The sequence below is a fragment of the Cygnus olor genome, chromosome 3, assembly GCF_009769625.2.
Source record: "Cygnus olor isolate bCygOlo1 chromosome 3, bCygOlo1.pri.v2, whole genome shotgun sequence".
Classification (NCBI taxonomy): Eukaryota; Metazoa; Chordata; class Aves; order Anseriformes; family Anatidae; genus Cygnus; species Cygnus olor.
This window is the reverse complement of record NC_049171.1, coordinates 26,424,582-26,890,911: the sequence shown is the minus strand read 5'-3', so window position 1 is coordinate 26,890,911 and position 466,330 is coordinate 26,424,582. Positions and strand designations below refer to the sequence as shown.

General features: G+C 39.9%; 6 protein-coding genes and 1 long non-coding RNA gene across 24 annotated transcripts; 3 read left to right on the top strand and 4 right to left on the bottom strand.

The window, feature by feature from the left end:
- Positions 1-7,510: 7,510 nt before the first annotated feature.
- On the bottom strand, positions 7,511-22,253 carry LOC121068750. The gene is made up of 7 exons (XR_005819072.1): positions 21,305-22,253; positions 19,628-19,732; positions 18,625-18,712; positions 17,742-17,787; positions 13,096-13,188; positions 12,478-12,501; positions 7,511-7,741 (listed from the first exon to the last, which is right to left on the bottom strand). It is a non-coding gene; the product is annotated as an uncharacterized LOC121068750 (long non-coding RNA).
- Positions 22,254-22,464: 211 nt separating this feature from the next.
- RAB23 (RAB23, member RAS oncogene family) lies at positions 22,465-38,879 on the top strand. Of its 5 annotated transcripts, XM_040554253.1 has the most exons (8): positions 22,484-22,613; positions 23,574-23,649; positions 23,743-23,939; positions 24,753-24,838; positions 30,305-30,461; positions 31,942-32,024; positions 33,346-33,438; positions 34,314-38,879. In XM_040554253.1, the coding sequence occupies exons 3-8, from the start codon at positions 23,785-23,787 to the stop codon at positions 34,451-34,453; spliced, it is 714 nt and encodes a 237-aa protein (XP_040410187.1). In that variant the 5' UTR covers positions 22,484-22,613; positions 23,574-23,649; positions 23,743-23,784; the 3' UTR covers positions 34,454-38,879. The 5 variants fall into 5 exon arrangements, with proteins under 5 accessions (XP_040410188.1, XP_040410189.1, XP_040410185.1 ...); XM_040554254.1 differs by lacking the exon at positions 23,574-23,649 and having other exon boundaries at positions 22,465-22,613; XM_040554255.1 differs by lacking the exon at positions 23,574-23,649 and having other exon boundaries at positions 22,472-22,617.
- A 2,451-nt stretch (positions 38,880-41,330) lies between these two features.
- On the bottom strand, positions 41,331-48,421 carry BAG2 (BAG cochaperone 2). Its single transcript, XM_040554256.1, has 3 exons — positions 48,154-48,421; positions 42,928-43,037; positions 41,331-42,090 (listed from the first exon to the last, which is right to left on the bottom strand). Exons 1-3 carry the CDS (start codon positions 48,318-48,320, stop codon positions 41,690-41,692), a joined length of 678 nt encoding a protein of 225 aa, XP_040410190.1. The 5' UTR covers positions 48,321-48,421; the 3' UTR covers positions 41,331-41,689.
- Positions 48,422-54,842: 6,421 nt separating this feature from the next.
- ZNF451 (zinc finger protein 451) lies at positions 54,843-95,063 on the bottom strand. 5 transcript variants are annotated; one of them, XM_040554248.1, is made up of 16 exons: positions 94,150-94,313; positions 93,823-93,906; positions 88,119-88,202; positions 87,112-87,237; positions 82,460-82,571; positions 81,562-81,712; positions 79,264-79,390; positions 77,729-77,882; positions 75,604-75,751; positions 73,379-75,030; positions 72,127-72,261; positions 68,345-68,475; positions 67,056-67,242; positions 58,329-58,397; positions 56,625-56,674; positions 54,843-55,989 (listed from the first exon to the last, which is right to left on the bottom strand). In XM_040554248.1, exons 1-15 carry the CDS (start codon positions 94,282-94,284, stop codon positions 56,658-56,660), a joined length of 3,312 nt encoding a protein of 1,103 aa, XP_040410182.1. In that variant the 5' UTR covers positions 94,285-94,313; the 3' UTR covers positions 54,843-55,989; positions 56,625-56,657. The 5 variants fall into 5 exon arrangements, with proteins under 5 accessions (XP_040410182.1, XP_040410180.1, XP_040410183.1 ...); XM_040554246.1 differs by lacking the exons at positions 56,625-56,674; positions 94,150-94,313 and adding an exon at positions 94,716-95,063; XM_040554249.1 differs by lacking the exons at positions 56,625-56,674; positions 94,150-94,313 and adding an exon at positions 94,324-94,439.
- Positions 95,064-97,478: 2,415 nt separating this feature from the next.
- Positions 97,479-123,071, bottom strand: BEND6 (BEN domain containing 6). 10 transcript variants are annotated; one of them, XM_040552651.1, is made up of 12 exons: positions 120,947-121,134; positions 118,804-118,976; positions 118,486-118,677; positions 116,498-116,651; positions 108,410-108,638; positions 108,169-108,314; positions 107,581-107,679; positions 107,069-107,246; positions 105,527-105,744; positions 104,097-104,289; positions 102,151-102,289; positions 97,479-99,440 (listed from the first exon to the last, which is right to left on the bottom strand). In XM_040552651.1, the coding sequence occupies exons 5-12, from the start codon at positions 108,603-108,605 to the stop codon at positions 99,173-99,175; spliced, it is 1,437 nt and encodes a 478-aa protein (XP_040408585.1). In that variant the 5' UTR covers positions 108,606-108,638; positions 116,498-116,651; positions 118,486-118,677; positions 118,804-118,976; positions 120,947-121,134; the 3' UTR covers positions 97,479-99,172. The 10 variants fall into 10 exon arrangements, with proteins under 10 accessions (XP_040408585.1, XP_040408581.1, XP_040408583.1 ...); XM_040552647.1 differs by lacking the exon at positions 116,498-116,651; XM_040552649.1 differs by lacking the exon at positions 118,486-118,677.
- On the top strand, positions 121,218-422,555 carry LOC121067794 (dystonin-like). Its single transcript, XM_040552644.1, is given in 106 exon segments — positions 121,218-121,637; positions 121,889-121,923; positions 136,763-136,951; positions 153,912-154,119; positions 215,251-215,312; positions 235,072-235,161; positions 235,689-235,787; positions 238,000-238,077; positions 240,790-240,882; positions 258,764-258,930; positions 275,216-275,328; positions 275,460-275,566; positions 275,954-276,073; positions 276,649-276,718; positions 276,721-276,743; positions 276,827-276,893; positions 276,896-276,953; positions 279,641-279,734; positions 280,079-280,233; positions 281,094-281,556; positions 281,645-281,773; positions 281,979-282,056; positions 282,173-282,334; positions 282,438-282,542; positions 284,300-284,395; positions 285,705-285,830; positions 286,264-286,416; positions 286,669-286,823; positions 287,051-287,177; positions 288,312-288,495; positions 289,485-289,642; positions 289,732-289,910; positions 290,166-290,304; positions 291,066-291,259; positions 293,531-293,693; positions 294,356-294,439; positions 294,530-294,637; positions 294,874-294,972; positions 306,134-306,268; positions 308,795-308,883; positions 309,895-310,030; positions 311,158-316,491; positions 316,699-316,845; positions 317,012-317,227; positions 317,404-317,550; positions 318,621-318,854; positions 320,683-320,835; positions 321,265-321,498; positions 321,761-322,042; positions 323,859-324,404; positions 325,880-326,056; positions 328,739-328,862; positions 330,755-330,963; positions 331,224-331,541; positions 331,714-331,880; positions 332,594-332,750; positions 333,765-333,891; positions 336,292-336,354; positions 337,232-337,467; positions 339,202-339,331; positions 340,913-341,112; positions 342,600-343,095; positions 344,090-345,564; positions 354,808-354,969; positions 356,087-356,257; positions 357,543-357,709; positions 359,665-359,824; positions 360,075-360,401; positions 360,576-360,660; positions 361,765-362,006; positions 363,002-363,208; positions 366,839-366,958; positions 367,130-367,237; positions 368,970-369,188; positions 372,201-372,404; positions 375,309-375,540; positions 375,886-376,112; positions 376,816-376,938; positions 377,577-377,678; positions 379,640-379,741; positions 380,658-380,831; positions 381,638-381,793; positions 384,175-384,372; positions 384,869-384,997; positions 388,151-388,321; positions 389,689-389,844; positions 390,068-390,274; positions 391,938-392,057; positions 396,432-396,601; positions 397,152-397,311; positions 398,778-398,972; positions 400,158-400,286; positions 403,778-403,921; positions 404,764-404,952; positions 405,713-405,842; positions 406,651-406,814; positions 407,118-407,280; positions 408,642-408,796; positions 408,970-409,044; positions 409,901-409,918; positions 412,963-413,080; positions 415,482-415,550; positions 416,311-416,510; positions 416,960-417,070; positions 419,793-419,916; positions 421,305-422,555. Coding segments are annotated over 106 exon segments (23,292 nt in total). The 5' UTR covers positions 121,218-121,456; the 3' UTR covers positions 421,571-422,555.
- On the top strand, positions 302,267-306,030 carry LOC121067795 (plectin-like). Its single transcript, XM_040552645.1, has one exon. The coding sequence runs from the start codon at positions 302,822-302,824 to the stop codon at positions 304,709-304,711; it is 1,890 nt and encodes a 629-aa protein (XP_040408579.1). The 5' UTR covers positions 302,267-302,821; the 3' UTR covers positions 304,712-306,030.
- Positions 422,556-466,330: the final 43,775 nt, after the last annotated feature.

The following is a 466,330-nucleotide window of genomic DNA, read 5'->3' as shown; positions in this document are numbered from 1 at the left end:
CTGCATTTCTTATACTCTTTTGAGATTAACCCATTTCGTACCCACACAGCGGTAAAGAATAGCATCCTTTCTTATCAAGTGATCTGTGGGTAACTGAAAATCTTCATTAACCCCCAAAATATTGCTACGCAAAATAAAATTAAACCACATAAAACCTAGTCAAATCTACGTATCTAGGATTTTTATCTATTTTTGAACCACATAAAGAATTAATTATCAGATTCAGAGTAATGCAAAGAAGGTTTAAAATATTTTTTATAAGGAGTATCTCTTATTGTCAGAAAATTTAACAATATGATTCTGTCTGCATTAAAGGAAACCCACCACAGCATAAAGATTTTCTTCAGCCTTTTCAGCGTTTATTTAGGGATACTGAATAATACAGACTTGGCCAGGCAGATTTCCCATGTTTAGCCTATGACTTGATGATGAAAAAATGTCCTATTCAGTACTGACACACACAGAGATTTCAAATACCCAGCCGTTGTGTAAAACAGTCTGTAAGATTCCAACCTAAAAGTAATTGGCAGCTGTGTTAGGGTTACCCAGAGCACTTCCACTGTTACAAGTGGAAACCCAAAAAACAAGTGCTCAGGAGTATCCAGTGTGCCCAATCTAGCCACTAAACCTGCACCTATCTTTTAAGCTCTTCTTTCAAAAGGAATAGTTTCCTATGGGATTATTGGAAAGAGGTAGGTATCATCCTGCTGGCCTCCAAAAGGACATCCAGTCTGTGTAAATTTAGGTGCCTGCGTAGCTGAGTTATTTTCCATTTGTTTACCTCAAGATTGTTTGTTTTTCTGTTTTGTTTTGTTTTCAAATGCAGATGGTGCACGGAAGTGAAAACTTAAACATTTTTGCAAGTTAGGGGAAAAGAGTGTCCCTTGTATGTAATACCAGGTCCTGTTCCCTGTTATGAATTAACACCAACATAAGGAGTTAGAGGTAAATCCCACATTCCTTATGCAAGCAAAACTCCAAATTAATTGGAAGCTGCTTAAGTAAGACCTACAAAATCAAGACTATTAACATACTAGCTAATTCTTTAGCCGCCTTCCTACTGGAAACTAAATACTTGGATTACTTTGTCTTATTCCTTAGTATTTTGTCTTTCTATTACTTTCATTTTGTTATAGCATCGCCTTTGGCTGAGGGTAGAAGCAGAAACTGTGTTAAAGAGGCCACACTAACAAGTTTATTAAAAAGCAACAGCGAAAAGTTCAAATAAAGACCCCTCTTCCCATTAAGTCTTCTCTAAAACTGCATTGGTTTCACTGGAAGCAAAATATAGCCTCAGAACTTAAGCCTCAAAGCCCATCCTCCAGCACTGTTGACATCAGTTCCTAGTGTAGCTCTCCTTAAAATTCAGCCTTGCTGATAAAGCTGTTGATTTAGTTTCAGACTGCAGAACTAGAATAACTATTGCCACCAGCATCTTGGTAATCTTTCTTCAGACCACCTACATGAATATGTAGAGATCTTATACACCCATTATTGTTTGGAAAACTACGTGGTACTTCTGCAGAAAAAATAATAATAATAAGCAGCTTTTAAATAACCAGTAAAATTGCCTGCAATATAGACATATGGAGTAGAAGAGATTACTACATTTTCACTTGGAAGTAAGAAACCAAGTATATTAGTTACATAATTGACTACACAGAACTTTCACAACAACAAAGTTATTAGACTAGGTTGCAGACCTAACATTTTTATAACAAATCCAGTAACACCATAGTGAATCTAAATGGATCCACTTGGTATACCTTACTCTTATATTTTAGGTGGTATTAATGCATTCACCAAAAAAAAAATAGAACACAGTGTCCCAAATACTTTCAAAAGTAAATGTGTTCTTTTTATATATATTTATTATACTTATTTCTTATGAGCCCGCTGCTTACACGGATATCTGAATGGTATCACGTGCTTTGGTGCATGTAGTTTTGCCTTTTCAATGAAATAAATGTATACTGTTAAACATGGGCACAAATAATGGCAGATATTTAATTACATATTGAGTGTTGAGTACCTGTGCAGGTATTGAGCACCTTACCAATTTATGATGAATGCGATGATCTCCATGATAACCTGACACTCCATGCCAGTGTTCTTCCAAGGTCTTCTAGTCCAAACTTAGGCAAAAGTAGACTTTGAAAGCAGCACAAAGCAAAGCTCCAGCAGGCAGGTACGATGGTTGTAATGACAGTCATCATGGGTAAAATCACTGCTAGTATTTCTCTTTGCTCTTTGTCCTTGCCGTTTGTTCTCTGGCAGCCTGAATACTCTTGTTTCCTTCCTCTCTCAACTGCATAGCACAGGGTGCACACACTGCAGCCTTCACCTTGCAAGGAAAGCTACCAAGCAACAGGCATCTATAGGCAGATTCTAGAGGACAGGGAAATAAAACAAAATTAGCATAGTTTAACTGCAGAAAATTGGTCAGTTGCACAGCAAAAATACTGAATTTTCCATTTCAGAGAGCGAGCCAAGTCCTATTTTAGAATAACAGAAAAATCCCATGTGTTACAGCTGTCGCAGCCTACAATCACCTACCATTTCAAAGATCTTTTTCAACAATCCTAAAGAGTGGAAGTCTCAAAGCAACAGAGGACTTTTTTTCTACAAATTCCACAGCTGAGGGGTCACATCATACAAAGAACTCTCAAAGTGGATTAGTTTGTGTGCCTAGTTTGAAGCGCTTATTATATTCCAACAGATTTATTTGATATTTTATTAATTTTTTAAAAAAAATCTGTCTTTTCCCTGTTCCCTGTGCAAGGTCTCTATTTGAATGCAAAGTCTTTCTCTTACTCTTGAGGACAAACAAACTTCTATGCCCAAAGGATCACTTAAATTCCAAGTTTAAGGTTGATATTTCTGTTCCTCAGGAATAAAGCATCTTTCTAAAAAGGTAGAGGAAGATAGGGGTTTGGGGAGGCTGTTTTCCATACATTCCTTCATGCACAAAATTTCTTTGCCTTCATGTATTTTAAATATATATATTTTTTTAAATAAATAGAAATACTTTTTTAAAAATAAAACAATAGCATGTAGCAACAAAGCTACAACTTCACATACAGTTCTCCCTCTGGTAAGAGTAGGAGAGAAAGAACCAAGCACGTGGAACAAATTCATAATATTGGATGAATCACTCGAAGTTGTTTACACATTAGAGAAGTGAGGCTAGTACAAGAAACTACATAGAACAAAACTATATAGAGTGGCAGTGATAGTAGAACAAAGTAAATACACCAGAAGAGTAATAAATGAAAAAATACATTTGTTGTTGATTAAAACGTCTAGTTGGTTGATGTGATTAGAAAGACAATGGAAAAAATCAAGCAATTTTAAATGTGCTTTTCCGTGACAGTAAATCATGCTTAGGGTTTAAAATTTCACAGTATCATCACTCAAGGACCTCTTGCAGAGAGGTGAACAGAGTATTTTCTGCAAGAAAATGCAGTTTCATGGTAGTGGCAGAGCCTCCAGCAGCCCTTTGGTGGCAAGTAGCGAGCAGGCAGCACCTCCGTGGTACGCCTGCTCATCCAGCTCGACTGAACTCACTCCCTAGCAGGAGGGAGCAGGTGATGCTCTCAGGGAACAGAGCCAAGAGCATGAATTTATTTACACGTCTGGGAACTTCTCATTTCTGCTTTGTATGTCTACAACAGCCTGCAAATTGCACACGGGGAGCTGAGAAAGCAGAAGCTGTAGCAGAGCAGTACACAGCAGGTAGTCTGAAAAAGGGAGGGACAGCCCCAGCAGTCCTCAGAAATACGCTGCGTAGGCTGCCATCCCCACCTCCTCAATCTCCTCGTCTGCCTTCCCCGTTCACCTACGACATTTCTAGTCCACTTGGACAGTTTCTGGGTCCAAGGAACCACTTACTGATGCTCATTTTCCCTTTCCCACTACTATATCCTCCCCCTGTTCTGTCTCCTCCATAGGCATTCATTGTGTTACCACCTGCAGAGATTCCCCAGCTCCAGATATGTGGGCATCCCTTGTAGGTAGCAGTAATTCAATCATAAGAGTAAGAGCAGTAACCTGGGGCCACAGACTGCTAATGTCCTGCTAATGCCGCCATAGCTCACTTCTTCCCCTCTCTTGTATCCTACACAGCCAGCCCCAGTACTTTCCACACTACTTTTCACCCATGTCATATTTACTGACCTGCTTATTCTGCATCTCTGACATTTTAGATGATTACAAATACATCTGTTCCTACAGATTATTGGCTTCAGAGGGAAAAGACTTGCCCTTTCATTTACCCTTAATGAAATTTACCCTTAAAACCCTTAATTTACCCTTACCATGACTTCCCATTTCATTTACCCTTCTTCAAAGTGTTTTCCTTCTGTGATTTTTATTGAGCATTTTCCTCCTGGTCAGGTAGAAAAATACCTGCTTTCAGTTATAAGGTTTCTGTCACCCACAATAAGCTAAAGTCAGACTCATTCACTTTTTTTTTTTAAGGTTGCTATGACAGACTCCTCAAAGTTCAAGTGTAATAGCCTGAATATACATGAGTTTTCGTTAGCAGCCAAAGCAAATGTCAGAAACTCATTCCGTAAGACATTTTTGAACTTCAAAAAAGACTGAAAAACTGCCTGGCAGAGATTCTGCAAAACCAACCAAATTTTAATATCAATTTGGTTTTGCTGTTAGGACTCTACTAGCCATTTTGCAACCACATTTACTTCAGGATCTTATCTTTCCCATGCTGCATAGGACTAACAAGTCAGTTGGCTAGAATATCTGGATACCTGTATGAAAACTCCTCAGCAAATGAGATAGCTCTGGAAATTCAACAGCGCAATTTCTGTACTGCTTTTATGACTGGAAATCATTTTTCATCAGTGGCAATTTGCTATTTTTAATTGTGGTCTACCGATAATGGGTTGACTGTAAGAAGCTTGCTGCTAGCCTACAAAATAGACTGGTCCCACAATTACAAAAAATAAAATATGCTCTACGATATACTTTTTTCGCATTGTTTTTCTTTTATTTTACCAGGTTTTAGAGCCAAAAGGAAACTGATTTAAACTGCCTGCATAAGAGAGGCCACAGAATTTCATCCACTGTATGGATGAAACTAAGCTAAAGTTGGGATAAGATATCTGTTTTAGAAAAAAGTTGATCTTACGATGTTTCAGTTAAACTCAAATTCAAGTTTTCTGGAGTAAACTGGAAGTAAAAGGGAGATCTGGTTGTGCTAAAACTTAGTAAAGCCCACACACCGTGGCCACAAGAACATGGAACATATTACCTACCTGAAATTTGCAGCAAGACTTTGCAAACAGTCCTTCAGGTCAATGTTTATTTATTTACATATTACAGTGAAACTGGGGCTGGCAAAGACCACTGTTTACTCTGTTAGATTTACCACACAGCAAAATTTAGTCCTTTTCCCTTATAGTTTGGGTGTAACAACTTACAAAGTCCAATTTTGTTGTCTTTTTGCTAAGAGTATCTTAGCTAAATGCAACAGAAATACAAAAGAGTTGCAGAGAATGGCCTGCTAAAGAAAGTTGCAGAATATTTCACTGTGGTCTGTACAAAGAAGTTCTAAAATTGTCTGTATGCTTTCCACTTGTTTTTGTTGGTTTTCTTTTTCTTTTATTAGTGCTAGTTAGTTCCAAGTTTCTTGCCTTGTTTTCCTCTTTACGGGTGTGGACATATATTTAGTTTTTATGTCTACATTGACATGACCTCAGCCTGACAGTACGTTATGGGAAGCTGGAAGATTTATTGGCAGAAGAGAGCCTGCTGGAAAAAAAAAAGCTGGGTAGTGGTAATTGGAGAATGAGTCAGTGTCTGGAGTCCAGCTGTGCTTGCTGCACAAGCCTGACTGGAGCTGTTACTCAGATCTGTTCAACTATCTGAAACTGGCTTTTTAAAAAAAGGATAGGCTTTATGTATGCTGGCTACATTTTTGGCTAAGAACACTGGTACAAAGGCAGCAAATTGTCTTTCTTCCTTCTCACTGTTATTAATATTGCAGTGGATTGCAGGAGCCATGCTCTCGGAGAAGGAATTCATTCCACACACCAGCACATCTGAAGGATGCTATGGCATCAACATCTTAAAATGCAGCAATGGTAGTTGGATATGTAATAAGTTCTGTGACTAATAGTATAGAAACACCTACATCCTGACCCTGGGAGGGAAAGTAGTGTTACTTCTTACCGCGCTCGTTTACAGTGGTAGGAGCTTAAGAAGCACAGCATCAGTTCCCAGTTGGCATTATTTTAACTAGCAGGTTGAATTATGAGGCTTGCTGCATCGGCATGCCAACAACTGAAGTTCTAACCTTTGAACAACACAGTATGTTAAGGAAAGAAATCATTTAAATGTCTTTAGAGAATGTTGTCAAATTGAATATTGAATTTGAACCAAATTTTATAAAACTAAGTTCTTACAAATCTTTTAATCTCTTTCACCATACAGATAGAAACAGTTGCTTCTAAAGGAAACATTTCTCACAGATCACAGCAAGAACCTTAGAGTGATACAGTGGATATATCGTACCTGATTTTATCGTCAAGACTGAAAGAAAAAAAATATTAATTGTGAATCATTTACATCTTTCCATTTCTTTTTGTTTTAATAATCCGTGAAAGTTTTAAAAACATGGTTAAGGATCCTTCCCTTCCCTTCCCTTCCCTTCCCTTCCCTTCCCTTCCCTTCCCTTCCCTTCCCTTCCCTTCCCTTCCCTTCCCTTCCCTTCCCTTCCCTTCCCTTCCCTTCCCTTCCCTTCCCTTCCCTTCCCTTCCCTTCCCTTCCCTTCCCTTCCCTTCCCTTCCCTTCCCTTCCCTTCCCTTCCCTTCCCTTCCTTCTCCTTAAAGCATCTAGGACCTGGAGTAATTCCTGAGCTCTGTATGGCATTAGAAATAAATCACTTAGTCTATGATAAGAAGGACGCACAACTTGGCTTCATATGGGTCGTTGTCTTTTTTGTCCCCAGTGTGCCTACAACCCTCTGCCCAGGGCTCCATTTCACACACAATAACCTCACGCTTTCCCCATTCTTTTTTCCCAGGTCTTTCTTTTCTTCCTTCCAGAAAAAAGTAGTACATGTGCTGAGCATTGCCTGAAGGCTGATCAACTGTGCAGTGGTGATCAAATGTGACAGAGCTTTCTGCTGTCTCGCCCCTGGTGAGATCATTAGCTAAGTGTTCTTAATGATCTAAGTGTTATTATCTAAGTGTTATTATCTAATTATCTAACTGTTCTTAATATCTAATCATTATCTTTCTTCTACTGTCTTCTACTGTCTTTCTTCTACTGAGTTGCCAATTTTCAGACAACATGTTGAATGTTGCCGCCTTTGAGAAGTTTACCCATCTATATTATTTGGTTTAATTTGGCCAGTGGTTTCCAAAGTTACTGGGGAAAAGACATTGGGACAGAGAAGGGCTAAGTAGTTTAAAGATGCATAGATACCAAACCAACATAGCCACAAAAGTGATGGAAAAAAGAGATCGTCAGTTCACATCCACAAAAATCCAGAATCGAGAGTCTTTACCATCCAGAGCCCTTAAGCACAGTAAAGAATTAATAAGAGCAGCACAGTGCAACTCTCATGAGAGTCCCTTTATAAATTTCAAGGGGATCAGGCTAGACTTACAGGGCAGTTCTCAGTTAACAGAAGATCATCAGGTGATCGCTCTCATGCAGGGTGGCCCTGAGCAGTCTTCTCGTGGGCATAATTTCTGCATCACCGTAATTACTTCACCTTGAAGGTGGCATTAGCTTTAGTTACCACAAATTCACACATAAAGGGAAACACTTAGTGATTGAACTCTTTTTCTGAGTGACAAATACATGTCCTCTTGACATGTCTTTCAAAAAAAAAAGTTTGAGCTACATGATGACTTAGGAGAAAAATCATTTACGTCTACTTTTCAAATGCGAGAGACAAGCTTTAAAGGGAAAGTCAACATAAGAAATGGGAAAGATAACAATTAACTCCTACCAATGTCAAGGTGACTAATAACCTAGGCAAAGAGGCTTGGTACTTAAGGACATCTAAAGCTTTCAAAGCAGAAAATCTAAATCTAAAGCAAGAGGGCCACTGTGCACTAGCCCTGTAAGAGGGACACTGGATTAAAGTGACAATATCCTTTCATAGCAACCATCACCAAGGACATCGGTTATAAAAAACGTGATGTGAAAATGTGAACAGACAGATACACTGCTAAAAATGAAGCAGAACTGGCTTGTTTTCCATCTGTAACGTTGACAAATGAAATGTTGAACTATTTGTTGAAAAAGATCAGTAATAACTGATGTCTCATTTCCAGTCACTTTCTGCAACTCTCAGGAATATTCTACACCAAACTTATCATGCTATATGCTAGCACTAATGCTTTGCCTGATGAATTATCAGTAAGCAAAGGCAATCAACTGATTTTTCTTTCTACTCACTAACATTGGGACAATATGGAACATAGTATGTTTTGCATGCGTACATAATACATCCATAGAAAATGCAGGAGCTGCAAATACAGGAGCAGCCCAAGCATCTACTTACAACAGCGTTTCTGACGGTGATCAGTACCAGATGCTGCAGAGGAAATTTCCACAGAATCCACAAGGTAAGCAGCCATGGACAACCTGACCTATAACAACAGTTTCTTCCTAACTTTGCCGTTTAGCAGGCATACGCCCTGAAAGATGGCATCTCACAGCCTTTCCAAATTCACTCTGCCCTATCACCTTAATAACATGCATTCTGTTTAGCGAACCCCCTCTTTTTCTTTCTGTAGCCCTTCTGCAAGCTTCCCCCACTAGCAGGGTTTTAGTATTCTGTGTGCCAAGGGGTCAGGGGCCAGCTCAGACACCAAATAACAACCTTTGCTCAGACTGCTGAAAAACAGCTGTGAGTCTGTACAGAGGCAAGAAGAATAAAAATTCCAGGCAGAGCTAGAACTGTTGAGACAGGACCGTAAGTAGCTCAAGAGCAAAAACACCGGCATGGAAACCTGTAAAATCCTTAGTTAATAAAAAAGAAGGAGGCTCATCAGCCCAGTCAGAAATTACAGGATCAAGTGACCAGTTGTGAGTGTTGGTGGGCTGGTGGCAGGCTGGTGGCAGCCTGCCCTTCCCCTCGTGACCGATGCCTGGCTGGGGAGCAAAGACACTCAGTGCCGTATCTGGAGCAGTGAGTTTATTAATCCTTAACCAAAGAGGCCATTAAATACAAGCTATTTTTTGTGTGAGTCAATAGGCACTTGCTTGTTGTGCATATCCTGCTTGTAGAATATCATCAGGCATGGCTACCTATGCCCCACCCCCCCCAAAACAAAACAAAACAAAACAAAATCAAATTAAGGACCTTAAGAATTGAAGAATTGATGTGCACTTATTCCTGAAATCTACTGGACTCTTAATAATTCTTCGAACAATCCAATCCGTGGATTACGTGTTGCATAAAACATTGGACGTTGTATAAATTGAGACTGACTGCACATTTCTGAGTCTGTGCTGCAGATTCCACATTGAAGCAAATCTTTTTCAACATGTTGTTTTTATATTATTATTTTTCAACCTCTGCAAAATCAGCCAATTCCTACCACCAGATGTACTCATACTGCAGTGATTCAACCCTTGGCACTTTTAGCAGACTCACCACAGGTCATTAGCTGCACCATGTATGTGCAGTTTATTGAGTAGATAGCCCATAACTTTGTCTAGGTTGTTTTTACAAGCATTTTTGTTCAGTTATACTGGACAAAGCAGTCAGATGGATAATATTTCATGAGATCATATTTTGCAGTAATAAAAATGAAGATTTCTGAAACATAATACTGTTGTTAACTACTTTCACTCACCTAATTTAGCTATCTAAAGGTTGTGTCTAATTTAAGCTATTTGACTTGTCTGCCTCGGTGGTTACTGCAGAGAGATAGAGATCTCAGAGACCAAAAGATCTCCAATGTATTTTTCGTACTTATATTATCACGAGATGAATCACATAGTATTTTAGAGATGTAGGACTCAAGCTTAATATTTCTACTCAAAACCAAATAAAAAGAACACGTGTTTGTCTTTTGCAGTGTTATGATTAAAATTGGATGAAGTTTCACTGAATTTGGTGAATGTGTCTTTTGTGTGACTGCTCAGCTCAACATAGTTCAGTCTCTTTTCTGGAGGTGGACAGGGAGCTGAATTTCAGTCGGCAACATCACCAAAAACCCAGAGCACAAGTCCACAGGTGAGGGCGGTCAAATGCTGAACTTTACGGGGAAGGAGATATCACTGGGAGATGATCATATGTATCATCATATCTAAACATTTAAGGTGTCTATGTACAGAGAAGTCACATACCATGAAGACAACGAAAGTCAAGCCAAAAAAAGGAAAAAGGATGAGACCTGAGAGTTCTCAGGATGGGTGCTGGGACTTCAAGAAAACAAGCTGTTTCATGTTGGCTTATTCTGACTGTCTTTAAAATGGGATGTGGTCTTTGTAAATTTTCAGGATTTATCTTAACTGCCCCATCAGTTCCTCTCTGAACTAAAGAATTTGCAAGACAACTTGCATAAAATAATACTTTTTTTTTTTTTTTGACCAGAAGACTGGTCAGGAGAGGGTTGTCTTGGGGAATGATTTTATTAAGATATAAAGAAAGTTGGTGAAAAAATGTGAAGGGCATCCTTTATCTCTTCCTTATTTATCCAGACTAAATAAATGCATCACTTAGCCATAAATCACAACAAAATATAACACATGTCCTTACAGGGAGCTGTTATTGTTTTCTTCTAGTCCCACAGCACCCTCTATTAGCTCTTAATTTTCCATTCTCCCATTTCCTTTAAACATGCACGTTCCCTGCTCCCTTTCTTTAACAAAGTGAGCATAACTGAAAAACTCCTTCAGCCCTTCCGGATGCTCCAGCACAACTTTGCTAGCTCTGCTTTGTCTCCTTTTCACAACCAATTACAGTGAAACCACAGAAGAGAAGCTGTTCTCCTTTTGCCACCCTTTTTTCTAAATCTTCCGTTAGCAGATGCTGCCAAGGCCAGAAAACTCCTTTGCAGATCCTCTGTCCCCTACATGGGAAGCAGTCAAGTCAATCAGCTGCAAAGAAACCAGACTGCTTTTTGTGCACGTCTTCCATTTCACGCAATCCCCTCAAGGAATGGAGGTTTTGTAGTAACACTCAAGGGGATTTGCTCCAGCCTCTCACATAGGAAGCCCAAAATCACTTCCACAGACATACGATACCCGTATTTGTGCCTCCTTTATTTACTGTGTGTAATGAATGCTTTCAGCTCCCAAATTTCTGGCTTGTGGCATTGGTGGAGCTTCCTGAACAGATTCCTTTAGCCATCTTTTAGCCCTGCTGCAATTCAGCACTAATGAAGGCTGTGCCCAGTACCAGTCCTTTCTGATGTGTAGTACTCAGTGTCGTCAAAACTTCTTTTACACACATATCTGTGCTATCAGTTTTTTCACATATGAACACCATTACTCAAATTCAAAGTGAAAATAACAGATGGAATGGAAAAAAAAAAAGTTAAAAATCAAAATCTTGACAGATTGATATATGATCGCAGTGTTTGAAGTGATCCAAGACTTCTAATATCTAAAGAAAAAGGGAAAGGACCAGTCCACAAAGCAAGGATGTCCATATAAATGACAGTATTAAATATTTTAAAGGCAAGATCACACAGTGTGGCTGGCTGGATCAGACTTTTATCTCCACACAGAAGGAAGAACAAGATAATCATGATAAGCAATACATATGACTTCCCTCTATTCACTTTCCCATTTGAAAACTGGCCATATGAGTGCTTACTCTTTGCATAAGGCAGATCAGATTATCTCAACTCAGAAATTCCAGTGATTTAACATCAAATGAGAACCATTACAAGCCATTTTAAGGAATGAACCATTTCAATAAATTGTTATTGCATCAAACTGGTAGTTTATAATGCTCTTTGCTACTTTCCAGCTCTTAATACTTTTCAGCAATTTATAAGTTTTTCATAATATACTTCCTGCATCATAAGTAATCAAAACCAGTTTAAGAATAACTTAATCAAATTGGTAAGTTTGTCTAAATTGGGATTTGATTGCCAGGAGCAAGAGTCAATGTAAAATATATATATATATATTATTATTATTATTAACATTCCATATTTTCCTTCTGTCTTGTGACACTGAAAACAAACTTTCCCAGTTGACTTGAACCTTTCCATCCAAATTAAGCTTACTGACACTATCTTCCTAATCCTACTTCTTGCAGAATAACACCTTCATTTTAATCTATCATATAAAAGCAACTTATTGATTTATTTCTTTACAGACATGCCACAACCTACCCTAACTTCTTTAAACTATTTCTAGTGTACTGTTACTGAGTGTGTTTAGCGGGTAGTGTCCAAGTGATGAGCAAAAATACAGCCCCATTGTGGCTGGCACTCTGCAAACACAAGAAAGCTACCAAGGAAGTTTGATGTTTACCTGAAGTTGTCAAATATCAGTAACCTAGGAATGAAAACAAGCAGCGCAAAATTAGTGTGATTGCAGGGTAAAATAACAAAGTCCTAAGTCTAAAGTAGCCAGCAAAAATAATCTTTTCAGTATTCTGCACCTGAAATTCCAGTATTATCAATCCTCTTTATGCCACAGCCTCTCCCCACAGAACACGGAGGTGCAGTATTTCCTTTATTCTCTTTTTAAAAGACTTACTATTGCCATTGGCTGTAAAAGCCAGACAGATAAAATGCTTCGTCATACCTCCCTTAATTAAACTAGTGAGAACATTGAATAGGGCCATTTTTTCATTTTCTGCTGCCACTCTACCATAAAAATGCACTCCCTACTCTCCCAGTCACCTTTTAAAAAATCATATAATGAGATATATTGGGCTCTTTATCATTGCCATTTGGCTAGTACATTCTGCTTTTATTCTTCTTTCAGGGGGGCAGAGATATTCAGTATAACATTGTTAGGGTTGTCTATTTAAGTCTTTTCCTCAAGAACATTTTACTGATTTTTAAAAAGATTTTGTTTAAGGAGTTTAATATATCTTTCCTTTTATTACTGAAATGTACTGCAGCAAATTTATAAAAGACAAACCTGTAAGTAAATTAGTTGTCCCAACTGTTCAGTCTAGCCAAACCCATACTGGCACTTACTGAGCTTCATCAGCCTTTCGAGGGGGAGGGCAGCCTAAAAACAACCCAGTAATAAAAACAAAACTTCAGTACACTCCAGGAGCATCTGGGTGTGGAATAGAGAAGGAAAAAAATACAAAACCCTTATTTTATCGCTGGACCCACATGGGACAGACACCTCATGTAATGGATGCCATGTCAGAAGGAAGGTGGTTAGTATAGTGCTGAGGCCTCAAAAATACAACTGGGGCTGCAAGAACAGGTTCTTGCAATTTTCTAAGAATTTATTTTTCAAGGTGAATTTCTCAGTAGTGCACAATATGATCTGGGTGCTCTGTTCCTGTGCTCATATGAAAAGTTAAGTGCAATGTGTCCCCAAGATAAGAAGTGCAACGTAGTGCTAAGAGGTATGTTTGGAATTTGGATCTGGTGGTACCCTAGCATACAAAACCTCACACTTCCAAGACAAAGAAATCTCATCTATAGACTAACAAAGGTTAGTCTAATAAGACCTGGGTCTGTTCAGCCTTGAGAAGAGAAGACTGAGAGGGGATCTTATTAATGTTTACAAATACCTGGAGTGTGGGAGACAGAGGGATTTGGCCAACCTCTTTTCAGTGGTTTGTGGGGACAGGACAAGTGGCAATGGCCACAAGATGGAGCACACGAAGTTCCGCACCAGCATGCGAAACAACTTCTTCACGGTGAGGGTGACAGAGCACTGGAACAGGCTGCCCAGGGAGGTTGTGGAGTCTCCTTCTCTGGAGATATTCAAGGCCCGTCTGGACGCCTACCTGGGCAGCCTGCTCCGGGGAACCTGCTTTGGCAGGGGGGTTGGACCCGATGATCTCTTGAGGTCCCTTCCAACCCCTACAGTTCTGTGATTCTGTAAAAAAACAAAAAAAAAAAACAAAAAAAAAAACGTAGTTATGCCTGGCTAAATACAATATTTTTCTAACCCAACTGGTATCAGAGGAGGGATAGTTTTATCAGCCGGAATTATTTTGACATGTAGCCAGTGGTGGATTTTCACACATTAGTTCCTTACAGCTCCCACTGAGGGTATGGTCTATTAATTTAGCAGAAGTTCAGAGGCTCATTGTGTCTCTAGGAAGTTAAGCGTGAGCAGTATTCATTTCCACAAAGCCAGCTGCAAAGAAAGTCAATCCCTTTGTTGACAGGTGCCACAGACACCCTACTCCTGTAAGACAAGCCGCAGCACTGTACCAGGTTACCGCATCTCTCAGTAAAAAGCCAGGCAGTAATATTCTTCCATTTTCAGTGACATTTTAGTTGACATAAATTTTATCAATGTATATTTTGCATTGAAATGTAAGTTATAAAACCGACTCCCACAAGCATTGGGTGAAAATACTTGCGAGTTTTCCTGAAATTTGTAGTAAACTGGCAATGCGCATGAACATCTGAAATGAACACCGAGGTAAGACCTTTCACCCAGTCTTAGCTGTAACCAGCCACACCGTATAAATAATCAATGCATGAATGTGGAAGAGAACACAGGAGAAGTCAGTCCTCAATCTGATGCTCAGGAGTGACTTACAGTGTCATGGGTTTCAGGCTGTTTTTTCCTCCACTGTGATTTATTGCACAGATATTTCCAAAAGCACTAAAATCTGCTTACAGACCACGAACTTTCTTCATCATTCTACTTTATGAATTACTGTGATTATTTTCCTGAAACCAGACAGATAGATTTACCACAAAACTGACTTCATTGTCTGCCTAATCTTACATACGAAATGGTTGAGAGTTAGACAGAAAGTAACCCTCCCAGGTCAGGATTTACAGCAACTACTACAGTGAGATGACCGACCCAGGTAATAACAGACGTCCAAGAAGTGTGCCTAAACATTTTCTCCTCTGTGGGCCTACTTTGGTGGTTTCAGACACCTAAACTAATTGCCATTTCAAAGTGTCTTCTTTTATTCGGGCTTCAAAAAAACAGCTTTCTTTGGAAGATGGTCTTCCACATAAAGGTCTAATTTTTGAGCACTCGTCCAGGCCCTGGGAATCCCTGGGCCATATTGCAACTGCACCTAAATCTCATAACTACATCCGCATGAGTTCTTAATATCCCCTTTTGAATATCCACGACCAAGAATGGGCTGGGAAAGGAGCAGACAAAAAAGCCTGCGTCCAAGGTCAGCGAAACAAGAACAGTATGCACCATTTGCCCTAGGAGTCATCATTTGGTGAGCTTCCAACCTCACAAAAAGCATGAGGCAGCATTTTGGCAGTTCTTTACACTTCCTCGCCTGGTGCTAAGTGTTATAATTTGGAAAACTGAAATCTAGTTCACATTCCTCTTCTGCTTGATTGAACTCAAATCTTTTATGCCTACAGCATGCCCCTCCAGCACGCATCATTAAGTTACTTGGTCAGAGAGGGAAGGTTTTGACCAAATGACATTTTTTTCTCAGTTAATGCATTCCCACACAAATTATTCATTTATGAAAATTCATTTTTGATGAAACACATACACCAACTTTAACATGCATAAATTTCCCTCCAAACTCAACATGTTGTGTAATCACAAAGGTTGCCCAGGAACAGTCAGTTCCACCTAAACACAAAAAATCCTAGGAAATCTACAGTTACTTGATGGCAAATGTACAAGAAAAAAAAAATGTTACGTAAAGGGCACAAAAGAGAGGTCAGCTGGGATCCAGGATGTAGTAATCAACTTTTTCACCAAGTAAAATATTTGTTGCTCTTTTCAGCAGTTATTTGAAACAAGTCTATAGCATTTTAAGGTTTCAGATACAGTATGTTGAAAACAATTGAAATAACTATGTAGGCATAGAAAGAATCGTAACTACTCTCAAGACTGTACATTTATATTTCATGCCATTTCTATTATAATATATTTGAACATAATTTTGTTTTAATATCTCACTCCTGCCCAGAGAATAGGCAAATCTTAGTCATTCTTGGTTAAAACACTAAATAAAATCTCAGAAAACAAGTTGTTATGCTATGTTATTTTTATAGTACAATGAATGACTTTAAACATTTTTGTATTTTTTTCAGATCTTATAATCTGCAGTTCTAGTCCCAAACAATTTAGTTTAATAAAAATACATATATATAAAAATCCTAAGCTTGGAGCACATGGGCAATAATTCTGATGAAATTAACATTTGCATTTTTCAGACATACTTTCTAATAAAATTGTAATATTATTCTAGAAACAAGGTTTAGATTAATATGGAATTTTCTATTTAATTTGAAATGCTGTCATCACTGGCCTTTACTTCATTTGAACTTAATGAGGTATTCACAACAAATTTCGGTAGAGATGAGAAAAAAAGATTCACCTGATAGGCAATGTCTCAAGAAATGTGTAGAAATAAAGAGGTTCAAAGGACCTACTAAGATATCACTTGATCTATTCATGTATTTTCTTCTAAGATGTCATTGATGAAAAACATATCTGTTGCTGGTAAACAAAAATTGTTTGGTTGCGTGAGTCTGAAAAAAAAATCTGACTTTTTTTTTTGCATGGATTCACAGAAAATACAAGGACTACATTTTGCTGTGATTCCATTAGTAGTTACTGCAGTAGTGGATAGATCTGGTCTGCAGCAGAATCACAAACTCACAGGATGGTTTGGGTTGCAAGGGACCTTTAAAGATCATCTAGTTCAATGCCTCTGCCATGGGCAAGGACATATTTTACTAGATTTGGTTGCTCAAAGCACCGTTCAACCTGATATTAAAATACTTCCAATGATGGAGCATCTACAGCTTCTCCAGGCAACCCGTTCCAGTTTCCTGCCACCAGATAAAAAAAAAAGGTCTTTATCTCCAATCTAAATCTACCCTCCTTCAGTTCAAAGCCCTAACCCCCTGTCCTGTGACTACAGGCTCTGCCAAAAAGTATTTCTCCATCTTTCTTCTGAGCCCCCTTGAGGTATTGAAAAGATGCAAGGAGGTCTCAAGTAAAAACACTTGGCACTCCTTTGTATGTACACTTAATCGAATACAAGGTTTCATTTCATTTGCAGCAGACATATTCAGTTTAGGCCTGTAAGTATGAATTAAAATAAAATTATATAAATTTCATATCAAGTTGGCCTATAATCCTTGCACCGGTTTTCCCAGAAATTCTGCCTGAGAGTTTTCTGAGTGCTCTAATGTACCCATTTCACTCTGTAGAGTGTCCTTTTTAGCATCTTCATTTTTATTTAACACTCTCCTTTGTGTTTATGAAAAGAAAAGGGCTCTAAGTGGAGTTCAGTATTTTTAAACATATTTTTTAAATTTTTGTAAATATACATACAAAAGTATCTAAAAAACAATCTAAACTCAGTCCTGAAAGACTTCAGCAAACAACTTCCTGGAGTTCCCATTACCAAAACCATTACACAACTGCAATTTCTTTGGCTTAGCCATGGGAAAAAGTAAATCCTCGTTTCTGTAAGATTGTAAATAGAGTATTTTTGTCTCTGCCAGAAGTGTCCTATTGGAAAACATTCCCATCTATAAAACTGGATGATAGGACACCTTTATCTCAAAACATTATAAAGTTTAATTCACAACTACAGATGGAATACCTGATTAGATACCAGCCGCCCACAAACCTACCCGTAGCTGGTCACAGCATCAGGAGTATCTCACAGGTCTCCTTTAACTGTAAATATTTAAAGGGTAACACATTAATAATTTTTACTACCATTTTGTTCTGCTAAAAGAACTGTACATCTATACAACTAAATAAAGCTAATAATATAAAATACCTTCAGCTCTGCACTAATCTCAAAAAATATATATCCATAATCTCATAGTTACAGGGTTCAGCAGTCACTCTGCCATAGAACTTGAGTACAAAACAGATGGCATTTCACAGTAGAAACAAGATCAGATATCATGTTGCCAAATTTGTAACATATGGTAAATATATACACTCTTCCTGACTGTGGTAGATCATAGCAACTTTTTCCCCAAATACTTGGTTGTTTTGGATAGCAGTAGTGAAATATTTCACAGGTTTATTCAGATGGTGATTATCTGCATGTTGATTTCAAAAAAGTTTGCATACATACGACTCATAGACAAAGCTGAATTTTTCTGCTTGTGCTAATGTGACAACTGTGAATTACTCCAGTCCTTGAAAATTTTCTCATGTAATAAAACTCTGGCAACCAGGCAAGAGCATTACAAGCCTAGCTACAGGGATCTGCATGTGTAATTATTTTTTTCTAACCTTCTCCATGCAAGTTTCAAATGCTATTGCACTGGTAAGTACATCTTCCTGACTGCCAAGATCAGGCCATAAAAGAGAGAAAAGGTCACACAAGCCATTTCTCAAATCCAGGATTTCTTATGGAGCCTTCAGGGACTCAAAGGAGAATTCAGAAAAAAAAATTGGAAGAAACTAAATGTTGACGAATGACAAAGTTTCTACGAAGAAAAGCATCCTACCACCTCCGTAAAACCCTTAATTACCTGTGAGAACTGCCTCACCTACCCGTAAGTTGCTACGTTCCGGTGACTGCAGCCCTTGAATGGTGTTGGTCTGTCGCTAGGAAGGTCTCACACTTCACAGGAACATTTTCCTATAAATTCAGGAGGATTAAAATACGGCACTACAGAAAGTCTGAATAACACAAGTGAACTCACAAATGACAGTGACTAACAAGAAAAAATCTTTACAGCTTAGGACTCTGGGTAGGTTTCTCTTAATTAACTGTACTTATTTTCATAACAAGCTCTCAGGACTAGAGCAATGGAAGTGTCTGCTTTCCCCGGACCTTCTTAGCCCTCTGACTTTATCCTGTTGAATAGCAAGCTAATTTCCCCACAGAAATGATTGCTGCCAATATTTCAAATGACTTCTATTAGACATTTCACAGAGTTAAAAGACTAGTTAATTGGATTTTAATTTCCCAGGATCATTATCACCTTCCTCTCATTTTTGTTCTACTTGCTTAATTCTCCCCAGAAATGCTGTCAAAATGTTTCTTCACAAAATACACAAAAGCTAAAACATGCATTTTCACAAGATATTTCAGTCAACCTTTGCATACGTGCTGTAAGGTACCTATATTGTCTATGTATGGATGTATACAGACAGCAGTTTTCCAGGTTACTTGGAACCCAGCTCCACTGATTTCCAGGCCAGCTGTGAGTCTTCGGTATATCTCAGCAGTAAATACAAATCAGAAGGATGTTTAGTTCGTTTTTTTATTCCCATACGATTTCTACCTCTAGTGCTCCTCCTTTTGCCACCTGGACATTGACATTTTCAGTTGGAGATCCGTCATTTATGAAAGATTGATAGCAGTATTCAGAACCTGCTTTTCCACGGGAATATGGTTAATGCCATAACAAATACTTAATTTCAAGCTCTTTATTGCTAATTCTGACTCAGCCTCTTCCTCCTTTGCTACCTATGCCTTCATATCTCTGTTGTTTGTCAACTGTTTAGTAAACATTTTCCATGCTACTGGGAAATATTTTCAAATTATTACCCTATTAAGGAATGTCTTAATTTCCTTCTTGTTTAGTGGCAAATCCTTCTTCCTCAGACAGCCATTACATTTCATTCCCTGAATACGTACTTACTGGAACAAGAGCTGAAAAGAGAAGCAAGTCCATTAGCGCAAACTGCTAATAGTGATCTATCAGAAACTCTGGATATACACAGCTTTAAACACTTCCAGCATTTTCTTCAGGCAAATTAACTTCCAGATGAAGTAAGCTAGAGAAAATATTCAAACTACACGACTGTTCAATGCAAATAACTGAATTAACTAACATTTAGTGTTTCAATCCTGATGTTGTCCCCATTTATTTCTTTTTCTCTTCTTCACATACAGCACACAGATCAAGCATTTTTATTTTTATCAGGCTTTGATGTTAACAGAAATTAGAAATAGACATAGAAAATAGAAATAGACAATGTATTTATAAATTTTGCCTTCTCATCATATGACACGCTGCCTGCAGCCGGTAATTCAGCTGCACATCTGAATGTACTGCCTTCAGCAACTTGTTTTATTTAACCTATTTACAGCCCAGTAACTAAGCATAGAAACGATTGCCTTTAGCATGAAAAATGTTTTCAGCACTGTGGACACCTCAACACTCATTAACTTCCACCCATATATCATGTTTGGTTTTGATGGGCATATTTAATATTTACATAACAATGCATTAATACCTGCAGTTTTTAAAAAAGGATGTTTAGAATTACAAAAAATGCCATAAAAAATGATGAAACACATCTAAATTGATCTGATCTTGTTGATTAGTGGAAATATACTCATCACATTAACAAAAATATAATGCTTACAGTACAGCTTGCGTTACATTTTCACAGAAAACAAGTTATATCAAGTTGCTGTCTGTTGTTTTTTCAGGATTGCATTAGCTGGAATGCATACATTCTGTTGGAAAAACAGCACACAACAGATACATTGAACTGGCTCACTAAGAGATTTCAAAACATAGTTGTAATGACAGAGATATCAGCAACTAAAGACTCTAATGGGACTCCCAAGGATTCTTAGTGAAAGATTATTTAACATTTTTATTGAGAATCCAGGCAGTGATAGTCATGTAAACCTTGCTATTAACAAACAGATGACTTTATTAAAGGATGGCATTATTTTTCTGTTATAGATTGATCTGATGTGCCTTGCAAACAAAATAATTTCACTGTAGCTAAGTACAACATAATACATCTGGAAAAAATGTTTATGGGTTATATGCTCATGTAAAAACTGCCTTGGAAAGCAGTAATCACAGGAGGACATGGAGAAAACTGTCTGAATAGGTGACCTTGGTGAAATGGTATGGCAACATGACCTTTCGGAGGTCTGTAAAGGGGAATACAAGGTAGAAGGTAGGAAGCTGTCTTAACCTAATGTGGCATAGCTGTGTACCACATATTACTTTAGTATTAGGCATGCAACAGATTTCTCTAAGAGTTAACGGGAGGGTTCTCTGATTCAAGGCCTTTTGGCACACAAAAGCTCTGGCATCAGACAAGACTCTGAGACTAGCAGCCTGGACCTGCATGAACAAAACAAAAGCATAAATTTCACAAAAAAATACAAGGCATACAACTTAGCTGTTCTGAAGTGCAGCTGCAAAATGTGCTAACCCAAAAGGTATGTACTCAAGCATACGCAACATCAACTCACTCTAGAACGAAGATGTAGCCTCGGGAAGGGATAAAGAGACCTCAGTTGTGCAAGGAACTTTTAAACTGGTAATACCTGAGTGTTATTTGGAAATACTTGAAAACTGGAGGTGCTGACTGGGCATTGAGAGCGGCCTCTACAGTCAACACGATGGGCTTTGCAGTACAAAGAAAAAGGATTTTAGGTCAGGGAACATCAGTAGTCTAGCTGAAAAAATTGAACATTTTCAGATCTTAAGACTATCAGGTAAATAATTCTGCTAAAGCATATTGTATTTATTTATATAATGTTTTGAAAACAAGAATTCAACATACAGTCAGTTACAAAATGAGTTTATCTTATGCTTAGTAGCATGTTTCCCCACTATATTTCCAACTAAGCTCAATTCATGTCTGAATTACAGGCACTAGGCTTGGTGAATATACCAAATATTAAAGAAACGGCCACTACCAAAATATAAACAAGGTGTTAGGCAGAAATTCTTCACTCAGAGGGCAGTGAGGCACTGGCACGGGTTGCCCAGAGAAGCTGTGGATGCCCCATCCCTGGAGGTGTTCAAGGCCAGGCTGGATGGGGCTTTGAGCAACCTGGTCTGGTGGGAGGTGTCCCTGCCCATGGCAACGAGGTGGAATTAGGTGGTCTTTAAGGTCCCCTCCACCCCAAGCCATTCCCCAGTCCCTAGGTCTCACACATTTGGCCAAAATTCTGGGTGATACCCAGCGCACCACTCACAGGAGCACCAGCTGCTTCCCATGAGGACTACCCAAAACTGTGATAGCCTGAGGGAGGCCGATGATGTCCAAGGACATCTTGTGCACAGAGGCGAAGCAGAGAGGGGACGGAAACTGGGGAGCTTCGCGGGTCCCCCTCAGCCTTCTCCTCAGGGCCCCCCTGGCTCCCCACCCTGCCGGTCGCACCACAGCCTCGGCGGCGGGCGGCCAGCGGGGCCGTGCCCCGACCCCAAACCCAAGCGAGGGGGCTGCAGCCCCGACCCCAAAGCCGGGCGAAGGACCTCCTGCCCCGACCCCACACCCCAGCGAAGGGTCTCCAGCCCCTGCCGGGCGCCGGGAGAGCTGAGGCGGCGGCAGCAGCGGGCGGGCACCTCCCTGAGCGGCCCCCGCGGCCCTGACGGCGTTTCCGGGCGGGGGAGCGGGGATGTGCGTCCGGGTTGGGCCGGCCCCAACGAGCGGCTTCCTCCCTCCTTCCATCCTTCCCTCCCTACTCCATCCCTCCTTCCTTCCCTCCCTCCCTCGCCGTCTCTGAGGCGGAGCCGCCGCCGTGCCCTCCGAGGGAGCGCCGCCCGCGGGGGGTCGGTGAGAGGGGAGCGGGAGCCGGGGGCGACCCGAGGCGGGAGGCGGCGGGGAAGAAGGGACCCGGGGGGGGCAGCGGTGATAAGGGGCCGGGGGGCGGCCGGGAGAGGCTCCCCCGCCCCCCTCGTCCCTCCTCGGCGGGGCCCCGAGCCCTGCCCGCCAGCCCCGGGGCTGTCTCCGCGCCCCGAGGCGGCGACGCCGTGAGGCGAGCTCCTGGCGGGCAGCCCCGCGGGGCCGGGCGCCGAGCAGCCCGGAAAGCCTGAGGGAAAAACCTGCGGCTGACAGTGGGTTGCGGGTGGTTTTGGTTTTTTTCCACCCCGGATTTTTGGGGTAAAAGCCTCGCCTGGGTACGGCCGCAGGGAGAGCAGGGCAGCTGCTGCCCCTGCCGAGCCCTGGCAGGCACCGCTCACGCACCTCGCTCCTGGGGTGCAGGCTTTCCTAGCTTAACTTGCTCATTAAACATTTATAAGGAAGCTATCTAACGGTTTAAACGTTAAAAATAACGTTTTAAGACAGTTGGGTTATCCAGTTTCTTAATTTTTTAAAAAAGACTCTTGAAAAATGCAACATCTCCTGAATTACCCAGTGATACTTAATACCTTTCATGTTCTGATTCACGTGCCAAAACCCAAATTAGTCATAATAGTGCACAAACTTATTTGATGATGATTCTTTGTCCACTTCTTCAGACAAATTTAGACATTCTCAAGAAGTGGAGCAAGGGATATGGTCACTGGGTTAGGCAGCATCACTGCTGCTGTGAGGTGACGGCACCTGCGGCAGGTATGGGAGGAGGGGCTGAAGTGAACCTTGTGTGCCTCAGACCCATGGTACGCGTTGGACTGGTCACTTGGGCATTTTGGACATCAAAGGTAGAGCATCAGGCATACAACTGACATACCATACGTTCATACAGTGAAAGGACAATGTTATGAACAGTTTTGTTCGTGTCCAATTAGTAAGTGGCAAATTGAAGTGCTGACTGATGAAATAACTTGCCCGAGGTCACCTAAGCAGTGTGTGGAAGAGCTGGAAATAAGTCTTTGTGAATCCTAACGTGAAATCGTCTTTCTTCTTGCTTTCTGTTCACAGTGTTTTTATGAACATAGCTATTTACTTTATTTACAGAATTGGTCGTGAATAAGCTAGAGAGTCACCTGAGCTGCAGAGATGCTGGAAGAAGATATGGAGGTGGCCATCAAGGTGGTAGTAGTAGGAAATGGAGCTGTTGGGAAGTCCAGTATGATTCAGCGATATTGCAAGGGGATTTTTACAAAAGACTACAAGAAAACTATTGGTGTAGATTTCCTGGAAAGACAAATCCAGTATGTATTAAACAGATGTCGTGCTATCCATTTTTACCTTTCCTTCTGTTTCTTTGTTCTGTCGAAATCTAAAGATATGCAAAGACTTGAAACACAAGGCTTGCAGTCTCTGAATCTAAGTAAAGGGAGCTGTTTTCTCTTTTGCACTGAGAGCTAAAATTATATCACTCTAATTTCTAATCAAGATTTAGAATTATAAATCAAAAGCAAAATAAAAGTTGGAACCTCTGACATTCTGAGTTTTCTTAACAAGTTTCCTATGTATTCTACCATCTGCTGATATTCTTTGTGATTTCTTGTTTAAAGTAAAAGTGCTTGTGATTAAACAATTGCACAAGTTTAGGAGCTAATATAGATTAAATAACTGGGAAAAATAGTTAAATACACTATAGACTTAGTCTTTATGTAATATAAGCAGGTAATACCCAATAATGTTTGATAAAATGGAAAATACGATGGTAATAATAAAGAAAAATCTATACATTCTGTAAGCTGATTAAAAAGACGAAAAGACCATTGTTCAGCCACCTAAGTTTTGTTTTGATTTCTCGTTATTTCTCTTCATGGAGAGAAATATAGAGGGAGAAGAGGAAAGGAAAAGGAAAATAAAATACAGGTTGTCAAGAAGGAGCACTAATGTAATTGAGGCTCTATTGCCGTAGTATGGTACGGGGGTGAACCATTATCAATACTAAGTTCCATTATATTTACATCAAGTTAAATTTGAATTGAATTACTCTTATATTGTAGAGATGGAAATGTTTCTATGTTGGTTGTTCTGTATTAATCGCAGAACGGTGTCGTTTATTTCAGAGTTAATGATGAAGACGTCAGGCTAATGTTATGGGACACTGCAGGTCAAGAAGAATTTGATGCCATAACTAAGGCCTACTACAGAGGTGAAAATACCATGTTTATTATTTGGTGGTTGGGTGGTTTTGGTCTGCACATCTTTAAGATATTTTTCTATCTCTCGATTAAGAATTTTAATTATTTCATGTGTGCGCAAAGCATGTATAGCTTGTTTTTTTCAGTTCTTGAATGTTTTCCCCTTCATGTAAGATCCTTGTCTTAATTAAGTGCCACTTTATGCATTATGCTCAGTAGCACCCTTTGAAAAAACAGAACATAAGGCAAGTATCTGCACAGAAACTCTTATGGAGCTGTTCAAACAGTCTAACTCAAAATCAAACTTAATTTGTTTTATATGTCAGTAATGTATTTATAATCCAATATACACTGTTAATATATTTTAAGGCAGTTCTGAAGTTTCAGGTGGGAACTCTGATCATGATACTGCATAACAACTGCCAATAATAGAAATAAGGAAAAGGTCTGGGAAAACTAGAATCAGAGTTCAGAAATTTGTTTCTTCATTTTGATTTGTATTTGCTAGCTTTTCTGTAGTTGTGTTTTCCCCCTAAAAGTATTGCCTTAATTCTGTAAGAAGTGCCTTTGTAAATGTTCCAAAACCTGTCTGAGGCACTTACAAGTTAATCCAAGGGAGAAAAAATCCACCAGTTATCCTGGAAAGATAGTTTATTAAGCACAGTAATTCTCATGCTGGTACTGACTGCTTTGAACACGTTAACATAATAGAGTAATAAGGAAAGTGTATTTACTTCATAGAATAGAAACTATATTATTCAGCCATGTAAAGGCAGCCTATCTATTTAGCCAGTTACAAATTGCATGCTTTCTTTGCATATAATTTAACAGTGGTTGTGAATATTTCCCCTCCTTTTTTTTTTTTAACAAGAGATACAAATGACTTAAGAAATTATGTCATTCACTTCTTGTCAAAATTACCTGATGGCTGGGAAAAATATATTGCTATGATGTAAAATCTTAGAAATATTATCTCATTACTAAGTTATGCCTTGACGTTTCAGGGTGTTTCAGTTCTCTGAGCTTTTTACATTTCATGATCGTTCTGATAACTAGTATTTTTTTAGTAATATTTCTGGTTGTCCCTTGTAATTGATGGTTGCCATTTCTTTGGCAAAAGATACTTCTTTTCCTATTTCTTTTTACCCTCATGTGGAAATAGATCATTCTGTTATTTTACAGCTAACAAGTCGAGCACATGAATTTTAGAAGGTAGCTCTTTATTATCTCTGAGCTCTTTTACTCTTCCTGCCCTTAGTTCTCTTGTGTGCCTTGCAGTCCCTAGGTGTTTCAAGCCAAAGCCTTTTTCTCCTCATTACTGGGACTGTTATGCCAAAGCACAGAGCATCCAGAACTTTGCAGTACACTTACTGTCCTCGCTTACCATCAAACCTGGTGGTTTAAAAAATAATCAGCACGAGAATCTTGGTGTCTTGCTCATGGCTCATGCCCCGCGTAGCACAGTTAGAGCTCTGCCCTCAGGATCTTTATACTGAAGGGGTTGCCGTGGAGCAGAACGGCAGCATCCTGTGGATGCCCAGTGTGGACAACGTGATCGTTCTCCTAACAGCACGAGCTGTTAGACACAGTGACTGTTCTGCACTAGACTTCGAAGGATGAGGGAGATTTTAGGAGGCTGGAATGCAATTTTGGTTTAGCATCAGGTCTGCAAGCACATTTATATAGAGCAAAAGGTCAAGGTTACTTTATAAATGCAAGGATTTCAATGAGAATTATTGCTGATAAGGGAAAGATGCCTCCAAGGGAGGGGCTGTTTCTTCCAGTCCTGCACCTCCCGCAGATCACTGTCACGCTGACCACTGTCATTACACCAGGGATTGCGTGCTGTCCTGGAACACTGCGTTGTCAGTTCTTCAGGGATCAGTTGCTCATCCGTGATGGCACAATGAATGCTTCAGAGTCTGTTTCTGAGCCTTTGTCCGGGGACCAAATTCATTCAGCCTTTCAGAGAAACAAAATTGGAGCTGTCAGTGGACTTGTCATGTATTTTTCTCTGCACAGGTGAATATGTGCAGCCAGGGTAGCTGCGTTCCCATCATCATACAACACGATGAGTCAAACTGTCCAGCAGCCTAAATTCAAATAATTGAAGGAAGCTTTATATGTATTGGTTTCTTTTTTTATATCGTATCATGCATCTCCTTTTCTATCCTGTAAGTCATGCATTCTCTACGCAGGTAGGTACTTCATTTGTAAGCTAAGCAAATACACGAGTGGCTGTCATTAGCAGCCCCACACCTTCTGTTCACGTTACAGCTCTTGCAACGCAGTGTTTGATCACTTCTTAGTGCTTGCATCTCCCTCCAAACACTACCACTGTTGTCTTGAGTTAGTTTTTTGAAGGAAAAGACACCTCCTGCTCATTAGTCTGTTGTTCAGTCGCTGATGCATCAAATTACCGGGCTCCTCATTTTGTAGCCCAGTAGCTAGATGTCCTGTTTGTCAAGTTAGAAATGTACTCAAGGTAGCAAGGATCCACGGCAGGTAGACCATCAACATTAACAAGAACTTCTGGATGATGATATCATTGACCTCAGATTTTGATCTCAGTTTAAGGTTGAACAGGCCACCGTCAATTTTGTAGTGAACGTGGTTTTGTCATAGCCTGAAAAAGCTGAGGGCAAGAACAGAAGAATGAATAGGTGTGAGGTATAAAGCCCTGTGAGAGTCGACCCGTGGCAAGGAATTTCTTTACTTGATTTCTATTATACAGGCATTTTGTCCTTATGAAAGGAGAAAATACAGTTACCCAGCCTCTGAGGATGGGACAGCTTGCTGAGGGTCTTTGAGACCTACTCAGCTGACAAGCTCATGCTCTGCTTGAATCAACTAGAGATGCCAGCACTACTGTTAATTTTTTTCTGAATTAATCTAGGTGTGGATATCAATTCAGTGATTCTGTAGTCAGTCGGGACAGTATAGGGATTATCAAAGCAGTAATCACACCCAAAAAAATCCAGTATCCTTTTCCTTAATACCTTAGAGTCGCTTTGCAAAACATCTTACAAAAGAAATCTCATTTCAAACATTCACAGAGAGCCTGTTGGCTTTAGTTGTTGTGTTCCTGTCTGGTGTTGCCCTGTGCCTTTGCTGCTGGTGCCTGTTGTACACAATCAGTTGTGTGACAGAGGTAGTGCAGGACTCCATCAGGATTGGGTGAGTGAGGTACTGATGTTACTGACTCTCTTAAATACTGTCATTCACTACAGAGAGGTGTTTATGTGCCTAAATCCTGGGTTTTGTCTTTTTTTTGGGGGGGAACTCCTCCAGGGATATTATGGTTTCTTAAACTTGTCTATACTATCAGTAAAAATATCGAGTATTTAGCAGTATTCTTAGAAGATGAAAATAATCTGCCTTGTAAGATACCTGTCCGGCAGCATCTTTTAGCGCACTCTGATGCCACGTTAACTTTTGCACTGTAATGAAGCATCCTTTCAGAAAGATTGTATTTGATGTTTTGAATCGAGCTTGAGAAGAATACTCCTTTTGTGTTCTCTGGTATTTCTTACAAGCCAGTGATCAAAACCTTCAGCAGAAGCTTGGAAGTACACAGTCACATAAGTGTGTATAATTTGTCATTGTTGATAGACATAGTTGATGACGAAAGACGCTTCCATTTACTGTTGTTTGTTTTAATAACTTCCTGGTAGGAACCTTCAAATACCAGAATCTGGAAGGCCCTCAAAAATATCTCACTTTGATTAGAGACTGTTATATAATTCCTTTAAAAGCAGTATTGCCAAGCTGACCATTGTTTTTACTGTCCCTGTCCACCATGTTACGGAAGTATTGCATCTAAATTGAATAAATAAACCTGCTGTTGTAAGCCACCCTCTTTTGACTTGCTAACATGCTAGAACTTTTCCCTCTATGCTTACTGTTGCCAACTTATCTCTGTTTTAGCATTCAGAAGGAATGGGTGGAAAGAGAGATGAAGTGAAAGTTCCTTAGAGTGGAAATTTCGCAATGGATTCCTTAGTCTTAAAACCAAGCGAGATGATGTTTGCAGATGGTGAGAGCCTTGTACACATTCCCACTCCAGCAGATCAAAGAACTTAAGAGAGGCTTTATTAGGCTAGATGGCAAGATGATGGGTTAAATTCAGCATTGACAGATGCAAGGTAACCTGCCTTGGAAAGAATAATTTATACATACCTCATAGGATGTTAAGTACATCAGGTTAGAACATGATGTGGACATAACAAACAGAATTTTAGAACACAAGATAGGGAGGATTATGAAAGGCTACATTGCTACTACTTTATTGGTAGAGCTTAATTTCTGAGGGCAGTTCTTATTACTCTGTATAAAACCATATCAGAGGAGTCTTAAACGCAGGTGAAAGAATGCTTAAAGAGCGTAGGAAAACTTTGGTAGACTGAACTTGGCTTTGAAAAGATAAATAAAAGGAAATTTAATAAAAGTACTTGAAGGTTTTGTGTCAGAGAAGTATAAGGGCAAACAATACAGGAACGAGGGATACTTGATGAAACTCATGGATAAAAGAAAAATCACACTGATGAAATATTTTTTTTCATGCTACATGTAAGTAGATTGGGATGTGTGCCACAAGATACCGCTAGACTCTCCAAAACATTAGCTATCTAATCCTTTTACAAGCAGGCAAAATCCTACTATTAAATAACGAATATATTTAAGGCATATAAGTAACAGCATTTCTTCATGTGTTTATGTGCAAAGACAAGTAGGTTTTGGAGGATAACAAAGGGCTACTGGACAGTCAAAAGACTACTCACTAATATTTTAACTATTGAAGTACTTTTTGAATCCATGGGTTTTCACTAATGATTATGGGTTTACTGTTACTTGCTAAGGCTGTTATAAAGCCATGACAAAAATATTACAAAACATTTTCCGTGTGTGTGTGGATATCAAAGTGCTGAGACCAAATGAGCATGAAATTTCTCTAAAGAGCTACTAAACAATTTACTTAAAATTTTTAGAAAAAGTTGTGGTTATTTCTCTGCTTTTCAAAATCCCAATTACTGCACTTTAAAGAATAATGTGAATTATGTCTTACAGATACTGAATCATGAAAAACAGTTGCCTTTTGGCTTCCAGTTAAGCTGTCTGAAAAGCAGTGCGCAATAAGCAAACTTCACTTTCCCTTTTTCCAGTCTTTTCCACGGCCCTTCCTATTCCTTCCTTTGCTAATGTACACCTTGCTGGAGATGATTTGAAAAGTACCAGACTCAGCCATCAGGAAGAATTGGTATAATGGTTGAAATAATACGCCAATCTGTTCCTTTTCATTTGGGGAATTTTCTAACATTCGTTTGTCACAAGCTGGTGGTAAAAGTGTGCTTTTATGGAAGAAACCAGGAAAAACCCCTCACGCTTGAAATATATTCAATATTATTGTTTTTTATTATTATTATATTGGTTTGTTGGTTGATTTGTATGCATTTGTAATTGGTTTTTTGTATATTTAGGAGCCCAGGCTTGTGTTCTTGTGTTTTCTACAACTGACAGAGAGTCCTTCAAAGCAATCCCTACCTGGAAGGAAAAAGTGGTGACTGAAGTTGGAGACATTCCCACAGTTCTGGTGCAGAATAAGATTGATCTTCTTGATGACTCTTGTATAAAGAAGTAAGAGTTTTATCTTAACGTTTCCGAAGAACAATTAATGTCCCCTTTATACACTTGCTAAAAAAAAAAAAAAAAAAAAAAGGCAAACAAACAAAAATGGGAGGTTTTGGTGAAGAATTCTGATATCTAGGTTATCAAACTTAGGCTCTGCATCAAAACATGCCCTAGAAGCACAGGATTCTGGCATTACTGCAGGAGTGTAGCTGCTTGGGCAGATGTGTTTGCCAGGCTAAAAACTCTGTTAGCTTCATGCCTTCTTCTGAAGTATCAGCCTAAAAAATGGAGGAATAGCATCAAGAGTTTGGTTCTGCCATGATATTTATTTTTTAATCAGAGATTGTAAAACTGTAAATTTGCCCTCCTGATACAAATTTACAGTTACTGTTAAACTGCTGGGCATTGCCCAGTTTAGTTACCAAAGGCTTGCTAGAGTGGCTAGGACATAGTAAACAGGTTGTTTGAAAAAGTATCTTCATATTCTTTGCTTCCCTTTTCTTCAGTTTGTTTTTATTGCTCATTTTTATCAAAACATTGTAACTATAGAAACCTGTATCTGCACATTGCTGATCCTTCTTTATTATATTTTACTTCATAGATTTTACTGTCAGTTTATTCTGCCTTTGTGTATATGCCTGTTTTCATTCCTGCTATAAAATCAGTTTAACAAATGTTAACTCCTGTTTACCGCAGTGCGGAAAGTGATGCATGATTAGTTTGATCATTCTCCACTACTTTATTTCTACCACCTTCCTGGGAGATTGGAGTTTTTGTCTTTTTGTTGTTTCCTACACTGGCTTTCTTTGTTCTGTGTTTGCTCTCATTGATGGCATAAATCAGCTTGTATTCCCTCTGCCAAGAATACTGAGTATTCTTCAAAGGAAAAGCAAAATTGCATTTGAACTCCCCCTTTATTTATGGCATGTCACTTAGGTTTGTTCTCTGAATACTCCATCTGCCGCAATAATTTCATCTTTCTAATGACATGATTTCTCTTGGTGAAATTCTCATGTTTTCTCAGCTTCTCCTTAACATTTAGCACAAATTCTCTTTCACCAAAAAGAAAATAATTCTTGAACTCATCTGATTGCATCATCTACTGCTTTATTAACATAGAGTTAAGAAATACGTTTTTTGATTGTTTTGACTTTACAGTGGTAACTGTTCTGATTCTGAAGCTCCATTAATTACAACCTCTTTCCTTTTGGTTTCACTGACACCTGTCGTAGAAACCTTGGGAAATTTTAGTTAATGAAGTCAATAAATATTGAAAAGCAATTTTTTTTGTTCATAAAGAAACTGCATGTGAAATACTTTTGTTGCCATAGTAGAGATACTGTAAAGAAATGAACGATCTCGTGGTTTCTGACTGTCTGCCCGCCTTGCTATGTTTAACTTACCGCAAAGCGTTTTGTCTGTAAGAATTCATAAATGCTGACAAATTATAGAAATTAGTGTTTAAAAGTCTTTTTCTACTGTGCAGTGAAGAGGCAGAAGCACTGGCAAAAAAGCTAAAACTACGGTTCTACCGAGCATCGGTGAAGGAAGACCTAAACGTAAGTGAAGGTATGAGATACAACACAGTAGGTGTCCGTCCTGCCCTCTGCTGTATATCATATACATACCATGGCTGTGTATCATATATACATACCATGGCTATATATCGTGTGTATATACCATGGCTGTATATCATATGTATATACCATTGCTTTTGCATTCTCTTGGCAAGCCTTCTTATATTTCTTAGCAGCACGCTTTAAACATAGCTATTATTGCCTGGTATCAGCGTGCTATGCCTGTTTTTTATTTGTGTACATCTTTCCTTTCTTTCCCACAAATGGTGTGTAGCTTCAGGATTTAGAAGTGCCAGCATTTTGGGGGCTTCTTCGTCCTATTGACTGTCAGTAAGCACTGGGCTTTTAAAGTGTAGATGTAGAAGTTCAATTATTACAATATAGAAATTGTTGAAGAGTTTAATTCACAATTGTTAATAGTTAAGAAATAATTGGTATAAATTATTTCGTAGTTTAGTTAAATAAAGTACATTTAACAATTACATCTGTTGCAGCCTTTTGTCTGCTGGTGATACCTTAGTAGTTCCCAAGTTCACCTTTAATGCATATATTTGATATGAATATCATTATACAATTCAGGCACTGTCTTTTCAGGGCTAAGTTTGAATAAACATGAATTATAGTCTCTGCTAACTTTCGTTTGTTTAATCAGGCAAACTTAAAAGTAAATTAATTGCTTCTCCTCCATTAGCAACTTCCCAAACTTTCACCTTGGAACATAAAATTTGTACCATAAAAACTGTAAAAATTTTCTGTATCATCTTTAAATGAGTTATTAATTGCAAATGAAAATTTGCCTATAGTTGTAGGGTTTTCAGTGTCTTAGATAGACGTTTTATACCTTTATACAAATGAGGGTGGCATTAGTTAATTAGAAAAGTGTTCTTTCCAAGTTATATTAATAGCCTTGATTTATATGACTGTTATTATTCTAAAACTTCTTGCAAAAAAAATAATATAGTTATAATAATTCCTACATAACTTTACAAATTTCAGGTTGCATGAATTGGAACATTTGGCAATATTTATATGCCAGCTTTCTTACAGGAGTATTGAGATGTTTTTGTATGCCATGCAAGACCAAGACCGTAGTACTGCAGCCTGTAAGATCTGGTTGGCACGGGACTAATTTGGATTCTGGTCAGGTACACAGCCAGGCCTGCCAAGGGAGAATCACTTGCTAGACTGTGTTAAACCTATCATGTCAAATGTGCTTTTGTCACCAACCAAAACTGGATATGAAGGTTTTATTATTGATCTGAATATTATCTTTAAGCATACCCTGATGTGCCTTTTCTCTTTTAACATTCCAGTTTTCAAGTATTTGGCTGATAAATACCTTCAAAGGCTCAAGCAACAAACAGCTGAAGAACCAGAGCTAGTACATACAAGCAGTAACAAGATTGGTATGTATGCTGTAATAAACAATAATAATAATAAAAACAGAAGAGAGTATCTTGTGCCATCAAAGCTTCTGGTCCCATCTGTTGCCTTACGGAGTTAATAGCTGGTGAACGGGGTGTAATTTTTACCTTGCTATGGTAGGATGTTGTGTCCTTTCCTTCTGTAAAATAACTTGGTGACTATCTAAAGTTACAAGATTGTCAAATTGATGTACTGAAGTTTCTGGCTAATGTTTGCCGAGTGCCCTTTTATTAAATTCTTTAAAACATTGTGTAAGGGCTTGAGAAGGGATGCTTGGTGGTGGTTTTAATGTAATTAGTATTAGCGTTACTCATCGTAGTGCAGATGTACAAGAGACTCACTGTGAAAGAATCTGGCACGCAATAAAGTCTTTGTAAACTTTGCCTTTTGTGAGGGAACACTGAACTTTTGGAGCCCTTCTTTAAAGCAATCCTGAGTCTGTTTTTTTAATTTTCCTTAAAGCACTTGGGTTGTGTTCACTCTTCTTCCATACTTTTCTCTCTGTAGAGTTTCTAACTTCAAAATTTTCGTGTTTTTCTTTTACTGCATTACTCAACAAACCATAATTTTGTTACTGTGCAATTAGTAGCGTACACATACTCGGAGGAGTGAATCTACTACCCTTCAATTACATAGCTGTTGTATACTGGCTTTAAATACTGCCTGCCTAGTAATTCCAGCTGGCTCTGCATCAAATTTAGCTGCAATATTGTCCCCAAAGTAGATAAAAGGTGTTGTTGTTGTTGTTGTTTTTTTCCAGTACTGTGAGTTAGTAACTGTTGCATCTTAAGTGTTAATGTATTATACTGCAGGCAGTGAAGAAATATAAATATTTTCTTGTCTTTAAATTCTGTAGGTGTTTTTAACACAGCTGCTGGAAGTCACCCCAACCAAAATTCTAGCACTCTCAACGGGGGAGATGTCATCAACCTTAAACCAAATAAACAGAGGACCAAGAAGAGCAGAAGCCTTTTCAGCAACTGCAGCATACCTTAGACCACTTCTGGAGGAAAAAAGAGTAACAGTGAATTGGATGAAGTTGCGCAGTTGAATACAGAATAAAAAGCCAGCTTTAGAGGTATTTTACCAGTGCTTTAGCGAATCTTGTGCCTATGGGATCCTTGATAGATGATGGGTTTGTCTAAAATTGCTGATGCAGTGGGTTTTGGTATGTAGGGTGAGACACCTGGTGGCAAAACACAGAACCATGTCTGTCCCTGTGCACTCTTTTAAAAAAAAATAAGCATCTTTTTGAATGAATTATTTACAGAGCTCTGAACTAGGTTTTGCTGAATTGTGAAGTACATTTAATGTAGGGATAATACTTACAAGTATAGGTACAGACCATAACCTTATGGCCCAAGGTACAGTAGCAACCTCGCAACTCAATTTCAAAGGAAATGTTAGACTTGATTAGCCAGGACACTAAGAAATTAAATGAAGAGCAGAATGAAGATGTGACGTTTTATGCCTGACTGTACTAACATGGATTCTGGCAGTTCTGTCGGTGCAATATACTTGTGTTCTATATATGGTTGTTACGGTATATATGTAAACATTTGGTATGAATATTTAGGCTAAATTCCAGTGTATACATTACTTGGAGATCAGCTAATGATTATAAAATAGCATCTTCAGAAAAGGTTTTCCTTTAAAAACGTTAACATTTCTGATGAGGCTTTGCCAGCTGCTGCTGTTTATGTTTAACTTGCTATACTTGGGCCTAAAAGCTTAGATTTAAAAATGGATGGTGCCAAAAACGTTCCTCTTTTACCTAATGCTGTGCTACAGATGTTTTTGTAAGTTTGTTTTTCCTCAGTCTTAACAGGTCGAACAAGTAAGTCTTTAACACTAATAGATATCCAGATGGAACACATAACGTAATCATATTCCTGTCCAAGTTTGATTGCTGTGTCCTGTGTTATCTATGAAAAAGGAACTTGCAAAATGGCGTCACAAAATATTTATCTTCTTTGGAGAAATTTTTCGTAGGTACTATAAACTAGGTTATGGAGGATCCAAAAACCACAGCTAATAACTGAATTACATTAATGAGGCATTCCTTAATGTTGTCACCGACTCAAAATTAGCTGACAGTTACCGAAAATCTAATTCTGCAAGATCAGAGACATGGCAAAAAAAATCAAGTACATAAATAATTTTACAGAACTGATTTAAACATTTAGGAGCCCAAATCTAAATTAAAGGTATTTGGGTTTGGGCTCCTAAATCACTAAGGTGCTTTTAAAACTGCTAAGCAAGATATCTAATTTACCAAAAATAAACACTTTTTAATCCTCTTCAAGAGCATGCATGCCTTTTAAAAATATCCATTTTGTTTACATGTTTTTGTATGGTATGATATAATTTTAACTTTCTAGGATTTCTACAACAAACCTGCCAGTGACAAATGCAAAATATGCTGCTTGAAGAAAATGTAGAATTTTAATAGTTTTTTAAACAGTGTATGAGAGTGAAAGCGACTCGCCTGATCCTGTATATTTTTGGAGGAAGGACTTTTCACTGTGTGAATTCCTATAGGAAGCCTGACTTATTTTGTTTCTAAGTCAATGAGTATGGAAACTGAAATGTCCTCTTGTCCCGCTGTCTGCAGGGAGAGAAGTGGGTGGCAAGTTATGCACAAGCAGTGTAGATCTCTGAACTCTGCGTTTGATGTTTACTGTGTTAGACTTTCTACTGAGTACCGTTGTTTCTTTGACAAGCTGGCACAGCATCGCCTGGTGGTGGCAAGAAGCCGCTCGGGCCCCTTTGCTGTTGCAGCAAAACTGTGTCCTTCGCTGTCATGTTTCCTGTATTCTCTCTTGGATAGATGCCTTTATTTTTTAACAAGTGCATTTAATCACGTATGTATGTATGTATGTATAAACAGAGTCGAGTCCCACCTGTCTTAACGATTTAAGAAGTAAGGTACTTAGGATTTGGTAACAGAGACCTATGATTGTACGCAATGGGGCCATCTTACAGCGTCAGGATGTAGGATAGAGGGTACGCGTGAAGAATTTCGACAACTGTTTTTAACATGGAAACTTTTACATTTCATTGTCTGTCTGCCAGTTTAACATTTTTTTATTATTTTTTCTTGAAAAAGCCCGCAAAGTGTCTGAAACATCCTTCTTGCCTTGTTCAACTTTGTACAGAGTACTGAAAAATCTTTCTGATGTGTAACGACCATTTGTACTGTTACGTATTTTACAGCAGACATTGTGTTATTACAGAAGCCATTTGCGTTTGAGGTCTTGTCACTATAAACCACTATGTTAAGGACTGAAAACTCAATAGAAATTTTCATAGGTGGAGACTTGACAGACCTGCTAAATTTAGGATACATTGAAATGTCGTATGTATGTGCTTTAATCTAGGAACATATATTTGCAGGACCAGGCAACAGCGAGTTTTAATTTAATTCCCATCTTAAATCTAAAGTGGCTCTTTCTTTGTTGTGACTTTGCAGTGCTTAATCTCCAGTACGACCAAGATGGAGACTGTCCAAATTAGCATTTTTCTGGGGAGCACTCTGCATGTGCTCTGCTTGAAAATGTAAACTAAAATCAGGGGGATAAAAATTACAGATGTGAACCAGACGAGTTGCATACTGCAGGAATCCTTAGGTATTCATATCACTGCTCTGCAGGAGTAACTCCTGACTTTTGGATGAAGAGAGGTGCCTGCACTTCCAGCGCTCACATTGTCCTTTCTATTTTTTTACTATTATAAACATCGCCCCCATTCTTCACTCCATGTTCTCACTAAAATACCACATTGCAGTCACCCTTCTCGTGCTCCTGCTGACTGCGTGGTGGCAGAGGGTGCAGTTCTGCACCTACCGCAGTTTCCTTCCGTGAGACTGAGCGAGCTGCGCTCCTCTGACATCTGCTGTCTCTTGAGTAGCTCATTGGATACACGATTTAAATTTTGCCAGAATTCTTTGCTTTCAGCTGATAAAGCTGATAAAGTTAGTAGAAAACTTCAGTAACTTAATGCCTTAGTGAAGTAAGCATTCACTCAAGAGTACAGCTCTCAAGCATCTGTTGCTCCCGTGTCGTATCCATTCAGTGAATGGGTGTTCTCCCAGCACGTGGGGCATCGTTTGGTGCGGAGCAGTAGTGCTAGGGATGTATTTCCAACTGGAAATAACAGACCTCAAGGTTGTAAGACTGGTCACGCTAAGATTTTTGTGCTTGTGTCTGTGGTTAATTAAAAAAAAAACAGGGCATTCCACGTAAGACGTTTTTGGAGCTTTCTTATTTTCAGTGTTTCTTAAGGCAACGCTTACCTTTTTTGGTCAAAATGCACGAATTACCATACTGTCAGTCTCATTTCCTGATTAATTTTTTTATACTTCAGTAAAAATTGTCTTTTTTTTCATTGTTGGGCTATAACACATCTGATGTAGTTTTTCTTTGCATCACTTCTGTAGCTGTACGTTGTACTGGAGGGAATTGAGTAGCTCGACATGCACTGCTTTGAGGTTATGCCTGGGTATACACGCACATACCTGGTGAACGTGCACTTTGATGCTGTTAATTCATTAGTCAAGTGTATAGCTACCAGTTAACAGACTAATGCAATTAATTATTTGCACTGCTGGACCCTCTTGGGAGAACTCAGTCACACACCAAACTGACAAACATGCTTTGGATTCCAGCGGCGGTACCTAAGCCGCTCCTGTTTTTCTAAATCTAATCATAAACCTCTGGCTAAAGTTGTAGTTCCTGAGCACGAGGTGTCCATCAAACAGAGCAACCACGGCCCAAGAGGCTTGATTTCATCAAAACCACCGCACTGTACTTCTGTAGAAAGTAACAGTTGTGCAAATCTTTCTTTTTTCATGCTCAAGTGGCATTTAACAGAAGAAAATACTTTTCACTTAAATATGGCATCCTAAAAGGTAATCAAAGTCATAAAAGAAAAAAATGCAGGAATTATTAAATTTAAGATGGAAGGTGCTATGGTAAACTAAGAGAAACTTTGAAGCAGTTCCATGTCAAAGAGGGGTTCTGGACGAGTCACCTCAAAGCCAGGTGAGTCCTAGTGCTGCACGAGCCTCATCCTCAGGTTTGCAGCCGAAGGGGAATGCTGATAACTAACTCGTGGAGCGAGTGTTCTTGTTTCCTCTTCCTGACGCAGATGTGGTTCAGCAGAACCAACTAAAGTTGCTCAAAAAAATAAAAATAGGACCAGGAGAAAAACCGTTGTCATTGCAAAGCTAAAGATGTGTTGTTACTAAGAAGTGACTTACTCTTATTGGCAAGTTCCCGTGACTCTAAATGGTTAAAATATTATATATATACACATAACTGTTTTTATCACCTTCATGAACTCAAGTAAATGTATTATATTTTTAGAAAAAGTCAATATAACTTACAGTAAATCCTCAAGTGGACAAATAAACGTTTAAAAATGAATGTTGTGTGTATGGTGTTCCTGTAAAATTCCTACAAGTTAGTTCTGCTGGTCTCTCGTCAGTGACATTAGTTATATCATGCGACTTAAGCGCGTTTCTTTGATTACTGTTTGGTCTGATTGCAGGTCACTATTTTTGTGGTTATATTAAATTGTCACCATATTAAATAGCAAGAAATTGCTGTAACCCTGTAGCTGTGCGACCTGACTCCGCCCAGGAGCGTGTGCGTGCCAGACTCCAGTTCGTGTGCTGCTAACGGTGGGATTTGAGGCAGCGCCCGCTGAGGTACCCTCCACGGAGTAAGTGTGGGCATCCCAATCCAACTAACACATTTTTCTGAGCTCTTGCCTCTCAGTTTCTTCACTGCAGAGAAAATACGGATTCTGTTCTGCTCCTTGTGGTCATTTAATCAAAAATAATCACAATTAATGTGGCTCATATGGTGACAGGGCTTAAATCAACAGCCCATGCATGGGCCTGATGCATTTTCTGAAAAGAAACAGGCAACCAGTCTGCTGATTTCTCTTTTATTTTTCTAATTTTTTCTTTAAACTAAAATAGAACTCATGGCATCTGGGTCTTCCTCTTACCCAGGTGTCTCAGGAATCTGGAAAGTAATGCACTGCTTCTTCCTCTTCCATGCAATTTAGCACACAGACAAACAATTTGCTTCCTTAACACCCAAATAGGAATTAATTAGCGATGTTTTAGGGAAGCGAGAACTTGAAATGTGAGAAAACTCACATTTTTATGGTCAGAATTTTTAGGTCAGGTAAGTGGTTACCTGCAGCTCAGTGTCTTGTCCCAGCTGCCTTATGCCCGCAGAACCGTGTCTGCTGTGTTCCGATATTTTTATTTTTATTTTTATTTTTTTTACAACAGACAGCGCTTGGAAGTCTTTCACTTTTTTTATAACCTGTTCTTGATTTGATCATCTGTGGGATGCCAACTATGGTTAGCTATTTTAAGTTATTTTAACGGTGGGGTTTTAAAGAGTCAGTATGAAACTGCAGCAAAATGCTCCGTAGTCTAGTAGTCTCTTTTTTTTTTTCCTGTGTCTTAGTTGTATGTATGGAAGAAACTATCAATGTTTTTAAAACTAGATTGTTTTGATCTAGGGGATCCTTAATGGATGCAGCATGTCTTCTCACCCAGCACTGAAGACGGTAACAATGGACGCATTGCAGCCCTCCTGTGGGTCAGATGATGCAGGCTTTAGGGAAGTGGCAAACAAATAATTTTAAAAATTAACCAGTAACAGGCCAATATGAGCCTACACTAATACCTCATCTGTTGATCTGCAGATCGTGATGGCTTACTTCACTCTGTCCTTGAGAGCAAAATCACAGTTGTACTAGTGAGTGCTATAAAAATACTTCCAGCTCTTGATACAGTGAAGAGGATTACAGAAACAGGAAAAGAAGAAAAAAAAAATCCCTCCTGGCCTAACCTTGTAATGGACTCTAAAAAAAAATAATTGAAGAACTATTTTAAGCATCGAAACTCTATTTTCAACTCAACTATTCCAGTGTGGTTTCTGAGAGCCTTACATATACATTATTATTAAGGGCTTTAATGCTGTTAACGTGTCAACAGCTTTACTTCTCTTGGTAAAGTTTGCAAGCATCGAAACCAAAAGTAATTTCTGAAATACGATTATAAAATTAATTACTTTCAGGGAATAGTTACAGTCCAAGCCGAAAGCGTGGTTGTTTTGGAAGCACCCACCTGGAGGAGCACCATTTCTGCAGATGAGCTGCAGGAACACCGCCCGTGTAGCAGCAGAAGCTCCACACACCAAGGGAGCTGCACTTGTGGGCACAGCTCTGGCCCTCGGCATCCTCCCGGAGGCCGTGTCTCCGAGCAGCAGCCCAGAAGCCCGGGGTCAGGGGCAAGCAGCAGAGCCCCCGCATTCCCCAAGGGAACGGTGCCCCTTGGTGAAATAGTGGGAGAGCAGGAGGCAAAAACAAACATAGAAACAACACCATTTCCTCAAGGAGTAAGCTATGTTAAACGTTACATCTTCCTGCACATAACAACATCTGCCAGCTGAGAAATGAAACGCTTGGCTCTGTTGATCCACAGACGATGATGAGCAGTAGCTGATAAAATACAGATTCCCCTTCTATTAGCTTTAAAACAAAGCCACGAACTACCACAAATCGTGGGAGGCAGGACGGTTCGCTAGGCAGGCGCGGAGTGGCACAGCGCCAGAGCTGGAGCCTAGTCCTAGTCCCGTCTGTAACCCCCAGATAGGTTTGTTGCTCTGAACTTCCTCAGGGTAAGGAGCAGGACAACTGGTAAGGAGCAGGACATTGCACTGCCTATGAAAATACAATATACAGTTTATTCATTTTTTTGGTTTATTGCCATAATTTGTCTTTTTTCCCCCAAAGTCCATTTCACACGCTATGTATACAGCAGAGAAAAGCTGAAATCTCAGTATATGACAAAACAAATTTAGTTTTTTTTTTTTTTTTTAAAAAAGAGGAGAATGAAGGAAAGGCGAGACTTTGATGGTTTCTGACAGTTCAGCAGAAGCACGTTACAATTTGCAACAGAGCAACGTCAACTCTACAGAAGAAATCCTGACAGCGTTCTTTATTGCCGAACTAAAATGCCAAATACCATACTAAAATACCAAAACCCATTAAATGCCTGCACCTCACAACCAAGGATACGTCGGTGCGCGTGCGCGGCGTCTATATGCGCGTGTACTCGTAAACAGGAATCGGTCTCAGCTTCCATGGGCTTTTCGCGGGGACTCCGCCACGCTGTGGTTTGCCAGAAGCGGCCCCGAGGACAGCTTAATCCTGTTTGTTGTTGCACGACTGCCGAATGGACGACTTCTGGTGCTCCAACAACGTGATGGACTTCTCAGAATTCTCCAGGTTTCGGAGCAGAGTCTCTAGCCTTCGCTTGATTTTCTTCTGATCCTCGATCGCACACCCAATCACAACGGACTGAAATTTCTGATCGATGGGTCCTGCCGGCACGTCAGACGTGCACGCGCCGTAAAGCGACATTAGTCGGATTTTGGCGTCTTCCAAATCATCCAGAAGTTTATTGACAATTTCGTCGATCATCTTGGTGGCGTGCAGCAGGGATTCTTGCTGCTGCGCGTTCCGGATGGTTTCCACAGACACCTCCACAGTGAGGGTTCGGCCCATCAGGCGATTGGCGGTCAAATTCAGTTCTTCTCTCTCACCTCAAGTGGAAAAAAAGAAAGCGGTCTGCATTACAGGCTGGTACTTCCCAGGGCAAATTACATCGAGACAATCAAACTACTACAATTTTGCAACAAAAAAAGTGTTTGTTTTAATAACAAGTGACAATCTGTGAGATTACCAGGAGCCAGAGGTTAGATTCTGTGAAGTAAATAGGATTTAGGCAGATAAATTAAAAAAAAAACCAATGTCTTACGATTTGCAGTGAGGCAGTAAGCTTCACTAGAAATGTAAGCAATCCTTTTGCACTGCTGCTAGAATGCTTGCTCTGTCACACTGAAGTAAGCATGTGATACCATCAGGAAACATTATCCAGTAACAAACCAGGGAAATTAAGGACCTAAGCCACGAGAGATTTACACGGCACCCTGAAAGGCCACAAAGAGGAAACTGGTTCCTGACTACGAGGTGCAATTAGGGGTTAGTAAAAAAATGGATTTCTATTTTGTGATTTTTTTTTTCCTCCTGAAATACAGATTACAACAACCTATTTTACATGTAAGCCCTTGCAGAACCAATAAACTTCCAATTTAAGGCACCGAATATAAAAGATATAGAGTTAGGGACTACATTTAAAGCCGTCTATCACACACCCATGACAAATACCTCAATCATCAGGTTCTTGGAGGCCACACAAACCTTGTCACACTCATGCCTGTCCAGCAATCAAAGCCATGAAAACGCTGTGATTCAGAAGGGCCCCCCAGGTACGGGCAGGCCCCTCAGGAACCTCAGCTGGTGCCGGTGCCACGGCACTGAAGGCACGGGCTATTTCCACCTGGGGTCAGTCCGGAGAGGATGGCAAAGCAGCTGCTCACCTTCGCTGATGTGCCTCATGTCCTGGCTGTTCTGTATGTTGTGGATCATTTCCAGCAGGGTTTCCTTCTCTTGTTCCATAGCAGACGCCGCGTCACGGAAAGCCTCTACCCTGAACGTGGTTAAAGCAAATAAAATCTTAGGTGAACATGTATTTTATTATTCAAAGTCCTTTTTAAAAACAAAATATAAAAAACAAACACAAAAATAACAAAACCAACCTTCAGTTCAAGAAGTACAGTCTGACTTCACGACCTTCTCCCATATCTTTGGTTTTCAAGACACAATATAATTTAAAAAAAATGAAGCAAGCAAAAAATAAAACTAAAAAGAAAGCACCACACTAATTTGCTCCGACTTAAATCTTTTATTTTCCTGACAGCGCGGCTCTGTCCCCCTCCACGGTGAGCCTGGACGTGCAGAGCCTTGGGGATCGCTGCCACCCGCCTGCAAAGCGCCAAGAGCTATGGGACTTGTGACCCAGCGACCCCTTTGTATGGCGAGGAGAATGGGAGAGACCGAAAGGCTGCCACGTCTTGTTAACTTTATAAGGCTTTCCCTGCTCAGCGGCACGCCTTTTTTGTTAAGGGAACACGCGGGACCGCCTGCCCGCGCAGCCACTGGGGTTTTCTTTCCATGAAGTGATGCAGCGAACTGGCAGGAGGAGGCTCGGTGATTCACACGGGATGAAGCTCTCGGCTGATCAGCTCCTATTTCTGGGCTGGCAGGAAAGCACCACCATGGCTGTCCCTCCCGAAATCGGGCTCCTTCCTCAGCCCAAGTCCAAGCCAAATCCTCTTCGGTTCCTCCCTCCCGCGTGCTTTCACAGAGCCACCGCACCAACCAAAGCTTCTGGTTCATCCTAATGCTTGGGAACACAACGGAGCACCGGCGCGCGGCGACTCGCTCCTCCCAGCCCCACACTTCCCGGGCACCATGGGACGGTGACGGCCCACCCACGGCCACCAGCAGATCCATTGGGATCAGGATGGAGCCAGCGTCACCTCCTCAAAGACGGGCTGGCAGCAGGGAACACCAGTGGCCAGAAGAGAGGGCAAAGGCAGGCAGAAGTGATAACACGGATGCAAGGAGTCGCACGTCACAGGCCCCACGTTCGTGGCTCTGTTTTACCAAACACTTGCTCTGCTTCGCTCAGTGAAAGCACGCGCTCCGGGCCTCTCCTTTAATGTTAACTCTACGGAGGAGTGGGAAAAGTTAATGCGAAGCGAGTCCTTGCCAAGAAGAAATACTTGTAATTATTATTTTGGACGGCTTAGTAAGAGCAATGAGGCAGGTGGAGTCACCCCGCGCCTCAGACGTCTGCACTTTATAATTTAAGGAGCCTAGCGATATTTTCATAAAGGCCTTGCCGTGCCCTTAAAAATACCACTGTATTTTCACAACTTGGAAAATCCATTTCGGTCCCCAGAAAGCGTAAAATTTGAAAGTGCAGAATTTCAATTTTAACAGAGTTTTTACATCAGCTCAGGTATGTCACTGCCCTGACTAGAAAACTAAAGGTCTGCCTTCGGGGAACGGATCGAGCCGTGATTTCCACAGGCTTTAATGGGTCCTATAAAGAATGTGAAAAGCTGCGCAGTCAAATATACTATGGAAAAAAAACCCACAGCAGTTCGAGCTTTGATTGACATTACTTTATAAAGTTCATACAAGCAAATCTTGAGAACTGCTTTATTTGCAACAATTACTTCTTGGGAATTATTTTAACCACTTTAACTGCAGTACAGAGTGCCCCTGGGATTTTTATTATTATTTTTTTTTTCTGGTGCATTTGCTTCCATAAACAATGGCCGAAATGAATGCTTACCCTGGCAAGGGATGCACCAGCTCCTGCCAGAGGAAATGGACAGGAAAGCAGCTCCTCACACTCCCCCAGTCCTACATTATCCCTTCCAAACATGTCCAGTTTGGCCAGTTGTTAGCAGCGTGCCAGGCTAAAAAAAAAAAAAAAACTTAAAAAATAAACTCAACTTTGGCAGACCCCTGGAGGGCAAGATGGAGGCACCGGGTGGCAGCACGGCACACCCTGGCGCGTGGGTTTTCTGGCTAAGAGGAGGATTTTGGTTCCCACAGCAGCTAATAGGGGCCTCACCCTCAAGGCCCTGTGCGACTTGGATCCTCGCTCGGTTTCCAGCACTACTGCTGATGGAATTACCATCCAGCGTTACCGCAGGGGCGTCAAAACCTGTGAAAATTCATTCAGAAGCTGGGAGGGATGACTTCTTGAGCGCAGCAGCGTCCCAGTGCTGTGGTCTGACGGAAGATGGAGGGAAACGGGCTGAGAAAGGCAAGACTGGAGGAATTGAGCAGCTGTAGCTACTGGGGACCTTGGTCTTGGGCAGGGCAGGATGGTTTCAGATACCTGTGCTCTAGGACAAAAGAGAAAACCAAAGCCTAGGCAGTCAGGAAGACAGTGCTACGCACAGAGAGGATGCTGGGCAGGCTTGAATCAAGGTAAGATTTTGAATTCCTAGTGCTAGTTATCTCAACGATCAGTTTCCTTTTTTTAAAAAAAAAAGGAAAACCCCACCATACGTCAATATAACCTAAACTGGCAACGTATAACCTTTAGCCACTCTGAATGGAGACCAGAAAAGGTCACGAGAAGGTATCAAGTTGAGGGATCGCCGCTCGCTCCAGCTCCCGCGCCACATCCGAGAAAGACCCCGGCGCAGGCAGCCTTCCTCCCCTTACGCACTGCAAGACCATCAGGTCCACGCCATCTTTTTCCCACCAGAGGGAAACACCCAGTCGCGTTTTCACTTGGAGCGCATTTCTTGCTTTGAACATCAACTCAGTATTCCATCGATCGCCTAAGACTGAAAAAAAAAAAAAAACCCACTCCGTACTTCTGATTTGCCTTGGTCTGCGAGCAATTAGACGTGCAGGGCCTTTTTTCCCTACATACCATTTACATGAGGAGAGCATTCCCCTGAGGAACAGGTGGACCAGCCTGTGCTTTTGTTTCCAGGCAAGAAATCCGATACCCGCTTTCTTGAGACAGCTGCAATAACGCGGCGTGGTAAGCTACGGGCTTACTTAAATAGCTTATTAAGGCTGGTGTGCTGGAGGTGAAGGTAAATTTTCAAGGGAAATGAGAAACGGCTAAAGATGGTGCAGCTTTTTTTTTCCCCCGAAACAGAGCTAAACACATTGTGCTAAGACAAAGCAGGATTTTTCACCCTGCCATCCTCAGCTGCTTGAACTGAGCTGTCCCGTAAACACGGGAACGAATGAGGGGGAAAAGGGTTGTCCTGATGGGGAACAGAAGGGGAAAAATAAAATTAAGAATGGGATAAAAGGAAAAGAAAAGCAGGAGTCTGCGTTTCTACCTTATGTGTCACGATACCTAGAACTCCATGTTCATAACACAGCCACCGGGGCACGGTGACTCATGAACAGAAACTCTGGTCCCGCTTCCAACTGCTGCTGAGATTTCCTGGCAATGCAGGGCAAATACGGGCAGTGGGGGCACCAGAAAAGTCCGAGCCTTCACAAACTACAGACCGGCCCCGCTGCTGGGCTCCTGCTGCCCGGCAGCCCCAGAGCTTCACCCAGCAGCACCTCTCCTGCTCCTGCTCCCACCGCTGGGAAGCCCGTCCCTGTGGTGGAGAAACCTGCCTGGGGATTAAGAACAAAACTGTGAAACTGCGCTTCTGCCCCAGAGCAAAAGAAGCACGCACTGATCTACAGAGAAGGGGTGTTCGAGGGGCTGCAGTCCCACTCCAGCCGTGGTTTCTGGCTTTCATGGTGGGAGGGAGGGGAGGAAAGGGAAGGCTCCTCAAAGCAGAGCGCTTCCCAAAGGGGAGAGGGCTGCCGAGGGGTTCAGCCGACCTCAAGAAACTCGATGGCTGAGTCTTTTTAATTAAAGCCCTCGATGATCCTGTAGTACGCTTTGAAAAAAAAATATCACTTATTGTATTTACAAGTCACATCTCAAGGGATTATAGCCAAACTAAACCAGCTGGAGAAGGAAGAAGCATGGAAGCTCTTCCTCCTAGCATCCAAATTAGCTTTCAGATTAGGCATCTAGATTAGATACACGCAGAAAGAAATAAAACCTGAGTGACTTTAATCAAAGCGGCTTGACTCTTTCTTGCCATCATTCCGCGTTTAGAAATACGCCTGTTTGAAAGACCCACAGCAAACTGGAAAGTTGAATTTCGGGCTTAATTTCTGGTTAACCCATCCGTCTGCTTTGTTTCAGAGCTGCTCGGCAAATTTAAAACACGTTTTTGCATAGTCTACTGCTTATTTGGTTCAGCGTTTTGTAATCATACATTCACGCACCAGGTCTGGATGCGAGCAGCGAGGCTTGTTTGCAGACAGTCACTTTGTTTAGGCAAATTCGGAGAAGTCTGTGAAGGACTTCAAGGAGATTTAATCAAGCTAAGCGAAAGGGTAATAGACTACTACATGGAGTCCGCTCTTGAATAATGCAAAGTGATGCAGGCAGAAAGGGGAAAACACAGCTCCTAGATCTCCCAGAGCTCCTTTAATTATAGGAAAGGCCTAGAAACGTCCTGGGTGGCTCTGTGAAAGCCACTGATCAATATGCAGCTGTAATGAAGAAAGGGTGTGTTGAAACAGCAACGCCACGAGGTGAATCAGGGGTGCACCCACATTACCGAGGCAGCAATCCACCTCAAAAGGGACACGGTGTAATTAGGGAGAGCTGGGAGGACGAGGAAGATGATTAAAGGCACAGAATCATCTCTCACGCGGCCAAACTAGGGATGGGGAAAGAAAAATAAAATGAAATGGGTCGCTTGGAGAACGTCCTGCAAGAAGAGGAGACGAGGCACGGTGCAGTGATGAAATGCGGCCCCTATTTGTCCGCATTGAGGAAATCGTAACTAAAAACCATAGGAAAAACCATAACTAAGCCGCAGAGGGCAGCGCTGTCAGCATCGTAGCCCACATTTCTCGGTTTCTGAGGTGGGAGCCCTCACAGTGCTCCTCACACCTGCGTCCACGGCTGGAGCTGGGCAGGTCTGTGAGGCTGGTCACCTCACCCCCGGCACCCAGCGCCACCCCAAAGCGCCTGGGCACCGTCAGGTCCCTCTCCTGACCCTTCCTGACTGGAAAAACCCCATCCAGGCGGCGGGGCTTTCCCTGAAAAAAGCCCGTTTTTAGGCGGGCGCGCCCCCCAGCCTCCCCGCCGCGCCGCTCCCCTCAGCTCCCCGCCATGTCCCCCCTCGGCACACCTGAGCTCCAGCTGGTCCAGGTTCTCCAGCAGGCGGCTGGAGCGGTCCGCCATGGAGGTGGAGCGGTAGAAGCGGCCCCGGAGCTGCCCTGCCGACTGCTGCTGCTGCTGCTGTTGCTGCTGCTGCTGCCCCTCGCTCGCCTTGGCGCTGATCTTGGCCTGGGCCATGGCAGTCGCCGGCGGCGAGCGGGCGGCGGCTCCCTCCCCGCGTCCCGCAGGCGGCGGCGGCAGCCGACTGCCAGCGCCCCGCTCATGGCCAAAGATGGAGCCCGCCCGCCGCCTGCCCCCGCGGCCACCCCGCCTCCTCCGCGCCCCGCCTCACGGAGCGGGGCCGCCGGGGGGGTTCGGGGCGCTGGGCGGCCGCTCGAGCCACGCCGAGGTGGGCTTGTCCCGTACTGGGAGCCCAAAGGGTGGCCCCGGGGCGGCCGGCAGCCCCGCGCCGCCATGGCGGTGCCTCAGGGACAGCCCCTCAGGCACAGCCCCTCCCGGGCGCGGGGCGGCCCTGTTAACCGCCTGTGTCCAAGCTAATAACCCCCCAAATAGAAGGCTTAATGGAGAGAAAAGTGTTTAAACACAGAATCATACGGTATCCCCAGTTGGAAGGGACCCACAAGGATCATCAAGTCCAGCTTCTGGCTCCTCACAGGACCACCCAAAAAATCAGACCATGTGTCTGAGAGCATTGTCCAAATGCTTCTTGAGCTCCAGCAGGCTCAGTGCTGTGCCCACTGCCCTGGGGAGCCTGTCCCAGTGCCCAACCACCCTCTGGGTGCAGAACCTTTCCCTAACACCCAGCCTGACCCTCCCCTGTCCCAGCTCCATGCCATTCCCTCAGGTCCTGTCGCTGTCCCCAGAGAGCAGAGCTCAGCGCCTGCCCCTCCGTTCCCCTCGTGAGGAAAAGATGCTTACTCTGTACTGCTGAGTGAACAAAAGGCTGGTCAAGCAATTTGCTACAACTTATGAGTCTTGGTGGCATCTATGACTGCCTAATGCCATCCATCAATTAAACGATAGATGGAGTGGGGATGGGTGATCTCCGAAGATGAAAGCTTTTTGCACTTCTGCCACACCTATGGTACCAAAAGCAGATGTTAAACCAGGGGAACACGCTAGCAGGCCAGCCTGTGCTAGTTAAAATGCCTCAAGGGTCAGAAGCAAGGGGAACCACAGCTGGCAGCGCTGTGTTCAGAGCCCTCCTTTCACTTTCCTGCCCGGGCCAGTAGTGCCCATCCCATGGGGGCCCATCGGGCTGAGGCAGCGGCTCCTGCAGAAACCTGCGTCGCTTCCAGCAACTCAAGTTGTACTTGGGCTTTACTTGCCATTTCTGTGACTGTTTGAAAAGGAATTTGCTTATCCCTAATTCCAGGTTTGGGCAAATACTGCATGGCTCCAGCAGACCGATTTCTGGCACCCAGTTGAGAGGGATTTTGTTGCATGGGATATTGTTTTGTACGCTTCCCCGGCCATGATTCAAAATAGCTGTTTTCTCAGGCTCGTCCATTCAGAATGATATCATGTCCCAAGCCCTCTTGTTAAATTAATTGCCTGAGTTTCCTTTGTTTTACGTAGATGGATAAGTAAGGCTCATTGCCTGTGAGCTCATGGAAATAACTTCATTTGAACAACTGTTCCATCCATCTCGCTACAGTCTTTGTAGAAGGTGATTAAATACCACTTCCCACCCCAAACATATACAAACAGAAAGCCTTTGTAGTCATGGCACACTCTGTAACCATTTTTTCCTAGGATCCTGCCATTGTTTCCATGCCAATTTATTACATATCAGTCAGGTTGTGTTTAAAAAGCAGAAATCAAATAGCTAGTAGCTGAATTATAATGGACTTTCTTTTTCCTTGCATAGGGGTTTAAGACTATGCAGGTATGGAACAGTTGTTAGTCGTGTACAAAAGAAACCTATATGACTTTATCCTCTGATGGCAAAATGTTCTTCTACCCTAGAAGTGAGAGTAACACAACCAGTGGAACCAAAATGCATGTTAAAAGCAAAACTGGTCTTTTGGACTGACTGCATCATTACCATCTGGGCAGCCTAGAGTGTTTTCCCATTTAGAAACCTGGAAGGACCATGGAAATTTCTCTTCCTGCTCTCTAGAGGGATAGATGGCCCCTTTTCGCCTCAGGTGCTCTATTTCTTCGTGAGATCAGCCCAGAAGGCCAGCTGCATCATGGGCTGCATCAAATGAAGCATGGCCAGCAGGTTGAGGGAGGTGATTGTCCCCCTCTGCTCTGCCCTTGTGAGGCCCCACCTGCAGTACTGTGTCCAGGTCTGGGGCCAAGCACAAGAAGGATGTGGGGCTGTTAGAACAGGTCCAGAGGAGGGCCACAAAGACAATCAGAGGGCTGGAGCACCTCTCCTGTGAAGAAAGGCTGAGAGATGGCTGGGGCTGTTCAGCCTGGAGAAGAGAAGGCTCCAGGGAGACCTCATCGCAGCTTTTCAGTACTTAAATGGGACTTAAAAAAAGATAGAGAGCAAATTTTTACTCAGGCAGACAGTGATAAGATAAGGGTGAATGGTTTTAAACTAAAAGAGAGGAGATTTAGATTAGGTGTCAGGAGGAAATTCTTCACTCAGAGGGTGGTGAGGCACTGGCACAGGTTGCCCACAGAAGCTGTGGAAGCTTCTGTGGAAGCTTCTGAGAAGTTCTGTGGAAGCTTCTGTGGAAGCTTGTGAGAAGCTGCCCCATCCCTGGAAGTGTGAAAGGCCAGGTCGGATGGGGCCCTGGGCAACCTGGTCTGGTGGGAGGTGTCCCTGCCCATGGCAGGGGGGTTGGAACTGGGTGATCTTTAAGGTCCCTTCCAACCCAAGCCATTCTATGCTTCTATGAAATATGTAAAGGGAATGTTGTCACCACTTTTCCAAAATAATAGGTGGCTGGGCTGAAGAGGTAGGGGCCAGTCTCTAGAGGAAGGGAAGTGGCTCACGGCTGAACTGGGACAAGAAGTCAGGGCACAAGGAAGGAAGCAATTAGGTCCCTCAGGGCCACAGACAATGGGATGAGGAAGGTTCCTCATGTCTGAAACAAAGCACAGATTTCACACTCCTTACGGCCTGTGGTGAAGAAAGGTGATGGCTGGGTCAAGACTGCTGCCATGCAGTCCTCTCACTGTCCCTCTCTCCTTATCTCATCCACAGCTATGTTTGTGTGACTGGACCACACGGCTCTATTCAGGCCGCAGGCACCGGGGAGAAGCCTGTAAGAAGGTGCATATCTGAATGTGAAGTAGCCAGCCATCTTTTGTGTAAACTACAGCATCATAAAAAATGCATGCCACTTGCAAACCAGAGCAACGTGCAGAGGATTCTCATTCACGCGCGCAAGATCTGTTCAGGCAGCAGAAAGCAGCTTTCCCAGGACTCAGGCACCTGACGTATCTATAGAAGTTCAGAGCCAGAGAGATGATCCACCCCAAAAGCAGCACAAAGTGTCCCATTCCAACATTGCCTTATTCCAAACCCTGATATATACCTTGTCACATACCCTAACGCTTACCTATGAGCTGTCATGGAAGAGGATCAAAGAGCAAGTCCACACCCATGGAAATGCCATGCCAGATTCTTCTCCTCCCTTCTCCTACAGGCCCTTCATCCGAAGAAGCTTCTTTATCCGCAGATGTAATGGAAACACACTGCTTCCCATATGTTCCATAAGGCTTCGGCCAGCCAACCAAAGGCAGCGTTGAGCACAGTAACAGCAGCAGCAAAGATAGGCCAACTTTTAGGGTTTTTTAGGGTATGTTTTCAATCAAAATACATGCTGGCTATTACAGGAGGCTGGCCCCTCACTTAGCACCGGCTGAACCTGTGCTACCGTGTCTACTGCTATTGTTGCCGATGCTAATTAAAGCTAGCCCCATGTTTGCCTACACACGTCGCAGTCATTTCACTGTGTAGGCAAGCCCTGAGGTCCCAAGGCTGTCAGAAGTCTGAGCGAGGTCCTCTATCTGAGGATTGATCTCCAAGCTGGTATGACCATTTCAGGGCATGCAGCACTTCATTCTCATGGAGAGGAACAATACTTAGCAAAATGCTTAGCAAATGAGCCAGCAAATTCTGCACAGCCACAGACACTACGAAAGTTTTCAATGGAGCTCTGAGCAAAAAACAAACTGAAGGACTCCCAGAAAACAGGATTCTGCAGTCAGCGAAAATAAACCACCACAGATTTACAAAGGGAATTTAATATCTAAATTTCCATGCATGCATAGCTTTGCCATCTGAGTGCACACTTGGTGTATACTCACTGCTTACCATAAATTTCCTGGCTTGTTTACACCCACTTTTGTAACGACTTGGACCACATCATTTGACCCAGGACATTGCAACTGAACTCTAACCTTTTGACTTAAAATTCCTAGAGGAAATTTGAAGAAGTTTAGAAGTGTCAAAGAAACATGCATCTGCAGACTTTATTAAGGCTACTTAGCTGGAAAGAATTGTCAGAATGTATCTTGCTGTTATTGTCAACCATTTCTTCTAAATTAATTTTGAAGCAGTTCATCATCCGTCCTCTTCACCTCCTCCCAGTTTACAGCAGTCACTGTAAACATGGCTTGGACAGCATAAGCGGGTAGAGCACTTTCCTTTTAAGAAAGAGGACGGCGTAACTTCATACCTCTGTGAACTTCACCTTATTTGGTAAGGATTCTGTAAAGGTTTGAAATCCATGACTGCTACAGGAACAGCAGTGGTCATGCCTGCACATCTCGAAGAGCTAAGAAAATCAAGCCATCACCCAAATCCATGCCCCTGCTATCTATACGAAGCAAGAAGTTTATAGTAAGCTAATCTCATTCCTTCTTATTCTTGTTTTTGTTATTGAACTCTACAGAAGCAACCAGGCAGGCACGAAGTTCAAAGCTACAGTGTCTTTCATAACAGTTGCATCAACTTATCTGGTATCTCATCTTGTCTCTGAACATGACCAAAACAGAAGGTATCTTTGATCTGAAAGAATATGGCAAACAAAGCACCAAAGACTCAAAAACCTTGTGCTAATCTTGACTTGCCACAATGTAAGTTTTGTTAAACTTGGGCATGCACCATATTGAAACTAAGAGCATTAAAATAAACTGCTGGTGGAAAGCCGGGTAGAGATAAGACTTTTTCCTCATTATAGATAAATGCAAGAAAGCACCATTTGGTTAGTTTATAGTAACAAAGGGTGAACTCAAAGATCACCACAGAAGCAAGCTACCTTTAAAACAGACAGGACAAACGACTTCTGGGGCAAAGGGATGCTCGGCAAACTTCTTTTAGCAGGTGAGTTGTGCTTGTAAATGCAGACAGATCTCAGAATATCCAGGGCAAACCTCAAAGATTTCAGCCAGTTAAACAAGATTCTCCAGCCAGAAACATTAGATTCTGAAACAAGGCCGTTCACAAGACATCTTTTTCAGCTGAAGAACAAAGTGCAGTACCATGAGAAGCTGGTGAGTAACAAGTCACTTGTCTGTACACGCAGAGTTTTAAGAATCCACATTTTCTCTGCTCTTCTAGAAACAAAGGGATTAGAGGCCTGTGTCAGCAGAAAACTTCATGAAGAAAAATTTCAGAGAGTGTAAGAACATCAAAGAGACTAAAAAAAAAAAAAGGACAAATTTCAAGACATTGGTAATTCTGTAGAGCACTTTTACTGCAAGAATACAGAGACTAGAACTCTAGCTGGTTTTATAACAGCCACAGATGTAGCAGTTGGGATTTGCTACTTATTTTGGTAAGCAGATGAGGAGGCCAACACAACATGCCTAGCTTTAATACCTAGAGCTCCAAGGACAGAGAATCTATGTGCACACATGGCTTTTTCTTTTTTTAATGCATATGATTAAGTCAAGGCCTATCAGGTACAATCAACCTTAAATTTTATGGCAGAATAAAATATTATGAGGAATAAAGTTTATGTTCAAAACCGAATGTAGTAGACTCAGGAGAAGACTGTCCACCAAGGTTTGAAACATTTGTTGAGTAAGCAAAGAACTTTCTTAAGCTGAAGCATCTCCTTCTGTGAAAAGAATTTGCAACTTTACTGCCTGTGCAGAAAAAAAACCAAACTTCCACAAACCTCTAATTTGGGCTAAGAAGATTTCAAGGATGAAAGTTTTCTGCCTCATTCCACCTTGTATTAGAAGAACTTTGCGTGAAAAATTCAGAAATCGATTTAGGTTGAGTCATTAGCTAAAGGCAACTCAAAGTCTTCTAGAATAGTGCTTCCTCAGCAGCAGTATGGTACTACACCCCCAAATTTGAACAGGAGTGCTAGTAACCCAACATTTATAGTAGAAAAGCAAGCAGCAGACAGTGGAAAAACTTCACAAGGTTCTGTTCAATCTGTAGCACTTTGGCATCAGAGCCAATGAACTGGAAGCATTCAAACAATTTTCTGGGGTTTGAATGGTTTCTTCAAGTTGGATGATTGCTAACAAGTTCTGAGATAAAATTAATGAATCTGGTGAGTTATTTGCCTGAGAGACAGCAAGCAGCAGAAATAAAACAGCATCAGTTTCCAACTTTTCTAACCATGATGGCACACAGCTGTAGTTAGTTTGACTCTTTGGAGCTGGCAGCGAGTAAAATCCAGCTTTCCCCTTTTTTCACTCTCCAAAAATAAGTATTCTTTTGCATAGTAAGTATTTAGATTTATAGCAGTTGCAAGCAAACTCACAAGCTAATGATTAAAAAAAAGCTGGCATTTTATTACATCAAGGTTTCTTACTGATTGACAACAATCATTCATTGGAGTAGAATAAGCTCATAAAGCTGGACAGCTTGCATAGATATTTTTAAAGAAGGAAATGAGAAAGGTGGCACAGACAGCTTAATTTTAGACATGGAAAGAATTATTCACCTAAAAATAAGCACAGTACAAAAATAATGAACACAATTACTTTATCCAAGGCCACACCTCTTCATGAACAGAAAGGAGCAAAGACAACCAGTGTATAGGATTGATTCGTCTTAAATTCTTTCACATCTATTTCAAACAGGAACTGGAAATTTTATTCAGCTTCTGTCCACTTAGATCTGTTCCTTCCTTAAACCAGGGAGAGGTATCAAACCTGTCAAACTTTAAGCCATCAAATCCAGTACTCTACCATGCTATCATTGAAAACTACACACATTTATAAAAATAAAGTTAACAGAGACTAACTGTACAGTCCGTGGTCCTGATTTTGCCATTTACAGCAAACAGTCCATAGACAAAATTGTGATCAGGCAAGACTGTCCACAGACAAGAGTCAGACCATATGTTCAGTTCTTAAGTTGGGGACTAAGCTTCTCTTTATAACAAGATCAGCTAGGCAAGTCAGTCTGAGATAATTGGAGTTTACTACTTGTATCTGTTGCAAAGACCACATGGAAAAGTAAATGAAGACGATGACATTTTGTGACAGAAGAATTAAATACCAGAACCCATTAATAATTAAAAAACAAACAAAACAAAAACAAAACTCATAGTAAGACCAGCCTACTAATTAGGCAACAACTTATACAGCTAGACTGGTGAGACTTAGTCATCACCCACCAGAAACAGAAAATGAAAAGACTTTAAAATTTATTCTTATCATACACAATATATTGCAGCAGATATCCATAAACTCCAGCTGTTCATCAGCACGACAGAGAACGTAAGATTATAAATCTAACAATTCAAGATACAGACATGTTTTTGAAGCAGTATTTCTAAACCTCTGTAAATAGATGAACAAGCTTCCATTTTTGTGAGCAGCTTTGATGACACGGTGTTAGTGTATGGAAGTATCTTCATTTACATCTCCTCAAGGCTTCTCTTGATAGCTTCTTCTAATTCTGCATCTTCCTCTGTATGAATACAAAAAAAATTATAATCTCAAACTACGGTTGATAACTAGTCATAGACACAATTGCATTATTATTACCACATAAAGCAACAAATTACTTCTGTGGGCAATGCCAGTAGACTGAAAATAAGTTACAAAACCAAAAAGAAAGTTATTTCCCTTCTTACATCTTACGCCACCTTTTAAACACTCCAAAACAGAAACAACCTCTACAACCCTTCACTGTGTTAACTAGGGGCAGCCTGGTGATTCGTGTAAGATTGTAATGCAACTGCATATTTATTAGTCAAACGAATAACCACGATTAGCACCCATATCTATGCGTCAAGAAAAATAAGTAAAACTTTAATACAAAAAGACAGACACACAAAACAAGCAGTGTTTTCACTCCAGTTCCTTGTCAATAGATATTCCTGTACCTAAATTGTGACTTGGCACCACTGTTGTCACTCCCACTGGGAAGACATGAAGCATAAAGTCATGATAAAGTCATATTAACCGTAAGAGCAGCCCACTTCAGGGCTGTAATATTTTTGATGGTGGGAGCAAGGCTGCACCATGCTCATCTGATTTGTTAACGACGTCTCTTAAACACCCCCCGTAATTCTCAGAACAGCAGCTCTGCTTCGGCCTTACCTTTAGGTTGTCTTAGGCACTAATTGTTTGGGGTTAGTGAATTAAACATCCTGAAGATAAACAAGGTCAGTATTAATACTATTGGCGTAGTTAGAAAAATTATAAAAGCCTTCAGGTGCACTATAATTCCTAAGCAGTTCATCTTCTGCTTTAGGAGGACAGGAGCACAGTCTACAACAAAAGCTGACTGGTTTAGGTCTACTCTTATGACAAAGGAAAGTGAATAGCTACGTACACGCACACATTAACATAACAGATTTTGAAACTTTGATTACTGTTGGGCTATTGCTGTATTTGAAGTTTACATCTGAGATTTCTGCATGGCCTAGCTTTGTAAAGAAATGACACCAATGAATGTTCTCTCGTGTCTGCTAAGCCATTTGCATTCAGCTGGACTTTCTTGCAATGGCCAATACTAATGACAAAGAGGTAAGTTAGTTTCTGAAAGGAAAACATTACATGGTCACAGAAACAAAGATGGATTTTTGAAGCTAAAACAAAGCAGAAAGGCACATTTATTGACAACTGCTTGCATTAATGTAAGTTGTCAGTAAACCACTAAGTCTGCGTAGCTACCAAGAATAAGCTCCAAACCATGACTCTGCTGCTCATGGCACACAGCTTCCCAAAGTGATGCCTGGATTGGCTTGTATTCCCTGGAGCTGCTGAAGCAACCTTTTCCGCCTCCAACATTTGCTTTTGTTTTGTCCTCTTTCAGCAGTTGCTGGTGCTTTTTCATTTTTATCCATTTCTGGAGTTGATTTTGCCTCCTCATTCCCTCTTACCCCCTTCGAGGGCTATTGTTAGCCACACACACAGCTAGCTCGAGGCAGCTGAAGCCAGGCTGCTTCATAAGGCTGGTTCTGATGCCTCAGTAGAGAAGACACCTGGACCCAGGACATCTTGCACGCATCAAATGCCACCGCTATCATTAATGGCAACATCCAGTGCTTAGCAGCACCTGAGCATGGCAAACTTTCAGGACTGTAGACAAATGTATTTTTAATAGCTATTTAGCAAGAGTTGTTAAATTTATCACTGAATACATTCTGGGAAGATCGTTACCTTAGTTTTATCACTGCATTTGTACAAAGTATTTATTAATATTTTTGTTCTTTTTAGAAGTGGGAAGGGGAAGAGTCAAGTCTTTAAACAGAACATTATTTCAAATGCATTGCAGTCTGTCCCTAAAATTAAGTAACTACATTGTACGAACGTCACCCCTAAGCACAGCAGCAAAAGGTTGAAAACAATTTCAAATAAGGTAAGATATGATGCGAGCAGATAGTTGTACTGCTGATTCAAACTTGTGCATAAATCTACAGCTCACTTTTAGGAGACAAGAGGGCTTGGTTGAGATATAATACCTAATTCTGAATCATTTATTCAGAAGTTCAACTATTTATTCAGTAGTTCTACTCGCAGTCAGAGTCATATTAAACTGGTATGAAGTGAGCTCAGTCACATCTTAAATAGCACAATGCCCAGTGGTGCACCAATAAAAATAGATTTCAAGTCTGCTGGCATACTTTTCAGCCTAGGACGTTCTTTTTTCTTTTTAACTCACAATATTCTCGACTACTCATTATTCCCCAGAATATTTTATTCTTAAGATGTCACTTGCCAGAAAAATGATTTTGAGTTTCTGTATCTTCTGTAACTAACAGCAATCCTGAAAATAGAGAAGTAAAAATTAAAACAGACCTTCCTGTTTCTTTTTTTCTTCTAAGCTCCTTTTCACTGTCAGTTCCATATCTTCATCCTCTTCACTATCTGAAAAATAATTGCATAGATTAAACGTAAATTACACATTGCTTCTAAGAAATAAGTCAGTCACCTCTTACACTTATCTTACTATAATAACATTGTAGGTTGGATTTTAAGAATTACACGTGATCTTAGCTATGTTTTCTTGCCTAAATACTCCATCTGAGCAACAGACTGCTACAGCTAAACTCAGCAGTGCAATGCGTCAATTGAACAATACAATTCAGCAGATGTTGTTCAAATCTCACAGAAACCAGCAGAAATGCTTAGTTTGATCTGTTAATTTGTCATAGCCAAGCCCAGCCAAAATCCTACCACCACTTCCTTTCTAAGTAATGCTCTTCACAAGGCTGGTTTCCAGCTCCAGAATGACGGCTGTATTTTGAAATGTCTAGTAGGGGTTGGTGTACCTAAACTTTTTTTCCCCCCACTTGTTTTAAATGGAGACTCAGAAAATTACAGGTTAAAACCCAAAGAAGTCGATTAGTCACATCACGTATTCGCTCTCCCGCTAGAGGCTGGTGCTGTTTTGGGAGATGGTCTCTGTAATGAGGTTGTATAATATTCACAGTGAACTAGGTCTCCTACGGTCACAGCAACAGAAGCACTTCCCTTTAAAACCAGTTCACTTACTAGTACATAAATGAAATTCTGGTTATGTTTAGAGGCAAGGAAGATTCTGATATGGACATCTAAATTACTAACTGTGTGACTTTAGGCATTTTAAATGATTTAAGTATTTGAAGTGACAAATACACATTGTAAGATTTGTCCTCAAGCCTCTGACACACACACCTTGTTTGAATAGCAGCATTACTGACCCTCCTGACTCCAGGAATACAAACACCAACAGCTGGTATCAAGTAGAACTCAGGAGCCCACAAAGATGCCAGAGACTTCTGAATACGTACTAAAGTTAGAAAGGTCTTTCTCCAGCCGCTTAGCTGATTGCCTGTGCATCCTTTTTGGAGCTGCCTACTATCTCTGGGTAGAAGATACACCGCCCTGTATATCACCATCCAAAGCAAACAAAATATAAGAAACAAAAACCCAGACAAACCCCAAACAAATGTCATTTAAATCACTTATGACAGAAAAAGTGCAAAGAAAAGGCTTTGCACAAGTGGCCTCCCCCTTGTCAATGACCATTTTAATCTTCCAGCCTGGAAGATGTATCTGACTGCTCTAAAGTGTTGTACCTGTTAGAGATGTAACAGCTGAAGCAATCACTCCCTAACTCATTTCTTGGCATAAGTACAATGGAAGAATTGAGATCTCGAGACCAGTAAGTAGCAAGGCAAAGTACAAGAGATTCTCTGGTTTGCTGCCATTTCAAATAAAAGTGCATCGAGAGCTCTTTCCTGGAGGTGTTTTTTTTTCCAGGCAACTTGACAGAAGATGTTGGCAAATGGGAAAGGCAAAATTCTTCAGATTGCAACCTGCATAGACAGCTAAACAGCACAGGACAGGAGCAGTCAGAAGTTCAGCAGCTTCTTTCAGATATTAGCTAAAAAGTCAGCTTTCCTGGAACTGGTTGTACAATCAGTCAGTATTTACCACACAAAGAACCACGATGGCAACCCACTTGTATGATGTGCACAGCACTTTTCTGCTTACTCCTGGCTTCTCTGGCCCAGGCAATTGGCTTGCCTGAGATTCAGTTTTTCAGAATACAGATCCTTAGCTAAAGTGGATTTTACTGTCAACTAGGATAGTTATGAATATTTGAAAAGAATCTGTAGATGAGTTACTATTTTAGTTCATTAAGAAAATTAAGGATTCATCTTACGTATTAATTCAGGCCTCATCTTACCAAAATGTTTTACCAGTCACACCACTTTAATTACCCCACTGTAATAACATGGGATACACGTCCATATTGGAACAGAGGTATGTGCAAACTGGCATGCAAAACATTTAAATGTTTTAAAAACAAGTTGCCTGTCTCATGATTTATCATGCTACTTATATGCAATAGCAGAACACTGCTCAATAGTTACAGCACAGAGAGCAGGTTTGCCTGAAGCACAGTTGAAGAAACACCATTCCACTACCTACACCTGTAAGCAAGCCTGTTTTATTAGGGCATATAGTTTGCAAGCCTCTGGAAATGAAAGCACAGTTCATACACAGTAAGTAGTAGGTATCCAGTTGTGTCCTACAGACTGGGCATTCCACATATTGTATCTCAATTAATATAATACACTGATACCAAGTCAGCAATGGCTAAGATAAATTGAGCCAGAAGAGCTCAGAGAAACTATGAAACTTGAAAACAATTAGTACAGATCATATTCTGCCTAGTTAGAGAGGAAAACCTCACCTCAGAGTCAAATGTCGTTCCAAAGCACGAGAAGTCTCACAAGCTACACTCTGCCTCCACTGATCTCAAGTTTGGTCATTATTTGCAAGACTTCTCCCCCCTCTACCTAACTATATTAATGCATGTTCAACTTCCCACACGGGCAGTTGCTGGATTCTTGTAAATCTTTGAGTTGGTAAAAGCTAACCTATTAAGAAGCCACGAAATCTAATCTAGAATTTTTTTTTTACTTTTTTTTTTTTGGGCAAAGGCTTGTCAGTATCTCAAACTGAACTGACTTTCCCCATGCAAAACCAAAAGCATGATAACACTTGTCCACAATACTGCCCTCTGCCCCTAAACCTACACAAAGCAAAGATTAAAGGTGTCACGTTGAGTATCTGGTGAGGCAGGCACAAAAGGAGTAAAGTTTCTGGATCAGAAAATTGTAAGATATTCTGATACGGCTCTGTGGGAATCAGGAATAAGACTAACAATCAGAATAAAGACTGTCTGTAGGCAAAAATCTTAATATAAATGTTTCAACAAATAAAGGGGTGAGGAGCAGGAACTCAGCTTGCCTTACGGGCCAGGCAGCAATAATTAAGCATGGAAGTCATCACTTGTCAGCCAAGGAGAAGGAAGGGCCAATGGATTGAACAGATGCGCTTTTAAGTCAGAAGAGACCAGGCTGACTTCCCACGCTGAACAGGCCATTGTGCTTGACCTAACGTTGCTTGTGGTGTGCCTGTATCCTGTGGCTGAACTCCGCTTTGAAGATCTTGGATTCTAGTTAACGTGCCCCACACCAGTATCACAGAACTACAAAATGGCTGAGGTTGGGAGAGACCTCTGGAGGTCATCTCGTCCACCCCCCTGCTCAAGCAGGGTCACCTAGAGCCACAGCTGCCCAGGCCCAGGTCCAGATGGCTCTGGAGTATCTCCAGATATTGTACTGGGGAGCCCAGAACTGGATGGGTGTAGCCTCACCAGTGCTGAGTAAAGAGGATGGATCTCCTCCCTCAGCCTGCTGGCACAGTCTTCAGTCCACAGGTCGCAGCCCAGGAGACTGGTGGCCTGCTTTGCTTCAGGAGGACATTGCTGGCTCACGGTCAATCGGTTGTCCACGAGGACCTCTAGGTCCTCTTCTGGAAAGCTGCTTTCCAGCTGGTTGACCCTCAGCTTTTACTGGTGCCTGGGGTCGCTCCTCCCCAGGTGCAGGACTTCGCACTTCTTGGCTGAATTTCACGAAGTTCCTGTCAGCCCATTTCTCCAGCCTGCCCAGGAGGTGGATGTTCCTCTGGATGGCAGCATGACCCTCTGGTGTAACAGCCACTCCTCCCAGGTTTGTGGTATCAGCACACACTGCCTCCTCATCACAGCCATTAATGAAGATGTTAAACAGCATTGGGCCCAGCACTGACCCACGGGGTACACCCATAGTTACTGGCCTTCACGCCACCGATCACCTGGGTTTGGCCACTCAGACGGTTTTTAATCCAGCCCGCGGTCCACTCATCCAGCCCACACTTCCTCAGCCTGTACTTACTTCATCAGCATATACTTTTGGTGCTGCTGGCATCTTCTGAAGATGTAGGGTAAATGAAAACACATGACTTGGAGAAATCAGGCATGTCCTGTTTTTTCTTGTTAAAAACGCTTAGCACACTCTGTAGCTCCCAGCTCCTCTGGGGTCACAGAGAAGCAGCAATTGCCCTATTTCTCAGCCAGAGCATCTTAAGATATAGCCTCTTCTCTAGTACATTTTGTTAGATAAACAACAGCTAAGAAACTCTGTTTGTACCTATTCTCTCAAAGAAATCCTGCTGCTCTCTGTTGTCCTCACATATTGCCAAGTTCCTGCTGGAAGGAATAAAACAGGAATGCAAATTCTGTATGAGAACAGAGCTCGGTGATTAGGAAGGTTAACCCTAGAGACGGGAATAAATGCAGTAACTTTCCTTGAGAGACATCGTACAGCAATATTTCCCCAGTCTCAGAAACCTGCTCTGGAAACTGTTAAGCTTGCACAGAATGCAAGCGCCACCCACTGTCCTGACATCCAAGTGTCGGATGGAATTTGGATTAGTGACCCACACATCTATAATTAAATAATTAAATATTTATATTTAAATAATAATTAAATCCCCTCTTCTACCTGACGCTATTCTTCTTCTGCAACCTCCCCAGTTACTACTATCACCTTAATAGCTCCCATCAGGTGCCTGGCTGCTCAGTCACACTGAAGACTTGATGATTGCCCTCTCTTGGCCTTAGTCCCTCTCTCCCTTGCCTTGTCATAAAACTTGTTAACGCACCTCTGGACTGCTTCACACGTTGAGCAGTCTTGCACCCTACCTTCGCTTCCCTCTCCTATGACACTCTTAGTCTCAGTGACTCCCAGGATCATCTGCCTCTTTACCATCCCAATGCACAGTCACAGAACTATCACACTTACTCTCTCTCCAGCCACTTTCCCTTCTTACAGTTGACGTCTGAAGTTTTAGTGCTACATTCCCTTGAGGGTACTATTGAAATCACCTCCTTCAGGATCCTAATGACTACTTAGCCAAAAACCTAAGATCAGCACCCCATCCTTATCAATCCTCTTCACTGCGTGTGATCATGCTGCCTTTAAAATACTGTTCCTTGGCTTCCACAATCCCTTCCCTGATTCCTTCTTCACTAAGTCCCTGGAGGTTCTTCCCCATACACTCCTCCACAGTACTTACTGCTCTGCTGTCTATTTCTTCATTAGGCAATATCATCTGTAAATGCACATGCAGCTACTCCCTGTCGAGGTTTCACAAATACAGAAGACCATCTCTTCCTCCATGCAAACCAAAGCCTCATTCTATACTATCTCTCCCTGCAGATGTTCCCTCATCTGTGCATTCAAGTGTAGCATGAACACAAATAAAGCTCTTAATCCCCGACTCTGCTCCAACTGCATTTTTTTGGAAACTGGATAACATGGATAATACCATGAATTTCACTCAGACTTTCATTTAACCTTCATCTTAGATATCTCTCTAAAAAAATTCAAAAAAAATCACAACCAGGTTAAATTAAACCTTGAAGATTTTTTTTTTTTTGGCATGATCTGGGTGGTGAGGTCTTCCCAGTTCATCCACTTGGCTAGAATTTTTGTTAAGGCTCATTATCTGAGGTCTTAATATACCTAAGGGCTTTCTGCCTAGGGCATACATACATATATTCAAATGCACACACAGATGTCACCGACATACCAAAGCCAATAACTTCCTGTTGTAGCTAAACACAAGGCTACAACTCAAGGCTGACTTTCTTCTTACTCCCTCCTGCAGCTGACTGTGGCCATTGTAAGAGCTGTGTACATAAAGGAACAAATGCTTCCCGTAGTTCATTCGTGGTGCAGCCGGTGTGCATCACACTGCAGACGGTTATGCCCTTCATGTTCAACCTCTTTGGACGTGAGGGGCTGGAGGCTGTGACCTGTCTTCAGTTGCTTGCAGTCTGACACTTGTGTTAGCTGAAAGTTCAGAAAAAGCATCGTGCATCATTGTGCCATTGATTTTGACAGTCTCATGAGGCAGCCTGGCTCTTTAAAGAAAGGAGAAGAAAGTCTCCTTTTGGTCGTCTTCTTATCAAAAAACTCTTTTACTTGAGAGCTAAGTCAATTAAGGATCTCATTACAACATGAGTTTCTGAGAAATACAGTTAAGCTAAAGCCCTCATTTTATACAAGAATCACTTTTGTCAACTGAGAAGTGGTGGCATTCATACTGATGTCAGCATGCCCTCAATATTGTCCAGTGTTCATTAGAAGTGTAATTTGTAGCAGTGCTGGCATTCTGAGATATCAGGTGTCGAGATACAGACAAGAGATTGTGCTGTTTTTCTGCACGCGACAAACCCTTCTTTGTAAAGGAAAAATTCGTTTTACCCTTCTCAAACCACTCTATCAACATGCATGAATCTTCCATCATGTGTTGTGCCTTCAGCATGAAATTAAAACTCTTGTATTTATGAACTCAGGCTTAAAAGCAGCAGAAGAAATAAGAATAAACGTCTTGCCTACTCTTTTCATACCTCAGAGGAAATTCATGGTCTCCTAATGTAACATATAGTTGATAGCCTGCTCCAATATATGCAGTAACTTCTTTTCCCCCTTTTTTTTTTAAATACGTATAGTACAATTGCCACAGCAGTTCTGCTGAAATGGTAAAACAGTTCACAAGATGCAACAGTCAGAGATTGCCACCACGTGCTCACAAGCTAATGATAGCTTTGTGAGGATGATTCAGAGACACTGCTTCAGAGACACTGCTTCTTCGTTTTGAAGCTCATTCAGTCCCAAAAACTGTCTTTTATTTTTCAACACAACTTTTTTTGTTGTTGTTTTTCACCTATTTTTCCCTCTAGAATACTGCCCCCAGGTTTGAGACTGTTGGAAGTCACGAAAATCTCATTTCTATTTCCTTATATTCAACTGTGTTTCTGTAACAGGACAGGTTTTACCAGCCTACAATACATAGCACAACTTTCCACCTCAGCCCTCCTGATACTGGCCTTCCTATAGTAAGATTTGTGAATGCTTGCTGATGCTGCTGACCAGTGAAGCACGTATTCTGAGATGGCTACGTCTTTTTTAAAAGACCTTGATAGACCTTTGGCAGTGACATCAACCCACTACCCAGAGAACATAGTCCTGTCATCAAAACCGAGCTTTCAAGATGATTCTGTTCATTATGAGTTTGCCTGAGAACAGGACACAAGCATGATTCCAGCAACTTCCTGCTTAAAACATATATATACACACATATTTTTGGTAATGACCACATGCATAACTTCAGTGGGATGCACAATGACCAAACAGCCAGCAAATTAAGGTTTCGGTTAGCTCAAACTCATCATTCTTAGCCGGAATACCCAGGTGAATGAAGCTATACCAGCAAAACCACCCAAAAGGGAGCTAGAATACCCTTATGGAGCAACACAGTCATTCCCCTCTTCTCACCATCTGGTACTGGTAAGTCTCACAAAAAGCTACACGTGAAACGAAGTCTCTACATATAAATCAGCTTAAATTGAATGCTTGGAAGCTACAGTTCTCTTCCAATATTTCCTTCTCTGAAATGAAAGCAAAACCACCTTCCCAATTAATATATGCAGTTACAGCTATAATTACATCAGAACAGCTCTATCAAACTAGGGGTTTCAGTATGCTCTAAAAGAAAACGTTAATAGTGGGAACGTAATGACACAATGTGTAGCTTTATGGATAACTGAGAAGAAAAGTCATCTTCCTCCTTAAGCAAAGGGGACTATGCTAGCAAAAATCACGGTTCTCTAGCCAGCTGCAAGAAGAAATTTTATTGGTGTGGCTACTTCTGGATGGAAATGACATCTCCAAATCTAGTCCAGCATGGCCAGAAAAATCTATAAGCACCTCTTCTGTGTCAGAAACACACAAATCAATTCCAGCTGACCACAGATCCAACCATTTCATTATCCCATCTATTTTTCCCTACTTTAATTGATCAGTGCCAATTTACTATTCAGTGCTAGCACACTACTTCGATCTTCCTGATAGTACAGGAGAAACATAGGATAGTTCTCCTATACCTGCATACTAGTAGGGTATTTTTCTCAAAATAGTTTAGGGCTACTTCAGAAACAACTTTGTAACATCCACTCAACTTACACGCCCAAAAGCCACAACAAAACAACTGGAAATGCATTGTCTTCTATGAAAACTTTACCTCAAGTTGTTTTAAAATACTGAGAAGTATTTAAAATCATCTCAGCTCCAATATCCTTTGCATGAAAATGAGACTGCTCAAACCTCTGATTATTCTATATAAAAAAGTGTGATCATTTCAGCATGCCATTAACTAGAGGATGGCATTAAAAGTTTCATTGACATTTTTCCTCCTAACAGAGGTGTGAGTCATGTGTCAGTAAAGACAAATATCAAGTGACTGGAAGCAGCCAGGACAACTGGAGCTGAAATAGACAGAGATATTTTGGGAAATAACAACGAATTTAGCAGGGTCACATCTGTTTCAGACCCAGCACAAATCAGACAAAGCAGACTGGAACACAAGTCAATAAATATGCATGCTAGAGTGCTCTGTTTGTCGCATGCTGTAACATAAAACATAGGACAGATTTGTTAGGTAGAACAAAAACATGCAGTTAAGCCTGGTTTCAAAACTTGTCCCAAGCAAACTGATCTTCTGAGCCATATTTCATCGAAATGCAAGTACACTACAAGAAGCACCAAGTACCAACTTGTTTTATCAGCAAAAGTGGTCAGTTCTTTTATTGACAAGACTACTAGTCTACTGGAAAGATTGCGCTTAATGTTGACTTTCTACCTTTTGTGGTATCTGAAATGCTGTTTAGCAAGGCACACATCATGTCTCCTTCAATGTGGTGGGGATTTAGGATGCGAGCTGACCGCTGAGTCATCTTAAACTGAGTTTCCAGTTCCAGGAAGCTTTTGTCTCCGGAAAGTATAGTGAAAGGAATTTGCTTGGGCAGGTGCTCATCCAGACGACCAGCCTGCATGGAAACAAAGGACAGGTGTTGAACTGAGATCGTAGTTTTACCTTGTGGAGTTTGGCTAGCTTTCTGTAAGGCAGCTCTTCATAGGAAAGCCTTCTACAGCAGCTTACCTCCACTTTTATCATCAGATGCAAAAGGTGTTATTTTGACACTGCATTTATTCTATAAATATGGTAATAGATATAGGGAACGGCTACCAGAACAGCACAGATACAGTATGGAAGAATTCTTAAAAACCAGCATTTCAGAACCATCTCCACTACAAACAAGCTGTATGTGCAGAGCATTTTAAGAACCATTAAAAAAAAAAAAAAGTAAGGCAACATATAAACGCTGTTGCAAAACACATTTATAAAACTTACAATTACAACCTCAGGTAGGTTTTATCTAACTGATAAAACACTGTATTAATAAGATGAGTCCCCAAAAGACCCCAGATTCCTGTCCTTCTCCTGCACTTCTCCCAGCCCAAAGCCCTAGGTCTACTCAACACGGTACTGAACATGGGCACTGCTCTTTGTCAGCTCAGCAGGGTCTCTGAAACTGACACCCATCCAACTCCATCTTATAGTTGGCTCCAGATTTGGGCCACTTGAAGGGAGAGGCAAAAGTTACACTTCATTCTGAAGCAGAAACTCTAAGAACTCTTTAAAAAAAGTCTTCATTCCCTAACCAGCCTCCCATCCCTTCACAACAGACTGATATCCTACATGGGATAAAATTTTCATTCCAAAAGAAAGATGAAAAAGAAGCAAAGCATAGGGCAAAGTGATAATGATACCTAAATGTACTATATTTACCAAGTTATGCTGTATGATCTTCATGCAATCCACAATTCAATTCACACAGAAAAAAAGTAAATGTATAATATTCAGGTTTATCCAAACGTGTAGGGGGAGTGCTTCAAAAATCACTTCTCAACAGGCTGTCTCTACCCAATTCAATGACAGGTTTTATTGTTTTTTTTAGTGGACACACAAGTTGTGTGAAGAGAATCTAAGAATCTCACATGCAATTAGTACTTAACACCAATGTCAGACATCACCTGGCCACCCTTCTCTAGGTGCAGAAACAACAAAGACATTGTGCACTAACTTACATGAACACAGAGAGCAAAGTCTGCTGCCTCTCTTCTGGTACCGCAACGTGGATGAAGGAAGAAGCATCCAATCCTCTTAAGATAATTATAAATTCTGCACTGCACTGGAGGTTTCCAGTTGCTGTGTCCTCCTAAGCAGTCAAAGAAAAGAAATGCATAGCACTGTCACCATGAATTAAGAATGAAAGGCAAAAGTAAAGGTACGACTGGCTTTAAAGACAAAATTTATTTTGACCAATGTAAAAGCTAAAAAAAATAAAAATAATAATACATTACTCTAAAACCCCCATAGCCCTTGTTTGTGGGTTAGAAAACAAAAAAAATGGAAAGGAGCTAGCCTGATCCTGCACAAAGCCTCTCATTCTATTTTGTATGCATTTTTCTATTAATTCTGAAAAAAATTATTTTCCAGAAATCACATGTGTTTGGATATAGTAACATATCTTTTCCAGCTTTATACACAGTTAGTGGCCAATCTACAGAAACAGAGGTGCTCTGGGAAAGCAGTACAATAACAGAAATGCTTTTCTTAGGGAACCCTACACTAATGCAGTGCCAGAGATTGTTTCCAGCAGAATCTGTAGTTTCCTGACACAAACCTGGATGCAGTCAAGGATAAGTAAAATGAGGCTACATTTAAAAACAAAAACAAAACAACAACAAAAAAACCACCAGCACACAACATGCAGGGATTTTCTCAACAATGGTAACCTAAAACATGTAGTTACTAGCTGGGAACACAGCTGGATAACAGGGAAGAGCTGAGCAAATGGCTTGCTACAGATAAAAAGAAAGGCTGAAACAGGTTGCAAGGGAAAGGAAAGGAGTAGCAACTGTCTCAAGAAAAAAAGGGAAAACCAGAGGAGGTTGCAGTTACTATGACAACATAAAACGAAAAACAAATGGAAGGACAATGTGAAGGGAGTGAATAAGAATTTCACGACATTCCCACTTGCTAAGAAATAATGGGTCTGCAACAGGGAGGAGAAAAAACGCTGCTTGATCTGCCGGGTGATATAATGGTTGGGCATAAGAAAGGATTTTGACTGGAAAGTGAAACCAGTCGTTGATTGCACTTCATATGAGGACCTGTGAAACTAAGACTCGCGTGAACTGGCCATGAAGGACTGTGCATCCTCCCTGAATCTGACAAAGAAGTAGAAGCAGTCTTCAGCAGATTCCTCCTGGTTTTGTTTTCTTTTCACCCTAATGGCTATAAAAGACTACCAAAAATGATCAGAAAACTCAAGGATATAGTAACAAACTATACAGAAAAGATCTAGAGGTACCTGTCCATGAGCAAAATGATCTTTGAGTTGTTCTCATCTGCTGTGACAGCCTTGGCCACTGCCATTTGGAGAAGACTTGTAATCATCAACCCTGCTTTTTGGTAACATAAATGTACAACATGAAGTTTTGACGTAACAGCTGGCAGAGCTGTATTTACTCTAGTGGAGCTAGACTACAGAACAGGTAAAGGAAAACTGAAAATCTGAAAACAGAAACAATATAGAACCTGAGCAACACAATGGAGGAACATCAAAGAAAAGCTAGGGCTGTATTGACAACAGGAATAGTAGACATAATGCAATACGTATCACTAAAAAATAGTCAGAGATGCTGTTTGGAAGTGCAAAAAAAAAACAAGAGACAGGCATGTTGCTATTTTTAAAAGGCTAAACAAACACAAGAATAGCATGCACTATGTAACTCTGTAAACCACTTCTATGAGAGCATCTACAACATCTCCACGTGTTATTGATGTCTCCCACATCTCCTAGAGCCTTACTGTTCCCAGGCTCTGTAACAATCCTTCTGACACTGAGAAACTGTTAAAATGTTCTCTGATACAGATTTGGCCCATTTTAATGACCACTAACTCTTCAGCAAGGTTTTTCAGTTCAAATCCTCCAGTATCCATTCCCACCAGGCAGCCTGGATGCAGCAACCCCATTTGGAAAACAAGAAATTTAGCGCACTGGCACGGACTGTTCAGGGCCAGCAGGCCTGAGGATTCAAAGCATCCCTGGGCACGTTGTCTTAACTTGCTTACCCTACCAACAGAGGTTCCTAACAGATTAGTAGCACTAAGACTGTACTATGGATTATTTCTCAGGTCAGAGAAGAAACGTTTCTGACAAGAATACAGTTCAGACAGGCTCAATCAATCCTTTCCTTACTGAATCGAACCAGGGCATTTAACCTTGGAAAGAGGTAACAGCACAGAAGACCTTGCCATAAGATACAAGCTTGGGTCAATCAATGACAAACCAGTTTAAGCAGAGTAGCAAGCAAAGTATGACTGAAAGCAAAGGTCAGAATTCAAGTGGGTAAAATTTCACTTAACTGTGAAAAAATATTTACTAAGGAATTCTTTATAAAACCCAGACAGAGTAACCCTGATTTTGGATGTGAGCCAGGCCGGACGTTTCTTCAAGTCAGATTCCTAACAATTTCTTATTTTAATCTGTAGAAAAATAAAATGTTGTTCCAAGGCCAAGCCTATTGAATAACTAGAAATCAACAAACAACCTTCACAACTGCATCAAGGACCTGCCACCCCCATTCACAGCAGCCTTAGAAATCAAGGGGTGCGGAAGTAAAGGGAAATTTGACCAGAAGTCAATGAGGGCAAAGCCTTACAACAGAGAGGAGTTGGACTCAATGATCCTTATGGGTCTCTTCCAACTCGGAATGTTCTATGATTCTATGGTAATGAGAAGAAAAATAGGTTGTTCAGCCATATAGAAAAGAGACTATAAACGGAAAAACAATGCAGCGGCAAGGCAGTGAGAATGAAACAGAAACCAAGGATAATTTGGCATAATCTAAAACCCCCAAAAGTCGATATTTTCTGTGGTCCTGTGGTGTATGCACACACATGCAAGAAGACTTTTGCTGTACACAGAGACCTGTTACCGCACAGGGAGACCAAGGGCTAAATAATGACAAGAGAGAGAATGACAGAGAAGCAATGGCTGAGCAGAACACAAAAGTGAGGAGCATAACCTGCTTGGATCACGAAGACCAGAGGTTTCCTCCCCAGAATTCCTAAGCTACAAAACATTAGACCACAGGTCCAGGAGCACTGTTGACTGTTTGAAGAACTCATGCTAACAGACATACCTGCTGCAAGGGAAACAATTGAAGGCAGATACAAAGAAAATCAGTAGAAAAGCCACAAGCTGGACAAGAAAGTATTGAGTTAATGGGATGCTATTGGTAGGCTTCCCAAGAAGTTTTCTTACGAACCCTTAACAATGTGAGTTCTGCCCATCACCTGGTACCACTGCTAATGTCTTCCAGATGTGAGACACCTAGTGATGTGCAGGATGACCAGGAACCTCCCCAAGAGGTAAGCCAGAGAACAAAATTCGAGTATAAGCATGTAAAATCATTTCTTCTGGAACTAAAACCGAAAAACATTACGACAAGGACTTGGCAGCCAGAAACTAGCTAGAAAGAAAATAATCTGTGAGTATTATGGATGTCCTGATAACTACGAAAAACTAGTATGATACTGCCTAAGCAGCTTGAGCAGGGAAGCTAAAAAGACTCCTAAACCATTTAGTGACTCTGTCTACAGGACAGTCTACAAGGAACAGTAGGAGCAGCAGACCTGAAGACTGAGTTAGAAAAGCTCAAGGACATTTCTACTCATGGTGCCTGTGATATTGTGACTTGAGACCCTAGTGGCTGCTTGTTCTCTCAAAGAATTGCTGCTTGAGTACTTGTGTGGACTCATCAATCTTCTCTTCCTGTTTCCCTCGACCACTTCTTACCTTGAAAGCCCCAGATAAATGTCCCTTGGTTCAGGTTAGCTGGCAGCTGTGTGAATAAGCTTCCCCAGTTGTCCAGATCCACCAACACAATGTGAGTCATGGTACTCAGGTAGTCAAGATCAGGAAGTTCACTGTCTTCAAGGGGATAAAAAGAAGGCATTTTAAGTTCACCTGACTTTCTGGTCAACCAACATACATCAACTCAGACACGCTTTTAAAATTCAAGTATTAAAGAATTCCATAAACTGACAGTAACAAAACATGATGCTATCTGGGGGCTGCGTTGTTTCAGCAGTGTTTTTACATCAACTAAAGTAGCATTTAGTAATGCAAAAATTAGATTAAAGACAGCAGAATCTAGCAGTATGACGGTGAAGAGCTGGACAGATGTGGTAGGCACAGAGCCATTGTCATTCACTGCGACACTGATGCTTTTAACAGCACATTCAACTATACACCCCCCTACTACGGGGAGTCTGTGACATTTAATTACATGCATAAAAGCACATAAAATGTTTAGAAACATACTTTTTGCTGTATATCTAACAGTAATGTCAACCTTTAAATCAAAAAATGACATCATGAGTAATTAAAAAATACTTCCAAGAACTCATAAGACACACCTTTGGCATTCTTTACGTCATTCTTAGAAGTAACAAGAATTAAAAAAAACACAATCGGATTTTTTAGGCAAAGCCAACCCAACACATATTGAGAACAGAAATTCTCAGCCACAGTTTTTTTGGCAAGTTAAGCACAATTGAGAAGCTGGTGTTATAATAGAACTGCCCACACAGAAAGCACTATCAGCCTCACAAATATGCATACATACAAAGGAGGAAAAGTTTCCTTTGAGTGTCTGTGTATATTTCCAGTCCATTTTGCATTTCTAGGCATTTGATCTCCACCTGGAGTCATTAATTGTCCTCCTCCTTTAATCACCAGATTAGGCTCCCAAGCAATTTGAAAAATTAAACGAGAGCGCCTTTGGACTGAAACATTTGTCTGCCTTTTTGTTTTTCAAGACTTCATGCATGAGGTATATGTCAATAAAATGTAGAGTTCAAGTTCTGGCAACTTAAATCTCAAGAATTCAATGTGCAACTTTGAGAAATAACAAACTAAATTCTGAACTGATTTATAGACTGGATATAGGCAAATGATATGTTACATACTTATATTGACATTCAAACAGAGTGTGTTAAAGATAGCAATATTCTTCTGATGTAAAAACCTCTCGATTTCTACATACCTTCACCAGGCTCTTCACAGTGTGCAGAGTTTTCTTTTTTTTCTTTCTTTACATGGAATGGTCCCTGCAGCGGAGGAGACTGTGGTTTTTCCTGAGTCTTGGATGGATATGCATGCAATTTTGCTTCGTGAGGCTTTTTGTCCACGCAAGCCCCACTTGCTGTGAACTTGAATACTGTATTTTCCAATTCCGGTGTTAGACCTGATATATCAGGTTTCTGCAAGAAGCAGTGTTTCATGTGATAGTGTTGATGTGCACTCTGAAGATCATCAAAGTTTTTGTTGCACGCAGCACATCTAACAACATACATCTCTTGCTTACTTTTCACTGACGTGTGGCAGTTGAGATGACTGTTCAGATCGGCAACGTTCTGTGCAGTTTTGGAACAGAAGCAACAGCGAAACCATAAGTTTCCTTTTTGCAGCATGGCTTTCTGACAATTCACATAGTCGTTCCTCCTGTTTATTTTGGAGATGTAACTGGTCCGGCAGCCACAGGTTAAACGGTCTCCTTTTTCTACTGGGAGGAAGTCGTCATCTTCTTTTATTGATATTTCCGTCTGTTCAGGCACAAACGCATAGTCCATGCTATGAAGCTCTTTATAATGGATTAGAAATTCTTCCTCTTTGTCAAAGAAGAGATTACCACAAAGGCCACAGAAAAATTTAATTTGTATTTCTTCCTTATGATGCTCTTGGAAGTGTCGCTGCAGCGTTCCTACTTTCCGAAAGTGGCTTTTGCATAACCCACAGCAATACCTGTGAAACGCGTGGCTTTCTAGGGACATGCAATGCTGTCTAACGCTGTCTTCAGATTCAAACATCTCCTCGCAAATGCGGCATTGCCATTTTCCCAGAATAGGACTTTTTTCAGGGGAGAGCTCCATAGGGCTAGGTGTGCGGTCTTTCCTTTCACCCGTGTAAATGCATGCGGTGTCAGAAACTGATGGCATAGGTTCATCTGCTAGAGCTTCTTGCTCGTAATAGTAACTATGTCCACCATGACATTCAGTCACATGCCTCATAATATCCTTTTCTTTGAGGAGATCTACAGAGCATGCTCTGCACCAGAAAAGAAAGTTAGTCAAGTGTGCTCCCCCATGGAATCGGCTCATATGCAGGTGGATAATGCTTGAATTTTCAGCAAGCTTTCCACACACGGCACACTTGTAACAGATTCTATTTGCTGACAAAATGTGATTTTCTACTGCCTCTTCCGTAAAAAACTTTTGAAGGCATTCACAAAACCAGGCTTTTACCTTGCTAGCATTACCTTGACTTTGGTTTCCTACGTGATCTTCGTTCTTATCTTGTAGTTCACTCTTCCGTTTCGAAGGAGAACCACTTTCATTGGTTGATTCATTCGATGTCAAATGTCTCTTGAGCAATGTTCTTGATCGATCCATGGTATGGCTCAAATGAGATGAGTCTTTATTTTTTTCATTGACGTGACAGAACATCAAGATGGACTCTTCCATTGTAGTATGAACTTTAACATTATGCTGAGTGCTCTGCTTATGCTGGGCGATCTGCTTCTCATCAGCAAGCAGCTTATCACAGCTCTCACAGTGACCTTTTGTCTTAAATACCTCTGCAATCTGGGAGATGCTCTTCTTGGACAGTGTCACGGGGCCAGAATTACGACAACGTGTTCTAGAATGGATTAAAAAAGCACAATTAAGGCATTGTATCACAGCCTGAAACTTTTTTTTTTTTTAAGCCTTCAGATGTACTTTGAAATTTTTCCTAGTAGCTAAGCAATTAGTGCGTTGAAGTAGTGTCCTCTGTCTACTTCAACTGACTTACTAGTTTGTCAACAGGACTATGCAATGCTTAGCTAGCTTCTGCACCTTAAACAGAATTAGATGTTAATTTCTAACACTAGCACTTATGTTTTTGAGAAAGTACATTTTAGAAAGCAAATGTTGCCAACTTAGAAACAGTGGAACTGAGACCAATAAAGTTCTGTTGTTCTCTGTTACAAGAAGAATATAAACAAAAAGGATAGGATCAGCATTCTGCAGTGGATTGCATAGAGTAAGGGGGGGTAAAAGACATGGAAATTATTTTTTGGGATAGTTTACCCATTAAGTCAACATTCAGATGGTCCTAGATGCCGTGAAATCGACTAGCACCAGTACAAGATACATCTGTGTAGGTTATACAAGCACACCAGTTATCAGCACATGGATATTCGCATTACAAAGACAGCCGCCCCTCACACACCTGAAGTGAGCTGTTAATTCCATATGTGAGCGTAGTATCTGGGAGCAGGATATACACTTCACTTGGAAGGGGACCTCTTTGCAGAGAGATATCAGCAGTTTCTTTGCATATGACGGGAAAGGTAGAGGAAGGCCATCCTTCGTTTCTTCTGTAACGCAGAATGGCAGAAAATGCAACCATACATTAAGGAGTTCTTTCATAATATTTAAGCCTTCTGACAAGGTTTCTACAGTTGTGTTCGTTTGTCACAGGGTTCAGAAATTGAGTTACCATGCGTCAGCTGATCCCCAGTATTTGTGCAATAAAAGTTTTAAAAGTTAAAACTGCATTAATATGTTAAACTTCTGTAACAATCTCATATCTGCATCTTTAGCATCTTGTTTTTTTCATATTCAGTGACTGACTGTTTCCCTTTTTGTCCTTCTACAAGTTCAGGTCAGCTATCTCTCCCAGGAAGGTTCTTACTGACTTGCTTCACCTTAATCTATCACCACCTGTCTGCTCTTACTACATACGCTTTTACTTAAAGCCACGGTGCGTTTAAAAAAGAAAAAAAATAATGCAACTCATTAACAAGTTTGATCATCTCTCTCTTTCCCATTCTTACTGTTACTTTTCCTTGTATTCTTAGAATTTTTTGCTGTTCTGAGCATGATCCATGGATAACTCCAGGTACTAGCCGAATACAAAAAATATTGTCGAAAAGAGAATGGTAAATGGCTTACGAACTGCACAGTGCTGTCAATGTTCTGGATCTTAGGAGGCAAACTCTAGTTTAATTTTCTGCTTAGTAAGATGTAATGAACAGTAGAAAGTAATTTGAGTTTGGGCCTTTCAACTAAACAGATCTCACAGACCATGTTGACAATAATAATCAAAGACCTACCAATGCAAAGGAAAAAAAAAGGAGCATTTTTGTTCTGAGCTAAGTGCTATCCATCTCTCTATTCTGTGCTATTAATCTTTCCAAAGCAACAGGTTACCAATAAATTTTATTTTAAACCTACAACATGGTTTTCAACACAAGTCAGCACGTTCATGATTAATAACTTATTTGAGAATACAAGTACGTTAGATTTACAAAATGCAAGAGAACTCCGAAGAGTGCAGCTGACAGACACTTCCATGCAGATGGAAGAACCGATGCAGCCTGCAGGAAGATTCCTTCAAAGCCTCTCTTTACTGTGTAAATCCTGCAGCCACACTGGGGGAGGCCACAAAGGGTAGATATGTTTACAAGGATGAGAAATTGTATTGGTCATTTTGACCATGTAGACTTACCGTGAAAGCTACACTATCTAAAACAGGGCAGCTTCTTGAATAAGAAGTCAACTCCATCTGTGTGTCATCTACCTCAGCCACTTACCTAATGTTAGAGTAAATGCTTTAATGCCTATTGCATATGTCAAAGCTGAGAAGTCAGTACAGATCTGATGGCTGGTAACCCCGTCTCACAGGTCACCGACCCTGTTCCCAAGAGCATGATTATTCAGACATCTGTGGAATCTAAAAAGCATGGCCCAGGATGTTACCAGCTCACAACATAACCAGTAGCTTAGCCTTCAGTAGCAACACTGCCAGTGCAAGGCACCAGCCCCGCTGCACTGTTCCAGCTAAGGTGATGAAATCTGCAGTTATATGGAGAAGGAACTTTCAGAGTTTGTTTTTTTTTTCCCTCATCGGGTGTGCCAAGGACACAGACAAGAAAAAATAATCTCCAGCAGATTTCAGACAGCACAGTAGGGGGCAGGAACATCACAGCCTGACTGGACTGAAAAAGACATGTATGTGTTTTGGTCCAGGTTTCTATCAATACATTAAATGTAAACCTGTTTAAGACAGTGTCAATTTAATACAGGGTCACTGGAGGATTAGAAGCTTGTATGACAGGACTGAGGAATCACTTCTACAGAAATAATGTAAACTTCAAAGTGTCTTCTCTTACAGAACTTGTAACACCTTACAGAATATGTAACGCCTTAAAAGAAAAATAAGAATTAATTAAAAACAAACTTAAAAGCCTTAGATTTTTCTGCTGTGTAAAAAGCTTAAATCATTTCACATTGTAAGGAGAAATTATCACAAGGAATGAAAATCACACAAAGTACACTTAGTAGCAACGTACCGAGCAATTTATAAACCTGGAGGAAGTGCTTCTTTCCTGACATATGCTGCAAGCATTCGTCTCTTTTGGTGAAGAGGAAGAAACATTGTGGGCACGCAAAACACTGAATATGCTGTGGAGGGAGATCTTTTTTATGTCCATCATTTTCATTTAGCTGGAAAATAAAATCATCCGATGAGGAAAAACACTGAGCCAACAAAGCAGCTCCATTTCTCCTCATGTCCCCTCATTCCCCCCCTGCCCCGCCTCCCCACTCTGCCCAGCAATATTTTTATTTTTAGGTTTTCAGATGCCACGTGTATGTACAGCCTATGTGCCTCAGCTTGTGAGACACAAGGGAATGGCCAAACTGCCATTGTAGTAAACTCATCCTTACTGCACTGGCAACTTTTCCATTCCCTTCTTGCACCACTGGTAGCAACTCCCTTCCATCAATTCTTAACAAGTCCTTTATCTGGCTCTCACAAAAAAGCTCCTGACCAACCTGTGACTCTTAAAATCAACTCTTTCCACACTCTTTGCCTTCTACACAACTTCAAATCTCTGCTTTCAGGGCAAAGGTCCTTTAATTCTGCTTATGATATTTTTGCTTACTCTTTTCTTCTGTCTCCCCAAAGAATCTGCATGACATGTTTATGCTTTCTTCCAAAACTTTGTTTAGAAAGTGATAACTCACTTTTCTATCTCCCCTTCCTTTCACACCAAAATAATCCTATCCTTACACCTGCTGCAAGAGTCACTTCCTTTCACCAAACTTGTCTCTAACTCCTGCTAATGTTCCTGGACATAACCATATTTGTTATTAAAGCATCTTTGAAGATGCTATCTGGTATCCAATTCAACACCAGATTGCTTAAATAAAACCAGGCACCCTGAAGGTAACAGCTGAGCATCTGTCACTGAACTGAAGGGAAAGTCAGAGGACATCAGAAAAGAAAGAAGGGAAAAGAAAGGAGACAAGGAACAACAACATAAAAAGCAAGTACTATTAGCTCATATTCGAATCAAAACTCAAATGCTAGATTATCCTGTTCTCTTCCATAAGTTAACTACTAAGTAATGGTAAACACATTTATCAATGGAGAGACTAAAGACAGGGAAGAAACCATTGCACCTGAGTCACTCACGTTTCTTTTCTCCTGTTGCCTTTATTTCTGAGCTCTTCTCTGCTGCTTCTCTCTACCTCCCCTTACTTCACCCTAACCTCGTGCCTTCACCTTTTGTAGTTTTGGAGACACCAAAAACGGGAATACCTTTTGACAGCACCAATAAGGACAAAAGGTTCAAGACAGATCTACAGTCCTCTTGGAAGTACACCACAGAGTACATCGTAATGGTCAGATTTAATGGCAGTGCTGTCAGGATACACCACGTGTTTGAAACACAGCAGAATAACAAAAACTATTTGGAAGACTAAATCAATGGAGGTGGGGTGGAAGAGGGTTTAAAGGACAAAAAAACCAATGCATAATTATGTATCTTGATAACCCTCTATTATGTTCAGTCAGGTGAGTTACTTATCCTTATGATCTTGCCTTAGATAACAGATGATCAGTGTACTGCTGTAAGGTTGAAAATCTTTTGCAGCATATCACACAGGCAACAGCATTATTTGGGGGTCCATGCAATGTGACTGTTGGGTCACAAGGAGAGTGATCAAACCTAGAGAGGAAGAAATAATTAACAAACTAGGCCCCTCTCAAGAGCAAAAAATTTTTTTAATAGGAAAATTTAGGTCTTTTGAAGCTACTGGACAACAACCTATCAAATCAACCTAATCTGCAAAATTCCTCACCTGTCATTAGCTGTATCAGCTGAAGTATCCCATGCAGAGCCAGTTCTCTCTGCAGCTTACCAGTTATAATGATCTATTGGTAGAGGAATTATACTGTTTTTGAGAGTGAGAGAACTAATCAAATCTACATTTCCTAAAGACTCTTTTTTAACCTCCCTGTATTGTTTTTGTCTGGGATAGAGTTAATTTTCCATACAATAACTTGCATGGTGCCGTGTTTTGGACCCATGACCAAAACAGTGGTGATAACACACTGATGTTTTAGCTGTTGCAGAGCAGTGCTCACACAGAGCCAAGGACTTTTCAGCTCCTGGTGCTGCCCTGCCAGCGAGGAGGCTGGGGGTACACCAGGAACTGGGAGGGGACACAGCCAGGACAGCTGGCCCAGGCTGGCCAGAGGGATGTCCCACACCATGTGCTGTCATGCTCAGCAGTAACAGCTGGGGGAAAGAAGGAATAAGGCGGGGGGAAACTCAGAGTTATGGTATTCGTGTTCCTAAGTAACCATTATGTGTGATGGCGCCCTGCTCTCCTGGAAAGGCTGACCATCTGCCTGCTGATGGGAAGTAGTGAATGAATTCCTTGTTTTGCCTTGTGTGTGGGTACAGCTTTTTCTTTACCTACTAAGCTGCCTTTATCTGCATCTATGAGGTCTCTTTTACCTTTCCGATTTTCTTCCCCTTCCCAGTGTAGGGAGGAGGGTAAGCAAGTGGCTGTGTGGTGCTTAGCTGCCTGCTGGGGTTAACCCACAACACTCCCCCTTAGTTTTTCCCCTTACCAGCTTCCCCATGACACTACCATTAGCTGAAACACAGTATATGCTGGAATCGACCAGAAATATAGCGAGTGGTGACTAGCAACAATCAGCTACGAACAGACATCTATAGCTACTCTTTGCTTATCTTTATTTTCATTAAGAGCATCTTTTTTATCCTACCATCAACTTTGTTACAACCTGCACTTCGGCCACACCAACCCCATGCAGCGCTACAGGCTTGGGGCAGAGTGGCAGGAAAGCTGTGCAGAGGAAAAGGATCTGGGGGTGCTCATTGATGCTTGCCTGAACATGAGCTGGCAGTGTGCCCAGGTGGCCAAGAAGGACAACAGCATCCTGGCTTGTATCAGAAATTGTGTAGCCAGCAGGACCAGGGAGGTGATCATCCCCCTGTACTCTGCTCTGGTGAGGCTGCACCTTGAGTACTGTGTTCAGCTTTGGGCCCCTCACTACAAGAAGGACATCGAGGTGCTCGAGCGTGTCCAGGGAAGGGCTACAAAGCTGGTAAGGGGTCTGGACCATAGGTCTTATGAGGAGCAGCTGAGGGAACTGGGGTTGTTTAGTCTGGAGAAGAGTAGGCTCAGGGGAGACCTTATTGCTCTCTGCAACTACCTGAAAGGAAGGTGTGGGGAGCTGGGGGTCGGCCTCTTCTCACAGATAACCGGTGACAGGACTAGAGGGAATGGCCTCAAGTTGCGCCACTGGTGGTTCAGGTTGGAAATGAGGAGACATTTCTTTTCAGAAAGAGCAGTCAGGCATTGGAACAGGTTGCCCAGGGAGGTGGTGGAGTCACCGTCCCTGGGGGTGTTTGAGGAAAGGTTGGACGTGGTGCTGAGGGACATGGTTTAGTGGGTGATACTGGTAGGGGGATGGTTGGACCAGATGATCTTGGAGGTCCTTTTCAACCTTAATGATTCTACAGTTCTAACTTGCATGTTTTTAACGTGTTAACCTTTTGCTCTTTTTCAAGTTTGGATGAAGAAGTAATATAACTAGAGCACAGAAATGTTGTTTCTCAGAAAACCAGATATTAAAAATGCTTAGCAAGCGGAAGAAATAAATTTTGAATGAAAAACAAAACAAAAACAACTACAAAAGAACAACCAACTAGGAAGTTTATCACAACATCTGTATAAAATCTACAACACATTAACCTACCCTCCAAATGAGTTTTTGTCACTATAGGCAGTTTAAAGTAGATTTGATGTATATGTCATAAGTTTGAACATAGTTTCACCACTACTTCTTGCATTATGCCCTTACCTTTTCAGATGACCTAGGAGAAGATGCCCATTATCAAAATTTCTGTTGCAATGCATCACAGGACAAGAAATGGGACTGCTGTTGACTTGTGTCTGACCTCCTCTCTGATAAGCACCCTTTCTTCCACTGTTAACGGTGCCTGGTTTGAGACCTGTGTTAGAAAACAAAACACTTAACCACAATCTCAACTATAGAGGCTTTTTTTTAAAAAAAGAAAAGGAACACAAAAAAACACAAAAACAACATAACCAAAACCACAAAACCTAAAGCATTTAGAAATCAGGTTACATCAATTCTTGAAGCATGCTAGCAATCCTACTACAAAAAGTCTCCCGTTTCAGTTGAAAAATCTGTCTCTTCAATCCCCTGTTAGATTACTTCTCTAACACTTCGACATACTTCCTCCAGGTCTTGCAGGAAATATTTTAAAATTGAAATCTAAAAAAAAATTTTAAACTGAAGTTATACTTACTTATGTAGGCATACTTTCCTGAGCAACCGTTCAATAAATGTTTTCCTTCCAACAACTTCGTGGTAAAAGTTGTTAGCGCTGCCTTAATGGCTTTTATACTTATATTTATTTTTCTAAGCAATAAAACATTAGAAGAATAGTTTTTGTGGAAACTATTACGAAGTTCAGATTCTAAGATCTGGTTATGCGTAAGAGGTGCCTGCAAGCTCACTGTCAGTATTGCTTAATGCAATTATCAGATTTCTATTCTGCAATGCAGCACTTAGAAATAATCACTACTAAGTGAATAAGCAGTGACTTAGAAAACGTATCACCAAAACCTAGTTTCAAGGTACCCGAATAAATGCTGATTACTCCTATTATGTATTCACTATTAATCTTTGGTACCTTATCAAGTATTTGAAGTCCCATGATTCCTATTCTTACCTGGCATTTTTAACCACTGGTCCACGCATAGTCTTGCGGCTTCTGTGTCACTGTGTTCCCGAATAAATTCTAGTTCCTGCAACCCGTGAGCATACTGGGAATCAACTTTCTCCTGAAGGTGAAAATATGTAAGGCAAGGTAGTAAATATTTAATTTTGAATTAAAATATATATATGTATATCAAGTTAGACTTTAAAAACTTACATGTGGCTCTCTACATTTCAAAAAAAAAAAATAAAGAAAAAACTTAGAATGATTTGACTGATTTCTATATAACACAAAGGTGGAATATAACAGCAATAAAATAACACAAGAAGAGTGTTAATTTTTGTGCCCCAAATAAAGGCTACAGCTCTTGCAATATGCTTGCTGAAAATAACTAAGTGAAAAAGTTTAAATATTGATCTTTTCCCTGTTCATTATCAGTATTAATTCTGACAATACAGAAAAGAAAATCTCCACTAATATCACAATCAATTAAAACGTATTCCTGTACTGAGTATCTTCCAAGAAATACAGCTAATAAAACTTGACCAGACTGGCCAAATTGGAATTTAAAGAAATAGTTTTCTTTTCACATAAATTCAAGAATAATAACAAGAGCAGCTCATGTTTTCATATGGCCCACAGGAATACCACATTCTACCTAAGAAAAATCAACTAATAGTTGCTTTTATTTAGCAACTATTCACAAAATATAATTCCTTTGTAGGAGAAAAAAGTCAATTAACTTACTTCTCCCACACTTACTTAAGTTTGTGAAGTATATCCATAACCAAGAATATTGTACAAACAAATAATAGAATGAAAAATAAATAAGAAAAAGCTTTTCCTAGCACCCTTGATGACATAAGACTTTATGTATTTGCTTGAAAAAAGGAAACTGCGCTGAAAACCACAAACAGAAAGGTTTCTCAAGTTCTATGAGTTACTAAAACTTCTTTAGTTTCTTAGATGGGTTAAAGCTAACTATGACAGCTTATTATCCTAAGGTAATTCCAGATACCGAACAAAATATGCCAGCCTGACTCAGCTACATCCCATTTTACCCACTGGTCTTGTTTCTACAGAGGCATGTGTGTGTTTTCCAGATACCAGTTATCTGATGGCATACCATTATAGGACCATCAGGCTATGGTACGGTACAGAGCCATGATCCATGTGCAGCACCAACACAGTTTAGCCCAGCCAGTGTTTTCCTTGCTCCCTGTCACTCATGCTACACATATACACACACTGAGATTCTGTAATGTCTTGACTCTGCACTCCTTATGCTTCTTATTCTCTCTGTCAAATATCACATGTCAAAGAGTCAAAAAGAGTGGAAAATCACAGAATCACAGAATCGTCTAGGTTGGAAGAGACCTCCAAGATCACCCAGTCCAACCTCTGACCTAACGCTAACAAGACCTCCACTAAACCGTATCACTAAGGACTACATCTAAACGTCTCTTAAAGACCTCCAGGGATGGCGACTCAACCACTTCCCTGGGCAGCCCGTTCCAATGCCTAACAACCCTTTCAGTAAAGAAGTTCTTCCTAATATCCAACCTAAACCTCCCCTGGCGCAACTTTAGCCCATTCCCCCTCGTCCTGTCACCAGGCACGTGGCAGAACAGACCAACCCCTACCTCGCTACAGCGTGAGGTTGGCAGGAAATGGCAGGAAAAAATGTGTCCCACTTGAAAAAATACTTACTGCTATAGCAAAAACACAGTATGCTATCTGTTAGTGGCCAGGGCTGTTAAGCTACAGTCCAACCACTGCCTTAACAATCACAGAATTATAGGGCTTATTACACTGCTGTTCCTGAGAAGACATCAGAAAGAACACCTGAAAGTACACAACAGCAACATTTGTAAACATCTCAAATTTCAAGCACTGCACTTACAAATATTTGGGTGTTGCACAGGCTTGTACTGCCAGCAGCCTCCTGTATCTGAGGTGAAAACTTACGGTGCATTTGCAAATGACAGCTAATACTTCCAGTGTTCAGCCTGGCTTGCAGGCTGCAGCATATTAAGTCCTTTCCCATAGCTATGTGCACATCACATTATTCATCCTCTGCTCTAGTTATCTCCTGGCTGGTACCATACCGGATTAACAGCAAATCATCGGACTGAGGAGAGCACTTTCTGCTTTTTGGGCAATTTGTATCAGTACATCATCTTCCAGAATTTGATTACTAGTAATGGTAACCAAATAGTGATCACTTTTTCCTTTGCAAAGATGGTGTTTATATCTCAAATTCTAACCTTCACACCTTCTTCAACATCAGTATAAATGAAGACAATGTTACCTCATGGTACAGCAATTGACTGAAAAATCTACTTCTTATGTTACACAGAGACTAAGAGACACATTTCAAAATGTAGGAAAAGAGGGCTTTACGTGCTGAAAAAAAATAAGTTGCCTCTGCCATACGCCCACAACACGAACACATCAACTTTTGTATTCTAAGGGCTTTACTTGCTGGCTCCAGGTAAGGCGCTGAACACCTGGCTGCTCTGGAAGTTAAAGGAGATCGGGGGAAATTCTTGGAGAGAATGTGGTCATTCAGGAAAGGAGAGATGGATGAAAATGTTGTTTGGAGGGCACGAGGATGAGGAGTAGTCCACCCAGTACTCCTCAACAGATGTTATTGTGAAGGACCACTTTCCCAATAAATCACAAAAAGTATAGATTTTTAAAGACAAGAATTAAATGCCACAGGTAATGAAGAGGGTGTTACGTGCAATCTTTCACTCTGAAAAACAAGAGATAAACCCTACTACCTTTTAGCAAGCAAGAGCACAACTTCCTTTTCTCCTCACCGATTTTAGGCAACAGCCACATGACAGAGTAGACAGTCCTGTTTCCTCACATATATTTTAAGAGCAGGCCTCCTCTGATGTGACACCAGTTTTGATTCTTTTTTCAAGAAGAAACAATGTTTGTGCCAAATATTACAAGACATGACAGTTTCTTTACAAAGAGCCATCTTATATTTGAAAAAATTAGAGGGATGCAGCCTGAGCAGTCTCATACAAAAGCATCTCAAGGCAATGACTACGTTTCTCCACTTAACAGCGTGCTGCCTTTTCGTCTTGTTCATTTGCACAAGTTGGCTGCTCACAACTCCCCAAGTTCTGCTACCCTTCAGCTCTTTCAAAAAGGCACGGCATGGCACAAAGACAAGGATTTGCAGATCACGTAAGATTTTTCTATCATCACTTCCAATCCCAGATCGCAAGAATTCTTCGAAATGACAGTAAAGATCCCCCAAGCATATCATAAGAAACTCTGAAAATATCCAATGCTCTGCAGCACCTTCAAATATTTACTGTTTAGGTATCTCCTACGCAGAAAGAATGCTTCGAAGTAGTGTCAGCTTAATTCTGTCAGTATATACTCACTCTAGCAGTACATTTTCTCAAGTTACTTAGTAAAGCCAGGACCCATCGCAAACCTCTCCTAGACCAGACAGAACGTTTTAAAATAACAGTTTGGAATAATTTATCTTACACTGGAAAATCTACCCTAATGATTAAAATTCTTGTTCAACACAATCAGCATCTCTCCCTATTCAATGACCACGGTGTGCAAGGTGAGTTCAGCTATGTTCCTGGTCAGACCAAGAATAAATTTTGCACACCCAGCACATCCCTCAAAAATGGTTTTTCAATCTCTTCAGCAACTACACCCCTCTAGCAATTGATTATCAGTGTTAAGGTCAACTTCTCTTACTACTAACTCCAGTCAAATTCACTTTCACAAAAACAAATATATAAATCTCTGTTAGTCAATTTAAAAAGCCATTACAGATATTACATTAATAGCTTGAACAAACTACATTGCTTTACAACATACCATTAGCACCTAATGCACGTGTTCCTCTCAAAGCAAAATTATTCTTCATCTTTAGAAAAACTGCTAGCTTGCTTTGAGGTTCTTAGGAAGAGTTCTAGAGCAAACAAAACCCAAAGCAAACAAGAACCAAAAAAAATGTATGTGCAAGGTGGCTAAAGGCAACCTACCTCAAGAGATAGCTTTTGTTATTTCTGGTTTGGACTGTGGTTTTTCTGTGGTAAGCACAGAATACCTCTCTTACAGACAGAATCAAAGTTACCAAGACTGGGATGGAAACCTTTTCACAGAAAATGTTCTAGTATATGTAGGGAAGAACCTACTCCATGGCTCCAGGAACCCAAATGGACTCCCTTCTTTCCCCTGCAGCATGCAGGTATTTGCACAGTGATCAAATCAAATGATCAAATTTAGTCATTTGATCAGTGATCAAATACCATATCAGCTGTGAGCATGAAAAGGACGCCTTATCTCCCACAAACCACACACTCGTGTATCTGTGAGGGCCATACAGTTCGCTCTTTGAAGAAGACAGATACGTGGTTATACACACAATCCCCCTCATCTCCTAAAGCTAGATAACTTTAGCTCCACAGTTAAACCTGGCTCACAAGCTCGCAAAGAGGTAATTCCCATTACAGTGCAGCCTGACACAGCATTAAATGAATGCCAGGCTGGGACTGCAACAGCGTTTCCCATTTTGTAGTATATTTCATGACTAATAAAAAGCAATTTACTTAGTAATGAAAACACAGTTGTGACTACTGTACTATGCACTTCTACTGAAACAACAACACATCCAATACCTTAAAGGCTTTGTTTTTCTCTTCCTTTTGCTGTTTCTCTACTTCAACGTGGCGTGCCAGACGATCCAGTGTTGATGCAACTCTTTCTTTCTGATAGTCAATGTGATCTTTACGCCTAGCATTTCTCTACAATTAAAAAGTTAAAACTTTTATTTGGTAATTATTATGTAATAATAGTAATTATTATGTTAGTAACAGATCTTAATACAGTAAAAGGCAATGTCCAAGCAATCAGGACATAATTCAGTACAGACAGTTTGATCTTAAGTTCCACAATCATCACAAGGGAGTGAGCCAGTGCACGTACAGAAGATCTGCCTTTCCTTATGACCCAGGTTTATTGCACACATCCTCTACTGCAACACCGGTTATCAGAAGTCAAGAGGCGGCCACTGCTGACAAAAACAACAGCAGTAGCTCGCTCTCAGTCACTGTCCCTCTCGAAGGTCCCACAGAGTGGACACAAGAAACTTGGGGGATACATGAATTGACTTGACCAGCTTGCTTCTGACTCAAATCCAAACATTCTTTACAAAGAATGAAGATGAGTTAGGACCAGGCTGACAACAGAGTAAGATCCTACAGCCTAACCACTCCTCTTAAAAAGTCTTTGTAGAAGGAAAAGGTCTCAGAGCAGGCAGATACATTCGCAGGCTCCAGACTGCAAACTGACTTCTGAAGTCACTTTTAAAGTGACATTTTCCTTCCCTTTTCTTCACTATGCTTGTCAAAAACACTGAAAGACAAATAAAGGCTCTAAATTCATTACAAGAAGGCAGAAAATGTCTCTGGAAAAAATGAAGTGTTAGCATACTTCTCCTAATTATTCAACATTAGGTAAAAAAAACAGAAGACTTAAATAGTAGCTCATTCATTAATTACTTGTTAAATTACCTCTAACAAGTTTTTCATGAAGAGTAGATGATGGGAAAAATACAAGAGACTAATTTTTTAAATTATTTTTTCTTTTAACTGAGAAGTCCCAAGATATGTTACAACATACTCACATGATCGTAAGAACTGCTGTTAGGTTCTTCATCTTCACTACTGACCAGATCAATGCATTCAAGTACAGGTCTTAAGGGTCCTTCCTGAAAAAGTGTTAAAAACACACACACAAAAGCATTAAATTGTTTTCCTTGAAGGTAAAATATTGCTCGCATTACAGAACATTGGTAGCACCAAGAATATTTTAAGGGGAATTTCACCAAGGTTCCAAGAGAGTATATTAACAAAATTCCTGAAGGACAACTTAACAGACTTGTGCACAAAATTGGTAAAACACGCACATATATGCAATATTCACAAATACTTCAAGTATCAACTTAACATATAAACATCAACTACCAAAAATAAAATGAACAATCTTGGCCTGCTTAATAGCCTTATACTCTTCACCTCCTCAATCAACTTAAAATCTACATTTCTGGTTGGAAATGCTCAACTTGTGCTGTTACTTCAATGGTACTAGGGTATCAGTCTATCACCAAGAAAGGAATAGTTTTAGATTTTACTAAACACAACTAAATGGTGGTAGTTTTTTCACAGAATCACTTTTGTTTTTTTTTTTTTTTTTTTTTTTGGTTTGTTTATAAGAAGACACAAATTAAATTAAATTCTGACTCCAAAGGAAATTAAACTCCTAAGGAACTTCAGATATTATGAAAGTGAGAAATAGTTTCATACACATTTATATCCTGAAGTCTACTACTTTCTAAGGATGTTGTCCTTGAATGTTTCCTGATATAAGCATCTTGAGAAACTTCACACTGATTGTCTGTGACCTCAATGACCTGCTGGTCTAGATATTATCAATACCTGATGATTTACAGGCCCTCAAATCCCTCCATGTTTACATTCTGTCTGGTGCTACTGGGTAGATAACAGAACATCGTCACAAACATGAAAAAGCAAACAAAAAAGAAATCATACTTTTATGCTTTAACTAATGAGATTCTAATAAGCAATCAGGTCCTGTATTTTTGGAGAAGACACACAATACAACGTCTCGAGCTCCCTGCACATCCACTGTGATGAGTCTTTCAATTATAAAGGCAAAAAGAAGCACTACGTCCACAGTCTGATGTCACACACACAAAACCAAACAAACCAACAGCAACAAACAAGGTATCATGCTACAACATCATCACATCTCAACTAGCTAATCAGTACAATGGATCTGCAATAGGAAAAGTAAGCCTACATACACCAAACAGAAATATGCCTAGCTACTCTAACTCACACCCTAGTCACTGCCTAGGTACATACACATCTTCCCTGGTATTTACATTGGCCTCATTTTTATGACAATTATGCACAGAAGAGAGGCAAAGTTAACTAAAAATCTCCACACGCTGTAAAAAGCTTCCCATCCAAATTTATTACACCCTAATCCCAATCCTGCTAGATTCTGAAAGCTATTATCTAACCTCAAAGACAATAAACAAAATTAAAGATAGTTTAAGCTTTTGTTTTTTTTCTTTTAAATCTGTACATGCAATTCCATCTATGCCATGTGACAGAGGTTTTGACTAAGCTGTAGTATTACCTATTTGTCTGTCAATGCTGCTGCAGATGCCACACAACTGTTAATAACTCCAGAGATATTCCTTATTGTTAAAAGCTAAACTTTCCAGGCAGAAGAAGGAATTCAAGACAGTCAACAATTTAGCGATTTCTTGAAGAGACGCAGTACCATACCCACTACCTCTGTCAGATATTTGGCAGTGTCCTGAACGTCTTAAAAATCAACCAAGTAGGGCAGGCTACGCAGATTTACTGCCTCATGAGAAGTAGCAGAGAAAACTGCAGAAGCATGCAGTTCCCTCCACTGTGTTTACTGCATCTCATTCTTTCCATTCTTCCACCTTTCAAGGCCGTAAAGCTGCTGAGCTGGGCAGGCACAAACAGCCCTCACTGTCTCTCACTGGGAAGGAACAGGGATGAGACCTTGGACAAAGGACAAAATTTATATGAATTCAGCTGCAGGACTCACATTACCCCTAAAGAGTGCTTAAATTCTAACAATTAAATAAGGAGAATATGATTTTCTAAACTAAATCTGAAAAATCCACAATGGATTATTTTTTGTAAAAAATGACAGCCTCTATAAATCTGTAAGAAATTAAATCCTCAGAAGAAATAACAGGTGCTAGCATGTTACAGTTCAAAGATGCAATCAGACCATCTGACCGTCTCATCAGTTCAGCAGGGTGTTTTGAAATGTTCAAGTCTGATTCTGACAGCTGTGGCTTCCTCAAATGCAAAGATTTTCCTTATTTCTCTTTATTTGATTCCCTTGGTTCAGCTCAGCAACCAACTACTCAAAAGTTAGGAAACTGTCAACTGAAAGGCAGAATAACAACCTGCTTTCAAGCCTAACAATCAGAATAGTAAATTCAATTAATTACCAGTAGTATTTCACTTTTTTAGTGTTGTTTGCATGAACAAAACATTATTTTTCCTTCTGCATTTTGTACCTTTTACTAAACAATTTTTATGTATTTGTTAGTTTGCATTCCAACTTGAATACAAATGTGATACGACTTTTTTTTTTAAATACTTCTCAAAGATACACATCCTTATTTCCTCCCCCTCCACTTTTTTTGTGGAAAAGGGAAAAATAAGAAAAAAAAAGGAAAAAAAAAATCTATCTGCCTGTATACACTCTTGAATAATAATGCAAATCTCAAATGTAGCACTTAGGCTAGTTTGTGTTGCATTCACCTAAAGGTTAAGCCACCAACTAGGATAAAAAACAAATACCGAAAAGAACTACCGTCCTGGGTCAGATCAACAACTCAACTGGACTAAAACAGATACCTTGAGAAAGTGTGAAAATCAGGGAAATCGGGGAAATTCTGTCCTGAGCACATCTACCTGGCTGCTGCTGAGGTTGACATATGAGAACCCTTGACTGAAAGCTGTCATCAAACGTCAGAGCCTGGGTTAGATCCATCCTCTCTCACAGAAGTGACTCCAACACTTCTCCGAGAGCGCCAGTGGCTGCAGCCCAGGTTCATCCCTACAGCCTTGCTCCTCTCCACCAAGAGGATGCTGACACCACAACGGAAAGTGAAGGTCAAAGCCTCTTAATTCAGTGGCCCTGGACTGAAATCGTACTCGTGGAGGGAGATTGACTCTAGGACGACTCCTTCCTTAAATGTTCACAGAGGCCTTCTGAGAATTTCATGCACGCAATAGCTTCACATGGACTTTTTCCTTTTATTATCCTGCTTGGAGAGGCGGTGCCAGGTGCAACATGGCCTATTTACAGGGACAGAGCAGGCACCACCAGTAAACATGCCCAATTAATACTCCAGGAGTATTAATTATGGAGGGAGAGGTCTGAACAGCAGGAATTTAGCTTTTGCTCTGTTGGCTCACCTCAGCAGCTATCTAGTCCCATATTTAACATTATCATTATGAAAATTACTTCCTTTTTTTTCCCCAACTCGTTAACCTAAATAGTAGCACAGTGCAAAGACAGCACCAACCCTGAGGACTCCATCACTGCAAGAGATTTATGGGCTCCTTAAAACCTCTGTAGGGATTCAAAGAATTCCAATTGTTTTTGATGTATCAGTTTTTCTAGTATTGCTGGTTCCTCGCAGTTCCTGCTCACTTCCCTCGGTATGTTTCATGTCATGCATTCCCAACCCTTTCGCTCCATAGGACACTCTTCTGCATCTGTACCACTTGAATTATGACTAATAATGACTTTGAATTAAGTTCAAACAGTAACTGGAAATATGTAGGTCGCCCCCAAGTGTTTTAGACAAGATAGTTTTATGCAGTTATACCACACCCCTTCTCTAGATCTCCACAAAAAAAAAACATTGTATTAGTTTTCCTAAATCACAGAATCAGACAGGTTGAGGTTGGCAGGGACCTGTGGAGGTCATCTGGTCCAACCCCCTGCTCAAGCAGGGCCACCCAGAGCAGGCTGCCCAGGACCATGTCCAGGCAGCTTCCTATAGGTTTATGGAATGAAAATAAATAAATGAAATATACCACACGTACACAAAAACACAACTTTCAAGAAAAAGGAAGAAAAAGAGAGACCAGGTGACCTACAACTACTTGTTTTCAACTGGAATATGAACATGCTGAGATATTCAGTGGGCTTCTCCAACCCAATTTATGCAGTACCACTTGGTGCACTGTCTCCTTGAGACATGCAGTACTTAAAAGATCAGGTAGCATTCATACACAATGTTTACGAAGCCCCTACACATCTAACCATACACATTATTATATGGAAACACTGATCTAAAAGCTAGGCAAATAAATTAGAAATCCTTCTGAAAGGTGCACGTTTACTACAGGGACGTGTGGTAGTGACCTGAGAAGAGGGAGCACAGCTGACGTGAGGATGCAGCCAGTGTCAGACACCCTTCCCCTTGTATTCATCACTGACCACAGCAACCTCCTCACCCCAGGACACCAACCCTGCACAAACAAGCCTAAGCAGTCCTCCTCCCATACAGGCCAGACTGTCTCAAATCAGTCATCACTGGACCACAAAGCGTCTGTGCTTTGCACGTGCAAAAACAAGAAAAAAAAGGTAGCAGAACCACTGTTTTTATAGGTTTCTTTTCTTTCAGTTGGTGTTCTCGGTTCTACACCAGCCCTTCAATCATTACACGCCAAAAGCTATATTAACTTCCTCATTCTTTGCCCAGCATTTTAAGAAAGTGAAGCTTATACAACCATGCTACACATGAACGCTTGCCTGTTTATTTAAAGAACTACGAACTCATTAGTCAATTCTGGTAAAATTCAACTAAAAGATCAAGAAGTCTCAGAGATGATCAAGTACTTACAGGTTTAGCAAAAATATGTATATGCCCCTTATACCTCAGCACCTAAATACCTGTGCAGAAAGGTGTACACTGAATTTAGACTCATCAAACATCATGAAAAACAGGAAGAAATCTACTGCCAGTTACTTTTTAGCATTAAAAATAAGACAAATCCATAGGAAGCCACCCATTTTCAGTCCTAGCATCAATTAACAGCTTCTTTCTTATTTGTGTGACTTCTGCTTTAGGAGAAATCATCTTTCTGTTCTTGCACATGCGCCTGCCATCCAGCGCCATTTGACTGATGATGGATTGAGGCTAGAGCACTGGCAGCATGAAAAACATCCTGTTTTTCTTGGGTATTTAACAGATATAAGTATCTTAAAGTTACTTGCACATAAGCCACATGTCAGGTGCTGTACTGTAGCTATGACACACTGCTTCACAATTTGAGAAGGCTGCCTAAGGCCTTCCAGTTTTAGACAGCGTATAATGGTTTTGACGATGTTCTGCAGAGCGAGCAGTGCTTTACTTCATTACCTTCAATGAGGCTACTCATTAAGCAAAATGCCATGCAACTGACAACGAATGACCTTGTCGTGTACCTCCCCGACCACTTCGCATCCCCCACTCACCTGCTGGGATGCTCGGCTCTAGGTTCTCTCTGTAGGACCAACTGGCATCACCTACCGCCCTCCCAATGAACGTCCCTTTAAGATAAGCTTGTTATCTGTTTAAGACAAACTTGTTATCTTAAAGCTAACAGCTTCCAGATGAAGCAATTTTTGATGATCGTGGTTACGTTTGAAAGGCACACGTTAGTTTTCTGACCCAACACAGAACCCAAACCCCCCTGTTTCACTGCGAGCACGCTGAGAACCCGTTTCCAGGCTCGGGATCTACTTACTCCAACAAACTCAATCTCATCCTCGCTTTCGGAAACCGACGACTTACTCTCGGAAACGGTGGCAGAGTCGTAAGACTCCATTACCTAGGGAGAAACAAACCCAAAACACGCTTCATCATCCACGCTTGCGGCGCTTTCAGTTTTATCGGGAATTCACCTTTCCAGCCCCCCCATTCCCAAACCGCGGCCTAACCCAGGCAGCGCCCCAGTGTCAGCCTCCCCCGGGGGCACAGCACCCCTGCGGGCTCGGCATCACCCCGAGGGGCTCGGCATGGCCCCGGGGGCCGCCCCGAGGGGCCGCCCGGCCCCGCTGCCCCCCACACCCACCCTCAGGCCGCTGCCCGCCGCAGCGCCGCTTCCTCTTCCCCCGGGGGCGGCGGGGAAGGGGGAGAGGCGGAGCGGCAGCGCGGCTTGCCGGGACTTGTAGTCGCCGCCCGCCTTCGCCCCGCTCCCCTTCTCCATCCCCTCCCTGCTGGCCGTGCACGAAGCCGGGGGACCCACGCGGTGGTGCCGGAGCCGGGGCCGGGACCAGGGCCGGGGCCGGCCATGGCGGCGGGCGGCGGCCAGGGCGCGGAGGCGGGAGCAGCAGCAGCAGCAGGAGGCCGCGGGGCCGGGCGGTGGCGCCGCGCTCAGGCGGTGGGGCTGGGCTGGGCTCCGCGCTGCCTCCCGTGCCCTGCTCGCCCCCGGGGGCGCCGTTGGCCCGGCACTGGTAGCCGGGCGGGGAACGTTGTTACCGCCCTGCTTGAAAGAGGCTTCGGTTCTGAGGGAGGGGTGGGGGGCAAAACGTGTGACCCCTCCCGGGGGCTCCCTCCTCAAGCCCCCTTCCTTCCCTGCCCCGCTTGCTCCATGCCTCAGTCAGGTGGTGGCAGGGGGTTGGAGCTGTGTGCGGTAACCTGCAGGCCTCGTCTCTGGTGGCTTCTTGTAGGGCTGGCATGCTTGGGGCACGGCCCTTGCTCTCTGCTCTCCTGGTGCTGCTTGTCCAAAGAGCATCTGTGGTGAAAGCTCATGCACCAGGCTATTTAGAGCATGTGGGAAGACTTAAAAGGAGCATTAATCTGGGGATCTGCGACCACCTTTCCATTAAAATTTGAGTTTCCTGGCTGGGGAATGCACTGCAGCAACCAGGCTCTGTGGTGGGGCAGGGTGGGCGGAGATCATCTGTGGTGGGCTCTGCTGCTAAAAAATGCTCAGAGGGAAAATAAATGGTCTCGTGAACGTTAATGAATGAAATGTTAACGTGTTGGACACCTGTAACTTTAAATGATGAGATCCTGAAATAAAATGACACAGCTAAGGTAAATCCTTGTTGTGTTTTTCTTTTTTTCAACCTGTTTTCTTGCTGTTTATATGCTACTTCTCTCCTCCCTTCATCCCACAGTTACTTTGAGCCACCCCAAGTACGTATGAATTGCCTTTGCTCAATGCATTAATATGGGGTAAATAGGAACGTGTAATGACACATCTGAGTTGTGTGTCTACATGAAAGACCTAAATGCACACAAAGCACGTCACTATTCCTTCTTACTAAATTCTGTATACCCAAGAAAGAACTGAGGATAGCATGTAAAGTTTTGAGGATAGTACGTTAAGTTCTGATGATCTGGAAGCTTTGTGAAAGAAATAACACATCACAGGGTACTTAATGTCAGCATTAATTTAGTGCACTTACTTTTCTTGTACACAAGTTACTATACTGTTAGTTTTAAGCCTCATTTCATGTGTGAATGAAAACACAACTGTGTGGTAGACATACTGAGATGCTGAATGGCAAAAAAAAAACAAAAAAACGGCTGAAATATTTTTGTACAGATTTTCTGGGTTTGATGTTGTGTGAACTCAGAATTAGCCCCTTCTCTGAGATGCAATCCTTGTTTCTTTTTTATCGTTTGACTACTAATTAAAATATACTAGGTAACAAATTTGTACAACTTAATCACTATTGAGGTGTATAAACAAAACTAAACTACTACTGCTTAGAAAATTCAAGTCCTTGTCGATGCCTAAAATTTCGTATTTTGCATTTGTAACTTATAAGTGCTGATAGAACGTTGATAGCAGCCATTCTGTTTGTAGCTTGTATTTGCACTTAATTACTTTTTATTCTTGAGGATAAACAATCTGGTGTGCAATAGTAATGGGTTAATAGAACAAGGTGGCACTACTTTTTGAAACTGCTCCTCTATGAAAATGACATTAATTTGAATATGAAATTTTCAGCAGTAACTCAAGTAAACGAAGCGTGTTTGCTATTGCAGTGACCCCTCCAAACATCCTCCAGCTATGCAAACAATTAAGGAAAAAAAAAAAAAATAGCAAGAGAATTGATACATGTAATCATGTCAGCATTGACAGTATGCTAATGAAACTCTGAATTCCAAAATAACAGTATTTTAGGTAATGTCTGGGAAAGCACAGGCTTCTTAGGTTGTTGGGCAAGTTTTGGACAGCTCTTATACAGATTTTTTTTTCATGCAGAAGAGAAAAAATGCAGCCCGCTGGACTTGGCTGGTGGACCAACTGCAATGTAGATTCACTGTCTCGTTTTGTGATTTTTTTTTTTTTTTTTTTTGCCAAAGGTAGCAGCAGACAAACCTAGGAGAGCAGGGGGTAATCACGGTCTGCTGATGAGTTAAAAGTCTCCAAGTCCAAACCTCCAAGCCATGTCTGGGGACTACATAGGATTTGGAAGCTGTTTCTGAGAAGATCTTCTCACATAGACTCAGTAACACTGTCATCCAACTCCGCATACTCATTATATGCCTTTAAAACAATTATTTTCTTTTATAGAATTTAAAAAGATCCTTGCTTCTTAAAGTGAAACATTGCCTTTTTTAACCATTGATTTCCTTCTTGTATTACCATTGCATGCTACCACCTACTCTTGACCTAGAAAATGTGGATGTCTTTTTTTTGACTCTCATCTACATACTATAAGTGAACTTGACATGCATGAAAAATACACTGAAAACACTACTTATTCAATAGTGTATTTTTTCACAAAGTTTATCTCATTCTTCATATATCTTAATATCTTCCCTCCTTAGACAGCAGGTGTTTTTAATGAGCAGTTCATAACAATATCCAAATTCTTTGCTGTTGTAATCTTCAAATTCAATCTAAAATGCAGCAATAAAAGCAAATTGTTCAAATGATTGGCTTTAGTATTGCTTTGTTTTCAGTACTGAATCTCCCGTAGTCTCTATACGCTGTGCAGTTACATTGCTATTACGCTTTTCTGCACTAGCTGTCAGCCTTCTCTGATGCAGATGCATCCTCTATCACACATATCAGAAAAATTTTACACTGTGACACATCACCAATTTTGATTTTACTGCAAAATTTGGGAGATGCATTAGACCGTTCTGCTCTCTCTCCCATTCTCTTACTTCTGTAGTTTCTAATCTGTAATTATTAGGTGTTCAATTTTGTCTTCTCCAAGTTTGTCTGCATCATTTTGGAAGAACATTCATACTTCCTTTTCAGTCACACTGCACTAGCTATAGCATTTCTGTTACCCATGTACTTGTAAAAAGGTATTTATCTTGTTGTGTGTGGTGGGACATCAGTCACATACTTTGAAGGAGAGATAGGAACCGACTCTTAGCAGCTTGCTCCCTCTTTACCCTTTGGTTAAAAACAAAACAAACTAAGAGATAGTAATATTTCATTTTATTTGATAGAAAGTTGCTTCAAAAATATGATTAACTATATACATCCTTATATGCTGTACATACAGGTACATATACAAAATATACATAATAGCAAACACCCTCCTGTTACATTTTATGGATGATAGTTAATAACGTGAGATAGAACTTACATCATATTGTCATACCTGCTTTCATCTTAATCCTATCTACAATGAACTGATGGACATGAGAGATGAAAAAGGCTAGCAGATCTCTTCAGTCATACCCCATCCCATCCAGAAGTCTTCTCTACAGTGCATTTGATTAGTGCATTATTCTAATAAAGGTAGTTCGCAGCACTTCCCTTCAGAAGTATTCAGCTGCAAAACTTGTCTTCAGATTTTTTTTTACTGGCATTTACCCTATTTCTAATTCTAGAAATCCTCCTCAAATCAAGTTGTTTTTTTTTTTCCCCTCCATCTTGATTCATTAGTTGCTTGTTTGCCAAGTACGAAATAGATTTAACTGTTAGTACTCTCTGTTCTGGGAGAAATATCCCCAAGCGTGAAAGCTATAATCCGAGTGTTCTCTCCTTCCCATGCTAACAGGACACTGTAAAACTGGAATCAGTCAACAAGGAGGAAAAAAGTACCACTCCTCCTCCACAGGCAATTACAGGGTGCATGACTTCCAGTTGTGCCCCTGGAACAAGTGGTGTCAGAGAGCTCAAGAGAAATTGCCCAGCTGCTGGGGGATTTCTGGTACCAACCCCACGAGGAATGCTCTGCCCATCCACCCACTGTCTAACCAAACCGCAGCATACCAAAATCTAAGCAGAGGGAGCAGGAGCTGGCACCTCTGTCCCTTACTAGTTGCTTCCAAGAGATAATCCTCCATCCCTTGACTGGAGGGATCTGTCACCCTTAACCTCAGGACCTGATGTTCAGGGAAGAGAGCGACAGCTGCCAAACCAGAGTAGCAGCAAAAGGTCTGGGAGAGAAGCCATGGCCTCCACAGGCTATCCTGGAGGACTCTTCCCTGAGCTAAGAAGGAACGTGCCTTTTTTCATTGTCTTTCCACCTTCTGGAGGTTAAAAAGGAGCTGCTTCTTTCTTGCAGACATCTTGGGAGGCGCAGTTTCACTGCCCTGAAAACATTTTCTTCTTTTTAAGTTAACAGCATCCTTAAATACCTATTGTACTACTACTTCTCTGTTCACGTGGCCCTGTGTTTTCCAACCCTGTGCTGGTCGTAGTTTTCATTCACTAGGTTTTTTTTTCTGCTGTTTTTATATCTCTGTAGCTCTTTTGTATTAGTATGCAATAGCTTTCTCTAACGGGTAAAGCAGTTTGCCATCAGCTGTCAAGGTGAAAGCAAGGGAATTAAGGTTCCTCTTATAAATTCTTTTGGTGTTACTTTAAATAATATAGTGTTTTTCTAACTAAGGGGAACTCTTCTTGTATTCTTTGGATCAAGTTTATATTTTCTGAAATACAGTATAACATGCATATATTTAGTAATATCTTAAAGACAAAGATATTAATATGCCTTCATTTTTTTCTATGCTGTGGGATTTTCACTCATTTGAGAAAAAGGTTCCCAGGCTTCTATTCTTCTTGCAGTACCTCTGTTCACTGTTGCTAGGCCCCATAAATATTATTTCATTTTAATTTTGTACTACTCCTTCGTCTCCATCGAAGAACTGGTACGAAGCACATCCTGTTACTCCTTATCTGAATTCCTGAGGTCCTGTCTGCAACCCTGGTTGGCAGAGGGCGCTGGTGAGCTGCTGGAGAGATGAGACTCCACCTTAGAAGAAGTGGATTTGGAACACTCCTGCTGACCTTGTGTGCTGGGAGGTGGTGGAGTCAGACGGCTGTGGCTTTGCTGAATTTGTGCAGTAGCAGCTGGTGAATCATCATCCTGCTGGTCTTGGGTGCGGGGTGTAACAGCTGAAGGGATGATGCCCTGAGGAGCAGCTGTTGAACCACTGTTGAGACAGTTTACAACTAAGCTTGCGATGTTAACATTGAACGTGCAATGACTACTGACTGTTCTTAGTTTCTGAGCAGCAGAGTATAAACTCTGCTTAGTTAGTTAACCAGTTAGCTTCATTTACACATTCCCTTTTTCCTTGTTTCACCTCAGCCTAATGAATCTGAAACGATGATTTGTCTGTCTCGGATTTTAATCCTAATTCCTTCTCTCGAATCATACCTGTGTTCCGGGGAAAGGTAGAAGAGGTGAAGCCACAACAGAGATCGTAACTGCAGCATCACCAGGTTTCGATAGTTTATAATCGATTTGTTATTAACTTAAAGTTAAAAAAGTTTGTTAAATTAAAAAAGTTGTTACTAAGGTCCTGCACAACAGGATTTTTTTTCTTGAGGTGAACCAAAGGTGGAACTGTGACATTGTGAAGCACTTTTAAATTTTCCTAATTTTCTTGCAGAGGAAACCTGTGTCATCTGAGTTAAAGGAAACGCCACCATTACCTTGGGGATGATTACTTACAGTGTTTAAATGCTTTTACAGTGAGGAAATTCTGAACACGTATGAAACTAATCTATTATAAATGCATTCTAATAAAAGTCCATTCAAGAGAGACTGTGCAAACAATATTCACATCGGTTTCAGTGGATGTTGGGCTGAATTTTACATAAGCACGTATCAATGACAGACAAAGACATTTCTATTTTAAGATACTACGTTTAAGCTGAAAGGTCTTCAGGCAGTATGGAACAGCAACCCAGAACTGTATTTGTGCTAGCTCAAGATCCTCCTGCCACGACTACAGAAATACTGTGCCTGTGCAGCATGAGACTCAGGAATTAGCAAAAGTCATGGATTCATCTGATGAGGAGAAAGATCATATATATAATATATTTAACATTCAATATTATCAGAGAAGACCAAGGCTGTCTTTCTATGCTGTTATTTTTACCACCCGTGTCAAGGACAGGGAAAAGTACTACAGTGAATCAATGCACACTGTATGTTACAAATGCAGAGGGCCTTTGTTTTGTAAGGTCTAGAAGAAAAACATTAACACACTAAACTTATTCTAGCCAGGCTGGTGCATTTGTTTATTGTTTCCAGATAAGAAAACCTGTGTGTGTAGATTCTTCCTATAGATACGATCCGAGTATTTCTCAAGTAGTAATTCATAGACCATAGCAGTAATTCCAAAAACAAAGACCATAGTAGTAATTCAAGTCCATGGAGTACTTCCAGGTGGCTTAGAGAGGAATTCTAATAGTGAAGCACTGCTACTTATCAAACGATGGTGTTTGTAACTGTCAAATATCTTGTGTTTTGTTATGCAGTGTATTACAGTACAGTATATATTTGAAACACGTTATAACTAAACTAGGAAGAAGTAATATATTACTTTGGCATGGAAAGTCTAAGAAAGAACAAATCTGTTCTCCCTGATGTCTCACTGATTTTCTTCTCTTTTTCTGTTCTTCCCAGCATTCCCAGAAGAACTCTCTACACTCTGTTGTATATATACACACTATACATACACATACACACACGGAATTATATATACACAATATAACATATACAGGATATTCTTCTCTGTAGAGGCTTAAGATGTGCACCATCATATTTCAGTATGAAGTTTTTAAACTAGTGAATATATGCTTAAGGGGCTGGAGCATCTCTAGTACAAGGAGAGACTGAGAAACCTGGGATTGCTCAGCCTAGATGGACAGGATCACCCTGAGCTCTCTCTGTATCTGATGGGAGGGTGTAAAGAAGATGGAGCCTCTTCTCAGTGGTGCCCAGTGACAGAACAAGAGGCAACAGGCACAAACTGAATCAGAGGAGGTTCTGTCTGAACAGTTTTTCACTGTGAGGGGTGACTGAGCACTGGCAGAGGTTGCCCAGAGTGGTGGTGGAGCATCCATCCTTGGGTATATATTCAAAGCCCAACTGCAGACAGCTCCTAACAACCTGTCCTAGGCAACCCTGCATTGAGGAGCAGCGGTTTGACTGAAAAAATCTCCAGAGGTCCCTTCGAACTCCAATTATTGTATGTATGTTTCAAATACATGGAAACAGTATTATGGCTAATAGCCGACCTCCCTGACAGTAAGGATAAATTGAGCAGTTTTAGACTAGTCTTGTTTGCAAGGTGAAGCATGCCCATAACAAGAGAGACGTTATTTAATAATTCCTTACCCCAATAATTTAGACTCTTCTGTTGGTAAAAGAATGCTAATCTAGCTCTCCTATAGTAGTTTTATCAGTACGAAGTAAAGAGGTATGACTTTCTTTATCTTTACTTGTGGGTTAATTGAGGCACAACAGCTGACAAGAAAATGGAATTGCCTGATCTCTGGAGAGACTACAGAAAATAGTAAAAAAAGTAGATAATGTCAAATCTGAAACGGACATACTGATCATAGTAAACCCACACATTTACTTCTGTCTTCTCTTCCCGTAACTTACTAGCCCTGTGCTTCTTTGCACAGAATGAACAACTTTTTTTTGTGCTGTAATGCCAAGCTGCACTGCTTCTTTATCACGTACTCTTTGTACAAGGCTATGAAAATACTTACTTATTTGGCAATGCACACGTGAACATGCATCTTCATAATTTTAAGAATGCTTTCAGTTTTTGTTATTACCAGGTAGCATATAGAATTCCACATTGCAGGCTACAACTTTTGTATATATATTTTAAGACTTACCAAAAGCCATGCTTCTGAAAAGCACCTGAGTTAAGATCTTTGCCTAAAATTGGCTTCTTGGTGCAATTGTTCAGTTTCTGTCCCATCATTCGCCTAATTAAAGCATCATCTGTGTTTGGAAACAACTGTTTTGTGATGCCTGCAAAACAAAGAGATGACATATATGAGGCCTCCACATCAGGGAGACCACAGAGGCATGATCTAAAATGCACTCATCGCATCTTTGAAATTTCCAGCTACTTCTGCTTCAGCTCATTACTTTTCTGTCTTTACTCACTACTTCATTAATTTTGTCAGCCCTTGCTTTTTTCTCTGCCTTCTGTATGTTATGCCTGTTCTTGGCATACTCAAAGAGAACTCCAGGAGAGATTCCTGCAGTAAGTGTGTTTATCTTCTCCGTTGTTCTGTTTTTGATCAGAGAAACCTGTTCATATCCATGTGAGTTCTCATGCTTCTGAATCTTACAGGCTTTGTTCATTAATTTTGCATTTGCAGATAACGTCTCCTTCCCCTAAAATTTCCCTTCTGTTTTTCCTCTAGCTGCATGGTTAAATTTTTTGAATGCAATGTTAACAGGATTTAACATCAGGAATGAAATTTCTGCTCTCCTCCATTACCCTCGCTTCCCTTGATTTTTTTTCCTTTCATTTAGTTTTGAAGTTTTACAGTTTCCATCTTCTTTAACTAATCTCATCAGCTAAGTCTTTTTCTACAGTCCTAGAATTCCCAGACATTCCTTGTTTTTCTTCTTCTCCCCTATAATGTTGACACTTCCCTGTTTGAATTCAGGAGGGTTCTCATTAGGGGAATTTGTTAGGGGAACCTAACAAATTTCTTTGACTTCTCTATTAAGCTCCCCTTTTTCACTGAACTCTCTTGCAGCATGCTGTATTCAATGGTCTGACTATATTCCCTGTTTCTCTCCTCAGTTTTGCTTAGACCCTTCCCCAGAATCCACCTTTAGAAAAGTCACTAGTAGATCTTCTCATCCCAATAAATCTTTTTCATTTTTCTCATACTACGTTCTGAAATTGTCTCATCTTAACTCCTCAATATTTTCACCATCTTACACACTCTTTCTTTTTTTTATTTTGCCTTTGGGACTTTTTCTCTGGGTAGGTTCTTAAGAAAAAGAGGTTTACACAACTGTAACATCAATACCCTATTGATAACTTGATATTGATAACCCTACTGATAGCTGGTTAACTTCAACAAAACTAGATGAAGGTTCATGAACTAAATCCAAGTTGGGAAGGAAACAGAGAACTGGGGTAGTCCAAGGGAATTACCATGGGGGAGAGATTCTGGTACAGGAGTTTGAGCTATGTTGTTAAGGTATTAAGCTACGGGTGCGAATCCAATAAAAGTCAGGCTTCGTGTGTTCACAAACCAGTTTTCTTTAAAGCTGCTACTTACATTTGAGACGATTCTTTCCTATTCACCAAACATCTTCTGCCTTAAACCTCAGCATAAAACAAATTTTGTTTGCTTCTTTCATCACTGTTCCTGTCTCCTATACTTAGTGTCTCATTTTGCCCCAAGCACTATTTAAAATGTCAAAATTTATAACGTTCGATAACTTCAGAATATAGCAAACATTATTTTAAATTTGATCCAAGTGTGTCCTCTCTGCCTTCCCTCCTTATGTTATCACCATGCTCCACGTTTGATCACTGCAGATTAGCTCTTCAAAATCTAAAAAGTTATATTACTGTTCCTGAATGGTCACTTAAAACACAAAACTCACACAACAAAAATACTAAAACTTAGTATTTCACTGTCAGGATTTGTAACCGATGGGTTAAAAAACAAACATGGAGACGAAGAAGAAAATATAAAACAGAACACAACCTGAGTAGACCAGCTGTTAAGTATTAGTGCCCCTCCCTCAGAGAAAGCCCTCTGTCAAATCAGTGCCATATTGAGTAATGTTAATAAGTTATCACCTATGATTTCCTGAACTTCATTCTGATTCATAGCTGGTTTCGCTGCTTTATCCTTTGAAGAGGAGGATTTTGCACCTGTCAGGCTGTGCGTAGCCATGTACTCATGTGTGTAAAGTGCTTGCATCAAGTCATTTATAAACTTTTGAGGTTTGCTCTTGTTACAAAGTGCAATCTGCCACTTTTCGATCTTGAACTGGAAAACAAAATTGGTCATAGACATAACTTTTGCAGTTCACTAGAAATATTATATAGTATTATCTCTGAAATATTTTTAAAGTGTATTTTCTTTCTTTCACCACAATTTCAGAAGCAATCCCTGCAGCTGTGCACTTGAGATCAATTTTTAAACTTGCATACCATTCATTGTTTGGAACTGTACACACATATTGATTTTTTTTTTTTTCAGAAGGCAGCGTGAAGCAGGCTAAGGACCCCTATTCACACTAGCAAACACTTCACCAAGCAGTCCTTATTACTCACTAGTAGAGACAGGCCATTTTCAGACATACCTAACTCCTGCTTGCACTCCACGCAGGCTGGATGTGGTCCAGTTCTGTCCTGGAATTTGTATAGCCTCAGGAGCACGGCAATATGCCTAAACTAATATTTCTGCCTCTGAGCAGACATGCCCTAAGAACCGTGACATCTGGTCCTAGGCTTTGAGAGTGATTTTTGCACACCACAGTTCTACATCCAAAGTATTTGAACTCTTCTAATGTGCAATTTTGAGTCACCCCTATCAAGGTAACGCTTGGTTGCTTAGAAAGACTGGTCTTTATATTTCTTTGGTTAGGTCAGATTTTGTGTATTGCAATATCTAGTCAAAGCACCATACCTTGATAATTCTTAATAGAATACTCTGGTTTTCTGAGACCCCAATAACTATTCTTTTGATTGGGTCTTTATATTTTTCCTGTACAGCCTCTGGCCTCAGATTTCTCAGTTATGCTCTGTTATAATTATGGAGAACAAGGGAACATCTTCATTCAGAAACTATGTATATATGTATTTCTGCTTAACTGCTGGCCAGCTTCAGGAACAAGAACAGAAACATACGATTCTCCATTTGCTTATTAACAGTTTAAACAGATTGCTAGCATTTTTCTTAGATTACCTCTGAAACACTACTGTTCCCTTTTGGAATCCAAAACATTAGTCTGGAAGTTACCCCAGGATCTCAGTATTTAACTCATGAATCCACATATGTGCAAAGCCACTGAAATCAGTTTGAGAGTGTACCAGCATGCTGAATTAAGCCTAATGTTTCTCTTGGAAAGAGCCTTCTGTACAAAAGGAACTCATTAGTTATGTCACCACCTGGATCATGATAAAATGACTGTTACTGATGCTTATTTTTGTTATACTGTAACAGTAAAGTTTGTACTATATTGAGACTTATTTTTTACGCCTGAAATTATTTTTTAACTGACCTGTTTTTCAGTCTGTTGTTCCTCATCTTCTCCATTCAAAGTTATTGGTGAGCTGGAGTTACTATGCATAGCTGCATATGTATCTGCTAGAGAGCTGTTAGACGCTTTCCAAACAGCATGTGAATGAAGACTAGATGTAGATGTTGTCACTCCCCCTTTGAGCAGTGCTTCAGCCATTCCTACCAGTTCCTCAAAATGGGTGACTGCCTGTGGCAACACTGAAATCAAATGGAAAGTGATGGGTAAAATAGTAATTAAAGCTTTCAGCCCCCACCCATGAATATCTGGCCTCTGCTTTTGGAATATGATTGACCTGTTCTCTGCGAGGCTGAGAGGAATCATTAGTTTATTTCCATCAGGGCACTAAGCTTGATATTTTTTTTTCCCTTTTTGTTTACAATCTCTACAAGTCTGTAAAGCTACTGAATATAGGCTACAAAACGTTATACCTAATATTTGCTTGCTTGTTTCAAAGGAGTCGTGTAGACATTTTTCCCTCTTTTATTCTATAGAAAATAGATTTTAAATAGCCCTTTCTCTGAACAATATTTATTTTTAAATAGAAACTTTTATTTAGTTAATTAAGAAGAATCAATTCAGCAAAGCAAAAAGGATGCAAGGGATAAAGAATCAGCAAGATACAGAATCACTGTAATTATTATTAAAAATTATTTTAAGATTGTAAAAGACTAACATAACTGTTTAAGATGCAAAGGAAATGGTATAAATATGTAAGGAAAGTTGTCACATGTTGATAAAATACTTAATATTCAAAAAAGTGGAGAAGAATGATTCAAGTCAAGGTGAATAACATGCAACAGAGTCAGGTGGGCAATGAAACTGATAAGCACTTAGAAAATTGTATGACAAATAAAAAAAGAAGAGAGATATTAGGCAGTCTAAGGATGCTATAATTCAGTGACACGGGAAGCAGAAAGCCCGCTTTAAACTTTATTCACCCACTAACGGTTTGAAACTTCAGAGTCTGTCTTTGCTGTCCTAGAGTAAGGGACAGGAACAAGTAATAGGTGCTTCAGATATGATCACCAAGTGATTACGGGTTCATGTATAAAAAGACAAAATGGCTCAACTCTGGGAGTTAGGACACAATTTTTTGTACCTAGAATGAACTCAGAGGAATTACCAATGTAATTTGAAATGATATCATTCCAGAATAAAGAAAATCTCAGGAGACCAATAAAAATTCCTTAATAAATGATAGTTGGAGTGGTCAGTGGAGTATTTGAGCTTAGATGATGGCTATACATGGCACACAGAAAGGTCCTCTTGGCAACAACTGACAGGAGTTACATTTTTCCATTTCTAACTCTATAATTGCATGGCCTCCACACAGGGCAGTTTTTTCTAAGTGCTGCTGGAATTGAATGTTGTTATGTATCAAAGACTGTGGTGATAATGGTAGGCCTTGATCATGTCAGGAGCTTGAGCATCCATAATTCCCACCCAAATAGCCTCCTATAAATCAAGCTTTTCATGACCTTCAGGCTTTCCTCTTCATCAAAAAATTTCCCCTGACTTTACCTTGAAGCATTACCAGGGACTGCCTTAGGCGGCAGTTTTCTCTCATGGTGTCTGTCAGCTTCCTCTTGAGACTTTTTATTTTGGCACACAGTTCTACCTTGGATAGTTGAAATAAAGGCTCTTCATCATCACTGCTACTTTCACTGTACAGAAAGTTGCTTCCTGAATATGGTTCTCTCTGAAAGAAACAGAACGTGCTATCTACAGCAACAACAACAAAAATAAAGCATTAAACCTACCATTAAAATATCTACCTAAAACAGAATATTCCATTTGTACTCAGAATGTATAAACAGACTTGGTGCATTGTAATCATAACTGTTACTGAACATAAATATTACCATTCCTATTAAAATTCAAAATGAAATGTCAAAGCAATACATAACTGTTATGTACTTCTATGTTCTCTATTCACCAATTTTCTAACATGGTTTTAGAACCATTAACTTTACTAAAACATTTCCGTTTACTTTTGCTTAATAGATTAAAACTGCTGAAGATGAGATGTTTACCTGTTTGTTAATTAAAGATGTTTCAAGTTGACTGAGGATGTTGGCAGGGGCAGATGCCTGAAATGATTTCTTTCTTTTCATATGCTTCATCATCTTCTCCTGTAAACAAGAGTGTAATAAATAGCATCTTTGCATTTGTATGGAGACTTTCATTGTAGTATCTCAAGGCATACTATAAACTTCTATTCACTCTGCATGTAACATTGACAGTATTTACGGAAAAATAAATCCCAACAAAAAGTTAATAATATGTGCTTTCTTTTCCCATATTTTGTCACTGTAGATCTCAGGACAATGCAAAACCTGGTCCCTACTTTTCTTACGCAGTGGTCAGACATCCATCCCCTGGGAGAAAATGCAGCACCCAGAGACTTGAATAAAACTTTTCTTGTTGAACAGCAAAAAAGAAAATCTATTGGCCTGATTAATCTGACAGGTTATCATGCTGAGGTATCACATGAAGACTACCTTTATTCCTACCATTACTATTGGCATTTAGTGCATTATACTATGAAGAATCAATATTTACAGTCTATTTCATTACATGACGAGCATACCAATTTCAGGCACACAAAGGCAGAAACGCACCTGTTCTTTATCCAGGTCACTATCTTCACTTTCTGAGAATATCATTTCTATTCTCTTCCTCTTGCCTTTTCCAACGACTTGTATTTTTGTAATTTCATCTGCTTGTAATATCTTTTGCATCATTTCCACCAACTCTTGGGGGTCATCTGAAGCAAAGTTAAAAAAAGGCCAAAGCACAGAAAATAATGTAGCAATACTTTACAACTAGATTAAAATCTCCTATCACTCAAATAGCACTTACCACTCATGTACACAACTTTTACTAGGTGCTTTTCTGTCTTTCTTTCTCCCACAGGCCAGTTTACTAGCACGTGCTCATTTCGTTTCAGAAGTCTTTCCAGTTCACTGTCATCACTGGGAAGATCCTGAATCCACGAAGTCTCTCCAATTTGGAGCGAGTTGTCATTTACAAAATCAAACAGTGTGAATTTTTTCATTGTTAAATGGTTTTCTTGTCACACAGACACAACCTGCAGGACATCATAGGAAAAACAGCTGTTACTGTGTCATCCCACAGGAATGTTAGAAGAATACTTTAAAAAGCCTCCCCAAACCCACTTATTCCTGGATTTTGATACTTATCTTGTATGAAAATATCTTGGATAAGGAAGTGAAAGCTAGCCAAGCGGCATGTTTTATCTTCCCTGAAAGATGGGAGATGGTCTGCTCAATACATTAACATAAGTAAAATAATTATCTCCCAAAAAACGCAGAGAAAACATCTTTTACTCACGGAACAATTATTTCCATAATACTACCATGTCTAATCTATCTCCTGCCCATGATCTCTATTACCACATTTGCCCCCACAAGTTTTCAGAGCCAGTGAACCCTTAGCCTCAGACTAAAAGATACAGGTATGATAAAAACTTCACCCAGAATGAGGGAAAGCACTCACTCTATGTGCTATTAAAAGAGATGCGTGACTTCCAGGACTGTATTAATCATCCTGCGGGCACTGAGATCTACAACTGCGGCCCCATAAAAAACAGCCCAGAACAACCCAGGACAACTGACTGGATGAGGGATGACACATTCTGGCAGTGGAAAACTTGATGTACAGAAGAAATGACAGGCTGAGGACTGGAAGTGAGCTGGGCTGCTTCATGAAGAGTAACAGCAACAAAGAAAACCCAGACCCAAATACACAGATAAAGCCTTTGCTTATGTGAAACGATATTGTAAAGCAGCAAAGGACCACTTTAAGACTTTTTAAAGCAATGAAATTGTACACAGGGAGAAGGAAACAAGTAATACTGTATGTTTTATTTTTCTAATTAAGCTGATATGCTTTACACGGAAGTGTGAAACGTAATATACGTTATTAAACTCTACTGAACATGTAATCAGTTCATATAAGTGCTTCCATTATACTCGGAGAAGATATTTGCTACTTGAAAATTCTTAAAATGGATAAAACCAATAAATAGAAAAACGGATTTTGTCAAGCCTTGGCCTTCTTTCCAACAAACATATGATTTGGCCTGTCAGTTCATAGGGGTGAATTAATTTTATAGAGCATCAAACTCATGAATTCCCAGATGTGACAGTGGGATTTGTGATTTACTTGGCCTCAATCAGTCGGAAGCAAATCTAGTGCCTCATGCAGAGGCTGTCAAAAAGGTAACTCGGAGCTAGGAGAGGAGAATTACATGGGGCTGTTATGTCAAAGTGAGAAAATCTGGCTGCAGTGCTGAAGGAAGCAATGTCAATTCATCTGTAGAAGCCCAGCTTACCACTATTCACCATGTCTGTGCTAAGCCTCCAAAAAGCTGGCTTTTCACAGAGGTGAACTTGTTAATTTGCACAAGACAACTGTGCTCTTGTCAGCATGTTTACTGATACAATGAGGTAAGCAGCATAAGAAATCGCCACTAAAAAAGAGAATATTAAATCTTGCTTTTCTGCAGAATGTGTTGAGTACGATTGTGGTAGGATTGTTAAGTACTGAACTGCTAAAAAAGGAGACTGTTTGCAGGAATTCACATTAATTTTCTTTAAAGAAAAAATCCATCCCATGTAAATACTGGAGGGGAGACAGCCTGAATATCTATGCTTAGCATGAATCACTGGAGGCCTAATTCTGCCACTTATCCATGCTGGGTGGATCCTCGCCCCACAAAAAGGAATCATTCAAATGAATAAATGCACAGACGCAGCAGGAGCCAAAGGAAGAGAAGTTCCAGCACTGACTTCAATAGGTAAGATCCAAAACAAAATGGCATGTTTGTTCAAACAACAATATTCCGGATTTAAAACAACCCATATATGCAATCACATTGAACATCGGTATTTTTCCTTCTTTCTCAAACTGCTTATCCAGCATGAAGATGTTGACTTCTAGAATCACAGGGCAGACTCAGCTGATAGACTTTTACCCCTGATCAACCCAGCACAACAATCCCCATTACCCAGCTCTTCAATTTTCAAATGAAACACTTTGAGCTTTCCTGTTTGGCCCTTGACAGTCCTGAGCTACTTCACTGCTCTCCTAGAAGCCCACATAATACTAACAGAGTTGTAACAAAGTTCGTGCTGCCAATGTGCTAAGATTAACAGCTGATGTTAATCTGCTAACCTGTATTTTTTAACGTTTCCCTGTTGTCCTTCAACAGGCTGTGTCTGTATGGTGTCCCTCATTTTGTACTCAGCCCAATACTCTCTGTTGTTTGTGGTCTGTGTATGTGCTGGTTACCAAGTCAGTCAGATAAGCACCAAACACACAAGTGATTCAGAGCATGGAAGACCAGTGATGATTCCCCAAAGCCCTGGAGCTATTCACACACACACTGACTACTGAGCACGTTGGTAGGAAGTCTAACAGTTTTCAGGAGGTATTGGACTTATGTATGTTATACAGCTTAGGGTCAATGGATATGTCCACTTCCGGATGTTCAGAGCCCACAACAGCAGCATGGGGTGGCTGGTAGACACCGTGAGGCACGTGGCCAGTAAAATCCCTGTCAGTCTTTACACCAGACAACCTATCCAAGGTGGGGGAAAAGAAAGAGGTATGCATGGCCCTCAAGCATCTGGATCCATGAAAAGAGCTCCAGGGCATGATGGCAAGACAAACAGGAAGAGCTGACAAATCCAGCCCACTAGTCAAAGCTAGGGAGAAGTTTTACCATGGTCATTGCAGGACTCAGAGCTCAGCGGTTTGTCTACATGATCTATAAAGCTCTTCTGAGCTGTCAAGATTCTTGCCTGTGGTGGGAGGGTGTACTAGTAAACAGCTAAACTGATTTCACTAGAAGTCTTAACAGCTGCCAAGTTAAAATATAAGCTACATACGATGCTGAGAGAAATTAGGAATGGATTTCACAGAGTCATGGGAAGAGGGATGGGACTGATCCATCCCTGTAGCTCCTGAAAGGAGTCAGAAAACTTCCCAGCACCTTTATGAGGCTTCTGCTCAGACCTGTTGTTCTTGCTGCATTTGGAGAGGCTACAGTAGGAGAGCAGATGTGGGGAGCAACAGGCTGGCCAGGCCTTCTCTCCTCTGCTGCGGCCCTGCTGGGCATCAGCTCAACTGCTTACCCGACACATAAAATAACAAAGCTACTATATTGCCAAATAGAAGGAGCAGAGAACAATAGTTGGTTGTTAGTATTTTTCTGTGATGAAGCCATGGCTTCAGCTGCCTCAATATACATTGATCAAACTATGTCTACTCCCAGAATTTATTGTGACAACTCATGGGCCCTAGAGATAATATCTAACCGTCTGCTGGCATCATCTCCAGCCTGTGATTAAAGGGAATGGAAAGGTAGAACAAATGTCTCTAATGAAGGAAAGGAACAGTAAAATACATCACTTACTGGAGAAGTCCGGCAGTGTTTTCTCACCCTGTCCTCTCACTGGAGTCAATGTGAACCTTCCCTGGGTAAGGACTGCTGCAGATGCCTCCCTCTAAAACACGTTCTTTGCCAAAACAGACCAAAAGCAATATACACTGTATCGTCACGGAAAAAAAATCAAAAAAAATCTGTGGAGTGGGATTAATCTTACTGAACTTTTACTACCTTGAAAATGAGAGGTTGTCTAGCCATGCTTGGCTCTCTTCTGTCACTGCAGAAAGAGAGGTGATTCATCTCGCCCTAAGACACATCTCAGAGAGCAGATGACTTACTGTCTGTGGGAGCCCATTCCTCTCCGCTGACCATTCAGTGACCATGCTATGTCTCCTTACAGAAGCTGGTTGGGTCCAACCCCTCCTATATTAGCTTTTTCTACTTTTGAAGCTGCAGGATAGATTGTGGTAGAACTCCTGATATATGGAGCTACAAGGATGAAGAATGAAGTCTGCTGAAGTGTATCTGGTTCTCTCTTAAATCCTTCTTACACAGTTCTACAAGTCATCGAGTAAGATTTCTGACACTGAGCGCTTTGTTCAGCGGTTTAATTGGAAGATACATAATCGTTCACAGACAATTGTTCACCCAGCGCACTGCGCTGCTAACCACAGAGATAGAATTACATGACCTTTGAAAGCCACTTATGTTTAAGTTGCCTAATTCTGCTGTATTCTCCAGTTGAAAACGCCAGCTACTTATCTGAGAAGTACTGAAATACCAACTTCTGATTTATCACTGTTCTAAGACGTAAATCTGACTTCACTTTTTCTAAAACCAAGTAATTTGTAGAAGGAAAAAAGGAAAAGGAAGAAGCCATTTAATTTTAGAGCTCTGCAGATGAAACATTAATTGGACTTAATTTTTACAAACATGTTAATATCTCACATTCGGCACAGATGCTACAAATTTGCACACAGGATATTATTGCTAAGCAACCCAAAAAGCCAGAACAACAACAAAAATACCCACAAGAGTCATTTAAAGACATATCTCACCCTTTGACTGACATAGTCTGTTCCATTCAGTTTGAGAGTTGGCAGATGGCATGCTGAGATCATTATTTCTCTTTCCTTTCAGTAAATGCAGTGTAAAGTATTACAAATTTACACCATGAGATTGTAGGCCTACTCAATGGCTCTGATTCTGCTGTGGCTTAAAATAAAAGCTTTGCCACTAATTTTAGCAAAACAAGGAACTGTACCACAACTGTGCAAACACGGTTCCATAATAAAGTTCTGACATTTTATATTGTCTACCCTCTAAGTTCACCCTTTAACAGTCCCAGTTTTTCTTAGGGAATAAGAAAAAAAGAACAGCACAACTCTTTACTGGACTAGAAAATCATCCATCATGCAAAATTATTTATTTTACTTCAGCATGATTAGTAGCAGTATTAAATTTGGTTTGAGTTACTTTGATTACTGCATTTCATGCTGAACTTGCTAGGACATTAAACACAATGCTGGTGCAAAACTCTTGGGTTACACTAACGTGTCAGAATTCCTGGTTCTCCGTTACAAATTTATGGTGGAAAATATTACCTTATTTAAATACGTTATATGCCCTTTTGGAGGTTCTGGTCTTATTCCCCTGAAACCAATGCAAGATTTCAGTGGAATCAGACAGCGTCAGAAAAATGCAGAAGTGTTTTTATTGCTCAAAATATTTCAGCTGTGGTATCTTGGTCATTTCAGGGGAAAGTATGACTTAAAAGCACAAATACAGAGTACAGATCATAGAATCATCAGAATCATAGAACATCCCGAGTTGGAAGGGACCCATAAGGATCATCGAGTCCAACTCCTGGTACCACACAGGTCTACCTTTCTTGTCATCAATACTACTCTGTTCCAAATTGAGCTAGAAATCTTGGGGAGCATCTATAGGAACACTGCCGTAGCTTTCAAGTTTGTAAGTGCACGGAAATGACCCCACTTGTCTTCCACTAACAGGAAGGATAAAACTACATGATTCTTAGTACTAACAGCTCACTTCCTGCCTATAGATCATTACCCTTGTAAAACAAGCCAAGGAATAACCTCAGATACTTTTCTAAGAAGTGATGGTATTCATAGTTCAGCAACATCTTCTGGCCTTATTTACATAGCTTGTCTAATTGACTTCAAAGCCGCATCAGCACTTGCAATCCACACGGTTACATGCAGAATTTGGCCCATATCTTGTCCCAGATGCTAAAATCCACGGGTTTGGCCCACAGAATTCATGAAGCAATTATTATTTTTCACACTAGTGTCCTTCATGCTGTGAGCTTTAGCAACCTAGAAGTTCTATAAAATAATATCAACGCCCAAATATGCCAAAGATCTTCACAGGACTGTGGCTTAAATTACAAGTTTGTAGAAATTCATTGGAAATGCTCTAATTTCCACATCAAATCATGTACTTTTGTTGTGTAATACTGAGTGACAGTAAAGGAAGAATAATAAATTCAGTGAACAGATATATTTAATATCTCTAGGAATACCTAACTTTAGTTCTAACTAATAATTTCCTCAGCTAACACTGAAACATGGTGTTGATTTTATTAAATTTCAAGATAGCAACCTGAGATCATTACTGGGCTTTTAGGACAGGATTCAGTTGCTGACGTGTGCAGTTATGGGTGCACTGGGTATCTAAGTTTTCATTGTAATCTGTGGATATTTAGGGATCAATTTGGCTGCCTAAACATAGGTGTCTAGTGCCAGTGTCATGTGCTGTTCTGCTTGGCCTTCAGCAGCTACTCCAGCTGTGCAAATCTCCCATAGGTCTCTCATCACAACTGCCATCCCTTTGTAGATGCCTCAGCGCAGAGCACCTCCATCAGTCAGAAGAGTCAAGACCCTAGCGAATACAATCAAAGCCATATGGACGGCAATTCAGCTCATTTCAGATGCTCTAAGGCCCAAGTCAGTTGCCTAAAAATAAATGTATGGTGCTAAGGGATCACAAATTGTTATGCCTGTCCTCTGAATGCCCCTTCTTATCGGCACATTCCTCACATAGGGCCAGGACCCTGTTCCAGGCTCATGAGGATGGTTACTAACTCCAGGTATCTCAAATGGCATTAAATGTAAAAATTTAGGGAAAAGAATTATGCTCTGCGATTCACTGACTGAGCCAAGTTTAAACAGGAGCTCAGATACCTCACACGCCTGTAACTGCTTCTTGAACTGAATCTCCCCATCCGTGAAAGATCCACATAAAGACAGCAAGATGCCAAATAAGATGCAGGAAGTTGCCTTAATTCTCCATCATGGATTAGTATCTTTTATTAGACAGCTGACAGATGGAAAACTAATACCCACTTTCACTTGCTTGTTCACAAACACCACGCGCAACAAAATGTACTCATATACAGACCAACCAAAAATAGTCTATTTATTGAACTGGAGGAGATACCTAAGCTACTGGAATTTGAATAGTCGCGTGAAAGCTCTCTCCATGCAAGTTAATATATCCAAACTCTTAGATGTAGTAATTAGTCTGGGAGGAGAAACAAATCAGCACGGATCTATAGAGTTCAACAGCTGGCCTTTCTCGTTGTGATTTGGCTTGGGTAATTCAACACAATGCATCTTAACAGCTCCCAAATGATGAAGGTTAAAGAGGAGCAATGCATTTACTTATTTTGTCTAAATACATTTACAGGAAGCCGATGTCATCAGGGGAAGTCTGACCACATGCAGATCTGTGCTGAGGTGCAAAAATTGTGCACTTGCTCCATGTAACAACCAAGCAGGCAAATACTATTTTCTTAATGTATTCTTAAGAGATGTGTAAAAGGCTGAAAAAAATATCAGAAGTACTTTTCATATGCAACTAATGCAGTTTCAAATTGGATTTGTTCAAAGAAACCCACTGGTAATCCAGTGTGAGAGTTTGTAAGAGGAGGCATCTCACTTTTTTGGTGGCATAAGCTATCTTGTATCTTTTGATAAACCGTGCTGCCCCAAAGCATTACTATCAATGGCATTCTCCCTTCAACTATAAGGGCACAGAAGTGAAAAAACATCTAGAAATTCCAAGCCTGATCTTGGGTCAGTATTTAATAATCCAGTGGCATCTTAACTCTCTCTACTCATACATCTTTATTGGCTGTCATAGGCGATTGATGATAGATTAGAAGTCATGCCTGATAATACTCAAAATACTTGCTGTTTTACTCCAAAGCTCTTACTCACTCCCTCTGGTTTTGCTACGTACTGGTAGGAGGGAATGAACTTGATAATCTCCTGTTAAAAAAATAAATCCTTATTGCTATTAAAGGTCATGAGCTAGAACAAGAGACATATATGTTGTCCTCTTACTCCAGGGAATATTGCTGCAACCAAGATTAGTTCTGAATGCACTTAGGAGAATTTATGGGGAGGTATTTTCCCTGCGAGGATAAAAACCTCAGACCTTCTTACAACTATTTTTTCCCCTCCTGTAAAATTAAACGTCATTTTGGCATTCCCAGTTCAACCTACCTTTAGAAATTAAGGCAACAGCTGAAAGACCAATACTGTATATTGGTCTGAAGAAATCCTTAAGCAACTTCCAATTATATACATAATACTAATGAAGTGCAATTCCCTCTGGGATGCAAGGCCATATTCAGATTGACAACTGCTACATTAGACACTGCCAAAAATGAACAGAGAACAAATTTTAACCAAGGACAAAGGGGCAAACCACTGCTGTAATAAAAAAAAAGAAAAGCCATAGGAGCTTTAGCAGTATATTTCCATCTAGGCTCAAGATCAGCTTGTCTGTCTGCAAAGTCAATTTATGCCCAGAGAATTCCTGCCAGCATTTTTCCAGCAATGCTCTATGCTGTGAGTTCACAACTGCATGGCTCCTACACCACGTGATTTACATTCAGTCCAATAAACAGAGGGAATCAAAATATTGTGTGAGCTAATGAACCTACAAAAGAAGAACAATTATCTCAGCATATATAAAGGAGAAAGGTATTTGGTTTTCCATCGTCACCTGAAACACCTAAAACTGCAAAATTTCCAGTCATGTCTGGGGTCTAATCTGCAGCACTTGAATCAAACAGCTTGGTCTTGTGTGGACCATATAACCTTTGCAGTTTAGTTTCTCTTTTCAAAGGATTTGAAGCAATAATACGTATTTACCTAGCTTTCGAGGATATTGCAAGAATTAACTGATGTGCCATCCAAATATATGAAGCACTGCATGGAGCAAACAATTTAACCTGTTTGGCAGAACAAATATTTGCAATACCCTTGATGACCTTAGAACATATCATTTCATGTAACAGATTTTTGAAACCTGATGCTTAAATCAAGCTAGAGATTGTTGATGAAGAATGTATTTTATAAAATTTAATCACCCACCAGAAACTCCCACAGCATATTCTCAAACATCATACTAAAACTGACAGACAGCACACTAAGGACAGTATGTGACCCGAGAACTACAATACTGAGAGGAAATGTCAATTACGTCTTTCAATTAAGTCGCTAACACCCAGACACTACAGTACTTTCTTTATTTACTTCGGTTGCTTCTAGGTTCCTGCTTGATTAGGAAAAAAACTAAATATTTTGTTAAGAAGTATTACATGATTACAGAATCCTTCTAACCAGTTAAGTAGTCATTTAAGCAGAATATTTTACTTAATTATAATTAAGTAGTAGAAACACAGTCTTTAAAGCACATCTACATACCGGTGAAAGGAAACGACCTTACTCTTTCACTTACTTACTCAGCTAAAATTTTTACTTTTTTGCTACTCTTCCAAAATCGTATCTTGTATAAACTCCTATTCTTAGGTCCATACCACCAGATCTAACATGCGACTTTCCTTTGGCTCACTGACATAGGGAGTCTTGTAATTGTAAAATGAGGTCCACACAGCCTGAACCTGCAGGAGCAGAGAGGTGCCTTCTCAGAGTTGTTGAGTGCCCTTGAACTCCACAGCTCACATTGCAGGAGGTCAGATCTTTGTTGATGTGGGTTCTCCATTCAAAATGCTCTGACATTTTCTTTTTCATTTTTTTTTCCTCCTTTCAGCCTAACCCATTGTACTCAGCTATGATTTTTAGTTTCTTTCTAAGAGCTGCTGAACCTCATGTAAATTATTGAGGAATATGTACTAGTCCATAGATTGCATTGCAATTCTGCATACTGGGCAGGGGTGAGAGAAGAAAATATCCCTGCCTTCAGCCTTAGCAAGACTGCTAAGTCAGAAGAGGCTATCATGAGTGAGAGAATATTTTAGGTCAACACTGACTTGTTTTCCTGCAGGAAGGCTGCTGTTGCTGCATCACATTCCCTGTTCAACTTTTCCATTATACTGGAGAACTTTGATGTACAGGTTGTTGCTCCCCTGCTTTACACAACTTTGTAAAATAAGGTAAGAAGCTGCACTGAGGAGCAACTGCAACCTGAGGAACATCCTCCTGTACTGCCCTGTCCCCTTTCACTGCAAATGTTTGTGGGTCACCTCTTTGTGGAGCCTCTGCTGCCCAAGCATGTATCGCTGCTTCCTCCCTCAGTGCTGCTCATATGAAAGGTTTCTTCCAAGCTGCCTGCTGCAAACTGCAGCTGTGCTCGTGACTTTGTGGCTGCTCAGCTGCTCCTTGAGCCCTATCAAAACAGGCGTCCACAGGATGCTACCTCCCATCTTCTCACATCTCTGCAAAAGATTTCAGGGTCAAAGTTTGTAAGACCCCTTCAGACTCTCAACAACTCAGATCTCTTTTCTGACCTGCCTTTCCTCACCACATATTCTTGACACAGATAGTCTTAAATATTTGGTTACCTTCTTTCACTTCCTCTTCTCCGAAATAGCTTCCTATTCACCTCCGGGATTCTCCTTCTGAGGTCAAATCTCAGCTGAGAGCTGATGGCTTTCTATTCACCTTTTCTCTTCATTCCTTTTCTCTTCTCTGTTTCTCATTCTTAAGATTTATAAAAAGTTCCCTGAAAAACATTCTATAAAGAAGCTTATATTAAAAAACACACCGTACATATAAAACTTACTGTAATTTCTCTTTATTACTATTTGGAATAAGCTAGCTGCATACTGTTTGCTTATTTTTAACATGAAATCACTTAATCTACTTAAACTGTATTCACCATTGAAGTAACATTTTAACCACACTGCCCATACCCACAGCATTTATAAAAAAAAAGAGTAGCAATGAGCATAAAGAAAAGCATAGCAGCAGTTTCATTTGCATGAGACTGTTGACTCAGAAGCCTAGAGCAGTGGCTCTCTGAAAAAATCACGTCAGCATTTCTTGTACTAAACTGTATTCTCTTCAGAATCTGAAAAAAATTAAGCTGTTGTCAAGTAATTTATCATAGCCTTTTGGCAAAATTTTATCCTCCGGACACCAGTGCGCCTTAAGTCTCAGAAAGGAAAAGCTGTAAACCTTAAACAAGCAGGGTGACTAATTAGAGATCTGTCATTAGTCTAAACGTTGTTCTTGGATAACTGCATAGAAAACGTGAATTCTGCAGAAAATTCCCCGAGTTCTCTGCAGTTTACTATGCAGCCAGTTCTATGCTATGTTTCCTGGAATACCCCCTTACGAAATAATATAATTCGGTGCAGAGCGAAAGGTGCTGAAAAGTTTCTTGTCCCTGCAATAGACTGCAGTGAAACACTGCAGCAAGGCTCCGTGTTGCTGGGAAGATCACTCTGATTCACTTCATGTTACAGCGAGGTGACACGAAGCGGTTTAATAATCTCCAGGTAATCTGCATTAAAACCATTTTACTGCAGTGTACTGCGGTATTAGGAGATTTCAGTATCGCATCACATGACAAAACACAACCTCACAGCATTTGTCAGCTCCTGGGTAGTGAAGGAAAGCTTTAAATCAAAAGCTGCCATATAGCAACTTCCCATGCTACCAAGTCAGATGACAGACTGTTTCGTCTCAATATGTCGATGTATGCTATAAAATGGGACAAGATTCCTGGAATAAAACATTGCAGACCTAAAAACAAGGCTGTTTTGTTTCTTTCTTAAAGTAGCCACCAGAGCTGGTATCAAGGGAATCTGCCCCCCAAAAAGTCTTTCGTGACATTAAGGGTAAACGAGTCAGTGATATTCCTTCAGCGATAAGTGAAATTTAGCAATACACAGATCATTCATTTCCCATTCTTATTTAAGCTACCACAGATGCGCACCCCTCTCTCCCTGTCCTTCCTGCTTGCGTATTTTGCAATTTAAATTCTGATATATGCTTCCATACATGTTTTATGGATGTCCTATAAAGCAGAAACATCCCAATGTTATCCCATATGCTTCCATGTATGTTTTACAGCCATCCTATAAAGCAAAAACATCCCAATGTTATCCCAATGTTTACACAGAGATTTTTATTATTTCTGTCGAGCTTCAGATCCGTTCCTCCCGTGCTCCCATCCAAGAGGCACGAAAGGTGCATGGATTTTGCCACAAATCAATCCTAACTTTTTATTATTATTATTATTATTATTTGCACCGTCGTAGTGCGGAACATTCCCCGGAAATGCTTTCAGCGTGTAAAAATTTTATTTTTTTTCATTTTTTTTTCAGGGAGCAGCGCGACGGCGGGGACCCCGTCTTCCTCCGAAAGCCGGCGGGGGCAAGGGGGGACGACTCGGGGGGTCCCCCCGGGGAAGAAGGAGGGTTAGGGGGACACCGAGGGGCCTGCTGCCGAAACCCCAGCCCCAAGCAGAGGGATATCCAGAGACCCCAGCGCCTCACCGGGGGGCACCTCGCAGCCAGCCCGCGGGGAAACCCGGCACAGAGAGCCCTCAGCACGCCATCACCTGTTCGTGGCGGCTCCTTCCCCTCACGGAGGAGGGCCGGGGGCTCCCCTCTCCCCACCGAGGGCCGGGCTGAAGCCGGGGCGAAGCCGAGGTGAAACCAAGCCGGTGTGAAGCCGCCCCCCCACCACCCCCGGTACCTCGCCGCGGCCATTTTCCGCCTCCCTCTGCAGCGGCTCCAGCGCGTGATGTCAGCGGCCGGCCCCGGCCCCGAGTCCCAGCCGCGCCGGCGGGGCTGCGAAGTGCCCCCTTCCTCCTCCTCCTCCTCCCTCCCTGCAGGCACCCTCCTCCTCCTCCTCTTCCTCCTCCTCCTCCTGCTGCTGCCGGCTGCCATGCGGCGCTGCGCGGCGGGGGCCGTCCGCCCCGCCCCGCCGGTACCCGCGGGCGCCCATCCCGCCGCGCCCGCTGCGCGGAGCCGCGCAGGGGGAACCCCGCCGCAACGGTCGGCTGCTGAGTCACGGCCCGAATTTCGGGCCCCTCCTCCTCCTCCTCGTCCTCCTCCTCCATCTCCTCCTCCTCATCCTCCTCCTCCTCCTCCCGCCCGGCTGCCGGCGGCGATGCCCGCTCCGCTGCCGGGGGGAGACGCTGCCCGGCCCCCCGCGGCTCGCCGCAGCGCCTCGCTCGCACAGGGGCAGCCGCACGCCTGAGCCATGATCGCCGCCGCTTTCCTGGTGCTGCTGAGACCCTACAGCATCCAGTGCGCCCTCTTCTTGCTCCTGCTCCTGCTGGGGACCATCGCTACCATTGTGTTCTTCTGCTGCTGGCACCGCCGGCTGCAAAAGGGGAGGCACCCCATCAAATCCGTCTTCTCGGGGCGCTCCAGGAGCCGAGGTGAGGGGCCGGGGAGGGGGGCTGACAGGGGGGCCCCGGCTGCCGGGAGGGGAGCGAGGGGGCCGGGAACCCCCCCCGGTGTCTCCACTACAGCGCAACTTTGTGCTCAACTTCGTGCCGGGGAATTAAATATGAATAAAACCCCGGGGGGAGCCCGAGCCCGAGCCCGGCGGCGCGGCGGTGGCGGCGTAGCCCGGGGCCAGCCCGAGGTGCAGCCGGGTGCAGCCCCCCTCTTTCTGCTTCCCTTCCAGATGCTGTCATGAGAACCCATCACTTTCGCTCTGAGGTAATTTATTTAGCACGCAATTTCAAGGTCAGAAGTTGTTCTTTTTACCCGAGTACTTACCGTTATCGTCGTGTGTTCTGTGTTATTTTTAAACCGCGTAGCACGCTTTTCGTTTTGCACGAGCGACACAATGCCCTCATCTTTTGGTTTTTATTTCATGTCTGCGTCTCAAATAAAACGCTCCACGCCAAACGCGAGCTCTTCACTTGCACCATCCCGGCCGGCCTGCTGATCCGTGCTATTTCCAAAGCAATCGGCCACTTCCAGAGGAGCTACGCTCGCTCTACGTGCCAGACCTACCTCCGCCCAAAAAGCAACCCCCAGCCCCTTTCCTCACCTCACCGCAAAGAACCCAAAAAGCATCCCCGAGCCCCCTTCCTGACCACATTGCAAGGATGTGCAGAGCTGGTACCTTGTGCAGCTGCAGAGCTCGCGTTTGCTTTGCCCTCAGCCCTCACCTGCGTGTCTCTGTCAGGAAGGAAAGTTGCCCGCCTCACTCGAGTGCTGCTGCGGGAGATCCTGGAGGGATCCAGAGCCCCAGATCACTTGGCAGACACCTCATTGCACAACTCTGGCCTCAGAGGTCAGGGGAGTCAAAGGTCTTGCATACCAGAGGTAGAAGAGCAACACAAAACCCAGCCACCTCCTAAGTGGTTCTGAATGAGGAGCGTAATTGCTGGGAAAACATGGAAAATAATATTTGTCTTAGCCCCTACTCTGCTTCCATGCTGCTCTGTAGAGCTCCTGCCTAGATATTTCTCCTGCCTGGCTTCCTGCTATTCATTTAAGGCATGTCTTCATGCTGCTGACTGCAATCCTGGAAGCATTTGGAGAGTTTTGCGATAAAATGATCTTTTGTTTTAAATTATTTGCATTTTTCCTTACCCAGTTGTGGGTGAGAAAATTACCTGATTATGAGTAATGTTTTCAAAACCGTGCATGTGGTACGTTTTTGTGATGTAGTTTCTATTGGAAATCAGTTGGAACTACTAACTGTTTCGAAATATGTACGCGTTATTGCAGCAAGATGATGCAGGGAGCGTAGTCATTGGAGAGGCCTCATGTCTTTAAACCCTGAGAAGTCTGTTTCTGTTGATTTTATGACTGAACGATTAGTGCTGCAGTAAAGCAAGCTAACAAACATGACCTTCCAGAAGTCAAGAAATTTTTTCATGGTTCAGTACTTCCAATATGAAGTACATGGCTTCCATGTAAGATTATTTTGCCATTGAGCCTGGACAGAGATTAAGGTTGATGCGTTGCTCTGTTTTGAGATATGTGCGGTCCTGAATGCTGACTCTTAAAAGGGAAGTTTGCAAAGTGACTAATTCATTTTTAGTAATCCAGTGTGCGGTTACTTGTCTATCACGCAATAAAAAGCAGACGCATTCAAAATATTTCCTAGATATTTCCATTTACTGAACCATACTAGACCATACAGACCAAAAAGAACTATTGGATTCCTTCATAATTTTCTACATTATCTTTAAACAGAGTAGCGCCACTGCTAATGGTCTAAGCTGCCCGTTTAAGTAAGTGGTGGAGCTGTTTTCCCAATCATTATCTGATCATAAGCTTTTTATTCTTAAGAGAAAACGATGACTCATTTGACATCATTAAATTTTCATTTTCCAGTTGTTTTTTTTCAAGTAAAACCTTATTTTAATGAATCTGATTGAATTGATTAATAACAAATTACAGGCATGCTCTCATGAAAATATTGGCAACATTATTTGAAACAGAATTTGACATTCTCGTTCTATATCAGCACAAAATATTATGCGCTTCCAACTCCAATAGGATGTTAATGAAAGCAAAGCACGATACATGAAAATGTGGGCTTTGCATAGGTTTTTTATTTTTCCTCCAAAAATAAACATAGCATCCCAACTCCAAATTTTATAGCACAAGGTCCAGCTGCTAGCTTCCACTACGCTTAGCTGTTTGTCAGGTGCAATTATAAATGGTGTTCCTTGATGATGATAAAAGGTGATGAAAAAGAGTTTGGTGGTAAATAGCAGTGGGTTGGCATTCATCTCCTGAGAGCTGTGTTCAAATACGACTTGCATCGCACATGAACGTGCAGGTGGTCTAGTGGCACTGCACAGAGAATTATAATTGCGCTATCTACAGAGCGGTTGGCAATTCCTGCATGATTGGCTGCAAGCCAGGAAAGCCTTATATTTGGAAAAATAGATGTGTAGCAAATTTATGTTCAAGTTCCTTGCCAGAGCCATAGCTGTTGTGGTGCATGCCTACATTGTCTTTGTCTGTCTACAGCAGAGAACTATATTTAATCACGTTAGTCCTGAACCCCACATAAAAAAAAATTAAAAATAGTAAAAAGACCATGGAAGAGTAAATACTATATTTGAAAATGCATGTATGAGCCTTATCAGATATCCTGTTTTGAGTTTTATATGCCATTGGGCATTTAATCCACCATTACTTTGCTCATTTTTGTGAGTCTTGGTTTTGAGTGCCTCTGCGAAACCTGTCTCATTATTATACCGCAAAAGTCTATGCAGATATTCCTTACTGTAGAAGGAACTTGAAACACTTGACCCCCTGCCTCAAAAGGAGGTAAATTTGCATTGAGTTGTTATGAATATCAAGTAGGTTAAAGTCTGGCTTTGTTAAAGGTGCTTCATAACAGCAGAATTAACTAGCAAGAAGATGCAAGAGTTTACAAGATAGCACAGTTGTGTCTCCACCTCCCCACTAATATTAATTTCCTACCATCTGAAGTTTGTCAGACCTGTTTTTTATGTATTCTTTGTTTCAGTCCTTTAAGTTCTTTGTGACTATAACTGCTTTTAGGATTCCCCTCCATTTCTCAGGCATTAGAGATATTCCCTGAACTAAGACAAGAATCGCACCCAGAATAGTTAATGTTTCTAATCTGAGGTAGACCTAGATATGCCAGAGCTGTAAAGAAGAAAACAAGTAAATTTCCAGGAGAAATATTCATTGCTTACATGACAAATCAGACTTTGATGTAGCTATTTGAACTATTCTCTCCCTTCTTTATTTTGAGAATCAATTGCAGATTTTAATGTCTGTGCTGTACCAAAACCACACCAAAATAACAACTAACTCAGTGAGAGCGTTGCCAAAATAAGGACTACGATCCTTTTTTAAATTCCTTGCATATTGAAATATTTGATATTAGTGATCCAGTTACTTTTTGCTTCCCTTGTTCTCTGTAGGAGTTTGTTTCTTCATGAAGTATAGGAATTTTCTCTGAGTACTTTGGGGGTTTAAGTGTTTACCAGCTTCTACTTTACAAAGAGGTTTGAATGTTTTCTGTACTTTACAATTTAAAAGCATTGTTTAATGTGCTTGTGTTGCCACTTCTTGTGATTTCAGTTCCTTCCTGAATGAGTTTCCCTTATTTTCTAAGCCTCTGAAGTCATGGGATTATGTGAGATTTTTACCTTTCAATTAAAAAAAGAAGTAAGCTTCTAGCTCTTTTGCTTGCAGAGAGATCTTGAACGTACGCAGGTCAGAAGCTTCTCACAAGCTTTTAGAAGACTAGCCTGCTGCAAATGTCTGGCTAATAGAATTAATACAAATGGTACAATTCTTAAAACTTCATTATTCAAGGGCAAGAATTCGTGAATGGGTAGGTTCTCATTCAGGATTTTTAAGTAGTTGGCTTTTTATGGGATTGTTAAGGGATAATTGTGCTAATTGCTAAACCAGTTGCTGATGGTTATCATATTATTGGGAAAACATCCAATAGGTGTAGAAATCTTTAGCCTGAAATTCTCTCTCAGCTTTACAGTTTTCCCTTATCTCACCTTTTAAATTAGAAATACGACAATGTCAGGACCAGAAGGTCTCAGTGTCTGTGGGCAGTCAGGAACACTATGGTATCTTTTTCTATTTATTTTATTTTGACTCATATATTTTGGGCGAGCTTTATGTGAATGATTCCTCTGGGACCTGCAGGTATAATCCTGCTAGGAAGCAAATCCATACAAGTTTTACAGTCTGCTGTAAATCCCGACTTCACTTAAAACAGGTGCATGCCAGGTGGGACTAGTCACATGAGGAAACCAAACAGGAGTTGACCCTTTATGAAAAGGCTCTGGGGAGGGATGGCAGCATATATTAACCCCAGCTGTAGCAAAGGAATAACATTTTGTCATTTGGGTTTTGCAGACCTCATGTTTTCTATGTAGACTACTGAATAGTCGCTACAAGATTTCGTAGGTCAGCCAAGTCCGATGACGATTTTTAAGAGCAAACAAATTTGCTAACTCATCTATTGTCATACAATAAATAAGCTACAGCACAACAATTTCCAGTAAATGCATGTATTGACTTTGCCAACAATGGATGCCCAGAAAAGGTGTTCGTGTATTTATCCTTAAGCATAGCTTTGTCATAATTGTCCCTTCTTCTCAGGCTGATTGTGAGACAATTGCCTAAAAATACAGTTCTTGATATCTTACAAAACAATAATGAGTGGTCTTTGAAGACTTGTGCTATAATTCATCATGAACATTGTAGAGTTATTTATAAACTGCTCCAGATATGCTCTGCTCCACTGAAAAGAGAAATCAGCAGACCCTCGAAGATGGGTCTAAGCCTCTAATTTTCCTTTTCTGTTTGTTTGGAGGAAGTGCATTCAAAGACCTACGGAAACATACAGGGCTGTCCAGAAAAATACATTAATTCACCTATTCAAAGGCTGTCTCTTTGTCTTTGCATCAGTCTGAAAATGTTTTACCTTTGTGTTTGACATGTTTTTCCCCCAGGTTATCTAAACTGTTTTTCCATTAGTTCTCTTAAGAGTTAAGGAACAAGTTCAAGGGACAATAAATTGGAGACAAAAAGAAATGGTTTTCTTAGATGTATGAATGCACATGTATGGGAATGAATGGAGGTCTATGAATGCAGGTTGTACTGTATAAGGACAAGTCCTCCTATCCGTTTTTCATAACATGCCCCAAACAGAATAAGTCACACTGTGCTATCACATAGCAGCTATGTGTCAGCTTTTACCACTGAGTTTCTGCTATTGTACGTTGTCTGTCCATTACTGTTTGTTGGTTTTATTGACGGCAGAACTGTACTTGGACTGATGCTGGGCTGAGCTGTGAAGCAGCCTGCTTGGCAGTCCTATCACAAATTAGGTGGCAACTCCCCGGCTGCTGCAGCGAGGTCACTTGGGTTCCCAAACTAACTCTGCACGAGGTAACTCAGGTGCCTTTACTCTGCATTACAGCATAGTATAGAAATGCCCTATATGTTTCTGTAGCTACCTGGTTTCCTGCAGCTCTATTGAAGCTTCTGACGGTAGGCAGAGCATTGAAATGCTGAGGGGATCTCTTCTCAGCTCCATCAATCACTTGATAGAGTACTGACATCGTGTCACAGTCTGCATCCATGGGTAAGACATGGTCTCAACGCGCTGCGTATTGGGACCTGCATTCAAGTGAGCACATCCTCACGGCTCTGACAGGACAGGGATAACCACTGCATAAAGATCTGCTGCGTAATCAAAGTTCTTCTTATTTAATTTCCCATTAATACAGTCGTATCAACAGCCTCCTAGCTGTCATGTAGGTATTCACATACTTAGGTTAGGGCTTGGTGTCCCCTGCTCTCTCTGCAAATGTAGGTTTTAGTGGTGGTTGCAGCTTCAGGTATGTTGTATGCCAGTTTGCAGTTGACAGTCCTGGTGCACGCAAGCACCTGCTTGCAAGCAAGCAGAGCCCTGGTTTTAAGGGGCTGCAGGTGGAGCACGGCTTGTCTGCATCTGTCTGTACCCATGTGCTGAATGGGAACTGTCATCTTCTGGCTGAAGCTATCTTCACACTGAAACTGTGAATTAAAATAGCTGAGGCCATACCTGTGGTGACCACGCGTATTACCACATCAGCTGGAGAAACGACTCTTCTTGTACAGACAGAAAGGATCGTGCAGGGGTCCACAGACCACATGCCGCTCAGAAAAGCCTAACCATCTACACCAATTCTCGGTTACTGTGGTTAGATTGTAAGAGCGACAGGTCGGGTTGTGGATGCACTTTCAGAAATAGCTCAGTACTGAGCTGAGGCTGAGGCTATCCGATGAAAGAAAGCAGTGCGTGGACAGGGTAGCACTACCCTCGGGGCTGTTCCAGCTCCTGGACTATTGTACGTGTTTTCCTAGGGCATGGAAATGCCACTTGTGGGCTTTTTGAAAGAGAGGCCCCATGGATGTGCTATGGAAGACCGTGCTGAGGGTAGGGTCACTTTGCTCTTCTCATGCAGAAGCAGGTTCAGTTGAGCTTGGCTTGTTAGGCTCAGCCATGCCAAAAGTGAACAGATCCAGAGCTGCGGCTTCCCAACCTGCCCCCATGCTGCGTGGTGCGGAGGGCATATCGGGCCCCAGCCCTGGCTCGAGGAGGAGTGCTCAGGCTCCTCCATGTTTCCTGGACGAGGACTTAGCACTGTGTTGCAGAGATGCTCACACCCACTGCTTATACGGCTCATCTTGACCTAGCGCTAGCTTGCCCGGTCATATTTGAGTTGATTCCTCATGCTTCTCGTTCACCTGGGAGCTGTGTGCCTGGGTGCCTGTTATCTCGGTGCTTCTTCTGTCCAAAGCCTCCGAGCCCCAGCTGTGCTCCCTTGTGCCCTCCGGCCCTGCATCAAGGAGAGGCAGTGGCTGGCTCTTCCTGACTCATCAGCAGCCGTGAAACACGAGTTACGGCTGAAGGGTGAAAATACCATGTCAGCTACAGGAACTAACTGCAGCTGACATTTGGGCAAAGACACGTTTCTCGCAGCTCGTGCCAACGTCCTTATCGCCCCCGTCCACTCAGCGGTTTGAACGACAGCGCTCAGCTTCAGTAGTGCAAACGGGAAGGGAAGCACAGATCTTACGGAGCTTAATTTATGGATATCTAAACTACGCTGAAATGCATAATCATGTCAGATTGAGGTATTATATTTATCCTCCTCCTTTGTTCTAGAGAGAACAAAATGATACAACTAGGTCAAGGCACCGTTCCCTTCTGATCTGCCGCTGCCACCTTCATGCGTGTAAAGTGCAGCTGGAGTCGGAAAGTGACTTTGCAAGAACAGCATCCTCTTACACAGCGGGATAAGCTCCCTGTAAGCATTTACAGCTTACAGTCTGCAGAGCTGTTCAGCTGACCCGGTGTAGGTGCCGGCCTTAGGAGAAGCTGAATAGGACTTCAAGCCTCACTGACTCTGTTGACTGAATTTTTCATTGGCTGTAGTAGGATCTTAGACTAGCTCCAGGAGAAAATGTTGGTATCTGCATCTAGGTATCTTAATAGATACCCGAATTCCTCCCCAGCTATCTTCATTTTCATACATATATATATGTATGCCTATTAAATCTCTCATTTGTCATGCATCTGTTTTACACTTGACACCTGTCTTCACGTGCTGAGGTGGCATAAATTCTCTCTCCAGTTTGCGCTCCAAACAAGTGCACTGGACAGATGAGTGATTTCTTTCTATTAGATGTTGTGCAGCCATTGTGTGATTTAGCAATCTGTGTTACTTCTTACTCTCCTTCTTACTGCATTTTCAATATTTAAAAGGTCATTTTCCTAGTTAATTGCTCCTGGTAGGCTCAGGATATATACCATCCAAGCTGAGGAGAAACGATGAGGTGGAAAAGAGGGAAAGCAGAAGGGGAAAAGGGACATGCTTGGGAAATGTGCTGGTATATTCTAAATGCCATTGGCCCTTGCAGACCACTGATCAAGCAGTACTCTGATTTATTTTTGTTCTTAGAGAATTGTTCTGTTCCTCCTGTAGGCTTGTGGTGCCCCGAGGTAATAGGGAAGGAACTGGGACAAGCTATCACAAAGGCAAGACAGCAGTGGAGGGTTGCAAGCCTTCTTGTTAGGGAATCTGAGAGAACAGGCCAGCTTCTGTGGTTTATAGATTTAGACAGGGAAGAGTATTTAAAGGGTATCTTGAGGCATGACTGGGGACACTGGTTATTTGCTTACACAACATCAAGTTTTTCTATCAAATCTTACTTGCTCTGATAGGAATCCTAACCCCGTGATTAAACAAACAACAACAACAAAACATGTGAAACAGCAGTGTGATACAGCAGGGGTTATTAAAAGTTACATTCTCAATTCACATTTAAACCCTGGGATCAAACAAAGGCTTTTATGTATACACTTGGGGGCCCATTTAGGAGCTGGAAAGCAGGTTATTGGTATTGTATTTCATGAACCCAGTTTGAAAAGTAATCTTGCTCAGGTTACGTAAAAGACAATAGCTCGTAATCCCCTTTGAATGTTTGGGTTTATCTTGGAAAATTGAATATTATATGACACATGCCAAATCATAGTCTTCAATATTCGAGAAATAGTTCCTGCAGTGTTTGGAATTTAGGCTTTAGAGGATAAGAATAATATCTCCTAAAATAAATTGAATACATGCAAAGAAGCATCAGTGAAAGCTTGTTAATCAGGGAGTGGAAACTGAACGTGAAATCTTGCATTTAATGTTTTAACTCTTGATTCAGGTCTTTATAGGGATAACCCTGAGCTAAGATTAAAGAAAAAGGTCAATAGAAGCATCAAAAAAATTTTTTTTTAAATTGCATTGTATTTTTTGAGAGCTGTTAGAACCAAGAAAGAGCAAATACCGTTGCTCCCTCTGTGTGTGTTTGTGAGGTAATATGCTGAGTGAAAGCAGGCAGTCTTCCTGCTATAGAAAACTAAGACCCAGCCTTAATTAGCAGTTTTTATTGTTAGACAAGATGTGTTACTAGTTTGGAGGACTTAGTTTGAATCCTGGATTTTCAGTTGACTTTTCAGGACTGGCAATTAAATAGTTACCCTTTTTGTTGTTGTTGTTCTGTTTTGTTTCTTTATTAGTTTGTAAACTGAGGATATTTGACATGGAAGTAACCATGGGAGAAGAAGGGAAATAACACGGTCTTGGTCACTTTCAAAGTTAAAGGTGGTCTTACAACACAGATGCATATAAACATACGTATGTAGGTGAAGCAGAAATACTCTCCAAAGCTCGCTCTCTCAGCCTGCAGGGGAATTTAATACAATAAATTGATTTAATGTTTAATTAAACCTGCTTTTTGAGTTCCAGTAGCCAGGTCAGCTATAGGGTTGGGTTCTATTTTAGCCTGTCTGCAAACAGCTTAAAACTCTGGCATCTTGAGAGGGGCTCTGGTGCTGTGCATACTGATGTCCCCAGGCCGCGAGATGTTGGAGGTTGCATATACATGAAAGTTCCCAAGCTTTAAGCAGACGGTAACTGACAATTCAAAGACTGTTTCCTGAGGCCATTAATTGACAAGGGTAGTAGATGACAATTCTCATGCACACACAGCCGCTGTCAAAAAAAAAAGCAAGCACTCAAGGTTGGATATCCTATCTGAGCTTCCTTTGGTTTTGATGTTCATTAGTGTACTTGCTAAAGTGCATTTATCTAGGGAACTCACTTAAAAATCTGTAAAGGCATTTGCCAATACAGTTGAGTTGCGTTGTCATTCCTGCTATGAAAAGCTGCTTACTGCTGACTGGCAGTTTTTCTGCAGTTTACCGAAGCTCTGCCAGAAGGTAAACTGGGTCACAGTCCAGTATCTGCTGAGGGTAACGCAGCTGGACTTCCTGTAAAGCACTCGGATTTCTCTTAATGCCTGGTGACTCTGAAAACACATACCTGTTGGAAAGATGGGGTTACAAGAACTCAGACTCTTGACATATTTTGCATAAAGTACAGATTGGGAAAAAATGAAGGATCAGTAATTTTGTTTTATCAAGCATAAAAATAGATAACATGATAAAAGCAGTAGGGATAGTAAAAAAAAAAACAACAACTAGAATAGAGGGAAAAAGGATCTGGTGAATTACAGAATAGCACATCAAAGGAGTGGAGCAGTCAAAGATTCAAGTCACCAAAGCAATAATGCACTCATGAGATAGCACTGCTGTGTTCATATGGCTCTATTAAAGTAGCAGCTGAAGAACTAAAAAGAGATACAGAAAAATAAAGAAAGAGAAAGGAAAAGAAAAAGGTTTACCACATTATCCAAAATGTCCCCATCTGTAAATAAATATAAATAAAAGCAAAAATTAAACAAGTTGTTTAGAAAGTTTCAATTACTTTTTTTTCTGTATTAATGGTCTTGTAATGGAAATAGGGGGAATAGGCAGTGACCTGACAAAGCCTGCAGCGTGTCACGTACTTGGCTATCAAACACCAGACCACACCAAAGAAATTCTGAAGAACAGGACAAATGAATACATGTGCTGTTCAATGTTAATAAATGGGATGCTGGGCATATTACAGGAAAAAGTGATGTATACACTTTATAATAAAGTTTTAAGTTTATGGTCTCCAGAAAGAGCGTTTTGAATTACTCTTGATAATTCAGTGATGAGCTTTGTTGGATGTATAGCTTGATCAAAAAACAAGATGGAATGGGAAATATTTAAACAGAATAGAAAATCACACAATACTATTATATTTACATCAGTAATACTAATTTATAAGAACACAGTGCTGAATGGGGATCCAGCAAGGATTATGTCTGTGAATAAGTACGTGTAAAAATCTCAGACAAAAAAAGCGGTGCAAGGGAGTGGAATTATTTCATGTAGAGAGAGGAAAAATATATGAGAAGATGAATATCATACAGAAGGCAGACTGCACCCTTCGTGTGATCATCATAGGTCAGATCCATCCTGTCTAATTTTGGACACTTGCAGCATCGATTGTCTGAGAGCGAAGCAGTCAGCCTGGGCTGCCTTTATGGCCAGCGGAGGGGAGCCGTCGCCGTTCTTCTGACCTGCTGGCTCCAAAGGGAGCCCGGGGAGCTCTGCTGAGAGGGATCCCACACTGTGTTTCTGTACACAAGTCAGGCACAGAATCAGAGGTGTGAAGCTAAAATTTGGCAGGATAAGAAGATTTATTTATTTATTTTTTTTAAACTGAGCATCTTGCTGTGGAATTCATTTTACACGACCAGTCGGTTGTGCACACTGGAGCACGGTGCCCAGATTTGGAGCATTCATCACTGGGTAGGATGAAAAGACGGGCACAAAAGGTCTATTCAATATTACCATACTTCATTCCAGAAAAAAACAACTTGTAGAGAAGACATAAAAGGATTAATTCACAAAGTTCAGCTAAAAGGCAGATCTTCCTAGCCTCCTTCCAGAGGCAGAAATGCTCCCTTGAGGGAGTTAACCAGAAGGATGAGCATGAGTGATTTTGGAGAGAAGATAATCCCAAATCGTTCTTGTTTCTTGTCTCCCTCTATGATACCTAAAACTGGTTCTGGTGGTCATTTGAGTTCTTTAAGGAAGAATATCCTGGGGTGTAAATCCATGCCCTTTGTGTGGTTATTTTAGTATTTAGAAGAAAGGAGAGTTAAAAAAAAAACACAAACGTGAATTTGAAGTTGTACTTGTTTGGTTTGTTGTGTCGTAATTTTGTAGGGATAAAAAATGAGTCAGGCAGCAGGGTCTAGGAACAGCTCACTCTCAACGCAAAGAACGAGAAAAGGTTTGTCACTGTCCAGTGACACAGCATTCACACGACACCCGAAACTACCAATTGCTTATCGGTGTTACAGCAGCCTCGTATTGCCTGGTTGATCTTAAGATCTCTAGAATTTCCTCAGTGATTTGGTGTCAGATGGTGTACTGTGTGTCCCCCTGAATATTTTGTATTACGTTTCTGCTCTCCTGTGTGAGCTCTGTCTTACTGCACAGATACTTTTGTTATTTTCACTGTATTTTTATTTTTTTTAATTTTGATTGCTATGTTAGTATGACAAGTTTTCAACTATTTTCAACTTTGGGTTCAACTGAAGGGTAAGAAATGCAGGTGACGCGCTGAGCATCTGTTCCTTTAGCTGTTGAAGGCATCACTGGCTGCTCTGGTTTTGCACTGAGCCTGGGAGTAGCGGCTCCCATGCATTACATCATTTTTGAGTCATTTCTGCATTTTTGATTGCCAGATTTTGAAATCTTCCAGATTTGGGTTTTTGCTCTGGCAAAGTCTCGTTGCAGAAATGAGTAAGCATTTCAGGTTTTGGCCTAAGGACTCTGCCCTCGTAACATCATCTTTGTTGATAAGGAATTAATTTTCTACCTGAAATCATGATCCTTGGCCTTTATCGCATTATAATCCTCTCCAGAGCGACCATTTGTGATACTGCAGACAGATTATGACTTCAAGTAAAGAATAAGCTGCAGCAGTAGAAGCAGATGAGCTCTTAAAGAGATAAAGATCCCATTTTCTCGCTAGTAATAAACAGCAAAACAGAAAAAAATCTAGAAAATACAACGGAGAAGTACTGTCCATAAACAGACTTTTCTGGAAGTCACAAGTGACTTTTTAGAACTGAAGCACAATACTCAATTAGTAAACCCTGAAGTATTTTGGAGTGAAGTCATTCAGTGAGAGACCCACATACTTAAATCCCTATTTGGCATGTGTCTCTAAGCACTTTTAGAGCTGCTTAGCTTCTACCAAATTCTTCTGTTACGTAAACATACTTTCCCAAAGAGTTTTATCTAGCTAATGGGGATGGGAGTGTGGTAGGGGAGCGTCTGAAGTGTCGCGTACGTAACCAGGCTTCACCCAGTAGCCATTATCTGTGAATGAATCACAATCTGTTTAACATTTAGAAAATCAAAATAGATTTGCTGGGTATTTTGGTCTCTTAAAGAGGATTTTCTTTTACTGTGGAATAATCCCTGATGCACACTAACATTTTTTCAGATTTTTTCTTTTTTTTTTTTGCAACAAGTAAGCTCCGTAAGAGTAGTTGTATTTTTCCCTGTTATCCTGAATGTCTTGGTACCATGGATATGCACTGTGAGTATCTGTTCACAGTGTGTAGAGAAAAAGGAGCAACAGCTTTTCCCATTGCAGTAGTATGATGGAGCGTCTCACAGATTTACATCTTTGAATGTTTAGAGATGTTCCTAGATCTTCCGCAGGTCTGTTGGGTGCAGGAGCTTTCCTGCTGCTTGTCTTGGCTGATATGGGCAAGGTCCTGCATCCATGAAGGATACTGGGAATCAAAGTTGGGTCCTAAATACAGCCTGAACAGCTCTCTTGCTTCAGTGGTATAAGGAGGGATTGTATATCAGGATACAGGAAATTTTGGTTATATCTTTTCATCATGTGTGTTTCATAGCCTTGATTCTGCACATGTATGAACTTAAACCTCTGGTATGGACTAAGTAGAGCTGGACTCGATTCCTGTCCAGGAGCAGAAGGTTGCTACAAGAAGTTAGATCAGCATACAAGCTCTGATGCTTCATCTTGGCACTTCAGTCTTTTCACATCATGTTGCATGCTATATACATCTGTAGTAGCTACTAGCATGTGTACGTAAATGTGTTTGTGTGTTTTGGCTGTTACTTGATGGAGCATACCTTTAAAGAACTAAACCAACTGCCTGTCTCTTGTAGTGCCCAGAATAGACTGCATCTCTCTCCCCTTGCAGTGGCATGAACATTAGACGAATAAATCCAATTTGCACAGGGAGCTATGCAGCTGACTTTTCATTACTTCAATCTATGACCATAACAACATTTGAGCATAGTTTTTCTATGCCGATTTCCTAATTAAAAAATAAGGAAGGAGGAAAAAAAAACCATCAGGTTTACAAGGAAATGTATTGCTTCCCCTAGTTTTCAACTGGCTGGAGCTCAGGACATTGAAATTCACAGCATAGATGGCTTCAGTTTTAGCTAAAATCCCTATTTGTAGCAGTTGCATTGTTTATATGGACCAGTCATTTCTGAGCGCTGGGTTTGCTGAAAACGGACTTTGGTGGAAATATTTTAGTGGAAGGAAAAAGAAAGTAGAAAAATAGGAACTGTTGCATCTATTCTTGATTTTGAAAGGGAATGGAGCCCTTGAACTGCAGACTGTCACCAAGGACGTAGATTTGGCCCATTTATTCTGAAAGCTGATAGGACCAAGAAAATGAAACTCTTATTTACAACCTGGCCAGGTTTAATATCAACCAACATTGCGTTCAGTACAGATGACGCATGGCAGGCTCCTGCATGCTCATGGTGATTGGTGCAGAGGGAACCTAGTGAAATGAGAAAATGCTCTGTGTAAATGCTCTGCAGGTAGCAATACAGGGCGTGCATTGTACTTGTTGCCATTAAGTAAATGAAATTCTGTAAGGCTGAGAGGTTCTGGATGATGTTCAAAGGTTTTCACAGCAAACCTCTATAAAGCATTTGTGAAGGGCAGCTTTTCCTGAGATTATTAATTTGGCCAACTATGCATGCATTTCCCAGACAATAGCAAAAGACAGATGTCTCTCTTAATTATTTTATTCCAAATGGCAAGGTCTCCCCCCAGATCTAGCAGCATCAGGACTCTTAACAGGAACAGTTAGTCATCGTTGTGTTGCTAGCTACTGATTTTTCTTCACTTTAATTCTCAGAAAAGAAAATGGGTATTTTCTGCTCACACTCCCTAAAACAATTTCTCTTGAGGCAGTGAATGAACCTGGAAAATTTTAATTATAAATTTTATATTATAACTATTCAGTTACAACTAACTAAAAGTGTGGGCTTATAAAGAAAAGCCACAGGAGTTACTGCTACTAGCTGTGTCAATAATATACATAACTGAGAAGTATAAAATAAATGTGTCATTTGCAGCACTTGACACCATCTCTTTATTGTTACATGCAGTATATATGGGTATTATACTAATTTAAGATGAGCATGCTTGTACCTCAAGTCCTTGTAATTGTTAAGGTCCTCTGTGATTTCTCTGTTGTTACGTGGCTCCATTCTGTGAGGTGTCAAACACGATGATTGCTTTTTTGGTTACAGGGCTTTAGATCAAGTCCTCGTCATGCCAGAAGACGTGTAGCACCTCGCCTTGAGGAAACACAACCTCTAGTGGAAGCTCACCACCTAAGCGAGCAGGAAACCTCTGTAAGAAAAAGGAAAATCAAGAAAAGCAGCCGAGTACAACCAGAATTCTATCATTCTGTTCAAGTCACCCCAACTCGAAAACCTGTAAGTATTCTACCTTTAGGGATAAATAGCACTGAAAGTATATTATAGAGGCATGTAATGTAATTCTGATTTTTGGGCCATCCATATGCTGTTCCTCAATTTTAAAAAGCTTTTCAGTTTTCATATTCAGTGAGTCTAGATATAAGTGGGTTAGGCTATATTTAACATTGATTTGTAACTCTAAAATATCCAATTTTGAAGAGGGTTTTTTCAACTTTGATTTTGATTTAATGTTCAGTCAATAGTCAATATTCATATATTTCATTTGATAGTTTTACACTGATAGTATTTAACAGATTTTTATAGCACATTATTGAAATTCCTCACCCAGATTTATCAGAGATTCTATGTACTGAACCCAATTTATATTAAATCTCATTACTGCATACAATTTTTGAGATCTCTTCTGCTTTATACAGTCTTTACAATCTTTCTGCTCAACAAGAATTGAATTGTAATTGCTCTTTGCTCTTCAGCTAGATCTATATATACACAGTTCTTTTAATATTGACGTCCTACTTTTAGTGACGAAATATGACTATTCATTGAAACATTTGTACAGTTCATAATGTGAATGCATATAAAGTTACTTCCTGCTGACATAATGCATTTCTCTTTTTTAATGAGAGTTCACCGCTTTGATGCATTTGCTGACTAACCTATCTGTACCAATGTTAAGGGGCTTGAACTACTTCAAGTACTGCTTCAAGAACTACTACTACTACTACATTAAGCCAGTATTATTAAAAAGGTAACCACTGAGCATACCATAATAAAGATTGTCTCAAGGTTGCACCAGCCTAACTGAACCTTCCTGGGTTTCTGTTAACTCAGCACCAAGAATTATCAGTAAGGTCTGAAGTTGGTTTGAAAAAGAGCATTCCCTGGTGGAAATACGTTGTCTGCGAGAGCAAGAAACTTCTGCCTAGAAAAAAACGCCAGAGCTGCAGATGCCAGCCAGAATTGTTACCTGTTACCTTATGCAGTTAGTTTTTCTGCTTTCACTTTGCTGCTCCCCAGTTTTCTCTGTTCTCTCATGCTTCTGCTTCTCCGTTATTTGTTTTACTCTGCTGCTGTTCTTATTGTGCAGTTTGATCTGGCTGATTTGTCTTCTCCTCTTCTTAAAACATGTTCCTTTGCCTCTTTGCTGTGTCCTTTCACTCCCATCCGACCTTGCTCTCCAGACTGCTTTGTCTGACTCCGTTGTTCTTGTTAGGCCTCCAGCCTCTAACTATGCTCTTGTCTGTTCATTACTTGCTTATCATCCTTTCCTTTGTTGTCCTTCTTTCCTCTCTTCCATCTCCTTTACTATTTTCCACTCCACCCCTGTTTTTTGCATTCTCTTTTTGTGTGATTCTTCTTAATTTTCTTCCATAGTAGGCAGGTGCTGAAGGTAGGCTCACCTGTACCTGCTGCGGTTATTTCCAGCTGCTGCTGACTACCAGAATGGGGAAAAAAAGCAACAAGTGGTGCTAAATTACAGAGCTAAAACTGTGGAAATGGTTTAGGCAGCAGAACAGGCTCTGAAGAGTGGCTTAGTGAGGCTAACAAAGCCCTGCTTTTCCCCTAAATCAAACACGTCGGAGACTTCAGGACCGGCAAAGATAAAGAACAGAAAGCCTGGAAAGTTGCTGTATAACTTCAGTTTCATATTGATTCATGGGTCTATGCTGTATTTGACAAGACCTAGCACCGAAACAATAATAAAACCCAGGTTTAGAGAAAACTTCTCTCAGAGCTGTCAGCATTATGTCACTATCTGGAAATTGCTTTTGCAGTACATCTCTTACGCAGTGTTATACAGGTCTTCTGATAGCGTTTCGTTCTAAAGCCTTAATGAACTCACATCATACAAAAAAGAATATATCATTATCTTTATTAGACTATGATCCAGAAAGCATAAGTTACTGATTTCATTCCTTATGGACATTTTAAGTTATTCTCAATGTATTATTAACGTCATGGTGATAGTGTGAGTAAGGTTCATGCCATGACAAATCTCTGCAGCATTGCAAAGTTTCTCAGAATCACAATGTCATCCATCCCTCAGTTCAGCACAGCTTTGTTCAGCTTTGTCTTGACATCTCGAATATGAGACTTTTGGCCCTTGCCTTTGCACAATTTTATGTGACTCGGTGCCAGAAATGCTCTTGTTAGCCTGCATATTTTTCGCCATTATTTTTTCCTGTTATTCCTAGCTCTACCCACTTGAGCCACTTTAAATAAATCATCTGTTGCCTTGATGTTTACACTATGGAACTACTTGTAGGCAGATATGGCTATATCCTGCTTAGTCATTGCTTGAAAAAATGATGTATGATGTCTGCTAATCAAAAGATATAATTTCTCCTCAGAAAACATTTATCTTTCTGATTGTGTTGCTTTTTGTCTATTTCTGCTTTTTCATCCCTATATTTTGCAGAGAGAGAAGGGTATTTCCAAAGCAATTATGAAACAGCCTTATGGGAAGATGTTTCTTTAGTCCAGGAAATTTTTGCTTAATTAGCCTTAAAGTATGTTAGCCTGTTTTGCTGCTGTGTTAAGATATACACTTAAACATTTTTCAGATATTTCTTTATTTTTTTTGTTGGATGTTTAGATGCTAGGTATTCCTGCTATTTCAGGCTATTTTGTAGTTACTTGATATTATTGTATCTAAATCTTGTTTTTGCAGTTTCCTAGCCATGACTATAATTATCTCAATTTGCCTGGATTATTTCTCACTTCCTGCGTAGTAATCTGAGATCTTTCCAGTATCGTGTCAGAACTAAACTAGGTGTAATTGTGTGTATGGGAGTAATCCCACTGAATACAATTTTCTCAATGAAAATCAACATGAGTAGATGCTTGCAGAAATAGAGCATTAGTTTCTTCTGAAATTCTTATTATTTTTTATACTTTCCAGGACATTAATGAAGCTGTTAAATACATTTTGGCCAAAAAGTGATCCTTACAAGACAGAGTTCATACCCCTTCAACTTCATTTCATTCATCTTACTGCAGTGCAACATCAGCATAATGTTGTGTAGCTTACCTCTTCTATGACACGGTGTTAAATCTCATGCCCTGTAGGTCTTCTCCTCGTTGGTAGCTGCGTTATTTGTGCTGACATTCCGTATAGGTGACACTTTATGTCAACTTCACACCAAGGAGAGTACAGATATCTATTACTGAAATGTGCTTTGAATTTTTGAACACAATGGAGGACTCGTGAGAAGCACGACTGTGATCTTTAAATTAGCGTGACTTCAGGGAAGTCAAAGGAGCCATACATACAGGTAGCTGATTCTGTATGGTAGTTAAATTTTCTGAAGGTGCAGAAGGATGTGCAAAAAAGATCCTTGCTGTCTAGCAATACTTCTCCAGGGCAAATTTTAAACTGTTAAAATGGTGGGGTTTTATTATGTTTTGCAAATATTATCTGTATTTTACATAGTGGCCCAATCTGAAGCAAGAGTGTAAAACTCTGTAAATTGTTAATACTTTTTTTTTTTTGCCTGTGATGGCCTGGAACCAAACGATGACCCTGAGTTTGTGTAAAGATACCTGGCTTCTGTGCTGTGAGGTCAGTCAGACATACACTTCTGCCAGTTCTAATCTCACCTGTGTTTCTAAGTACATAGCTGAAATGAGATGCTGTCAAAGCAGTGTCTTTTGACATCTTCATTGTTAAACAGTTTGAAGGGCTTCTAAATTGCCTGACTCATGCAGCCACCCAGATTATTTAAGATGTTGAGATGTAGTACCAAAATTTGCACTTGCATATGTCATAACAGTATTGCTACAAGTGGCAGACGAGACTATGGAGCCTGGGGCATAAATAAGCCTGGTGCCTCCACTTTCAGATGCACATATAAAAAGTCTACTGATGTAAGCAGCCTCATTTGGCTCCACTGAGACTCCCGTGACTGAAGTGAAACTTACACTGTAAAAAGTCTGATTATACAAACTTGAAAGCAAAGTTAATCAGTTTATAATGTATCTGAAACTGTGAGCTGTCGTATCTAGTCTTATTCAGCTATCCTGATTTTTGCTTTTATGTGTTTAAGCCTTCAAATTTATGAGAAAAAAACAGTATTAAAATATTCTAAGAAAAACGTGATTTTTTTTAAACGTCTGATACAAAATCATTTATAGAAGTCTCTATATTAATTGACACTTGGGTTACTTGAGATGAAATATTTCATGTGGGTAAAATTGTTCTGAAGGGCTCTTTACGTGGTGGTTTTTTAAGTATCATTGAATAATGTCCATCTGATTTCACTAGTTTCCACTTGTTCTTAATCTGATGTTATTTACTGTTTTTCCAATATCACAATGTACTTTACTTGTCATTTTGAGTGACCTAACACAGACATCATACAAAAATTATTCATTACCCTGCACAAGATTTGGTTAATTCCAAGTATTAGCTATTTAATCTGTAGATTACATTCATAGCTTTCTTTTGCAGACATCTGCTTGTGTTGGATTGTGTCTCTTGTGAATCACATTTAGAAGCAAATATGGCAGAGCATAATCATATCATCTTTCACCTTCGGCATTTGTATTAACATTATATTAATGTTCTCAGAACGTATGACAAATCTGAGTTACACAGTGCACACACACACGTGTTCTCTCTCAGGATAATTTGAGTGCAGCCACAATGAAGAAATGCACCGAATGTGTGAAGATGAAGCAGTGACTATTTTTTGCTTCAATACCTAAAGAATATTGAAGTTGATTTTGAAAAGAACCTGAGAGGGTTTATTGGGGGATTGATTTGGAAAGATTTTAACAAGACTTAAGTGTCTGGTCATCTTAAGCATCTTTAAACATACCTCTAGGCCCCTATTTTAAGTGCGTAGGATCTTTGCGTATATGACTGTAAATGTAAAGTCCAGACTTCTCTGAAATGAATCAAAAGCCTTCAGTGGGCATTAGGTTGACTTTAAAGGTCCCTCTTCTTGTTCCAAACATATACATGTCTACCAAGAGAGTGTTCGCATCTGTTTCTTGGACTGTTGCGTTTTATTGCTTTTCTTACAGCAAATAAATATCCACACTGATAAAGTCTTCTCTTGAAACACTTTTGCGCAAAGCCTTTATTTCCCCACTGTTCTGCTCGTTTCTGTGATCTCCTCTCTTGTTGCTTGCTCCTGATTTCCTCTTGGCTGCTTTTCCATCTCCACCCTGCAGCTCATCTGTTGCATGCTAGCAACTGCCTGTTTCTTCCGTTCCTTCTGCCCAGTTCCTAGGTATTTTAGGGTTTTGAAGGGATTTATTAAAGGCATGTTGCGGTGGGTTTCTGTATGCCAGGAAGGTTTTGACTTTACAAAGTGAAAAATATTTTTTGTTAAAACACAATGGTAAAGCGTTAAGAATTAGACTTGAGTTTTGAAGTGATTATTCCTTTTCTAATGATTTTCATCTATGCATGAGTTATTACATCTATTAAACATAGTGCAAAAGTAGTATTTAGCTGCAGTAGTGCAAATAATTATTGATGATACATGTACGTAAAAATACATAGAAATAAAAGTTATTGATGATACATGTATGTAAAAATTCATAGACATAAGTGTAGTGATAGCAGTAACTGTGCAACTCCACATTTAGAGTACCTGAATTGTCTCTTCGGTGCTAACTCTTATTCAGAAAGTTAAGGTCATTTGAATTAATTGTCCACTATGGTGGCATGATCATGCTTGTCTGGAGTATATTTACTTAAATTTATTCTTCTGTGGTTGAAAATAGCATCAAATCTATATTAATTTTCTATACACAGCTTCAAATCATCCTGCATTACTGGGCAAAGTCCTATATTATGACAGTTATTTTCTTGATAGCTGAATTGGTTCCATACAATTTTCATTTTGTCTGTATCAATTTTCATTCCCAAGGCAAATTCTTATTTAGTGAAAATGGCATGAGAACTTAAACCAAGTCTCTGCTTGATCTGAGGTGTTGAAAGAGGATCAAAGTGCACCATAAGCATGAAGCTAAGACAGCAATCTTTGTTGTAGGATGTGACTTTGTGTTCTGTTCTCTTTTTTACAATTGTATTAAAATGAAAGCAGCATAGCCAGTCTTGGAGGAGAGGAAAAAAAAAAAAAGAAAAAAGCAGCGTAGCCAATCACGTTCTTTTGATATAAAAATAGAAAATAGTGCTTACTGTCAGATTAACACCTGTCAGATATTGCTCACTGGTATGGTGGTTTGCCCTTTCTAAAATATAATTATATTTTTGTTGAAATTGCAATAGCTTCATGATAAACCTGGCTTTGCATTATATTGCTTTCAGAGTTGGTCCTTGGAGCTGAAGCTAACTTTCTACTAAATTAGAAGTGAATGAGATAAAATATTCTTCAACTGTTGTATCAAAGAAATAGAGCTGTAAAATCTTTGCTTGAAAAACATCTAATACTTTTTTTGGCACTGTTATTTTTTGCCGTGATTTATAGCAACTGGGATTTTATGTTCAATGGTGAAATTACATTACATGTATGCAGTGTAGCCTCACTGAGAAATTAAATTTTTAACTGTTCAGAATTTTTCTTTTTTAAATCCCAGTGTCTTTCCTTGCAAGATGGTAATGTAAACCCAAGCTGCTAAAATATGCTAGTTGTCTTAGTAGTACCAAAATGAGTTTTATGTAGATGATCACAAATATTAAATTCTGTACAGTAGCAGAAGGCAGGTTAAAAAAACCATTAATCAGCTATGATTTTGTTATGATGGTGTTGTTTGCACGACTAAAAATGACCAGTAATTGTCTCTCAGATGCCTAGTAATTATAAAGTCTAAATGCAGATGTTTCCTCTTCCTTCGCTGCCTCAGGAGTCAGTCTTCAGAGTTCTATTGTATAACATCCTACTGTGGCACATAAACACTGCATCTTTATATAGCAAGGGACTCCCTTATCCATTAGTATTTATATATAACATTGCACATGGGTATTATGCTAAAAGAATAGTTTGGCAAAGGCAAGTATTCAAATGTTAGGAAATGCTGGAATTAAGGCTACCCATGCAGCTTTACTTCGGTCGACTATGCATCTGCATTGTCATATAGACTTTAAATGTATGATGGCATACTGTTTTTTCACAGGATGTACTCTGTATTCATTGCAGGATGGAAGTGCTCTTAGGATGACTCTTATGTGTAGGAGTTCTACTGCAGAAGTTGTAGAGTGTGTAAATGAATAAAACAGGAGATTGCGAGAAGAGAAAGGATCTTTTATTTCTATAAAAAGCAGTGAGTGCTGCCTTGAAGAGTGAAGGATGGGCACAAGGTCACTCAGAACTTGCCAAACAACTGGCTTAAAACATTTTTTTATTCTCCATTTTCTAAGGGCACGATTTAAAGCATGTAGTTGGGTTTAGTAAAGTTCTCAAACTGCCATTCACCACTGAACTCCCCGTTTGCTGTGGTCTGTGTGTTACTGATACCTAATCCTAATAACTCCTAAAAATGAGATCCCTGATATCTCAATTCGACCTAGGTATCAAAACTGTCTTCTTGCTTTCAGTTTGTGCCCTGTGTGATGTGGAAGATCATTCATACTTACAAAGCAGTGAGATACTACTGTAGTGATGAGCCCAACAAAAAGTCTAGGAAATAATTTTTTCTTCATATTATTTGAATAGTGTGAAATAAGTTTAGGGGCTGCCCTTTACAGAGGATGACAAAACAAAATACTGAACACCTGTTTATGGAGTGAATATCACTCTTTATTTGTACTAAATAGGAGAAAAAGACTGTGGATGTAATAGCATATGACCACATCATTATGACTGTACCATGATAGGAAAAAAAAAAAAAAGGCTGAATTAAGGTTGCATGGTGAACCTTGAGTCTGGGATGCGGTAACATTTTAGTGCTTGACCTTAAAAACAGTACCTTAGCAGGAACGTTGTGTCTAATTCCTTACTGTTGAAGGAAAAATAAAAAGTAAACTTAAAAAGAAAGCTCTGTTGTGTGGCTCATCAGCAGGTTTTGACGCTTGAACTACACCACAGAAATTTCTGCTATTGGAGCTCAGGCAGAGACTGACAACGTTTCTTTTCCTCCTCATGAATCCGTACCAAAGGGATGGAGGTAATGTTCCTAGAGGAGCTCTCAGGTGGTGGAGTTAGGTGAAATCCCAGTTTTCCTACAGGCCCCTTAGGGGAACGTGCTTTTTTTGTGCACATTCTTCCCAAGCTTCTATTTTTCTATCCTGTCCCCTCCAGCCTGCTCCTGACCTGCCTCTGTCCCACCACTGGCTCCTTTCTCCTCCTTGTTCAGTCTTGCTCCTCCGTCCTTACTCCTCTGCCGACCTCAGCCCTTGTCTGTCACCTTGCCAGCCCTTGAATCACTCCTCTGTGTCACATCCTCTGCGTGTGACATCCCCAGGCTCACCTGCTCAGTCAGCTGGATGCTCAGAGGCACTTACTTGTTCAGCCAGCTCTTTGCTTTCTGTCTCTCCCTGTGGCCTCTGGCTGCATGCTCCTTGTTAGCTTCCTTGGCTCTTGTTTGCCTCTCCTCAGTTCCTACCTTCCTCGTTCCTCAGAGAACCTTGTTCAGAGCCGTTTGCTGAGGCAATATCAGTTTCACGCCAGCACATCAGATCCTGAGCTCTCCCTCGTCCCTTCTCTCCAGCATTGTTGGTTACTTGTCCCAGCTGTTGTCTCACGTCTCCGTTTCTCCTCTAGTCTTTATCCAGCCTGTTTGCCCTTGAACACTTTTTCTCTTCAGCTCCAGCTCCTAGACTTCATTTCTGGAGTCAGCCAGTCTCAGTGTTTGTCCCTCAGGCTGTCAATGCTGGTGTATTTCTCCAGCCCTTTCCTCCAGCATGCTGGTTCCGGTGTTTGTCCTCCCTGCGCTCAGATCATACGGCTTCTTCCTCTTGCTGCCTGAGCACGGCTGAGCAAATCACCGGGAGCATAAAAGAAACAGCCTCCCGCCTGTCAGGTCTGCTGCCTGCCCTCCCTTGCTCTCCGTGCTTCTTGCTCACACTGCCATCAGCCTGCAACCGCAGCAGGCAGCTGTTAGATGGAGAGATCAGTTCTGTCTCCATATCTCCAGGCTGGAAGGATCCCGTTCAGCTCCTCAGCGAGGATGGTAGGTGTCCTGACATCAGAGGGAAGGGCTGCGAGGGTGGACTTTGCTTGGTGGTCAGGCCGTGATGGTGGGGCATTGGCCCGGCGGCTGTAGGAGTCTTCAGAGTCTTTGTTCAGTGAGTGCCAACCTGAAGAGATTTTAGCTGTATAGATAAATTTAAATGTTAAATTTGGCAATTTGGCCTTGCTTTTCTTTTCTTTTTCTTTTTTTTTTTTTAAGTTCTGGTAAAATCACACTGGTAGTCACCTGAGCCCTAGGAATAGTGAAACTTAACATTGCAGAGAAGGCCTACTAGATGACAGGGACAAGCAGATAAGAGATTAAAAGAAGTTGACTTGCTCAGCAAAAACAAAAAACACTGAGAGGAGGTACAGCGCAGGCTACAAATGCATAGGGAAGCAAAAAAGAGATTTAAGCAAATGAACACTGTTGTCACAAAAACTAAAGACCAGGTATGAATTTCAGGGGGCAACTGAAAGAAAATTACATCTAATCAAGAGAACAGTAAGTTCTGGATCAGCTTTCTAGTCAGAGAAGTGAGATCAAACCCAAACTTTCAAGAGCTTTACTTTATACTCCCTGATGCCAAGGCTAGCAGATGATATTTATATTTTAAAGACTTAGCACTGGCAAATTTAGACAAGCCTTTAAGAAGGAGGACAAAAGGTCTGTGTCTAGCATGAAGAATATTGAGATTTGAAATCTGTTCCGAAGCCCAGAGTCCTCAGAAAACCTCCTGGATATTTTCATCAGTCCTGCTCTCAGGCTTCTGAGTCAGCCTTTGAAAATTTTGGGGAAAATCCAGCTTTGGGCAAGGAATGTTTTCAACCAAACATAAGATGAGGCAACTGAAAATTGATTTTACAAGAGAAAACAAGTTGATAATTATTAACAGTATTACTACTGTTATGTAATATAAGAACTTATATTTTCAAATAGTTAAATGTTGATTGAATGCTGTTACGAAACTGTTTTAAAACACTGGATTAAAACAGCTTAAAAAGAACAAATGAATGTTTAATCCTAAGAGGAGGGTAACCTATCAGTCAGGAATTTTAACATTCATGACTAAAAGCAGAATATGAATACTATTATTTTAGATTTTCATTATGTCATTTTAAAAAAAAAAATCTTCTAAGCCTTCCTTTTTTTTTCCCTTGAAACAACCTGTGCCCATCAGAGATTCTAAAATCATTTAAAACTTTAATTTGCTTTTTTTTCTGTCCATAGTGCTTTCATACTCCGATCCACCTTTTACAGCTGGAGTAATTTGTTTTTTATTAAAGTGTCATATATATAATCTACAGTGAAAAGTATAGAAGGCTGAGAAGAGCATTTGAGGCTAGGTGATTTGTTATTCCAGACTCTTCGTCTGTTGCACGATCAGTCTTGTGGGCTTAGTAAGCAGATAAAATTACGTGTGCCCTCCTCAGACCATAAGCTTATCTGTCACTTTATTCTCTTTTGTCTCTGGCAGACTAGGAGAATCTGAATGAATGCAAGATAGATATAATTGTAAGTTAATACAAAGTTTATTTTTAGAAAATGAGAGGGGTTTTTTGCAACAGCTGTGTACAGCAGTCATCTACGGTATATGCATTTCTTCTACAAAAATAATTCACATGAGACTGAATTTTGAGGCTGTGAAATTGCGACATTGTAGGTACTTCCCATATTAATATCTATGAAGCACTGATTTTGAAAAGATAATTTTAATGGGAGTAACACTCCTGTCTTGCTGATGGTTTTAGCGTAAAACTCAACTAAAATACCTATTCCACGTGCTTCCCAGATGCTCAGAGCTCTAAATATTTCTTTCCCATCTGCAAAATCTTCAGTACCTTTCAGTACCTAATTCTATAATGTAGATACACTATTTTGGGACTAAATTCTGCAATTCATATTGAAAAATTGAGTAGAGAATTGGATGAGAAATAGGGGAATGAATTAAATATGGAATACATCAAGACTGTCTTGCTGATGGTATTATTAATTTTCAAGCTACATTCAGAAAGAATCCAGACTTTCATTAGCACGGTTTTACTAAACAGTGCTTCAGGAGAACTGGGCTTTGGCACAAAGCGGCTACTTTCGGCTGAATATATTTGGCTCCACTTGTGTACAGATCTTCTTACTTAGAATGAAGTATGCCTTGCTTTCCAATCTATTAATTTGAAAAAGAAAAGAAACCAGCAAACAAAAAAACAACAAGCAGGTTTTCCCTGCACAGCAACATACTTTAAACTCCAGAGAGTTTACTCAGAGAAAAGTTTCTGCTTTACTTTTCTCTTAGCCCATTGTCAGTGGTAGAAATTGCTGAGACCTGTGGAGATTACCGTGGCAGTATGTGAACCCTCAGCTCATCTCACTGTTAGCAGGGAATTACAAATGTGGAGCATCTCTCAACTTGTTGCTCCTGAAAGAGATCACCAATACCTGAAGTAAACGGAACAGAAACTCTACTCTCTGTGGTGTAATATTCACTAATTTATTGTTATTTTGTTAAGTTACAGAAGACAGTATCACTTCAGACCATAAGTACTTGATATCTAGTGTATCCCTGTAGTAGAGAGAAGTGATACACAAGCTGCATTGTGGTTTCTTTTGCCTCCATTGCACATGTCTCATCCAGCGACTACCTCAGTATCTTATCCAGTTATTACTTAAAGCAGACTGCATAAGCAGTTGTGGGAGCAGGGATCATAACCCAGCACTTTCCTCTTCCCGCAGAGAGCCTTGATGGCTCTGACGCAGATCGCTGCACTCTTCTCTTTCTCTTTCTGGGCCAAGAAGTCTTGAACTCTTGAACGAGGTACTGTGTTGTCCTGGGTGAGCACATTTTTCTGACTACTTAGTTCTGACCAAAAAACTCAGTTTTGCATCACTTGAGTTTTCGATGGTTATCCAATTAGCTTGAAGTTAGAAAAATGTGTTTTAATATCCAAGTACGTATGTGGATCTAGTCCTTTATGCACCGTGGAATTTCATGTCCTTGAATAACACACTTATTTTCTTCTTGCCTCCTTAATTTTTTTTTCAAAGTGGGGGAATGGTAGAAATTGACTGACAAGCATCTAGAAAAGAACCCCTCTCTTTTTGAAAGCCTATGAAAGTATCAGGATTTCCTTTTATAAATACAATCACAGGCTCAAAATACATGTTATGCATATGATAGAATAAACACTGAATGCTTATTTCCGTCTCCTCTTGCCTTTAAGAAAGACAGACAATGTAAATTATCTCTACAAAGCAATAATTTGTCTTCATGAAAAACCTAACTGTTCACTAAGGTAGTTTAACAGAGAACCAGACCTTTGATGCTTAGGAGGTTGGTATTTAGAGTATTTGCCCTCCACTTTTCTACTTTATAACTTTATATACAAAGCCAGAAACTAGTTATGTTTGCACATCCTGGTAGTGTAGGCACTTTCAAACATGGATGTCCTCTTAAATGACTGGCACAGAACTAGAAGGAAAATACTTATTAAATACAACTGAGTCCCCACTGGTGGCTTTTCTTTCTCTTTCTCTCTTCCTTTCTTTCTCTGTCAGCATAGTTGGTTTTACATTGCCCTTGTTTGTACTTTCATTTCTGTGTCTGTTTTGAATTTTGATAATTTCTGACAACTTACAGTCCCAAGGGGCTTGCATAGCCTGATTACATACATTGGATGTTTTGTATTCTGCGTGGCATTATCATCTAATCAGGTTAAACTGGTAAAGATTTACTAATGGGAACATTCAGTTGCCCTAGATTTTGTCTTAAATTTACTAAGTAATTTCACTTTAAAAGTTGATCCACTTTAATATCATTCAATCTGGGATGTTAAAAGACAAAAATAGCATGTTATACTCAACTGATATCTAAGTTATTCTAAATTAGGAGGAATTTTGTTGAAACACATTCAGTAAAACCATGTTTCTTTATGTTCATGTTTACTCATTGTCCACAATGAGCATGATGAAGGAAACGAAAATGTATTCCTGGAATTCTGAGATAGTTTAGTATGAATGAAGTACAAATAACTCTTAACTAAACTGAGAATTTAATCTCAGTCAGAAACACGAAGCAATGTTGATCTGTACTTCCCAACAGCTTCCAAAAAACAGCCTGAAAGGACCCACTGCAGTGGAAATCCTTCTTAAAGATAAGATGGGAAAGTACAGCATACCTATAACTCCTACTGCTTTATCAGAATTCAGCTGGCAGCGCAATCTCCAACGTCATAAAGATGGAGAACATTTCCAATATGATTCAGTATCAGCCTCTTAGCTGCTTTTGCCAGCTCGATTGCTTGACAGAATTCAAAAACTGCTAAAGTAAATCTCTGCTACTGTTTCCCCCTTGAGGAATGACAGTGCAAATCCCACTGGTGTTCTGGAGGGTATCAGATCCTGTAGGTGTGGCTTCTCCGGTACATGGTGCTGTGTGTTAGCTTACACTGCTTTCCAGCTGCACCATCTTTCACGTGTTTTCCACTTGATCATCTGCAGTGCCTTACCTACAACAAACGATCCTTCTTTCCCTCCTCAAAGGAAAATCACGACTTGATACATCGCCAAATCCCTTTTACAAGAAGCATACTGACGCTTCTTTGAAATCATCCCCATTACTGGAAACTGCCATGCTTTTATAGCACAGTAGCAGGCCTGACTCTCAGCTGCTGCAAGTCACCTGATTTCAGAGAAAAACCGAGATACTGGCAGCAACGAATGCTGCTCTCCTGAATGCTGTCTGGCCCCAGCCGCTCTGCCTCCTGAAACACAGCAGCGAGGACTCCGCGTGCATTTTGCACCCCCCTGTGGCCCTAACGGTGAGGCGATGCATTAAATTTAATCCTGTACTTCTAATGCGGACAAAACTCATCTTAGATTTGCTTATGTATGACCAACAGGCTTCAATGCACAAGCTGTTAGATGCATAAATATTATGCAAATTCACTAGTTCCCCCTGACCAACAACGGAGGCTACAGATAAATCCTTAGTCTAATGAGCAGAAGGAATGCATAATCGGAGGCATAGAATAAGCAGCTATAGCAGCTGGAGTGTGACCCTACGGGCCTTCCAGCTAAGCAGGGTCAAGCCCTGACCCTTGTTAAGTCTCAGGGTAGGCTAAGTAAGGATGTGCCTGATCAATATTTTGGTGGTTATAAAAGACACTTCACCCGTGACCAAAAAATGCACCGTGTATTACTAACAGTTATGTTTTCCCCTTGCATACAGCGATGTGCTTTATAGAAAAATAACAGAAGCGCCTTACATATTTTGATTTTAACACAATATGACCAGTTTTTTTCTTGTTCAATCCTAATTAGCCAGGAACCCTTTTCAGGATATCACAGGTTTTCTGATTTTTTTTTTTTTAATTGGTGAACATGTTGCTGTAATCATGGAATGCTTATTCAGGTCTTACTGCTATGGCATGGAAGACGTGTTTGCTAGAAACAAACAATCCAGCAGAAGGACTGTTAAGCATGTTTTGAACAGCGGCTGTGCAAAAGAGAATAATTACAGACTTCTTATCAAAGCTATAAATTTACTCAAGCAAAGCTAAGCAGTTGTTCAACTTCATTATAAACGTCTTTGTAATAGCAAAGTCCAGATTCTTAAAAATACTCAGGTGTTCAATAGCTCTGTGTATGCATTACTCAGAAATATCTCCATGCTGAGTAAAAAATTTAGACTGTAATTAAGTTAAAAGTTGGCATTACCGTGGCTTCTTAGATGAAAGTTTGCCAGACCTCCCTATTATGAAAAATTTCTTTCCAAGAATCCTACCTTTTTTTTCAGAAAATGAGGTAACATGATTCCTGAAGAGTTAGTAAGCTAAACTGGGTTTTGTTCATTAGTTTTGTTAGTGCGTGCATTAAGTAAGGTTGAAGGACAACTTAAAAGAGCAGAGCTAATTGGAACGCACATGGATGCCAAAGACTGTTCTACCTTTGCCTGCTGAGTTTAATTTCTCAAAAATGTGGGAGCAGGGTCTTGTCACAGAGCTTATCTTCCAGTATTGCAGCACAGCTGACCAGAAGGACAATCTCCTTTTTCCTAAAATTGACCTCTCAATAGAGGGTGTGGCACGTTCAGTGGTACGTATGGAACCGTCCCTTGACAGTGCTTTTGGTTTCTAAGGGTAGAAAGAGCTTTAAAATTGGTTATTTAAACAAACAAGAATGACTATTAAGGTCTCCTTTGAGAAAAGGGATACTTACTGGATAAAAATTAACATGTTCTTTTAAAAGTAAACATAGGGTTGAGATTTCTTTCTCTGAAGCTTCAGTAACAACTGGTATTTTACTTTGTCCTTGTATGTTCCCAGCCGCTATCTAAATACTAACAAAGTATCACTCCAGAACCCTCCCAACACCATGTCTGGGCTCTTTATAGTTTTCATGTTAAAAGCTAGAAATGTGAAGACATTGCAGGGCAAAATCTGTCTCCGTCTTCATGTGTGACCCAAAAATACTGAGTATTACTGAGCAGCCAAGAGAAGGATGCTCAGCGCTGGGATTAAAGGGAACACTTTCTCTTTCATTGTAAAATCTGGAGCTATGGCCAGGTGCCAGGAAACCTCATCTGTGCCAAAGCACATCGCAGGCCCCGTTACGCCAGCGGCAGAGCCAGCTGCCCTCCCTGCCCCACAGCGGGCTGCCGGCAAGACACCTGCCTGTGACCCTCACAATTTATGAGATTCGATGAAGAGTTTTACCTTCCTGTATAAACTGGCAGCAAAATGTTTCTGGCTCCTTGAACTAATTGCAAAGATAGTTGGGGCTGGGATCAGGCATCTCGTGTTCCTGTTTATCTGTGCTACCTGTTTTCCCTTTGTCACCGTACAGAATGGAAATTTAGCTGTTGTCTTTATGCATCCCTTCCCTGCCTCCCTCCCCTCTGAACTTTACCATCAAGCACTGTAAAAAGAGAAAAAAGGATTAGCGTGGAGATGAATGACATGGGGAGGAGCACCCAGTGATAAGGGAGACCCTCTTATTCAGCAGATTATTTACCAGTATATCACGGGCAGTTTTCTGCGCAGCATAGCGTGCACCATGTTGTATCTCTGGGTTATGCAATTTTTCTAAGGGTGAAATACCCCCAGGGTAACCAGAAAGATTCATGTGTCCATCCCATGAAAAGCAGCAGTGGATCTGTTCAGACGGCAACAGTAAATTTTACCAGATCCTAGTCACAACACAATTTCTTCTGTAATTTTAAGGTGCCCTCACCCCCCCCCCAAAAAAGGGCTACGCTACAAGGGAAGCCTTAAAATCCTAGCACCTTTAGTGTTAAAAAAAAAAAAAAATCTGGAGCCCAGATGGGTTGGAGGAGGGCAAAAACTGCTAAAACCGAGTGCCGTGAGGTGTGCACCCCTGCGGGCAGCCCCCAGCCCCCAGCGTCCCGCCCAGCGCAGCACCAGGGAGGTGCTGAGGGCCCGCGGAGCTGCCTGGAGGCGCGGGTGCGCAGCCCTCCCTCGTCCTGGCGGGGGAGCCAGACGCTGCCGATTCGCAGCCCGGAAGGTTTTTTTTTTCTGTTGTTGTCGCTGCTGCTGGCTTCATTGTGAGGGAAGCCGGAGGACCGCTGGCCAGCCGGTCGCCCACGATGCTCCCGCATCCCCCCTCCCCAGTGCGCTTCCCCTAGAGGCTGCTTTTTTTTTTTTTTTTTTTTTTTGGGGGGGGGGACGACACACACCTCGCACGCACCCCTCCATCACCACCACGTTCCCAGCGATGGTGAGCGGCGGTCCCCTGCCCTCGTTATAATTATCGTTATTATTTTTATTTGCCTCTTTTCCTCTCCCGAGGAGGGGGGACCACGGGGGCCGCCCCCGCAGCGTCCCCCCCCCCCCGTGTGTGTGTGTGTCTCCCCGCGCAGAGCTCCGGCCACGCGTCCCATCGCTGCTCCATGTCGTCGTCCGCCGATTTCTCCGACGAGGAGGACTCGAGCCACAAGTCCGGCACGGTGTCGCCGGCTCCGGGGGACACCCTGCCCTGGAACCTGCCCAAACACGAGCGGTCCAAGCGCAAGATCCAGGGCGGCTCCGTGCTGGACCCCGCCGAGAGAGCCGTGCTGCGCATCGCCGGTAAGGGGCGAGGGGGGGGACGGGGAGGGACAGGGCGCGTTGGGACCCCCACACAGCCGGGGAGCGAGGCGGGGTGACTAAGCTCTTTGCCCGGCCTTCACGGATGGATGGATGCCCGCAGGTGCAGCGGGCGAGGCGCGGGGCGAGCCCGAAGCCCCCCTCTGTGTCTCCCCCGTGCCCCCTCGTTCCCCCGGGGGCGGCCATTTCCTCGCCGCGGGGCGCGTCCCCCCTCAGCGCAGCGGCCCGGCATGGCGATAGCCGGCGCCGGCCGCGGGGAGGAGGCGCTGAGCCGCCCGGGGAGGGCACTCGGGGGCTGGCGAGGAGAGGAGGGGAAGGGGCCGGGGCCGGGACCGAGGAGCGGCCCCAGGGGAGCAGTAGGGGGCGGCCCCCGCCTGGCCTCAGCCCCAGCCCCAGCCCCAGCCCCAGCCCGGCCGCCCCCTGCTGAAACCCGAGCGCCGCGGCCGGGCGGGGGCATGGGCGTTTCCTCGGTCTCCTCCTCCTCCTCCTGCCGCTAGCAGCCCCCCCCCCCGCCCTTCTTTTTTTTTTTTTTTTTTGTTTTTTTTTTTTCCTATTTTTTTTTTCCCTTCTCGCTGTCTGGAGCCGAGCTGGGCAGCGGGCAGTGCGCGCTAGCCCCCAGCCATGGCCGGCTACCTCTCCCCCGGCGCGTACTTCTACGCCGAGGAGCAGGAGTACCTGCAAGCCTACGAGGATGTCTTGGAGAGATACAAAGGTAGGGCGGCCCCACGGACACCGACAGACACACGGACACCGGCAGGTGCCCTGCGGGTCCCACACCAAACCAGTTCTGGTGGGCGACGTATGTGTGACTCCTCGCCTTGAGACGCGATGATGATGATTTTTCCCCCGAGTGAAACGCGGACAGTGTTTTACGTCTCCGTGGCCATTTATCTTTGGAGCTTATCTTTCACCTTGCATTGGTAGTCGGGTGAAGAAGGATCTTGGTTTATATGGCACCTGAGGTGGTTTCTGTTATCGCTGAATGCGGGGAAAAATAGGGGAAAATAGAAATATTTGCCACAACATCGATGCATGCGACTAAATCTATCCTATTAGACATGTAAATTACATTGCTTTTTTAATTAACTGGGATGGAGGAGGCGGTTTAGGAGACGTGATGGCTGACTGTTTTGCAGTACATTCGCTAACACTGAATCTGAAAGTGTTTTTTCAAAAGTGTTACGGGTCTGATTTTAATTAAAGTAAAAAGGTATGGAGTTACCGTTCAGATTGGATCCGCGTCCCAGAAATAGTTTTCACAGCATGTCACGGCTGACAGTTGCTGTGCTGAGTCCTTCTGCGATATTTGGGGAAAAGATTGGTTGGATTTTATATCTGAAGCATGTATTTTGAAGGATTGTGGATTTTCAGCTGTGTGCTTCCAGGCAGTTCTGAAGGTTTTAGGTAAATGGTTCCCACTGATGGGAATGGGAGTGGCACAGTTTAAGACAGCTTGATTCGAAGATATCGATAGTGGATTTTATTTGATCCTGGTTGTCATTGGTAAGATTTTGAAAAAAAAAAAAACCACCTACAGATGGTTGTCGTGAAATGGGAACTTGTCAGGTCTGAGAGTACTTTATACCTGTGCCACTTGCAATCTCGTGTGTCATTAACAGTATTGACTAATGACTTCTTTGTGTCTGTTGCCCATTGTGTCAATGCAGCTATGGAGCATGTGCACTATTTCAGTACTGAAATGCATTAGTGCATTTTAGATGAGGAATAATTATGGTTTGGAACAGATCGTCTTTAAAAGGACATGTTTATTCTATGCTGTCCCTATTTTTTATCAATTACTTCATATGAAGCTGAATTAATTTTTGCAAAAAAAAAAAAATGCAAGTAGACTTCACATTGTAAATTAAAAAAAAAAAAAAAACAGAGAAAACTTGTTTTTCTATCCTGGTTCTAATTTAAAGCACTGCTGTTCTGCTTTAGATTACTTTTGATTTGCTGCTGTACTCAGGTTTAATAAGGTTTGGTCTCATACCAGTTTGTCGACTTGCTTAAAAATCTGGGAAAGATATTAGGCCTAATTTTCCCAATTTCAGTGAGAGTTTTGTCTGTGTAGAGACTGAAACATTTGTTTTTCAAGTGTTAGTGGATAAATGGATTTTAGTTACATTAAACTCCTAAAACAAATTCATGTTTTTATTAGAAATAAATTCGGGAAATACTTGACTTTTTTTATATTGTGGGGGCCATGTCAGCTCTGTCAACGTGCTAGTTTTGGTTATAGCTAAATCCTGAAATTGTTCAGAAGGATCCAGTTTCTGCTGTCTTAATTTTTAGTGTCATATTGAGTGCATCAGTGTGCTTTATTTTGCTGTTTGAGGTATGCTTTATTCAGCCATTGGGAGCAAAGGTAAAGGTTTGGACTTTTTTTAATTATGATGTATTGGAAGCCTGGAAAATGCATTATTTTTCACAATGTGTTTCCAAGCCGCTCATGATTTCCCATCGAGTCCCAGTAGTATGACTTCACTACAGTGATTGTTGTTCTGACGACTTGCTATGGGAGCTGATCTAATCAGAAAAGAATTGCTACAATATAGGCTTTGAAGAGGGAGTGCCATTTCTCTGAATTTCCCAGTTTTGTAAACACTGCCTTTATTTGTTTTCTTAATCAAATGCAAAACATGTTGATTTTAGGGTTTTAAGGTGAGCTTCAATGAGTAATATTAATGCTAATGTTTCTTTATTTTTTTTTCCCTTTTCCTTTTTACAGTCTGCAGAATGCTCTTGTATTCATCTGGGGCATTATCAGGGTGCCAAATTATCTATGCCCCAGCTGTTGAGTACTGTAACTAGCAGAGTCAGCTGTACAAAATTCATTGCCTGTCTTGGAAGGCTTGGAATCATATGATGCCTCACCATTAAGACATGTGGGCCTTTTGATTTAGGGAAAAAAATAACAGTCCTGTTCAAACGTAGAGAAGTCAGATTTTACTCTCCATCTTTTTCTACAGCCAAAGTAGGCTGCAGGTCAGGAAGGCTGTGCAAAACAAAGGACGTTGTTGCTTTAACTGTCGAAACCAGGATATTTGTATGTCTCCAAATTCTGGCTGCTGACCACATCCCTGGCTGTGACAGTAAATAATCAGGCAACTGTTCGCTAGGTCTGCGATAGCACAGAGGAGCTGTTTGCTATGGGAGAAAACGTTGTTTTCTGATTCCTGGTCAGTTCAGTCACTGGCCATCATATTTTTCTTCTTGATTCGCATAGCAACTCACTGGCAGTATTTCAAAGCATTTTGATGGGGAGGCAAAAAAAAGTCACGTTATCTCAGATGATTCAGAAATCATGTTGAATCAAGCTACATATTTAGGGCAAAAATCACTGCTTTGTCAGAAGCATCTATAGAAATTCAGAGGCAAAGCCTCTATTGCGATAGGAGCAATGATATGTCTGGTATGTTTCATCTGAAATATTTGACACATTTCACATCTTGTTTGTGATAGGAAGAGGAGAAGTAACACAAATATAACTAACAGTTCAGCTTTGTCTCAAAAACTATTATTTTATTGCTCAGGAGGTTGTAATGAACTTTAAAAATTAGTCTTGGTGCTTTGTATGTCATACCACCATTGCCTGGGAACAAAAATTAATAAAATTATTGTTAGCTGCTCCTGGTAAATAGCTTCTCCCTTTGACTTTTTGATAAGCAAATGTCCAGTAGTATTTTGTATACATTTAATTTAAAAAATATTAGATGCCATCTCAACCAGATGGGGTAGGGTATGCCTTGTTGCATTCCAACATGATTTGAGCATTAAAGGTTTGAAGATCAGCAGTTTAAAGATCAGAGTCTTTAAGTACAGTGCATTCATTAGATTTGCTCTGGCATAAATCTTAAATAATGCACCAAGAATTAAACTTACGACCCCTCCAAAACTGTATTTTTCAGTGCAGGTAGCAAATACTTAAATTGGAGTAGTAACAGCCCTCTTTTTCTGCAAAATTTTGAACAATTATGCAATCAAGTTGCCTCCCTTTGACATCACTGTTGAAATAGGAACACCTCATAATGACCCTGTGATTGCTGTCTCTGAAAAAGAGCTAATTCATAGTGTTAAGTATTAAAGAAATCACAGTTATTCAAGAATATTCTTCAACTGTATGAACTATAGAAGTTTAAAATATGTAAGGCTTTCTGGTCCATGCAGACCTATTACAGCTGTGAATTTTGGCTCTATAGGACTGGCCTAACTAGCTGTTGACAACAGGAAAGGTATCACATAAATGTTTTCCTTAGGTTGGATGCCTGACCGCTGCTTCCTTAGAATGCTTGCTGCAGGAGGGGCAGGTCTGGGACTGGGCACAACTCAGGTTGGGTTGTTTAAGATGTGTTTTCTGTTTCAGTATTGGTGTTTCTTGGTTTGAAGAAATCTGTCACACCACGAACTCAGCTGAAGCATAGCAAGCAGGTCTGTTTTCTGTGCTCCGAGAAGCAAGTCAGAGATGGGCAAGAGCTAGCAAGCGATCTGTTGTGCTTTGTTGCCTGTGAGGGGTTCAGAGGTAACACAATCTGCCTGTCATAGTGCTCGATTGAGGGTAGCTTCAAGAAAAGCTGTTCTGACATTGTGTGGGGATGGTTTTTGAATTCAGATTGAAAATGGGGTGCTTGTCATCCATCTCCTTTAACCAGGATTAAACCTGAATTCAGGAAGGGACCATTTACTCAGAACAGGTTTTTGTACGTCTGAAAACAAAAAGCTGCAGTGTTTCAGGAATTTGGAGGCTCCTAAATGTGTTCAGTATCAGACTTAGTCCTAATTCTGAAATCTGTGAACTGCTGAGACTCCTTATTTACACTCTGAACTCAAGGGCCTTAAGCGACAGCCAGCAGAAATCTCGTTCTATGCTCCAGGCTCTGAACTAATCAAACCTTCTGCTTCAGGGCTTCTGATTTTGAATTCAGAAATACTCGAGTGAGTAATTGACTTGATGCTTTTAATTTATTTTCTTTCTTCTTTGGCATTAACAAAAAACGGTGGCATATAGGTGTTAGTTTTGTAGGGTATATGAGGAATTTCCATCTCCAGTGGTTTTGTCACACCTCGTTTCAGGTGCTGCTAGCTTCTAGCCTTGAAACCTCTTTATTTGGACAAATAGGATTGGTCTTTTGTTGCACAGTGCAGGGTACATGTGGATTATCTGGCTGCACATCACCTAATCCTGTCTTTTCCACCACCCAGGTCTTCATCATGGTGACGTAGTTTCACCTGTTCCTTGCACGTGTCCTACAGCAGTTCAGCCTCCTGAGAACAAATTTGAGCCAACAGAAAGTTGGTTCAATTAAGGATGGAAATTAATGGCGCTTGTGTTATGAAGTCAGACAAAATTAATGGACACCGTGTAAAAAATGTACGAATGCACTTTTCCTTGGTTTCAACATTCCTTTTTCTTTAAGCAACAAGTTCTCGCTGACGTTATGGTTCATACTGTATAGAGACAGGATTTTATTCAGTGCATCTCATCCTAAATATGAAGCAGATCTTGCTGAGTGGAGTTGTGTTCACTTCAAATAAGTCGAAGGGGTCTTGATTTTGGGGGAATAAAATACTGAGAACCTGAATGCTAGCCAATTCAGCAAGGCTTTGTCTGTGTAGAGGTCTCAAGGTTTGGGCAGTGGTTTCTGAAGTTGGGTTGGATGATATACGTAAGCTGTGGTTCTGTCTCTCTGGCTTTAAAAGATACCTGCTTGGATGACTAAGGCGGGCAGAATTTGGCCATCGGTTCAAGTATCTTTGGTACGTGAATTGGGGCAGAGATCAGTAAAGGTCTGTTGTATTGCTTTTCTGGTACTTCCCAATTTCCACTGAGTCAGAAACACCTTTTAAATAGCAATCACAGGAATATTCCATTAAGCTTTTTTTTTGGCCCAAACCGGGAGATGTTGAAGCATGGAAAAAATAAATTTCAATCATCACTGTGTTAAAAGGCTTGTTTTGGCCCAGTTTATGGTTTTGGATAAGGGGGGATTAATTATTTGTTGTGATCTAGTTCGCTAATCTCAAGTGATCTTTTTTTGCATGAAAACCAGATTATGCATTCTTTTTTTTTTCTCTACACTATTTAAAAGGTGCCTGTTTTGAAGAATTTATTCCACCTTTTTGCTAGAACTTCAACATGTATTTAGAATTCAGTGCTTTGTACTGAATAAAAATGGGCTTATTCACATGCTTAAAGTTAAGTGCAAGTATTTTATATGTTCAGGCTTAAAAGAATAAAGTTTTGTAAATGTCAAATGTGAATGCGGCTTATTGGTGCATGCCTGAAATGTTTTCTGTAAAACATCATTAAAGCCATTTAATTTAACAAAGCCGTGATTTTTCTGTGGTGGGTGAAAATATTCATGTGCTGAATGCTGGTAGTCAACCCAGCTTTCAAACAGGTGAAACAATGCTCACAAAGACAACTCAGTCCACTGGTCAGATCCTGAAGGGCACGTTAATAGCCAGATCTTACAAGTCGATCTGTGTAGGCAGACGCCGGTGCTTTTGTGGGTTTTGGTGATCCAGCCACACAAGCCCTTTCCTAAGATCGGGGCCTGAGTAAAAGCTCCGTCTTTAACAGGGCATACTCTTGCTGAGGTCAGTTATCCCTTAGGACATTAGACTTTAGCCTTAGCTGCAATGAAAGTAAGTTAGCGTGTTTCCGGATTTAATTTTATTATGCTTGTGTATACGTCATTTTGCTGCAGAATGTCATCTATCAGCTTTTTCATCTTTTTTATTTTTTAGGGTACGTTTTAAGCAAGTACAGTTACACCAACAATATCTGCAAATAAATCTGAGAAAGGACAAAGATTCTGAGCAACTATATCGAGGGTTAAATTCTGCACATTGCAATTACACAATTAGTGTAACTATTTCTGTAAGACAAGGAGGATTAGGCCTCTGATGGGCTTTTCAGTAGCATAGGCCAAAATCTGCTGTTGATTATAGCCACATGGCCCTGCTGAACTTGGTTGGCTCTTACATATATTTTAATAGTTTGGTTTCAAAATTACTGCAGATAAATATAAATACAGATTTATATTTCATGTATTTAAACTTCATATAAACACAGGTCAGCAGTTAAGTGGGGTTAAAAGTCGAATGGCGTTGGAAAACTAAGTTACTTTGGACTGAGATTCAGGTATCCAGCTATCTGACAGCTATGACACTTTACACCACTTGGATCTAAAATTAGTAGAGCCCTTCTATACTGGGATTAGAGGGAAGCATACATGTTTTAGGGCACAAAACGAGTAGGAGTCTGACTCTTTGCACATCTTCCGGAGTGATGTTTCAGAGGAGGTACAGCTGAGAATACGGGTGAACAGAGAAGACCCCGAAAGTCTTTTGCTGGATGCTGAGCAGGGTATCCTTTCGTTCTGCTCATGGACTTTTGCTCTGCCTGCTCAGGTTACAGTCCCTGCGTTCCTCATGTGACACGGTCTCTTAGGCACAGCAGAAGCAGCATTAGAAAATGCGTGTAGTAATTTGGACAGACATTTTACAGCAATAATATAATAATGCATCCTGAGCAGTTCTTGCAGAAGAGCCTTTTTTTTGAGAGCTAAACAGCACTTGTGATGCTGTGGTTTTTACTCAAACAAAACTTCTGTTAATTTTGGTAGGAGTCAGGAACTTAGCTATTGACGTTTATAAATATTTAATGCCTTAAATTACCCTGCCTTTAGATAAATTTTTAATCTAGAGATAAAGGATTTACATTATGTCCTAGAAATTAGGAAATGACTCAAGCATTTGTCTGGAGAAGCTGCAACTGTGTAGTTGTCCATAACTTCTGGGAATAAGGTATTTTTGCTAAGATCTGGTTTCAGTGTAGCATATTCTAAAAAGCAGATTTTGCAGTTAGATTCCTAGCCCCGCTGACTTTTAATAGGAATTAGGCACTTTGCTGCTGTTTGTGCCTTTGAAATTCTCTCCCAGTGACTGCATTGTTCAGATTATAGCCTAGTGCCTGAAACCAAATCATAATACCCTGTATTACAGATCAGTTCTGCATCTAAAGCTCAGCTTTTGGAAGGATTTTAATATGAAATCTTAATCTGGAGGTAAATTCACCATAATTTTCAGAAAGTTCATTTCAGAAATAAAATGACATTTTCAAAACTAATGCTGATGTTGCCTTTGTATTGTAGAGCAAACATTTTTCTCAGGCTCTGTGACTTCTATCTTTTGATTCAGTTTTTAACAAAACAATTGCAAAGATTTTTCCCTTCTTTGCAGATAATTTTTGTTGACTTCCAATTTACAGTAGAGCCAAAATGGAATTTGGCTCAGTATCCCTTTAAAGAAGAGAAGAAGAGACGCAGATGAGTTACAGGAAGAAAGCCAAAGTTGATTAGGTCCCTTGATGAAATTACCTTATAATTTTATCATGCTTAACAGGATACTTTTGCATTGTTCTATTTCCATTTGTTAGAATAAAGCCCTTGTTAATGGAATCCATATACTCCTTGTGAGGCCAGATCTAGCCAACCTCTGAGAATATGAACCCAAATTCTAATTTGCTGCTCCTTTCTGTTGCAACGTGTGTTAAATGAAATCAAGTCGGTTCGTAGAAGTGTATGTGTTTTTACTTACATTGTACATTTATTTTCACTTTCTCACGGATATGGCTTTCCTTCAGTGTCTTGTCACTGAATCAGTCCAACATACTGTTCAAAGTGGGTTTACGTTAGCACCGAGCAGCATCAAAGACTTTTAATCTACATTAATCTAGTTTATAAAGATTACGTTTGTGTCCGAAAAACAGTACATGTTTGTGTCTTGATATTTTGGCTATCATACTGAAGCATTTTTTGGCTTTGTAAACCGTGTAATACTCAAGGGAATTTAAAGAATTAAGTTTACACTTTGAGAGCATGTGCATGTCCACAATAATTTGCAATTTAATACCAAATGTATGGATTTGATTAAACAGCGTTAGAATCATCTCTGATCATGGGGGATCATCTTTATTCTGAGCATGAAATGTATTCTGTAGTTGGTACTACAAGTAGATGTCTGGAATTCACATAGTCGTTTCAGCGAGCAGCATTGTGAATGGTCTCTTGTAGTCTGTTGGAGGTTTAGATGCATGACTAAAATATTGATAGGTCTTTGTATAGCTTCTGCTGGATGTTGGAATTTTTCTTTGTGTTTCTCCACCCGGTATGCTCTGTTGAGTTCACCTACCTCTGGTCTTCTCTCTTTCACCTTCTTTAGTGAATATTTCTTCATTGAAGGTTGCATACTTCTTCCGTCTTCCTAGTAAAAAAAATACCCTTTTTTTTTTTTTTAAAAAAAAAAAAAAAAAAAAAAAAAGCTTTGTTCCAAGATAATATTCATGAAAGATACAATCTGACTCCTGTTACTCTACCTTTGCTTTTCCTTTTTTCGTGCTGTTCCTTTCAAGTTACGTTTTGGGCTGGATTCCTTGTGCACCATCTTCACAGTGGAATGAACTTCTTCCTCAGACTTTTTCACCCATTTGTGGTGGAAAAAGAGGAAACCTCTGTTCTAGTCCCCTCCTGCCTGCTGCTGGAGTGGGGATCAGTAGTGTTAGTCCTAGTCCAAGAGACTGAGCAACACGGGCTTTGCTCCTGCTGGAAGTCTGCCTGCTCCCTGAATTGTGTTTCAGCTTTCATTAATCTAATGTAAAAATACATGTATGTGGGACAAGTCTTCTCAGGTTATGTGCCCACGTGCTAGTTCGTGCCGTGAATTCGAGTTTCTAGAGCTGGAATAAAGCCTGGCTGGGTCTTGAGTCTCAGGTTGTGTGCTGACGTGCTGGTGTCCTACTGCGAGAGCATTTCAAGTCTTGAGTTTAATCCCTCGCAGTGAAAGTGCTGAGAGAGGAATATCCAGGCAACAGGCACGACTGGGAATGCTGTTAGCATCACCACTTCTTTTGAAGTTGTTGTATTTCTTTTGCTCTTGGTTTCAGTACCCTAACCCACACCTGGATGTCTGAGCATTGCTCTTTAGGATGAGAGTTACTATTTCTGTGCTTGTATCTCAGTGCCAGTGAAAGCAAGCGCTCCCTACCTGCTGTGTGCAGCCACGCCAACTGATTATGCAGTGCACTGAAAGGTCGTCTGCATCTGCATTTTAAATGACCAAGACTTGTTTGCCATGTATTAGTGTAATGACTCAGCAGATAAATAATTGTGAGATTATTTATTTGCTTATTCTTTTTCCTTTGCAACTAAACAGTCTGTTACAATATTTATCCGAATCGTTTTGGCACTTAGCGTTGACAAATGGCTTAGATGGTATGGGAAATACTGGATTATTTTTGCAATTTGGTTTTGTTGGGCTAGCAAATAAGAGAAAGAGAGGCTAATTAACATTTTGGGTCTTTTTATTTTCTGTGTTTCAATCAAAAGGCTTTTAGTTCAGTACATCATGATTAAAAAAAAAAAAATCTCATCTGCAGTCTCTTTACAGTTGCAAATTCTCTCCACGCCATAGTGCCAAGCATTTAATAACTGTACATGCACTTTAATGCTCCTTCTAGTGATGTACCTTGTGAGATGAAACAGCATGATTGTATGTAGTATATTGCTGCATTACTGTTTTATGTTACATGTCTTTGATATGTATGCAAGAATTCCCTCTGGTTTATTTTTTTTGGTTCTTTTAGATAGTTCTATATTGCAGGTAGTGTTTTACTGATCTTTTTACATTTAGTGGACAGTTTTCCACTGATGGCCTTGGTAGTTCAGTAATGCTCAGCTTCTGGTTTTTATCCCCAATACTTCTTTACTTTCTGTTCAAATTATATTTCATTTCCTATCATTCTGTCTAATAATCTTCTCAGATTTGATAGGCTGTTTTTTAAGATTTTAAATTCTAGACTTCATCCTGTCAGAAAACATTTGTATCATCCCATACAGAATATCCCATTTTTTTGTTTGCTTCCTTCTCCAAATCTTTAATAAATACAGAATGCGTTGATGATTTCTGGAAAACCACACCACTCTTTAACTGGGAGGCAGCCAAGATTCAAGACGTTAGTTATTCTGTAAGTCATTCACACACACTATACCTGAGTTGCTTTTAGTTGTATTTAGCTTTTTCATAAAAGTCTTGCCAAAACCTTTGGGAAAACCTTTGGTCCATTCTCTCTATATAAAACTGTATATGTGTGTGTGTGTGTGCCTGTGTGTGTGTGTTATATACACACCTTTTTGTTTTTAACTCAGAAAAGGCTAAACAATTACAGAGGAATTTGATTTGTCATTGCAGAAATTATGGGAGTTTGGTGTTATATTCTGAATGTCTTTCCCAGTATTTTGTTGTTGTTTTTTGGTTTGGTTTAAGCTGTGCTTTCCTGTTACTTCCTGTGGAATGAATGAGCTACATCAGTGATTTCTTTCTTCATTTATTTCTTGAAAATAATCTGGAGGATAGTGATATATTTAAGGGTTTATTTTTATAAGCAGCCTTTCACTTTGATATCTTGGTTCTTTCTGAATTTGTAAAGGTGATTGTGGCAGTCTATGTAAGCTGCTTAAAGGTGTCTGTGTTTAGATTTTTGTGTTGCTCCATAATTTCTTCTTTGAGATTCCTTCTTGTGATGGAACATGGGAATTTTTCTGTGAAGGATGCTGTGGAGGAAAAGGAGGAGCAAATTATCTTCTTAAAGACTGGCTCCTTGCTAATTGAAGTGTTTATTCAGATATTTAGCCATTGTAATGGCTTGCTTAGTGGACTAAATGGGGAGGTTTAGATTGGGTATTAGGAAGCTTTTTTTTCATGGAGTGGATGGTCGAGCATTGAAACTTGTTACCCGGGGCACTGGAATCCCCACCCCTGGATGTGGCACTAAGGGACACGGTTAATGATGGGACTTGGTAGGTCAGGTTGATGGCTGGACTAGGTGATCTTGAAGGTCTTTTCCAACCTAGTTGATGCTGTGGTTCTGTGTCACTGGTTTTGATGATCCATGAGCAAGTGCATTATGGTCTTATGTGTTTAAAAAATATTGTTTGCTTTTTGGTTTTGTTTGTTATCCTGATTTTCCAGCCACTGCTTGGGTAGGGTTTCTGTCCTGCTAAGCAAACCTTTCTGGCATAGTAAACTTTTATAGGGTGTGCCCATTTACTCGCTGGGATTGGACATTTAGATTACTAGCCCGTTGGTACCAAAGTAAATTGTAGTCCATGGTGTTCACGTGGAAAAGGATCAACACTGCACATAGTTTATCTTATATGCTTTATTCTGTTTATTACTAAAAAATCTCAGTTAATTTTAATGAAAGTAGTTTAGAGACACTAATATTTGCCTCTTTGAAATCCAACATCACTGTTTTACCCTGTGAAACCTTAACTGCATTAAGGATGCCTGACTGCCCAGGACCCCAGCTCAGTGCCCAGGGCTGCCAGCCCCAGTTACACCGCAGCAGGGCCAGGCTCCAGCTCCCCACAGCCCGAGCCAACCCAGGGACCCTCAGCCTGGCCCCAAGGGGGTGCCTGGGACTGGGGCTGCCCCGGTACCCCTCTGCCCTGCTCCTGGTGGGACTGGGACGGGCCCTGCTGCCGGGCCCTGCCCTCACAGCCCCGCCGCACCGTGACGGTTCTGCGGGGGCCCGCTGCTTGCTTCACCTGGCTTCACTTCTCTAACTTGGCTTTTCACTCTTAATTCCTTTCTTCGTAACGTGGTTTTCTCTCCTGGCCTCGTGATACGTTCATGGCAACTTTTCATATTAAGAGAGTGGTTCATGCTTGGCTTTCTGTACGCTTCTGGCCAGCTGGATCCAGTTATGTGATATCGTGGCCTGCTTAATGCCTGCCATTCTGCAAATGATTTGGGAGCTGGAAAAATTGTGTGGCTGAGGAACTGCTCTGTGAAAATAGGCCATTTGAGTGATGTCGGGACAGCGGTGGTGATGCAATTTCTGTGGATGTAAAATTATTTTCTTTATCCAGCCTTGGTGAAGCTTGGTTCAATTTTTCTGATAGGTATCTACATAGTACTTTCTGAACTATGGATGTTTTGGGGGAAAAGAAAAGGAGGGAAGAAAAATAGGCCTCTCCCTTCTCTTTGCTCTTTTGAGTTTTTGGTCAGAAAAGAGTAGGAGAAGTCCAGCTTTAGGGCAGATCTGTGACTTCAGTGTTCGCTGTGCACAGACAGGCCCGGTGGTCAGCAGCTCTCATGGCTCTCCTGGGCGATGTGCAAGGGAGCATGGCCGCGGTGGGGGGCTCTTGTTGGTCTTTGGTACTCTGGGAATAGTTATGAAGTGTCTGTAGTGACTCTTGGATTATTCATGAAGTAAATTAGACTAAATATTTTTGGTGTTTAATTTTTTATATTATTTTTTCTTTCAGTTTCTGAGTAGACTAAATGGTAACACCAGTAAAATATTTCATTTGGGATCTCGGAATCGTTTAGGAAAATATGAAGCAATGAGAGCCTTAGAAGGGAGTGTGAACAATTGAGACAAGGGCGCTGTCTTTCATGTGAGGGCTTGACAGGAAGATCAGTCAAACATGTGCTTGTAGATAATGCCTTTATTGTTATTAGCAGAGCTTAATTACTTCGGCCTTCAGCCTGAGCAACCAGTGATGGAGATGGAAGAGTAGTAGAGCAAGTTCATTGCACCAATTAAAAGTTACCGAGAAAGAAACTTTAGCAGACACTAAGGAGCTAGGAAGAGACCTCTCCCAGGAGCTAGGACAGCCTCATTCTTCATGAATATGTATCACTAGTTGGCAAAATAATTAGTTAATGTTTGGAGAATGCAGTGATCCTTGGAAGAAATGCTCTGCAGTGTGTTGTTATGCTAATTTGATACCCAGGCCTCAGACCACCCACTCTACAGAAAACTCCCTTGTCCAGTGTAACCAAGAAATGAGGGCTGAGAGGTATTAAAGCCTTAGTGCAAACGGAGCAAAGCTGAACAGTAAGGGCTGCTGTAACCTGACCATACACAAGACAAAGAGCACAATCTGGTCCTAAATCCAATCCATCCTAAATTGGGATGTTCCATACAACAGTCCAGGTTAACTGCTTTCCACTGCTGCCAAATTTTTTAGGGATCTGAATTTGCTTTGAGCATCAGTGTTTGGCTTAAAAGGCCTTTGGGTATCTGTGTCTTCTCAAACAGAATGAATTCTCGGGGGTTATGCTCTCATCTTCTGCCTAAGGTTCACTGTATGCTAAGGGTCAGATAAAAAGCTGCTTGTATGTTTTCTCTGGTTTACTAACCAGGGAAACCTGAGCCAAAACTGAATGCTGCAGTGACATTTCTATGTACATTTGCATAAGAATATATGTGATTTGAGCATTTTCCTGAATTGGAACTAATTTCAGGCCTCTTTGAGCTTGAAGAGTTTTGATTATATCTAAGCCAAAATGCTACAAGTTTTGGGATGTTTGGGTAGGAATATACAGTTTTTCTATTAAAACTGAGTAGCCGTGCAAACATGTAGGAGTACGAAGGGTGAAAGAAAAGCAAGTTCTAGATGGGCATGGAAGAGAGGAAAGTGTCAGTTCTGGTCTTTGCTTCTAGGGCTGTCATTGCTTTTTGTTCGTTGATGTTTATATACATACAAAATTCAAAGAATAGGATGAAACACTGAACTGAACTCTAGTGTATGTTAACACTTCCACAAAGAACTAAAGCAAGAAAATTCCACTGATGTATTCAACATTGGCCACTCGTATAAAACATTGCTGTGAACGTCAGGAATACCAACAGAGGTTCATGGAGCTCCCATTCAAACAGGTAGAGACCTTCATCAAAAGCACTGACAGTGTCCTGGGCTCCTTCGAGAGCAGGGGGATCACATAGTGACCTGTGCTGGGAAACTACAAATTCCAGCAGAATCAGGCTGTGGCAGGCAGCTGGAGAACTTCTAGAAAAACAATAGTGAGGATTTGGAAGATAACCATGTTTTTTCTTCTCCGTAATACCTTCTAATCTGTCATCCAGATAAGAGGATGGAAACTCTGAGCAGCTTGTCAGGGAGCAGAAAGCGCTGACTGCCCTGCAGAGGGCTGGGAGCCGGGTGTGATAACAAGGCTGGTGGAGGCACAGACCCTGCCCACTGGGGCCTGGCCCCACGGCCTTCAGGCACTGGGTGGGCCTGGGAATAACAGCCAGGTTCAGTCGACAGTTCAGATCCCCTGGTTTGCTGGGGATGTGCCCAGGGCCCTTGCAGAGCTATCGTAGCTGAGTAGTCTCCAATAGTGCCATTGCTGGCTTCCCTTCAGCACAGGCTAATAAATGCCTCACTGATGAGTCTGACTGCATGTCATTCCCCTCCTGCCCTATACCAAGTCCTTGTTTGTTTGTTTTTTCCCCTCCATGGAGTGGTTATTTCCAATTTTGTTACAGGTTCTTTGGACAGAGGACCTGAGACCGTTCTGCAGCTTCCTGTCAGCTTGGAGAGAAAAGTTTAGTTGGCTCAAGTTGATCAGGGCTGACAGAAGTGAACAGAAAATGCTTTTGTTCTGTCTCTGTGGCTCCTGATACGCCTCCTTGACAGTCATGACCTGGTGTCCCATCCTAACGTGGGAGGTACTCCAGCAAGACCTGGAGTAGATGCAGCAACTGTTGGAGCAGTTGGCATTGATCGTTGGGTGGTTAAATACTCCGGACAGATACCTCTGCCTGTAGGCCCAGGGTGCTTTACTTCAGAGAAGGGATTATCTACTCACAAGATTCGTTGCAGGTGAGATGTGCAGTTGAACTAAGAGATTCTTTCAAGGTCTAATGTAGGTCTTTTCAAGGTCTTTAGGTCTAATGTAGGTCTTTTCTGTATGTCTAATGTAGGTCTTTTCAAGGTCTTTCACAGTCTAATGTAGGGCATCCTGAATGTAGGCTTTGTTACTGACAGTCCTTGACTATTTGTTGCTTGAAGCAAATAGTAAATTTTTTTTCTTAGTTTTATTAGATTTCAGCTTGCTACCCAATACTACAGACTTTCTGCATCTTGTACTCATCTCATGATAGCAAAGCTTCTCTTAACCATCAAAAAGTCCTTTAATGTGAGGTCAGATTGGGATCCAGTGATCATGAAATTTATGAGTCTTCCCTCATGTGTCTCTGAATGTTGTCTTTGTGACCTTACGCCGAATCAAATGTCGCTGGAGCTATTTTGGTAGCTGTCATTTCAGCCGCAAATTTCTACCTGAATTCCCAAGTAACATCATTTCACCAGGACCATGAAAGTCCCTCATGGTTCATTCCTGGATGATAGATTTTCCTGTAAAACTTCCCTGCTTTTTAGAACCACATTTAGTACAGAATAAATAGAAACAGGTTTAACGTTCCCTAGATTCTGATTTCTTTTACCACCTATTGCCTCATCTATTTATTATGGCGTCTGGAAGTTAAGAAGGCACAGCTGTGTCTTCACAGATGAATATTAAAATGGACAACCTAGTTAATCTTGCCAAGATAGCAGCTGTCTGGTAACCTTTTCCTCCAGCTGAACATCAGGGCTCGCTCCGGGAGAGCGGCTGCTGCATTTACCTGCTCTAGGGAACCTGGCCAGCCCTGCGTACAATAATCCTCAGGCTTCAAGCTCTGAGGAGACCAAGTGATAGTTGTCTGCCTCTGCTGTGTGCGTGCTGTTCAGAAATACCCAGCATCGCAAGCATCACAGGTTTATGCACCTGTTGGCCATGTCTGAAGGGACTTTAGTTACTCTACGGTGTTGGAAAATGGGCGAGTTGCTCTAAAGTAAGTTAAAATGAGTGCTTACAGCATGTGAGCTATTCTCTATTAATGGCCTTGTGTGTTGGACATGCACAGTGGTGAAATGTGGTTAATTTACTCTTCTCTCAACGAGGACTGTGTTTTTAGGAACGGGCTGGCGTTTGCCTCACAGTAGCCCCAATGGAGCTGATACGCTCAGTGTCCCTTTGTCGCCTGACGTCAGAGTAACCTCCTTGCCTTGGGATGGCATATTCTACTTTTTCAGAATGCAGCAGGAATATGACTGGTACTTGCAAGGATTAGAGGTAAGGATTTGAGGACAGTCGTTGAGGTATTTTGAAACCTGGATTAAAAAGCTGAGGCAAAAGTTACTTGTCCTGTGGTTACATCCATACTAGTAAACTAATGGGATGTGGCCCATTCTTTGTTACTGATGCCCACTGGCAGGGAAGAGGCTGCATCCATACTCTGAAATCCCATTTTTCTCCAGTCTGGGCTGCAGGCAAGCTCTCTTGGGAATGATGCATGGCCCACGCTCTGCCTGAACAATGCCTGAGGATTGTCTGGGGCATGAACAGCCAGCATAGGCTGAAAGCAAGCTGGCAAAAAGTTGTTAGAATTGGGGATTTAATTCCAGTGCCCAGGAACATTTTAAGCAGGTTTGCTAGGATAGATGTAGTCTGAGAGCTGTCCTAAAAAGAACTTTACAAATTTAGTTCTTCAGAATTATTAGACTGTAATTAGTGTCATTATTGAACGTTGGCTTCTACTCACGTTAAGCAAGCAATCTAAATTCTGATGTCATATTTTTAGGAGAACTCCTGATGGTAGGACTGAAAAAATTCAGAGCGAAAATGGATGCTTTATAAGTGAGTACTCTAATTTGTCAGACAAGTGTTAGTTTCTAAGCAATGCTTAAGTAGTCGAGAAAGTCATAAACGAGCATTGAAGAAGCCGGGTGCACGCCTGAGAAATTGCCATAGGATCATGAGATTGCTCCGAACAGGGGTGCTGGCTTTCTACTTAGGTTCGGTGGGAAAGGGCTGCGCCCCAACCATCTGTACCTACATACATATAATTTGATGCTGCCAGTAATAGAAAAGTTGCTTTAACGTTGAAGTATGTTAAGTACACACTGGAGTGAGCTTAGCGGAGTGGAAAGATGCCTAATAGTTTAGAGGGGAAAAGAGAATACTTAGCAGTCTGTATTAGAGTTAAAAGTTCAGGCCTTGCAGATGATGAATGTTTGCATAATTGTAACATAGCAAAAAATTGGTAGGATGTGAAATGGTTACCAGCAGGTCTGTCGTGGTCAGTCCCCTTGCCTTTCGCAGGGTTAGGTATGAAAAATCCGGAAGTAATTTTGTCTTGGTTGTGTTGATGGAGCGTTGTATTCCTTGATTGTTTTTCCAAATCAGAGTTTGCAAAGTGTGAAAAACATTTTTTTTTTGAGAGGCTTATTACCTCCTAAAAGAACGGTGATTTGTATGGAAGAAGGATTTTTGTAGCCTTTTTTCATCTGGAAGAAATGAATTTTGTTTCCTCGAAATTGAGGAAAATGGAAAACCATTTTTTTCTAAAAATCTTTTATCTGCTTAAAGCAGAATAAGTGTGATTTAAGGCTTCCTCAGTGGTCCTTCAGAGAGCACTTGTTTGTGCTGAAATGCCTGAGATGGCATTTGTAGGCTGAAAAAAACCCTAATAATAAAATTGTTAAAGAAATATCAACCAGGATGTCACTGGTACTCAGGGATTAGCGGTTGCTGGGTGGGACATGAAGAGGGACCTGGGAATGTGCCTTGGATTGCAAGGAATGGTAGGGAGCACAGGCACACCTGAAGTGCAGCCAATGTTGCTCTCTAGGCATAACTCAAAAAGGATCTGAAAGGACCCTTCTCATGTTTAGGTAGATTTTTTTTCTTATTGTACTGTGTACATACATTAAGACAGGAGTTCACTCTCTGTGCCATGGTTGTTGGTTTTGTACCTGCTTAGCATAGCTTGATTTGTCAGGTGTATGTGTTTGGCCTGATTGATGGAATTTCTTATTTTAGTTGTGAATAGTAACTATTTTGTGCGTGAATTTCAGCCATTAAATTTACTTGTTCTGCTTTGCAGCTGGTCTGTGGTATGGCGCTTTGTAACATCGTTGCCATTCAGGTGTAGGAAATACTTTATTTACCCTAACTTTGTTCTGATTACCTAATTTTACATTCTGACCCTGTCATTTGGCCACATATAATTTGTCCTAGTCAGGTTATACATTGGCTCCCAGTTATAACTTGAGAGAAAACTTAAATTGCTCGCATTACTTTGTGAGAAGTTAGCCTAGCTCAAATGAGAGCAGCCAAAGAAAACAGTAGTGTAGGAGACGAAGGGTGAAATTGGATTACTGCTCAGAGGTATAGTTTTTACTGTTACATGAAGGTGTTGAGTCAGGAGCCAATGGGTTGCACTGGTTTGCACTGTATCCTCTCACAGATTAGATGAGTTGAATAGTAAGCATTAGGCCCTTAGAAGAAACGGTTTCAATGCACAGGATGTCAGTTAAAGTTAACGCTGATTTCAACATGAGTTAATTCTGTGGTGGAGACAGGGGGATAAAGAAAGATGACCAAAGAGCATATTGGCTATGAGTGCATCAAATGCATGTATCCAGATTCTGGATACCTTTGTATTATCTGATCAAATGCACAATCATCCATTTCTTCAGCTCTAGATGCTGCTGGTGGATTTACTGGCTTTGGGAAAATTTTTACACTAATCTACTCCAAGGCAGTGAAAGCCCTAAATTAGCTGGAATTGCCAGCACTGTGTGAGCAATTTAAAGATGGAGCTAAATCAGCAGGAAATGAAAATGTAGATAAGTGGTACTGAATACACAAATACAATTGCTTTTTCAGCAAAATAGGATCCATTTAAAAATACCAGAAGAACAAAGATCTGAAAGCTATCGTGAGTGAATAGATCTGAGCTCAGAATATCACGCTATGCTGGAAAGCTTAATATTTACTCTGAAGTATTTGTTATGCTTATAGAGCTGTATGTAGTAGCAGTAAAAGAATGCAGCCATTTGAAATCATACTGGAAATGTGTCAGACTAGGAAAATCTAACCATAATAGGAAGTAACATGAATCTTAAATTTGTAGATTTTTGCTTGTTTATCTTTTTAATCAGTTTTTTTTTTTTTGCTGAGTAGTTCTCTGCAAGCTGAAAGAGCATTAAATGCCTTTGTGAACCAAGCAGCAGACCTCACCTGCTAGCTGAAATATGGACCTCACATGAATACCTTGCTTCTGCTCCACAACACAGAACAGGCTCCCAGAAGTTATGCGGGGTAGCTAAATTTGTAGCAGGTAAGACCAAAGGCAGTGCTTGCTTTACACAACTCACAATGCTTTCCTTTTATACCCCACTGTATTTTGTTGGTTAGGTTATCCTTTTGAAGCAGGAGGATCAATTAATCTCTTCCTAAGGTGGAAAACTCTGAAAGCATGTGAGTTTGTGTAAGCGAGCCCTTGAAGACGAAGACGTCATGCAACCAACTGTTGACGTGATACTTGTGGCAAAGTGATATTCAGGCACTTCTAGGAAAGCTTATCTCTTTAGTGGGTAGGAGAAATCTGTTAAAACAATAATCTTTTCTTTGTGACTCTTGTACCATGTTGGATGTACAATTGCATTGCATAATTGAAAAACCTTTGACATGTTCACTGCATAGAATTAAGTTTGTAGAAGGAATGGAAAAATTAATTGAGCATCAGTTCTTTGATTCATCAAGACTTTATAAAGAGAAGGTAAATAATCGTGCAACCAGGAGTTTGTGGGAAGGAAAGCTCTAAAAAGGAACACAGTAGTTTCTCAAATAAAAAGGTTTTAAAATCTTTAAAGGAATAAGCAGACGAGGTTCATTTTTGAAACTGGAACAGACATCTATTCAGCCTTACTTCTAGTTGTGAATTTCTTTAAGCACTTGTGCCCCGTATGTGGACAACTGAGAGAGTGCTTTCAGAAGGAGGGAGTTTCTGTGTAAGTTTAGGCTTTTTTTTTTTTTTCCTGTTCATCTGATACTTGGCTTTAACAGGAGGCGTGAAAGATGCACTATCAGTATATATCATAGAATTAAAGATGGGTTTGGGTTGGAAGGAACCTTAAAGACCATCTAACTCCAACCCCCCTGCCATGGCCAGGGACACCTCCCACCAGACCAGGTTCCCCTGGGCCCCATCCAGCCTGGCCTTAAGCACTTCCAGGGATGGGGCATCCACAGCTTCTCTGAGCAACCTATACCAGTGCCTCACCACCCTCATAGAAAAGAATGTCTTCCTTAAATATATCTTCCTGACGTATGTAATCATCAGGTGGTGTAGATGGCTCCCACACTGCAGGCTGAACAGATCCCTGTTGTCATGAGGTGTTTAAATTCACTCATCACTTGGAGACCTTGAGAAATGTCATAGTACTGCTACTGCAAGTCTTGTAAAGGTAAAAATATAATCCTTACATTAAGAGTTTACAACTGACCAAGAATTAAAAGATGGGGAGGATGAAATTATGCATATGGGTATGTATGTAGAGAGGCTTTTATTGTTTTATTGTGAGGCAAAGCTAGAACGCAAGTGTTCAGCTGCACAAATGAGGGAGAAGATTATGTGGAAGGTTCGTAAAAGTAGCCATTTTGCTTTGCTTTTCTTCTGGTGAGGAAAGGGAGGTGTTTCCCTCCTCCTCCTTCTCTCTCAGGTTTGGAAAAGGAGCCTTTCTGTAGAATCGAGCTCATCTGGGTCGAGAACCTGGTCTTTGTTGGCTGTCCTAGAAAGGGCAGCCCAGGGACTGCTGCTACAGAAGGGTAGGTGCTTTCTTCTCTCCTGAGTGAGATCATGACAACGTGCATTTCTACCTACAAAAATAGATATATTTTTTGTAGATATTTTAAAAGGTCTTTGCAATTATATAAATAAATGAGGAATTTCGGGAAAATTTCAAGACTTTCAATAACACTGCTTCACTTCCCTTGTCTAGTCATTGAATGTTGGCTGATTTCCTGTAGGTATCATAGGAGAAGTCGTTCTGGAGAAGTGTTTTGAAGTTAGTGTACATAGTTGGTATTTGAACTCAAGTTAAAACTGTTGTTTGCCTTTGAAATCTCTTTTCAATGACTTACTGTGATACATAGTTTAAGATTGAGGTGCCCCAAAGTGCTCTTGCTCTATCTGATAACAAATAATTCTTTTTGTTCATATCTAGTAGTGGTAAGAATACTCCATAATGTACACTTTCTTTGGTAGAAGAATGTAATTAGCCTTTTTGTATAAATCATTTTGAGAGGAAGGTATGTTAAATAGTGCTGCTGAGAGGTATATTTCTGAAGGTCTTTATTAATAATGAAAAAAAAAACATAAGCACTGTTTCAGACATGGGATTTTAAAAACATCTGTGATACTCGTTACAGAAGAACTGATATTAAATCACTTCGTTGCAGATTAATTTTTTCTTAAGATATTTAATTCATGTTTTAATGTATTTAAAAGTTGCTTGGATATTTATACTTCAACTACGTGTTGTTGGCAGAATGCTAGGGAATGCCACTTTGAACAGTATAGGTAGCCAGAATTAAAGCCAGAATTGTAGCCAGAATTAAAGACCTTGGTATGTCTGATGTCAGTGTTTGTGACTTTTCTAAAATATTAATCTCTAAAATGTTCCATTCTGTTCATAGCTTTGTCTTTCGCTTGGGTAAATGGATGTGTTTGGGCTTCTTCTTGAGCTTGCTGTTGTAAAGATCCCCTTCCACTCTCCCATTTATGATGATATCAAGAGCCATACAGAGGGTTAAGACAAGGATGGCATGATCAAGAGTAATCCCACCTCACTGAGCTGTCAGCATGCAGAGTGTGGGACCTAAACTCTTAGCCACTCTTTGGATGTGCCCCTTTCTCTCTGCTTTCTGACTGTTCTCCTGTTTTGGCGATATTTGAACTTTGGGACTCAGGAGCACTTCCCAGGCCCTGCCTGTCAGCATGTCCATGTCCTCGTTTAGTGTTGGGGTGAGCCCTGGGCAAGCACTACTCTTTTCCTCTTCGTTTTCTTCTCCCTTCAACTTGAACCCTGCTTTCCAATGAAAGGCAGTCTGGGCGTATAGGTAAAAGAAAGCCATACTGTGCTCAGATCAGGTCCTCAGTCTGAATGATCTTACAGCCCATCACAGAACACAGGCACTGTGCAGCACAGGTACAGCCTAAAAAACAGGGATGTCTGCTGATTCTTTCTCATTCATCAAGATCTCCACTGAAAATGGAGAACGATGGTGACTAAGATGGTATAGCAGGCAAATACAATGAGTTTGGCAGAGGAAAAAAAATAGTTTTCTATTTCACTGTTTGGCAAAGCCATGCACTTGCAGAATGTGTGGTGCCTAAATTTTAGGGTGCATTTCCATTATAGAACCAGTGGATTCAGCCTTGAAATGGCTGCTGAACAGCACTTGCTATTAGTCTGCTGGTGTCAGTATGGAAGAACAAAATCTTTATTTTGAGGAAGTGATCTCACGTGCTATTTTTGAGGTAATATAAGAACATGGTTGTGCTTCAGTTAGGATGGTCAAGACCAGATGTCTACCAAACATATTTCATGAGGCTGATGAACATAAAGAGGAGGACTGTAGAAGTAGGTGGTGATGGTGAATTTTAAGCACAGGAAGCAGCTGATGTTCAAAGGCCATCAGGGTGCTTATTATAGAAACATAATACGAAGAAGCAAGTCTTCAGCATGGAAGATTTCAGCCCTGAAAACCTGGTGTTTCTCTGCTAACCTAAACAGTTTGGGTTTTGCTTCTGTCCTGGGAAACGTCTGCCTGTAATTGTGAACTAACTTCTCTGCCTACTCTTGGAAATTTTTCCTATGGTAGCTTTAATAATTGTGGCAGATACACGTGGGAGAAAAGTATTTGAATACCTAGAATTGCTAATTTTGCCACTAGTCCTTACGAATGACATCTCTCTACAGGCTGACAGACATTCTTACTTGCACATATGTTTTTTCATACTTGTATTCCCTTTATATGAGGAAGTATTATATTTCCAGAGATCTCTGTAAGGTTTGCATTTCATGTTATTTAGAACCTTTATATTTTTAAGTACCAATAGCAATTTTGAGTGCTGCAACTTAACTTGTAATTGCCAAATATTCTTGCAGATTATTAGCTAACATTTGAAAGTCCATCATTCTCTTCCCCAAATTTTTGATCAGTTCCTTCAGAATAAAAGCAAGATGAGAATTTGAGAGCTGGTGAGTTTACATTTTGTCTTCAGCACAATGGAAGTCAGGGCACTTGCAGAGAAGTTACTGCTGGAGGGATTTGGTCTGTCTTTTATTTAGTCCAGCATCATCACTGTGATGTCAAGTACAGAAAATGTAGGATGCAATTACAGAAATTATATGACTATGCCCTACAACAGGTAAATAGGCAAAAAAAAATCAATAATATATTTTCTAAGGGGGTAAAAATGTCAATCTGTGTAAAAAAAAACAAAAAAACAAAAAACAAAAAACCCAATAGTATAATGACAGACCAGGTTTCTCTGAAAACTCTAAGAGGGAGAAAACAAGAACTTGAGGATCGGAGTTGCACGTATTATTTTCATTTTTTATAATTGTTTGTGTCATAGTAGAAGAGATGTGCTTTGTGAACAAAACTCTTGCTTCAGTTAACATCCAAAAATACAAGATTTTTCCATCTTGAAGCAAGGCAAAGTTATTCCAATAACCAAACTCAGAAAGAATTTTAACAACCAGAATTTTTTTTGTGATTTGGGAAAATCTAGTTCCAAAGGAAGGAGCTGTATGTTTGGGGTTTTCCACTTGCACATTTAGAATACCACTAAGAACTTCCAGATTTTTCTTTGCTTATGATGCCATGCCTGTGCCCCATCACAAAGGGTCCTGTATTCCTGGAGGGTGCAGAATTAAGTCCCAGGAGAATTTCAGTAATGTAAAACCTTAAAGTAGGCAACTCTGAAATGGAAGAAAATATAACTAATGTAAATAGTACGATATCTTCTCTGGAGATACTCAAGGCCCATCTGGACGCCTACCTGGGCAGCCTGCTCTAGGGAACCTGCTTTGGCAGGGGGTTGGACCCGATGGTCTCTTGAGGTCCCTTCCAACCCCTACAATTCTGTGATTCTGTGATATACTGGAATAGGTTAACTTTCAGGAAACAACCTTGTTTTATTTTACTGCAACATGCACAGGTGAGGAGGGCCTCTTGAGACCTTATGTATGTGTCACTTAGGCTAGTCTGCACTGAAACCACTTGCTGCGTACTTTTTTGATTCTTATCTGGCAGGTGATATGAGTTCACAAATACTTTGAATTAAAAGGTTATGTATTTTAGCATCCAAATGCAAAAAATGTTTGCATGGTTTAAGTGGAGGCTCGGCATTAGACAGGGCAAGTAGACAAGAATTGTTTCCTTGCGTTCCTCAGGGCCAGTGGACCAAAGCTGGGAGGTTCCCAGCTTCTCTAAAACACTATCAGGTGCTTCTTGCTAATTATGATCTGGAATTTTGCTGTCTTAATTTATACATCTCTATTACCACAGAGTTTACATTTTTTGTACTCAAATGTTTATCATGTGATTATGTGATTTTTTTAAAGCCATTTTCATATGTGTTGTTTCCATTTAAACTTATCTAATGGGGTCCCATGGCATTCTGTTTCAGAAACACACATCAGTGGCTAAGATCCTTTACATCTACAATACCTTTCATGGTTACGTGTTCAGCAGACTTTGGACAAAGTATGCTCCTAATTGTCTAGTTCTTTAACTATTTTCAGTTGCGTTTCATGCAGAGACTAATAGCTTAGTCATCTAGTTCCAAAGTTATATCTGATTTTCCTAAAAGAAATTTTATTAAAAACAAACAAAAAATACAACAACCTCAAATGTCCCAAGCAGAGAAGAAAACTGATATAAGCAAAAAGGAAACCTTCTTAGTGAAACACGAACAAATCATTTCAAATTCAAACTCTATCAAAGAGTGTCATTTTCCAGTAGCCATTTTTTTTGCAGCCTACCAAATAATAATGCACCTCACTTGTGTTCTAATGCAACTCCATTGTCCTGGGGAAAAACATAGATTGGGTCATTCTGTCTACTACAAAGGTCTGTTATGATTTTCCTTCTTTGACGTTGAAATTTGACCTTCTAAATACTTGGGTTTCACTGTGAAAGGTGATTTTTTCAACACATTGATTGAGGGTTTTTTTCTAGTGGTTAGACAGAGGGACAGAAACTTGGCACCAAAGGGTAAAATGGGATTTTATTTTTTTTTTCTAGAAAAGAAGAAATGGGAAAACTTTGAAAGAATATTGGTTATGTTTTGAAGGATAACTTCATAGTGAAAAATAGAGTACAGTAGAGCAGAGAGAGCAAATACACTGCACTGACCTATATAGTCCTATATAGTCTGTATTTCATCTGACTGTGATAATCCTGGATGATACTCTTTAATTCTGCTAAGACTATTTACAAGAAGCTGTGGTCTTTTTTTACTCTTTTAAATGGTTGGAAAGTAATACCATTTTAATGGTATTTGATAGTCAGGAGTTTGAAAAATAGTAATGATTGACAAAATGACTGGCTTTTTAAAACTGGAAAAAGGTGAAACAGTAGTTGTATTGTTCAATGACTGGGTTATTGGGGCTTGCAGGCCACCTGTAATTTTTTCTTCTTTAGGAATAAGTGCCTTTAACTTTTATAAGCATGGTAGCCCCCCTTGTCATGTGAGATGTTTGATTCGTGTCCGTGACTGCTCTCTCTTCCTCCTTAGCGAGGAAAAGACTCTAGGTTTTGCTCATAGAAAAGTATTTTAATGTTTAATTAATATCGAATATAGATGTTTCCCAATTCATTCATGCCCATGAAAAAAATTTCTTCCAACTTTATGTAAACAATTCCCTGTGCTTCTGATTCTCAGGTTGTCTTAAGAAAAAAACAAACAAACATGTATATTTTATGCGTTTATATTTTCTATAGTTTTTGATGGGCAGAGTAACTTTGGAAGTCGACATGTTAAGTATTAGACACCATGTTAATGTGCCAGTGCAGAATGGCAAAGATCACTGCTTCCTGCTGGTGCACATTGAGACTAAGTATTCCTGGGTAAAGAGGACGACACCGGCGTTCTGATTTCCCATTATGCTGCCTGCAGTAATGAATTTTCAATCTGCTAATGAAAAGTCTAGGAAAATTGGAAGGCAGAAGCTGGCAGGTAAATATGACAAATTTGTTTTGGCCTTTCTGCTGGCTAGAGGAAGGCTGGAAAAGAGACTGCCAGACAGAGCTTCCTGGCAAGGAGCGTTGACCTATCCCGTACCTTTGGAAAAAGCACTCTGTGTGTCTAGATGGGATACAAACTTCGTTCTCATTGCATCTGGGAAATCGTTTACAGCCTTTTACCATCAGTCTGGAGACTGGAATGTTCCTGTCTCTGCAACTGATTTACACCCTGGGCCAAGGCACAATAAATAAGATTGATACAGCAAGCCATCAGTGATAGACATCCTTTTTTTGTTCTAAGTCTGATGATTATATAGGCTTAAAGTGGATTTTGTCTTTTTATAGTTCAATCTTTTTCCTTATTTTAATTATTGTTTTCCATTTCCTCGGTACCTACGTGTCCCAGATGAACCTTGTCTCCTCACCTTGCATCTGGCTCTGGATGAATACCTTGCAAGAGGTCTTCTTAGGCCTTGTGGCAATAGCAGAAACTCAATTGCAGAATAGTTTCAAAAGGTTCAAAACCAGTATCATGAGCTTGTTCTGTTTTGTTCATTTTAAGCTTATAAATACTTTTATTAATCTCATGATATCACTGTATTTTTAAAATCTTTTTGCAGAGCCTAGTATCTGTTGCTGTAGTGCAAGTACGGTGTGAGTGCATGACTGATGAAGTAATTGCTATTATCTATCAGATTTTTTCCAGTTTATTTGGAGGGGCAGAAAAACAGGGAGACCAAATTGGCTGGAGGAGGTAAGATACTACTCTGTCATTCTGTAGACAGGAGGTTTAAGGGGTAAAAAACACCATGAAAAAGTGTATCTGGGATCAGATAGTCAGATAGCTGAGGGAATCAGCCTGTATGAAAGATAATCTTAGAACTAAAATCACATAATTACAACAACTATTAAACCTTTAATATTCTATTGTTTCCGCAGTCATTTATTTCATAATTTAATTCATCATTTATGGTGATTGCAAAGGCCTGCATTTTTTTCCCTGTTTTTGTTTTGTCCTTAGAAACATACTTTCATTGAAGACCACTTGAACCTATCACAGGTGCTTTGTGATATGCTCCTTCTTCAGGAGAAGCAGTAGAAATACTAAATCACTAACATTTACATTCTTTCTCTCTGGTGGTCTTTTAGGCAATTTGAATTAGAACACTAATTTGAATACTATTTGAAAGCAATATGAATACAAATAAAAACAAAAGAAAAAGCATAAACTTTCAGCTGTGGTCCCTGCTTTCACCTGCCCTACTCTTTAGGATAGTGCTCTTCAAGGTCTAGGGGTGAAGCTTGAGGAAATTTGAATTAGGAAGATGGCCAGCTTGGGAAAACACAACCCTGTTCATCCTGCACAGCTGGAAGATTTCTGCCGCTAGCTATGTGGCTCCTGTGCAGACTGCTCTCCCAATGCCAATTCTGCTTCTGGAAGCTCTGTAATGAGATGCCTCCTAAAAGTGGTTAGGTAGTGAGACAAAATCCCTCAGCACTTTCCAGTTTCTCATCCTTGGAAGAGAAAAGTTGAAGTTGGCCATTTTAACCTCTTTGCTTTTTTTTTTTTTTTTTAAATATGTGGAATCCATTTTCTAGGTGGGAGTGCTTATTGCCTTCTGGCATTGCTACTTCACATATGGCTCAGGAAGCTCAGATCAGGTTCCTGAACATGGAATTAATCTCATTCTCTGGCTATTTCTGCATCCCTTCCATCATCCTGAACTGTATCAGATCAATGCCAGGTTTCCGCTGGATTAAAACATAGACGAGTCTAATAATATTAACCCTACTTCTCAGCTTTCTATAATAAAAATGTTGAGCAGTATTTTTGGAAATCATTTCCAGAAAATGAGAGACTATGAGTGGTATAACATGTTATTAGATGCTAATAGTTAATGGTTATCAGAAGGCTCAGGCTGTTTGTTTTTGTTTTTAAAACAAATTTTAAAAAATTATTTTCTTACAAAGTAATTCCTGAAATAACACTCTGTGTACTGAATTGTCCTCACAGGAAAACTTTGGGATTTTGTTAGTCAATATCTAGTAATTTGAAATATGTAGTAGATGAACAGTGTTGAGATTGATAGAAGAGAAAGTGAATTTATTCAGTTGATCCACCCAAGGCTACTGAGCGAACTGGCGGAGGAGCTGACCAAGCCGCTTTCCATCATTTATTGGCAGTCCTGGCTATCAGGAGAGGTCCCAGTCGACTGGCGGCTAGCAAATGTGACACCCATCTACAAGAAGGGCCGGTGGGTAGACCTGGGGAACTATATGCCTGTTAGTTTGACATCAGTGCCAGGGAAGCTCATGGAGCAGATTATCTTGAGTGTCATCACGCGGCACTTACAGGGCAACCAGGCGATCAGGCCCAGTCAGCATGGGTTTATGAAAGGTAGGTCCTGCTTGACGAACCTGATCTCCTTCTATGACCAAGTGACGCGCTTGGTGGATGAGGGGAAGGCTGTGGATGTGATCTACCTTGACTTCAGTAAGGCTTTTGACACCGTTTCCCACAACATTCTCCTCAAGAAACTGGCTGCTCGGGGCTTGGACTGGCGTACGCTTTGTTGGGTTAAAAACTGGCTGGATGGCCAGGCCCAAAGAGTTGTGGTGAATGGAGCCAAATCCAGTTGGAGGCCGGTTACTAGTGGAGTCCCCCAGGCCTCAGTGCTGGGGCCAGTCCTCTTTAATATCTTTATCGATTACCTGGACGAGGGGATCGAGTGCACCCTCAGTAAGTTTGCAGATGACACCAAGTTAGGTGCGTGTGTCGATCTGCTCGAGGGAAGGAAGGCTCTGCAGGAGGATCTGGATAGGCTGGAGCGATGGGCTGAGGTCAACTGTATGAAGTTCAACAAGGCCAAGTGCTGGGTCCTGCATCTGGGATGCAACAACCCCAAGCAGCGCTACAGGCTGGGAGATGAGTGGTTGGAAAGCTGCCTGGCCGAGAAGGACCTGGGAGTACTGGTTGATAGGCAGCTGAATATGAGCCAGCAGTGTGCTCAGGTGGCCAAGAAGGCCAACAGCATCCTGGCTCGTATAAGAAGCAGTGTGGCCAGCAGGTCTAGGGAGGTGATTGTCCCCCTGTACTCGGCTCTGGTGAGGCTGCACCTCGAGTACTGTGTTCAGTTTTGGGCCCCTCGCTACAAGAAGGACATGGAGGTGCTCGAGAGAGTCCAGAGAAGGGCAACGAAGCTGGTGTGGGGTCTGAAGAACAAGTCTTACGAGGAGTGGCTGAGGGAGCTGGGGTTGTTCAGCCTGGAGAAGAGGAGGCTCAGGGGAGACCTCATCGCTCTCTATAGGTACCTTAAAGGATGCTGTAGCGAGGTGGGGGTTGGTCTATTCTCCCACGTGCCTGGTGACAGGACGAGGGGGAATGGGCTAAAGTTGCGCCAGGGGAGGTTTAGGTTGGATATTAGGAAGAACTTCTTTACTGAAAGGGTTGTTAGGCATTGGAATGGGCTGCCCAGGGAAGTGGTTGAGTCGCCATCCCTGGAGGTCTTTAAGAGATGTTTAGATGTAGCCCTTAGTGATATGGTTTAGTGGAGGACTTGTTAGTGTTAGGTCAGAGGTTGGACTGGGTGATCTTGGAGGTCTCTTCCAACCTAGACGATTCTGTGATTCTGTGAAATGTGTTGTCATCATATCACAGAAGTATTTTAGGGCTTCTTTTCTAAAATGTAAGCATTAAGGTGATACACAAGATACATTAAAGTGTAGCTGCTTTATTTTTTTGCTTTAGGAAAAAAAAAAAGCTGAATTAATTGTGCTTACTTTGGCACCCAGGTTTTAGATATTCAAAAGAGAAGCTTTAAGATATTGAAGATTAAATCTTCCAAAATTGCTTTCAAATCCCATTTCCTTCTTGGCTGCCGCAGCGGATTCCAAATGTGTCTCCTCTACGTTTATTAACTGTGTCTGTCTGTTAACTGTTTATGTGCTCAGAAGCATGTGTATGAATTGTGTGATAGTGGGACACCATTTGATATTAGATCATGTGGTGCTTGCTCCCTGTCTTCTAATCCCAAAATGTAGATTCGTGTGAACTAGTAGTTGATCTGAACCAGGTGACTATATAATTATGTTGCTTATCTGTTGTCATTTGATTTTAGAAAGGTTATATGCTTTATTTCAGAGGATGGGTGACTCTGTAGCTTATGTCCTCTTGCTGATGTCTACTCTGCTTCTTTATATCAAACTGGGATGCCTCCATTTTACCTAATTGGAGATAAAAACAGGTATATTTTCATTAGAAACTCAACAACTGAGCAGTGTGTTCCCAAGCCTCTTCTCCCTTGCTTGTATTATATCTGTCTTTAAGCTTTGATATACCATAGAGCTAGCCAACTCAGTACCCAGGGGTCACAGTGGTTCCCTACGTAATTCCGAATCCTTGTTTTCTCTGACAGGAATTTGTCACCAAGAGAGCAGTGGTAATGTAGATTATTCTCATTTTTACTTCATCTTCATTATCATTCTAATAAATGCGTATGAAAACTGTATATTCAGACAAATGCCACTTCCTAATAGTACACAAAGACAAATGGTCTGCTTTCATCGAAAAATGCACTTTGGAATAATATACTGTAAAAAATAATTCACAAATTAACAGAAAGAAAGAAATGAACTTCTGAAAAATACTTAAGTTGGAAAATCTCTCTCTGCTAGGTTTACTGTTGAAGTGTACTTGTGCAGGGAAAACTCTTTGTCAGAGTCATTTTGTCATTTTCGCCTCCTCACCATTCATCTCCCGAGATACCAGGTGTGTATGTGACACATTTGAGAAGTGGTAGTTGAAGGACTTGAAACTTCCAGGTTTCTGACTTAGGTGCTAACTTTCATTATCAGAGGGAGAAACTTTCCATGCTCCTCAGCTGTCAATGTAAAATATTTTCATTTTTATCAGTATTACTCCACTGCCATAAAAATATAATTTAAATATAGTATTGAAATCCGTGGTGGATTTATACTTGTCACTGCTTTTTCTTGTCTTAGTCATCATTCCATTTCTTAGTTACTTGAAAAGGGCACCACTAAAAATTGATGCTATTATTTTTCACTTTATATATGACTCTAGTTCTGAAGCATTACTGCTTGTTCACAATCTGCCTTTCCCAATAGCTGTAATTGAAAACATACCTTTCAGTTTTCCCAGTTTTATTCAACTGAAGCCAGATGCTGGGCATTTGGCCTCTCACTCTGTCCCTCTTGATCACTCTCTCTCTTTGATCAGAAAAAGATCTCTAAGGCTGGTGGCACTTTTGAAAATGCCAGAGCATTTTAGGATGCCCATCATACTGTGGTCATGGGAGTGGGGTTTTGCCACTGGGCATTTCAGTCTTGGTGGCCACACAGCTGTTGTTACACGGATGGTGCTACTTCCCTCTTGAGTCACAGTCATTTCCCAGGCAGTGGTTTTTGTAAATAGCACAGTAAAGTCGCAGTCACTGAAGTTAATGGAAGTATTTGCATTTGATTGCAGGAGATTTTGTTTGGACTTCAGGCTTTTAAGGAGATAGACATGTACAAGGATTTCATTGTTATATTAATGTTAGTATTAATTGAGATGATTTGAATCCCATTGTTCAGTTTGTATTGCATTTGTCACATAAATGCAGTAAGTGATACTTCCTTGTTTCATCCTTTGAGATAAGAATTCTAGGGGTTTTCCTAGTATGTCTTCAAATAAAATAAAAAATTGCTATCACTGGTCACCTTATTTTGTGCCTTAGAACACTGACTGCCCTTAGCAAAGCTTGTCTTTCTGGATTTGTATGATTTCATGACAATCATAGAATCACAGAATGGTTTGGGTTGGAAGGAACCTTAAAAATCACCCAGTTCAAACCCCCTGCCATGGGCAGGGACACCTCCCACCAGACCAGGTTGCCCAAAGCCCCATCCAGCCTGGCCTTGAACACCTCCAGGGATGGGGCATCCACAGCTTCTCTGGGCAACCTGTGCCAGTGCCTCACAGCCCTCAGAGTAAAGAATTTCTTCCTAATATCTAACCTAAACCTGCCTTTTTTGAGTCTAAAGCCATTCCCCCTTGCCCTATCTCTATGCTCCCTGACGGAGTCCCTCTGCACTTTCCTGTAGGCCCCCTCTAGGTACTGGCAGGCCACTATAAGGCCTCCCCAGAGCCTTCTCTTCTCCAGGCTGAACAACCCCAACTCCCTCAGCCTGTCTTCATAGGAGAGAGGAATCCCAGTTTATATGTACAAATAAGATTTTGACTTGGGTGAGAGGAATTTTTGGTAATATGAATCCTAAAGATCCAAAAACTGAAACCAAGGGAAGAGAGGCTGGGAGGGGGGTGTGGGGAGGGGAACCTTCTGAATTTTAAACCAGGATTCTTTTATTTTTGGGTATCGGTAAAGCTTAAAAATCTAGAAGGACTATGAAAGTCAAAAGCTAGATGAGCTGCAGATCACAGGCAGTTGGAATGGCTTAAATTGAGTTACTGGAGAAAAAAAATAAATACCAAAATGCAGCTGATGCTGGGAGGTTCAGGTTGAATTGCAAAAAGAGATTGCCCTGGGTATCTATGGAGTCTTTGTGTAATGACAATTTAAAGCTAAGGCTAGATGTACTGGGGAGGCTTGGCAGAGTGCGTGTTTATTGTTGGTGATAAGTAAGGCCAAAAATACTTGCAGTGGTAGGTGTTGTTTCAATAACTTGGGGACCATACTTGGGGACTTCCTACATTTCCCATTTGTGGCAGATAACTAAAACCAGTAGTGTTGGAAAGGATGAGAAACAGTCAGAAAGATAATTTGATTCTCTTTATTATTATTAATCTTATCTAAAACGTGGACTTCTTACTATGCAGACAGTTTGAATAACGGGGTGCCTGAGGTTTTATATAGCCTGCACTGTGGAATAGACTCAGGGCATTTGTTACTAGGAATTTGATGGAAAAACCAGATTGTTGGAGGTGCTTTTCATACTTTTATTACAGATGATTGGAAAGAGATTAAGAGATGAAACTCTTGCTGATCTCTGGACCAGTCTTATGACCTGTGTTCTGAATTTCTAAGCTGTAGTGTAATATTTTAAAGATGTTGCTGAAAAACAGAAGGAAATTAACAATCATAGTTTATTTTTTCACTTAAAGGAAGAGAAGCCTTTTGGTATACTTGCTGCAGCAGCAGAGGATGCTGTCAGACTCTTTCTTTCTGAACAGCTCAATAGACTGCAGCTACAGTCTGTAACCCTGCCCTGAAGTAATGTTCGTTGTTACACCTCAGTTAATGGAGTTGGCAGCAGCCGCCTGGAAGAAATGTCTGTTATGCTTTTAAATCTGGAATGTCTTACAAGGATGTGTGCTCTCAGTCTTTGGCGTGTCTCAGACCATTCCCGGACTGTAATAATGATGCACTGAGTGTGATGGCCTGTAAAGATGTATCCTTTATGCTGGGCAAATCTCTTACTGCTCAGCAACTTAGGGAAGATCGGTTCAAAAGTCATTGCGACAACATGGCTTCATCTTACTCTACATGATGGATGTATTACATACATCATGCAAAATTATTGCTGTGACCTGCCACAGAAGGGGGAGAACACAGCTGACTATGCAGCGTGTTCCTTATACAACGCTGAGTGTATTACATGGGGAGGAGGAACCTGATCCCGTGCAGGACCTGGTTTTATGAAAGAGCTGAAGAAGTGCAACTGAAAGCAGAAAATTCTTCAAAAATATATGAATCTTCCTAATATTTTATGTGAGAGCTCAGAGGGCAATGCAGCTGTTGTGCTTGGAACGTGACAGTCCGTTTCTTTTCATCATTTTTGGCGTGGCTGGTTGTTGTTTTACCTCTGTTCAGCAGCGATGCAAATCCCTCGGTTTCAGTGGTGACTTAACTTTGCCACATGAGAGCTGTGTGGATGCAAGACTCGCCCATCGTTATCCCAGAAGTTTTTACATTTCAGTACCACTTGGAGAGGTAGGAGGTGAGGATGCATCTGTGTCCTGGATGAAGGAAACAAAGGGCGTAGAAATGGGTGGAGTAATGGGATAAAAAGACAATGTGAAAAGAGATCTGGGCAGATTTGGCAAGCTAGTCCTGTAAGGCACACAGACAGTATATGCAAATATTGTTTATACAGTTTTTGAACAAAGACACCTTTCTTTAAGGGAAACAAAGTAAATACATCGTTTTAACAAGTTTGAAGTCTACTTTCTCTGTACATTTCAACATGAAAATGTTCTCTTTTCTGTAAGCTTTGTGGAGGAAAAAAATAAAAATTGTTTACCATAGGGATTAATTGTTACGGAAGATGAATACATACTATTAATACAAAAATTCATATCCGCCCGATGTGGTAGGTCATCACGTGTTTCATCTGTTACTTTAAAATCTCTTTTACAAGAGCTATATTGCTAGTGAACAAGACCTACCTCATCAAGTAAGATCTTCTGGTTGCATGCATTATAAATTGAAGTTAATTTTTCTTTTTATTTATTCGTACACTGGCTACACTCTTTCTCCATAATCCTGTGTTTTGTATTTAATAACCACGAAGCTCAAAAGCCAAAGACAACATCTTTGCGCATGGGAATTAACGTAAAATTCAAGAAAGATTTTTTTTTCTTAAAAAACTGTTTAATATTAAAATGTAATAAATTAAAAACCAGCTGGCAGTTTTTGTTTTCCATTTACTGTTAAATGAACTTTTCAGTATAACTAAAAAAAATATATTTTTTTTGTAGTTTTTCAACCTCATTCAGAATATTCAGTGCAGAGATAAATTTGAGTAGTAATTGCAAGATAAGATCTCTTTTAAAACCGAAGCAAGAACCAAAAACATTCACAATATCATTCTGGTGTCCACTGTTACTTGTAATTCTGCATATTTGTTACAACGAGTGCCTGTTCTGATTTCAGCCTGATACCACCAAATTTAAAGATTTGTTGACCAGAAGATTACACACACAAAAAATATGTAAATATAATAATATAAAGCTGTTTTCTCATAATCTTTATTTCTTTGAAAACATTAATTCTTAGCCTTTTTTCATTCATGCTTTGTGACTTTTTAAAATTTCAAATGTGTGAACAGAAGACTGTCAGAGTGAGATACAGGAAAAATGTAGGCACCGTTTCTTAGATAGCTTTCTTGTCTTTTTATTGTTCATTCACATCAAGTTTCAATACCACTCATCCAACTCTAGCAGAAAGCCTTAGAAAATGTAATAAAATTATCTGGATGGGGAGAACAGTCATTTTTCTCAGTGCAGCTCTTCTGGAAACTCTTTTTCTTTAACACAGTCTTTATGATTGTGAAAAGGCAATCTTTGTACAATGTGGGTACTTTTCCTCTCCCTGGCTGGTCTCCAGCATGGAGCCATACGTTCAGATTCTTCCATGCCTGATTGAAAGTCAGCTGAGGAAGTTTCAGTCTTCCTGCTAGGCAACATGAAAAAGTCAGCGCACTGTTTCAGGGAAAGGAATTGAACCCAAGGGTTTGCAGCACGACACACAACATTGGGCCTGTTCGTAAGGACAGCTCTTTATTTTTTATTTTCTACAGAAAATGCACAGTTTGTCTTCGCTTCATCTCACCTTTCTTTGTGAAAATCTCCCTTTTGTTTTCAGCTTTTTGTTAATGTACGTGCAGAACCTGAAAGTTAATTTTATGTTTTTAAGTAACCGTCAATTTCGGCCAGGGCTGTATTGTTGCACTTATGAATTAACTCTTAATTAGGTGATAAGCATCAATCGGGGGAAAATATGCCCCCACCCCCCCAGCAAACAAACAAAAAAACACCAAAAAAAGCACAACAACAACAACAAAAACCATGATGTTTTGAGCATGCCTGTCCAAGGCAAACCTGTAAAAGTAGTATTTGCTAGAATTTAATTTCGTTACAGGTGTCTGGTTGCTAAGTGTTACGTGCTTAATCCTAGTTGTTTTGAATGTTGGATATCCTCAGTTAATGCAGTTGTCACACCTTTTTTTTTTTTCCCTTTCTGATTGAACACCATGTGATTTGATTAAGAGGAGTAGAAAATGATGTCAACAGTACATATATCTATGCAAAAGTAATCTCTGCTGTAACTTTAAGTGATTTCCAGTTTGTAGATTACGTGCTTTTATTTCTGAGTGCCACAATTCCATAAATCCTAGCAAAACAACTTCCTGAAATATATCCGTAAGAATACAGGTGAATCCTTGATACTTACTCACTGGCCTATCATGAATGGGAAACAGTATACATGATAATGCTTAATTCTTTGAGTACAATTTTGAAAGTAATTGTCTGCACATTTGCATCCCGCTGTTACTCTAGTGGTATGTTTAAGTGACGGATTTTTCTACCCTTACTATACGTAGTATGTTATCAGTCTCTCAATAGATTTGATTCAGAGATGAACGTAAATCTTGCTTTGGGAGTCTCATGCTCAAGGAGGATATTGGAGTACGTACAGATGCTTGCGCAGATTCGCTGCCACTGCAAAGCCTGACTATTAACATGGTGCAGGAACAGGCCATATATCACAGTCGTTATCTGCTGCGTGCTCTGCACCAGGGCTTGTTCTGGTTTTCCTGTCCATGCAAATCCCATCAGCTCAGTTCTGCTGCTTTGTCCCTGCTGCTCCTTGTCTTACAGCTTCCTATTAGCATAACTAAAGCTAATTTCACATCAGCTGCCTGCGTAGTTATTCATTGAATAACAGCTGCTTATACTATCTTACTCTATCTCTATTAATTATACTATTACCTGTATTGTCTCATTCTGAATGCTGTACTTTAACGAAAACTGCTGAGATCAATTGATGTTGGCAAAAAAAAATGCCTTGACTTAGTTTGATTTGTCTTTTTATTTGGATTTTTAATGAAGATGGTAGCTGGCAGTGAGATGAGCCGTGCTATGGCTGCCACGTATCAGTACAGGGCCAGTTCCCTGGTAGTGAGAGTAGTGTTAGACAGAGGTAGTGTTAGACAGTTCTGCAAGTAGGAGAACTGGGTTTGGAGAACTTGAGGGACTTGACTGATGATAATTTATACCAAAGCTTTTGTGACAAAGAAGGAATATAAACAATTCAGTTTCTTTGCTAGTAACAAACACTGCTGCTGTCATTTTTAATAACAGCATGTGATGAATAGCCAGATGATGTTCAGTTACAGTGAACTAAAATTAGTATCTGAAGTTAACATACAGTAAATATGTAAACCATTTACAAAATAATAGGAAGACGCTGGCTCTCGAAGTCAGAACAAAGGAACTTTGGAAATGATAATAAAAGGATTACTCTGAGACAGTTAACTTTTTATTTTTATTTCATGTCTGTAAAACATAGGACAAAGATCTTTCTCTGAGAGCTCCTCTGTTGGCTTTGGCAGAGCAAGACTACTCTCACACACATCCCTAGAAGATGCAGTTAAATGTATTTTATAGGTGGAGCCATGATGCTTAGATGCTGCTCGATTGCATTACACTAACAAGATTGCCTCTTGTGGATCAATTCCTTCTGCTGACTTCCATGCAACACGGAGGAAAAGGGACACAGGCTGAGCAGAGCAGTGGATGGAGAGATTAATATAGTAATGAGAGGGAGACAAAATTGAGAGTGTATGGACAGGATGGAAACAAAAAGAAGAAATGGGTGTTGACTGGCAAAAACCTAGAATGGGAAATAGTCAGTGGGGTGGAGGAGAACAGGAGACAAAGAATAGGATATTTAGGAGGAGGAGATGGGGTGTGGCAGGGGAAAGGAAGAAGAGCCATAAAGGGCCAGACAGTTGCAGAAGAGGAATGAGAAGAGTAGCAGGTGAAGAAAGGGTTTTGGAGAACACACTGGAAGATAGAATCTAAGAATACTTGGTCTGTACATGAGTTTTCTGTTCAAAAGCACACAGAAACTGCAGAAAGAGTGTGTCCTTTAGTGCTCCTTTAGTGGCTGTTCTGTATAGAAGATAAGGATCTTCTTATTCTCATTATTTGGGTTAATAAAACAAGTGGTAGAAAAGACAGGACACAGTCTGTAAAGAACTTTTTTTTTTCTTTTTGTATTTATTTCTTTTTTTTTTTTAAGTCTGTGCTAAAAGACAATATTATTAAAAAATTGAGCACTCTGAGTTGGAATGGGAAATGGTAATATTGAAGTTGCAAATCCGAGATAAGATTTTTACAGTTAGGTCTGTCCAAAATAGTACATAAGTGAGCCTTTAAAACAGACTAACTAGGTGTTAATAGCACCCTTTAAAATTTAACTGCAGGATTTAAAGGATTTATCTACACACGCAGTTCCAGGATTCCTTGGGTGGAGGGGCTGCTTCCAGAAGAATGTTTTTATTTCTGTTGATCTTAATCCATTGGAATCTAGTTCACTTTTGACTGGAGTTACGTAAGGTGATGGTATTCATCAGGTTAGGTGAGATTTACTTAAATATATATAAATTTATTTTGTTTATCGCCTACTTCAGGAACCAGTGCTCCCTATTTTGTAGCTGTGAGAATTAGGCATATCATTAAAACAAACAAAAACCAAACAAACACAAAAACATAGCATTTCTGAGATTGCACCTTTTAAAAAGTTACAGCAAAGCTCCCAGTAGTATGGAAATCTCACTTAAGAGTTAGTTCAGAGGGATTGTAGCTGACTCTTGTGCAGCATGGATACTGTAGGTGCCTTCCGAATGAGGATGTGTAGGTATACGGCTGAGCCAGAGCTTTCTGTCTCAGTTCTTTCCCAAGTCATTTTTTTTTCCTGTTGATGGGCCTTGCACTATTGTTACTAGACGTATAAAATGCTACGCTAAAATAAATGTTGGAGAGAGAGGTTCTTTGTGATTTTTTATGGAGTATAGCTTTAGCTATTTCATTCTGGATTTACATTTATCTCCTGTGATTCCATTGCATGAAAATGTGGGATTATAATTGTTGTACCATACATACGTGTGTGTGTGTGTGTAAAAGAATGTATATATTTATTTATATCTACATATCTATGCATCAAGGACAGCATTGCTAGCTAGTTGATGGAAGCAATTGTCCCACTCTGTTCTGCACTGGTGCGGCCTCACCTCAAGCACTATGTGCAGTTTTGGGCACCACCTTCTTATAAGAAGGGCATAAAACTATTAGAGAATATCCAAAGGAGGGCTGTGAAGATGGTGAAGGGTCTAGAGGGCAAGATGTATGAGGAGTGGCTGAGGTCCCTGGGTTTGTTCAGCCCAGAGATGAGGAGACTGAGGGGAGGCCTCATGGCGGCCTGCGGCTCCCTCACGAGGGGAGCGGAGGGGCAGGCGCTGAGCTCTGCTCTCTGGGGACAGCGACAGGACCCGAGGGAACGGCATGGAGCTGGGACAGGGGAGGGTCAGGCTGGGTGTGAGGAAAAGGTTCTGCACCCAGAGGGTGGTCGGGCACTGGGACAGGCTCCCCAAGGTACAGCGGTTACGGCACTAAGCCTGTTGAAGTTCAAGAAGCATTTGAACAACTCTCTTGGACATATGGTCTGATTTTTGGGTGTTCCTGTGTGGAGCCAGGAGTTGGACTCAATGATCCTTCTGGGTCCCTTCCAACTCAGGTTGTTCTGTGATCTTCTGTTGTGCAGACGTGTTACTTCATCTTGCTTTGCTTTTGATGTTCATTGCTGATGGATTGGGTGGTACAATGAGATGTACGAATGGGAATGGAAGATTATTTCCATTTACCTCCTTTAACCTTTCTTCTATGGGGGCTTTGGTTCAAAACGGTTTGGAAGGGTTGCCTAATGGCAAAAAAAACTCACAAAAATAATGACAACAACCGCCCCATGCACATTTGCAATAGCTGTCTATCCCTGTGTTTATGCAGCACATAGCACAATAGAGAACAATCAGTGACTATCACAGTATAAACAAACAAACAAACACACACAGTCAAATACATTATTATCCTCTTCCCGTCTTTCTCCTAACTTTCCCTCTCCCCACTTAGTTATGGGAAGACAGAAGGGTGAAATGCCGCTCATGCTGTAGTGTAAGCACAGGCTCCAGTGAGGAGGACAGATGCAGCTAAGCCCTCAGAACACAGGCGTGAATGGAGGACACGTTGTGGGGAACTATGTGAATAGTTTTGGTGTCTGTTATTGTTCCTTTTCATATAAAAATACTTCGTTTTAACTACCTATTTATTTAGCTGTGTTCGATGCAACTTAGATATTTTGCAGCGTATTCACAAAATACCATAAAACATTTCATGTGGCCACAAGCCAGTATGGTTGTACTGGTAGTTTCCTAAATATTTACAGCTAAGGACCAATGGGGATGCTACTGGTTTTCATTTATCATCACTTTATTTCTGATTTAAATTTCAGATTTGGGTTTATTTATTTTGAGTGTGGGTGTGTTTGTATACTCTTTTTTTTTTTTTTTCTTGCTGAACGATGTGTGAACTAGCCACTTTGAACAGAACAACAGGGCATGAGCTCCTGTTTGCTGTTGGTAACCATGACTCAGCCATGTTATTTTTAACATTGCAAATGTGAATGTATTTTTCTCCTACATGATTCTCTTATTTTTTTTAAGTTGCTATTTTTTTTCCTACATTTTTTTTTCCTTTATTTACCATCAGTGTGGAAGTCTAGCTGATATATCTATAACCCAGCAAACTGCCTAAAATTGAATATTTTAACAATCACTATTATCTTGTTGTAATCGGAGCTGGTGATGTCGGGTGACATTCTTGCCCTTTAGTAGTCAGTTGGCTTTGTGCAGCTGTTCTGGGTGGGATTTGGGGAGACAGAATCCATCACACCTACAGTGTCTGTGCATCCCTGAGAACGAGGAATGTCCCTGCTGTGGGCTGTGTGAATAAATACAAAAAAATATCCTTGCAACCTGACAAAATTCTGCTTTTAAACACAGCCAGTGTCCTGCTGACTTGCCCCGGATGTTCACTGGGCAGACTGAACCACTGATATGCCTGGGAGACTGGGCTCTGATCCTGCCTTTAAACTTCCTTATGTTAATAAATACTCTATTTTTGTGATGGTATAACCACCTCACTAAGCCATTAGCCTATAAAACATCGGTCTCTGCAGAGTAATAATGCCAGGCCTGCATTTTGTTCAGTTTTACTCTTTACCTGTCAGTTGTTAAAATCCAGCAATCTTTACTTCTCTAGTCATGAAAGTGTAGCATTTCAAAAATCTCTTCTAGTGCAAGTGCCCTGGACCTTTGCTTGAAAAATCTTGTCCTGCTCACCGACTTGGCAGTTGTGGACCACTGCTGCAGCACTTACCCCAATTACTCCTGGTTTTACAAGGTTTATGGTCTGCGTAACTGAGGATCTAGTATTCCTCCATGAGGCTCATAGAAATTGATGCTGCTTGTGGTAATCTATGTGGACGAAATACAGTCTTACTCTGGCACCAGGCCAGTTGCAGATCTCTGTGTTTGGGCTTTGCTGGATCACGTCTGTGTGCGGTTGATGGAGCATCTTTGTCAAAGTTGAGGTTCATTCATACCATCTCAATTTTCATTAGCAGAACATCTTGCTGATTTCCTAGTGGATCATTTAATCAGGGCTATCATTTTAGTATAGCTTTTACCTTACAAGAAAGAGTACAGATTTTATGAGGGTGAATTTGCTGCAGTGAGTGTAGGACAAATTCGATTCGTTAAGACAAGTCAGTTGTTAACAAAATCCCACTCAGCTGAAAATAAATTTGTTCTTTCATGCTCCCCCAAAGTTGTAGTCTCACTGCTTCTGCAATACTGTAAAATTGAGTAGTTTACAGCTTGTCAGCGTCTTGTGACTGGGCAGACTGTATCTTATTTCGTTACAGTCATTTCAGACAGTAATTCATTTGATCCTTTTATCTCAGACAATAACTATTTGAGGCTTCCAAGCCAAGCTTTGGCCTCTTGGTTTATTAAAAAAAAAAAAAAAAAAGCTTTCCTCCTTTTAGAGGACAGAGAGACTGGCAGGCACTCCCTTAGGTGACACCGGAGCTAGCGTTTTCGCGGGGTGGTTTGGATAACATGACGGCTCAGCTGGGGAGCGTGGTGCTCGGTGGTGGACGTGTGGCAGGGTGCCACCACCCGACCTCCCTTACACCTTCACCCCCTGCGGCTGGGTTGTCCCTGGCCATGTCTGCGAGCTGCAAAACAGATATTTTAGCCCGGCAGACCATGCATCTGTGGTGTTCCTTATACACGTTGCCCCATGTACCGGACGAGACTTTGATTTGTCCCTCAATACAGTGAGGAAATAACGAAGGGAGCTAAAACAGACCTAATTCAACCCAGTCCTTTTGCTATTCACTGTCACAGAAGTTCATGCTTCATTTTGGGGGCGGACCTGGCCCTTCCTCTGTGGGTGGCTTTTCCATCCTGCTGTCGTAGGACCACGTGTCCTTCCTAGGTGTTGGAATAACAGTTAATGACAACAGCTGAAATAAAAAGGCAAATGTGCTCTCTTGGTGGATGTTTGGTTCAGTTTCTTATTGTTTCTTGTGGTAGGTTCTCAGCTCCTTCTTCTGGGAGCCCCTTGTCTCTAACCCGTTCGTTTCTGTCATCTGCTTTCACTCAGTCGGTTCGGCCGTACAGCCTCTGCCAGCACCCAAGATACTGAGCTCCTGCAACTTTCCTGCTTCGTGGTGGTCGTTCTGTCTGTGAGCTACGGACCTGCCTGGGCTGGGCACTTGTCTCATGTGCTTTGGTACGCGAGCTCTTCGGGTCATGGACTAACAGCTGCCCTGTGCCCCCGTAGTGGTAACTCTGCCCAGGTCCGTGACACCGATCATCTTTGGTGATGCTTTTTAGTCAGCGTAAAATCCCTGTTTTTAAGATTTTAAGCCTCTCTGTAGGACTGCACTGCTAATTCTACATGGCATATAATAAAGTGTTATTATAAAAGCTATTAGAACAAAATCCATATATAGTTCAGTAATATTTGCGAAGACTAAAAATATAGCCTAACTTGGACGGAGATGCAAGTTTTGGCCTGGCAGCCCCAGGGGCAGTAATCAATCCCTCCGTCTGCAACAGACAGGTGCCACGTCTGTCAGTCCGGCCGCCCCTGCTGCTGTCATCCTGTCTGCTGCGCTGGCTCGCCCCGGCTCAGAGGACATGGGCTTCTTGAGGTTGTATTTCATGTTCCCTTACAGCACAAACGTCCTATTGATTATCAGTATTTAAAGATTGAGAGAGAGACAGGCATATAGGAAATCACATCATCTTAGTGACTATTTTCTGGTGATTTTTGTTACCAAGTTAGCACTCAGCCTCTGTTCTGAACTGGTGTTCTTGCCAATACTTAGCATTTCCTGAAATACTTGAATTTTAGTTAAGTTTTTCACAATTTTTCTCTACCTGCAAGATTGTTTTTATCTGTAAGCTTCAGGTACAGCTTTATATATTTCAGAGCTCCAAGAGAAAATGATAGTTGTCAGTGCTTTCCCATCTTGTTTGTTCCATCCCCCTCCCATGAGATAAATATAACAGAAATTGGAGTTAGGGGGGGTAAAGAAAATCAGCTACCGCTGAAGTCAGCATATGTGCATTTTTAGCTCTATGAGAACAGAAATCAGCCGTCAAGGTTTTAGTGAATAATTTATGTTATGCTGAGTTGAGAATATAGAGGGTGGCTTTTAAAACATGGGAATAAGGCGGTAGCTGGAAAATTGGCTACAGAAATCTTTTGAAGCCTCTGGGGATGAAAGGCTCAAAAGGCTTAATTATTTCAGAGCAAGAGGGGGTGGAGCTCATAAATGAATGCAGTCACCTCCAGAAAAGAGGAACTACACAAGTGCACTCGTTTTTTTGTTTTTGTACAGTGCTTTTTGGGAAGCAAGCTTGTCTTAGGTGGTGTACCAGTAATATTTGTAACAGAATTTGTCAGAGGAAAGGTATGACAAGATTAACAGACCTTTTATATGCTTTCAGGTCTCCAGATTGGAAGGATGCTGGAAGCTCCTTCCAACTCTGGCTTAATGGATGCCCAGCCTATGTGCACAAGCATCTCAGATAACTGAAGTTCCTTCACAGCTGAAAAAATGTAGTATCTGTACACATTGTGTTTGGAAATCAGATTTGATTGATTTTGATTTTTGCTTTTACTGAAGACATTCAACTGACTTAATTTACATCTAACAAGAACAAAGGTTATGAAATGGATAACCAGGTTAAGTGTACAAATTCCCAAACCAAAAATCTGTAAAGATTTAAGCGTTTTTATTTCCAGGCTAACTCAGTTTCTGTCGCTGGGGGCAGTGTTTCCTTCCTGTACCGCTGCTAAATGTAAACAGGCACTTCCTGGCATATGGCAGCTACATGCCAGAGAACCAGCAGGACTCTGCTGGTACAGAGATGCTGCCTAACTCGGTTCTGCCTTCCAATTCACTAGCTGGAGTATTTCTTGGGCTTATGGTTGGCTTCATGAGAACAAATGGAGGTATTTTAATATGAGGTAGCTGTGTAGGTCCCTTTTGCGGTTAGTGGGGAGAAGACGGTCCTGAAAAGGCTATTTTTTCCTCCATTGCTTATAAAGAAATCTAACTGTGAGTTACTCAGTTGGACACATCCACACAGTAGACATCCGCAGTTAAGCGGGATGAATCGTGGTCCTATTGCTCTCACTTTTGCAATGGTCCATGGCAGAGGTGTTAAGGAATAGTCTTAGGAGGGAAAAATCGTGGCTTTTTTTGTTTTTGTTTTTTTTTAATTTTTCTGTGCCTACTGGAGGTGAGGCTAATTATGACCAATGGTATTAATATAACTTTGAAGATTATTTTAGATGTATTCATTTATTGCTGAAAGGTACAGTACCTCAAATGTGATCCGGAATTCCCTTATTAAATTTCAAAGTGCAAAATGTCAGCCTGGCACTTGATTTTTGCAGGCTTGTGTGGTCACATATGAGGACACGGACTAAGTTGGCAGGAAGATCACGGCCATGTGTAAAAGGATATCTCAAGTATACAGTTGCACCTTTTGCTAATACTTTTTCATTTCTGCTCTTTGTTTGAAACTCCCTGAATCTTTCAGAAAACCATGAGAGCCCTGCAGTTATTATTCATATAATACCATTACTTTAAAATGTGTTTTGTGTCTTCTTTTTTATTGATAGCTCTTCTGTTAAGCAGGTTGCCTCAGGTTCTAGCGCTCCCCATGTTTCTTCTTCAGTTGCATCAGCAATATGACTACCATTTTGGTAACTTCCGCTTTGCTTTGTAAGAATTACTTAAAGAAAGAAGAAAATTGTGACCTCTCAGTAGTCAAGATGAGTGTCGTTGCTAACTCGTGGGCTAAGATTTATATATATGCTGTTTTATTTTTTTTTCCCAACAAGCTTTGTAACAGAGATAACATTTTTGCACGGTTGCTGGGAGATGCCACTGGCTTTATTTCTGGACGTGTGAAAATGCTCCTGTTCGTGGTGCAGCTTGAAGTTGCAAAATGCTGAAAAAAAAAAGGTAAATAAAATAGCTGAAGGGAGGAATTTCTGAAAATGATGTCGACAGGCCTAGTAATATGCAGCACGGGCAGAGGAGGTGTAGGTGCTGGATTCACACCTTCAGAGTGCTGACACACCTGAGTTCTGCAGTAGCTGGTTATGCTGGGGGGGAGCTCTGACAGTTTTTTGACAGTATTAAGTGTCAGCATGTATTTCAGGAATAAAAACACTTCCCTAAGGTAAACTGTTGTTAAATAATTTGCATTAAATCTGAGTGGTAACTATGGGATATAGGCATTACAAAATTCATGCAGCCTGAATGGATGCGCAAGTCTCAAAGAAGGTAAATTCAGAAGTAAAACAGCATTTTAAATGACTTGGTCATAGATTATCAGCCTCTACTAACAGTCATGGCATCTTTCTCCCTCTTTTCCTTTTTCCTTTTTTTTTGTTTTGATAGTACTGGACTGTCTATGCCTTACATCAGGGTTAGCTGTGAATGGTACTACTGATCCAGAATTTTTCCTGGAGGGAAGTTGCGAAGCGCCAGGACAGAAGCGTCAGTGGTGGTGACACCTCTCACATTCACCAGCACCCAGCTGTGCTCTCAGCGGTAATCCATGTATCGCTTGTTCTACGGACAGGCAGCTTTGGCTGCCTTACTGGCAGGAGAAATCATTCAAGTTCAAGAGCTTTAGTGAAGCAAAACTTTGTCATTACAAACCTTTCGGCTGCAACCGGAACATGCCAGGCTTCGGCTTTCTGCTTATATGCCTGGTTTGATTATAACAAGTAAAGGTGGCGATCCTTCCATCTTCAAATGGAAGAAAATTAGAACAATTGCGCAGCGTGCTCCTACTCATTAGCTTTTTTGTTTAAAAAAATTAAATCTTCTAAATATCATATTTAAATAACACCTGCAGAGAATCCAGCATTTAGCAGTGACTGTATGTGTGACTGTTTTGTTTAATGCCAGGGAATGTTTTGGCTTCGTATCCACTTTCCTTTTTTAAATCCTTCCTCACCTTGTTTGACCTCCATGGCTACTTTCAAGCAAGTGACTGCACTCCCTTTCCTCTCCTGTCTTTTCTTTTTCTTTGAAACATGTTTTTTTTTTTTCTGTCCATACAGCGTAAGCTGTCCTCCAGAGGTCTGAGCATTGTACTGACTGCTGTAAGATCCATCCTTCTGCTGTTCCAGATGCTACGCTTAACCCGTCATTTCAACATGTGTTTTCACTAAAATAATCATCTTTCTGTGTTGCTGTACTGGAATCCTCTTCACCCAACTGTAATATGTACAAGCCTATTGTCTTTGTCTTCACTACCACACGCAGCCCTCTCTGCCGTATCATTTTTCATTCCTTAAACTTTTTTTTTCTTTCTAACAGTGCCATTTTCTAAACTGCCTTTGCCTGTTGTTCAGCTGCTCATTGTACATGGCAATGCCTTCCCAGAAGGGACTTTAAAATCTCCTTCCAAGGTGCCACTTCTCTCATCTACTTGGCATACTTGCTGTGCAGATGAAGCCATCGGAGGTCCACGGACCCGTGAGGAAGGGTAGAGGAGGAGAGGACATGTGCTGGGGTGGGTTTAGTGGTCCCAAACTCCATGGGATCAGGAGGGCAGAGCCCCAGATCCTCCAGTCCTATCTGGGTGCCCGCACCACAAATTAAAATCCCATATAGGCTGGTTCTGGCTGTGCAGTGAGATCAGACAGGAGGGGGCATTTCTGCAGTTAATAAGAGTAGTGAAGAGTTGGGTACCAGCCCTTCTCCACATCACCCCCAGCCACCTCTGACCCTTTGTTCAATAAGCTTTAGGACTACTGCAGGACCTGATAAATCATTTTTGTATCATTATCATCGATAATTCAAATGATGCTGTATTTTCTTTGTACGTGCTGCTGTGGGTATGGGAAGGAAACAGATTGTGAAAGAAAATATGCCATTTTAATCGATCGCTTAGGTGTGGAAATTCACTTTAAGAAAGTGTGACAATTATTTTGGGATAATTTTTAACGTGATTAAATTAGCACTGTTATTCCTTTCTCTGCATCATGAGATCACAGCTCTTAAATTTAACATATCATAGCACCAGCATAGCCACATAAAGAAGTTATGTGGTTTACTTCTTTTATTAGCATAGGTAGAGTGTGTGTTTCTTAAAGACCAGGAATTTTGTGTTTGTACAAAACCTCATACACAGCTTTCATATCTCTTTGTGAACATTAAAGGCAGAGGTATATTCTTATTTAGACCGTGAATATGTATGGTAAGTCTGCTCTGCTGGTTAAATGGGGGAGACCCAGAAGCTGGTAAATGCAAGTTTGCGTGCTTTCAGGGATCTAGAAGAATTTAAGATGGGAAGGATAATTTAAGATGGGAAGGATGGAATTTAAGATGGGAAGGATAACTTGATAATCAGGGCTGCCTGCCTGCCTGCCTGGGCAGACGTGTTCCCCACAGCACGCAGTTAAGCACACGTGCAGTTCCCAGGTGCTTCCCACTGCTTTTCCAGAGGTAGGTACAGCTATTTGTCCTGTATGGCAACACTGCAGTTGAAAAGCAGTCACATCTCACTGTTCCAGTTAATTTACATAGCTTTCCGCTCAACGTCTTTTTGCACATTTTAACAAGACTGTTCAATGAAGTACTTTTTGTTTACTTGATTTACTTGATTTACTAGATGTAAAGATTGCTTTGCTAATAAGTCCTTGTGAAGTGGATTAAGAGTATAGGTATTCCTGGTGAAATGGCAAATATAATTGAACCGGTTCAACTCAGAGTTTATTTTGGTTTTGCCTAGCAATCAAGAAAAATGGTCAAGGAAATTTCCAAATCATCATAGGCATATTTAAAAAAAATACTTAAATGTTTCTTTCAAGCCAAGTCTTCAGCTGAAATTGGCTGGAATACGAGGCTGATAGGAGTTTGAGAGTGCATGTGTCCTTCGCCTTCCTGTGCCACAGAAAGCATCCAAGTATTTCTTTTCATGTTTCTTTGTTGTCGAGTAGAATCTGTTATTGTTCTTGAGACCAGAGGGAGAACAAGGGGTGAGTGTGCTGATGAAGGCAGGGGCAACGTTGTAGATGTCTGTGCTGTAAACATCAGCAGATGAGATTTTTTTTTAATGTCAAGTGAATCTGATTCTTGTTCTGGTTATCCTGACGCTGTGTGCAAGCAGAATTAATCTCCTTTTTATGTGTAGTGTTGTGTGTGACAATCATACTCTGCTTGTGAGTGTGTTCATGTGCATTGTGTACACTGGAGTAAGTTTCGTGGCCTTAGCTTGTCCCGAGGAAATGGCAATGTAAACTGTGATGCTTACAGCCTCTGTTGTGTTACATGCAAACATTGCTGTTCTCCCTCCATAAATGTCTTCTCTCGGGACCTTTCTGTGGATCTTTTGGAATGTTTTCCTCTGTTTTTTCCTCCAAGGAACGGCACAGTGAGCAGAGCAGGACATGATGTGTGCTGGAACAAAAGGCAAACCAGAACTGGTGCACATCTCCACTGGCTTGTGGAGGGCTGAGGAAGATGGTAGTGATTTTCATAGTGCTATGCTGCTTACTATCACAAATGAAATGGGCAGTAGTCAGATCTTTCCAATATTGGATTTTAGTTAAAACACAGTTTAGCATTTTAAAACATATAAACTGGCAATCTAGAAACCCGATTTTAATTTGTATCAACACTTCCTGATATCTCACTAAAATAAATACATAAAACCTTCCTCTTTTAAATGAATTTAAATGCTGGTTGAGGTGGTGATGTAAAAAGGTGATACAGCCAGAAGCCGAGAAGTGCTATGATATGCCTCGCAGGGCAGAGTGACATCTACTGAAATGTTCTTTTAGGCTGTGTACAGCTTGTGCGTGTCTTGACAGCTGGATGTGGCGTTTTGACATGGGTGTTTTTGCCTATAAAAGTCAGAAATCAAGTAATACTGAAAACTGAAGCAAATTGGAAAACGGTATATTTGTCAGCTTTTCAGCAATGCTCACTGCCATCCGTGGACTTCTGCTTTGCTGTGCTCTTTGAATTAAAATTCAGCATCTGTCTTGCTACAGGGCTTGGGGGAGAGGGCTGCACAAAACAAGTGTTTGCAATGAGTAAATATACTAACGTTTACATTTCAAGAGGATTTTGGTTATGTAGGTCAACTGCTATTTTAGTTTTCTCCTCCACATGTTTTCTGGTTTTTAAGCGGGAAATTGAATAAAAAGAGGAGTACTACTTGGAACAGTAGAGGAAGATATTCTGAATTCGTTGCTGACGCAAGTCTTGACAGCGTGTGTGGTGTGTAGTTGGATGAGAATTTATATAATGTAAGTAGGAGTGCATGGGGATCGTAGACAAAGGAGAACAGTACGAACCAAATTAGCTACTGAATAAGAAAGCAGTGTGCTTTGACTTTTTCCCCCCCCTTGAATGGAACAGGCTTACAAGCAACTGCTGTTATTCCATTACTTTCTTGTATTTCTTCTGTGGGCTGTTTGTACCCATTGTTGATTCCTTGCTTTATACTTCAGCTGTAAACTCTCGGGGGCTGGGACCTGGATTTTGTTCGTGTTTCTGACCCCTTTATACCACTCATTGCTGGGATTGGAAGACAGCAAAATAACATTTGTTGAGTTTATTTCACGTGTCATTTATGAGACCCAAGTTAGGTACTTACTACAATAAAATTACCAAGTGATTCCTTGGGGTTCCTCTTCATTTTGATGTGTGCACACACTCAAATGACAGTATTTTTTCCATGCAGGTGTGATCAGGTGTGATTATTCTTAATTTACATACCCACAGTTCATATCAGAAGTAGTTTGCGTTTCACTCATTGAGGTTTTATGTAGCATTTTCTGTGTAGGATGGTAAACCCAGGCACACCCGCACAGCTTTACGCAGTTGAGTTGTCCCCACATGGTTCAGGGACAGACCAGTTGAATTCTTTGTTCTGCTTCAAGGATAAATGGAAAGCAGTGGCAGAAAACAGGTTCATTTGGGATTTTTGTGAGTGCAGTTTCTTTTTGAGCCAGATGGGTGTGCAATTAACAAATTTTTGAATATTTTCAGAACACAAAGCATTCATACATGGTCTATTGTGATTTCATATTCTCCTGAATTTGTAGGGTTGCGGTGCAGTGCATTACAGAATATCACAAGCCCAAATGATGAGCCATTGTTTTAGGATTTGTGTGTGTGTGTTTTTGTCTGCATGCGGTTTTTACTTTGATTATTGAGATGGTCATAGCTCTCCCAAATCAGTGGGAGTTTGACAATTGCTCCTCTACCTGCAAGGAGGATTAAACTCAGACTTCCAGAATTATCCGAAAGTTTGTTTCTAGCACACTGTAGTGATAACAGAGAAGAATATTCTATTTTATGCCTTATATCTTTCTGTTCCAGCAAATCTATTTCTTAGTCTATATCAGTCTGGATTATGAACATTGATGTCACAGTTAAACATGTCGAAACGCATGCTGTCGTGCACCATCTGATACATCTGGGAGTTTGGAGGCTGGTAAGAGTTTAGCCACAGCAGCCCAGGTCTTCATGAGCTGACAAAAGTGTCCATGGCCCAGGGTGTGCAGTGGTGCTCCCAGGCATTGCCATTTGCCTGTGGTTACCCGAAGTAGCTCATTTAAGGGTGCCCCGAGTATGTTCAGAACGTGGCTGGGGGGCAGGTGTGCCCTGAGCAGCCTGTTCTCCCCAGGGTCCCTTCCAGCCCTTCCTCCTTTCATGGAGTTGTGCTGGAGCTTTGTCTTGCCTTGATTCAGGGGGACCGTGCTTGCTTATTTGTTTGCATATGGAATTGGGTCTTTTGTGGAAGAAACAATACCTGAACAGCCCGTGTGTGTACAGCTGGAGGGGAAGGTGCAACTGAAGTTACTGTTTGGTTGTTGACTCTCTGTTTGAGTCCTGATAAGCCCATCTAATCATTAACAGATGGCAGTGGGGATGTAAATGTCCAAGTGTTAAATTTCATTTTATAGCAGGGGAGCAATGGACCTTGCAGACAGAGAGCTGTGTCTTTCAGAGCCTATACAAGAGCCGATGACAAAGCAAATACAAGTCTACAAGTGACTAAAGACTTTTTTTTTTTACAAGTCCTTTAATTTCCTTGGCAGTATATTGCTATATACTTGCTATATATAGTATGTATATATATTACTATATTCTATATATTGCTATATCCAAGCTATTAATTTCCAACTTAGTGGTCTATTCTGTCCATTTTAATAAACAGACATACTAATAAACCACATTGTACTGCTATTTAGTTACGAAGAACTGCAGAGTTCCAAAGACAGGTATCGTCGTTCCAAATCCCAGCATTTTAACTTCTGTAGTATGTGTGTTAGTCTTCTCTCCACCAATTAATCTGTATTAACGTTTCGTTGCTTCACTTGTAAGGCTGGGAAGCTGCTGACGTGGGTCACTGGAGTTCAGTGAGCAAACACGCATTAAGCAGAGCGCAGATGAAAGGCTGGTATCTTTGGATGCTATTTGCAGCTGTTGCAATCAACATAACTTCATTGGGAATCCCTCTTAAGGGATGACTGAGTGTAATGCAAAATCAAATACTGAAGCTCTCCAGTTTATTTTCAGTCTTCATGCTTTCTCGTGTGGTTTTTCTTGCAACTTTTGTAGTATTTGAGCACTTCCCAGTCTTCGGTGCATTTATGTCTGTCAGCAAATTGAGTTCACATTCTGCCTACAAATTACATGCCTCATTTTTTCATAAAGAACATTTTTTCAGAGAGCGTGTGCATTTTTATAGCTAAATGCATATCCAGAAAAATGATTTGACAAATTTAATTTGAAATAATGTTTTTTCTTGAAAGGTAGAGAAATAAAAATATTCTTTTTGAAGAATATATCATAGATCCTAAACATGGGTTGCTTTTATGTTGTGAAGGCTGAACACTAATCACATAGAAGTCAATGGGGGCTTTATTTCAGGAAAGGTTAACTGTTAGCTTCAGTGGGGTCAGGGTTTAGTTTTGTTTGGCTGTAGCTCCAGGAACAACACACAATTTCTAGCTCATCTTCAGCTCTTGAGTGCAGTGACCGTGCAGTTTAGTAGAAGCGGAGCATGAAGCAGAGCATCAGGTTTTAGAATAACCAGGCAAAACTTTTATCCTGATCCATCCTTGCAATGAGACCAACTTATATATGTGACCTTTCCCCCTACAGTGTAAGAAAATTGATTGATTTTCCAAGGAGAAGAAACTGAAGTGGAGAGATGCATAAATTCTTAACGGAGTAATTGGAGGAACCAGAAGGTTTAGGATAAGATCTAAACTGAGGTTCATATTTTATTGCTACTTAAATTAACAATGCAAACCTCAGGATAGAAGTTAATTGGAATCACTTCCATAACTACGTGCATATATGATCTGACGTGGCATACAAAATGGAGCCTCGTTACTGCCTTGCCTGACAGGAAGGTGCGGAGGAGAAGCCACTTTTGCAAGAATCCTGCTGCATGGATGCACACCTTGGCAGAGTGGGTGGTAGCTGAGTGGGAGACATTTTCTGGAGGGGAAAAAAACGCACAAAACCCCCCAGGTCAGATGATGACAATTGCCAAATGCATCTCTCTGTGTGGGGAGCAGTTGTTGGTGAGCCCCACTGGGGCAGCCCAGGGTTTCGTCTTCCCTGTGCCCTTTGCTGGCAGCAGCTGGCAGTGGATGCTTTGGAGAAGGAGGAGAAGGAGGCAGTGGTTCTTTTCCCTTCCTCAGGTGGCTCGGGGCTGCTAGAGAATAACAGCGATGGGAACACCAGCACATAATGCAGGCTTTTCTCTTAGGGTTTAAACATAAATATTTGATATTTTGGGTGTGTACACTTTCCCTTAGATTTTTCTGATTGCTGATAGGTATTTTTCTTGCATAACCTCACTTTCTGTGTGCCATTGCATCGGTTCTAGCTTATAAACATTTGGGAGTAACACAGTGAGACAGAAGCACTTTGTGCCTTGTCCTTCTCTCTTTAAAGTTCCGTTTGTGTATAAGCAGTGGTATCATTATTCAAGCACCTTTGTATATGTGTGGGACACTTCAGTAACTGAAACTTCGCGTCTGCGAGCCAGGCGAGTTGGAATGTAAACTTGTCACGGAGGAGGAAGTGATGGCAATGAGCAGTAAGTGGGAAAGAGAAATGAAGTTACTTTGCCTGAATGAAATGAGACTTTAAGAGGGTTTTAGATTTTCATCATTTTTAAGAAGCGAATCTGAAGTAGGCTATGCATTTCTGCCGTTTGTGCCTTACGAATGTCTAGCAGCATTCATTTTTGCTTGTATTTCTTAAATTGTAGGATATATCCATTGTGTAAGAATCTTTGTCTGACCTACAGTCGCTTAATTTTTTTTGACTGTTCTTCCAGCAGAGTGAAATCCCATCATTATGTCTATCCTCAACTCTCCTATCCAAGTTTCCTTGCCTAGATTCATGAATTATTTTTTTTTTAATTTCTTTTTCTCACATGCGGACCGTGTCTCTCCCTTGCTCCATGCCCTTACTCTCTGGCTTCCTCTGTAGTATCTAAACTCTATACCTTACCAGTCCGTCTGCATTTATCCTCTTATTTTGTATTTGGCTGACAAGGCCTCTGTTCAGTCTTTCTAAAAAAAGCAGTAAAGTGATGCTGTCGCCAAGGCAAACTCCTGCAAACAGCTAGTGCTGCTCCCCAAGCCGTCCTGCTACGGGAACACCAACAGAGGCATAAACAAGGACTGTTATAAGTGCTGATTTTATAAATCCAACGGGAAGCTGTTAAAAAAGGAAAAAAAATATAAAGGTGATAAAATATAAAATGTTACTTCTAAGCTTGACAAACATTTCCTGCACTTCAGGATGAGCTGATGTAAGAACAACACCATTCTATATTAAAATTCACGAGGTAGTCCTTCTGAAATATAAAAATTAAAACACTGTGAAGCAAAGCATACTTTGAGAAGGAAGCAAATAACTGATAGAAGGCTGGGTTACCAACTGAGCTGATTACTCTGAGAAAACTGACATATCTATCCCCTCCCCAAATCCTGGGTAAGTAACAAGAACTTCTTAGGGATCCTTTAGCTGAGGAGTTACTCTATCATGACAAACACTGAATTTTTATTACCACTCCAGTTCTGAGTGACTAAATTGTTAATTATTTCACAGAGGTCTGTTTTTTTTTTTTTTTTCAAAGGTAGATACTGTTGAAAATAATTTGGGAGTTCCCTGATTTCCTATAGTTCTTTTCATACAGTAGATGTCGCCCCCATTAAAATAGGCCCTGGAACTGTGACACCTCCAGACTCAGTGCTTCCGGTCTCAGGTTGGATATGCAGAGATCCCTGTACGAGACATCTAATGCTGCTTCTTCAGAAACTTGTTAGCAATTTAGCAAGACCTCACCATAGCTGCCAGTTTGTTAGCGACATGAATGCTAATTCTGCCTTGATATTTTTATAGCAGAAGGGGTATACATATTTTAATCATCAGAAATCATTGTCAAACTATGGTAGGATTTTATATGCTGCATGTCTTGATGAAAATGTAATGCAGTAGCACACAATTCATAGTGTTAGGTCTGTACTCATACACTTCAGTGTATTATATGTTACAGCTCTAGTTCATTCCTAAATTTATCTAGTTCAGGATATTGTACAGGATCAAAGATAATCCCAGATTTTGTAACAGGGGTAGCTTTTGCTGAATTATTGTTTCAGATAGTCCAAGTTGATACACAAGGCCTAGAGTTATGTGTACTTTAAAAACCTGCTGTAATTAGGAATACCCACAAACGATGTGAAAGCTGGTAGATTGTGTATTAGTAAGGTTATTCAACGCTTCCCTGTAGAAATTCCACCCCCCTCCCCCCTTTTTTTTTTAAACTATCCAAGCTCCAAGCTCGACATGCTTGAATTGAGATTTTTACCTTCTGGAGACTGCTCCCGACTCTGATAAGTTTGTTGGGTGCCCTCTGGCTCTTAATTCCTGAGGGAGAATGACTAATTGGTATAGGCCTTGGGAGGCATGTGAGAAGGTAACACTGAGTTTGCAGGAGCAGAGAGGAAGGCCTCCTAGGTAAAGCATTTCAGCACTGCCTGGAGATCTGGATTTGCCCCCTTGTGTCTTCTGTAGCTATGTTATTCTGGGGGAGCATCATAAGACAGGTGTTTTCTCAAGAGGTGATTCATTAATTATGCTCAGAGTGCAATATTTGAGATAGCAGGGTCTAGTTTGTGGAAGAGCTGAGCAACAGAACTTGATGAGAACTAACCTCTGAACAGAAGACTTCTCTGAAAAATTGGATATTCAGTGTCTCAGTACTCAGCTTTTTATATCTTTTTCTTTTCTTCTTTTCTCTACAAAATGGGAATAATATCTCCCTCCTTTCTTAGGAGTTCTGAACAAGAGATTGTCCTGTACTGTGTATTCAATCAATATACTTAAGAATACCAGAGGAAAGCCTATAATGAAGCGAATTTTGTGTTCCTAGCTTGAAGAGTGAACAGTGAAAAGGTTTGGTGCTCTGTATGCAACAGTAACATGAAATACATTATTGAATAACTGGTCCTTAAATTAATAGCGTCCCTTCTATGTACTAGACAGTAGTCTAGTGAAAAGTAAGTGGTCATTTAATTAAATGTTATAGTGCATATTCCCAAGAGGGTTTTATTAAGGCCAGTTTTAATTCCAATTTTCACTCTACTTTTGAGTGCTTTGTTTAGCAACCTTAGTAATGTTCAATGTTCTTTCAACACAGTTTTTTTGAGTTTTAATGTAAGTCAGTCCTGTAAATAGAAGCAATATGTGCAAAAAAAATTAGTGTGTTAATACGTAAGTAAGAAATAACTCATGTCAGGGCTTTTGTAAATACCTGGATAAATGTAGACAAACCTGTTGCATATCTGGCCATTCATGTAGGCAAACAAAATGTCAGTAGAGAAGCAAACTTATCAATGCAAAAAGCTGCCTAAGCAAAGGAGATAATTTTTTTCAAGTCTGTCAGTAGTGGAGAAACTCCCAACTTTGATATTGTCACCGTTGGAAAGAGGAAACGAGTACAGAAATTTGGAGCACATCTAGAAAACCGGGGGTTTTGACAGATAAAGGTGGGTTTGGGTTGCATTTAGGCATGGAGGAATGCTTGGCTGCTGCTCTCCAGGAAGGCATCGCAAGAGTCGTCAAGGTCAGGTGTTGACTTTGGCGTAATTCCAGTAGGAAAACCATCCTGAGAAGCTGCTCTAATGTGCAGGTGCAGCAGTCCTTGCAGGCACGGAGGATTTGTGGAAGGGGGCATCAGTGTCAGAAGGATCTGGTCCCTGAATTTGGCATTTGGATCGATCACAGGCATAGCATATCCTGAGCTGGAAGGGACCGTGAGGATCATCGAGTCCAACTCCTGGCTTCACCCCGGGCAAGCTAAGGGTTAAGCCAAGGGCGTTGTTATATCCAGGGTTATATCCAAGGGCGTTGTCCTGGAACACACAATGAGATGCCTTAGTTCTGACAACTGCTTTGTACCCACAGATGTGCTAACTTGGACCTGTGCTGTGGTGTAGATCCGTAAAGTAGGTGTCAGCCTATTAAGACCGCGGATGTTTTGTTGGGGTAGTTTCGCAGGCATATAAAGCATAGGAGACTTAATTTGTGTGTCTGATACATGTCTGCAATGACAGGTAAAGCGGAGAAGCTCCGGTTGATTACTTAACCATCGAGGGCTTCATATTATGATCTACAGATCAGATGATCCAAGAAGGTGTGCTGTCTTTCTCCAGCCGCCTCACCTGTACCCTGCCTTGGCTGAGGCGGCACCGCCACTACGCATTTCATGATGACGTGCTTGCCTTGCCACTCTCTGTTGACAGAGGCAAAACAGACTTCCTGGTTTGAAAAGCTCAACGTTTGTACTCAAATGTGGCTTACTGCACTCAAAGTTCAGAACAAACAAGCATATATGTTTCATTTAATGCCTGTGGTGAGTTAAATCCGGAGGGTTCGCAGTTTTTCCGTGCTGTAACAGCAGATGGGCTGTTTGCTCGTGTTTTTTTTTTTTTTTTTTTTTTTTTAAAGGGGAGTTACTACTTTCTGACAGCTAGGAGAAGCCCTGGGCTCAGCTTGCTTTTCCCTGAAAGGGAACTGTGAGGTTTTGAAGTGAAGAATGCGACCGTTTGCTAAAGATGAAAAGGACCGGAGAGCAAAGCTGGTGGAGCTCATGTGCTGCATGGGTCAGTAGCGCGGCATCGCTGCCTGGGAGCTCTACAGCTTCAGCAGCGGGTTTGCTTTGTAATGGAAGGGCATTAGAGCTACGTCTGGTAGATAGCAGGGCTCTCCGTGGGGAAAACTTCTCACCAGAGACTTTGAATGGCTTTCGCTTCGTAGCTGTGCCTTACTTTGATAGTAGGCTGCCTGTTTGCTAGTTCCTTCACTTGGCTTCGCTGTGCTCTACTTGGAGGTCGAGCACATGAAATACTATTGCACTGCACCTTCATCCTAATCGGCGTTTTCTTTTCTGTGTTTGTTTTTTGATTAAAAACCACAAGTGGTTTTTATTCTGGTGTTTTTCTCGGCATTACAGGTGGCAGTTTTCTTCCTTGTTACACATTTGTATATGTCATAGCTATACAATTTTTCTACAAGCGTAGAAAAGTGTAATTGATGTGCATATATAAAAGGAATGTGAGGAGCAAACATCACTTTTTACTTCTGTTGGCATTTTAATCGAAGGTAGGGTTGAAATTAATAGTCACTACATGTTCTAACAAGATGCATGGAATGGAATTTTGGGGATTATTATTTTTTTCCTGTTGTCCCAGTAACATTTTCCTAACTGTAGACTTTCGTGGTGGTTAGTCAAAACTAGATGAAGGTTACCTTAGGAAAACAGGCGTGTTGTACGCTTGTGGACTGGTACCTACTAAATTCTGCAGTTCAGAAAAGTTGTGTTCCTTTTACAACAGCTACCCATAATGGAACAGTTGTAAGGGAAATTAGTTCTGGATCTTTCATTTCTCTGTTTTTCTGTTCTCTACATCTGCCAAGCCAGGGCTTCTACCTTACTAGGAGAAATTACTGATGTTGGAAATGCTGCCTTCCTGGATGAAGGCTATAGGAAAATGTCTACATAGCAAAAAGGTTTTTTACTCTGTCCGATTTTTCCCTCACACAGTGCTTGTTTTACTCTTAGGTGGTCTCCTAATTCTCTTTTTGGGTCATTGACTAGTATAAGTGTGTGTGGAGCTGTGAAGAGGGAAACAGAATATGCCAGAAACTTAGAGATCATGAGTGGTATGGAAAAGGTGTTTTGGGAACAGTTCCTGCTCTGTACAGAGCCAAATGTGCGAGTACACTGCACAGACTAACTGCAGAACTCATCACCACAGCGAATGCAGAAATTAGAGGTGTTATAAAAGGATCAAAAAAAAAAAAAAAGACCAAAAAAATCATCTGTGGATCTCACATGGAAAGATGTGTACAAGCTTGTAGAAAGCTTCACAGGCTTTTGCTTGCCTTGTTTTTGAGTTAGTTCCTGAGAACTCCTTCCTCACGAGCGTGAGGAGCAGCAAGCAATGCTCCTCATGGCCCAGGGTGGACTCGTGTGTGATCGCAGGCCATTTTGAAAGACCTCAGTACCACACCAGCGACTCGAACATCCATGGATGTGCACCTCCCATGATTTTTTATTTATCTATTTTACTTCCGTTACCTTTGACCAATATGAAAACAATATTTTAATGTAAAATTCAGGATGTGATTCAATCTTCTAGTGATGGCCACAGCTGAAGAAAGGGTCTTGTTTGGCTACCTGAGCTCGTTGCTCCTCCTCAGCCACACTACAAATAGCCCAAGTCAATGAAACAGCTGCAGTTTTGTTGTACAGGGTCTTAAGGGATCTGGCTATTTTAGGCTTGCACAGATGGTCCCGGTCCTAATGCACTGCAGCTCCTGCTCTGGGGAGCTCTGGGACCGGGCGGCTCCGTAGCAGTTGTACCACCTAATGACCACGCGAGGCTTTGTGGAGGTAACTGAACTCCTGAGCTGGGGTAGTATCACTGTTTCTTTAGCATGGCTCTGTACAATACATGTACATACATCCAGTCCGTGGTGGGATGCTTCCTTACCCTATTGCTCTTGTTATTTCTTCTTGGTATTTTGTGGGCAATCACTGATGCTAACTGCCACACCACGGAGCAAACTGTTGGCAGTAGCTGGGCCTCAGCACTAGGTTAACGAACCCTCTGTTTATATTATAGAGGTTTAAAAGAAACGAGGTGCTTTCTCTGACTAAAGCATGTTGGAACAAGGGTCATGTTCCGGTCAAAAAGCACAATGATGAGAAAGTCAGCTTTCATATTGTAAGGGATTTTCTATTGGTAAATACTGTAATAATTTATCAGATTATAAAGGCTGGAAGTGGTATTTATAGCTCTTAAAAGTGTGCTTTGATCTTTTTAATCATCTTATGGGTGGTCAACTTTTCTTAGGAAGTTACATTTCTGTTAGTAGTGCTCCTATTCTAACAGCAGGGCTGTAGCCCTGGAGGTGTTCACCTGGAACTTCTGCTCAGGAAACCTCTGCGTAACATTCTGCGATGTCCCGCCAAAAACATTTGTATGCTATTATTTTAATTGGATATTTCAGAGCTTTTACAAGCTATTCTCTTTTTAAACCTTATTAGAATGCTATTTTTTAAAGCTGTTATTAAAAAATCTTCTGCATCATTTGTAGAGCTGTTGAAAACCCTTTTCTTTTTCCTTTTTACCTGCAGATGAACGGGACAAAGTACAAAAGAAGACCTTCACAAAATGGATAAATCAACATCTCATGAAGGTCAGTTGATATTTCTGTGATGTCTGGGTGATTGATTATTGCAGCAGTGATCATGCATTTTATTAAATGTTTGATTTCAGTATGCAGTTGCATATAGTAAGGAAGTCAAACTAGCAAGATGTAAATCTCAAGGTTTCTGTCTCTGAGGAGTCATGAGGGAGTTGAAATACTGCTGTCTGATAACCCCGGGTGATCTGTTTGAATACTTGCACTTGAAGTTAAAATGGGACAAAGTTTTAAGGGACACTATTTCTTTCTACAATGCTTGGCTTTTTTTCTAGCATTAGACTGCCATGGCTGTAGCAACACAGCTAAGGCAAATTAAAAAAAAAAAAAAAAAAAAGGTTAAAATAATTTTTAAGTACTGTGTTGAGGAGAGGGAAGTGACCTTGAGAAGAATAACTCTAGATCAGCCAGTGACATCAGTGTGCTGCTTGTGGATTAGAAACAGAGACTTTCTAGGGATGAAAGTCACTTTTCAACATCTTTCTTTTGAATAAGTAGTGAACTTGGTCTCAGGGACAGAGCACATCAGTTTAACAACATGTACAGATTTTAGTCGACACAGAACTAAAGGCTGTGAGTTCACCTTCACTGCATGGTCCTTCAGTTCTAAATTTAATCTGCTGTTTCAGCGCCAACTGTCGAGCTCAGACATTTCTCTGGAGAAACAGATTGTATAATTACTTAACATAACTGGCTTTGATTTCTTTTCAGAGGTTGAATTCACGTAGAAGTCCCATTAATAAAAATGTATCTGCAAGCTGTCAGAGTTGAGATTTAATTAATGAGTATAATGTTCAGACACTGTTGGAAAGATTTGCTTGTGTTCATATATAGAGAAAAATGCATTTTTTAAGGGGGTGACTTAATTATCTCTTTGTTTCTTGTGGCTGTGCTTGTAGCTACTTGATAAATATCGGATGCTGAAGCGTAGCAGAATTTCTTCAGGGATGTTTAAAATCAACTTTTATGGCTCCTTAAATCTTTAGAAGGTGCAGAATTCTAGTTTTGCATCTTTTAAACATTTGAAATCAGGGTATCTCTTGGAAATGGCATGACTTTGTGGGCCAGCAAAGCCCAGACATTAAGTTGCTCCCCATTTTTCTTAGCAATAGAGAGAGAACTTTCTCTTGCAAAGTGCTGTTTCAGTTCTTGCTGCCATGACTGAGCCATCAGGATTGGTCCTGACATCAGCCTCCGAGCAGCTGCTCTGCATAACCTCTCTGTGAGAAGGGTGAGTCTGGAGCCTCAGAATGGCACTAAATACTGCTCATACCAACAGGTTTTCCTTTATGGGTTTCCTAGGCCCAAAGGAATTGTGCTGTGTCGAAACAGCTGCTCCCAGTACCTCATCTATTTAGACACCTCCTCACCCTGGTCCTGGGATACCCAAGTGGTCCCGTGCTCTTGTGGAAGTCTTCTTGCTAATGAGAAAAGACAAAGAGGCTGCCGACCTGCTCTGTCCCCTTCTGGGAGTTTTCTGGATTTTACTCCAGATTTACAGCATAACAAATTTCTGTTGTACAGTACTTCAGGCAAATTAGATTTAAAGAAAAAAAAAACCCGCAGAAGAAGATTGTCATTAGTCTGGCAGCAAAATGCAATCTCCAAATTAACCATCATGCATTTCTCCTCATAATTGAAGATAATTGTGACTGTGTTTGTAGGGGCTACTGATCTTTTTCTGTATTAAAGATGCCTTTTAAAGATGCAGGTTTAATTTTCTGTGGGATGTGGAAAACCCCATCTGAAGCTTTTTTGGAGAACAATCCTTTAATACCAGTTTAAAACAATGCCTGTTTTAACAGATGAGCAGTGTAACGAATATTATGTTTATACACACCATTATTTTCAACAATTTTCAAACATGCACAGTCATTGTTGACATATATTTTGCCTCTTGGGAGTAGCTTAGAAAGGATTTAGGCTCTAAACCTGTAAGGCAATCAGGTGAAGAGTTCATACTAAATCCTTTTGACTTGCTTGACAAGGTCAGTGGCATTAGGCCTTCATCTTCAAATAGTTCTTGGTGTGAGTGATGTTAGAGGTAAATATATATATATATATATATATGTATTGCTGGCCTTGATTTTCATCTCAGATTGCTCACTTTAGAATTCAAGTAAAGGATTGTTAACTTACACAAATACAATTTCATAGAATCACAGAATGGTTTGGGTTGGAAGGGACCTTAAAGATCCATTTCCACGCCCCCTGCCATGGGCAGGCACACCTCCCACCAGACCAGGTTGCCCAAAGCCCCATCCAGCCTGGTCTTGAACACCTCCAGGGATGGGGCATCCACAGCTTCTCTGGGCAACCTGTGCCAGTGCCTCACCAGCCACCCTTAAAGTAAATAATTTCTTCTTAATATCTAATCTAAATCTACCCTTTTCAAATTTAAAGCCATTACTCCTTGCCCTATCCCCCTTGTCCTATCACTGCACTCCCTGACAAAGAGTCCCTCCTCAGCTTTCCTGTAGGCCCTCTTTGGGTATTGGCAGGCCACTATAAGGTTTCCACGGAGCCTTCTCTTCTCCAGGCTGAACAACCCCAACTCCCTCAGCCTGTCTTCATAGGAGAGGTGCTCCAACCTTTCAATCATTCTCATGGCCCTCCTCTGGACTTATTCTAATACCTCCACGTCCTTCTTGTGCTGGGGGCCCCAGAGCTGAAGGCAGCACTCCAGGTGGGGTCTCATAAGAGCAGAGCAGAGGGGGACAATCACCTCCCTCACCCTGCTGGCCACGCTTCTTTTGATGCAGCCCAGGATACGGTTGATTTTCTGGGCTGCAAGCGCACATTGCTGGCTTATGTTGAGCTTCTCCTCAACCAACACCCGCAGGTCCTTCTCCTCAGGGCTGCTCTCAATCCGTTCTCCACCCAGCCTGTGTTTGTGCTTGGGCTTGCCCCGGCCCACATGCAGGACCTTGCACTTGGCCTTGTTGAACCTCATGAGGTTCTCACAGTCCCACCTTTCCAGCCTGTCCAGGAGCCTGTGGATGGCATCCCTTCCCTCCTGCGTGTCGACCGCACTACACGGCTTGGTGTCATCTTGCTGAGGGTGTCAACTTGCTGAGAGTGCACTCAATCCCACTGTCCATCTCACTGATAAAGATGTTAAACTGCCAAAATGATGTATAGTGGCTTAACGCTTTTTGACAAAAAAAATAATTTGACACTGGTTCTTACATTAACTGGGAATTTATGTAGCAACTCAACTTTATCTTTTGGAAATTTTCAGTCTGAAAGCAGTTGATGATACAGTTGTCCATTTTCTGTTCTTACAGCGTTATTTCTAGGACCATGACTTGCATGGAAATTAGATTAATCCTTCAGATGCTCTCTCTTAAGACACAAGGACATATTTAGAAAATACTCTATAATGGATGGAATGCAGGGAAAGTAGCACCATAAATGAACGCACTTTCGGCAGAGTCAGTAGAGCTCTCCTGGTCTATACATTACGTTGAATTTGGGTCATAGCTTTCTGCTTTGTTACCTTGGATTTAATACAAAATACATGCAGCTCATACATGCTCACAGATTGCTGATAGCTTGTTGCAGAGGAAAAAGAAAAAATGAGAACTAACCTGTTTCAGGCATCTCACTAGATTTATTTCAGCTAGTTGTCTAGATTACTTTTTTTTTTTATGGTTAGCAGAGAGAAGAGACCAATCTGTGTGTCTTGGACCACCTTGTCTGTAGGTGATCTAAGTACCTTAGGGGCAGATGAGTTGTGTCCTAGAGGTGCTTTCAGTCCACTGACTGAAAAAGGTCGGTGTGCTTTATCTGTCACTGAACTACGGTGCAACAAGAAGTGGGAAGGATAAAAGTGGTCACACAAGTTACGAGAGACTGCGGAAAGGTTAAAGGTGATCACAGAAATTAGGAGAGACTGTGGAAAGCTTGACCACAATATGTGTGTGGACAGAACTCCTGCTACAGACATGGGGATGGATTGCACTTTTCTTTAATCTTTTTTCCATCCTATGTACGTTCTCTACTTTTTATCTACCCTGCTTCCTTTTCTCTCTCCCCTGTTCCTTGTTTGTTTTTCTTTTCTCTGTTTTTTCCCCTCTTTCTTCCTCTTGCCTCTTTTTACTTTTTCCCTGCTTGTTTAGTTCTTTCTTTGCCCATTTTAATTAGTCTTCTATTCTCTTGCAACCTAATGTCCTTGGGAAAGTACTGGACTTTTAATTCCTCTATAGCAGTATATTCAAAAGAGTTTTTTCTAGGTCAACAGCATGATGCTTTTTTGGGTTACCATCATTTGTTGGGCGGATGGCATGGTAGCCTACTGTCATTCTTCTAATTAAATTCTGCTTTTAAGGGACTTGCTGAGTAACCACAAACAACAACATGGCTGAGAAATATTTACCCTTCTGCCCTCTGCTGTCCATCTTTAGTTGCACTGGATTCAAGGCACAGAAGTGCATACTGAACCTCAGTGTGTGAGATTAATCCCTTGGCAGTTCAGCTGACCAGTTAAGCATGTGTTTGTGTACTTTACTAAACTAGAGCCACAGTCATTGCAGAAATATTTCCTGCAAACAATCTCTAGATACGTAGGTTTAGAGATAGATAAGTAATAGTTATTTAGAAAATTCAGCTGTTCTTTGTATACCACAGTTCATGATCAAAGGGACTGCCACCACATTTTTTTAAAAATGCTGATATTTTCTTTGTAATTTTTAATAATTTTTCATTGGGATGGTAAGAGTATTGCACTCATTAAGGCTACTGTTTAATGTCTGATGGTTAGGCTCTGGTTTATACGCTATCTTTTACTTTTTGTTGACATACAGGCTGGAGAGGTGAGATATTGGCCTTACCTGCTGCTGTGGTATGAGCTTCCAGAAAGAAACTCACATTCCAGTGTAGGGTGGCAATGGGGTAGAGATCTCATCTTTTAACTTCTCACAATGTGCCTCTGCTTCTAGTGTTTCACTTTGCTGCTGTCAAAATAGTATGTTAAATTCTAGTGCTTGCTATAGCAGTAAGTAGCACCTGACATAACAAAACTGGCTTTTTAAAAAAATTAATGAAAGAAAAAGATTTTCATTCTGGTGTAGCATTCACACATGGTTAAAGAGTCTGAAGTGAAATCTGATTTCCCTTAAAGCCCAGAAATTTTTCCTTAAATTCCTTTGAATCCCCTGAAGCCCGAGAAAAGAATGAAAAAAGTGTGAAATATAAGTAGAAACGAGATAAAAGAGGGAAAAGAAAAAGGTAATGATGAAAAATGAGTAAAAGCAGACAAATTTGTCTTTGTCATTCAATTTGTTTTTCAAATCAATTTAAAAAATTGTTTTGTAGCACCACAGCTTAGTCTTGACAGGTTAAACAAGATGTTTTGAAGTACTTAGTTTCTTTATCAGAAATAATCATGTACAGAAAATGGGATTAATGGCAAGGTGACCAGAGGCTGGTTAGATCAGTGCTCCGATGGGAAATAGAGATACCTAATGGACACCTAGGGAAAGGTGGAAAGGGAAAATGATTTTTCTCTTTTCATAGAATCACAGAATCATTAAGGTTGGAAGAAACCTCCAAGATCAGCTGGTCCAGCCATCCCCCTACTACCAATGTCACCCACTAAACCATGTCCCTAAGCACCAGGTCCAGCCTTTCCTTAAACACCCCGAGGGACGGTGACGCCACCACTTTCCTGGGCAAAAGTGGTTCCCTTTTTCGCTGAAGGAAGGGTTGTAGAGCACCTCTTAACAGACCTTCCAGCAGCAGTATGGGACCCTGGGGTGCCTTGAGCAGCTGCCTTGAGAGGGAGCCTGTCCTGCCCATGACACTGCGGGGTGTACCACCACCTGCTGCCCCCAGCAGCATGGGTCGGCTTGGGACCCTCAACCGGTGAGACCTGGGAAGAAGTGTGCTGGCGATGGGAGCAGTGGGCAGCATCCCTGCACAGTCATTAGTTGCTCCAAAAGTCACTTGTAAAGGTATTATGGGCAAGAAGGCTTTTAGAAGTAGCTGGACAAAATGCTTTTAAAACTACTGTTTTAAAGCTGTGTTCAAAATTGCATGCTGTGTTGCAGTGATACATTGGTAGGACATTGTAGAAATAAGTGCTTTTTGTTGTGCAAAGACTAAATGCATAATTCATAATAGAAACCCAGCGTTATTGATTCCTGTGAGTCCTTCAGACAGCTCATGGTTTGCAAATGGCATCTTGCATCAATACCTTCGTGAAACGTTCAGGTATGCATTTAATGGCAGAGGGGCCATTCTGATCCGATGCAGTCATTCCCTTGCTGAAAGCTGGCACTTCACTAACGCTAGTGGTTATCGTTAGAGATAGCTCTACTCTACGATATCTTCTTCTTAGCCATGCAGTTAATCTGTTATTTAACATTCCCCACCTCTTCTTTTAGAAATGAACGCTTTTTAGCTCTACATTTTTATTTGTTTTAAGGTGTGAAATCCTTGGTGTTATTCTAACTGTGCTGACTTTTTTTTTAAAGAGCTTTACTGCCTTTCATATCTGAAATATACTTTGAAAAAGCATGTTTTTCTTTTCAGTGTTAATAAAAATAGTAAGAAGATTGCTTGCTGTGCAAGTGCATATCAATGAATCTTCTGCATGTTCCTCCTGGTTATTTCTGACAGCTGTTGTAAACTGTACAGCTCCACTTCAAACACAGCATGCAGCTTGTTGAGCTCACTGCTTTAATCTTTGGGTGTGGCTGAGATATGAGGATTTCCTCCTGTATTTCATTTTTTCAGTGCTCAGCAGGACCTATTTGTGTCTAGGTAGACAGGCTCTTTCATTTTTTCTCCTAAAAATTTTTGACCTTTCGTGTTCAGGACTATACTCAAACATCTTGCCTAAGCAGAAGTATTTTTTCCTTTGAGATTTATTCCTTCACAAAATTTTTTAAAAAGTCAGCTGTTAATGCTGTAAAGAAATATTTGATTTTGTTGTTATCCCTGGAAATATGTACAATTATAATTGACTCATACCACGTGGCGTATACAAATTTTTCAAAAATCTTCTACTGACAAGTAAACCACACAGCATCTGTGATCTGCTTAGTATAATCTATAGGTGTTTGCAAAGCAGATCAGCAAGCAAACTCAGGACTTTTTAGGTGTTTATGAGAAGTTTAGACAAAGGAGGAAGGTAACCAGGGGTTGGTGAGGATGGTGAGGCAGTGACAAAATGTGAAAGTTTTAGAGGCTGGTGATAAACCACATCACAGAATCTCTCTGCAAGCAAATAAATAAATCAAGTCAATAAAAACTGTGCCACAGACTTCAAGTTTATTTGATCCTCTTTAATGCATGCAGACTTCATGACTAATTGGGAGCAGGAAAGAGAATAATTGAAAACAGTAAATTAAATATGCATGAAATATAGCTTAAGTGCATTGGTATTTTTATGGCATGCAGCGCTTTTGGAACAGTTGAGTGTATGTTTTTATGATCCTTTTTGTTTATTTATTTATTTTAAATTGTTTTATGTAGGTTCTTATATGAGAAAGGATGAGTATAAGGAGAATTAAGTCTACTGTGAGGTTATTCTATGGTAGACTAGAAACACTAGAACCAATATGTTTCCTATAGTAGACTAATATATTAATTCATTCTCTTTTTGTGGGTTTATTGTTTAAAATTAGCTCTCAGCACAGATTTTATTCAATATTTAATTATTTATCCTTAGAGATCATAAGAGATAAAATTCTACCATTTGCAATTAAGTGTTGGCTTTTTAATTAATTGTTAAATTATGCATGGAACTATATTTTATCCATGTACTTTTGATGTGTCCACATTTAATAATTATTTATACACCAATTTAGAAATACTCTGGCTTGATCTTGCCCCCATGGGGCCAATGTAACTGTGCCATTGGCTCCAGTGGGAGTAACGTTTGTCCCTCTAGCTGGACTCCAGACAGTAAGCAATTGCAAACATTCAGTCATAAACATTCCGAAATATTTTGTTCTACAACAATATTTTGTATGCTTTGGGATGCCAGGCTTGATCTGAGGTAATATAGGTGTGTGACTGCATGGGGACATAAGAATACATCTGAGTAAACAAGTTTTTTCCTGTAAAGAAGCATGTATTGTCTGTTAAAGACGTTTTTGGTGCTTTGAACAGGGAGATTTAAAGGTAGTAGTAATGTAATGTTTGAAATCCTCATCTACCTACTGAGATACAGAATCTGGATTCTAATCTGAATATTAAGTCTGCCAACCTTACCTCTTACCTGCTTTAGGCAGGTGTGGAGTATATTGCCTTTCATCTGAGTTAATGTATCCTTGTAGTTTTAAGCTGTGAAAGCCAGATTTATCGGTTGGGTTTGACACATGCTATTAACATTACATTTTGATATTTTAAACAATTCATCCATGATGAGGTGTATTTGGTGGCATGTGGTCCAAGGCTGGAAGGGAGAGGGCAAACTGGAAGGATGAAGGGTGAAGAAAACTGGTTGCACTGTGAAACAGAAGCATGTCTCCGGCCAAAGATAAAATGAGACAAAAGGTGGTTGTGGCTGCTGTTGATTCGAGGTGTTGAATTGGAACAAGGAGGTCAACAATGCTTTTTCGGTCACCATCTAGCATTCAAAGCACAGGACCTTGTGGCAATCATTTATCCTCATAACTGACAGAAAAAACAGGTGTAGAGATCTGCATTTAAACTGGTCATCTGCATGGCCTTTGTAGCCTATGCAAAAAAGAGTTTTCTGTGGCACAACTCAGCTCATCCTCAGCTAGGTGTGCCCAACAGGTCGGGGCTCACTGTGTGCTCTTTGCTGGCCTGTTGCAGGAACGAGAGTGGCTACCCCTATCCCTGGTGTGGGCATGTGTGTGTGGGATAAGTGCCACCCAGAGACAGACCTTCAGCCTGTCAGAGCATGCTGGAAATAACACTTGTTTTAGCAGGTTAAGAAAGTTTCTAGCAAAACTGCTGGTTAGTTAGGTCTCCACTGGTGGGGAAGCACTGCTTCAAAACATAAAAGGGGAATGTAACTTAACAGCAAGTGATTGCAAAATCGCAGGCTCACCTTTCAAAGAAAAGAGAGAAGTCAGAAGAAAAAAACCGACAGCGAGCTTCTAAGCAGCCAAACTCTGCAAACTCGGGAAACCAATAGGTAGGGTCTCCTGGGGAGGTAATCTAAGAGAGGAAGGAATGCAGGAGGTCTGGCAGTCGCTGAACGCGCTTGTGTTGAAGACACAAAGACAGGCTGCAGACGGGCAGCGCAGATAGGAGGCACAGTATAGAATATATTGCTGCTTGTAAGAGATGAGTCGAATGAAAAGGAGCCGTACAAAAAATGGAAATAAAGGTAATAGGACTAAAGATTTGTATAAAAGAGTTAGTAAAGCATGATGGGATACAGTCAGACAAGCAAAGGTCCAGAATGAGTTATGGTAAGAGAGTGACATAAAAGTCCACAAGTGAAAGGTTCTGTGATTATGTCAGAATATGAAGAAGAAAGGAGAAATACAGATGCATTACTGAGGGGAAAAAATGAGATGTATTATTGAATGGTGTAGAGAAGGCTGAAGTACTCCATCCTTTTCAGACTGCATAACACTGACTTGATGAAACACATTTTAATAAGATTAGAGTAAAATTGAGATAAGGAAAGGTCAGTTTAAAGAATATTTAGAGAAGTTATGTGCTTTCTAATTGCGCAGTTTTATTCACCTAACAGTTAGAAACTAATTGAAGTCATTTATAGCATTTTATCATTTTATTTAAGAATTCACAAAGGACTCCTAGGAGTCCGGAGTATAGCAAGCACAATACCTGTCTCCCAAACAGAAGGAAAGAATGGGGAATTACAGATCTTACAGAGTAATTCACTCTGTGGGAAGGCAGTGAGGCAAATTATTGAACTATCATCTATCCAACCTTTGGCTGGACGACTGATCTTTGAAAGCAAGCAGATGCAGGGGATGCTGTGTGAGTGGTGTACCTCAAGTTTTTGACGTGCTCCCACATGTAGTCTCATTAGCAGGTTACTATCAGAAAGCTTGAATGAAAGGTTCTGAGATATAATTTGCTTAGGTATTGTCATCATTAACAGCTGTGACTGCAGCCAAACCTGGCACTAGCGAGAGCCATGGCCTTCCATTGTGGCTGCCATCATGGCTGCCATCAGGTGCTGCCACAGCGTCCTCTGCCTCGGGGGGGCCATGCAGTGAGCAAGGACCCACTGTCCTTTCCATCAAAGGTGGGTGTGGACACCTTTCTGTGCTGCATCCTCAAGTGAGGACTCAAGCTCTGTCACTTCATCCTTGCAATTTTACCCTGTTTCTGTAACACTGTGGCTGCACCTTTCTCTGGCTCAGGCCTGGTGTCACGTTGTCAATAGGAAGTGCGGCCTTCACCCTGCCACGCTTCTTACAGGGTCCATCTCCTCTACTGGGCTGAGTTTGCTCATGCCTAGGAAGCTCCAATAGCTGCAGATTAACTCCCCATGCTCTCTGTGGGCCAGCACAGACAAGGAGACAGCTCATAACCCTGCCTTCTTGTAGACACGTGTAGCTCTCCCGTACGTTTGTGGGCATGCAGTTGTGAAACTCCATGTGGCTGCGCTACACCTCATCATTATGATGGCAAGAAGTTTGCAGCCATCTGTAATAAAGCACTAAGAAGATATGTATTCTTGGAAAATCAAGGACAGGTTGTGAGGAACTGTGTTTATTGAGTCTGAAACACAAAACTGAACAGAGACATGATAACATGTCCTCAGTATGTAAAAAGGGGGTTATGCAGAGGTGGGGGTGAACAAGTCTTTTCCAAAGTCAGGCTCTAAGGAGGGAGAAACAAAAAATTTGGCTTGGTTTACAGATGATTTAGTTTGAAGATTAGCAAGGCAAAGTACCTCCCCAAAGGATAGTAAGCATAGTAAAACATTGAAGTGTACATATCATATTGTAAAATTTCCTTCATTTGAATTTTCAAGAATAAATTAAACAAGCATCTCTGGAGCATTTACACCAAACTTAATCTGCTCCACTCCGTGGAATTGAATAAGATGATCTGTTTAGTCCTTTTTAGCCTCACATTTGTATTATTCTGGGATAGTGACAAGCCTAATATAGACCAACCCTGTTATGAAAATAATTTTCAACTTTGAGTCTTAGAGCTGACCAGTGACAAGTTTTTTATGAAGCTTATATTTTCATTAAATTAGTGATTTCAATCTGCATCAATCCTACAGTTTCAGTGGGAATGCCTGCTTTCAGTGGGCAACGTGAAGGTAATGTGAAGATAATGTGAAACTTAATGATGTTTGCTTTGTATTCTTCATTACTTGGTATTAATGCATTTGTAAGTAAAATATTTTTAAAAGGGAACAGAACAAAAGTTACAAATTAGGCTTTAAGCAGGTTGTGAGTCACATTTTAGTTATCACCAGTAATATATGCTGAGGCTGCATCTCATAACAATCAGAAAATAAAGAGATTTTGAGCGGGTTTTATAATGCACTTTTAATGTTTTTATTTTTCTAAGATTTATACATTGTCTTATACACAAAAGCATCTGAACAAGGAGCATGGCGTTGAGGAAAAATCATAAAGGGCTACTGAGGTGTAAAACAGGGGAGGGATGGACATCCTGGGCATTAGTCACAACTGGTACAAGAATTGTTAATGAGCTGGGAGCATGTGTGGCATTGCACAGGACCTCCCCTGACTTGCAGTGTGTGGCATCTCCTTCGTGCTCACTGGGAGCTGTTTGTAGGGTGAAGGTTACTTCAGTGGAATTGGTACTAAAGCTGGTAATAGGTACTAAACAGGTACTAAAGCTCTGTAACTTAATATTTTTGGGCTTTAAATTGTGGCAATAACGGAGTAGATGTCTGTTTTGTGTTAGCAGATAACCATTTCTGCTAAGCTTGTGAATCTGTACAACATGGGCTCCATTCAGATGTATTTGCTGATCCCAATATGCAAAGTTAGTTGCAGCCAACCAAGACTGTGGAAGTGTTACAAGCAGTGGAGGTAGTGCCATGATAAAGATGATGACTAAGTGCAATGGGATCTGTGGAGGTATTTTTAATGGCCAGACCTTGGTTCTAGTACTGACAACCCATATTAATTGATGTAGTCCTTTACCTCAGAAAGATCTGAGATGGGAGTAGGAATGGAGACAAGATTTATTTTTCTGCAATAGGCAGAAATAAGGATTTGGGTGAAAAAAAAGACTTAAGACTTTTGGTTAAACTTGTCCTGCGCAATAATTGTTTGAGGTATCACAGAACTACTGAAATCCAGAAAAGAACTCATAAATGTGCATATTTGTGTCCTAGTTCTTGCTTACTACATACATAAGATTATGCACATGCTTGCATACTTGCTGAGTTGGGGATTAGGAGAATATTAGAATGCATTTTGTGAAACCGAATATAGGAACATGATAAATATAAGGACAAGGTTTAGCAATAACCTGTTTTTTTTTTTTTTAATATGAACAATAGTATATTTACCTTAAAGTCATACAAGTGTGTGTTTTGTTTTTTTCTAATTATGTTGCTTTATTAAGAGTTATCCAGAGACATATGAAACAATGGGAGGTGGGGGATAAGATGCAAAACAGAGTATGCAAAAGCAGTGGGTTAATCAGGCAGTCTAGATGTCTGGAAGAGACGTGAAGGTTAATGTAAAAAAAATTATTTTTATTTTTTGACTGATTCAAATTCAGGTACAAGGACAGGGTTTCAGAGGGGTGGAACACACTAAGTGTGTTCAAATCACAAAGTACCAATGCTAGTAGTGTGTACAATGTTGGCCAGATGAGTAAGTGAAGGATCAGTCCAAGACTGCAGCCAAGGATGAATCTTTTGTTCTAAAATATCTGTTATAAAGATCAGGGATATTGAACTCGCTTTGTGTGGGAGACTCGTTTAAAAGTGACTTAGTAAAAGAGTAAAAGAATTTGAAATCATAAAGGGATTTTATGAAATGGAGTACCATTAGCTGAGCCTGCTGTTTGGGAAAATTAATATCCAGAACAAAAACAAATGGCTAGAAAACTATGAGTATGAAATAAAGAATGATTTATTTCCAGCGTAGCTACAAGAGAAGTTTCCAGTACAATGGATTATCAGACTGGTGAGGAAAAGAATGAAGGGAAAGGGAGTTTTTGACAACTGGACCTAAAAGTGGATTGACCAGGGTTTGCTTGCCAGTGAACAGGCATGAAGAAGAGACTGAGCACAAGTTTTCCCTTTATGCCATTTTACCACCCACTTGCGGTTGGGCCAGGGGGAAGCAAGTCAGTGTCTGCTTGGCTGTGCATGTCCAGCACGAGCACATTCACACAGAGACGGAGGAACAGCACCATCTGCAGCTGAGTGCTTGTGCTGGCTGCACCCACTGCTGTCCCCTGGGGAAAAGCTGTGCCTGAAGGTTAATATTGCAGGGCTACTCAGTGATTAAATTATGCCAGAATTTGCGTTTGCTTATTTTCAATAGAATGTGTTCAGCTTAGTATAGGCTTCAGTACAAAAGATCATGACCAGGATATATATTTGGAGTTTGTTGTTTCCCCAGAATCTCTATCAAATAAAATTTTGGTTAAAAATAAGGAGATTAAAGAACATAAGAGAGAGTCAGAGAGAGGATGTTGATCTGCACAGAACAGCTTCTGCTCCCTGATCTTTAGGGGTGCCATTGGGTTGGCGATGGACCACAGCTCAGAGCCTGGCTGTGCTGAGCAGGCTGGTGGGATCTGAATTACCTGAGGTGGAGTGGCCTTGGGGTGTATCAAGCAACACTCGTGTATGCTGTGTGGGGCAATCTAAGAAGTCTGCAGAGCAAAATAAGTAGTACTGAAGACATTGGAGGAAGCAGCCTTGCTTGGCAAATCAGTCACAAGGGAAAATTTCAACAAATCCGATATTCTGACAATTACACGCTGCATTTTCGCAAGGATCTTGTTGCAGCCTGTTCAGAGCTTTTAGGAAGAATGGCATAAATCATGCTTTGTGTGTATTGGCATGGTAAATCTTTATTTTTGCATAAAAACAAAATAAAACTTTGTGTAAGATTTTTTTAGTTCTTTATTCGTATCTTACATTTATTTGCCATGTAGTTGGAACTGGCAGTATGCTTCCTTTGTATTCAGAAGGTGAAAGGGCTGAAAGATACAAACTTTCAAAACCTACAGAAAGCTGTTTCCTCATTCCTCACTAGTGCTTGTTGTACAATTTGTCTTCTAGAAACAATCTTCAATACATTTTTAAGAAGCTGAAAAATTAGGGAAGCTCATGAAGATGTCAGGATCTTAGGCAGTGGCCACAGCAATGTTTCAGTGGTCTGAGTGATGACATTTTCTGTGGAATGGTACAATTACAGCAGCTTTTAACCGTCCGTGTCTGTTATCTTATGTTTTACTCTAGCCAAAAATCTGAAGCCCTTCACATGATCCAAAATGTACCGAAGTGAATGGGAGTCTTAAATGATCTTTCTACGGGCATTGAGTCAGGATTTATCAGTGACCTCAGTGGTAATTAAGGCCTGACCTTTTTTTTTCCAAACACACCCACTGCAGCTCTAACTTTTGAGTCCTATCCCATTTTCCTTCCGAGGAGTTGGTAGTGCTTTGTATCTGGGCTGTGCATTTAATTAACTTCACTTCCCCAAGCGAACAAAGTGGTACTTGAAAAGACTTTCCCAGGCTGTGTAGCCTGAAAGGCCTCTCTTGGCTCTGTAGTGTTGTAATTCTTGATGATGCCTGGGGATAACGCTGTTTTTTAATAAAGGCTTGTCAGCAAAACTTCAGTTTCTCAAAAACAGGAATCGGATTTGATTCGACTACTGCCAGTTCTGAAAACTGTAAGGAAAGGCCTGGTTTGGCTTGTGCTCTCAGTGATCTCTTCAGCTTACCTGTAACATAGATAAGAAAAATCCCAATATTTTAAGAAAGATACCCGATTACGATCGTCTGCTTTCGTCAGCCTGTGCAAACTGGAACGATTGCAACTGTGTGAGCACAAAGTCTGCCTTGGCTCCAAGGCCTGTGGCCCCAGGGTCGTGCAGTTGCCTCACTTCCTTGAGGGAGTTCCTGGCTGCCTCTGGCACATGGGAGTAGCTGCTGCCTGTTCCTGCCTTATCTGATCATACGCTCTCTCTCTCTGGCCTCTTTTGCCTTCTCCTCAGTATTCTGCAACACATTATTTCCTTTCCTTCCTACACTGTTTCAATTGAGAACGTAATCCCTTGCATTTTAGGTACTGGGCTGAGGCACGCTGTGCTGCTGAACCAATGTCTGTGAGGTGTCTCCATGCCAGGTGTGCATCCACTTTATACACAAAAAGGGCCACAACACTATTTTCCTGCCAGATTTTCTTCTGAAGCAGAAAAAGGGTAGAGATCGTTTTGTTTTCACAGAGTTTTAGCAGTGCATGTTCTCTCCTTCCTTTCAACACCAAGCAGATTTTGCTTGCAGATAGAGCAGGGACAGACTTTCCCATTTCATCCATACAGGCATAAGCAGCCAGATTTTGTCCAATATCAGCACAGCACAACTAAACATATCAAGAAAAAAAATAAGAAGTGGGTAAGTTTCATCCCGCTTTTTTCTTTTTTTTTTTTTCTTTTGTACAGTTGTGGTCAGATTCTCTACCTGGCTGTGGCTCCGTGAAGTGCATCAGTGAAAGAGGTTTTAGGTGACTTCACTGCCAAGACCTATAGTCACAGCCTGTAGCTTGTTCTTTGCTGTGGCCCATGGCAAAACCAGAGGTCACTGTGTGCAGATTCAGTTCAGATGTGTAGATGTCTAGGGCTGTTGAGATGTGTTAGGGTATTCAGGACAGGTTTGTGAGAGATGGACTGGACGGACATCAGCAAACCTTCATCCTTCTGGAGAAGAAGCTTTGGGCCAAGTGGCATAACCCTCAGCACATGAAATGGTCTTAGGTGTGTGCCCATGCAGCTGAATCACGGCTTCATTTTCTGTCACTGGAAATGAGAACCAGGGAGACTGAAGGCAATGGTGTCAGGTTTGTTGTGACACCAGCCTACAGAAAAGGAAATCAAGCCCTGTGGCTCAGGGCCTTTAACTGCAGAAGGGGAATTGTACTGATTACTGGGTTGTAACTGATAACAACTCGATTGCAGGGTCAACCAAATGCGTCAGCTGAACAGTATGATGAAGCTATGCAAGTTATGTGGAGTATTAATTCACTAGCTTTCGGAGGCAGCAACCATCTTTACGGTCTTCATTTGTAGAGTGCCTAATGTGCTGGGATCTGGGGCAGGATTACAGTTCTGTGTCTGCTCCAATTTTAAAAGCTGTTTTTATTAGTGGCAGCGTAGGTTCCTCAATGCAGAGCTTAAGTTTACTGGGAATATATGATATGAAAAATATCTCATGCTCATATCAAGGGGGGGGAGCTTTACTTGACACAAACATTGTAGTATGCATGCCAGAAGAAGAAGATCAGAAGATGAATCATCTCTGAAACAGTACCTTAAATCTTCCCTGTCTCCTTTTGACTGATGAAGCCATTTTGCTTCTCATTTGTCATATGCCCCATAGCCACTAAATACCTCCCACATCTTCCTTAAAGAATCTCTTGTCATGCCCAAATTATCAAATCTCCCACACTCACATGGGTATATTGCAAAAAGCTGCCTGAGGCAGCATGTAACCTACTTCGCACGTGGACCTTGCAGAGCGCAGGGCTGACAATTCTGCTGTTTTATTGAAAAGCCACAAGAAGTCTTAATGAAATGCAAGGGGGGTCTGCAAATCCCGTGGATCCATCCGGGAACTCCCACCTGAATACGTGTGGTATGACACAATTTGAAGGAGTCTGAATGTGTCAGGAAAACAGCAGTGAAACAATACTTGGTTTTTGTGTGCTTAACGATCTAAGAATTCATTATATGTGTTGAGAGGCAAAACCTGCCTGAGTGATGATTGAGAGGGAGGTTTTTTGAGCTTTTCCTCAAGTAGCAATGTAGGATCTCTTGAGAAGCACAAGGTGTTTCTTCTAGATGTGGCCTCCTGCGTTGAGTGAACACACTTGCTATACATCAGTTGCCCAAATGCATCTTTTTAGGTACACATCTGCTGCTCAGGGCATTGGAACAAATTCTGTATTATGTTATCGTGAGCTAGCATGTCACAGTAGTATGTCCTAATTGATTAATCTTCTCAATAACTGTCAGTCAGTGGTGGAACTAAGAAAGAAGTCTAAGGCATATTGCTGGTTTTCCTGTTGTGAGACCTCTATGGCACTTTCTTCATAAATCGTATGGATTCGTCTCTGAAACATCTGTGATTTCCAGAAAGATGAGTTGGGGAAAATGGTTGTTTCTGAAATACTTTGGAAACCTCAGAGTATAAGAAACAAACCGAAGGTAAACAAATGTACATTGTGAGAGACAGGCCAGAGGATAAATCATCTTTAAGGCACAGAATTATACAGCACCTAATGAGAAAACAAAATGGACAGATTAGAAACTGTTGAATTTTGTTAACTCACAATTCTGCACGTTACCATTGTCAGGAGTTTTGTGTTGAAAAGAGGGGAGACATTGACTTGTGTGCTTGCCATGGTTCTTCAGCAGCACTGGTCCGGTGTCTTTTAGATGTACGCCCCTTTCCTCTGTCCTTAACTTGATGTCCTCCCTTGTCTGTAGTCGCCAGCCTGCACTGTGGCTCTGGTCTGGCTTAGGATTCAGTTCTCCCAAGGGAGCTGGAGAGTGACACGTCCTGGCCAGAGGGGCAAGGAGGAGGGGGACCCTCTCACAGGGTTTTATTGTAGAAAAATTGCCTGCTTTTGTGGGAAAGTGTATAGCACTCAGTTTTCCGTGGTTCTTTGAACAGAACACTAAAAAGGCACAGTTGTTTTGGGTTAAAAAACGAAGACCCTTGTGCTTTTCATTTTTTCAGCATTTAGCATAATAAAATCTAGTATTAGGGGTTTTCATGTTATCTTTGAGGCTTTCCTTTTTTTCTGCCACATATATACTAGGAGAACATTTGTTTCTTTGTTTAGCTTAACAGCAGTTCATATTCCCAGAGATTTTTTCATGTGTCATTTTTAAAAAAATAATTGCACATTGGATTTTTAATCACAGTTGGGATTAAAATTAAATTACATCGTATATGTGTGTGAGTCTATAAAGCTATGTATAAGAGTGATATTGTGCATGTACCTTGATTGCATCTGCAGAATCTTTATAAATGGTTTGGAAAATATTATCTGTTGTAATTCCTTCTGGAACAATCTTCTAGACGACTTGTTCTGGCTAGTCTTCAACACGAACGTAAATATACTCTGATACTATTCCCAATTAAGATGATGGTCTTTGTAAAAATGGGTCACATGGTAATTTCATGTTTAGAAGTTGGAGTAAGAAAAACTGAATTAAAAAACATTTATCAAGCTGATCACCAGTATGGAGGCAGTGATTTAATCAATAAGCTGGATCTAGAAATCCCCCCGAAAGTCAGGTAAACAGAACTGTTGCAAAAGGCCAAAGGTCTGGATTGATTCCTGCTGTCCTCGTCATGCACACAGAAATGCTGGCAGTCAGGGGATCGTCTTACAGATCTTGTATTGGAAGCGCAGTTTGTCTCTAGTAGATGTGAAAACTTTAGAAGAACCTTTTGATGTTGTATTTTATCATCTGGAAGCTTAGGAAGTTTCTGACCTGGTGCCTTACTGGAAACATCAGTGAATCAACATTAAATTGTATCTGAAAAGCCCTCAACCTCTGCCCTGACTGGCAGTGTCAAGAATCTCTGCATCTGAGAAGTGAGGCCCTTTGTTTCCCTTTTAAAGAGCGACTGGCTGAAATTTTTAACAATTTCAAATAAGGTTATACTTGAGCTAGCTAAGCTAACGCTAAAAACCAAGAAGTTGGCCTATGGGCAGACGTCTTTCAGCTTTGTTGTTCCCATCAGAAAAGTTAAGGCTTTCAGCTGACTCTCTTCTCATTACTTCTGCCCCCTCACTCATGGCTGGCCTCCCAGGATCTGCTGGTTATCAGCTCTTCTCAACCCGTTTCAGTCAAAAGAGGTCAAGTGGCAAAGGCTGGCTGTCTCTTAGGGGGCATAGGGGAAGTGGATCCAACGGGTCGGTGACCACGGGCAGAAGAGCACTGCAGAGCCGTCAGGAGGGTTAACCTCTGCAGCTGGTGGGAAGGGCTGTGTGTGCCCTTGGCTTCCCCGGATCAACTAAACATCATATTTCTTTGGAACGTTGTACAAGGATGTGTGAGCTGTTGACAAAACTCACTCAGCACTGGGAAACATGTTGTTAATTGGTGGGCCATATGGCTTGATTAGTAATATGTTTCAAGGCAGAATGTGCATCGACTTCTGGCCTGACAACAGTGAACGTGCATGCTGAGGGTAATACACGTGCCAAGACAGGATTTTGCTCTGCGCATTTTTTCACAGTTCACTGAGTCTAGCTAGCCTCATCTGTAAGCGATCAAGATTTAGGTCAAAATAGGTGAATATCTGGTATCGTTTAAACTGTCAGATACTGATTTTTGGTTGCTATATGCATTCGTTGCATATAACTTGACACTGTTTTTCAATAAAATGAAATAAAATGCAATGGAACAGTATGAGTGCAGACAAGGGTGTGAATTTTGCCTGTTATTATAAAGAATTTAGATTTGTAAATTTGTCATGAAAGTGAAAGTTGATGTATGTGTATGCGTGGATATTAAAAGATAACTGTTTATATGACTGAATTCTTTGGTATAAACGGGGAACTTAAATTTTACTTTTGCATTTATCTGTGCAGGTTCGAAAACATGTGAATGACCTATATGAAGACCTAAGAGATGGACATAACTTAATCTCGCTTCTAGAAGTCCTTTCTGGAGACACCTTGGTAAGCTTTTAAATCAGAATGCAGGAGTTCCAGTTTGTTATGTATACATACACTCTGTTAACTCTTAGGATATTGGCTGCTGGAAACTTCTTTGGTATTTCCCATAACCTGTGACTTGATACCAAAGACACAAGTTATATTTCTGTTGGTAAAATATTGCACCATGAATTCTGTAGGAGAATGCAATCTGTTTGCTTCATTTCTTGTGGTCAGTGAGACTTCTTTTCTTAGTAGGGTAATATACTAGTTTTTCTGCTCTTCCCTTTTCTTTATAATTTTTCTTTTAACAAGTGCTGGATGCTTAATATCCCTTCCCGTTAGAGGGAGTAACTTACAAATAGCAAGGGTAAAATGTCCCTGAAATTGTCTAACACACTCCTCAGATGTCATTTCCTTTCTTTGTGAGCATTACTTCCTTTGCTTGGTATTTGTTCTCTTCATTATGTTCTTCTTTTCATGCTCTTCTTTTCATTTGTGGTCTGTCTTGTGTCTTTGCTGTCCTGTCTCCTGTCTGTTATATTCATTAGCCAAGAGAGCGAGATTTTTTGAAGACCTTACGGTTGGTGAGTTCAACAGAAGCATGCGCATATGAACAGCATGAGGATGTGGAGGATGAGGATAAGGGGGTAGGTGCCGACCCCCGTAACTGTACTAACATAGTGTTTGAAGTGTGGTGTCTGCTAATGTAAAAGTTGATTCTTAGTTCAGTGTTCTGCAGTAGTTCCATAGAAAGGACAAAAGAACTCATGTTGGTAAACCAGGACATGTATGTTTAAAATGGAAGTATGGTAAGGACAAATTTTTATTTGGCCTTTTTTATGAACAGCTAAAATGCTAAGGTTTAACCTATCTGTTTACTTTCACTAAGCTGTACAAAACCAAGGTGCAACATTATCAAAATCCTATAGGACTTTTCTTTTTTTCAATTAGGGAATTACAGTAGTTCCAGAAATTCCATTAAACCAAGCTTTTGTACATGCAATCTCTATTGCCAATTCACAATTAATTCAGAAAAAGCCTTGAAGGCTTTAAAATGATGGCAGAAAATCAGTTTGTCTTAGTTAGAAGCCTCACCCACAGTGTATTTGATGTAATATTGGTTAATATTTTGAAATGAAGTAATTTAGAAGCGCAGATCTATTTCTTAGAATTTATCAAATGTAATAGTTACTTTTTCAAAGCAGATAGTCAAAGTAGAAGTTATGTGACAACTGTGTGTAGGGCTACCAAGAATATGGATGGTTTGCAGGATTTATCTTTCTGGCAACAGATGATGAATTACTGTTTCACTGTGTTTCAACCATCCAGAAGGGAAATATCTACCTATGAAGGATAAAATGCTGAGTTCTTGTTAGTCCAAGAAGCTATTCCATGCCTGTGTAGAACCTGCATTGTCAGCGTTTGCTACAGCAGCTTGTTGTCATAGGGCCTAATTATGTTCTTGGCTCTGTGTGTGTCGTGCTGCAGTTGTGATTTCAGTGGAATATGTGTGCTTTTCTCTAGAGGCATAACATCCCTCAAAATGCTGCGTTTTAGCTATACGGTAGAAAAAAAAAATATTTCCCCTCTGAGATCCTCAGCCTTTATTTTGTGACAGTTTGGGATTTATTTTACTCTCTCTGTTTTGGAAAGCAAAGTTCCAGGTCTGCAGTCCTTCATTGCATCCATGGAAGTTATTCAGTAGCAAGGGCTGCAGGGACTGATCCTGGGCTCTTAGTGTGAAAAAGAAGGAGCTAAATCAAAGGTTCTACAATGGAAATTAAAGTTTTTTGTGTTTCAGTTTATGCTTCTTATTCAACTCCATTTTCCCATGTTTTGTTTTGGCAAGCGTCTGATACTCCACAGGGGGGAAAAAAGTCAAGTGAGGAAGGCTTGGGTTTATCTTTGCGTTTCACAGCGATTGTCTGAGGAAATACTCTCATTCATGGCTGAGCCCTAGCAGTTATAGTTTGCTTCAATTTATTGCTGTGAAAGTTTGTGAAAAATCTGAAATAAGGAAGAAGAACATAAGGATTTGGATAATATGATGATAAAAAATTAACTGCTTTCCCATTGTTGATCTGTGGCAGCTAAGTAAAGTATTCTTTTTCTGTGTGATTCTTCTTGGTGATTTTACACTAACTGCATGCAGTTTTGCCATGTTTCCATTAACACACCACTCATTTCACAGATTCTTGCTCATATGTTTTTGATTTGAGAAGAGTGATTAGTTTTTTTCACGCTTTATAATGTTTACCCAAGTCACGAGTTTAAATTTACACTCTAGGGCTGTATATGTTGTATTATGTCTTTTTGGAGGAAGGTATTATCTTTATTAGATGCCTTTAAATAAATATGTATTGCTGTTACAATGATTATGCAGTCATACCATAAATAAATGGTGTTAAATCATAAAAGTGCGTACAGAGATAAGCTTTCCATTACAGTTTACCAGAGCAACATAAACGTCCATGACATTACTTATATTTTACTTTGCTTAATATGCTGTAAGTCTTTTATAATTACATATTGTAGTTTGGTTTCTGTAGATTCACGTGGGGCCTTTCTTTAGCTCTCTTGGCCAAAGTAGTACTTTACAGGGAAACAGCTATCTGCCAGCATGGAGCAAAGTTGCACCTTGGCACACTGATCTTCCTTTCCATCTATTGTACTAAAAAATTTCAACTACAGCTTAAAAAAAAGGAAAGTCATTAAAGCACACTTTTCCACCAAAGACTTTGGCTATTGGCTTCAGTAAAACTGTAGAGCCTAGAACATTTCATGTGGTATTTTTTGAGCCAGACTGTTTGTTCTTTTGTCTGAAAAGGAAATCTCACAATTATTGTTTTACAATTTTAGCCCCGAGAAAAAGGTCGGATGCGTTTTCACAGACTCCAGAACGTCCAAATTGCACTTGACTATTTGAAAAAACGCCAGGTACGGTGAACATTTTAATAAAAGATGTTAACAAAAGTTGCATAACCAGTAACTAATAAATAAAAACAATAACAAAAAAAATATCCTCCTTGGTCATTCATGCACACTGTAACATAACAGCTGCTGGTATAGGGCTGCCTTGATCTTGTGCTTGAGACAGTAAAGAGGGATGTGTCAGAAGTAGCTTAACACCAGTCTTTTCTGAGCAATAACATCAACACATGTGGTATAAGATACTAAAGAGGAGAAAATTATGGGGAAGATCCACAGGAATTGCTTATAATAGATTCAAAATCTCGCAAGCTGTTCAAACACCAGCTGGTATGTATTATTTTTTTCACAAAATCTTTTTTTAGTGCAAAATGCAGATTCAGAGAAATTAGAACTTTGTATGGGAGTCACTTGTTTTGATGATACTTCTTTTGGAAAACCCTTTTCAAGCCTTGTTCCTGCTAAAACCAGAACTCATGTAGAAGGTTCGGGTTTAATTTCACCTTGGGACCAAACACTTGAAAACTGCACTCACTCCCTGGTGGTTTTCTACTGCAGTGGAATGAGTTTCTTTCTGCTTTTACATTTCTTTTACATTTCTTTTAGAAATTTAGGATTCTCGCTTTTTCCTTTTGCAAAATGGCAGCATTCAAAAATGTCAAAATAATTTTTGGAAATTAAAACTACATCTCTGTCTAACCCATCCTTATGAACTGACACTGGAAATGAGCTGTTTTGGTTGATTTTGATTGGTTTGGTTTGTGGTTTTTTTTGCTGCTTGAAAAGTGTGAAAAAATATAAGGTAGAAAAAACATAAACAGATAATTTTTATTTTTTATTTTTTAAGCAGATTGCCTTTTCCGTATTGTGAGTGTAGTTACAGACTTTAGGTTGTGGGGTGATATTTGTGCACCAAGAACTCAATCCTGCTTCCCTGAATTCAGAGGGAACTTATGTGGGCTATTGAACAAAAGTGCTACTCAGTAGATGAAAAGCTACTTGAACTGATGATTACAAGGGAATTTTTATGCAGTGAGACCTCTCGATTTGTGCTGCACCGTGCCTTATTTCTGTATGCCAGACCTGAGGTGCATGTCACAGGACGTGTAAAATCAGATCAACCTCTCTCCCTGGGAACAGCAGGCCTCCGTCATGTAGCTGTTGATTGTGATCTGAGAATTTTTGTGCTTTCTTCAGCCTTGCAGTTTCATGAAGGTGTAAGCTGTACCCTAGCTTACGAAATAATTGTATGCTGTTGGCATTCTTGGGTAAAAGTTTCAGCTCCCCCTCCCCTTCTTATAGAGGGGGTCCTAGCCTGGAGTGAGAGCTGTGAAAGGTTTTGAAGGCAAAGTGACTTTTCCAGAGACTGGGGTTCAGCTCAGGAAGGAAAGGCAGAGTTAAAGAGGTGTGGCACTCTTGTTATTTCTTTCTAAACCATATTTAGGAGGTAACTTGCTCAGGGTGGATGTATAACCTCCAGACACAATGCTTTATTGTTACTTAGGTTAGAAAGAGTCTATATATGGATAATTCTGGAGCCTGACTTGGGGGAAAAAAATAAAATACAAAGAAAAAAATAAAGAGGAAGCATATTTGACTATCATGTAGAGCTTTGCCAAGCACAAACAGCTTTCATATGCAGTGAGAGGAAAACATTTGGATGTCTTTCATTTCTTTTTTTGAACTGGGGAATACACTTTTTTCCAGAGAGAGTGCTTTTTTCTTTCTTTCTTTCTTTCTTTCTTTCTTTCTTTCTTTCTTTCTTTCTTTCTTTCTTTCTTTCTTTCTTTTTCTTTCTTTCTTTCTTTCTTTCTTTCTTTCTTTTTTCTTCTTTTTTTCTTTTTTTTTCTTCTTTTTTTCTCCTTATAGTTGAGATTATGTCTGCAGAGCAAAAAGAGAACATGCCTTTACTTATTTAGTGTTGATAACAGGGCATATGTTAAAAAGCATATGCATGTAGCTTTACTAGCATAAGCATAAAATACCTTTTATCTGAGTCATCATTAATTGCTAGGCTACCTGGATAAATAAGACAGAGAGAAATTGAATGGAATAATAAAATACAACAAAGAAAATAGAATTATTAAATTTACTCTGAACATGAGTTTATTGGAATGTCAAAAATACCAACGTTTGTTTTAACCCTGTTAACTTTTTCGTGTTTACAGCATTGTGAATGAGTAAAACAGCAGAGGTGATAATAACCTTTGTCATTATTATAGCATTTTTGGGATAATAAATTCTTGGTTTTATCGAGCTAGGTCGTTGTGCTTTAACAGGCGAGTTCTCTTGTTGCTGGATTCTGTCTTTGATACGGGAGAGCATGGGGAAAGCCAGTGATCACTTCCGGAGATTCAGCATTGCCCTGAAACTGATGTACCACAGTTACAGATCAGCATGTCCTTGTTATCCTTTCCCCATCTATCACACCTTCCTCCTTTGACACAGGCTGAGATGAAGGGCATTTGGCACAGGGACCGGATTTGCTGGCATAGTGACAGCTGAGGGATCTCCTCAAGTCAGCGTGGGTGGGAGAGGGTGATTCCTGGCAGGCCACAGGCAGCCAGAATTTAATTCCTTTCAGCTTGTGAGAACTAAAGAAAATAACAGAGTAGGTTCAGGAAGTGAGTAATGCTTCCTTCATAGTCACGCCTATGTAGTGCGGTATGTATTCTTGGCATATTTATTTCAATTCTGTGTGTTTTCTTCCTTCATTGGCAGGTGAAACTGGTTAACATTAGAAATGATGACATAACAGATGGGAATCCCAAGTTGACTTTGGGGTTGATATGGACCATAATTTTGCACTTTCAGGTAAGTCTAGTTTTGCTTGGCAATATGTTTTCACTAAGATTCCTGCATACCTTTATTTAGGACCTCCAGATAGCCTGTGCAAAAATACACATTATGCCTCTAACGTGTATTTGAAGGTTTTGATAATTCTGTTTTGGTGATATAAATTAAATCTTAAGGTGTAGTTTGCTGTCTAATTTCTTGTCTGTGCAGTCATAGAAAATACCTTGGTTTTTGAACGTTATTTAAGACAGAGATTGGTGTATTTCTTTCAGCACTTGGATAAATAGGCCTTGTTTTATTCTACTGATTTTGACTGATTTTGTTGAATAGTGAAATAAAGAGTTTTAAATCTTGTTTCATTCGGGATCTAAATTTGTTTTCTGGTATGAGTATTGTAGCAAGCACTACTTTCAGCATTTTCAAGCAGTTGGTAACAGTTCAGCATTTGTTTTTAGTACAATAAACGTGATGGAAACACGGGGTCACACTAGGTGGCACTCCAATTGTTGTACACTGGGCAGAATTGTGTACAGTATAATGCAGCCTTACAGTCTGTGGTGTTAAATTGCTCCTCAAAATGGGGCCCTCACAATGGCTGTGGCTGTAGATGATGTAATTCAGATGACAGATAATTCCCATTTACTGACTGCAGCATTGTTAGCAATAGACTTGGTGCTGTGCAGTCATTTTAAATGGTCGAAACATTACACGATTGTACAGAAAAAGCACGGTTCACTTAAGAATGCCCTGCACTGGACTTCTGACTGGAAAAAAACACCTTTTAAACAAACAAACAAACAAAAACACAAACAGCTGCTACGGTCTTGTTTCCCTTCTTGTAAATTGTAAGAAGAACAAAAGACACGAATAGGACCAATGTGGCAATGGTCTAACCATGGCGGGCAGCTCAGCCAAGGCCAATGCACAGGGTAAAGGAGAATCTAACTGTTCAACATCTACGAGGCCCTGAAGTTCCCTCAACCTCCCTGTTATCTCAGTCTTTAGCTTAACTTCTACATGGTATATGGAGAAAGAAGTCTGGGCGTAAGTATATTTGAGCATGACCCATAGAATAAGCCATGGGTGAATGTTGCTGCGTTTTAAGAAGTAAAGATTATTAAAAACATGGATAGAAGCAGGTAGTGGTAATGAAACTTTTAACTGATGTGTGTTTTATCTTTCTGAACCTCATGAATAGGTTTTTGCAGGATGAAATTTTTATTTTTTCTTGCTAACTGATGCATGGGACATCTGGTACAGTTTTGGATGCTTATAGAAAGTGATGAAAGCTAGCATTACTATTTCCACCTGTAAAAAAAAAAGTCAAGAAAGAAAAACATAAAGTGTCTAATTTAGGCGAGCTGGTGTGACAAAGATTTTCCGCTGTAAGATAGCCAGCTCTGTGTGAAATATGTAGGACCATTTAAATTGTAGCTGAAACACTTACTTCACTCTATACTGACCCTCAATAACCATGACGTAAATCTCTACCAGTGTAATTCAGGTCTTGTAAATCTGTCAGATTTCATTTTTTCAAAATAATTTGTTAAAAAATCTATGTTAAAATATTTTTAAGAATGAATAGTTCTTAGACCGAATATTAAAACCACATTAATACATATGAAGTAACCAAAGAAAAGGATTTTATAAAATTATTTCTGTCTTTTTAGTAGTAACAACTGCAGTATCTATACTGAATGCAGAAGGGATTCGAAAGGTGATGGGTGCTCTGTGCTAATCTGTGCAACCTTAGCATTTGCCTGTATGCCACTTCTTTTGAGGCATCTGGAAATTAGGTGTTGTTGGCACCTGTGTATGTCAGATTCAGGTTTAGAATACATAAGGAAATTCAGAAGAATGTGCGTACTTACACTTAACAGTTTTTTGTCTTCACTCAGATTTTGAATGGGGGAAAAATCTGAATTGAAATGTCTAACAGCAGAGTCTTAATGAAAGAGATGAAGCTTCGTGACAATAAGAGTGTTTATGCATGGAGTAATCCTATATATATATTGGGAAAGTTGTGGTGAGATTCAATTCTAAATTCTCCCTGTAATCTGATAATCTGAGGGATAGAGGTTTGGTCTATACAGCTGGTATAGCCTGGAGAGTGATTCAGCTAACCACCTTCTGAAGCCTCTTTCCATTTGACTAAACATAAACATCTGTTCTCGGTGGAGATTTATGAGACGCCCACATAAGTATGAAAAGCATGACAGGTTTTATGGGAAGCACACCGTCAGCTGGGGAGAGACTGAGATCAGGCAGGATAAGATACATCTTAAATGGAAGTAAACATGTTTAGCAACAGATTTGAGACCTGGGGCCCAGTCAATACAGCGGGTGGAACTTGGTGGAGCAATTGACATGACTCCTGTAGTAGGTGCTTAGAGTACCTACTGAGCAATTTAGTTGCCCAGCATAGGCTCTTGCTGTGATCTGAGATGATGCATCGTGTCCTGCCTCACCTGTAGGTGCAGATGCAGCTAGGAGGAGAGTTTCCTTAGGTCCTTTGTTGCATCCGCTATCCCCATGTAGATATCCTAGATGGTTTTAAGTGACTCAGATGTTCTAGGTGGGCAATTGACTTTCTCCTTTTGTCTTTACTTCAGGGTGTGATAGCTTGTTGCTAGAGGTCTGATGACTGTACTAACTAGATCTGCCAGGCTTGATTCAGTTGCGTGAAGATAGGTGCCATTTGAGGTTCATGAGAGTATCTAGGACGTGCATGTGGAGTTCTCTGATGAGACACCAGATCTGTGAGAGACCTATGTTCTTCTAGACTTGCAGCTGGAGGCCAGCAGGGATATAGCAAGGTATTTCACAGGGCTCTAGAAGCCCGTCTTTAGGAAACTGCCTCAACTGATTAAAATGGGCTTCTAGAGACCTGGCCAGCATATAAACACCTATACAAAGACACCTACACGAGGTGTCTTTAAATTTTCTGATCATTTGCAGAAGTAGTTGTTTCTCAGCGAGTCTAAGGGTCTGTTTGCTGTGTGATGTTATTGCCTCTGTTTCATCATTGTTGGTAATCTTAACACCATCGCTACCTGGGATGTAATCAAAAGGTGAGGGATTCTTTTGCCTATTGTTTGTGGTTTCTTGTTTCTCTGAGTCATGGCACTTATCTGGGGGATAATATTTCCTCAAAACCGAAAATCCTTCTGAGTATTGGAATGAATTTAGAAATGATTTAGGGGAAGGACATGATGAACAAAAACGAGATGATAACCATTTGAGGATTAAGTTTCTCTTGCATCTGAGTTATGTCTAGAGATGTTTATGGCTTTCTGACTCGGTACCCACAATTAGATAAATGTAAGCTTTGTTCTGCATTACACCACTGGCTTTTGCAGCTGCACAAGTCCAAAAAATGTACATTCTTCTGTGGCCCAAGTAATTGTATATAAGATACAGAAATGATAGAATAGGAAATCCAGTAGTTTACTGAGTTAATTATATTAGAAAATAATTTGTCCTGTAGATATGGAAAATCCCTGAGATGCGTTGTTAGGATTTAGGCAAGCTTTCAATTATGCATTTCACAAGCTTTTAGTAATATGTTTGTTTTTTATTTCAGTTTCATAATGCAATAGTTACTATTTGTGGCATCTTTATAACCTGCTAAATCAGATTGCACTGTTTTTATGATTATATGCTGCATGTATAAATGTCCAATTTAATAATTGAAAAGATTTTTTCTTCAACACCCAGTACATTTTCACTGGTGACATTAGAGATGAGCAACTATAGATAAAGGCAGATTCTGGACCTCAGAAATTAACTAAGTTTCAGTAGGATAATTTCTTGTGAAAATCAGTGATCATTTCTTTTCAAACCACTGCAAACGTTCTTTAATTTTACAGTCTTTTAGAGTAATCTATAATTGTTTAAAAACAAAACAAAGCAAAAACTGAAACCTGAAACTTTTAAGCATCTTAAATTTAAGGCCTCTGTGAATTCAGGCCTTCACAATTTTCCGGAACTTCCAAGTCATGACTCAGTAGGTTTGTTTATTTATTTATTACTGTTTCACCATCATTTTGCAGCTCAGTAACTCCTGTGAAACACTCTTTCTTCCACTCTCCCCATCTTCCTGCAATCAGGCCTTTTTTCCAAAAGGCTGCTTGTAAGGCTCCAGTCTGTAACGCTTTTGTCCAGACATTACGTTGCCGTCCAGCCCCCTCTAGAGAAGATGGGCTCTTTTTCCCAGGCCTCCTTAGGGCACGTGTTACCTCTTAACATTTCTCGTGTCAGCCAGCAAAATTTTTTTTGCTGTTGGTTCCCTGTAAGCCTTCAAGCCAAATTCATTCTTTATCAGTCCACCACAAAGCAGTTCTGGGACTGTTCATTTGGGCTAGCGGGTCAGCAGTTAAATATATGCCTGTGTTGGAGAAAAAGGCAGGAAGCATGGATTTCTTTGTAGGTTACTTGGTGGAGATAGATGATAGCTATCCAACCTTTTCTCAAGTTCCTGATACCTCTTACTGCAGTTAGGTGTTTGGAGGCTGCAGTACAATTAATATTATTTTGAAGCACTCTTGCATTGGTCATGAAGGCTTTGGTCTTCATTTGGGGTCTGAGAGGTGGCCAGAGAAGGAGACAAGTTAGAGGTGGTGGCCCACTCCAGCAGATGACTTGTAAAAAGCAGAGGAATAATGAGATATTCTGGGACCTCAGCACCTTCCTCTGTTTCAGTTGCTCTGGTGTTAAATCCGTGATAATAGTCATCGGGTAAGAGACATGTTGCCTATTTTTCTGTTCCTGGGATGGCAACATGGAATTGAGAGTTGGGTCTGACCTTCACTTGCCATTCTCATGCCACCTATTTCTAGTCTGCCAGGAGCAGCTGGATCTGGAGTTGGCCTCTGGGCCCTGTCCAAGCTCTGGGGCTTGGATCCCAAAGATGGACATTTAATCTGCCTCTGCTTTAAAATAGCTAGAACAGTTCCAGGTCTGATCTTCTCAAAGATTTAAAGATGGGGCTATGAGGCTAATTGTATAATCTCCGACTGTCAGTGGTCATAAACTCTATTCCACCTGGGACTTGAGATTCCCAGTGGCAGACCTGTCACTCCATATCTGATGTGATATGATTTTCCAGTATTTTATTCCTCAGCTGAGTTTCCAATTATCGCTTCCAGAACTCTTCAGCAGTTGAAGAAAATTGCTGAATCTCAGTTAGGAAAATGAGCATGAAATTCTAGGAATTTCTGGGATTCATCTGATTCACGGAGATGAGAAGCATTAAATCTCATTGCAGAATCATATTTATACTTTACATCTAATAATAGCGGGATATCTGTAGCTGGATAAGAGTTAGGAGCAGTTAGCTCATTCAGTTGATTCTGTTCACGCTGAATGCCATAAAACCACCACCAAAGAACAAATTCTTCTTTCCTCACTTTGCTAAGAGTCATCTCACTGGACATAAAACCTCTCCCCTGCCAGATCTGCTGTTCAGGTGATACTTTTGGTACCTCAGTGGTACCTTGTAGCTAAACAGCTCTTTCACATTTTGAGCAGTGTCTATACAGTTGAAACAGAACTGCATATAACCTTTTGTTTGTGCTGGAAAGCCTTTATTTCTTGGTTTGTTCTCCATCTTTTGTTGTGTTTTAATTTTCACTTTCTCTTTGACTTAAGTTTGTCTCTCTGTCATTCTGCGTGTGACCTTTGGGCTGTGCAATAAAACACTTTCTGGTTATCTGGTATGCTGCTTTAGTACCATGAAATGACACGTAACCTTTATGCTAAAAGCTCTATTGCTTTTCCTGTGTTGCTTTAAAAAAAAAAAAAAGAGGGGGAGGGAACGTAGATCTGAAACTACCTACAGTGGATTCTAGTTTATTTTGGCAGCGTTGCCACCTTAATGTGTGATACACCTGTTCAATGTTAAGAACATTTCACAGCTACACATTTGATTAGTTACAGAAATCTATGGTTAAATGCATGCAAAACATACACCTCTTCACAAGCTATTTCATGCCTTGATGTTAATTGTTTGTTTGCTATGTCTTAATGTTAACCTCTTGTTTGTGATTAAGCAGCCTCTAAGACAGATCAAATTGCAGACAAGTGTTGGTCTAATCCTTTATTCATGTTATACTTCTTAAGGGTTTATGTGCTAGAAAAAGTCTTTCACTAATCTCCCTTTAAAACTTTCTGGTACTGTTGATCCAAATTCTGGTATTTGGATCTCCGGGTGTTTCTTTAACAAACAAAAACAAAACAAAAAATCCTAACACCAGAGCAATCCATGTAAGTATTTTAACAGCTTTGATTATCTGTTTCTTTGGCCTCAGCCAAGGCTGAGCTTCCATTGGGAAGAATTTCAACAAAATTTCTGTTAGATGAAAGTGGTCATTTTGTCCTTAGTTGCTTGCATGTCCGCTTAATATCTTCCCTTAACACTGAATGTGATTTTACATAAACTAGTTTTTTTTAAAAAACAACTGATGTAGGTGCAGTTTTTCAATCCTTTTTGTCCTTGATCTTTTATTTGGTTCGAGGACATAAGTGAGGGATCATAAAGTTTACTTTTTGCTTCAGAAAATGCAAGGAACAGTAGAAAGAACTGTTAAGAGAGGTGATAGCCTTCTAAATAAGGAACAGCTGGTAAGTATCGTTAAATTGACTAAGTATCAAAAATACATGTTTCTTATCTTTTTCTGGGAGATAAAAAATGCTGCTAATAATCTGTACAGATATATTTGGAATGAATTTATTCCTAGCTAATATTGAGAAATAGATAAATTCTGTGAATAGCTGCAGATAAGCCATCTGCATTCATCTAAACTGGCCTGGAACACGCAGAGGTAAGCCAGGATTGTTGGAAGCGATGGGCTTGTAACCAGTGTTTCAGAACTGATTCTTGTATTTTTGCTGCCTCAAGTTTTAGTTGCACTTCAGAGGCATCTCATTTTACAAAAAAGCCAATAAACTACTAAGAAAAAAAAAAGTTTAAGGTGTATATGGGGATATGCTAAATCAGAAACTTTCTAAAATACTGTTGACATTACAAAGCACAGATTGTCAGCTGTAAAATAACCATGTGTTTCTTCTGACCTGTCTGAAATCAATTTATGCTGACATTTTTATGTCAGTCAGTGTGCCACCAATTCTAATGAGGGTTTTGAAGTAGTGAATAATGCTTTAGGGATGGTTTTTGTTTGGAAGAAGGTGGTGTCATACTGCTTGTTAAACAAATTGAATCAGTATAAATTAAACATGTAGTAAATCACAGTTCATTAAAAATCAGTTAGCTAATACGGTTACTGTTTAGAAACCTCATGTGCCTTCACTTAAATACGTATTTGCATTGGAAAATTTAAATGTGCAATTTTTCTAAGCAGTTTCTTAACTCCTGCAAAGTTTGTGGAGGAAGAACATTGGCAGTGTATTTGTGGTAGGCTATATTAAGTACACTTTTGATTACAGTTAATATGGCATGAAAACTTGTAATTGTTCATACAAATGATGGACTCTTATCTTTAATCTTTTGCATAATTTCTGTTTTAGCAGGATAGTCATAATAAGTCATTTTTTTAATGAGTCCATAATGAAATATTTCATTATATTATGATATATTGTACAATAAATTATTATTATTATAATTATACATATTATTAAATATACATATACATATTATTAAACCAAAAGCTGTATCTGTGTGAAATGAAGTCAGTCTTGGTCAGCTGCATTTCAAAGTCCTCAATCTTCTTTCCTGATGAGAGAGGAGAAAGAGAGGTATATTTTCAAGTGTAAAAGCTGTTTGATTATACAAACACAACAGTGCCCTTTACAAGGACTATATTTTTATTTTTCTGATGTGCTTTTGTATTAGTTGGGGAGGACCAAGTCAGGACCCAACTCAGTCCCATGGGGAGGTGCGTTTTATATCACTGAGTCCTCTGGGCCTTGGCAGGAAGGCAGGTTTCTAAGCTGGCTAGAGAGCAGCTTTTTACTGTGAGTAAAGGGAGCAAATGTCACAGCCGCACCTTTATGTTGAGCATACTACAAATGCAAATAGAAATCAAGGCTGTGGAATAGGATGTGGTCATAGCATAAACATCTGCTTGGAGAAGAAATGTGCCAATATGTAGCTGCTTATCTAGCACTGGTACATACCATTCTTTAACAGCCTTATGCTCTGTTAGTGTTATACTATAAAATTTTCCGAGCAAATTTTACCTCAGTGCCTTGAGAATAGTCAGAAATGAGCATCCCTATTCTTGTGAATTCTTTGCTTGCTGACAGCACTTTCTTAACATGATTGCTTTCGCTCCCATCTGTAAAATACTGTAGAATATTTTGGTGGAACTTGTCCCTGGGGGATAAAGTCCCTGGGTTTCGTTATTGCAGTTCCTTTTAAAATAAATGAGGGAAATTGAGTGACAACACCTGATGATGCTTTGCAAGCTACTTGGTAGTTCTCTCTCTATGAGGAACCATACATGTTACCCCTGCCAATGTGTGTTGTTTTAGTAGGTTTTGTATATTGGTAACAAAAATGAAGCAGAAGCTTGCATTTTTATTTAATTTATAAATAGATACAGATATTTTCCAAACAAAATATGTTGGTGATCAGACATGCTTGCATTTTAATGGTTTACGTTTCCATCTAGTTTTCGTACATATGCTCCTATTTCTTGGCTATTATTTTCAGAGCTACAGAACAGGAGCATGGGAGGAGGAAAAAACTTGACTTTAAAAATACCAGTAGAGTTTAATTTGGACGTATTATAGCTACTTTTTTTTTTTTTTTACAGTAACTGTAGACAATTTTCTAGACAGACTGGCTCTTATAATTTTGCTTCACCTTTCTCTGCCAGAAGTTTTAAATTGGCAGCAAGGTTCCAGCCCCAAGTACACAGCACCACTGTCCTGAGCTCTTATGATAGTGGTGAAGCAGCAGGTTATTTATAGCTGGCAGATCAGTAAAAATCACGTAAGCTGCTATGAAATCTCCAGATACAAATAGGAGCTTGACCCCCGACATGCTGCCAAAGCAATCTCTGATCGTTTACTTTAATCTTCCTTTCCGTGGATCATTGGATACATAATAAGAGCATAGGCAGGGAAAAACAAATTTGCCAACTAAATCGCTGTAGCTATTTATTGTCCTGCTTGCTTTGGATCTGGAGTGAAGCTAATAGTTTCAAAGGTTGCTGCGTATTTTCCTACTTTATCTTGTTTGAGTTACCGAATGAAACAGGAAGTTAAATGTATTCAAGAATTTTTCTTTTGCTCATAAATGCTATGTCATCTCTGTGAAAGGCCATCAGCTTTCCAGCCTAATGCTGCCGTGGTGATGTTTATTTAAGAGGATTGGTGGCCAGAAATAAGCCACAGTGTCTAATCAGACACAGGCCCTGCCTGGGCACCCTGCCACAACATTTATTGCGTGTGCGTTTCTCATAAGCAAAATGGCTACGTACTGAGGAGGATGGAGGGGAAGCCTGGAAGGAATTACGGTGCAAACTGCAGTTCTTAACGTCCTGAGGAGGATTTAAGTGTATGTAAATATACTGGGATGAATGAGGCTGTGTGTCTGTGAGTTCCTGAACACCAAATGGGGAATGTCTGTGGATGCGTAAGGGCTGAAAAGGAAGAACAGTACTTGGATCCTGCCAAAGCTCCCTTAAGTCCAGCTAAACATTCCCCTGGAAGAAAATATTTCAGAAGAAAATCGAGAAAGAAATCAGTGGATGGGAGACCAGATTCTGTACCACCTAAAGAAAATGAAGAAGGAAGTCAATATGAAGTGGGGATTTCAGAAAACATCGAGATTCTTCCAAAGGGTATGGGATTGGCTGATTCCTACCCACAGAGACTAACAGTGGATGGTAATGCTCTGCCCGTGAGTACAGACCTTTCGGCTGAACTTATTAAAGCAGAAGTTTTACCGAGGGAAACAAACAGTGATTCTCCCTGTCGGGGCAGTTTTCATGGTGATAATCAGAGGCTCACCCAGTCTAATGAAACAGAGGCATGGTTAAATGAACGAGACAAGAGGAGTTCAGAGGAACGATGTGCTTGGAAGAGGAAATATTCAGACTGTGACAACAAGAGAGAATTAGCATTTCAGAAGAAAGCAAGTGGTCTTTGTTACAAAAAAGCTGCTAGCTTGAATACTGCTATCGACCTTTTAGGCAGACAGCATGAAGAAACCGGGTTTAACAAAACTTCTCGCAGAATTGTTGAAGATGTCCCAGAAAGCAATAAATCTGAAAAGTTGTGTCACTTTCTTCCTGAAAGCAAAGTGATCCACTGCTTGAACAAAAGAGGTTTTATTCTTCTGATGATGTGTTTTCCCAGTTGCCAAAAGAAAAAGCATTATATAGCATTTCACCAAACAGGAGCAAGGTAAATACTTTGGCACCGTACATTAACATTGCAATTTAGCTCAGAATAAGTACTGGAGCAGTATTTTTGTTGTGTTATAGAAATGTCCTCCACTGTGCTGTATGTAAACTGTTAACACATGCTGTGATGCTACAGGTAATCGTAGGACAGGATATATACTTGATCTTTTTCATAGGTTAAGCAGTACCTCTGTACTTCAGGAGTATCGATTTATCCTTGTGCTGTTTGCTGTCTGTAGTTAGATTTCTTTCCTAATTTAAAAAAAAAAAAAAAAAAGATTTTGATGTTAAAAATCTAGGAGGTGGAGTGAATTCTGGAGTTGCTTTAGATCACCTTTAATATCTGTGGTAGATTTTCTTATCAACACTTAACAGTCTTGTAATACTTTTTAGTCTTGCATCAGATAAAGGGAATATTTCTAATTCTTTTTAGTTATGACCAAGAGGAACTGAAGAATGATAGAAAAATGTAGGAAGCTTGAAATAGAAAAAGCGGACATAAATCACGTTAATAATGCTCTGCACTTTTAAAAGATCTTTCCTCCAAAATTATGTGCTCTATTAATATTAATTAGTCAAATTCCATCTTCCTCTGAGGGTAGGATTAATTTTGCTTTACAATTTATCTGAAGTGCAAGCTTAGTTGCAGAATATCTGAAGGAAAGCAAATTTTTGTTTGTTGGTGCCCATATCAATCCTGCCCCACTCATCTTCAGTACAACTGAAATCTGTAAGTGTGGGTCAAATGCCAGTACCAGGATCTGGTCCAAAACTGATTCCCCTTCCTGAACAGGGGAATCTGAGCTTTGAGTTGTGTGAACAGAGAGAAGGGGTGTATGCCAAAGGTGCTCTTCCCAGCAAAAAGCTAAGGGCAAATGTGTTGCTTATATAATTTACTTTTGTAACATGACACAAATCATACTTTTTCCAAGCTTAGGCTTTAAATACAGATAATGCCCTCAATTACAATACAGAGTGCATGCTAGTACAAATAACCTTCTAATACAGAACTCTAATGGAGGTCTTTGCCCTCTTAATCTTAACTGGAATTCAGGAACAGCTTAGGGATGTTCTTTGATTTGAACAAAATGTCATTACTGAGCAGAGGAGTATGAGGCCGTGTCTGTTTAGCCAAGCATGACCACTTTTTCCAGTATAATCAGAGTAACACAACTTCTAGTATCACTCCAGCTATTACTCCGACCAGGCATATACTCCTTGATACCACAGTAAAAGGGGAAAAAAAGACCAGACCTCTTTTGAGCCCTACATCAACACTGAGGCTTGTGCTGGTGATACTGGTAAAACACTGCCTAATTATATGAATATGAAAACTACTGACACAGCAGGCTAAACACCTGAGTTGCTGAAATGTCTGGTTTTCACTTTAATTCCCTTTGTCCATTCAGAATTCTGAATGCAAATAATTCTAAAAGCACCTAGCTTTGACCTGAAAAGAAACCCAGGAAGAAAACTAAATTTCAGACTTGAGCTTAGTTTACAAAGTCATGACTTTTCTCTTTGATTTTCTCTTTGATTTTCTCTTTGATTTTCTCTTTGATTTTCTCTTTGATTGCTTTTGAGAATTAAACAGGTATTTGAATATCTTGTATTTTAGTATAGAACAGTAAAGCTGTTATTTATACAAATCCACAAAGTTCCTGATAGCAGCCTGAGCTGATGCGCAAGGTTTGCAGTTACCAGTCTCACTGGTTTTACCATTTGCTTTGCCATAATTGCAGAGGTCAGTGGCACACACTCGCCTTGTCAGCTTATTCAGGCCATAATGTGTGCTCAGCTTACACAGTGCTGCAGCTGTGCCTGATGTTTGGAAGCATGTTGGCTTGCCATACCAGGAGGCATGTACTAGAGGAAACTGATTAGTGCAGTGAGCTAATTTGCACTGTAGCAAAGGTCTGACATTTTATCTGCTGAAACAGCATGATAACCACTACTGGAATATGTTGAATATGTCCTTGTCCTTAGAGCCTCTTTCTGTGACACATTAATATGTCTTTCCTTATTATGCATGTGACACAATTATGATTTTGTGTTCACACATGTTCTATTGCATTAGTTCTGTTTTCCTATTTGCAAAACTCAAGCAACTGGGATGTTCTGTTCATTCTTGACTGTTCACTGAGAACATGGAGATATAAGGTTTTTTACGCTCTGCCTGGGCCTCGTTTCTACAGCCCTTTTTTCTAGTACAAGAGGTTGACTTCCACAAGCAAGATATTCTCTGATACTGTTCTAACTTAGGGCTGTTCTAGAGCAGATGGCAGCTTGCACTAAGATCAAGAAGTTGACACTCAAGACTGAAACAGGCTTCCTATGACAGCCCCCTTGTCAGTGATGTTTTAGCAAAGTGCAGGTAGAGTAGGAAACCAAGTCTCTAGTTTTGGCTTCTCTATAGAGGATACAGTCACTGTGTTGAAACAAGCCATGACTTTCAATGAGTATCAGCAAAAGATAGCTACCAGCTGGTGTTAGCACCAGTTTTTATGGTTGTCAACTTGTGTAGAAACCAATGGCTTCTCTGTATCACAGCATCAGCCATCACTGTTACTCTTCCAGCTTAATCTGTGGTAGGTTCAGTTACAGTTCATGAATGTGATTTTTTTCTAGGAAGGATATGGTTAAACTAATATATAAACAGAATAACCTACTTCTACTAGTCAACTGTTAGCTGAGGAGATTACAGCCAAGACAACTTTTTGCTACCTACATAGTGTCTAATAAGAGTGAATGTCTTTTCTGTGGTACTAATAATAATCTGCAAGAAGAAAAATGTATTTGGATCAGGTTAGGGGCGATGTACTTCCCTTCGGAATTTAAAAAAATGGTTTTTTTTTGTAACCGGCTTATTCAGTAAAATACTTCTTGTTAAGTAGTCATCTGTTTATTATTTCAGTTATCATTTCAAATAGTTGTAATACAGCAAGACACCTTCCAACTACATCCCACCATCATGTAATCTGGTGTTTTCGTGTAGTACAGCTAAGGGAGGGAGAGATGTCAGTTGTTCTGCAATGTGATTTGCAGAGCAAGGGTGCAAAAGTCAGAAGTTCTGCTTTATTGGCATTGTTTGCTCCCTTGTAAAACATGAAGCAGATGCAATCCCCCTTTGGTGCTGGTGAATGAAGGAGATTTATAATTGATGGAACTACAAAACTAGCAGTGAAAAGGTTCTGGAGAGGTCATCTGTGTCATCTCTGTACCTGAAGGCAAGACAACTTCATGAAAACCATTCCTGACTGTTATGCATAGCTTGTTCTTCTGTGACTGCCATGCTGCTCGTTTCACATCCTTCCTGAGTAATTAATTCTAGTGCTTATCTGTCTTTTGTATTATAAAGGCTTTTAAGCTGAAAACACCTATGCCCATTTTAAACTCATCAGTTCTTTTCCTATTCCCAGAAGATTTGATTTATTACTGGTGTTTTTTTACACAGCATTTTACATATTTGAAGACTGTTGTCATATTTCTCCTCAGTTTTCCCTGCTTTAGACTAACTAAACACATTTTTTCAATCTTTCCTAACAGGCCATGCATTTTTAGATTTCTGTCTTCCTTGTTTTTCTCTTCCAATCTTCTCCAACTGATGCAAAAATTTTTGAGGGTGTTGTCCAAAGCTGGACACATGGCTCCAGAGAGACTTGCATAGAGCTGAATAGAAGCATTTACATTTATGGCCAAATGGAAATTCACAAAGTCCAACAGTAACGTCAGGGGAGATGAGTTCTTGTGATCACATGCAAGTTCAAATTCCATTCGTATAACTGCACTTCCCTCAACATGCTGTCAAACAATCCTTTTCAAACACAACGCATAACTACTTAGCTACTTAGATGGAAAATAGGGCATAAATATTGCCGCCTTCTGTTTGATAGTCAGGAATGTTTTGGTTCAAGTAAGCTTTTTAAAATGACAGAATCACAGAATGGTTTGGGTTGGAAGGGACCTTAAAGATCACCTAGTTCCAACCCCCTGCCATGGGCAGGGATGCCACCCAGTAGATCAGGTTGCTCAAAGCCCCATCCATCCTGGCCTTGAAAGTCTGAAATGTCTTCATAATTAATGTATTTTTTTTTCATTTCTTTATATTCTTCAGACTTTTCTCTTTTAGGGCTAGCTAACATCTGAATACATTTTATTCATTTTACATCACACATCTGTGTATCATCTGTAGCTGATTCTATACTTTTGTATAGTTAAGTCCATTATGTTCAGTTTAGACTGCAAAATATTTGGAGTAGGGTGGAATCAGAGGAAATACTCCTTGCAATTTATGCTAGTCGACTCTTTTCTTTGGACTCAAAACTGCATCACTGAAATCAGTGCAACTTCTGATCTTGAGGCTTTTTGGTGTACAGATTTTGCGTACTGTGTGGTGCAGAGAGAATTTACAGGCAGAGCTACAAACACTTGCAGTGGCAGAGGTGAACTAGTTAGTTAGAAACAAGAAATAAGGTGTTTGGTGCCGTTTAAGACTGATCATGAGATACTAGGGCTGTCCAGAGAGTTACCTCTGACAGTTTTTCTTGTATAACTTGTAATTCACAGGCTTTATGAGATAAGTTGGAGAGCTGGATCCCCAGCAAGCAATTGTTTAAGCCCACGCAAACTCAGTAATTTGTTCCATGCTCAAAGAACAAATGTCTTCTACTAATGGATTGTAGTGGGTTGGTTTGCTAGGTTTGTGGGATATCTGAGTGAAATTTGTACAACAAAAAATTTGATTGCCCCTAACTATTTTCAGTTCCAGTATTCCTTAATTTAATACTTCTTTTCTTTCCTGTGATAAATGATACTATAAATATAAAATATTGCATAGCTAGTAGAAAAATATCTATACTGTCATTATTTGTGTATGAAAGGGAAGACGTGTTCTCTCTGATACCCTGTTTTCTGGGAGTAGTATTTTATTTGTTAAGTGTTATGAGTTAACAGAGTGTCCTGCAAACTACAGCTCCTATTTGTAAGCATAAGAAAATACAGCTCTTTGACTCACTGTTTCCCTCCTTTGTATTTTTACACTTTTAAAATATGAATTCAGTGTTTATAACCAAGTCTGAAATCTTAGCCTTAGAATCTGAAATATTTTAATTAAGAAACAGAAGTTCTTAGGTTGTTACAGATCTAAAGCTAATAATATTAGTGTTCCTTAACCTGCGTTGAGAGGGGCTACTTCCGTGAGTATAAAACAACTTTAGTTTTTGAAGCCAGTGTAGTCTGTTCCTTTTTCTTCAGCTGGCCAACTAGGCTGTGAAATGGTAACTCAGAGGATATTTGATCAAAATCCTATTGATCTTAGGGTAATGAGCTAAATTCATGCTTTAGCCATCCAGAACTTGGACTGAAAACTTGCTTAGTGGGTATCTTTCAGGAGAACTGCTCTCCTTCTGTCTGTGACCATAGCTACAAATGCTGTTTACGTGTAATAACAGATACAAGCATGACCTTCAGAAATTGCCTTGATATCTGAAATCACTTTCTGCTGGAGGAATCTAACATGCACTCAAATATGCTGTGTTTGCACTCTGCCGTTGGAAATGTACATAGCCAACACAGTTCAATTAACCGTGAAGGAGGCCAAAGGTTTGAACGTAGCGGCAAGGAATGGCCATTAGCAAATTGCATTGCTCACTTGCTTATGTTAAAATTTATTGAAAAATGTGATTCTTAAAGGTTACACACAGAGGGCTTTCTGAAAAAGACAGGAAAAAAATATCGCTTTTATTTTTTGTTAGACATCTGGCACTTCCAGATGACATCATCTCTTTCAGAAGCGTTGGCCGGATAAGTGGTAAATGCTTGACTTCATTTACATTGTGGTCTGGTTGTTCTGTCATGAATAGAAACTAAAGCTACTGAAAAAATATTTGGTTTGCTTTCTTGCTTTGAAGTACCATGGAATAAAGGTAACCAAAAGAAAGGAACTTTTACACTGAGGATGAATTTCATAGAGTTTTACAAGAAAATTTTCAAAGAGATTTTAAGTTGGTCTTTTGCCACGTTGCTTTCCCTGTTGATTCAGATTTAAGACTCATACATCCTATACTTCCTGTGATTTCATGTAGTAAATATTCCATGCAGCACTTTGACACCTAAAGATTTATGAACAATCACAGCTGCAAGTGTTTCTCTTCAGTGTTTTAAACAAAGAAAGGGTTTTTTTTCCTTTGATTTTTCTTAAAAATGGTCAGTGTTGAAGCCGTGGACATTAGGAAGCAAAACTGCTCTTGCTTATTTGGAGGCTATTTATGGGCTAGTTTAACAGTTAAGATTTTTGCTTTCTAGCAGGGGTTATCTGTATCCTTCCCTTACCTTGAGCCACCAGATATGATGGCCTTTGATAAGTATCTGAAGAACTGGTTTCACAACTTGGGATTTTGTTGATACTTAGTTAGAAAATAATTGAAGTTAATTTGTTCCCTACATTAAACTTAAAATTTACCAGGTGGCTGTAAATGCTCATCATCCCCTGAAAGTGTGAAATGTGGTTCAAGCATGGTAACTTTATTGCCCTGACATCTGCAGGTCTCTTCCTTTTGTCCCCTGCCTCCTAGTGCTTCCCACCACCTCCTGGTAGGTGTTGAGTAGCACCACTAGGAAAGCTGCATCTCTTTGTTCCTGCCACTGGGTCCTGTGTGGCTCTAATGGGAGAAAGAAACTGTAATTTGCAGCCTGGCCTGTCTGAATTCCCCCAGGAAGATCCCAGATGGAAGAAACCTTTGAATTCAGAGATTTCAAGGCCAGGAAGCGTCATTATGACCATCTACGAGAAAATAGTATTTGTATGTAAAATTACCGGTGCTTTCCAGCTTTCCTGCTTTGTCTGACACAAAGATGGTAATACTTAGAGAATACAAAACCAAATCCTCTATATCTGGGGTAAAATTTTCAGTTAGAATCTTTCAATCATTCCTAAAATGTTTCTTGGAAAATGTTTTCTTAAAATCATTCATGTCATTTTTAATGTTAATGACTGTTTTGTCACTGAACTGCTGAATATAATTTAACCTGTATTAAGAGAGAAACAGTTAGTTATTTTAGCTAAATAAAATACGTATAATATGTATGGTATAAATATGGATATTATGTAGGTGTGATTATCTACATATAGCACATATTGTATTATATGTAATTATATAACATTTATGTATAATGGGTATAACATATAAAAATAGATTATTGTTCACATTATCAGCATAAAGTAGACATATTTAAGTATTTCTCATTGTGTAAGAGTATTATAGTGTCCCCAGAAATTGAGGCTGAGAATTGGCTGACGAGAATGGTGATACTACACCCTTTGTATTTCATAATGAAGACACCAAGAGTGTATAGGGATATGACAAGAAATAATATTAACTTAGTATGTGAATAATTATATTCATTTATGATGATATATGCAGATGCCAAAGAAAGAAAAATATTCACTACTGAAGAGTGTTTTTCTGCAATCCTTTAAATACTATTGAGTATTATATGTAATTGTAATACTTACATTAATTGTATTTTAGATATCTGATATCCACGTTACTGGAGAGTCAGAGGACATGTCTGCTAAAGAGAGATTGCTCCTGTGGTCGCAGCAGACAACTGAGGGTTATGCTGGAATCCGTTGTGAAAATTTCACTACCTGCTGGCGTGATGGAAGATTATTTAATGCCATCATTCATAAATACAGGTAAGTGCTCCATTTGTTCTCTTGAGAAATATTAATTACAATATTATAATGTACATAGAGCTCTGTGGTTTCTGCTTGTAATAGCACCGTGGCTGTGGAGATGGCAGTGTCCCTTCCTGGGCAGTCCCTTGCTTCTAGCAGCCAAAAGATGCCTCATTAGTCCTTTGGTGTCCCTCATTCTTCAGAGGTGAGCCCCCACAAATCCTACACATCTTAACATGGGGCACCTCCAACTGAGCAGAGTGTCCCTTTGGTCATACTGTAACATCAAGGTACAGGCAGGGTCAAGGCAGAGCTAAACACCGCAGGCCAAAACTGCACTGCTAACGAAGGCCCTCAAACTACTGAGATATGCCTTATGACACGAGATACGTCTTAATTCCCCATGTTCTTCTCCATTTGACTCTACTGTTCCTCTGGAGCTGAGTGCTTCTGCACTGTTTCTGCTTGGAGCTCAGGTTACTCTAAGATGAGTCTCCTAGAAAATGGCAGGGCATTCTCCTGGAAAATGGGACCAGTTGGCTTGAATGCTCCCAGTCTGAGAAGGGCATTGTGCTGCTACTTGCTCTCTCTTTCCATACTTTTGTGACCCCGTTCTTGTAAACAGGTATTGGTAAAACCATTGGTGGCTGCAGGTAGAAGCTAGGTCAACTTACTTAAACACTAAATCAATGTTGTGGTTTAGCCCGGCTGGCAGCTAAACACCACACAGCCGTTTGCTCACCCTCCCCCCTCCCTCTCTGGGATGGGGGAGAGAAATGGGAAAGTGAAGCCTGTGAGTTGAGATAAAGACAGTTTATTAAGACAGGAAAAATAATAACAACAATAATAATAATAGTATTAATAATAATAATGTGTACAAAATAAGTGATGCACAATGCAATTGCTCACCACCCGCTGACCGATGCCCAGCCTATCCCCGAGCAGCCGCCCCCCCCACCTTCACCCGGCTAGCCACCCCTATATATTGTTCAGCATGACGTCAGATGGTATGGAATACCCCTTTGGCCAGTTTGGGTCAGCTGTCCTGGGTCTGTCCCCTCCCAGCTCCTGCTGCACCCCCAGCCTGCCCGCTGGCAGGACAGAGCGAGAAGCTGAAAAGTCCTTGGCTTGGTGTAAGCACTGCTCTGCAACAATTAAAACATCAGCATGTTATCAGCGCTCTTCTCCTCCTAATCCAAAACATAGCACCCTACCAGCTACTAGGAGGAAAATTAACTCTGTCCTAACTGAAACCAGGACAATCAACTTACTTAAAATCCAGTTGAAGATGTCTACTGATGAGAGGAGGTGTCATCTGGATTCTAAGTAAGAACAGGTGTCTCTTCTTAAAGCTGACTTTGGCATCAGAGCTCAGCAGAGGAACAAGATTTAAGCAACTTTGCTCAGCGTTCCTTCCTCTTGGTGGCATCATGCTGTATTTGTATATTTGTTTGCTCCTGACTTGAACAAGGAGGTTCGGAGGTTTGTGTGTTAAAGGACCACACAGGGGAGAGTCTTCTGGCCACTGGGCTAATTAACATGAACAGATTCATCCCTCACTTGTAAGGCTTCCAACTTCTGGGTTTTATTACAGCATGCGTAAAGAGTTTGTGCAGTATGTGATTGGGTATATCTTAAGCTTGAGAGTATGGGGTTTCCTTGGTATAATGCTGAAGGAGTGTCCGAAATAAAACACATCAAATTTGGCTCTCTCTAGTGCAGATTTACTTGTTTCTTGGATTTCCTGTTGTGGGACCACTTGGTTCACCACAGTAGGAAGCCTAGGAAGAGCCAGCATGCATGCAGTGTCGGGACTAAGAGGACTAAAGTAAAATGGGAGACAGATGAGTCAAGCAGATGCGTCCTATTCCCCAAGCACTGTGTAGAGAGGCTGCAAGCATAACATAACGCTCTGAGTCCCGGGGAAGGTAGCTGTGGCAGTGCATAACTTTTAGGCAATATGAAGTTGCATCTGAATCAGTGAATTGTTTTTCTAACTAATGCTTCTGTTCTGGGTAGCCAGTGAGGGAGGAGATGCGTGCCAACAAGCAAGTCTTCTTTTAGTAACATTGGCAAGACAAAGGGAAATAACTGGCAAGGGACTGGGCTGTTTTACTTCAGGACAGAGCAGCCAAAAGAATGAATAGCACAGGCAACTGCTTGAAAAAATAAACAGTTTGAAAGATACAGAGAGAGGGGAGGAAAGGAAAGAGCATAGTAAGGTGGGATAAGAAAAAATATTTCCCAGAACTTCAGAGACTTGTACCAGGTCTTCATATGCAGAGCAGCATAGCCCTTACAGCTTAGCAACTAGTAGTTGTGGTACAGATCAATTAGTAAATAATTAAACCTTGAATTCTTTCCTCCAGCTGTAGAAATGTTAATGCTTCAGGGTATTACTGACTACCTGCAGTTGCTCTGCTGGAATACTGTTTTTGGCAGTGCTCTGAGAGTTCATTCACAGCTTTTCAGCTGAGAAAAACAGGCACCTTTGACAGAAGTGCTTTGCATCAAGCACACAATTCAGTGGCTGAGGTTCAGTGTCTCTTGAGCAAGAGTCCCCATTTTGCATCCTTCTATGTCAGTGTCCATTTAGTTTCTCCTGTTCCTGTAAACATATCGTCTATACCTAAGGATAGTGTGTCCTTCACAGGAATGTTTACAGTCCTTATCTGATGTCTTTTTTGCTCTGAGAGGTTATAGTCCTTGGACTCAGTCCTCTTGTTGATGAAATCAATGAGATTCTTCCACTGATTTCATTGAGCTTCTATGTTTCTTTCCTTCGCAGTTTTGTGTCATTAAAATAGAGATAATAATTTCCAGCTATTGCTCACAAGATAGGAATGGTCTTCCCAAACAGTCGCCTGGTATTTTTAAACTACAGTGTTTTATTCCAGAGAATAAAATAAACTTAGCTTATGTTCAGATTGATAAGTAGGTTAAATGCTAACAAATGCACATATTTCTAGCTGTGGTTGTCCATATGCTCTTTTTGTCTGTTTTAGTACCTCCCAGCCTCCGTTTTGCAGATCACAGGTGGTCTCAGGAGTTAGGCTGTGTGTTCTGCAGATGCTGCTGGCTGGGGCTGGCACGCGCCAGGGCAGAGAAGCTCCAGGCACCAGTACGTGCTGGGGGCTGTGCGGCTGGAAAGCAGCTTTGCAGAAAGGACCTGGGGGTCCTGGTGGACACCAAGTTGAACATGAGCCAACAATGGGCCCTTGCTTCTGAGAAGGCTAGTGGTATCCTTGGCTGCATTAGGCAAAGTGTTTCCAGCAGTTTTGAGGGTGGTGATCCTTCCCTTCTACTCAGCGCTGGTGAGGCCACCTCTGCAGTCCTGTGTCCAATTCTGGGCTGCCCAGTGCAGGAGAAACATGGAGCTCTTGGAGAGAGTCCAACGAAGGTCCCCTAAGATGATGGAGGGCCTGGAGCACCTCTGCTATGAGGAAAGGCTGAGAGAGCTGGGACTGTTCCATCTAGAGGAGGCTCAAGGGGGAGACCTTACCAATGACTATAAATACTTGAAGGGAACGTGCCAACAGATGGAGCCAGGCTCTTTTCCGTGGTGGCCAGTGCCAAGACAAGGGGCAGTGGGCATAAACTGGAACACAGGAGTTGCAGGCTGCACATCAGGAAGCACTTCTTCGCTGTGTGGGTGATGGAGTTCTGGAACAGGTTGCCCAGGGAGGTTACGGAGTCTCTTTCTTTGGAGATATTCAAAGGCCACATGGTCATGGTCCTGGGCAACCTCCTGTAGATGTCTCTGCTTGTGCAGGGGGTTGGACCAGATGACTTCCAGAGGTCCTTTACAACCTCAACCCTTCTGTGATTCTGTGCTCCAGACAGTGGGGTGAGGCTGTGGTGCTGACACCTCAGAGCTCCCTGTGGGCATGGGGTGCTCCTGGAAAGCACGTGTATCAGCCACAGTGCAACGTGGCAGCTCCTCCTGTGCCAGGTATGCTGTGCTCACCGGAGATACCTCTGCCTTATGCAGCTGCCCCACCCTGGGCTAGGAGGAATGTCAGCTTACAGCAGGCGCTAGATGAATCAGCTAGATGAATGGGGCTCCTCAGCAGGAATATGACTGCAGGAATATGACAGGGATTGTGTTCAGAGCCCTGCTGCCATCACTGAGAGGCCTTCCTGGATGTGCTTTTGAGGACCTGAACCATATGGCTCCAACATTATCACTGCAGTTGGTCATCCATGAGGTTAGGAGATGTTGCTGTTTAGTTCTAGGCGACAGGGAACTGGAGTGGCAGGTTAGAATTATTTCCTGTCTAGGCATAAGTGAATTTTTAAATTTCAGGTGTGCACAGCTTCAGTACTTCCCAACGCTGCCAAGGGCTGGGCAGGGAGCTGAGCTGTGAATCAGTTGCCAGCAGGCAGGGAGTCTCCCCTCCGTGGGGCTGAGAGCACTTCACGGAAAGTGAGAAGTGTTTTGTTTGGGTTGCTGATAGCAGTCTACATTTTTTTCCTCCCAGCTGAGGATCCCGGCACCTTTTGGTAGAAATCATTTAAGATTCATGTTGCAGAAATGCAGGAAATGATGCATGGATTTACCATGGCTCCCTACTTCCACCACAGTGCATGGGAAAAGCAGGGTAAGCCTGACATTTCCCTGGCATGACTAACTTCCCTCTGCAGCACCTCAGATGCGTTCAGCAGGCTGATGTGCTGCAGCTGGGCAAGCTGGATTCCTCCTTCTCCCTGCCCAGTGCTCACCCACAGCCATGCCGGCAGTGCTCTTCTTTCCATGAGGAGCCTGTGGACGCGGGCAGTGTGCATGTGCCAGATCACGCACACGTGAGTTAGTTATACTTTGGAAGAATATATAGAGCTTCCATTTTAAAATATCCTGTATGTGATTAAAACCCTGGGAAATTAATGGGGCTTCTGGCTGGCTTCAAGAACTGCCTCAGAGCTCCACTGCAGGTCCTAGGTTTTGCTTTTCATGTTCTTCTTCTGTGTGAATATTTGTTTTTACACAGAAAGACCAAACATAATTATCAAACTAATAGTTTTAATACTGAACTATATGATGTTTGTTGATTATATGCTTTTATTTAAATGTATCAGCTTTCAGGCTGTTTTTTGAACCTCCACAGCTTTCTTGAATGTGATCAGGTCCATTAGGAAAAGTCACACATAAGTCCAAGAGACTCAAGAAAATTCTGTATGTCTCATCTGTTACGTAATTGGCCTTTTATAGCTTAATTTTTCATTGAAGACGTGTGTTATTTGCTTCAGTGTATTGTGTTGGAAGAAATCTGACTTCAGGCAGTTTAAAAAGTACGTGATGTTTCTTTCATACCATCTCATCATACGTAGCAAAAACCTGTAAACCAGACTTCAAAGTTGAAGCTGACTTTAATCAGCACATACTGCCCAGATTTTCCCAAAGATACTGCTGTGTATACACTTGAATCTTGGTCTTGCATATCTAGACACTAGACTGTGCTTTAGGTAAATGCTCTTGATTTGTGTTTTCATTTTCTTGTGTACGTGCCTGTCTCCCAGGACGAAGAAATACTCATTTGTAGAACTGTACCTTCTTGTTAAGATACATAGAAACAGTTGGTGTCTGTAGAGAATGAACTATACTCCTCTTTCATTACGAGTTGTATATCAGATTGGAGCTAATCATCTAAATTATAGATCTACATTATACTTTGAAGATACGTGTGTTATAAAGCAAATGAAATTCTAATGAAAAGTCACCAGGAGTGACATCAAAGTACCAAGCTGCTTTTTTTGACCTCAGACATACCTGAGCCACTGGTGCACAAAAACTGCAGGCAATTTCTGTTATAAAGTGTCTGAAAATAGAAGAAGTTAAGAAACAGCGAAAATAATAGCTGAATTATATGAAATTTATACTCCATAGCACCTATAGACACTTTGTTAGTGGTAGCTACCAGTACTCAGAAAACACTGACATGGTTACAGACCAGTTCATATTACTTTCTAAGGAAAAAAATGAAGTACAGAGGTTGGAAAAAAAGATTTAATGTCAGGCATGCACCATATTTGTAAAAATCAATGCATTCCTTTCTATATTTATGTTTTTAAGTTTTAGTCTCAGGTGTTGGGTTTGTTCCAGCAAATAAATTGGGTCCAGACCATGCTGTCTGACCCAATGGTGCATCATACAACATGGCTACAAATTCTCTCCACTACACCCACACAGGGAGCAACCTCCTGAGAGCAGTCCTAGAATCATAGGATCACAGAATATCCTGAGTTGGGACTCAAGAATCATCGAGTCCAGCTCCTGGTTCCAGACAGGACCACTTAAAAATTGAACCCTGTGTCTGAGAGCGTTGTCCAAACACTTCTTGAGCTCTGAGAGGTTTGTCGCTGTGCCCACTGCCCTGGGGAGCCTGTCCCGGTGTCCAACCACCCTCTGGGTGAAGAACCTTTCCCTAACACCCAGCCTGACCCTCCCCTGTCCCAGCTCCATGCCGTTCCCTCAGGTCCTGTCGCTGTCCCCAGAGTGCAGAGCTCAGCGCCTGCCCCTCCGCTCCCCTCGTGAGGGAGCTGCAGGCTGCCATGAGGCCTCCCCTCAGCCTGCTCTGCTCTGGGCTGAACAAACCAAGGGACCTCAGCTGCTCCTCATATGTCTTCCCTTCTAGACTCTTCCGCACCTGTAGTTCTCCTTTGGACACTAATAGTTTTATGTCCTTCTTATATCGTGACACCCAAAACTGCACACAGTACTGGAGGTGAGGCTGCACCAGAGCAGTGTGGGACAGTCACTTCCCTCCACCAGCTAGTGGTGCTGTGCCTAATACACTCCAGGACATGACTGTCCCTGTTGGCTGCCAGGTCACACTGCTGGCTCATATTCGACTTGCTGTTGACCAGAACCCCCAGAACTGATGTGTAGTTAGGGTTGCCCTGTTCCAGGTGCAGAACCCGGTACTTGCTCTTGTTAAACATCATATTGTTGGTGATTGCCCAGCTCTCTAATCTGTCAAGGTCTCTTAGTGCAAGGCCTCTCTACCTTTGATGGAGTCAACATCTCCTCCCAGTTTAGTGTCATCCACAAACTTACTCAGTATACCTTCAAGTCCTACATTGAAGTCGTTTATGAAAACATTGAAGAGAACTGGCTCTAAAATGGAGACCTGGGTCAGTGTTGTCCCTTGAACTGTGCCCAAGTATTGCCCGGGAGAATGCACGTTGGCACAGGCCAGGGTCATGCTACGGGAAGGACCAGGAATTCAAGAGTTACAGGCCCTTGATCTGGCCTCTTTATGCTCTTAGAGCAGACATGTCCAGTTATGTCTGCATTTTGCCCTTAAATGAGTTTCAACAACCATACAAATGAAAAGATACTGATTAGGAAAAGATAGGGATAAACTGAATTCTTAAAACTTGGTGATTAGGGCAGGCAGCAATTCTGATGAACAGGCTTGCAGCACACACGTAAAGGGTTTGAGACGATAAAAAAGCAAGGTTATTTCATATACTTCTATGCAAAGACCTCATTCATACAGTTGTCTACAAATTTTGCCACAACATAACAGCTAAGTATTAGATAAGCTCCAAGAGAAGGAAAGCAGTGATACGTAGTTTAAAGAGATGCAGTTTGAGCGCAAGTTAGAAGAAAAATGTTTTTTACTCCTTTTTTTTTTTAGAGAAATGCAAGGATCTGATTGAAAGGGACCTTTGGTAATGGTAAACTTTATGCAAGATCTTAATCACAGAATCATAGAATAACAGTGTTGGAAGGGACACACAAGGATTATCGAGTCCAACTCCTGTGTTCTCAGAGGACCACCCAAAAAAACCCTAAGTTTACCTGTGCCCTGTGCCTAAGCTTCTAAGTTGCATGTGATTTAGAGAGTGAAGAGGAAATGGTTATTATCCCAAAATGAAAAAAGGAACAGAGGCTAACAGTGATTGCTGCATAGACAGAGATTGCAACAGATACTTCTTGTGGAAGAAGCAGTAGTGGAGAAGGAGGAATGCAAGCTGCACTGAACAGCGTGTCGCAAAAAGAAGTAGCAGTGTGACTGCTCCATAAATGCTAAATAAAGTAAGAGGCTAATTTGGCATGATCACAGCAATTTTCTTGGAAACAGTACAATAATAACTCTATACTTTGAAAATTACGAAGTGGATGTTTATCAGTATGTGGCATAGCACAGAGTGAGCTAGATTCCTGTGTGTGAAACAACTGTTCTGGTTTAGGACAAAGCTGTTTTCAGCCTTACACGGGACAATATGACTTGTATGTATAGCTAAGTGAACACTAAGCCCCTGGATGGCAGCGGGTATGGCATCCCTCTGATGTTAAAACATGTTGCAGCAGATCAGGTACTGACATGAATACATTCCTTAAGGGGAGGGATAGTGCTACCTCAATTTGCAGTAACATGTTGAGCACTCCTGGGGGAATAAATGTGAAAGAAACTAAATATTACACAGTATCAGGGCTTAAAATGCTAGGGGATATGTTTTAAATAAAGAGATTAGTTGCTTCTGCTAGTTTTGGCTTGCCATTTTGTAAAGTGTGATTTATTGTTACCCACCTTAACAAAAGAAAATGTCAGTTTGGTTGTGTTTGCCCTCCACCATTGTTCAGAAATGTGCCTGCTACTGTTTTTAAGGGTTTTTTGTTACATAGGAGAAACTAGTTGGCATTAAGACTTGGCAATTTGGGAAAAGATGAACAGCATTTAGGATAATTAAAGATATGGACAAAGAGATGTTTGTTTAATGTTATTTTCCTGAGTATTCATGTGCACGTAGCTAATGGTTTTAGAAATATCAAGTAACCTCAGCTACAATTTTAATTGAAGGCACTCAGAAAAAATTGGGATGGCTACTGGTAGAAGTTGCATTAAAACAGTACTGGAAACTAGCCTGCAAATTTAACATCATGTGTTGTGGTGATGTTTAGCCTTCATGGGTTCTAGATGGAAGACTTCCAGGCAGTGAGTTGATTAACTAAGAATGACACTTAAAATGATCCCTCTGTATGTTGTTGCTGGGTCCTACTGCGAAGCAGCAGCTGAAGAAAGATAACTTTAATTTTGCAGCAACTGAAACAAAGTCATATCGGGATGAAGTCAAAGCTTTTTTTATTTTTGGCAAAATGAAGTAAGTGACAAATAAAGTTCTGGATTGAAAAGACAATATCTGGTTCAGGTTTCATGTCTCCTACTCTTTGATCAGTAAAGAACCAGGGACAACTTACGGCATCAGAAGCCTTTGTCCAAAAGTCCATGGCGTCTGAGCAGTGATGGTGTATGTACTTACAATAAAACGGAGAGGTCTTGGTTTCTGGCAATGCTTTTGACCAAACTTGTGGCACATGGAGAATGGTTGCTTCCAAGGCAGGATGGCACAAGGAGTCTCTGGAAAATCTTGGTTTGAACTCACTGCGGTAACTCACCCTTCTTCTGTGTTGATAACTGTATTAATCCCATGGCAAACTAATGTGCCAGACAGTCACCATCAGGGTCTGGAAGGAGTTTTCTCACCAAACAGGAGAGAAAATCATTTGGTTGGTTTCTTCATCGTCTTTTTGGTATTCAGACACTCCAAGGAAAAGTATGTGATTTATAGTTATTCTGTAGATTGTACAGTGTGGTTGAGGTTAAAAGCTATGAGCTTTTTCCTATTTAAATTTTATCATAGGCAAAAATTGGCAAACTTGCTATACCAGTATGGTTTCTGTAATGATGTTTATCTCATATTACAAAGAGAATGTAAAATCTGGCTTTAAAGATGGTGAAAAGAAGGAACAAGATCCTTTCTAGTTTCATTCATGCATATAGCAATCTTGAAACCTTCATCACAACCCTACCGCCAAGTTATGATCACGTTTTGTTAGGCATTTTGCTAAAGCTGAGCTCCACATTTAACTAATAGGACTTTGATCTTACAATGCCTCAGTTGTGTCTTTATCTAGACCAGTAGATATGACAAGTTACGGGTAACGTTTTGCTGTGCTAACGAAGGTGGGGCATGAGGCTTCAATTTTTTTCACTTTAAATTTTTTTTTAAACTCAGTGCTTGTCAAATTAAGGACATACACAATAGAATGAATAATCTGAATTATCTGCATGTATTGTTAGGAGACTAAGTTAGGAAATAAGGAAAAACAGTCCTCACATGCCCTTCTTTTTGGTGCAGTTAAAACATTCTTTTCCAATTAGAAGTTTTAATAGAGCACGCTGGGATATCTGTGGAATAGACAGGAAATGTATTGGTGGTGTCCCTTTATTACAGTACTTACAGGTCACCATCAGTTGAATTTTTTTTATTTATTTTTTAATTATTCAACATACCTGAAAATTTAGAGCAAAAATTAACAAAAAGATACACAAATGAGGGTGGCACAGTCCAGCTCACATGAGAATTTTACAACTCTTGAGGGCATAAAAAGACATGATTATTCATCTTTAGAGGCACTGAATGAAATCTGTAGGGGCACATAAAATAATGAATGGTACAGGCATTCCTGCCATGACAACAGAAAAGAAGACAAAAAGAAAAAAAAGCGTACAAGTCATAATGATTATGTGAATAAGTTAGCACAGTATATCATTGAGTCCTAGGGATCTTGTAAAGTCTATGGTTGAAGAGCCATTTGTTAGTCTTGCATTTGAGGTTACATGAAATACTGTCTATATTTCCCCCCAAAACATGATATTTCTGATAAGTAATAGAATATTCATGTAAATCACTTCAAAATGTCTGTGTGAATTGACCAATATCAAAGGATTTTAGGAGTACTTTTCACCTGCTTTCACCTTTAGACTTCCAGTAAAGTGCTAAAAGATGAGCTACTAGATAAGACATATCATGCATCTATTTAATTTTGGTGGTAAATGTTTGGTAGCCTTTTTGACTTTGTTTCATTAATTGAATGAGAAATTAATTCTTCAAGAAGTCATAAGCAAATCTTCAATAGTCATTGTTATGAAGTCTCTGAGAGCTGGTCTCTGCATTTCAAATGTATAGCCATGCTTTTTATTTCTTATGTTTCTGAGATGTGTCAGTCTCAAAACATGTGTGCTTAGTGAGGCGTAACATTTCATGAGGGCTTTGCAACTATCTGAACTTCTACTCAGTACAGTCAATGGAGTATACAGGTGGATTTGGATCCCTCTAATACTCAGATACTGGATAGCTTGCTAGGTAGGTTGTACTGGATCTGTTGATCGCTGACTGTAACGAAATGTGTATGCACACTGGCAGGTAGACACCTGAATTTAGGTGTCTGGATCTGGAGCTGAATCCCACTCCTTGTCACCTTCCTCATCTGCATATACGTATAAGGGAGATCTTGGGGTCTCTTAGGCAAGTATAAAAGCTGGGTACCTTCAAATCCTTCTCTTTTTTTGTCATGTCTGGGTGAATTTGTTAAACTTAATAAGAACCAAAACCTGTCCCCATAAACATTATGTTCTACAATTACTTATCTTGTGAATGTTCAAGGCTGATTACTGATGATAAGACCTGGCTGTACATTATTGTGCACAAGCCTTTCTTCTGGGCAACTCCACCCCATAGTGTTGTAACTAGAGATTAAAACCTGTCTGTCCTCTCACCGCCTATTTGCTCTGAAGGATAGATGCAGCCAGTTCTTTGTTTAGATACTCCATCACACTTGGCTCCCTGTTGTATCTTTCATGTTCTGTTTTCTAGCTAACCTAAGGAATAGGAAGGAGTTACTATAAGTAATAAACATATTTTGCTTCATCATCTCATCTGTGGAGTTCCTGGGAAAGTAACAGATGTTTAGAGAGAGAGAGTTAAAATTTCAGTTGTTTTACATAGACATTACTTATCTTCTAATTCCTTTGTTTGCTACCTTTCTGCTATGAATCAAAATCTCTAGATAATATATTTCTTTGGTTCCTTCTAAAACATGTGGTGAATCCTGTCTGATGGAGAAGTCTCTCTATTCTTAAGGGCTTTTTAAAATGGCTATGTATTCTGTGGTCTTTGTTTCAGTAGTTCTCCCAACCCCGAAAAAAAGCATGCCTTTTTCTGGTATGTGTCCCTTTCAAATGTCTGTGAACAATGAAGCAAAGAATCTGTTTACTTTTATAGGCATTTTCTAATTACAGCAATGGAAAAGCTAACTAGGCTACAGAAACACATACATCTGTACTCTGCGTCTTCAGTCCTGTTTTCTCTGTGAGTTCAGCTTGGAACTTACTGTGTTAATTTTTACGCTCAGTAAGCCAGGAAAGAAACATCCTTTAACACTGAGCATTACTCAGACACCATCCAGATTTTTGAACAAAGCAAAGTTGTGCAGATTAAACAGTTTAGATTGTTCATGTAAATAGCTCCAGGATTGTCAGAAATCCTTTTAAACTCATTAACCATATTTTCATGTAGAATATTGCTCAGATGTATATCTATAGTAATAAAGTTAAACGTTTTAATTGGGAAAGTGTCATCAGGGAACAGTGAAGAGAAGGATGTAGTTTTTTCATCATCGACTGGGAAAATAAAAGTTCAGCCAATTATCTTTTTCCAGTTTGAAATATCAAATCTCATTCAAATCTGACCTTTTGGTTTAACGGACAAATTCTTTAGTTTCTAGTTTGGATCTTGAACTGTTTTACTTGGTACTAAGCTCTGACTATGGGAAAATCTGTGTGTCCAACTTCCTTTATGATGCATAACTCTTCCATTTCCAGGAGCATTTGCAGAGTAGAAAGCTTAAACATGATACATGTAGCTCTTTCATTAAAAAACAAACCTTGTTTTTTATGCTCTTATGCAAATAGTGATCACTTGCTTCTCTTTGTGGTGCTATATGTTTTCTGGAATTGTTTGGAATGTGGTCAGTTTCCTAGTTGAAGTGGCATTAACCACACCTTTTTTTCCTCAGTTCTAATACAAATTAAGTCTAATTTCTAACACCTACTCTAAGACCTGGAATGGCAGACACCAAACATTTTATGAGTTAAACGATTAGTGACTCACTGCGTGGAAAGCAAACACCTTGACTTAGGTGGGGCTGTAGCAGGAGCATCTCTTTTGCATGGAATGTTCCAAGTCTCCTTGTGTTTGGGATGTTTATGTGTGCTTTTGGATGGCAAGGGCCCAGCCTGCTGAAAAATCTGCTGTAAGATGACTCACAATATTATGACAGAAGTTAGAGTCACTGTCTTTTACTTGAAAAGGATTTAATTTGTCCTTAACTGTATATAAAACCACCTAATTGGGCTATGCAAATTAATATAAAATTCAGTTATATAAATGACAAATAAGTCATCTACAAACCTTGCTTATTTTCTCTTCTGCCTTAAAAATTAAAATGTTTTCCATGATGGGTGATGCTGTTAAATCTAGTATTTACCTTGATTAAGACAACTAAATTAATACAATTAAATTGTATTAGGTTACTCACCATACCTGCAATTAATGCAGTTTGCAGTATTTCAGAATTCACCTGAGAAATGAAATATTGAAGATACTGGAAAATATTTGTGAGGCTTCCTAATGCAGCACCACAGAGCACAGCACTGCTGTGCACAACCTGTGCTCAGTAACATCGATCCTTCAGAGGAGGATGGGCATCGGCGATCACGGCACTGAGATCCCTGCGAGCATGCTCAAAGGCAGATTCCCAGGCACTGAGTTAGTGGGCACCGCTCTCTGCAGGCTTCCAGCAGAAAAAAAAGCAATTGTTGGTATTTAAAATCATGAGAAAACACTCTTAAACAAAATGAACAACGTGGCAGTTCTTGATTTCATAAGCCCTGATTTTGGATGAGTTTTCAGTGGTTAAGAAAAAGTCTTTTACCGAGAGGTCAAAACAAAACAAAACAAAAAAGAGGTACCCTCCTCTTTTTCTCTATGCTTTGCACTTTCTTTGGCAAGTACCAGGTGGTTTTGCATTTAAGTCATACCTGTCCTTTCCTTTTTATATGCCATCAGTGGGCTTCTTCTCAACCAGCTGTTGAGCCTTGTTTCTGCTTCACAAAACTCAAAGGCAAACACTAAGACATAGAGAAATGTTGTCTTGTATAGTATTTTCTGGTAGATCAAGACTTGAGACAAATATAGACTAGTAAATCTAGGTCAGAATGCTCTGTGGTAAGTATATAATTAACTGGAAATAGTGTGGTATCCATTGCAAGTTTCCATTGTTTCTTAAGGGGAACTTGAATAACTCTGGCTGGTGTGAGTTGCAGGGATGGGAAAGTGTTTAAAACGGGAGGCATCTCACAGAGGATGCTGTTGTTAAGTTTGGGGTGAAGCCACAGCAGCTACCCAGAATGATGTCTAACACAACCGATGACAGTTGTTTTTTTCTTGATTTTTTTTTAACCTGTGTCACTGCGAGAAAAGCCTTACCTCTTATCACCTAATTTAAAGCTTTATTCCAAAGGAGATTCTGATGTCAGAGCGCTTGCAGTTTGCAGCTTGTTTTCTGGGAATAGACGAGGCTTTTTCAGCAACTTGTCCTTTCTTGTTCTGAGAGTTGGCAATTTTACAGGCAGCATAAATGACGCCTGGGCCATTGCTACCAAGCATGAAACCAATGTGAAGAAAGCAGGTGAAAAAAATAACGAAGGCAACAGTGTATGCTTACAGAAACCTGCTTATCTCATAAAAACTATGTTGTGAAAGCAACCTTTATTATTCGTACCATCTCTGTTAATGTTGCTGAAATAGGGACGGACTGCTCCATTTCCTTTTCTACTGTTGTCTTTAATTTCTCCTGGCTTCTCGGTACTGCTAAGTTTAACAGACAATAATGTTTCATGGCATGTTTTCACTGCAATGAAATTCAGAGAATAATGGCATGAGCTTGATCACGTTCCCGCTAAGCATATTGAAAGCGGAAACTCCCGCTGGTTTTAGAAGGATTATATTTCTTTTTACACCGCTTAAGTTTTATTATTAATTAAACATTCTTTCAAAAAAGAATAGGTGCAGTTTTAGTATCTGTCTTACAGACCTGTCTTCTACAGAGCACAAGGACAGCAGTGATTCTAAATGTGTGGAAAGAAATTTCTACTTACAGTACCCTTATAGTTAATTTAAAGACAAGCTTGTATTGATTTTTCTAAAGCTAATGCCATTTGGGGATCAAGGCAATCTGGGGTATCGACAAATGAAATGTAATTGTTAGTTTTGAAAAATGTAATTATTTTAACAGGATTATTTCTCTCTCTTGTTTTGCAATTATTTAAAGATTCTGCTAGGTAAAACTAAGAAAGTAGTTATTTTACTAAAGTTTATATATATATATTTTTCTTCTGTTTTAGGGTTTTGTTGTTGGTTTTATTTTCCCCCAATGTGGGTCTGGTTTTCAGTAGCTTAGAATTTTAGTAACAAAGTTTTCAGGGCCTTGTGACTGTTTGGCTTAAGTGGGATGAGTTTTGTGCTCAGTATGTTTCAAAAATCCCCTTTTCCTTTTACTTGATGTGGCTAACAGGATTGCAGCTAGTGCAGAAGGCAGACAGTAACGCCGTCTGCACTGAGAACTGCAAGATCTAAAAACCTGGCATCACAGAGCAAACCTAAAGGATAGTATTAATATTTAATTAATTTAATTTGAATTTTGCATCAATTTAAAATATTAAAGTAGTGATGTTGGTATAGGATAATATATACAGACCTTAAAACTGTGTATAGGTGGGTTTTGCTTAGGACAAGTATCCTATTAAAACAAAAACGTTGTGGCTGGCAGTAGAGTTCAGAAGGAGGAAGGTGGGGAGGTGCTAGTGCGTGGGGCTGAGGGTTGTCCACAAGAGAACTGGCAGCAACATTTATCTGAAAGCAGGACTTCGGTGAAGTTTGAACAGGACTTCATCAAAGCCCAGTAAGAATACTTGCCTCCAGGTTAAAGGGATGTTACTGTGACCGAGCTAATTTCCGTATGGATTCTGACCAGAAATGTGCACTGAAGAGTTTGGTGCAGAATGCCTATGATCTTGTAAAGGCAGTAGAATTGAACTTCTACATATAGATGGGTCCTAAGAGAAAAGTGAGCTTAACCTCCTCAAGACCAGTGGAAAGGACAAGGCAAGACAGTACAATGCATATGAATAAATAACATAAGGGATACATAAAAAGGGTGGTTAGAAAGGTCAGCTGGTAGATGGAAGGAAGAACTGACAGTATTGTAGTTGTCTGCTGCTTGTATTTATCACTTAGTTCTGACCTCAGCTCGTTCACATATTTTTAATGAAATCCTTTTTTGATGAAAACTGTGTTACTGTATCCTTCCATGGTTTTGGATTGAATTACTAACGCTGCACTGATTTAAAACTGGAAAAGAGTTGTAATCAAGTATTACTGTTTTTTGTGGCAGGCCGGACCTGATAGACATGAATACCGTTGCTGTTCAAAGCAACCTTGCAAATTTAGAACATGCTTTTTTTGTAGCAGAAAAACTCGGTGTTGCCAGACTTCTGGATCCTGAAGGTAAGATAGCTGCAAAGGACTTTGTTGCTAAAACCCTAGCAGTAAAATAAAGTCCAAACTGCTGGTTGTTGCGCATTTGTGGGCATCTTTACAACTATGTTGTAAAGTACTGTTCTGTCTTGCTCTTCTAGATGTTGATGTTTCCTCACCTGATGAGAAATCAGTAATAACTTATGTGTCATCACTTTATGATGCATTTCCCAAAGTACCAGAAGGTGGTGAAGGCATTGGTGCAAATGTAAGTAGGAGAAAAATACGCGTGCAGTGTGCCAGCATCATAAATGATTCTTGGTTCAGCTCTAGAATGATACCTGGATCTTCCATAGTCCACGTTCTTACTTTCCAGTCCTACTTTTAGACCTAAGTTGTGCCTCTCTGATTCTTACAAATTTGAAAACAACAAAATCTATGTTTTCTGTGGAATATTTGGGACTAACATGGAATAGTACAACATGAGGTATTTGGAAACTTTAGGTGAGGTGTAATGAGCACGTACATGTTTCAGAATCTGGGGTTTAGAAATCTCTGTTCTATGTGTTTGAAGTCCTCAGACTTCGAAGGTTAAACAAAGTGGAGTTCTTGGATGATTTTCTTTGATCTGTAATCTGTGTTGGTGCTTTGGTAGGATGTTGAAGTCAAATGGGTTGAGTATCAGAATATGGTGAACTACCTCATGCAGTGGATCAGACACCATGTTACAATAATGTCTGACAGAACGTTTCCCAACAATCCTGTGGAGTTGAAGGTAAGATATGGCATCTTAGACTCCTTATTGGAATGGCGCTTTATCATACTTACTTAAAGCATGGTTGAACAAATGAAGTGCCTGTTGATTTCTACAATCAAATCAGCTGTTAGAACAGGATCATCATAGCAATATGTTTTTATTAAGTAGTTTTTAGGTGACCTTTGCAGGATTTCTGACATGCAATGTTAAAAATGTTAGAGATGGGATAGGTGGGTCTATAGATAGATTTTAAACCCTTGTTAAGATCTCCTTAGATAGTTTTGTAAGCTAGATTTAATTTTTTTTTTTGAATAATAGGAGGAAAAATGGTTATCAGTGTGAAGTTCACTTGTCTGAAGCTCACTTGAAAATCTACTCCTAACTTTTCAAAGGAAATAAAAGCATGTTAATATGTGAATGATCAAAGCAAATCTTTAGCTTGTCACAGATCATTTTCACAAAACTTATGTCGAACAATATTAGAACATAAGCTTATAAAGAATCTTATAAAAGAACCTTAATAAAGAGGGTTTAGGGAGTAAGGTTATATCACTGTAAGTAAAAGTTGATTTTTTTTTTGTTTGTTTCTGCAGGCACTTTATAATCATATTTACAGTTTTAAAGAAACAGGAAATTCCACCAAAGGAGAAGATAAATCAAAAATTAACGTCTATATAAACTGCTGGAGGTAAGTTTAAACATTGCATTGAAATACATAGAAAAGTTCCCTTTTTGAAGGCTTAAAATAACAAGTATGTATGATTTTTTAAGGTCTGGATAGAATTTGGACGCATCAAACTTCCTCAAGGCTATCATCCAAATGATATAGAAAAAGAATGGGAAAGCTTATTATTGCGATGCTGGAAAGAGAGAAGACCCTTCGGCCTGAAGTAGAGAGGTATGCTAGTGAACATCTGACGGGATTGGTTAACATATCTTCTGTTATTTTACCCTGTATTGAAACCATGAATGTTTTATTCCATTGTAATATCCACGTATTTTTTCTATTTCTATTCCTGTGAATAATTTTGATTTTGTTCAAAGCCTGAACGTCTCTATGTGTTTTGTAGAAGCAGGTCCAGATATACTTGGATGATCTCAGAAGGTCGTAGTGAATGGTACATGTGCCTCAGATCGTCAAAGCACTTAAACACAAATATACCGTCCTCTTGTACAAATGGTCAGGGCCAGGTTGATACCACTTCATTGTCTTGCTTGGACTCTATTTCATATAAGCACACCCTCATTCTTTACACAAAATGTGTAATTCACTTGCACTGATTGTACTCAAAAACACACAAAGTGTTCAGACATGCAAGTGCATAGTAGTCTTCCATGGCAGAGGAATGTGTGACGCTGTTTTGTACATCATTAATAACGTACCAAGCATGTTTAAAATCTTAATGCAGCCTTAGAGCATTTCTGCTTTTAATGGTACCTCTTTTGAGTTCTGTGGGCAGAAACAGACGCTACCATTGATTAATTCAAAAAATCATTTTATTTAACCCTAAATTAAAAGATTCTTTGGGCTCCTACCTGGCTCTGTGTTCATTCTGCTTAAATTTAAGCATCCAAAGGAGACACCTAAGATCTAAATCACTTTATAGAGAAATCTGGCACTGACTTTCGAGTGACAATAGGGTTGGGCACCTGTAGTAGGTGTGAAGAATCCAGACCACTGTGTAGTAAGTCCTCAGAAAGACAGATTTTAAGAAAGAGAAGATCTCAAAGAGCAGTGAGTTGATTAGATACGGATCATGCTCACAAATATGTGTCTTCCTTACAAAAGCAGGAGCATGACTGAAATAGCAGATTCAATGGGAGGTACTGATTTACAGTATCCCTGTGGTAACTGCTATCGAAGAGATTCCTATAGAGGAATTCAAAGTTATCCCCACCATGTGGATCAGAACACTGGAAAGCAGTGGTGGAAATAAGCCTGCTAGATCTTGTAGGCTAATCTGTTCTAACATGCCAATGGCAAAGTTAGTGCCTGCCTTCACCAAAAGGAATTCTATTCATAAATTGCAGAAAGCTGGATTATCTTAGTTGGGAGTGTATATAAATGACATTAGTTTATTTATTTACTAGTCAGATAGGTGGAACACAGATAAATATAAATGCACATAAACTCCTTCCCCATATTTCAGGATTGGTGAACACACTTAAAAGTGACAGATTGTAAAGTGATAGTCAAGCAAAAATGTGACCTTAGCTAATAAAGAAATTTGGCGAGCCACTAAAACTTTACCTCCATGTCTGGTGAATACATCCAAAAGTATCAACAGAGACAAACAGCATGTGGCCAGACTGATGGGTGGGATCGAAGTTAATACGATGTCAGTGAGGAGAGTGCCGGACTGAGTTCCAGTTTGCAAAACTAGCAGGGTTTGAAATTGCCACAGGGGTGTGTCTGTGCCTTTGCCATGCTCTTCTGCTTGAACGCAGTCATGTATGTTGTGGGTGAGGTTTTTAGGAGGTGCTAAAAGCAGGAGGTGAATTACTGAAGAATTACCCAAACCCTCAAATCCAAGTTAAAATATAAACTTAAGGGCAGTGATCAGAGTTTTCTTATTTGTTTTGTGGTCAAAACAGTAAGAAGCAATTAGCTCTGAGTATGGAAGAAGTTAAAGGGAAATTTGCAGGAGGGATGGATTAGTGGACAGGGCAGTTAGTAAACATGCATACTTGGACAGTGGAGTAATGATGGTGGGTTGGATGGTGTACAGGTGTCCTAAAATTAACTTGGTAAGAGCTGATTAACTGTGATATTCCTGCAGTTTTTTTTGTGCAGTTCCATTTTGAAACAAAAGGAATCAGCCCAGCCTGAAGTTTCTACACCATGCGTGGAGCGTGGAGTTCTGACTTTGGTCCTTCTTCAAACTTTTCATTCAAGAGTCTGAGAAACAACTTTAAAGACTTCTTTAAATTCTTATTTGGCTTGTAGACATTTTGTGACACTTAAATAAAATATTTGGTGCGTCTGTTTCCTAGAGACGCCCTAGTGTTACTGCCTAGTCTGTACTTGCAAAGCTTTAATGCAAGGTTAGGAAGCCAAAGTGAGGCAGCATACATAGCCCCAGGTAAAATACTTTGAAGAGCTGGCAGATATTAATTACTGGGTTTTGAATATGCATTACTGAAGCCTATTTAAAGAAGGAGTGCTAGGTGTTTCAAAAGCCAGTAGTGAAATTTCATCCCTAGAAGCTGTACATTTTGTAGGAGTTTATTTTTTCCATTTTTCAGCAAATGTAAACAGCCAGAAGGACCGTGGTCTGGATGTGAAAATGAACAGCACTAGTTATAGCTATCATAGCAGCGATTCGCTGTTTAGCAACAGTACTAGTGCTCGAACCAGCGTTGACTCTAATGAGAATTTTCTTCTGTTAATTGTGGTCCCACATTGATTAAATCTTGTATAAGCTTTGGTAATGCACCTTAGAAGGAAACAGGTAACTTGGCATATATATCTGTGCTCTGTGGTTGCTGGGTTTTGTTATTCTTTGTTTTTTTGAAGTCATATATGTATAGTAAATATAAATAGCATTAATAATTATTTTTCCAAAATTCCCTGGCATCACCTAGGTTGGAAATGCTGCAGCAGATTGCAAACAGAATTCAGCGGGACAGCCGGAGCTGTGAGGACAAACTGATACTTGCCCGGAATGCTCTGCAGTCTGTAAGTCATCAGTGATTTTACTTGTCTGTGTTCATGAACTTGCTGTAATGGGATGGCTACTTCAAATAAACAAATAAATAATAAAAATCTTTAGGATTTTAAGTGCATACTTAATAACTGATACTTTTGTTTTTGCTGTACCGTTACCATTAGTTTATCATTTCTGCAAGAAAATACCAAAAATTACCTAGAGTGAGTTCTGTTAAATTTTTTCTTGGTAGTTAGATAAAGTTCTTTACAGTTGTTTTAAGTATAGAAAAAAAGTTTTAAAAAATTAGGTTTCTTACAGCTTATTTCTCTTTGGTCTAGCTGCAGGGCTTAATGGCTTTCTTTTGTTCATTCAGGACACCAAGCGATTAGAGTCAGGGCTTCAATTCCAACACGAAGCAGAGATAGCTGGGTATCTTCTTGAATCTGAGAACCTTCTCCGCCAGCAAGTGATTGATGCCCAAATTCTTATTGATGGAAAATACTATCAGGCAGACCAGCTCGTGCAGAGGTACTTTACAATATATTTATATCAATAAATAAATCTCCCAAATATGGATGCCCATTATGGACATAATTTTCAAATCTTCATGTCTGTGGATAAGCTTCAGTCTGTCACTTGGTACCCAAATAAAGGTTCCAGGTGGTTACATCGCCCACAACTTTGTTGAAAATGAGGAACTGTTTGTGATCATCTGTGAAAATGAAGTAATTCACAAAAACACCACGACTTAAAGTTTCCTGATATCTGAGTGTAAAGATGTTAGCTGGTTTTATTGCAGACAAAATGGTTTTAGAATTCACTAACTTTGGCTTTAAAAATGGAGGTGAGATTTCTCACGATAGCTGTAGGTATCTTAGCAGGTAGTAAGAGGGGTAGCATTAGCTTACGTGTGTCACTGTGTACAGTCTTAGGAGAAAGATACGTTTAAGCAGCATAATTCAGTTTTATGAAGAAGTAGCTCCAAAGTTTGTCAGGATTCATTCTGGATGGGGTAAGATCAAGTATATAGCAGCTATTTAGCAGCAAACTGCAAGTAATTTTATCTACCACAACATGTAGTATCTTGTATAATTTCTGCTCGGGTGATTGTTCCCTGGTATTGTGTATGGTACGCCCTAATGCCCATACCATGCTGATTTTTTGTGTCATTGCCTGACTTCTGCACCTACTATCTGTATTCATAGAAGTCAAAGCTGACATAGCCTATACTTTCTGATACAAATGCTTATTTATAAATATTTAAGTACAACTGAAGTATAGGAGATCATGTGAATTCATATTGCTGTTCAGTTCAGCATGATGAAGCTATAATAAGCATTCAATGAAATCATTTTATTTTATTTAATTTTTTTCTTTTATTTTAATAGGGTTGCAAGACTTCGTGATGAGCTGATGGCCATACGTACTGAATGTTCTTCCGTGTACAGCAAGGGACATGCACTGACAACAGAGCAGACAAAGCTGATGATATCAGGAATAACTGAAAGCTTAAACTCAGGATTTACAACAAACCTAACCCCTGAATTAAATGCTGCAATGACCCAAGGTTTAACACCTTCTTTGACTTCTTCCAGCTTGACATCTGGCCTCTCATCAGGTCTTACTTCCAGGTTGACACCAGCCATCACTCCTGCTTACACACCTGGCATCCCACCACGGTTAATCCAAAGCTATGTGACAGGAGTAGACAGCGGGACTCTTCAAACACTCAAACTGATGCAAATCAGAAAACCTCTTATGAAATCAGCTTTTGTGGATCAGAATTTAACAGAAGAAGAGGTGAACATGAAATTTGTCCAGGACCTATTGAACTGGGTGGAAGAAATGCAGGTAACAATCTTCGTAGAAATGGTCTGCTTCTAATTGTTATATTTACTGCTTGTAGATCATGGCTAATTTTTTCCTTCTTCTTGGTAAGGTGCAACTTGATCGGGCAGAATGGGGTTCAGATTTACCAAGTGTTGAAAGCCATTTAGAAAATCACAAAAATGTCCACAAAGCTATTGAAGAATTTGAATCCAGCCTTAAAGAAGCTAAAATGAGTGAGGTATAGCACCATATTCTTTATCTCTTCAGTTACTTTCTTACTGAATGACCCATAAAGTGCTGTAGAATTGTGTTTGGGTTTCACAGTCTTACTTATTTTTAGTTCTGATCTCTAAATGATGTATCATGAAATCAGGAGGTCTAATGGTTGAGAGTAACTTATCATGTCTGTTTTCTTGTCTTTTGACCTCATATACCAAATACAGATCCAAATGACTGCCCCTCTTAAACTCAGTTATGCAGAAAAATTGCACAAACTGGAGAGTCAGTATTCAAAACTCTTGGTAAGTTTCTCAATATGTCTTTGAGGTTCAGCTTTTCCATATACATCATCTATGAAAGGGATGAGTTTCAAATTCTGTTTTTTTCCTAATCTTATTTGTTTTTCTTTTTAATAAAGAACACATCAAGAAATCAGGAAAGGCATCTAGATACTCTTCACAATTTTGTGTCTCGTGCTACTAGAGAGCTGATATGGCTGAATGAAAAAGAAGAGGAAGAGGTTGCGTATGATTGGAGTGAAAGAAACCCCAATATAACAAGAAAAAAGGAATACCATGCAGTATGTAGTACTAGTATAGTCCAGAGGGAAAAATTCAGTCTTTAATAATTCAACAGGTTTCTAAAATGTTTCTGTGTTTGTTTTTGTTTTTGTCTGGCAAAAGGAATTAATGAGAGAACTTGATCAGAAAGAAGAAGTAATTAAATCAGTACAAGAAATAGCAGAGCAGTTGCTTCTTGAAAATCACCCAGCTAGGCTAACCATTGAGGTAAGTTAGTAAAAACAGCACACAAACAAGAAAACAATTTTGTGATTTAATAGACCATAGATTTTGGAGGAAAAGAAGGAAAGTGCTTGCTCATAGGAAGTTAAGCAACAAAACTCTGAATAATGGGGCCTTTATTTCCTCTTCAGTGCCTCTGTTTTAACTCCATCTTGCAGTTTCCAAAAAGCACAAACATTTCTGTAAAATTATGGTTATGTTTTGGACTGCTTATATAAAATCCCACCGAAGTCTAAATTAAAATTTCTGAAGTGTATCTGTACAGACATTTCTCTTGCTGGGCATGCATGCAGCTTCTATAGTTATTGATGCAACCCACACTGGTAGACTGAGGTCGCAGAACAGTCCTTGCATGGTTTCTCTCCTGTTGGACTGAAAGGAGTTTCAGTAGTGCATTTCCAGTCACTTATTGTATATATTGCTTCCTGATATGGTTTGGGGTTGGTTTCATAGCCTTCTTGTTAGTAAGTTATGAAATGTGTTTGGATGTTAAAAATCTGACCAGGTGATGTGAATTACCGAGGGTTTGAACTAAGCTCTATATGATAGGTAAACTGTTTACAGAAAATTTATTTTAGCTGTTGTAGGGACATAACAAGTTTCCACAGGAAACAGTTGAATACTTTTCCCTACAGATTTTCAAGAAAAGAATAAATGCAGACAGTGGGTGGTAAAAATGGAAAGAATAAAAAACAGTTGCATTATATAAGAATGAAAAAAGGCAGAGAGGATGGATTTTTATGTTTCTTCACCTCATTGAGTTTATATCAATGTAAACTGGAAACAGACAAAGAAAATTTTTCCTTTCTTCCTTCTCACTGCGTTTACTTTTATTATAATGCATGATTTTTTATTTAATCTGTAGAATTATATTCTTTAAAAGTATATGCTGTTACTAATGGGTAATCAGTATATAAATATACATAATATATTAAAGATGAATGTTATGAAACTAGGCCATCACAGTGAAGATACGTATGTCGGTTATGATGTCTGCAATAATGCTATATTAGGACATGAAAAAACAATTCTTAAATTAATGCCTTCTGTGCAGAAAAATTTATGCGTTAATGGATCAACTTGAGATTCATTGAAGCCAATGGAAAATCTTTGAAGTCCCTGAGAATTATACAGAATTCCCAAGCTGAGACTTTCAGCTGCTTTTACCGAGTCAAGAGTCCCCTCTGCTGGTGAATATTAGAAGAGTACATCTGTAGTGACAGCACTGCAGTCAGTATAGGAGGCACCATTCAAATAGGGCTGCATTCTTGAAAATCTTTACAACACGTACACAAAATTGCATATTGCAGCATGTCCTGAATTATTATTTTTATTGTGCACTCAGTGTGGGTTTAATATCTGATTTGTATGGAGGCAGGTGTCCAGCTATTCAAACAAGTAAATAGAGTGATGGAGTCATAAACTGGTTTAGGCTAGGGGAACCTCAGGAAATCTAGTCCAGTCCCTGCTTATAGTAGTGTCAGGGCTGAATCTTGAATGCACCCAAGGATGGTGATTCCCCAGTCCCTCAGGAAAGGTTTTCTGATATATGACCGTGCTGTAATGGCAGGGTTTTTCTCACATTTGTTAGGAATTTTCTTTGTTGCAGCTTGCTTTTCTTGGATAAGGTGTTCAAGTTTAGATGCTTGTGTTTGCAACATTACTTTTATGTTGTCTAAATTCTGTAAATGTATCTATGTTTTAATATTCATTTCCTTTTGTAAAATCTGTCTCCCTTAAAGGCATATAGAGCTGCGATGCAGACACAATGGAGCTGGATTCTTCAGCTCTGTCACTGTGTTGAACAACATTTGAGAGAAAATGCTGCATATTTTGAGGTAAGGAAATAAGTCAATATAAGTGTGAAATGTTTTAAGTTGTGCCCACAGTCAAAAAGTTCCATTTTGACTGAAAATGCTAGTTGCTCTCTCACAGTAGTAGTAGAATTGGAATTTATCATGTACAATTATTAGATGATGAGATGTACTCCCACAGTGTTACCACACCTGCATTGACTTCCCTGGAGTTACATTAGTTCAGAACAGATGAAAATCTGGTCTGATGGTTTTAAACAATGCCGTAACAACAAGCAGAGAATCTGAGAAAGAAGCTGTGTTCTCTCCATGTCATACAGAACTGCAGTCAATAAAGCTTTTGTGGCTGGATGTAGAGGTTAATGATGGCCAAGGCAGAACATATTCCAGGTTGTTGTTCCAGGAGAACACAAACAGAAATGGAATGGGCACCATTAACAAAGAACAGAGCAGAGAGCACCCTGACAGCAGACATGTCCAACAAAACATCTTTCTGATTATCACCCTTTTACTTACCCGTCAAATATGCATGAGGATTGAAGATTTAAGGATCTTTGTTTTGTAGAAAAAACATTTTCTACTCCTATTTTATATTTAAATTATAAATAGCAGTCCTTAGTGTCTTCTGCGTTTTGCAGTTGAATAGGAAGGCTATTGGGATTAAATGCCTTTTGATTGAGAAGAACAACAGCCCAAAGTTAGGAAATGGATGCTGAAGAAGACAAAGTTGAGTGGTTTGGGCTCCTACTGGTAACAGTAAGAAAAGGAGAACTCTGGACTTGAGGAATGAGGATTGAGTTGCCAATTATCACAGGCTATTTCCCTTCCCAGTCATTCTTAACCAGCGCCCTAGATTGAGGCAGAGCTGCCAAGTGTGGTTGCTCACTTCCCCTTCCTTCCGAAATGTTCACTCCGGTGTGCTTGCTAAATCTGCAGCTAGTTTCTTACAGTTCATAAGCTCTATCTGTTCTTTATATGTGAAAGTAATAATGAATCCAAGAATAATGCTTCATAATTATGAAGCAAGAATGAATTCAGAAATTTTTCTGTTAGCTGAAACCATAATTAACTAAGGTTCAATAACTGCTGAATCAGTTTTGCATTTAGATAGTACCCAAACCAACTGCTGTTCCAAGACATTACAACATGTGCCTCCCTTAAGCGTACATTCAAACATGAGATCATGAATATTGTTGTGTGCTACAGTGGTCACTTCAAACTGCTAGGGAAGGTGATCTTTAAGAAGATAATGCTTCAAAAAACCTTCATGATGTAGCTATTTATATGGTTTTTAGGTTGTTTAATAGTAACACAGATATTCGTCTCCTCCTAGTTTTTCAGTGATGCCAAAGAGGCCATGGAATATTTAAAGAACTTGAAAGATGCCATATACCGAAAATACAGTTGTGATAGAACAAGCAGCCTTCATAGGCTGGAAGACCTTGTCCAGGAGTCTATGGTAAGAATTCAAGGATCCTGTTAATGTGAGCTACAATTAAACGAGATATGTGTAGATTATACTTGGATATAAAAGCCATGTTATAAAATTGTTCTTTTAAAGGCAAATAAGAAAATAAGACTGATATTTTAGAATTTATATATATTTTTAGATATTTTAGAAGTTATAATTAAATATTTTTATCTGTCCACATGTAATGACTGTTTTTCATACCCTTAAAATACCGTATTATTTATTCTTTATCTTTACAATAGCAGATGTTGTGGGAAACCAGTGACTTCAGAAGGATAAATCATTCTTGTAAAATGTGTTACTTTTAAGAAACACAGTAAAAGAAGTCAGAAAAATAAAAGCTTAACAGGATCAAAGAAGCAGAACTGTATTCTGGCCACTTCTCATGATGTGTTCTTTGTTCTTTTCTTTACTGTTTTAGGAAGAAAAGGAACAACTCTTGCAGTATAAGAGCACAGTAGCAGGCCTTGTAGGGAGAGCAAAGGCAATAATTCAGCTGAAGCCAAGGAACCCTGACTGTATACTGAAAACATCCATCCCAATTAAAGCCATCTGTGACTACAGACAAATTGAGGTTAGAAACTTGAATTTCCTCAAATCAATTACAGACGTGAGAATTCAGCTGAAGTTTCATTAATTACCATGTTCCTGGAGAATGCTGGGCTCTAAATGTCTTCCACCCTAGTAAACAAGAGCAAATCCTTGTGTTGAACATTGTTTTTGTTGTTCTGTTGCTTATTTGGTGACGCCATTTACAAAAGAGCTTTGTACAACTATTTTGTAATGCTTAGCTCATTAAATTATTCTGCTTTTCTGTTAATACTAGATAACTATTTACAAGGATGATGAGTGTGTTTTAGCAAACAACTCCCATCGTGCTAAATGGAAAGTCATTAGCCCAAGTGGTAATGAGGCCATGGTTCCATCTGTATGCTTTACAGTTCCTCCACCAAACAAAGAAGCAATAGATACAGCCAACAGGTAGGGACAAAACAAAAACAGCTTTAAAATATGTTTTTTATATAAATATTTTTGTTTTCTTACACAGAGAAACATTTCCTTTGGGTTAGGGACAAGGAAGCAGATTTTTTTTTTAAATTCATTAATATGGAACTCAGGTTAAAATGTATTTTTTTTCCTTTTTCATACATTACTGCAATGTAAAACAGCATTCTCTTTTCTTAAATTGGATTCTTTTTATGTTTCAGGATTGAACAGCAATTTCAGAATGTACTGGCCCTTTGGCACGAGTCACATGTAAACATGAAGAGTGTGGTTTCCTGGCATTACCTTACAAATGAAATTGAAGCCGTTCGAGCTGGCAATGTTGCCTCGGTATGTACTATGTCTAGCAAGGGCCTCCTAGCCACTTCCTAGGAAGTAAGGCTAAGAGGCGTAGGCTACACTTCCCGGAGGTAGTGCATAATTAATCATTTTGCAGCTATCCTCATTTTCTGGAAATAGCTGGCAGTGCACCACTGTGCAATATTCTGCCTTTATCTGAGCAACTTACACAGATGTACATGGGGAAAGAGCAGAGAGATTGTATCATGAAAACTACCAGTACTCTTTTTGGGCTAATCTCTCTAGTCTCTTGTTGTCAGCAGAGAGACAGGATCTCTTGAAAGCAGTTGAACAGTGACTAAATCTGAATTTTGGTTTGGATTTATCTTGAAGATGTCTGGGGAGGTTAGCTTCTCTAGGCTAAGGTTAATGTTAGTGAAACTCCCCATTATTTCCTTATGCTGCAACTTCTTACTAACAGTTGGACGACTGTGAAAGTTACGTTTAGTTTTTCAAGCTGAAGGCAGATGAATGCTGATTCCTCTTCTCATGCATGTCTGTAATTTGAAAAGCTAAGTAGATAATTAGGATAAATTTGTCAGAAATAAAATAGAGATAGAGATCAAAATACTATTCTGTCTAGCTAAAACAATGTATGAGATCACTGAATTATCCAGCGTTGGATGTACAGCATAATGATATTTAGTATAGGAGTTTATTATACAGCATCAGAGTGTCTCTGGCTTCAAACAGGTGCAAAAATTTTTTGTAATACCCAAAATGACATGTTAAGTTCTAATTTCCCACTGTTGTTACTGGAAAGAAGGAATCTGAGATAATACTGAAATGTTCCTCCTCCTGTGACTCTTGCTGGGTGCCTGTTTGTTGCTACAAGGCATAGATGGAGATGGAGAAATGGTGTCTGATGTGGGGTTGGCTTAACACAGCCCATTACTGGTGTTAAAGTTGGAGAAGGATTTTATTTTGAATATAATCTATCTGGTGTTACTCTGATACCTGTCAAGTGAACCCCAGTCCAGGAACAGCAAGCTTTCAGAACCTCAATTTTTTGGCTTTGCCATCTTCGTAATTGGTCAGTACTGTTTTTTAATAAAAAGTGTTAGAGGTAACTGCATGAGTGTTGCATCATTGCTGACCGCACCTTGGGTTTATGATCTGTTGCAGATAAAAACAATGCTGCCAGGTGAACATCAGCAGGTTCTAAGCAATTTGCAGTCCCGCTTTGATGATTTTGTGGAAGACAGCCAGGAGTCCAAAATCTTTACAAGCTCTGATACAGCACAGCTGGAAAGGGAAGTTAATATTTGCAAGCAATACTATCAAGAGCTTCTGAAATCTGCAGAAAGAGGTAAAGCTTTGCTGAGAAAAGTAGAAAGCTGCCCTCGCAAGAGAGATTGTAATTCTCAATACGCATTCTCTGTATAAATTCAAGCTCTAGTGAATTACTATTTTATCATATTGATATGGTTAATGTTATAGTTCCTCTGAATGGATAAAGAACTGTCATTTTAACATTTTGCACAATTATATTGTATGAAAAATCAAAACCTTTTTTTAAGCTTGCGTGTATTAATCTATGTAAAAATATTGTTAATATACAAAGTGGTAGAAAAAAATTAGCCCTCCCCCAAATTTTTCTGTACACTACAGAGTACTGTTGAGTCAGTGTTTCCTTGCTGTTTCTGAATGTTTGAATTCAGCTTCAGTACTTTGTTGAGTTCATAACAATATTAAATTTTTTAACACTGTTAATGCAAGAGAAGTGTCCTAGATTTTTTTGTAGCTCCACAGAATACCTGTAGTTACAGTTCTCTTAACTCTGTTTTTAAATACAACAAGCACAAAAAGCTTAAAATAACTGTTCTGATACTGTCAAGTAGCTAATCACTTACAGGAGTACAGTAGTGCAAAGCTGATTACTGCATTAGCATAGTCCACTATACTTAAGGAAAGATGTGTTGCCTTGTGCCTCTGAAGGAGAATTACAAAAAAAAATATCCCTTGAGATTTCCTAGAGAATCATGCCTGACATCATCTGGCTGAAAGATTCAGCTACTGAATTTAGCAGTGTCTGCATAAGGGATGATGCCTGTGTCTGGGATGGACAATCGATGATATATGCTAATTTTCAAAGTGTGAGGAGGTGATCTAATGATAGCTAGAATTCAAAGGTTCCTAAAATTTGTTTTGTAGTAAAAATTATGGAAATTGATGGGATTTCAGTCATTCATGAAAAGACCTGTCGAATGGTGACTTTATAAAGTCTTTTGTGAGAAGACATGGTGAAAGTGTCACAATGGCTTTGTTTGCTAAAATGTTCTTTGTTTCTTTCAACAGAGGAGCAGGAAGAGTCTATTTACAACCTGTACATCTCAGAAGTCAGAAATATCAGACTTCGGCTGGAGAGCTGTGAGGAGCGGTTAATCCGACAGATCCGAACCCCAATGGAAAGGGATGACCTACATGAAAGTGTGTTTAGGATTTCAGAGCAAGAGGTAAGCCTTTGGGAAAGGCTCTTTTACCTAGAGTACACATCAGATTGATATAGTATAAAAACACTGTCAATCACTGTTCATTTTTACAGAAACTGAAGAAGGAGTTGGATAGACTGAAAGATGACTTGGGAGGCATCACAGATAAATGTGAAGAGTTTTTCAGTCAAGCTGCTGGTTCACCTTCAGTTCCTACTCTGCGCTCTGAACTAAATATTGTCATTCAGAATATGAACCAAGTTTATTCTATGTCTTCCATTTACATAGATAAGTATGTAATAGGCCATCTCCCATCATACACACTGTAGTTTACAGTTTTCTCTTCAAAATAAATTTAAAATATTAGTATGAATAATAATGATCAAGTAAGAGGAGTTAATATTTTAGCACTGTATAAAGGGGTATCTGTGACATGAAAAGACTGAAAAACACAAGTGTGTTGAGTATTTTTATTGCTTGTTCAGTTAACAGGAGATTACTGTATTTTTATTGCTTGTTCAGTTAACAGGAGATTACTGTTTTTCAGATTAAAAACTGTAAATTTGGTGTTGAAGAACACCCAAGGAGCAGAATCATTAGTGAAACTATATGAAACTAAGCTGTGTGAAGAAGAGGCAGTAACTGCTGACAAAAATAATATTGAAAATCTTATGGGTACATTAAAGGTAAGAGTCTACAGGTGCCTGAACAAATAAATAAAAGGGAAATGATCCATCTTGTAACATTTGTTCTGGTTATGCTTTACTGTATAGTTTATCAAAAGTTGGCGTATGTGTTTGGAGGAAAGTCTGCATTAGGACTAATACCTCAACAAAAATAGACTTTGAAACATTGAGAATTGGATAGTTTGCATGTGTATAATTGCAATTAGGTAATGCTTTGCAGTTTCTGAACTTCGAAGAATGCCAGTTGTTAATGCTTCAATAGGACTTACTTTTCTGTCTCTGCAAAGGTAATGCATGCTTAAGGTGACATAAATATATTCTTATATAAACATGTCCACGGTATGATTCCTCTTACTGCTGTGGTATACTAACTGGGGTTTCCTAGGAGGTTTGGCATTTATCTTTCAGAAAGGCTAAAACTGAAGTTCAGCATTTTTAATACTCTGCATACAGCTTATTTCAGTATCTCAAATGATAAGTAATGCTTTTTTGTTAGTGATTGGCACCTACCTAATTTTTTGAAAGCTGTAGTTTATCAGATAAAGATGTTGATTTGCTGGCTGTGTTTTGATGCTTGTGTTGTGGGGGATGCTGTTATTCAGAACTATTTTGCAGTTCACAGCTAATTAGTTGCTTCAAACTCATTTTGGTGCCATTCTAGTGTTTGAGCAACCAGAAGTAATTGCGTATATAAAATATTCATTTATAAGTAGTGTCATAATTTAGGAATTATTTAAAATATTTAATTTATCATACATTAGCAATGGAGATCTGAAGTAGATGAGAAAAGAGAAGTATTCCATGCCTTGGAGGATGAGCTGCAGAAGGCAAAGATGATCAGTGATCAGATGTTTAAAATGCACAAGGAACGTGATCTTGACTTCGACTGGCATAAAGAAAAAGTTGATCAGTTAGCCGAGAGGTGGCAAAATATTCATTCTCAAATTGAGAATAGGTTTGTATAGCTTTTTCTTATAATCTGTTCATGTTTTTTGATGTTCTTGTTGTTTCTGAGGAAAAATAATCAAGAATGAATGTTAATGAGCTATTTGTTAAATGCGCTAAGATCAGGGATTCTTATCTTTTCTGCGCTGCTGACACTGTTGTCTGTCGTTTCCACAGGGATTGTCTCTGCCTGTTGAACACCAAAAGATTAACAAATAGAGAAACTTTGTTTTATTTCTAACAACTTACTGAGACACAGTAGAGAGAAACTGTCCTTTTACTTTCCAAAAAAAGCCTACAGAAATGGCTTGCTGTCCTATGGAAATGCCATCTGTTTCTCCACATAATTTGTTCTGACAGGCAAAACTCATGAGCTGATTGATCAGTTATGACTGGCTTCATGTTTGCTTGCTTTTAATGACTTAAGTGCTAAGTCTGGAAGCCCTTAGCTTCTATTGACTTCTGTGATAATTTTGTTGCAATAGCTACCAGATTAAAACTTCTGGAGAAGTGCCAGTATTTTCTTTTGGTGTGCAACTGGTTTCATGCAGTCTCCTTAAGCAATTGCAATGTTGCTATAATTTAAGCCTTTCAGTATTATTGTTGTGACTATATTGGAGAGTGTTACTCAAATGCACATGCCTTTACAGATTTACAGATATCACAGAACACGGCTGTCAATAATTTTGAAGGAGATGTCCATACATCTATTTAGTGTTGTTTCCTTTGTAGTATGGAGAAGTTAAGGAAGTCTGTAGTACACAGTCTGAATTTATTTCCTTTAAAATCTACTTTAATTTGTCATTATAGATAACTTGAACAGGAGCATCAAATACAGCGCTGTTTATGTAAAGTTTCACACAACACCCTTTCACATTTTTGTCCTCCTTTTCTAAGGGATGAGTGTCCACTCAGATGTAATACTGAAGTTATTTGGTTGCAATTAATTTAGTTGGCTCTGTTCAACATCACCAGTAGTTAAAAGGCAGATGGGCAAAAGCTGGCTGATTTAGAGCTGACTGGAGAATGGCTAGCCTTAAATCAACTCAGATGATTCATCATCTGATAGCGTGACAAAAATTAAATGATAAAACAATAGTTCTATGAGGTATTGAAGTGTCCTTATTTCCTCATAGGTCAAACATGAACCAAATGATCTCCTTACAGCTCTGTGTTCTGAATAGAATGTACTGAAAAGTTGCTGTTAATACAAAGTGACTTCTAGTGTAAATAGGACAGATTGTGGTGGTTGCAGCATGTAGCTGTAAACAAACTGCTTTCTGCAAATGTTCACTCTGTTGCTTCCCAACAGCTTGACACTGATGATCATTATATGGAAAGCATATACAAATATTGGCTGCAGTTACCACGATCCCTTCTTACTTTCATGGTTATTGGCGTAAAACTATGCTTAAGTATGAAACCTGACAAATAGTTTATCCTTTGCTTGCTCTTTTTTACTCTCCTTTTGGCATCCTGAGAATCAGTAGTGCAATTCAAAGTATTTGTGCAAATAGTGCAATGCAACAGTAGTGCAATTCAAAGTATTTATTCACAGTCAGACAATTCACAATTCAAAGTATTTATTCACAGTTGAGTAAGTTTCTCTGTAATTATGCAGTGTTTTGGATGAGTGGTATTTATATGATACTTGAAGTAACAGTATAAGGATCATGAAAGTATAATGGTGAGTATTGGAAACCACTTTCAAGAAATACATTGTACTTTTTGCCAGGTCAAAAACATAATTTTAAAAGGGACTTTTTAATGGTCAACAAAATCGCTTGCTTTAGCATAGCAAGTGTAACTGCTGTTGTTTTGTGGGAGGTATGGGGTATGGTGAAGCACTACATAACTCCAGCTCAGCTTTTTGCCTTCTTAATTCACATAAGTCACATTTGAAATTCTCCGACTTCATAGAATTAATTACTGTTGCAGAGACCTTCCTCTTACAGTGTGCCTGGGGATTCCTGTGCTCATGGAGTTTCAAGCAATTTAGCTCACTAATGAGGGATATATGCATAGGTTTTTTTCTGTAGTAGAATCTCTCTTGGGTGTTGTTTATGACAAATGAAAAGGCTTCATCAAGCCGGGGATTTTAGTGTTTGAGAAGTTAATTTACTGTTCAGTTAGTGCTATTTTACAATGTTTATAGTATGCTATACTATACTTAGCTTAGCAGAGCTAAGACGTCCAAAGCCTTGAAGGCTGTATTCAGTATTGTACTTTTTATCATTTATATTCATCTTTACTCCTTATATATTTTCTAACATAAAATCAGGTTGCGTGACTTAGAAAGTATTAATAAATCTCTGAAGTACTACAAAGATACTTACAATTCATTGGACACTTGGATTCAACAAGTGGAAGATACTCAGCGAAAGATTCAAGAAATTCATCCTGAAAATAGCAAAGCACTGGCTAAACAGCTGAACCAGCATAAGGTACATAAGGGATCTCATTGTAGGAATTTGCTGCTGTGATGACTGGAGAAGAATTAAAATATCAGTTGAACCCAATGATGTCAGTCTTATTTCTTGACATGAGGTGCTTATATCCCTCAGCCTTTATTGTAAAAATCCAAATTGTCAGCAGCTTTTATATTTTTATGTTCACATATGTTATGTGCAGCTAACATTTTTAATATATCACTCATTAATTATTACTATTTTATAGACCAGTTTTGGTCCTCAGATTTGCAAACATAAAACCTTAGAGAGTGCCTAAAATTATTGGCTTATCACCTCACTTTTTTATTTAGTGCTACTCTTGGTAATTATGGACATAGAAATATATTTATAACAATAATGTATTTATATAACAAAATATTTCATGTAACAAATTATATGTGTGAAATGGTATAACCCTGATTTCTTTTTGAGCTTTGCTCACCAGGTATTAAGCCTGGCAGGATTTTTTCCACTACTTTTGTACTGTAAACCAAGCAAAACCAGGAAATGGGCTTGAGCTTGCAATTACTTGTACACATGTGGAAATGTGCGTATTATGTAATTTGATGTTGTTAGATAAAATAGAAATGCTAATAACAACAGCCATAAGAAAAGAATCACTTTTTAAGATAAAGATGTAGATTCATATTTTACAGATGCTGGTTTCTGAGATTGAGATGAAACAAAGCAAAATAGATGAATGCCAGAAATATGCAGAACAGTACTCAGCTGCTGTGAAGGTAATAAATACTGGTATACTTAGAATCCTTTTATTAGTGTCAGTATCATGTGGAATGCTGACTATTTTGTGTATTTTATGTTTTTTATAGGACTACGAGTTGCAGACTATGACATACAGAGCTATGGTTGACTCCCAACAAAAATCTCCAGTGAAACGTCGAAGAATGCAAAGCTCATCAGACTTCATTATTCAAGAGGTAAACGGATTTCTTATGATAGGAAAACTTTATGCATCTTTGCTTTAAACTGAGTAAACAAAAGAATGAGATTTAGGATTTATTAGGAAAATGAAATTGGAATCAAAGTCGGGATAGGTTCTAGAAAAGTATTTATCACTTCTTAAAAGGTTAATTCTAGGTAGTTGTCTTTTTACATTACGTGGCATTCAGGGTGAGTTTCACTCTTGCCGCCCTCCCATTTTGTTTCTCTGCAGTTCATGGATTTACGGACTCGTTATACTGCCCTAGTGACCCTGATGACGCAGTACATAAAGTTTGCAGGTGATTCTCTGAAAAGACTGGAAGAGGAAGAGGTAGGTCATCTGCTAAAAGACAACCAAACAAAAAGAACAGCTAAGCAAATAAAGAGCAATCTATCTATCTGCTGGAATTATTCACAAAGTTAGCAGCAGATACAAAAGACCGAATTCCTTATATACTGTGCTCTATACAGTAATGTAGGAGTATCAGATTACAACATTCAGATAAGCAAAACCATATCATCCATACGTTTTACCAGTTCTTCCAGTTGGAAGGATCATATGGCTTACTAATTTCTGCTGGAGATGCAGTTACATACGGTACATTTTAATACTGCAGTATTTTAGGGCTCGATCTTTGGGATATGTGCCGACATTAAGCTGAGTATGTATTCTGGTCCACTTCTGGACCACAATATATAAAGGAGCCCATTAAACAGAGAGATGCAGTGTCCTCTCAAATTTCTTAATTATTTTTGACATGTTTAGATTTTTTTCCTTCTACCTTTCTACTGTATTGATTCCTTAGGGTCAAATAGAATTTTATTCATGTTTAGTGTTGAATCTTATTAACAAGCGTAGGTTACTGAAATTAAACTGACAAATTACTCAGAATACATTCTTGCTGCAGAAATACCATTCCAAATAATTGAGAAAAAAAAAAGAAAAATTTCACTTTCTTCATAAATCTGTTTCTCTCGGAAAGTAATTCAGTTTCTTAAGGGCTATAGTGTTTTAATATAATCTATACACTTCAAATCTCTAAAATAAAGCCCTGTTATACTCTTACGATTAATTGTGCCCATATTAAATTTGGTCCTGTGTAACTTACATAAAATTGGAAAACATTCAGAAGTATAAATTTTAATGTTGTTACAGAAAAAAAAACCACACAGAGTTCTTAAACGAATTTTACGTAATTCTGGTGCTGGCTTTGTTTTTATTGCCTTTCTGGCTTTTGAATACCTTTTGAACAAACCATTAATGCTAAGAGAATGCATCTTTGCACTAATGTACATCATTAAAGTGGTGGAGTGTGCAAATGGAAATAGATAAGCTTCTTGATACGTAGCCACTGAAACTGAGTATTTAGTCTAACTAACAATACTAACTTTATAATGGATAAAAAGTGAAACAAAGAACAAGAATTGAAATGGGGACCAAGAATCCTGTGAATGCTGATAGGCTTCATGTTCCTCAAGAACAAATGGAATCTTTTAAATGCTTCTGAGTCTCCATCTGCTCTGAATCCCCAGGACTGCTTTTTTTCTTTTGGAAATCAAATACTCTCCATCCAAACCCTGATCTGCGCCTGAATTCTTCTAAATTTCTGATAGCTTCTTCGAAGATAACCTAAATAGGTTTCAAAAGAGGAATAATAGTATGTTTTCCTCAGATCAGACTTCTGAAATCTGTGGTTGTTCCAAGATTTTCTTTCATGACAGTCTTTCTTCTTAACTCTCAGTAATGGTGTTAAGAATGCACAGAATAAAGAAAAATAAGATCCTTTCCATGATATCTCTGTTTAATCCATGTTACTGTCATGCTCAGAGCTTACCAGATGACAGTGAACTCCAGCAACCTGTGAAGTCAACTGAAGTCTTTGAACGGTTGGCGTGTAATGAAGCAGTTGAATTCAGAGAGGAAAATGCACCTAATGAAAGCATGATGGATGTGGAATATATGCAAAAAGATAACTCTTTGGATAAAGCTAAACAAACAGAAAATACACTGGAAATTCACAGAAGAAAATTACACAGAGATAATAAAATCAAAGTTGATAGAACATTAAAAAAAGTTGTAAATCTCAATGATCAAGAAAGTAGCATTAGTGGCAACAGAGAAAATAAGCTACATACAGAGCAAGATAATGTAATGGGGTTTGGTAATCAAAGTAAAGAAAACAAAAATGATAGAAAAGATTCCTTTGTTTCAGCTGAGATCTCTGTGAGTGCGAATAATTATCCTGGTGAAAGGTTAAGTCAGCAAATCGTTAATGGAGAGAGACAGAAAATAGAGGGAGTGTCAAAAAATTTATCTGAAGTGGAAATAATACGTGAAAATAAAGAAAAAAGTTGTTCAAGAAAGGCAGGGAGCAATGTTCCAGCAAAGGAAGGATATGAGATGCAATCAGAAACTAATTTTGAGCTAACAATGAAGAAAGATGAAGTTATTACAAAAACTGGAGAGCATGCCCAGAGCATCAGCCCTCACAAAGAGCAACATTTTTCAGCAGAAACATTTTTTGAATGTCAGAGTAAAGAACATTGCTTTACAGAAAGCAGTAGCAGCAATACCGTAAGTTCTGAAGACAAAGAGTTTCAAGTGTGTGGTGAAGATGGTGACTCTTTATCAGGTCTAAGGAATGCTGTACCTTCAGAGAAAGTTGCATCTACTTTCAGAGAACTGGGAGTGCACAACAGAAGTGAAAAAATGAAGTTAAGTCTGCAGTCTGTGGGTAATCCAGGCATTTCTGGTAGTATTGAAAGGGACGCAAACAAACTGCACAGAACATCTCTGGGTAAAAGCTACTTCATAAAACAAAGTGAAACCCTAGAAAAATCAACTCTAAATCGAAATGAAGCCAGGAGTACAACACAAGAAATTTTGGCTTTTTCATCAGGAAATATTTCAGAGAATCAGCATGCAACAAAAGTCTCTCAATCTAATCAACCAGTGGAGAGTGATCCAAGTTTCAGTACAGAATTGCTGAGAAAGGCAGGTGATTTAAATTCCCTCTCAGAAATTATTTCTGGAGGAGATAATCATTTTCCATTTTCAGAACATGGATTAGCAAAAAAGATTTTGAGTCACGAGGGGGAAGTAAGTGAGAAGAAAATATTGCAGGGTAAAAATTATGGTTTGGAGAACATAAATATAAGCAGGAAGAAACTGAGTGGAGAGGACAAGTTAGAACAGGATCAGAAATGTAAAGATTTATTGCTAGTAGCAGAAATGGACAGCAAGGATAAAGGTCATAACACAAAGGTACCTGGAAAAACCACTGAACTACAGAAAACATTCTGTGAAAACACAGGAAACAAAAACTCACTTGACAGGAGAAGGGAGACAAAGACAAAAGACAGTGGTAATGAAGATAAAAGGAGCACAACTATAACTGAGGTACCAGAGTTTTTATGCAATGCAAACAGAAAAGTTAAATTAAGAATGATTCTAAACCAATCCAAATCAACATTTGAATCTCAAAATATGTCAAGGTCAAGTGATTTAAAGTTGATTCAATACAATTTAAACAATGAATATACTAATGATATACTAATTACTGTGCATTTTGATTTTTTGTTTTTATTTTTTGTTTTTCATAAATTTATCCATATGTTCATTTTATATTACTATTTAATTGCCATCCTCTTCTCCACCCAGCTGATGCTCAGCCATGCCAGTTAGAAATAATGGAAGCTAACAAAATTTAATTTGGGACTAATCTGTATTTTCAGTTCATTTCAAGCATAATACATAGGTTTAGTGCCTACAAGAGCATAAAAGGAGATCGGATAAGAAATCACTGTAAATGTTTTGTGTTGGCTAGGATCTGTTCAAAATTGTGTGGAGGGTCAGGGGAAAGAAATACAGAGTGAAATTGAAAAAGCTGCCTTTGCATTAGCCTTTTAGGAAATTAGTTTCATATATCATGTGAAGAATCAGGTAAATCTGGTAAATTTGAACTACAACATTTTGTTTATTTGAAAATACTGCTATAATTTCCTTCCATGCCATATCTGTATGATCGTAGGAATATGGGTGTGTTCTTACCTCATGTTAGCTCACACTAGGTACCTAATGCCATAATTGTGCTACTGAAGGTAAGGTATGTATGGTTTCAACTATATTCTTATGCATTGCTTCTAAGAGTTTGCCTTCACCTGCCAACATATGGAGACTACTGTCTGGTTTTTGCTAGGATTCTTCTAACTACCATGTTTATGTTCTAACTGTGTCTACACCGCAGAGCAGCTGTGCTCCTAGTCCCCCAGCCGAGACAGTGGATGTGTTGATACTGTGGAGCACAGTACAGAACATAGATATATTGAGGGATAGTTCCCTTTGTGGTCTTGACGCATCTTGACTCTAGCTCTAAATGCTGTTTCTTTTCTTGGAGACATCCAAACTTCTTGTGAGTTACTTTTGCTTGTGAGCATAAAAAGCTTCCTCCGTTTCCTGCTGTACTGATCCAAAAGCGGTAGTTTCTGCTTGGGAATTCTTGTGCATAGTGTTTGGCTCACTGTTTGCTCTACATATTTGTTTGGAGAAAAAGCGTATGCAAGCTGTTTGACTCTGCTAATCACTAAGAGGCATCTGGCTGAAGTGAGAGGCTTCAGGACTTCTTCGTTATGCGGATGTCTTTATGAAGGGTTTCATATTTGGCTAATGGTAACTTCCTGAAGCTTACTGTATCAAGAGAAGGTGATGGTGGTGGGAACTGCTCGTTCTACTTTCTGGATGTACCATGCAATATGAGTAAGTATTTTCCACTTTGCTTTTAAAAGAGCCTAATGTTTCATACGCCGTATTAGAAAAACTACATTATAACTTGTCTTATTTTTCTACAGATATTAAGGAAGGAGGAGGCATCAGTGCGTGAGGCATATTCAGATCTAATGGCACAGCAAAATAGCACGACTGATGAGAACAGAAAACTCATGGGAAAGGTAAAAGCACTTGAGGAGATGTTGGAGGATATGAAGAAGCAAAAATTCCAAGTGGAGCAGGAGCTCCCCAAATTGAGGGAAGCTGCAGAAAATGAGCGGAAAAAGCAGCAAAAGGATATGGAAGAGATCTGTCTTCAGAAGAGCAAGGCTGAGCAAGAGGCAAAGCAGTGTCGTGTAGATCTAGAGAGCACTGAGAAAGAGAAAGCAGATGCAAAGCAGGAGTTGGAGTGTGTAAGGCAGCTTGTTTTTCAGGCGGAGACTCAAAGAAGTATACTGGAAGAAAACCTCCGGGCTTTTCGAAACCAAATAGAAGAAAGCACCTTTACCAGAAGAAACCTTGAAGAACATCTGAGAAGAAAGGATACTAATCTTCATGATTTAGAGCAACAAAAAAAATCCCTTATGCAGGAGCTGAAGAAAAAAACAGAAGGAGAAGAGAAACTTATGAAACTGATAAGGCAAATGGAGCAAGATCTGGAATGTAAAGGGAATCTATCAGAAATAAAGCTGAAAGAAAAAGAGAAAACTGAAGCCAGAAGGAAGGTTGTTGAAGGCAGGTACTCTGTAACTAGAGAAACTTCCCTGCCAACTTACACAGCTGGGCAAAGCAGCCAGTGTAAGACTGATTCTGAAATTACAAGTTTCCAGAAGAAACAAGAAGCAAAAATAGTAGAAGAACTAAAGCAGAAAGTGGATGAACTAAATCTTGCTAACAAGAAAGCTGATAAAACTATTAAAGACCTCAAATATGAACTGAATGAAATTGAGCTTCAAAAATCATCAACAGAGGAAAAGTCTCGTTTATTAAAAGAAAAATTAGATGAAGTCAATAGTGAACTTAAATGCCTAAAAATTAAGTTGGAGGAAAAAGACCAAGTAGAGCAGGGATATTTGCAACAGTTGAAAGAACTGGACAAGCAGTTACATAGAACTACAGGTAAAGCTGAAGAGGTGATGCAGGAAGCTATAGATCTTAAGAAAATTAAGATGAACTATCAGGAGGAGCTGAAATCTGTTCATCAGGAAAAGGCACATCTAAAAAGAGAAGTGGAAGAATTAACTAGATCACAGGCAAAAACTGAAATCACTATCAAACATTTAAATTCACAAATCAGTTCTCTTCAAAAAGAGAAGCTGGCAGCTGAACACAGAACACAGTCATGCAAAGGAGAAGCAAGTAATCTTCAGGACAAATATAAGAAAATACAGGAAGAATTGCTTCAAAAAACAAAAGTAGAAAAGGAGTATCATCAGGAGATCCAGATGCTGAAGAATGAATTAGCCAAAAGTAATCAGGTGTCAGAAACATTGAAACGAAAGATAGAGGACCTTAATAAATGGAACACTGAAACAAAACTACTAATGAAGCAAATTCAATCTGAATCAGAGAAGATGACTTTGGAAAAACAAAGTATTCAGAGGAAAAATGAAGCATTAAAAACCCTAGCAGATGGTTTCAAAGAGCAGCTGCGTACAACAAATGAACAATTGCACAAGCAAACAATAATGGAGCAAGAATTCCTATGTAAAATCAAAAGTCTAGAAGATGATCTAGCAAAAACAAAAGATTTAGCTAGTGAATATAAACAAAAATGTGATAAACAAAGTGCTTCCACCCTAACCATTGACCTGGAGATTAAAAATCTAAATGCCCAAGTGTGTGCTCTAACTACAGAAAAGAAAGTGAGTGAACAGAAAATACAACTACAGGAAGTTCATATACAAGAACTAAGTAGTAAATTAAAAAAAATACAGGATGAACTCCACCAGAAGACTCTGGATGAACAAATGGCACGCAAGAAAATGATTCTGTTTCAGGAAGAATCAATCAAGTTTAAACACTCTGCAGAGGAATTTAGGAAAAAGGTGGAAAAATTACTGGAATCTCATAGCAACACAGAAAAGGACATTTCTGGCATAAAACTAGAGTGCGTTGCTCTTCAGCAGGAAAAGCATATGGCTGAGGAAAACATCATGTTGTACAAAATACAGATTGAAGATCTGCAAGAAAGGCTTAAAAAATGTCATGAGCAACTGCAGCAAGGGAAGCATGCTGAAATGGACTATCACCAGAAGTGCAGGAAACTTGAGGAAGAGTTGGAAGTGCAGAAGCGTTTGGTTGAGGGCTTGAAACAAAAAATGGACTTGCAGGTCAAGGAGAGTGAACACAGATTTCTTTTGTTTCAGAATGAAGTTCAGCAAAATAATAAATTCAAAGATTGTGGATTTAACTTGAGCTGTGAGAGAAGAGGGAATTACTTGAATGACACCTCAGCTAGAGAATTTGAACAACTTCTTCCACATGCAAAACCTCATTCACCTTTGTTCAGGCAGAAACAGGAGAGGTCAGGCTTTACGACTGGTCAAATAGAAGAAAATACACTGTACGTGAGTGCTGATGATACGATACCAAAGGAGGTGCAGTTCCAGATGTCGAGAATAAACCAATCACTAGAAGATGGAAACCCACAATCTTTTACAGAGTTTGTTTCTCAAACAAGTACGCAGTTCCAGATAACTTTTGATAAAGCAAGTGAAATCAGTGGAACATCTGAAAGAGACAAATTAAGAAACAGGAACCTACACAGTTCCAGACAAACTATTAGGCCTGGAGAAGACATGAAACATGAATTAGGATTAGTAAAACTGCACCCCTTGGAGGTATACACTACATTTTGTGAGGGTTTGCCTTCCTAATACTGTTTTTTACTATTCTATTTCATTTTTTTTTTTAGTTATGCTTTACAGTATTCTGTATTCTCTTTCATGTTTCTTATGTTCTTACCTTGGTGAAGGGTACCCCTTCATTTTCACATTACACAAGCTTTTCATTAAATCTTTGCGGCAGGCTTGTTAATATATATGAAACACTTTATTTTTCATGCCTTGTTGGAAATAGGAATTCCCATACACCGTTCTATCATTACTGGTCAAAATGAGCTTTGATTAACAGTGGTAAGTTCACATAGTAACAACAAGTGTTGCTTAGTCTACTCCTATTCTGGTTGTTGAATAAATATTTGAAACAGTGAATCCATTTTAAAACTCTAGCTACCTATATTTCTGTGCTGTCCAATGCTAATAGCAGCTCCCCTTTCCAACATCCTCAAGTTCTCCCTTTTGTTGCTCTGGTGGTGGATTTAGGAGTGAATTATGTACAGCATAGTTCTGCAGATCTGTTTCTCACTGTGCAAAATTCCTATTTACAGATAGTGAAGAACAAGCAGTATGACATGCATGTTGAAGTTACAACATTAAAACAAGAAAATGACAAGACTTTTGGTAACGAAGACAGAATGTTTGAGGGATACAAAACATCTGAAGGGTTTAGGAGAGAAGACTTTGCAAAGATGAATTCTTTCTTAGGGGAAGAGATTTTGAGAACTGCTGATGATACTCAGTTGGAGTATTTTACAGAGGAATATGATGATATTAAATTTCAAGGTCTCCGACATGATGTGACTGCCAGACAGTTGGCTGAAGTTAAACTTTTAGACAGCGTTACAATTGAGGAGCTCCGTTCTGGGCAGAAGACTATTAATGAGGTTCAGAAAAGTCTTGAAAAATTCTTAACTAAACCTACAGCTATAGCTGGGCTGTACCTTGAATCCAGCAAAGAAATACTCTCTTTTGCTTTAGCGGTAAAGAAAAGAATCATAGGGAAAGCATTGGCATTAGCATTTTTAGAGGCCCAAGCAGCTACTGGTTTCATCATTGATCCTACAACAGGTCAGAAATTCTCTGTTGATGATTCAGTTGTTAGGGAGCTGGCAGATAATGAATTCAGGAGTAGACTGCATGAGGCAGAGAAAGCTGTTTTGGGTTATTGCTGTTCTGGTAAAGTGCTATCTGTGTATCAGGCTATGGAAGCTCGACTTGTAGAAAGACAAAAAGGTAAAAATATCCTTGAAGCTCAAATTGCAAGTGGGGGGGTCATTGATCCTATAAGAGGTGTTCGTGTACCTCCGGAAACTGCAGTGCAGCTTGGCTTGCTTAGTAACACAGTTTTAAAATTTTTACATGAGCCCTCTAGTAATGCAAAATGCTTTCACAATCCAAATAACAGGAAAGCTATGTACTACTGTGATTTGCTGAAAATGTCTTTATTCAGTGTAAGCAGTAAATGTTTTCTGCTTCCAGTTGGTGAAAGGAAAATAAGCAGCCCATCTGCAGAGAAAAGTCATAAAATTTCTGTAGTAGACATCAAAACAGGAGCTGAAATGTCTTCTTATGAGGCTTATCAGAAAAAATGTGTTGATAAAGCTACATATCTTGAGCTTTCAAAACAGGAATTTGATTGGAAGGAGTCTACGTGTTTTGACTCAGATGGGAATTCTTTTCTTTTGCTTACAGATCTTAAAACTGGTGTACAGTTTAATATCGAGGAGACCTTAAATCAGGGTAGAATTGACAGAGCAGTAGTCAATAAATATAAGGAGGGTTTAATCACAATTAATGAGTTTGGAGATATTTTACTTACCGGTTCACAACCAAATAAAGATTTAAAGAGTCCTATTGCAGGATTTTGGCTTTCTGAAACCAATGAAAGAATTCCAGTTTTAAAAGCCTCGCGCAAAAACCTGGTAGATAGAGTTACTGCTCTCCGGTGTCTTGAAGCTCAGGTTAGTACAGGAGGCATAATTGATCCATTTACTGGGAAAAAGTACAGTGTTTCAGAAGCTTTGCAAAGGGAGTTAATTGATGATGGTTGTGCCAAGCAAATTCAGCAATGTGAACTAATCTTTACTGGGATCATTCACCCTGTAAGGAATACAGTTATGTCAGCTGTTGAAGCTATGAGTGTAAATGCCCTAGACAAGGAAATGGGTATGCGCTGCCTGGAGTATCAGTACCTGACTGGTGGGTTGATAGATCCAAAATCTCACTCCAGATTAACAATGGAAGATGCAATTAAGAGTGGTGTTATTGATGCTGTCACAGCTACGAAGATGAAAGATGAAAAAATGTATGTTAAAGTTATAACATGCCCCAAAACAAAGAAGAAGTTAACCTACAAAGAAGCTTTAGAGAGAGCTGTTTTTGATTGCCACACTGGACTACGATTATTAGAAGCTGCTCAACCCATGAAAACGGGAATTTCTAGTCTATATTATGCTTCGTAATGGAATAAGATATTAGTGCTCGTTTGGGGCCTGATTTAAAGTCAATTCAAGTCAAGGAAAAGATCTATGATTACTTTTATGAAAAGTCACAGATGGTATTGTCTAGTGTAGTCATGAGTTGCTTTAAAACTAATTAGTATAAACCACTAATTAGTATAAACCAGTAACCTGTAATTAGCTATTACTTTTCATAAAGTTTAAAATTTTAGGTAAACTTAGGTAAATTCATAATTTCAAAATGCAGACTGTGTTCAGTGTTCACCTGAAGGCCATATCTGACATAACGTACATGTAGGTGTTACAAAACAGAAGTTATACCGAGGTTGGTGGAGTTAACATTAGTGCGAAATACGTATATTTAGGTGAGATGAGAATCAGATTTTTATATTAAAAACTGAAAGAGATTGCCCATTTTGTGAATGAAGACAGTGCAGTATTTCATACAACGCACTTCATTTAATATTAAAAATCACTTTGCAACTATAATTTATTGTACAAAGGTTAAAAAGTACTATACAAGGGCTAAATCTGCAGTCCAGTAGGCACTTAATGCATAAGTAGCTTTTTCCGTGATAGTATTTAATTAATTTTAAAAGGCTACTCATATCACAAAATTGCATATCCAGTTTTTTTCACACTTCAGGTAACTTTTTTGATAATTTTTTTCAAAACTTTAATAGGGAAATGAATTACTATTACATATCCAATTAATAAAAATACCATTGAAATAGAATGTCTTCATTTTTACTTCTTCAAGGTCTTCATTTTATTTGCGGAAGCACTTCATTTTTACATGGAAGTGCTTAGATGTGTTTTCTAAGTACTATTACATTTCAAACTACTAACAGGTCATGTTACTATTAAAATGTATATGTATTTTTCCATGCAGAAAAATATGAAATGTGTCAGCATTTTACTTTTATTGTCCTTGTTTCTGTAGACATAGAAGCAATGTATTCTTCCTAACTGTAATTTAGTAATCCATGTTCATAGATTATAAAATACCAGTATCCTGTGTTAGCTTTAGATATCCATACCTGAGGGTAATGCAAAGGCAGCAATTCAAAGATAGTTTATATGCAAATGTTTTTCAGATTTTATCTGCTAAGTAGTGGCTGGGAAGCTATATATTATTTTTTTAATATCAATCATTTTATAATGAATGTACATGTGTATGATTAAGCACCATAATCATAATTACATATCTTTTGAGGAATTATTCTCTTAATGTGTATAATTATGTGGCATTTTTGTTCTTACGTCAAAGTGTTGCAATAATGCATGTGGTGATAAATAAAAAGAAATAGCTTTACGGTTATGTGATACTGCCATTGTGGTAGAATTGTGTTTCTATGGATGTGAATATTAAATATTCCAACAATTTACATTTACATGTTTTTTACAATCTGTGGTGCTCGTCAGAAGTCAATGGAAGAAGAAAAGAAGGAACATGTTGAGAAAGCTGGGGATTTGCTGAAATGGGTGTCAAACCTCAGCAAGACACTCAGCAAAGAAGGAGGAGAAAAGGCTGAAAAGACAGATTTGCCTAAGCAGCAGGTACATAGATGTCTTTTGGTAAAATAGCACTTCCCCTTTTTAGTTTTTTGTATTGATTAAAATGATAAAATATTCCATAAATGTTTTTTTCTCCAAATCACCATCCACAATTTACTAAGGATGTAATTTCACATTTTGTTGTGAGTGGAGGATTGGATAAATGTTCACACAAACACGTTACTCAGGAACAACTGCAAGCTGCCTTTCACACTCCTGGAGTGTGTTATATTCTGACAGTACAAAATCTCAATTTAGAGAAACTATACCCTGCATACCATAATCCAGCCATTGTAGAGGGACAGTGTGTCCTGGCAAGATGGCACTTTGTAGGTCTGCTGCCTGGTCCTGACATGGTTCAGTGAATGAGCCTGGTGACTTCTACCCTAGCACCAGGAGGGAGAAAGTTGGCAGGAGGGGCCTGTGGGCCAGGTTTGTTTTTATTTGCTATTAAAAAGTTATCTTGAGGGGTCTTCTTATGGGTTGGCTTATGAGATGGTAGTTGAAAGTCTTTGAACAGATGCACACTCCTCTTCGAATCTGCTGCCTTAGGAAATACAGAGGGTGTCAGCTGGGCCCTTTTTGCTACCACGCTAGTAGTCCACAGGCTGCTGGAGGGGCCTGTCATGCTTTCTTTGTATTTGGTAGATCTGTTGTTGTGCACAGTTGTTATTCTGACCGTGCATTTACATCTGTGAAGTTTCACGACATTTCTAGCAGCTCCCCTGCCAGGTTTGTCACACAAAATAGCTTAGTGACACCTAAAAGGATTTCCACAAGTGAAGGCCCACCTGCCCACTTCACAGCAGAGAAATGAAGCACTGTCTTTTACGCATCCCTCGGATGTAGGCTGGATATGTAGTCATGCAAACGTGATTTTGGCCCGTCTTTTAAGCTGCCTGTTCTGTGTTTTTATTTTGGTCATGGGCACTGGTGCCAGTTAGAGGGGCAGCGTGTACAGGAGTCAAGCTTGCCATCAGGCAGGATGGCAGCTCTGCAGTCCCCACCTGCCACCAGTCCCAGTGTGCTGCTTGTTCATACAGGCTTTGCTCACTCTTCTACCAAAGTGCAGACCTGTTTGAGGCATCAGTGCTTGTTCTGTTAGCGACAGAAAACATTCAATTCTGGTCTTTTTATACTTTTGATGGCTTTGATGAAAACCACTTGTCAGCATTGGGCCAGTGTCCAGCAACTTAGAGCATCTCAGTCTGCCACGGTGACTACAGGTGGCATCTTCCTTTAGCTTTAGCTTTAGCTTCCTTGAGCTTTAGCCCTCAGAAAATAACCTATGAGTTAGCAGCCTGGGCTTCCTCCTACCTGTGGGTGGCAGCCATTTCCTGAGGGCATTTCCATTACGGCCTGTGAGGTAGAAGGCACCTTCCAAAGGTGCCTGGTTTTGTCTCCACTCCTAGTACAGGTGCCTAGACAAGTTTTGTAAAAACTTGATAACTAATTTTTGATCTTTTTATGTTTTGTTTTGATAGCTAGTGTTAGCTGAAATACATTTTGCACAGATGCCTGGGGGCTATGGGGTGTAGCCATGAAGTGGGTGGGGAAGCTGCTGCCAGTAGTGGCACAGCGCAAGCAGGAGCTGCCATGATGCCAGTGCCCCAAGGAAAGGAAGGGGAGCCAGTGACCCCACCTGCTACCTCATCCTGCTCATATAATCTCATATTATGCATACTGTGCTTTCTGTCTGTGTTTTTGTTCAAGCAGCATGAATAGTGGCATTGTGGGTCAGTGGTACTGAATGCAAAGGGAGGCTATGTTGAAGATCAGTTATGTCCCAACCCATGTGAAAACAGGACCCAAGCGCCTTACTAGCATTCACTTACACCTGCACTGAACTTACTGGACACCCCTCAGTACTTCCTTTCTCTTTGCTTAACCAAAATCAAAGGTAGTGCTTTTGTCTGAAGAACTGCAGGCAGTTTCTCAGAAAACTTAAAAGATTAAATTCTTGCAAGTTCCTCTGCCAGAACTAGTACTTGAGTGGGGATGACACAGAAATGACGGAGGAGAGTATTAATAAATATTTCATATTTTTTAATATTTCAATAATTCATTTTTCCCAAGTAATATTACATTTGTCTCTGTCATTGAATTTCATGAAAGTCTGTGGCCTTCTGCTATGGTTGTGTTGTTTTTTTTAAATTACTCTTTCTTATGGTGGTGTGCAACTTCTTGATCGTGACGATTGTATGCATATCTTTGTAAATTTGCTTTAAACTGTACCAAATACTAAGTGGTTTTAAGTGATTAAATTTCAAACAATAACATTTTAAAATAAATTCTGTTTGTCTCACTGAACAGTCTTCCAACTCCAACAGGTTATTTTACCAAGAGGCTTAGTGTAATGACTTATCCATATGTATATGATACAACTTAGTTCTAAGAATAGCCCCTATTTTTAATGAAAATTTCAAGTTCCTACGCTATTGAGTTTTGTTGCACGTTGAAATATTACGTTATTTCTCTTTTTATGCATATGCATAGTGAAGTCTTAAACATAGGTTGTTTATTTTTCAGATTTCCCTTGATGAAATATCAACCAAGAAAGAACAAATAGCTGAAGCTCTGCAGACTACTCAAGCATTTTTAGCTAAGCACAGTGACAAGTATGTCATTTCTATGCTTTTATTTTTCAAATAATGTAAATTACTATAATCAGTACATACTGATTGCTTGAAAAGAAACCAAATTCTCATGTGACAGTTTCAATTGTGCTATATGTAGAAATACATGTGTTTTTTGTTGTTGTTGTTTGCTTGTTTGTTTTATAATTTTGACTTCCCATTCTGGTAAAAGCTTGATTTGGTTTTATTTATTTCAAGAATTTGATTACATTTATGCCCCTCTGGTCAGCTTAAAAATGTTAGATTGTAATTTTCATTTGAAGTCAAAATAATTAACAAATCAGTACTACATACTATATATCACAAGTTTGTTTCATTTGCATCTAAAATCATATTGTTTAAGATGCTGCTAAATTGCTGGGATAATTCATGTCTTCATTGTAATAAGTAGACAAAGGCACATGCAAGTGGTAAATGCCTTAGCAAAGGCATTTAAAGTAAATTGTAGATGATTTTAAACTCTTTTCCTGAGTAGCTATAAGCAGACCGTAGCTATCTTGAACATCCTCATAATTAAACTATATTTTTTCAGACTACTTTTATCAATCTACTCCTCCTCCCCCCCTTTTTTTTAAAAGGTAACGAGATCACTCCTTGCAGCTAAGGCCAATGGCATCCTGTACTGCATTAGGAAGAACATTGTCAGCAGGTCGAGGGAGGTGATCCTCCCCTTCTGCTCAGCCTTAGTGAGGCTTCACCTGGAGTACTGTGCCTGGTTCTGGGCTCCCTGGTACAAGAGAAATATGGAGCCCCTGGAGCAAGTCCAGTGAAAGGCTATTAAAATGATTAAGGGAGTGGAACATCTCTTGTATGAGGAAAAACTGAGGGACCTGGGCCTGTTCAGCCTGATTACTGTGCTCTAGGGGACCCTGCTTGAGGAGGCAGGTTGGACTAGATGGTCTCCAGAGATCCCTTCCAATCTCAACCATTCTGTGATTCTGTCACAAGTTATCAAGAGATCTCCTTTCCCCTTTTTTGTTTCTGTTTTAATAGAATGACAGATGAAGAGAGGAATGAAATGGAAAAACAAGTCAGATCCCTCCAGGAGAGCTACAGCTTGTTATCCAATGAAGCTTTGAAGCAGCTGCAGGAAGCACAGTATTTGGATGATGAAAAGATGGAAGAAAAGGTAACAAGATGGAAACTCACATTTCAAGCTTTCTTGAGTGTTACTGCATGGTTGTGGAACCATACATGATGAGCAAAAGATGAAGCTGTAATTAACTGCCTGTGTGTAAAGGAACTTGAGATTTAACTGACTGATGGTTTTGTGTATTTGGTATAAAATACTGTGTGTTACCTTATCTGCGCATATGAATATTCTGCTCATCAGGGTTTTTTTTTTTGTGAAGAGTCTTAATAACGTGTGCCTTGCATGAAGAAAGATAAACAAATCATTCATCTCTTAACTCTTCTCTTAAAAGCCATTCTCTGACTGCTATATAAGTCTGTGTGTGTGCTGCAAAAAGGACACCATAAAATAACATGTTAATCTTTCCAATATATCACTCAGAAGTGTCCCAGAAGGGATCTACTTTCAGTTTTTCTTAAAATTTATCTGGACATAAATAAGGGACTGCATAATGTTAATAACTGTGAGACACTGCAAATACATTTGTTAATGGATCTACGAATATATGTGTTAATGGATCTCAATCATAAATATGGGATTCTCAAAAAAATGTTGCAAATGAGTATTCTCATATACATTTACGGGCAGCGTCTGTGTAATTAGTGTAATAATGTTGCCAAACTGACTTCATACTTTCCATGCAAACTAAATGCAGTATTTGGTGCTAGAATATCTGATTCCATATTGTTGAGCGTATATACAGAAGTGCTGTATGCTGTAAACATGAATAGCATGGTTGTTTTGAATCACATACTGTTTCTGAATATTCTAACCTTTCACAGACATTTAGAGCATGACAATTTGCCTTTCAGGTACATGTTCTGTTTGCTCACTCTGCAATCATCTCTTCTATTGTCTTTCACTAACCCTATTTATGTATGCAAAGCATAGGTTTTCAATTCACAGATGCATGTTGATTTTAAACCTTTTATCACATCGTGTGCTGTTCAATGACTGACATAGATCACTTGCGCGTTTGAGCTGCTAACATTCACAGCATTCATCCAGTCCTGGTAAGTACACATTTTTATGCTTATCATGAATTCAAAAGCAAAAAAAAAATTAAAAAAAAATTAAGATTTGTCTAAAAATAGTGATAGCTGTTCTTTTATATTCCTTTTTAGGTGAATAATGTCATTGCTGGTATCATTGACCAAACAACTGGAGAAGTCCTTTCAGTTTTTCAGTCTGTTCTAAAAGGTTTTATTGACTATGACACTGGAGTTAGATTGCTCGAAAATCAGCTGATCCTCACTGGAATCATTTCTCCAGAATTAGGAGTATGTTATGATTTGGAAGAAGCTAAAGCTCGTGCCTTAATTGATGAGCAGACTCTGTTGCAGCTGCAGGAATTAAATAATGCAAAGAAACTTATTTCAGAATCATCATTATCAAACCTTCCAGTTGTGTCAGCTTTAGAACAAGGTCTAATTTCAGAACCTTTAGCTATTAAGATTCTTGAGAATCAGCTTTCAAGTGGGCACTTGATTTTGCCATCTACTGGAGAGCACCTGACTTTGCAGAGTGCTTTCCAGAGAAACCTGATTTCTCCAACATTATATGCAAAGCTTCTGGAAAAAGACACTTGTAAAGATCTCATAGACCCTAACTGTGCTGAAAAGATTTCCCTTGAACAGATGGTTCATAGAAGCATAATACATGAAGAAACAGGGTTAAGACTCCTACCTGTGAAACCACAAGAAAAAGGTAGAATCACATTCAAATGTGGAAGGAAGATAACTATTTTGAGGGCAGCCCACGAAGGACTCATCGACCGGGAAACAATGTTCAGGCTACTGGGGGCTCAGATGATGTCTGGAGGTATAATTGACCCTGACTCAGGGAAGCGATTGACTGTGGAAGAGGCCACGAGACAAGGGATGATAGATCAGGACACCGCTTGTGGGATCCTCACGCATCAGGTTCAGGCTGGTGGAATCCTTTGTCCAAATTCAGGCCAACGCTTGACTGTTGATGAAGCTGTACAGTGCAATTTAATATCATCTACCAGTGCACTGCTGGTATTAGAAGCACAGAGAGGCTTTGTTGGACTAATATGGCCTCACACGGGTGAAATATTCCCAATATCAACTTCTTTGCACCAAGAGATGATAACAAATGAGCTGGCATTCAAAATACTAAATGATAGGCAGAAAATAGCTGCACTTTACATTCCAGAAACTTGTGAAGTACTCGGTCTAGATCAGGCTGCACAATCAGGGTTAATAGACATCAATACTGTGTCTGTTCTGAACAGTGTGATTTTACCAGATAAAATGCCCAGTGTAGAAGAGTTAGAATCCCCTTGTAAAAATGCTGCAAAATGGTTATCAACATATGAGCTCTTGCCATCTGTATTTCATGACTGTGAGGAGGAACACGAAGATTCTGGAACACAAGACCCTGTATGTCGTAATACAGATCAAGCTAAGAAGTTATTCATATCTTATCTGATGGTAAATAGTTATATGGATGCAAACACTGGAAGAAGACTTCTGTTGTATGACGGACAACTGCAAGAAGCCATCAGTATGTTGCTGGAAGGGGGTAGTTCTATGTACAATATTGATGAAAATGAGTTTAGCAACAAATACATAAGCCCAATAGGAATTAATCAAAAGTCAGCTGACAATGTCCATTTTAGTAATGTTGCAGGCAATGTTCAAGGTGATCTTTCAGGTGTTGAAAGCACTTCTAATGACAGAAAGTTAATTCAGTTTGATGATTTAGGGAATGATAAATGTTTACAGGGAAAAGATCTCTATGTGTGTAGATCAGGTGTTTGCAATACTAGTGGTACTGAGCAATCAGAATATGCACAGGAGATGTTGTTAACTAAACCTCCAGAACTTAGAAATGTAGAAAGTAGCACTCAAAATTCCACAGACAGAAATGTGCTCAAAGGTCTTCTGGAGGATTCTGAGTGGACGCAAGTAGAGCTGTGTAAGCATAATGATCAGAAAGCAAATTCAGGAAACATTGAAGGATTTCTTCTAAATGACTCAAATCCAAATCTTATTTCAGAAACAGGGAAGGAGGATATTCTTTTGGCAGACAGTCTGTGTAAGGAAAACATTAATGATAAAACCTTACAAAAGTCCTCGAGTGTGAATGACTTGTCAGATGATAAAATCTGGAGAGACATGGAAAGGTGCATGGAATATGAGCCTCACATACTAGAAACTGACAGTTATGGAATGGTACTGGACAATGGAAAGAAAGACGACTTTCAGAGAAGTTTTGGTTCATCAGCCAGTGCAGATAATGAATATAGACTTCGAGAAGAATCAGGTAGTCGATGTGGTCACACGCTACAGTTTGATGATAATAGATACAGTGAGCAACCTCTACAGGGCTACACTGATGTGCATAACAGGGCATCCGTAGAGGACTATCCTTACAGACATGGCAGGCTGTCTCTGGAGGGTTGTACTGATTCGCCACGTAAGCTTTGTCTAGAAGATGGTAGAGACATACAGTGGACGCCTTTGTTGGAAAGCAATACTGTTGCACACGATGGACCTTCTGTGGGGGACAGTAACAGCACAGCACAAAGTCTAGCAGTAGAAGAAAGCGATCTGCAATTTGACAGGTTATTACTGGGTGACAGTAGTTCTGACTCATCACTAGAAGGAAGTGATAGCATCCCACAGTTTGAAAGTAACCACTTGGAGCATGAATATGGTGAGGTAGCCTCTGAAGAGGACAGCTCGCTGTTTGATGATGACGACGACGATGCCTATGAAACTCCTCAGGTTGATGATGATGACAGTGATGTCTATGGTTCTCCACAAATTGATGATGATGAGTCCTATGACACCCCTCAAGGTGATGATGATTTTGATACCTTGCAGTTAGGGGATGTTGATACACCAGAGCCAGAGAATGTTCCATTAGGAACAGAGGAGGGGGGTGGTCTAATAGCTCTGAGAGAAGAGAACAGCTCTTTTCAAGAACTTCCAACTAGTGCTGGAGAGAGTGTCCATTACTTAAGGGATGTAAATCTGATAGGTCTACCTGACAGCATAAATACAGCTTCTGCAAGTGCTGAAACGTTGGAAACAGTCCCTGTGGAGGAAAGGGAAAGAACAGGGGGCTTTGGAGAGAAGCAAAAATTACCAGTTACTCCGGAGAGTGAAGGAAGAAAGGAGGGATGCCTCACTTCTTTATTGAATTTGTATGAAACAAAAGTACAGCGAGACAGAAATGAAGAAGATGAAATGAAAGCAGAAAGCACCTCCAGTGAGGATGAATCTGAAGGAACACAGGAGGAGGAAGATTATGATTATGACTGTATTGATTATGATAGTTACGATGACTCTGATACTGATTCTGACAGTGATGAAGAAATGGATACTTTTTACTCACACCATCAGTGTAAAAACAAAGATGAGCAGCTGTTAATTTCTGTAGGAGACGTACAAAATAGTGACAAAAATAATCAGAATATTGATGACTTTTGCTATTCTTTAGGCCACCAGACAGGGTACAGTTTGCAATTCCAGTCTAACCATGGAAATAGAAGACTGTCCTTGGGAAACTGTGAAACTTCATCGGATGTTTATGAGGAAAGGTATGCCAGTGTTACATGTACAAGCGAAGAAGAAAGACAACAGAAAACAGAAAACGAATATGGGATTTGTGTTGAAAGTAAACACATGTCACAAGATACTACAGAGCATATTCAGTCTGAAAATACCTTTGACACTAAATGGATGTCCTGTAAGAGTGAAGAAAGCAATAGAACACAGATTCTTGATGATACTATGACATCTGACGTTAATGTAACACCATTCCTAATTAGAAAGCAACCTAATGGTGATGATGAAAGTACTCAGACGAATATGCTTCTCTCAGAATGCTTTACTGATAGCATGAACAAAAACAATAATACTGTGCCAATATTACACTCAAGTCGTGGACAAAGACAAAAAGAAGCAGTATTTGCAGAGAAAAAGATATTAAATGACATGGCTGGTATGGAACAACTAAAGGCAAGTTCATCCCAAAAGGACAGTAAATTCCTCACAGATGTGCCTTATCCAAGTGATGATAGCTCACTTCATGACCGGGTAGATCCAATTACCAATAGGAAGCATGATCAAATAGGAAAAGGTTTTGAAATTCGTGCAGAAAATAAAGATAGAGTAAATATTATAAAGGAATGTGATATTACGGAGCTAAGTAAAAGTCCCATACATATGGAAAGTCTTGGGGAAATATTTGATGCATCAGCAACTAAAGGTGGTAGAGGAACTCCTCTTTCAAGTAAAGAAAAAGGAAATATTGGTGAGATTTTGCCTGACATTGGAGAGACAGTTGTCTGTCAAAGTATTGACAGTATTCATAAAGACATTTCAGAAAACAGGAGCAGCAGTGATAATGAACTTACCCTTACAAAAGCAGGTGCTTTAGGAAGTACTGAGGACGCCAAAGAATCAGGGGATGGGATTGTGCTACCTTCTGGGAATCATGCACATACCACTGGTGCTTCTTCTGCAGTTCTGAGCAGCATAGGGGCTGACTCGAATAATGGTGACCAGAAAGAATATGAAGGACTGAAAAACACAAAGGGAGAAGAATTCCTGGCCAATGAGACTTCTTCCTTTGAAAATGGTTTCAAAAAACAAATGTCCATGGAATCATTACAAACGGAAATAGGACCTTGCAAAGATTTTCAAGTAAAGAAGGGCTTTTCACAGTCACCAGAAATGTCTGACACACTAATGGAAGACTTAAAGAATATATTACAAAGGAAATTGAAGGTGGGACATATTTACTGCAAGGAAGAGGGTGAACCCCTAAGTTACTCTGATACCAAAACTCTGATGCAAAATTTACTTGCAATGGTTAGAAGCACCCAGCCTGGAAGCAGCATGTCTTGTGAGTCAAATCTTAGTCAAACAAGCAGTACTGCTAGAACAGCATTAATGGTTACTGCACCATGCACAGAGCCAAAGGACAGCGATGCTCTTTCCTTGCTCTGGCCTGATTGCAGGAGTCCTGATCTTCTTCGTGATATCCTGAAGCAGGAATCCTGTAAGCAAAAGATGGATGATCCAAATGAAATGAAGAGTGAAATAGACCAAGAGGTGAAAGGTCCTGTTGCAAAACTTAGGACTTCTGAAATTACGGAGATTTTTCAAATGTCATCTGGAGATGAATGTACAAGCAAATTAGAGGAGCTGATAAGTGGTTTGCTTACGAGCTCACAGGTTGCTGGCATCACCACAGGACATGAAGGTAAAGGCAAAGTAGATGGGCTTTGTACTCTTTTCTCCACAGAACAACCAGAGTTTGGATATGAAATTCCTAAAGAGAAAACATTGGCAGATGACATAGCTGTTGCTTGGAAAAGTGACCAGGAGTATGAGAAGACAGACAGCCTTTCCAAAAGCATTACTGAACCTGCTTACAAAAGCAAAGAAGCAGTCCTGGATGACAACCTCACTAGCATGGTAAGTATCAGCAGCTTGTGTGTGCTGTTTCCTGTGTTAAAGGAATTGCATGAATCTTCCTAATTGCTGGAGAGAATAATTAAACTGGAAAAATGGTTGCAAAATTAAATAAATACATTTAAAACAAATTAAAAGAAGGATTTTTATTGCTTATTTTCAGTCTGCCAATTTGGAAAACCTTTTCTTATTATTAAAACCCATTTTTAGGTCGATGGAGTACAGAAATGTTTCAAGTTAACAGAGAAAATGAGAGAACATTTGATGGTGCTTCAAGAAATGAAAAGCCACCTAGATAACCAGAAACCTATTAGTAGCAACCTGGAAATACTAAAAGAACAATTAGAACAACTAGAGGTCAGTAAAGTGTTCTTTATGCTAGCACTTCAGTGATGGGAGCTAGAAAAAGACCTCAGACGAGGGGAAAAAAAAAGTGAGATTTCAAATATAATTAAAATAAATCAGATTTAAATTTCTTTCTTGCATAGTAGCTTAATACATTTTATATATATTCTCTTTGTAGTCATTTGAATCCGGATTGGCTACCTTTGCAATTATCCTAAAAAAGGACACAAAGTTGACAGAAGAGTTTTTAAAGTTTAATCACAAGGATGTTCCCAAAGAGAAACTTAAAGAGCTAAAGATAAGCTATGACTATTTGCAGGAAGCATTTCTGGTGGTCTGTGATACATCTTCAAAACGAGCAAAACAAATAGTCTGTGCTATTGACTCGGAAATGGTATGTTTTTATCACTGTACATCTGTATATTTTGTCTTGCTTTTCTTAAGGTAATTCAGCTAAAAAATAAGGGTTTTGTTTTATCTGAACATAAAGTACATCTGATTCCGTTTAACATGATAGAAAATATGACCGGACTCTGGGGGCATAAATAAATATACAATTTCCCTTTCTAGTCTAAGCTTGCAGAATCACACCAGCAACTTTTAAGCAAACTCCAGAGATTTTCAGACTGGATCACAGAACACAGTAAAATCGTGAATGACTTCACAGTGAATACTAATGACATAGAAGATATGAAGCAAAGTTTACAACTGCTTAAAGTAAGTATTCTTTATAGCAGATGTTGGTGCTTCTGGCAAATGTTACTGCTTATTATGAACTTTTCGCTAGTTTTTGTATAGCTGCTCATTAACCTCTATTGCTTAATCAGACATTTGGAGCTCATTACTTAAGAATACAATTACTCAATGATCCATTAATAAAGTATTGTTGATTTGGTTTTTCTCCTTAAATTTTTTAATAGAGTTTGGCTTAGTGAGAAGGCTATTGGTTCTCCTTATATTTGTTGTAATAAATGTCACCCTTTTTTGAAAATGTAGTTTATGTTATAGATATTTTAATTATTACAATTAAATCTTTTAAAAAAGATCTGGATTCTATACTGAAGTTTAGCTACCTTCCAAATCAATTACATGTGAGAAGAGAAGATGGGGAAAGATAAAAAGCCTTTTCATTTCCCACTTTATTGAAGTGAGTTATGAAAAACAAATCAGATCAAGTTTTTAGTGGTGTTCATACAGTATTTTACTATATGTATGTATTACCTTGGTGTGTATGAATGTTAAAAATGGCATTATTTTACTGTGCTTTAATAGTGTTCCAGTATGTGTTATATTGTCGTAGGGGCTGAACAGGATGTAACTGTGGGCAGAATTTGCCGTGCTGCTGGAAATAGGGCTTCTCATTGTGGAGTTAAGAATGGGAACACTTTGAAGGAAATATTTTACCATCTCTAGGTCTTCAGATATAGAATCTAGAAAACTTAAACCAAAGCTGCCATTTCAGTCAGCGCATGCTCGCCATAAATTATTCAGTGTTGAACGTCAGCATGTTCACAGACATCCATGAGAAAACAAAGAAACAGAGATTTTCAAGATCATCTTATTTATTACTTGCACATGGACTGTACCAGAGGCAAACCATACACAAATTCAGAAACCCTTAATGGAATGTGTCAGAATGATCCTTACGCATTTTTATTAACTGTGGCTACAATGTCTCTCAAAAGCATTTTGGAACAAGGGCTAAGTACAGAAGATAGTGGTATTTATGTTTTATTTGTACTGAATTTGTCCTCCTTGCTAGCCATTTCCTTGTCTTTTGTTTACAGAACACTGCTGCAGAGCTTGGCTGTACAAAAATGCAACTGGAGTCCACTGCGTTTGATGTTCAGTTCTTCATTTCTGAACACGCCCAAGATCTTTCTCCTAATCAGAGCAAACAGCTTCTGAGACTCTTAAATGCCACCCAGAAATCTTTTCAGGAAGTACAGGAAGCAATAACATCTCAAGTGAAAAGTTTAGAGACTGAGTTACAGGCAGCACAAGAGCTGGGTGATCAGAAGGTTTGCCTTTCTGTGTTAATGTGTGCTGAGTGTTTCTGTATAGGGATGAGGAATTTTAATACCAGCATGCACTATTAAGTGTATTCTTATCTTCTTGGTTTCACTGCAGATACATTCATAATTCTGCAAAGATGGCATTGATCTGGTGAGGCATCACCTCCAGTACTGTGTGCTATTTTGGGGTCCACAATATAAGAAGCATATAAAACCCTTAGAGAGTATCCAAAAGACAAAGATGGTGAAGGGTCTAGAAAGGAAGACATATGAGGAGAAGCTCAAGTCCCTTGGTTTGTTCAGCCCAGAGCAGAGCAGGCTGAGGGGAGGCCTCATGGCAGCCTGCAGCTCCCTCACGAGGGGAGCGGAGGGGCAGGCGCTGAGCTCTGCTCTCTGGGGACAGCGACAGGACCCGAGGGAACGGCATGGAGCTGGGACAGGGGAGGGTCAGGCTGGGTGTGAGGAAAAGGTTCTTCACTGGTCAGGCACTGGAACATGGTGACCAGGGCAGTGGTTGCTGCACTGAACCTGCCGGAGTTCAAGAAGCATTTGAACAATGCTCTCATACATTGGGTTTGATTTTTGGGTGTTCCTGTGAGGAGCCAGGAGCTGGACTCGATGATCCTTGTGGGTCCCTTCCAACTCAGGATATTCTATGATCCTGTAAAGTTTGGCGAATTGTCATTTTTGTCTTTCATTGGTACAATCACAGGTCACGGAAACAGCATATTAGATTATGGACAGGTACAGTTTCAGGCATTATAATCAGTTCTTTTAAATATTGTTTAAATAAAGCAGTGAACTCATGTCCTCTTCTGGCTGCAGCTATATTGATGAACAAGTTTACTATTCCACCACTGCTTATCACTTCTGTCTTGCTGACAATTTTCTTTTCCTTCGATTTGCCATGTCATCTGCTTGTGTGATCTTTTTTTTAGGTCTTTATAGGCGAGTACCAGATTTGTTTAAATCTTTGCTACCATAGCTCATTTTGACTGAGACAGGCTAGAGAGACAGAAATATGATTAAATCAGATGTGTAATTCTAGGCACGGGCATTGAGAAGCGCCATGGGTCAAGTTGGTACAGTTACCTCTGCAGCTGGCAAACAGGCCAGCTTCATAGTCAAAGAAGGCTGATAGATGCTGCTGTGTAACTACATCTCCTCTTCTGTCACAGAAGCACAGTGAAATTTCAGAGTTGCCACCTCATCCCCCAGTTATGCATAATGAGAGGTGTTTCAATGTTCTGAGGGCTTTGCATTATTTTACCATTCTAAGAAAGTTTGTTTCCATCGTACTTTGCCAAAGAAATGTAAAATAGAGGAGAAACATAGATACTTTTATAGGATGTAGTAACAGTAATGTTCTTGCATGTTTTGTTCTTTTCTACTGCTTAAGAAGTCAGCATTTTCTATTCAGGTAACATATTATGCATACCAACAAGAGCTAACTCACAATCACAACTAACCTCTGTTTTGATATCCTTTTTGCAGAATTAATAGTGTTTATCACAGGTTTCAAGCGGTTAAGAGACTGGATTTTCACTCCTGCCGTTTGGAGATTTCATCTTTCACATATGTGCATGGCCAGACTTCTATTGGGCAATTCCATCAAACATGGTCTCTCTTACTTACAACATATTTGAGGTTTATCCATAACTTCTATATGTTCATCTTGCTCTTTGTACCACTGCTATCATGTTTACAGCATACTTTTAAAAAGATTGCTTTGCAATATTGGTGTTCAAAGGTTAATTCCTCTTAGAGTGTCTGTTAGTTCTTATAGTGGGGAAGTTTTTGTTTTATCGTTCAATTGTATTTGGCTCTAATATAGGATGTGGCTGAACGGCAGCAGGAATGCAAAGAGAAGCTGCAGGAAATATGTGATTTGCTTAGACAGACTGAAAATCGACTCATTGGACAGCAAGAGTCTCTCATTATTGGAGACAGCAAGGCTGAGCTAGAACAATACCAGACCAAACAAGAGGTACGTACAATTCTAGTTACATAAAGTAAAAAAGACTAAGTGCAGAGGAGAGTGACTAGACTACCTTGTTGAATAACAAGACTGAAGTGCTTATACCTGCTTACAACATTTTGAGGAGTTTTTGCACAAGGGGTTGGTTACAATTCTGTGCTTTTTTTTTTCTTCTAGTAATACTTGCACTCTCCTTGGTGTCTTCATGTAACAGAGTCCTTTCAGTTTGTTTGCTTTCCTATTGAGACCCTGCCTTTTAGCATCATCTTCTGCACATTTTTTACTGTGTACATGGGAAAAAATAATTGAGCTGCTGAACAAAGACAAAAAAAAAAAAAAAAGGTGTTTGCTCCCAGAGCAGAAGTTATAAGAAGGTTAATCAGAAAGATCTGGTGAATAATTTGCTTACTTCTATTTGCAATCTTTTTTTCTCAAAAGGAGATACAAAAAGACATGAGAGCAAGTGCCCAGAAATTGGCAGAGATTGTGAAAAATACTGAAACCTTCTTGAAAGAAAATGGAGAGAAGTTGTCACAAGAAGACAAGGCTATTCTTGAACAGAAACTGAATGAAGCTAAGACAAAGTGTTTGCTCCTTAGCCAGAAGGCAGAAGAGTCCAAAAAAGAACTGGATAAGGCTATGACAACAGCAATTAAGCAGGAAACAGAAAAGGTTCTTAGGCAACCATTTCATACTTTCATTCAAACTTTTTATGTGTTTTAAGGGATTAGTCTTGCAATTTGTTATTGATATACTGAGGACAGATTAAGTATTTAATTTGGGTGACTAATAAACTGCTTTCTGTTTTTTTATAAAATAAACAGCAATATATATGCCAATTTTTAATGTTAATGTATTTTAAATGGTCTGTTTGCATATGATACTACGTAGTGCCTAAAGATCTCCGAACTAAAAGTGTATAATTTCGTTGTAGGTTGCAGCCATAGAACAGCTGGAAGAAAGTAAAAATACAATAGAAAATCTCTTGGATTGGTTGTCAAATGTGGATAAAGAAGCAGAGCACGGTAGGAAATTTAAGCAGGCGATAGAACAGAATGGAACGCACTTTGAAGAGGGAGATATGAAGGCTTTGGAAGGAGAGGAGGATGATGTCAATGGTAATCTGTTGGATATTCAGCAAGACATTGAAAGTCAAGTGGATGGACTAGTAAAAAGCACAGAAGATAATCTGAACCAGCAGTATCAGAAAGTCAAGGTACTATTACCGCATTTATTTACATTTATGTGCTAAACTTGTCAGTCTTCATACAACTTGAGTGAATTCAATTACATCCTTTCTGTAATAGATTTTGGAAAGGTCACTAGGAAGTTAGTGATGCACAGTGATAGCAATTTCAGTAGTTAGAATGTATTGCAAATTTGTCAGTTCTTCAATGTTACCGTGGTTATTTACTGCAAAATAAGAAAAGAGCATATTTTCAAAGGCAAATTCTGAGAATCTGATGGCGAGTCTATTATTTTTAAGTTTTATAGTGAGAAATTAATGCAGTGCAGTCACATTTTGATCAGTATTACAGGTAATAAAATGCAAGAAGCAGCACCATAAATTCATATTCTTTATGAGATTTTTTTAAAAATCTTTGTAGTAGCCAAATTTAATCCCCTGCAATTCCCTGTGAATACTGATTACAAATAGCTACAGATAATAGTTTGCTGAAATTGTACTCTTCACTTCTTATCCCTTTAACACATTGGAAAGCACTATTTCAGGGCTTCATAGGAATGAGTTACATAAAACCACAGTGCAGCATTTTAAAAACAGATTTTCCAGGTAAGTTAATTGGAGGCATTTAGAATAATAGAGCTCAATTTTATGGCCTTTGTTTACTTACAGTTGAGCAACCAAAAACTTCCATATGTAGTTTGATGGGAGTGTAGCTGAAACTGGTAATGCCGATAGCTGTTACTATTTTGGTCTTCCTTTCTTATTAAAAAAAATGAAGGAAATGAAATAACTTGATTTTGTTTTCATAACAAATTTACTTTCACTTCTTTCACAATTCTCGTCTGTATCTAATGCCTGCAGGATAATTGTCCAGTATAGATACAGAAGAAAAGCATACTAGTCTATTTTACATAGCCATTTTACGTGGGAATTGAGGACCTTCAAGAATGGAGATTTTTTTTTTTGAAAGACATAATCTAAAATATGGATTTTAGTTAGCATACGGTTCTAGTTTCTATGATTTACTATTTTCTGATGATATTGAAACAATTTACATGCACAAAATATGGCTAGATCTTTAATGTCAAAAGGCCCTGTTTTAGGGATATATTAGATAAGAATCACGGCTCTTGAAATTGAAAAACAAAATAAAAAACTTCGGATATGTTTGTTAATCAGATTACAAGAATGTTTGTTCACTCAGAATATCAGAAGGAGATAACTGAATTCTTGTTAAAGTTTGATGCTTTCACTCCTTTTGGCTTGTTGGTTTGAAATGCTAGCTAGAGTATATGTTACAGAAAGGAGAACATTTCTGATTTAGAAAGTTGCCTACCTTCAGATACTTAATTTATTAAATTTTGAGACAGAGAACCAGAAAAAAAATAATTACATTAAGCACACCATCCTAAGTATTAAGTAATAAGCAAATAAATTCTATTAGGAAGAAAAACAAAGCTAAAGGGATTGATAATGTATAGTTTAACTACACAGAGTTGTCTTCTAGAGGTATAGGAGGAAGTGTTTGTGTAATTATATATCCAGTGGTATTTGAATACTCTATTTGGTCATGGACTGTATATCTGGTTAAAATTACCATCAGATATTTCTTAAAATTTTGAAACTGCAAAGAAATATGCTGACCAGGAGTCAAGCTTTCACTTAAATTAGTCAGAAAATGTTTTTAATAAATAACAGGAAAATTTTAAAAGCTTTTAATCATTTTGATGGACTTTTTTTTACTTGTCATTTCTAAGCAGAATTCAGCAGAGATTTCAAGACAGTACTTGTCTAATGGAATCACCTGAGAAGGTGCTGGTCATAATTATTTTATTTTTTCTTGCAGGCTCAACATGAGAAAATTATTTCACAGCAGCAGGCTGTCATAATAGCAACTCAATCTGCTCAGGCACTACTTGAGAAGCAAGGCCACTACCTTTCCCCCGAAGAAAAGGAGAAGATGCAAAGGAACATGAAAGAGCTGAAGGCTCAGTATGAGACTGCTTTAGCTGAATCTGAACGGAAAATGAAGATGACTCATTCTCTGAGGGAAGAACTTGAGAAGTTTGATACAGATTATAGTGAATTTGAAACCTGGCTGCAGCAGGCAGAACAAGAACTCGACAATTTGGAGGCTGGTGCTTCTGACTTCAGTGGTATTACGGTCAAATTGAAAAGGCAAAAGAGTTTTTCAGAAGACGTTATATCTCACAAAGGTGATTTACGGTATATTACAATTTCTGGACAAAGAGTTTTGGACGCAGCAAGGTCATGTAGCAAAAGAGATGGTGTCAAGGTTGACAAAGATGGTATTGATACTTCGGCTACTTATGCTGAAGTGCAAAATAAACTGGATAGTGCTTCAGATCGTTTTAAATCTCTCTATACTAAGGTAAGTTTATTTATACCAAATACGAAAGACTGCTATGATTTAGGCAGTTTGTATAAAGAGGGGCTAATTGGTTAAACAAATTACCGTGGGAAGTTGTAAATTCTTTGTTTCTTCAGGTTAGATAACAGAACGAGAGGCTTTTCTAGAATGTCTGCATTAGTTGAGTGCCAGAATACCTAAAGTCTGAATGGTTTAAATTTTCTACTTTGTGTTTAGTTTGAGTGTGAATGTAAAGATTTAATTGCAAAATTTTCAAAGAACTTAGTTTTATCCCCATAAAAATTTTATTAGAGCAGCTTTATTTGTGATCTCACTTTGGTCAATTTGCCAAATTCTACCCTTTACGTATATACATTTAGCAGACATAATAGAGGTACCTTAAATATTTGACCCTAACTATGAAGAGCAAAACCAACACAAAGTAGACTTGTCTTACTAAATCAAGAACTTGAAGGGGAGACTTTTAAAAAGCGAGATCTTCCAAGTTGTAGATAGGCTTGCAGGAACTTTTTTGCCTTTTGTAAAGGCTTGTTGTCTGTAATAAAATATTTAATGTATTATATACTTACACTGCATATATATTATGTATTTAATAGTAACGTATATATTTGTGCATTTGTGTGCACATACATGGGTTTATAGGCTGTGTATTGAAAGAATCTAATCAGTTCTTAGTTAATTGGCTGTATAACTGAGTGCATTCTATATTTGCCCACCAGGTGGAGCTGAAGTACCAAATGTAAATACTAAAATGTAGTGTATCTCAGGTTCAAAATATAAATATTTAAAGACACTTTATAAATATTATTAACATAATTGTTTATAAATATTAGGACTCGGCACAGTCAGATTCTTTATGTGAAACCATCTCTGAAAAGACTGAAACAGAGTTCCACTGGCCTCTTCATGTGATGATTCACTGTGTTCATTTTGGGAGCATACTAACATATAGATCTAATAGGAACTTGGTTAGATGACATCCTTAAGTTACCAAAACAAAGCGTATGTGCCGTATGGAGCAATATCACTTTGGATTTGTTAGGCAGATACTTATGAAAACAATTATCTGTTCTCTGTATTTTAACGAATATGCACGTACCTTCTGTTTTTTGGAAAATTTCTAGCTTCTACTGGCTAGATTTTTGCTGTCAGAGTGCTGATAAAGAATATTTAGGTTGGCGGATCAAAAAGTCTTCCTAAAGTTTTTCCTGTTCTGGTACAATGGGTTAAATTCTGGTTTACTGACTGTATTGTTGAACTGATCATAAATTGTCCTTGAGAAGCACAAACTAGGAATAACTGTCTAGCTTACCCAACTGTCTTACCTGAGTTCAAAAATCAATTAGTCAGTGGAATGACGACAGGAAAAAAATCATGCAGTATTTCAGGAAATGAAAGTAAGACAGTGAGATTGTTATGAAACACAACACACAGTACAATGCCTGAGTATTTCCTTTTTTGTTTTCTACTTTTAGTGTAGCATCCTTGGAAATAACCTTAAGGACCTGGCAGATAAATACCAGCATTATGAAGATGCCTCATCTGGACTTTTGTCGGGTCTTCAGGCCTCTGAAATAGCTGTTAACAAACAACTATCTGAGCCAATTGCAGTGGATCCCAAAAATCTCCAAAGACAACTGGAAGAAACGAAGGTAAAAAGCTTTAAAAAGCAGAAGTTCTTCTGTCCTAAAAAGAACTGCTTTCTGTCAGAAAAACTGGATAATCTAATATAATCCAAGTGGCTGCAGGCCAAATTCTTGCCTTGCAAGTCTGCATGCAACTTTTATAGTTCTCAAATTCAGCTGTCTAGTGTGTTATCTGAAAAGAACTAGGGTGAAAATAAAATGGGGGACCAAGATGCCATTAGCAGCGATGAAAACTAGATGTGTTTCATATCACTTAGCGAATAGTAGGTGAAATCTGGAAAGTTTTTGAACTAACAAAGGATTTAGTGATTCCAGTTTGTTGTCACAGTAGGGCTTGTGACCTGGTCCCTGATGGAGAAGACCGTATGTTGTTTTTCTATTTTTTCTTACTTTTTTCTATTCACGTTTGTTTACTGCATTATCTCCAATAAGGGATCGTACTGGATCAGCAGTACACAGTTTTTCTAGTCGGTTTACTTTCTCCAGTTGTAACCAACACTACATGCCCCACTAAAAGCAGATATAAAATAATTTGCACTTCACAGAAAAACAGGTGTGTGTTGTTTTTTTGTTTTTCCACTGAGGAAGTAACTCACAACTTTATGTCTATCCTTGTATAGGCAAGACAGGATAGTGATGGAGCTTGCGAAGGTAAACCACTAGTTAGGCTCATAAAGGGTAGGCTTATGGGAGGCTTTATGAACCCAAGTATAAAGTGGCTTGTTTAAAGTTTCATACAGTCTGTTATTTTAGAACTGTCTCTTGGATTTTCATAAACACATTCTATTATCTATACTATAATAAAAATGCAAATTCTTTATTTCTCAGTAAGCAAGGTTATTGTTCAGACATCTCATTGCTGTTTGATCTGTGCTATGTGGAGTTTCTATGCAGGTCTGGTATGTTTGCTATTGACAAACAGTAATCAGTGTCTCTTGGAAAGTGGATACTTTAACTATATCCCTTAAAACAGTCTGAAAGTCATACATTTACTACATGGTATCTTTCAAATCTGCCACTGGAATTGTTCAACACTTTGGTATATGACACATCACAGGAATAAAAAAATACAGTAATTATGTAAGATTTAAGAAAATTAGCAGTTCTTTCATAAATAGAAGTGTAAATTTTGGACTCCAAGACATTGGAACAATTGAGGTGCATTTGTACTTCCAAGCACAAGAAAGGTAGAAATAACACCAATTACAATTTGAAGCTCCATTTAAACTTTTGTTTCTTATGCCAAAACGAATTATGTCCTGTATAATGCCAATTTTCATGCAAGTAATACAAAAGGAGTGAGTATTAGGGGTCTTTTATGAAATGCCTACATGGATTACTTGCCACACAAAAGAGCACTCTGACTATGAGCAGGGAAGAAGGGAGAGACTACAAAGATGCAAGGATTCAAAAGATTCAAAGGAAGAGGAAAAACAGGAGGCTGAAGAAAGAAAGACAATTAATGAATGCAAAACAAAGAGAATTTCTGAAGAAGTCAGGTGTTGCAAGTTAAAGCTGTCCCTTCTAGCCAACACATGCAGCTGATAATCCAGCTAGACACAGGCCTTGGCAGTATGGTGGAGTCTAATCTTTTTATGGGGATTAACTGTTCTTCAGAATAATCTTCAGTGCCTCTGGCATAAGTTTGCTTGCTTTCTGCCAGCATTGCAACGTTTTTGGTATGTCTTTTTTTTTTTCCTCTTTTCTTTCTTTTTCTTTTGTACAAGTACAGTATATTTCACTAGAGTAAGGAAAAGTTCTCTTCAGGTTTGTCTGAATTTTATTTTGTCAAGAGGGTAGCAAGATACACTATGTTCTGGCATAATGTTGTGCTCTGGCTACCAGTGCTGAATGCACTGATGTGACTTCTTTGTCCCAGCATAGCAGATGCGATTGAATTGTATGTTCATAGCGTTAGTGTGTATCAGAAAAAAATGAGAGGTCCCTTCATTTTGGACTTCTGCAAAGTTCAAGCGAATCAAGACAAAGATACGTCATACACACTAGCACAGAGACCTGAAGTAGTTTAGAGACTGTTCACCCTAAAGTGGTTTTATACACTGGAGAGAGAAAGCCACTTTCAGAAGTTGATTCGGTCTCTCTCTGTTGACTCTGGAACAAGTTATAGCTGGGGTAGTCTCTAAACCTGTGTTCCTTGGTTAGAGGGAGAAACCTAGGAAAAATTCAGTGTTGCTGGCTCCAGGAGGTTTTAAAAGCTATAAAGATGATGCCATTTTTTCAAGGTATTCATGTTAGTGCTACAATATCAGCCTGATCCTTTGTTAGTACAACTGATGGTTAGTGTGTAACTGCTGCTGACTGTATGTTTTTCCCTCTGTTCTCTGATGCTGAATTGAAAAATAAGTTTATTTTTCTTTTGAATAACACTTGAGTCAGTACAAATGGTCTTTAAAAAACAATTAACCAAAAGACACATTTCGAAGTTACATGCAAGAAACCAGTTGAGTCAGAGGCGTATTGTAGGACAGAAGATAAAAAGATGGTGAATAAATTAAAACAAGGGTCAGAAGGCCAAGACTAGTCAAAACCAGTGGTGAATGTTTGTGGGGAGGTCACAAATTAAGTTAGTTTATTCCCAGCACTAAGTTTAGGTTGTGTGGCATATTTCAAGCCTTACATGTTTTGGCTATACTGAACAGTATAATTGACAATTGTGGAATTTTGCAGGTTCTTCAAGGACAAGTGTCTAACCACCAAATTGCTGTAGAAAAACTTAAAAAAGCTGCTGAAGTGCTTTTGGATACAAGAGGAGAGTTGACACCAGACAAAGATGAGATTCAGAAAACACTGGGTAAAATGCTTGCTTTTCTTAATACCCATTTTTATCACTTGTGGCATGCAGGTACCAGAAGAGACAAAATACAGAGTTTCCACATCTCTGTGTCACTGCTCACGTCTGTGTTTTGTTGAGATATAAGCTGTTACGACATGGTAAATCCTTTGTTGTGCTGTCTCCTAGGTTTGATCATGTGCTTTTCACTTAAAACCTGTCATTTTATTTTTAACTTGTTTTTTTCAGAGGGAGGGATTATGTTTAATTCCCATGTTACAGATGAGCATGTCAGAGTTAGGGATTTGCTGAGGATCATAAGTTTACCACTGGGAAAGGATATGTTCTGGTTCAAGGAATGTGACTCCAGCTATCTGTTTCCAACCAATTATTTGAAGTTTGCTTAGCCAAACTTATTTTCTTCTGATTTCAAGTAACTTTCCGTGGCAGGTTGTCCTTGGCCGGCTGCATGATGCCCCCCACAGCCTCTCTGTTACTCTCCTTCCTCAACACGATGGGGAAGATTATTATGGAAAAGCTCGTGGGTTGAGATAAAGACAAGGAGATCACTTACCAATTACTGTCACAGGCAAAATACACTCAACTTGGGAAAAAGTGGATTAAATTTATCACCAAACAGGCAATAGATTTGGATAGTGAGAGACAAAGTGAAAAAATTAAAACACCTTCCCACCACCCACCTTGTTCCCAGACTCGGTTTCACCCCTACATTTCCAATTCCTCCACCCTGACACAAGGCCGTGCGGGGGGGATAGGGAATGGGAGGTCAGTCCGTACAGTTCCATCTCTGCTGCTCTGTTCTCACACTTTTCCCCTGCTCCAACCTGGGACCTCTCCACAGGCTATAGTCCTTCAGGGTAAACCTGCTCCAGTGTGGTCTCTCCATGGGCCTCAGTTCTTTCAGGAAATGTCCACCTGCACTCGTTTGGGGTCCTCGATGGGCTACAGTGTAGATACCCACTCCACCATGGCCCTTGGGATGCTGGGGAATCTGCTTGGGTGCCTGGACTACCTCCTCCTTCTCCTTCTACGGCCTTGGTGTCTGCAGGGTTGTTCTCCCACTTGTTTTCTTTTTTCTTTCTTTTTTTTTTTTTTTGTTTGTTTCCTTCACTTCTCACTCCTGGGCAGCGTTTTGCTCTTTCTTAAATACATTTTCCCAGAGGTGCCACCAGCGTGGCTGATGGGCTCAGCTGTGTCCTGTGGCAGGTCCATTGTGGAGTTGGCTGGAACTGGCTGTATCATGCTTGGGCCAGTCCCCCAAAACCTTGCTGCTACCAAACCTTGCCACCCACACTGAATACTCTTTCCTGTCAGTTGTGAGAACTAGTACAGCATGGCATTCATCACAGTGTGAGGCTTGAATACTGTGTGTGTATATCACATTTCTATCTCTTACTGGAATCCCATAAGTAACTTTCAGCAACAACATAAAAAACTTGCATCTTTGGAGTTGGTGATGAAACTCCATAGGAGGTATGTGGAACTTGTAGCTTTCAGAGGGTTATCCCCAAAGTGTTGATGAACTGTCTAGAAAAGCCATTCAGCTCTAAGAGACACAGCTGTAGAGTAGCTCTCTTAATACCCTACTATTTTATTTCTTGGGAACAGTCAACAGCTGCCAGAAGCTAGAGCTGCATGGGAACCAACTTCTAAAAATTTGGGAGCACAGTTGTAAGCTGCTCCCTCATTTCACTTGTCATATGGGCTTCTTGGCTGTGTCTGATTCCATTCTTTTGTTGTGTTGTGTGTTTTTACTGAATACAGCTGATGTTTTTGCTTACTTCTGATACAGGCAATTTTTGACTCACACTTAACCTGGTGACAAACAATAAAATGAGTTAAAAGTTTAGTTTGGCTAAAGGAAACTTTGAAATGTATTTTCTCTTTATCAGATGATATTGTGGAGAGATATGACAATTTATCAAAGTCTGTGAATGAAAGGAATGAGAAGCTCCAAATAACTCTGACACGATCCCTAAGTGTGCAGGATGGTTTGGATGAAATGCTGGATTGGATGGAAGGTGTTGAAAAGAGCCTTGAAGAAAAAGATCAAGTGCCTTTGAATTCTGTTGCTATTCAGGACATCATTAGTAAAAGCATTGTAAGTATCACACTCTGAAAGAAATATTTGTTTGAAGTTAAAGTTTCTGAAAGAATTAAAATCTTACTTTAATGGGCTCAGAATACTTAATAAAGAAGACTGTTACATGAACTGAAACTGCATAAGGATTTCTGTAGCTGGAATAGATCTACACTGATGGTCCTGCTGTACTGATTTATTGTATTACTTCATATGGTGGACCAGTTCCACTTCTTGAATTTTAATTATAAGCAATACAGAGTGGCTTTTGCTTGTTTCAGATGCTAGAACAAGACATTGCAGGTCGCCAAAGCAGTATAAACACTATGAATGAGAAAGTGAAGAAGTTCATGGAAACAGCAGATCCATCCACTGCATCCTCACTGCAAGCTAAAATGAGTGAACTTGCAGGACGGTTTTCTACAGCAAGTAAGAAGCATAAAGAAAAGCTTATGAAAATGGAGGAGTTGAAGACTAAAGTGGAGTTATTTGAAGGTCTGACAGAAAAACTTCAGTCGTTCCTAGATGAGAAAAACCAGGCTCTCAGTGAGACTGAGGCTCCGAGAAAGGATGTTAGTGAAGTATCTCAGTATATGCAGGTACTGTACCAGTCCATTTGTATACAATGTGTGTACCTAAGTGATTGAACTATAAATAAGACATGCTTATTTCACAGTTTCAGTTGGTTGTCAAAAATCACATTTAATTTTGAACAGCCAATTGCCGAGTCTAATATGAAGAATATAATTCTGTTTTAATTCTGTCTTGCAGGAGGCTTGTGTAGAATTGGCACAACATAAGAAAGATCTGGAAGTTTTGCAGCAGCTTCTCGAAGAACTTTCATTCCACGCTCTTCCTGGGGATAAAGCATTGGTAGCAGAAAAAGTAAATGCTTTGTCAAAAAAATTCAGAGAGGTAGAGCAGACCGTAAAAGAAAAGTAAGTCAAACAATTATTGAAGTGTTTCAACCTCCTAGGCTGATAATACTGTGTGAATGTTATGTTGACTGCTATCCACTTGTGTGCTATCTCAAGAGAGTACACTTTAACTTCAGAGTAGAGAGGCTTTTTCATTTAAAAAAAAACCAACTGTTTGGAAATACATCTGTAGCTAGTCTATCTAGCCTGTTTTGCTTTCATCACTTAAGCATTCTTTGTATTTATTTTGCTACTTGTTCTAGTCATGCAATTCCTTGAGTTAGGGTTGATCTGATGGTATTTGAAATACTGTCTTTGCTTTTATTGCACAGGACTGAGTATACTTAGTTCACCAGCCCTACCAACATATCACTTTAGGTTCAATTCATGTTCAGTTAGAAGATAAACAAGTTACAAGTGCTCTGACAAGAGTTTGCCTCTCCTTGGTACCACTGTAACTTTATCATCTCCAGTTAGATGGATAAGCACAAGACAGCTTAGTTTTCTACCTACTTTGTAATCATCTATGCATCTTCTATCAAAATGCCACAAAGACGGATGTTTTCTCTTCATACAGAAAACTCACAGATCTGTGTCTGCAGTCTTTGAAGCCAGCGTTGAGGCTGTCTGTGAATTCAGGAATGGCATTATTGGATTGATAACATCTATTGGTTTAATTATCAGAAGAATTATTGACATCCAGTGCTGAACTTATTTTGTTTTTAATATTCTAGAGAAGAGGACGTATCATCTTGTCAGAAAGAAATGGATACTTTTGAGCTACTTGTGGAATCTTTAAAGAAATGGATAAAAGAGACGACAGAACGTATTCCAGCAGCACAACCCTCTCTGAATACAGAGGAGTTAAAGAAGCCTTTGGAAGATACCTTGGTAAGATACTGTGATACAAGCAGCTAAACACAGCTAAAGGAAATAGGGCAAAGAACAAACATAAGGCATAGGCAGACACAGTGATGGGGACTAAGGAGCTTGCAGTCTGCATTTACATTCCCATTTCCTTGGCATGTTTGGATATATGTGGTGGGTTAACCTTAGCTGGCTGCCAAGCACCCACCCAGCCACTCTCTCACTCCCTCCCCTCAGCAGGACAGGGGGAGAAAATACACGTCTTGGGTTGAGAGAAGGGCAGGGAGATCGCTCACCAATTGGCGTTATGGGCAAAACAGGCTCAACTTGGGAAAGATTAAAAGATTGCTAATTAAAAGCAGTGTAGGATACTGAGAAACAAAAACTAAATCAAAACACTGTCCCTCCATCCCTCCTTTCTTCCCAGGCTCAACTTCAGTCTTTCACTTATGACTATTCTCACTCCCCTGCCCCAAGTGGCACAGGGGTATGGGAAGTAGGGGTTGTTCATAACACTTTGTCTCTGCCACTTCTTCCTCCTCACGCTCTTCCCTGGCTCCAGATTGGGGTCCTTCCCATGGGCTGCAGTTCCTGCCAGAAAACCTGCTCCTGTGTGGTCTCCTCTCCACAGGCCCCAGCTCCTGCCAGGAGCCAGCTCTTGCGTGGGCTCTCCCTTGTCTGCAGCTTCCTTCAGGGCACATCCACCTGTTGTGGCATGGGCTGTGCTCTGGATATCTGCACGACGGTTTTTGCCCTTTCTTAAATATGTTATAACTGAGGTGCCATCAGCATCGCTGATGGGCTCAGTCGAGGCCATTTTGGAGCTGGCTGGAACTGGCTGTGTCTGACATGGAGCAGCCTCTGGTTTGTTCTGCCAGAAAACACCCCTGCAGCTCCCAGCCTACCAAAACTGCCACGTAAACCCAATACAGTACTACCAGGGATTCCCAAGTAACAAGGTTGTTCCGTTCTCAACACTAAATATTTTAAGTCTGAACTCAGTTTTGCAATGAACAACTGTCTCTTTTTCTTAACCAGAATTTAAAAGATGAATGGACGTTAAAAGCAACTGAAGTGCAGAAAATGAACAGCAGAGGAACGTTGTTGTGTAATCTGATTACTGCTGTGACTTCTCCTGCAAAACTGAGAGCAGTTGCAAAATCAGGTATGCATTCATATAATCAGGTAAATCTAACATCTAAGGAGTTTTTAAATCCTTAAATAAATAAATAAATAATGTATTGCATCCTGTGATTAGGTTTCTGAATATTATGGCGCATGAGAAGTCAGTTAGCCGTGTCTACTCTGACCATCGTTTGTTGTGATTCTCATGTCAGCTATGTCTAACTACATTAATAATTCAGTACAAATTCTTACTGCTTTACATTGCCAAAATAGTGTAAAAGCACTTTGTAAATGACTTTGACAAGTCCTAAAACCTGGTACTTCTGTCCATAATTCCCAGAGAATGAATAAAATGAACAGTATCACAGTCTTTTTCACCTCATCCCAGGAAACTTCTGATAATGAGAAATTGACTTAATCTGATTGGTGTTCAGTGCTTCGTATACGTGCCAAGTCTGCAAGTAGGACAAATATAAACCCTATTTTTGCAAACACTGGTGCACCTGCACATCTTTGCTCACAGAGACACCTTTTTCATGGCTATTCTGTGTGACTTCAAACAAGCACATAATTGCAGAATCACAAAGGTTTTGTTAGAAAGATGATGAGGACATCACTTACCTAAAAAGTGAGCCTAGACTAACTAGCTCATCCCAGTGATGACAGCATAATTAATGCTAGTCAGTATTTTAGTTAAAGTGACATGAAAGGGAATCAACTTTGTATCCCAGTATGAATTTCCTAGGCCAAAATGTGCTTCCAGCCTGAAGCTTTGACTGACTTATCTTTACCAATAATCTGATTTTAAAGAAAAACAAATATATTTCCATGACTTTTTGTACTCTCGTGTTTAAACATTCATTTGTTTTACAGAATCTAGTAATTCTGCTAAGTATCATTGAAGCAATAACTTAAAGCATGTGGTACCTGGGGTGTTTCGATGGCCATAAGCACATTTTCAGTCAGTTCTTTAATTTATTTCCAGACCTTGTTAGTTCAAGTGCTGGCCTTCAGTGGTCATTTGCAAAGGACAGTGGAAGGATGGGGACTTCTAGAGGATACCTGTCTGGCAAGAGTAGATCACTTTCTTTTTCACATCTCTCGGTAGTAGCTACTTCTGGTTTCATTTGTTTGAATTTTAAATAAAAATCTTCAAAGAACATTCTGGAACTTTGTATAGGATATTTGTGCACCTGCCTCTGCTCCTTTCTCTACTTCTATGTATCCAGGTAAAAAAATAATTAAATAAATAGCGTATAAGAGCAGTCACAATCCTCCAGACTAGAGTATTCACCCTCCTAGACAAGAGCTGTACTGTGTATCACTTAATCACAGTTTAAAAAAAAAAAAAAAAAGAGAGTCTGGCTAATAAGAGCATGAAGATTTACAAGGCTCTGGTTGGGGGCTGTGACTTCTCTTATCTGTTTATTTTCTCTTGCCATCTTCCAGCTGCCACTAAGGTGGCCCTAACCGTCCAGCTGGTACCGTGGGCTGGATGCACGGCCTTCTCCAAGGCAACCGTTAATCTTTCCCTGTTAACTGCTCACCTGGGAATACGAATGTGCAGGAGAGCGGGAGGTGGTTCTCCTGGCCCTTCTCTGTGCCATGACTCTGTGTCCCAGCTCTGTGCTCTGATGGTGTTTCACAAAGTTCGTGTAGCCCTGAGTCCAGAGGCTTTGAAATGCTGTTTAATTAGTAGGGCTTCTTGGTTGCCTCCGAGTGACAGTAAGGATTCCACATTGCAATCCCTGAAACAGCATGGAACATATTGTCAAGTCTTGCTAATGATGAGATAGGAAGGGATATGTCCTGTTGATATCAAGAGGGTATTTTTTGTGCAGAGGTACAGTCTTAAGCAAGCTGTGTCTTTGGTTGTGTTGTCTGCAATGACCGCTTTGGGTTTCTTTGCTGCTCGGTGTTCAGTGCTTTCCTCATGGTTTCAGCGTTTGCCACTCTCCTGGCCAATGCCCAGACATGGTTGGGTAAAAATGTTCTCAGTGGGCAGCAGGGAACAGATTCCTTTTTGGGAGGAAGAAGTGACATTAGGCGTATGGGTATGAGGAGGCCTCACAGCTAAGCCGTAGACCTTTGTCCACTATATTCATTTTTTTAGCGTAATATTGTAAACTGTAAGACTGCTCATGCATCGTGCATACTATATGTGCGTGTGTTCACCCCCCCACATTCTGCATATGCTATGCATATGTGATCCCACTTACGGTAGTAGCTGGCTGGAACAGGTTAAAACATAAAACAACCTCCAAATATATAAAACCATCTAAATAAAATGTTTGTTTTTACATGGTTAGCATGCACATTTTTCTTTAATGTTATTAATGAGAACTATTCATCGTGTTGTTTCAAAGAGGAAGTGTAATGCTGGTGCTTTGGTGGGAAAAGGCCCAGCTAAGCATGTGACTTAGTCTTTCTTGGGCTGTAGGTGGCACAGTGTTAAATGGTGAAGGAGGAGCTCCAGGAACTCAGGATTTTCTGAAAAATAAAGGTGAGTAATCACCAAGTAAAAAATTCAGGATGTGATAAAGAAATGTGCTTGTGAACTACTGTTAAATATGTTGATATTTTTAAGTGCTGTATACAGACCTGATTGCAACAATCTTTTCTAGACAGATTTCATGTCACTGTTGCATCAGGAAACTATACTGACTATTATGATGATATTAAAATCAACTGTAAAAATATCTGCCTTCAATATGTCCTTTGAAAACAGATCAAATCTTTGCTTTCTGAACAATATGTACTTCTATAAACATATATAGAGAGGGCTATTCTAATATGATATACGGATTTTGAGAAAATTATTAATGTTTATGTGATTTGAAACTTTAACACCAACCAACATACACAACATGAACAGACATGTATGGATACGTAATGCAAAGACACACGTTTTACATACGTTTGTATCGCTGTATGTGACCAGTTCCTTTTCAGAAAAAAAGGACCTTATGTAGGCACTCATATATGCTTAGGGATAGCCATGTACTATGTGTCAAGTCTGCAGTGTTCATTCTTCTAAATTACAGCCTGTACACTGACTGCCTCCTCAGCTCCCTCGCTGATAACACACCTTTATAATGGTACTTGACTATGAGCAAGATACTGCTGCAGTAAGGTTAGGCAGTCAAACTAGTAACTGTTAAGAAATAATTAATAATAATTAATAATAATAATATAAAATAATATAAAATAATAGAAATAATAATAACAAGAAATAATTCTTAACGTGTTTAGCAGCTTCTGGTTTGGGGAACTATTAGCCATGGTAACTTGAAGTACTGTTTAGAATTTCTTGAAGTCTAAGTATTGTTTTAAGTATATGTAATCTCTAATGTAGTCTTTGTTCATCTTTCCTTTTACAGAACTGACAGCTGTTCAACAAGCCATGTCTGATGTAAATCATAGTTATGAAGATTTGGGAGTTTTATTGAAGGAAAAGATTTCAGAACTAGAAAGTATGCTTTCAAAAATGCAAAATATTCAGGAAGAATCAGCCTCAGTGATGCAGTGGTTACAAAAAATGGACAAAACTGCATCAGATTGGGAAGCTGCTCCAACTGATAGTGAAGCTGTTAAAGCTCAAGTTGAGCAACATAAGGTACATCATGTCTTCAGAAAAAAAAAAAATCTGTTGCAACTATTGAGGGAATTCTATCTGAACAATGGATGTCTCAGCATAGCTTAATGTTGCAGAGAGTATTTAAATGATCCAGTAAACATGCCAGTCAGGCTTAGAGCAAATCTGGCAAACTGTGTCAGTGCAGTAAAAGGAGCACTGGGTCAGAGAGAATGAATTTTTCATGTCAAAAAATAATAATTCTGATGGCCAATTTAAATAGGTAAGAGTATATTGATTGTGCAGTCTACTTTTTTGATATCTTTAGTTGTTTAAACCTATTTACTGGATTGCTCATAAGATCTGTACAGCTGTATCTATCCAAAAGCTGTTTCTGCAGCTGCTGGTTCACTGACGCTCCACAGACCTCCCCAGCTCTGCAGCTGCAGAGGCTTACGTCTGTTCCAAGGCAGTGTTTTCTCTTCAGCAGCCATGTCATGCTTGTTAAGTCATATAGCTGCACAAACGTCTCCTCCCTTCTTTTTAATTGATATGAGAAAATCACTGAATCAGGAGTAAGCTTCTGTCCTGCTTAAGCATTGAGGAGATATGTTACTCTCAATGAAGGACAACATTTACACATATAAAGGTTTATATGTAAAGTGAAATGTAATGGGGAGCTAAGCTATTGAAGAGAAAACTCTTTCCTTGTCTGTGACTGGGGATAAACAAGGGCAGAATTTGATCCTGCTGAAGTACTTTTTTTTTTACTCTACACATTTTGGGGTTCACCCTTAAAAATTAAACACCCTCTGACTTTCCTTAAGTTTGACTTTCCTCAGACTCGGTTAATATTCGGTCACAGAACTCAGACTATATGTGGAAAACCCTTGTTCCTTCATTTGTAACAAAGACTGTTCAAAGCTAACAAGACCATCTTACTCTCAGTGTAATAACAGAAGAGTGTTCCTAGCCAGTTGGAAAACTGAGTGATTACTCAAGCAAGAGCCATCCTTTTGATGCAATTGGACCTTTTACTAAAAGTTCTAAGCCAAGCACAGATATGTTCAGTGCTTATTTTAGTGTAGTGTTGTTTTTTTGGAGAATAGTTACAATGAAACTCCTCAGTGCAAATTCTGTGACTTCAGAATGTTGATATAAGAGACCTTTCCTGGGCATAAGACTGTCCACTTCCATCTGTAAGAGCTGTGTGAAGTGTTCTCAAGGAGCTGCTTGGGCATCTTAATCCCCTGAGTTTAAGTCTGCACTTAAGCTATGGTGCTCTCTAAATGGCTGTTCTAGATTATCTACGAGAAGCAGTCAGTCTGTGACAGCAGAACTTTCAACGGGGTAAATGAGTCCACACAGAGCTCTTATATATTGTTGCTTAGTTGGGTAATTTCTGCTTTGAACCTTACTGTGCACTAGTCAGTTGGCCTTATGTACAAGAACAGATTCCAGGTATATGCAAGTATGATGAGATTTAGTGGATCCTATTTATCTGAATTATTCTAATCCTTTTGTTTGTTCAAATTAAACAGTAGTTGTTAATATTAATGTCGTTTACGTAGATGAGGTCACTTCTTCCAAAAAAATATGACCAGCCAATACATGCCATTAGAAAGGGTTTTGAGGCTCATAGCAGAAAAGCAGTATATAAGTGCTAGATATTTATGGTTTACTTTCATGCTTGGTATCTCAGAATTATGGACTTCAAAAATACTTTGCAGTTTATCTTTAGTGTTACATTTATTTTTTTACCATTTGATTTTACAGCTATTTGAAACTGAATTAAAGCAAAGTGCGAATAAAGTGCAGGAACTAAAGGACAAAGTGACAGAGCTGTTGGAGAAGAACCCCGACTCTGCCGAGGCACCCAAATGGAGACAAACATTGGATAAAATAGGTATTTCAGTAAAGCTGTATTATAACTCAGACTGATTTAGAAGTTGTTTTATTACATTTTTTTAAAATGTATTAGCAATCACACTTGCTCCCTCCTACCCCTTAAATTCTGTGGTAATAATTCCCTTTACAAGAGGGTGGATCTGGCATAATTCCACTGAAGTTGGTGGACATTGAATTTATATCAGTGCAATTAAGAGAGGCTATAGCTTGGCTGCATGTTTTAGAGGACTTTACCTTTTTCAGACAGTGTGTGGCTAAGACTTGAGAGGTCAGCTATTGCTCCAGATACATATGTTGTTGTTCTTACAAAAAGTGCTACAAACAAATTAAGTTAATACTATTTTCATGTAAAGAACACTTCGAGTTGTTGGTAATGCCTGTCCCTAGGGGCTTTTGTTATTTTGTGGTTTTGATGGCTTTCTGCCATTTTCTAAAGCTGACTTCATAAATTTTGCCGTAAAAAAATTGGAAATCGCCATGTTTGTACAATAGATTTTGAGATAATACGGTGTGTAATTGTTGTGAGCTTTTAAAAACTCTTCTTAGGTTTGTCATATTTTAAATAAATCATAGGTCAGTCAGTGTTTCATACTAATAGGCATACACCAATAATAATAATAGCTGCACCAACAGTAATTGTAAAGGTAAATCTGTCTTTTTTAAAAGTGTACTTCCAAAAGGTTAGGTAGCAGGTAGCAGTTTAGGTAGCATGTTTCTTCTCAAAGAAAATGTGAGTAGTGCTGAAAGAGAATTAATTCAGAATGAACAGGAATCAAAGATGGTGGAGTGGCACAAGAAAATGTAAAAACAGACATTAAATTCAAGGACAGGGAGCATTAGCAAAACGCCAGAGCTGAGTCACCAAGCACTGACAGTATCACAGAGGGAAGAGGGAACTTAAAAGACCATGAGACTCAATGGCTGCCTTGAAAGCCACTTGCTACAAGTGGAAGATATCATAGTTTGGCCTAGGTGAACCTAAGTTCACACAGCGCTTTTGAAATACCTGTGTAAAGAAGTATCCTCATTGCCTGTCATAAGTACCTGGTTCTGAAGTCTAAATAAAGCAGTTAATCTCCACAGGCTCCTAATACAGACATTTGAAAGAGGTGTGGTCCTTCAGGAGGCATTTCAGAGCAGAAACCTAAATTATGGCTTAGATTCACCCTTGGAAAGGTATCTATTTGTGTCTACTTACTAAAAAGGAAGGCTAGTCGACCTAAGTCAGGCACCTAATTTATAAGTGAGTACAGCCCTTCAGCTTTTATGTCATTTGGAATCAAAGCCTAAATGTGGTGGTATTTCACCTAGTAATATTCTAATCTAATTTTATTGCATGTTGTGTATTCATTGTTCTAAAAATGCTGCATGTGGCAGTGCTAAACTGCAGACCCTTATCCAAGTGTATATGGATCTGACTGTTAAAAGATGTATTTGCCGAGTCACTGCAACAAGGCATCTGGAGTTAATCAGCAAGAAGCCTTCTTAGAGTGCTCTGTTTACATTTCGTATATAGTCTGCTGTCTGACAGCCCATCTGCTAGAGCATGCATGCAATATGTTAACATTATCATTGTTAGATTCCAAGTGGAAAGAGCTCAATCAAGTTACATCTGAGAGACAACAAAAACTGGAAGAGTCTTCAAATTACCTGACCCAGTTCCAGACAGCAGAAGCTCAGCTAAAGCACTGGCTTGTAGAAAAGGAGCTAATGGTCAGTGTGTTGGGACCCCTGTCAATCGATCCAAATATGCTGAATACTCAAAAGCAACAGGTTCAGGTGAGTAAGGACTGCCAACATGCATTAATGATTTAAGATTTTGTTCTGGTTGGTTGGTTGGTTGGTTGGTTTGTGCATTGTTTGTTGTTGTTGTTTTTTGCTATTGGAAAGTAGTATTTTGCATTTAGAGTACAGCCCAGTTAATAGAAGCTATGTTATCTGTTTATCAGCAAATATCAGCTTAAGTTATAGTTGACTACAGCAATTAGAAGAAAAAATTACCGTGAGAATGAAGAGAGATCAGAACAGCTAAAGAAAAAAATGTTCAGGACTTACCCTTGAGGAGATACTGATCCTCAGATGTATTTTTTGTTTTAACTGTCCTGCGATTTCTCTGTAGTCTAATGAAGGCAGTCCTTTGAAGTTTTATTAATTTGAGTGTGTATATGTAACATTTTGCGGTCAGTTCTCATATGCAGTCTATGCTGTAGTTTTTTGAGATTTTGTTCACTTGACAGTGCCAATAGCTAATAAAAATAAGGAAGCAAGTGAAATGTAGTATTGAGTACGTATGGAGCCAAGAGAATGAAGGATAGATGAAAAATATAAAGAAAAAGTGAAGTGTTTGCCTACAGAAATACAGCAAACCACAGACAAAAGAAACGAAAGTTGAATCAGACAAAGTTGAAGAAACTATAGATTTTAATTGCAAACGTTTCTATTGCTGCCAGTTAATTTGAACTGTGACAAGAAATAACATTCTTATTTTGAAAAAGTAGTATTAAAGCTGGTGTATCCATATTGATTAAAATAAAGTGTTTAAAACATGAACTGTTTTCTAACACTATGTGAAAATGACTTAAAATCAGTTTGTAAATGTTTCAGAAATGTAGACAGCTGGCATAAGACTATCATGTATCACTTAGCAGTCCTTAGAAGTTAAACCTCATTGACTTAAAAAGAAAGGGTTTGGAACGCTCTGTAAAGTAAAACCATGATATTTGTCCCTTTTTCTACAGGCACGTTTGACTTATTGTCAAAAAATAAAGTACTGGGAACCAGTGATATAAACTTTAAAGGTCTTACAGTATACATTCTGTCATTTTGTGAATCATCCAAATATTCTCTGTGCTGTAATAATACATTGCAATATTATGTCACTATACACCTTCTTTGAAGTTCTATCTTAAGACAAGTGTGAAAACTGTCTAGGAAAGAAGACACTGCTTGAAACTAAATAGTGATTATTTTACTTGGTACAGTTACTTAATTGCTGTAATATTAACAAAATTCATTGTTTACTTGTGTCTACTGTTTGAATTTCCATTAGATGATCTTTTTTTGTTGTTGTTCTTTGATGTAAATGCTCAGAGACAACACTCAATTTATGTGCAGAAGATGCAATTATTTCACTGGCTTTTTAAACCCAGAGATGGATTACTCAGTAAGGGAGTTTAGCTACACCAAATTCTACATAGTTTTTGTCAGAAGCATTTTGCTTCCTTTTTCATGAGGTAAATGCTTCTTACAATTTTCTTTCTTCCCAGATTCTGCTCAAGGAATTCGACACCAGAAAGCCACAGTACGAGCAGTTAACTATGGCTGGTGAAGGGATCCTGAAGAGACCTGGTGAACATCCTCCCTCTCATGAGACTGTGAAAGAGCAACTGGCAGCTGTGGCACAAAAATGGGACAACCTAACTGGCCAGCTGAGTAACAGATGTGACCGAATTGACCAAGCCATTGTGAAAAGCACAGAGTACCAAAGCCTACTCAGAAGTCTGTCTGACAAGCTAAGTGCCTTGGATAGCAAACTGAGCAGCAGCCTGGCTGTGAGCACACAACCTGATGCTGTGAAACAACAACTGGAAATTGCTAAAGAAATGAAGGAGGAAATAGAACGGGAAATGAAGAATATAAATGCAGCTCAAGCTCTTTGTGAAGAGCTGTCAACACTGGTTGGAGAAGAGTATTTGAAAGCAGAACTTACGAGACAGTTAGATGGCATCCTAAAATCGTTTAAGGATATTGAGCAAAAATCAGGTTAGTATTTATTTAAAAAGAAATAGCAATAAAGGCATAAAATTAAGCATCATTTTCATGTTTGTCTTTATAGTCAGTGGTGATATGTTGAGTAAGCTGAGCCTAATGCCAGCTCTTTATTCAGTCCAAACCCTAACCAATTGCACATTAGAATTTAGTAGAGAGTCGCCGTACCTTGAAAAGGCAAAAACAATACTTATATCTCTAGTGAGTAGTCTGGAAGAGAATTTGAAACACGATAAAAGTGCTAATCTTCTCATATCTGCCTTCAGGTGCATCCTTACTGAATTTGGATACCAAAACAGAGGGTGCCATTCATTGAACTACTTAACTGTGTAGATGTAGAGGGGGAGTTAAAATTGTGACTTTTAGGCATGCGTCAGTGATCGGCTTGGCAAAAAGTAGTGGCAATATACAACTGTGGTATAAAAGTGATATACAACTGCCTGTGAGAAGACTGAGCTGGTAGTGTGCCGCCTTTCCTATCCTGTGAACAACAGAGCTCAGCAAGTAATGCAGTGCAAGCACTATCATACATTTTTCTTCCTAACGGCCTCAGTTTTAGCTTGTTCATTTCCTCTGGTCACAAGGAACTTCAAACGATCTCCCTAAAAACATGTATCGCCTGCAGGCCGAGTTAGACCCTGCTGGGCTAGATTACTTGATATTCTCTGCTTATACTTCATAATACCATTAAACATGACTGTGTGCTTTTTACCCCCCAAATCTGCCTGAATGGGATTCGTGTAGACACGAACTGGCTGAGCTCAGCTGGTTTGGTTCATGTCCAAATGCCTTCGCTGCTCTGCTGTGCTGCAGATACAAGACTATACCTTGCAAGAAGCTTGGTTGTCGGCAAGTTAAGCACTACATACTAAGCACCTGCTTTCCTCACATTGAAGATCATTCATAATAAAATCAATATTACTATTTTTTCACTGAATACTAGGAGATTCTGGTAATAAGCTACTGTGCTATCTTCTCTTCTCTGTAGATAACCATGTTCAGCAGCTTCAGTCAGCGTATGCCACTTCTCATCAGTTCCAGCAGATGTCTAAGGACTTCCAGGCCTGGCTAGACAAAAAGAAAGAAGAGCTGAACCAGGCTCGTCCTATATCAGCCAAACTTGATACCTTGCAGTCCCTAATTGAAGAACAGAAAGATTTTAAGAAGACTCTGACCAACAAAATCGGTTCGTATGAAAAAATTGTTGCAGAAGGAGAAAGCATCTTACAGAAGACTCAAGGAGCTGACAAAGCAGCATTACAGTCCCAAATTGCCACACTCAGAAGTAACTGGGATGAAATGGATAAGCAGGTAAAAGAAAGGCAAGATAAATTAACAGACTGTCTGGAGAAAGCCCTCAAATACAAGCAGCATGTAGAAAATTTGCAGCCGTGGATAGAGAAATGCCAAAGCAACCTGTCTGAATTAAAAGTTGGCATAAACCCTGCAGAAATAGAGAATTCTGTTGTTCAGGTGAGGGCCTGGCAGAAGGACCTGGATAAACACCATGGGATGGTGGAGCTATTAAATAACACTGCTGAAAGTTTGCTCAGTGCAAGTGAAACAGATAAAGAAATTGTTAGAGAAGAAACTAAGGCACTGAATCAGAAAGTGAATATGGTCACAGAACAATTGCATAAGAAGAGAGAGTGCTTGGAAAATATGGCACAAAGGCTGAAAGAGTTTCAGGAATCATCCAAGGAAACAGAAAAACAGCTTAAAAGTGCCAAAGAGCATCTGGAAGCTCATGATTCGCTTGGACCTCAGTCATTCAGTAACAAACACCTGACAATGATGCAGGCCCAGCAGAAAGCTTTACAGACTTTAAAGCCTCATGTTGATTCAGTAAAAAAGCTTGCCCAAGACCTGGTGGTAGAAGCTTCTGATTCAGCTGGTGTTTCTGACCTTTTGCTCCAAGCTGAATCTTTGGAGCAGGAATACAATGCAGTGAACCAGCAGGTTGAAGATAGGTGCTCGTTCTTGGAGACAAAACTTCAGGGAATTGGCCATTTCCAAAACAGCATCAGAGAGATGTTCTCTCAGTTTGCAGAGTTTGATGATGAACTTGATAGCATGGCTCCAGTGGGGAGAGATCTTGTTGTACTGCAATCACAGAGAGAGGATATAAAATGTTTCCTGAAAAAACTGGAAGATCTTATAATGAATAATGAAAATGCTAATAAAAACTGTAAAATGATGCTAGCCACAGAAGCTGAAGCTTCTCCTGATCTTGTTGGTATAAAACGGGACTTGGAAGCATTAAATAAACAGTGCAACAAGCTCCTAGACAGAGCAAAAGCCAGGGAAGATCAAGTGGAAGGTACAATTAGCCGTGTTGAGGAGTTTTACAGTAAATTAAAAGAATTTTCCAGTCTGCTTGGGAGAGCTGAAGAGCACGAAGAATCACAAGGTCCTGTTGGAATGGAAACAGAAACCATCAATCAGCAGCTGGATACGTTCAAGGTAGGAAGGTTTCTTTCTTACTGCTATCATGTTTTACCACGATGCAATTCTTTATTCAATATCAGTGTGAAAATGGTAAAATCATTTGAGACCTTGGACAAGTCTTTCACATCAGCCAGTTCTATCTTTACGCCTTTTGTCTATTTTAAATGGGATATCTTCTCTTGCTCCAGAGCTTTCCTCTGCTATTGATTGCTAGACATTGGTGTCCTTGCAACCCAATTTTTGCAGTCCCTTTAACCCAGGTCTCCCTCTCTTCCCAATCTTACTTCTTTGTGCAATCCATCTGCCTTACCTGTTTTTGAGAACTCCATATTGTTTCTATTCTGCTGTCCATGTATCACACAAACTTCCTCTTCTATGTGGTGTGAGTTTTAGGCTCTGGTGTTCACATACCACAGTCTGTATTCACTTCACTTATCTGAATAGCTTTTTTTTTTTTTTATGGGTATAGGCAGCAGTGTTTGTAGGTTTAACACCTTACCACTGTCCAGTTTTACCTCACCAAATCCCATCCTTACCTAGAAATATACTGATAAGAAGAATTCAGGTTAAATGATACTCCTTTTACAGAAGGAGTTTATTGTAGCATCCTTATCCAAAATGCACTTGGTAGCTTCTGTGCATAGCTTTTTTAATATGCCAGTTGGCGACTGTTGTCCAGCTCAGAAAAATACATCGCGGCGATAATGGGTGTAAACTGTAATGGTGCTGTAGTGCTGAAATGAAATGCAGATCTTTGCAGATTTTAGGCTACAAGAAATGAATTTGCAGTGCTCGCTGAGAAGATTTTATAAATTACACAGGTGTAAGCAGTGCTTGAAAAAGCTCATAGATCTCCCACTGGCTGTATAGTAGCACTCAGTATCATGTGCCGCTTTGGAGTCCTTCCAATCTAATATTGATTCAAATGTTTGTGTGACTTGTAAATTAGTACGCAGTTAATCATAAAACCAGCCTCCACAACGTGATTTGATAAACCATGTCGGTGGAGAGACAGCCTTGGAGAAAAGGTAATGACATGCTTGGCCCAACAGAGGGTGCCTTCTGCTTGTTTAGACTAAACCATATTGGAGAGGCAAACCGAAAACTAAAGGTTCAATCTGGGAGTTTCAGCTGAAAGTTCCTATCGGTTGAAATGATCTTCTAGAGTGCATAGAGACAGAAATCTGGAACAAATGGTTACATTTTTAAGAGATTCCATTAGATTGTGACTGTTAAATTCGTATGCCAACCTATCGCAATCTAAAAGGGAAACAAATGGCTTATCTTTGTATATGGTTAGTAAAACACTTGGGAAATTGGAAAATAACATAGTCAGTGCAGTTTCCTATGCATTGTCTTGGTGTTGTACTTTGTAAGGTCAATGGAAAAGATGTACAGCAGTTGCAAAATTCAGGAGTGAGATCCTTGTCTGGCTTGTGCAGGAAAACTGTCGCTGTAACCAAAGAGCTTGTATGGTAAAAAGACCAAAAAAAATGAAGAGGGAAAAGGAAAGCAGCGATAGCAGTGTGTTTATATGAGTGCTCCAGGATTGTATTTATATTAGATATTTGTAAGCTTAGAAGTGTACTTTGTTTGAAACAACTGTTTCAGGCCATGCCGTTGTTTCTGAGTGAAAACACAATGCTATTAAACAGGAGGTAAACAAGATGAAGAGGTGAAGGGGTTGTTCAAAGAAGGGAAGAGCAAGTGCGGTAATAAAAAGCAGAGCGTTTGACGAGTGGAAATAGGGAGAACAGAATAGGGAGTGTTACTGGGTGAGGGTAGGTACCAAAGGCATGCTGAGAGGAGGAGCGTGGGGTCAGTGATCCCTCTCCTAATCTGTGAGCAATACTGGCATGTATGGCAGCAAAATGACAGTAGGTGTTGCACCTCTTCATACTCCTTGTCCTTCCAGAGAGCAGTTTTACCCGAGGCAGCAAACTGTAGGCTCCCATCAGTCTTGCTCCACTCGCGGTGCTCTTGCTCACACGTTTGCGCATGTAGGCAGACACACACAACCTGAAAATGTGGCTCTGGCCACGAAACCCCAGTCTAGCTCCTTATGTCTTTAGCTCCTGTGGTCAAGTACAAGCAACTTCTGTTCCTCAGGAGTAAAGCAAAATGTTCTTTGGTAGATAGATTTATTCACATGATGTCTTCAGTCTCTTCAGGGAAGGATCTCGTGTAATGGGCCAGAGGTGTTTTTTGTGGTTTGACTAGTTTTTATGTATAAGAGTAGAGCTTTGTGCGTCTTCTTGGCATGACATTAAAATGCATAGTTATTTAAAAAAATAAACAGACTTTGAGTAGTATTTTATATATATATTGTTATGTACACACATCCATATTTGTTTTATTTATATTCCTTCTTTGTAATCCACTTGTTCTAGCCAGGATGGAATGTTAAATCGAAAGTAGTTATTGTCAGTGTTAAACTGCATTTATTTACAATGCAGATATAAAACTTGCTTTCTGTAAATGAAAATCCCCGGTGGAGTTCATTTGAAAGTAGACTTCATTAGACTGTTACTTCACAAAATACACCAGGAAGAGTATAATCAGTCAAAGAATTTGTCTCAATTAATGTAAAACGCACAAAATTAATTACAGATTAATTCAGCTTTATTAGAAGTTCCCTCCCCCAAAGTCTTTGTGTAACGCAGATACTGGTAGTAAAGAAAATTTCAGTAAATGAGGTCTGCTCAGTTACACTGAGTCTGCCTCCCTTCTTGAAAAGTGAAATACAAAAGAATTCTGCAAATGCGGCTGAACGGAGAGCCCTGCGTTTGGGTAGCTACATAGTGCTGGGATGTTGGCACTTGGAGCAGTATTGCAGCTAGGTTTTCCAAAAGAGACAGAAGAACCCCAGAAGCTGAATTACTTTCTTCTCGAAACCTTTGCACAATTCCTTGTACTGCCATAAAGAGGTATTCTTCTTAGTAAAAAAACTACACAGAGCTCTTACAGCTTTCATCAGTATATGGTTCATTTGATTTTTGCTTTTATTTTCAGAAGAAATGTAGATGTAGCTGTTAAAGAGGTTGCCTTGTAATTTGACTTTATAGGAATTTTTAGCTAGCCTGAGTATTCCTGCCAATGAGCTTGAGCTAAGAGTTTAATTGGCTTATGTTAGTTGTGTAGAGAGTGTCTGTCCTCTGATTTTCACTTTGAAGGCAGATAATGTTGAAAAAATAATCTGAGGTTTCTCTGTATGCTCAAATAAGAAACTGGAAGTGTTGCATTTCCCGTGAGCTGGTTTACAAATACTGTAATAAGCTACTAACTTTCCACAGAATTTACTACTTTCAGGGTCTGTGTTAAAAAGCAAAGGCAAAAGAAAGCTGTTTTAATTTAAGGATTGCTTTTGAAGGTGACTGGTGCCTCTCATGCAAGCCTTCAGTGGATATGGTGAAAAATGGTAAAATATTTTTTAAATGTTAATAAAACAATTTTGCAATGCAAAAAGTATGGATTTCAAATATACTGCCCCTGTAAAACAATACAGCACCCTTTGCACTGAATAAGGATCTGTTTGTGACCGTTTGGGGTGAGAGTAAGTACGGATGACAGGCCCTCGCAAATGCTTTACTCATCCTTACTATTATAGTATGGATTCTTAGCTAGAGAACCCAGAGGAGAGTTTCTGTTTGACATAATTTTGGTAAGTTTTGGTTGCTCATGGAGCAGGCAGAATTTGTGAGATGGGGCAAGAGAGAATTTGCCGCATGAAACTTAAACGATGCGTAGCTGACTATATGAAAGAAATCAATAAACAAAAAGTGTGGTCCGTTTGTGTGTCTTGCATAAAATGCATCCTGCTCACTGCTTAACTCAGAAAGCTTCGGCTGATTGTTGCTAATGCCCTGCCTCAAGTTTTAACTCCGAGTGCCATATGCTGTCCTTAAACTGAGCTCTGAACCCTGACTGCACCGAGAGCTCCTTTCCCAAGGCAGGGAGGCCTCTGGCCATGAAGGGATGGTTTATACTGGTGGAGCAGGCTGCTTCTCGGGTACCAGTGGCGAATTACCCGTGGGTCTCCCAACCCATCCCGTACATTATTATTAGCTACGTGCAAAACGCTGAGCAGTATTCAAGAGATGGAGATGTCCAAAACCCGATCCTCTGTCCTGTGTCACTGCTTTCGTGCTGCTCCCAGTCTGGTAAAAATCATCTTCCACATATAAGCAGTTTTACTTGTTCATTTTTGCTTTTATCCTGGTGAAAGCTGGGTCAGAGGGGCGGCTGGACCCCTGATGCCCGTAGCCTGGTGCCTGTGAGCCACACACTGGAGGCGAATGGGAACAAAACTGTGTGAAACATTCAACAGAACTCAAAAACATTAAAGTGAAATTGGTGGTGGTGATGGTGGGGATCCGTAGAGAGTGAAATTGGGGGCGGATCCGTAAAGATGTCCGATTTAACTTTCACAGTTAAACGACGGCGCCGTCAGCCCTCAGCTGCCTCGTGCCTCGTCCCTGAGGTGTTCGGTGGGCAGGGGCGGGATCCCCGGCCCGAGGGGGGCACACACCGCCCGGGGGGAGCCAGCCGAGCCGTGCCACCGTCCCTGTCGCCGTGCCGGCCCCGGTGTCACCGTCGGGGGGCAGCAGGCGGCGGGGGGCCGGGGAGGAGGTGGCCGGGCACCGCCTCCCTCCGCCGGGTGCGGGGAGGCCGGGCGGGGCGGGCGGCGGGGGCAGACGGTGCCTGAGAGGAAGGCGGAGGGGCGTTGCTGCGGGAGGCCGCCCCGCAGCCGCCGGGGAGCTGCCGGGCTCCGCTCCGCTCCGCTGGATGGCGGCGGCCCTCGTCCTGCCCTGCCCGGGTCCCTCGTCCCGGGCCGCTGCTGCCGCCGCCGCCTCGCCGCCGCGCCTCAGGGCGAAGGGGCCGTAGCGGGGCGGGCGAGCTGCTGGAAACCTGCCGTGCCTTGAAGGGGGGAGGCTGGGCTTTGGGGTTTGCTCCCCTCCGTCGCTGCCTTGAAAGGGGTGCAGCTCCCCGGGACGGTGTCGGGAAGCTCAGTCCAGCACCTCCCGCTTGCAGCCCCGGGGTTTTTTTTGGCCGTGCCTCTGGGACGCGATGCTTGCCCGTGTGGCTCCTGGGAGCGCCGCCGAAGAGCTTGGGACGAGGGGAGAATGAGCTGCCCCTCAGACCGGGCTTATTTACAGCTGCTGCCAAAAAAGTAAAGGGCTCTTCGATGCTTCTTGCCGTTCTGGATTTAACTTATTTTTTCCTCCGAGATTTTCTCTGTGCCTTTGGTCTGAACCGTCCGCAGCCGCTGCGGAGCCTGAGCTTTGGGGCTGCCGTACCATGTTTTATTTATAAAGGAGATGGATTTCTGCACGCCGGTTAAATGGATTACAGTTAATCAGGCACCTACAGAAGATAATGTGCTCCCTCCTGTAAGGCTTGTTCGTTTGGAAGGCTTAATCTGGAGATTTAAGAGACAAATTCTGACCTGAAAAAAATAAGTGGAATGTTCCACGGAGGGCTTTAAGTGGTTGAGCCGCTGCTGGGGTTTGCTATACTTGGTTTTCATGTGATATTGGAAGATTTCTGTTCCTTTCTTACTGAAGCACTTTATATTTTAGAGAGAGAAAAAAAAAAAGTAACTAACTCATATCCAGGTAAAGTTGCATTTAAACCGGTGCACTGATTCTGACCTTAACCACCTCATAAGTTATGATGTGTATTTTGTATCTATGCATCCTATGCTAAGGGCAAGTTTACTGTAGTTCTTCGGACTGATAGTGGTTTTTAAATGTTTCCCTTGTATCTCTGAAAGCGGAGGCGTAGTGGTACCCTTGTGTGGACAGTTTCAAAATGGGGAAGCCACTTAGCAGGCCAGACTGTTTACGTCAGAATCCTCCGTGTGTAGGCAAAGGGGAGGAAGATGAAGATCTGAACATCGAAGACTGTTACGTTCCCCAGAGGTCCATCTATGACACCGTGCGGCTCAATGAGCAGATCGATTCGGGCTCCAAGGGCAGCCTCTCCTCGAGGCACTTCACGGACCGGACCTTGCCTTACAGTCACAGGACGCTGGATATCAGCACTCTGTGCTCCAACGGCGCCCTGACGTCTTCCAGTGTTTTTGAGCTCAGAAGTCGTGAAGCTAACAAGTTGGATGAAAAAATGATCTTCGATGCTCTCAAGCTGAACAGCGACATAATTCGAACAGGGGGATTGCCGAAAGCCAAGTCTCACACAGAAAAGAAGGAGCATCGGCGTTCGTGGAGGATGTTCGTTCCGCCCAACTTTTCAGATTACACAAATAAGAGCGAATGCTCGTTTAATGAAACTGCTGATATGTCAGATACAGCTAAATCAGGCAAATGCAAATGGGGTACGAATTCACTTACCTCGGAAGAGGATGATTCTGGTTTGTGCAGCCCTCCAACAGAAAGGGAAGAAAAACAAGATACACTCCTAGCAGGGGAGCAAACCCAAATACAGAGTTTCTCTTCTGCAGAAGAAATCCAGGCAGTTGGTCAGCTTAGACCGTTTTTCCCTGCTCTTTACAGAGAGCAGCAAGCCCCAGTGCTTGCAAGCAGCAGTATCCCTGTCAAAGAAAGCTGCAGATTGACTTCATGTGACATTTTGCCCTCTGGAAAAGTAAAACAAAGCAGTCCACACAAATGTGAGAGTGATCAGGAAGAGATGGGGGAGAAATACTCTTACTTACAAAGTTCCAAAGAGAGAACTCTGACACATGGAGATCCTCTTCAAGGTGATGGACGAATTGTTTCCTTCAACAAAAACGAAGTGGAAAATGTATATGAAGTTCATGAAAAGAATAAAACGCAAGCCACAACAGTGGAGAGGGATTATGTGGATGATGCACCTCATCAGTTAGATGTTTATTATACGAATGGTGCTGTAAATACTGGTGATGTGGATTTAGCAAAATACGAGGTTTTATCTGATCCAGAGGAATCAAGTACAGCATATACAGCCTCAAGTGAAATGGCGTTTTCTGTTCAACAGCTTGAATTAGATAGCACTGTAAACTGTCCAAAAGTTATCCCAGGGAGAAGTAGAGGCAATATCTGGACTACAGGCATCCAAGAAACCTTGGATACAGTCTGCAATGGCCTGTTGTCTAATAAGGTAATTAAAAAAAAAATCCATTTGTGAAATAGCTGTAATGCAACCTTAAGCACAGTTGTTTACAGAAGTCTTTAAGCTTGGCTGTCGTTGGAAAAGTTGTACATTTTATTAATTCAGCAGATGGAGCAGTCAGTGTCATTGGCGTAGCGCACCCAAGACGTCCAAAATAGGTGAGATGGTCAGCTCCGAAAATGCACGAGGGGCAATTGCTGACAGGGCTGATTACTTCCAGCTGTTGGGTGTATGGTTATTTATTGTCCAGATGGTGTCTGTTACCCTTGATTTGGAGAGCCTCCACCGCGCGCCGATGTTCGTGTTCAGTTTTTACACAGGCTGTGGTTAAAGGCAATGCCATTCAAGGGCAGCTACAGCCCATTTATTCAGGCTGAGCCGCCTTACTCATAAAGGTATAAGCAACAGTATCAGATTGTTGTGGTTTCCAAGGCATGTAGATTAAAGGCTCACCGCATGTTCTGAAAGCCTTCTTTTGCATTTGCGTGCCAGAAAGTCGATCTGACGGCATGGCAGCGTTTTACAAGCACCGGGTCTCACAATGTTTTGTGAGTGGTGGGTGAGGTAAGAAAGTAAAAAGCGAAGCTGGGTAATAAGTAAAGGGTGTTTTGTCAGGTCTGTAATTTTTTTTTTCCCACTCTGGTTGAAATCTGAGATATTTCAAACTTTGTTGCTAAGTTGTTCTGGTAAACTTTGGCCTCAGCAATAATTGTAATTTATTTTAAGCTTCTCCTTGCAAAGAACGCTTGTGTTTGTAAAGGGCAGATTATGGAGATCAGTCCTCTCTGTGGCAGGGCATTGCTTTCAAAAGATGAGGCTTTATGGGACGTAAAAGAAGAATTTGTTATCGATTCTCAGTAAAAAGATTATTCTGCTCCTCCCTACCCTAAAGTGAGGAAAAAGACGGGCATTTTCCCTTTTCTGGGAGCAGCCAGCTGGTTGTGCTCTGAGTTTCTGTGGAACCACAGTCCTACAGTTTTCAGGTTTTTTTGGTCCATAGTAGCAAAATTCATACGGATGCTTAATTGCTTTTACCCCTCGCACTCAGTATATTTGCTCTAGCTTCTAGATTGACTTGTCAAGCTCCTGGAAGTGTGCTCAGCCACCTGGGGGCTGCCTCTTTAAAAGAAATCACTTGCCATACTGTGTTTGGTGCAAAAGAGGAGTCATTGGTATGTTTGAAGTGATTTCTGCTTTTCAGGATGCTGAGAAAGGTTGCTTTGAATGCTCTAAATGTACACCAAAACTGTTACTGAATGCTGCTATAGAAATAGAAGGATTTAGGGTCAAAAGTTGACCATTCTTTAGCATTGTTTATTCATTGGTTATTTTTCACTGGCCTGTGTAATTAATTCAGGGGCTTCAGGCCATTTTCTGATCTCATTGACACTGGTGTCAGCTCAGCCTCATTCAGTTGAATACAAGTGGAGATTTACGCTGCTGTTGCTAATGGTAATAATCTGACTCTGAAAAGCCTTAAATACCTGAGAGAGTAAAATAAAGCAAACAGAAAACTGTTCAAATTGCTCTTTGGGTACGGTCAAAGCCCTGGCAATTTGCAAGAGTATCTCTCAGAATTAAAAACCATTCTCATGGGTGTCCTCTGTGATACTGTTTCAGCAGCATCTGTACTGCCTCCTCACTTTTTACCTTTATGTTTTCATAAAACCTGCCTTGAAATCATTCTTCCTTCACTGCTTCTTTAACTTGAAAGTTTTGTCTTTGCCCTGATTTGGAAAAAAATGTCTGTCTTGGTGTTTGTTTGTTTGTTTAAGGACAATTTACAGTCCTTCTGCACCATGTTTTGGTAGAGTTTATAGACAGATAATTAAACAGATAGATGCATTCCTTGTCTTCAGTTGTTTTCCTTGATTCTTTCTCCCTTTTTCCCTTTCCTTCCTGTCTAGAACTACTCATGGAAATGTACATCATTTTACCTCAACGGTGTATTACATTTATTCTGTTTAGATTAAGTCAGTTATGTTTAGATTTATTGATTTATTTTTAGGAGGGTGGTGGTGAGGAATGGTTTCCTTTCTTTTAGGTACCACCTCAGCAAACTCAGCTTTTTTTTGTTGCATAATGTGATGTAAGCACCAGATGCATTTTATGTTAACAGTCACGTGTGTCTTGTTTTTCCAACTGCAGGTATTCCAGAAAGAAGAAATTGAACCCCTGCAAGTTAAGCAACAGGAGGTAAATTGGTTGGGCCAAGGCCTTATTCAAAGTGCTGCTAAAAGTACCAACACAGAGAACCTTGAACATGACCTTGAAGACGTTAACACCCGGTGGAAGACTCTTAATAAGAAGGTTATTATTTTGTATACTATTCTGCTTTTGTCGTGTCCTATATTTTGATTACTTATTTACTGATGTCTTTCAAAACACAGGAAATTAAATATTCAGTGAGACTATGAATTGCGTTGCTTTACACAATACCTTCAACAGTAATTCTAAGGATAAGATTTATATCTCTTGTTGCCAGAGGTATTGCTGTCATTTATAAGGTTTTGTCAAACTTTCTGTAGGTCCTTCGTGGTTTTTCATTGAGGAAAGATTCCTCCAGGGCTGTGTGTTCCTTTCTGCTTAAGCAAGGCAGAGAAGTTTGACAACCCAGTGAAAGAGGCAGGAGTTTTGACACATACATGGGAAAAGTAGCAATGTCATTTGTAGATAGCTGCTTTTGAGTAGTTCTTCTTCAGTCTTCGTTCACATGCTTTTTCCCTCTGTTGTATTTGTGTGCACTGGTCATACCTGTGGAGTGCAGCACTGCTACAGCCCAGTTTTGTGTGACTAGTGGCACAATTCCTTTGTAATACCTTAAGGGTTGCCTGAGCCATTGGAAGGTACCACTGCTTTGGAAAACTTGCTGTAGATTTTCTTTTTTCCGATGCTTTGAAGACTTCTCTTCCTGAAGTAGCTGCTGTTGAAAATGGCAAGGGTGGGAAGTGGAAACCGCATTTGGTTTCCTCTGCTCTCTGTCTTCCTGAAGGGGTGATGTGGCAGGACCACAGACACTTGCAATTCACCTATTTGTCCTCTCCTTTCCTATTTCTTCTTTCCTTTGAAGGGCTTATTGCCCCTTAATTGCTGCTTTGGGTGCCTGGCTCAGTCTTTTTATAAGGAAAATAAAGACCATCTGAAACACAAACATCCTGTCAGTGTACTTCATAATACTGTAGCTATATAAAACAGGAGCATCTCTTGTAATGGACTACTAGAGCAGTCTAGTTTACTGAGAGTCAACCTCTCTTCCTTGGATGACTGTAGAGATTAATGGTACGTTGTGCCATAGTGCTGCTACAAATAGCTATGAAAATGAGAGCACAAGTTAATGATATTGCCAGGTGTCGAGCAGATTTTGGCTGCTTATTTCACAGAAATAAAAAAAGAGGCGAGTACAGTCAGATGTTCTTTTTTTCGTCAGGTTGCCCAGCGTGCTGCACAATTGCAGGAAGCTCTCCTTCACTGTGGGAGATTTCAGGATGCCCTTGAATCTCTGCTTAGCTGGCTCATTGATACAGAAGAACTTGTGGCTAATCAGAAGCCACCATCTGCCGAATTCAAAGTCGTGAAGGCCCAAATACAAGAACAGAAAGTAAGTAAAATCCGTTCAGAGTCTCTCTCTTTTCACTGGAGCAATGAAAATAAATTCCCAGTCTTTGTCAAAACATGAAATCTTTTCAAGTGTACCGAGGTGGTTAAGACAGCCATCCATTGGTACTCCAGGGTCTGCCCAGGGTTGGGAGAAGGGCTCGTCTTCTGGGAGGATAGGACAGTGTATGACACTGCAATCTGAGCTCTAGTTAGAATTATCAACACCCTCTGGAAAGAAACGTTAAAGGTCCACTGGAAAAAGAGACAACGTAAAATCCAGTTTTTGGCAATTTCAAAAGTAGGAAATAAAACATAGAAAGTTTTTCATTGTAATAACTCCAAGGTAATATTGCAGGCTATGGACATAAATACTTGGATCTTGATCCTGTTGTGATTTGATCATTGTTGGTAATTATTTGGAGTGCTCTTGGGGAATGGCCTGGGCTAATATAAAAACACTTGCAGAGTTATCACCTTCTGTGAATTTTCAAAATGGTCACAGAAAAAAGAAGCACACTGTAGCTCATGAAACACTGTCCATGCAGTTGGACTGTGTGGCCATCTCCCATGCAGATATTTAATGTAAATCTGTGGCCAAAACAGGTTGTCATTTTGGGATCCCTGCAGAGGAGAGAATGGTCGTGTTACCAAAGGTTACTAGAGAATGGGGAGAGAAGCGGCACAGAAGACTTGAGGCAGAAGTGGATTTTTTTCTTGAGGAAGAAGATAATTTATTAGACTAGATCAATGAACTCCATGATATGTCAAGCAAGTGATGAACAGATTATAGAATTTTTTAACTTTTTTTTAAATTTCTGTTCACCTATCTATATCTATGAGAATTACCTTTGTTTTGCCAAATCTAGAAGAGCATGCAGCTTTCTCATAAATGTTCAAAATGCATCAAAGACTTTAGATAGCATGTTTCCCTCAGTGGTGTTAGATGTAACTTTTTCCCTTGTATGTTCATTCTTTAGGGTTGCCGCATGTTATCACCTCACAGAAACCAAGGGGGTCTTTTGGGTTTGGAGAATCTGCTGTTTGTCTCTAAATGGTTCGGAGAATAAAATGAGCATCTGGGGTGGGGAGGAGGGGAGCATCTCTCTTTTTTGATTAGCATTATTCACACCATCACAATGTAGCATCACACTTCCATCAAAATAGCATTGCTATTTTATTTTTTTTTTACTGTAAGAGGTTTTCAAGAAGTCCAGCTCCTTCTGTTTTTACACTTGTGATATTACAATGTTCCTTAATAACCTGCTGTCTGATTCCTTTCTCTCTAGCTTCTCCAGAGGTTGCTGGATGACCGCAAGCCTACTGTTGAGGTAATCAAGCGTGAAGGAGAGAAAATTGCAGAGTCAGCAGAACCTGCTGATAAAGTGAAAATCTTGAAACAGCTGAGTTTCCTGGACAGTCGATGGGATGCATTGCTCAGTAAAGCTGAAACAAGGTATTTGAAAGTCTTTCATAGCTTTGAAAAATATAGACATAGCACGTGATAGATGGTTAGAAGCAGCAAGTGGAACTCTAATGTGAAATCTTTTTAACTACTATCATTCTTGTTCATACATAACATTATTGTGTCTCGATGTTGATATAATAGGTCCTCTGAAGAAAAAGTGGAGAGACATGCCTTGAACAGAGCAAAAGCTTTTAACAAATGTTTAATTTGTTTTAATAATGTTTTAGCCTAAGGTGTGACAATCTGCTAGGATTGACTGCATGTGTATCCTCTGAACATTTTATCTCTGTTGGTTCATTGAAATTGAAGTTTCTTGATTAAAAAAAACATCTATTTTGCATAGAATCAAGTGCATACTTGACACTTAATAATGATGTTACCTCAAAACTTAAAAATTCTGACATGCTGCTACAGAGTGGGCACTCAACTCTTCCTCTCTTTTGCTGTTTGATGTCATCTATGTCGTCAGTTTCTACCATTTAGTAACCCTCATGCTGTCAGTTTCTGATGTACTTACGCAGGGTGCTGAGCTGCCTTAGTTCTCAAGAAAAGAAGGACCACTGAGTTATGCAGATATATTCTAGCAATGCAGAAACACTCTTAAAGAGATTGCAGTCCAATTCAAGTTCCAATTAAAAAAAAAGACACAATATCCACATATACAGACACTTAGATATTTTATGATTTGTCTATGAGTCTAAACTCACCTATGTTGTCTTCTACTCCTTCTGGTAGCCTCTCTGTAGTTCCTTTACTCTGAGCCTCTTTAATTGCCTCATACAAATAATAAAATTATTTAATTAGTAGAGTCAACCACTAATAGACAATTATTTCCTTTTTTTTTTTTTTAATTTATTGAAGGTATCTGACTCATTAGCTGGGTAATGTCATGTTTAATTTAATATTCTTCTCCCAGTCTGGTGATATTTAATTAAAAATCAAATTGCAGTTTTTTCTAAGCTATCTATTAGTTGGAAGCTTGTCTCCATTTTTCTTTGGCTGGTCTCTCAAAATGAAAAGGAGATCTGACAATGATTTTGAAAACTAGATAGAGTATTTCTGTGAGCATTCTATAGCTAACTGTGCCAGGTCTGTCAGGTCTCCCTTGTTTATAAGCCTTGTGAAACATGTGTAAACATAGCTTTTACCTGGAATAAGATCCCCTGTTGAAAGACAATATTGTGATGTTTTTCATGTAGGAAAAATCTCTCTTAAAAGCGTGTTTGAGGGAGATTTCTTCACCACCAGTGGTGGTAGAGAAGACTATTCCTGTAATTTAGAGTCTTCTCTGAAATGTAATAATCTGGAACAGAAATGTTTTAGATACTGCTTTTTTTTCTTTTTTTTTGGAGGTCAAGTCTCTGTGCTTTATTAACATTGTCTCATTAGTTTCATTGGGAGCTTTTATCCAGAACAAGAGATACAGAGTAGAGCCAAGTAGTTCTGCTCACATCACTGAACAAATGTTAAGAGGTATTTTACAATGCTGAGTAAGCATGATAATGTGTTCTGGTTCAATAAAGCCTTTGAGTAACTTTAAAACTTGTAATAGGGGGATGTAACTTAATGCTTAAAGACAGCTAAAAGTTGAGAACTACCGTAATTGGGTATCAAGCAATATTTTGCTGAATGGAGCGCTAGAAAAAAAGTATATGAATACAGCGCTAATCCTTTTACTTATAAAACTTACGTATCAGCTATAAGAACTTCAAACAGCTTTGGAGGTGGGTTTTGTTTGGGTTTAGTTCACCTTGCTTTTTTATTGGTTATTTTGGATATATTTCTATTTCATTTTCATATATTTCTATTTCATATTGTAGTTCCTACAACAAGACAGAATTGTGGGTTTTGTTTGTTTGTTTCCAAAGATTCAAGTGTCGTTTTTTTTTTTAACTATTTAATATATACTTCCTCACAAAAAAAAAAACAAAACTTGTTTGTAGGAACCGCCAGTTGGAAGGCATCTCAGTGGTAGCACAGCAGTTTCATGAAGCTCTGGAGCCACTGGTGGAGTGGCTGACCGCCACAGAGAAGAGGCTTGCAAATGCTGAACCCATTGGAACGCAGGCCTCCAAACTGCAACAGCAGATTGCTCAGCATAAAGTAAGATACAAACCACAAATTTGCTTGTGCCATTCTTTCTAAACTCATCTGTAAAGTACAGCACAAAGGAAAGCTGTTGTGGTGTACCGTTGTTTTACCATACTGAATTTTTTCTGTAATTTGAGTTTTGTATGTTTGTGTTGGCAGTATGTCCTTTTTTTATTCAGTTTTTATTTAGTTCCACTTACGTTTCTTTTATGTTTTTCTCATTTTCTTTTCCGCTATTCTTCATTATTTAAAAAATATATAGGCTCTAGAAGATGATGTTCTAGCTCACAATAAGAGTTTACATCAGGCCATTAGTATCGGTCAGTCTCTAAAGACTATGAGCTCCAGGGAAGATAAAGATATGGTGCAGGAAAAGCTAGATTCTTCTCAGGCCCGATACATTGAGATTCAAGAGAAGAGCAACAGCAGGTCTGAACTTCTCCAGCAAGCCTACTGCAATGCTCAAATTTTTGGGGAGGACGAAGTTGAATTGATGAACTGGCTGAATGAAGTCCATGATAAACTGAGCAAATTGTCAGTCCAAGATTGCAACGCAGAATTGATTGAGAAACAGCACTCTGAACTACTGGTATTTTGATTTCTGTTCATTTATTATTTAGTTTGGTTTTGTATATGATTTACATATCCATGTTTTATTTATTTTTCATTAATATATTTTATTTAAAATGGAAACATGCTTACTCCACATAAAAATAGTATTATTTATTATGTCCATGCTTACACAAATTGCATTTCCTCTTAGGATCTTCAGGAGGAGATTCTTCTTAGAAAACAAAATGTTGATTTGGCTATACAAAATGGCTTAGAGCTTCTCAAGCAAACAACAGGTGAGAGCTTTTAGAAAATTACAATTCACCAGGCTTTTTTTCTTGTACTTGAAAGTGCTTATGAGAAGATTAAAGTCAAACTTGTAAATATTAGTCCATACTTGCTGCTTAAAGCGGTTGCAGTTGTCTATTTTAATAAAGGTTTGAGGTCAAGTTAGGTTATGTTTTGGACCAAATGTATGTGAGCAAAAGTCCATTTATGCTTGTAGGGAATTTGGCCCTTGAATTCCTTATTATTTTTAGTGGAAAATTATTTTAGTGAACCTGCATTCCATTCCTAATAGGAAGTTACGAGCATTACTCAGAATGGAGGGCTGTTTGGCAGTGGACACAGTCAATTCCCTGGAGCCATTCACAGATGAATGAGATATTAGACTACCTTTTACTGCAAGAGGAAAGCTTTGACCACTGGAGCTAATATTGTGGGAAAAGTTGCATTCCAGTTGTACACAACGTGTCTGTTCTGTAGATCAACATCTGTCCAGATTTTCCAGTACTTTTATAGTTCTTGAACTCTGTAAGACACAGCCGAAGGAGGGGAATCCTTTTTTTATTCCACACTTAAACATTATGCATATTCTGTAATGAAAACTGAATATATACTAATACATTTCAGGAGGTTGCGTTTATTTTAGCCTTTTGAGTTGTTTTGAACAGATGGTAAAGAGTGTACATGTTAAAGAATGATATAAAATATTACTGTAGTTAATATTCGGTTGAATTTTTTTCTTAGTATTTTCAGTGACTTTTATAATCTGTTTTTTTTTTTTTTTTTTTTGAGGGGGGGCTTTATAAGAAGTATTGTGATTTTCTAAAGAACATCTGCATTAAATTTTGGGTCACATTCCTTACTTTCTGAAACTTCAGTAAAGCAAAAAACCACAGAAGGTTAGATCCTGAATTGAGGTAAACTTTGTAGCTCTGTAGACTTTTAGTGAAGTAGAATAATTTACAAGAGGTGAGGATTTGCCCTGTCACCTTGTTTGGGTCATTTTATAAATTAAATTATTGAGATTGCTGTAATAGGTGTGGGTTGATGTTTGGGATTTTTTTTTCTTTTAAGGATTTGTGTTCACAGGAAATAACATCCTTCTGATATTTTAGGTGATGAAGTTGTAATAATTCAAGATAAACTGGAAGGCATTAAAGCGAGGTACAAAGACATTACAAAATTGAGCTCTGACGTGTCCAAGACCTTAGAGCAGGCTCTGCAGCTTGCAGGTCAACTACACTCAACCCATGAGGAGCTCTGCAAATGGCTTGATAAAGTGGAAGTGGAGTTACTGTCATATGAAACTCAAATACCACAGGGTGAAGAATTAAGCCAAGCACAAGAAAGACAAAAAGTAGGTTTTAGAACCTGTGAATTATTTATTGCTGAATGATTCAACTAGGTTTTGTGTTAACTTCTGTTTGGCAGGAAGTTGTTTTGTGAATAACTAATTTGGCATCAGTTCATCTGACTAAATGTAGCAGTAGTTAAGAATCGAACTCACTTTCCAGAGTCATCTGTTATAATCACTTACGAAACTGGGCTGAGGTTTATTTTTAGCACAGAAGCACAACATTTCCTTTTTGTTCGAGCAGCTGCCTAATCCTGGGAAAACTCTTAAATTGTCAAACAAAGTTATTTTGGTTCTTTAGTTATGACATGGATAAAATCCTAAAAAGTATAAAAAAGACAGCATTTAAATATATTACTAATTTGTTTATCAATAAGTGTTTTTTTTTAATTGTAGCATAAGCTGGATAGTTTTGAGAGAAAAAAGCTAAAAAAAAATCCATTAGATTTCCGATATATATATTTATATAAAGAAAATAAATGAATCAGCAATAGGGTTTCCTGTAAAGGAAAATGTCATTCCTGAAGGATTGTATGATGATTTGACTGGAATGTAATCCAGTCATTGCTCATTTCAGGAATCGCTTGAATTCATCATATTTTGCTTCATTTCATACTTCTGGTGGTGATTTAGTTCTTTATGGAGTTGCAGGGTGCAAAGAATATGTGTTAGTTTTATGTTATTTGGTTGCTTCGTTAAGTACTAACAACTCTAATAAATTCCAGAGAATTTCAGAGTATCGTATTGACTGGAGAAATGTTTTTAGGATTATTCTATAGAAACCTTCAAGCATCACTCACTTTTCTGTCAAACAACTGACAAGTATCAAAAAGCTCATAAAATTGAGCTGAAAATAATTGTGCTAATTTATCCCTTTGGTGTGCCTGGAACACATTTCAGTTCTCAACACGGTAGTTGAGAGAATAAAAACCATGTGCAAGCTGTGTGTGTGTTCAGCTCGTGTGCTGGCACATTTACTTTAAATGGCCTTTTTTTAGGAGCTGAAAAAAGAAGCAAAGAACAACAAAGCCTTAGTGGACACCCTGAATGAAGTCGGCAGTGCCTTCCTGGAGCTGGTGCCATGGAGGGCCAGAGAGGGGCTCGACAAGATGATAACAGAGGACAACGAGCGATACAGATTAGTGAGCGACACGATCTCGCAGAAGGTGGATGAGATTGACGCTGCCATCCTGAGATCCCAGCAGGTACGGAAAACTGGGGTTTGGGCCATAACAAATTGTCTCTGGCAACTTGTACGTGAACAAAAGATGTCCTTTAATAGCGCTGCCAAACATTTGTCGTGCTCGAGCAGCAAAAGGCCTGTTTGAATGGAATGTGACTGCACTGTAAAGGTATGCATGCCAGAATGTACGCTGGTGTAATCATCTGACTTTCGTTGACACAAACCTCAGTCCTGTAGCTAATATTGCTCTAACTATCCTGTGGCTTCTTAAGTGGGAGTTTGCTTAAGTAAGAACTGAATGGCTCATATCTTTCACAGACCAGGTTGTGTTAAGGAAAATACGGTCCAGTTCCCCAGCAAATCTTCCTGGATGCAACGCTGAGATCACTAATGTTGCCATACCTTCAAGCATCAGTTGATTATCTAGCTCCTTGGTACTTTTGACAATTAAAAGCTGGATCATCTTATCCCAAGCTGCACAGGAGAATTTAAATAACAATTGCTTTTACTCATATCCACAACACTTTTCTTCTTGGGACACAAAAATTGAGTTATTAAATACGTGAAAGTTTCTAAACACACACAGATGTATATATATGGTACACTTTGAAAACTACCACTCTAAATTCATAACTAAATAGACCCATATTTAAGCTCCGTGCTTATAAAAGCATTGTGGAGACACAATTTCCCAGGGTCTGCCTACAGTTCAGACATAAAAATATCGGTGGAGATTTTTCTCTCTCCTAATAGTTCCTGTAAATGGTTATAATGGGACAAGGAGAAAGCATGTGTGACACTTCCAAAGTTTGTTGAAAGCCGACTGAAAGAGGCTGGCAGTAACTCAGATCTCCTTATTATCGAGGTTAAAAATAACTTCGTGTTTAACTTTTTAAGGGGTATGCTCTGAACATTATCTCATCTCATTAAACTAAACCCTCAAAAATGAAGGGTGATTTTCTGGTGGGTGATAAGGTGAGATAGAAGAGTGGATGTTGGCTCTCCTTCAACCTTACTGAATAGTGTGAGTACGTTGCATCCCCTAGCACCAGTTCAGCAGATTCAAATCCAGGCATGGAAAGGTCCAGAGCTGCTGCTCCACTAGCTGGTGTTGCGAGGGCATCTTGCACCCTACTGCTGCATCCCCCTAACCTCCACTTCAGCCCATCTCACACCACCCCAGTATACTCCCATGTACTACATCCCATGGTTAAGTGGCTTAACGTGTTTCCAGTGAAGGACAAGCCGCTCTCCATTTCGCTCAGAGATTGACCATGCATAATAAAAAACATTTTTGGAGAAGCTGATGCTTTGTAAGCTTACCCTGCAGCTACTTGAAGTACCTATACTGTTAAAAATTTCTGGGTGGAGGACAAAGCCACTGAGAACATGAGGGTTCAATGGAACTAGCGTGGTTTTTCCGATAGACGTTACTGGGCTAAGGTGACAAACGCAGTAAGCTATATGAATGGCTAAGCATATTGTTTCATGTTGTAAGCAGAGGCTTGAAAGCTTAATAAACCGATGCAGATCCTCCCAAATGGATAGAATTATCTAAGAGAGAAATTCAGCTGCATGTTTTCATCCTTATTTCTCAATGCTAAAGGTACTGGTCAGTATCTTACCCCAGCGCAAAGGGTGCTGCAAGGAAACAAAGGTCATATTCTGCAGTTGACTTACTTGTTTTTTACTCTAAAGCAGCCACAAAGAATGCTTTATGAAACATTCAGAGAGCGAATCACAATGCTGCCATATTCACAAGACAGTCTTTCCTTTCCTATGAACTATGGTTGGTTAAACTTTGTAGGGATGAAATAGATGATTTTATAGTGACTTAAGTGAAGTCATGGCTCTCAAAAAATAGCTCTGCCAGGCATAATGGAAAAAAATCTCTTTGAATTTTGGATGCAGAGAGCACCAATTTTGCACATCTTGTTCCTTAATGTTATTTATATGTGCACATCACACATTTGAAACCTGTACCCTCATCAAATGGAGTCCAGTCCTTCCTCACTTCTATGGAATCTGGACGTTTCTATGCCATGCCTTGATTTTATTATTTCCATTCAGTATTTGATCAATATTACTGAGATGCCCATCAATATTTGGCCTCGGCAAATCACACTGCAGTTAGTTTGTACCTGTAACACATTTGACATCACGTTCATTTCCTTTACTTGGGTCATAAATAGATGGGCTTCCAAAGAGCTTGGTTGTGAAATGCAGTTTCTAAAGTCAGGGTTTAAACACCATTGGTGCATGTTTACATGTTTACAGTGCTAATTGTTTCGGAACATACCTTTCTATTGGGAAGTCACAATATTTAGGACAAAACTTACTTTCTTTTACTTTAAATGAGAAATGACATATAGTGAAAAAGAATGTTTGTGCTCTCTTTCATGTAACAAATGGATTAAATAAGGCTGAAAAAGATTGACTCATAAAGAAAGAAATCTCAGAACTGCTTCTTTTGTTTTTGCGTGACTCATAATTAACCACTAAGACAAGAGTGATTTAGTGGCTAAAGCGAACTCCAGCTCTGTTCCAGGAGCAACGCTGTCATGGTTCTATAGCCACAAATGCACAGACCATCAGATTTAAAAGACAAGAGGGACTGAGTGTGGTCAGAAAGAGACTTCTGAAGAAAGCGTGGTAGTCAACAACACAAGTAACAAGTTCTGACCTAAAATGTCCTAACAGACTTTCAGAATAACTCAGAGCCATGATAATCTTCATCTAATTGCAGCAGGGATCAGCGTTTTAGAAAAAAAAGTAGTTAGTTCTTAGTTTCTGTGATTGTTTTGTGTATCTGACCATCCTGCATAACATGGCTGAAGATCAGAGCTGCCTCTGTTGAGTACTACAATATGTATGTGCTTATTAATTTTCTCAGTAAATTCTTACTTTTCAGCAGAATTGGATCCCCAGGTACTTCTTTTCAGGATCTCTTACTCTCCTTTTCAAATTAGTAAGAAAAAGATCCTCTAAATCCTCTAATTACCTTAGTGCTTCAAGGTAATTTTTGAAACATTGAAGTGTTGACTAACAGGATTCAGAAGTTAATCTTTTAGTGAAAGGACTGGCTGCACCCAAATGCCCCAGAGTATTTTCAAATTTAATCCATGGTCTAGATTTAGATGAAATCCTGTCTTCTCTGAATTCAGTGGGTTTTTTTCATTGACTTAGTTGAATTGTGATTGTTTTACCTTAATCTTTTAATATCAAGGCAGCTTTTAAGATTAAAAAGATACCATCAAACAGCTATTTCTTAGGGTAATTACAACAGGAGCAGTAATAATAAATATAGAGATGGTAAAGACATGAAAGTTGAACAAAAAGAAACAATTCAGTTAAAATTATGAAATCATAACCCTTTTAGTTTTTGTATGTCTGTTAAGAGAGCTGTAGGCTTTGGAAAAATACACTTCCATTGCTTTGTCATGCTTATGAATTAAGCTGATTTTATTACAATCCCTCAGAACCATTTTGGGCTTTGTATTTAATTTATATAAAAAACTCATATGGAAAGTGAACTGCCATCTTTCTACCAATTCAAAAGTATGCTTTTTAATCTCCTTTAAAATTTTTGAAACAGTCATTCTAATTTCACGTATATAGAATCACCGAACCAATTCATGTCTCCCGCATTTAGTTTGATCAAGCAGCTGATGCTGAGCTCGCCTGGATTGGAGAAACAGAAAAGAAACTGATGTCTCTGGGTGATATTAGGCTTGAGCAAGACCAGACCACAGCTCAGCTACAAGTTCAAAAGGTAAAAGAAATGCATTTCCAACTGTCACGTTAATTATTGGCCAGCACGCTCTCCATCTAGAAAATGTACTAGTGTGATTAAATTTTCTGTCCATCATAATGCACTTCAAAAATAGTTTTTGCTCCATGTACTCTTATTTTTATTGCTGACCAGTTCTTATTGTGTTTCAAGGCTTTTACCATGGAGATTTTGCGACACAAGGATACTATAGATGCACTTGTTAAGTCTGGGGATAAGATAATGAACACATGCACTGAAGAAGAGAAACAGACCATAAAGGTAAAGTTCCATAAGTTTGCAGCTACAGTGGACGTGAAGATAATACATAAGTAGGAAGATTCCTATTATGTATCCTTTGAAATACTAATGAAACAGCATTAATTACATCCACTTTTAGTCTGAGGTTTGTAACACTAGAAGAAATGCTGTCGTGTATCTCTGTTCTTCCTTCAGGATGTTCAAAGAGCAAGCACTGCATACTTACTTCACTGTCTGACATTACTTTGTAGCCCCATTTGTCTCTGGCGTGGTAAATAGTGTTTTAGCCAATGAGATGATTGAGTGAGTAGGTATTAGTCAGCTGGGGTGATGTGTGTGGAATCTGGCTGTTTATCTTCCTCGCTTCTCTTGGGTCTGTGAAGCTCTGGCTGGGTGTGTGTATTTCTGCGCCCCATTCAATGGCTGGCACCTCAGTGTGAATCTTTACTTTCATTTCTGATGATTTCAGTGTGAGCCTTGTTCTTGTTTGCCAAGAATATTCCATCCTGTTGACTAACACAGCCTATGAAAGGCGTTCTTATGCATTTGTTTATATGTACACACAGAGCCTGAGGTTGGGGGCTGACAGAACATATAAACGTATCTATACATGTGCATACACACATGCAGATCTTTCCTACTGGCATTTTATAATGGATTTTTTTTTTTTTTGGTGCTAAGTTGTGGATATGTTATGTGAATGATGTGCCTGGATATGTTATGTGAATCGGGTCCTTCCAGTGACCAACAGTACTTCACTAATTGTGCTCTGCTGCAGCATCTCTGAATAAATTTGATTTGCTCTTAAGTGAATTTAAAATAGATGAGATATTCAGTCTATTAAAATGTAGTCATAAGGGAGAGCAATTTTAGGTGGGCCCCTATTGAATATATGCATTAGTCAAAAATACCATGTGTCTGTTTGTTAGGCTGTTTTGTCCTTTGGATAGCATCTCTATACATAATTTACATGCAAGACATAACAAATGAAACGATAGTTTATTCTGCCAAAAAATATTTTTTGCTTCACATTCAATGACTTATTTATATGTTTAGTTTTTCCAAGGCTAGTATTTACATGCATTGCTGCATGTTATATTTCATGGAAATGATAACATGGGCAGTCCTCCACAGGAAGAACGTATAGCTCGTTGATACTTTTGTTATCATATCCCCAAACAGAGTAGGTTTGTAATGTTTAAACCTTGTAGTTCCATCAGATTATTAATGGCAACACGTCCTCGTTAATTAATGTATGATAACCTGGAAAATAATGTGGTTTCTGTGGAAAGTTTGTAAGCTACAAGCAGGACAGCATGCCCTATTCTCTTATCAGATTTTCAAAAGCCAGATTTTTGTGCACTGTTCATGATGCTTTGATTCAGAAATGCTGTAGAAAACTTAGCTTCTGCCAAGTGCTGCTGAAGATGGGTGCCTTCTGTAAGGAACTGGGGCTACAACGTGCAGTCAGATAATCTGCAGCTTGACTGGAAGTCCTGTGAATGGTGTTGTTTGTAAATATCAGATATTGTTAAATGTATTTTAATTAATTTGAAAGCAACCTGCCAAATTCAGATCTCCCATGATATTGATTCTTTCCTCTAAACACTGGCCCTGTAGAAATACAATCAAAACTAAGGTTTGGTTCGCTGCGGTTTGGTGCTATAATTATCAAAGACTGTTTAGAAATCAGGGTAATAGACATGTGGAAAGACAGACATTGCTATTTTTTTTTATTAATATTATTTTACAGAAAAAACTGGAAAGCCTGTTGCAGAAATATGATACAGTCTGTCAAATGAACTCTGAGAGAAACCTCCAGCTGGAACGGGCTCAGTCTCTGGTTAATCAGTTCTGGGAGACTTATGAAGAGCTTTGGCCATGGTTAACTGAAACAGAAATGATCATCTCTCAGCTTCCTGCACCAGCCCTTGAATATGAAACTTTAAAGCAACAACAAGAAGAGCATCGGGTAAGAATTTTGCTGTTTAAAAAAAAATAAAACAAAGTGTGAAAGGCTAAGTTGTATTCTGCTTAGAACTGTGGAGTTACTCTAGTGAGTACTTATAACCCAGACAGTTATACTTCTATTGAAGAAAGTTATTTAAAATAATAATAGTAAAAGCCTCTACTGTTACCCAAACTCTGCACACAAACAAGATTGTCTGGGAAGGCAGCAAACAATGTATAACCATAGAAGAGGGCTAAAGGGGAAAAAATGCCATTATAGCGACAGATCTGAGCATACAAAAGCTGATAGCTTAGAAGTGTATTTAAAAGTAAGCAGTATTGGAACAAACTGAACCCATAAGCAGAAAGAACAGAAATTGGATGATGTAGAAAGAACCAAGAAAAGGTAATAGGAGACTACAGAAAGAACTAGAGTACCTGCTGTCAGCCTGCTGAAACTGAAACGTCTGTGTGTACAATCCGTATACAAGTAAGCATGTATATTGACCTCATGTACATATTTTGAAAAGTGGCATTTGTTTTGTTGATATCCTGGGAACTAAAGACTGATAATTCTAGGCCCAAGAATTCAGTGCTTTGGCTCCAGCCAGCCCCATAACCATTTCTCACATAAAGTATGCTTGTTATGTAATAATGAAAAGAAATAATTGTTTAACATAACATCGTAAAATAGAGGGAATGTTGTTGTGGGCTGGCCTCCATATGGGCTTTCTTACACAGAGGAATAATCAGTCAGCTGGGATAAAAATCTGTATGCTTCATAGATGGCTACTAGTATTACATGGCATCAGGTTTATCCCACCAGTGTTAAAAGCCTGCAGATTTTAGCACATGCAAAGCCCATATTCCTACTGGAGGTACCTGGCTCTCCTCGCAGAGCACAGAGTGACTACTTGTGGGTTTTTCTAATTTTAGCTGTTTCAATTAAGTGACTCAAGTTAGATAGGGTGAAGCCTGGCTTCAAATTCGTGTTTACTCTGAGACCAGTGAATGAAGATGTGCCACTTTGATACACTGGTAAACACGGGGTTCACTCGTTTGTGTCCACAAAGAACAAACATTCTCTGCAAACACTAGGTATATAATATGAGCTTTACAAACTGTCTTGATTAGTCACCATGAACCAAATCACACTACTTTACTTATAGGTTTGGTCCCCATCTACTTTAATCATTCTGCTTGCTTGAGAGGCCCTTCATCTGGGCTTGTATTTTTGCATTTTCCCTGGGCTATGCCATTAGCAGAGATTTGGTTAAGTAGAAGATTAATGTCTGGCAATTTTAACACGTAATCTGATCCGAAATGCTTGTTTACTGGAATTGTTTACCCAATCATAGATCATGGCAAAGACCAGATCATTTGTAGTAATACTGAAAAAAAAAAAAGGGTTCTGAATATGAATAGTTTTCTATATTCCCTTATATTTCATATATATTCACTTATATTTATATTATCATGCAGTTAATTGGTTTGAATTTAGCTTTTGGTAGAGTGACAGTACCAGCATCGTAAGGTTTGCACCTAGAAATGGGGACTCTGGGGATCTATTTGTGCACAAACATAAAATACGTAAGATGATTTTCTAAAAACTTTACAACTATTCTTAGTTTAGCTTTTTCCTCTTGTGCTAAGCAATATTGTTTTTCTTGGTGCAAGACATACAAGTAGAATTCCATTCTCAGTAAGTATCTGGAGTCAGATTTTTTTTTGTATTTTCATTGCTATTTCTTCATCAGGAGACAGTGGTTTGTCACGGTCAATGTCTGTTCAACCTTCCCAACCTCTCCTCTTCTAGGCAAGAGCAAGGAAGCAAGCCAGTAACAGGATTCCTTTTTAAGGGAAGGACCTCAGTTGAAGAGAAGAGGATTTATTTACACTGAGACTGATACAAGCCCTTTTCTGTGTCTTCATTAATTTAAACAAACCCTAAGCTAGGAGGAGCAGAGCATGTGCCTGCTCCAGCCTCTCATGTTCCTGCGCAGTGGCTCTAGGCTAGAAATGCGTGGAGTTCACAGCACTGAGAGGGACAGTGCCTCAACAGACAGTGGGATTTTTCAGAAAAGGAAAGGATGAGCTAAGCAAATGAATAAAACTGGAGGGAAGGGTTGGGCTACTCCCCCCTCCAAATCTTTCCCTTTTGTCACATCTGTGGTTGCAAGCAAACAAAACCAAAATAAGTAGTCAAGTCAGAAGACAGAACGGTTACCTTGTGACCTTTCAGGCCCACCAGTCTCTACCCAGTTTACTGCAATTTTGACTTATTTCGGGGGTGGACGATGAGAGTGAGTAGGTAGATGAGATCACATGTAATGTACACATTAATTACTTGTTAAACGTTGTGTCATTGAAGTAACAACACTGTTGGGAAGACAGAGTGGTCTGGTGGCCAGAGGGGAGACTGCTAAACCTGGTTGACTGTTCTCTGCTGATCTGTCTTCATTGTCCTCTGTCCTTTTCACTGGTTTCTTTGACCCCCTCTTTGTGCTAGTTTCCTGTTCTGAAGTCAAGGACAATTTGCATTAATATTCCTGTAATGTCAATACCTCTTTCTCTGACGCTCTTCAATGGAAGACTTCGTGATAAGTAGCAAATATCAACATGAAAATGTATAAACATAGTGGTGTTATGCAAATATTTGGAATATGGTTGCCATTTCTGTCATTATAGCTTCTAAAAACGACGAGGAGTGCCTGTTGCCAGCATCATGTGCATAGCTGGCACCTTGCATCCTACATGTAATGATAGCCCTACAGGAGGAGGGATATGTATGCCCTACTGGGCCTTGCCAGTGCATCTGTAATTGTGATGTTTCACGGCTGGCTAGCTCGGTGTTGGAAAGGGCGCCATCACTGGCGGAGCAGTCATTAACTTTATTTGATGCTATTTGTGCTTTACATTAAGATGACGGGTATTTGTTTGGAATTTCTTGCCAGCTGGATGTGTTAGAAGTGTGGACAGCTGTAATGTGGTGGTGTAAGCGTAAGAAACTGATAAGTTGTTTCGTTTGTTATAGCAACTGCGTGAGCTGATTGCTGAACACAAGCCTCATATAGATAAGATGAACAAAACCGGGCCTCAATTGCTGGAGCTGAGCCCAGGAGAAGGTTTTTCTATCCAAGAGAAATATGTGGCAGCTGACACCCTTTACAGTAAAATTAAGGAAGATGTCAAAAAGCGAGCTTTGGCGCTGGATGAAGCCATTTCTCAGTGTACCCAGGTATCAGTTTAAGTTTAAAGTATAATTGGATTCATTCAAATGGAAAGATACACAGACATTATCATCTTATATGTATGTATCAAGACTAAACTGCTGTTTTATCTGGATTTTTCAACTAAATGGCCTGTGAATGTTCATATCACTGCTCATGGCACTGATTTTTTTAATTTTTTTTGAGGGTTTATAATTTTATATATTGGTCACTGTTATGATGATTCTGTTGCAGTTGAAAATGTTCCAGCTTCTCAATTTCAAAGTTAAAAAAAAAAAGAAAAGAAAAGAAAAAAGGAACATTTAGTCTAAAAATGTGGGATTTTCAGTTTATTCTGTTTCTTTTTACAGGTCTTTTACTAGCTGATGCTTTGTTAGTTGATATTGATGTCACTATTAATCAGTTAGCTTACATAAAGTTATATCTAGGACTTGGCAGCTTTAGTTACAGTCCTTTAGCGATGGAACTAGAGGGTACTTCAGCGGTAACAGCATTTGCTCTTTATTGTAGACCCTACAGGAACTTAATGTAATTTATGCTTGAACTGTTACATAAAAGTGTTGTGAGCAAAGTTAGACTTCACAAAATGTCATCATAAGCAGACAATTCAGATCAAGTCCCTAACTGTTGTGCATCTTACGTTCATCACTCTGTGGAATGAACCTTGATAGAGTATTGTTAGGTATCAGATCCTAGATTACTAGATATTAGATTAATTGTCATTATATCCTAACTGAAATTCTTTCATTTGACAACAAATTCAGAAAAAAAAAAAAGCCAACCTCATTAAACTGTGTACATGAACACAAAAACCTGAATAAAAATACTGTGTTCTGTACTGCTGTTTTTATGATAACTTCCCCTTTTGTTTTGTTGGCTGGAAATTAAGTACTATATTTCTGCTCAGGTCTAAAATACTAAATCAAGAAATAGACCTTAAAGTTCTCATCAAGTCTGCATTCTAAATAATTGTCTTCATAGGTCATGGTACTTAACACTGTATTCCTAACCACTATAGACAAAATCTAAGAAGATAAAGGAAAAAGGTGACATCAGATGTCATCCTATTTTCGACCTGGTTATAGACATTATTATATTGTACTTTCAGTAGTTCTAAACAGCCTCCTTATTCACACCTCTGAAAGAAGCCTGATTATTTAGATTCAGTGTTTTTCTTTGTCATACATGCTCAGTCCTCCCCCCATTTGCAGCTGCACGTTTGAAAACCAAGATGTTGTTCAGTATTCGATCTGTTGTTTTGTATGTGATAGACGTTAACATGAAGAGCTTAAGTACAGAGAAGCGCAGAAGGCTAGGTACAGAAAGCAAGAATAAAAATGCATTCTTTGGTAACAGCTAGAATCAGATGTTGAAAGAACACTTAATTACTTATAAAATGAACCTTGAAGTATTTCATGTACATAAATGTATCCACAGATGAGAAAGCAAAACATTGGAATGTCCAGAATGTAATTTTATATAATCTCTTTTTTATTAAATATGTATCACCATACTCTATAGCATGGTGGATATGTCAGTGTTTGTCTAGACAGTCCTGGAAGAATAATTAGTTAAATCTTCAGGTTTCAAATTATGTTAAATTGCCTTATGTATCAAAGGCAGCATGTGAACTATGGAGCCAGAATGAGAGGTTGTAATGACTTCCCTTTCTTCCTTTTAAGTTCTAAAACACCTTGTCTCAGTCATTGAGGAGTAAAGTGAGGCCCACTGAGTGCACTGACAATTTAAAAATGCAATATACGTGCCCTAGAATTAGACCTGGATATTGCCAATTTAATTTCAGGTTGAATCACTTCTGTAAGGTTTTGTTGCCACAATCAGTTTTACAGAAATCTTGAAGAAATCTGCTTGCCTTTACGTACTATTGCATTTTGAGAGCTTGTGTGATATTCACACTTCTGGTGAAAACAGGTAGCATCAGTCTGAGTCTGTAACGCTAGTCTGAGTCAGATTTGAAGCGGGTTGTACACTGGGGATAAGCAATTACATTTGTTTTGCCCATATTCCTCTGAAAACAAAGGCTGTATCTATTTGTTTGTGTAGGGTAGGTAACCCTGTTTTGCTGTACTTTTTCTAGCACTGTTCCCAAGAGTAGTCAAGAGTGCTCTTTGTAGATCCTGCTGGATCAGTAGTTCTACCCACAAGTTACCGATTTCTGTGACTTGGAAAGGGCATGGTGGTGAGCTGGTTTTAGCAATCTGTATGGATCCGAAGACATGTATTAGAACTTAACTTTGGGCCAGTACGGATGAACCATGCTAATTAACAAAGATGTAGCTGAGTTTCTGGGCACCTGGGCTCAGGTCATATTTGACCCGAGTCAAATACAGGTGAAGGCAATACTTGCTGTTGTGTGCTTTTAGTTGCAGAAAGAAATGCACATTTGCTTCACTAATGAGCACCACATGGGCACCAGGCAAATGTCTTATTGAATGACCTTAAATATCAAATTTTAATCAGTGGTTATATGAGATATGTTGGTCCTGATATGGAAATACACGTATTTAATATTAAGGTGAATATATTTCTAAAATGATGAAATCAGAAAGCCATGACTGACCAAAATAAGATAGAAAGTAATGCTCTAACTCTGCAGGACTACATGCAGGTAGATGCTGCCATGTGTAAAGCATTTTCAGATGGAGTGTCTCTGAACTAAACCCAGACTTCATACTAAAATACAGAGGAAGTACCATTTTGCAAGGTCATGTTTTTAATTTAGATATTAAAAGAGGGGGAGAGCCACCGGGGTGTATTGCAAGTTGCATGTATATAACAAGAGATATTAAATATGTCAATTTTAAAGTACTTTATTCCAAGAGAACTTTCAGATGCAGTTTTTCAAATGTTTTTCTTCTATCCCTTCCTTCTGTTCTTCACCACCCTCCCAGTTTCATGACAAGATAGATCCAACTCTTGAGAGTCTGAAACGCATAGTTGAACGTCTGAGGCAGCCGCCTTCAATCTCAGCAGAGGTTGAGAAGATTAAAGAGCAAATTAGTGAAAATAAGAATGTGTCAATGGATCTGGAAAAACTTCAGCCGGTCTATGAGACGCTTAAACAGCGAGGGGAGGAAATGATTGCTCGCTCAGAAGGAGCAGACAAGGATATATCTGCTAAAGGTAGTAGACTGAGGAAAGGTTCGTGTAGTGGAAATGCAGGAAGCTGCATCACATAAAGCTCTTCAGTTTTGATGCTCACTAATCTGGCGATTGTGTTCTTCTGAAGAAGCTGTGAAAGATATAAAAAAGCAAGGCATTGTTTTAATAATTGTGGACCTGACCTTTGTTTTAATTTTTAATGCCTTGTTGGTTGTTTCCACTTAACATCTTAAAAAGTCCTGTAAAGAAACAGTTTTAAAGTCTAAATTTTAAAATGTTCACATATGTTTCTGCTGTAGAACTGTAGAGATATTTATGGCCAAGAATTGTTTGCCAAGGTAGTAATTTTGTTCCTTTGTTGTTTAGCTGTTCAAGATAAACTAGACCAAATGGTCCTCATTTGGCAAGACATCCAGACCTTGACTGAGGAGAGGGAGGCCAAATTGTTGGACGTAATGGAACTAGCTGAAAAGTTTTGGTGTGATCATATGGCTCTTGTAGCTACTATTAAAGATACTCAGGACTTCATTCGAGAACTGGAGGGACCTGGAGTTGACCCATCTGTAGTCAAGCAACAGCAAGAAGCTGCTGAGGTCAGTCCAAAGTATTTTGTTGATTTAAAATGTTCTATTCACACTATGCAGGGAAAAGATGGAATTACTATGGAATACCACAGGAGATTTTTTTTAGAGACAAAGAGGGATAATTACATAGAAATTTACTATAATGATATCTCAAGAGTATATGGCAAATGATATGTATCAGTGCTTAATTGCAATGAGCATACAACTTGTGCTTGTCATTATATTTACATATCTGTGTATGAACATGTATAATACGCATGTCACTGAGACTTTTAAAAGTTACACATACTTTAGATTCCGAGTTAAACCTAATGTCTAAATGAAAGGGATACAGACGTGTGTATTATGCTCCAAGTCTGTAATTATTTATGCTGATAGCTAAAAATTTGAAAGTTGAATGATAACCTCTGAAAAAGAAAACATTCTAATTAAAGAAATCTAATTTAAAACTTCCTGTTTATTTCTCCCATCTCATACAAAATGACATCATTATCCATTGTTATAATTTAGACTGATGTCAGTTGATTTCACTTTGACACTGCAAAGGTCAGTGGCTGGTTAAGGATGCTTTAAATACAAGCATCCAATTGTAAGTCCGGGCAACTTTAAAGAAACGAAAGTCAAATACTGGTGTGTCTATCTTAAAAGCAAACTCTACATAGATTATTAAATTTAGTATTGGCAGTGTTGGATTTTTTTTTTTCCTTTGTAGGCTGTTAAAGAAGAAATTGATGGATTGCAAGAAGAACTAGAAACAGTTGTGAGCCTTGGTTCTGAACTTAGAGCTGCTTGTGGGGAGCCTGACAAACCTATTGTCAACAAGAGTATTGATGAGGTATGGGAAATGCAGATGCTTAAATCTGTTACGTTAGATGCCTGTTCAGCTGAAAGTAGTATTCCCTGCCCCCCCAACAAATTCTGAAAATAAATTCCTTTTATTACTTTATGGATTCAATTTTTTTGTAGAAGACATTTTTTTTGGTAAAAAATATTTACTGATTAATACAATAGATGACTATTTCTTGCAAAAGTAATGTTAGAATAAGTTGCATGTGTATTTGCTTTGTGCCAAGTAAGACATCTTAACTGAGACAATTCTGTTCACATGACTACAAAGGACTTTTGATTTCTCTCATGTTAAGTAATGTAAGTTTCTTTTAAGCTACCTTCATTGTAATGATGCAACTCCGAATGACTTCTTAATATTTCCCGTATTCACTATAATCCCTATATCAATAAAAATATAGTCAGTGTTGAATTACACAGCTTCTGTAATACAAAACATGTAGTATAGTCTGAAGGTAACTAACTATGCAGTGATAGGGAGAACAAGAGTTTTAATATGGAATGAATATGAAATGTTCTTCGTTAATTTATTGGTGCTACTGGGCAGTGACTTTTTATTTAGTGAATGTAAATTACATGGCAGTAAAATGATTTTTGTTCATTGGAGCAAATTGCACTTATTTGCAGCTGAACTCTGCCTGGGATGCCTTAAACAAAACATGGAAAGAGCGGGTGGACAAACTTGCTGAAGCCATGCAGGCAGCTGTTCAGTACCAGGATGGACTGCAGGTAAGTTGGTGTGATATACTTAACCCAGTCTTGAGTTAATAGGATTTAATGTGGTTGTATTAAAAATGCGATGGGATTTTGTAGGTTACACGTAATGTATCACTCTGATTATAGTGACTATTTTCTTCAGCAGGCAGGTATCTTTACTTATTTTTTTTTAAATTAGACATGAAATCTGTTGATTTCTTTTCTTCATGTTGTTCATACATTGCACAATGTTTAGATTCCAAGATAAAATCTCCTTGTTTATTGACGAGACCAGAGTTTTACTGATACCACACGAGTTCACAGTAATCCCACTCATATTTTCTTGTGATAGGCCATTCACATGATAGGCAAGTTGTGACACATTTGCATGATCTGAAAGGAATAGAATATAGGTCTATAAACTCATTGTGGCTATTCTTCTTGAATGGAGGACAGTTAAAGAACTTGTCTTTACTGTTAGTCAATTAAATACATAAGTTTGAATATTTGAAGGAAAAAAACATTGCTGGACTATTATAGTAATTCATAGTATAATTTATCTAATCACAAATCTTCAGAAGATGTTCACTTTTTAAATCTGTAGGTAAAGATATCTTTTGTCTATATGTGTTATATATTTGGTTGCAGGTTTCTTTGTAGGTTTTGGCTTAGCGACATCTCTCATCTTTTGTCAGTGGATGGCTAGAAGATTGAAACATTTTAAAAGATTCCAAACATAATCGAATTTTGCAAAACTATTTTTTCTCAATGGAATTAACGTCTGTCTTGGTTCATTGAATCCTTGAAATATAAAATTACAGTTTCACATGACACTGAGCAAGTTGTTTGTGTGTTCAGTGCAGATCTAGCAGCAGAACACTCCTTACTAATAATGCAATGTGCCTGTTTTCCAGTGCACCTCATTATGTATTTTTCTCCCAGTACTCTTATATTCATGCTGTGCAGAGGCTGACATGAAGGGTTATATTAGGAACATTGCCATTGGTTTAAGTGTTTTTTGTTTTCTTTGGCTGAGCATTGTACAGGCTTGGTACTTTGTGAAAGAACTGTATTTAAATGCCTTTTGGTGCTCGTTGCAGTAGAGAATATGAAAAGTGTTGTGGACAGATTGTTAGCTGTACTGCAGTTGCCTTATCTTATTGAGCTTGTTGGGTGAGGGCAGTTCTCATTTTCTCAGGCAACTATAGGCAGCTCTGACAAGCACTGCTAAGCCTTTCTCCATCATGGATCATGGTTAACAGGCAGGGGAAAAAGGACCTAGCAGAGGTGTTTTTTCCCTATACTATTACCCAGATGTATGTAGCTGTTGGTAATGTGTAAGTAGGCAATCCTTGAGCTTGTTCTGTGTTGTATCAGGAAAAAAAATAGTACCCACAAAGCCTCAGAATTGTGGGCACTTCATTTATTGTTTGAAAATTTAACTGTGTCATCCTACAGGGACTCAGTCAAGCTGAGTTGTGGCTCTTACTACCAAATGTGTACTTAATGGGTCTCCTTCCATGTTCCTTACACAGATAACATTGTTCTTCAATAAAAGTTCGATTCTTAATGATGATTAATAATCATAGTTGAAAATGTTATATTGTTCAGCCACAACTTGCCATCTTAGCTCCAAAAGAGTATGGAACATGGAACTGGGAGTTGATCTTGTATTTACTTCTCAGAGTGTGCATAAAAATTGCTGATCTTAGTCAAGGAGTAAAGTGCTACTTAGCATGAGTACTGGTGGAATATTGCTGCTCACAGAAGCTCAGTTTGGCAGTACATACATTCTTGTAACCACTACATGGAGTACTATTTGATCCCTTGCCTTGTCAAGGTTGTAGGTTGCATTAAAGGCAACTATTTTATTTCAAAGAGCATAGCAATACTGTTCTGAAGTCAAATAAATTCTGGTATTTTACTTACTGCAGCTTTTAACCATGATACTATTTCTCTCTGCTCACACTTGAATTTCATGCTATGATTTTCAGGCAATATTTGACTGGGTAGACATTGCTGGCATCAAGTTAGCATCTATGTCCCCGGTTGGAACAGATCTGGAGACAGTGAAGCAGCAAACAGAGGAACTTAAGGTATGACTTAGCTATTTATTTCATTTGTATTTTCATCTGTCTGAATTTTCCTGCATTGTTTAGTGTTTTCTGCATTCTTCAAGACTGAGAAGCAATTTTCATTTTCAATTTTTAGTTTAAGAAAAAAAGTAACTGTATGAAAATTGCAAATAACGTTTCATTGCAAAGTTTACATTTTAAAATATGTGTCTCAAGGCTTTTGAGTAGATTTTGATGAGACTATGTTTTATTCTGTGACTGTGTTCAGATAGTTGAAAAATACTTGTAATGGCATTATTTCCCTTTCAAAGGCTGTAAGGTTATGAAGACAGTTCTTTTGCTGTGACATTTAAATTTTCTGGCTTCCAACATAAACAGTTTCCTTGATGCTCTATGAGAGAGCCTCCAGAGCTTCACTTCTGTCACTGCTGACTTTCTCTAAATGTTTAACCGTATCACATCATTCCCAATACATCCAGCAAGCTGTAAATCAAAATTTCAGGCTTAGAAACCTGTCTGTATTGATCTATGTCTAAGTACACTCCTGATGTTGGTAGTTTGTTCTACAAATTTTAAATAAAAAGCAGAGATGTATAATAACCGGGGGGATGTCCTTGGGTTTGTTCCTGAATTGTACAATATTTTTTATATACAAACCAGAGAGATCATTGGAGAGGACTTTCGTATTGGAAATCTTTGTCATCCTCTGCTCACACTTAGCAATATCTGGTGGGATAGTAAGACGTTGCATATTTTCACTTCACTGGAACCAAGTGGATTATCAGTATCTTATATGCATTTTGACCCAGGAAAAGAAACCCCTAGATTTATGAAAGTTGACAGTGATGCATTATTACTGTAAATATTGCTGTACTGTGCTATACTCAAGATCATTACTTATGATATGTTTATTTGTATTCTTTTCTATTTACCATAGCAATTTAAAACAGAAGCTTATCAGCAGCAGATAGAAATGGAAAGACTGAACCATCAAGCAGAACTATTGCTGAAGAAAGTAACACAGGAAAGTGACAAGCACACTGTTCAAGACCCTCTCTCAGAGCTCAAACTGATGTGGGATAGCCTAGAAGAAAAAATTATAAATAGACAGGTAAATAAACCTGAAGGTGGGGGCTTCATTCATGACTTAGATTTATGAGAAAAGCTTTTCCTTATGCATAATGTTTGTGTCAATTTACATATTTAGTCTTTTTGGTTTGGAAATTACAGAACTATGTATAGTGGAATTTGAATTTCATAATTTACTGAGTTGCTTTTATGTTTTTTTTTTCAACCCTTAGTATTTTTTGTCACTTCTTCTGTTGGCAGTGTCATGTCGAATCATTATTATTTCATTTTGGCTATTTAATGACATCTTAAGTAGCAGTTGAAAACATTTTTATATGTGCAAAACCATTAATAGCTGCTGAACCAAGCACTTTTTCTTAAAACCTTAGTACTGTTTCACTACTCTACACAACATTAAATTGTCAAAAAGAGTTGAAGATGCAGTGCTTTGAAGTGTGTTTTTCCCCCTAAATTGAATCATTTAACTGCAAAGAAAAAGTTTTAAGAAGACCATGCACCAAGATGCATTTATACTTAAATTACACTGTAAATGATGAAAACTTCTGTCATATCTCTGATGAGAAGAGCTTCAATCTTAACTCTGCTCTGGTTACATGGGATCTTAAGAGGTCAGGAATTTAAGCCTAGGATGTCAGGCTTTACAAGGGAATTGCTAGCTCAGCTCTAACTATAACGCAGTTCCTTGTGTTGGATAACTGTTTGTCTCTGTTTTTTATGCTATCATATGCATGGACTCCACTCCAGAGTACGGTGACTAATGGTAATTTAAGCTGATTCAATAGCATCATGAAACCATTTTATCGTTAATTTATTTTATTTTTACTATAGCACAAGCTGGAAGGTGCCTTGTTAGCCTTGGGGCAGTTCCAGCATGCCCTGGATGAGTTACTGACGTGGCTGACGCATACAGAAGACTTGCTGAATGAACAGAAACCTGTGGGTGGAGACCCCAAGGCTATTGAAATTGAACTTGCCAAACATCATGTATGTAATTATAATGAATATGAACTGAAATGTTTTTTGAAGTTTATCTTAGAGATGAGTCTTGTAGTAAAACTTCGCACTTGATAAATAATTCTCGTAGAGATTTTCAAGATGCTGAAATTCAGGCTTAGAATAACTAACATCTTTTCGTTTACTTTTCTATATTCCTTCTTCCTTGCATATACCACACAAGTGGCATAGGTCTTAGCCAAAAAGAGCAGCGCACCCTGGCCTCCCCCTTTGTTCACCTTTGTTTGATCCAGGGAGCTCAAAAGTCATTGAACCTGTTACTCTTCCTGAAGCAATACACTCTTGATTAGTTGTTTAGACCACGTCTTACAAAACACATATCACCTTTATACAGCTTTGTTCTTTCTTGTCAGAAAAAAATACTTTGATTTTTAGCTCTGAAGTCTGCAAAATTGTATCTTAGTTGGGTCTAACTAAAACAGAGAATGCTGCTCTGAATCTCTTAGCAAATTTTAGGGATATCCATGTCTTCATCTTTTTCTCCTTGCTATATACAACGTAGGGTTTTTTTTGGTGATGACAGTTGTTTTTTTGGTTGTTTGTTTTGTTTTGTTTTGTTTTGTTTCAGTATATTTACTAGCTAATGTGGCTTTGGAGCCCATGGAAGAATATTTCCATTATTCATTTATTTTGAAGAGTATATATAAAGAGCAAGAGATCTTCTCTACTTGTTTGTGTGGCTCAGTGCTGTTCATGATGATGTGTTTTATGTAGGCCTGAAGATTTCATGCTAACCTCATAAATCCTCTCCTGCCATTTAGTTTTTGGCTTGCATATGATGAGAAAAGCATTCTCATTCAGAGTTAATTTTTGGCTTAGAGAGAATAAATTGAAATCGACAGTACACAGATAATTAAGGCATTTTCATTATCTATGTCAGTGCCATTATGCAGCTTCTGCAGCTTTTTGGGTAGTCAGTTGGAACTTGGGCAGAGTAAAACATATGCATGCCCTGTGTGACTACTGATAGAAACAAGCCCTTCAAAAAATAATAATAATTACAAACCCAGCTTCCACTCCGTGAACCTTTTATATGTGTTTTACTACTGGAGAAGCATCCAGACATCATTTATGACTTCATCTGCCTTCAGTACTGAAGGAGTTCAGCAAACACATGAGCCAATCTACTTCCGTTTCGTAAAACAGAGTTTATAGGTTAGAAAGTTCACACAGTAGTGCATCCTGTGGTAGTCTGGAAAAACATCCATCTCCTGAATAACTTTGGACGGAATAAACCTTGTTCCTAGTGAGCCTCAGTAGGAAGGAAGGAATAAGATTCATCTGCTTGTGTGAATATCCCCTTTTTTTTCCTGTCCGGAAAATAAAACAAAATACCTTCTAGTGCTTAGCTTAGAAGAATTAAAGCAAGTGTGATACACATTTGTGCACCTTGTGATACCAGGACTACTTGTGACTTGCTTTTTTATCAGGTGCTTTGTATGTTTTATTTAAAAGTCCTTCCGTATTTAGCTTTATTCTTTTTTTTTTTTCCTTATGCTAGCATTTTGATGGAGATAAGTTTGAACCAGATCTCCTGGAACAGAGCAGTCACAAAGTTTGGCTTTTTAAGTAGGGTTTTTCATTCCCTTAACCCTTTCACACATCTTCTTTTTCTGTTCTTTATTCCTGGTATTTCAAAGCCTTCCATTAATCTTAATGAAATCTTTCTGAAAACAGTGTCTTTTTCCCAATTGTACTTTTTTGTCCTTGGTGGTTTTACTGTGGGTGGTGGTAACAGGTTTTAAAACAGATGGAGATTTTATCATGTTAGTATTACAGTCATGCCCCAGCTCTTAGGACAGTTGAAGTGTCCTGCTAGCCTGTCATAACACGAAATTGGTTGTAGACCTGAAAGGCCTGAAAAGACATAGTGGCAATCAGAAGATTGTTGTCTTCTTGCTCCCCTCTCTTCTCTCTTCTTAGCCTACTGCTCCAAGAGTAATCAGCAATAGTATGTATAGCATTGTTTTCACACCTTGCCCTCAAAACCAAAGAAAAGTGCTATTAAAGAAAAGGATGTAGTAAATGAAGGAAAGTGAGGTGATACTGGATGCCTCAGAAGTGATTCTTCACTAGCAGTGCCGGAAGGCTTTCATAATTTCAGGAAGTTATTTATTCATAAAGAGTGCATTATTTTTTCAAATATATAACAATAAAATACAGGGTTTTGGCAGATTGGTCTGTTATTGCTATTGAGTAAAGTAAGATTAGTTATTAGCTTTAATTGCTAATACTTGTGCAGATTTTAAACTATTGCCATGTCACTGGGTTAGAACTAGTTTGTTTACTATGTCTTCCTTCCATAACTTACCAGCATGGCCAGTCATAGGTGCTGTGTGTTACAATTGTAGGTGCTACAAAATGATGTTTTAGCTCACCAGTCTACAGTGGAAGCAGTTAAGAAAGCTGGAAGTGACCTGATTGAATCAAGTGCTGTTGAAGAAGCAAGTAATTTACGGAGCAAATTGGAACTTCTGAATCAGCGCTGGCAAAATGTGTTGGAAAAAACAGAACAAAGGAAACAGCAGCTGGACAGTGCCTTGATCCAGGTGAACGGGAAATGATCAAATAGAGATAACTCAGAAAAAGTGTCTTTTTACGTGAAATACATAGATGCATGTATTAGAAGTTTGCCTAAATAAAAAAAAAATATAATGCAGACACTCCTAAATTTGGAGAAAGCTTGGAACCAACTGTGTCTTCCACAGCTGGCCGTTGTCTTTTGTAGTGCTGCATCAAGACTTCAGCTTTGACCTATGTATTTTCAAAGGGTGAAATTTCTGTGTAGGTATATTATTCAGGGAAAACATTGATCTCACAGTTGCTCATTTAGCCTTCTTTCAGGATTTCCATAATTTTTGTTTTATTGTTTACGATAAATGCAGTTAGCTTAAATTTTGTTTTTCTTTTGCTTTTTTTTCTTTCATTTCCTCCAATTATTGCAAATACCTGATTGAATCTGTTGCCAGTATACTTCTGCATATGAGTTAGTATTTAGAATAGAAAACATTTAAGTAAGCTCTAAAATGATATGGTGTAATTTAGGCCCAAGGTTTCCATGGTGAAGTTGAAGATATGCAGCAATGGCTGACAGACACTGAACGTCAGCTGTTGGCATCAAAACCTGTTGGAGGCTTACCAGAAACAGCAAGAGAACAGCTTAATACCCATATGGTAAGTATCAGTATTAGAATGCTTTGCAAATTGCATTTCAGGGCTAACTATCTTTCATGAGTGTTTATGGTAAATACAGAGCATGTTCTATATATCACAATGTCTGTACAGTATCTTAAAAAAATTTAATAGCCTTCAAAACAACACTGTTATTTTCAGTGTAGTGAAAGTAGTAATTTGGGAGGTGCCCAAAGCAGAGCCATTAATAGTGTGGAGACAATAAAAGAAGTTTTTTTCATCCACAGTTTCAGAAACAAAAACAGAAAGTGTTTACAGATTTTTTGGTAATTCGTATGCTTCTTTTCCCTTCTGTTCCCATAACTAGAATAGATGTTCTTTCTCAGATACACAGATGAATCTAAAAGTGATCCACATTCATTTGGACCTTGAATTAAGGGGCTCAATCCTTTATTCTTTATTTAACCAAAGCTGGCATTGAAATCATCATTAGCACAGATGTAATAAGGACTAATGGGTCACATAAACTCTGCTTTAATTAGAAATGGAAATCTGATCAGGATGCCTGAATTATTCCCTTCCTTTACTTCCTTCCTTTATAAGAAAAACCCTATGGATTTTTTTCCCCTGTAGAACCATAGAGCTTGATAAAGGATGCCTTAACTTGAAGTCTTGAGGTAACTCAGAGGAAGGTGGCTCCTGGTGCTCCATTTATATAAAAACACGCTGTGCTGCTAGGCCTGGATACAAGCCCAAACCCAGGGATCTGAACTCCTGACCTCCTGGCTCAGATGTAATAGTGATATTTTCTGAACTGTCCTTGAGCTCTAACATGCCTGACACAGTTTCCATTAAAACACTGCATTGTCACAGCTTCATAAATCAGATTTTATTTTGGAATGATGCTAAAGGTCGTTGCCCACAAATGTGGGGCATTTTTTTCAAAATTGAGCAGAAACTATTTTTGAGAAGGGACATTACTTATAGTTTTTGAATCAGTTAATGACAGGAAACAAGCACAAAACACAGAAATAACGTTGATTCTTTGACATCCCTCTTCCCTCAAATCCTTCTAATTTTGTGCTTTGAAAAAAAAAAACACACCACAGAATCAAAAAAGTAAAGAAACAACCAACCGTTTTTGTTCCTGCAAGGGTGGGGCCTGTCTAATCAAGAACCTGTGGGAGTCAGTGGAGTTCTTTCCATTTTTCATCCTGGGCCTGGAATCACACACACAGTCGCAGGATGGCTGAGGTTGGAAGGGACCTGTGAAGATCATCCAGTCCAACCCCCCTGCCAAGCAGGATCACCTTGAGCACGTTGCATGGGGTGGCATGCAGGCAGGTTTTGAGTATCTGCAGAGAAGGAGACTCCACAACCTCTCTGGGCAATCAGACCAAAAGTTTTTCCCTGAAAAAGTTCAGGGTGTTTAGGGTATATTCTTCTACTATGCAAATCAATAAGCCGTTTTCTATATTTCTTGCATTTACAGGTTGAGTAGTTAAGGAATCTTAAAACTGAATGTAATATTGTTAGAATAAGCATGAATGTAATAGTAACCTATATGTACAATTGTTTGCTAACTGTACGGTTTTACAGATAAATACCATGCTGTGGATTGTCATACAACTGCAAACATAGTCATGTTATTTTTTAATGTATTTAACCTTTAAAAAATAGGATTTGATTTCAGTTTAGTTAAACTCAGTCCATCTGTGCAGTTCTGTGTGAATTCTCCGGCTTTTTGGCAGCTGAAATGCTGAGGCCAGTTGTCAGGTTGAGAACAATTTGTCATAACTTCCAAATTCAAATCGCTCTTAAGGGATACAAACCATGTTCATTTGTGACCTGAAACCGAAAAGAAAATTTTGCTCTATGTTTTGTTGTCCTTCTCATTGGAAATAACGTTACGAATCATCATCTTGAGTATAAGGTCTCTTTCTACATTTCTGAATAAGAGAGCCCTCAAATGTAATCAGTTCACAAACGGAGTTGCGAATGGGTAGCATTTCCAGCTAGGGCAGCTCCAGGAATACAAGAGAGATGAAGCAATGTTAAAGGAGACCAACAGAAAAGGGGCTTAAAAAGAGGCCTCCCATCTCAGACTGAGCCCAGCCCCAGTGTTTGAGGCCACTCTTGCCATGTTGTGTCTCACTTGTGATGTGCTCCCTATGTTGACTTCTGAGGGGTTCCTGCACTGCAGTAGAATAAGGTGCTCTGGGGAGTTAGGGAAACCAGAAATATTTGAGTTTGGGAACATAGGAAGAATCAGGCTGGGTGACAACAGTTTTTCACGGTCTGCAGGAAGAAAGGAAGGAAGGTTTCTGGCCTTAGCTCATGATTCAACCTACTTTCTGCTTTGCCACCCTCCTCTGTAATCAGATACAACCCTCTGTCCGGTATCTCTTACCCTAGAGTAAATGTTGGTTTTACACTCTTTTCTTGGGAGTAAGAGGAAGAAGTACTTTTTCTCCCATCTGCAAGCCACTTATTGCTCATCTCCTTGAAGAAGTTCCTCACTTGGGAGCCTGTACCAACTTTGTTGGTGCGTTTTGAAAGGTCTGTTGCAAATTTTGAAAATGACTTTTTGAGTCAGAAGGACATACGTGAGCTCCAATTCTCATGCCACCTCATCTTCAATATGGTTAAAAGAGAACAGTGAGTCAAATAGTTAGCAGGTAAAACAGTTATTACCGTTATTTTTCTAGCTCTCTGTATATGTATAAGATGTCTTCAGTGCTCTTGCCTAGTGAGCGAGGGAAGATACAGACAAAACAAAAGAGACGATGTACAATAAAGCAGCCCTCCCAAGTTGTCTCACCTGCTTTCAAAGGTGTGTGGGTAGGTCTGCGCTTTCAGTGCATTGCGAATGCTGACACTTTTTGTGTTTCAGCTGCAGATGGACTGCAAACTAAGAGAGTTATAGCAAATCTTGTGCAATGAGATAAGTGCGTAGTACTTTCTTTGCCAAGCTTTGGATCTCAGAAAAAACATCTGACAGACAATACAAGTTCTCATTTCCTGAAGAATTGGGCCCTTTCTTTGCTCATTTGGCTTTTTATGAATTACATATGTTTCCTCTATTAGTCTTAATCATACCCACAAAATGTTGGGGGAGGAATAGATACTATGCTAACATTTGTAAAGAGTATTGAATGTCTACCTGACTTATTTTTTGTTGGTTTCTTTATTTAGGAACTTTGTGCTGCCTTTGAAGCCAAAGAAGAGACATATAAGTGTCTAATGCAGAAAGGCCAGCAGATGCTTGCAAGATGCCCAGAGTCTGCCGAAACAAATGTTGAGCAGGACATAAATAACTTAAAAGAAAAATGGGAATCAGTACAAACAAAGCTCAGTGAAAGAAAAGTATGTTTTTTACATAAAAATACAAGTGTAAATCATGTATTTAGGACTTCTAATGTTTTGTCCTTTTACACATGCATACTTGCTTGGTCTTTTAGATCTGAAATTGTAGAGACATTTTTGCAGAATTCATTGGTATGTTTAGCAAGTACTGGGAAAAAATGGGATTCAAGAAGTTCATTATCCTTCTTTGGGGGTGAGGGCAGGTGAGAAGGGCAGAAGGTTGTTCCGTGGAAATATGTTAACTGATACTGATGATACTCACTTTACAGGGTGAGGGCTTTTCTGGTTTTTACTACAGTTATCATAGACATGAGAGAAGGAATAAAATTATTTGATTATTCAAGTTTATTTCCTTCTCTGTACAGAATTGCTGTGTTAATTTTTCTAGCTTTTATCCATTTTTTTCTTAAAAATCCCAAACACTTGGCCTTCTGCCACTTAGTTCAAGTGACTACGTTCTGCTCTAATGTAGATCAATACCATGATTTCACTGATGTGCAGCATACGTTTTCTTATTATTAATTTCATTTTGCTTTCATTCCTTCACGAAGTATAGTGCATTTGTTCTACCTCAGTCAAACAACGAAGAAAGTCAATAATTACAAACAGAGGAACTCAAACTCTCTATACAGCCCTGACGTGTGTAAAGCACAAATATTTCACTCACAACTTAGCCATATTTTAAAGTGAGAGTTCTGATGTCTACTAAGGTAACTGTGTAATGGAAGAGTGTCAGACTAACTAATGCATAACATGAGTGCCTTCTTGCAGGAAGGTGTAAGGTTGGAGTGCTCAGCTGAGCCAGCAGTACAACTGAAAATCTGACTGCTCTTTCATAGTCAACAAAAAACCCTGTATCCAAAAGTAGTCTCAGTTCAGGCAACCACAATGACAATTGTGCATTGTTAAAGAGAAGTGGTCTAGGCAAACTTGTTCCTTCTTTAGTGCAAGAGAAAAAATAAGATGACCTCTTTGAGGCTCTTCCAAGTGTACTGCCACCTTAGATTTCTGATATTCTGCTGGTTTTGCATACAAAATTTTAAATCCACATGTCCCATTATGATTAACTACTAGAAGATGAAATGTTCTAACACAGAAAATTTATCGTACTACTAGGTGCTGTATTTTACACTCATCTATCATACATAGTTTCACTGTTACTTTTCTATCTCCTTTAACATGCTCAAATACAGGCTATTATTTTATAATACAAAACTCAGAAACTTTGAGTTGGGAAAATGCTTTAAAATGTTAAACTAAATGCTAAATCAAAATGGTTTACTCCAAAATGCTAAACTAAAATAGTTTACTTGGCTGAAGCCCCTGCACAATATCAAACGCTATTAAAATATGACCTATCTTTACAGACCAAACTGGAAGAAGCTCTTAATTTAGCAATGGAGTTCCACAACTCACTTCAAGATTTCATCAACTGGCTTACTCAGGCAGAGCAAACTCTAACTGCAGCTTCTCGGCCAAGTCTTATCTTGGACACTGTCTTGTTTCAAATTGATGAACACAAGGTATTTAAAGAAACAGATGTGTAATGTTTTTCTCCAGTTCTGCAGAGATACTTTAACAATGTTCAAATGAACCCTGTAACACTAGCACTCAGAAACATTTATTTTGTTTAAAATTGCATTTTATAGTCTTGCTACATCATTCTTTATCGGACTGTTTTTTCAGTGTTTACCCAGCATATGAGCAACATAATATTTAGAGTAATTTTCTACTTTTTTCCCCAAGGTTTTTGCCACAGAGGTGAATTCTCATCGAGATCAGATCATAGAACTGGACAAAACTGGAACCCATTTGAAATACTTCAGCCAGAAACAGGATGTTGTACTTATTAAGAATCTGCTGATTAGTGTACAGAGTAGATGGGAAAAAGTAGTCCAACGCTTAGTTGAAAGGGGAAGAGCTTTGGATGATGCAAGGAAACGAGCCAAACAGGTAATCGAACAACAGCTGTTGTACAATTCTTTGAACTTAGCTGAAATTACAACCAGACTCTTGAAGTGCTTTAAAGCACTTTCATGTAAGTCTGGGTTAGTGTAACAGACTCTTGGTTAGTGGAGCAATTTCAGTGATTCGATCATGGAGCACTTCGTTTGGAAGGTGAAAGCTTCATTTTCAACTTGAGCAGTGACTTCTGTCTGCAGTACGGGATGGTCTGAAAGAGGAAAGTTACAGTGTGGCTTCCAGATGTAGATTAGTAGTGCCATCTGTCCTCAAAAAGAAGTCACACAATCAACCCCTTAGCTATTAAAGAACATGTCAAACCCCTTTTAGTAGTCTGTGAGAATATTGCTTTGCATTTTCTTCTTGGGTTTACATTTTGCCCTAGTTAATACGCATCACTTCCTCGATTTCTTTTGGTAGTTACTAGACCATTATCTTCCATGTGGCAAGATTTCTGCATTTATCTCCTTACAAACCCAGAGAGGTTTTTACAGACTTCTCCTCAGCAGGGAGCATTCATTTTTTCCTTAGATTCATGTTTCCCTCACTGAAGAACATAAATGATAAGATGCAAAATGTGTGACAGGAATGTAATATATTGAAACATCAATAGGAAGTTCGAGCTTTTTTTAATCACATGGAGCTTTGGTAATGTTTGCAGCCAAACCACATTCTCATGTTCACTGTTACTGCCACTCAGATCATAGAATAAGAACTCTTCTGGGCAATAAATTAGGCCATAAACCAATCAAACATTATTCATTTTCCGGCAGTTTCTGTTGTGCATTCACATACGTGGCCGTTCTGCAATGAGATGGACAGTAGAGAAAATTAAACCCCTGCATCCATTTACAGAGCTGAATACAATGAGTTTTATTCATTTAGGATAACAACTATCTGTGCAGAGCAGGGGAGGAATACTTATGCCTGATCCACAGCCCTGAACACCAGGGTCATAGAGACTTAACAGTTTTCTGAACTGGTTTCTTGTACTTTCATGTGTAGGCAGCCCAGGCAAGAAAAATTTTCAAGAGACATGGAGAGAGAAATGACAGGCTTGGAAAAATCCTGTCCCAAAGGGCTGCCACTTTGTGAAAGCTGGTTGAATCTTTAGTCTTTCCCTGCTTCCTTCCCTGAAGCACTGTTGTTGTTGAGAAAGGAAGGAAGATCAAGAATCTGTTCTGTGCCCGTCAAGATAGTACTTGATATAATGAGAGCATTTATGAATGTCTCAGGGAAAATCTTGGGCAATCATCCAGGCAGTTTTCCCCAGTGATTTACAGCTGTTGTCCCATACAGGCAATAGCTAAATCCCATTCTTGCTGTATTTTGTATTCATTAAAAATGTAGGAATCAAAATGACCAACACATCAACAGAAGTTACCAATGTGTCTGTGAAAGATGCACACTAGGCATACACATCATGTACATAAAAAGTTGCTAATTCTCCTGGGCAAAAGGAGGCTAAGTCTAGTAGAGCCGATGGTTGAGCCAGTCCCTCTTTGAGAGGCCAGGGAGAAGAATCACACCAAGCCTTTCCCAAGTCTGCAGGGTACTTGTTTGGCCTGTAAAGAACTGGTCAGGGTTTAATGTTTATGAACTATTTTATGTACCATTGCATTTTTACATCTATGCAAATCTCACTTCCCTGCAGTTCCATGAAGCCTGGCACAAACTTATGGAGTGGCTGGAAGAATCTGAGAAATCTCTGGACTCTGATCTTGAAATTGCAAATGACCCTGACAAAATAAAGATGCAGCTTGCGCAGCATAAGGTGAGTCACGACTGATGAAATGCAAGATGCCCATTGAGATGTAAGTAAGTCTCAACCTTGTACTGTTCAGTCAGCAAAGGAAATAAACTTATGGCCTCACTACAATGAAGTATTTATTAGCATTGAATTAAATGGTGGCATGTTACAGGTGGGGAGTCAACGAAGCTCTTAACAGAACCTGGTCTGTGGTAGAATGGTTAGTGATGAAGAGGAAAGACATAAAAATACAGCACCAGGGAAACTTTAAAAAGAGAAAGTAATACTCTCTCAGAAGAGGAATCCCTGAAGAGGTTATAGGCTTTTTTTTCAGTCCTTACAACACAAATTTACCATCCAGTTACTTTGTTTGGTATTTTCCTCTTAATACTACAGGACAACCTCAAAAATAAAAAACAATCTTGTATTTTGATCGACAGCTGCTTTTTAAGTCAAGTGAAAGTATTAATGAAATCCTCCAGAAAGTACAGTGACACTGTTAGTAGAAAAGGTAGTTTCTCTGTATAGGATTAAAAATTCCAGGACCACCTTTCCACAAACCCAACTACTGAGGAGAAAGTGTAAAAATTTCTGCCATTGACATGGCTTTTCAAACAAATAAAGCTGATGTAAAAGTGAAGGAAGCTCTACAGTTATAGCAGACAGAAAAAAATGAAGGACAGAGAAGGTCTTTACTTCATTTTTACTTTTGTAAACAGCCTAAAATAATATATTAGGGAGGATCAAGTGGGTGACTTCTAGAATCTTCAGAGACAGGCTGTGTCTAAAGATTTATCTTGGAGCAGTTTCATCAGAGAAAAGTATTGAAAGATCACTTATTTTTCTGGATTTTGGCGTATATTTACTTTCACTTTTCATGTTGACTTTAGTGTACTGCATTTATTCCTATTATTTCATTCTACACAATATACCCAAGGTTTTGCATCTCAGCTCTCTACACGCTCTGTGTGTAGTTTCTGATGATTGCTTTTATCTCTGATAAGTTTTTGCTCTGAGCATTAATGATTGGTTACTGCATCAGTCTGCTTCACATTTTTATCATCTCTCAGCTTCCATGATGATTTAAGTATTTTTTATCAAACAGGATAATAATATTCTACTTTATATGGGAAAGTTGGCTGCAGGTCAAACAAAAATAGTTTTACCTACATTTGGTGTTAAAACTTTTAGATAAAACCTGCAATAACATTCTGTTATGCTAACTCTGCAATTTCAGTTTGTTCTGGGGTAGGTGGTGTTGCCAGAACTTGAAGTCAGCTCTGAGGATTTAGAAAAATCTCTATTAAGATCTTCTTTCTTGTATTGTCTGACTATATCAATCTTTTAATCCTACCACTCATTTTTTTTCCTTCTTTATATAAAGTTCAAACTCCTCACAAGTATGGTGAACACATTGTGACTTAGCTTTGAGGTCCTTTTTGGCCCTGGGGATTGACACGCTGTCTTAATTCTCCTCCTCTCTTCTGAAGTTTTAAACTTGATAGCCTACTTGTTCTTTGTACCTGCAGCAGTACATTTTATGAGCCCAAACTTCCCCAAACAGGCTGTCAGATTCATCAGTTCTCTCAGTGACAGATTTTCTCCAGCTTCTTTTCATATAGCATACCTGCAGAGAATAGCTGCTTAAGTTGCTTGACTCTCCTTTATTATAAGGAACGGGCTGGAATGTAGCACGGGGGCATTAGGATTGAAACTGGTTATTCGGAGGAAAAAGATGAATGTGTATGAGAGAGGGAGTTTGGTGAACTCTGTGACTTTAAACTTCAAACACCCCCCCCCCCCCCCAAGAAATCAACTCAATTGTTTTTTAATGAGCTGTCAAACCTCCCAACACTGCAATGTCCTTCCTTGTATTTTGAATCCTTTCCTTCCACTCCCACATATGCCCTCTTTTGTCTGTCTTTGTCTTTTCTGTCCAGCCTTGAAGGTTTCCTTGCTCCATTTAGTTAGTGATTTTACTATCTAAACTGAATGTGTGCTGTGTGTGTGCTGTGTGTGTGCTGTAAGCAATGATTTGGACTTGCTCTTTGCCAGTTGTTACTGCCAAAAAAAAAAAAATGCCCTGAAAGAGAAAAGCCAAGATATGTTTTCTCTCTCACTCATATCTAGTGCATTGCCAGGGACTTTTGGGGGGTTATTCATGGTCTGTTTATCTGCAATTTTTCCTCATTTTTAGAAGTCAGGAGTGTGGAAAATCCCTTACTAGGTTAGCCAATCCATTCCTACACTAATGCTGAATGTTCCTTACAGTACATTTATGTGAACCTAACTAATTTTATCTGTATGGTCCTGTCTTCATTAGAAGAAGGTAAATAATTAATTACTGAGATTTCATTCATCTTACCTGTCTGCTCTTGGCAGCTGCAATGTCTTAAACCAAAATCTACTCTCAGTTATACCTCTGTGAAATCGAATGAAAGTAGATTTGGTACAGAGTGTGCAGTGTCTCAAAAAGTGAAGTGACTGCAACCCTTTGTTCACCTTTAAATCTGTTTTTAATGTATGCTTCTCCTCTGACAACAATTTCATTGTGTTTCTTTGTGCAAATCAAGAAACATTGTGCGTGTAGCTTTAAGTAGTTAATGAACCCCATCAAACAATGGGAGCACTAACATGTGCGTCATTTGTTTTGAAGAAACTCTTATAAGAATCTGGTTATTTTAATTTTGGAAAGGCTTTTTATTTTTATAGTAGTTCTAGGTTGACAGTGGTGTTTGTATTCTTTCTTAAAACACGATTCCTTGTTTTATATGAGGAAAATTAAAGGACAATAGGGAGATACTCGATTACAAAACAAATGCTGGTTTTTTTTTGATAGATTCTAATCCTCAGTTCCCTCTGGATCCTGAAATAACCATAAAATCAGGACAGTGCAGTGCAAAATATCAAGTAAGATTTAAGTAAGGAACCTTGAATCACCCTAGGTAAAGTTAGCATATCATCCTTGTGTCATAATCCAATGCCTACCTACTCATACTTCCCACACCTCCACTGCACCTGAGCTTTCCCTGACATGAATTCACATCTAAAATGAGGAGATGACTGTGTGAACAGATAGGAAAGCTGGTGAAAGAGGCATGAGCTACCACAGCACAGGCTGGTGCAGAGCAGCTGGGAACAGCTTGCAAGTTGGAGATGAGCAGTCGTGCATGTGCTGGCAGTGACCGTGTGAAGTCTTTGCAATCTTTATGTGCCCTTAGAAATTACTAAGAGTTTTAAGTGGTAATCTTTCCATGCTGGATTTTATGATATTAAACATTGCTCTGAGAATCAGGTGAAAATCCATTTTAGCAAACATTGAGCAAAAACTCTTTTGGCCTGGTATTTTTTCGTTCCTTTTTTTTTGTTGTTTTTCTTAAGTAAAAAAAAAAAAAAAAGATATTTATTAAATTTTATATATATGAAGTTCCTAAAATGATGTTTGGATTTTTTGCTATACTGGTTTCCTACTAGCAGTTCATGAAGGTGTGAATTAAAGCACTTCAGGCATTACTACCGTTCAAAAACTACTGTGTAGAGCATTATCTTTTGGTAGTGTTCATTTATTTCATGATTTACTCTGTCATTCTGTTGACTTCTCTGCTGGTATCAGAAGTTTCTGTGTGTTCCTCTGTGCCTGTGCAAAGCTTCTGGAAGCTCTGTGCAGAAGGAGCTGTCAGAGCAGGCAGGCAAATGCAGCTGCTGTGTCACCATCACTCTTCCAGAGTTCCCGGATTACAGTAACCTGTTTGTGATCATGACTTCCAGCCCAAACTGTGTTGTTTGGGATGCCATCTGGCTGCTTCTTGTGCCTAAATCTGTATAATTTTGGCATACAATTGTTCCCAATTGTAGGAGGCTTCAGTCTTAGGAAGGTTAAATGCTCGTGGATAGAAGTTCCCCATTTTGTCTTGTTCACACTGAGATAAAACAGAGTAATGTTTGTAGCCTCCAGGGTGCTCTAGACTACTTTGAAATCTTAAAATATCTAAATTTAGTATGAAGAGTGCTCAGTTCATAGTTCCCAGACTAGAAGTCCTTTCACATTCTTCTGAACAGCCAAGGCAGCCTCTTACTGAAATTTAGGTTTTAGGAATTATGGTAAGACAGGAACAATCACTCATGGAGGGGAGGAGTTTCCTAGAGTTGTTCCTGTAGGTGTAGAGCTGTTTCTATTCCCAGAGAGGGATGAAAGGTGTGGCCTCAGCTAGCATCAGGCTCTGTATAATTTCAGCTGCACTATGGCACTAGCAAACTAAGAACTTTGTATTAAGCTTAACATTTTCTTGCAGCAACATTTATTATTTACATTGCAAATAGTATGGCAAAATTTGATTAACTGTGGACTGTAAGCAGTTGTTGCTATATGGATGTTTTCTTTTTCTTCCATGTTTATAGGAATTCCAGAAATCTCTTGGTGCCAAACACTCTGTATATGATACCACAAACAGGACTGGACGCTCCTTGAAAGAGAAAACTACTTTGGCTGATGACAATCTGAAACTTGATGATATGCTGAGTGAGCTAAGGGATAAATGGGACACAATTTGTGGAAAATCAGTAGAAAGGTAAATGAAAGCCAATCTAATTATTCGGCAGATAAGAATGAGGCTTACAAGAATTCTTCTGGCTTCTGTTTTGGCTTCTGTTGCACAAAAGTAAAACCAGAGTGGCTAGCGTGTCTCATAATTAAGAGTGGGAGGGAGGGGGAGAGGAACAGATGAGAGTTCCTCATCTGTTTGAGGAACCTGCTTTGTGCTGGTCAGTGCAGACTGGATAAAGCCCCATTAACCTAATTGGTAAATTCCCACTTGAGCGGTGTCTCCTACATGTCTCCCTCAGGAGCCACTGTGTCTGAGGGTAGCATGGGGAAGCCAGGAGAATGTTGCCTCTTTCGGAGACAGCAGAACGTGTACATTGCCTATGACAGTTCAGAGCCCAGAGAAGCACTGTGTTCATCCCACTGCAGACCTAAGCTTTCATTTTTTTCCCCCACTATTTAAAAAGGGGAAACACTGATTTAAAGCTCTTGTTTGTTATCATTTTATGCTAAAACTTTTCTCCTTATGATTTTTAACTAAGTTTATTCTTCTTGTTGTGTTCATTTCTTCCTCCCAGACAAAATAAACTAGAGGAAGCCCTGTTATTTTCGGGACAATTTACTGATGCTCTGCAAGCTCTCATTGATTGGTTATACAAAATTGAACCCCAGCTAGCAGAAGATCAGCCGGTACATGGAGACATTGATTTAGTGATGAACCTGATTGACAATCACAAGGTAATTCCGAATATACTCTCCTTTTTTAATTACTAGACTGCTCATAAGTGTAGTCTTTTAATGCTAATTCATTTTTTGGCTATTCTGTAATTTTAGAAATATGGAATGTATTTATGACATAAACATGTTGACAATGGAAAATGCTATAAAACACACTTGGAAGCAAAAAAACTGTTAATAACTCATTGGCACCAATTAGCTTTGAAATACTCAATTTAATGCTGCTATCTTGTATATTTATGAATATGTCAGAAAGCACAACTGTGCATTTATGAATGTGTGTATATGGAAAGAAGTGTCAAAATTGATTTTACTGGAAATCTTTTGGGGAAGAAGAGAAAGGGTTTTATTCAGTACATCTGCTAACCAAATGTCCAGTGCAGTTGTTGTGACTCCAGCAGCCTTTCTGAAAAGGCAGCAGTGAGCATTTCAAACCTGCTGAGCTGCTGTATATTCACAGAGAAAAGCAGTTGCACAACTTAAGCATTGCATGGGCATACACAACCAGATTCCATCCCAGGAAACCTACATTGGCTGCAGTATGTTGTCAGTGAAGTGTCTTTGGAGAAGGGAGCATACAGGGGATCCAGGACTGCGCCTCTGAATCGCAGTTCTGCAGTTCCAGTTCAGTATGTCAGAGGAAACGGCTGTTGAAGTTACTAGTATTGACACAGTCAGAGCTCTGGGGTCTGGGAGGCTTACAGGATGAAGGTCCCCCTGTTCTTCCACCCGTGACTTCCAGTATCCAAGCACTACTTGGTGAGAAGACAACTTTGTCTCTTGTGAGGAAAGAAGGTATTTGGAAACGCAGTTTATCTGTAAAAACTAGCCTGAAATGTGCTGGAATTGCTTCTGAAGTGCAAGTGGATAACATAACTACATCGTAGTCAGTGGTACAATATTTGCAATTTATGTATTGTCTTATTTCCTTTTAAGAGGCTCCTTTGTGAAAATGGAGCTTGTTCCAGCCATGAATGTGAGCATACTCTCACATAAATATATGAATATGTACAGATTTATAGCCCTACAGTCTGACCCCCAGATGAGGTTCTATTTCTGTTTTTATGATTTTTCAACCTTCTCCTTGATTGTTAGCATTTTATCTGATCTTTTTGTGCTGTGGCAGTCTTGCACATTCATCACTGTGTCAGATCAATTGCTTTGATAAAGAGTTTAAACCCAGTGTGGTAAGAAGGCTAGATTTCCCATGCATTGCATCAGGATGCGTTGTTCCCAGGATCTGCCTGACATTTCCCTACTATATTCCAGTGTGTAAATATCTTCATATGAAATATAATGAGCAGAACTTGTGCATTGTGTCACTTGTACATGGACTGAACTAAATGCATATTTTGATTTCTTCTTATAAGCAGTAGGCTGTTTTTTTTGTTATTTTCTACAATTATTATTATCTATAATAATTACATTAATGATTTAAACATTCCAAATGTATTTGGTGGTCCTAGGTTTTCCAGAAGGAACTGGGAAAAAGAACGAGCAGTGTCCAGGCTCTGAAGCGCTCTGCCCGAGAGCTGATAGAAGGCAGTCGTGATGACTCCTCCTGGGTCAAAGTCCAAATGCAGGAGCTAAGCACTCGCTGGGAGACAGTTTGTGCCCTGTCAGTATCCAAGCAAACGCGACTGGAACAGGCTCTCCGACAGGTAAAAGAGTGCTGCTGATTCCACGTCTTCTGTGTGAGAAGCAGAGACAATACTGCACAGTGTAGTTGAAAAAAATTCATTTCATTTTCACTTCATGTCATTCCATTTCGTTTAATTTCATTTGAAAACATTCATTTTCTTGCTCATGCATTGTTTACCTTGTCTTTGCCCCTTTACCACAACACATAAATAATACCTGTTAGTACTTATTATTACTATTAGTAGTAGTCTATACCACAAATAAAAACCAAATGTTTCAAGAACCTTACCATCTAAGGAAATCATTGAAGTTACAGACAAGCATGACGTTTGATTAAGAACTATGACCCCCTCACAGGAAGCTGGAGATTGCAGTCATACTTACGCCCTTTGTGCCTTATTAGAAAGAAGTAAATTTATATACTAGAAACATGTTTACATTGGCACAATTACAGAAGAAATTGAGCCGTGCTGAGTGCACTCAAGAACTAGAATGGTCTATGCATGTCAGTATTGGCAGGTACCAGTCCCAGATGAATAGGTCCGTCTGTATTGGTTGCAGACCTGAGATCCTGTGTCTGCACTGCTCACACAGACATACAGCTTGGGTTGATGCTAGCTTGGGGTTCCAGTAACAGTGATGTATCCACTGTGTATAAATTTCCTGCCCTGCTTTTCCCAGGGTACTGTGTTCGCCCGGCTGCCTGGTATCTCAGTAGGAACAACTCTGAGCTATGTCAAACACTGATTGTGTCTGAATGTGGCTGTGCCCGAAGGTGCGACTTTCTTGTTCTTTCCAGCCTTGAAAGGGTCAGTCACCAACAGGCTCTCGGTTAATTTTGCTTAACCAGTGATTTAGGCTATGCAGAAAATACAGTTCTCATCTCTCCAGCTGGTCCATGAAAGCACGTCCCATGTAATTTGTCAGCATAAAGGCATGACATTCTCAACTGAGCTGCAAATACACTATAAATCAGATAGCTAAAAGCATGAGCAGGCTTTTAGGCTTCCTATAATTTTTTGGGAAGCATGAGATATTTTTACGGTTATGAAAATGTAGTACCGTATATCACTGACTTTTTAATGGAAAGTTAATGTGCCAGTACTGCTGCATGATTAATGGCTCCAGATCTGGGCTCAGTCTCCTTGTGTAAGCTGCAGTGTGTCTGTCAGGTCCCCTCATCAGTGACCGTGACTTCTTAACAGGCAGAGGAATTCCACTCTGTTGTTCATGTCCTCTTGGAGTGGCTGGCAGAGGCTGAGCAGGCTCTTCGCTTCCACGGCGTCCTTCCAGATGATGAAGAGGCCTTGCGTACCCTGATAGACCAGCACAGGGTAAGTAAGAAAGTGAAGAGGGTCTCTTTGTTCTAATAATCTACTAGAATGTAAAGGAAAGGAGGCAAAGTTTACCTCATGTGATCATATCCAGCATCCAAGGTTTGTTTTTGCAACTCTTTCTATTGAGAAGTTAGAAATTGAATGAATTTGACAGTTTGGTGCCCATTCTTGTGTTGGGCTGTTGTTTGAGTCATATTCGCTTGTTATGAAAATAATGGGCATTACGGAAGTTGCTGTAATCATTTAGAGATAAATTCAAAACCTCTGGAATATGTGCTGCCTGACAATTCTAACACAGGCTGTTACAATGGCAAAAGTGTATCCGTCTTTTTAGCACCACTGAGCTAAGAAGACCATACACTTTCAAGGTCATTTGTAAATGTCAGCAGAATGATGTTGTCATCCATTAACCTCCTGTCACGGTGAAACAGCATGCTGTCATGCCTCATGTACATTAGGTACTGAAATATTGCAGTGCATTAGGTACTGCAGATACTCGATTACAGGTCACCAAACTGATTTTGCAGTAATGAAATGGGAAAATGGCTAAGTCAGGAGCCTAACTAAAGAAATGAGAGTTCGTATTTTCCCTCTCTTACACGTAGGCATTTTTCATGCAAAACTTTTCCTTTTAAGTGCAGTAGTAATAATACAAAGAATGTAAAGTAAAAATAAAATCGCATACGATGTTACAGACCATATTATAATAATAATGGATTTGTTTGTTATTGCCATGAAGAAAGTTATAACCATCATAAACTTCGGGAATGAAGAGTGGAAAAGCATCCTGTTCAGTTTGAGTTTGGGAACAGCAGTACACTGAGCACACGCAGAATATGACTGCCTAACTGTTCTTAATAGGTAATTTTGAAGGTATTCAGGTTGCAGTAGCATATGTTTTGAAGAAGTTTTCAGATTTAATTTAGGGCTCTGAAAACTGGGTGCTACTCTTTAGCTGGCAAACATATGTAGATGTCAGTGTATGCCCATGTGGGGAAGTTGGCAGTAGCAACGCGCTCTCTGATGCAACTAAATTGGTCTGTTAGCTGCCTTTCCTCCACATTGCTACATTTTTTGGTTGTCTTAGTACAGAGGAAAAAGTTGAATGAAATCTTAGTTAGAAAACTGAAACATTAGAAAAAAAAAACACATTGGTGGTAATGGAGTGTTAAATTTCTCCCTTTGCAATGTAGACTAATTACCAAAATATTTCTGTACAAAAGCTTGAAATCGTGCTGCCAAAACTGAAGCCTAACTTTGAGCCTCAAACCAAAGCAGAGTTTGTCTCTGAGAAACCCTGTCCAGCTGGGGAGAATAATCACTTAGAACAGCGCAATCAACCTCAGCGTTAGATGTGACCGCGTGCTACTTAAAATTTTCTGGTAGACTTTAGAAGAAGTTCTGCCAACCACATTTTCTTTTGTAAAGGCCAAATAATAGAAATGCAGAAATTGTCAATCTAAGAAAGATTGTGGCACTGCTTCTTTGCCACTCAGTAAGCATGTATGTGAAAAGTCCTGCTTGAATGTGTGGTCTCTGCTCTTAAGCTTATTAACATTAGCTTTTAAGGAGGAAACAAAAAGGAAAATGGTGTTTAAAACCAGTGTCATACTACATGTCTGTATTATTATGCTGTAGTATTAATCTAAAAAATAGACTAGATTACTGTGATATTGTTTGCCTAGATATAAAATGTATCTTCGTTTTATTACTCTGTGATTTTTGGAAAATAGTTTTAATGCATTTGTATCCAGCTACCTCTTGAAAGGCTTCTTCATTAACATATTTTATCCAAATGGTCTATCTTTATGCCCATTACTTGGTGGTGTTTGTTTTTTTCCTTGAACACTGCAAATGATTTAATGATTTCTACTTATCTCAGCCGGTGAGATAAGTCACTCACCATTGTCTCCAGGGACTGAAAGGTGTAGCGAGGTAATGCCCTGCATTAGTTAGTAAGGAGGATCCCATCTCCTCTCCTGTAAATGTGTCTGTATCACTGGACTGCCACAGAGTTCGATACAATTGGTATCCTTTACCAAGGGAGAGCTTAACATGTGTTGCAGATTGTGAGATTGAATTGTGCAGGGAAAACAAGTGTTGCTATTGCCTGCTTTCCTCCTGGCCCTTGTTTATTTTGGTAATCTGTCACGACAGCCCACCTCAACTTTTTCAAAACCATTTTGAGCTGAAATACTGTAAGAACTCACGGCGTTTTATGAGAGGACTGCTATCGTGATTGAGTCTTAAACTCTGACATTAAACTTAACTCAAAATTACTTAGTAATGAATCCCTGTATACACAGCCTACCTATTCCAGGCATTTAGATCAAGGTACAAGAGATTTTTTTACACTTTTATTTCATGATATTTTCATAGTTAATTTGTAGTGGCACAGGATAATGTACTTATGACTTGTAGAAGCAGTTTTTACAATGTTCTGGTGACTTTGAATTTTCTAAGATCTGGCTTGGTTGATCATTAATTTCTGGAATCTAAAATAACCCATAGTGGGGGAGAGAAAGAGAATTAAGTTAAACTTTCAGAGACATGCTTCTATTCTGTAGCCTAATTAAAGATCTTAAAATATAAATAAAAACAATTCCAACAGGCGCTGAGACTAGTTGGCAGTTTCAGTGCTCACAAAGACATGCAAACTTACGCAACGTTTAGACATAACAAAGTAGGCAGAATCGTAAAACCACTGTAGTAATAATAAGAAAAAAGTGAACTATAGAAAGGATGGAAAACGTTTTAGTTTTTTGTTTTTTCCCCCCTCACTTCAGTTCTGATCTTGCCACCCTTTCTTCTGCCAGACTCCCTTGGAACATCAATGGCTATGAACTTGGATGCTCAGAGCTGTAAACATCCTTTTGCTTTTACAAGATTTTTCCCACATGGCAGAACCTCTGAAAACAGCTGGTTAATTAACAGTCCCTGTCTCTGTTCTCTCTGTCTCTCCCCTTTGGCTGCTGAGTTTTTCATATTTGTGTTAGTATAGCTGCTCCTGAAGTCCTCTGTCATCTTGTCTGAGCATGTAATTATAGTTGGACATTTCCAGCCTCTGTTAGGAGCCTGATAGTTTATTATCAAGAATTACTGTAACTGACAGACAAACTAAGTCTTCTGAAATGTTGCCAGTAATGATTCTAACCATTGCATGGCTGATTTACAGCACTTCTGAAGTGCCGTGATTTTCTTTCTTTTTTAATAAGGGCATGTGTATTTCAAGTACTTACAGTATGGTGGAGTGGCAAGATGGGGTAAAGATTTTAAAGCTTCATTTAATACTTTGTGTGGAATAGGCTTTTGGAGCAATTTTTAACTTTTCTCAAAGAAACGAAACTTTTTTTTTTTCTTCTTTCTCTTGTCTGTTGAATCTGTTTAGGCTTTGATTGATCCAGAGCCTTTCAGATTATGCAGAATTTATTCAGATTTCTCTTTCAACTTTTGCCAACACCTAATTGAAACTGTTGCTTCTGATTTAGGAGTTTATGAAGAAACTGGAAGAGAAAAAGGCAGAACTGAATAAAGCAACAGGTATGGGAGAAGCTATCCTGGCTATCTGCCACCCAGACTCCATCACCACCATTAAGCACTGGATAACAATCATCAGAGCCAGGTTTGAAGAGGTCAGTACTATCTCAAGCCATCTTCTTTGCAACAGTTCATCTTTGATTGGAACACAGCTGACTACTAACATGGTAGTTGTACTGGGAGGAAATGATCCAGCTGTTAAGAACTAAACATTTAAAATACCCACAATGATGAATGTGAATACCATACTTCCCCAGGTTTTATTTTAAAACTTATAGGCCTTTAAGAATTAAAGCAGATGGTCAAGCTCCTTTGTTTGTATGTATTAAAGGAAATAGTGCCTGACACTTCCTATCTGAGAAGAGAAATCTAAAAGTTACAAAGGGAAAAAAAATACAAGGCAAACTTGAAGCATTTTCTAATTGCATTAAAGGAGGATTTGAATACAACATGTTCTTAATCTAGGAGATTTCCAAATCATTCAAGTGGCTACAAGTAAGTCTCAGAGGGTGCACCAAACTCTTAGTTGCTAAAGTGCATTTTTGTGTGTTCATTAAGTTTAAAGAAAAACTTTATAAATACTCCTGCTAGCAAAGTATGGCTTCAGGAGTGTTCACGAGGAAGACAGACCCCAGATCCTATATGATTTACCAACTTATAAGTATGGTTTGATCAAGTTCTTAGTCTGTTACCAGAATGTGTTATTTCCTGCATGTAGTAGTACATAGACCTCAGTATTCATGCAAAAATGTGGTTGAACTGGAAATTCTAGTTGCCTAGCACATTTAGTGGTCAGCCACTACACCTAGCACCTTTGATATTGAAATATCAGCAGCACTGGGAGGAAGCTTTGAGTTTACGGTTAGCAGGGCAATTTTAAATACATTTTGAAGAATTTCAGATGTGCAGATATTGATGTGTTGGTTCTTGTATCAAGGTATTAGCATGGGCTAAACAACATCAGCAAAGACTGGCGGGAGCTCTGGCTGGACTTATTGCTAACCAGGAACTGCTGGAAGCTTTGCTGTCCTGGTTGCAGTGGGCAGAGACTACACTCACTGAAAAAGATAAAGAGGTTATCCCCCAGGAGATCGAGGAAGTTAAAGCACTTATAGCTGAACATCAGGTAAGGCATGTTAAGTGACATATATGTCCTACACGTTCGTCCTACACGTTCAAACAGATGCTCTTGTTCAGCTAGCCTTCATAATTAAGTGCAAATCTCCTTAGCTGTTTTCTCTCTTAATCACTGAATCATTTTTCAAACGCTCAGTTGAGTCTTCACTACACATACTATATGCTTGGAGCTTATTCAACACAGATGTGAGAAAACAACCAATAAAAAATTTAGTGCTGTATTGTTCCAAAAGCAAACTTATAACTCCTTTTAAGAACAAGGATAGTAGTAACCATGTGAAATATGTGATAGTGCTGCTGGCTTAGGAGTAGTGTTGCTGTGTGGCTTTACTGATTGGTTATCTAAAATACATTTATGAAGAGCATGCTGCTGGTGCAGTGAATACTTGTAAGCTTAGCCCAGCTTAGGCACAGCAGTATCTCACTTATGTGAGCTGCAGTCTGGACAGTAGAGGAGTACTCCTGAGTTAAACGTGTTGTACACCATCTCACTATACACAGTTTGACAAACTGTTTATAGATTTAGACTTCCTTTAACAGACAGGGCATAGCAGTCCTAACACTGCTGTTTTTTTGTTATTATTATTTTTTACCTACAAAACCTCTATTTTATCTTTTTTGTTCGGTTGCATTATTAGAGTCTTTCTGTGCTGTTGTTGTAACTTCGGTGTTCTGCTCTTGTATGTGTTTTACATTCTTGTGGTCACTTCTGTGTATTGTTAATTAAAACCACCTCTATCTGATTGCAGACATTCATGGAGGAAATGACCAGAAAACAACCTGATGTGGATAAAGTTACAAAGACCTATAAAAGAAAGGCACTTGAACCCACTCCTGTACAATCTCATATTCCTGTCCTTGATAAGGGGAGAGCAGGAAGTAAGTAATGAAGTGTTTTGGGGCAGGTCATATACACCATCGCTCTGTCTACAAAGATAACTGATTACTAATAACCTAATAAGTTTGATTAGCAATGGAACATTCTAATGAAATAGGGTGGATTTTTCTAATTATCTTGTATTTTTCACTGTGAGGGAACTTCTCATAGCACACTTCTGTTTTTAAATTTTGTTCTATACTTCTTGAGTATTTATTTTTATAGTGTTCAGACTTTCCTGTGCTATTAAACTTCCAAGAGCGTGCACACAGCGAGTCTTTGCCAACGTACCATTATTTAAAAGTGCAAACAAATTATTTTACATAAAGGTAGACAAAATTTTGCTTTAATGTCTGTGAAATTATATGGAACTAAGTAGAAAGTCTTCTGTTCAGTGGAGTTGAATGGAGAACAAATCTTCAAATGAGGAAATTGGTTTTTGTATTTTTAGATATACTTACCCTTTGCATTTTATATTTGCCTGTACCTATATGGAACCTACTTCAAAAAATAGCTTGATTACTTTGCAGATCTCTGTAAAGGATTTGCAAAAAATTTATTTAGTCTGTGCAGTTTCAGTAGTGCAGCAACTACTAGTTGCTATGGGCTAGAGAAAAGCTGAATACTTAAACCACCCTGGTCCTTCCCCAGCAATGTTAAAGAAAACCTCATTAGCTGGAATCATATCAGGATTTGGGCTCGTTATTTGTGGCAAGGAGGAGTGGTTTTAGGAGGGTCAAGTACCCTTTGTGTGAATGTTTGTTTTGTTTTAACTGGGTAAGACTTACACTTTTTATCGTGTTTCAACAGGAAAGCGTTCCCCCACGCCAGGCATATATCCGTCAGCAGCCCAGGCACAAATTGAAACCAAAAATCCACGGGTAAACCTTTTAGTCAGCAAATGGCAGCAAGTCTGGCTTCTGGCCTTGGAAAGAAGAAGAAAACTTAATGATGCTTTGGACAGACTTGAAGAGGTCAGCAATGGACTACACAGAATGCACATATTCTTTGTATAATTTTGTTTAACCTGGGTTAAATTGGCAATACTTTAAACCATCCGTATTTGTTGCATGATACAGCTAACTGAAAACATTGACACGTGCTTTAAAGATTGTCATTCTCATTTTAAATGTGAGGAGGTAAGATTTTTGAGGACCTACATTAACGTTTTAAATAACTAACTAAAAGAACGCAGATGGTCTCTCTCTCCTTGTTTTTCTGAATTAATTGATTTCAACTGTAAGAAGTTTTCTCTCTCTCTTTTTTTTTTAATGAAGCTGAGAGAATTTGCCAACTTTGATTTTGATATTTGGAGGAAAAAGTACATGCGATGGATGAACCATAAGAAGTCTCGTGTGATGGACTTCTTTAGAAGGATTGATAAAGATCAGGATGGAAAGATAACGAGACAGGAATTTATTGATGGAATTCTTTCTTCAAGTAAGTTTTGAAATTAATTTAAAGATGAACTTAGAAGAAACATCTAATTAAAACTTATTGTCTGTATGGTGTACACTATGGGGTTGATCATGTCAGAAGGTCAGGATTCCTTTTTGAAGTCATTAGGTATGATTAATTTAAACTATAATTATTTTACTTGAAAATATTTTTAGATTGTAGAAACTCAAGTTCTAGGGAATCTTCTCTCTTAATCAGATTACAAATGGCACATTTATACTATTGGTTAATTAATATTTACTGGTTTATTGGACTCTGACAATCGTTTCCACAATGCACTAGCTACTTGAACAGATTACTTGAACTATCTTGAACAGATAGTTACTTTTCATTGATTATTCAGAATAGTAAAACATACCTCATAAAACCTACAGATAACTTCAAAACCAGTTCGTGTGATTTTATGACTTTTATTAAAGTACTTGCCAACATGGAATAGCTTCAATTACGGAAGGAAACCGTGTAATTTCTGAAACTAGTGTTTCCATGAACCATGGCCATGTTCATATGCCTGACTCATAACAGATAAGGAGCTACTACTCAACGTTATCCTTTATCTTCAAATCATGGGGACTTTTTGCTTTGAGCAGTGAAGATTCAGAATTGGGCTGCTTTTAACATCTCACATTAAAGTTATGTGGTAGGAGAATACAGCAGTAGATGCATTTTTTCCCTGCTTTGGTAAATGCGCTAATACTGTCCTGATGTGTGCTTTTTGATGTTTTGCATGGATTGCCAGAAGTTGAGGGGAAAAACCTGATACGACCAAGAGGTTAAACAGTTTACTTACTTAACTCAGTTGATACAATCTTGTTTCTGCTAAATACTCATGATTTAATTCCCGTTTCTGCTAAATACTCATGATTTAATTCCTGTTTACCAACTTAAAATTTTTCTTGACCATTTCATAGAGAATCTCTGTATGGATTAATAATCTGTTGCTGTGAACTTGATCTAAAGAAGGATTTCACAACACACTATGCATGTTTCTGAAGTGGGAAGGCCTTGCATCCCAAATTTAATTATCATTGAAATTCTCGCTCGACCTTTCCTCACTAACAGTTCATCTTGTTAATCTATGGGAATTATATGCACTTCGAAGGTCAAAATGTTGAAGTGCGTAGTTTAATCTGTGCACTCTCTTCTGTTTCTGTCTTTAAGGCAGACTATGCTGTTCATTTTTAGCCAAAATCTATTGGAGATCCTGCCTTTTTTCGCAAAAAATCCTTTATTCTTTTGAAAGTCACCTAATACCTGAAAACCTGTTAACATTTTTGATAAAGCCATTCATGCTATTGGAATAGAAAAGCCAATTTATCTATGTTGTTGTTTTTGTATTACAGAATTCCCAACAAGCCGACTTGAAATGAGTGCTGTTGCAGATATTTTTGATAGAGATGGTGATGGGTATATTGACTATTACGAGTTTGTAGCAGCTCTTCATCCAAACAAGGATGCTTACAAGCCTCTCACAGATGCTGACAAAATTGAAGATGAGGTACATTCTCTGTTTTCATAGATTGCAGTCTATTCTAATGGAGTCACATTCATTAAGAATTAATTTGATTTCTTCCCTTCCCCCCCATATAATTTGAAGTTTACCAGTTATATAAATAATTTAAAAATGTGACATTAGTGGTAAAATAATCATCCAGTGGTGTTCTTTTTCAGGTTACAAGGCAGGTAGCTAAATGTAAATGTGCAAAACGGTTTCAAGTGGAACAGATTGGGGATAACAAGTACAGGGTAAGTCTCCTAAGAACCTTCTTAGTTTTTTCAGCTTAAGGATTCTTCCTATAATATGGTTCTGCAAGGATATAAACTATATTCATATAAAGGAATTTTGTATGACAATTATATGTTTTCTTACTGTAAGTTTGTCTCAATTTTATGTGATTCTTTCTTATTAGAACATATAGGCTAAAAATACGGAAAATGCTGCTTCATATATGTATTTTTCACTGAAACTACAGAAACTATTTTCAATGTATGGGAATTTCTGCATACATGTATATACATACATACAACAGCTCCTGAAAGTGCAAACTTTTTGTCTGGATACCCAAAGTGTTTACGCTGTAGCTGGTTTTCTATTAGTGTCATAAAAATAGTGACTGATATTTTCCTGTGGTATTGTGTTGTACTTCAAAAATCTTTAACAAAAGTGTGTTTGATCACTTTTACCCTCCCTTGTCATTTTATCGGAGCACACTGTACGTCTGAAGAAGTACAAGAAATGTGTTAGATATCTACTGAACAATTTTAGATCACAGTAAAAAAGTATCACATTGTAGAGAAAGATCTGCTACCCCTAGATTCAATAACCAGAACAATTTCAGATGAAAGATGCAATATTTGGCTAAGAAATACTAAAATGCTTGCAGGTGATTTTTAAAAGACCACAGAAACAGCAGTGGGAAGGAAACAAAGGCCTTGAATATTCTTCAGTATTCAGTCTCCGGATAGCTAGCTACCTGCTCATCTCTGAACTAGAAACTTTATTTAGAATGTCTAATGTGTTCGTTTGCATGTGTTCTAGAGTCATGTAGAGAATTTCCTGTAAACTAATCGTGTCTTTCTTCCATTTTTCATTTCTTATCAGTTCTTCCTGGGAAATCAGGTATAAACCAGTGGAATGTGTTATGAAGTTTCTTTCCCCCCCCCCCACTTCCTCTAACGCATAGTGATTTAAGCTTGCAATGGTCAGTCTTCTCATCCTTTCATCTTCAGCTACTTCATTGCTGGTCAGCTGTGGTATTTCTTTAAATGCTATGGATCATTTCTTGTCAGAGGATCTCTTCTGTTCAGCACCCCCCATCTGCTTTCCTTGGCCATTTTCCTTTTTAAGGAGATTACTTTTAAAGGAACCAGATAATGGTCCTTACCAGTAATTCAAGTATTAAAAATCTTGGGCTTTTAAACTGCAAGTTTAGAATAACATTATTTCATCAGTTTCCAGTTTTATAGTGGAATGCCTCAAAATTCTCTGTTTTGTTTTTTTAGGCTATCAGATTAAAAACCATTCACAGTAAGCACATATGCCACTATGATATCAGTTATTTATTGCAACTCAAGGTGAAAAGTGCTTTCATTTTTAATAAAACCCCTGTGCAATCAAGCAGACTGATTAAGAACCTAATTGATTGCTGGTATATTGTAAACTAACGCAAGTGAATTATTAAATACATATTTTGGAAACTGGCAAAATAAGCTTGCTATTCCAGTTTAGGCTATTCCCTTTTGCAAAGTGTTTTCAAAGAGCAAATCTACAATGATTGGGCCTATTTTTAAGAATACTTCTTGTCAGTTGAGTGATCAGTGAGTCAGGTTGCAGTGGCACTATATGTACAGTGTGGGGGGGAGCACTAACTGGTGCTTACTCCTGTGGCACATACTGACACACAGCTTCTTAAACTGTTAAATCATCTTTGCTTGGTAATAATGGAAATACCTTAGGCACTCAGTATCTGCTCTCATTAGACTCTTCTTCATGTTTTTATTAAGGCAATACTGTGTGGAATCCATTCTGGATATCCTAGTGTTAAAAGCATTAGTCATTTAAAATCTAGAGATGCTGAGAAAACTTAGTTGCATTCTTATTTATTGACAAAGCTTGTTGAAGTATGGAAGAAAGCACAAAGAGCGGTGGATAGTCTTACCGCGTGCCTCAAGCAATATATCTAAGTAATTCTTTAAAATGTTTTCCACATACAGAACATGCCTTGATTTGAAAAGATTATTTGAAATTATGTTAATCCTCTATCTGCCATCTGTATTCTCAGAACTGAGAAAAATACGGCATTTTTTGAGAGCATCTAACTCTTACTGGTGCAAAGCAGTGTTACAGTGAAAAGCACCTACCGCAAGTTGGCCAAGATTTCTCTAGTGGCAGTGATATTATATGGCTACTATCAAGAGTAGGGGTTTTTGTAGCTTAAACTTGACTTCCTTTAAGTTTTTATCCTCGTGTTTTTTTACCTCTGATTTTCAGTTACGTGAAATGATGCTAAATATTGTTCAAGGAAAGTTGGTGTCCAGGCTGTTTTGAGAAGAAAATAGACTGAGTTACTATTAGGAAAAATGCCTTGAGAGACACCTCTGGTATTCTCCAGAAGTCCCACTGTCTGAATTAATTACAGCCTAGGCAATTTCCAAAGGATGTGGCATCTGACCCTTGGTACAGTTGCCTGATAGGGACTAAATGAAGAATTAATTTGAAAAGGGAAAAAGAGAATGGAAAAGAAAAAGGATTTTTAGAACCACTAGAAAATACTCTCTTTAGAAACAAGCCAATGAAAGTAAACATTATCAATTTGGATGCCATTTCTTCTTTAATCTTTATTTTTAAAACAATTCTTTGTTATGCAGATATTGAATTAATTATTAAAAAGCCTTTACAGATAATTATCATTTGAATGTTCTTATTTATAACAAATTTTTTTGTTATCGAATTAAACAGCAAGTTTGCTTTTGTTTGGTTCCTAAAAGTAATATTCCTTTAAACTTATTCCCTCTCCTTGGCTTAAGTAGTACCAAACAACTAAAGTCATTTAACAAGTAGAGAGTACATCTTTGTGATTTACATTTTAAAGAATTTCAGTCTCCTTATTGGAGCAAGTAGGTACAGTTGAACTACGCGGCAGCCTTCTCTGAGGGTCAAAGGTTGTCCCAAAAACGTGTAGTTGTCTCCTGTTGGTTTCAGTGAGAACGCTGCATGTTTGCGTGTGAGAGCCCTACACTTGGCCTGATGATCTGATACCAAAAGAAATGTTTTAGTGGTGTTGGCTAAAAAATACTGAATTCTTCTGGTTAATTTTCGTGAGATTGTGGGGTCAACATTTTGGACACTTTCTTTGATTCAGATTTGAACTGCGATACTGCATACAGGTTTGGTATACGGGTTTAAAGAGCAGGACATACCTTAGGCCTGGCCATTAGCCCAAAGGAAGAAACAGCTAGTACAAGAGATAGTATGGAATGGGCTTTTTGTACATCCCTGAACTGTGAACAACCTTGATGTGTAGACAGAGGAGTGAGAGTTTATAGCCAAGGACAGTTGCGATACCTAAAGATGACTCAGTGCTCATTTAATGTTCCCTTCCTCACGTGTAGCTAGCTATAGGTGAGCAGTGTCGATGCTATACCTGAAAAAATCCCTATAACGAGTCAATTGATGGAACAGTGCAACGCTCACAATGCATTGGATTCCCAGCCCATGTACTGATCATTTCAAGTGATACTGCCTTCCTTTCAGCTGATATCATTAAAAACTAGACTGTTGCAGAAGAGTTTGCTTAAGATTTTAACAATAAAATAACACAAATAGGTCTTCGTTAATTTGCACAAATGCAGATTGTAACCAATTAAATAATATGTTACTAATTGTGCTTCCTGTATGAAATCAGACATTTGAGAATCAAGCATAAAATAAAACCAGAGATTCTTTTCTTACCACCTTGCCGTCTCCTTTGGATTAACGCAGCAGCATCTGATTTGAAACCTTAACAGCTTTAATAATCTGCATAAATAAACCTTGAATTTTTGGCATTTACTAATAATCAAATATCAAAATAAACTTTTTAAAGTGTCTGATTTTTAACCTATCAGCATTGAACTGTATCTGAACGACTGAGATCCTGAGATTGTTGTTTGGTTTTCTTGCAGTTTGGTGACTCTCAACAACTACGCCTTGTTCGTATCCTAAGAAGTACGGTCATGGTGCGTGTTGGAGGTGGCTGGATGGCACTTGATGAGTTCTTAGTGAAAAATGATCCTTGCAGGGGTATGTAACAAAACTTTTGAAATGGACATGCAGATAATTATTCGGAAACAGCCACCAGTCATTGTCTCAAGAAGGAGATTGAATTGTATAAAATGCCAGTTCTGTAAACAACATCTCACTAAACGTCCCATAATGATCTGTTTTTGTAAACTTTAAATCCCATGGTTAAGATCTCTTCACTTGCACTGATGTGTGTCTAGAATAACTGTGGTGTCTTTGGTGCAGTTCCCCAGTGTTAGAGTGATGTAATTAAGAATTGAGCCTAGCCCAAGTAGAGTTTATGCTTGTAAGCTGCTTGTATGACTTGGCAGAAATAACACACAGAAACATCCAATTAAAGCTTCTCAGCAAGAGACAAATGTTAAGGCCATAAATCAAAATAAGGCAGTTGAATCAAAAAGAATACGACAACAAAAAACGGCTCTGGCTTGTGGCTGCACCCACACTTTTAGGCTCTGCCTTTGTAGCCCTCTCTTCTCGTTGGTGTTCTCCCCAGCACCACTTACCAGAGCCCTGAGCCCTCTACACAGCAAGTAGAAGTTGCTCTGATCAGGAGAACCTTGTGTTCTGAGGAAGCAGGGAGTGCTCTATCACCAAACACTCCAGGGCATTGTATCGAATGGGTTGTTGTACTAGTACTCAGAAACTTAATGGTGTCTTAGTTTGTTGGAAAACCTGCTTCTGTAGTGGGAAAGTAGGCTCTGTCTGGTACCAGTCTTGGAGGAATAAGGGGAGATAAGAAAGAAGCCATTTCTGAAGGTAATGGAACAGATGTAAGTTAAATAATAGCCAAAATGGTAAAATTGCAGAGAATATTGAAATTACAGCATTCAGACTGAACTAACTTGGTGTAACTAGGTAATTCTATCCTCTTAAGTAGCAGCATTACATTTACTCCAATTTACCTCTCAGGGGGTCTGTAGAATTGCAATCAGTGTTTGTAACAGCATGAAAACAGCACAGATGAGTTTGAGGGGGAGAACAGCAAAGTAGTGAAGACAGAGATTAACTGTCCTGCAGACTTTGATAAAGTGCCAGCCGTCTGACACAAATTCAGTTTGGGAGCTGAGATTTCTAAACAGCTCAACATAGACCCTAAGAGGGTGTGCAACTTGTATTTGTATCAATTGCCATGTTAAGACAAGGATGTAAAAACAAAAAAGCTACCACAGAATGCCATGAGAGCTGATATTGTACGCCACTCTGGCCTAGAAACCTTTGTCCACAGGCTTAAAAGGTACCCATCAAACTTCTGGTCATAGCATCATAAAAGAGCTGTTGTAACTGGCTGGTGACATCTGCGAGCTTTTCAGCAGTATTAAGAATAGTTATTTTGCTTACCAACGTATTGCATATATTGTTTGTTAAAGAAATGTAGCAGTTATATTACATTTATTAGTGTTAGACCACATGCCTAACTGAAATTTAGCACCTGATTCTGCATCTGCTACTATTACAGAGTCATTTATGCCTGCAGAGCCATCCTTACTTTATGGCTTTTTAGATCAAAAATGCAAGGCTGTGGAAAATGAATGTCTCTCAAAATGTCAGGCTTTATGACGGGGTTAACTTGGTCAGTTTTGATGTATAGCAAACATTTTTCTCACGTCTATTGACAGGTAGACTGTTGTAATTCCTACTTAGGTTGATGCTGAAAGCTACAATAATTAATATCTAGTTAATTTATTGGATTTCTTTATTACTCTATCCTCAGATAAAGAGTCCTTTGGTACTTCAGTCACTGGCCCTTCCTTCCCCTCTTGTTTAACAAACCTTGTATTTTATGTACCTCTGTAGTATTTACTATTGTACTTTGCCTCTATGTCACGGGAAGTATATGAGCAGATGTGTAAGTCAACACAGTGAGTCTAAAAGAATACTGATCTCTGTAAAATCAGTCAGATGCTGGAAGTTGTACATTGGAGCATCATCCTGACTGAGATGAAGTCAGTGATGCGAAGTGGACGTTGATCTTAGTGGTGCAGGTTCAGACTTTTCCTTCAGCACTTGGCCTAGCAAACCTGCATTTCCACCAAGAGCTTCTTGTGTGTTCAAATAAGTCGCATTTCAAAGACCTGTTGTCATAAACAGCTTAAAGTGTATAGGATCTAGTTATGTAAAAGAGTTTTAGCTTATATTACTTCTTTATGTCAGCAGATAAATACCTTTGTTACACAAGTATACTGGGGAGTGCAGTTGAGTCTATCCAAGCACTATTTCCTTTTCCCTAGGAGAACGTTGAGAGCTCACCTCAGAGCACTTAGAGAGACAGCTTTTGCTCTGAGTCCTGTCCTTTGGCCTGGTGCTCTGAGTCTCTTGCATATGCAGCTGCTATACTTGATTTCTTCTCCTGCTAACGATTTTCTTTAATGTGACCCATGTCCTGTGTCATTTTTTCTAGTTCATCATCACGGGAGTAAAATGTTACGTTCGGAATCAAACTCTTCAATTACCACTCAGCCTACTATAGGTTGGCAAATCCCTCTCTTTGTCTCCTCCTCTTCTCCTTTCTCTTCATTTCCTTCCCACTTTTTTAATATATATACTTTTAACAATAAGCCTCACCTATCATTTTTAGCTTAATGTGTTTCTACATGGGCTGGTGCTTTGCGAGCTAATTTTTTTTGACACGCTTGAAGAGTGTTTCAAAACCAATTGTCATTCACATTGACGCAGTTAAATGCTAACATTTCCTGCATCTATTCTTGCAGAACGTTCTCTCATATCTGTTCGTGTGAGTGTGTGTGAGTGCTTAGCCACCAATTAATTACCTCATAGTTTGGATTTTGTGTTCATCATTGCATGTTGCCAAACTACATAATTTCATAGTTTTAAATAAATATATTTGCTGCTTTCCTGTAATTTGAATTTAGCGATTTCTCCTGGCCATCCAAGCAAGTATTATTTATTATGAATAGCTGTAGAGTTAGCAAACTGCTCATCAGGTTGTGTCTCTGTATTGATAGCTGATTGATTAACAGTGACTTAGCACGTTGAGCATTCCATTGTCACGCTGACTTCCTTTGACAGTGGTTCATTCCTGCTGGCATAAAGTATTAGAATAAGCAAGTTCTGCACATAACTCTTCTGTGTCCAAAATAAATGCATTGCGTAGTAATGCATTTTATTTATTGTAAAAATGTGTTGGAATTGGCATGGCAAACATGACAATCAGCAACCTTGCGACTGGTTTTCATATCTGACTAAATCGACATCTTTCTTTGCTGCAGCTAAAGGGAGGACAAACGTGGAGCTGCGTGAGAAGTTCATTTTGGCAGACGGTGCCAGTCAGAGCATGGCAGCTTTCCGACCACGAGGCCGTCGATCACGACCCTCTTCAAGGGGAGCTTCTCCCAACAGATCTACTTCTCTGTCGAGTCAGGCTGGCCAGGCAGCTGTCCCACAAGCAGTTGCTACAAGTACACCGAAGGTAAGAAGAAACATACAAAAATGCATGGGCTAACAAATGGGGTATAGATTTTTCATCGTCCAACAATATTGGTACTTTCCCTGGGTGATAGGGAAGAAGTATCTCAATTTTATTTCATATTCTGGGAGGATCTGAGAAGACTTTTCAGTCTTCTTCCTCTATTGTTTGTTTGCAACACGGGAACAGAAGGTTTCTTTACATTTAAGGTGCTGCATGAGCTACCTGGAAATTTTGGAATAAAGTCTGAAAGAGAAAAAAAAAAATTATTTCATACAAAAAATAAGCTCTGCCATCTCTTCATTTCGGAACATTTCTCATCAACACTTTCTGCTTAGTTTGTATTTCTACTATGAAATTTGATCTGCTTGTGAAAGCCTGGGTATCCTTCTCCATGACATTGTTTTCCATCTACTGTCCTTCATATTTTGATTTACCATTGTTTCATACAGACACCCCATCATTTAACACGCAACTATGGTAAGCCATGGTTGACAAACAGCAAAACGTCAACTCCTTCTAAGCCAGCAGAATCCTCAGACTATCAAGGGTCATCTGCAGAGGTACAGTAAGGACAGAGATTCTAGTCTAATGATCTTTCACTAAAACTGTCACTTCACTAACAACCACTAGTTTCAGTGCTTTAGTGCTGCAACATCCCTTGCATATTAATGCATTTTTATTTTAGATCTTTGCAAATTATTTCCTTTTTTTGTTGTTCTCTGTTACTTTTTGAATTCTAGAAGAAAATCATCCTCAATTAATTTATTTTTAAAGTGCAAATGATTAATAAATTGTAACAGTATGCAATAAACTGGATGAGTCTATGTGGTTTCCCTTTCTTTTATATAGCTGTTCATATACTTCACAGGTTGTCTTTCCTTAAATTGTTTACTTTGAGTGTGTAATGTACTGTAATATTCATGAACTTCAGGAATTAGATTAATAAATTATCTCCCATGCAAAAACCACTAGAGAACTACCCAATCTCTCTGAACAAGACTGCACAAAAGACTGACGGCAATATATAAATCTTTCCAATAGCTGAAAGTTTTGTTTAGGGGGGCAACGACCAGTCGTTGCTCTAATGAGATAGCTATTTGATGACTTACAGGAAATGAGCTTTGGTCTTATTTCCAGCCCATGACTTACACAGAGACTGCTAGTATAGCAATTAGGGTTGTGCTGGCAGTCAAGCTGAATGACCAAAAATTTGAATGGGCTTGGAGCCAGTGTCTTCTCTCGTGTCATTACAGCCAGTGAAAAGGCTGCAGCTGGAGCAGGCTGCAAACTGACTTTTCACTTGTAGGAGTTATTCTTGCCCTGGTTTAGATAGAGGGCTTAATGTGGAGAAGCTTGCACTGCCCTCACTTCTGCTGTATCTGCTTTTCACAAGTCTGCACTTTGATGTCTGTTGCTACTCGTTTGACACCTTCCAGTGCTAAGTTTACATGACCTGTGCGTGGCTTTGCTCAAAGATGCGTAATGAACTTTTCACTTCCTCCTGTGTGACTGGGCACATTATTTGTGCACACTGCAGGCGTCTGGATGTATACATCACTTCGAGTGCACAAGACTGCTGCTTAGAATGATTAACAATAGCACAAAATTATCAGCTTCTAATAGATTCTTGTATTTTCATCTCTTAGCTGGTAACTAAATTATAAGATTAATTGATGGTACTTCAAAGATTTGTGAGAAATATTCAGTGTTCACAGACATGGAAAAGTGTCTTGTATTCTTTGAATTAGCATGAAGCGAAAGCAGATGGCACTGATTTCAAATGGGAGCACCATATTTCTCACGTGCTCTTTTAACTGTCAGTAGTTTCAGTCAGTTTCATTTATGTAAAACACTGTGGTTTAAGATTATAGATGGAATGGGTGGGGTTGGGGTAGGTTGTAGAGAATTTCTGAGGCATTCTGCAATGTTCTCTGACCAGTTGTGTGTTTTCAGTTTTCTGAGCAGTTGTGTGCTTTACACGTAGATTGGCTTTGGGCTTAGGGCTAAGCTGAAGAACAAGGTTGATCTCTTTTTGTTCTTGCCTCAGAGATTCTATCCCAAGGCCTTTCCTAGTGCAGCAGCTTCAGCAGGGTAATGAGATTTCCCTTTCTGTTAATCATCCCCAGTAATCTCCGTACAGCAGAGGTTTCCAAGGTGTGGCTGGATGGACACTTGCAGCCTGCTAAGCATTTATACTTGGCTTTAAAGAGAGTTTAATATTGTGACCATCGCTGCCGGAGCCAGCAGATGGTCTGCTCCGTAGTATCCATATGCTCTTTCTTTTCAGACATGCCAGAAGTGGTCCTCGCTGGCAGAGGGCCAGAAGCAGCTGCCAGGCAGCCCCTGCTGGGCCCCTCTCGGTGCTTAGCCCGAGGCAGCTCCCAGCTCACTCTGCTGGGGCCTGGTTTTCAGTACCCCACCTTTGTCTGGGGATCAAAGGCACAGAGCACACGTCCTGGGATCTGGGCCACCTGAAGGGCCAGATTTGTCACTGCACTGTGTCTTCATTTCAGATACTTACTGTTGATTAAATTAATATGAATACTGTGGTTTTCTTCCACCTCCTATCGAGTATGTTTTGTGCATTTGGAGATCTAAGAGTTGAGGATTTAATTCTTGTGGCACTGAAAAATCTTCTTGTTTGGGGCTGGTTGTAAATCAAGGTTCACTTTATTTCAGAAATGAGAAAGGCAAGGTTAAGCTGTGGAGTACAGATATTTCAGGCAATGTATTGACAACAGGGACTTCTTGAATTAGTCTTATATTTTCTTCTGTATTGCGGCAAAAATTTTTGAAATCAGGTAGTTTTGTTTTGCCATCAAGTATTTATGAAGTTGAAACATGCATTCACCACCTATAGCAAGAGTCAGAATGGTGGAAAGTCAAGCAATGTAGACATAAAGCTTCAGCGACTTGTCTTCGTTAATTGAAGTCACATACCATCAACTAATCTTATGTGTTTGACTAACTGTAAGAGGGTAGTATTTTTCTTTCTATATATGCATTGAAATACACAGAGAAAAGACAAAAAAGTTACTGTCAAGCAGCTTGTTAGTGTTCTTTTTTTATGTTTAGACTATTTCAAAAACTAACTGCTAAAGGAATGTTCAAAACTTTACGTCATGAATAATGCTCGTACTGACCCAAACCAGTATTTCAGATTCACAGTGAATGTTAAGATGATTACATTCCAAGCTACGTACCTGATACCAGACCTTATCTTCAATCGTGACAATTGAAACAACCTTTTTCTTTCTTTTTTTTTTCTTTTTTCCCCAATAGGGAACACCCATTCAAGGAAGTAAACTCAGACTGCCAGGATACCTATCAGGGAAGAGTTTCCACTCTGGAGAAGACAGTGGCATCCTGTCCACTGCAGCTACCAGAGTTAGAGCTCAGTTTGCAGGTGAGTGTCTCAGCCTTAGAGCTTGATCTATCACGTGCTTTGGTTTCTACCTGAATACTTATGAGTCATGTTAGGATGTGAGGAAGGTGAGTGGGAAGGAGTGATGAGTCCTGCTGTCTCCACATAAGTATTGCCAAGGATGCAGGTAATCAGGATAATTGTCCTCCACTCACATGGTTGCACAGCAGGTACATTCAGCCCTGGATTTACAGGGCTCGTGTAATCGTCACAATTCGTGACTGAAAGCTTCTTGACAATGCTCTCTCAGTGTGTCTGAGGAAGTAGGGAAGCAGTATTGCTTAAAAAGAAAAGGTTCACTGCACAGTATCCAAGTTATGCTCAACTGTGATAGAGCAAAGGGGTCATTTCATCATGACTTGTCCATTTCTTTTGAAAGAAGAACGGCAGCGAGCAGCTGTATATGACCTTATTAATGGAATATCCCATAGACATTTTTAAAACAGCACATAAAAATAGAAAGTGGTGACGCTGTGTTCTTCCAGGATCCTCAGAGCAGCTCTGTGTGAGGGGGAGGGTTGGGTGTTTAGAGCAGAAGATAGCACCACTGGCTTTCCCTCAGGTCTTCAGCTCCTCAGAGCTGACCGAGCAGTACTGGAAAATCCTGTTCAAATAGTACAGGTCTTTTAAGTTATGGGTGATTGGAAAAAATGAGCCACCTAAGATTTCAGTTTCAACTTGGTGTTCTTTGCACATACAGGGATCCAGATTTGTCAAGATCAAAAAAGATCCAATAAGAATTGGAAAATTATGGAAAACCACATTAATGTTTTTCTGTTTAAGATTCTTTGTTGTGGTTTTTTCTTCATAGCACATTGCCTGGGCAAGCTTTCACTTTAGCAGGCTTGCTGAGAGCTCATTTACTCAGTCCTTTGTTTGGGAGAATGTGTACATGTAAACTCTTCCCTTGTTTACTTGCAGCTTTGAACTTTATGGTTTTGATGGAGAAAAAAAAAAAAGGGGGGGGGGGGAAGGAAGCACACATTTAGAAACTGGGGTTGTCTTCTGCATCTCCAAGTTATGTATTCAGAAAACCTGAATACGTGAAGATGCCAGATACTGAACTCGTGGAGTTCACAGAAGATATTTAATTCTTGGAGTTTGTTGAGAAAATGACATAAGGAAGAAAGGACCTAGCTGTTTAGTGAACACTTTTATTTCTTTTTAGGGGGAGATATAGTGGGAGGTACTATTTTATGCTGTTTATTAATACCAAGAGGAATTTCGATTGTTGTCTAGCTTATCTGACAGGGGTCTGAAGTTTAGTTTGTGCAATGAGAGTTGTCTGGGATTGCCAAAGACCTAGGAAAGGCCTGCATACCTTTTGCATCCTTATGCCTAATGCTGCTGGGTATCTTTTCTCTTTCTAGAAACCAGAAGAACTCCAAGCAGACCTGGGAGCCGAGCAGGAAGCAAGGCTGGCAGCAGGTCAAGTAGCCGCCGAGGCAGTGATGCATCTGACTTTGATATTTCAGAAATCCAGTCTGTATGCTCAGATATGTCAGAGACTGTTCCACCTACAAGCAGACCGACACCCCGAGCAGGTTCTCGGCCAGGATCAGCCAAGCCTTCCAAAATTCCAACTCCCCAGAGAAGGCCACTAGCCAGCAAATTGGACAAGTCCTTGAAGAGATAATAAGATTGGCTACGTAAAGTTTTTTTTTTTCTTTTGCATTAAGTATTTAAGTTCGTAAGATGTAAAATATTATGTAGAAATTATTGTGAAATATTGCAAGAGGTGGATTTTTAATTCTGCAGATGGCCTTATTTGTGTATTTGTCTTCTTATTTTGTGTATAATTTTTGTCAGATTTGTTTTTGTTTATCCCATATCCTGTGAGAAGGGGGAAGAGTTCTAATGTAAACTAACAGTTGTACACAGTAATGTGTAGAAAGTACACTAAAAATAATTACCGAATGTACAGTGTACTGAATGTACAGTGTAAGTCTCTGCAACCTGAATAAAATAGGCCTATCACTATGTCATTAGTTAACAGTAAAGGATACCTCAAGATTTTTCTTTAAAAAAGAAAAAAAAAAAAAGAATAACTAAAAAGCCAAAAGACACAATTACACATTTTGAGCTAACGAAACAAACACTAAAGGATGTATGTCCAAACTACTAAGGAATACAAAACCACAGTCACAGTACCCTTATTTATACAGCATCTCTCAGAGAACTCACAGAGTTAATTAAGCACTCGCCAGTGATATGATACTCCAATACCTTGCAGCATCTCTGTGCCATTGCTTTCAACGAGGCCAGACACATTCTGGATATTCGAACTGTTATTCTGTGAGAATATCAATATAAAGTGCATTCATGTAAATGTGAGGTTTTCTTTTGCTTGAGTGGATGGTAGCACTGTATCATTGAACTCATTTTGTATCAAAGCAATTTTGCTTGCAGAAAGCTCTGAAATAAACATGTCCCTTAACTTTATTTCTATTGTATTTCTTATTTCGCAGGAAGATCATTTTCTGCATTATGATTTAGGGCATATATTATTTCAAATGACCAATAATTGCCATAGGAACATAGACTTTAATGTAATTTCCAATTATCTGCAGTCAGATTTTGGTTAGCTACTGTATTTGTTTAATAAAACACTAAACTGCACATATCAGATCATATGAAATTATCTGTAATTATTGTGTGGTGACAATTATTTTCTCCATATTAAACTGTGACATTTATATACCATGTATGAAAGGCATAAAGAGTAATTTGGCTACTTTTTTGTCAGTGAAATATTTTTGCCATTCAGGGATCCTTTTGAAAGGATTAATAATAGTGGCTTTTTTTTGACAAGGATGTGGTTTCAAATAGGAGTGCTACAGAAGAGCTAGGTAGATGCTGTAGTAACAGAATCCCTAGAAATGCAAAATGTTTGATAATATCAGAAAAATCACTTAAAATTTGGCCAATATGCCAGACCAAATAATCTAGATCTGGCTGTCGATATACCAGAAAATGCCGTACCTGGGAATTTTAGGGGAAGGCTGGTTTAGGATTGGTCCCTTAGCGTGCTAAAAATGAAGCAGAAGTTCAGTTGATTGCATGTAGGTAACAGTGACATCCACATTCTCTGCTAACACTCATTGCAAGTATTACGAAGATGATTTTTTCCGGGTTTTCACAAGAGCTTTCTGCAGACACGGAAGTTGAATCCAGAGTTGGTTTATACGAAACTGAAAAACAATTCTCAAAATATGGATCAATCAATCAAAATCCACTTGTGTCAGGATTTCCCCCAACGTGCACGCAGGAGCTGTACAAGTGTTTGTGGAAAACAGGCAGGAAATTCCACTGAGAACTAAAAGGAAAAGTGCAGTTTGATGGGATCCTGAGTGAGATTGCAGCTGGTGGGGTTTGGAAAGAAATCGCACTGCTCTTCACCTCTTTCTTAGCCGCTGCTGGGTGTATGAAGGACAGATTTTGCTGCGTGGTTCAGATTGAGCCCCAGTCACCTCCTGAAGCCGTTTGCATCAGGGGCACCTCCTGCCTGCCAGCAGTACCTGGACTGGGAGAGGCAGCAGTGAAGGGACGGGCAGCTTCTATCACAGGGCAAGCAGCGTGGGTATAAGCCCTGCTGCAGCAGGTTTGGGAGCAGGCACATGCATTTACCCCGTGTTACAGCATCGGTCTCTGCTGTAACCTTTCCATGTTTCATCTCTCCTCCCGCTGCTGTTCATCCAGCGATTGCTCTCCCACAACATTAAAGTAAATGAGGGTGACTTCAGAGCATTTTGGAACCCCACAGCACCCCTGGGTAGAGAAGCAATCTGCATTTTACAGGTGCTCATTGAAGCATCTCTACTTGCCAGCTGTAGGAAGGAGGGGAAGAGTCCAATGTAGGCACTTGCATGGCTGCCTTGGCTGGAGGAGGGGTGGTGCCCAACGTGACATTCTCGGTGCATTTTGTAACCACTGGAGAAAAGGGTAGGGATGGCAGCTCTGAATCGCTGCCTTGGAAGTATAGGTGTGTAGTTGTTGTATCCCAAAGGGACAGAGCAGCTCCCTAAGCTCTCCAGGGATGAGGTCACGGCACTGAGCCTGCTGGAGATCAAGAAGTGCTTGGACAATGCTCTCGGACACACGGTCTGATTTTTGGGTGGTCCTGTGTGGAGCCAGCAGCTGGACTTGGTCCTTGTGCATCCTTTCCAACTCAGGATATTCTGTGATTCTATGATTCTTTGAGCTTGGCCTTCTTGGGGTAGTGTTGGCATATACCTGAAACACCCTCTATGTATATTCTGGTCTTAGCTTTAAACATGTTCATAATACTTCACAAAATATGCAGCTACCTGGAATTTACTTGTTGCTACGTTGTAATTTCACAGAAATAGTAAAGCTGTGACCAGATTCTGAGAAATTCAGCGTAGACTAAAAGAACGACCAACTCGCTTTCTCTAACTTGTTGTCTATGGCAAAACTATGGAGGTTGGGGCTGGGAAAGTGGAGGAGCTGCTAATTTATGGATTTCTGAGAATCGTTCCAGTTTGGAAACCTGATTAATAGTAAATGAAATGGGATTAGGAATTCTCCTGTTAAAAGCCCAAATCTTTCTTAAGATCTGGTACTTTACATAATTACCTTCTTCCAAAAAAAGATTTAAATGCTTTAGATTGATAGTAAGAATTCCCCAAACTTAGAGGCTTTCTAAAACTGTGTTTCCTGTGTTATAAAAATGACATTGACAGAAGTCTGAAAATAAATATCGGATCCTCTGCACTTTCGTGACGCAAAGACAAACTTCAGGATTTGATTGAGTCCCCATTAGTGTGGGGCTCTGCATCCCAAGGAGGTTGAGCAGTTCACTGAAGTGGGGCTCCTATTGCAAACAGCTGTGGGTGACAAGCCCTGCTCTAGGGTTTGGTACCACTGTGTTCTGGGAACGTGCTTAATTATTAGTCTTTCACTAAGAATAAAATGCATAGAAACGTGGATTATCTGAACATTGTCCTAGTGGCCAGGGTCCCATCATGAAAGGAAGAAAATGGAATTGGCAAGGTCTCAGCTAACAGGCAAGTTCTCCGTGGTAGGAGACACTACCAGCAGGATTTAAGGGCTGTCAAACCACAGTAAGAGATAAATAGCACAGTTTTATTGAACTTACTTTGTAAAGAAAGCAGTGCTATTCTGTTTCCACCTTCCTGTAATTCAAAAATGTTATTTCTGTGTTCCCAATATAAATGATACAGGAAGGATCAGCCCCACAACCATATCAGAAGCTGATCATGAAGTCAACCTTTTAGGACGGCCTAGGTTCTTGTATCTAGAAGTTCTGTGATTCTTCAGTAAAGTGATGGTACGGAGGTAATGGGGAGGAAAGAAGGGTTGGAAGACCAATGGCTGTGAGATCCACGTTGTCCGCTGAATGAGGCGTATTTAGTGCTTTGAAAAGTTGGCTCAGTTCTTAGCCCCTTTACTTTTCCAGTTACTTTTATCTTTCTGCATTTCTGTTTTGCTGCCTTCAAAAAGGGAGAGTGTCTACAGGATATTGTAAAACATGCAGACGAAACCTGTAAGTAAGAAAGCACCTGTGGAAGAACTAGGCATGCCTTGTGGCCTCGGCAGCTTCAGCTCGCTCGGTGTTGATGTACAGCGAGCCTCTTAATTACATGCTAATGTACTGGATGACAGTAATTCAGGCTTTGCCTGCAGCACATCCTTTTACAAAAGCACAGGGATGAGGTTATGTGTGATCTTAAATTAAAAATTAATGCATTTCTTAAAAATAAACTCTGGTGCAAGCAGCTATGCTGTGCTCAGCAGCAGCATTTCAACCACTGTCTGCTTCTGCCACATCCTTATGTTGGATCTTATCAATGTTTACAAATACCTGAAGTGTGGGAGACAAAGGCATATGGCCGACCTCTTTTCAGTGGTTTGTGGGGACAGGACAAGGGGCAATGGCCACAAGATGGAGCACAGGAAGTTCCGCACCAACATGTGAAAAAACTTCTTCACGGTGAGGGTGACGGAGCACTGGAACAGGCGGCCCAGGGAGGTTGTAGAGTCTCCTCTGGAGATATTCAAGGCCCATCTGGACGCCTACCTGGGCAGCCTGCTCTAGGGAACCTGCTTTGGCAGGGGGGTTGGACCCGATGATCTCTTGAGGTCCCTTCCAACCCCTTCAATTCTGTGATTCTGTGATCCACCCTGTAGGAACAGCAACACAACCCATGGCCAAGAGTTCATGTGCGAGAGGAGCCACAGCACTCGCAGGGATTGGTCACAGCATGTGGCAAGAGGACACGCTGCTGAGCTCCGTGCTATTGCACAAATAACCACAGGGACGGAAAATAAGCATTTTGGGAATACAAACCTGGCCTGCCTCATCTCAGCGCAGCTGCCCCAACAGCTCCCAGGTGTTTCCAGCTCTTAAGCTGTGTGTTAGCACCTGATCTCGTGCTAGGGTAGTGGTATTTAGCTGGATGTTTGCTCTTGCTGTGGGCTGGAGTGGGGAGTGGTGGTGTTAGGAGGTTTATAGCTCAACACAAGCTGAGTGGGATTTTGCAAAACAAAGAAAAGGTGCTTTCCTAACGAAAATTGCTCTCTGCTGAATTTGAATAACCTGTTTGCAGGCACAGAGGTGGGAGGGATGGTTGGGTTGTTTGCTTGCTTTTTTTTTTTTCCTGGTAGTAGTGTTCTTGTAAGACAATAGTGTTAGGAGGTTAAGTGCCCATAGGTTAGTCATCTCCGTAGAAAAAGAAGGAAGTTATGTTTTTTAAGAAGGGGAATATTGCAGAGGAAAAAGGAGCTGTTCAGAAATAATGGATGAGGCAGCAGCTTAAGATACATGTAACTTGCACGAAAATGCTTGGTAGCTGATACTGTTGAGGGTTTTTTTTTTTTTTTTTTTTTTTTTTTAATGCAGATGTAAGGCCTTCTGTTAGGACTTGTTCAGAGTTTGGCTGCTGCAGATGAAGCGGTATCTGACCTGAAGCTAAAAGAGTCTTGGGGGATGTAGTTTCATAATTAAGTATTTCTTCTGAAGTGAGATAGTTTAAATAGTCTGAATTACAGCTTGTGGTGCTAAATCTGTGTCTTTGTATTTGAAGGTTTAAGGAAGGAGTGATGAAGGTGAATTGTGTAACTCAGCTGGCATCCTGGATGAGTAAGTACAAGCAAGTTAATAGATGTGTTCTTAACACTTGGATGATCGAATATGAGTAAGAGCCCCAAACCATAAATCAGGCCCTGTCAACATCCACAGTGTTTTTTGTTCCTCTGGGAAGAGGCAAGCCGAGTGGTGATAGCTCTGTCCTGGCAGGAGAAGCTGACTTGAAGCTTTTTGTGGGGGTCATTACACTCTTTCCAATGGTTAGAAAAATATCCAACACTTTTCTTTTTTTTTTTTTTTCCCTTCCCCTCTCTTTTTGGGCTTGATCATGGCACTTCCAAATCCCTTTTTTATTGGCAGAGTAATGGTTATCTAGGGACCTATGGAAGAGTTTGCGTTGTCTGGGCTGTTTTTAAAGGCAATGAGTTTATAGGATAAAGTAATAACCCTTCATTTAAAAGCCAATGATCCAAGGATGAGACAGGAAACAAGTGAGCTCAAAATGAGGAGGAAAAAAATAGGCTTGTATTTATACTAAGGAACTCTACATTTGTGGATCAGAAGAGCTTCAGGCCTGGGTTGGTAGAAGTGTAATAGAATAAAACAGTGAAACAAGGTGATAATCAGGGGTAGATAGTAGTCACCAAACGCTGCTACGAGGAACTGAAGGGTGAAGTACCTGAGCTACTGTCTGGAGTCCTCGTTTTGTACAGACTTGGTAGGAGAGGTTTGGAAAGCTTCTAACATGCAATACCAGCTCTTTTCTTAAAAGGTTCTGGTAAGATCTGGGGACCTGCTGATCAGTCTGGGCTTGAAAAAAAAAAAAAGTGTTAGAAGCAACAATAAATGATGTATTGGTGGAAACCTGAATAAATATGCTGTGGAAGAATTGGTTCAACTTCTAGAGAGAAGTCACGCCTTACAAACTGCCTGGGAAGCCTTTGAAAGGCTCAGTTAGTGAGGACAAAGGTTGAGATAGACCACATGGCTTCCCAAAAAATTCAGCAAGGTTGTTCACCACGAGTTCTTGAAGCAAACACTTAAGGGATCAGAAGAAAGGTCTTAATGAGGGTAAATAGCATGCTAAAAGCTAGGAAAGACCGTGTAGGAGACAGAGATTTTAATAGTTTTAACAGGAAAAAAATTAAAAAAAAAAAAAGAGGCCTGCTGTGGAGCCCTTGACAGGTTTTAACACACAGCTACAAGCGCTGGCTCAGAAGTTCCCGAAGCACACATTGTTGGAAGGGTGCTCTGGAAAAAAGCATCGCTGCCTTTCTGTGATTCATCTCGCCTCCCGGGAGGCGCGCATTGCTTTCCGCTGACTACCAGGGTCCCGCAGTGACTAGCTCAGCCCTCGCCAACTAACTTTTGGTAGAACGAATCCCACCCCAAATTAATGAGTTTATTTCTAGCCAAGTGTAGCAGGGGATGGGATTTTTCACAAATGGTTTGGAAGGTCTGCTGCTGGCTTTTATTGCTTACGCACCCTTTGGGTGGACTACGTGTGTTCTAGGGATATGCAAATCATGAAGCATCCCAAAATTTAGCCCCATTTCTAGTCACGTTTAGGAAATGCAAACGTGTAAGAGGGGCAGAGAATCCACTCATGTTATTGCTCTGAAATATTTTAGGAACTTTGGAGCATTCCTTTGATCCTTCAGCAGCAAACTCAGGTATGAGCAAGCATATTTCCCCCCCCTCTGTATTGCTGCCAGTCGTGCATCCTCTGCAAGGCACAGGCAAATCCTATTTCCTTTGGGTTCCCTGATAACTCATCGTACCAGGAGCTCTTAGATCCATGTGCAACGCAGTAAACAAACACTTCTTTCATGGGATGCTGGCAGGCCACACACGTCCTTAAGATCCAAGCCACTTAAAATTTTGTCATTGACAAGAACACCACAGTGGCGTGTTTCTCTTCCTTTTAAGTGTCCTATGCATTGGAGGAAGATAACAGAATGGGATTTTCCCAAAAAGCCATGAGCTATTCATTACTCTAGTGTGTTTTGTTTTCTTTATTTGCATCTTGAATAAGCACAACTGAATGTGGCCATTCATAAATTTCTCCCTCTCTGGAAGGAAGAAAAATAAAAATAACTGTTAAGTTCTGGGTGTAATGAATATTTACTTAAAACTATTTGAATAGCTTTCCATTCAGTTAGAAATGGGTACAGTTTAGTATGTTTGAACTTAGGGGCAAATCATAGGCATTCGTTTTAAAGCAGATTTAATTTGCTCTGTAAAAATACAATGAGATGCAGTAAACAAACCACAAATAAATTAGTCATCCAGTGCCTTTATTTTTCAAAAGGAAGGCAAAATGCTAGCAGTGCGTTCTGTTTCCACTCATTGTGTTAGTGTTTTTTCCTCACAGAGTATATTTGCAAATACTTGCTCGAGTTGTTTTGAACTGTACGGCAACCCTGTAGCATTTCCTATTAAAATGAGCAAACTGAATTTTCCAGCCCGTATGTGTCGCTCTGCAACAAAAGCATAAGTGATGCTTTCCCCAGCCAGATGGCAACGAGGGTGTGTGAGCTGCGGCTCCTGAACTCGGGCTGAACCTCGCGGTGCAGAATGATGCTATTATAGTCCCTGCGTAGGCTGCCGGCACAGCTGCCTCCTAGCCCAGGAGGCCCGGCCGCGTGGAAAGCAGCGGCCGGTCGGGAGGAGATTGCTCATTATTTCTGCTGATACTGGGGAAGAGCATCAGCTTGACCACAGCACTTCTCAGTCTGAAAAGTCGGCTGATGTGGTCACTTAACCAGCATAGGCTTTTCTGTGTGATTTTTTTTTTTATAGCATTTTTTTTTTTACCTCTTATATACTGCATTTGCCTGCTGTTTAATTATGGGGGCTGGGGAGATGAAATTGTGAAGAAATAATCTTTATTCTGTTCTCCTCCTCTTTTTTTCCCCCCTTTTTCTTTCTTTCTTTTTTTTTTTCCTGGCTTATGAGGTCTTATTAAATCTTTCCAGATTTTAGGGGAGGGGACTGTTCTTAATGATGCAAAAGAATTTTAATGCAGTTCTCGTTAATGGTAAAGCTCTTAATTACTGGTGAAAAATTCAGCCCCGTATGAGCACTTAGTATTTGGTACCTCTAAAACTTTCCACACAAGAGAGCTCCTCTTCACCTCTGAGTTTCCACTCTGTTTCCAGCGATGTGCGTATAACTCTCCAAAAATATTGCTGTGATCTCATCCCATAAAATAGCCCTGGTCAGTGTTGGCCCAAATCCTCAGTTAGGCTGTATCAGCTACAGGGGCAGGAGGCTATGGCCAGCAAACACGCACTCTGTTGCAGAAGCCATGCCATTAGGTCAGCCCAAGTGGAAACTTTGTCCTCCCAGGGGTAGAGGATAATGAAATGTTGTATGGTGGGTAGACCTGGTGGCTCTGCAGGGAGGTGTGAGTCCAGGCAGCTTCTTGTTGGCCCAGTTTCATGGGTGCAAGACTTCTGAGATATTTGGGCATTCTCACTCCCAGCAATAAGAGGTCCTATTTCCCCTGGCCAGACCTTAGGAAATTTCTGCACAAGTTGGATCCTTGCATCCTCTTTTTTTTTTTTTTTTTTTTTTTTTTTTAATGCCATGAGTTGTATTTGTTGGGCTCAGGGCTGGCTTCTTCTTTCAGCTAGTCGCTGTACCACTAAGTGATTGCAATCTATAGAGCAAGCAACTACCAAAGTCTGCAAAAAATGAGCTATGTAATTAGTTAGGATTAGATATCAATAATGTCATAGGCTATTGGCTACTCTTCTGCTTCCTCTGAGCATCTTCTCTTTGTGTCCTCCACAGAGGCTTTCTGAAAGAGTACGGGAGGTGGTAATTTGGGAAAAATCATCTTGTCTCCTGAAGGCGCGCATGTATGACTGTGTAGCGAGTCCTTAGCTCTGGTTACTCTCGGAAGAGATGAAAGTAGGACCATCCGATCACCTCGTGTGTCCTGCTGTTTTAGGGAAGTAGACCAGGGTTTGTGCTACTTCGTAGAATCACAGAATATGCTGAGTTGGAAGGGACCCACAAGGATCATTGAGTCCAACTCCTGACTCCATGGGACCACCCAAAAATCAGACCGTGTGTCTGAGAATGTTGTTCAAACACTTCTTGAGCTTCAGCAGCCCCTGGGGAGCCTGTCCCAGTGCCCAACCACCCTCTGGGTGCAGAACCTTTCCCTAACCCCCAGCCTGACCCTCCCCTGTCCCAGCTCCATGCCGTTCCCTCGGGTCCTGTCACTGTCCCCAGAGAGCAGAGCTCAGCGCCTGCCCCTCTGCTCCCCTTGTGAGGGAGCTGCAGGCCGCCATGAGGCCTCCCCTCAGCCTCCTCTGCTCTGGGCTGAACAAACCAAGGGACCTCAGCTGCTCCTCATACGTCTTGTCCTTTAGACCCCTCACCATCTTCACAGCCCTCCTTTGGATATTCTCTAATAGTTTTATGTCCTTTTTGTACTCTGGTGCCCCAGACTGCACACAGTACTGGATGTGGGGCCCCCCCAGAGCAGTGTGGGACAGTCACTTCCCTCAACCAGCTAGCAGCGCTGTGCCTGAAGCACCCCAGGACATGGTTGGACCTTTTTGCTGCCAGGGCATGCTGCCAACTCAGATTCAGCTTGCTATTAATCAAAACACCCAGGTGTACCTTACCTTGTAGGAGTGACTGAGTAATGGGACTCAGCCCTGTAGGATATGGCTTGTTCTTTTTTAATCTTTCATCAAAGGCAAGACTGTATGTGTGGTAAAGATTTTTGATTTAGTAGTGTTTATTTATACACAAAGCTTCTTAATTTTTATATTGAAAGGACTATTGAAGATGCATTCATTTTTTCTCCAAATGGAAGGTAGTATGTTCTTTGATTCTTTTCCTTTCTTCTTAGAATCTGCCCCAAATTTAAAAGGAATTCCTTGAAAAGCTGTCTTTGAAAAAGATAATTTTTTTTTTTTTGCAGAAAATGCCATTGTATGGGAAAGAGCAGAACCATCTGCTGTAATTTTATTAACCATGATTTGAATTAAACTAGTTTCGGCAGAGAAGACACGTATACAGTGCAGACCTATGCTTTTGTTTTCCTAAGTTTTCCTCTGTTTTATTTTAAGCTTTTCTAGTGAAACACTGGTAGTACTAGAATATTGCCCAGGAATTTCCTAAATAGCAATGCAAAATGAAAAGGTGGATTACCAGCCTGGAGTTAAGTTTTTTGCTGTCAAAATGTCAGAGATGGGAATCTTTTCTTTGTCCTAGATACGTGGCTTGTTCTATACAGGAGTGTATTTTTATATTATGTCTTTATATATTAGTAGTCTGCCTCTGGCCCTGAATGCTATTTTCTGTTATTAAACTCTAGGGTATAAGATGTGGCCTCCAAATCTACATAAATAAAGGCAAACATTTTCAACTGAGTGGAGTAATTAAATGTTTTCCAGAGAGTCTGAGTCCAGGCAGAGTGATGTCATTCAACTGTTTTTAAAAAAAAATAAATAAACCCTGAAAAAATACATCACTATGCAGTAATTATATAGGCACAATTGCTAAAGTACTGAAAACATTTAGAAACACCTGTTGAATGGGCAGTATTTTAGGCAGCTGCATTAATGCAGCCTTGATTTGTCAAGTTCTGTTTTGGGGGTTGTTGTCGCTTTTTTCAGGTTAAGCGCATGTGCGTGTGATTACCAGAGTGAGGTCATTTGTAGTCCAGCACCTGGCTGTGTACATGGTTTGGAAGGTAGAGTTAGAGATAAAAATCAATTGGATTAAAATCCAAGAGGAGAACACAGTTTTGTTGTTGTGATATTAACTTGCAAGGAAATATTTTTGCTGTAAATTATACTGTGTAAACTCACATATGTAGTCCCAGACTGGAACACCAGCTGTGTCTATCGCTGAAGAGATTTAGTGAACAATGCATGTCAGAGAAAATTATAGTATAATTTATTCATACCTCTTAGAATAGCAGAAGTAAGGCTGAAATCCATGTGCCTGTAGACAAAAGGTTTTGTCCTAGTTTGTATCCTGTCCAAGAATGCTATATCACAGTGAAAAAATGCTCTTGTGAAGGATGATAAAGAAAAAGTATATTAAAGCATAAATTCTAATTCACAGCTGAAATAAGCGTGCAATTCAGGAAGAAATAACTGACAGAACCTGTCAGTCAAAGCATGAGCTGCTAGTACTGTAGCACAAAGCGATGCTCTTGATTTTGAGGTTTTGGGTGTGTTGGGGGTGAGTTTGGGCTTGACTTCATCAGGCCTGGAGAAAGATGGCTAAAAATCGAGTTTCATTTATATTTTTTTAAGTCAGTGTTTAGTTGTGTTTTCTGTCAAGATTTTCCTTCTGCCTTTCAGAAGGAGACAACGGCCAGAAGAAAACAAGGAGTCTCAGATTTAATGTCATATCTTGCAATAGCTCTTACTTGGCAGGGATCTATTCTGGCAGTAAAGAAGATGAACAGTGCTTCTTCAGGCTGATACAGCATCAGGAGATTCTTTGCTCAGTGATGTTGCAGAATGGTGTAAAGACACAGGCTAGTGTTTCAGGCTGAAAGTTCTCAGGACATTTCTTGAGTTGGTATTTCTTGATGCAGTTCTTATGTGCAGTAAGGCACCAATATAAAGTACTTATATTGGTGATAATTCTGTAGTTAAATAAATGGCAAATTACTGGAAATCTGAAAAATATGGTATGCGATAGTTTCCTGGCTTGCACTGGTTTGCCTCAAAAATGCTTTGGTGATGCTATGCTTCCAACAAACATTAATATAATAAAACACACTCTGTGTGCAGTGCTTCTGATGGTGACTGTTCTCTCAAATCTCTAGCTCTTTGTTGTCTCCTCTGGTGAAGTGGTTACGGCACTTTGCCAGCACCGTTCCTCTCTCTCTAAACTGAAGGCTGTATCTACAGTGGTGACTAGCAGAGTTGGCAAGAATAGAAAGGACATTTCTTGCTCATAGGGGGCTGTTATTCTTGTTCTTGGATTTCATGGTTCTGGGTGGAAAAATTGTAGTGAGTATTTAGTACTTCTGCTCCCTTTAATGAGTGAAAACAAGAAATGAAATTCTATGTAAGAATATGAGTCAATATATGTAAGTGCTTTGAAAAACTCCAGATAAACGCAGATCTAATTTTAATCTTCAATAGTATGCCTCAGGTTATTTTTTCATGTTCATACATATGTCTTCCCAGTACATCACAAACAAAGTTCAACTTGATAATGGAATTTAAATTGTACTGAAGTACTTTTTATTTTTTGTCTGGTGAGACCAATTGGTGGTTGATCTGGAAAGGAATAAGTATTCAGTGCATTTCCAAGTTTTCTTTTATGCTGGAGATATCATGTTATCTAAGTTTTGCTCCGAAGTTATATCTAAAATTAAGAAGATGAGAAGAGAAAAATACCTATCTGAAAAATGTGGCCCAAAGAGAAACAATATCATCTTTGAGCATTTGCAAAAGCTAGCATGTGCCAAAACTGTCTACAGGGTAGAATTGCTCAGTCCTTATGAGAATTGTTGTCAATATGTGTTTTTGAACATTGTGGCACTGCTGGTCTCTTATTTTAGTAATTCTAACCTCTGCAGAGTACTGGCCTTCTCTTACCATTTTATAACCAAGATAGATAGCTTAAGAGTAGAAAGAAGGGAAGTAGGAATATGCTGCTTTTGCAGATAGGAAATGGAGAAACAGATCAAGCAATTTGCCTGGGAATACTCAGGAAACTTGCTGGTAGATCAGGAAACTGGTTCGGTACACTACTCCTCATCGAGTCTTCAATCTGTAAAGAACATCCCTCTCTTTCCAACACAATCTTAATTAATATGTCTGTTTAGAAACCTAAGTTAAGTCTTCCATGTCAGGAAACACATCCTCAGTTACCTGGAAAGTTAAATTATACTTAATTAAAAAAAAAAAAGTCACTGTTTGCTTGTAGAGGATTATCTGATAGAGAAGACATTGGATGTGCTAGGTGCAAGTGTACGAGTCAAGCAGTAACACTACACTGTGCCCATCAAGTGTTTCTGCTAGGGAACACAGGCTAGAAGGGAACACAAACATGAATATGAATTTATCTTTCAGTTTGGGACTCTGGAATGTTTCTGTTTTAATAGCGTTCTAATAAAATCAAAACACTGAATCTTTCCCAGCAAAGTTATAAATAGAAAGTAGGCACACTCCTTCTTATACAGAAAGATAGACTCCAAAAGGAGATTGTTCACAAAATGGAAAAAATCCAATTAAAAATGCTGACATTTACTTGTATCTCAGAGCTGCCACACTTCTGCTCAAAAACAGCTGTTATTTTTCCTTCATTTTCCCGTGTAATTGATTTATTTTCATGACTGAGAACAGCATGGTGCAGCATGAACAAGACAAATGGCCTTTCTGTGCAGTGGCCCCATCGTGCCTCTGATGGGTGAGCTGATGGTTAGCCCACAGAAATGGGTTCATCTTAAAGTCTAGGTGGCCTCACCAGCTTTGTGGCTGTGCAAACCATACAAGCAGAATCTACTAGTAAGGTCAAAATGTACTTCTGCTCCTGTGCTATAATCCACATCACGTCTCTTTGTTTCTGGGCCGTGCTCTGCACATGATACAAAACTGGAAGGAGTGGCTAATGCACCAGAGGGTTGTGCTTCCATGCACAGGGACCTTGACAGGCTGGGGAAATGGACTGATAGGAACCTCATGAAGTTCAACAAAGGGAAGGGCAAAATCTTGCACTTGCAGAGGAATAACCCCAGGCACTAGGATAGGCTGGGCGCTGATCAGGTGGGAAGTAGCTTTGCAGAAAAAGACCTGGGTGTCCTGCTGGACAGCAGGCTGACTGTAAGCCAGCAATGTCCCCTCATGGAAAAGAAAGCCAACAACCTCCTGAGCTGTGTAAGGAAGGGCATTGCCAGCAGGTCAATGAGGTGATCCTTCTGCTCTGCTCAGCACTGCTGTGGTCACACTTGGAGTGCTGTGCCCAGGCCTGGGTTCCCCAGTACAAGACACAGATGTAACAGTTCAGCCAAGAGCTGCAATGATGTAGGGACTGCAGCATACATGGAAAGCCTGAGAGAGAAGGGGCTGTTTAGACTTGATAAGAGAAGGCTCAGGGGGGATCGTATCAGTGTGTATAAATATCTGATTGAGAGATGATGGGGATAAAGAAGATGGAGGCAGATTTGCCTCAGTGATATCCTGGGAAAGGACAAGGGGCACAATTTGAAATACGGGAAGAATAGTTAGAAGGAACTTTTTGCTGTGAAGGTGACTGAACACAGGAAGAGGTTGCCAAGAGAAGCTGTGGAGTAACCATGCTTGGAGATGTTCAAAATCTGACTGGAAGTAGTCCTGAGTGACCTGCTCTAGCTGGCCATGCTCTGAGCAGGGGTGGTTGGGACAGATGATCTTCACAGATCTCTTCCAACCTCAGAGGTTCTCTGGTTCTGTGAATTTTACCATCAATTTTAGAACATACAATATCATATTCTTAATATTTGATATTCATCATGATACCAAAGTTAGGAGCACTAGCTACAGTTATGGCTTCCAATGAGCTGTCAGTCAAGTAGACATGGCTTAGGACTATAAAAAGAATAATAATAAAAAAAATCATTTGCTGAAGGTAAGCTGCAAGCCCTATCTTCCCTATTCCTTGCACAGTGCTCCATTCACAACACCATTTATTTTCCCCTCAAAGTATGCTCTGGGTTTTGTTTCAAGGTCTGCATGGGTAACGAATGAGATATGAATGCACAGATCTCACTCGTTATAAATATACTAATAGAGATTATATTTCTGAACCAAATTTGCCCTCTATTCAGCGCTTGCAGAAACAGAGGTACATTCATGCTGCAAGAACCTCTTCAAAGATCTATTCACAGCCACTCATGGGAAGTGCTACATCTCCAAGAATGTGTGAGAGAAAATCTCTCTAATTGAATGCATGAGTAACTAACTGACTGCCGGATTGTGACTGACCTCTGTTCAAGCCCAAAGTTGGACATGTTCTGCTGGGAGCAAGAAGCCACTGCTGGGCCATCTGGTCCTCTTGCTCTCTACAAGTAGCCGTGAGAACTGAAAACAGGGCTCCATGTAATAAGAGAGCATTCATTCTGCTAAAGCACCTCCTAAATACAGCTTCTATGTATGTACAGAGGTGTAGGTACTCAAATAGAGTCGGATGTCTTTACATTTGTTTAAGAAAGAAGTTTCTAAAGTACTGGGGTTTAAGGTTAGTCTGGGGCACCAAACTGCTGTGAAAGGCAAGTGACAGATTCATGGCTTTACAGAGTTCTTTTGACTATTTGTCTCTCTAGGTATGTAGTGGGTTTATGTGGCAAGGTTTTGGTAGCAGGGAGCCACAGAGGTGGATTCTATGAGAAGAATCTAGAAGCTGCCCCCATGTTAGATATGGGCCCTGCTGCTGGCCAGAGCCGGGCCAATAAGTGATGTTATTTTGTGCCTCTGTGAGAGCATATTTAAGATGGGGGGAAAAAAAAATGCTGGGGAACAGCAGCTGGGAGAGAGAGAGAGGAGTGAGTAACAGCCTTGCAGACACCAAGGTCAGTGCAGCAGGAAGGCATGAGGTGCTCCAGGCACGCAGCACAAGTTCCCCTGCGGCCTGTGGAGAGGCCCCTGGTGGAGCAGGCTGTCCCCCTGCAGCCCATGGGTCCCACAGGGAGCAGATCTCCACGCTGCAGCCTGTGGAGGAGCCCCCGGTGGAGCAGGTGGCTGTGGCCTGGAGGAGGCTGCGGCCCATGGAGAGCCCCCGCAGGAGCAGGCCCCAGGCCGGAGCTGCAGCCTGTGGAGAGGAGCCCACGCAGGAGCAGGAGGTCTGGGGGGAGCTGCCGCCCACATGTGGGGGACCGTGCTGGAGCAGTTTGCTCCTGGGGGGTGGACCCAGTGGTACTGAGCCTGCTGCCTGTGGGCAGCCCCCGCAGGCTCAGTTCAGGAAGGAGGGCAGCCCGTGGGAGGGACCCCACGTGGAGCAGGGGCAGAGTGACCATGAGGGAGTGGCAGAGATGAAGTGCTATAGACTGACAGTGTACTCTTTGGTCTCTGAATTTAATTGGAAATTGACATGTCCACTTGAGCAAAATTTGGCTTTAGTTCCCCTTTACTGCTGTGGGAAATTATGCTGATTTATAATACATATGTACGACTTCTGATCCTTAGATGTAGAGGAATTCACAAGTCACGATGTATTTTTAAATGTGAACTTCAGTTTCACTCAATATTTTTGCTTGCTTACTGCACAACATGTTTCATTTTCTGTTCTTCCACTATTAAAAGCTGATCTACTCATGCTTTTCTAGAAAACAAAAACAAAAAATCCCCACCCTGATGGATTATGACTAATAATGCAAAGCAACGATGGTCAAAAGCATCGGGGTACCAAAGGATGCACTTCCGCTGTTCATTAAAAATATACAAATCTGCTTCAGGAGATTTGATAAACATTGATTTTGCTTGTGAAGAGCAGAAGATAAAAAAACAGCCCCCCTCCTCTTTTTCTGCAAAATGAAAGGAACTGATGTAATTGTTCTAAATTCAGTACAATGAAGTGCTATCGGACCACTGCCAGCACTGTATTTCCTGCCAGTGTCTGCTCCTCCAATCAGTTTAATTATGAGCAATTGTTTGGGTTGTGCTGTGAAGAAATATTAGAGAATGGAAAAAAGAACATACTTCAGGTCATTATTTTGTAACTGATTCATGGTTTGGCAGAAACCATTAACTAGATTTTATGCTTTACAACACTGTAATAGTATCAGCGTGGATCAACCTTGCCATATAAGCACATAGAGCACAAATCCACCATTTATTTTGACAAGGTTCTGGTTGAAGCATTTGAAAAATGCTGAAATAACATCAGCTATTGGCTAGAATTTTAGGTTAATCTTGTGCCTGCACTTATCCAAGGGATCTAAGCAGCCCATGAAAAAACTGGCTATTGTTAATGCCTCCTATGTTTATCTGTCACGTCAAATTTTGGTGATGATTTTTCATGTGCTTGACACACATCTCATGTCTTGCTGCTACATGCAGAGGCATTTTGTAATCCTAGATCAGTTCTTTTGGAGGTGCAGAGTAGGGGAAGATGGTACTTTCTCCAGCATGCAGGATTGCTCTTCTTCTGATATGTTTTTTTGTTTGTTTGTTTGTTTTGTCTTCCTGGGATGCTGAAGATTTACCTGAGCTAACTGGATTGCTCAGGATGTGAGTGCTGGTTAAAGTGCCCCTCAGCCTTGGTGGAAAGGCATGAGTACAGAGTAGATAGGGTGCTTACTCTGGCAGTGCTTCTGTGCCGAATGGTTTTAGTACAGAGTTCTGCAGGACAAAACCTAAAATGCCAATTAGCACTGCTTGGCAGCCTGGTCAGCTGCCAGGACAGGAGCCAGCTGGGTATGGCATGCAGTGCTGGAGGTGAGGAGGGCTTCACATTGCTGGGGCTTATGTAGCCACCCTTGGTGTCATTCCTCTGCAAGCACGGGATTTTAGATTTCAGGCTTTGTCAGATAATATTTACCAGAAAAGCTGGAAAAAGAATCCCTTGGAACACAGAAGATGCAGAATTTATAACACCTGTGGCAAGTGTTAGTTTTCATGGGTTCATGCCTAGATCTGATATATGACATGCTACAACAGCATGCTCCCTCCAGGAATGTAACATAAACTAGTCTGATCTGGATCCTATTCCAACAGAAAACAAAAGATGCACTTGTTTTCAGATTTGCTAATGGAAAATATTATTTTTCCACTCCAATTTGCCTTATGTACACTCCTATGCTTTCTGATACCAAAGTGAATCTTGGATAACTACCGCATCTCTCCTTGCACCGAGTAATACGGGATAAAAGCAAATAAATTGGGTAAATGCCACAGGTGACACTTTACATTTCTGCTGTCTTTACATTATGCACATTTCTTAGATGTACTTTAATTCTGCAGAGTTCAGTGGGTACAAGGATTCAGCTGTTTGTAAAAACAAGGGGATCTCGCTGCAAATTATTCAAGACTGGGTCAGCTCTGATTCCACGGTTACAATGTGAGCAATGGTAATTTCTGGCAATGAAGTTCTGCATTTCACCAAGTACAGAAATAATAGCTACAGAAATGGTTCTGCATTTGGATGCTATGCTTAGTATTTCCATGTATCTGCAAAATCCACTTAGCTTGAAAATGTTATATGGTAGACATTTTAAATGCAAGAGAACATATTTGCCTGACTAGGTGGTGTACCTTTGTTACTTAAGTGTGACTGGGAAAAACATTTTCCACTAGGAAGTCATGTTTCCTGTGCATATGAAATCCATCCCTTCTTGTAGAGATGTAACAGAAGGAAAAGTAGCACTGGTCATTAGCAGGGCACGGAGACTGGGGAAAGAAAACTGACGTTTGGAAAAGTAGGATCAGAAACATAAGGGGAGATAAGGCGATGAGAGCATGTGACGTGTCATAGATCTTACCAGAGAAGAGTAGAGAGGAAAAGGATTAAAATCTCACCATCCTAAGTCAATTCAATCTAATAAAACCATGAAAAATGATCGTATTGCAGCCAATGACATAGCTAATGAATAAGGGCAGAGGTGGGTTTCATAAAGAACTTTCCATTACTACTAATGTTTTTAAGCATTGTATTTTGACAACAGTCTAAAAATAGAATTATTTATGGTGCCAGATTTATAAATGCTTTATTTTTTCCAGCTGTACCCTTACAGAGTTGCCCAGAAAAGTCATAGATTTGAGGGCATGGCTATCATCTGCTCTACTGCCTTGTGCTGTTGCCTTCTTCTATGGTACACTCAGAAATGACATAAATAACAAGATTTATCCAGGTTTTCAGTAGTCAGTTACCAGCCTCACAATGCTGCTTAACATGACTTGCTGATTGTAAGCTCTTTGCCACATGGGAAACTGCGTCCCTGACATCCTCTGGCTGTTCAGTGTTGAACCTCAGCTTTCGTTGTATTGCCTCATCACTGGGTTATGTGATATCCTCACAACTCTTTACTTTTGTTTGTGCTCAGCTGCCTCTTTTTCTATACCATTTACAAATGCATTGAAAGGCACATGTCCCTACAAGAATATAACTCCACTGCAAAAGCTGTTTTTTCATTTCTACCTTTTCTCCTCCATCCCCTAAAAATAATAATAATTCATAAAGGATCTCCCTTCTTCCTTAATGCCAATCTGGGTTTATTAGGACTCTTTGTGAAGGACCTTGTTAAAAGCAGCCTGGAAATCCAAGAGAACTGCTTCAAGTACATCGCCCCAGCAGTAACTCTAGGAGTTTGTTGAGGCATGACTTCCCTCTTTTCTAGGAACGCTCTTCCTCAGGCTATCGTATTTGGCAGTGTGTCCACTGATTCTAGTTCTTGCTGCAGTTTCTACCAATTTCTCAAATCCAGGGGTCAAATTTACTGGTTAGAAATTCTTCAAGCCACACAGACCTCTTAAAAATTAACCCTGAATTTGCCAGTTCACCTCTTTCTGTTAATGTAACTGCTCCATGCAGTAGCTGAAATTGGTTGTTACCACTAAGGAACTGTTTTAGTCCCTATATAGCAGTTCCCAAGAAAGATTTATATGATCTTTGCATATAGCTTAGTATATAGGTGAACTATAGCATATACAGTGCATGGCAGGAATTAGACTTCTGCTGAGAGTCACTCTCTGTGTTTACACCAGTTATGCAGTGCCTGAGAACCAGTAGCCAGTCACATCCATAGTGTTAAGCTGTTGGGAAGGTCTCTGGCGTGGTTTTGGCCTCAGATAACTTTTACCCATGTAAACAATTCCTGGTCACAGTTTGGGAGCTGGGGGCAGTCTTCGTCCTATGCTAACAGCTGGTTTGGATGCAGCCTTCTGTTTTGGAGAGCTGTTTTAGTGGGAGGGTTGGGAGCTGCTCTATGGCAGCTGTGTCGGGAACAGTCCCAGTTCTGGCCAGTATACAGCCATAGGCCCAGTGCTCAGCATGTCATGCAGGGGACGCTGCTGGGTAGCAGCCTACAACAGCTGATGGGTGATGGGTTACTTATTTTTCTTCCAAAGAACATCTCAGAAAATCCCAGCACATCTCCCACAAGCAGCCAAGTGCACTATGGTTTATTTGCAGTCTTATTTATACTTCAGAGTCTTAGAGTTCATTTGGCTCTTGTTTTCTTCCCCATCTCTGTACAGTGATTTCTCCTGAAAGCTGCCACTGCGCAGTGCTCGTCTGCATGTGTAGTTGCTCGCCTTGCTCATCGGCGCGGTTTCCTTGCTCCATGTAAGGTGCCTCGCTCTCCTCCAGCAGTGCCAGCTGCATGCGTGTGGTTCTCAGCTGGGGGCCACATGTGTTTTGGATTTGGTACTTGGTCTCTTCAGTTGATTTTTCCCTGTTGTTCAGTCTGATTACAGAGTCCTTAGTTCTGCCCTGATGCACTGGGATAAACACTCCCACCTCATGCTGTGCTTGTACACAGTGATTGTGTTCATTATTGTGCTCATGTCATTTTTCTGACTGTGCTACTCACATTCATAATGTTTTATAGATCCAATATAGTGCATTGACTGATTTATACTTCCAATAGTTTTAGAGAGACTTTTCTTCAGAAGAATCCTTAGAATCTGATCTTCACGTGTTTAAAATAGACAGAAGTCTTCGAGCTGTGCTGATACTTTCTCTCACTCTTTCCCCATGTCTTTTTCCCTGCAGCACCCTTTGCCCAGTCGCCTAGTGAATGAGCTCACCTACCAAGGCTGCTTTTCCTACAAGGGGGCCTCCAACAACTGCTCCATACAACAGAAAGCAGCAGCTACCTGCGTAGGCACCCACAGGCAGGTCCTTCCCACCCAGACCACTTGCCTAAATTTAGCAAGATTTAAACTCCGGAGAGATATCCCAAAGCATCTTTTCTCTCCTTCTCAAGCAGCTAATGGACCTGAATTGTCCTCCATCACATGCTGATGTTGCAGTATGAGGGATAGCTGCAGTGGGAGGACACCAAGGGCTGGACCCCCACCAGAAGAGCAGGGACATTTTGTGCTGGCTGCAGAGGGGAAGAAGAGCAGCCATGTGGCTGTGCCTGGCCAGTGTGTACAGCCCAAGAAGAAGATTAATGGACAATCTGGAAGCATTAAACTACCCCTGAGACCCAAACTAATATCTCTATGCAGGCCGTTGGCCTTACAATATAAAATCAAAACTTGTCTGTTTTCATATCCTGTCTGTCACTGGCCAACAGCAGATGCTTTGGCTAATGATGTTTATATCCTGACCATCTTGCTGAGTTAGTTGGTGTTGCTAAAATGACAGTTTACTGTTCAGTACATAACTTAAGATCCATGGAAAAAAAGAAAAACAACACTATGTAGTATGTTACACATCAGATAGTCTAAGAGACCCTCTGGGTACTGCTGTAATACAAATCATTTCAACCTGCCAGACTATTATTGCAAATGATTTTTTTTTCTCCAAAAATAATGTAGTGCCCACATAGTCCTTTTCATGGATCTCTCAGTCACCTCTCACCTCAAGCTGTCAGCTGGAGTGTAAACTCTGCAAGGTAGACCAGTTTTTCAGCTTCGTGCATATTCTTTTTTTGTGATTTAAAATAGTCTGGTTTTATAATACTTTTTTGTTGGTTGGGCTACTTTACTCTGCAAATCTATAAATAAAACGAAAACTTCTTAGGTCTCTTCAATGCTCTTATCAGAAAAATGATGTATTGCTACACAAATAGTAAAAAAAAAAAAAAGCATATTTTTTTTCTAATTATAGAGCAATTTTCCACAAGCTTAGCAATGGAAATACTTGACTGGAGGAATCTTATGGTTTTGCTTTTGGGGGTTATTGGCTCATGATTCAAATTCAACTTCTGCTTTTTAGTTCATTTTTCTGGTTTGCCACATGAGAGGAATTCTCCATTTGTTTGCAACCTGCTGTCTAGCTGAATATGTGAAAAACGTAAAGATAGAGTTTTATGAGATCACTAACAAATTGTATTTCTGATCAGGACTTCTTCACAAACATAGATTTAATATCTATCTATCTATTTATTTATTTTTGTTATATCTATTTTTAAGTTCATGCCTTCACTCTATCTTCTTGCTTTGTTCTGGTGTGGCTCCTATCTAAACTGGAAAAGTTCCAGCCTTACAAAAATGCCATGCTATTGCTTTCAGGTGCTAAGTGCAAACGCAAGCCCTTGGAACAGGGGCTGGGCTGGGTGTGCTGCTCTCTCCCCTGGGCACTAACCTGCCTCCCATGGCTTTCCAGGGTGAGCTAGCTCAGAAGCTGAAATCTCTCAGGGAGAAGGAACAGGATATGATCCTGGACCTGAAAAAGAAACTGTGAGAAGAGAGGCCTGGAGTTCAGCAGTTGGATCAATGCCTGGAACATGTGCTACCACGTGAATCAGGTGGAGGAGACCAAGTACATTGTGGACAACAATCTGCTGAAGGAGTACTTCCCATGCAGGTGGTCACCATGGGCGTGCTGGCCATCTCCCATGAGGTACTGGGGCTCACCTCCCACTTGGAAGAGAAGGCTCAAGTCTGGCACGAGGATGTCTAGCTTTACACAGTGAAGGACACCTCCTGTGGGGGGACCGTCAGCGAGTTATACCCGGACCTGTAGCTGTGGTGAGGCCTTGAGCAAGCCAAAATGAAGGAGGAGGGTTGGGGCAGTGGGAGCAGAGCCTACTACGTGCCTGGGTCATGTACCTGCTGTGCTCCCCTGTAGGGTTAAGTGATTCCCCACTCTGAGCTGGCTGTGTTGATGGTCTGGATGTCTCCTAGGCAGAGTTTGCCAAGTTCAGCAGGACACAGGTGGAGCGCGACTTTGCTGAGGCACCATCAAAGATGCTGGAGAGCTGGGTGTGGGAGAAGGAGCCACTGCTGCGCATGTCCAGGCACTACAAAACTGGAAGCTCTGTCCCTGATGACCTGCTGGAGAAACTCATTAAATCCAAGCAGACAAACACAGGTGGGTCCCTGTGGAGGCTAATCTCCACATCAAACTCCAAGAGCTGCTTGTCAGCTTTGGTGTTCACCACACAGATGTTTGCAAAGAGACGTGCTGGGTGAAGTCCAGCATGTTCTGGTGGACTGGAAGGACAGCAGATGGATTACAGCAAAGGCAATAGCTTCATGTCCCAGAACTGCTCGTGAGCAGTGGTGTACATCGTGAGTCTGTGTAAATTGAGAGCCAGATGGACAGCCTGGACCTGCCTGCCTGCACAAAGGAAGAGCAAGGCAAGCTGCTGCCCTCCGACCAACCTGGACCTGTCCTTGCTGAGCAGCAGTCACCCGCAGTGCCCGTTCTCTCCTTGTTCACTGCCAAGCTTGCTGACCCGATCTGTCCACTGATTTCCTACTACATTCAATCTTTCTTACAAAACTTGTCGGAATTTCATGCCTGTGAGACCCCAGCTCTTTCACCAGATGCAGCTGGTATCAACAGCCTCAAGAATCGTGCATGTCTCCTTCCCTTAGGGAGCCTGGCTATCAGTAGGACGCCTTTCCTGCAGATGCCTCTCTAACACTGTGCTGCCCCAGGTGTGCTCTGTCCTGACGCATTTCCATTTTAGAAGTGAAAAAAGCAAGCACTTTCCCTGCCATCATCTCTGCAAAACCTCAACCGAGACAACAAAGGCACTTCCAGGAAAGTCCTGGCACGCAAACTGTGCAATGGGCACATGGACTCCTAAGGAACCAGAGTGCTGGAGGCACACAGCAGCCGAACAATGTTGCAGGCACCACTTACCCTGTCGGTTATGACAGAAACCTGGCTCCAGCCCTGCTCCGTCCCCACTGCTTGGCCCCTGTGCCTCTGGCAGGGGCATCTGGCACAGAGGGGAGGGGACCACACAGCAGTGTGTGGAGGTGGAGATGGTGAGAGACCATGGTGCTTGTGTGCAGGCCTTATGGGCTTGCCCCGGCCCTCTCGTCCCCTGTCCCCATGCCAGGTTTGTATATGTGGATGTTGCAGCTGGAGGACAGCTTTCCTGTCAGAAGCATCTTCGGAGCCCATATTCACTGGCTTTGCAGATGAACCTGAGAAATTGGCCTCCTTGAAAGGCTTGGCCACTTTTCTCTTGGCATCCAAAGGACAAAGATGAAATTGCTGAAGCTGAGGGGTGGTGCCCCAAGGAAACAGTCCTGTGAGGCTGAAGGGTCACCACTACCGGCTGATGGGACTGCTGTATCCTCTCTGCTGGAATCCGGTCATGATGTTGGACTGAGGATCTGAAACAAGTCTACTCTCTAGGGTCAAAAAATAAAAATAGAGCTCAAGGGAAAGAAAATTTATACTACACAAATTTCAATGGCTGATTATTAACCATTGGCCACTGCAAAGTCTAGAAAAACAGTACCGGTTGAACTCAGCTCTGAGTTCAATAAATGACTTAATGCTGCACTATTTTTGCATTAATGCTGCTATTTTTTTCTGAAGATATTTCATGGGGAGTGATTTTCCACCACAAGTGTTATAGATATGCTGCTAACGTTATTTAGGTACAGATTACTGGTAAAAACAAGTCGGAGTACTGGGAATGAGGTAGGAGGTGGCAATCTCTTACAACCTTGGAGATTTCTCTGCCATGTCTACCACACCAGAGATGCATTCTTCCTTGTAGAAATTAAAACAAACAAACAAAAAACACAAACAACCATGGAAAGCCAAATAAAAATAATGGCTACTAGCCAGTTTGAAGCTGAAAATATACTGTGTGGACCATTCTTCAGGAAAATGGCAGTTTAGGCTGTGTGACATGGTGAGCTCTGGAAAAGGGTAACTGATGTGAATGACCAGGCAGGGCAGAGGGTGGTAAAAAATAGACTGTGGCAGAAGTGGACAATGTAGCTGGTGTCTCAAACCCCCTCACAAAGCTGAAGGTCAAGAGCTGTAAAGAAGCCCAGTCAGTAAAGGAGGTTAGCTTGACAGAAGAATCCATAGATGGTAATAAAAGGAAGCAATTAGAACAGCTGCTCCCACGGTATGCTGCTGTGTTTTCCAAGAACAACGACAAATTTGGATCACAGGACTGAGTGCAATACTGCTTTATGTTAAACCACTGAAAATTCTTGTGAAGCAGTGCTTACGCTGGCTGCCGTACACTCTACAAGTTGGGTAGAAATGTTAAATTACAAGCTGGGGCATGACCTGACTGTACATCCTACGGTGCTGTTGGCATCCTCTGTGGTCCACGCAATCCTGGGTTTCAATTTTTGCTATTGATACACTTGCTACCTTTGAAGAAGCTTACTGGTACAGTGGCACGAACAGCTTCTTTCAGGATCTCTGTCGGCCCAGAAGCAGGTCAGTTCTCTCTGTTGTGCCCACACAAGAAAACAACCCCCGTGCTGGCTGCAGGCCAGAGCTTCCTGGGCACTGCTTTGAATGGAATGGTGTGGTGTGGTTTAACCCAGTCGGCACGTACGCACCGCACAACCACTCACTCACTCCCTGGCAGTTTGAGAAACAAAGAGAGCTTGACTTTGCGTAAGCACTGCTCGGCAACAACTAAAACACTGGTATATCAGCACTATTTCATTACAAATCCAAAACATAGCACCATACAAGCTACTATGAAGAAAATTAACTCCAGCCAGACCAGGACAGGTGTAAAGGGTGCTGAGGCTTATGCCAAACATGCACACCTCTGTAGGCAGTACTCATCACTCCATCCATACCTCAGCTGCTTCCCTCAGAGCCAGGTAGGTGTTGTGGTAACACACTTTTAGCACTCGGGGTGTGTTAGCCTTGGTGCACTGCCAGCCTTGAGCTGGCCACACACACGTGTGCTGCTGGAGGAGCTGGCAGGGCTCATCACAGCCAGTGCCGAGCTGGAGCCAGCTCCACAAGCCATTTCAGTGTCTGCGCAGCATGTTCCTTTTCCTTCTTCCTTCTACCTAGATGTATACTATTTAGGTTTTTCATTCTTTTGAGTAGTCCCTCATTTCCTTAGGTGAAGTTTATTTTAATTATGTAAAATCTCAGAGGAGACTTGATACTGTGTGCTGGCTATGGAAAGTTTAATCTCCAGCCTGTTCAACATAGATGCTTACTTCTCTGTGCGGTATACGTTCAATTTTAAATTTGAAGGAAAAGAGGGCTTTTTGTTTACTTAATTGGTTTTATTTTCTTTTTATTTTGGTACTAGCTAGAATCTAGTAGGATTGGTTTTGTCCAAGAATTTAAAACACTAGTCTTTGTGTCTACTTCTGGATTATTGCAAGTCTCCTGAATTAAGTCAAGACATAGGTGGGTTTTCCCACTACTGTGTTCCCTTCAGGCTAATGTGTGTTCTGATTTTGAAAGATCTTTGTATGCTTTGTGTGAACTTCACATATTTCTCTAAAATGTGGAAGAAACAGCTAATATTAGAAGGAGAGATTGTAAAGCTTGTAACTGTGCCAGGATCTAAATCTGGAGTGCAAAGGTATGCAATCATTTAAAAGCAGAAATCTAACCCGCTCCTGGAGTAGTCTGGTACAAATTAGTTGTTAAAGATTGTTGATGTTAATGGCATGACTAATGCAGGTACCTACCTCTCCCTCCCACAAGGATCTTCCCTCAGCGGTGGTTAACCTACCTGTTTGCTAATTCCGACTTGGGCTCCTCATTAATCTCCACTTAGAAATGTGATCAAGACCAGCATAAGCGTGAACAAGACCAGAAAGAAAGCAGTGTAGACATTGAAGGAACCGAAAAGGAAGGAGACATAAGGTGAATGAAAAAAAAATATATAGAAGCTTACAATTCTGGTGCAAATTCTCTAAAAAATTTACTGACAAGTGGAAGTAGTTCAAGTGGGAGATCTGCCTTTTCATAAGGGCAAATGAAGACACTTTAGGAAGTGAAACATAGGTAATTTTTTGAGTCTTGCTGAATTGGTAGCAGTGGATATTTTTGACAGTCTATATAATGTGAGGTTGGTTTTTAGGTATTACTACGTAGATTCTGCACACTCTTTACACCCCAGAAAATGAAGTTTTGGAGATGGGTCAGAAAAAGGGGAGGAACCAAGAAAGGAAGAAAGCTTAAAAGCTTTTATCGTGGAGATGAGCTGGTTGAGACAAGCATGCAGTTGTGGAGGGACTATGATGCCAGATTGTATGAATCAGACACTGCCCTGGGGGAAAAAAAAAAAAAAAAAGAAAAAGTTTTGGTAGGCAATCATAAGCCAAACTTAAAAAGTGCAATTGGATGCTAAATTTCTTGACAAACTGGAAGAAATAGAAGAATTGCAAGCTGTGGAGTAATTTTGCAGTTCACAGTACTGAAGAAAGGTATCTGAAATATCACTGGGTGAAGACTCTTTGTGGATTTTGCCAGAGTTAACTAGATAATTGGTCAAAGTGAATAACTAAACTTCAGTCTTAAACCAACTATTATATTATTTAATTCTCTGTTACAGTTATGGTGACAGTTTTTTAATAGTCTTGATATTTTCCTCATGAAGTAACTGTGAGGCATCTGTTTCAGCATGCACTTGTATGTGTATAAGTAATTTTATTTGTACTACTTCCTCCTTAGATTTTCACTTGGCATAATTTATAAAAAGAAGACAAGAAATGGTATAGTGGCAAGATAGGAAGAAGTAAAACCCAACCCCCAAAGCATTGTAATGGTAACAGAAATACTCTAATTTGCCACTTGTAATGTAGTGAAATAATTACTCTACAGCAATGGTGCATATTACTCTAAGTAAACTTAAATTTGCTGTCAAGTCTGTATCACTTAGTAAGAGGTAATATCTCTTCTCCCAAGTCTACGTGGGTCACTAGCCCGTTTTCCTACACGGGACCATTGATTTTCTTCTTTGGGCATCTGTGCTACAGTCCCCAACTACCTTAGTAGCATCCCCAGTTATATTTTTCCCGGGGAAGACCTGAAAATAAAGAAGTTTAAAAACGTAGGTTCAGCACTCAGATGCAAAGTCAGGAGTGCTGAATAATGAGATCTTTGGAGTAACTACTTTGGTATTTAACATACTGGTGAAGTTTCAGATGTGATTCTGCAGACACTGCACTTTCCAGAAAGATGTGGCCAATTGGACAGAGTCCATTAGCAAACAACAAGAATGACAAGGGTATGAAAAATCATGCCCTATGAGCTGAAGGCACAGGGGCTGTTTAGACTAGAGAAAAGAAGACTGAGGGGAGGTGTGATAACAGTGTTTGTTAAAATAGTTTAAAGGATGCTCCAAGGAGGAAGGGAATAAATTCTTTGTTTCAGTGGGGAAAGCACAAGAAGAACAATGGTCTTAACTAGCAGTGAGGGAACTTTCTCTCAAATTTCAGGGAAAAATAAAATGTTCTAATGGTAAGGATAGCAAAGTACTGGAGGTTCTTGTAAGGAGTATTGGGAGGTGGTAGGATCCCCTCATTAGAATTGTGTAAAATAAATGTCTGTACATATATACACACATGCATGCTGTATGTATAAATATCCGAAGTCTGACCGGAAGGGTTTAGTTCAGCGATGAGCTGTGGTGAGCTGCATAGTCTCTTAAGGAGACACTTGAGGACAACTGTTCTTCCACCATGACACAAACAGAGCTAACGAGGGAAAGGCAGGGCCTTGTCCCATGCTACGTGCTTCTCAGTCACTGGGGGAGCAACACCTGCCTTGTGGTAATGCAGAAGAAGGGCTCCAGGCCTTTGTGAAATGAGGCAGGCCTTGGGCCACAGGTAGGTGTCCACTCTGTGGGTGCAGCAGGCCAGATGCTGCTGCTCAAGGTAGAAATGACCTTGCCTTGACGTGAGCAAGGTGACTTCTTGAGTCCAGCTTCTTTCTCTTTCTTTTGTTCTCCAAAGATATGAAAACAAATGGGAAAAGCCTGTAATAAGAAACACTGTAGTAGTGGTCTTATTGCTGGAACACCCTGTCCTGCTTACGTGTATTTCCTTGCCCACCTTTCAGCTTGCACTGACACCCCTTGGGCAGCAAGGGTCAGTCTTTTGGACAATCTCCACCCCTTTTCAGGCCATGTGCCCTCCAATCAACATTTCATAACAGGGACATCTTTCTTGAAGGTACATGCTTGCAGTGCTTGATGTAGTTTTGCTTCTTAACGTCTCTTTATAGTCTAGACACTCTTGATGTCCCATCATAACCAGAATATCTCTTTGTGAACTGCCACCTTCTGCTTTCCTTAAGAATTATCCTAAAACCCATATGTGCAGAAAGGCAGTGAAAGGCTAGCAGAACTGCTTGAAGGTGTGAGCTTATCTGCTTCATTGAATAAACTGGAGAAGCTGGCTGCAGCTCTCCTTCAAAAAGCTCAGTCATACCTACAGCAGATGATTAGGGTATAAATAATCCATTTGGCAGGGTTAATACAAAAATACCTCTTTGTTGCTCAGCACTTGTTTTTCATCCATTTTCTTGGTTACGCTGCCTCACTGCCTCTGGCACCCACTATATAGTTTCTATTTTGGGATTTTCCCTGAGTGAGTGCTCTCTGGGGACTGTAAGGATATTGGACTTTCCTTTACAACTAGATTTGTTGCTGGCATGCACATGGCATGTTAAGCGAATGGAGATCCCATTCACCAGCTGCACTATGAAATCATGCACATCTCATAAGACAAATCTTAGCAGCTAAGACTATATATGTCACGTCAGGTAGGTACATCCTCATCTCTGCTCCTTCCTTGCAAGTATCTTCTAGCTGTCTGAGAACCTCAGTCTGTAAATCATCCCCTGAGGCTGTATGCTCCATGGAGTTTTGTTCTCTAAGCCTCAGGGATCAGTACAAATTTAAGGAATTAAGCTTTCCTCCTTTTCCTGAGAGTCTGCCCTGGCCATCTGGCTGCATGCCTCATGGCTTTTAGCCTCAGCCAGAGGGCTAGACAAAGGAGCCATTCTGCAGTTCGGATTGCAAGTCTGTACAAAAGCAGTTAGATAGGCATCTCTATCTCCCTCCCTCCTTGAGGCTGGGGCAATAATTTAGCATGCGTGCCCCCTGCGGAACTGGCATTGTCTGCTGTTTCTCTGCTCACCATTCTGCATGGTTTCTTGCTTTCCTGCACATACGCGCATTATTTGTCCCAGCTGCAAGGTGCCTCCTGTCCAGCTATCATTCACTCCCATGCTTGGCAAGCTGCTTTTCTTTTCCCCAGCTGCAGCTTTTGCCACTCTTGCTTATAATTCAGGAAATGGAGCCCGTAACAGGAAGGTGCTGTTCCACCAGGGCAGTAGCTCTGTCTCCCTCGCCTCCTGGTGAGACCTTGCTGTTTTTGACCCTGCTGGACCCTCCCTTGCCATACAAGCAATTTCGCTAAAAAGGACTGTGCTACATTGCCCAAGCATCCAACGAATGCAAGAAGCATCTTATTTGTCCCTTATTTACTGCTTGTCTCTGGGCTTTCCATGAGGTGCTTATTAAAATACAATTGTACCTAGTGTGTTTTTTTCCCCAGTGGTATTAATCTCTCATTGCAGGAAAACGGTATAAATCACCCTCATGTTACTTCTGACAATATTTCTTGTTCTGTTGTCTACAACCACAGTTACAGGGATAAATACACCTGAGAGACTCTTAGCAGATATTCTGTGTTTGTGCCTGGAAATTTCCAGGTAGAAAGATAGGTGAGTTTGTGATGTGAGGTTGATCATGCACAGCAGCTAACGCTTTTAGAATTTGCTTTATGTGTGCTGGGCCTGCCAGACCTGTTTGTGAGCTCCCTGATGAGCTTTAAAGCACATACACAGTCAGTTTGCTATATCACAGGTCAGAACTATTGCTCTAAATGTGTCCTGGCAAAAATATTGGGCAAAAAAAGATACGTATAAGAAAAAAGCAATGAGTGTAAGTCAGTTGCAGAGGTGGAGCCAAGTAACAGGGAGAACAGTAAAAGGCATTACCTTTTTTTGCCCATATTTTGCAAAAGGGTGAGGTAATTTAGGGTTTTAAGACAGGGAAGGTGTTAGGGAACCAGTCCAGGCAATAGCCAACACAAGAGACACCGCAATATACAACAGCCAGGTTTCCAGCTGTGAAGAAATCTTGTGCTGTCATCCTTGCAGTACAAATGTTTTGTGTTTTGTCAAGGATGGGAAGGAGCTGCTGACCCTTCAGTGGAGTGTGGTGCTAAAAAGGCACTAGATGTAAGCAAGCAGAGATGGGCCACCTGGGAGCTAACGCTGGAAGTTTGGAAGAACCTCACAACAGAAGCTAGAGAGAACATGCATGCTGTGAGCAGGACAGGGCGTTTCCTCCAGACCTGATGGGAGGCCAACAAACCTGGAAAGGAAAGACCATCTCAAGTGTTTGCATTGGTGTCTCTTGGACAACCTTGGCCAAACAGTTCAGTCCCAGGGAGCAGGCTCCATGGGAGGCTTTTTTAGCAGCTGTGAACCTGCTTATTGTGTGCGTGGGACCACTCCTTCTCTTTGCTATTGTTTCACTTTTCCGGCTTTGTTCCTTTCAACATCTCCATCTGATCAGGCTCCACAACAATTAATACTACTGTAAACAACTACTTAAGACAGCTCCATATGCTTTAGAAATAATATCAATGTTTTCCAGTTTAGAACAACTGCATTGGATGAAACTTGCACTGATTGTACTCTTGATCTTCAGCAGACCTCTGCCGTCTTCTGAAAGCTGCATGATCTGTGTCAGTTAGTCTGTCAGTCTTTGCATACAGTACAGCAGAGCAGTTTTCTTTTGCAAGATTTCCATTCTGGTGCCAAGGTTTGCTTTATGAGCACTGTGTTTTCTGTAATGACATTTACTACAGCATGTATCAATGAAAATAGCTTAACAAGCCAAGTGTGAGCATAAAGTAGCATTTATACGTACATGCAGGTACTTTGTGCATAGTTGTGAGTCATGATGTACTACATACAGTTACATCCTATCCAGTAAGTATTTATTACAGATAGGTCATCCAGCTCCAAGAGGAAGTTGCAAACTGGCTTTATATTGAAATATCCTACCTCAGAAGTTTATTAATTTAGGAATAATGCTGCATAAAATTCTGCCCTCCATCAGTGCTTTCCCTTTTCCTGTTTGAAATCACGTCTCAATAAGAGATCTCCTGTCTAATTTGTATTTTCCCTGAGCTGTAAAGAATTTTACCTGCCCAAAAGAGCCTGCTGCAAATAATCTGGAGTTTACTGCATGATGACCGTGCAGGACAGCCTCGGTAGCTTGCTGCATCCCTCAGCTGCTGTCCTTGCTCTTTGCAATTCAAACTGCACTTCTGCTGTATGATGATTTTCTTTGCTTTCACTGCCTGCAGACAAGTGTCTGCCTGTACCAGGAGCTGATGATACCTTTGTGAGAAACACAGCAAAACCCTTTCTGTTTCTGACAGTTGCTAGATTTGCATAGGCTACCCTGTTCTGAGTTTCCTGTGGTATAACTGGAAATAATGTCATCATGTTTTCCCTACAGCCCATTTTCTGGGGTTCTCCAGTGTATTCTATTGTCTAAGCACTCAGTATATACCTGCGCCCAGCTACCTGATAGCTAAAAAGTGCTAAAAGTGATAGTTATACACTTTTAAAGTTGCACACTGGATTTTGCCAGGAAAAAGATGACCTGCGGGATTCGAATTTCTCACTGTAATGTTTGCACCATTCCCAATGTGTGCTCCTTTGTGCTCCTCAGTGCTGCAGCATGAGCTCTTGAGCTGACTGCTGAGCACACAGCACCAGGAGTACAACAGTTGTCACCCTTCGGACACTGGCATCTGCTCCCTGCTCCCGCCAGAGTGACCTCCAGAGCTGGAGCCGCTCTGTGGCACAGGTATCGCCAGCTCCGTGTAGGGAACGAGCAGATGCTGGAGGCATAGCACAGCCTCCTTTGCTCCCTTCCTGACTTCATATCATTATGTTGTGCTTCTTTGTTCTGCCTTCTGCCTTATTGTCATTGTAAAAGTCAGTAGGAAATCTCATTTCCAGGAGAATGCCCGAAACATTTGGTAAAGAGAGTGAATAGTTTATGGCCTATAAAACACTTGCGCACTCCTTAGTTAAAGACCTTTTACAGCTCCTGTGATTTAGACTGAAGACTTTCAGACATTCTGTATTTTCTTATCAGCAATCTTTCCGCAGTCAATCTGTTCCTACGTGGAAGACTATTATCAGTAACTTTTCATGAAACATCACTGTAAAATTAATATATTTGATATTCAGATTTTACTAAAGAGAATTGTATAAAATCCATTAACAGGCACATTAAAATATTTTCCTTTTTGAATTCGGCTTCCAGCTTAGGACACAGACTCCAAGCTATTCCATTAGTACTGCTGACTCCCCTTTATATTAAACTAAGAGCTGAGATAACGTGCGCTCATAGCAAATGAATGATGCAAGATGATCAGTGTGCCAATACTGCTGTGCTGGAGATATGAAGTTGGATTTAAACCACTGGTAAATTTATGCAAGCTTTCCAGAGGAGAGCGGACTAGCCGGCTGCGAGGCAGAGCATTGCTACCCTCCTCCTCCCAGTGCGGATGTCATTAGCCCTGGAAAGAATGGGAGCACCACAGAGTTATTTATACAGGAAGCGTTGTTTGTTTTAAGGCACGATCTCTGATGTGAAAAATAGTCTCAAACAGTCTAAAAGCTTAACTTCCAACTAAAATAAACAAATATGTAAGATATTATAAGTCAAACAAAGAAGTACCGAAAGTTTCCAAGGTTTTTGTGAAACCTATTGTTGGGACAACTCAGTGATTAAGCTATTAAATGAGGAATCTCTTTAGAAAATATTTTGCTGCCCTCCACTGGACCAATAAGAGAAAATCCCCTGCTAATACATGTGCCACAGAGAAGTGAGGTCCTTTTACTTCAAACATATTTGAGGCACCATGTTTTACCTGAAGAAGTTAGGTTTGCTCTGTTAGAAGTCAGGTTTCTCGGATTCAGTGGAGAAAGCAGCTTGAGGAGCTTGTGGGGTGAGGGGGACCATTGCTTAATTCAGTTTTGAAATGAGGCAAATGAGGCAGCCCTGAGGTTGGATGTGGTTTCCCGTAGTGAGTTTGAGTCACTTTATCAAAATAGAAGATTGAGGCAGCCACTGGAGATGAAGGGGAAAAAATTCATAAGAAGTGGAGGAAGGACAACTGTTGAAGGATTGTGTATTTGCAAAGAAGAGAAGTAGTAACTAAGGCTAGCAAACTAGTAACAGGCTAGCATGGACGTGGTAAATAGAATTCGTGAGGACCAGCTTGCTAAGATGGTTGGAAGAGATATTCACCATGTATAGTGCAGCAAATTTTCTAGTTTAAGAAAATTGTGTACAAGACCTCCTCGGGAACCTTAGTACTACAAAACTCATTAGCTTTCCATCCTTATCATGCAGAACACAGATACAGATGAACCATGGCTGCAAGGGGCAGTTTTGGTGTTTGGCAGTGAATATTTTATTCTGAAGATTTTATTCTGACATTTCAGTATGAAACAGAGGATGTGGAAGCAAGAGTGAGAAACATTAATCTGTTTGTTTACAGCCAAAGAAATGAGGTGTGGTTCTTAGCAGGCAACAAAAACTGACCACATGATGATCAAAGCCTGAAGAGCCTGAAACCTGGTGGTAGTTATTCATGTGTGGATGTCCCAAGGTTTTTTCAAATGTTCATGTGATTTGCATTTGTTATCTGAGTATTGTAACTGGAAGGGTTACTACTGAACAGGTTTCAGCTAAAGTTTTAGCTTGAAGGCTGCTTAATAGCTGCTGTGTTGGATTTGATTTATCTCAGTTGACAATTAGACCAAGGCATGCCAATAGTCTGATTCAATTTTTACTTCACTGCTTCTCCAAATGATATATTTTGCTAACTTTTTGCAAGGAGTTCTCCCCGAGATAACAAGTAATCTGTGGAAATGTGTTGTACTCTTCTTTACTGATAATTTTAAGAAGAATAGATCTCTCTCTCTTCATTAAAGAGGTACAGGAGACAAAATAACAGTCCTCAAACCTATGGACAAATATGCTATGAAAGAAAAAGGTCATTAATTGTAGTGTTTTAAGTCAAGAAATTAGTGAATATTACATTGTAGCTTTGTAACTGCTGAGAGTGCAACATGCAGCAAGCACTCAGTTCAAGCCTGTAAATCAGGAGTATCAGGGAAGTATTATTTTTTTTAAACATAATAATTCTCTGTTTTCTCTAATGATTTTATGTTTTGATGTAGATGGTGTATAATAGAAGTTCATTATCACTAAATTTGGTTAAAATAAGAGGGAGATTTCTGTCCTGGATGAGAGAATGGGGAGCTTCTGATGAACCACATGATCGAATGCTGTTGCTTCCTTTTGGAGGGATGGGCAGCTGGCACAGAAAGCACAGGCTTGGACATCACATGCTAAAGTATCTGGTCTACCAGGAAGAAATGAATTTTTGAGCATTTTAAGTCTTGATGGAACCTGACAGTAATGACTACCACATGTATTCTCTGAGAATTATTATAGCGTTGAGTGAGGAGATACAGCCAGGTACTGGTGAGAGTTACCTGGTGCCCTGGTGCTGCAGTTAGTTACCCAGGCAGACAAAATATAACCCAGGGAACACCCAAAAAAATGATGTTTTGGGTTACTGGCAACTGTTCAGTTTTCTTATACTCACGTAAATAAAATACCAAGCATTTGTTGGGGTTTCTGGGGCACCGAGATGGACACAAATGGCCTGTTTTGGGGTTCTTTCTGGTGTCAGACATAGTGTGTCCCATTCTTCTGTCCTGATGTCCCAGGATAGCCTAACATGTACATTGCCCTGGAGACTCCTTAAGGTGGGATAAGAGGGAGAAACAGATAAATGGTTGCTGATGGGCCATTCAGCTATGACACTAATTGTTTCTTTTTTTGTTTGGTATCTGTAGAAGTCAAAGAGAACCAGCTGGAAAAAAAACCTCCAAAATCCATTCTATCTGCAGCTGATGTATTTGTCTCAGACCTACCAAGTCCTTGTAAAACATTGCATCTTTGTTACTATAAAATGTCTCATTGGGTCCAGCAGAATCTTACATGTGTGAACAGAATTGCCTCCAATAAGGAGAATAGTTGTTGTGTTTACTTATGCCTTAAAATTATCAGCAACAATCGGATTTATTGTAATGATTTAAGACTTTTATTAACTCTTGTGTTAAGTAATAGACAGCCATAAATTCTATAGTAGATATAAGTAGCAGCTAGAAATATTTTGTTAGATTTTAGTTCAACAGATATTTTTTACTACTGGACTGTAAGTGACTTGCTGAAACATTACAAAACTACAAACAGGTAAAATGAGGAGATGAAAATCTTCTAAGGAAGACTCAGTAAGTGTGAAATCTGCAGCCTTGAGGATGGTTGAGCAGTTTTTACCTACTAACCAAAGCTAAGTTACACTGCCCTCCCAGTAAATATTCATATATCTGAAAGCTATTGGGCAGATGGGAGAAAAGCAATCCAGAAATATCCTTCAGCCTTGATAAAACTTTCCAGGCAACCCCATTTGGAGAAGAACCTTCCAAAGAGAAGCAAAAACCTAGGAGTCCCATGTTCCTGCAAGAAAGCAGAGTTTGTAGGTACTGCAATGGGCTCTATTTTAATGTAAATTTACATATAATTTAACAGTGATTTTTTTTTTTTTAGTAGCTATGAGGTGATACAATAAACATCTCCCTGTATTAAGTATATAGGTACATAAAAGTAAGTGAATATACTAATAGAACATTAACAGCAAGGTTTTGAAAGATGGCACTTGAGACCCAGTCCTTTGATCCTTATTTAAGGAAGTGATTTCTATGGCTGCAGTGGTGTTATTTATTTGAATATCAGTATTTAAAGGACTATGCATATTGTTATTATTGTTGCAACATCCTACCAGCATATTAATATTCCTGTCCTTGTCCTTGATAAGTATTTGTGTATATCAGTACACACATATCCCCTTATTCTGCTTTTTTTTTTCTGTTCATGGCCAGGGATGGGCTGATGGGGGAAGATGATAATGCAGGTTGGCTGCTGCCAGACCCAGCAATTGCAGGCTTGATGCTAAACAGGTTACAGCTGGGCTCAGATGCAGAGTTTGCATCACCCAGTTGGAAGCACTCCAACATGTCTCAGCGTCAGAAGGATCTGTTTCTATCGACAGGCTTTGGAGGGGGTTTGTAGAGCTCATCGATCAGTCTTCCTTTTGGTCTTCAACAGCTACGTCCATATACAAACTTTATGTACGTATATAGAAGCAGTAGCCGTTTGTGGTGGGGATCTCATCATAAAAACAACACTGCAAGTCTGTCAATGGATGGTTGCAGACTGACATTAACAGAGTTTAGAAACAGAAGGAATTGATCAGGGGGCTTGGGGAAACGCGTTGAGTTTGAGAGCCTGAATCTGGGTTATTCATTGAAGCTTGCATGTTCTTGCCAGGGGCCTGATCCCTACCTCTCTACAGTCCTAAAGGAAGCAAAAGTTTGCTTTGCAAGTAGGAGGCCTGGGTGGGAGGATATAATAAATCAAGATGTGTTTTTCTGTGAGTAATTTTGAGTCTTATCTTTTTAAAGTGAAGTTGAGAACAAAATTCCTCTGACATCAGTAGCTTTAGGGCTGGATCTTACAGTGCGAATGATAAGAAGTAAATCTGTTTAATACCATAACTTTCCATGTAAAATTATGACTAATGTCTGTATAATTAAATTCAAGATATGGGGAAGAGAAAACCATCAATGTGAAATAAATAAATAAATAACTACATTGATCATCCAGTAAGGATCTATGGAAAAGCAGAAAGCTAAATTTTTAAAACAGACTTTTACAGTAAACTCTAAGTGGCACCTTCAATATTTAACTTTACTTCATCCAAAGGAGGGTTGAATTGTACTAATCCCGTGTGCTGTCTGGAATGTTCTAAGTACAAGTTAGTTGAAATTCTGTTACTTTTCCAACAATTACAAGGAGTTTAACAACATTAAAAATCTAGCTATGGAAGATGTTACTTACTGCTTTCTTACGGTGGATGATTCTTCAATTTTCAAAAGAATTGCTGAGTATATTTCTAGACTGAATTTATATAGTGAAAGGATATTTATATTCTTAGGACTTACGTATTTTTTGTTCAGTGTAGAGGTAGAGCATCTTTAGAGTGAGATTCAGTGCATGTTAAATAAGAGCATCTATAAGGATATCAGCTATTTTTTTTATGTTCATACATGTATTCTTTTTGGTGTAGAAATCACTGCAAGCCTAGTGCTTAAGAGATTGTTAGCAGTGGACTATCATCAACAGTGATCAGAATTAACTGTTAAAGGTTTCTTTCATAGATACATGTACTGAAGGTCATACAATGCAATTTCAGGTTGTTTTAGTCCTCCTGGTGATTCTCTTCAGTACTTCACTGTGCCTGCACTTAGCCAATATGTGAACATAATCGTGTTCTCTCTGAACCTTTTTCTCCTCATAGCTGATAAATTCTATTTGGAGTTGACTGAAAATACTTGTGTTTGTTACACAGATATGTTACAATGAAGAACAAAGAGGAGTAACAATGTTTTTTTCTTCATTACTTGAATGTGATATTTTGAAATGGAAATAGTCCAACAAATTAATAACATTAAAGGTGTTAATGAACACCTAAAATAGACCTAAATGACAATTTTTTTCTTCTTTTTTTTTCTTTTTGATAGAAACTTTTAATAGGTCTTTTTTTTTTTTTTTTTTTTTTTTAAGTTACAAATGTGATTCTGTGTATTTATTTCATTTGTGCATATACAAAATTAGAAGAACCCCTGAACAACCTTCATTTGGGATACAGTTTAGCTTAAATTACTTTTCTGTCTGGCAAAAATGAACAGAAAAAAATATGAGTGCTGCATCTAAAGATTATGCTATTTTATAAAGCAATCCACTAAATATATTTGTCCATCTTCGACTGGGTCTGCAACAGATCCAGTGCTGTCACAGTCCATAGTCTGAAAGCTAACAGCAGTGAGGCACTCCAGCCAAGCTTACAAAACTGAAGCCTGCTTGTAAAGTAACCAAGTGGATGCAATTGTATTTCACGTGGCTGGGTAAGAAACACATTTCCTGAGAAAACATTCCCTTTTTACTTCTGATTACCTATGAAATAAGCAATTGTGAAGAGCAGATTATTTTTTTCCCAGGGCGAGAAGTCATTGTTAGAGCAGGGGAAGGAAATGTCTCATACCTTCCAACTAGTCTTTCGTTTTGAGAGCACATTTACTATAGAGTGCATCAGGTGGCCAAAACAAGGGAATTTTTAAAGATCTCACTGAGCTTTCCCAAAGGAGAAATCAGACATGATTTAGGTGCAGCTTCAGAACTTGTGGGGAGCTGGGATTGCCTTCTCCTTTCCAAATCATCGTAAACTCCCAAATTTAGTAGGTGATCAGGAAACAGGTCGATAACAGTGTCTTTGTTGGACTTCCTCTGGGGCAGCTAATACCCCTGTGGGCATTGCCAGGGCTCTGCATGCCCTTGGCATCCAGGCCAGCTTTGAAAGAAGAGCAGTATCTTCACTCCTTTGAGTTGCCAAACCTGATAATTTTAAGATACAGGCCTGGAAATAACCACTACAAATAAATTTTCTGTTGGCAGCATTTCCAGATAGCAACTTCCTCCAGAGAGCAACTCGGCCACTGAGGTCAAACAGATGGGCCAAAAATTCTACCAAGTGCTAATTTTGTGGTTCCATATCAAACAAATGAAAATAATAGAAGTATTTCCCAAATTGCAGTGTTTGAGCTTCTTCAGGATTTCAGATAGTCTGAAGGAAATGAGATAAGCATGGCTGAAGAATCAAACTCAGGGACATAAGTCCATCCCCAAAATCCTGCCATGCAGTGTAGGAGAAGCTCTGGGTAACCTATAAATTAAGATCTCTGTGTTTTTTGTTGTTGTCATTGTTTTTATTATTATTATTGAGAGTTGAGATACTGCTAAATAAATAAATCACTGTTAAAAAGAGAAGGTGAGGAGGTTTAAACAGTATTGGTATTAATCAAAATGTCTTGGTAGACAATGATATAGTGCCAAGTGCTTTCCACGGCCTACATCCTGGGTGGGCAGGAGGGTGTTTGGTGCAGTCAATACACATAAAAGCACCTCAGGATCACTCCCCTGGTTGTGTTGGAAGGCAGCCCACCTCAAAGGATCAGGGAGATGTACAACCTGCTCTTAGTGGCCTCACCCTGGTCACCTTTGTGGCTGGCAGAGCACTGCTGGATGCTGCACAGACCCACAGGAAGAGCTACCCTGGTGTTTTCAGCAGAAGTTTGCCTGAGATAAAAACACAGATAGTGACCTTTTCTTCTTTGAAGTCCCCAGACACATGGCTAATTAGAATCAGGAAGCTTCATGGAGCCAAATCCTTTAAATACTGATCTTAAAATTTATTCCTCAACATCTCTTGATGTGGGTCTCTCTGCTGCATTACAGTACCATCAAAATAGCTATGTGAAAATCATTAGAAATGTGATTTACAGAATGGATCGTTTCTGTATTTGCCAGCAGGCAGGCTCTGACAGGCCTTGCTTGTATTTTTCATACAGTGTGGCTCACCCAAATGGCTTTCCACCAGAGTACTCCATTGTTGCGACATTTGAGGTTGTGAATGGCTGTCCACAAATTTATGGCTAGTTAGTGATTCTTGATGGCAAAGACCACATCATCATTTGTGTCCTGACAGACAGGCAATTTCTGTGTCTCTTCTATGCCACTCCAGATAAAACTCTCATGCTCATGGCCATCATCATTGGAACAAAGCTTTTGATGGTTCTTGGCACAAGACAGCACTGAGCGTGAGAGAAACTAATGCAAAGTTATTGCTTGCATGCCAGGAGGTGAGTTTTATCTCAATGCATAAGGAGATCAGTGCTTACAGAAATTAATACATTTTGCAACTGAAACCATCGGTTGATGAGTCTTCGGGTTGGGTAAGCACCTCAGCCAGGCGGCTTCCTCCCCGTGTCCCATGCTGGGTGACGCTGACTGGCTTGACGAGCAAGCCTCACTGGTGACACTCACAAGTGGACTACTTACTAAAGTAAGCTTTTTTACAATCGTAGATATTCCCATCATCTCTGATGTTAACTGTTCCTCATGTAATGTCTTAAAGCATGCACTCTTTTTTTGTTACATTCAGTACTCAGTTTTTCATTTGTGTGTCAAAAAACTCTTTATGTTTATGCTTTTCTCCTTTACTCTCCAGGTAGATTATTTTCTTTTACTTATTTATTGACCTTTCAGATATCAAATTAAAAAAACAAACAAACAAACAAAAAAACTTTTTATTTTAGAGGCAAAATAATAGAGCTTTTTATTTGTAGGAAACTTGTTTTTCCTCTTTCTTGTTATGTAACTATATCTTGTAAGAGCTTTTTATTTTTTTATTTTTTTCCCCTAATGACACCTAACTATTATTTAATCAACATCTCCCTCTAGTGGTAACCACAGGGTTCAAAAAGGAAAGAGGATTTCCTGCTTGAGTGCTTCACCCTGACAGGTTACAGAATTCTGCGCAGTGCTGACAGACTTCCTGTATCTAAATGCAGTACTGTGGCTACTAACCAAAACCAGCACTTCTGAAGTATTTTACTGTGCTAATTTTAATGTTTTTATTCCTAGAATGGAAGAAATTAAGAGGGAGAGAAACTAGTTAGATGAAAATTAGGCGGTGGACTTTTAAAAGTGTCATCCCTGACAAAGCTGCAGACAGTGAGTGTTTGACTGCAATTTTCTTTTACAATTGAGATTTTTATTTATTGCTGAAAAAATGAGATTAGCAGAGATGTAATTGCCTCATATTCGGTATTTGATTAGAAGACTTTGCAACGTCTCCACAGGAGCTGAAATATTGCATGCACAGGATCAGAACAGGCTTAGCAATCTGTTTTGTGCTTGATTCCTGTATTTGTTTATTAATTGGTGCCATCCTGTTCCTAGTTAAAAGGCATTCTTTTATGTGTCTCCAGATACTCTTAAAGCAACTTGAAATACGCTGTAACGCAGAAAAAGCCTGCTTGGAAGGATGCTGTGTGCTTCCCTGCACAGCACATCTGCGCTCTCTTCCCAGCACTATGACTGCTTTCACCGATGATTACTTAATATTAGCTTTCCAGGTCCTCTTAATTTTCTGCACTGTCTGAGAGCATCCAGCTTCCTTATCGACTGCACAGCTGAAATGAGATTACATACAGAAAGAGCAAGCTCCAGGCTCCACTCACACAGCATATGAGGTGAGGGCGTTTGGAAACTAAAATGTTTTTTTCTCGATATTTTGAGAGGAGGCTGGTGTTCAAAGTGCATGCTGCCTTTGGGCAGGGTTCAGAAGGGGATTGCCTGGAGGGAATGGAGCAGACCTTCTGGGCCTGTGGGCTAGCCTGGTGGTATGTAGGTCACCTCCCGAGGGCTGTGTGGGTGCCCAGCCAGTGGTAACGGAGGAGGTCCTGCTTGATGTGGAAGTTATCAGAGCCCTGGGATGTTTGTGTGACTGCACTCCCTGTGTTTGCCAAAAGGCAGCTCTGCTGTACGACTTTCCAGCCTTTCTAACGCCCTCTGGGAGAAAGAGGCTTTGCAATTCCACGCACAGAGAAATCCAAATCAAACCCAGGACCCAGTCCAGTTCCTGAGAGCTCGTTGCCGAACCCCAGCTGTCTGCCTGTGCTTGGCACAGCTGGGGGCTGCTCTTCTCTCCTCCCCGCCTCCTCCCTGCCTGCCCACCCTTTGTCCTGGAAACCTTCTTCCCAGATGCTGAGGAGTGAAGACCTGCCAGTTCTTCTCTGCTTCTCCTTTTCCTGCCTTCAGAGTTGCAGAAACTCGTTTGCCAGCAAAGCTCTGCCTTTGGATTTCCCTTTTATGATTCAGAAAGTAAATAATGTGTCTGTGGCCAGGCTGAAGGAAGCGCTGGGCTCAGTGTTGCTGGAAACCCAGCATGTGAGTGTGTTGGTGGGAGACTGGGTGAACCTGGAGCACCAGGCCACCAGGTAGCCTGGAAAACATGACTTGCTGTCCTTGAGAAGCTTTTTGTGTCTGCGTGGAAGTGCTGCTGATTCCCCTCCAAATCGTTTTTCTTGTAATACAGCTACCAAGGGCAGAAAGGACAGTCTGACAGAATTAAAAATATTATAGCCATATGCTTTGATTCTGATATTAAAACAAGATATTGTCATTCACATGGTCTGAGTGACTAGCTCTCTGCTACCAAGCCAGATGTGAGGTGAGTATGGTGGGCAGACAGCTATAACACCAGGGCTTAGGCTCCTCTGTCCATCTGTGTTGGGCTCCAGCGCAGGTTTGCTGCTCCCTTTAAAAGTAAAAATCTGTCAGTCAGCACAATTTTTGGATTGCCTGTACACTGTTGTTCCACATTAAACTATAAACAGTTTCCCACACCTCTGCCCTCCGGCTGTGGAAAAGCACCAGGGCTCTAGAGAGTTGGCCCTCTTTAGGCCTTGCTTGGCTCCTCTTGGTGGGGAGGAAGCAAACACCGCGGCCTGTTGAGGATTGCTCTTGTGGGGTTTGAGATTTTAACTATTCACTAAAAAATATATATGCTTCGATTCTCTGAGGGAAAAAAATAAATCCCAAGCTAAATCTTCCTGGTGTCACTATGTGTGAGCTGTCATCCTAGCAGCCAAATCAAAAAGCACATGGAGGAAGCTGAGAGGTTTTAATCATTGCTGTCATGGTAGGCTCTGGCTCATTGTGTGACCTTGTCTGTGCTGTTACATTTTGCACACGCATGATGTGGAGATTTCTCATGCTTTGCTGTCATGCTTGCCGGATTCTCTAGTTTCAGTCCTTACTATTAGCTTGGATATTTGCTATTGCTGGAGCCACTGCAGGGTTTAATAACAGAGCAAGTGCCGTGGTTCCTGTTTGCACAGCACCTCATGTCTGCATTGAGCAAAGGAGTAAACCAGGAAGATGTTCTATGTGTAACTAGAAGGTGAATGGAAAACACTGCATTCTGGGGCAGTCACTGAAAAATATTCAGCAATAGTAAAATTCACTTAGTGTGAAACGATGCAATTGTTTGCGGAGTTCTGGGTGACCCAGGAGGCTGTGGAAATGTCAGAGGCCTGGCACAATTGTACAATTTTAATAGATTTTTGTTTTCAAGTGCTATCTGCCTAACTTTTGTTTTGATTTCCTTAATGAGAACAACATTTTTTGCTTTAGGGAAAAGTAGTTGTTGAAGGTGAGAAAGGTCTGAGAAGGTTGCATAATGGATGGAGTAGTTTTTGCTTTCTGTGCTGTGTATTTTAAGGACCTGACAAGTGGGAAAACCAAGCATGCTGGGAAAACCAAGCATGCTAAATATTCTTTTGGTATATTTTTATGTTAACTTTTAGAGAAAAAATGAGTACCTCGAGAAGGCACTATGTCATTAT

What these genes read in the sequence shown, in the direction of transcription:
- RAB23 (XM_040554254.1), top strand. Translation starts at nt 23,785, where the DNA reads ATGCTGGAAGAAGATATGGAGGTGGCCATCAAGGTGGTAGTAGTAGGA. An exon ending in GATGACTCTTGTATAAAGAA is followed by an intron (nt 30,462 to 31,941) that starts GTAAGAGTTTTA and finishes TCTACTGTGCAG; the next exon opens with TGAAGAGGCAGAAGCACTGG. An exon ending in AGACCTAAACGTAAGTGAAG is followed by an intron (nt 32,025 to 33,345) that starts GTATGAGATACA and finishes TTAACATTCCAG; the next exon opens with TTTTCAAGTATTTGGCTGAT.
- BAG2 (XM_040554256.1), bottom strand. Translation starts at nt 48,320, where the DNA reads ATGGCCCAGGCCAAGATCAGCGCCAAGGCGAGCGAGGGGCAGCAGCAG. An exon ending in CTGGACCAGCTGGAGCTCAG is followed by an intron (nt 43,038 to 48,153) that starts GTGTGCCGAGGG and finishes AACCACGTTCAG; the next exon opens with GGTAGAGGCTTTCCGTGACG. An exon ending in CATGAGGCACATCAGCGAAG is followed by an intron (nt 42,091 to 42,927) that starts GTGAGCAGCTGC and finishes TTTCCACTTGAG; the next exon opens with GTGAGAGAGAAGAACTGAAT.
- ZNF451 (XM_040554245.1), bottom strand. Translation starts at nt 94,284, where the DNA reads ATGGAGAAGGGGAGCGGGGCGAAGGCGGGCGGCGACTACAAGTCCCGG. An exon ending in ATGAGATTGAGTTTGTTGGA is followed by an intron (nt 88,203 to 93,822) that starts GTAAGTAGATCC and finishes ACACTTTTTCAG; the next exon opens with GAAGGACCCTTAAGACCTGT. An exon ending in ATTTATCTGGGGCTTTCAAG is followed by an intron (nt 68,476 to 72,126) that starts GTAAGAAGTGGT and finishes TTGACTGCTTAG; the next exon opens with GAGGACACAGCAACTGGAAA.
- BEND6 (XM_040552652.1), bottom strand. Translation starts at nt 108,605, where the DNA reads ATGAAAAAATTCACACTGTTTGATTTTGTAAATGACAACTCGCTCCAA. An exon ending in GTGACCTGGATAAAGAACAG is followed by an intron (nt 107,680 to 108,168) that starts GTGCGTTTCTGC and finishes TCTTGTTTACAG; the next exon opens with GAGAAGATGATGAAGCATAT. An exon ending in CATCTTTAATTAACAAACAG is followed by an intron (nt 107,247 to 107,580) that starts GTAAACATCTCA and finishes TGTTTCTTTCAG; the next exon opens with AGAGAACCATATTCAGGAAG.
- LOC121067795 (XM_040552645.1), top strand. Translation starts at nt 302,822, where the DNA reads ATGCATGTTGAAGTTACAACATTAAAACAAGAAAATGACAAGACTTTT.